A 576,716-nucleotide genomic window follows, 5' to 3' on the forward strand; every position below is an offset into this window, starting at 1 on the left:
CCCTGACTACATTCTTATATTGTTCCCAAGAGGTCAGACCCTTTTTCCACATATCATGTACTTTCTTCTTTCCTCGGAGCTTGCACATGAGCTCCTTACTCATCCACGCAGGTCTCCTGGCACCTTTTCGCGATTTCTTAGTCACAGGGACACACCGATCCTGAGCCTGGAAGAGGAGCTGTTTAAATGCTAGCCAGCTCTCACAGGCCCCCTTGCCTTCTAGCACCCTGGCCCACGGGATGGCCCCAAGTAGGTCCCGGAGCAGATCAGAGTTGGCTCTCCTCGACCACCTGCATCAGAAAGTAATCCTCAGTGCACTGCAAGAATTGTCTGGACCGTGCATGCCTGGCCATGTTGGTCGTCCAGCAAATTGATTTTCCACCTTGGTGCAAACTCACAGTAACGGACAGCGCCACAGAGTGGGTATCCACCATCTCATGGTCGCTACAACCCAAGCTACCCCTGACTTTTACTTCCTTAACAAGCCCTTCCTTGTTGGTGAGAATAAGGTCCAGCAGCACCCCACCCCGCGTCGGTTCCTCGACCACCTGCATCAGAAAGTAATCCTCAGTGCACTGCAAGAATTGTCTGGACCGTGCATGCCTGGCCATGTTGGTCGTCCAGCAAATACCTGGATAACTGAAGTCCCCCATAAGTACCAGTGCCCGGGAGCGTGACGCTACTTCCAGTTGCTATCAGTATTAACAGCTCAGTTTCACTTGATTTCTGTCTCCGTATGAAGGACGGTGAAGACAAGTACAAAAGCTGACTTAATGGCATTGTGGAAGTCCTGCCCAGGTGGCACCAAGAAAAGGCCAAATCTCTGACAGACAGCATTCCCCAGATGGATGTTGTTTAGAGATTGTAGAGCAAAAGAGGAGAAAAAATTGTCTTTAGCAGAACATTTATGCAGTAGGCTCAGACCTTTAGTTGTCAGCTTTATTAAACCATTCCTGACCAAAAGGATGTAAATAAATGAGTAAATAGTAACTGACGTGCTGCATTAATGGCTGAGTTAAAACTTTTAACTCGTGGATGTTAGAAAGCTGCCAGAAAGGTAACAGCTTCTGTCTTTGTTAATTTCAGCTGCTTCTGACCAAGTGCTGGAAAATGCCTTATTGGACCGCAGCGTTCTCAGTTATTTGACAGTGTCTTGTCAGCTAATCAGAAATAAGGGCACAGCACTGGACCTTCTGTGTGAAACTTGCCATTTATTCACATCTTTCCACTTCAGAAAGAAAAGCCTTGGAGCTCACAAGGCTGTGAGCAAAACAGCTGCAGAGCTGACAGCGAGTCTTCGTCTGCCTGCTCTGTCCCGCTGCGGCCATCTCCGGCCTGACAGCAGAAGCACGGGAGGCTGAGCAGTGCAGCTGCTCTCAGGCCCACTTGCAAAGCGATGTGGGTAAGCAGGCACACACATCCCTCCCGCTGAGGAGTTTGGTCTGCTCCATTCCAACCGGGTTCTGGAACCCGGCCCGGGCAGGGCAGCGGGTCACAGTGGGGCCCTATGTGACCCATCTGTGTGACAGCCAGGCATCGCTGGCACCGACAGCAGGCGGCCTGCAGTGTCCGTCAGGACAGCGAGGAGACAGGGCAGGAGTGTGCGGGTCTGGCGAAGAGCCCCCGAGCGCAACCCTAGTCATTTCCCTCGACCTTTGGCAGCCCCGCGGCTGCCCCATCCCCATCCCTTCACCCCCCAGCCTTCTTCATCCCACGGGATGGAGGAGAGACCCCCCAGCCGCTCCATCATGGCCGGGGAGGAGAGTGGGGCTCCCCAGGAGAGCAGATCTCCACCGGAGCCCCGCCAAGTGACCGAGGTGACCCCACTGCATGCTGGTGAGTGAGGGTGCCCAGCAGGGCTGGGGCAGCGAGTGCCCCCTGCTCGACACCAGGGCCCCTTGTCCTGACAGGCACGGGCAGACTGTGCCAGGGCTGCAGAGGGCAGAGCTCCTTCCTCTGCTCGCGCCTGCCTTGGGCCCCTCTGTAGCCCTGCTCTGTCTCCTTGCTCAGATGCTGACTGGCTGCCTCTGTCCGGTGAGGAAAATGAGGCCGTGGATTCCACCCAAGCCTACGGCATCAGCAAGCAGCAGGTAAGAGCAGCCATCTCCATCTTGGCTGTGCCCGCATCTCCGGACGGTCCCTCTGGCTCTGCCTTCATGCTGCAGGAGGGCTGCTGGCCGGGCAGAGCTGCTGCTGTCCTGCAGCTGTCCTGCGCTGCTCCACAGCCCGCAACGCCTGGTCCCCCTGGCCACGGCTGTCCCCACTCACACTCCTCGGTCTCTGTGTGCTTGCCAGGATCTGGTGCGGAAGCTGCAGTTCCTGAGGGGCATTTTCTTACTGTGCAGCAATGCTGCATGGAGCGGCCTCACAGCGAGCCTGACTTTCTTCTGCTTCCACAAAGATGTGTCGCAGGAGATTGAGGTGAGGGGACATGGCACCCAGGTACCTGCAGCCTGTGAGAAGGACAGGACAGGGGGAGAGGGAGGCAGGGAAATCAGGCACAGACAGCCAAGAGCCGCAGATGGGGCTCGGGGTGCTGCTGAGACCTCAGCAGTGGAGGTGGAAGCAGCACCGGTGTGCCAGAGCTTGTCGAGGGCCACTGGGGCGACTCAGGCCCTACCGGCCAGTGGCAGGTTTGCTGCTGCTGTTGCTGGGTGCTGCCAGGTGCCATCCTGACTGTGCTTTGCAGGTTCTGCTGTGTGAGGAGCCCAGGGAGCAGCTGAGCAGTCTACTGAGATTCTACTGCATGAACGCTATTGCTGCCTTGAGGTACCTGCCCAGCCCCTGGTTTTGCCAGCACATCCCCCGGGCGCCATCCTGGTGGCCCTGACGCAGCTCCCCGCTAAGTCTTGGCCCTCGCCCCAAAGCTGGTGGCATCAGGACTGTCCTCTGACCCAGAGCAGCCCTGTGGGGGAGGAGGCGCCTCCTGGCAGGGCTCCCCATCCCTCTCAGGGAGCCCTGCCCAGGGGAGGACCTGTTCCGCCCCTGCCTCTGCACCCAGGCACCGCTCCTAGCATCAATGTCTCTCTATTTGCAGCGAAGCGAATGCAATTATGGAGGAAGAAATAGTACACCTCTTCAACGTGTGCTGCAATGCCATCTTCTACCTTCCTCCAGTGAGGGACTTGAACATTTCCCTCTACAACAACGTATGTACTGGGCAATCTACTGTTGACCCCATGCCTCTGGGCTGCCGCTTGGATTACTTGTGTCCAGAGATCAATAATGATGTCTGTGGGACACGGTAGAAGCCTTGCTTGCCCTCACCCCTCTCACTCTTGCCTCGGGCTTGGCAAACACCCCGTGCTTGTAGCCTGGTCTGTGCGCAACAGCTTTGCAGGGTGTCCCTGTGCACAGACCTGTGGGTATCCTTCCTTAGCAGCCAGAGGGGTTCACAGCAGTCTCCTGGGTATGAAAGGGAACCCTGAAAGACTTCCACAACCCACTGTTCTCTTTACAGACCCTGGGTGCTATGGACAACATGCTGCAGGTTGTGCTAGACAGCTGTCCCGGCACCAGTGTCAACAGTCGGCTGCAGAGGATCTTGGAGGTCTGTCTGTTGTGAAGTTCTGCCCCCGGAGCTCCCTTGTAGGAGAATTTTATCCCACTGGGTGGAAACGGCACTGGCAGCAGTAGGAGCCGGCAAGGGACCCCGGCGCCAGTAGCCCCACGATGGGCTTGGCTTAAGCTCAGGGGAAGCCTGGATGGATGCTGTGATTGCAACAAGGCGCTCAGCAGACCTGCTTCTCCTGGAGTGGGCATCAGCAGCTCCCAGCTAACCAGCAGTTCCTCTCCTCACAGGTGCTGCTGCCTTTCAGCATCTCCGAGACAAAAACTGTGTGCGAGAGGGCTTTGGGGCGCATCTGGAAGCTTAGTGCCTTCATGACCAGCAGCTTCTGGCAGCAGGTGAGGAGACATGAAAATTCCAGCCAGGCACTCTCATTCTTTGCGTCCCAGAGCTGCCTCTGCAGCTCAGGAGTACCTGTGAGAAAGCTGGGGCTCAGGCGGGAACCCTCAGAGTGCTTTTGACCTGAAGGGAGGGTCTTTCTCCTTCCTTTTGCCTCTGGTCATCCCGCTCCAGACGCTATTCTCTCACTCCTTTTAACATGCCTTCCCTCCTTTTTTCCTTCCTACTGCAGCCACTTGGGAGAAACCTCGCCCCTTCTCAGAGGACCGACATTGCCCTTGTCACCCTGGAGAAGGTGACTGGAGACTACAGTTCTGACGAGAAGATGTGGGCTGCGACTATGCTGGATGTTCTTCGGAGAGACCCTGGAACCTGGCTGATGGATGTAAGCAGTGTGAGGCTGGAATGTCATGCCCTACCATGCCCTGAGCAGCTCTTGGGAATCTGAAGCCATTTGAAGGCAACAAAGAGCTGTGAGAAGGGCAGTAAGAACACAGCCCGAGAGGCAAATGACTGCAGTCCAGTGGCAGCAGCAGTCTCCCTGTGTTCTCACAACAGGTGCCAAAGATTCTGGGATGCATCCACACCAACCTGAAAATCCAGAGCACATCAGTTCAGCAGATCCTGTTCTCAGTGCTGGACGTGCTGACCATCCAGTTCCCCAAGGACGTGCTGAGGAGTGTGTTGACCGACCTTCCACAGAGTGACAGGTATCAGCCCAGACAGCCCCACGTTTGTTCCATGTGAAGAACAGGGCTCAGAACCGGTCTGGTTGCCAGAGCCAAGGAAAGCTGCAGCACATCTGAGGAGCAGGCCCTCCATCCCGCTGTGCTTTCCGGTGCTGGTGGGCCGCTCAGGGCTGCAGCAGCCAATGACCAACCATGGCAGCCCAGAGCCCCCCGTCAGCCTCCTGCCCTGCCCCTCGGCCAAGGCCATCTCAGCCCCTGCTGCTTGCCCAGGCCAGGCCTCCAGATCCCCCCAAGCACGTGGGGCAGCAGGGCCAGGCTGCAGCTCAGCCTGGGGCCTAGTGGACCAGCCTGAGCCGTGGTGCTGTGGCTAAGGCAGCCCTGCTGACGCAGCATTGCTCTCCGTTTCTAGCACTACCCTGGACATACTCAAGAGTGTGCTGCTCCTGCTGGAAGCATCCGAGGGGATCTGGGACGAGCTGAGCCAGGTTCTCCAGGAACACCAGCTGCGTGAGATCTTGGGCATCAGCACAGCGGAGTCGGGCCTCCTTCGCTTGACTGTGAGTTACTGGACAAGGCGCCGTGCTCTCCTTCAGGGCACTCTCTCCCCAGCTCCCTGCCTCCCCCTGCCATCCTGTATAGTGCTAGGCCTGGGCGCAGAGGGATGGTGGGGCCCTCCAAAGGCACCGCTACCTCAGGCCAGGCTGTGTCTGCCCAGTGCCCTGCCCGGAGCTGCCAGAGCAGCCTGTAGCTGCAGGGTGCAGGAAATCCCGCTGCCTCTGCCTGCCTCTCACTGCTGTGTTCGTTTCAGGTGATGCCTCCCACCCAAGAGCTGCTGAAAGAGCTGTGTAAGCCAGCACTGCTCCAGAGGCTTCTGAATGTCAAGAGCCTGCCAGTCCTCTGGCTGGTGCTCAGACGCCTCGTGCTGCTGTCTGATAGACCTGAGACGGTGAGCAGGACCTTGTCAAACGAAGCCCTCCTGGTGGCAGCCTGGCGCTGGGGCGGTGGGCAACACTGTGCCTTGGCCTTGCCTGACACTCGGGAGTTGGGGTGATGGTCGTGGTGGGGCCTGGTGGCTGAGGTTTCCAGAAGCTTCCCAGATGGGTTACTGCAGGTGGCTGCTGCTCTGTAATCGGAGCTTTTAGGCCAGGCTGGCCCCTGTCCTCCTGATGGAAAGGAAATGGTGTGTTTTGTACAGGCAAGAGAAATACGGGCCCTGCTTCCAGGCGTCATGGAGACCCTGCGGTTTGCCAACACAGCCATTCCTCTGGAGGCGCTGAACATCTTCAGAAACGCAGTGCGCCATCTGGGGAAGAGGCACGCCAGTCCCTTTGCTCTGGAGCTGGCTGAGAAGATGCTGCCTCTTTTTAATCACGTAAGTCTGTTGTGGGAGGCTGAGCTCTGCGGATGGGTGCTTGACAGGAGCGCCTTCTCCTTTCTTTCCTTCTCTGGGCTCTCAGGAATGAGATGTCTTGTGGGCTCTGCAGCCCAGCAGGCCGTGTCCCTGGCAGTGCAGCTTGGTTGTTCTTGGTGGTGTCAGGCCCCTTTTCCTGGGCTCAGCCTGGCACCTGAGCAAAACACCTTCTGCCAAGGGTTACTTTACAGCTGGGGAAGTTGCTGAGGTCTGAGCTCCTCCTGTTCTCCCTCAGGCATCATGTGAAGTGCGAGAAGGTTCCATCCGCCTCTTCATGGATATGATGGACGCTGTGGTGTGGCATAAGAAGGGAAGCATGAAGAAGACCGTGAGCAGGGTCCTGCTCCCTCTGCTCTTTCGGATGAGTGACGAGGCCCCGAGCGTCGCACAGGTACGAATTTCAGAGCTGACCAGTGCGCAGGCAGTGGTGTGCTGACGGCTCAGCAGTGATCTGCAATTGAGAGCAAGTTGAGCAAGCATCCAGACACTGGGATGTGTGTCTGTGTGTGTGCTGCCATGTCCCTGCGTCTGTTGTTCTGCAGGCATCTGGGGAAGCCCTCGTGTCTTGTGCCAAGTTCCTGAAGTGGAAGGCGCTCAAGCAGCAGGCCCGGCAGAAGAACACAGAGGGGATCATGAAGTGTTTGGTAAGGACAAGCTCACAGCCCCCACCTTTCTGCTGGGGGAAAGGGGATGCTGGAGGAGGGGTTTCAGCAGCAGCTGTGGACGCTGTGCAAGCCCCATGCTCTTCTGCTCTTCTTCAGCTGCAGCAGGACAGAAAGAGCGAGAGAGGCTACCTGCAGCAGAGCGTGCCATACCTGGAGGATTCTCAGGCCTCCGTGCGATGCGAGGCTGTCAGATTCATCGGTGAGCCCAACCCCTGCATCCCTCTTTGGGCCCTGCCCTGGCAGGAAGGCACAGCCCTGAAGCCCCCAGGTACAGCCTGCCCGTGCCGGTAGCACCCAGTGGGTGCCTTGCTCAGGTCCCCCCTCGGGCGCCGTCCCTGCTCTCAGCACGGAAGAGGAAGCAGCTGGGCTGGCGGGGCCGGGCTCTGCGCTCCTGGGCGTGCTGGGGAGCGGGTGTCTGACGGAGCTCTTTCCCTAGGGCTGACTGGGGAGCACTCCAGAGAACAGAGTGTGGAGATGATGAATGAACTCTACTGTGGTGAGTGAGGGCAGTGCTGTGTGTGTTGGGGCTGGGGGCAGAGCTGGGCAGCATGCAGCTGCGCTTTGCCCTGCTGCAAGGAAATGCTGCAGGGGCAGAGGAGCATTCCTGGCAGCCCTGAGCAGTGTCTTCCGGCTGACCCGTCAGTCTCCCGTGCTCCTCCTGGCCAGGAAAGCAACGAGTGGGGCTGGCAAGGTCCGGAGGGGAAGGTGGTGGCTCTCTGCGGACTGGGGGATTCAATCTCTGCTCTGTTTCCTTCTGTTGCAGCCCTTTGGCCGTTGGTAAATGACACCCATCTGGCAGTCCGTTCTGTGGCATCTGAGATGATACAGAAGCTGATACACCAAAGGCAGCAGGTGGCACCAGCACGGAGAAGGCTCCCAGCACTTCTCCGCTTGTTTTGCATAACCGCCTGAAGGACAATTCTTGTACAGCAACGTTGCTAGGACACCTGTACAGCAACGTTGCTGGGACACACGTTCCTGTCATGCAAGACAGACCCCCTGAACAACAGACATCTAGGAGCACGGACATCTTGGAACAAAGAACAGGAACCAAGCTGGTTAGAACTGGGTCTGTAGTTAGTGACTGATTAAGGCGAAAAGCACACCAGAAAGCCTTTGCAAGGATACCTGGAGAAGACGTCTGCCCGTGACCATCAGAGAGCAGCACGCGTGCACGCAGACGCAGGACGTTCCGTAATTTCCCCAACTTATTTGGAAGTCATCATATGAGTTCTTGGAACTGTTTAAGCAAGCAGAAAAGTTGTGGTTTTCCTCGCTTTTGCAAAGCCAAGATGCTGGGCAGCAAAGCTCCTGCTTGCTTACAGTGCTGTGTGCCTGGGCATAAGTGTCATGTGCAAAAAGACAAACAAACACCCTTTATTTTCCTGTGTCTTGGAGGCCCAGGAATCCAGACTTCAAGATCTTTGCTTTTGAGTTTGCATTTCAAAACCGGATTCAAAATGGTTCTGCAGACTTTCTTTGATGACATTTGACTCTTGAAATAACGACAATCCTACTGTTTCTAGTACTACTACTAACAGCAACGCAACAACAAATAATGGAAGATGGAGGAAGGCACGGGGAGAAGAGTCACCGAAGGAAATTTCTCCTACGAACTGAATTGGCGTTAGGGTCCCCGTGCACAACAACCAAGGACGGAGCAAGCAAGTTTTGCCCTCTTCAGAGTGCAATACGGATCATCTTGTCATCAGAATGAGAGCAGTATTTCACTGCATTGTTGGAAATGGGAAAACAGTGCCAAAGTTGCATTTTTTGAAACAGAAAAAGAGTAATTTTAAAACCCCACAGCAAGAGAGTGGAGAAGATCACCAGCAAAGCCAGTAGCCTTTGCCCTTGGAGTAAAAGCAACAGCAACAGGCAAACAAAGACGCGGATGCTCATCCATTCCATGTACTGTTGTAAGGACATGAAAGCAAGCAGACTTACCTGAAGTTGGCGTAACGTTAGTGGTAAACATCACCAAGCTTCCTCCAAAAGTGGACTTGACCTTTTGTGTCTGCAACCATCTGCGTACAGAGGGAGCTGCTGGAGACCTCTGCTCGGATCCTTCAGCTTTCACATCTCTTACCATCTCTCTTCCTGAAGATCTTGTGAAGAAAGGCTTTTCCTGTGAGGATAGGAAATGTTACAGCTACTTTTGCTGTGGGGTTTACCTCAGGGTGTGACACATGCATTCTTCTGACAACTGCTATCACTCAGTTTATTAATAAAGACCATTCTTTTATTACTTTGTGCCTCGCCATTGGCTCTTGTTTTTGTCACTTGCACATACTTCTGTCCCATGTTTTGCTGGCTGTCAATGAACAACCCCCAGAGCCTTTTTCTCCGTGCAGTTTTCCATCCCCTCCAGGCCAAGTCTGCATGAGGTCGCACGGGGTTGTCGTGAACAAAGCGCATAACCCAGCTCTGTGCTACGCTGGAGCTCATGCCGGCGATCCAGCCCGTCTCCATCTGCCTTTTCCTTGCGGTGCTGCAGCTTACAGGTCCGTGGCTCCCCAGGTCGCAGCGCTGCCTCTGCCAGGGCCGTTCCGTGGTGTCGGAGTGACCTCTAGCGTCGCCAGGACAGCAGAGCTCCGCTCAGCCTCGCTGCGGGCCCGCGGCAGCCCTGCAGGGGCGCCATCCGCCGTGCGATCGCCGTCCCCACCAGCCGTGGGCAGCAGCGTCAGTTGTCAGATCTGTGCAAGCTGGAGGAAAAACACCCCAAAGTGCCCATTGCTGCACGCTCATCTCAATCACTGCAACGTCTGCTTCTGAAAAAGGGCTGCTTTTCAGTGTGGTTATAAAGCAGATGATCGTTAAAAGGAAATTCACATGACGCTTAATGACAGTGGCCACATAAACTAGTTAGTTCTGATCATTACATAGCAAGAAAAAGAAATAGATATTTTCTATTTCAATCTATCTGTTGACTAAAAAACTTGTTGAAAGAGTATCTCATGTGCACAGTGTGCACACAGAGCCTCCTTGAATGCTCTGTCATGTTGTTTTTCAGAGCTAAGGCCTACAGGAGCAATGTAGCTCAGCCAAAGCCAAGTTGCCTCTATCAGCACCTCGCATCTGCAGCAACTGCCTTCAGCACGCTGCAAGAACTGCCTGCACCGCACGTGCAGTATCCTTCCCTGACACTGAAGGGAAAGAAGGAAAAGCCACCTGCACACCTGTGCCTTCAGCTACCCACCTCCAGTGTCTGGGATTCCTGAGGGTGAGCCCTTTCACTAAAGGCAGAAGCAAAGGAGGCGTTCTGTATTTCTGCCTTCTCAGCATCCCCCGTTACCAGAACACCCCCCTCACTTAGTATGGGGCCCACATTCTCCCTAGCCTTCCTTTTGTTAACGTACTTAAAAAAGCCCTTTTTATTATCCTTCATGTCCTCATAAAGGACATGCCATCTCAGAACAAATACAGTTCTCCTTCCTACTGTTCACTGTTTATAACATTACAATGACTTCTTGTTACTCAGATTGCCTTCTATCATGTATGCATTGATGACTTCCACATTTTCGTTAAGTGCAATTGCATTTATTTGTATTTTCAGAGTTAAGAAGCTTGGCTTCCATTTTCAACTTCAGATATTTTAAGTTTATGAGAAAACTAAAAACTGTGCTAAGGCGCTAGACTTATTTCCCATCACAACTGCCTTTACAGATAGATAGATAATAATATCCATACATGAATGTTAAGAAGATGTAAGTTATCTAAGTGTTCTGAACCATAAGGGCTCAGAACGAGGTGTCCATCACCTCCTGAATGCAAACATTTTTAAGCATGGTAGTTCTGCGTTTGTGTTTTTAGTAATATCCTCAAGATCCCACACTGTGGTTTATAAGAGAGTGGGAACAAACTGCTTTGGTAACACATCCACCAACACATGAGCTATACTTTACGTTAAACCAACTGCTGGTCAGCTCCCATCTAGAGAGCCACAGGGAAAGGCAGCAGGTGCAGCTAGCATCATGTCAGAAGGAAGCTATTGCCTCCACCAAACAACGCTGGCCAACCACAGCCTCACCCTTCCAAATCAGAACTGAAACTTTGTTTTTCTCTAGTGACCTTAACGTGCAGCTAATTATCAACTGCAGTGAACTGAATCGCGTCTGAATGCACAGTAATGGAAGAGTGATCAAAGCTCAGGTAGATAAGACTTTTCACTGCGATGTATTAAAGTACAAGCTGACACTCAGATTGTCATTCAGAACCTTTTAAACAAATACGGCTCCCCCCCCTCCCAAATGCAGACCGAAAAACCAGGCCACAATCATATATTAACTTTTTATTTTCCCATACAGTATTCACAGAGTCTGTTTCTTGTCTTACTCAAAAGTTGTTTTTTTTTTGTTTTTTCTCCAAACTAAATCAAAAACTGACATTTCACAACACGAAAAGAAGTTGCGTAAACACAAAACATTGAAGGAGTAGCTGGAAAGGAGGGTCTTTAGCAGTTAAAAACACAGTTGTATCCCCATTAACGCATGGCAATTCGTTTGTGTATGACACCATTATCAAGCTCTCTTTTCACATACGAAAAGACGCAGCTCAAATGAAAAGTCACAAAGCATTTCTTCACTCTCTGCATATTAGCAAGTGTTTTATTATATCCTATTCAGTCACAATTTAAAAACTATATACAGCTATGTTTAAATGGGTGTCTGTGCCATGTTTTTAATAAGACAAAACGAAGGCATTTTAAGCTATTGCTGCATATTATGTAGCAAGATATCAAAGGATTGGTTCAGGTAACTAATTTTAATGACAAAGTCCACTAAACCACCGCAGTGGGTGTAATATTGAGCACAGCAGTCCCACCTTACACATTCAAACATTATGATAGAGACATATACGATGGACAGCCAGTATTTGGTTTACCCCACTGCTTACCAATTTTAATAGCACACAGAACACAGCAGGGGAAAAAAACAAGTTTCAATCTTTAAAACAAATGTCTTTGTTCTGATTAAAGCTACAGAAGCGATTTTCAAAATGCAGAAGATTACAGAAGACAGTTTGGTAATTAAATCGTGTTTTCATCCAACACTTGCACCCCAAGTGCAGAACTTGCTTCACTGTTGAGTGCAAAGCAGCCAAAAGCTACTGAGTATCAGCTGCAAAAGTACACACATATGGGTGTGATTAAAAACATAGTTCTTAGGCACAAACCTGTCTCAAAAGAAAGGAATAGTTTGGGTGGTTTTTTTTTTTGCTTCCTGACTTTTTGTGAATTTAACTATTTCTTGGAAGCTTGCACTCCGAAATGAGAACGCACTATTTGAATTTCGATACAGCACAGTACACATAATCCTAAATTTAACATACATTGAGCATTTTAGTACCTCCATCACCTTTTGACTTATTTTTTAACTCCTTTAGTTTGTTTTGTTTTGACTCCCACAGAAGATTTTCCCCCAACAGAGATGAGTACACAGTTCATTTTTTAACCATCACAGCGTTTAAAATGAAGTTATCCTAGGTCAATTTTTCAGAATGCTTCTGGGTCACTTTTAACTTTCTGCTAGAGATAACACGGGCTATGAATGACGATACAGCATTCTTCCTCTGGTTGCTGAAAATTAGTTTAAGAAGCATCTTTTGAATTAGTCAGCAATACAACTTTCTTTTTCCCACATCTGTTCAGTTTGTGTGCATTTAGTTTGTATGCCAGTCTACATACCTCCAGAGGCACCTGAAGGAGTTGACCAGTTCAATCTAAGCTGCATGTATGTTCATACACTTACTTCCTTCCACATCCAAATAAAGCAAGACTTTACAGTACATAAGCTACTAAGTACACAAGCATTGGAAACAACGTGGCTATTAACTCTACCAAAAGATAACCTGAAATATTTAAAACATTTTCTGACCACTAGCAAAAAAAAGAGTGGCGATCAGATGCACAAGGCCATACCGTATCAGTGCACCACACACAAGGAAATAAAATTTACAGCACACGTGCAATGCAGTATCAATATCAAATCAGCCTCTTAACAGGAAAACAATCTGCTAAAAACTTCTGTATGTGCCTCATATGTACTATAGCCTCGGCCAGTGCTGGTGCTGTGTTGCCTAACAAACCAAGCTACCTCTGGTCTTAAACACAAAAAGCAGCAACAACGCGTGCCCAGACACTGCACAGCTTCAGTGATGAAGTTACAACTCTCTAATTTATTGCAAGTTTTTAAAACAAATTTGGAGGTTTGGAATTTTTAAAGACAGAAAATCTATTTCCTGAGTAGTCTCAGTTTAAAGTTTGTTCAGCAAAACAAACGTCACAGAAGAGGAAAAACACTATACCTTACTGTAAAAGAATACATGCTTAAGCAAATGCACTCAACTATAAAATTTAAGTGGAGATTCACCAGGCTGACACAGACGTAGTGTCACACTTGCAACAGATTAACAAATAAGCAAAGGATGTAATCAGCAAATCCAAACAGCATTACAGTTCATCACATTTGCTTGTTTATAATGCAATCCACTCAGCCTGGAAATTGTAATAAAACCACACTTTTCATATGCATTGCTTTTGCATATCAGACATTTGATTGCTTGGTTCTTATAAAGTTTTATACTGCAGATAAATAATTTCCCTGGTAAAAAACAAAAAAACTCAATTTGGGTTACAATAAGAAAAAAAGATAAGATAGGCTGGTCAATGCAAATGTTTAATAGAGGAATCAGAAAGCAGAAGTGTTTTGTTTTTTTCTTTTTCTGAACGTTCTCGTGTGTCCCTTCTATAACTTTTTGTGTCTGTTTTGTGATTCTAATAGACGATGGGTAGACACACTTGAATGCTGCACATATTTAGATCCTTTGTACCTAGAATTAATTGGAGAGTAATAACTATACAGATTAATAGTGCATAATGACCTGAAGCATTATCACTACCAGTTATGATCCAACGCGGGTTGTTGTGGTTCTTTTATCTGAGAAGAAGCTTTTGAGGAGGAATACCTGCCCGATACTAACAACAAGAAGAATGATTGCTTCCCCTATTGACCAATAAGCAACTCTTGTGTTCAGATCCTCAGCTCTGCTGCGGCCTTGAGCTTCCCTCAGTCGAAAGTGAGTCTGATAATCGATGACAGACTTCAAAGCTTCATGAATCGAAACACAGGCGGACTCCATCTAGAAAAGAAAACAAGTGCAGCATTCCTCATTAAGAGCCCTTCTAATACATTTTCTCTGAATTCCCGTGCTTCAGTACTAGGACTTACGCAACATTACATTCCAGAGATTGGCTCAGTTCATTGTCAGGTTGAAATATTGCAATATATAACTTTATTGTATAACTTATATATTCATCCACACAGACTCTTAAATAAGGAGATGTGAAACTGCGTATCTAACAGAGGGCACTACACTGAGAACTATAAATAAAATATTAATGCATGTTTGATTTCAGAAGCGAACAATAGAAAAACTACTGAAATGACAGTGACATCCCAAACATTTCTATCATTAAAATACAAAACTGTTTAATACACGTATGCCATTCATACACAACTATGTTGTTCTTCACTGCCTGTCATGGAAGTTTTACAACAGCTCAAAAACTACACCAACAAACTTAACATGTTCTTCTATCAAGAGACCCTTCTCTCACACAGGTATGCAAAAAGGGATTAGAGAAAGAACTGTTATTTTTCAGTGTTAACAAGTGGCTCACAACACCAAAACAAATAATTCAGAAAAACCTGCCCGAATTCACCACTTAACCCACTCAATCTGTGTTGGCAGTTTTCTGAACCCTACGTCATTTTTCTCAAACTTCTTCCATGTTCAGCTCACGCTGTCTGAGTAAAAGTCAGGACTCTTCACTGCGCTTTGATCATCACAGAATCAATCAACAGATCTTCAAAGTATTTGAGTTCTAACAGGTAGCTTTGCACTTAAAATTAGGATTTCCTGAAGAACAAACAGCACAATCTATTATGGGTTTTATTGATAGGATAAGGGGGAGAGGCTTTAAACTAAAGGAAGGAAGATTTAGATTAGATGTCAGGGGGAAGTTTTTCCACAGAGAAGGCTGTGAGCCCCTGGAACAGGCTGACCAGAGAAACTGTGGATGCCCCATCCCTGGAGTTGTTCAAGGCCGGGCTGGATTGCACCCTGGGCAGCCTGATTTAGTGGTCAGCAATCCCAACTGTGGCAGAGGGTTGTAATCAGATGATCTTTCAGCACCCTTACAAACCATTCTATCATTCTATGACTGTCAAAGGGAAAGTTTAACACTCTAGTACGGCTATTGCACTTACTTACATTGGTGTTTAATCATCTTTTACAAGCCTGGTGTCTGAACACACCCCAAATTATTCTTCTCAGCAAGACTCAGGAAGAGGTTTCCCCATTACATTCTACCACTGGTGTCATTAATAAATTGTAGAGGCCTTCTACTCTGCAGAAGGGATCTTAAAATGCCAAGCCCCTCTACTTTCAGGCATTCACCTTTCACTGTCCCTGTAAAAGAGCTGTCCAAGTTCCAACTCATATTCAGAAGTGATATAGATATCTAATTCAGCTCAATCTGGAAAAAAACCCACAACATTCTTTCAAGCTAACAGTTGCTGTCAAGCACAAGACCATCTTACCTGGGTAAGTGCAGTTACTCTGTTTTCACTAGGAAACAGTGGTGGATCTTCTCCAACCTGGAAATCAAAGTACACAGTTTTGTGTGTAAACGTAGAAAATTCGTTACTGAAGCAGAATTTGTATGTTCCATTCCTGGATGCAGTAAACGTGAAGCTATCATATTGTTTCTTCATCTCTTTGTACAGTACAATGCCATCAGGATCTTCCAACCGACAGTCAACGTCATAATGGCCTCCAGTGATCACCTGATAAGGAAAAAAAAAGACATTTAATACATTTCTTATCAGAAATGCAACTTGACAAATGGTACTTTGACAATATATTTGGAAATATAATACATTAATTTGAAAATTGTTTAAAGCCAGTCTGCAAAAAATCAATCTTTTTATGGAAGACACATAGAAAATTACAGAAAAAAAAAACCTTTAAATTCAAGATATGAAATATAAACTCTTTGAAAATGTAGTTGACAAAAGAAATCTTAGTTGCTTTCTTATAGCTAATTGCGCTACAGGAAAGGCTACCATAGATAAAACTTGATGGAGCGGCGAAAGACAGCGCTGCAACAAACCAACCATTAACTAAATCCAACACCTCTCCATGGAATCAATAATGCAAGTCGGTATTGTTAAAATGTTGTAAGACAGCTCCTTCTTCTGTGTGGCCTAAGGAGCATAACTACCTTGTTTGGTCAAGCTGCTCAGCTCAGCAGGAATGGCATACGACCAGTAAAACAGGTATTACAACAGGCCTGGTCCTTATACCTGCTTGTCAACAGAGCAGCGTTACTGAGGGGTCCTCTGCTTCCCTCCTGCACAGTTGGCAGCAACCACTGCTTTACAAAGCCAGTACGTTCAGATAACGCCCGGGAGTGACTCCAAACCCCATGACTCACTTTTATTTCAGGCTTCGGTTATTGTTGACATTACCCCATAGAAGATACTCCGCCTCTGTACTAAGTCCCGCTGGTATCTCAGATGCTCAAATCCTGCTGTTTTCATGACCCTCAGGCTAGTAGCTTTAAGCTTAATTTTCACTCCAGATTTCTACCTTTTAAGATAAACCCATACCTTAAAGCTAATGGTAAGGCAGAAATACCAGAAGGGGCGACAACTACCTGTCAGCTTCCACAGCATGGAAAGCCCCTTCTGCACTCGGCAGTGATGAGCCACACCTCAAACACCGCCTTCAGTTCTGGGCTATCAGGAAGCCACCAGAGCCCTGCAGCACGCCTAAAGCACAGCGGCCCGTTTCCGTGCCGCCATTCGCAGCCGCCATGAGGCCGCGTGGCGCCGAGCCGGGCTCTCCCGTTACCTGGAACTCCAGCGTGCACTTGGTGCCCTGCGCGATCTCCTCGTAGAAGCACTGCTTGGCGTTGTCGGGCAGCTCGAAGGTGATCTCGGAGGCCCGCGTGGCGCAGGCCAGAACCAGCAGCAGCAGCAGCGGCAGAGCCAGCCGCCCCCACGGCAGGTCGGCCCCGCAGACCCGCGGCAGCATGGCACGGCACGGCACGGCACGGCACGGGAAGGACGGCCGGGCGGGACGGAGAGCCGGGCGGGACGCGGAACGGGAGCCGGACGAGAAGCGGCGCGGGCGGAGCCGGCGGGTGAGCGCGCTGCCGAGCGGAAGCACTCGCTTTACCGGGAGCCGCCCTCAGGAAGTGCTTCCGGGTGAGTCCCGCGGTGCTGCGGACGTGTTGCGTGACGTGGTTGGGCGGGAAGGTGCGTCGCCTCAGCGCGGCGGGGCTGGCGGCGGCCGTGGTAATGAAGTACCGACCGTGGTAATGAAGTACCGACCGTGGGTGTTGCCGTCAGCACTGACCGCATTGCCTCGTCGCCAGTGTGCTGTGCTCGCGGTTTATCTCAGTTACGTTTGTCAGGGGCTGTTTGTTTTGTATTGGTGATAACAAGTGACAGTATTCAAGCACTAGCAGCACCAGTTGTTTATGAGCATCAGTACTTCTTTTGAATCATAGAACCATAGAATTACTCAAGTTGGAAAAGACCTCAAAGATCATCAAGTCCAACCGCAGCCTAACCACAGTACCCTAACAACCTTCTGCTAAATCTTATCTCTCAGCACCACATCCAAACGGCCCTTAAACACATCCAGGGACACAGTGACTCAACCACCTCCCTGGGGATCTTATTCCAATGTTTAACCAGCCTTTCTGTGTATCCTAATGTCCAACCTAAACTTACCTTGGTGCAATTTCAGACCATTTCCCCTCATCCTGTCATCAGTGAGAAGAGACTTGCCCTGCTTTCACTGTGAGCACATTTCAGGTACTGGAAGAGAGCAATAAGGTCTCCCCTCAGCCTCCTTTTCCCCAGACTAAACAGCCCCAGCTTCCTTAGCCTCTCCTCATAGGGCTGATTCTCCAAGCCCTTAACGAGCCTCGTTGCCCTTCTCTGGACCTGCTCCAGTACCTCCATGTCCTTCTTGTGCTGAGGTGCCCAAAACTGGACACAGTACTCGAGGTGAGGCCTCACCAATGCCGAGTACAGGGGCAGGATGACTTCCTTAGTCCTGCTCACCACACCATTCCTGATACAAGCCAGGATGCCATTGGCCCTCTTGGCCACCTGGGCACACTGCTGGCTCATATTCAGCCGACTGTCCATCAGCACACCAAGGTCCTTTTCTGTCAGGCAGCTTTCCAGCCACACCTCCCCAAGCCTGTAGGGTTGCCTGGGGTTGTTGACACCAAAATGCAGGACCTGACACTTGACCCTTCTGAAATTCGTGCGTTAACCTTGGCCCATCAATCCAGTCTATCCAGGTCCCTCTGTAGTGCCCTTCTCCCCTCAAGCAGATCAACACTCCCTCCCAGCTTGGTGTTGTCTTCAAACTTACTGAGGGTGCACTCAATCCCCTCATCCAGATCATCAATGAAGACGTTAAACAGAAGTGGCCCCAGCACCGTGCCCTGGGGGACGCTGCTCATGACTGGCCACCAACTGGATTCCAGTCCACTGACCACAATTCTCTGGACCCGGCCATCCAGCCAGCACTTCAGCCAGTGGAGCATATGCCCATCCAGACCATGGGAAGCCTGCTTCTGCATGAGAAAGTTATAGGGGACTGCATCAAAGGCCTTACTGAAGTCCAGGTAGACCACATCATCAGCCTTACCCTCATCCACTAAGTGGATCACCTTGTCATAGAATGAAATCAGGTTTGTCAGACAGGATCTACCGTTCATAAACACATGCTGACTCGGCCTGAACCCCTGGCTGACCTTTAATTAGTCCATGATGGTTTCCAAGATTATCCTTTTCATATCCTTCCTGGACACCGAGGTGAGACTGATGGGTCTGTAGCTGCCAGGATCTGTAGCTGCCAGGCCCTTTTTGAAGATGGGCATCACATTCACCAGCCTCCAATCCACCGGGACATCCCCAGTCAGCCAAGACTGCTGAAAAATGATGGAGAGTGGCTTGGCAACCACATCCACCAACACTGCACCAACTAGGTGCAACCCATCCGGCCCTATGGACTTGTAAGCATCCAGCTTTTGGAGCATGTCCAAAACTATCTCATCATGGATCATGCAGGGCTTATTCTGTTCCTCCTCCCCATCTACCAGCACAGGGGGCTGTGTTCCCTGGGAGTGACAAGTTTCACTATTAAAGACTGAGGCAAAGAAGGTATTAAGTACCTCAGCCTTAGAATCATAGAATCTTAGAATCATAGAAACCTTATCCCGATCCTTGGTGATCAAGTTTCCCTTGGCATCCAACAAGGGATGGAGATTTTCCCTAGCCTTCCTCTTGCTGTTGATGTGTTTATAAAAATATTTACTGTTCTCCTTTACCTTAGCACCCAAGCTCAGTTCTAGCTGTGCTTTGGCTTTCCTAATTTTCTCCCTGCACAGCTTCACTACATACCAGTAATCCTCATAAGCAGCTTGCCCACTCTTCCAGAGACCATAAAATTTCCTTTTGTTCTTGAGGTCCAGCCAAAGGTTTCTGTTCAGCCAGCCCGACCTCCTTCAGCTCATCTTTCGTGACTTGGGGATGGTCAGCTCCTGCACCTTTGGAGCAATTTCCTTAAAGTATTCCCAGCCCTCCTGGGATTCCATGCTCTCCAGAATTACCTCCCGGGGGATCCTCTCAACCACACCTATAAATTTATTCATTTCATTACAATTATCTTTGAATTAGCCAGTTCATTATTGGTAATGTGCTGCTGGTACTGTTACCAGGTTCTTTCTGATTTTCACTGTTCTATCTCTACGTGTTAACCATCTGCTTGTGAAATAATGGAATTTCATATAATAGTCTTTATTGTCTTTCTGTGCAAGGAATACCAGAAAGTTAAACTCCAAATAAGTTTATGAAGTATAATTTAGAGAGAGTCCTATGAAGATCTTTTGTTTCCAAGCAGAAAACCCATCTAATTAGGATGGTAAAATTTTTATTTACCATTAATGGAGTCATTAATGTGCATATGCTCCACTGGGTGAAGCATTGGCTGGATGGCTGGACCCAAAGAGTTGTGGTCAGTGGAATGGAATCCAGTTGGTGTTCAGTCATGAGCAGCGTCCCCCAGGGCTCAGTGCTGGGGCCACTTCTGTTTAACGTCTTCATTGATGGTCTTGATGAGGGGATTGAGTGCACCCTCAGTAAGTTTGAAGATGACACCAAGCTGGGAGGGAGTGTTGGTCTGCCAGAGGGGAGAAGGGCACTACAGAGGGATCTGGATAGACTGGGTTGATGGGCCAAGGTTAATGGAATGAGTTTCAGTAGGGTCAAGTGTTGGGTCCTGCATTTTGGTCACAACAAATCTGAAAGGTGCTCACAGTGAGAGCAGGGCTGGTCTCTTCTCACTGGTGGCAGGTGACAGGATGAGGGGCCTCAAGTGGTGCCAAAGTAAGTCTAGGTTGGACGTTAGGAAACACTTCTTTACAGAAAGGGTAGTTAAACATTGGAATAGGCTCCCCAGGGAGGTGGTCGAGTCACCATCCCTGGATGTGTTTAAGAGCCGTTTGGATGTGGTGCTCAGAGATAAGATTTAGCAGAGGGTTGTTAGAGTTAGGGTACTATGGCTAGGCTGCATTTAGACTTGATGATCTTTGGGGTCCTTTCCAACCTGAGTAATTCTATGGTTCTGTGATTAGGTGTAGATGCAATTTCAGGCAGACAAAATGAGATCTCAAGACTGACATAACATTGTTTTTTTCTGTTAACAGAAAAATAAATAGAGAATAAAGCTGCTCTTTACTTACAGCATAATTCCGTATTCAGCCCTCCCCACTGAAGATTTTGAAGGTCTTTTCATGAAATTCCTTGTTCCATGTGTTTGTCATGCCTTTCTAGGACTCCAGTTGTGTAATTCATAGAAAATTCACTTTCACCTCACCATTTTATTTCTCACATAAAGCAGATTTCATCTTGCTGCTGCTCAAACCCACCTAGCATTTTAAAACCTTACATTTAAAAATCTTTGCTTGGGGCTCTGACCAATTTTACATTAAAAAACAAAACAAAACAAAAAAAGTTATTTATATCTAATGAATAAATGAAGTTTGCAGGGTTCAATATTTGATAGACAAGAATGCCTGAAATAAACAGGTCAGTTGATAATACAAAGTTGTCTTCATTTTCACTGTCCTTCATGCTTGAAGAACTGGACCTGGACAACCTTGGAACCTGCAAAGCACTCAAAGTGCAGTCAAGTATACTATCAACTAGCACAGTTTCAGCCCTCAGATTCAGTGTGGTTTGTTTTATGTTATGCTACAAACAAAAAAAAAGCCTCCAGACCTTAAAACCACTTGAATTTATACTTTCTTTCAAGGTTCAGTGTGTTTTATAACCTTTGTTCTCATGCTTTCAAAACTGCAACGAACGAGGCATGATTTTGTTCAAGTTTAAATACTCCGTGCACTACTCTTCATGCTTATGATAGCTGATTACATAAAAGTCTGGAAGCATCCAAACAGAACATCTGAGAAAAATGTTAACTATTGTGTTAAGTGTTAAGTAAATAAATAAAAGTTAGCTTCACCTAAAATTAAACATTTACTGTATGTCTACATGTACAACTTCATACAGGAAGATATTTGTAGCTGCTCCTTTACCGCTTGACAGCAAACATTTGAGGGCCTGTACTCACAAAGATATATTATTTTGGTTTTCAACACTTTTTTTACAGATATGTTTATGAGCAGGAAGTTCAAAGGCATTACAGTTTGTTTTAAAATGTCAGCCCTTCCACTTTCCCTTCTGTTCTTTCTTTCCTTCTTTGCTGGAGGATTTTATATTACAGAAGTGAATATCCACCCTGCTGCAAAAAAGCTGAGGATACGTCCAGAACAGTGAGCTCTGGCAGCCACCGACAGGCGTTTGTTCCTCTGCAGAACCCAATTGCAGGGTTCAGTTTCCTCATAAGGTCAGTCTTATTTGCACACTCCCAAGCTCAGACTTGGGAACACACGGAGTCGGACCTTATGCTGTTTCTTTAGTACACAAGAGGGAGCTATTGTTCACGATAACTCACCGATGTCACTTTTTGTGGGAAACACTGTTCTCTCAGATTGGCTTTTTCACTTTAGTGATAAGAGGATACTGGAAGTTTAAAATGAAAACAAAAACAATATGCCTGTACATAGGCTTAGATATAAGGTATGGGTTGCAATACCCAAGACTTATGCATGGAGCAGGCTTCCAGTTCAGCAGTGAAAACTGTGCTTTAAGTCCTTTTAGGTACCAGGATTCCATGTATAACACACAGAGATCTCCAGCAGTAAGGCTCACCAAGCAGAAATCTGCAAAAACTCCATGGAAAATGAATAAAACTGTCTTCGGATGTTCTAGATGAACACGGCTTGCTCAGAAATAGAGATTCTTCTGATTGTCTGAATATTAGAAATTGTCTATGATTAATTTTCACAGCTCCCAGCCCTCCCAGGTAGTTCTAGGATAAGGTGGCAGGGACTGTTGCTGTTAATACATTTTCTTCCAGGCTGAAAGGCTCAGGGTGTGTGAAGGGCCATTTCATGCCTCTCCTCTGCCTAAGGTTGGACTTTAATGGACTGAGAAGAGGAAAGATTTGGATAAAGACTGAAACACCTCAGGAGAAGACAGAAAGTAAAATGCTGACTGTGTTGAAGTAGATAAGAGCTGCAAATGATGCCTCGTAGATTTTATACAAAGAATCTGAAGAATCTAGGTATGCTTTTGGCAGTGCTCTTCACAATGGCTTGTGTTGTTTGTTGCTTTTTCTTTGTGTTTAGCAAGAGTTTTAACAAGACTCTTCACAACTGTATGGTTTAATGAAGGTTTATCATTCTCTCTACAGGAATGGTATTGATCACAGCATTTTAAGCAGTATTGTGACTGCATAAGTAATGGTCAGGATTTAGAAAACAAGGCAAAAAGAATTCTATTCATTTTTCCTATGCATTATATACCAAATTAGTTCTTCTCTATTCACAATGATCACAGCTATTTATGCACTGACTGTAAATATGTACTGAAAATGAATGTATTGGTCTGATACCATCTATCACGCCATAACTTCTGCTTATAAGCCAAGATCAATTGAACAAACAAGTTCAGTTGTCTCACTAGTAACTGCTGCTCTGTATTTCCTGAGGGAAGCAACCCCAAATGTCATGTAAGTAAATAAGGATGCCCATCTGGTACACTGTGTGGATACCTGAGTGTCATCTGTGCATTTAAAAACTACCTCTCTTAACCTTGGGTGATACACTGCGCACAAGGTATCTAGTATTAGAAAGATACCAGGTAAACGAAAATTCTTCTTTTCCTCTTAGCCAACACAGCAACAGTTTTAATAACATGGAAAGCAAAATAATCATGTATTCTGTGTGTCCGCTGGCATTTTATTTTGGAGTATTTCTCATTCATTTTGCATGGTTTCTTGCCCTTAGGATATTTAACTGGTACATTCAGGTGTATTCTTTAAGGAAACAGAAGCATCTGGAAAAGCAATGTTATCACGGCATTTCAAAGTAGGAGTCCAAGTCTGACAGGTGTGGCAATTTATAACAGATTAAGTCCAGACAAAGATCGGTCATTAAATAGATCTGCGAAAAACACATGTAGAAGTGTCACGTGCAGATAGAGGAAGATATATAAAATGTGTTTCTTGAGGTGGAGTAATTAAGGGGAAAACAAGACTAATATGAACAGCAGGCATCCTAGGTGGGATTGAAAATAGGAAGAAAGGTATTATTCCACAGCTGTTGTAAAACTGCGATGCCATTCTGCAGAACAGGTTGCATACACATCAAGGTGTATTTTGGAGTTTGAGGAAGAAACACATCATCTCTTTATGGTTATAATTTGTCTATTTATTTATTACTGCAGCTGAAGAGTCTAATGTATATTGCAGTGAAATTCACACTTGTACAATACTTATAGGATTCACTGAACCATTCAACAGAAAATACTTGAATAGTGCATAGAGCGGTCAGAAATGCTTGGAACTTGGGTGACAGGCTACAGCACAGGGCAACTTTGGATTTCATATGATATATTAATAATCTATTAAATAAGCTATTAAATCTTCTTGTATGAGCCTACTGTTTATTTCACTTATTTACACAGAAAAAAGTGAAGGATTAATTAATTTTCAGTAAAGAGGAATAAGAATGCATTATGCCACTTCGACTTGTACCGTACAAAGTCTACACAAAGAGATAGAAGCGAGTAAAAGTCTTATCTACATCCAAATACAAAGCATAATGTGATGGATCTCAGAAAACATGCTTGTACAAAATGGACAGTGAAGATTGTCTGCCCAGAATAGTCTCTCAGTACACGATTCTCTCTATGACAAATTGGCTTGAACTTGAAGCCTCTGAAAAAGAGCCTTACTGCAGGAGCACAGAGATCTCTCAGTGCAGATTGTTCACGACTTTGGGCTGGAATAGTGGTGTCAGAACTGAGCTAATGCCTGCCTGCTTAACAAGAATTTGTTTCTAGCAGCCTCTGTTCCACAGTAGCAGTGTTCTGCCAGAGGAAGAAAGGAATCCAAGACACTTTCATTTGTTCCTGTTCTAGCCTGAGTCATTTGTTTGGACAAAATTCAGCTGTCACCCACATGGAAGACTAGCCTATGAGGAAGTACAGAAACAGCTGGTGTTTGAGCTGTCATTGCAACCAGTGTACGCTGCATTCCTAACTAAGTCCTACAGTTCTGCTCAATGGAAGCATTAAAGCAAATCCTATTATGAAAACTAATGCATGAGGACCAAAGAGGACATCTCACAGGAGACTACAAGACAAGATTTCTGTCGAAGAAAGAAAGGATGAGGATAATTCCACACTTCTACATGTTTGTTGCTGTTGTTGCATTGCCTTAGTCTCTGCAGCACAGGAAAATAGTAACAGTGATGGATGGTAAAACCTGCTCATTGTCTTCTTACTGGGGTATCTAATCCAGGCTCATAGATTCTGTTTCACTTCTGATTCTTCTGCTTGTTGGCACCAGTTTCTTCAGTTATTCACTTTTCAGCTTCTCTTTATAACTTGCTGTTATTACTCATTTTCAGTATAAAAATAAGATACACTGAAAATCCACCATAGGGTAAAAATAGGCAACAGAGTTCTGGATAGAAATAAAAGACAGGATTTCAACCACATGTTATTGTATGTTTTTAATTTTCATTGTAAGTTACAAAGGTACAAACAAGGGATTCCTCCACATTAGATAAAATAGCTGACATGAAGAAATGCTGCTGTTATAATAGTTACCTGTCTTCAACAATATTGTTCTATATTACCAGTGTTGAGAGTAAGTGAAAATCCTTAGACCTGACTAATCTGTCCAAGAAAACAAAGGAATAAAATGTGGGAAGTGCAAACATTTCTTCTCTCTCTAATTCTGTCACTGCAAGATGAGTTCTTCCCAGTTCAAAAAGATCGCTTACGGGAATGAGGAGATATCCAGAGTTTACTGTGGATCATTACATAACACCTCTGATACTGCTACCTGATCTTCTGTACACCTGCATCCACACGTCACAGAGCTGGGAACATCAAATTCTGTTCTCTGTTACTTCTGCATCGGGACACAAATTTTGCAACTCAGTTTATTTCTTAGGGGAGTCAAAAGGTGAAGCAGCTGATTGGGTAGCATATCATTACAGACTAGAGCTATACCAGGGAACAGATCAGCCTGGGGGTAGTTGTTTCTCAAAAGCAAAGATATTCTCTATCGTGTTCCCAAAACATTCATTTTTAACTCATACATTGTCTATTTACTTCAATGGAAAAAACAAACAAACCCACACAGAAATTCAGTTGCTCCCTGACCCACTTAAGCAACTCAGTTTCCCCTGCAACCAGCTGAAGTTGAAACAAGTTACCTTCAAATATGTAATGTTAACACTTAACATTCCTGCAACTCATCATTTATCACTTGGCTGCGCCATTTAGCTACTCTTCCAGTATATCAAATGTAACGTCTTCAAGGACTAGCTGTTCATCTTCCTGATGTGATGTTCTGTACTGTTGATAATAATTGGCAATAGTTGCTCCATGCCTAGCAAGGATGAATAAAACGTGTTCCTCTCTATTTTCAGGACTATTTAGTCGTATCAGTGAAGATAAAAACACAGAGTGCTGAAAGCAGAGTGTGAAGGTTACCTAACGTCATGTACTTGAAAACTCATTAAAATGATCCCAAGGATGCAACAAGCTGTGGCGTCCACACCATAAGTAAAATCAGTGACAAAATGCCCATTGGCAATCTTAGGCTAGATTTGCTACCTAAATATGTAATACAGGACTTGAGACAGGGTTACTTCAGGATTTCCCTACAGACAGTTCACCATTGCAGGGACGGATCGGAGCACAGCACTGAGACTCAAGATAGTTAAGAGTTAACTCAAACTTCGATTTTAACTGCTTGTCAAACAAAGGATCACCTGTACTGTAGCTGAACCTTTTGCTAGGCAATTGAAGTCAAAGAAAATAGCTTTGTGATCATGTTGCTTGCCTTTTAAGGAGATGCATAAGTAGTACATACATAAAATTAAAGAGGATTTGCTTGTTTGTTTACCATTAGCTACTTTTCTTCTATAAAAATTTATCATGATTAAAACTTCAGGGTGGACACTGACTGATCAGCACTGTGTCCTTATTTAGGAACTTGTTGATTATACCCTCCTCTTCCAAGTAATTGCTAAGCTATCTATCAAATCCAGTCTTGGTATACTGCATACTTCAGGATGGAATGAGTAACAAACAGCCTTCTATTCCCATTCAAAACCTCTCCAACAATTATGCTTTCAGACCCCTTCTGCATGTCATACTGATGCAGTATTGCCTGGCAGTCATTTCCTTCCAGTACTCGGTGTGTACCTAACGTATGCAAATAAAAACAGTGTTCCAGATTGCTGGTGGTCAACAGTCGTTTTCCCCAAGTAAAACTCTCCAGTCTGTTTCCAGCCAAACGCTGTGGTCCAGCACACAAAGCATGCATTTATGCTGATTAAGCACCAGTTTTATCATCAGAGGGTGCATAATCGAGCATGTTTGACTCAAATACGGAAGCACAGATTAGTTTACTCAGTTAAAAGCTTTTGATCTGGCCACTACAGATATTAGGTAAAGCTAAAGGAATCCACCAAGCCCTGGCTTATTTTAGTCTCTAAAGCAGTGTGCTCAGGGTAGGCAGAAATTTCTTCAGAGGCAGTAAAGGAGCATTTGGTTGCCAAAAGCTGGAGATGTGTTCTCCCTTCTTTGCTTCTTTGTATGACTGCCTCTTGCTAGTCTGAAACAAATAAGCTTCTAAGTTCTCATTATGTCACATGTAACAGCAAAGTTTACAAGCATTCCTGGTTGTCTTAAGGCTAAAAACTGGCTACAGGGTATGGGAATTTCAGTGAGACATACTCAGAAAAGGAATACAGCCCTTGCTCTAGAATGGTTGAAGCCAAGAGGAGTAATGACCTAAAAGAGCACGTGTGGTGTTAAAATATTCCTTCAGGACACACCTGCTGCCCAAGAATAGGAAATAATTAAAACACTGTGTTCTGTTCAAATAAACATAGCGAAGATCATACGAAATTATTATGGCTGTTAACTTGAAATCAGCACAGAGATTTAACTCCAATCCTCAGAGTTACAGATCGATGTTTTCCACTTAGTCAGCTATTGGAGGGGATGCAAAATGAGGAATTGAGTAGCTGAGACTAAACAAATACCATTGCAAAATCAGAGTGTGCAACTGTACGAGCAACAAATTAGCTTTCTACGTGCTGTTTGTAGCAGTTACTTCTTGTCATCTTACTGTTAAATTCTGCCAGTCTTACCTTTATTTACTTGTTTTCTTTCCTGGCTTTTTGTTACCTTTAAAAACAGAAGGGTTTTTAAGGAAGGTATCCTTCCTTCCCAATTATTTTTAAAGCACTTGCCACATTCCCAACTGTTACAAGATATTTAAGCATACAGATTGGTTTACTCAGGTGTTTCAGCTAACAAAGGTCAAGAGAATTGGGTTATAAATATGTAAATCATTAATTGCAGTGTGTGTTCCTTTACCGTAGTGCTGAGAATTGCACAGAAGTACAGAGATTAAATACTTCCCTACATTTCTCTTGATGCCTGAGTTAACTTTGCCTTGCAGAAAGACGGCATCAGTTCAGCTGCACTAATTTCCTCTCTCGGCCTGCGGGGTTTCCACTGCCAACTCATGTCTCACAAAGCTTTCAGTGACCACAGAGTCCCTGAATGGCTTAGGTTGGAAAAGACCTTAAAGAACTCCTAGGTCCAGCCATTCTGCCATGAACAGGGCTACCACCCACACCTGATCAGGCTGCCCTATCCAATTTGGCTTTATTTCTCCAGGGATGGAGAATCCACTTTTCTGGGTGAACTGATTGGGTGCCTCTCCAGCCTCTGATTACATAATTTATGCCCAACTTCTAATCTAAATCTTCTCTCTTTTAGTTTAAAACCATTTCCTCTTGTCGGACCACTATTAGATAAAATGTTGGTGCCCCTCCTGTTTGTAAGCTCCCATCTAGTACTTGAAGGCCACAGTGAGGCTCCCTGGAGATATCCCTCTTCTACAAGCTGAACAAGCCCATCTTCCTCAGCCTTTCTTCACAGGGTCAGTGTTCCATTCCTTTGACCATCTTCGTGGCCAGGAACAGACTCCCCATTCTTATAAATGGGGAGCGATGTTTCCCATTGTCTAGTCACTGGAGTCTTTGTCTGATAACCATGACTTTTCATGTATGATGGAGAGTGTCTTAGCATCAGCATCATTCAGTTCCTTCAAGGCCCTGGAATGCACGTCATCTGCTCCTGTACGCTTGTATTCATTTAGTCTCAAAAGGTGCACTTGAACTTGCTCTTTGCTACAAAGGAAATTTTGCTCCCTCAAGCTCTGACTAAAGGTTTAGGGGCACGAGAGATGTGGGAAGCCTGACTGCCAGTGAAGACTGTGGCAAAGAACTTGTTGAAATCCTCAGCCTTCTCCACACCTACTAAAGCCAGTTCTTGCTTCTGTTTTTTCACAGGGGCCTGTCTATTCTGACCAATGTACCTGCAGAACCCCTTATGGTTATTTTTCGTATCCCTTGCTAAGTTCAGCTCTATCTCTGCCTTGGCTTTCCTCATCCCATCTCCATACATCTGAATGGCATCCCTGCATTTTTCCCAGCCTACACATCCCTTTTTCCAGTGCCTGTACATTTCCTTCTTATCCCTCCATTTGACCAGCAGGTTCTTATTGAGTCATGCCAGTTTCCAGATTCTTCTGCTTAATTCCTTATGCCAGGGGATGGAGAGCTCTTGTGCCTCCAGAAAGGTGTCCTTAAAAGGCTTCCATGTCTCTGAGAACAGTTTCTCAGGGGAGCTCATCCATTAATTTCTTAACCAGATGGAAGTTCACTCTCCTGAAGCTGAGGGACCTGACTGCACTCTTTGGCAGGCTCATATTCTTCAAGATCAAGGCTCAACCAGGACATAGCAACTACAGCCCAGACTGCCTCCAGTCTTAAACTTGTTAATGATCTCCTCTGCACTGGTGAGCACCAGGTCCAGCAGCACTTCATGCCTGGTTGCTCTATCCAGTGCCTGGACCAGGACATTACCCTTAAAGGACTTCAGCAGCCTCCTGGATTGTTTGGAGCCTGTCCTGTTGCTTTCCCAGCAGACATCTGGGTAGCTGAAGTGCCCCACCAGGATGAGAATCCTGCCTATCCCTTCTGTGCAGGAGCTCTTTGTCTTCCTATAGAGCAGAGCTTTGGTTGAAAGTGCTACAAGATCAAGTACTGTCAGGTTGTCAGTCTGCCATTTTGTCAGATGCTTCTGTACATGTACATGTTTGTATCAGGAAGGATATTGAAGCAGATTTGGGAGATGACAACCTTGAGTGACTGATCCCACAGCATTTCTTAGTATGGGAATAGTCCCATTGAGTTCAGCAGGAATGTTACTAAGCTTTAAGTTAAGACTGAGATTTCTTAGTTGTACATTGATGTCAGTCTGAGTATGCATTAGGTAGAAGCTCTGTGACACAAACGTGCTTGCAAATTACTGTCTACTACTGCTGTAGTGATGTGGAACCTCTGAGAAAAGACCTTCATGAAAAGATAGCACTGAAGAAGAAATGTTCGTATGCAAGATGCTTTCTTATTGGCTGGTGAGATTGGTGCCGAAGGAAAACTTTGTAAAGCAAGTGTTAAAAATCTGAAGGAGACACAAAAAAATGCAAAGTGTTCAGCCTTGGAATAGGATGTGTAGAAGGCAGCAGTTAGAGATGTAGTCATGTTTTGGCACCCAAACTGAACTAGCAACCTCTGACACTATGCCAGTTCAGCACTGGGTCTGGAACTTCTGGCATCGTGCCTCAACTTCACAGTATTTTTAAGTCTGGAGACAGAAAGAGAGAGAGAACAAAAGAGACCGGAGAATTCGGAAGATTTTAGATGCTTTGTTTCTGTTTCTCTTCTCAACTTATGAGAAACTATTCATGCCTTTCAGAAGCTATGGGGAAACTTGTTCTCAAAGATCAGTACAAGGGAACAACCCACATCTCCTATTTATTTTGAAGTGTTACTTAGAGGTATTAAAATATATTTTCTCCCCCTCTTGCACAAAGATTACTGACAAAGAGGTAAAGATATCTCTTTATCTCTGTGATAGAAGCTGTGATAGAAGTGAGGTATTACTTCAGCTTGGAACTCCAGACTTTCTTGTTGAAAGGCAGGTTAACAAAAGACAGATGAAAATACTACGCAGATGTATCAGATGTATGGCATGAAATCACCAGTTCCTTCACCAGTCCAATAACCTTGTTTATAAAAGCAAAATTATCTTTACAGTTCTGATAACTGTGGATTTTGCTCAGATGCCCTTTGCCTGCCCTCTGCATTTGGCACTAGTCTTCCTTTCACTCACAGATGTGAAGAAAAACACCCTCCCTGAAGGGCAGGCTGTGCTTCCCAGCATTGCTGCTGTGGGCTTTTTATGCTGAAGGTCTCCCTGGAGAGAGGGAGGGGTGCAGGATGGGCAGCTGCCCAGGACTGCAGGTCTGGCAGGGATGGAGATACTAACTGTGGTCACTGCTCCCTTCTTTGTATTGTTCATACTGCACACTAATTCCAGTTCTTCTAGTAGCAGCCTTTATTGCCACTTACTGTCATTTTCTGTTCCAGTATCACTCCGCAGTGATCCTGCAGGAAGATACTGTGGCAGCTCTGACAGGTGTTGCTGAGAGCAGAGATGTGTCCTGCAGGCTGTCAATACGCATGCCTGTTCGTTCCCACGCTGACTTAGAGGGGGAGGCACAGCAGCAAGAGCATTCATTTGTCCCCATTGGCAAACCCCATATATACCCGATTTGGTACTATTCATCCTTCTCTCTCTCTTTTTTTTCCCCCTCCATGTCTTGAATAGGATTAACAAATGGAGTTTTCCTTTAAGCTCTGGTGAACTTTACTAAGATACTCAGAAACCGCATCATTGGTTTTAAATAGTCTTTTTCACTGATGGTTCTCCTTGGCACTGTCATTTCTCATCACAGGCACAAACATTTTGCCACTGGCGGTTCTAGATCATGTCACCATCAGAGTGTGACATATTAACTCCCCAACAGTCTAGAGGTTTTATTTGTTGTCACAGATCTCTTTAAATATTGACCTCTTTAAACATTAAACATTATGGACAAACACCCCAGAGCTGATGATGCAGAGATTGCAAAACAAATTACTGTTTAAGCTGTGGAATGTGCAACATGACAATTCGGAGCCGCTGTCAGGACCACCTCTGACTGTGCTCTGGAAAGTGGCATCACCAGCCGTGATGCTGGTGGTAGCAGAGGTTTCAGGCTTACTACAGGAAGCACTAACATCAAGTAAGTACACTGATGGATTGCTTTAATAAATCCAAATTAATCTCTTCTTGACTGCCCTCTGCTCTGTAGAGTTATTGCATCATTAAATACAGAGCATCATTGGTCATCTGGGTGCACAAAAAAATGTGCGCTTCCTGCAAGACATACAACTGATGCCTTTCAAGGGCAGAGTGACAAGCACGTTTCTACATTATACGTAGGTTGATTAGAAGGCAAAGCTTCCTATTTATTTTCAGGGGAACTGCAGCAGGTACAGAGAGCACAGTAACACGATCCGGTAGGTCAAACTCTCAGCTACAAAACTGTGTTTTCAAAATAGCCTAGCTGCACATTTTTGCCACTGATGAACAACATCCTGCATGCCATGGTCGTAAAATTGTGCACTGGCCATCTGGCACATAGCTTGTCTTTCACATCACTGTCACCACTGCTGAAACACAGCACCCACTGCCTCGCGGTGTTCACACCCACTGCTGGTCTCCATAAACGTTCAGCAAGCAGTGGTGAATATCAGTGGGTGCCATTCGTTCCACATGCAGGAGTTCAGTTCCACACCTTTGCTTCATGTACACCTCTGCATCAGCCACCATTCTGTCAGGCTGCCCCTCCGCTGCCATCTTTCACATGGCAACAAAAAGTAATTCAGTAATGGTGGGAAGGTTCAACCTGCACTGCCATACAAACGTCTGCCTCTGATATCATGGGCTAACAGAATAGAGTAGGAGGCATTACTTTTCAGAGCAGCCCTTTTATTTTAGCTGAGATCAAGGATGCAATTTGGAAGTGAAACTCCTGATCACTCCCACGTACCATGCAGTGAGGTCTTGTATCACACAGTGCGGATTACTTGCAGGTACCGGTAGCCCATATGGCTTCCAGTTCACAATTCAGACTAGTCTGAAGTAAAACCCATTGAAGTGAATGAACAGTAGCATATCACGTCCTCAGCACCAACCGTTTTGCTCTACGCATCCACTATTACTGTGTTATACCACTTGCTGGTTGTATTTGCATAGCTCAGATGATCTTCTTAGCTTGTTTGTGCTAGATGTCCACACCTACTGTTAGTTATCTTCCATTTGGTTTTCAACTGGAGTATCCCTTTGAGCGGGTGTTGACTAATTCATAAACAAGTAACCAATGGAAAAAAAGCAAAAGAAACAAGAAATAGAAGAAATGTTCTCTGGTTTAGACCAAAACTATCACTTCTCTCTAATGTTTTTCCCTCTGCTACAGCAAAGCATGTGAGGGAAGCACCAAGGGCCAGGACTTCCAGCAACAGGCATGATTAAGTTCAGATTATTTAGGTCACTGTTACTTCCCTGACTTCAGTGGCCAAAATAGTCACACATCACAGATAAAGATCTGGAAAAACAGTGTTTTGCTACAGGCATTTCAAATTCAGAATGTAAGTGTGATTTTAGTGACTGCAGTAAGAATGCTGTGCCGGAACAAAACCAGGACCCACTCAGCTTTATTCTGTTCTTTGCTGCAAGCCTTGTGTTTTACCATTCTAGCAAGAACAAGCTGGAAAGATCCCTGCTGAGAAAGTGGCTGCTGTGGAAAACAACAGCTTCACTCCTTCAAGCTCCACAGAACTCGAACCCAAATCCTACACTTCAGGCTTCTCTTCTCTGCATGTATTCCTCCATCCAACCACAAGTACATATTCTCAGTGCTGGAAGTAATTAGAAATTACTTCTTCCTCAGAAGAAGTAAACATGGTAAACATTCATATCCTGCTGTGTCAATCTGTTTTAAATTAAGTATATGGGTTATACTGCCTGATTTTGAGGATGTTTATCCCAGCCTGCATTCTGACCAGCAGTATTCCCCTCAGCAGAAGCTGAAGGCTTGTTCTCCATGTGAAGATCCCAATATGTACCTATCTTATCTTCAAACACGTAACTTCCAAATCCTATTTCTAAATGAGCACTGATATGCTGAAAAAGCCATGTCTGCCTGGAAGAATGTCTTTCTGTTTGGGACAAAGATCTTTCTTGAGCATCTGAAGTTACTTAGATGCCTCCCCTAGACACCCTTTTCCAGATATTTTGTTGTTCTGTGTGCAGAAATGTAATACTATGGAAACATTAGCAGGTGTCTTCTTTTACAGAAGAAGAAAGACCAGTGCTTGCCCGAGGATTACCTCCTGCTTTTACAGTACTACTAGGCCTTGGAATTTGATTTATTTCTCCTCCCAGTGACAAAAGATTCACAGACATTCCTACCAAACGCATCTGAAAGTAGGGAGCGTGACTGCTGTAAAGGCAATGCTGTTAAGTGCACATAAACTGGAATTTTACCAGGTCTGGTTGAATTTTAAAATTTAAGTTGAAGGTTACAGTCAACTAAACTGACCTTAAAGGACCTGGGGATAAAAGATGCAGGCTAATTTGGCTTTAAATCTGTGTGGAATGGTGTAGCAATGGCATGACCTGTCTGAAGGGGGACTGTTGGTTTTACTTTAGAAAACTGCTGAAAATTGTTTTCCTGAAAACATCACCATTTTGTAATAGACTTTTACCCTGCCAAAAGGGATTAACTGGCATGCAAAAAGATGCCAGATGGCTGAAGAGAAACTAAGTTGTTGTATATGAACAGAGAACAGTTTATCCTGTCAAAACACCAAGTTTCCCACAAACACAAGGCATAGGACAGAAAGTCTTAGGCTGAATTTTCATGAGAGATTTTATGCTCCCAGGCACCACAGTGCAGCCTGACAACAGCGGTGTTGCTCTTGAGTCCACCAGACAGTGGAGGGGTTACCATTCTCCTACCCTCTGGTGGAGGTTAGAATTGAAGACAACCTACCATAAAAACATCAGTTACATTTACAAATTTATCCAAATATCCTTGGATACTCAATTTTGCAAGTGTTACTGTGCTGCTGAAGATTGTGGAGAAGGACTTGGGGGTCCTGGTGGACGAGAAGCTGGACATGAACCAGCAGTGTGTGGTTGCAGCCCAGAAGGCAAACTGTGCTGGGCTGCATTAAAAAAGGGGTTGCCAGCAGGGAGAGGGAGGTGATTGTCCCCCTCTGCTCAGCTCTTGTGAAGCCCCATCTGCAGTGCTGTGTCCAGAAGTGAGGACCCCAATACAGGAAACTGGGCTTGTCTAGCTTGGAGAAGAGAAGGCTCTGGGGAGACCTCATTGTGGCCTTCCAGTACTTGAAGGGAGCATATAAACAGGAGGGGGAACAGCTTTTTACAAGGCTGGATGGTGATAGGACAAGGGGGAATGGTTTTAAACTGAGACAGAGGAGGTTTAGGTTGGATATTAGGAGGAAGTTTTTCACCCAGAGGGTGGTGATGCACTGGAACAGGTTGCCCAAGGAGGCTGTGGATGCCCCATCCCTGCAGGCATTCAAGGCCAGGCTGGATGTGACTCTGGACAGCCTGGGCTGGCAACCCTGCACACAGCAGGGGGTTGGAACTGGATGAGCACTGTGGTCCTTTTCAACCCAGGCCATCCAATAATTCTATGATTCCATGACTCTATGATCCTGTCCTGCTACTCTTTAGTTAATTACCATCTGTAAATACACATAATCAAGACTATCCTATTCAAATGATTATAATCTTATACATACAAACAGTATTTTCTTTGTTAGCATGAAGCCCTTCTTTTTTTACTGCCTCTAGTGCCTAAATTGAGAAGCCTGAAAATAATCTTGTCTATCAGTGCTACTTTCATTCTGTGTGTAGTAGTACATCACTACAGGAGTAAGAGTCTTATTAATTGTGGTGGAACTCCCAGCAGAGTACAAGCAGAACTCGTCAGAAACTGGACAGCAGCTCAGCAATGTGTTTGTCTGTCTTTAAATCTAGGAACAGTTCCAAACATCCCAGTGGTTGAAGTCATTCATACATGACTTAATTGAACTGAGACATTGTGCAGAGGAGAACTTTATGCAAGGCTGTTTTATCCGCCGCTTTCTGCTGGTGTTGCCAGCAGCGGGGCTCAGCCCTTGGCAATAAATGCAATTAGCTTTTAAAAAAGGAAACAGAACAAAATCCTAATTTTCCCAGGTAAGGAGATCACTCACTTGGGACTTCATCTGGCAGATTCTGCAACATGTCAGGTCTGAATTAGACTCTGGAAAACTGCTCAGCGTCTTGTTGATGTCTCCAAAAGGGAAATGAGTACAATGGTGATGGCAAAATACCTCAGGAACGTGAATAAAAATGCAACCAACCAATTCTCACAGCTAGGAAACACTTTCTGAACACACACAGCCGCACTGCTGGGCTGCCTGATGGTCAGAGCCCCGAACACAAGCTCTGCTCCAACTGGAAAAGAACATTTAAAGGGTTTCTACAGCCAGCTTTCTAGCCAGGAAAGGTTGTTAAAACACTTCAGTTCTGTTTTTTACGCACTGTCAAAAGATTGTTTTGTTTTTTGTTTTGTTTCGCCTTGCGTGTTTTCAAAGGCAGGACAGGAATATTTACCAAGGCTCTACTCATGTCATTATTTGACCATTGACTGACACCTCTTCTACAGGCTGGTGAAAGCTCACTGAATTGCGGCTTTGACTGGAAGGAGCTGATAGTGAAACTGAACCCCTCCTCCTCAATTTCAAATATCTGCTCCTTTCAGCGAGTCAAAAGGGCCTTTTGTTGAAAGAATTCTGGATTTTGGAAAGCCGGGCAGAGAATTAAAAATATTTGTTTCCAGTTCTTTCCTCTGAGAGCCAGACCAGCTCTGACCTCTGAGCTCAGTGGAAATATTCCCCCCACTCCCATCAGTGTGCCACCTTGAGAGAGCCTGTGAGTTTCCAGCAGGTGTTTTTTACCTTCCAAAATCGGTTGGATGGATGGAAGATAAACTTACCAAATGTTTTTCCCAATGTTTTGAGCTCTCATTTTTGAAAGTCCCGCAATTCACATGGGTTGATGTGCTTTGAAAGGTTTGCATTTCAGAGATGGGAATTCTGAGTGCTCATACAGCATATGAGAGAGAATCAGTCCTGATACTCAGCATGAGACCGCACCAGGAGTAAAGGTTCCGCATCAAATACGTTTGAGTTGCTCCTCTGCTAAGAGAAAGACTTATATAACTTAATATTTCAGAATATTCTGATGTTTCAGAAAATAATAATAATGGTGAAATAACAGAATCAATAGAAATACCAATGTGGGAATTTATAAAAACAGGGGAAAGCTATAAAAGTGATCAGTAATCTATTCATAAAATGCACATTTCCTAGTTAGCACTTTGAGAAAGTTTGTTTGGGAGTTCGCTCTCTGGTTGATTGGCTCCTTTGGCATACCTATTTATTCCATATACATTCGCAGAACAGGCAAAATTACCCCCCAGAAATCCAAAATTTGCTTTTTCTTGGTCAGTTTAGCTGATGTTATAGACGCCAAGTTAGTCTAGAGAGGATAAAATGCAAACAGGCAGGGAAAGGCTAAAATGTTAAATAGATTTTAAGTGCTTGCCTCATACGGAACAGTACTTAAGTGTCTGTCTTCCCAAGAGAAAGTGGAGAATTTTACTAGAATGTGACATAGTACGTACTCTATTTTGAACTGTAATAAGATTTAAGGTATTTTACTACGAAGGGAGAAGCGCTGAGAACTTGAACAAGTGAGGCTTTGAGTCAGAGCCAAATGTAATCACACTGTTTTCCAGCTACTGCTGTGCAACATACCTGCAGGGCTTTTTGCTGGCCACCGGGGCTTGTGTTACATTTAACCTTGAGCACTTCTGGCTTATTCACACGGCATTTATTTCAGTGAGACGTTACTGACCAATCTCCAGCAGTAAAGACACTGCCTGAACTTCTTCCGTATTGGACCACGTAAAATACAGCTGCAGACCAAGCAACACATCATCTCGGTGAGTACTAGGGATACTTAACACATTAGGAAAAGATGTGAAGAAAATACAAGGTCTAATTGCAACTCTAGTGGAAAAATATTGTGTCTGTGTTGAAAAACATGGGTTTTTTTGGTTGTTTTTTTTTTTTCAGCTGAAAGCCAACTAAGAAAAAGGCTTGAAAAAAGTGGAAAACAGTAAACAAATTCCTTTGAGATGAACTAATATTGCCCTCCGCAAAGGAAAGTAGTGTGACAGTAATGAAAACAAGCAGTTTGGAACCAGAATATGGCATCACAATCTCCGACCCCAGGCACTAAGGCCCGAGCCCAGGCATTTCTGGTCCAAGGCACCTCTTGGAAGAACAGTCTGTTCCCTGTTTGATACAACATAATTCACAGGCATTTGTAAATGATAGCTGCCTAAGCTGAGGGGGGCCTAACAGGTGTGAAAGGCATTACTGCCTTGCTGATGCCCTTTCCAGCAGCAAAAGAGCTAATCTTTACTGTTAGTATAAAGACACATCAAGGCCACTGAATCTAGTTCTGCTCCCACGGGAGACAATGGCAAAAACTCAGATATACTACAGAAGCACTTATTTCTGAATAGAACATTACCTTATCGCAAACTTCCTGTCAATTAGATTGTATTTATTATTATTACCATCATTACTATTATTACCATTTTGCTGATATTACTGTTCTGTAACAGGGTCCAACTCTGTCAGGAACCTCCCTTTAAAACAGCAGATTGCCATCCCAGCCATGAATTTCTTCCAAGATTAGATCATACGTGCTTGTTGTCTTCCTGCTGTAGAAGGCCACATGTGCCAGAATCCTCAACCATCTTTCCTAATCCTACTAGCTGGTCTAACAGTGCTTGCTGAAAGATGCTGTATTTTGGTTTGCAAGAGTTCCTGGGATGCTGTTCCTACTAACTCAATGGTTGTAAAACTGAGTTACAGGACCCAACACAGTGATTATTTTTTTTGAGGTGGTTATCTTCTCTGTGCCTCACAATTGCTTGCAAGGATTGTATGAAGAGGTGATGCCAAAAGAGGAGTACAGAGAAGCTATGGATAATTCCAGGAGACATGGAGGTAACCTGAGAAGTGTAGAGCAGCTGGCCTATGAGCTCCAGTGTCAAGGTGCAGGTACCTCATACAGAATTTATGCTTGGCTGTTGTGCCACAGATCTGCAACTTCCCAACAGCATTTGGGAGCTTAATGTGGACCTCAGAACAGTGAGTGTGCTGCACCAGTTCTCTAACAGTGCTCCACTAGCAAAAAAGAACATTTCCTGATATAAACATCATCAGTTCAAATGAGATTGCTTTAAGAGATATCTACCTTAATCCACGATGTCCCAACCCTTTTAGACAAGACCATGTACTTTGGCCCTTAATAGGAACTTAATGTCCTTACTAAACAGAAATAAAATCTTTTCTCAGCACTGCTTGATGTAAGCTATTTGCATCACAGTAACAAGGGTAGCAATAACATTGAGAAATCGCCACTGTTTTTCACTGTTAAGTAATTGCCCTTTCACCAATCAATAATTCCAGGTATTTTCAGGGGGAATGTTTCCCTCAGAGTCCTCGAAGGAATCTGTCATGGGGAGATCTTATGAGATCCTAGGAAGACTATGAGTTTCATGGAAAAGTGCTAAAGAAATCATGTGGGAGCTTGCTTATGTGAGGGATTTTGGTCTTATGACTTTGGGGTCGCTGCCAAGAAGACTGTTTGGTCCAAGACCATTGTTTTTTCTTCTGTGCTGTGTGATACTTAATGTATAGACATTTAGATCCTGATTATTTAAATTCGTAATCACGTCCATGATCCCAGAGCATGAGGTAGTGTGTAGATAGGTCTACAGCCTGACTTAATGTGCTGCTACTCATCCATGAGAAAGAGCAAGCTGAAGCAGCTTCAGGACACTGCATTTCTTAACAACACAATTAGAGCATCTGCAGGAAGCTGTAGTTGTGAGCCTGGTGCAACACCAGCATATTTTCTTGTTTCCCAACCTAAACATGAAGGATGTAGCTGGTGGTCGAACTGGTTCTTTCTCTGCTTGAATGTGATCTGGCCACCACCCTTTCCTTCCCATTCTACACCAAGAACAGCTGAAAGGATGTGCAGCTGCTTATCAACTCTGGTGACTTACCACTCCACAAGTAACCTCAACTGGACACCAGTTTCAGTTGGTCTTTATAGATAAAGCTGCAGACTGCAGCGCTCAAATGCACCTTCAGCTAACCCTGCGACAAGGCTCTGGTCTTTGGAAAGCAGATGGGCAGGTAGATGGCTGTAGGTAGCAATGACTTTGTCCATTCTAGGTCACTGGTGGTGAGTCATGATCTTAAGTGTTCCTCACTGAATTGTACAAGTGCTTCACTCAGCTAATCTGACAGCTGATAGCCCATGATTTTAAACCTCTGTCACACAGCATAGCCTGCTCAGAACTGGGGTCACAAACCCAAGTTCGAGGCACTGAAAATGTGCAGTCATTTGCAATCACTTTGTCTTATTTCAAGTGCCAGTAAGAGGGACTTTTCAGATATCCAAACAGAGAGAATCAACTGTTCTGACGAAATGGCTTTTCACTGAAGTGAGCATTTAGCGTTCACCTCAAATGTGAGGCGAGCATTTAATATTGCAGCAACTCCGTGACTCGTTAACTTACTTACAAGCTGCCCCACCAGTTCAAAGCAATGGGAACTCCAGAGGCATTCTACATGTCAATATTTTGGTCTTTTTTTTGTGCCCAGCACCAACAAGTTTCCAAAACCCAGCCTTTTTTTTAGTATGATTCCATGGAAAGAACTTTCTGTTTGTTTTGAATCATTCTGAGCTCTGTGAAAAGACCTGCACAAGTGTTTGGGATGTCCTGATGACGAAAGGTGCTTTTATTGAATATTGTGACTGTGATTCAAAGACTACAAAGAAGAGATGTGTTACCTCCTGTGGGAATGGTCTGTAAATAGCATTTGATTCTTCCAGACCCTACTCCAACATTTGTGTTGTTACAATAGAAGTGTGAGGCAACTTAGAGGCACTTCACAAAAACATTTCCTCTCCTTGTATTTTGGCTCTCCATGGAAGCTGATATTTCAGACAGCAGTAGGAATACAGACTAGTTGAATGGGTGGAAAACAATTTACACGCTTGCAGAGCTTTCTTCTCTATATGGCAGAAAGTCACCAGCTTGACTATACATCCATTTATTTTCTATGGCAGAAGTTCAAGCTGTATGAGTAGTGTAGGTATGACTCAACTCATTTGGCATATCAGAGTCTAATACATGGCATGAGATCTACCCATGGATGGGCAGCACTAGTGAGATCACACTGCATTTGAGATAGCAACAGTAATATTTGTTTACCCTATGCACTTCATCAGGAACTTTGAGCACTTTTCCTGCTTTTGGCATGAGAAAATTTACACTTTCAATATTGCATAGCTCTGCAAGGTATCAGAACCCAAATGAAAGTAGCCCCTTAATGAATTCATGCCACAATGAGGCGATGAGGTGCAAAAGCAGAGAAGCGTCCTGTTTGCTGTAACTCATGCAATGAAACAGGGGGAGGTTTTTCTTCTCGCACCCTTTTGTTTTGACTGTTCCTGGCCAGCCTGAAGCACTGAATGTTGAGGCCTTTCTGAAGCCACGAGTGAGCACCTCTCCCACTTGTTTATTACCACGTTTATTGTGGGCCGCAGTCTGAAGTCTCAGGTAATAAATTTAATCAAAATTAAGCACTCATTTCCAGCGAAGGCTAAAAACAAGAACCATTAAGTCAGTGGATGTAAAACATTATGTCAGTCAATGACTGCGCTCCTATTTCAGTGTACGCTGAGTAAATATCCAGCTGAAGGGGTGACGAAAGCTTCCTCCAGCCTCTGTGTTTAAAGAGGGCTGTTCTGCACATCTCCCTTGAAGAGAGCTTTTCCAAACGCCATTTCCTTCTCCGTGCATGTGCTCAGTGAAGATCCTTGTAACTGTAACCCCAGGCCCCCTCAGAGACCTTGTCACCACAGTGACATTGCTGCGTGCCAAAGGTCCCATTGCTTCCCTGGAGGATTAAAGCTTTTCAGTGGGGTCAAGCCGTGGCTGCTGTAACTGTATGTTGCCAGACCTCAGATGCACTTACAGAGCACTTCTCTAATCTCCAGAGCTATTCCTGCTCCTCAGAGCTGCCTGTCCTTGTGCTTACGGCAGCACCGGGGCCATCTTCCAGGCGGGTGATGGACAGGCGGTCTCTGCACTGGCTCACCACTGCTGTTTTGCAATTCTTTTAAGGGCAAAGCTTTGTACCTTCAAACCTTGATGTTCTTCAGCACTCTTCAGTGCCTTTTGCTGCAGGTCAGCCGGCAGGGTAGCAGAACCTGGGAGAGCATAGAGTCCTTCAAGAGAGTAAATCCAAAATCAAGAGGAGAAAGGAGGAGCATGAAAAATAAACTGAATTATGAGGCAGTGACCAGAATATTTCTATATCTGTGGTTCAGGAGAGGATATAGCAAACCTGGAAAAAGCTGCAAGTATACTTTGGACACTGTCTTTCTCAAAGGTCAAGAAGGAAGTGTAACTCCGTTGTCAAGAACTTAGGCTTTCCTAGAAGATAAAACACTGATTTACTTGTACCACAGTTTTGTAGGGAATTGGAGGGTGAAAGCAGAGATGAGACAGGTCTTGTTTTGTTACTTTCTTGAAGAAATAAAACAAACATTTTCTGTGTTTTGGATGTAAGAATAAGCAAAAAGTTCAGAAGCATTTATCTGTCCCCATTCTGGGGGTCATCCATCAATGAAGAAATGCCTGAAAACAGGACCCGAGGAAATGGCCTCAAGTTGTATCAGATGAGGTTTAGACTGCACATAAGAGGGAACTTTTTCTCTCAAAGAGTGGTCAGACACTGGAATGGCTGCACAGGGAGGTGGTGGAGTCACTGTTCCTGGCAGTGTTCAAGAGGTGTCTGGATGAGGAGCTCCGAGATCTGGCTTAGTGGCTTGTGGTAGCAATGGTGATGGGAGGACAGTTGGACTGGATGGTCTTGTAGCTACTTTCCAACCTTGTGATCCTATGATCCTATGAAGAAATGCTGCTAAATACCCACAGGATTCACACATTTGAGGCTGATTATTGAATAATGCTTCACACAAACCACAGGGGTCAGAACTATCCACGAAGGCCCAACTCAATACTCCTTTACCGGTCAGAGGGGCTGGATCTACTGCCAGTGCCTGAATTAAGGATGGCAAAGGCTTTCAGGGGATAAACTGGAAGGAGCACATTATATATACAGGTTACTACAAAAGTAATGCCTCCAAGTTATTTTCGGAGAAACGACAAGTAGAAAGAGCACAGTAACACTAATTGATAGAGCCAATTCTCAGCCACAAAACACAGGCTTTCAACACGGCTACCACCATTAGCTGTGCATTTTTGACAGTGATGAACAGCAGCCTGCATCTGTACCAGAAGAGGTGCCCGCTGTCACTATTGCCACAGCTGAAATGCTCCACTCACTGCCTCGCTGTGCTCACATCCACTGTTTGGTCTCCATAAATACTTTGCAAGCATTGGTGAATGTCAGTGGGTGACATTTTTTCCACGTGGAGGAATCCAGTGACACCCTTTTCCTCCATACACCCTACCGTGTCAGTCACTCTGTCACTGCCCCTCTGCTGCCATCTGTCCAAGCTACAAAATGTAATGGAATATTGGTGGGAAGGTTCAACCTCTACTTCCATATCACCACCATCTGCCCCTGACAATACAATAAAATAGGCATTCTATGGGATTCTCAGCCCTCACAGAGTGAGGCATTGAGCTCCACATCGTTCTGCTTCTCTCTGCAGAGTCACCATAGGTACATCACCTCTTTTAACCTTGGAAGGGTTATATCCTTGCAACATAGCTTTCTCTTGAGCATGACAGGAGTGTGGAAAATAACTATAAAGATTAGCTAGTGAATAGCACATCTTGTATCTTTGTGGTTTAGGAGAAAAAAAAAAAAACTTTGTAATGGAAACAGAGCTATGTGTAGGGTGGATTTTGGTTCTGCTACGTCCTTCTGTACGTTGTCAAAGGAAGAAGAATACAACCAAACTTTGTGCTTAAAAACCAAACCAAACAACTTGTTTGCTTGCTCTAGGATTCTGTACTGAGTTAAAGAGCCAATGGAAATACTGCGCTTCGTTGTGCTCCTGGCATTGCTTGGCCTCCCTGCACCTTTCTGTTGAATCCCCTTCACTGGATTTGCAGTTAAGTCACCAAATCACTCTCAGACTGACCTCCAGCTGTTGTCAGCCTGATGGGGTTAGTGGTATTGATAGCTTAGAGCAGGATCTCTGACCACTCCACAGCAACACTAGCAGATACCGAACCATGCTTCTTTCATAGTGACCCTGCTCAATAGCACTTACTGGTTGAAAGCGTATGAAACACTGGACATCTGTTCACTGCCAAGTGACAGCTATTTGTCACCCTATAGCATGTTGCTGCCTCATCAGCTAGCCAGCTGGGCTGCTCTGAGCCCAAGGGCTTTCACACACTAGGTTTAACACACTGGCTGATCAGCCATAATAATGTGTAAATACCACTTTGCTACCACTGGTTTCTGTGTTTTAAGTCAGCACAGTGAACACATTTGTGCAAGTGAAAGCATGATTTTCCTCATTGTATCCTGTGATTACGAGGCTACTCCAAAAGTAATGCCTTCTATTTTATCACGTTGGCCCCTGACATCAGAGGTGGATGGATGGTGGTGGTGCAGCAGCACAGGTTGAATCCTCTGACCAGCGTTCCATTAGATTTTGTTGCCATGTGACAGATGGAAGCAGAGGGGCATCTAACAGGATGGCATCTAATGTGGAAGTGCGTGTGAAATAGAAGCGTGGCATGGAATTCATTCATGTGTTAAACTTCTCACCCGCTGGCATTCATCGACTCTTGCTGAACATTTCTGGAGACCACACAGTGGATGTCAGCACAGTGAAGTGATGGGTGGAGAGCTTCAGCAGTGGTGACAGCGACAGTGATCACATCACAGTGTTTGAGCCAACTTATGTAGCGGGTTTCTATCTATTCTGCTCATATTTCTTCTGTCTCAGTTGCTAGGCATGTGTGTGGCTAGCTGCAGTACCCTCTGAGTTTCCATATTGCTGTTCTCAGTGCAGCTAACTGCTTCTCTGATCGCTGTTATGCTCCTTGTCTGTCTCTGAGCTTCCCAGTTCATCTGAACTGACAGAACCTGTGCTCTATGAACTGCTGGGCTCGCCCTTTAAGATAGCAAGCAAAAGCACAGACGCATCTATGAGCTCTCAGTGACCCTGCACAAGCAGAGCACCTGGATGACATAGCCTCGGCTCATCTCTGATGCTCACAAGACAAAACATGTCAAATCTTAGCTAGTCAACATTTGTCTTGACAAGGTTTTTCAAGAGTTGGTTCCTGTGGATGATAAAAACAAAACAAAACAAAAGAAACCAAACCATGCTAAGCTCTGGAGTATGTCAGAGCCCAGAAGAATCTGAGGATTATTTATGTCCATGGTGTCAGTGCTTTTAATATTACTTCCAGTTTGAGGCTGTGCATCTCCTTAATCTGCACTCTGGCACAGCCTCCAGGTCCACCTCTCACAGACAGTCCTCATTGCTACAGCTTCCTCCTCTTTTGTGTCTAGGACAGCTTTGACTTTAATTTCTCATCCTCTTTTACTTCTATGCCCTCTTTCTCTCCCCTAACTGCGAGGCACTTAGAGCCTTCCCACAGGCTCACAGAGTAAATGCAACTCAAAGTCATAGACACACAGAATCACAGAATGGCCTGGGTTGAAAAGGACCACAGTGACCATTTAGTTTCAACCCCCCCGCTACGTGCAGGGTTGTCAACCACCAGACCAGTGGTTAAATTAATCCACAGCTTAATTTAAAAACCACGACACTGCTGAAGCGTTCTGTGAAACTCTGAAAGAGCCTCCCTGAAAACAGGATCTCATCAGGGAAATAATGTTTTCTGGGCTTGTCAAGATGTGTGACTGATCTAGAAGGATTACTGTTAAAGCTTACATTGCTAGCTGAGTAATGAGCCCCCACCTAACCAGACACTCCACACATTCCCTATATTAACACGCTATCTGTGTTAAGTGATTAGCACAGCCTCAGTAAGGGCAGCTTCAGCGATGTTTGTACATTTAAGCAGCTAACTTTTATCGAGATGGTGCTTTCCTTGTTATTAAATTTGAAGATAAAACCAAGCATCGGTGAACTCAGTGGCAAATCTCCCACCAGCTTAATTGCCATCAGAATTCTCTGCATGTTTGAAATACTTCCAGCTTTCTAAATCCTTATTTAAAAGCTTATTACTTGAGAAAGTCTTTTATGGTTACGACCAATGTGGACATGAGTAAAGGGTGATGAAAATCTCAGTTACAAAGATAAAAAAAAAAAAAGGCTGAAAACTATGAAATCTGTGCACAAATCCAGTTTTATTTCAGTTACCTGAAAGGACTTCAGTAGCTACACAGAACACTTTGGAAACTGGACATCAGCCGTGTTACGTATGATTAGCCTTATTACAAACCCAAATCTCTGCCCGATTGGTTTTGAAAATCACTGTACACGAAGCATCTTGCTGCTCCTATTTTAAACAAGATCTGACAAATGAAAATGTAAATAATAAAAAAAAAAAAAAGTAAAAAATGCACAAAACTATCAAAATGGCTTAGATCATTAAAACCTAAAAGAGTTAATAAAAAAAATATATAGTCTGCTAATTGTATCTAGTGTACTACCATAGGTACAAGTGACTGGAAGCTTACAGGTGTACGTGGTTATTAATCACACTGAGAATATACATACATCTAGGCCTATTAAGTAGCATTAGATGATGTTTAAAACCCTATTTCTGATACTCTCAGTACGCAACAGAAGCAGAATCAAAAGGAGGCTAGAATCAGAAAGCCAACTACTTAATTCTGGCTTGGCAGTAGCCCAAGGAAAGGCATCTAACCTCTGAAGTAGTTGATGGCACTAGCTGGCTTAGTGTCCCATGATCACCATTCACTCAGGGAAAACGGGGGTTTGCTGGAAGCTGCCCTAGTGTAGGTCTACAGACAAAACGTATACAAAGAGCCACGTGAGTCTTCTGTCCCTGGTTCAACATTCAGCAGGTCTTGTGCAAACACGTGCTGGTGCTCCTCAGTTGTTCTCCTGTGGCATTGCCATGGCCTGCAAGTGAAAAGGACAGGTTGCTGTTTTAAGGAAAGAGGCACCGACTATCCTTGCTCATGGGGTACCAGATCTCAGTACTGCTCGCAAGGCATTCCACTTGTTTTATAGAGGGTGCTGTGGAGATGACCAAAGCAGTCTTGTCATCCATCAGCTCTGGGTGTCACCACGAGCAAGTCCTTGGCCAAAGAGGCGGCTGAAGGCAGCAGATCCCTCAGCCCCGCGCTCACAGCAGTCTGATGGAAGAACTGGGAAGCCCAGCCTGAATGGCCGGCTGTGATGGGAAACTGCCCTCCCCAGTAAGAGCAGTGGCAAGAAGAAATGCTGGTGTGCTTTGGAACTGGAGGCACTGCCAGCTTCCCCTCAGGGGACCTTCACATCAGACCTTGTACAGTTTGTACCCGGGCTGTGTCAACTGTAACTTCTGTGGCAGCACAGCGACATGCTATTTGAATTATTAGACCTGCATAAGTTATTTACCTGCAGAATTTACTGCAGAATCGATGAATTTAAACTCCAGCATGGGTAGAAGACTCTTGGGATTTACCCGAGTGTTTTACTTGCAGAAAATGGGAAGCACTGAATGGTCAGGCAGATTTCACCAGTAAAAGATATATAAGTGTGTTTCAGATGACTCCCTCTGTATTTTTAGCTTACAGCTCTCTGCCTCTGTGTGTCCTTCTGAGATACGGTAAGCAGAAGGAAGCCTGAGTTTCCACTGAGCTTTCCAGAAACCTTCGCCCAGGCCAGAAGGCTTTGGTAGCATGAGGTCATTTCAGATGGCTGGATGGCCCAGCCCAGACACTGCTTTTCCCCTTGCTGGAATTTCATTTACAGCAACTCATGGAAGAGACCCAGTGACTAAGATTTACCTCTGTCCAGTAAGCCAGATCCACACTAAAGGTACAGACATTGTCAGCTGGTTATAGATCAAGAGGAGCAAAACAGTCCAAGTCTAATTTTGCATGTTATCTTACATTATCACGTTATAACGTGACAAGTTTGAAATAATTTACTTGGTTCTCACTGATTATATTAAACTTTCACAGGATCTTACTTAGGGCTCAGTCTATTAAACTGAGCACTGAATTTCTGGCTTCTGTGAAGGGTGAAATTGTGCTGTTTCCAAAAGAACACAATCACTGAACTTCTTATGAGGCTGACCAACAAGAATCTCTTTTCCCCCCTTGTAAGAGGTTTGGTTTCCCAATGCATGGAATAGTGCTAGAAGAAGCCCTAATAAGCTCTCCCAGATGTCCTAGCATGGTCTCCTAAGGCTGATATTAAGATTTCTCTACCACCCAAATGCAACCTCACGTTGTTGCTTAAGAATGCAGCCAACAGCCAACCAGAGAACTCCTTCTCAAAGCACACTTTTTCCATTTCAATGTTTCAATTTTGAAGAATTATATTAGGTTTATTAAAAAAAAAATGCTTCAGTTCACTCTAAGTTATGAGGCTTAAAACATCTGACTTGAAACCTGCTGCTTTTTTGGCAGAACAGTTTATACAGGAAATGTTACACATGACTTAAACTGGCTAAAACGATCTGGCCACTTTGCTGTTTTCCATTGACTGGGTTGAATTTACCATCATTTGCTGCCTGAAGGCATGCAGCTAAGGGCCAACTTCTCATTTCTCAGCACAGAACTTATCTCCTGCTGACCAAAGGGAGGCAGGTTGTTTCACCACTCACACGAATTGGTCAACTGAGTCCACAGGACAGGGGAAACGGGGCTGTGGGCTGAGCAGCCAAACCCAGTGTTATCACCCACATGTGGTAAGAGCTCAGACTCAGCTTTCCCATGTATAAAATACACAGCAGTATTACCGTGCTCTCTTACAAAGCAGAGAACTGCACACCAGGGAGGTGATAAAAGACAAACTGAGTGATGTTTGGAATCGGGCTTTATGCTGGGTATCCCAGGAGCTCCTGCCTGAGCTGGGCAGGCCCCATGTCCACTGCTCCCACATGTGGGGGCAAAAGTGCAGCCCTCAGCCCCAGCCCTGTGCTCAGAGCTAAGGGCTGCTGGGGAGCGCGCTGCCTCCTACTTACACAGTGAGTCCTCTCTCCAAACTGGCTGTAAAAGGTCATCTTGACTTTGTGCTTGTGCCCGGTCCTCTGGTCAAAGGTGTTGCAGCTGTCAAAGGGCGGGCTGTACAAATGCAGGCTGACAGCAGTCTCTGTGTGGCTGATGTTCTCCACACGGTGCAGGCCAATGGAGTCTATATAAGTTGGGGCACGAAACAAGAAGTTAACAGGCAGATTTAATGAGATCTCAAATGTCTGGGAGAAATAAAGTCATCTAAACTAAAACTAGTGAGCAAGCCAGTTAGGCATTCCTGCACTTTTAAGGGCAATGCATTACTCACTGCAGGGAATCTGACTGCTGATCTCCAACACATGTTCCTGAATACTTCAAATCACCTCACAGCCTTCCACACCTCCTGTGATGCTGGATTATCTGCTACTAGCTGAGGGCTAATGGGAATCCAGAAAAGCCTAAGGGCAGCCATGCCGTCAGTTATCTTCAAGCTATGATTTCTAAAGGAGCTCAAGGTAATTTACTTTCCTCAGAAACAAACGTCAAGATGTGATATAGGGAGGAAGTTTTCGTATTACTAATCCTTAGTCCACTTAACAAGGACATCAGTCATGTTAACAGATATCTGGGGCAGAGACGTGGTTATCTTCTGTTGGGAGGCATCTGTTTACTAATTAATCTTTCCAGTGTGTTGGTTTGGGGAACAACAGCCTTCTCATTCGTCTGATCTTTTGAATAAGGTGACAAATTACTGGTGACTGGCACACTTCCAACCTTAGCTGAATAGCAAGTATAATTGAACTTGTAATAAAACAAGGCGCTGTCTGTTGTGTGGCTTCTAACAAAGTAATGGTGCCTGCTGGAGCAATGCAGTAGAAATCAAGCAGTCACATGAGAATGTAAGGTACGAAGTATCACATCCACCCAAAAAGCCCCAAAAACTATTTCCATCTACAATAAATTTGTGTTTCTGAGTTATGCAGAAGAGACCTTGTAATCAATTTTATGACTCTTCTGTAGAAACAATTCAGGCCTTTGAACTTTCACTAGTTTGTTACATAATCCCTACACTGATATTGCACAATGTTGGCATATTACTCTGCGAATCCTATGGATGCTTTTAACTTTGGTACATTGGAAGTGTAAGACCCGGGTGTCATTACTGTAATTTACTTAGATAGAGGGTATGGTGTCCTAATTCTATGCTCACGTAATAGAAGCCTCACACAGACTCAGCTGCAAGGATTTTAACCTCAAAAGCAAAGTACAGCAGTAACCACGAAGCACGCAATAGAGACACAAGGCTCATTGTTGAAGTAGTTAAGGTAATCAACACACCACCAGTGTTTTCCTTCTGCTTGTTTATCTATCTGCCTTATTATTCATTTATTTTTAAAGCCAGGAAACATGTCAGAGATCCAAACTGCCCCAGAGAAGCAAATATCAAATTTGTTTGCTTTAAATAATAAAGTTTGGATTAGTTGCACATGGAGTATAATTGCTTGCGAGGGAAATAACCGCACAGTGAGGAAGATCTACACAAGCATGAGAACCCCTTGGCAGTGGTGTGGGAGCAGCCCTTCCATCAGCAGACATATCAAGCTCCTGTCTGTATTTCCTGCCCTGTGCATTTTGTGATTTCAGTTAACACAGCATTCCTTCAAAAGGGGCTGCAGAGTCCTGCTCCTGCTTCCTCCATGCTGCACACACAACTCAACATGAGGCTCTGCTGAGGAGCTCCATGGCTCAGCCCCACCAGGTACATGCTCCAGTTTCCAAGCCATCACACAGAAGGTAGATGCCCCCCTTCTCCAGGGCTTTGCCACTACTCAGCAGTACTCACTGCCCTTCAGCACGATGTATAATGTCTTTCACAGGATAAGACCATGATAACCAGCTGGTGATTTCCAGATGGCCTCCAGCACAGCACAACATGGTGATAACTACAGCTACGCACAGTGGCACAGCTTTAGGTATCTAGGCAACCATGCTGCTGCTGGAGACTTGGTTGTCTCTCAGTGCCTGTGAGGCAATCGTTTTGTAAACTGAAATGCTCAGGTCTGCCCAGTTGTGCTGACACTGCACTTCAGCACTGTGCTTTCCTGATGGTTTGGACAATAAACCTAGGGATCGGGGCCTTCGCTTCTGCCTGCTCCATGTGCTCCATTGACAGCTTCTGTATTAAGATGATTCAACCGTCAAAGCTTTGGTTGCCTCATTTCTCAGGAAAGCTCTAAGTTTATAAGCAACTTCAGATATCTATTTGGGACTGATTGGAGTAAAGGAGCTATCTAGCACATTTAAGAATCAAGCAATTGTTGCAATGACTTATGAGTGAGTTGAAGGACTATTCTGTTGTTTTGCTGAATGTAAGTGTGCAGTTCGTGCAGAATCTAAAGATCCCTGTTCTTTAGCAATCATGCAAAATGCCATTAGCATCATACTGTTAGATGCAGGAGAATGGAGAGCATACAAACTCTTCTGTTAGAAATGGGACTCAAGGGTAAGTAGTTGTCAAACAAACTATTGGAAGAGCTTACCATTAATATAGGCACATTGATTTTCTCTCAAAACTCGCTCTGATTTCTTAGTCATTTCACCATTCCCTTTTTTCTCAGGCCACTCAAACAGCGTCTCCTTTAGATTTCCCTGGAGAATCTTCATAAAGCAGTGTGAATCAGTGTGGTCATGGATGCTGCTATATATGCGAAAAGAATAACCAAACTCAGAAGGATGTGCATATTTAATACTGCAAGCAGAACAGATGGCACAGCATATAGTATCTGGATGTAGCCCTAGAGTTATATGCAACTGTACATGGGTCATGCACAATAATCTTAGGAATAAAGAAAAAACAACAACTGTGCGACAACATCCAGAGCTACTAGGATACGCCAACTTAAAAACGACACATCAGAACCATACTGGGATAAGTTTACATGTAGCAGCACTTGGGGAAAAGTCAGATATTGGTCAACATGTGAAATGGCCAGGGAAAAATACAAAGGAAGTCTGAGAAGGACAGAAAAAAACCTCTTCAGAACAGCAACTCCTGTGGGCCAAGAAACAGAACAATGCTTTCCACAGTGATCTCCAGGCAGAGGCCAGCCTAAACTTGCAGTACATCTGATATTTGCAGATTCACTCTGTTTCCTCCTGAGACATGCGATAAATCGGTGATTTCCACTTAATTTCTACGGAGTCTTTATTATTGGGGTGCATAGGCATTTGCTGAATAAAGAAAACAGTGTACTTCTCACTCTGATAAGTACAGCCAGCTATAGCAACCTGTTAATTTCACTGGTATGGCAAAAATGAACAAAAACAGCAGGATTTGGCACAATCTGTGTGTTTGCTTTGTCTGTCTCCTTGCTCAGAACTATGCTCCATTTGCTACAATTGGAGACACGCGGGGCTAGATTTTGTTTGGTTTTATTTTTTCTTTATAAATAGAGGAAAACTGTTACAGCAGCCAGCAGACTGGGACAAAGGGAGAGCTCTCCATTCACTGTGTTGGTGGAGGAGAAGGGAATTTGGCCCACAGTCCTATTGAGTTTCAGTCAAAAACTTGGTTTTTAATACGTTACTGTTTTCAATAAACAAACTTCTTTAAATGTTTTGTTTCTTCAGTAAACAAATTAGCTTCCTTACAAAAGGAGACTCAAGAAGGCAGAGCTTACTTCAGGCATAGAGCACTTCACAAATGACACATTGTCATGGTCCTTCCACAAGCCATGAGAACAATCTGATCCTCCTCATGTTGGAAGCAGAAATCTGCCTGTGGTCTCCCTCTAGCTCCTTTAATTGCTCATTCAGCTCAGAGTTTGATATAAATAAATCACAGTCTTTGTGAGAATAGCCCAGAAGGAGCAGAGGCGGTGGGCTTCATTCTTACTTACATCTCTCTGGGTATAACCTCAAGGCATCCAGTAGAGAATACCATAAAAGTTTGCTATGCATGCTCAATTAAAACAAACAAAAACCTCATCCTCACAGCTCCCTTGGTTTTCTATTTATATAGAAGGCCAATCAGACAAAACATGCAAGTTTTGTTATTTCACATTGTGTTTTGGCCAATGTTTCATGAAGGATACTCTATGGGACAGGTCCTTTCCTCAGGCTTGCAGGAGCACACAGCTCGTGGGGAGGAGATGGGATGTCTGAACCCACAGATCAGAGTCCTCAACTAGAAGTACTTTTATACTGCAGTGTGTCAGAGGCTAGACTGAAACAACACAAGAGAGCAATGGCTGCCTAAACTGGACCAAGTCCTTGTACCAGGAGGATCCATCCAACCTGCCCTACCAACAGGACCCACTGCAGTACTGGGATTAAAAACGTCCTCAGGCAGAAGGGGAGTTTAATTTGGCACAAGTGTTTATTCTAAATGCTCTAAAAATGTCCATGAGGTACAGCCTTGCAAAACTAAATAAACAACCAAGTATTCAGGACTGCTATCCAAAATGAATAATGACGAGTTCCGGACTGCTTAGTTTCCAGACATTTTCTAACAGCTTGTGTAGGGCTGATTATTTTCCTCTTCTCATTTAACAACGAAAGATACAGCAGCTTTTATATCTTTTTGCTAAAGCCATAATCTTTGAATACAAACCTGCCATGTCCTTCACCCCAGCACAAGATCATCAAGTTGAACTTTCCATTTCCATTGTCCACGAGATTTCTTGTGTATCTGCAATACAAAGTGTTTGCTTTTCTAACTGTACTGATATGCTCATGAAAGACAAAATTATATAAACATTGCTATAAAAGAAAGCTGCAACGTGAAAACCTTCTTGCTGAAAGCAAAGTTTTTTCTTCAAAAAAAGTTGAACTTCTAAGCTGTTTTTGTGAAAGTGCTTTTTCCTCAGAAGGTAAGAATATAGTTCATATACGCAGTTAATATATAATAGTTAATATACACAGTTAATATCTGACAGTCGTATTGCTTTTGAACTACATAGATAGATCAGAGTTTGGGAACTGTGAGTCCAAGACAAGAGTGGTAGATGGGATCAAATCAAAATAGTTACTGAATGAAGTCACTCCAGCAGCTGGCTTATAATTAGAAACAGAAGACTGCTATGAAGTAAGAAAAATACATGGTAACATTATTTTACAGCTATTTTTTTTTTATATTCTTGGCTCTTTCTCATTACGCAGCATTCATTTGTATTGGGCCAGAAAAAGAAAGAAAGAAAAAGGAAAGAAAAGAAAGAAAGAAGATGTCAAGTTTTCACTTAGAACTTTCAGGACAAGAATATACATCTCACACCATAGCGTTCTTGTGCCTAGACCCATACCAACGGGTCTAATTCCTGCCAGCATTTTGCTGTCTTAAAGGCAGAAGACAAAATACTTGCTTTTAGAGGCTTTGCAATCAATGTGTATTCTGGAATGTTATTTGCTCTTGAGGTCTGAAGGGGTTTTCTGAATAGCCACACCGGTTTCCTTGCATCCCTGGCATGCCTTTCCTACTCACCTCATGCTGCTGAGAAGCTCCCTGCAGAAGCTCCCTCCTTTCTCCTTGCCTAGTAAATTGACTGCCATACTGTGGCTTTAATGACTCCAGGCTCGTGCCTCCAACTATTATGGTGCCAATCACCCACGGACTTTGTTTTAGCTTTAGTCGTGGTCATTAGCACTTTGCCAAAGAAAACAAATTTATGCCTATCAGAGATGCCTTGCTTTTATCTAAGTGATGCAAGCACAGACACACAGAAACTGCCTGATATCAATTGATTTTGTAATAGTTTCTTCTTAATTCCACTCTACTGCAATGAAGATGGGATGCTTGCAGCAGATCACATTCAAAGCATAAAACCTATGCTAATACGCCATGCTAATACCTCTTAGCACTCACAGTCTATGTGTGCATTAGGTAGGCATATTTCTCCAGCCATGCCAGAACACAAGCAATCAGTGCTGGCAATGGAATGAACTCTTCAAGTGCTGTTATTTCAGTCAGCAGGTCAGGCTGCCAGGCATGCTGGCATTAGAAGGATTTCTAATCCTTGCTTTCCTTAAGTTTTGTGAGTTGGTCTCAAACAGAGAAAGCACGAGATGAAGATGGGTAAAGAAACCCAGACCGGTACGACGCTTCCACCACACCGAGGTCAGAAGGAAGAGTCCGTTCGGTCTGCAAGTTTCAAGGGAGATGCTCAAATGAAATCCATCCGTTTTTAAGCGCAAGCGAAGGGAGCTACCAGCGGCAGGAGCAGCCCAGCTGTCGGCACGGGGCTCCAAGCGCCCACAATAACCGCGCCGTCCCCCGGGCACGCAGCGCAGAGCTTCGCCCCGCGGAGCCCCGGGGCAACAACCCCCCTTTCCCCCCGTTACACCCCCACGCCCCCAGACCCGAGGGGGCCCGGGCCGGGGCTGCCTCCATTGGCCGCAGCCGCCCCGCCCGCTCTCCGCCCCGGCTCGGCCCTCCGGGGGCACCGCGAGGACCACCGCCCCCCCCGGTCGGGATGGCGGCCCGAGCCCGGCGTGCTGCGGGGCACCGGAGGGGCTGCGGCGGGGGGAGGCAGGGCGAGGCGGCACCCCCCCCCACCCCTACTGCCTACCTGTACTGGTCGAACTGGGCGTACTGCAGCCACTCGTCGGGGTTGCTCTCGTAGGACTCCATCAGCGCCTGCACCTCCTCCACGCTGACTTTGTCCTCGGCGAACAGCCGGTGGAGGATGCGGACCAGCTCCTCCAGGCTCCGCGCCTTCCACATCTCCGTCTGCACCGGCTGCTCCATCGCCGGCCACCGTCCGCACCGCTGCCCTACCCGGCTCCGCCGCCCGCTTTTATGCGCCGGGAGGCACGGCGGGAGCTACCACCGCCCCGGCGGGCGGAGGGGCCGGGCGGCGACGGGCGGGACCGCGGCCAGGCCTTGCCCGGCCCCGCGGCGGCACAGACACCGGCGGGCGGGGCCCGGAGCAATGCCACCGAGAGCCCCTCGGCCGGGGACGGCGGGCAGGGGGCGGCCGTGCCGCCGGAGATACCGCCGGGGGAGGAGGTGGTGATTTCGGGCCAGCGTTGTGAGGTCTGAAAGAGCCCGAATCCGTGCATTGCAACCGGGAGACTCCGGTAATGATAGCCGCGGCCACTGCGTGGCTAAACGAAAAGCATCCATTCTTTGCAGCAGAAGAACAGGCGAAGAACAAGCACAGCATCTCCCTTGGTGGGAAGTTCAGTGTTCGGTGATGTTCAGGTATTTAAACACAGGGGGAAAACCCACAACATCATGCTTCCATTGTTAATTCCAGAAACGTCAGAACTTTGATCGGTTTGCCGCAGCGTTGGTGGCATCATTAGGGATGCCTTTAGATGCAACAGGAGGGGCACTTTGTGCCTTACTGTGTTACAGCTGAGGGCTGGATTTCCCTACTGTAGTTTCACACTGTTGCTCTCGTTGGTTATAACTCACTTATAATGCTGCAAACATATATATTTTTTTTCCTTTAACTTCATGGCAAGACTAATATTTTTCTAGTGTACTCCTTCCCTGTTCTCTTCCCATTTGTTCCTATTCAAATCTATTCATACATATTCTCATTTCGAGTATTTCAATATGAGGTGTTAATCCTGACGATCTCTTGAAGGACTTCATTAATTGACTGCCTGGAAATTAATTGACTGCTTATGGATTTTTACTCACCCCACTGACAGAAATGGATCCGAGCTCATATGCAGTAGTTGATGCATTCTAACCTCAGTCACTGATGGTGTCTGCCCCCGATAAATCAAAATATAACAGTGTTGTAATCCACACAGAACTGGAATCGTCTTCACACTATCAGCTGCCTTCTTCTGAAGAAGTGTATGGTATTATTCCCATTTCTGTTCATTTCTTAAAAATCGTCTGTTTATACTCCCATAGAAATTAATTACTGCACATGTTCCTCCGCTATTCACTGCTGTAGTGCTCAAGTCTGTAGGAGGCTTTTCTTTGCTTAAGGATGGCACCCTCCTCTCTCAGAGGAGGCACATCATCACTTTTGGTAGTGCTGGATCTGTGCAGTGCTATGGCACCCATAGGATGCCATCATCTCTATCTGGAATGTATATACCAGTGCGCCTGTAATAGGCATATACTCTTCAGGCTACAGTAAGAGAAGCAGCCCAAAGGTCTGAGGATGATTTTTTCTGTGTTTCACGTATGTCGTCCTTGTGAAGAGCAGAGGGTTATTTTTTATTATTTAAAAAAATAAATTATTCCTACTTTTTTGGGAATATCTTTGATTATTGGTGATGGAATCTATCAATTACAGCAACTTCAGCCCAATAATGAGAGTTCACATCTCCTCCGTGTGATGAGACTATAACCATATACTCATTGCTATTAGGTCTCTGCTCACCTTAGTCTCTTTACTTCTGAGTGCTAAGAGGAAGTCAGGACCTACAGCTGTACCGGTTTCAGACTACAAAACACAGTGATCAGTGAGCAAAATGAGTGCAGCACAGGCTGAGCCTTGCCATGCACTGAACACATGGGTCGCTGCTAAGCAGTGTGTGAGCTGCTGGATGAAGGAAAACACGTGGGAGAGCTGCACAGCATAAACCGTACAGGCTCCTAAAATAATTAGTTTGGTCCTATTTCAGTGTGTGGTTGGTGCGCTGCTTGAAAGGTGTCTGTGTTAGAAACAAAATATGAAAGACTGGCATTCACACTCTCTCTGTGTGAGAACCAGTTTAAAGTAGACTTGTGTTTCTTTAGATTTGCAGTACTTAACTGAGAAAGCTAAATAAAGTCCCGCCTAGACTTCTCTGCACTGATGGCATTTACTGTGTGGTTTTGTTTGGATCCCTTCTCTTCTGTGAGGTTTCCTGTTTCAGAGCTGGAGAGCTCTTAATGCATTTTAATTCCCAAGAGCTGCCAAGGTTCTATTACCAAGTTCTGTAACCAAGCTGGGTTTGAGGGGAAGACATTTCTCTGCTTTGACTTCATACAGGGACTTTTGCAGCTGGAACAACTGACTGTGACCACTTCGATTTTTTTTATTTTTTAAATGCAAAAGCATTTAAAGGTATTTTAACACTATTTTCACATATTCTGGTACATATCCGTAAATAATATACAAATAAAACAGTTCCATGAAAAGATGCAGAGCAAGGACACAGACTCCTGCACTTTTCCCTTGCTGTTACTACTTCACACTCATCGGGTACTCCCAGTAAGAAAAAGCATGATTGCATTGAGATAAGCAATTGTTATTCCCTCACCATCTGTAATCTGCACTCAGAGAAGTCGCAGCATCTGGCTGTCAGAATGCACTTAGAGCAGGTATGTACGTGATAATTACAAGGAAGGAAAGCTGAGGGCCTTTCTTAAAAAGACGTGAGGTTTCTCCTCAAGTTCAAAGAGGGACAAAGTTTTGCTTTTTTTTCCTCCAAATTTATACAGGGAAACCAATCTCACCTGTGTGAACTGTGGAACTGTGTATCCACCAGTCAATATGCCAAGGACTGTCCTCTGGCACAGAAGCAAGCCAGCAAAGAGCAGTTTGCAGCCACCTTGTTAACCTTTCAGCCTCCAGAACAGGCCGCCAACATACAGACTGCCTACCAGAAAAGGCACCTTGATAACTCACAAGTTGCATGCACACCAGAATGTGCACCAGCAACTCTTGCACCAATTGCCTGTGCTGATGATGGAGCTACAGTGCCCCAAAAGTTTCCTGGCACCACCGGCTCTAGTAACATAGCTGTAGCGTGACTGGATTAACATTAAGCTTCTAGATTTCTTATTTGGGTGCATTTTTAGTCATGTGATTCATTCAGCTTTCCTTAATGGTTATTTTAGGCTGAGAATAAAATCTCCAAATGAGTTCTTGTCTCTCTGTGGTAGCAAGGCATCAAACCAAAGTTTTATCATGACTGAAGATGAGTGAGGGGCATCTGGCACCTCATGGGTTTATGGCTATTGAAGCAAGTGCAAAGCAGGGACAAAAATAATAACTAGGATATCGTGATACTTAATCTTGGGAGCAGAAAATAAGAGCAATCACGTTCAGCTTGCTTTGTTACAGGTTTCCAATAACCCAGTAAAAAAAAAAAGCCAAAAACATCTTTAAGTATACATGGCTCTTTATAAAAGGTGCCATAGTGTCTTAATCATCTCACAAAACACAGAGTTAATAGCATTTTTCCCTTTCCCTGCCTCATGTATGCATAAGAAGGTGTATTAATAAGACAGTGCCTTGCATAACCTTTGTGAAGTATCCCTGAAGAGTAATGGGAGACCTCAGGATAGTGGAGACTGCATAGGATTAAAGCATGTGTAACTAAAAGTGGAGCTGGATCTGCAAAATGAGCATGAACTGTAACAGTGGACCGACAGGAGCTGCTTTAGAGCTGCATGGGGGTTTGCAGAATTGATGTGTGAATATTTTTCCTCCATTTCATTATAAATCAGTACATTCAAGGGGGCGGGGGGGGGGGGGGGGGGGTGTTGTAATTAAAATTAACACACCTCTTCTGTTAACATCTTACCAGCAGTTCTTCAGGGATTACAAGGAGATGGCATTTGCACAGTGTGTTCACAGTAGTGTAATCGTTATATTGCTAAGGCAGCTCAGTTTCATATAGCTCCTTCATGTTTTCCACATGCTCTTAAGATTAGTTCAAGCTACAGATTATTAGCATTACCTGAATAATACATCATACACAATGCCTTCCAGTTCAGATGGTTTGAACTTGACAACTGCTACTTTGAAAACAGGATAACAACTTTGCATAGCACTATTTGGGCCATGAAGACCATGAAGTACAAAGTCCTTCATGAATCCACTGCAATGATTTTCCTTTCCAGTAAAAATCTTTACGTATAAATAAATATATTGAAAAATAATTTACTGATTTTTTTTTCCTGTTTGCCCGTTTGGTTCGTTCAATTACATAAAATCAAATCAAGTGACTACATTACAAATAATGCCAGCTAAGTCCTTGATAAGCATCTTTGGATGGAACACAATACTCTTCTATGTAAACTGACACATTGTAGGCCTTTTTTCCCCCTTTTTCCAGCTCTTAAAGGCTTGTCCAAAATGTCAATCCTTACTTTAATGCATATTTTCACTCCTATTCTAGCAATTAATGTTACTTTGGTGCGGCCAGCATGGAGAGGGAGGCGATCATCCCTGTCAGCTCCACACTTGCAAAGCATCTGCAGTGCTGCATCCAAGCCTGGGGCCACCAGCACAGGAAGGATGTGGAGCTCTTGGAGTGGGTCCAGAGGAGGAACACTAAGGTGGTCAGAGGGCTGGAGCAGCTCTCATGTGAGGAATGGTAGAGGGAGTTGGTCTTGTTGAGCCTGGAGAAGGCTCTGGGGACACCTCATTTTGGCCTTTCAGTTCTTAGAGTGAACCTACAAATCAGGAGAGACTTTTTGCATGATCTGATAATGACAGAACAAGAAGAAATGCTTTTAAACTAAAAAAAAAAAACCAAAACAAACAAACAAACAAAAAAAAGGCTGAAAGTAATGAAATGCTCCAAGTAACGGCTCTTATTTTCATTGAAACTACAACAGACACAAAGAGCCCAACAATGCCATTTGATAGAGCAAATACTCAGCTACAAAACATCTCTCTTTTTTCTCTGTACAGTCACTATCATTTCTGCCAGTGAATAAGAGCCTGCATGCTGCTTTTGTAAAAAGCCATCCAGCACATGGCTTGTTGCTCACACTGCTGTCACCACTGCTGAAACACATCCACCTCCTCACCACACTCACAACCTGTTTGGTCTCCAGAGACACTCAGCAAGCATCAATGAATGCCAGTGGCTGCTCTTATCCACAGGGAGGAATTATACGACACTTCTTTGCTTCATCTGTGCTCCCATGTCAGACACCGTTCTGCCGGACTGCCCCTCTGCTGCCATCTATCGCACAGCTGCAAAATGTACAGGAATATCGGTGGGAAGGCTCAACCACCCTCGGCTGCCATGTCACAAACATCCTGCCTGTGACATTGTGGCTAACATAATGAAACAGGATGCATTGCTTTCAATTGCATGTCACATGTAGGGATATACAGCAGCAAGACGGTTGGGAAAAACAGAAAACACTTTAAGAATTACTGCAGTGTTAGTTACTAGAAGATAGTGTACATATAGTTTGTGAGAATACTCATGGTTTCCTAATCAAATATATATATCAGGAGCAATTAGGTACACTTAGAGCCACCTATCGGTAGGGAGAGTCCTTTGTGAGCTGCATTTTCATGGCTTTCTCCACACATCCTGAACAACCCTTGCTTTCTGATTCAGATGTGTATCCATGCATACATACGTACTTCCACTAAACACCCCAAATCCACAGCAAGGGGTTATTTTAGGGCAACATTATGCCTTGCAACTTACTGCAACGGAATGACCAACTGAATTCTGCAAATAATTTACTATTTTTGACGTAGGTTTTACTTTAATGTACTACTGCCACTAAAGGGTTTGGGATAGTACACATAAATATACTAGGGGGTAAAATTTTACCTATTGATTCAGCTTGAAGGATAGATAACCTTTTCTCATTAGCTGTAAAGAGATGACAAACCGAAGTCCTTCCTGGCTTAAAGACCCTAGTGGGGTTTTATTTTCTTTTTTTTGTAAAAAAAACAACCCTAAACACACACAAGTTCTTGCATCATTCCTGAGGAGCACATTTACACCACATCAATTGTTTCATTTGTTAAGATCATCTGAGGTGAAAGGCACTAACAGAACAAACAGTCAGACGCTCAGCTTATCTTGGGCAAACACACTGCCACACAGGAGAACAAACTGTGTACGTTTGCAGGGTGGGCAAAGTGGACATATTATGAAAAAGACAAGGAAAAAAATCCAACAAAATATTATGCAAGAATCTTTGTCCTTGTGTACCCTCTAGTGGCTATACAAGGTTACTCTGTCTTTACAGTAACCAGCAGGCAGTTTCTTCACCAGGAGAGGGAGGTCTATTACATCAACAAAGATCCAGGAGATCAAAGTTCTGAACAGTGGAAGCTATTAATTATTTGAAGAGTTTAAGTTTGCAAACAATTCTGCCTTGTTAACCGAATGCAACAGATTGCTATCTCAGTTTTCCATAAAAGAAAAGTGATAATTTTCATTAACAAGAACTACACATTTAGGGAATACATCCCACGTTTGGCTGCATAGAAATTGCAGGTCAGTAGATGAACTGAGCACTGGTTCTTCAGAAGTTCTAGAAAGATGGAAACGATTTGGTACATTGTTTCCAGTGGCACATACAAGAGACACAGAGGTTACATAAGACAACAAGAGATGACTCAGGGCTATTCCGTAAAGCATTCTTTAAACTGGAAGAGACTGTTGTGATTGAATTGCAGAAGTGGATTAAACAGGGACCAAGACTGCCATCCAGCATGACACCATGCAAGCAGACAACTAACATTTACTTTAATACAGCTTAAACAAGCGTAAGTGATTGTACTACAGACAGACAAATTTAAAATGAACAAACAAATGAATCCCCTCATCTCCACTGTCCAAAACAAACAGCAAAAATACTAAAGCCCACACAAAGCACCACACCACCCCTAGCCCTCCAATAAATAAAGCCACCACACATTCCTAACCCTCCAATAAATAAAAGCTTAGCACTCTAGTCAAAGCACCAAGTCCACTCAAGGATGAAAAATAAAACAAAAAATCCTCATTACAATACGCAGTACTAGGATATAACCTACATTATGTTTTGCTGATTGAACACGCTACCAGCGAAGCAGGAAAGTAAGTATGCCAAAAGGGGCACAGACAGAGTAGATTAAGCACCTCATATCACACAACCACTTTTGCTAGTGGTTAAACAGTGCCCAAAGAGTCCAGCAATCACTCAACTGTTCAGCCTTCTACTCAGTAATACCCAGCTTCACAGGAGGAAGTATTTCTGTGGCGTATCAATATGCACTGTCATGTAAATAAGGTACATGCACTCCCGATGTGAAGGCAGCAGAGGCTGAATATCTGTGTATCAATTTTCAGGAAAATTCGAAACATCTTAAAATTAAATTTGAGATAAAACATGCTCCAGATGAAGACTTCAAAAAAGTACAGAATACATAGAACAGGTGTACATGTCCAAAGCAAAATGAATCCCAGAATGTGTGCAACTCACATTGCTTTTAATAAAAAGGAACTCTTTTGTTCCATACAGCATACACAGACAGCACTGCCCAGTCCTCGAGACAATTATGAAGGAGCTTCCCTTCGTATATGGTAAGTGGGAGCTCAGCAGCAGAAGAGCTGGCTCTATTCTAGAGATAGCAGATGAGGAGTTTTCTTTCTGGACCCAAAATTGAACGTTAGTGAAAAGCTATGCAATTGGACAGCCTCAGTAGCTCTTCCTTCATGCTATTCAACTGCATCACTTTTTCTAAGCAGAAATCCCCAAATGGTTTCTTCAGTGTGTTGGGTTCCAAAAAGTTAGTCCATCCATTTTGAAGATCACACCTAAGCAGTTCTATTGCTTGTGATTCATCCCCATGCCTGGGTTTTGCAATAATGTAGTACAAGCTTGCCATCACTTCCAAAACACTGCAAGAAAATGAAAACAAAAGCTGTTACGTTATTCATGGACTAGCATATTCACAAAGCAAAAAGAAACCATCTTGGTAAATGTGTCCTGGGGTAAAGCAACTCATAACAAAGTTCTCCATCATCACTGGAGGCATGACATACTGCATGGGAAGGACTGCTTTTCCAAATATTGTACTGTCTCTTTAAATCTAATTAATACAGATTTACAAATATCAACTGTGTTACACTAAATTCAAGATATTGCCAGCATCACTGGGATCAGTAACATATTTCAAGTGGCAGAAGTATATAAGCAACTCTGTTCAGCATGTTTGGAAAGAGTATTTTAAAACAGAAGTCACCTCATAGAGGGTCCCAACTTCCTGGTCTGGAGATGGAGCGAAAGACTGGTTTACATAAATAAACTGTAATAAAAGAGAACAGTTGAAGAAACATTCCTCCTAATTTCTAACCTAAATCTCCCTTTTTCAATTAGAACAGTTCCCCTTTCTCTCATTACCGAGTTGTGTAACAAGTGTAACTTCATTTTTGTATTTCAAATGAGATTTGAGATATCTCCATTTAGAAAAGCACACAGATGTTAGAAGTACACTGCTAACTGTGAAGTCAGCACAGCCCTGTTTCTGAGTCTGCTGCAACCTTTCTCGGGACACTTGGGTATCAATGGGAGGAAAGAATGGCCCTGTACAGCAGTGCAGCGCTGCCCAGCTGCAGACACCCCCACACGAGCCATTTGGAAGAAGTAATCAGCAGCATTAAACCGCTTGCAAAAGAAACTCTGAAAGGAACAACCATCGATATTCAGACAGTCAATCCCAAACCAAAGACTTTCTTCCCAGGTGCTCTTTCTGTACGCCACACTGCGCACACAAATCCTCCCCTGAAACACACACAGCTGCGTTCTGACAGCACAAGGCTACAAATGGAGACGCTGCTGGCATGCAAGGTCACAGCTGGCACCTTGCTCCATGCAAGCAGGCACCACCCCTGGCTGCTGCTCCTGCCCAGGGCCATGCTGTGGGGGGCTGCGAGGGGCATCACTGCTGCCACAGGCCTACGGGTACAGGCTCGACCCCGCTCACTGACAGCACAGGGCGAAGGCTCCGTACCAGCTGCTCAGAGGCCATCAGCTTCAGGAATTTCTTGATGAAGTCACACAGGCCCTGGATGGTTCGGGTGCGCTCCACGGCCCACTTCTTCGTCTTCATGATGGGGGTGTCTCCCACGGCCTTCAGCAGGACGTCAACTGGGAACGGAACAGCCGTTAATGGCGGCCGCCTCGGGCCTCGCCTCCCGCTCTCACCGCTGACTGGCCCTCGCTCCCGCCCGTCACCGCGCCGTCCCGCCCCACGCCCGGCCCGCCGCCCCATTACTTTTCTTTTTGGCGTCACCGGCGGGCTCCTCGGTGCCCGGCGAACCGGCAGGGGAGGCGGCCGGCTCTCCGACGCCCAACGCCGCTCCGCCCTCTGGGGTCCTTTCCGAGGCCTCCTCCCCGGCCCCGCTTCGGCCCTCGCTCTGCGGCGAGCCCGGCGCCCGCTCCGCCGCTTCCGCCATGCCGCCTCCCCCCCATAAGCGGAAGCGACGTGACGCGCGCAGCTGCGTTCCGAGCCTCTCGGGACGCCGCCTCCCCGTCACTTGACGGCGGCGAGGCGTGTCACGAGCAGCCGGCGCCGCTCCGGGCTGCGGCTCCACCATGATCAAAGCCATCCTCATCTTCAACAACCACGGCAAGCCGCGGCTCTCCAAGTTCTACCAGCGCTATGTATGGGTGGGCCGCGCCGCGCCGGGCGGGGGGGCGGGCACGGGGAGGGTCGCGTCCGGAGGCGCTCGGGGTTCGCAGCCCCCGCGCTGCATGGGGAGGGCCGGATCCCTGCTCCCGGTTCCCGGGCTGCGGAGCACACAGCCGCGCTGATGGCTTGAGGCCCGCTGCCCGCCGGGAGGGTTCCTTGCGGAACGGCAGCTTTCAGGCCGTTCTTCCCCGTTTTTTTTTGTCCGTCGCTCTGGAAGTGGCCCTCTGTGGTACTGAGGATGGAAGAAAGCCTCGCTCTGAGGCGATCTGCGCTCCCAGATGATCTGATTCGCAGCCACAGGCCCTGCAAGCTCCTTTTGGCCTCGCGGTCTGACGCTGCGCCGTGACCCTGCGCTGAGGCGGAGGTGCGAGGGCTCGCGGGGCTGTTTGCTTTGTGAACTTCGGGAGCAGTAGGAAAATAGAGGTGACGTGGGAAAAAGAGCGAGCCACAAATTTGACATATGTGCTCTTTTACGTGGGAGAAATCACAGTGCGGCAGCTCTGAAAATGCAGCTTAAAGGACTCGGTATGAGTGAAAGGAAACTGCAGCCACAGGGAATCTGAGGAATACACACAGCAACGCTCGGCTTAATTCATGGACAGGAGCTTTTAAAACTTTAATCGTGTACAGCTTTTCTTAGTGAACTGGCTGAGACCCGCTTGGATTGACCTCGGATGTTGAAATCCAAGAAAACAGCAGATGCTTCCCAGATTTGTGTACACAGATAGTTCTTTTTCGGCAGCACCCTTATTTGTATCCGTGGCCTGTCACTGGCAAGTTTGGTCATCACAAAACCCTTATTTGCTATTACTGGAAGGAACGGTTCTTAGTTTGCATGCCTCAGGGTTAAAATGACGGCTGTGGCTCTTCAGTTTGTACTGCAAGGCTTGCAGTTAAAGGCCTGTAACTGATAGTGGTTCATTACAATGGGTGACTTAATTGAACCCCTCTCCTCGGAGAGTCAGTACTCAGAAGTTCTGTTGTATGTCTGTAAACCATTTTTGTCTTTCTCAGCTACCCTGGGTTACCAAGCTGCCATCTCTCATTTACCATTCCTCATTGTAAAGTTCAGATGTTGATGAGCATTACCCTTCTGTGCATATCTGTGTATTTCTGGCTAATCTTGCAGAACTTCATTGACTTACTGAAGTCTAACCCCCCCTCCCCAACCAATCAGTGTAGATGTAAGAGTTCATTAAAGAGTATTAATGAAATACCTTGGCAAGGTTTACCACTCCATCAGTAACGCAAAGCAGTTCAATTCCATTCTTGTTTTCAACTGGAAGGTAAATATCTTCTTGTGTCTTTTGATACTGCTGTGCATCTGCAGCTTTCTAAGTTGGAGAAGAAAAAGCAGGGGGAGGAAAGGAGTACATGGCAAGAGAAAAACAGATTTCTTTTGTGAATTTCGCTTTCCCCCAGCTTCTTTCATGATTGGAATTAGAACAAATTCTCAGTACATAAAATAGTATAACACAACTATATGGACAGATCACTTTGTGGTTTTGAAAGTGTAAATCAGAAGTGAAACTTAAGAAATGATGTCATTATTCTTCTACAGAATTAGTTGCCTGTTGTTTGCAACCTTGTCTCGATTATCCCTCTGTGTGGAGTTGTACGTTTCATTTCATAACGTACACTTGTGGCCATCTCAAAGTTGGAAATAAGTTTCTGAACAACTTTGAGAATAAGGGCAGGAAACTTGTACAGATGAGCAGCAAAAGCTAATGTGGAGGAGTGATGGACAGTTGCAGTGGGGGTTCAAGAAGAGTCCAGTGAGCTCAAACTTAAAAATGATGATCAGTAAAATAAAAGGAGAGGTGGCAGCTTAAGAGAAGATATTGTTCACAAACCCATTCACAATGTATTTTTGAAAGACTTCTGTTAATTGGGTTGTTCTTTTTTTTGGCTCCACCCCCTGTACTTCTTGCCAAGTAATGCATGAAGGTTCTTTTCAAAGGGTGTCTGTAGCTGTTCAGCTTACACTGGAGATTGGAAATCTCCTGAATACTTTAGTGTACATCCTTTTAATTATAGAAACTAATTTGAATTGTTGGTATCTGGAGAATTTTCTTAAAAACGGGCAGATTTTTTCACAATTATTTCTTTCATGGTAATATACTTTTCTGTAACTTGTATAAATGTTTTTCTATTGTTTGACCACAGATGTGAAATGACACAAAAACAGTATAGAGCTTGTTGCTTGGCACATTTAAAGCATCAGGCGTGGATAGTTACAGGATACTCCTATGCTTTATGTTCTGTTTATGTGCTGTGAGTGCTGTGCATTGTTGTTTAATGATTTTGCTTGATAGCAAAATACATTTTCTTTTGTAGAGTGAAGATACGCAACAACAAATTATCAGAGAAACCTTCCACTTAGTATCCAAACGTGATGAAAATGTCTGTAATTTTCTAGAAGGAGGCTTGTAAGTATCAGGTTATATATATAAGTAAGTGTTATATACTTGCAAATATTTTTGTTGATAGTATCATACTTGTTCTTACGGTTGTACTGTAAGTGCCACACACCTTGAGATATTTAACACACTAGTGATAATATTATGTTGATACCAGGTATATTTTTTACTAGTTGGAATATACATGTATATTTATTTGTAGATGTATATGGATGCGTATCAAAATTGCATTGGAAATAAAGCTTATTTTTTCTAGTGAAACAGACACAGTGCTTTATCTGATCTTAGAAGTGGTTCAAATGCAGTCAAGATGTGGAAGAAGAATGCAGTTGATATCTAAGCAGTTTCCCTGAAATTCACCTGAAGTTTTCTGATTTTTTTTCTTTGAAGGCACACTGATATTGGCCAAACCTACTGAGAAAGTGGAAATATTTCATAACTGATGCTTAGGCATCCTAGAATTTGAGTGCACAGTCTCTGGTTGTAGTATTCCCCAGCCTGTCTGTTAGGGCTCAGGCTAGCCATATAAACTAGGAAGAAAATGTTTTTGAAATGTGTTACTGGGGCTTTAATCAGGAATTTCTATTACTGTATGTGGAGCAGAATTTGAGGAAAATCATGCTTGTATATGCTGTCTTTAGCAGACGTGTACAGAATATTCTTTCTTGAATCGTGTTGGATTTTTTTTTTATTTATTTGTGTTTTGTTGTGTTTTGTTGTTTTTTTTTTGTCTGTTTGTTTTATGTGATCTTACTTTAACTGAACAGAAGGAATTCTTAAGTGGAAAAGTGTTGTTTTGAAATACTAGTCATCAATGTGACTAGTGAATAGTCAGTGTGAATAGTTACACTGCCATCTGCTAGGAAAAGGAGTCATAGTTGGCAGAGAGCTCATGATTTCCAATATAAACAGTGTTAGTCTAGGTGTTCTAATGATGGAAAATTTCTGATGGCTGAAAGCTGGTATGTTAATGTTACTTTATGTGGAGTCACAGTTAAATACTTACTTGTACTGTGCCAGCTGTGATTTCTTTGTCCTAGCCTGGACAATCCCTGATGATTTTAATAAAATGCTTTTCTTTCATCTGCTCAAATTTTCACACGTTCGTTAGGTTCTTGGAGGTGATTCTAAGCTAGAAATGTGTGATATCAGACATCTTATACTACATTGATGATTATGTGGGCCGTAAACCCAGCTTGAGGGTTTTTCTGTTGTCCAAATGTCAGTTTGCATTATATATTTCTTCTAATCTTGCTGTTCTCTTGAGAAAGGCAGGGAATGATTCTTCAGCACATGTTCTGTTAAGCTATAAAGCACATTTATGTCTGTACAGTGCCTGCTAGTGTGTAATGGAAGTTCATTTTGGATGAACCTGCACAATCAGTTTGAACTGATTGTAATATGATGGCGTGTGTATCAACGTAATAATTATCCATATGGACAACAATAACTATGTTTATGTGGAAAATATAACTTGGGCTTGTTGCTTTGTTTTCTTCTATTGGAATTGTATTACAGAATAGGTATTTGATTTTTGAATAGCTGTAGCCAGTCATTAACAGTAAGCATCCTTTAACAGAAGTAACTGGGGTTTTGCTCAGCATATCCTTAGAGACTGACTAAGTTCTGTGTTTTCTTTCCCATTTAGATTAATAGGTGGATCTGATAACAAACTAATTTACCGACACTATGCCACCTTGTATTTTGTGTTTTGTGTGGATTCTTCAGAAAGTGAGCTTGGCATTTTAGACCTGATACAAGTAAGTTTGTTTACTTTTTAAAAATTATTTTTTTAAAGTAATTGGATTTGTAAGTAGTTTGAAACTTCAATACTTAGCGTTGTCTTTCTGTATAATATTTGTAATGAAGGAGACTTTTATTCTGTGAATACACTCAGTGCAGAGTATTCTCTTTGAACATCTGTAATATTATGGATTTTCTTTGAAAACACGATTTCCCAGGTTTGTGGTACAGTAAGGGAACAGTTCATTTGGAAGCTACTGAGTAATCTTCAGTTACATTTTTGCTGCAGCTTTGCAATGCCTTGTTTTGTCTGCAAGCCAAGATGATACAGTTCAAACATTTGCCAAGACAATTTTAGATGATGAGAACTTTGATAGATAAAGTTCATACTTTATACATCATACATCTATGTGCGTGTCTTTGTATTCACTACAGATAGCTAACAAATTTAAAGCATCGAGAACCTGTTAGGATGCAACTTTTAAAAAGAACCATGGTGGATTAAGAGTTTTTATTCAGAAATGCCTTAAAAATTATTGTAAATGTTGTTCTAGACATTCATTTTATCATTACATCAGTGATTTTTCAGCTTAGATTTTGTTAATAAGTAATTTCACTAATTATTGTTACTGTAGTCAGCAGGGTAAACCACAGAATTGTTTCTCACCCTGAAGTAGTGTATGTCATCACATAGAATTGAGTGTTGAGTATGTGATTCACTTCCTATTAAATCTTTTAAAACTTTATTTGGTACTGATAAATTTATTCGTGTACTTGAACTATGTATAATTGTATTTACAGCTGCACCATATACATGTGTTTAGGATATTACAACCTCTAAAAGCTCATGTGTCAAGAAAATTTTATTATTTGATTAAAATCTGTGATATCCTGAGACATGGGCATATATGTATTGTTTATTTTACTGTGAACCTTAGAGGCCTCATGGTTCCCTGCAAATCTTTCATGGAGTTGAATAGTTTCTTGTAGTCATCTGCAAGTGTTCAGAATGCCTCTTGTGGAGTAAAGTGCTCTTCTGGACTGTAAATCCGTATAATCTTTCCAAATGGGCTTGTGGAGAGCAAGAAAAGAAACTGTTTTTTCTAGATGCTTATATCATCTTTACTCAAAGAAACATTCTGAGTTATGTGAGTTACCGAGTGCCCAGAGTGGCCTTATGCACTTTTAGCTACTCATCTGCTGATTGCTTAGTGTGATTTCTGAAATATTTATGAACTGAGGAAAGAAGCATGTTAATGTTTCATGTGACTTAGGAATGTTTTTCTGATAAAGAGCTTATTTATGAGGTTCACCTGTTGAATCAGATAATAAGGATAGGAAAGACTATCTAAGTCAGTCAGTCTGACTTGCTGTGTTTTGCAGGGCCATTATGCAGATTCAACTAGCATTTTATTTCTTATGGTGTACTAAAAGTGATGGATCAGTAGCTTTCAATCATTTCCAGTTAAATCGTGTAACCTGGTTTACTTCAAGGTTTTGAAGCAAGTTTCTGCAGCTTTGTACTACATATGTATGTAGTGCCCACAAACTCTCTGAATTAAGTAGTGCATAAACTTTAAACTGTATTATTTCTTATGCCACAAGTTCTTGGTTGGATTTCCATCACTTGATTTATATATTTCACATTTTTTCCATAAAGATCCATTACATTACATGGTAGTGTAAATACTTGGCAAAAACAATATAATATATATTATAATATATAATATATATAAATATAATATATACAATATAATATATATAAATAATATTTCTTTTTATAGCAGTAGTTGATTTTTTTTTCCTGAACACTATGATTTTCTTTTTAACTACAGTCTCACCACAGTACCTGCAGCTGTTCAGTGTTCCCATTTCTCTAGATCATTGTAATTCAGCAAACTGATTGTAGTAGAAAGTATACACATATTAATTTTACATTTTTAATTTCCATTCTGGCTTACAATCCATTTAATCCTCTTAGCAATAGCAATCGGAGTTAAATGGAGCTTACTCTGGAAAAGCACCCTCAAAAAATTTATTATTAAATCTCAAACCCATGTGCAGTGCAGACTGGCAGTCTATACACACACACACCTGCATCTACTCAAGTAAATTAGCATTGTTTTTGCATTCAGAAGTGCTGAAGCATTTTCATGTGTCTTTGTTTACTGCAGTTCAGAGACAGTACAGATAACAGTAAGCCAGCTTAAACAACCTCAGCTTCATCAGCCTTTCTTTAGAGGGGCTCCACTTCTGTAATCATCCTTGTGGCCCTTCTCTGGGCCACATAGAAGAGCCACAAAGATGTCCATGTTGGGTCTGCTCCAACAACTGTATGTCTTTCTTTTTCTTGGAGCCGCAAGACTGGGCCTCAGAAGGGCAGAGCAGAAGGGAACAGTCACCACCCTCTCCCTGCTGGCCACCCTTATTCTGATGCAGCCCAGGTAGTTGCCCTTCCAAGCACAAGCACACACAGCTGACTCATGTTTGGCTTTTTGTCCAGCAGAACTGTCAAGTCCTTTGTAGGGCTGCTCTCAGTGAATTCTTCTCCCAGTCTGTATATATATATTGCCCTGACCCAACTGCAGCACTTAGCACTTGGTGTTCTTGAATCTCATTTTAGGTTCATGGGGGCCCAGTTTTCAAACTTTGGGTGACATCCCTTCATTTTATTGTATGAACTACTCTGCTCAGCTTGATGTTGTCAGCAAACTCAAGGAAGGTGCACTCGATCCCACTGTCTGTGTTGTTGATAAAGGTGTTGAAGAGCAAAACTGGTTGCAAAATAGACAGCTGGGGGAAATCAGGACATCACTCATTATTGACCTCCACCTGTACAAAGAGCTCTTTACCACAACCCTCTGTCTGCAGCCATTTAAGGAATTCTTTATTCACTGAATAGTCCAGCCTTTAAATCCATATCTCCAATTTAGAAATAAGTGTGTGGTTTGAGACTGCGTCAGAGGTCTTGAATAAGTCCAGATAGACAATATCTCTTGTCCTTCCCTTGTCCATAAATGCCATCATTCCATCATGGTAGCCACCAAATTGGTCAGATGCTGTTTCCCCATGGTGCAGTCAAGGCAGATCACTTCCTTGGATCACCTCTTGCATGTGCTTCAGGGAGATCTGCTCCATGGACTTTCCAGGTGTAGATCTGAGGCTCACTGCCTGTTTCTTCCTTAAAAATGCGAGTAATCTTTCCTGTTTTTCAGTCACTGCAGACTTGGTCTGACTGCCATTACTTTTCAGATATGGCAGCAACAACATCAGCCAGTACCTTCAGGACCCTGTAATGCATTTCAGTCTCATAAGGTACCCTGAAACTTGCTCTTTTCTTACATGTGGAACTATTTTACCCCCCCAGCCACTGCGTAAAGGCTGAGGGACATTAGTGATGTGCAAAGCCTGAATGCCGGCAAAGACTAAGGCAGAGAGCTTGCTGACAACCTTGTCCATGTCTGTTGAAGCCAGTTTTTGCTTCTCATTTATGAGGGGGTACATTCTCCCTGGACTTTTTATTTTGGCCAATGAATCTGTGGACTCTCATCTGACTATTTTTCACATTTCTTGCTAGGGCCACTTCTGTCTGTGCCTTGGTTTTCCTGAGCCCATCTCTATGTGTCCATACAGAATCCCTGTGTTTTTCCCAGGCCACACATCTCTGCTTCCATTGCTTGCATGTTCCCTTCTTTTTCCTCAGTTTGACCAGCAGGACCTTGTTGAACCATTCCAGTTTCCTGCCTCCTCTGCTTGATTTCTTATGCTGAGGGTGCAGAACTCTTGTGTTCTCAGAAGAGTGTCCTCAAAGTTTTACCAGCTCTTATCTGCTACATTGTCCCTAAACCCAGCTTCCCAGGGGATCCTATCCTATAATTCTATAAAGAGCCAGAAGTTCAGGGTACTGACTCTGCTTTTTGCCCAGACCGTGTTTCTCAAGACTGTGAATTCGATATGGTTGCTGCAGCCCAGACTGCCTACCTGTCCTACCTGTTTAGTGAGCATCTCTGCATCAGTGAGCACCAAGTTCAGCAGTGTTTCACCTCCTTTTGATCCCATCAAATATAGTTAAAGCTCTATTAGTCAGTCCAGCCAGATTGCTGCTCAAACCATTCTTGTCTCTCCTAGTCACTTGCATCCCATCCCACATCAGGATGCCTGATCTCATGGAGATGCATTGAAGGTGGTAGCACAGAACCTTGAGCATGACACCATAACAAAAAATACAGCTAGTACTCAGCACGGGTAGTCTGTTTGAGAGTTGGGTAGAAAAGGGAGAGCAGGAGCTAAGAATGAAAAGAACATACTGATAATACAGCAGGTATATTGGTAGATGTTCTTGAAAGCTTGTTTTCGCTAGTCAGCATTCTGTGTAGCAGCTGTGGGTGGCTGTAATTAATATCTATTAAAGGAAAGATGGGACATCAGTGTATGTGTGGGAAAATACAGTGTCTTCAGGTGCTTGAAGTGAAACGTGAATGATGGCTTAGCTACACGTCATCCTTGGGGAAGAAGAAGAAACAGCCTTATGTACAGAGGACTGGCTTTATTGTAGGACTGTTACGCTCTAAACCAGTTGGAGGATCAGGAAGCTTTTGATCAGGGTAGTACACTCAGTGAGGAAATACAATTAATTAGATGTTGAAGTATTTAGAAGTAAGTGGGATCTTCTTGATATGGGTTGTGCTTATTGTTTTCACTTTATTTTTGCACAGGTTTTTTGTTGTTGTTTTTGTTTTTTGGTCTTTTTTGGTTGATATTTTCTGTTACCTAGCATCAAATGCACAAAATTAATTAGATGTTTTACATTTTATGCCAGCTTACTTATATTCCAAACATTAATCTATATTTTATTCTCCTTTCTTATTATTTGCCTGATTAAGAAATGAGGCTTACATAGTACAAGTGATCTTTGTTTTGATATATTAATATGCACAGGAACCTCTTTGGTTCTGTTATTCTCCGTAAATAAATTATACGTGTTATTTCAAAAGTGAAACTCAAGGGGGAGCTGGGCAGTCACTGTGAGTCCGCTGGTACATACTCAGTGATCTGATCTGCATTTGACATTCATTTATGTTTCTGTTCCATTTATTTCCTGATGATGTCACAGGGTACATTTGAACTGGTTTGTTTTTGGTTTTTTTTTTCTTTCCCTGGAACAACTGGTGTGTTTTCTCTTCTGATTATTTTGATCTACAAGACTGCAGTACATGAGATATTTACCAAACTACTTAATTTCTGGCAATGCTTGCTATTGCGTGCAATTCATTTTATTCTCAGCTAAAGTTGTAGTGAAGTCAACATGGCTCTTATTTTATCTACATCAGTAATTTAAACATGTCTTAAAAGAAGTTGAGAGATGTTAGTATAAAAAAATCTAGTTTCCACATAGGTCAAAGCTATTAAATATTAATAATTCAACTGCAAGTTAAGAAATAATATTAAATGCATATTTTGACACACTTAACAACACACAACAGGTGGTACTCCTGACAGAATCTTCAGGTATGCTGTCATGGCAGGTACCTCTTACCTTGTTCTCCCCTGAATTCAGCAAGTCTGAACAACATTAAAGCTGCTGTATTTTCCCTGAACTGTTCCCAGAAGTCATAATGCTGACAAACTTACATAATGCTGACACCTTGCATTGTGTGCCTCTGTGTAGCAAGGTTAACTGTAGTCTGCTTCACTGGGATATGCCTGCAGTGTGGTAATTGGTAAACAGAGTAATAGTTGCATTCCCAGGAAGCGTAAAGGAAAATTTTTTTTGGCTGAGAAAATTATAGTATAGGCTGTGTTACTGTGGTGGTTTAACCTGGCAGGTAGCTGACTACCACACAGTCATTCACCATCCCCACCTCAGAGGAATGGAGGAGAGAATTGGGGGGGAAAAAAATAAGAAAAAAAAAAGGTAGAACTCATGGGTTGAGATAGAACTATTTACAAAGACAGAGAGAAGGAAAAGAATAATAATTATGGCTACATATATATATATGAATGTATATAACAAGCGGTACCCAGGCAAATGCTTACCACCCCCCGACCAATATCCAGCTTGCCTTCTGAGCACCAGAAGAGAAAAAAATCATCCCACCCTCTTCAAAATGCCTTCCAGTTGTTTCACATGGTATGGAATACCCCTTTGGCCAGTGTAAGTCAGCTTCTTTCTTAGCTCTCAGGGCCTTTGCTGTTAAGCCTTGGCTTAACAGGCAACTATGAACATTGGCACCTTATCAGCATTGTTTTCCTCCTAGAACCAAAACATAGTATTGTGACAGACACTCTGAAGAAAATGTTTCCACCCCAACTGAAACTATGACATCAAGATGCAACTACCGTCACATCTGTGACTTCCAGCAGTTACAACATACACTGACTTGTCTATACAGTTTTTCCTCCAGTGTGCAAATTCTGTTAACAGAGATAACCACCTAATTTCTGTGGATGTTTTTAATGTCTTAAAGTCGATGCAATGTTTATTTTGCATATTTGCTATTGCAGAACCTCAAAGATAATGGAACTACTGAGTTTCTGTTAGAGCTTGACTTCTGACCTTTTTTTTTCCTCTACAGGTATTCGTGGAAACACTAGACAAATGTTTTGAAAATGTCTGTGAGCTGGATTTAATTTTCCATGTAGACAAGGTAGAGTGATGAGCTCCTTTAATATTTCCTGCCAAATAAAATGTTTGATTCACCTGCTGCTCAGTATTAAAATATGCAGTGATTCAGCTGTAATTCATGGTACTTTACTCCAGTAGGGCACTTTCTGAGAGCATAATGATAATAAAACAAAAGCATGAAAACTAGATTAGATAAATGGTTTCTTTATGGCTCTGAAGACTGAGGAAGGTATCACCTTGATGTTTAGATGCATCACAGAAATACAAGTCTTTATCAGCGTACTGGTCTGCTTTGGAAAAGGAATTATATCCCTGCCTTTCTGTCTGCCTGTGATGATAATAGTTTATTCAGACAAACATTACCAACTTGTTTATTAGCTTTCTTGTGTATGTGAGAGAGAGAGAGAACCTATCGTCTTCACTATTCTTCTGAAGGCTGAATATTAATGCCAGTCATACAAGTATATTGCCGTTCCTGTGCTAAGCAAGCGTTCTCAGTGATGTCTGGTATCTCCTTCAGACTAAGTAGGTGGTGATAGAAAATGTGAGTATCAATGGAATTGTTTTCTGATACTTCTGGAAGCTTGTTTGCATGCTTGTGTAACTGCCAGTGTTATGGGAGGTATTTACTATGATTGGGAGATAAGGGTGGTATGTGCCTGATCTGTCCTTTATGACTGATGCTGATGTGAAACTATGTTCTTCAGAGATTCGAACAGTTTATCTTTCTTAATTGGTTACCATTGTATCTTGTGTTATAAAAGATGTATGGCTGATCTTTGGAAAGGTTTGCTGGAATATTGTGCTGTAATACCTTTTACAAACTTGTGAGGTTGTGTTGTGATGAACGTGTGAGTATCAGGAAATGAAGAAAAAAAGTCAGTGCTCTAGTGTGGTACACACAGAACTGAAATGTACACTTACTGCGGGCACACTGAACAGCTACTACCTTAAGCTGATGTTACCTTGGCCTCTTAGTGACATCTCTTGAACATTTCCTCTGTGTCTTTGTTGAAGATAAAATGAGTTTTCAAAGTGTTTTTGAAGTGCTTTTCATGTTGTAGAATTCAGTGCCACATAGTTAATACCAAAGGTTACTTGTGATACAATTAATATTGCTGACATCTGCCTTATATTTAAATTGTCTGTAATTCCCTGCATATAACTTCTTCCAGAAATGTGAATTTGTTCCTGGCTCTGAAGCGTTTGTTTATACAAATGAAACTGTTTCCACACCATGTAGTATCATGCCTGTGCCATAAAATCATAGGATAATTCCAGTATGGATGTCAGGAGCAGCCTGGTGCTTGGACCTCCCTGCCAGCAGGGTGAGCCCTGGGGTAAGACCAGCCCCTTGCCCTCCTGCTGTGTCCCTCTGAGAAGGGTCCAGCTCCAGCTACTCATGAGCCCTGCAAGGGTACTGGTGTGCTGGTGGGTGCTCCCAGCTCTGGTTCCCCAGTGTCTTTGCACACTTTGGCTATTCCAGCTTAACTGTCTAGGTGGCCCTTTGCTGAATTGGCTCCAGTTTATCGATGTCTTCCTTTCATTAGTTAGGCCCTGAACAGTACAAAGTGTATGAAATATAGTCTAATACTTTTGTTTATTTACTATGTCAGTGTTGTAGAGGAAAAAAATGGTCTTTTTTATTAGTGGTGTCGAGAGGACTGTAATTGCTTACTCTTGTGTTTTAGAAGGAATCAGTAGCCACCAAAACTGAGGTGGGGGTATTACACTTATTCTTAAGGGTACCTTTTAATTTACGTATGGTAAACTTGTTAACGCTTCTTATTCTATTCAGTCATTTTGGAGTAGATTTGACGTGGAGTTCAGTCTGTTGTATCAGGGTTCAGTGTACAGTATGTTGCATCAGTATGGTAGAAAGAGATTGACAGATTTCTGAGAGAGGAGAATGAAAATATCACTCATTTTTAAATATTTTAAGATGGAAATGAACAATCTGAAAGAACCAAGAGCTGCTCTTTGGTGTGCTCCTGTTCTCTCCTGCTGGGATTCCATGGCTTGTTCTGTGAAGTTCTCTGCTGGCTAGCAAAATAAAGAGGAAAGTAAGCAGGAAGTTACTGTCATTCCTTTCCTTTTCTGTTAGAAATATGTATGAATTATCCATATTCTTTAGAAGAAGAGGCAAATTCTAAAACTTGGCAAGGATTTCAAGAATGTTAAGAGGAAATTAAGTTAAATTCCTTTTCCTCTCTAGGACATAAGGTGGAATTTATTCTCTCACATACGTACCAATGCAGTTTCAGTTATCTTCAGGACACTGAAATGTATTCTTCAACTATGAAAACATTATTTCGCTTCTGCCCTCCTTGACTTCAAAGTGATTCAGTTCTGAATTGCGGGGCTGTTAGTTTGGGCTGCCGTTACTGTTGAAGTTTCTTCCTTGACATCACCAGGTCTGCCAAAAAGAGCAAAATGCCAAGTTTTGTGGTTTGGATTTTGGGACTGTGGTTGGTCTTTTGGAGCCAGGTGCATTTCAGACAAGAAAATACAATTCAGGTCTGTTATCTGTGATAGCAGGTGATGATGTTTGCACTGTTACTGTGTATTTTTATTGAGTGAGTGAGAGGAATCACTTCACAAGGGGTTAATACCCCTCTTAGATAAGATTAACCTGGAAATGTCTCCCTGATTTATGAGAGAAATGCAAACTGTGAGTCCTACTGTATGTCTGTATAATGTCCACTCAGGACTGAGAAAATGAAGAAAAAACAAAATTTTAAACTGTGTGGAACATAATACATGAAAAATACCTGGTTAAATGATTGATAAAATGAAATACAACCATAATCACCAGGTGAATTCCATCTTATGAAGGTCTTTATGGTGCTCATCATCTGTTTTTGGTGGTCTCGCACCCTGTAATAGCTGCCTTTTTGTATTCTGAGGGAAATCACACCTAGCACAGGGGGGCAGTCAAGAAGGCTTGATTAGGCTGTGTTGAAATTTAGAAACATGGCTGATTTGGAATGGAGTCTGACTGACTGAAGCTGAAAGCTTGTTCACTTCTGCAGCACTCACAGGATCACTTCCGTAAGGAACCATTGCATCTATTGTGTTAACTGCCTTAAAACTCTGGTTCTACAACATCTTTAGTTAGAATGCTTTCAAGTGGGTACTGTTTACATCCCCCACCAAGGGTACAGATATGGTACTGTCTGAATGGGGTCTATGTTAATGGTTGTTGTTTACTTGCTGGTTCAGTCTTTGATACTTTGTTTTTCATACTATCCTTTGGCTTTATGAACTTCTATTTCTAAGCCTCTGTTGTGGCTAAACTGAGAATTGATTGAAACATCAGTTTCTTTTTAAGTTGATTATTTTGAGTACATTGTAACTTCTGTCATTGATTTATGAAATCATTCTCTGCAAGTTGGTAGCCAAATGGGAACTCACAAGACTGTGTGCGTGAGATTGTTTGTTTAGGGCTTAAACGTTTTCCTTATGTAATAAGTGAAAGTAAGTTTTTAGTAAAGGAAGTGAATATTGGTAACACCTTTCCAGTGCATTTGGATTGTCAGTGCAGAGTGCATTAATGTTAGGTTACCATGTTTATGTCTTATTGTGATGCTAGAAAGCTTTACAGTTAACCTCATCATGAGCCAGAGAAATTGTTTGGCATTACTTTCATATTATGTCCAACAAAACTTGTTTTTTTATTTTTTTAATGAAAGCATAAAAAAGAGCAAGAAAAACATGTAACGAGTTGGATGTTTGACCTTGTTTTTGTGAAACTAATGCATCAGGCTGGTTTGGTGGCAGTGGCTGCAATTCTTAGTCAGTTCTCAAGGTTTTCAATAGAGTTTTTGATAACATCTTAGTCTTTCCATACTTTGTCCTTCAAAATAGTATAATGTATATAGTGCCAAAAAGTGATGACTCAAGTAAGGTGTGATATTGAAGTAAAGGATATTTCCCTCTGTTAAGAGAGGTCTTATAAAAGTTTGGTAAGGAGATGTGATCACATTTTAGATTGCAACTCTATGCATTCCATTTTAAAATTCACAATATCCATATGCTGATGTTTGGCTGGCATGGAGGGGCTGGGCTCCTAGGTGGCGCTGAGCTGGGCTGCATGTGTCCCACAGTCCGCAGGTTGGACATGTCTGATTTAAGGATTTACTTCTGTCCTTGATCCACAGGGAAACTGCAAGAATATGTCAAGTAATAGCAGAATTATGCTTTGAAGTATTATATTGTACAATGATTTTGTCTTGTAAAGGTAATTATGCTCTCTACAACTCCTTGATGGGAGGTTGTGGTGAGGTGGGGGTCAGCCTCTTCTCCTGTGTAACTACTGGTAGGATGAGAGGGAATGGCCTCAAGTTGTGATTCTGTGATTTTATATGTTCAGGTGTATTATCACTGCTCCCAAGCCTAACCTTTGTATCCGTGGGTGAACGTCATTATGTCTCTCATGTGTCACAGATAAAACTCAAAATAATTTTTACATAACTGTTCCTGAGAAATTTGTTAATGTTCTAGAGATTGCTTCTTAGCTTTATTACCAACACCGACCACTAAGTAGAACTCTTGTTCTAATATCCCTGGGTAGAAAACATACTAAAAGAAAGATGAATGATTGAATGAATTGATAAGCAAAGTGGTAAAGCTGTTGAGAAATGTGATAAAAGAACTATGAGCAAAAAGCATATTGCAGAAGCGAACAGTGTGTTATAAGCTTTGTACCCAAATTGTTCCAAAGACTGTGCTAACATTGTCTGATAGAATGCACATGCTCTTGGATGGATGAATCTAGACATAATCTGTCCAGCTGTGTATAGAAGTTTTAAAGTTTTCTTATGGTCTTCTTTTTAGGTCCATAATATATTGGCTGAAATGGTGATGGGTGGAATGGTTCTGGAGACCAACATGAATGAAATCGTCACTCAGATTGATGCTCAGAATAAACTGGAAAAATCTGAGGTAAGAACGGAGCAGTGCTGTGTAGTGTCTAAACTAAAAAACATGATTGTAGTAAATGCATGCTATATAATACTGCTTGTTCTTCAAGCTGCTTGCTTATACTGAAAATTCACAATATGTCATTAAATGAGTATATTGTACTTTTCTTCTCATGCAGTAGTTGCTTAGAGAAGTTGCTGTTTAGACTTTTTGCTAGATACACATTTTAGATGTGTATCTTGCAGCAGAACATGTCGTTGCTATTGGGATGCACCTGCAGTTCTCTGAGTTTCTCTTGCAGAAAGCATTTTATTTCCAGAGTATTTATTGTATTTAAATCGCTGGTCATTACAGCAAATGAATTTATATGAAGAACTGAAGTGTGTAGATAACACATTCCTGTCTACTAGTATGCTTCTATCTGCTGAAATAGATGGCAGTATATTTAATACATAAAAATACTGCAACACAAATAATAAATTGGAGCGAAACAGACTTATAAGCCAGTTGTAGACACTTTAAATTAAATACGAATTCTGTCATGCTGGTAACTGGAACCTTTGGTTGTTAGCTGAGTAGACTCCAGCAAGAAGATGAAATTCTCTTACATGCACATGCTGGTCTGAGTGAGGGATGCTTGTGTAACTTGAGGGAATCGCTTTCCTCTTGACAAGTAGAAAAGAGGCACACTTGTGGAGAAGAGTGACAAGATGTAATTCCATGTCAAGCTTTGCAGCTTGTAAATCTGGATTTTAAAATGCTTGTCTTTAGTATTGTTGGATTTGTGTTTAGGAGAGAAATTTAGAATGGAAAGGGATTTTAGAATTGTTTTAGCTATGTGACTAAATGCTACTCTTTTTAAACATTATCAGACTTGTCATGTTAGCTAAAATATTAACAGTACATCTTAGCTAAGTCTGTGAATGATTCTTATTGCTCAGAGTAGTTCTACAAAAGAACACATGATCTGGTTTTCAGAGCTTATTTTTCAAATTTGTAAGCAAACCTGCTTAAAGTGGAGACTTTCTAAATCTGAGGTCAGCTGAATGGATTGAAGAATCACAGGTGGCATAAACGTGAAAACTGAATGACATTTGAGAGGCAGACACAGATAACTTTCTAGTTCTAGATCGAGTGCATCTTACAAACCAGAAAAGAACTTAATTTGTCAGCTATTTTTTTTGTTTCTTTTATTTTTTTTGTGGTACAACGTATACTGTTCTCCTAATTCTAGAATCTCACATTGCATCATCTTGAGTCTTTGATAGACTTAATTGTCTGTTTTACACAACTTCCAAACTGTTTCCAAGATCAGAACAGCGCTGTAAAAAGCTGTGCATGATATGACATTGTGCCTGGCAGCGTATGTTCAGAAAGGTTTCATTATGGATTTTGAAGACGTCCAACATTTTCATTTTAAAATCTGCAAATTTAGAATGAGGTGTTGCTTACTTGGAAGTCTCACAAATTATTGCTAAGTTTGAATAATTTCTGAATACATACATTTTTATTTTTTTGATGGAAGGCTAACATGGTATCCCAAAAGCTGAACTTACTAAGCAGCTGTGTTCGACCATGTGTTAATGCACATGCAAGTTTCAACTAGAAGTATTTAATTAAAGTGTTTTTTTCTTAATTATATTTATTCTGTTACCAAACAAACTGGAGAGTAGTCTCTCACTAGGCACTGAAATGCATCTGCAATATTTTCTTTTTCATACACCCACCACCAGTAAGTCATTCTTTCTATTAAGGTACTCACAGGAGAAAATTAGGCCATAGAAGATATTAAAAAAAGCACAAAACAAAACACAAAACCTAGAAGTCATAGCATGTGCAAGGCAAATAGCAACTTACGCTTTTCTGTTCAGCAGTGAATTATAGAAGGCAAAGAAGCAGCAGTAATAAACGTAAACACTTGGTGACTGGAATAGAGTGGGACGTTTAACAGTCCTGCTCACCAGAAATGCTTTTTTTTTTTATCTGAGTGACTGTTTCTTCTCAAATGTAACAGTTGCTGTAATGCTGTGATACTTCATAAATCCTGATAAATAGTTCCACAGATCATTAATCATTTGTTGCATGAATCTCCTCAGAAATTATCTGGTTGCTATTTCTTTTCCTTTTGCCTTTTTGATCAAGGCTGTAAATCTTTCAACATATCTTTCCTGAACATGTCTTTTCAATACAGCATCAAATTCAGCTTGTGTAAATAAAAAGTGTTAATAATTCATTAATAATAATCTTAATGCTTGTCACAAAGAAATCAAATCTAGTGGATACTTTTAGTTCTATTTCTTCAAAAAGAAAAAATATTTTTTAAAAGTCAGATTTTTTTGTTTTGTTTTGTTTTGTTTCTTCTGGCCATAGTTCATAGGACTTCCTCCTATGCCACAGCACTCGCACATTAGTCTATTCAGCTTCTTTGACCTCAGCTGTGGTTCTTGCATCTATACAATAGCTGTGTTAAGGTTGAATTGCCTTTACGTTTATAGCCTGAAGAGATGAACCCAGTACAATTGTAAGTGAGCTCCATTTACAGAAATATTCTAAATTTCATAGTGTACCCATCCAACTTTACATAATGTACAAAATCCAGCCATTTGACATCAGATATTTGTTTAGTTTTATATTGCATTTCAAAACGGACTGTCAATTTGAGTTTAGCGAAGGAGTTAAATCGTGTTTATTTAATTTACAAATATTTGTAAATATTATCAGCTCAAAGGATTTCTTAATCCTTTCAGCAGAGATTATTTGCTTAAATTACTGTGACGAAGTCCATAGCTTTGATTTCTGATTCAGTTCCTAACATTGCGTGGATGCGCTATGAAGGAAATTGTGTTTTTATGCTGAGAAATGTTGTCTTTCCTACATTTCCTTACGTTAAAGTGTTAGTGTTTGTCTGTGAATGGGTTTCTGCTCAACTCTTCTAAAGCCAACCGATCATGGTAATTAAGGGAGGGAATTTTTGGGAGAGGGATCATTGGGATTTTATCCAGTGCTTCTGGAAGTACTGTAGGTAAATCTGTGCTACCTTTTCTCTATTTGGAGTGTTCAACTATGTGTGATTTAGACATTTTAAGTTGGACCTCAGTTTTTTCCGAACATCCTGATCTTTTCTGGCTCTTTCATTCTTCTCTCTTACAGACCTTTATCTTTCAGTCTCCCAGACAGGACAGGTAGACAAAGGTATTGCTGACTTTGAGAAAAAATGTACTTTTAACAAAAAGGGAAAGCAAAATGATGTCAAAGGCAATAAATTATGTAGGCCAGACTCAAAAATTATGTGTAAAAATACCCATACTAGTCTATGTAGCCTACTTTTTGTGCTAGTTTCTTCTTGTAGTTCCCTCATCTTTTTATTGGCTATAGTGTATTTTACTAGCTTTCCATTGACATCATATTTTTTATTTTATTTCTCTTCCTGCATTTTAGAATTTAACTTTTCTTTCTATCATTGTTTAAGAAACAAGGAAATGCTTTTTAAAAAGCTGTAGTACTAATCTGAATAGAAATTGAATGCAAGAATACCAAAATGGAGTGTGATGATACGGTCAAAATACCTTTCTGATAGGAAAAATCTAAACTAGGAAAGAAAATTCTCCTCCAAGTAAAAGCAAACAACAGCTTACAGAAAGTTTTAGAGCTTGAGTTTTAGAGTAAATTTCAGATGAACAAAACTTAAACAGAAAACTAGCAAATCCAAGCAGTTTTTTTTTTACATGTGAAATGAAATCATCAGTCTGATTTGTAAAGATGATGAAGAAATGCCAAAATTGTTTTGTGAATCCTTAAGTTTGGCAAATATAAAATGAAAATGTGGCTGCCATGTTCAGAACTTCAGATGTACATTTGCTGCCCTTATCATCTGAATGGCCGGATTTTGCTTTAGGGTATCTCGATAGCCTTAGTCCCTGAATATAGCAGAGAAAGGAGGAGAAAAACATATGTTTGAAGTTTAGTTTTGGTCATTGTCCCCCTTGTCGTTTGCTGTTGGAAACATTTAGTTCAGCTCAATGGTTTGAATGTCAGTCAACATTAGTGGCACTATTTCAAAATTCATTTCCATTCATTGTAAGTATCTACATATTTGAACTTCAGGTAGTTAAACTATCTGGGACCCAGGCAGACAAAGTTTATTTAATTTATAAATAGCTTTGCTCTTGGCTTTTTACATGATCTTTCCAGGAAAAACCTTTAAAACTTAGCAAATATAGTTCTATAGTTGCTTTTCGTAACAGTAAGCTATAAAATGTTAGCCAAAGTATTTTTGGGTAGTGTGAAACTTTTAACCTAAATTTGGAGTATGTTACAGCACATGAAAATCAAAGAAATTACCTTCCTCTGCCTCAGATGTCAACACTTGAAACATATAATGGCAGCAGTAGGGAGCTTGATCTCAGGTTTTGTTTAATTTCTTTATTTGTGTGTTCTGTGTTCTGCTCACACATGTTCTGTTTTTATTTTTGGGTCTGGCACTGAAAAACAAACAAACAAAAAAATCATTCCCATCCATTATTCTTTGTGATTCAAGTGCTTAAAATTTCTAAGAGTACGTCCTTAAGTCTTCTTATCTGTTTGGCCTCATTTTGATATACCTTCAGACTTCATTTTGTTTTTTCTCTAATTACGTTCATTTATTTAATCTCATAAGCAGAGGACATAATCATTCCTTTATATTACGCATTGCATCCTTTCATTCTTTCATAACCTTGCTGCTTTGAAATCATACTTGTTCCAGAAATAAGCACTAGTATGAAACACCAGCAGCAGAGAGGTCCTTGTACCTCCAGCGTACCTCAGAAAAGGATGGCTTATTTTGCAAAACTTCAGCCTGCATTATTTTGTTTTCCAGTAGGTCGTATATTTCTAAATGTTAATTTTAGTGATAGCTAGCTCTGTTTGGGGTGAAGTCTGAATTGCTTTTTTTTTATCATGTTCAATGTACATAAGTACTAAGTCTGTGACATACAGTGCTTTTTCCAGGTGATACGATTTTTTTAAATTATTTTTTTTTTTAAGTGAAACGGTGTTTCTGGGTTTACTTTCACATAGTTCTACCAGTAGGGCATGATGAGAAAAGGTGATGATAACAACAAAGGAAGTTAATACCCATAGTAATAAGTAATGACCTAAGCAAACTAATGACAGTTCATATTTTGCACTTGACACGCTAGGACTGTTAGAACAAGATTTGTTATTGAATGTTTCTATTCCAGTCTTAAAAACAGCATTGTTTTGCATTTATGCCATTGTTCTTTTGCTCTAGAAGTGCGTAACCATGTTCACAAGCATATATATATATATTTTTGCAGTAACTGATCCTAAGATAATAATATACAATATTTCAAGATTCAGGTACAGCCTTTGATAAGAAGGGAAGTTGGGAATACAGAGCAGCTATGGCAAAAATCTGGTGTATTGGCTACTTGTAATATCAGATTTATGCAATTTGTCCTCTATTTCTGAAATTTCATTAACGTGTCTTCAGAAGTTTCATTCTCACTGGCTCAAGTCATTTGCTTGCTGTGACAGACAATCCATCATTCACTGCATGTTAAAAGCTTGCGTGTTTTGATTTTTTTGTTTAAAGTGAAAGAGTTTTTCTTTGCATCTCACCAGGATACCTGCTGAACTGTTTCATAATAGAGGCAGTTGAAACTTGCCCAATGCAATGTTACAAAAACTCTTTTGATCAGGTACCTCTATAAAGCTGCTTAAAAACACACTGGGCTGAAAATACCTCCTGTAGAATCTTTGTGCTTGTGAAATATTCAGTAAAGGATAAATAAATGAAAGGACTGCATAAATGCAGATGTCATCTTTCAGATAACGCATTAGTTATCCAGTTTTGAAGTTTAAGTACTTCTCAGTAATTTTGTTATTTTTCGCAGATTTTTGCTCTCAGAAATACAGTGTGTTATCCTTTATAGAGTTGGTACGAATTTTGATAAACAGCATTCTGCTGTGCACATTGATACACCCCGAACAACCTAATACAGACAGTAACAGGAGAAAAGACTGCAGTGGTTTGAAAATCTCCACTGCAGTGCATGGCAGTGAAAGATAATCTTGCTTTCCAAAAAAGGTGTCATCTGAAATTCATAGTACTTTTGTTAGGGATCTTCGTTGTTCCCCCATCCAAAATGATACTAACGAAATGTGTCTGTTGGAAGAGGTGGCTGTCTGAGGGGGAGGAAGGGCAGTGGTCGTGTCAATTGTGGTATTCTGAATAATTCTCAATTGTGTCTCCATTGTATCCTATGCCATTGGGGCGGGAGGCAGGGGCTGTAAGTCTGTGTAAAGAGGATAGCTGCAGGTAGGTAAAAATAATGACCAGCTATACTAAAACTTTTGTTTGTTCATTAAGAGTAATTAACTTTCATTAAATAAGGGTAAAGACTTTCCATCCTAGTCACCCAGAAGGCATCTCTCTCTCGAATTGCCAGCCATGCCTGTTTGTGTGGACCATGTCCGTAACTTAATGATATTTTTTCTGGTTTCTCCTCGTTTCAGTTACAAACTGCATAATTCATTGCTTTCGTTACTACTTTATTATTATTTTCATCTGCTCTATGGAAAACAGTTTACATTGCCCCATTTTTGTTTTTCCTCAGAGATGTTTTTTAATGCTGTTTCTTTAAGACATTGCAGATTAAAGGTTACAGATTTGGGAGACTTGCATTTCCTAATACTCCTAGTGTTAGGTCCATAGCTGCCCCTTCATGGAGGGATTGGAATGGAAACCTTTGAAGTGCAGGACCTGAATTCTTGGTGATACGAATGGAAACTGAGGAAAAAAGAGGCTTTAAAAATATTTCCTTGCACTTCCACAGTTTTAGTTTGCCATACAGCTTAGAACTAATCATTTGGATTATGTGAGGGAACAACATGAGAGCAAACTATTTGGTTATGCTAAGAGTTGTAAGGTTTCCTGAGCTTTCTCCTCTACCTCCACATCTTTTTCCCAACGGAGGCACATGGGACATGGGCAAGGTGTGTATGCAGCAGATGACTCACGACTTTTTGGCCTCTGTTCCCAATACTGAGAATCCTCCTGTGGCTGACAGCTATGGGTTTACAAGGCTCTAGCTTTTCCACATGATATAAATGGTTTAGTTCAAAGTCAGACACTTTAAAATTGATTTTAGGTTGACCGTGGGTTTTATTTTTGAGGGTAGAAGGAGATAAGGTACATATCTGCAGCAGAACTGTAGGTAGGATTTAAACTGGAAACCTTACATTAATTTGATCTTACATTCACTTCTTTATTAAGAGAGTAGTCAAAGGGAAAAGGTATTTTTGTACAGCCTTTGGAGTTGTTATCTCAGGAGTGTATGAGGTGTCTGTCCCCTTTCGCGTAGCTGTGAGCTCAAGGAGTTAGAACTTACTCCGCAGTCTTACAATGAATTTCACTGGAGAACTGGAATCTGAAAAGGTTATACACCGGGCAGTAGTTACCTACAAACATTCTTCAGTAATTGAAGATGCAGATATAAAGCTTTCCCAGAAGTTTGTCTCCTTTTGAAGCAGACAGTAATTCTTCCTCAGAATTATTTTGTGTCCAAGCGCACTGATTTCTTTGGTCTTTGACACTCTTAAGTAAAATCAAACTTAAAGAAAGACCATCAGTTTACGTTTAGTCTTAACCAGTTCTTGGCATGTTGCTTTGCTTCTTGAAGGTTGCTCCTTTTTTACACGGCCTGCAAGATGCCACAGTGTACAACTGTTGTGGTTCTGAAGGTCATTTTTGTGGTAGTTGTTCTTTTGTGAATATTTTTAAGCCTACTTGAAAAGATCAAAAGTATATAAAAATAATCCTCAATAATAAATATATTAAATTCATTAGTAATAATAAAAATAAAATCTGTATCACCTAAACGCAAGTTTTTATCCTTTTCATTTCAGGCCAGGCCACCCTGAATTACCTCATATTTGTATGCTCGTAGATAAGTAATTTGGTTCAACTGACATTGGGTAACTTGTCACTTTGAGGTTATGTGTACTGAACCTGTAACTGTGGTCAGTGTGTCTTAGTATAGATGAGAAACAAAGATAGCACACTAAATACCTCAAGACTGTATCTTCAGTAGCCTACACATTACACACAGGTGGATAAGCCTCCTGTTCCTCCCTGCATACTTTCCCATCAAGTTGACAATATATGTTCTACCATATAAAAAGGAATGTGTGAACTGTTTTCTCTTTCTGGATTAATATTTTCAAATAACCCATTTCATTCCAAACACAATTACCATGTGGTCTTTCTAATTGTGTAAAACCATGGAAATACTCGGGACGTTAGTTGTCTGTGTGTACTGCTATTGAGTGTTCTTGTATCCAGCTTTGCCTGACTTACGTTTTTCCTCACTTTGTACACAGGCTGGTTTAGCAGGAGCTCCAGCCCGGGCTGTTTCAGCTGTAAAGAATATGAATCTGCCAGAGATCCCAAGAAATATTAATATTGGTGACATCAGTATAAAAGTGCCAAACCTGCCCACTTTTAAATAACATGGCTACTCCAGGTAAAACCAAGGGAAGATGTAATAGAGGTTTACCACATTCTTGTTTACTAAATAAATGATATGTCTGACTTTTAGTATTTGAGTAAAACTCAAGGTACTGTATAAACGTTATTTGAAAAATCAACGTGTGGGGTTGAACATTGCTTTTGTCTTGTTTGTGAAATTAAAAGAAATGGGTAGTTCCTGTGTGATTTCCGAATTACATTCCTATGCCCTCGCAAGGCATACCACTGTGTTTTGGCTGCGGCAGTATTTTGGGGAAGTATAACCTATAATGCTGAGTTTTTTGTATGTTCATTAAGGTCTATAATTAGTGCGTTGTTTAACTACTTCTGTTGTTTGTCATGATTATTTAAGTGCGAGCATTGCATGAAAACATAAAACTCTTGTTTAAATAAAATCATAGCAAACTGGACCTCTAAATATGTGTTTGTCTAAAATCTACTCTTTGCAATAAATCGCTTTTATTTCCTATTCTTTGAGCCAGTTCACTATACATAAATGTTGTTGTAGCAAACACTAATGCTTTATTTCAGTCTTTGAAGGAATTACAGTGGAGTATCATATTGAGTGCATTGGCTCTTTATGTTTCTCAGAAAATCTGTTCATTATCATTCTGAAGGAAATACTGCCTTTACTGAAGGTTTTCTGACTTCTGTTTACGAAAGAGTGTTGAGAAGATACTTACACAACCTGATAGAGTTCACCTGACTTTATTCTCAGAGAAGAGGGGACCCAGGTGGATGCCTGCAGTTGCCTGTGTGTGCTTTGGGAGGTATGGAATGGGTAGAGATCAGTGGGCTGCAGAGAACTGAAAGTGTAAGTGTATCAAGTAACGTAATAAAGAAAAGGACTCTGCAAGAATATGAAAAAAGATACTTCAAAAGGGCCTCTGTGCCTGATGAAATCTGCAGTTCTTAACATCAAGAATTAAAAGAGTTATTTACTGTTGTTACGACCTTGGAAAATCTTAAGTGCTACCACTTTTGTGTAAGATGCTCAGCTCTTAAACTCTTCTGTGAATTAAAAAGGTAAATAAAGGTAGTGATTGATTTTTATAGTCATGCTCTTTAGCTCTGTGTGATGTACGAGAACACTCAAATAATAAAATATCATTGGGATATTTAAGAGTTCCTGTAAAGTTTATTCTCCAAAAACACGTATGCAATTGTAAGCTTATCTCAAAATAATATTGCATTAAGTACAGCACGTTTCAGGACTGGTCTGATAAGCCCCGTGTTGCTTCAGAATGGTGGATATTATGTAAGTGAAGCATTTCTTTGAGTTGGATGTCAGACATATCCTACGGGATAAATTTACAATAAAATCACGTTCTCAGCTTGATAATTTGTAACTGCCTGTTGCCCCTTATTCTGTTGATGGATGCCACTGAAAAGAGTGTGGCCACATCCAGTTGACACCCACGCTTATAAGTGTTGATAAGATCCCCTCTCAGACTAATGTCCTCCTGACTGAACTGTCCCAGGTTAGTCAGCTTTTCCTCACAACGGAGATGCTCCAGGACTCTCATCACCTTTGTGGCCCTCTGCTGAACTCTTTCCCATCTTTCTTCAACTGAGGAGCCCAGAACTGGACATGTTACTCCAAATGTGGCCTCACCAGGGAAGAGTAGACGTGGAGAATCACCTCACTTAGCTGCTAGTTGTGTTCTTTTTAATGCACTCCTGGATACCATTGTCCTTCTTGGCCACGAGGGTGCACTGCTGGCTCATGATCCTGCTGTGTGAAGTTATTCCTATGTAGGATTTTACACTTGCTTTTGTTAAACCTCATCAGATTCCTTTCCACTCAGCCCTCCAGCCTATCCAGGACTTGCTGAATGGTAGCACAGCCTTCTGGTATGTCAACCACTTCTCCCTGCTTTGTGTCATTAGCAAACTTGCTGAGGATGCAGTGAGAGACACTGTCCAAAACCAGTGTCAGGCTGATGTCAGCGCACACTGCACCCACTGTTCTGTCATTTACCCAGCCAGTCATGACTCCTTGGTGAATCCATGACTGTTTGTGATAACTGCCTTCTCTTCTACTTGCTTGGAGCTGACATCCAGGATAAGCTGTTCCATTGTGTTCCAAAGGAGTAGGGGCTGACTGTCCTGTCATTTCCCATGTCGTTCTTCTTGCCCTTTTCGGAGACTCGAGTGACACTGGCTTTTCTTCAGTCCTCAGGTACCTCTCCCATCCAATGTTCACATGGGATTTAAGAGGTCATGACTGGCTTTCCTGAAGACCAGGGTTGCAGTCCTGCTCATTGCCCTGTTTCTTCCATGACAAGTTCAGTTTCAGACTTACAAGGCACATTATATTCAGACTTGCAGGCACATTGAATATTACTGAAAATCTTACGGCTATTTTTAAAGAGGAGCATCTCCATTAGAATTAGCTCAAGAAATCTGTTTGCAGTAGTGACATCACAGGCTCAACCTGTACAGGTTTTGTGTCAATGTACTCCCCTCTTCTCACTGAAATCACACTTTTGAGTATCTTTGGTTAAGAGGGGATATTTTGCAGCATTACAAGCGCATAACAAACGCTTTATCTGAAGTGGATGTTACTGCTCTGATATTTTCTGCTTGACAGGAATGGGTGGAGGAGAGGTTCACTTGTTGCAAGGGTGAAACGGGTTCAAGCCAGAAACTTGGGCTGGCCTTGCCTTCCTGTGAGCATATTTATTTCATTATCTCTTTCTAATGACACATTCCAAAATATGCTAAAATTAATCCTCCGTTTTTCTTATGCTCATTCTGATGACTCAACTGGATGTTATTCTAACAGTTACCTAGTTAAAAAAGATCCATTATACTGAATTTCAGCACATGCAGGGTGTAGAACACTGAAGGAGAAATGCTGGAAATCAAATCATTGTCTGTTTATAGTTGTTAAAAAACAGTTTAATTCTTGAGTAAAAGTACATTCCTAAACTTCTGTACAGGGCTCTTATAATTTTACTAAGAATAAGGTAAGTACCCAAGTACTATCAAAACCAACAAATAGCAAATAATCTCATTAAAATATTATATTTTATTATTAATTTTTGTGATTATCAGATTGTTAATCCCCCCTGGTGGCTTAATTGAATGAAATGATCTGTACTGCACCTGAATACCTGACTACACACGAGTGATTTGCAGTGCTTATTGTTTCTCCTGCCTGCTCACAGAGCTAAGTTACCAGGGTAGCATTCCCTTCCATGAGTGGACATACAAACGCAGGCACACTGCTATCAGAGCTTGGCCCCAAGTTTTATGTTCTGGAGATGTTCAAAGCCAGGCTGGATGGGGTGCTGGGCAGCCTGATCTAGTGACTGGCAATTCTGCTCATGTCAGGAGGGCTGGATCTAGATGGTCTTTAATGTCCCTTCTAACCTAAGCCATTCTATGGTTCTGTGCTTCTTACTCAGAGTTGAGTCTTCAAATCATCATGTGTTTGGCTCGCTCATGTAGCTTCTTCCTGTGGCATCTCTCTGCTTTGCCATGGGGCAAAACAGTAATGTTCAGAGCAAAGCATGGGGGACAGTTACAGCTAGAGTTAGGGCAGTATGGTCAGGTTGTGGTTAGACTTGATGATCTTTAAGGTCTTTTCCAACCTGAGCAATTCTTTGATTCTGCGGCAGACAACAAATCAAGGTGCTGGTTGGTGGCTCATCTGCACAGGGTGAAGTTGACTGCAGGGCTGCCGGGGGCAAAAACTGGGAAGGGCTGAGACTGCTGAAGAGCTGTGTGACTGACTGAACATTACGGATCCTATCAAGGCACTGGGGACAGCTGTGGGTGAAAGTTCCAGACTGCCTTGGATTATCTTCTCCAGGTGGATGGACTTTTCCACCACAGATGAAATTTTAATATGAAAAACATGTGAAAAACATGTTTGTTTTGCGTGGAGTAATTGCCTCACAAGTAAAACGATTTTTATTCATGCTGAAGAATTTGCATGACTTATACTAGCACATTTGCCAAAATATTCAGGTCCAAATGAAGGTTACAAAACTTTTTTGGTCTGGAACTGAATGCATTGGAACGACGTTGTTTTTATTGGTGCACTGCTTTAATACAGCCCCACAGCTAAACAGTAGTGCACGCTGCGTTTAAGGGACGTGCCTTTCTGGTTATGGACTTGTTGAGATGAGCAGAATGTGGATCAGGGAAGGGATTGGGGGTTGTTGCTGATGCCTTTGGCGGTGAATGGGATCTTCTTGGAGTTTGTTAACTTGTGAGAACTCCGAGGTGCTGTGCAGGAGGGAGGTCAATAGACACAAAAGTACAATGATTTTTCTGCTACAGTTTCCCTCAGCCTTTTTTTTTTTTTCTAGTGATGGAAAGGTATTTTGTCTGAGCTGCTCATAGCCCTGCGTCGGGGCAGTCCTGCCAAGATGACTGTCACACACGGTCAAGCGTTACGCGGCAAATGACGAGTGATGACAGCTTTGAGAATTAAACTTCACTTAGACTGGTGTTGTGTGGTTTAAAAACAGGGGCCCAGAAAATGCCAAATACCCACACACAGCCTGCAATTCCAGTCATCTCTGTTTTCTTTCCCGTGCTTTCTTAGTGAGCAGAATCTAATAAGTTAAGGACTCCAAAAGTTACAGTTGTAGTTCAGTAGCTCTTTAAAACGCACTTCTAGTCTAAAACTTACGCACTCCAGGTCAAGAAGTGTTAACAGTAATAGCAAAGGATTGATTTGAGAAGCTGCAGTCTCAGTTTTGAAGTTGGGGCTGTTGTTTCAGTGCATTCACTTTTCTATCCCCTTTTCTATGAGGATAGTCCTGAAGAGTAGACTTTTAAAGGCGTTTTTGAGCTTCATGTGTCCTGCCTCAATGTGACTGAGAAACTTCAGTCTCTGCTAACTTATCCACATACTTTTCAAGCTTAACCACACATGGCATTGACACCATTGGCACAACCAGCAACGGGCTGCCATTCCCACATCTGTGGGCAGCGTGATTTCTTGCATGGAGCTTACATGACTGCAGAATCAATGTCCCTGTATAAACGACACAAGGGATTCTGACCGGAGCAGTCCTGTGTGGGATGATCACAAATGCTCCTTAAAGACTGACCAAAGGGACAAGCACGCTGCTGTTTTTCTGGAGCTTTCAAACAGTGCGGTAGTCCTGCTCCGTGCTGGCTCTGGTAGACCGTGCTCCACTGTTTACAAATAAAGAAGCTGACAGACTTCAAGAACGCAGAAGTATGATATTAATGTACAGTCTGCTGTGACTCACTGACATAATTAGAAGCACATTGTGTTTGTTTGTGCTCCTAAAACCAATGAGCTTAACTACCTCCTCCTGTCGGAACAGTGCGGTACACCCTGTGTTTCAGTGGATCACAAACAGAGGCTAACATTTTCACACTCATCGTTTGTTTAAAAAAGATGTGATTCCTTACCAGACATTAATTCCCAAATGCAGTCTACAACTCCTAATGAATGAACAGAGCTTACGTATATTTTTCTGAGGTTGTTGATACTGTGTGCAACTTTTGGTTAAAACCAAGGAATCTCCCAAAGAAGCAGCTCTTGAGGGGGTGCTGATGCCCTGCAGACACACTGTGTCAGACTGATAGGGGACTCTGAGTTTCTCAAGTCTCAGAAATGCTGCAGTGTGCTGCTGTCATGAGCAATTTTGTGTCTGCTCTGTGCAGTGTATTGAAATAGCTGGCAAAATGAGAATGTGATACACGAGACCATGGGAATGAATGGCTTTGTGGGCTGCAGATGAACAGTCAAAGTTCGGTTGTTTGCTCCAGCTGATGTTTTGGTAGCTCTGGCAATAGTCATTCAGAAAGGGCCACCTTACAGTCTCCATATCCTTGGGATAATGACATTCAGCTTGTTTGGGAGGGAGACAGCAGTCAAATTTCTTCTCTATCAGAGGAGATATCTCCTGTATGGTTGATGTTGTTCTCTCTGAGTTTCTTGTTCTCTGCTTCTTTGTCAATCTTGGTTTTCTCCCTCTATGAAGAAGGAACAATTTTCAAAGTTAGTTTCTAGTTTTTATGATTGATTATACTGAATGTCAGCATATTCCTTGGTTTATAATGGTGTGATTTTGAAATGCAATATATGAGAGTGCTTTCTTTACTGTAATATGACTACTGCACCATAAAAACATTCTGTTCCTCCAAATCCAAGCAAACAAAACATGTTCTGTATTTACTTGATGGTTTCAACCACAAGAAATTTGACCTTCATTGAATTTGCATAGTTTTTCTACAGCTGAGATGTCCAACACATTATCCTGTATTGTAACTCCCGTAATGTATTATTGCTTCAGTACGTAGCATCTCAAACAAATGCCGACAGAGTATTTTTATTTTTTACATAATGTGACATAAACACTTCATAAAGATAAATATTCTTAATTTCAGGAGGCGATTAATATCATACAGGTAGAAAGGTGCCTGTGTTTATGGGTACCATTACTTCTTCATATAAGAACGTCTTTACATCGTTCTTTTTATTCCTCTGACTTCATTTAGTTTCATTGCTCATAGGGACAGGTTACAAGCAAGACTCTTCACTGAGTTTGCTGACCATCTACACATTTGTTTTTCGTTTGCATTCGGTGGCAGGAAATCTGGAGATGAAAGCACTGACCATGCAGAATGTGGGTTCCTAAAAATAAGGTTTGTTATTAAAAAATACAGAGCTGGACTTTCAGCACTGCAAACCCCTTGGAGGACTGTGCAGAATCTGCAGGAGCCATTAGTCGGTGTAGCTGTGTGTTGGAAAGGAGAATTACAAACCTGCAAGCTTTGTAAAAATGCAAGTTTTATAAAAAATATGGGAAACAGGAGAAGGGATTTAAGCTCGTGATCAAACGTGCCAATTCCTCTCCATGCATTTCTGTACTCTTTTGTATTCTTCTGAGAGCTCTGTAGTTCTGAATGTCTCTTACCTGCTACAGTTTGCGTAAACTCCAGAAGGGATTAGCAAAGAGTGCTCCAAACAAAGCTGTCTGCCTCCCCAAGGTTAGCTGGAGAGCTTCTTGTTATTACAACAAGCTAAGCATCATTGTGAAACCACAAACCATATCAAACCACAAATTATTATGTCCCTAAGTGGTTCAAAATATGACTGTGAGTGTGAAGACAAGGTCATGTTTAAAAGGCCATGTTTAAAGGGCATTTGAACACCCAACTACTGTTGCCATAAGACTCAGTTCATAAGGTTGCTCTGTGCTTCTCATTCTGATGTCATATTTTCTGCTTTAGATAGCAGCTTCTGACTCCAAACAGTGAAATTCCTAGAGAACCAGCCTCAAAGTTTTCCCTTCTCCGAGGAAAAGTCCCTGCCTAGAAGAGAGACAAGACGACTTGTTCACTGTGCTGCAGATAAATATGCAGAGACTAGAGGCTCTGCCTTAACAAAAGGACTTGCAGATCTCCTTCTACCTACTTAGCAGGGCAGGCTTCTGGAGCTTAGGAACACAGAACATATTGGAGAAGATTTAAGTCAAGAAAAAAGACGTGGAGTATGTTCCTGCAGCATGAATTTCAGTGCCCAGCTTTTGCTCGAGTAGATTTCGACACCTAGTTATCTGAGTAAGTCTGCTAAAGAGTAATGTATGGAAAAATGGTTGCTAGAGGTGCTGAGAAAATAGGAAAGTTAAGCTTTAATGATAGCCCAAGAGCTTATGCCTTCCTGAGTGTATTGTGTTGTGGCCAGGTATCACAGAATTGCAGGGGTTGCAAGGGACCTATGGAGGTTATTGAGTCCAATACTGAAACAGATTCCCTACAGTTGGTCACACAGGTAGGTATCCAGCTGGTTCTTGAATATCTCCATAGGAGGAGACTCCACAGCCTCTCTGGGCTGCCTGTTCCAGTGTTCCATCACCTTTACTACAAAGTTCTTCTTGATATTAGTATAGAACTTCCTGTGTTCAACTTTTAGGTCACTGCTCTTTGTCCTACTGCTGCACACCACCAAGAAGAGCCCGGCCTCATCCATTTGCCTCCCACCTCTCTTTAGATATTTATAAATATTTATCAGCTCCTCCCTCAGCCTTCTTTTCCCCAGGCTGAGCAGACCCAGGTTACTCAGCCCCTCCTTATAAGATGTGTCTTCCTAAAGGGCTCCAGGCCCTTTATCATCCCTGTGGCTCTCCACTGCACTCCTTCTAGGAGATCCCTGTCTTGTTTGAACTGGGGAGCCCAGAACTGGACACACTGTCTAAATGTGGCCTCACCAGGGCAGAGTAGAGGGAGAGGATCACCTCCTTTGATGCTCTGGCCACACTGACCCCTGGGGTACACTACTAATACAGGCCTCCAATAGGACTCTGTGGCACTGATCTCAACTCTGAGCTCTACCAGTCAGACAGTTGTCAACTGAAGCGTGGTAAGTAGTCCAGAAGGGTGGAAAAGTTATCCCTTGTGCAACAGAACTAATGAAGACCGATTCCCTCAAAATTTGCATGGTCTTTCACCCAATACCTCTCCCTCAGTAAGCCAGTCTCCTTCCCAGTCTCCCATGAAATCTCAGTGACTTGAGACCTTCCAGTGTTTCCAGTTCAGCTCTTGCCTCTATGTTCCTGCCTGTTTTCCCCTGTGTTTCTGAGGTGAAACTCAATGTAGATCTAGGACTGAGCTGATGGGGTGGGCGCTGCCATGTGCCACGGGGTCAGCTGGTACCCATGGGCTGAATGGCCTGCCATCCGATGCTGAAGAGGATGCCAGTTTCTCCAGCTGTGCCCTCAGAAAGTATATCTGTTGTGGGTTTTTTTGTAGTACTTTCTGTCAAAATTTAACAAGTTGTGCATTAAATGTCTTTGAGATACCTGGTTTTGTCACACAAGCTGACGTGGATTAACAAGTTCGAGACTGAAAAAGCTTTCTTCTTCTTGGGTGGTATGCTGAAAATGTGTGAACTAGTAAGAATATCTGCCACGTGCCGTTGATAGGCATAGCAGAAGCTTTCTGAATGTGTTACTGGTTGTGATATAAAAATTCAGATAAATAAATAAAAGGGTGAACAGCTGGCTGGATAATTCAATGGGTTTGAAGTCTGGCATGAAAGCCAAGAGGCTGCGTCCTGTGCCTTTGAGCTGGAGGTTTCATTTGTAGATCAGTAAATGGGTTCATTGTCTACTCTTAGTTCCTTGGTCTTCATTACCTAATTTATAAAGAACAGAATTAATGCCTACATATCCTTTCCTTGAAACAGTTCTCCTCTTCCAAGAGAGGAACAAAGGATATCTCTGGCTTTATAAATAAGTTACTGTTTAGGGTAGGATGAGTGTGTTTAAGCTCTTGAAAGTTTTATTGATTTTCCATCGATCAGCCATGCCAGCCGTAGTCTACTAAATAAAGCATCGGTGTATGCAGCCATTCAAAAAAGTCTAATGAATGGAGTTCATAAGAGTTGCCATGTCATAACCACACTGCATATGCTCCTATCAAAAGCTCTTGGCTTACTGAGTGCTTCGACCCTCACGTGCTTATAAATCCAGATCCTTCTTGTATTGATTTATTTCCTTATGCCATTTTTGCTGTCACTGGACTCTTTACATAAGAGTATGGTTTGTTTGAAGTGCTTTCTACATTCCTAACTTCTGGAAACGTTTTATTTTCTTTCTACTATTCTGTGTTAGCATTCAAAACTGCACTTCTCTGTTTTACATAAGGTACACCACTGCAAACAGTGTAACTCGATTACTCCCAAGAGATCTTCTGGTGCTGATCACACTAGGAGATCTTTCTTCATGCAGCTGCAGCAATTACACTGAAGAGAGACTATTAGGTTGAACTGAGACTATGTGCTTAAGAAACACAATTTTCTGCCCATTTTCCTTTTGGACCAGATATTTTCTTTTTGGCAAGGTGTCTGATCACCCATGGACACTGCACCATTTGTGCAACCTTTAGTAGCTGTTACCTCTGCTCATTACTTCCTTCACTAATGTGCCCAGGGAGGGGTGGCTGGTTGCTCTGTGAGAGTCGTGAGTTTGCCAGGTTGATTCTCCTGCTGAGGGCCTGTGCTGCCTAGCAGCTTCAGAGTTTCTCCCGCCTCCCTCTTCCCTCAGCAGATTCAGTACTAACAATCTGTTAAAAGGTGCGAGGATAAGGCGGGCATGCTTCAAAAAACCATGGGAATGAAAAGAAGGCCATGCGAAGAGATGCAGAGAAATGATGTGTCATAAAAGGGTAATTCAAGTACCTTGAGCTGCTTCTCAGTTTTTGTGCGGGATCTGAACCATGCCAGAAGACCCTCATATGATAGCTCTGCTTTTCCATGACCTCAGAGCATTGAAAAGAGTCACTGGCCTGTGAAATACAGAATGCTATAGGGTGTACTGTATGGCTTAGTTATGTTTTGTGGGTTTTGGCTCTTTTGGTTACCCAAGTGACAGTAACAGAACGTAAATCTTAGCCTAAGCTTTCTCGCCAAGATCTCCCTTACCGTGATTTCCTGTCTGGAAAATGTCTTTCTGCCTCCTGTCGGAGCCCTGTTCTCATCTATCAAAACCAAATGGATTAACTGTAGACCCACTGAACCCAAAGGGACCTCTTCTGCTTCCTGGGTTTACAGCTGAATGAATCTGATGATTATCTCAGCTACTTTGACAGAGCAATTTGAGTATATATATATATATATTGAATCCTCACATCTCTCCTGTGACCTGTGTTTTAAGCAAGAACGAGCTCATGGATAGAGAGCCAAGTGGTGAGCCATGTTCCAGTGCTCCCATGGCAGTACATGCTGTGTAACTTTTATGATAATTTGAAAGCACCGCTGGTTTATTTAAGTGTATCTGAGACGAGGGCAATACTCTCAGTGCTAAAACTAGGAAAATGCTGAAGGGAGTACACCTGGGAACAGGTGCCTCCAAGTGCATGGTGAAGAGTTGTGGCTCTCCACTGATGTGCTTTTTGTAACCATGTGCTTGCAAACTGTCCCATGCCATGTAGCATATGCTGTCTCCCAATCAAAAACCAAAGTTGCTATGGCCTATATTTTGTACAGAAGTTCTCCCAGCTATTCCATGAATTGTTTATAGGTTTTTTGTTTTTCTCCAGAGGCAGGTGGTTCCCATCTTCCATTCTCTCTTAGATCTGTTTTGGAATAAACTCTTTTATCTTCTAATGACTTGAAGTGAGAAATAAATACACATCCACTATGCCAGTTTTCTTCAGTTGAGAAAGACTCTGCAAAATGTTTTTTAAGCTCATTGCCTTCGCACTGGAAATCTTATGCCTGTATAAAACTCTTTGGCAGAAAATATTCACTGCAGTCTCTATAAGAGCAAATAGTAATTTAAAAATGGATCATAAGTTATGTTGAGTTTGTACAGTGCTTCCCAAACAAAAACCTGCTTTATAGGAAACCTCCAATTAAGTTCAAAAACTTCCTCTAAGGCAGTGAAAAATGAGTGAGAATACCTAAAGCACAGGTATGGGGATGTGGCCTACTGGGATGCTGCTGTAGAAAGGAGCCTAAAGTAGCAGAAATATCAGACTTATAGGCATTGCCCAGCACTTGGCCATGGGACAATACTCCTCAGCCTATAGATGGAGGACAGGGTTTTTTCTTGTCCTTTTCTGGACTCAGGAGAAATAGCAGCATTGAATGGTTCCTCTCTCATCTTCTCCTCTGAGAAAGCATTCTTTGTTTTATTGCTGTTATAACCAGAAAGTATTTTCAAGGAATTTGGGGCTCATATTATTTCCCACTGTTCTCATAGATTGTGACACTGAATCAGTGCAGTAAATAATGAACAGCTGCATGGGGGCAGGAATAAGAAGTCGTGGCTAAAGGAGGATGGGAAACTTTTAAACCAGTGCTGCCACTGGAGACACTGTAAAATAAAACTGCACTGACCACAGAGTCAAGATTTGCTTATGTACCAGAATTCTTGCCTGCATGTATCACATCTCCAGAGAGCACAGGGTTGGCTGGAGCAACAAATATGGTCCATGAAAAGTTAAGGAGTTTGTACATGCTGGTTTTTTTTCATCTTATTTTAAGGATTTACTGTTATTATTATTTTGGATGACATTTAAATTCTTCGCTGCTGATTTAGAACTTTGTAGGTACGTTGCTATCCCCTATTTCCATAGAATATATTTTCATCAATTGATCTTAGATTTGTTCACAAGTACTTTCTTTGTTAGAATTATAACAGGTATTTAATAAACATTAATTAAACAGTAATTGCTGCAGCCAGAAAATTATACTCAGCTATTTTATTGTTCGCTGTTACATAACTGATATTAAAAAAGACAACGCAAAAGAATCATCTAAGATTAAAGTGAGATTAAAAGAAAACAAGAATAATGAAATCAATGGTGAAATAATACAGTATTTTGAAGTGCCCTCTCCAAGCAATAGGAAGGGAAGGAGGTTACTTGGAGTAGTTAACATGGATCCACCAAGAGGAAATCATGCTTGCCAATGTGCTCAGCAGTCTTCAAAGTGGCATGGAGCCTGGCGCTGTTGTTTCACAAGAGAAAGACATGAGCCTTCAGATTAATCAGCATCACAATGTAGTGTTCTGAGTTGATGGCTTGTGTGGGTTCCAGGAAATCCAGAAGGCTCTCCCTCTTCCCATCCCAAAAGATGGTGCATATCACTTTACCCACTAAAGGCTGTATCTTGAGCTTTTGTTTCAGTGGGAAGTTGACATATTGCCACTCCATGCATTGCTCTTTTGACTGTCACCTTCACTTGATAGGTCCTGACAAACTTGCATAGTGTTCTTTCTGTTCCTGTGTCAACGTTCTATCTGGCACTAACTTTGCAATATTCCAGCGCTATCACCATTGTTTCCAGCATGTTGAAGCTGAGGTTGAGCTCTGTATACAGTTCCTGGTCATAGAGTCAGAGAAGAACTCTCTGAAGAGCTGATGGAGACATTCTTCATTTCATGACATGACAGCTGTGCATGCCTCCCTGGAACACGGCTTGCCTTTCACATCGCTGTCACCACTGCTGAAATGTACCACCCAGTGCCTCTCTGTACTCACATCTACTGTTTGACCTCCATAAACAGTCAGAAAGGCATCAATAAATATCAGTTGGGTGCAAGTTCTTCCACATGGAGGAATTCAGTTCCACACCTTTGTTTCAGATACATTTCCATGTCCAATTCTATTTAGACAGAATAATTGTCCCATTTTGCTACCTAAAGCCAAAGCTGAGATGTTTTGTTAATTGTCTGCTTTGCTGGAACCAACCAACCCTTCCATGAGTGCAATTCCTTTTCATTTCACCAGATAGTCTTGATTGAATGGCCAAGATCAGAACGTTGAAGCTATTGGAGAGAGGGTGGTCTTCTCTGAGTGATGGGATAGTTGGTTATGTGTGTATTTTTGATATTGCAGTCGTTTTTGTTGCGGTAATCATTTTTATGCAACAGAGAAAAGATAAGAAAGCTTTGGAAACAACTGCAAGAATCTTCTAGGTGTTCTAGGAAGTGTGTTTGCATGAAGCTTCCACTAGTTTATTTAGCCTTTGTTTCTGCAGCAACAATCTTTAACACCATTCTACTTGAGCCAGCGGATCTGACCAGATGGTCTCCAGAGATCTCTGCCAACCTCAACCATTCTCTGATCCCACATTAAAATGTGCAATGTAAATAAGCAAGCAGATGCTCAGAATTCCCCCTCCTCTCTTTTCCTGTTGAAAATCTATTGTCCCAGCTCTATGATTGTTTGGACCCATTCCTGGAAATATTTTTAAGTTAAAAATTCCAGTAACGCTGCCTTGCTGCTTGTCATCCTCGTTCATTTGCAGCTGGAAACAAAAGTGTCATTAACTGACAGCACTGGCTATACAGATTAACTTTAAATGCCTGTGACTTCAGCTGTACATGTTCACGCAAGATGTTTTCAATAGAAAGTGTTGGAAGTGACCTTACAACCCATAACACTGCCAGGGACAGCCCTGACAATCATTATCTCAGCCTGCCCAGGGCCCCATCCAATCTGGCTCTTATTAAATGCCTTTAGGGACAAGACATTCACAGCTTCCCTGGGCTACCTGCACCAGCGCCTCACCACACTCCGAGTAAAGAATTTCTTCCTAATATCGAGTCTAAAGCTATCTTCTTTTAGTTTAAAGCCATTATCCTTGTCTTATCACTGTGTGCTTTTTTGTATACCTGCCAGGTACTGGAGGGCTGCAGTTTTTTGTCCACAAATACCTTTAGGCCTTTCTCTCTCAGCGCTGCTCTCCACCACTCATTGCCCAGCCTGAATTCATGTTTGGGATTGCCCTGGTCCAGGTGCAGAATCTTGTAGATGACCTCATGGAACTGTATTTGGTTCACATGGGCCCACCTCCCATTGTCCCACTGGATGGTCCCACTGTCCTTCAACATACTGACTTCACCACTCAGTGTGGTATTCATCTCAAACTTGAGGCTGCACACAGTCCCACAGTACATGTCACTGAGAAAGATACTAAAGGAACCAGTCTCAATACTGACCCTTAAGAAGCAGCACCATCGCTGTTCTCCACCTTGACATGGAGCTGTTCCCAACGGTCTGAGAGCAGCAGCTCCATCTACCATTTCCCTTAGGACCCTTGGTTGCACCTCATTAAGTCCCACAGATTTGCACATACACATACACATTTCTTAGATGACAGACTTGAACGTGATATTCTCCTCCAGCAGACAGTACTTGATGTTACCATTCCATGCATTTCCCCTACTATTTTGCTTTTAAAATTACTCACTATATGAGCAAATTCTCCATCAATAGTATTGATTCCACAGTTTCAAGAGTGCAAATAGAGGCAATTAACAAACTGAATGGAGTAAAACACCGTAACTTTGTGTGCATTCAAACACAGTTATTACAGTACAACTTAATTATGAAGGGGAATTAGAGTGAACTGTCTGGACAGGTAAATCGGGTGCAAATGTTTCTTTAAAGGGGCATTGCACACTGTGCTCCGCATTGCTTTCCCCATTTAACAATACGTTTCTGGTCCAGAGAAGCAACACCCAATACTGTTTACACAAATAATGCCACACTTACAGCACTCCTGTCAGCAGTCATTTCTTGAACAGGTTGCAGACACTCCGTATCTTATTACAACACTGGCCAGGGATTACAATGCTGAGACTTGCTGCAAACTGATGTGAGGTCTCCATTTTGCTCTCTGCAAACAACAACAGCCCTAGAAACAAAAACATGGAAAGAGGAATAAGAACAAGGAAGAACAGACTTAGATTTGGCAGAAGTCTTCACTTGGGCTTATCAGTGTTTTTAGCAGCTGTCCTGGGAGCTGAAGAAGAATCTGTAATAGAAAGCCCACATCAGATGAGTATGATGCCAGTAAGCAAACCCAAGGAGAAGAAACTGGATGTAAAGACATGCACTCTCTGTGCCAAGACCAGTCTTTGTGTCACCCACTGCACTGAAATAGCCTTTGCTCTGAGATGACTGCTTATAACCTCTGAGGTGCCATCAGCTGAAGGAGCGTATGGAACAGTAGCCTTCTGAAATGGAAAGAGAACACTTTGTTATAGCGCAGAAAATAAACACTTTTGAGTTCACATTTTATTTCCAGAGACACTACTGAGAGACACCTGGTAAGGGCAAAAGTCATGCAATAAGGGACTGAGAGAATATTAAATGAGTAGATGGACTGGGGGTGCTTGAAAGGCATAATCAAAACAGGAGGATTTGATGCTTCTGAAAAAGAAACACTACAAAGCATAGGCTGTTCTTCCTGGAAATCATTTGGAGTGTTCACAAAATGGGTGTGGGTTGGTAATAAAGGATGATCTTTCTTGTGAAGAATTCAATAGCATCCCATGAGATCCTTAGAACAAAAGTTATTTGAAAATTCCTTTTTGTAAGTAAGCCTACCATAATCCTGTTATAGTTACGTTGGACATCTGCTTGGGCTTTGAGGATTACCTCTTCCTTAGGGCCAGCTTCAGGGTGTAGAACATGAATCCTGTGGGATGCATATTTTTAGCTTGGGTCGAAGTTGTGGTCCTGAGTGTAGGGTCACTTCACTCTCATAAGGAATGACCCCAGAGAAGAAAGTAAGACCCACTTGTAATGTTAGGGTCAGGAACTCTAATTATGGGCAGATACGTGATTCTGTCCATTATTGTTCTCATGTAAGAGCCCTTTATTCTGCCATAGCACAGAAGTTTCCCCTGAAGAGGCCTCCATCTGTTCTCTTCTTTCTGCCACGTACTGATGTAGACATAGGTGTTGCAGTGAGGCTATTCAGATGGATAGAATATGATTCTCTCTTTTTCCCCAGACCAAAAAGATATGCAAGATCCATGTGCTGGTCTACTCGGAACCAGGTGTGACTGGCAAAAGGCCAAGAGCACTGTGTGATGCTAACAATAGATGAGGGTAAAACAGGGAGATCTATCAGTCTTTTGGTATTTAGAGACTGATGCGACGCTGAGTCGGTACAAACAGAGCAATAAAGATAACGCGGTGAACCAAAGATGTCCATCTTTGAGTAAGAGTGAATCCAATCCGTGTCAAAATACACTAAGTAGTGAAGTTCATAAAAGATGCATCAGATGTTCCCTCCAAGTGGGTGAAAGGTTTGCCCAAGTTTCCATTAGTACCTGGCTGATACTTTAAATAACAGTAATGGTATACTATTAAGACACGCTATAAGCAAAGGGCAGGCGCTTTATCTAGTAGGTGGCAATCCAGCCCTTCCACCCCAAGACATTCTGTTGTTATCCCGTTTTACACTGAGCAACTTCTCTTTCTCCATGCTGAGGCCAAGGATGCAGATTTTAAGAAGTGGAGTAGCTGGCTGATGCTTTGTGGCTCTGTCAGCACAGCAGATCACCCCAATGGCTCATTGGGCAATGGGTGGGAAAATCCCAGGGCAGATCTTTTCCTAATGAGCTGGCAAAACAACACAGCACTTCACAAAGCCTGGAGCTTTGAATGCATTCCAAGATCATACTTGCTTTTTCCTTGAAAAAGATTTAGGTTTAAATGCCTGAAAGGCTTCCCTCTACTCTCATCTTTGCTGGATTTGCTAGTTTTAGAGTGAAGACTGTACTTCACTGACGTGATTTCTGCTTTCAGAACAGACTGATAACAGATGCTGCATGCAACTGAACTCTCCTTTATTTTTAAAGTAACCTGTTACAGCCTACGGTCACTTCTCATCTGATGACTTTTGTAGGTACATGAAGAATATGGGATCATCCTTTCTGTGATTTGTCTTTCTGTCCCTCATAGAGATTTAGGCATTTGATGCTGTAGATTGTTCACTGAATACAGTTTCCTTATCTTGACTCTGTCTAGTAAGCAGCTGGGCTCTGTTCAACCAGAAATCAGGTGAAACGAGAGGACGTGCGCCCTTGGTCCAGTAATGTAGGTCTAACTCCATGAGCAAGAAGTAATCTACAGTATCTCGGTAGATCAGTTCCTCAAATGTTAGCACACCATTGCTCCTAGAGAGATGATAAATCACCTTATCTGGCACTCAATACCATATTCCTGGTCCCCTTCAGTAAGCTGCCACAAAAATAGCAGGCCTCTGGTAGCTTGTGAAGCACTTAATAAAAAGGGCCAACATATCTGAAAATGCTGCCATTCATCTTATTAAGCAATATCAATCTACTGATATTTTATGCCATTAATAAAAAATCCACTTGCAAGTGATTTCTGGTCAAATATTTACTCAGTCTCACCAGGTAGAAGCCCAGCAATGTGGGTACATCTGGAGAAAAGCTGATCCATATCCAGGTTGTTTCTAGATGCACTGACAATCAGAAAGCACTAAACCAAGTACCTGTCACAGAGTTATCTAGATCAATCTATGCCCGTGACAAACTTCAACAACAACAACAAAATAAAAGAAGAAAAAGTTGGTTCCCATTTGGAAGAGAGCTTAACATGCTGCAAATAATGCTTTTCTTATTAAGTTTCTTTCTTTTTTTTCTCTTGCTAAACAGTCATTGAGAACACGATACACCTCTTTCCCATTTATCCTCCCTCACAAGACTTGGTTCTGTCAGTCCTACTGATTGCACATAACAGCTTAGAAGCCAGCTAATTGATAGAGTTATCAACTACAGAAAGACAGTACTTACTGAATTCCATCTCGGACAGCCTGCTGTTCATCTCCTGCTTGTATTCTGGGTGGTGGTTTTCACATCTGCTGTGTTTACTTCTTGGTTACTTTCCACATTGTTCTGTGGAGCAGCTTGCATTCTCTATGTATGTTTCTCTGACCCTCCTCAGGGGATGTGATTCTCACAGGTTTCATTCCTTCAGACAAGGCTAGAGGCTTCTTGCATGTTTGAGCATCCTGACTGCTGGAAGGAAGCTTCTCCAGCTCCGAGTGCAGCTCTACCCACTGGACATGATCACTATGTTGATGCTCTGTTTTACAGCTCATCACTATCTCATTTTATTCATGCCATTTAGCTGTTACTCTGTTGTCCTCCACAAGCAGAAGTTTCCAATGAAATTGTCATAGAATAATTGAATAGTTTGGGCTGGAAGGGACATTAAATACCACCCATCGCTTCAGAGCCTTCACTTCTCAACCCGCTCCGTGATCTCACCCAAAACAATCTTGTCACCACAAATATGGATTTTTGCTCAGTTGTGGCTGTGCCACCTCGTAACTTGAAATCTACCATCAAATTTATACAGATTATAAAAAATCTTTTTTCAGAACAAGGACAATTAAACCCGGATTTTGATGTTGTTTTCTTATTTTTTTCCCTCCATCTTTCAACTCTAATTCTAATAACTTGTAACATCCATGTCAACACTGATATCTAAGACAGACTGCAGGGAGGTTGGAACTGGATGATCTTAAAGGTCCCTTCCAACCCAAACCATTGTATGAGTCTATGATTCTGTGACCTTGTAGGAGGACATAAAGTATTTATCCCAAGCCCAAGGGAAAGATGAGGACTTCTCTGACATGCCAGAAGTTACGGTCACACTTGGATCACTGCACTTTGTCAGCGAGGAGAACAGCAGAAGTCTACAGCTTCAGCATCTCCTAAAGAAGCATCTCCTGCTGCAAATAGTGCCAGGCATTACAGTGTATCAGCATTGTCAAATTACCAGATCAGCTGAAGAAGGAAAACAAGCAAAAATGAAATTACAGCCCAAGTTAAATAGAAAATGGAGAAGTATTGCTCTGTGTTTCTAAGTTGGTGCCTTTCAGAGGGGCAGAGCTGTCTGCATTGCTTTATAGTGGGTGATTTGTTTCTACCTGTAGGTGTGTACTGGATGTTTCTGCTGACATAAACACAAATCTCCTGTTTGGAGAGCTATGGCCTCCAAGAGGCTGTCCTGACAGCAGTGTGCCCATCTCCGGCTCATGTCCAGCAACTGCTTTGGCTTCAGAAACCTGTTGCTCAGACATCTGAACTCTGCTGACATGTTCAGCTGGGCAGCAAACTGAAGCACTGCAAAAGAGGCCACTTGCACACACTGCACTGCATAGCAAATGTTCTCCTGTTCCAAGCAAGTGCGTGTGTTACCACCAGGAGGGGAACCCACACTTGTGGGTTAATAACAGCCTTCACCCACCAACTGCTTCACTGCTTAATTTCTGAACTATCTGGGAGGAAGGTCCTAAACAACACATCTTAAAATGCATACTGTGGGTCGTAACTGCAGCGTTTCTATTATGTGTTATTTTAGGATAGAGTAGGTTTGAATTCTCCACTGCAAACAACAGTAAAATACAGTTCTATGGATAAGATCTGCAAACATCACAGCAAATCCTGCAGCACTCAGAAGGGCCAACATCCCCTGCGGTCTGTGCTGCCTATGGGCTTATTGCTGAGTGGATCTGCTTATGCTTGCAGGCATGGAATGCAACTGCTCATGATTTTCATTTCACCTGCACCTTGTTTTAGGAGTTGAGTGTGTGAGCACATTTTTACTGATCAATGTTGAAGCTGTGTCTGGACTTTTGGGGGCTTCCTGCAGTGCAGAAGAGATTCACTAACAAATCTACATGGTGGAAGAGGAAGCAGGACCCTTCCTGAGCATTTGAGAACATTTTCTGTGAACTCCTTTCAGTGATGTGCAATGGGTGACACTTGCTTGAGGGCAGTCAGTCCAGGACCATGGAGAGGCTATGGGACCAGGGTCCCCTGGCCTGATGGGTGGTTTGCTGGAGCTGGTCCTCAAGCCTTACATCAATAGCAAAATAATGGGTGTTGCCAAATGTGCTAGGAGTAAAGGGAGAAGCTGCTGATGAACCAAATGCAGAACAGGAAGATGTGAAGCAAGTGAAAGGGGAGAAGTATGAGATGGGCTGATTGGAAAGAGCAGAGTGGCCAGGAATGGAAAAAGAGAAACAGGTCCAAGGATGTGGGTGTGGAAGGCTGGGGTAAACAGATGGTAAATGAGAACGATATGGGGAGGGGAGCACAGGAACAGAAACAAGCACATGCAGTTGTGCGAGAAGAAAGAGAAAATGGGCCAGTGCCAGAAGCCATCCTGATGGGAAGCTAATGGGTAACAGCAGCGAGAGCATGGAGAGGAAGAGAAGGATGGGAGAGCCCACATCCAGATGGCAGAAGGACCCCTCATCCCTCCGGTGATGAAAGGAAGAGCATCACTGTCAGATATTTCTGCCAGGACCAGGGACTTAGCTTGCTGCTCAGAGTTGTCCCACAGGCCTGTAGTGTCAGCACAAAGAAGGCAATCGCTGCTTCCTATACATTACCATGGGAAAGGGCCCTCTCAATGGACAACTGCATTGGCAGGGAGATTAGCTTTTGGTTGGGTCTCTGAGGGGAATTCATTCCAGCCATCTCAGCTCCAATAGTGGCAGCAGGACAGACCTGAAAACCCAACCCAACTGTCTAAGTTGTGTGGACAGATCTGTTTGGTAGCAGTGGTGACTCACGTGCAGACTGCAAGCCCAAGGAGACTGATTTAAGTTCAGAACATCAACAAAGGGAAATTTAAACAGAGAGAGGAAACAAAATAAAAAAGAGAGGCAAAGGAGAAGGAAAGCCTGCTTCTAATTCAGATTACAAAGTGCCAGTGGTTATGGCATTCAAAGACCAGCATTCCTGGCTTCTGCTCTAGCTGATGCAGAGCTCATTGTACATTAAGAGAGAAGCTGCCTCTGAACAAAACCATTAGGTGGGCTTCATGAGGTGGCACGAGTTTTGTTTTGAAATTATTTGCACTCAGCTGTAGCTTGGCAGGCCCTGTAGGTACAAGGGGTGTGGGATGGGTGCCCCTGATTGCTGTGGGACTGAGGTGATGATGTTTGAAGTGCTGGAGCTGAAAGATGCAAAGAATGGGGCTTTGGGGGCAGGCAAGTACTCAGAAGCCCACTTGGACTGCATCTTCCGTTTTTTCCCTTTTTCCTTTTTCCCTTTTCACCTTTTCCCATCTCCTCTCCTCTCCTCTCCTCTCCTCTCCTCTCCTCTCCTCTCCTCTCCTCTCCTCTCCTCTCCTCTCCTCTCCTCTCCTCTCCTCTCCTCTCCTCTCCTCTCCTCTCCTCTCCTCTCCTCTTCTCTTCTCTTTCACCTTCTCCTTCCTTCCTTCTCCTTTTCCTTTTCTCTTTTTAAAATTTTATTTTACTTTACTTTTTATTTTTTTTAAATTTTATTTTATTTTACTTTATTTACTATTGATGTCATCTCTCCAAACTCGGGGGTTGCCGGGCATCCATCCCCATCACCAACCCCAACCCCAACCCCATCCCCATCCCATCCCATCCCATCCCATCCCATCCCATCCCATCCCATCCCATCCCATCCCATCCCATCCCATCCCATCCCATCCCATCCCATCCCATCCATCCCCATCCCCATCCCCATCCCCATCCCCATCCCACTGCCCGCCCAGCCCGCTTCAGGTGCGGCCCGGCCCCCGGTCCCGCACTCCGCCTCCGCGTCTCCGACCCGTCTAAGACCCTCGCGGCCGCCGGCGGGGCGCTGCGGCGATGGGTGTCCGCGGCGGCTCGGGGCTGTACGTGGGACGCGGCACCGCCGCGCTGGTGGCCGCGCTGCTGTTGTCGCTGCTGGTCGTGCTGTTTGCCCTCGCCGCTCTGTACGGGCGCTGCCGGCACCCGCCGCTCCCCTCCCGCCCCGCGGCAGCTCCCGGCCCCGATCCCGGCGTGCCCGGCTCCCCGACGGGGGTCTCGCTGCGGCGGCTGCCGCGTCACCTGCTGCCGCTGCACTACGAGCTGGAGCTGTGGCCGCGGGTGCGGCCGGGGCAGGAGGGGCCCTTCGACTTCATCGGGCAGGTGAACATCACGGTGCGCTGCCGGCGGGACACGCGGAGCGTGGTGCTGCACAGCGCCCGTCTGCACTCACACCGGGCCGCCGTCCTCGGGCCGCTGCCCCAGGCGGGAGCCGCCGTGGAGGTGGAGGGGCTGCGGCTGGAGGAGGAGGGCGAGCTGGCGGTGCTGGAGCTACGCGAGCCGCTGCTGGCCGGGCGGCGATACGTGCTGCAGCTGCGCTTCCACGGCCGCCTGCGGGAGGACCGCGAGGGGCTCTTCCTCACCCGCTACACCGACCTGGGCTGCAGCAGGTAGGGCACTGCAGCAGGTAGGGCACTGCAGCAGGTAGGGCACTGCAGCAGGTAGGGCACTGCAGCAGGTAGGGCGCTGCCGCCGCGGAACCTGACCCGGCATCGTGCGCGGCTCCGTCCGCCGGGGGTGCGTTCGTTGCCCTCTGACGGAGCGTTTGCTTCAGACGGAAGAAGCCTAAAATCGCGGCTCTGGGGGTTCCGGCTGCAGCGGGGTTTGCAAAGAGGGCGCTTGGCGTAGAGGTAGGAAAGGTTCTTAACGAGGGAATCATTCTTAATGACGTTAAAGGTGCGGAAATTGCAGAAGCGTGTGATTTTCTGTCACAGTTGCTATGATGAGTTGGCTTTCTTTCTCATTCATGGATACGTTCGTGCGATTTTTCATTTAAGAGCCTTGATTGTGTTGCCTAATTCACATAATTAAAATAACCTGGATAGGAATCGAACAGTCGTTTGTTTAATTCTGCATCAGCGTGCTTTATGATTCCATATCAACTCCATCTAAGAAATGCTGAATTAGACTACAGTATTTTTTGATTCATCCTATTTTGGGAGGAGGTGATTGTGAGGAATATGTTCTGTAAGCTGTAGCAAGTTAACAAAGGAAGAAGTTGGATTCCAGTGTATTATATAGCCAGAAATGATTTAAAAGTATTCAGTGTCTTTCAGCTCTAGGCTGCCCCTACAAAGCCCATTGCTGCTCTGCAAGGAAGCCGTCGCCTCCTGTAGTCAGCACTGTCACTCTCTGCATGGACTTGCACCTGGCTCTGGTAGACCTTTGCTGTCTGATTCTCGCCCTGGCTTCAGACTGCAGTTTGTAACTGAAACTATCCGTTGCAGCAGACAACGTACCATTTATCTGCAGTTAAACAGATGCTTGTGTTTCTTCGCATGTGCTGGAAGTTTTATTGCTTTTGTAATTTATGCTTGTGGAGCCACCAGGGACCTCTTGTTTCAGAACTGAGGCACAGAGCTGAGCTCTGGTACCTGCTGCTCCATCAGACACCCGCGCTGCTCCTGCTGGCTGAGCAGCACTATCTGCTTGATGCCTTGCCCCAACTCCAGCACAGTGCAGAAGTGCACAGCCAAGGAGCTGTGGGGAGGCAGCTTGCAATGAGAACTCCCTGCTCTGTCCAGAAGTGCAGACCTCACCTCTGAGCAGGACAGAATAACCCAAACTCAAACTTCACCGGCTTTCCACTTTAGAAACTACTCACAGTCAGAGCGATTGCTGGAGACTGTGTGTGTTTGTACTGCTGCTGACAGTTTGTACCACCCACCTGATCACGTCTGATGCACAAAAGTGCAGGCTTGTGGCAGCATCATTCTAAATGGTTTAGTTCCTACATGTTTTTAAAGTGGAAGACATCAGATTAAAATTACATCAATGGACAAAAAATATACCATCAGTATTATAAATGATGTCATTTCAGCGAGAAAGCAGAGTGTTAGGATATATCCATTTAATGCAGAGCATATCAGTTCTAAGAGCTAAACACATTTGCAGTCATCCTCTTGATACCTGTTTGGTCCCTCCGCACCAGCTCTGAGGGAGGCACAAGTGTAGATGCTGCACACACTCTTAGAACTGGTTTGATGAGGCCTGCTAGGATGGCAGCAACCTTTCAGAATATATGGACTCACAGAGCACAGATCTGACTTGCTGTGTGTTGCTCCTTGCTGTGTGGATGCTGCTCAGGTGGCCTCTGACTTGTTTGGGGTGATTCTGTGCTAAGTGTAAGCCTCTGTGTGTGTGAATCACTACAAGTGAGAAATACCAGCCCTGTAACAACACTGGGGATACTGGAGCACTAAGTTTATGCCGTTCCTCCATGCTCACCTGCTGGCACTATTTGTCTTAGTGTTGAAGTCTTGGTGGTGTGAAGACTGTGCTTGCTTGCCTGTTCTTCCCAGGCTTAGCATGTTCATTGCTGCTTACTTGCTTGCTTGTCTACGTAGAGGTATTTCCTATGGACTTTTTGTTGTTGCCCTTGAGCTGACAGGTGTGCAGCTCTGAGAACTGTAACAGTCACCTTTTTTCTAATGCTTTTTCCATCATCACATTCACTGGACATCTTGATTCCAGCCACAGTGTCACAAAGATCTGCTCAAAATGAGGCATAACTGCACAGCGTAAGGCAGAAAATTACCTCCTTGTGTTTTTACCCAGATTTACCAGTGCAGTGGATCAGCACTGTGCTGCTGGGGCTCTTCTCCGTATGGCGTGTGATAAAAGCATGCAAGTGCATGTTAGCATAGCTACCTAAGAGCCATTAAGTGTACAATGTTTTTAGTTACAGTGTGCCACTGAAATAAGAGAACACACATTAGAGAGGTGAGAAGGTGTACAGAGAGGTTGTAATTACCACAGCTGGGCACTGTGTCACTTTTGAGCTGTGTGCAAGGCTTCAATCGATGCTCTCCGAATAACCAAGCTAGGCAAATGCTTCAGAGGTATTTTAAATATTTAAAATATGATATCTGGAAAAGTTCAGCGAGGAAAAAAATAAACAACCATGACTTGACTGAAAAAGATTGTGTTTTTTTCTTTCCAAAGCGAGCTGTCTGCTGGGCGGGGAGTTTAACTGGGACTTGAAATGATAACCAGACGTTTTGCAAATCTGCTTCGTCTCTATAGTTAACTCTTTTGCTTTGCATCTGGCGTATTTATGCTCCGTGTCTTCATTTTGATTAGCTGTCGCATGCTGGATTAATCTTATCTGTGTTTTCCACATAGTATGTTGGTTGCATCCCAACTGGAACCAGCGTATGCCAGGACAGTTTATCCATGTTTTGATGAGCCTGACATGAAGGCCACATTTAATATCAGGATTGTCCATGACCCAAGCTACGTGGCTCTTTCCAACATGCCTGCTATTGGTAGGTAAAGAGTAAATAGTCTTATGTTTGTTTGTTTGCTCCTTAATTTACCTTAAACATGGCGTGGTTTGTACGAGCAGATGATAACTCCATCATCTGACACAACAACATTCTGTTGCCTGCAGACAGTGCCTTGAAAATGTGCAAAAAACCTACGCCTGTTAACTTGAATATTCAGAGACAGTTATTCATAATCGATGTATTTGATGGAAATAACCATCCTTGCCAGCTGTGATGTATTTTACTCTGGCTGGTGGAGGCCACACAGGGTTTGAATCTTAGCGTTTGCTGCGGTGTCAGTGTGTCTGCCTTTTCGTATGACATCTGCTCAAAGCAAAACAGCAGCTCTAGTATGCAAGGCCAGTTGCTGTGGCATTAAAGGATTGCATTTCATTCAGAGTAGATTTTAAGATGTATTTATGTGATATGTAAAGGTGTTTTACCTTGCAGAGAGTACAGCCCTTTGTGTGTGTTCAAAACAAGGATAACGTGACTATAAGGCCCTGGAAATGCTCCTCCTGTCCCACAGCTTGTCCACATTCTAATGTCACAGCATCTTATGCTTCCAGGCCTTCCACAGAGAAGCTCAAGAGTGATTTTGTGGTGTTTGCATGAAGGGTCATTGCTGATATATGGTGATAGCAAGGAGCTTGGCTGCCTGCCTTCTACCAGAAGGATATGATGTTAATGCAGAAATAAAGCGTATCAAGAGAGGTGTGAAAACAAGCGAGCAAAAACAGCCTGCAGGAAATATCAATTCCTTGTTTGTCACGGAAGATTAATGCCTTGAAAATTTATTTAATATTTCCTTCATCATTCTCTCTATTTGTTTTGTTTTTGTTTTTTTTTTCCTAGATGTATCTGAAATGAAGGATGAAAATGGAAGCCTGTGGAGTGTTACCACGTTTAACACTTCATTGAAAATGTCAACTTACTTAACTGCTTTTGTGGTCTGTGACTTTGACTATGTCAACAGAACAGAGAGAGGAAACCAGGTAACTCCAGTGCTGCACAACACACCATAGAGTTTACTGCACAAGTTGCCTCTGCCATGCATCATGTGCTTCAGAAGGCATCACAGATGTTTGCTGTGCGTCCCACTCCAGAAGCGTTTGCTTATGTGGCAAAACTAACATTTATCCTGCAGATAGTTCTGCAGAAAGCTCTCCTTATCACCAATTAGATTATTATCCTGCCCCTATTATTACATAGATGTGTGTGGACAAATAGGTGTGAGTTTTGTCTATTAAAACTTCAGAAGGTGCTGTTCAAAATCAGGATGTGATTGTTTTATTTTTCTTAGTTGGGAAAAGAAATAAATCCATTTACACTGCTGTGACAAACCAGTGAAGCTGTGTTGTGTTCTTAAGGGCCCTTTGAGGACCGCTGCCATGACTTCAGTATGAGAAACAGCATTCTGTACACTTCCAAGCCTTCTGTATTCTTCTTTTTACTACAGTGGGTGCATTTTTTCAGCCTTCAAATTTGATAGTTTTGTGTTTGAAGCTTCTTCACCACAGGGTTTTCAGGTTTTGCTCCACCACTTTGGTTGCTCGTGGCTCTGGCTTGTACCATTCTCTTGGACTGATGAGTGCTGACTGAAGTCAGCTGAACATTCAGATGAGTGCTTTTCAGGGGAAGGCAGCAGTTGCCTCTTCAATACTGTGTCAAAGCAAATGGCACAGTGAGGGAACACTTGTGCGGCTTGCAGGTGTAGAGATGTTCTACTCAGAGCTTATTCTTTCTGTCTAGCAGCCAAGGAAGACCACTTGTCAGTTTTAGGATGTGAGAAAGCTGAAGATGTTTTCTATTTTCAGATGGGAAAAACTCCATGAGCAACAGCTTCAAGAAAACTTCACCACTTGGGTTCCCTGGCTGGGATGCATCGGCCTAAGCAATGTGGATATGACTAGTTTTACAGCATTTCCTAACTAATAAAAGAACAACATCTGTAGTAGGATTCAAGTCTCGGTCCTCCTGAAGGGCTGGAGCTTTATGCTCTAGGCCATGTTTTGTTAGGCCCAGTAATGTGGGTTGGGATTTTTTGTTTTTATAAAGCTCATTGCATGATCTGTTGTGTACAGGCAGCGTTTTCAAACAGTGATTCACAGGTGAGAGGCGAGGAGAAAGAAAATATGAGGCTTGTCTGAAATAACGCTTCCTTGTTCTGTTGCAGATACGTATTTGGGCTCGGAAAGAGGCAGTTAAAAATGGGTACGTTGACTATGCTTTAAATATCACAGGCCCGATATTTTCATTTCTGGAAGACTTATTTAACATCAGCTACCCTCTGCCAAAGATAGGTGAGATTATTTGTTTTCTTTAATGGGCCACAAATGGATGCTGATGGTATAACATATACAGAGACAACGGGTTCTCTTGCAGTATTATTTTTTTATAGCTTAGTATATTTGTGGTTAAAAAAATCCCTGAACTTGAACTCACTGAAATCTCAGCATGCTTATATCATATCAGAAACAGTCTTTTAAAACAGTGCTTCCTAATAGGGTGGCAGGTAGAGCTACAAAGTGAAGAGATTTGTTCAGACATGTGGCTACTTCTGGGATGCATCAGTCGAGGATGCTGAAGTCCCCTAATATGCCTTGTAAACCTTTGCTCACTGTAATGCCCATTCCTTGCTTTCTTCAGTATGTCCTTATCTTGTTGTTGAAGTGGCTGAGTGTTCATATGTATTTCTCCCTGGATAAAAGATTCCCGCAGAGAAATGTGATTTCTGTCTAAAATCAATGCCAGGTTCAGTTAGTTAATCCAAGCTTCAGTCAAGAAAGCAGGGAGCCATCAGGTGTTCCCTCCATACAGTTTGGTACCATCAGCATCAATGCCATGGGGCAACTTGCTCTCCTATACAAACTGATTGGATGCTGAAAGCACAGAAGATGGGGCATATTGAAATTTACCTGCCTATAGTCTTGGCAGATTGCAGAACTGGAAGAGAATAATTGTCCTCGTTTCTTGACTTGAGCTTGTTCTTGATTTGTAAGACTATTTCTGACACTTGAAAGAGAAGCTGTCTAGATGCATTATCTCTCAGTGCGCTTAGAATAACACTCAGGTTTACTCCTTATACTTCCTGTGGAAAGTATCATGTGCAGCTGTGCTCCTTTCAGACCTTGTTATCTCAGTGATTATCCAAGGTAAGAAAGGATTGTAGGCAGTTATTTTTCACTGGTGCATTCTTCTGTTCAGCAGCATTGTTGATAAGTCGATTCGTTATTAGAAAAACATCACAGACATAGAAAAATAGTATCACAGGCTTCCTGATAGATGACATTTCAGCTTCACAGAATGCTGTAATACTGTTAACAGCCCTCACGTAATGTAATGCAATACTCAGTTCATTTCCCACTAGCTTTCCTTAAAGTCTTACTTAAAATTAGGATGATGTCATCCAAGAGTAGCTTCCTGTAAGTGCTAGAGATTCCTGCTGGGAATGCAAAATCAAAAAGAAACACATTCAGATTGTTTATTATGTTTACGAATTTGCTTTGGGCTGCTTTTAATGCAATTATGAGACATCCCTCACCCCAGGTTGGCTTTGGTGTAAGCCTACGGTGATAAGCCTGGTTAAGATGCATTAACACTGCTTGGGTTCAGCACCATGTGTTTGTTATCTGCAGAGTTTTTGGATTGGGACCAGCCTGGGTTCCCCTGGGTTCCCCTGGGTTGCAGTAGGAGCCCTCTCCTCCTTCCAAAGTCCTTTCATACCTTTTGCAGGATTTGTTCTCTGCTACTGAGTTTAAGCAGTGTATCTTCCTCTGAGATTCTTGATGCCCATTTAGGACAGTCCTTTCCTCCAGCTCCCACATTTGAGATGGAGAGCTGCTCACTGTGCACAACACAGGAGAGAGTGGAGGTAGCAGAGCTGAAAGTAAGCTTTTTTTCTTTTCCCCTCAAAATAATTCTTTGGCTAAAGGTAAAGGTGAGTATCATCTTTCACAGAAGGCAAGAGAAGATCATACAGAGGAAGATCTCTGAGAGCCAACAGTGAGTACGTTCTCTCCGAGCATGGGTAGAATACAGCCTTCATTTTTGTTCAGGACATTTATGCGCACAAGATGCAGTACAGATTCCATGGGAATTTGTTGTATGGCTTCCTGAAATTGTGGTAATTGTAGATGAAAGCGATGACAAGAAGAGATTTCACAAAGCATTTTCAAGGGTGTTGCCATAATCAAGCCAAAAAAAATTAATTAAAAATAATAATTAAAAAAATAATAATAAAAAAAGGAGAGGTGGATGCAGCTGTAATGCCTTTGAATTGCACTGAGAATTTATCCAGCCTAAAATCATGTCAGCGTTTTACTTCCAAAGATTTTTAAAATATATTTCTTTTCCTGTTTGAATCGATTTAGACCTGGTTGCACTGCCTGATTTCGGAGCAGGCGCCATGGAAAACTGGGGACTAATGACTTTTGAAGAACCAGCATTGCTGTACCTCCCAAATGATAAATTTACCGGCAGAAAGACAATTATTGCCTTAATTGTGTCACATGAGCTAGCACACCAGGCATGTGGTAATAAACTTCTGTATATCTGTTTGTCTGCAATGTTATTTCCTTCCAGTGGGTGATGATGCAGTCACTGATTATTGAAGAGAAATAGTGAATAACTGTATGGGGTGTGAGAGCTAGAGAGTTGAAAGATTATTCATACGATCGTATGTTAATTGATAAATCAACATTAAGAGCAGTTTTTGTCTTATTCTATTGTATGACAGACTGCAAACCAACTGCATATGACTTGATACAAAACTTCTAATGGACTACTTCTGTTTTGTTGTTTTTTAATGCAATAACTGAATGCTGCACTAGAAAATTCTGTATGGGTGTGGGGATGGCAGTTCTGCCTATATTCTGTGTACTCAGTATTTCAGAGGGAGAATCACTGGACTTTGTGCCAAGTCATAGTGGGAGTGCACATACTGGTTGCAAAAGGGATGATTTTCTCTAAGAAACCTTAAGATTTCATGGAACTCAACACATTTTGTACTTGCACTCAGATTTTCAGAGTTTTTTGTTGTTTGGTTTGGAATTACAATGCAACTTCACAATTGTTTTGACTACATTTAATTTGCTGTTGCTTGCAAAGAGGAAAACACCTAGTCAGTAAAGCTAGCAGAGGGTTTTAACTTTATTAAAGCACTTTGATGTCCTTCTGAGAAGGTCTATAACTTTTCAGACCTTCAGATGAGCATGCTTTCTTTATTGCAGGCCATTAAATTATGAGGGCTGCTTGAAAATAATGCCCCCTTGACATCAGAGGCATATATTGGTGGAATGGCACCTTCTCACCAATATTTGTTGCTGTGTGACAGATGGCAGCAGAGGGGAAGCCTGACAGAATGGCATTGACATGCAAGTGCCTATGGGGCAACTGTGTGCCACGGAATTCCTCCATACAGTAAAGGTTGCACCCACTGACATTCATCGATGCTTGCTGAATGTTTATGGGGACCAAACAGTGGATGTGGGCGCAGTGAGGTGGTGCACAACTTTATGAGTGCAGCATGCATGTTTGTTGCTGGTGAAAATGCATGGCAGTTGGTGTTGAAAGTTAGTGACTTGTAGCTGACAGTGTGCTCTGTCAAATGGTGTCACTGTGCTCTCTGTGTCTGTTGTAGTTTCCCTGCAGGTAACTGGTAGGCATTACTTTCAGAGTGACCTACGTAAATGTCAGCAGCTAATAAAGCTTTGCTTTTTAGAAAAGCTGTAGCCCAAATTGTTAAGACTGAACAGATAAAGTACAGATCCTCAAACGATCTGGGTTTTTTTGTTGTTTTTTTTTGCTAAATTGGAGCTGGATACATATGTTTTGTGCAAGTTTTGTTGCTCACGAGGACAGGGATTTTCTGACTTTGGAAAAGATCGTTTCCCTGGTTCTGTTTATCATCCCCTCGACAATTTCCTTTTACTAAGAACACAGAGAAGTAAAATTTATTGTTTTATTTATCAGTGATTCTTTGGATAAATGTTTTTGTGATTTTTTATTATTATTATTATTTTTAGAAATGCCCCATTTCTAATTGTAGCCTGATGTGATCTTCCCTTTTTACTGGGAAGTGTTTAAATAGAACAAGAGAGTGGCACGATGCACTCATGTGTGCAGGGTATGAAACTGAAGACGAAGCATTTAAAAAATACCTGGCTTCTGACTTTCACCAAGAAGCACTTTCTTTCCCATTAAATTCTCACAGTTTGCAGGAATTTACATCATTTTATTCAGTTGACAAACAGACATCAAAATCCTTCAGTAGGGATGGATATGTGTGTTTAACCTGCCTTCCGAGGTGATGTTGAGACATTTTCTTTCTTTCTGTTTTAAGTGGTTTGGTAATCTGGTTACAATGACCTGGTGGAATGATCTGTGGCTTAAAGAGGGCCTGGCATCTTACCTTGAGAACCTGGGAGCTACCTTTGTTGAACCCAACCTTTCATTGGTAAGTACCAGTGGCTATTGGACTCAGTGAGATAGGGCACCAAAGTTCTAGTACTGGAGGAAAGAAAGTAAGATGCAGGAGTTGGGATTTAATGTAACTGTGGTGTTAGCTACTTTATTCCCCTGGAAGTGACCATCAGGTCTCAGTTCTTCCCTTGAGTGTTCTCCTCTGCTGGGGTCCATGATCATGCCACTCTCTTACAGCTGAGCAGCTCTGATTCTGCACTGAGAAGGAGCTGAAGAACTGGGCTGATGTTTTTGCCCCAGGTCTTTCATTTAATAAACCCATCTGTTTCTTCCTGGATGGTTTCCCCTCCTGTGTTTCCAGGCTCTTTGTTTGAAGCTGGGCAGTGGCTAAGCGAGGATGTTTTACTCCATTGGGTCCATGGATGTTTGGTTGTGGATAAGGCAAATGTGGTGTATGTAGTGCACTAAGTTGACAGCAGAGTGAAATCTCCTTCCTATTCTGACCAAATGGAAACAAGCGTAAATCCCACACCGTATTGTAAAACTCCATCCATAGTTAATCTGTGCAGCAGGAGGATAAATGCTGCTGACAACAGCCATTAGCTGAGGTGCACTTGGAGGTACAATCAGAGATGTATCTGCACGAGGCCTTCAGATTCTGAAGGAAGGAGAAATCCTTGGGCTGGAAAGGACTAAGACTGCAGTCAATACAAGCTCCTCATTAGACTCAGATGGAATACCTACTACAGCCCAGGACACCATTGACCTTCTTTTTAGCTGGCTCATGCTCGACTTGATATCCACCCAGGATCCTTCCCTACAAAGATGATTTCCAGCTGCATGGCCCCTGGTATTTGCAAGGGCTGAAGGTGTACTGTGCTCCATCATCCAAACGATTAATGAAGATATTAAACAGGACTGAACCCTTGAGGCACTTGACTACATGCTGTCTTTCTACTAGATGATTAGGTTACAAAGTGAATCTGGTATATTAAATGTACTGCCTGCTAAAATAATGAAACAATTGTCAACAAATTTGATCCCATTAATTAAAAGCCTTTTGTCCTTCTTCTTGAGAAGTGGATGTGCCGAAAGTGGACTGCAGCGTCTTAAAAATGTATTGGTTTTCTTCACCTACCCAGTGTGTCAAATGACATCCAGTCGTAGGACAGCTGGGAGAAATTAAATCAGCTTTTGATGAAAGGAGACCTTCACTGCTTTATGTAAGAGGAGCAGTATTCTCACCCGTATTTTTTACTGGGTGAGAGCCAAAATGCTGCATAGTTAAGCTCTGCTGTAGTCCTTTAGTTTTTAGATTGCTGTTTAGCGGTGCTGCAGGAGAAATACAGAATTTAGGAGGAAAATGTGGAATACTAATGACATAGCAATGTAGACGGCATAAATGTTTGCAGCCTTCAGCGTTTGTTCATTTGGTGTTTCATGTAATTGACTTTTTCCCCGAGGTTTACAGTGTAATTATCTCTGTCAGGCCCAAGCCCACTCTCAGCTCAGACTGACAGTTTTCACTGCCAAAAGTAGGTAGTGTTGCATGTGGAATGTGTTAGCATTTGCTGTGAGGTCCTTTTGCCTCAAGGGGGTGGCAGGGAGTGGGAAGCGGGTAATTCCTTGTTTATTGCCAGGCTATTCCTATTAGAGCTAACTACATAATACACATTGTCTACCTGAGGATTTGCTCTTCAGCTGGGTTTTTTCTTCTTGCAGCATGAAATCTTTTATGATCACATTGTACAACCCGTCTTAAGTCAAGAAAACGACGTAGAAGTTCGATCGCTGTCAGAAAGTGAAGACAAGGTCAATGGGTCATTTTCATTAGTGTCTCTGTTTGACAGCATCACATACAACAAGGTAAAAACATGTGGAATAATTCTTTTTTCGTCTGTATTCTGAACTAATGTGATATATATACTCGAGAGAAACGGACAATATCCTGTTGAACTGCAATGCTTCATTGTTTTGTCATGCTAAACTTATTTCTGCTGCGCAGGTGAATTCATTGGATGTTGCAGACTTCTCTATGAAAGAAACTGAATGTTTTTTACCTCCTTGAAGTATGAAGCATAGGAATAAGCTGACTTTTCTGAAATATAATGTGAAGAAATATTGAAAGAATAATTGAAACGATAACATGTTTTCTCACAGCTTTTTTTGTACTTCAGGGGGCTTCTATTACATGGATGCTTTCTGGTTTTCTGACTGAGAAGTTGTTTACCAGAGCTTTAAATGTAAGTTTGGAAAAGCGACACCTTTCATCTTAATTTATAAGCCTGAAAACGATGAGTGTACAAAATACCGTCTACCTTTGTGAATTCTGATGTGCCTGTTTGTTTTCCTGCAGTCATATCTGAAAGAATTTGCCTTTTCAAACGCCAACCAAGATGATCTGTGGATCCACATACAGTTGGTACTCAATCTATTTCTACTGTTTTGTCCAGGAGTTTGGCATAGGTTAAATCAATGTCACAAAGTATTTGTAGAATGCTGTAGTGGAATTTGGCTATCCCTTTCACAGTCTTTTCTTCACATAAAATTTGCTTTGCCAGCTCTCTTGCCTCATGTCTTCATGAGTGTTTGGCTACTTAACTGCGCTTGTGGTTGGTGCAGCCAAGTTCAAGCAGTGGAGAAATGAGATGCAGAATTAGGGTACAGTGGGATTTTGGGTGGATCAAAACAAAGGATCGTGTTTGTTTACATGACATTGCATAGCCTGTGTCTCTCTGGAGCTTAAGATCCACATGTGTGATACGATGGACTTGGTGATCAGCAGTGTTTGATGCATTACAGATCCCGCATGGTCTGTGGTAGATCAGCATTTCTCCCTTTGCTGGCTTTGTCAGAAATCTGAATAAGAAAATGGGTGTTAATAAGTACAGTCTCACTTCCCTACCCATCTCCACCTAAGGAAATCTTCCACTGTGTTACAGAAAAAAACCTTAGGTTAAGAGCAAGTGTTTCACAACTTTAGGTATGCAAGACTGCCACATCAACAAGCTACTGAGAATTACTTTCTCTAATATGCAAGATTAATTCACAGAGTGTTGCTGAAGCAGAATCAGTAAGTAGCTGCTTGTTATGAATCTTTCTAACTCCCGTTTCTATTGAAGGTAGTAGATGCACAAGATGAAGTTCAGTTGCCATCATCTGTAAAAAAAATAATGGATTCCTGGACATGTCAAAATGGATTTCCAGTTTTAACATTAAATATCACCACCGGCACTATAAGTCAGGAAAAATTTCATAATAAAAAGCATGAAAACAGTACGGATTTTTACAAGTATGTTTCTTTTGTGTCCTTATCAGATCCTTTATGCCCTGTGTTTTGTTTTATTTTGTTTCAATTTTTTTGCAGGAAACTCCTCAAAATGTTTCATCTGACTTGTTAATTTTTTGCTTTGTGGCATGGAGAAAAATTCTGTTTGAGATTGGGGTTTGCTGTAGTTTCTCAGAGGGTTGCTTTCCTTTGCAGCCACATAACAGCTTTGTAAGGACAGGCGTGGGCTATGAGTGGATTGCAAGGCAGGAGTTTTGCCTGCCATTTCTTCATCTTTTAGTTGTTCAGACTGAGGACCAGGCTGAACCATGCGGTGGCTTCTTTCCTGTCAACGTTTTCAGTCTCGTTGTCATGGGAAAGACAAAGGGGTTGCATTAAACTCTTACCTAGATTACCTGTTTCTCAGAAAGTCTTGAGTACTTGCCATGAAATTGTCAGTGAATCACTGAGTGCCTGGTCCTTTCTAAAGCTGTGCTGCATATTTAGAAGCCTAAAAACAGTGGTGGAAAGAGCTGTCTCAGGCCACCCAATTGGAAGCCTCATGGCCAGAGTCTGAACTTTGGTAAAATTCAGCTCTTGTCATGAAGATGTATGGACAAAGCCTGCAGGGTGAGTTCTTACCCAGGGAGATATAAGAGAAAGGTAACTCAAAGCAGTTTTTCTTGACTCTGGTTCTGTTCATGTAGACAATGAAAGGATGGGGATTTTGCTAGAGTTTCCTTTGCTTCCAAGCACCAGGAAAGGTAGAAATCTGTAGATTAAAACAGTTTCTAGACAAAACTAGATAACTCAGATAAGGACTTCCAAGTTAGAAGTGTTGCATCCACTGCTCTAGTTACAGCAAGACTTAATGCCATGTGAATTTAAGCAAATCCAGGACAAACATTTCATAATTTTTCATTTTCTCTAACAACTTCAGGCCGTCAAAAGTTTCATCTCTTTTCTCTGGGAGATTTAGATTCCCCAAGGCACGAAATAAAAGCTGTTAGTGTTACAGTTGTTTTGCTTGCCTGGAGCCATTTTTACCACACACACTTCCAAAAAGGAGATTTATGATCTTCCGAAATCAGATGAAGTGAGGAAATTAAAAAACAAGTGGGGAAAATTAAATTATCTCCTGGAGAAACAAAGCGAGAACACAGGGATACAGTGATACTTCAGCACATCTAGCAAAATCTAGCACAGAAATGTCTAAATACGAGTGCTTATTTAAATCCAGGCTAAACCTCCATTCCCATCAATGAACCTGCGTGCTGATCCAGTTTAAGCACGACCATCAGTTGACAATTTATGAATCAGAGAGGAGAAAGGGAAGGTGGGGATTCTTGTAAGAAACTGATCTGCAATCTAGTTTAGTGTCACCAGTGACGGTTTCTGTAAGAGCAGGAATTGATATTGCCTTTTTTTTTTTCCTTAAGCAACACCTGGATTGTTCCTATTTCTTGGATGAGAAATGGGTCATCACAGCCCTTAATGTGGCTTGATAACAGCAGCAGTAAGTATTGTATTTTTCATACGTGCTAAAACCAAGATGATAAAAAGCCACCTATTACACCTATGAACAAAACATTGCATTAATTTTCTGTTATAATAGCAGTAAACAAATAAATAGATCGGTAATCATTTTTCTCTGTTTATGCAGATCAAGTTTGTTTATTCAGATCAAGTGCAAACATAGTCTTACTAACAGAGCAGAACTCTAAAAGGCTTTAAAGGCTTATAATAAGGAAGTAAGCTTATAGGCATCTCCAATCAAATAAAAAATCCACTTATTTCTCACAATTATTTCTCATATTGCTTTCCAGTAAGCAGCTGTATTTTCTGGGAGGAAAAGAGAGGGAACCATTAGAATGAGTTCATAATTTTTCTTCGTTAAGTCAGCCCTGAAATCCATCAGATCTTGAATCACTTAAAATTAGATGCAGAGAGTGATGTGTTTGTTGAATGCTTAAAAATCTACAACTGACACTTAGTGTCTGCATTTCCCCCTCTCTCTGCCCCCCCTTAACATAAACTATCTGTAACTACCCTTTGCCTTAGTGAGGCCCCATTTCCCTTTCTGTAGCAAAGTGTTCACTTTTCATCTATTATGGGGTCCTTTTTCACTCTTTACAATACACTCTGTGCAGTTTTTAATCTCTCTGCCCTTTGTTTGCAATTGTCAAGAACCACTTGCCCTATCTTTCAAGCAAAAGCGCTTGCTTGGAAGGGCTAGTGTTACGTGGTAGGCTTCTCCCATTGAAACAATAGCAATTCCAATTCCTCACTCATCATGTGTATTAATTAAATAAACACCATGTTGCATCTGCCTGAAAGGACTAAAATAAAGCAGAAATTCAGCAATTAGAACACATTCCACTTGTATTTGAAAGTCATGCATGGAACCTCCTGGACCCCCTAGACTAGTAGCTTGCTTTCGAGTGAAGGTTAAAAAATAATAGTAATTCTGATTTCAGTTTTGTCTTTTTGATGTAAAGATGAACCAAGTGGTTTCTTACATGGGTAGAGGCGCTGAGGGTATTTTTCAGTTCACTTACCATTTTGGAACAGTTTCTGCAGTGGCATAACAACATATCACCAGGAAACATCTCAAAAGTGCTGTTATATATGTGTATTTTTGCTGGAAAGAGCAATAGTTCTTACTTCTAAGCAAGTGAAATTTGGCTATAAGCCCCAAGCTGGGCTGCTAATGGTAGCATAGCTTGTTCTTGCACATCTTTGCTATGCAGTTCAGTCTGGACTTCTCACCAGTATTGATTCACTGTCTTAAGTGAGTTTGCTGTCTTCTTAAGCCAGGCCAGTCATGCCCAGTTAAAGCAGTGTGTGAATCCTCTTCTAAATAGGCAGCTTAGAGCCTTCAGGAGGCCCTTATTGGAGCTTAGAGCCTCTGCTCCCCTGCAGTGTCCCATGTGTGGTCTTTCAGAAGCAAACAATCAAACAAGCACCTAATGTAGGCAGCAGTGAGATGAAATGGGATTGTGAGAAGGAGCCTCTATTAAGTAATGAAACTCAAGAGGGCTACAGGACTTTTATTTATAGTGGTTTTTTTTTCAGTTGTTGTAAATGCAAGAGAATTTAGCAGCGTGCAGAAAATGTAACACTTTTTTCATGTCACTTTACAGAAGTGTTTCCTGAAATGCAAGTGTCAGAATCACAGTATGACTGGATCCTACTAAATGTAAACTTAAGCGGATACTACAGAGTGAACTACGATCCGTTGAACTTGAAAAGATTAGTACACCTGCTTGGAAATGATCCAAAGGTAGGATCGTGTATGCAGTTTTTCTTTCAAGCTTATAAACAGGCTTCTTTCCATGTATTTCTTACCAGTAATCACTCTGATGAAAACCTGGAACAACAAGAACTTGTGTTTTTCATGTAAGAATAAATGATCCACTATTGCACAACTGAAGGCAATGGCAGTCTTCCACAGTGGAATAGGAACAGGCCCAAATAGTTTCACACAGGCATTAAGTTGAAAAGTAACATACAAGAGATGGCATTCTGTCTTCAAAGTTGTCTTAATAAGTCTCTTAAATTTCACCCAAAGGATTGTTGGTATGGGTGAGCGACCAAGCTTTATCTGCTATTAGGTAACCATGGAGAGGGAAGATGGAAGCAAGTTTTTATGTCCACCAAAGCACAATATTTCTGTTAATGAAATGCTAACAAAAGTATCTCATTTGAGGTTTCTCTGTGTTTTGTGATTCTTCTGATGTTCCAGTCAGTTATATAACACAGAGAAGATTTCATCTAACAGTGTGGGCTGGTGTTAAAGGACATGTGGAGCAGCCTACCCAAATGGCCTCATGTAGTGTTGCATAGCATTTAATGTTCCCTGGCCTAAGCCTGAGAGGGAGCTCTGGTAATCACAGTGATTCATTGGATTTGACAACAAAGCTGTGCAAATTTAAACACAGTCTGAGACTCTCAAATATGTGTGATCCAATGACTTCTCTGGAAGGTCCAAACCCAAGGCTGATGAGAGCACATAGGGGTGACCAAACCTCCCCAAGGCCTATCAGCTTCGTTTCTTCTGAGTTTTTCTTCACAGCAAATCTAAATCAGGACTGACTTATGATGTGGCAAGTGGGAAGGATGGCTAGAGCAGTAGCTGAGCCATACCAGCATGGAAACGGGGAGAAGGGGAGAAGAGACCAGTGTGAGCTGTAGGCAGAGGCTCACCCACAGTCCTTTCTTGGTCATGTAATCCGTGATGCAGATTCGCTGCTGTGGGCTAAGCTGAAACTTCAGAAGGAACAAAAAACAACAACATACCAGAGTGATATAACAAAGTAAATATTAAGAAATGTACCATTTCCAGATTTTAATTTTAATTCTAGCAGTAATAGGAGGGATCCTCAAGTTCCACACACGGTAGTATATTTATATATGTAAGTGCTCCTAAAAGCACATAAACAATCTCAGCTTAAAATATGAAATCAATTTTAGCATGTTCTGTAGAAGATTTTGGCTTATAGAAGATGTTAGTGACTTTGCCTTACGCTTTTTATTACTTTGTCATACACCTTTTTATTACTCTTAGTGATGTGTCTAGGTCTATTAACACCACATTGATGCCTTCCGCAGGCTATTCCTGCTGTCAGCAGGTTCCAGCTGCTAGATGACATGTTTGCATTGACACAGTAAGTATGTTTTGTGTATGTCATAGAAAATGATTGAACTACCTGATCTAACTCAACATCTGTACTCCTGCTCCATTCACTCCTAACCTTATGCACCTCCTATGAGCAACAGATGTCCAGCAAAATGATGGAGGACTACAACTGTTGGGTGATTTCTTCTGAAATTACTTTTAGTTTGTTCCTTCTCTAAGCAAATACTTTAAGTAATGGAACTGAGGACTAACCTAAATTTGCTGTAAGTGAAAATCTAAATGAAGAAAGTGAATTTTCCTTCATTCGCTGTGGAGAACCTCAGTTATGCTCTCCTGCATGACTCATAACACCTCTCTCATCTCCCCTGTGGATGGATCAGTTTGTCATTCAAGTCTTGGCAGAAGAAGACCACAAGATACTTGTACTGTGGGTGCTGCAGTTCAGTAGCAAATCACTTTGATAAAAATAACCCAGTGTTTTGTTAGTTTTCCTGTCACTCTCCCCTCCTTCTGAAAGCAGGGCAGTTCTCAGAGGAGGTTCCTGTTTAGAACCTGCAGGACTGCATTGCTGGTGAGCTCAGCAGTGCTGTGGGGTGCTAAGGATGAAATAAATAGATCCGTGTTGCAATCATAACAGAGATGTCCAAAGCATCAGGCACTTAGGATGTGGGAGCTCGGGCAGTAGGTGGCTGAATCACACTGTCATGCTCTGAAGCCTGCAGAAGTGGTTCGGAGAGCAGGAGATCATAATGCTAGAAGTGTTTATTTTCTGGAGGAGTTTTCTGTTCTGGAGGAGTGAGGCTTGAATTGGCTTTTTTAGAGAAAGAATGCATTCCATGCTGGCTCCATACTGAGGCACAGAAGTACCATGCTATATCTGTATGTTTTTTATCATCCATTTCATAAACAAATGGATATTCAAGGTAGATAGTTAATGTGAATAAGCATGCTAAGATATGAGTGGGTTTTGTCTTCAAATAGGTCTGGATATACTGAGATTGAAACTGCACTTGAACTAACAAAGTACCTTGCTGGAGAAGATGAACTCTTTGTATGGAATGTGGTATTGGTAAATCTTGTGCCTGACAACGTGGAGAGCACTCTGAAAAGTTATGAAGTATACCCACTTCTGAAGGTATCAGCTTCTTTTGTTAGTCAGCAAAGGTACCAGTCCGTTTACACTGCAGTGACTAGAAGGGATGCTTTCTGAATTCTCATGAAAGAACAAACACGATGGGTAATAATTGCATAAATAAATGCATTTGCATGATTTTGCCATCTTCTTTAAACAGGAGGTACTTGTTTAAATGTAGTAGTCAATCACAAACATCATCACTTTGCCAGCAGTTCTTACGGTAAAGCAGAAATTCTTTTGCATTCTTAGCACAAACCTTCATTTTAGTTCTTTTTGTGAAACAAATTTGGAAAAAGCTGTATGGAGAGAAAGAAGGAACTGTCTTGAGATACTGTATGAGATTATTTTACTCCATATTTAAGGTACCTGAAATTATATTTTCTTTTCTTTTTTCTTTTTTACTTCTGTTTCAAGCTAAAGAAAAAACCAGCATAACAAAAACTTGCATTTAAATGAAAATAATTTTTCTTTCCCTTCTTTTAAAAGAAATACCTTTTAAAGAGAATGTTGCCAATATACCGTTATTATGCAGGTTTTATTCGTCAAAATGTTGATGCTCTGGAAGATGACTATTTTGCTCAGTAAGTATTCTGCTTTTCCCAAAGCTTTGATACGCTGTAGTTTGTCTTTGCAAATTTAAGTGCAAGATATAGGAAAATGGTCTACTTAATTTGGGTGTAACTGAATTGTTCTCACTGATCTATACATGAGTTACTTATTTATGATGATACTTGCATTGAAATGCAGTATGTCAGGATTGTTTGGGATATTGTCAGCATATTTAGTGAGGGTAAGAGATCCTTTAATGATAGGAGTACTTATTGTTTATTGGAGAATAGGCTCAACAAGTTGCTGCTCACTGGTGAAAAACCTATAGCAGTGAACTTCAGAGGACCTTTGTGCATCAATCACCAGAGCTTTAAAATAATTCACTTTCTAAAGTCTGTTAGAATGACTGAGACTAAGTGCATCCAGAGCAACAGCACTGTGAAACATGCAGAAACCTAATAAAAATTGCAGTATGTAGGTAGCCTCGCTGACATCCAGGAACAGAGATGCCAGGAGCCCATTTTTGGCAACTTAATTTCTTTAGTTTTATTATAACTCGAGTACTTCTGGTAGAGGTTCTCCCCAGTTAACAGCATTATTTGCAGAAACTGTGGTCAAGCACAGTTTGAGTACTCCAAATGTGGGATACACATCTTTTATTCTTGCTATTTTGGCTTTCCTTCAAGAGTGTATTTGGAAAAATTTCTTGCAACAGCATGCTGGCTGGGTCTCCAAGACTGTTTGGATCTGTCATCTGAACTGTATACTAAGTGGATGGACAACCCTGAGTACAAGTAAGAACTGTAATGTGCTCTGAGAGGTGTGCGCATGAAAGGGATGTGGATAGCTGAGGGGCTTTCACAGGGGCACTCAGGATAAGAAAGGGCTCTATACGCTGCTCATTCTGCCCAGACCTACAGAATATAAGCAAAGAAAAAACAAGATCTCAAAACAAAAATAATGAATGCAGAGTTCCATGTCTTCCACAAAGCTCAGCTTTATGCTGATTCCATAATTACTACTGAAGAAAGCATATTTTTTTCCATGAAGACCAATGTCTGCTTAACCACACAACAGGTGAAATTCAGGTTAAGACTAACATACCATGTTGTACGACCCCTTTGCCACAGCTCAGCCTTGGGGGCATCAAATGTGTTGAGCAGAGTTCTAGGCTTCCTTAAGTAGAGCAGAGAGAAGCAATGTTGGTATGACATGACCATCTGCCCATGGTGAATGTCATTCATGTTTTGCATTTGCATGAACAGGAGCTGGGAAGGACTGTCAGTTCTCATGCTGATCCTGGAGCCTAGTGGCTAAGTTTCTGGTCTGTGGGCTTTATCGGCATCAGATTTTCTGTATTAGTGTATTGCATTGTTAAAGGAATCTTACAGTGTATTGTAATTCTTATTCTTTCCCTCCCTTTCTCTTTTGATGTTCTTTTTTATTTCCTATGCAATAGTCATATAGTATTGGCCCCGGTGAGTGAACATTTAAAGTTTATTTATTATTTTTTGTTTATTATAGTTGCAAAGAGATGTTTTGCCTTACTCTTTTGATATGTGATTGATAGGCTGAGTGCCTGTGTTCACATTTTGGTAGTAGTGATTCAGTAATCATCTCATTTTAAAGATTCAAAATGCCGTACTTCGGTGATAAAGCAAAAAAATTTAAATAGACTGAACACATCCTGGTATGTTTCGGAGAGGATTTGGCATTGGCATTCATTGCTTGTACACAAGCTGATTTGACCCAAGTGTTTTTAAAAAAGGTTTTTGTTATTTGGTTTTGTTTGTTTGTTTTATTTTGCCTTAGAACTGCATGTTTTGTTAATGTTCAAATTGTAATCAAAATTATCAGTTTTATTCAGATTGCTGTTTTTAAAATATTTTTCTTATTGCGCATCCTTCAACTGAAAGTAACCTTATTTTTTTTCCCAGTTATGCATTAATGGTTTGTTATGGGTTTATAACAATACAGTACCTGATAACTTTATTTTGCTTCACAGAATTCCATTTTTAATTAGAAGAACGGTCTGTTGCTATGGCGTTGCAATGGGAAGTGAACAAGAATGGGATTTTGCATGGGAAATGTATAAACGTAATGACTCCACAACAGAAGATAAAGACATCCTCCTCTCTGCCATGAGCTGTGCCAAAGAATCGTGGTTACTTCACAGGTGCCCTTGACTGAAGCGTGTCTCTGGGGGTACTGCACCATACAAACCTATCAGAATATACCAGTGTTAGAACCTTACGAATTTTCTTATGGAGAAAATATGATAAGCAGTGCAAACATACACGATCCTTTTGCTGATGTAACATCTCAGATGTCGTTATTGGCTGAGAAAAGGGCTTCTTGAGCTGGTTAACTGTCGTGTCATGTCTAACACTACCAGTGGACCTGCCAATATAGTTCCCTTTCTGAACTGACAGTATAGTTTCAAGCATTATAGCAGACTGGTAACAAATCCCATAATTGCATGTTGTATGAAAGCTCATTTCCTTTAGGTTTGTTTTCTGTCATTTTTTCAACTTTGAATCCACTGGCTGCCCATACTTTCTGCATTGTAAGAAGCAGTACTTATCATAATTCTCCCTAATATTTTTCCCCACCACTTGTGATTTTATGTTGTCTTCCCATATCTCTGATTGCCTTCCTAAGCTAAAATCTCATAGCCTGTTTAGCCTTTGTGTAGAAGTCAGGTCACCCATTCCTAGGTGAAGAACAAGAATGAAAATAGACTTACTAGTAAACTGTTTACTCTTTGAAGTACAGACTGACAAGGAGAAATCATATTTGAATTTCCAGTTTGGAAAATCATACTTAGTATCTTTCACTGACATCCCTACCAGATCTTTTCACTTTATCAGCAAAAAGATACTGAAATGAGTTCTCTATTTTATCATGCCCACATTACCTGAAGAATATCTCTGAGGGCAGAAGTTTGACAGTGATAGCCTAAAGAATGATGATCCAACCATTGGCATAAATACAATGAGTCTAATGCCCTGAAAGTAGCTGAGTTGTTTCTCCTGCCAGACACCTTGTGATAGTTGAGTAAGAAGAAATAAGGTTGAGAACACAGCCAGTTGGATTCAGAAGACATGTCTGAGCAGAGCTATGCTGATTTTCCACCTAACCTGTGGCCCTTTGATTTTGTCATTGACACGGGTTAGCACTAGTCCTTGTAAAGCTGTAAGTTATACCAAAAGAAGACAGAAATTTAGGAAGTTTTGATGGTCTCCTTCCTCTGCATGCAGTAGTTGTTGACAAAACAACTTCAACCTGAAAATCTTTTAGGCTGAGGAATCTGAAACTGAGTTGTCCTCAGTATAGTTTGTCCATTTCCAATTCTATGATTTGGTTAAGCATAGGTGGTGGCATGCAAATGGGAGACACCCAGCTCATCTGCTCTGCCAATGAAGAGGCTGCTTGTAATACTAAGAAAAAAATATATATTTTTTTCAACAATGCCCATAGAAAGCAGGAGACTGTAAAGTTATTCAACAAAAAGAGTTATTTATTTACTTTTTCAAGATATGCAGGCACCCACTCTCATTGATGTCAGTGTCACGTAGTTAAATGTTTATGAAATCATGGCTTAGCCTACTTGAGATCACTTTAAATATCTTATTATTGAAATGGAAGCCCTCTATGTAACAGTGTGCATCACTTCTAGCTCATTCTCCAGGCTCTGTCTGTTTGGAGTTTTCTCCAGAGTCCTGGAGCAGTTTCCCTTTCCACAAGGTTGTCTGAGCAGAGAGGTTGTCCTGAGTCTTTCCGTAAGATATTCAAAAAAGCAAACATTCCCACTTGTTGTGCTGCACACTCATTTGACCGAGAAGTGGGGCAAGAAGAGGGAATTTCACCAACTTAACAACAAAACACAAGCTGAATACACAACTCTGCATGACCCCAACTTTGGTGTAACTGTCAACATTCCAGAATCTGGGGAGACAGAAACTTTCCTGAACTGATACATAATTCCAGATTATGACTGTTAAACAGAAAGTAATGCTAACTTTTTGTCTAACAGATCCTTGCGGTATGGGCTCAGTGATGCACAGTTTTCTTCCAACTGCACTACAAACATCCTTGAATATGTTGTGTCAAAGGACACTGGGCACCGTATAGCCTGGGAATTTGTTACAGAAAATTGGTCACTTTTAAATGAAAGGTATGGTAGCCAACCTGCTATGATTTCTTCTTATTTCTGTGTTTCTTTTGCTCCAGCTGCAAATTTTCCTTAGTTTGTAATGATTGATGCGGTTCCTTAAGTACGGAGATCACAGTTATCATTAGAACTTAGTGTCAAAGAAGAGCTCGTGTCAGTTACAGAATGCTTTGAAATTTGCCTGCTTGTGACTGGCTGTGTTAACTTTCTGAAAAGTCTGACCCTTACTTACCTACTTAAATGGGGAGCTTTCCCAAAAATCCCAGTTGTGAGATAATGGGAGATAAAAATCTGGCTCTTGGAGTACACTTTGAGACTTGCTTTGTGACAAGTAGTGTGGGAAACTAGTAATCATGATGTTAGAGAAGGTATTACTTATGTATCTCCATGATAGGTACCATGCAATATATAGTTTTCCATTTTTTGCTGTCCAGGCATCGCATCAAACAGAACAAACTTATAGGACAGAAATGAACTTGTCCTTTTACTGATCTGGAAAAGGAGAAGAGTGCATGGCTGTGATGATTGGCTGTCACAGCACAAGTGTTCTTTTTATACCAAATGATAGATTGGCAGCAGACTATCAACTGCATTTAATAGATTTTAGCATAATTATATACACTTGCAATCAGTATAATTACACTTGAGCAGAACTGGAGTAAAATAAGCATAAGCAAAAGGAAAAGGGAAAAGCCACTTGCTATGTAGGCAAAGCACAATTCTATTAGCAATTACCCTTATCTGCACATAAGCAACAATCTCTTTATCTCAAAACTGAGTGTCAGGACTAGCAAGTGACAAGTGGGCAACTGGTGACTTTTTAGCTCTTGATAGACATTCAGACAAACAGTTCCATATGCAGGAGAAAAAACACATTGCTTGGAAAATCCCTGAAAATGGAAAACCCATATACTCTAGGTATCATATCAGGAATTTATATGAGGGGCAATTAGTCTGTTTAATTCTGCTCAAATGCCTAAACTGACTTTAATGGTACTCCCTCTTTTAAGGGGCAGGGAGTATAGGGTTGAAAACTTCTGCTTAATTGGTACTTCCAGTGTGGTAAATGATTGACAAATAGCTGGAGTATTGTTAAATGACACGAAGCCTAGTATTTTTCCAACACGCTGATAGAAGGACCTTTATCTCAATTTTACAGGTATGGGAAGGAATTATTACATGTCGTGTTAAAAATCATGGGAAGATTTGTCAATACAGATGTACAGATCCAAGAGGTAAATGAGAGATTAGTCGCAACTTTGCTACCAGTTTGTAAATATGGCTTTTAAATTTATTTATTTTTTCTTTTTTTCTTAAAGAAATTCAGGTAATGTATTGCAGAGTGTTGTTAAGCTTACACTCATAAATAAATAGTACCTCGTTGTCTGGGAAATAAGCATACAAATGGGCACCCGCAGCTCTGCTGTCTGCATGTGCAGTTGTTAAGCATGACATAAAAAAGATCATTTCTGCTCTTGTGGATGGATATTGTCCTGCTCTTGTGGTTGCAGCACAGGAGGTTGCCTGCCTACATGCTGCACAGCTTGCACTGCTGCAACGATGTCAGGCCAAATAACAACGTGTAACATACAACTCCAGTCATTGGTTTGATGACCGTGTAGCCCTTCAAAAATACTTGAACCTTAAAACCAGAGATTAGCTTAAAGAATGAAAGTGAGAAAAGGAGGACAAGAGTTTTCCTGCCAACAACTGGCAATATTTAGCGGAGACCTGAATTTTGCAGCCAGCCAATTGGGAACATTAAAGCAACCTCTATGAACAGAAGGCCTGCACCTGTGGGGTGCACTCCTTTCTCTTTGGCTTTAGGGCAGCCCGGATAAGTCCATGGACAATAGATTCTATTTGGGCTCCTGCTCATCTGGAAAAACCAGTTGGATGGGTTTGGGGATTCCTGCTGAAGGGTGGGAGTCTGTGGCAGGTGGCTATAACCTCTCTTTACCTTATTCACCACTGTAAGACTTCCAAATGTTAGTGTCGGTGACAAATGCATAACTATCACTGCTTGCTCCGCTCTCTATTCTTGTTCCTTCTAGTTCAAGTCTCCCTATATTATTACCCAAAATATTCTTTATCCTCTCTCTGAGCTGTTGCTCAGCTTTTGTCCTGTCTGTATATCCCATAGATAAGTAGCATCTAAGTATCAGCTGCCCAGTATCTGTCACTGTAAGAAAAAAATTGTTCCCCCTTTTCAGCCATTGATAGATGGCAAATAAGATGGCAAATCAGCAAATAAGAGAGAATGGACTGTTAATGAAGAAAACAATTCAGAGATCTAGCTCCCAGTATAGAATAAATCTCTCTTAGACATGCATAAACTATAAACTAGAAGCTTCTCATCTTTTATTCTTCAGGAAGAAATTTTTGCTTCCTGTGATGGCAAAAGCAGTAGTCCCGTGTTTCAGTTAGCTTTCAGTTAGCTTTCAGAGTGTAACAGAGTCCCAATATTATCATTTCTGCTTCATTTTCCTCCTTAAAGTCTATCATCTGTAGAGATGCCCACAGGAGAGTTGATGGACATCTGTCTCATTCTCTCGTTGTACATTCCTCCACACCATCTATGTATGTTTCTTTGCTGTTCTTCAGTCCTCTCTTGTCTTCTGCTCTTTAGATTGATGGGAGAAACTTCTTGCTCTGTAACTGTAGAAGAAGCAGCACGAGAGGATTCTGCTACCCAACTAGTCCTAGACACTGTGTGGTACCACTAGCACTAATGAAGCTGGCTGCAATTTGAAGCATTTTTACAGAGGTGATGGCAAAAGGGCACATTCCTGGTGTGTAAGGAGCTTTTCCATCCAGTATAAGTCAGTATGCTTGCTCCCATCTGCTCTTTTTATGTACTTCTGTCTAAAACATCCATCGGATATGCAGCTGTTTCCTCAAAGTGAAATTACATCGACTAACCTCATGCATTTATTTATTCAGTTGCAGGTTTTCTATAATAATACACTAGAAGAGGATGAGAGAGAAACTGCTACTCTGCTACTGGAGACTGCAAAAACTGAAAATGTGGAAAGGAAAGAACTTCTAACTAGAGTTGCTGATTGGCTAGATAAAAATATAGACGACTGACTGGGGAAAATAATTTCCAATGTATTTTAGAGTGTGATTCAGTAGCACATTGATATTTCAAGATGTAATTAAAGGTAGAACAAAACTTTATGACACTCGAGATCATCTTCCCAACTGGAAATTCAGGCTAAACCAATTCAAAAAGAAAAGAGAAGTTCTGATTTCAGATCAGAAATAAGACATATGTAGGTTGCTCCGAAACTAGTTCCTCATATTTAGAACTACAGAAACTACAGCACATACAAAGAGCATGTTAACAACATTTGATAGAGCAAATTCTCAGCTACAAAACATTATCTTTCAACCTAGTCACCACATTAGGTGTGCATTCTTGCCAGTGATGAACAAAAGCCAGCATGTTTATTCATAAAAATCTGTGCTGGCAGAGGAGACCAATAGTTCCACAGCTGCTATGATGGCATTATTGCTAGGAAGATGTTGCCTACACAGTCTGTCTTTCATCAGCCCCAATTTTTTCCTCATGAAGGAATTCACTGATAGCCTTCATATTGACTGCCATGTCAGATGCCATTCTGTCAGACTGCCCCTTTGCTGCCATCTGTCACGTGGAAGCAACATGGAATGGGATATTGGAGGGAAGGCTCAGCCCCTACTGCCATGCCACCAACACCCACCTCTGATCTCGTGAGCCAACATAATAAAGCAGGAGGCATTATTTTCAGAGCAGCCCTCATATATTCTCCCGTTGTATCTAAATTTACTTCCTAAGGAATAAGTGGGCCATAGGGATGTGTTGCTATAACCTAATGCACAGATACAGTCCTAAATTCTTTTATTATGTTTTTCCCCGAATCTCGGAAGAAAAGGTGTGGTTCAAGATTTTGGCAAAAGCCAGGATGAAGTGGGAAAAGTTTTATGTTCTATTTTGCTTATGATCTACACTGTGACCTAGGACGGGTCATTTAATCTGTCGCTCCAATTCTATGTTTGTAAAGTGGATGGGGGATAATAAATACAGTGAAACAAAAGCTTGTGAATGCTTTCAGATCTGTGGAGAGGAATGAACTAAGGAAACATCAAATTTTAATTATAATAATTAAAAAAAAGTTTTATTATTAAAACTTCAATTTTCCTTCTGTAAAGGCTTCTACTTAACATCTCTACATTTACGTTTTACTAGGAATGTGCTTTTGAAGAGACCCTCCCAGCTGCCTCTATTACCGTGCATTAATCCCCAGGACAGTCTTGGGGGATCTGTGAACAAAGCTGTCTGTACTGGTGCTCTGGTTAACATAGAAAACAGGGTTGTATGGTAATATGATCCCCAAGGTGTTCAGTACCACACTGTGAGGAGAAAAGAATGAAGAACTAGCCTTAACTGACACAAAGAGATTTTCTCTGTTTACAGGCTAAGTACACTTAAGGTAAACACTGCTGTATTAGCTGCAACAAATCTTCTGTTCTCTCCACTGGCGCAAAAAAAAACAAACCCCTTGTAGTTACTGTGAGGATACCTGAGGATCCCTGGGGGAATTAACAACTGGTGCAGTGAGGTTTGTGTTGGAACTGTTTCACCTCTTAAACAAGCTGAGCGCGGTCTTGAGGGTTTTCATCAAGCTGATTCAGACCGCAGAACCAGTCAGCTAGGCTACAGTCACTATTCCCACTTGTCCATCAACAGCTTTGCATGATTAGTCAGCAAAGGGGCTACACGAAACATGAGAAAGTTGTTGCTGCAGGATTTATGGATTGGAGGTTTTGTAAAACAAAAAATGAAAATAAAAATAAAAAAAAAAATAGCCCATAAAGCTTGTACTTTCAAAGCATTTTCTTCCAACCACGAGTAAACTCATCCTTTCTAACCATTCTTTCATTGCCTTGTTATTCTTTTCTGGTCTTTTTTTTTCTTTCCACTGAACAAAAATGTAAATAAATAAATAAATAAGCTGATGTGTAAAGAAGGATTGAGCAATTTTAAACAACTGAGAGTGGTCAGTGGCTGCAGATCATCGACAAGTGGTGTCTCTCAGAGGTCAAGTACTGGGACCAGTGCTCCTCAGAATCCTCATCAGTGACACTGACAGTGGGATCCAGTGCAAGCCTCAGCAAGTTTGCAGAGGACACCAAGCTGTGTGGTGCAAGTGACATGCCTGAGGGTTGGGATGCAATTCGAACAGAGCTAGACACAAGAACTAGCTGTTGCTGCTGTTAAATACAAGTTGAACATAGCAATTTGGGAGCGGCAAATGGGAGCTGTAGCAAGGGAGGGAGAGGTGGATGGGAGGAATCTGGATTGAGCTGGGGAAATTGCTTTTGTGAAGGGAGTTGAGGTGAAAGGAAGTTCACTGAAAACCATTGTGGAGACATGGGTGGGAAATAAGCTTTTACAGTACTTACACACAGTGGGCTGAAATTGTACAGCTGCCGTACACCCACCCTGATTTGTTTTCACTGCCTCTGCTCAGTGGGACCGTGGAAGAAAATGAGGTGAAAAATCTCACAGGTGGTGATGAAGGCAGGAAGACCACTAATACTTACAGTCAGGCTGATGAGTATAACTCACTGCCAACTAAAAATGGAGGAGAAGGTTGAGAATCACAACTATAAACTCAAGCGACCCCCTGCTCCCTCCCATGCTGAACTCCTCCTCAAGACAGGGTGGGTGGAGCCTTGGGGTGCAGAGGTTGGTCTGTGCAGGTTTCCCTCCACCAAGGTCTCCCCATTCTCTCTCCGCTCTTGTGTGAGCCCTGTGAGCATGCTGCAGAACTGCAAGTAATACCCACTGGCATTTTTGCCCTTTCTTCAGTACTGTTTCCCACACGTAGCACACACCTGGCTGTGGCAGTTTGGCTATGGCCTGCTGTGAGGCCACAGGCATTGGTTGGAGTAGCTGGCAGCCATGACAGGAGTCACACCAGCCTTTCACAGCCTCTTCTCGATGACATCTTGGCCACTGTAATTATCTCCCAGGCCTGCACACATATCCTTTTTGTCATGTATTCTACCCCCTCAAAGACTGTTGCTGATTTGGATGTCCAGAAATGAGAAAAGACACAGAAATCCCTGACAAGGGGTGTGGGTGGTGCAGCTGGAGAAGAGAAATGGTGTTTTCCAGTCATGAGCCTGTGATGATCTTTTACAGCACTCCTTTTTTCCACTGAACACAATCACCTGTGCCACATTTTAACAATGAAACCACAAAGCTGCAAGAAAACTATTATCAGTGGGTTAAGTCCTTACAGGCTCATTTTTAACATAGAGAAATGTGATTTCTTCTTCGCAGCTGCCCCGAGCACTGCCCCATGCAGCACCCAGCCTTCTTATCTGCTGCTGTTAGACAAACATTATCAGCCAACACCAATGTGTTTCCAATTGGTTGCAACTCTTAATTTACTTACAGGAATTTATCTATGGAGGAAATCTGTGCTGGAGAAAGCTCGCTGAAATTATCAGTTCCGTTTACCTGCAGAATAAAACTTGTGTAATGGCCTGGCCCTTGAGGTACTTGAATACTGCTCCTGCATTTTGAGGGATGAAACAGAGGAAATCTGGAATTATGTCAGGCATGGAGCTTATATTGAAACTCTCACTGAGGCACAGAAAGAATCTGCACTGGTTTTAACAGAGATAGAGTCTTTTTTTATGAGTATTTTTTCCCCCAAAGCTGCTTGTAAGATGCTAGGATCAGAACAGTGCTGGCAATACAATGATGCTTCATTTGTTGTTAAGCAGTGCTTGCTCACAGTTATAGACTGTTTATTGTGCTTCCACAATAAGCTTCTACCAAGGCTGGTAGAGCAACAGAGGCTGGGAAGGAACACAGCTGGCCCCAGATAACTAAAGGGGTGTCCCCTATGAGTTTGTGCTCAGCAATAAAAGCCTTGGGGAAAAAGAGGAAGTGGGTTGTTTAGAGTGATACCATTACATGTAATGAGCTCTGCTTCCCTGGAAGTACATGACCATTTGCCCTCTGATGGGAAAAAGCGAATAAATCCCTTGTTTTACTTTGCTTGCATGCATGGCTTTTGCTTTGCCTAGTAGCCTGTTTTACCTCAGCCCATGACTTTTCTCACTTTCACTTTACAGATTCTCTCCTCCATCCTATTGTGAACAGAGTGAGTGAGTGGCTGTGTGGTGCTGAGCTGCTGGCCACAGGTAAACTACCACAGGAAGATTTTAAGTAGATGCCTGTGTATGCTGCCACTGATATAGCCCTGACCATCTTGCATAGGTCATGGGTCTGTTGTAGGCGTTAAGCACACGGCAACATGGGTCCCCAGTGAAATGAGCTGATCAAGTGACAGAATTTAGAGAAGATCTTGTAACACAGAAGATGAGTGTCATGCATTAGCTGTAGGGAAAGGCTATACAATGAACAAATACATTGGTTGAATAATGGCCAGGAAGCTTATAAGAAGTTACATATAACTGGGTGTCTGTAACTTTGCCTATTCTTCTTCTCTGTCTTTCTCTATTTTCTTAATATTCCTTTCTTCCAATTTCTTTTCCTTTCTTTTGTTTTTCTCCCTTTCTTTCTCTCCTTCTTCCTTTCTTCCCTTCCTTCTTTCTCTCTCTTTTTCTCGTTTTCCTTCACCATTGGGAGATTTTCCACCACCAGCATCAACCTTTGAAATTGTCACCAACAGTCTGAGTTTATGCACATAGCCTCTCAGCCTAACACATTTAGTATAAACGATCCTGGGTAGATTTCAGGCTGATTATCTGCCATGATAAACAAGAATCATAGTTAATTCATAAAGTTCAGCAAAAATTCAGGAATTGGTATACTTATATACCATATTATGCCACATTAACAAAGGCAAAGAGACCAAACTGAAGAAAATGAGATATTATGCATCAGATCATTTAATAGTGATTTTTTAATTTTTTTTTATTTTTGTTAGAGAGTTATTAATACCTGTTTCCTGCATTGTATAAAACACAGAAAAATCAGAATACTGGAAAATGTGTAGGAGAATAAAACAGGTTATAGTTCTTGGCTTGTTTCTTGCTGTTATAGGAATACCTTGGAGAGTTTATTTCTCCCTCCCCCCCGGGGGATTTCTTCTTTTATTTTTCATGATAAGGAAAACAGCATGTAAACAAAACAACTTTATGTGTAGCAGCCTTTAAATCACCTGGCTAAGGTTTGTTGCTAGAATATTACATCAAATTTTGGTTTTAATAGTGTTTGGAGTGACAGAAAATAAAAAAGTAAATAATCAGCTCACTTGCCCTTAGACTGGTTTGTGAAATGATCAGAGAATGGGTGGATACAGATAATGTAGTTAAAAAGACACTCTGAACTATATGCCAAAGCAGAACAGGAGAGTTTATGAGACTTGTCAGCTTTGTATGTTCTTTAGGGTCTGACTGTGTTCTAGGGAAGAGTAACCAGCAAGGAGTGTGCCATGCTAACAGTGGGCATCTGGAGGTAACGGGTGGAACCTCAATTGTCTCCCCTGGTAAAATAAACAATACTGAAGGATAGCAAGGTGAACTGGGAGGCTGTGATGTCAACGTAGGTATTAGGCAACATATTTATTTGCTGACTTTTACCAGTTGGAGATGACAAACAAAACCCAAAATATTCTGTCTAAACAGTATGTGGTACAAAATGCCAATTCACTTCTTCTTTGCTCTAGAAAAAATCTTAATTTTTGTAAAATGCAGTAGTTAGTTACAGTTTTATCATTTACTTACCCTTTAAAAAAAAAAAAAGGAAAAAACAAACAAACAAACAAACAACTTACACTTTTGCTCTCCAAAAATATGATGAATGGAAGGTAATGCACATGGACTCTTGTCCTGGTTGACTTATAGCTTCTCTATTTCCACTTTTTTTTTTTTTTTTTTTTTTTGCCAATTACTATTTAAAAGTTAGTTACCTGGCACAGTCTTCAACCTGTTTCTCTGGGGAGTGTTATTTTGATTATTTGTCTTCTGTTTCAGTCACTGTGGGACAAACGTCATACTCACACAATCAGAGGAATTATACAGCAAGAAAACCGTGCTGTGCCAACCTCCTGCTCTGGTAAGTACAATATAAAATTCTTAGTAATTTCATTTCTCTCTATTCTGATCTAAGCACATCCCCTTTGGAAATCTAGATACTTGCAAGGTGATTCCAGCAGATCTCTTCTGCCAGTGCATTACAATTGGCAGATTGTAAATACAAGACAACATTACAAGACAACATTACAAGAGGCCAACCCCCCCAGTGAGCTGGGGGTCGGCCTCTTCTCTCATGTCATTAGTGATAGGACCAGGGGGAATGGTTTCAAGCTATGGCAGGGGAGATTCAGGCTGGACATTGGGAAGTATTACTTCTCAGAAAGGGTGGTCAGGCACTGGAATGGACTGCTCAGGGAGGTAGTGGAGTCATTGACCCTGGGGGTGTTCAAGGAAAGACTGGATGTTGTGTTGAGGGACATGGTTTAGTGGTTTAGCGGGAGCTATTAGTAATAGGTGAATGGTTGGACTGGATGATCTTTTAGGTCTTTTCCAACCTTGGAGATTCTATGATTTTATGATTTTCCCTTAGAATTCAGCCACAGGATCATCAAGGGAGGCAGACTCTTGGATTGGAAGGGAAAACTCACGAGGATTTGATGTATATTACTGGGAAAGGGTGAGATGTGCTGTCTGAACTCCTCTCACAGGATGGACCATTACCCATTCACCACACTTACGAGTTTTTTCAGAAAACCTGTGGAGCTGGAAGAGATGAGGCCTATTTCTTTATCAGGTCTGTGTTTTCTTGCTCAACCAAAGGCCATCTTCTGAAAATAGACACACAGGTGGGGCTATAAGAGAAGGCAGGCACTAATTAATAAGTGGCGTTTCCACATCTTGACAGATCAGCCCATTATTAATTCTAAGGAATATGAATATTAATATTCTTGATTAAGCTGTCATCAGATTTTCTACAGAGGTTTCAAGATGCAGGTGTGAATGTACAACATCTGTGCAGAACTATACTGTAAGAAAGATGTGACCACTGCAATATGTGGGTATGATGTTGGACCACACTGAACTTTGGGAATGGCACCTTGTTCTGCCTGGGTGAAAGTGAAGAACAGGAGGTTACAGATCTGAGCTGGAAAGGCTCCTCTGGAGTGAACATGTGCAGCTTGAAAACAATGTGCAATCACTCTGGCAAGCTCTGCAGGGGTACAAGCTTTAGGCTGTTGAGATCAAGCAGCCTGGAATATCTGAACGACAGTCACCACATTACACTAGCTGAAATATTTGGACAGTACAAGGATCATAAATAGGAATACTGAATTCTTGAAAGGGCAATACAGGAAAATATTTCTCTTTTAAAAATCCTAAACAGATGCAATTCCTTCCAAATCCCAACATCTTCTGAAATCATTCTCTGAATAAAAACATCTGTCACTTGGATAAGAACAAGTCTCTTTTAATGTAATGCAGACTCTGATTTTCCTCTTCCCCTAATCTGCTTTTAAAAGCTTTGCTATTAGTTGTGCCAAGGGTCTATGCTGAAATTGCCATGTCTTAGCCATATGCTTTAGTCGCAGCAGTACTTTGAGATATGGATGGTCACTTCCAGAAAGATTTGGCTCTATTTAAAAGATGCAGAGGAGCAGAGATTCTGGGGGAGGAGAAGTGCAACTGATGGCTGTCCTCTAAAGACATGTTAATATGAAATAGTAATGGAAATTTCTAGTTTTGAATGCATCGCCCCTGCTAGACACAGTAGACCAACAGCTTGCTCACATTAGAGGGATAAACACTGTTTCAGGTAAAACCATCCCTTCCTTTGGATAATTAAATTGTGCAGTCTTTAAAGTGAATGTTTCATAGTTTCCCTCTTTTCCTCATCCTCTTCTGGACATGATCTGGAAGAAAATCAGTCTACAAGTATGTGAATCTTACAGAGTTTCCTAGTCCCACTCTGCTTCATTTTTTAATATCTTTCCTGGAGGTTAGAATTTAATACTTTCCATTTACAATGTGAACAGTGACAGAAACGTACTACATTTTTTATGCAGAATATTTTCACCGAGGAGGTGCAAGAGTATTTGAAATATGTTGTTTGGAAAACGATGCTGGCTTGTTCCTTTTCTGTCGAGATTTTAAATATGCTTCTGATATTGGATGTTTGGCTCTAGATATCTGCTAGGACTGCTTCCAAAGAGGTTGAATATTTATGACACAAAAGGACACTGTGGATTCTGTGTGCTTACATTGGTATGCACTGATGGCTATACTTCTCCTGATCCTTGCACGCTGTAATTAAACAGGCACAGATGACATTCATACATACTGATAAAGAGTTGGATGCATGACTGTACATAAGAGGAGATGCAGGAAGCAAATCTGTATTGGGAGTCCAAGCTGAGTGCAATTGGAAAGCAGCATTAACTTCCCGTGAGCATTCTTTCTTATTTGTTGATCTCTAGCAAAAACTAACATAGAAGCAGGTTCCCCCAGACATCAAACAATCTTAATAGCTTTACTTGTCTAATCCTAAAAAGATGTCCGAGTCCCAAGGCTAAAACATGTTCCAGAGCATCCTGTTGTGAAGAGGGTCATTTGTCACGTCACTGAGGAGGAGAAAGGGAAACCCACTCTGGAAATATCTAGGGGCTGGTTTGCTTATAAAAACAAACAAAAAAACAAACAAACAAAAGAACACAGTTACCTCTTGCTACTACTGTGTCACTTCCTTCTCAGTGCTAACCTTGCTTTGGTTGCAGAGGAACTAAATGCCTAAACTCTTCGCTTGCTTCTCTCAGAGATGTACTGACCCTCCAGGAATGGTGAGATAAAGATCTTCTTTGAGACAGGGCTTGGGCAACAATCCTAATGTGAAGGGTAACCAGGCAGAGATCACTGACGTGCCTTTCAGAGGCAGTGGGAGTGAATGGGTAACACCCGAGGAAGGCTTTCAAGAACATCAAAACGCAACTGATGCTGCTTGGCATTAATGTTAAAGGCACTGGAGCTATTTACATTGTATTACATTTTAAGAGTCTCCCCCAAGGGAGTAAAAAGAAGTAGTCGTCATCTATCCTGAACAGATGCCACCACCATTTCTTTGTGAGAATGAGGAGCTGGTTGGTGTTTGTACAAAAGATTCAAAGAACTCACAGTCCTTGTGAGTTCCTTGACAGCAGAGTGAGGCACTCTTTTCTGTTTCATCCTAAAAGTTACACACTGCATTTCTAAGCAAACTCTCTTGCAAAGATAAGGGCTGAGTATAAAGGGCAGGAAGTTCTCGTCTAGTAATTTGGATATAAGCTGAAAACCACCACCTCCTGGCCGGCTTACTTTGGGAGCCTAAGAGGAGGAACTGCTGTTAGGATAACAGTGTCACCTGCTGGTAAGCGGAGAAACAACTCATGCGTGCTGCTTTCACTGAACACCGTGCACTGTTCGTATGGCTCATGTGAGAATAATGCTCTTCACGTTTACATTGAGGTGTCATTGCAGAGACGTGGTGTCAGTAATAGAGTCAAGGATGATGGCATTTCTTTGAATTAACAGTTTTGTGTTACTCAGACATACGAGATTTTCTGAGTTGAAAAATCAAGTGGTTTTGGTGATACAGCCTTCTTTTCTCAGTATTAGATATGTCATTGTAATGCCATTTTAAAATCAAGCCTGATACTCAGACACATTTTGTTATGCATTTGATATTGGTGAAGAAAACACAAAAGTCTACTGTGGATATCACTTACTGCTCTCAAAAACTTCACTTAGAGGCTGGCGAATCTCACACTTTCGTGTGCATCTAACATGCATGCGTTTCGTACAGGTGACATGAGTGACCACGTGAGAGAAAGTGACAAGAAAAGCAGCAATGTCAAGAAAACATATGCAGAAGAATCTGCCCATCTTGCCGCAGATTCCATTACAGGACAACAGGTATGACTTCTGCAGTACTGTTTTATTGTTAAGATCCTTACCGTTTGCCTTCAATTTATTCAGTAGATATAAAAAGTTTAAAGATAAGAGTTCAGTAGGAAAATACCACTAATAATTGTAAAATAGTTGAGTTTGCAGCGCAGTAATTTAGAGAGCTAAGCGCTGTTGAGCTCTAATGAAATAGAGAGGAAATAAAGAAGCATTCTTAGAGAGAGTGCTATTTCCACAGCTTTTATATTTCCAACTTGAAATCACATTATTTATGATCACAGGCAGCAATGATGCTGAAGGATATTTTCTACACCAAAAATTTACCCCATCTCCAAAGGAGGAATGTTTGAATAATGCAGGAGATAGCCCAATAGGTTTCTATGAGAATTCAGCAGAAAATACACAACATCAACATCAAAAAATGATGTTTCCCTTCTTTCTCAGAAACTGTTAGTCTCTATTAATGATGTTCAGTTTAGCTTCTTCAATTTTATTCATGCTTTTCTCTTGGACCACACTCCCCTAGTGCTCCCTTCTTGCTCTAGCTGATCCTCCATGTATTTCCCTTGCCCTCCACCTGCTAAGACAACGCTTGTCAATAGGAACCTCAGGGAAAAGTGAAGATAAGGGCTAATCCAGTCAATATGCTTACAATTATACATATTTTGTTAATATTCTGGATATACAATTTCTGCCTCCCCGAGACAACTTTCAAACCATGACACTGTATCAGAGTAAGAATCTATACCCAGAGTCCTGTTAGGTTCCTGTCACAGAGTTCTCTCTAGAGCTCCCCCCGTGACAGCGGAAACAAACCCGAGGAGAGAAGGAACAAAGTACCTCCCCTCTCTAACAGCGCGGTTAGATTGGGGTGTCAAATTGGATACAGTGTTGTTAGTCTCTCTGATTATAATAAATGTAGTAACTTACTATAAAATGCAGAGAGACTGGCAAACAATAGTGAGAGACTTAGGAAAAAGGCCAGAAGCATCGGGACCCCCGGTGTCAGGTAATCTTACTCCTGAACACCAGAGGGACCTTGAGAAATGGTGTAGCTCAGGGGGATCTCAGAATGAACGGCTTATGATGGAGATAGAGAGTCAAAAATGAGATCCAAACCCTAAAGGAAAACCTCCAAGTCAATCCCAGCAAACCACGGGAAGCACCAGCATCAGTGTCAGTCACCCCAGTGGAAGGCCCGAGATGGGAACGTGGATCTTCACGTTTGGAACGGAAGGAGGAAGTAGAGGAAGATCCCGGCGAGGGGCCCTCCCCAAAACCAACAAAGAAGGCAACTCAGAAGACTAACAGACATGGAGAGGATAGTGATGATGAGGGGGAAGTCACCATTTCTTCTACTTGTAAACCTATGAAAATTACTGAAATCCAAGGCACGAGAAAGGAGTTCACCCGAGTCCCAGGTGAAAGCGTCGTCACTTGGCTGCTTCGATGTTGGGACAGTGGGGCCGGCAGTGTGTCCCTAAGCTGCAACGAGGCTCGTCAATTAGGAAACATCTCTCGAAACCCATCTGTTGGTAGAGGGATCAGCAGATGTCTGGATGGAGTCGCCACTCTCTGGGACAGAATACTATCAGCTGTAAAGACAACCTTTCTTCTCAGAAGTGATTTGGAGCCTGTACTGAAAAAATGGAATATGGCTGAGGAAGGTATTCAGTGTTTGAGAGAAATGGCTGTGGCGGAGATGCTGTATGATCCCATGTTTGTCCCTGAGGACCCACATGATGGCCATGACCCAGAGAAGGTGAGCACTACTCCTGAAATATGGAAGAAGCTCATACGGTCAGCACCGGACAGATATGCCAGTGTACTATTAGTGGCCGCTAACTGGTATGAAGAGATGGATGAGATGGATGAAGACCTCAAATTTTTGAGCTTATCCTTGCACTTCAAAATACGGAGAGCACACTAGCGCCATCCCATGCCTCCATTGCAGCCATCTGCCAAGTGGGGGAGAGACTGGACCAAGTAGAGAGAAAACTAGACAGCTTGCTGAAGAACTGGTCCACAGCAAGGAATAATAGCGAACCTGTGGCAGTCTCAGCCATCAGACGCAAACGCCCACCTGCTCGAGTGAATGACCACAGTGAGCCTATGTCACATGGTGCCCTGTGGAATTACCTGCGTGAGGAAGTGGCACGACAAACCCACTTATGCACTACGAGCACGAGTGAGAGAATTACAAAAGAGGTCAGCCAATACTGAAATTGCCTCTGCTGCTGCAGGTAACCAATAGAGGGGCCCTGCCCTCAGCCGGGGCGGGAGAGGGATAATAGAGTGTATTGGACTGTGTGAATTCGGTGGCCTGGCACATCAGAACCACAGAGATATAAGGCACTGGTGGATACTGGTGCACAGTGCACTCTGATACCCTCAGGCTACAAAGGGACAGAACTGATATATATACATGGAGTGACTGGGGGTTCGCAGGAACTATCTGTGTTGGAGGCTGAGATAAGCCTCACCAGTAAAGACTGGCAGAAGCATCGTATAGTGACTGGCCAGGGGGCTCCCTGCATACTTGGGATAGATTACCTAAAAAGGGGACATTTCAAGGACCCCAAGGGATACCGATGGGCTTTTGGAATAGCTGCTATAGAAACAGACAACATTAAGCAGCTGTCTGATTTGCCTGGCCTATCAGGGGACCCGTCTGCTGTGGGCTTGTTACAGGTGGAAGAACAAAGGGTACCAATTGCCATGAGAACGGTACACAGACGACAGTACCGTACTAATAGGGATTCCTTGCTCCCCATCCATAGACTAATTCAACAACTAGAAAGTCAGGAAGTAATTTGTAAAACCCATTCACCCTTCAACAGCCCCATATGGCCAGTGCGTAAAGCCAGTGGAGAATGGAGGCTGACAGTGGACTATCTTGGCCGTAATGAGGTCACACCCCGATTGAGCGCTGCTGTGCCAGACATGTTGGAACTCCAGTATGAACTGGAATCGAAAGAGGCAAAATGGTATGCCACCATTGATATTGCCAATGCGTTCTTCTCTGTCCCTTTGGCCACAGAGTGTAGGCCACAGTTTGCCTTTACTTGGAGGGGTGTTCAGTACACCTGGAACTGTTTGCCCCAGGGGTGGAAACACAGCCTGACCATTTGCCTCCTGAGAAGGAGATCTTAGCCGCATATGAAGGGGTCCGGGCTGCCTCTGAGGTAATTGGCACCGAAACGCAGCTTCTCCTGGCACCTCGACTGCCGGTGCTGAATTGGATGTTTAAAGGGCAGGTTCCCTCCACCCACCATGCCACAGATGCCACATGGAGTAAGTGGGTTGCATTAATCATACAGCGGGCCCGGATGGGAAACCTTAGCCGTCCAGGAATCCTAGAGGTGATCATGGACTGGCCTGAAGGTAAAAAGTTTGGAACACCACCGGCAGAAGAGGTGTCACGCGCCAAAGAGGCCCCACCATACAATGAACTTCCAGAAGTTCTAAAACCATGGTAAAGACTGGCAGAAACATCGTATAGTGACTGGCCTGTTCACTGATGGATTGTGCCGCATTGTTGGGAAACATTGCAGATGGAAGGCTGCTGTGTGGAGCCCCACACGACAAGTTGCAGAGGCCACAGAAGGAAGAGGAGAATCGAGCCAATTTGCAGAGGTAAAGGCTGTCCAGCTGGCCCTAGACATTGCTGAGTGGGAGAGATGGCCAGTGCTTTACCTCTATACTGACTCATGGATGGTGGCCAATGCCTTATGGGGGTGGCTGCAGCAATGGGAACAAAACAACTGGCAGCGGAAGGGTAAACCTGTTTGGGCTGCTAAACTATGGAAGGACATCTCTGCCCGAACAAAGAATATGGCCCTAAAGGTGTGTCATGTAGACGCCCATGTGCCCAAGAGTCGAGGGACAGAGGAGCAACAAAATAACCACCAAGTAGATTGAGCTGCCAGAATTGAGGTGGCCCAGATAGACCTGGACTGGCAGAATAAGGGAGAGTTATTCCTAGCTCGGTGGGCCCATGAAACCTCGGACCATCAAGGCAGAGATGCAACACATAAGTGGGCTAGAGACCGAGGGGTGGACATAACTATGGACGCTATTGTGCACATTATCCATGACTGTGACACCTGTGCCATGATCAAACAGGCCAAGAGGATGAGACCTCTCTGGGGGGAAGGGCGATGGGAAAAGTATAAATATGGGGAGGCATGGCAGATTGATTACATCACCCTGCCAAAGACTTGTAATGGTAAGCATTATGTATTCACCATGGTGGAGGTAACCACTGGGTGGCTCGAGACATATGCGGTACCCCATGCCACTGCCAGAAACACCATACTAGGTCTGGAAACACAAATCCTGTGGCGACATGGCACCCCGGAGAGGATCGAATCAGACAACGGGTCTCACTTCAAAAATTCACTGGTGAGCACTTGGGCCAAAGAACATGGCATAGAGTGGATCTATCACATCCCCTACCATGCACCGGCCGCTGGTAAGATTGAGCGCCACAACGGTTTGCTGAAAACCACGCTGAAAGCGATGGGTGGTGGAACATTTAAGAACTGGGAGAAACATCTAGCAGAAGCCACCTGGCTGGTGAACACCCGAGGATCAGCCAACCGAGACGGCCCTACGCAGTCCAGCTCCCTGCATACCCTGGAGGGATGTAGGATAATGGGAGTTAAGGGGACAAGGTTTTTTTTCTGTGGACTGCCTTAAATGGGCATGTGGGGAGCGGCACCGGAGGGGAGGTCGGGAAGGGGACGGCGTTTCTGCCTCGGCGCCCTGCGAGGACACAGCGTGGTCGGAACCTCCCGCCTCCCGCATCCCGTCGGTGAGATTGGGATTTGGTTTTTCTCCTTGTTGAAACTCTCTCGTTGTTGTTTAGTGTTACTGGGTTCATTAAACTGCCGTTCGTTCTCAGATCATCCTTTCTTCATTTTTTTTTTCCTCCTAGACCCATTCGCGGTCTCCCTTCCCGTCCCCTCTCCCGGAGCGCACGTGGCCGGGCCGCGCCGCGCCGCACCGCGCTGCTAGGGAAGGGAGGTAACTTTTGTTCCTGCTCCCCTGGGTTTGTTCCCTTGTCACGAGGGAGCTCTAGAGAGAACCCCGTGACAGACGGCGTTTCTGCCTCGGCGCCCTGCGAGGACACAGCGTGGTCGGAACTTCCCGCATCCCGCAGCCCGTCGGTGAGATTGGGATTTGGTTTTCTCCTTGTTGAAACTCTCTCGTTGTTGTTTAGTGTTACTGGGTTCATTATACTGCCGTTCGTTCTCAGATCATCCTTTCTTCATTTATTTTTTTTTTTTCCTTCCTAGACCCATTCGCGGTCTCCCTTTCCGTCCCCTCTCCCGGAGCGCACGTGGCGTGGCCGGGCCGGGCCGCGCCGCGCCGCACCGCGCTGTTAGGGAAGGGAGGTAACTTTTGTTCCTGCTCCCCTGGGTTTGTTCCCCTGTCACGAGGGAGCTCTAGAGAGAACCCCGTGACACCCAGCGACGCTAAACAACAACGAGAGAGTTTCAACAAGGAGAATAAACAAGTCCCAATCTCACCGTCGGGCTGCGGGAGGCGGCAAGTTCCAACCACGCTGTCTCCTCGCAGGGAACAGAGCAAAACCCCATCCCCTTCCCGACCTCCCCTCCAGTGCTGTTTCCCTCCCTCCATGCCCATTTTAGGCAGTTCATAGAAAAGTTTTAAAAAAAAAAGAAAGGAAAAAAAAACTGTCTCCTTAACTCCCATCATCCCACATGATGTTCTGATGTGGAATAGCAACACCAACCAAATTACAGAACCATAACAGTTCCACATTCTATCAAGGCAATAGTCAGTTAACAGTTACACAACCAAATAGTTCTAAAACCATGGTCTCAGTTGAGTTTTGCCTTATCTTCCTACCTGTGTTAAGTTAGCAAAGATACTAATTTTAATGACACTTGTAAGCCAGTGAGGGCATTTGGTAGCTAATAAGTGCTTGCTCTAGTTACAAAAATTATAACTTTGCTCTTCTTTTTGTTTTTTTGTTTTTAGCAGAGAGTTAAGAAGGAACTAAAACTGTTAGCTTTTCAAAATCCAGGACCTCAGATAGCTAACTTCAATCCTGAAACTAGACAGCAGAGGAAAAAAGCACGCGTATCAGAGATGAAACAAGACTGTTCTAATAAGCCCAAGTAAGATGCATTAATTTATTACAAATTTTGCTTTTAAAAATGGTTCTCATGCTGTTTACTGAATACAAATAGAGTGAATAGAAGCATTAATATTTTTCAGAGATTTCTTTTTACATATGAAAGCTTTGCAAGGAGAACAGACTTCTTCTGCATGACTTAGATTCTGACTTCTTCAGCACACACACAGTGCCTATTTCAATTAGGACTTATTGTGACTGAGCTGCAAGGGTGCTGAGAAGGAAATCTTTGTTCTTAGACAGATGTTATCCACATTTCCACAATCACTGTTTCTTGTTTGCTTTTGCAGAACTCTGAAGAAGTATGACAGTCGTGGCCGGCTGCTTGGTAGTAACATCGATTTGTGTGACTGCCTGGACAAGAACTGCCCGGGTTGCTTCTATCCTTGCCCCAAATGCAACTCAAATAAGTGTGGGACGGAATGCCGCTGCAATAGGAAGTGGGTTTATGATACAATTGAGACTGAGGATGGGAATGTGATCAGTGCTTTCCCATTTCCTACTGATTCCTGATTTTGTTCTAATAGCTTTGTAACTGGGCAAAGTTCTTCTTTCGTTATGTTTTATGACAGCGAATCTCAGCTTTAGGAATTCTGTCTGTCAGTGTTGCTTGCACTTCTTTGTTGATGCCTACTCAGCATACTTTAATATTTCATGTTAAGTTAAATTGCACCGAGGCTCTCAGCTCTGATTCAGGCACATTTTGCAGTGGAGGGGAGATGTCAGTGCAAAGCAGGTTTCCTGAGCCAGGGTAAACCCCAAGAGCAAATGCCCTCCTTGCCTACCTCATCTGCCCAACTGACTGTAGAAGGGTTGATGTCACAGGTGACTCCCCTCTGTGGGGAGCATGTTCTGCTAGGTATAAACTTGAAAGCTCAGATAAGCTGTGTGCAAAATGTCATGGTTTTGTTGTTGTTGTTAATATTTGTAAACGGGTTATCTAGATTTACCCGTGATAGAGGCTGCTGCCCCTAGAAGGAGGGAAATGAACAAAAACAATGGCAGCAATCTAAAGAAAGAACTTATTTTACTAAATACGAATAATATTGGAATACAAGGTGACACAATATGATACAATATAACTACAACTACTAAATCAAACAAGGCAGAGGAAAAGAAAGAGAGAAAAAGAGTCCCCGAGAACCGGGGGGCCTACTGCGATCTCTAGGCGACAGGCTGGAACGTTGCTGATAGAGGGAGACGGCAGGGATGGAGTGCTCCAAAGCGATAGACAGAGCGAAAAGAAGGACGTTCCAGCTTGGGAGCGAGATTATATATGTGTCCTCCTCCTCTGGTGATTCGTCTCTGGCCGCGTCGTCCCCTGGGATATGTAGTTTCCTCCAAGAGCTGAGTACTCGGGATGCTGCCATTCCACAGATCTGGAGCATGAACCTTCCACATTTCCGCATACCCTCTGTTACACTTGCACATACCCTCTGTTACACTTGTCTGGGATAAATATTTGTACCAACATCATTACAGTCCTTACAGCTCTGCATTAGTTATTAATAGTAATGTTTACTGTAGCTTCTCCTTCAATACATTATTCACAATGTTAAAACACTGTAACGTTAGAATCAATTACATGTTTCAGCGCATTATTTTGGTCGGTCTCCTTTGGTTTGGGAAACACATGTAACAAGCCTGAGGTAACAGCAACCCTAACAAAGATTTGCTAAAGTCCTTGCGTTTAATTAACCTTAATTTACAACACGGGTTGTAAACTCTCACAAAGAAGCAAAATAGCCGCTGTCAGGTTCTCGGTGATGCCAGGCAGAGCACTCAAAGGCAGGACAGCAGTCATAAAGCAGCGCACGGCTCGCAGCCGCCCCACACGACAAACAGCGGCCCGCCTTCACCGCGCCCCGCCCCGCCGCGCTGCTGACGTTGGGCGGGGCGGCGGCGGCAGCCATGGCGGCGTCCGTGGTTCCGGAGACGGACAGGTAGGTTGCGGATGGTGGCTGTGGGGGCAGCGCCGCTCGCCGCCCGCTCCGAACCTGCGCCGCTGCGGGGTGAGGGCAGCGCGGCGTGGCGGAGCGCGGCGGGGCCTGCTGCAGCCTGACCTCTTCCTCTGCTTCCGTGCAGCATTCGCAGGGCCGTGCTGCTGCTCAACGCCGTGGACCCGGGCCGCTTCCCGCGGCTGCTGTCCCGCCTGCTGCAGAGGCTGCACCTGAAGGTGGGCGGCGCGGCTCGGTAGCGTCCTGTCAACGCGTTGGTCACCTTTGCCGATCGTTTGTGTTCTGTGCTTAGAAGAAACAAAACCGGAATATGAAGTTTGAGTTGTGCAGATGTGCAGGGTGGGAGCAGCATGGGTAGGAGTAAAAGCTTGTTTGTGGCTGCAGCTCCGGGACTGTGAGGATTCTTTCATCACTTGATTCTGTTTCTGGTTTCTCCCTTCCAGACTTGCTGGCTTGGATGCTGCTGTTGTCACAGAGAGCTGTCTCAGTTGTTCTGAGGCCATGTTAGCTCGTTACGAAAGCATCACTAACTCCTGGTGCTCGGTACCAGACTAATAGCTTTTAATGTGAGCAAAGTTAACGAGACCCATCTCATGGATCTTTCCATTGACCTTCCCAAAGTTCCTGGCCTGGGTGTGAAGGCCCTAGAGCCTTTCAGTGAATTTACTTAATGGAGCAGATCCCTGGAGCGCCGCGTCTGCTTCTAAAAGCTGATCATTCAGATGACATTTCTGTTTTAATACTGTTCCTGCAGACGTTCTGGTGTAATTGCCCAATCTTATTTATTCTGACAGCTCATTTACCTTTTTTGATGGAGGTCTGCTGCTTAACTGGTCAAACATGCTGATGTTTGCGGCGTAGTAATTGCCTTTTGAAGGACGACAGTATCTGCACTTAAATTGCTATTTAATTTATTGTAGTAATTACTCCTGCACTTAAAAGTACAATGCATTTATGGTAACTTTCAGTAACGTATTGTATGGGCTGCATTAAAATCCAGCTTTCAAAGCAGTGTGCTTTGACTTAGGACTTTTATTTCCCCTGTCACCTAACAGACATTTCTGAAAGGGAAGAATCTGAAGTGGAAGGAGCCTGCAGAATTAACTACACAACAGCTTTTGCTTCCTGTTTTCTTTGGGGTCTGATTCAAGCAGCACACTAATTATTTATGGAAGTTTGTTGCACGTGATGATCTGATGCAGTCAGAAGGGAAGTGTTTTCTCAGTAGCTCTCATTTACATGGAGAAAGCATTTTTTGTTGTATTTCAAGTGATCCTGATAAAAGCTGCGGTATCTCATAAGTTAAACCTGAATTTCAATGCGATCAATTAGATTGATTTTTTTTTTTTAATTTATTTTTTATTTTTTTTCCTGTTGGAAAAACTTTACTTTTTATTTCTGTTTAACAAGTTTAGAGACACTCAGTGTATATAAGAGCGATGAGAAAGCTTTTGTTTTGGCATGGTATGTTCGTGGTGGCTGAACAGTGTCATTCTTGTGTTTCAGGCTGAAACCAGCTTCAGTGAAGAGGAAGAAGAAAAGCTTCAAATAGCTTTTTCACTGGAAAAACAAGATCTTCATCTAGTTCTTGAAGCCATATCATTCATTTTGGAACAGGTACGTTGCTTTTACCGTTGTGAATTGAAAAACGCATTTCTTTTATCAGACTGTTGATTTAAAAATGCAGATGTCAGATAGAAAATACTTTATGGGAATGTGTCTGTAGTACATTAAGTATGTTTTGGGGACCTGGTTTTCCATTTGTATACTTTACTGATTTGTTTGGAAATCATTGTATTTATGGGGTGATTTTCCAGCTAAGATCAATACAGGCAATGGAAATCAACTCTGCGTGACTATGAGGAAGTGCTGCTGATTGTGGGATATAGCCTTCCTTCTTACTTGCAGGTGAACAGGCACACCTGTTGTAGTTCTCGTATCTGAATGAGTGGGTGACTGCGTGTTGTACATCTGAGTGCCTTGTACAGGATGTTTCCTGCTTCTGCTGTGGGTTGCCAGTCAACCACCACTGAGGAGGGAAGCCATAGTAAACAAGGTAGCTCAGAAACTCTCACAGTTGCAATTCTGCTGCTGCATTTCTGTGCAAGTGTGTAAATTTTTTGTGCACAGAGAGTGCATGCTGGTGTTACTCAGGTGTGCTGAGTGACTTGAGTCTGTCTTGCACCTGTCAATTTAACAGTAATCAACTTAGTTAGTTCCAGAGGCTGGAACTTTTCCCAACTGCTTTTCCCAACATGTTCTTTACATGTATCACAGGGACCTTATTGCCCTCTGCAGTATGTACAGGGCTGGATTGGGCAGGACCATCTCAACTCATTGATCTTCTGGTGTTGACTTCTGCCAAATGCTTCTCCGAGTGCTTAAATGTTCCACCACCCATTGCTTTCAACATGGTTTTTAACGGCCCACTGTATCGTTTGATTTTACCAGAAGCTGGTGCATAGTAGGGGATGTGATAAATCCACTCAATGCCATGATCTTTGGCCCAAGTATTTACAAGGGAATTTTCAAAATGTGTCCCATTATCTGACTCAGTTCTTTCTGGAGTGCTGTGTCACCACAGGACTTGTTTCTTGAGTCCTCATATGGTGTTTCAACTGTAGTTTGCTTATGTAACTTTTCACAATTTGTCTGTCTTGAGTCATTTGTATTATTGCATTTTGAGTTGTGATTGGGAAAGTTTCACTCTTCCATCTCCTCAGTGAAATGATTAGGATGAACTCAGTGCTTGCAGTCCCATTGTAGAGCTGCTAGTAAAAAACCTTGTGTACATGTGGAGGCCATCTGTGGTATTGTGGAATGGTTTGGTACAACATGTAGAACGGTGCTTCAACAGTTGTGGTTATTTTTCCTTTAAACAGGCTGTTTATCACAATTTGAAGCCTGCTTCACTGCAACAACAGCTGCAGAGCATTCACCTGGACCAGGACAAAGCTGAGGCATTTGCTAGTGCATGGGCAGCTGCAGGTCAAGAGACAATTGAAAAGTTCAGACAGAGGGTTTTGACCCCTCAGAAGGTAATTCTTATTTTTTTAAGATTAAAGCTATATAGTTGTGTTTTAAAGCAAGGTGTCTACTATAAAAAAAAATTATGACAACACAAGGTACTGAAAACAAAAAAGGTATTTTGTAGGTAGTGGCTTAATGTCATCAGTGTAATGAAGTTGTGTTGCCTTAAGGAGGTGTTTATGTGATAGTTTAGCTGCTATAACTGTTTGAACTACGCAGTGTAATGTGCCCTACATGTCATTTGTGATACACTCTATGTTATATGAGCATGCTTTACAGCTGGTCATGGTTGTCCAACCTCTTGTCTTGCCTGGGCCAAATAGGGTGAATAGTAATTGTCTTGGGCCACAAGTGAAATTTGTGGATAATGTATAACTACCAAAACTTATTTTTAATATACTTGAATTAAAATGTAAAAAGCAGGGAGCAAGAAAGCCGTAAAACTATATATTCATATATATAGATATTTGGATTTGCAAAACTTGTGCTTCATTGTCTGGGTCAGTGGCAGTGAGTTCTCAAGGAGGTCATCTGAGATTTTTGATGAAATATTTCTCTTCCTGCTCTGCATCATTGAAAGCAGTTGTTTACAAAAGGCGTACTGACAAAAAGTGATGACAGGAATAAGGTGTCAGAGATCTGTTTTGTTGGCTTGTGTTAGCAGTGGCGATGAGAGGATGGTTGGACTGGATGATCTTGTAGGTCATTTCCAACCTTATGATTCTATGGTTCTATGAAAACTAAAAGCAAGGCTGCATACTTTGTGCCAACACGTCAAAATGCAGGAAATTATAACTGTAACTTGAGTTTGCCATAATTTGTTTCACTTTGAATGCAGTTAGTTTTAGAAATGTAGTACAGATAAGGTGATTTTCACCTTGAAGACACATTTAACTCATTTGAGGGAGACGTCAAATCCATCAAAAATGCTAAATTTGTGAGTCATTTTTAATCTTCACCTTCTGGCACAATTTTTCCCTTCAATTCCATAGAAGACTTGGTTTCACTTCACAAATCGTAAAGTAATTTTTTTGGCATTTGGCTTTGAGTTTGGCCAGCTTCACTCAGAAAAGCAAGTGATGTCTCTGTAATCAGCATCCATACTTATAAGGATCTCCTGGAGCTGGTGGTGTCCTTTAGTTTGTGTTTTTTCTCTGTAATTAGTGTGTTTTAGAGCATCTGCCGCCCTTGGATTTGTAATCTGGATAATTAATGATAGCTTTCATGCTTCATATGTATCTGTTGTCAGTTAAAAATTTGGCATACACTGTTAAGGTCTGATCCATTGCATCTTTAGGCATAAATGTATACATCTCTGAGCAGGTATAAAATCCTTTTGTTTATTTGTGATAAGCCTTCGGGGGAGTGTAAACAGAACCCACCAATGTCAGGCATGATCAAATGATTTGATCATTCAAAGTTTCAAACAGTCATTTGTAATTATATTTGCGCAAAAGCAACTGCAAAATTCTCATTTTATTTTATTTTTTTTTTTAGTTTTTGTTCTTTTAGAATGAAAGCATGTTTAAATATGGGCATCTGCCTTTACAAATGCTTAAAAGAAAAGGTGAAAATAATTTTGCTGTTCTGGAGGGCAAGTTGATTGTCAGTTCGAGCGTGAATGTAGTTTGAGTTTCAACAGCTTGAATTTACTTCCTCAGTTTGCTTTGTAAAACCTTTTAGAATTCTAATCCTATGGATTTAGGTTTAGTGAAGAACTGAGGTTCATGAAAGCTTTTCTTAGGCAAAGGGTTAAACCTCAATTATTCTACTAAAAAGGCACATATAAGAAGATATTTAAAAATTACACAGAAAAATGGACGAACTCATGATCTCACTGCATGGAATTCATAACATTACAAGTGTAGTAGATATTTACATGATTCCTTCAATTAGTTCCATCTGTGTTCTTTAAGTAGTAGTAAATTAGCACATATTTGCTGTGTTATCTTTGAGAAGTTGGGGAAAACATTGTATTAAGATATATTGCTCTAGTAGCTAACTTCCTCTTAGTTGTCATAATTACTTCTTTTTAAAAGAAGTTGATATACTCGGAAATACCTACTGTTATTACTTAGTTTTTAGATGCAATTTATAACTTGGATTTTAAAATTGGCTTTAGAAATTACATTAGATATCTTTCTCCTTAAAGAAAGAACCTAATTATTATTAGTCTTTGTAGTGTTTGTATGGTTAAAATGTTATAAGAGTTGGGCTGCACTGCAGGGAAGAGCTTCCACCATGATTGTGCAGAGGCAGGAGGCAGAGTGCAATACTGGCTGTCAGAGGCCATCTGTTGGATGTGCTCACATCCAGATCATTAATGAAGATATTAAACAACAGGACTCAGTGTTGATCTGTGGGGCACACCACTACTTACTGGCCTATAGCTAGGCTTTGTGCTTCTGAGCCTGGATGTTCAGGCAGTTTTCAGTCTGCCTTAGCCTCTGCTCAACCAGCCATATTTCATCAATTTCTCTAACATAAAGGGAGATGTCAGCAGCTTTGCTACATGACTTACAATGGCATGTACCATGTGCTGGCTACTCAGGGTCATGCTCATGCTGCTGTAGATGGCTTGTAGGATTAGTTGTGCCAGAGCTTTCATAAGGATTAAAAAGGGCTGATTGGCCAGAGTTCCATGGGAAATCAAATAGGATCAGGCACTTGACTTTCATTTCTGTTTCTGCAGGTCGCTGCCTGTTAGGGGGAAGTGATGTCTTACAGGCAGTTCTATTGTGTTTGTTGTGTTTATTTCAATTCTCTTAAGTCAGATCCCTTTCTTACTGGAAAGGTACAGTAGCATTCTGAATTCTCATTCTGTCCTCGTGCCATGTGTGTAGGTGATATTGCACTGGCTGATAGCTTCATTAAGATTACAGGCCAAATTGAGTTTATTATTACAAGAGAATAAATATTTCCCGGGTGAGGAGTACTAATCTCCTCTGTGACGTATGGAAAACTGCTCCTAATTGTTAGAAAAAAATGTTCTTTTTTGAGCTGAGGTCTTTGAATACTTTTTGGTGTAATCTGGTTGATAGAGCCTGTTGTCCTGAGAGATTCATTAAAAAAATTTAGAGTTAAAGCTATATCACCTAATAGTATTTATTCTTTTGCTTCATCCTTTCATTTTCTTTCACTGATCTATTTATAGTCAGCCTTCAGCTGCCCAGCGTTATTAATTATGTATAGTCTCCCGTTGCATTAATTAGTTCAGTGAGTCTTGTAGTCCATATACTGTTTTACATCTGCTGGGTGATACATCCCTTATCAGTTGGAATGGTGGTATTTGTATCTGGGTTTGGGTTTTGTTTGTTTGTTTTTTGTTTGAAGGTATTCTTAATTTGACCTTTAGAATGATAGGAAAGCAATAAGTCTGATCCAGTTTTCAGTTCTTGTTAATGTGTCAGTTGAGACATTAGGACACATTGTGAGGATTAAAATGTATTTATTCCTCTCTGTGACGAAGAGCAAGCTTTTTGGTAAAGTTCACTCTGAATTCTCATGGCAGTTTTTCATTGATTTCTTTACTTTTCTCTACCGTCACTCCTCTAAAAAGAAAACCAACCAAACAAAAAACCCCCCACCCTTATTTTGTTCTATATACGTTTTTATTTTGCTGCTATGTAAGGCTATCTGTTTTAACAGGCAAGTTGAGCTATATTCCTCATAGGCTTCTTGTTTTGGAAACTTGTTTGCTGTATCTCTAAAATATAAATAATAAAAAAGACAGCTTCTGATGTTGCCATGCAAGGGGAAGTGTTTTAAGGCAATGAAGTAGCCTTACTTAATATAATGATGTGTGGGAATGCAACTGGTGTAACTACATACCTAAAACTTCACAGAGCTGTCAGTTCTGTATGTTGACTGCCTGCATGGGAAAAATTCTGAAAGGAATTTTCTCCAAAACTGGTCTTCTTAAGGGCTTTATTTGTAGTGTGATCATACTGAATTCCCTCTGTTAGATGCTGGGTAGCCTGTGGAAATGGCGTTCAGAGTGGCGTGCATCCCAAGGCAGTTATGACAAAGAAGGGATCTGCACTGCGTGTGGGGCAAATTTCATTCTGATTTGGAAGAAATGTGAAATAAACAAGAATACACTTTAAACAGAAATAAGGCATCTATCATTTTCTGGTTAGTTCTTGCTCCTCTAATCCTTCTTACAGTGACAAGCAGAGGTCACAAGACAGTGTAGTCCCTATGGGTATTGTCACAATGAATTGTGAGGCAACCTGCTGTAAGAGGCCATGCTTTTTACACTACTGTCTCAAAGTCTGCTGAAATGGACAAGTTCAGGGAAGCCTGGCCAAGGTTCCAGAACTCCCTTTGTCTGAGACACACAGAAGGACGAGTCCAGGCAAGTCTGAACCACGGTTCCAGACCCCCTTTGTTTAAGGGTGACTGACAGATGGACAAGACCTGGAGCTACAAAAGGGAGATAAGATACAGATGAATGGCCCTTAAGTGGTCTTTTGTGTGGGCCTATCTCAAGGAAGAGGGCCATCTCCGAGGTATTCACATAATTCTGACCCAAGCCTTCCAGAAATGTCCCGAAGGCTGGGAAGAAGTAGGATAAAAAGAGCATGGACAAACCATGGATTTTAGGTTTTCTGACATCAGATGCCTCACATCATAAACAAGGAGGTTTTCTGACATCAGATGCCTCACTACGTGAACGCCTGCATGCTGAAGAAGATGCATGCATGAAGAACTTCTAGGTTTCTGGCCTCAGATTCCTCCAACGTCGTCCTACGGCTGACAACAGATTCACCTGGGCTTGCTGCTCGAGACTCTGCCCGTGAGACCTCTGCTCCGTGAGACCTCGCTACTCGAGACTCTGCTTCGTGAGACCTCGCTGTTCCCTGAGACCCTGCTGCCCTTTCTACCTCCTGCTCTGCGCTGCACCGATCTGCTGCGTGGGGCCTGTCACTCTGCTGCTGCTCTCCCCTACGCTTGTTTTCTCTGGACCAACGAAACGACGTGCAATGGGACGCTGTTGCATCCAGGAGGTGACTTTCCCCGCTTTTCCGCAATTCTTGCCTTTTTCCACCTTTCCTATCGCCCACTTTCCTTTCCCCATCACCCTAATTTCGATATTCGCCGCTCTCCCTTCCCCATCCCCTCAGCTGTCTATTATTCCTAATAAACTGGTCGGATCAACATTTGAATGTTACTCTTCTTAATCTCACGCCGAGCATAATTTAACAAAAGAACCTTGCCTCTCTCCTTAATTGGAGCGAGACACTTCCATAGTACCATATCATCACACATAGTGGCAAAGAGGATTCAAATGGTAGAAGATGTAATACTCGGTTTTATACCTGCTGAGATTTATTTTGAAAGCCAGCCACAGCATGGCTGTTTTTCTTTAATCTTCTGCTCTCTAACATGGTTATTAGGTACTTTAATAATGCCCAGTTTTTTAGCTACTACTTCTTGAGGATTTTTTTTAATGAGATTTTTCCTATCTTTCTTACCCTGTTCTTTTCTCTACCAAGTTAAGTGCAAATGATAAGGGATAGGGGATACACTTTGAGGACATTTAAAAACATCTGAAACGATCGTTCTACTTCTAGGCACAAAATAGCCATTTTCAGTTGGAATGAAATGCTGTGCTCGTCTCATTTGGTGTCTTGTGTAATACAGACTATAATTTTTTCCTTTAGGATGTAAAAATTCTTGGAAAGGGTCTGGTTCTGATTTCAGGGCATGAAATGACAGGTAATTTCTGGTGTATTTTTGTGGCTAATAAAAAAGTGCCTTATATCTGTTTAAAATCTGCCTGACTTCATTTTCCCTTCAGAGTTTTTTGCTATCTATTCTTCTGCTAGGTAGAAGAGTCAGTCAGCCGTCTTTTTCCATTTGGGTACTCCTGGTACTTTTATTGCCTCTGTGAACTTGGAGGGTGGGTTTTCTTCTCCTTTCTGAGATACAAATCCAGTTGTTCTATCACAGTTTCCTACAGTATTTGTTACTTACTTCTTACAGTATAATAGGTGAAGCTTAGAGCTTGGAATCTTGAATTACCTGTATTTACTTTAGCCTTTATTACAGTAGTCTTTACATTAATAGTATTGATGTAGTGAAGTTGCTCCACATAAACTGATGTAATGCTGTTATGGATGTACTACCTTTGGTAGAAATAGATGAGTAAAACTCTGAAAAGTACTAATGTTACTTGTGTATTAATTTGGCTTTGAGTGGAAAAAGCTGTATAAAAAAAAGCAATAGCACCTTTTCCTTCGGGATACAAAAGGCATAATCTCCTGTTCAGTAATATCTAGTCTGTCAAATATTGTATCATTTGGAACAGGTAGACTTCTCAAAATAAGGATGATAGCAATTGAAAAGCGAAACAAAAAACACCACCTCCCTCATCCCAAAACAAGTCAAACAAACCATCAGAAACTCATGGAAAACGAAGTCAATTGCACTGCTTTAGCCTGTCCTCAAATTAATCAAATTGACTGTGGGGGGAAAAGAATGATAAAAGCATGTAAAGTACCTTGAATGGGCTGAGTATCAGTGTAAGGAGACAGGAACGTTCTCATCTGTGCAGTTCTAAAGCTCTGCTCTGTGCCACATGTAGCTGCACGTAACCTCAAGACTCCTTGTTAATAAAATCCTTTGGCATTGCTAAGGCTGCAGAAGAAGCAGTACAATTAGAAGTGCTCGGATCTGTGCCAGGACTTGGGTTTTCAGAAAGAAAATCAGGATTTATTTTCAGGTGTGCTCATGATGGCACTAGAGGCCAGTTGGACTCAGCTGGTTGGTGCATTATGAACTGGACGAATAAGACGTGGCATCGTGCCACAGTTTCTTTAGTACACCTTTCTCCTCAGTCCCAACAGTGTGATCGGATTACATTAAAGGTTGCTCTTGCTTAATTCTTACTGTGGACAGCAAGAGCAGCTTCTTTCATCATTCTGGTCACTATGTATCACTCCTGTTTTGGGAGGCCCTCGACAATGTTAGGCTGAGGAAAATCTTTTGACATCTTGAGAGGCACATGTTATTGGGAGTTTTGGTTGTTATTTAAAAAACAAACATCAGATAAACTGAAAGCCAGCAGGCAATTAAAATCTTCCTTTCCTCTAGCAATGGAGAGCAGTGTTCAGTATGGATCCTTCAAATATCACCTCACCAAATTACTGAACAACTGTGTAGTTGATTTTACCAGGAGTAATGCATGGAGCCTTTTGGCAGTAATGTCAAGAAGTGAAGCATTTGTGCCACATCAGTGAGTTTTGATGATAAAAATGAAGATTTTTCCTTCTTGTTTCCATAATTATTTGTTATGATATTATGTGACCTTCTGGAAGCTTCACCTTCCAGAAGTGAGTAATTCATATGGAAATTCAAGTTTCCTGTTTAAAATAAGTCTTTGTAGGTGCAGAGAAAGGCAGGGAAAGTTATTTCAGGATATCTCAAAAGCTCAAAATTGAAAGGTATCCTCGCTTTTCCCCCCGATGTAGGTGAGTATTCAAACAGCTTTACACACTTCATCATTAAAAACACTGTCCCTGCTCTGTAAGTTTAGAATGGCTGAAATTGGAAATACTGGGATGCTTCTCAGATCATTACGTGGTCTCTGAAATTCTGCTGCCACTTACAGTTCTCCCTTTTTTCCTCATTACTTCCACTGGTAATCCTTTCCCAAATTAAGGTCCTCGAGATTGTTTTTCTTTCATAGTGAGGTTGTGTTTCTCTGTTGCTCTGAATCTTTTTGCAGTGGTGTTCATGGGGCAAATCTGAGATCCGAAGGACTTTCATTTATGCTTACTCATGTTCTTATTTACTATCCACCTTTTTTCCCTTTCCTTGTTTTCCAGCCTGCACCTGTTGTTTTTTTGTTTCCTGAATAAAACCTTCTGGTTAAATAGTTGCCAGAGATACCAAGTGTGAGCTTACAGAGCAAAATAGTGCATTTTCAACAGTGATAAATGTTGCAGTGACAAGGTAGCTTGAATATTTCTAAACTGCTGCTTAGAAATTATAAAAAGCTAAGAACATGATTTTATTTTCCTGCTATTTCTGGAGAAATTCTTCTCCACTGGTACATACTTCTTGCATAATATAAGTGTCAGTGTTATCTAAGGCTCTCCCAATATTTGTTTTGTGTAGTTTTGTATTAGAAGTGAAAATGAATTTGAGTTCCTTTCATCTCTTGAAGAAATTGCCCCTAAAATATATCTTCATGGCATCCAAATACTGTGCCTTGACACGAATATCATGCAATGTGTCCCTGCTCTTGGAAGATTAATTGACCTTTCAGAATGCTGAATGTCTAAGTAAGCGTACTGCAGTCAAATACATGTTATATTTCGATTTCAAGAAAGTATATAGGCAGGCCATTTTGAAGTTTTAGGCAGCTTATTATCTGTTAATCAAAACCTGTTCTCCTGCAACTGTATTCAGAACAGAGATAAAAATGGCTATGGGAAACAAAGTAATGATAAAGTAAAGCAGTAACGGAAAGGGCGTTATGGCTGCTATTGAGCTGTGATCACTGTGCTGCCTTTCATTTTCTGTCCTGTCTTTCATCTAAAGATTGCTGTCACCGCAGGAGAACAGGGCACATACTGAATATTGGACTGGGAAGGGGTCAACAAATGTGGTTGTCTTAGTAACAGTAAAAGTGAGCCACAGTATTTACTAGCAGAAGGGAGAGTAGACTAAAAAACTTGTATGTTGATTAACTTGCCAGGTGGTAAGACTTTGTATTTCTACTTCATTCAAAAAGGCTAGGTAGATTATTTCTTGTTAGGCTTGTAGTTCTGTTCTTACATGCTTTATGCGTGTTCTGCAACTTGATAATGTTTGAATGTCACTTCAGTTTAAAGATTAAAAATGTATTTTGGAATGCGTTTTTGAGGAGCTTCCTATTCAAATACTGCCATGCACTTGCTTCACTTTCTAGCTTTTTGGTAGAAACATGTTAAAAAGTAGCCCGGAATTATTTTTGTTGTAAGCTTCCATGTATGGTAGGACATGCAGTAGATCTTTTAAGAGATTACCATTTTTAGGTAGTTTTATTAATTTTCTGTACAATAAAAGAAAATGTGAAATTGAATCTTCTAGTTCAATCAACTTTGCAAGGAGGGGGAATGCATCTTAGTTTGGTTACTTCATTTTGCTTTATGGGTTAGTTCAGCACATCTGAGGTATTTGAAGTCACTTTTCTTTGTGAAGGCCACAGGCAGTTTTGACTGGTACGGTTGGTGGGAGGTAGAAGCAAACACTACTTGGAGTCTAGGAGAATTTGCAGGGTGTGTATTGTGTAAGGATGCATAATACTTGCTTGTAGATCATGATGCTTGCTGACAAACCATTGACAGATGCTCTAAGCTGACCTCCCAGTACTTCTGTGCTTTCTGATTCTAGACTAAATTTGTGTTTTATAGCTTGAAACAATTGGTTGGCAGCTTGATCTTCAAATGTCTACATCTGTGCAAGCAAAGCTGAAATCTCCTCGAGCTGTGCTAGAGCTGGGTATGAACAATGAAGATTCGAAGGTAAGACAAATGTGGTTGACAAAGTTGGAATGAACTGTGATGATGGCTTTATGTTAGAAGTTTGGAGGCATCAGTTGGAACTCTTGATAACGATGTGTCTCTCTCCAGTGTTTTCATATTTTTATGATGTAATTTCACAAAATATATGATGAAGCATTTGGAATTGTGAAGTACTGATGTAATAGCACCTGCATTAAGCGGACTGTGGAGCTGACAGATGTGTTATCAAATGTGGGTTGTGACATCATGGAAGAATGTTATGAAATATGGCTGTTTTGGATCTGTAAAATATATTTCTAGATATATAGATGCAACTTGTGATTGATACTCCTTGGACTTGATGTTCAGCTTCTTGCTGCACTGTACCATGACCAGTTACTTAAGATACCACTTGTCACTCCTTAGCCTTTTTGTGCTAATGATGTATTTATATGAATGATGACAGTGGTCCAAAGCCACGGATAGCCAATGTTTGGAGATATTTCAGGTAAAGCCTTACATTGAAAATGTTTAGTGATTGATGGTGTTTCAGTGTCAAAAACAATTAATGAAACTTTATTTATAAAGCTGTGTCATATATTACTCAGCACATAAACATTTACTTACCTTATCTTGCTAAGGTACATAAATTGGTGCCTTCTGTGGTGTCTTGCAGACTGTTAAACAATGAAACAGTCAGTGCAAAAGAAGAGAAGAATCAGAACTCAGTTCAGCATTTGTGTTGCATTTAAACTGAGGTAATTTTACTAATGCAAGTGGAATTCCTAATGTGTGACAGAGAAAACAAGAATACACAGCTTGTATTTGTGTTTTTTGTCAGGACCTTCAATAGAGTCCACTGCAGTCTATCTATCTTTTTGAAAAGTACATCCAGGAACTGAACAACGTTTTATACCCAAACTGTGTTGACAAACATTGCAGACAGGTTTAAGTCTGTGTCTGCAATTGCAGCAACATGAGAAAGATGTGATTTCCACATGACTGAGAGAGTTGACCTATTTCCTTTACAAACAGAATTTGGTGACTGGATATTTTAATTATTCTATTTATTTTTCTGAGTGTAGGTAGGTACTTATGTCAGAATTATTTTTCAGTAATTGCAAGCCTAAGAGCAGGCTTGTGCCTGGTATTTAGACAGAACAGTGCAATGTGAAGAATTTCCTGCTGATGAAAGATGTTTCAGACACTAAAATCCTAATATATGTGTTGTTATGAAGAAAACTCTTTGGTTTTTTTGTTTGTTTTAGGTGATTGATTACATTCTGATAGAGAGTAGGTTTAAGGTTGGATACTGTGCACCCATAAACAGAAGAGTTGAAGATGATTGATCTTTGTGCAGTATTTGGTATCACTGTGACGCTTTTGTGCACGGTGTATCAGGTTGTCTGGAAATCAGTAATAGAAAGGAAAAGGCTGCTGTAGAAGTGCTCTGGTGGAGTTGGCACATTAGGGGGCAGTAGTGCTCTTTGTCACACATCTCCAGCTCTGAATAATATTTGCGGATAATGCTCAGAATCACTTCTAAAGTTAGTAGTTGTGGGAAGCACTAAGGGTTTACATTTATAATCTGTATATAGCAGTAGAAGTTTGTCTTGCCAATCTACATAATCAAAACCTATTTTAAAAAAAAAAAAAGGTAAATGAAATTTGCCACTATTTCTACTAATTGAAAGTAATTTATACTAATACGCTAATGTTTGCTACAAGTAACTACAATTAAACACCATTCAAACTATTTTTTATCGGAACCTAACATCTAAAATAGTTATTAAATTATTTTTCCAGTTAATCAGAAAATGTGTAGATATAGAGATGATATTGGAGCTTCGAGTAGTGAGTCAGAGGATCCAGTATTTGAGATGGGTTATCTCAAGCATGTTTTGCCAGCTTCAGGTGAAATACAGAAGAGCATAGGTTTTATAACTTTAGAATTCAAAGTTGGGCTTTGTTTCCTTCAGGTGGTTTAAGCTACAGGTTACATTTGCATTGCCTGGTAAATACTCTGCCTGTGATTAGTAGTGGTTGTCATGATTGTGTGACTTACTGTTTTTTTTCTGATGTCCTTCTTGGTTGTAAAAATGTGCTGTCTGTCTACACTCAGATGTTGAATTCCTTTTGCTTTGGATCTAATGTACATTTTACATATGTTACAGAGAGCTTGTCATTGTATGGGTGTTTAAGCACTGGAATGAGAGGCTGCATAGCTGCCAGCTGTGGAGCCGTGCAGGGAGCGAGTGGGATGATGACTTGAGCAGTCTGACCCAGGCGTGCATCCAGCCCTGCTGCAGGGGGAGCTGGATCAGGGAGCTGCCAAACCCTGCTCCCCAACCTGAGCCGTTCTGTGATTATGGACTGCTCAACAGCTTGATTGTTGATGAAATTTGGTGTAAGGAGGAGAAAAAAGCAAGCTGTGATTGAAAATGCAATTAACAGCACTTGCTACAACGATTCAGAATTTATAATCTTCAATAGCATTTCTAAATGTGACAAAACCTAATTTCTGTGAAGTAGACACAAAAAGCAAGCTGATATGATGGGGAAGTTGCTTTTGTTTCCATTCTTACATTTAAGCAAATGAAGAGAACGTTTTGAAATAGCCACTTGCAAACTGATGCGTTCACTTTTGGGTACGTATGAGTGCTGTCTTTAGCTGTGTAATTAGGTTTCAAGTTTGTTGTGGAGCTGCAGCGCTAGCAGGATCATCTTTTGGCTGTAGGATGAAGTAGCCAGTAGAGGGCGTCAAAATTAATCCTGATAATACGTACCAATGATGATGCAGATTTGCAAACAAAGACTGATCCTGAAAAGTAAGTGCTGTGTGTATTATCATCTCTGTTTATCCCCATAGTTTATTTAATAATTATCTATGTAGACACACAGTCGTACGTTCTTTCCCACTGTTAATACAGCAATTCCCTTAGCCATATCGGAAAGAGCTTTCTGAGCAGCTGGAGCAATTCCCTGTAGCCACAGGAGTCATATACAAAAGTCTTTTGTGGTAGAGGTTGTGGAAAAGGTCTGTGAGCTTCAGAAATGTCACATTATCTGTGCAGAAGAACTTCCCAGAGAAGTGTGATAAGAAAAAGCATGTTCTGCTGTACTTGTTCACTAGGAATATGAGGCAAAGTACTTCATCCTGTAAGATATTTATTACTGTGTATTTTTACATGTGATCTATGGTTAGCATATATGCTTGAAAGTTGTTAGGATAAATTAGCTATTGTTGCCCAGTGTTGTCTCTCAGGTCTTTTTTGTACACAGGTTTCATTAAATACTCAAATTTAATTGCAGTTTTTCCTATGGAAGGTATTGCTCTTTTCTTTTTTCCCTCTTCTTTATTTTTATGTACTGTTTCCTTTCTAACCATTAAGGACTTCTTGATATCCTGCCTTAGAGGGATTTTTTTTCCCCTTTGAGTGGGGTTGCTATGAATAGATTCCTTCTGAGAGTTCATTACTTTGTTTATTGTATTTCTTCTTTATGCTGACATCTGAAGAATTTGGTGTTTCGTGTGCCAACGCGAGACAAAAATGATGAAAGTGCTGTTTTATTAAACCTGCCAATGCAGTGCTTCTGACACAAGGCACGTGATATTAAAATATTACTGTAATCATTTAATTTTTATTTCATTTTAATTTCTCTTGAATCTCTGGATGCTTTAAAAGGAGAAAGTCACTGAAATGATTTTTTTCCTTTGCAACTGTTTGTTGAAAATCAAAATGAGGTCTGCAGTTGAAGCTGATCATAATAGATATTAGTTCTACAGAATAGAGGGTATACAGAATAGTTCTACATAGAGGGTATGGAAATCTGGACATCTTAAAATATATTTTACTTTCTAAAGTGAGAGGCCCCAGCTTTCTCTTTTTTATCCCCCTGTAGTTTTAACAGACTTTCTACACAGCCGGGACTGTGAACAACTGTAGGCCTTAGATGTATTGCTCTGTTGACTTCAGTAAGTATGCCGCTTATCTTTCTGAGTTTGTCATTGTGAATGTTTTCCTCATCTTTAACAGCAAAGCAGAGTAGATGACAAGCAAAGCTTTTCCTTCCAGTTGAGCTAGGTCAATCCATCAACTCAGGCTGTAGATTCAGTGCAGCCTCTGTATCATGCAGGCAGGACCTGCGCTTCTGATGGATGTTTAAGGAAGCGTGATGGTGCTTCCACTTCCCCTTCAATTTAACCCCTTTCATTCTGAAAGGGAGCAATGTTGGCAGAGTGGCAACAGTAGATGCAGGTGGTACACTTCCACTCAAGAGGCAGGATGTAACGGCACTGAGCATCTGTACATCAATGTGTTCCTAGCATTTGTCCTTCTCAGGCCTCTGCTTTGACCATGAATGCATTTAGACACTTCTTTTTTTTTTTTTTTTTTTTTTTTTTTTCCAAAATACTAAGTAATTTGTCATGTCTTGGGAAAAAAAAAAACAAACAAAAACCAAAACAAAAGGGGGAGTGCAATTAAAACCCAGTGGTGTTGGAGGCACTATGATGAATTGCAAACACTAAGTTGTGACTTGCTTCTTGTGTTCATCAGCCGTTTTCTGTTCTGATTAAGGTATTACCCTTTCTTTTCTCAGCAAACAAGGAAGCTTGCATGTACATGCTTGACTTGAATTTAGTGTTTGTGTAGTGCAGATTTGCAAGTCTCTAGCAATTGCCAAAAAGATAAGTAGGGCAGGCTACTGTTTGAACGCAAAAATGTTTGAGGATGGGATTTAAGAGGGCTTTTTTCCATTCCAATTGAGAGGAGATAAGTGAAGGCCTAGATGGCTTCAGATAGCACTGTCCTGGTCACAGTCTTTCAGAACCGCCACATACAAGCTAGATTGCTGCTTTTGGCAAGGAAGGTTATGAAACCAATTTTGTTCTGAGAACTAAAGTCAAATGAATACTCCTGCTGATAAGAAAGCAGAGGGTTCCCTAAGACAAGGTTTCAAAATACTGGGAAATGTCTTCATGTTTCCAGGAGCTGTGGTGATAATGGTTGTAACATCTTGGGCATGTGGAACAGCTCAGAAAAATGAGCTTGAAATTCATAATTTGCTTCCAGGCTGTCACATCACTACAGAAAGCTGTTAGAAGTGTCTTTGCTCAACCTTTAAAGCCTGAAATTTCAAACTTGCAATGCACAGCAATTCTTGCATCGGCCCGTTTCTGATTTATCTATCGTCCTTGATTAAATTCATTTAATTAGAGGAAAAACTGAAGACAGTCCTGAATTTTCAAGCTGCTGAGAGAGCTTTTGTTTTCTTACCAGCACAAAATGGAAGGGTGAATAACCTGTATCCTGAAAGCTGTGGGTAGTATGGCATTTTACCTAGAAGCCATCTATGAGGCCGCGTGACTCCAGGAGTGCATGCACACCTCTGGCAATTGTGGTGCAGCATGTAGCTAATTAGCAAAGCTTCATTTATGATCTTAAATGGTTGAATTATCTAGCTTATAGTGGAGATCCCTTTACAGGCATTTCTGCAGCATCCTTCTGTTTTGCCTGGCAGTCGACACAATTTATGAGTAAAATCTGTAACACATGAATTTGCAAACCCTGTAATTGGTAGCAGCCCCTGCAATTGCTCCATTTCCACTTAAATGCTCTTTACAACTCTGCCCATGTATGTTTTTGTCATGGAGTTAAAGAAAAGACTTGGTCACTGTTAACAGTGTCGTGAAACAATCTCAGTTTATAGATAATATTAGTATTCCAGTTCCTTTGTACAGGAGTGTACTGAATTGTGCATAAATGTGTAGCTTTACCATCGTCAGTCCAATTAAGGAGCTGAAAAGTAGCATAAATATTTGAGTTTAAACTTGATAACCCGCTGCATCATCAGGAGGAGTTTAAATTTAAGGTGGAAAACAACCTTATTTTCCTGTATTTTGCCTGTAGTTCTGCAGTACTTTTGCAGTACCTTTAGTACTAATCCCTCCTTTCTCAGAATGCCCATGGGCTATGTCTTCTGTGCTCAAGTCTTGCCAAAATGTGGCATCTGCCTTGTGCCTGGTTCTTCTGACTGTAAGGTAGGAAGGTAAGGTAATGTTGAACTTGACCTTCCTCTAACAACAAGGCTCTCTGTTGTGAAAATAACTGTTCTGCGTATGTCCTCTCCAGCAGCGACGTTTACTGTTGCCTACTTCAAATAGAGGTGAGGCAGGGGAAGAAAGCATGTAATCTCCAGTGTCACCAGCTTTTCTAACGCAGATATTTACAGAGAATTCTTCTGTTTTCAGATGTGGAAGAACCAGCATTTTGCTTCAGGTTTAAAAGGCAGTAATCTCAGGGCTCATAAAGCATTTGGATATTAATTAATGAGTAAAATTTTGTGGCATTAAGATCGGATAGGAGTAGTTGTCTTTTGTTCTACTTAGCAATTACTCAAGCTGAGAAGAGGTGGAATAGGTTCTTTATAAAAGTTGGAGATGATTTCTTTAAATATAATATAGTATTGGGAAGCTCTGCAGACCTCTAAGTGTGGTGGGTGTCTCCATATTCAGTTTCTCAGCTCTTCCATATTTAAAATGATCTTGTTACTATTCAGCAGTTGCAACTTATAGACATATAGTAAAGTATAGACAGACCTGTAGAAAGTATTGCTGTCTGTTAATCCTTTATTTTTCCTTTGAGGGGTTCTAAAGAAGAAAAACTGTGAGAGATGTGGAAGTATTTTCATCTAATTAAAAAAAAAAAAAAAAAAAGTAAAACAGGATTTTTGTGTTTGTTTTCTCAGTGGATGTGTTCTTCAAATACTTCACATCTTCAAGTGCCAGCAGTGTTTTATTTCCCTGTATCTGGCTCCCTGGTGAGGTGGATGTCTTCAGAGCTCGATGGAAGAGACAGATAGGATTGTCTTCTGCAATCCTAATTATCTGTTGTTTGGTGTGTTTGTTTTACTGTGCAGGTACTCAGGGTAGACCCAATTGGTTTGCTTTTTGTTACTGTGATGGTAGTTCAGGGGTAGTCCATCCCAGGTGGAAATGGAAGAAGCGCTTTCCTACTGACTTCTCTTCTAGTACCCTCAGAAATTGGGAGGCCTTTACTTAGAGAAAAGCAACACGTAAAATGAAGGTGTTAAAAGGAGTTTCTAGGTATGTGCCGATTGTTTTATTTGAAGTTACGTACTAGAACTTGACTATACCTCCAACTTCTGGAGCTGCAACTCAGAAATGCATTTTTGGGGACACTCCAGTGTAAGGACTTAATTAAACATGAACTGCTGAAGAAAACTGACAGGAGTTTTATTTTCTTGTTTTCTGTAGTATTTTGTCTGCCTCTTTGATTAGTACACCAAAAAAAGCAAACCTGCATGAGCTTCTTTGTTGTCTTTTTCCAGCATTCCCTGTATAACATCTTGACTTTCATGAGATTTTTTTTTGTTGTTGTTGTTATAATTCCCAGTTGTGTCCCAGCTTGTATATATATATATATGCATATATATATATATATATTCATTCTAAGCATTAGACATGTGGATTAGATTGGAACCTGTGATAATTTTGTTTTTACGTGATAGAATTTTTCAGAAGATCCTTCAGTGAAGATCAGCAATGTATGGGAAGGCACAACAGGCATGAAGCAGTCACTCAGCCTGTTAGTTTCCATCTTAGGTCATTTTTCTGTGCAACAGTCTAACGTTTTAACTATTAACATCTTCCACAAATAGACATTTATATCAATTCTTAGTATTCCAGGCATTAGTTTTCTTGCTGAGTGTCGTGTTGACTGGGTTAATTTTGCATTGGGGAAAAAAAAAAAAAATCACAAACCAGCAACCCTAGTTCACATCAAATGCATAATTTTAATCAATCTCTATTTGTTGTTTTTTAATTCCTCCTGACAATATCAGATAAAATGCTTGATCTTAAGTAGTAGTCTACTGCAGGACTGACTGCAATGGCATGCCCTCAATACCCTTCTGACTGTTCTTAGCTGCTATGGGATGTCTGTTGTAACTGACAGAAGAGTTTAAAACAAATGATGTTCCACAAATGCCGCCTTGCTTTTACAGTTTCAGAAGCAGAGAAGTGAAGTTGGGCCAAAAGGATTAAAACTTGGTGGATAATTCAGTTTTAAATAAGTTGTAAAATCTGAGAATGCTTAGTAAAGCTGATTTCACTTGCTCCTCAACTTTCTTACGTGTTAAATGTAGGGGTTTTTGGTATTTTCTTTCCAACTTGTTTTCTGTCCTCTCCATCAAATTCTCCAGCTCCCTATCAGAGAATGAGCACTGGAGTGGCCATACAGAGCTTCAGTTTAGTTAACAATTTTACTTGAAGAAACTCAGCATCAGCTTGAGGGTCTGCAGTGTGTTGCTGGAGTGTGGAGCATCAGGTGAGCTGTCTGCTGCATCTGGAACTTGTATGGCCTGTGGAAGAGATAGTAGAGAATTCCTAGTTCTGGGGGCCACTGACTTCAACTGGGAGCAGCTGCATACACTGCCAGTGCAGAACTGGTGTTGTTAAATGTACAGGCCTGGGCTTTAATTATGCAATGCCTTGAGTACTTTTGTCAGTATGAAACTAAATAATTGTGAGATTCTGCATCAAAAGATGAGTGCTTGACGATATTTCTCTTTCAGGTTTTTTCTTTCATTCTTTCTACCATGATGCTAGCTACAGAAACCAAAACTCTACTGTTTGAAGCATTTCAACAAAGTGTCTGTACATTACGATGAAGTGAGGACATTGTGCTGGAAACTTTAATTCAGGTTGGGAAATTATGAATTCCGTTTGAGTATTTTTGTGATGCAGCTCCAAGGAGCTGGCTGATTTATGTCAGAACAGGATGCCAGGATCACACATACACTTCTGCACATTGCAAAGCTGTGCACATCCTGCATCTGGTTGCTTTTCCTTTATCTTTGCTGTACATACTCACAACCTCTCATGTGTTCCTGGATAACAGATGTGCATGTGTTTTCTTCTTAACCATATTAACACCAAGATCAGAAAGGGCTATTTGGAAGTGAAAGGGTGGCAAGGGCAGCTACCGTGCAAATTCACATCATTTCTTCTTTTGGCTCAATTGCTTTCCCATTATTTTAGCTATTTTTTGTCAATATGCAAACTTCTCAAACTGCCAGATTGGGCTTCCTGGAGAAGTAATGTGCATATTCTTGAAAGATTAAAGAGTGAGCATCTCCTGTGTTGCTAACATCTGTCCTGCTTAAGGCAATAAATATACAGTATATGCTGTCAGACAGGATCAGCACTATGCATTTGACATTACACAGGTGCCTGTAACAAGGCTGTGACTCCCTTTCTAGTTATGCTTTGGGTGGAAGAGGGTGGGTCGTCACCTCTGTCATACACAAGGGCAGCAATTTTCACTCTTTTGTTGTTGTTTGTAAAAGAGAGCAGTCTGGTATCTGGAATGATGTGGCATCTAAACTTGTGTCTTTCAGCTTTATATGAATGTTCAGCTAATTTCAAATGCTGCTATGACAAGTGACTTTTTTCTCAATATAATATATGTGAAATATCACCAGTTTCACAGGAAAAACGCAGCCCACAGCCCCTGTGCAAATCTTGTTCACTATGATTTTATGAAATCACTACTAATGAAATGACATCATTGTAGGAATGCACACATGCTAGCAATGCAGTAATAGAAGGAGATTTCAAGGGGAAAATGGAAATTTTTTTTTTCCATAAGGAGCCAGACATGCTAAGAATACATTTTGAAGCCTCGTAGTAATGTAATTACGATACAAAAATATAGCAGAAAATAATAAACATGCTTGTCTAGCTTGAAATTTATGCAGGAGATGAAACTGCTTGGTTTTTTTTTGACACCTAAAACCACATTTCTGAGCTTGCAAATGTGTAGTCAAAGTATCTAAGCTGTTCAGTCACCTCGTGATGCAGAACCATATTGGTTGGTCAAATGGAAAAGAAACTTGTATAGTGATGCTTTTTAAGTGAGCTTATGGAGTTCTCAGTGTAAGGGCATAAATCTTTCAGCTCTCTACATAATGAAAATATTTTGAGAATTGCTTTATAGGCGTGTTTCTAAATGCTATCTTAAGAGTGTCAGGATTAGTCACTGAGTTTTTCAGTAGCAACTGATTGAAGGCTTTTTGGATTACTACTTGTGCATAAACGCAGGGCGCGGAGTTTTAAAGAAGGTTGAAGAAGCTGGATTATTTTTGTGTCCTCTTTCCCAGCATCAACAGAAATGAAGAGGGTTGGGAAATGTTTATACATAAAGGGCAAGTCATGAGATTCAGAATATGACAGCAAGGCAAGTTCTCAAGGACCAGATTTGTAGGCAGCTGTAGCCTATGATTCTATTTTTTACGTGGTAGGTACTTTACTATGGAACATGGTTTAGTGGGAGAATATTGGTGGTAGGTGGGCAGTTGGACTGGATGATCTTAGAGGTCTTTTCTGACCTTGGTAATTCTGTGATTGCATGATTCAGCACTTACGGGTACACTTGCCTCCTTCATGAGATGCAGAAAGGTATTACTGTGTTGGCATAGCAGAATCCCAAGCTCAAGCTTTTTGGAGGAGCGCTGTATCTTCATGGGTCTCCCCTCTGATGAGTTAGGTGTGCCCTCATACCTAGCAGTCCTAGGGTTTTTCAGTGTGGAACTGAGTACAGAATACATTAGCTGCACAAAGGAGTTCAGATGCCTGACATCTTCCTCTTCCCTTCGAGTCCTGAATAAAGGAGTTTCAAAATCTGACCGCATGCTCTTCAAAATAAATTCCTATCTTTGTTCAAAAACAAGGGCAAAAGCCTTAAAATGCTTAATGCAGGTATCTGAAATGATTGCTGGAAAGGAAGAGGGTCACTCGAAGATTCTCCTTAAGAGGAGAAGGCTCATTTGAAGTTGAAATTTAAAGGCTGAAAGTAATGTATCTGTAGGTTAAGAGAAATCCCTCTTACAGAAGGCAAAAAAAAAAAACCTGGTGTTTTCTTTTATTTCTAGATCATTTTGCCTCTTTACTTTCCTACTCCTTTTCCCTTCTTCCTTTCTATCATTCCATCTTTGCAGAAACTCTTACTATTCCTCTCAAAAGCATCCTGTAGATTCCAGAAGCAATAATAACACACTTTCAAATAAACCTTTCATACAACTGCTATCACTTTATTTTTCCATTGTTGCTTCTTTTCTTTTTAACGAATAATTGATTAATGTATCATTACAATTACTTATTAGATTATTTTCCTTTGTTTTTCAGACCTTCTTGTACTGTAGCGTATCTTCTGCTGCTAAAGTTAGTGTAAAAATAGTGTATTACTGCAAAGAAGATGTTTAGACAATGTTTAGACAGCTTCGTAGTTTCTGGATGGCAGTATATTCCTATCAGTTGTGCTGTTGGAGGCTAACATTCAGCATGTTATTGACTGAGCCTTTTAGCTTGCTGTTTCTAAACACGTTTCAGGTTTAGAAAAAATGACTGTTGGATGAGAACTAAGCAGTCTTGCAGATAGTGTGATAAATCTTGGAATCATAGAATGGCTCATGTCCCATCACGATGGGATCATCTACTTCCAGCCACCTGCCATGGGCAGTTGCCACTCACCAGATCAGGCTGCACAGGGCCCCATGCAACCCAGCCTTGAACACCTCCAGGGATGGGGTGTCCAGAACATCTCTCAGCAGCCTATTGTAGCACCTCACAACCCTCAGAATACAATGTTTTCTCCTAACATCTAACCTAAATCTCCCCTCTTTAAGTTCAGTCCCCCCATGCTATGACTATTAGACTGTCACTCTCCCTCATACTCATAAGCTCTAAGTATGGGAGGGCTCCTGTGATGTCTCCCTGAAGACTTCTTTTCTCCAAGCTAAAGAAGCCCAACTCCCTCAATGTTTCTACCTAGGAAAGGTGTTCCAGCATCTCTGTGGCCCTCCAAGAATAGCCATTTCTTAGTATTGAAGTAGGTACTATTTAATTTCTTTCCAAATACACCGCACAGACAGAAACATTTAATGTTAAACCTCTTCAGAACTGTTTTGCTGCAGCAGCTGCGGTCAGATGAGATTCCCTGCTGAAATGCATTGAGCTTGTCAAAGGTACAGTAGCCAGGCAAACCGATTTAATCGGGTACAAACGTGTCTGATGGGGAATGGTATAACAAAGAAGTGAAGTGCATGAAACAAATATGGGGTGGTCGAAGCAGTAAGGGAAAATATCACCAAGAGGAGCAGTGAACTGTTATGAACTGAAGTTGAGTTGAGCCAGTGGAGTCTTTCTGGTGCAGCTGAGAATGGTTGGCATGCAGGAAGCAGTGCTCTGTGAGCAGTGGTACAATACATGACACAGTGCTTTCTTCTCAACCTAGTATCAGGGAAGTCATTTTGAAGAGCTCTTAAAAATTCACATATAACATAATTTTATTTATTTATTTATTAATTGGAGTGGCTTTAAAATTCATGTTACCATTTTAACTGCAGTTAAGCTCTCCTGAGGCCTGGAGCAAATCAAGAAGATCTTAGAGCCATCCTTGACTTTAGGACTGAGGTGTGTTAAGAGCACAGTGCACTTATTTTTACTGCTTTTTGAAGAGAAAACCTTGACACGTTTAACTGAGGGAATGTGATCAAAGGGCAAGCATATACTTTAAAAGATCTGTGGAAATAAGGCAGAAGAAAGGTATAATGAAATAGAAAAGGTATAATAACATAAAAATAAAAACCTTAAAAATGTCATTTAGTGTATCTGTTGTGGATGGATAAATGGATAAAGCGCATTTGTCAGCATGAAGCAGGAGAGGGGCCATGCTATAATAATTCATTCTTGCTTATTCTAAATCAAAGCCCTCGTTAACCTCCATTAAAAATAAATAAATAAATAATGGTTTGTTTCCAAAACATTTCCAACACTGGCTAAGCCAGCTTTGAATTTAAGTAACGTGGATGGTTTTGTTAATGTAACTCTCCAAGATCCTCAGAAATTTTGCAGGCTTCAGAGGCTGCTGGCTTTTTATACCATCCTGTTTTCAGATGACTGAAATAAAGTTGATGCTCAGTTTTTCCCACAGTTGTTCTGAAGCTGTATTATTGTAGCATGCTTTCAGCATTACCTGTTTTAACTAAAGGAAGCGATAAAAATTGTAGAGTAAGCAAAAGTTATCCTGTATTTTTACTGAATATGAAGTACTGGGTTTGGAATATGTCAAGGAGAAAGTCATTGCCTAGAGAAATGTCGTGCTTTGTTCCACAAAATTCCTTTCATGTTTAATTGATTTAAACTATTTCACAAATGGCTCTTTCATTTTTGCTGATTGTTTCTCACAGAAGTCCTGCATTTTTTGCACTAACGTTAATGGATAATGATGAACACGAGTATTTAAGGTCAGGCCTTGCTGTCATTAAACAGCGAAGCAAGGAGGAAGTGATGTTTTTGGGAATTGTGGAGAGCTGGTCCAACTGCTGGAATGATGCACCTCAGAGGTGGAAAGTGGTTGGGTTTCTATGTATGAGGAGCCAGCCGTGTATTCTGAAGGCAGGATATCAAATAATGGAGAAGGTGGTGACTGATTCTCATCCCATCTGTCTTCACCCCTCCACCCCCACTTCAGATCCACCTGGGAAGATGTATTCTGTATGTAGTAACATACCAGCAGGAAGATAGGTGAGACGGCCAATAGGGGTTTGGCAGCTTTTTTCTTTTGATTGTTTTAAAATCCCTGTTTATTTATTTAACTTACGGGTTTGTGATGTGTGAGCAGTAATAAAATCTGCTTTGCTTTAATTTTATTACTCTGGCTGCTGTCTGTGTGGACCCTGAATATCAGTTTGAAAAGGAGAAGGAAATACTTAGCAAGAAAGAGAGCATCAGAAGGGTGAAAACTGGCATTTGTATCAAGCTTCACTGAAATAGAGCACAGCCCAGCATGGAGTTGAATTTCTTTGGCTTTTCTTGTTATAATCCTTATCAGAATGTATGAGATTATTTTAGCTGAAGTTATCGATACAGACACTAAACCTTAATACTGCATAACTGTGGTATCTATTGAGATGAACAAAGTCCAGAACATTTATGTCGCTTGTAAGGAATCCTTTGAAACCAGCACAAAAGCATTAAACTGACTGTAGAGATAAGCAGATATGATAAAATCATAAAAAAACCCAAAAAAACACAACAAAACACCTGCAACCACCCAAAAAAATCACTCTCAACCCCTGTTTTCTCCTGGCTGTTGAGAAACTTGTTTATTCTTCATTTAGATCCATAGAAACTTCAAACATTTCATTTTCATATCATTTGGGTCTCCCTGCTTGAGCAAGGAGGGTGGACCAGATGACCACGAGGGGTCCCTTTGATGCTTAACCATTTTGTCTGCAGTAGGTGGAAGAAAGACTGCAGAATAAAACTCACTGCTCCTTCAGTTGTGCCAGTGTCATGTTTAAGAAAGCTACAGGGCAAACCAGAATAAGAAAGCGAAGTAAAACCGTTGTGCATAAAGTTTTACTAGAAATTGTGATTGCTTCAGTTTCCAGTGGAGGGAGCCCAATAAAAAATGCACTTACAGAAGGAAGTGGACTGCAGTAGCTGCAAATTGGAATGCGGTGATATAGCAAAGAAAGTACAGCTTTGAACTCTGTCCTTTTCTCAGCTGTTGCTAACTTCTTGACTTCAATGTCATACATTGCATGTATACCTTCCTTTAAGAAGGGCTCGTGCTTATCATGCAAAGCTCAGGAAGATTGTTGGTTAGGTCTATAACTTACATTGTGTATTGGAAGGAATGATTTATGTGGAATTTATTTAGGTTGATGAATTTACTTTTCTTGTTAGTAAAACTGGTGAGATGAAGGGAATTATGTGTTTCAAGAATTCCTTCAGATTCAAAAGCCAGGAAATTGCTAAACTTTTTAATCAATCATGTTTGTACACGTTTGTCTGAAGTGAATTTGATTAGATTCTTCTCCTGTTATTAGTTGTGTCATTCACATGGTTAGTCCTTAAATAATATAATCTCTACCCCAAGCAGTGCAGCATCGGGAAGAGTTTTTTGTATAAAGTATGCTTGTAAAGCTGGTGAGATTAATTCTTGGTTCTACAGCTCTTCTTTAAGTCTTTTTTGTTGTTGTCTGGTTGTGAACTGAAGAATACAGTACAAGGAATTTGATTTGTAGGTGAGGTACTTGAAACTAAAATTTACCAGTTATGAAAATACAAGGGTAAGAAATGGACCTGATAAGGATAAATGTATGTTGTGAGAGGGGGAAAAATAGGAGAGTGAGAAGAAGAGAAATTGAAGAAAAATCAATGTAAAACAAACGTAGGGTAGACATTATGCATATTAGCAATGAATAAGATAAAATTGTCAGGGTAGTTTTGATTAAAGGATCAAGAGTGACTTGGAATGCCTGGAATTGACTGAGACGGGAAATGACAGGCTGAGCAGCGTAACCCGTCTTGAGCTGCAGGAATTAGCCTACCACTTTGTTTTCTCAACTGCCAATTTATGGGTAGAGAGCTAAGGAAATAATAGCAATAAAAGTTGTTCTTTATAACATATAGAAAGAGGGTACGAGAAGGCTGCAAAAAGGTAAAAAGTAATAGAACTGCAGCTGAAACAGAGAGATTCTGTCGGGAGGTGATGGTTACTGTTATCAGAAGGACTTCAGTACATTTAACTGAAGTTTTAAGTGAAGTTTTCAAATTGCAAGGAAGAAAACCAAAAAACGTCACTGAAAATGGTTAAGTTTGGAAGGAACAGTTTTTCTGGTTCTGTGGTTGTAGTTTTCACAGGGTGCTACTCAATAAGGTATTAGAAGTGGATGTATTCAGGGAGGCTGTTAGAGCAAAATGCTTGAACAAGGGCTGGAGATGGTTGGGCCAGATGATCTGAGTCCCACTTCAGCCCTTTTGATTAACAGGATTCAGAGGTGGTTTGTTACATTTTCCATTTTGGTTAATATGTTAAATTGTCCAAATGAATTTTCATTAGAAATGCTACTTACCTGGAGCTGCACGGAGGTGCTGTAGCATTGCAGATCGGTCTTTCAGTTGAACTGATTCCCATTAAAATTACTCGGTCCATACCAGAAAGTGGGAAAAATAAAGAGTTGTTTATAACCCGGCAGACTTGGGTCCTGTGTCAAGCATTAATTAGTACTGCTGTAGTTAGTGTAACCGGGCATAATCTTAATAATGTGAAATATGAACAATAAGGAACTGTTTGATGAGAATTAAAGTAATAAAATAGAATAAAACCGATGAAGGAAATGAAGGATGAAAGGCAATGTTAGCACTGCGCCTGGAGTCCAAATTTTGTGGTGTTCCTTGTAATACACTACATGAAAATAGTACCTGTGCAGATATTTGTGGTTGCAGTTGCTGAGTAGATCTTGTAGGGCAGAAGGTATTTGGGGTCTTGGATTCACATTTCTTGTCATTTTTATGATTATTGTCTTGGTTTATTTTAAGAGTAATAACACAATTCATTTCAGCTTGTAAACAGAGCACTATTTCAAAGCAAATCTTTTTTCTTTGAATCTGTGTAGAGTGAGATCAGTAAAACACAAAGATTATATCCCCGAATCAATTAGCAGTGCAAAAACAATTAAAAGTGCAACATTTTACATACGGACTTTAACTTGCTGCAAACTTGTTTCTAAAATACGTGTTGTTCTGCATTTGGAAATTGCGTTACCATGATAGGTGACTTCCATGAGGAATTTTCCTACAAAGGTCTGAAATTTGTGATTTTTTAGAAGCTTGTTGCTTTGTGCCAAATGGTGACTGAGAATGAAGAGGCTGGGCTGCCTGCTAGGTGAGGTTTAACAGGGTACAGACTGAAGTCTTGTGCATATAACGGTTGTTTTTGATACCAACTGCAGTATGAAGAACTGTAAAACCAGACTGCACAAGCCAACTGTTAGGCAGAACTCACGTTTAGATTTCGTGAGGTGGGAGGAACAAAAAGAAGATTATAAAACGCTGTGCTGATACATTCAGTAAGTTTAAAAGGCTTGTAAAAAGCATTTTGTAAAATACAGCTTCAGTATTAATTATTTTTAGGCTGAGTCTGGAAGCAGGGTTTTGCTGGGATGTTTTTTCTTGTTTTAATAGTGGTATTCTACCAGTGCAAATTGCTGCTCTGTTTCACGTCAAAGTGTGTCCTAGCCTGCACTCCTGATGAAACGTGTTGTGGTTATTGTGGAACACAATAATAACACAGTTGACTTCTTCACTTATTTCATATAAAAATTATAGTTTACTTAGGAGAAAATGTCATGCACTGGAAGGTCTTAACAATTGCTTCTAATATGTGCCCCCAACCCAACGAGATCTCATCTGTTTTATTGAGTCACTTCTTAAATGAGACTTCTGAAAGGTATAGGAAGTACCGAATTAACCCTTTATTTGTTGTAATGAAGTCCTTGCAGTGAAGCGGGGATCTGGACATCCTTTTTGTCTCTAATAGTGCTCTCAAAGGCAAGGTGGGTTTCCTAGGTGTGACGACCTAATCAGTGGCAGGCAATTGCAAATTAGTGCTAGAATTACATTTTTAATAGAATACTTTTTTGAATAAAGACTGGAATTCTCATGTACTGTTTTTAGTATGGAATTTCTATTACTGAATTGCTTTACAGCAAAAGAGAAATATATGAATGCATTAATCTGAGCCAGACTAGTGTGCACGGAGTGAAAATTCAGCCGAAGGTTCTACAGCTGATTGATGGTGAACTCAGGAGCACAGTCCAAGCACTGTCTACTGGGCTGCAGGCAATCTTAATTCTGGCTCTCCTCAGCAGAGGGGGACAAGGGTATTCATGATGTGTTACATACATTGAAATCTGAACTATCTAATGCTATCAGATACTCACTCTGGAGTAGAAAATCGCTGTATCTGAGACAGTGTCAAGAGCTCAAAGGAAGAAGCGCAAGCATTCTTTTATTCACTTTAATTTTGTGCTGTAACCACTCTGCACGTCTGGACTGTATTATTGCAGTTTAGTCCTTTGTATTTTATTTGGCAAAACAAAACTCACAGCACACTGGTGGGTGAGTGGGTTTTCACAATTACGGTAGTAATGGCACAGCGACAGACAGTGTAAGAGAAACTTCAGATTTCCATCTCAGTGTGGCTGTATTAAGTAAAAAGAGGTTTAACAGAAAAAGTGAGGGAAGAGGTCGATAAAGGATTGAGCTGTGCTAGTCCTGAAATTACCACGATGCGTTCCTTTGCCAGTTTCATACTACCCATATGTGGCTGCAGCAGCACAACAAACATGCAGACTTTGTTTTGAGCTTTGTGTCTTGTAGAGGATCTGGTACCTTCTGACATAAATGAGCAACTAGGCATAGCTTTTAGGCCAGAGTCAACCTAATGTATAATCCTGTCTTTGTATTCCAGGCGTAGTTCATTTCAGCTGTTTATTTATGCTCTCATGAGATTGTCAGAGCAATAGAAAATATTGCACAAGGAGAAGGATTCCCTACGTGATGGGAATCTTTGTGCATTATTGCTCATCTTACAGCCGTGGTTGGTTTGTTTCCATGTTTACTAAGGCCCTGTGGCCAGATCCTGTACTCACCTGCGCTCTAGATACTTCGCTACCACTGTGAGTAGTTTTCTCTGTTTCTGTTGGTAATTTCTTTCAACACGATCATCTGGAAATAGCTTACTTGTTGAAAGCAAAAAGCTTGTGTGCTTTGTTTATATACGTATTACTTCTTCTAAATGATCAAGGGATTGATTCATTCCTTGTGTTCCACTGTGCCGGCGTTGGCCTGATTTATTGCATCATGTCCGTGACACCCATGGCTTCGGAAAAGCATTAAAAATTTCACATGCCCTCTGCTCTTCACCCATGTCATTTTGAAGGACTGGCCTAATCAGGCAAACGACAGGGAGCAGAAAGAAATACGCTTCATGGGTAATTAAAATTGTGGGGTTTTTTTGTTGTTTTGTTGTTGGTTGGTTGTTTTTTTTTTTCCTTCTTGGTGTTACATTTAGTTTAGAATAATTCATTTGTGTTTTGGGAAGCTAAGTTTTTGTAATTCAAATTACCTGAGTAACCTGAATTCTGTGTTTGGAACATTGGTTTTAATAATTGACATTTATATTCATTCCCAGAATACATTTTGGCCCTTTTGCAGAAATGAAACAGGGAAATAAAGCTTCTTCAATGTAGCAGTTATTATGAGCGCAGTATGAAATCCACATGTGTTTGTGGAGGCGATGTAATAGCTGTCTGTTGAGGAATGCTGTTTTACTACCTCCTGGAAAAATAGTTTTTAATTGGTTCTTAGGGGAAGCAAGCCTGTGTTTCATGAAGGATGAGTGTTGGAAGAAAACATACATGGTTAAGGGAGGTTCTGAATAATGTGCGGCCTCTTAGGTGAAAATTAACCATTATTTTTTTGAGTGAAGAGCTATTTTTTAATACGCTTTCACTGTCAAGGAGCCATACACCAGAAGGAAGTTGCAGCAACAGTTGCATGTGCAATGGAAATACCTGAATATAACTTTACTTCCCTGCAAGATCATAGTGCATTGGGTGGAATAATTGCATGCAGTACTGCCTCGAGAAAAGCAGTTGTCTCTTGTTTACCCCTTTACTGCGTCCTCCTCAGCTTCAGTTCCGTTACTTGTTAAAATCTCCTGAACTGCATTGCTGCAGGACACATGCAGAGATTTGCTTTCCTTAATGAAATACTAGAGCTGAAGGACATAAAAGATTTTAGCATGACATTGTTTCAGATGTAATGTTTTAGTTTTGCTTGGTGTTCAAGCATCTATCTTTGCATCATGCTGTGTTTTGTTTTGTTTTTTTGTTGGTTTTTTTTTGTTAAAGAGTGGTAATGTAAAAGGTTAAGGAACATTTTCACCTAGAACTGTGTGTTTCTGATGAACTCCCATTTTCCCATAGCAATTTCAGTAACCACACGCTGTTTTACAGGAAGAGTGACTTGAGGATATTGCTTGATCTCTCTACCTCCCATGGTAAACCTTCTGTTTGTTTTGTGAATTTAGTAGTCAGAGGTGCGTGATAAAACTTGCTGTCTCTTACTTAATGACACTTCACAGCCAGTAAGGCTGCCAGACTGCTGTACAACTTTCCTTTCTACCACAGTAAGCAATGCGGGGGAGCACATCACAAGTTATTTTCTTTCCTAATCCCTTATATTGACTCAAACACTTAAGTCTATAAATAGATAAGCACAATAAAATAAAAGGAGTATATGGAAGAACATCTTCACAGCTCCACATGGTCTAAGGAGAAGAAGCAGATGTGGGAAAAGAGCATGAAGAACTGAGTCAAGAAAACTGAGGTTTTCAGATGAGTGAAGCATGAATTAGAGTTGGGAGAACACGCTGACCTGTATTTATCATAGTAAGTAATATAAGAAATATATGTATGTTATTTTCTGGTAAAATCACACCGGAGGAGCAAACTGAAACCAAATGTTTTGGCTTTCTCTAGTGGCAACAAAGTAAGGACACTTAAAATAATGTGTGCTGTTTTGTACAGAACAGTACTGAATCAGAAGTCCTTTAATAGTTGGCTGACCCAACTGCTTAAAGGGTAAGGGATGAGTAGTTTTGCTCACACTGAAATGACCTACAGCATCACTTGTTTTCTTCTGATTATAGAGTTTGTGCTTTCCACTGTGTGTTTTTAGTTTTCAAGTATTCTCTTTGTAGTACCCTCCTCCCTGAAGAGTAGTCAGACATTGAGGACTAAGTACTTACTTCTGTCGCCTTTTACTTCCATGTATGTTTGAAAACTTTACAGAAACACTCCCATCATTGTTATCAGAGAATCCTGAAAGTGTGGCCCTACCTTGAGGTTTGCGCACAGATGCTGTATACCTTGCCACGCGAGCAATATATGACTCAGTGCTGGAGGAGCAACAGCAGATGTACTTTTGGAGGAGATAATTGCAGCAGATGTGTAAAGTGCTCATAGTGCTGCAGGCTTTAGTATCTTTAATGTGAAATTTTCAATTTGCTTTTTTCTCCCAGGGTTTCAGGTGAGAATCTTAGGTTTAATTTCTTTCAAAGAGGAGCGAGCTCTCTAGGAACTGGGTCCCTAGTCCCTCTTCTCGTTGTCCAAAAGGACAACCTTCACCATGGTTACCAGGTGGAAAAAGAACCTGCATCCTTGTTTGCAGTGCTTCTTTTGAGGGCAGATAAACCCATGTTGCTGCTCTTAGATTACTCATAGGAATCCAACGGGATTAATTCTCTGCTGGAAAAGAGTGAACCTTTTATTGGATGAAGAAAATGGTTGGTAAAAAAAAACATGGAATTTCAGTCATTCTGACTTTTAAAAATTGAGACTTTTGGTTTTGAGATTCTAGTTGCAAGTTATTGCTGATTTGCTTCAAATAAGGGAAAAGAGTATTAGAGTGCATTTATAAAGTATATTAATAAGTATATGAAGATTTGAGCGTCGTGACTACTAAAACCTAGCTGGATGGTATTCAAATGTTGTCAAGTGCAGTATGGTTTTATATAGCTATCTGTTTTATTTTCATTTCCAATCCAAAATGGTCATAAGTCTTTTAAGTCTGAGCAATCAGTGCATGAGTACCTATTCCACTGGGAAATAACTTCAGCGTTGTCTGTCAAGGTGGTATTGGAAAAAAAAACAACTCCCTGGCCCTCTTAAGCCATGTCTGAAAAATAAAGTATTTTTAGAGGAGTGAGGGCAAGGCTGTGTGTTGGATGTAAGGGACTCAGATAATACAAGCTGCGCATTGAAAATAATAAAACAGCTGCTCTGAAAGCAGTTTTTATTATGTTGGCTGTTGACGTCCAGAGACAGATGTTGGTGGTGTGGCAGTAGAGGCTGAACCTTCCCGTCAGTATTCTGTGCCATGTTGTTGCTGTGTGACAGATGGCAGCAGAGGGGCAGTCTGACAGGATGGTGTCTGACACAGAAGTGCACGTGGATCAGTGTTGCATCATGGACCTGCTCCACATGGACAAGATGCACCCGTTGGCATTGACGCTTGCTGAACGTTTATAGGGAGCAACTAGTGGATATTTGAGCACAGTGCGGTGATGGATGGTGTGTTCCAGCAGTGGTGGCTGTGATGTGAAAGACAAGCCACATGCATCTGGATGGCTGTGCTGATTTTTATGAGCGTCACATGCAGGCTCTTGTTCAGCCCTGGCAAAAGTGCAGAGCTAATGGTGGTGAGTGACTGTGTTGAAAAATAAGTGTTTTGTAGCTGAGAATTTGCTCTATCAAGTGTTGTTATTGTGCTCTTTGTCATAGTTTCCATGGAAACAAGTAGGAGGTATTACTTTTGGAGTGACCTATGTATACATAAAGAAAAATGCATTTAAAATCTATTCATCTCAGTGCAGTTTTGTGGGCAGTTTTGTACGGAAGAGCTCATATTCACACTTGCATGTTTGTGCAGCAGATAATGCTCTTCCACATTGTGAATGCCTGCTTCAGACATTTCTTGTTTGAGCCACTGCTTTCCCAGTTCTACCGGTGGTAAAGTGTTAGAAAATTAACTTTATCATCCAGCGCCACTAGAAACATGAAGGTGACAATAGTGCATTTAAAATGTTCCTGTTCAAAACATTTTCAGCACAATTAAAAGTCGGTTTCTAATCAAAGTATAGCAGGAAGTTAAACTGACTCCAGAAGAAAAGCGGTGCATGAAGCAAAGCTACCTTCAGTCAGGTTCATCTACACACCTAAGCTTCTTATCTCGGTGTGCACCTTTTGCATATGCATACATTTGTTTCATACTTACTTCTTCCAATTACTTTAGCAATTTTCTAAATGCCCCAAAGCATTGGTTTCTCCATGGAAAAAATTACTCTTGTACAGTGTGTGCAGCTGAAATACAGTTATAGGCTCATTAGTTATTTTCTATTTTAGCGTGTTCTACAGTATTTCAACTTAATTAATTTCAGACCTCTGTTTAAAAGGGACACAGCTATATTTTGCGTCTGTTGAAGTTTTCTCATTGCTTTAACGTTTTCACAGTATTGTATGAATGGAAGAGAAAGCACTTTCATAAAGTCCTGCACCAAAAGTAATGTGATATAAAACGTCACGTGAACTCAATAAGGAACGAAGTTCCGTGTGTATTTTTTAACATTGCATCTTTGACTTCCACAAGACTCTCGTTAGCAGTGAATAAAATGTTTTTCTCCAGTACAGTGAGAAAATATGGTGTTCAGCACAAGACTCATTGTAACTCTGGTTTCCTAATATTGTTATTTTGGGTTTTAGTCTATGCTAACTTCCTATCAGCTATCTTTTTGTTGGAATCTGACATTGTGCACTACTTTTTAAAACAAGAAGCATCACTGAATGTATCTTTCTACTATTTTTCTGTGCATCGTGCTCTTGTGCTGAGCCACTTGTTAGCAAGCAGCTGTCGTCTCTATCAAGAGTTGTGGTGTAGGATTACTGGAGTCTGGATGCTGTTTGCAACACACCATTGCATTGTTCTATTGTTCTACTCACCATTGTTCTTTCTATCTCTCTGTATAATCTATTTGTATAAATATATACATGTATATTCTGCATTGTTCCATTGTTCTAATCACCATTGCACCACAGCATTGTTCTAAGCTATCTTGGAAACACTGTGTGGGTTAATCCTTGTCAGATGTTTTGGGATGCACCATGCTGTCCAGCCCACTGCCACACACTTTTCTGGTGCTTCCTTTGGTTTGGATGGTGCTCTGGAGGGTCCTTCTGTGCTGTTGCTGTGTGTGCTTTTAGACTGTGCTCCAAAGCACGTGACTGCTTCTGGGATGAGTTTTCTTCCTTCTCATTTCCATCCCAGGAAAGAGGAGTAGTGCAAAGGAAGAGTAGTGTTAATAAATGTTTTGGTTCCAGCTTAACACTGAGCTGTGTGTAAGTAATTTCTTAGTCTGAGCACTGAAATGGTATATGTATGAGGTGCTACTGGACCAGGGGCTGTGAGAAGGCAGGAACCTTGCAGTGGCGATGCACGCTGCAGTTTATTGCAGCTTCTTGATGGCCTGCTTCAAATCTGGGTTCAGGGCATGACAGTTTACTTCAGAAAAAGGAACCTGTGATGGGCAATCTGTCAGAATGGTGGTGTTTGTAGTGGTCATCCTACGGCGTGGACATCTGCTTTTAGGGAACTCATCTAAGACTGTCCTTTACATTCCTACTGATAGCTGTTGGGTATTACTGACTTCAGGCAATGTTAATGGTTACTGTGATCAGATAAAGCTGTCCTGTAATTGTGTTACTGAAGCCTCAAGTTATCAAGAAATTGAGGCAAATGGAGCACGCTGTCAGATGGTAGAGCTCCCTCCTGATGCTCTGCAGATCCTTGCTCTGGTGTAACTGACTGTAAGTGCCAACTTTGATTTCTACGGGATAGGGCACCCAGATAAGGTTGAGTTTTAACCTTGTGGTCGTTCTTCTGTAAATTCAAATTACAAGAAAATGCATTTTCCTGTAGTGATGCCTTTGTGATTTCTGTCATTTGCCACGAGTGCTTCATATCTTCTTAGAATTTAAGAGCTGTGCAAAGGATTATGACACTTACAATGCTGCTTTTGATTTTGCTGTATTGTTTTATCTATTTTCCTCAGTTTTCTTATTTTCTCTTTTTTTCTTTATTTTATTTTTTATTTTTTTTAAAGACTGTGCCATTAAAATAAAAACTCCTTTTTTCATCTGTTCCAAAACTAATGAGAACGTCCTACTGGGAAAATTATACACCGTCTCTACATCAACAAGAATGACTTTCCCAGGTCAGCAGCAGGAAAAATTACAGTGAAAAAGAAAATTGGTGGTGTTACTGTTATTTTTAATGGTAATTTTGGAGTGACGATTTTTTAGAGAAACACGCTTGTTCAGATTGTCATTATTTCTTATTCATTTGTTTCCACAAAATCCTTAATGGTGCTAATTAGTGAACTGAGTAAATGAAATAATCACATAATTTTTTAAATGAGTGATTTTGAGAAAGGCAGTGGAAATATTGTTACGTGCTGAGACTGTTGTGTCCTTCAGAAAAGGCTCAAACACATTTGAACAAAGGATGCTGTTCAGCCTCGGAAGACAAATTGCAGATTGAAAGAGAGAGGTCAGTGCTCAGGACACCTAATACACCAGCTCCATGTGAAGGGCTGTGTGCCCATAGAACTGAAAAAGAATCCAGCACGTATGCTGATCGGTCTAATTATAACATTACAGATGGCCATTACATAAGGAATGCCTCTAAATCAATATTGTCCATGCAGAGAGGCTTCTAAGTATACCTGATCCTGAAAGCAGCAGCTCTCTGTTTATCTCCAGGAGCACAGTGCTTGCAGTACAGAGATGCATATTCCCTTTGCAGTTACCGTACACCATTGTAGTCTCTCTTGCACCAACTGGATATTTGCAGTTGATTTTCTCGATCACTAGTTTCCCTTTTACTTATTTACTTATTTTTTGTGCCAGGCTTTCTTGTTTGGCGTGTATAGTAGCTATGGAAGAGGCTTATGGTTTTACTAGTGGTCTGAGCAGTTCATGTTTTAAGCTAAGGCTGGACTTGAACGTCTGATCTGTATCACAATCCATGTATAAAATACCAAATCACACGATAATTTGCCTTCACAACTGGCATTCCAGGTTTGGCCTCCACCAGGCTTCTCTGTGTGTTGCTACAGATGCTGTGTAAGAATTGCATGATGTCTGAACAGAGGCTGCTTGGGGCGTGCCTATAACCTGATGAACATTCATAGTCTAAATGCAGTAATGTAAGTATCAAGCCTGATACTGCCTGGTTATTGCTGAGCAAGACCATTGCTAGTGTGTTCTGGATTTTTGGCTGTGGATCTTTTGTAGCATATGGCTTTTCACAGTGTTGTACTCTTCCTTAAGAAACATGCAACTTTTGGGCAGGGCAGGCAGTATTTGGGATCTCACTGTTGCTGTGTTTGGAAATAACAGCTGTTCTGCTAGATTAGTGTCTGTAGGTCCATTTAAATATTGCACATTTAGTATTTAGATTAGGTTGGTAGGATTTAGCTATGAAGTGGATGGCAGTAGAGCTGCACTCCTGTTTGGTGATTAATGGTGAAAAAATATAATGAGTTGAAGGAAACTTGCTCTTTTTGGGTGCTAGTCTCAAGCAACCCTTTTAATTCTAATGGGAGCCGTATTTTTTAACACGCATTAACTTTTTAGCATTTAAAGACTGACACTGGTGAAATGCAGTTTTTGTGTTTGTGATTAATGCCACGTTACATTACGGAGTTATGTGTTTCAGAATGGTTAAAACAGTGATGCGGGTTAATCAGGATACTAGGACCTTGCTTATATCAAATAGCATGGTTAGAGTGGTTGTCTAGTTGATTTAGTTAGCTCTACAGCGCAGTGTGGAACAGATGTTGGTTTATTACCAACTTGCTGTGTAGATAACAACGTAAGGAAGGAAGAAATAAAGAAATGGCATACTGGTAAATTACGTAGCACTGCATGAGCTATAAAGTTGCTGTTTGGTGTTGGTGTATTGCGATGTACTGCAGATGATAAAAATATTCCATCTTTTTGCTGAAGGCTGACAAAAACTGCTTTTACACCTTTAAGTACACTGGTGGTTATGTCAGAACACATCAGTGCTTTAGCTTTGGGGGGAGTCCCTGTGCTCAGAAGTACATCAGAGTGAAGAGGTTTTATAGGAAAGCGCCTGCACATAGACTTCTGCTTCTGTGCTACATGTAAGAAAAGAGAAAATGTAAAAAGGAATGGCAGTCATAAAGGTGGTATCTCCGCTGGAATATTGATAAGGAAAAGTCTGTAGGAAGGGATGCTGCCAGGGATCTTTTGCCCTGCAGCAACTGTGCCCATTTTCTAAAGATAGTAATGCTATGAAATACCGTACAAAAATCACGATATGTTTTGCTCCTGTCTTGTTTCTTAACCCGATTGCTTCTGGTGAAAACTCTTCCAGGGTTTTGTTGATCTGACGGTATGTAGCTCCAGCTTCTAACTGTGCTTCTGAATATCCATTTTGTGTGCCAGTGATGTCTATAGCGTTAGAGCTTTTTCCTTCCTCTATCCTACATCCTTGATTTATTTATAGAGAGCACTCTCATTACCTCCCAGCCTACTTTTTACCAAGCTAATTTAAGCAGTCTCTGTTAGCATTCTCTTTGTACTAACTCCTCTTTGCTTCCCTGGTTGTTCTAGTAGCTTTTCCCTGCACCTGCTTCAATTTGAATTCTTACTTTTCTTCTTTTGTATTTTTTTTGAAGGCAGATGACTGGTAAAGTTCACAGAATTCCAGTTTACATTTTACCTGTTCCTTATAAAATGGCTTTAATGTGTTTCCATCTCTGCTGAAAATGCCTCCCTCGATACAGCCTCAGATTGCAGCATCCTCTTCCACACTGCATTTATCTGATTCTCTGTATTCATTGATTAATACATCCAAGTTATACTCCTCCTTTGTTATTTCCAGCTGATGATCCTCCAGCTTACAGCAGAAATTCTTGCTGTTTCCAGAGTGCTTGACCTTGACTCTGTGCGATTGCATTTTGTCATTGCTATCACTTCAGTCTTTCAAGGCAATTCAGTGCTTGCTTTTCAATGTTCTGTTCTTCCTCTGTGTTGGTAGAGGTAACAGTTCTGCATTTAACCAGCATCAGGTTTCATTACTGTGGTCCAGTTTTGTGTTCTGTTTTTGTCATGTCTAGGCCTGCTATTAAAAACTGCATCGGACAATTAATTGGGAACCCCAGTGGTACTTCATTGAGGGGTTCTAGAAATAAGAACTGCACCGAGTTCTGTTGGTATTTGCTGCATGCTGTGAGGAAAAAGGTAAAGGATTCTGCCAAGTTTTGTGAGATGCTAAGTTTTCCTCTGCACGATGAAAAAGAATTTCAAAGGGAGTAGAAAAAAAATCCAGTTCTGCTTTCTTAATGGGCTGGTCTTGGGATTACAGAGTGTCTTAATGAGGTATACTCGAGCCTGCTTTTCTTGCACGGAAACATATCCTACGGAGCTGCTGGAAAAAGTCTACAGTGACGTGTGGCTTCCTTACCAAACATGATTGTTAGTCATAAATCCTGTCTGCGTCAATCCCACTAGCCTTCATCTTGATAGTACCTGACTGCCTCCTTTGTATTTAAAAATAGAAACGACAGCCTCTCTCCCTCTGTGTTTTTAGCTCAATTAGTTGGGAGCTGCAAGTGTGCGGCACTCTGGGGAGCAGCTAAAAGCAGGGGTTGCGGCTCCGCTTCTCAGCATAGTGAGGGCCTGTTGTTCTTTGCCCAGGGGCAAATGATGCTGTGTGAAGCGGTTGCAGAGCTCTGCTGGCACAGAGCAGCTTCCCACCATGACCTGGTGCAGGCAGCCCCATGGCAGGGACTGCATGCTGATAGCAGCCTCAGCTCAGAGTGCAGCATCCCCCAGAGCAGTGGTGCGGAGCTTCCTCGAGCCCTGTCTAGGTGGCAGGCTCAGTTGTGTGCAAGCTAGATTTCTGTAAATGCTTTTGTTAACGTTTGCTAAGGTTTAAGTAAGTTGTGGTGCAGGTCAGAAATATGTTATGCAGTACCTCTTTTCTCAATCGCAGTTAAGGATGTGAGTGAATGCGAGCTTATTACAGATAGCTGTAAATTTTTTTCTTCTGTTTCTATCTCAGTGTTCAGTGACACGATTGAAAATGAGTGATGCTAGCAGCAGAGAAGAATAAGTTACTTTATTTGCTTTGGAGAATGTGGATGCGTCTATGAAACACTCGCTTCAGTGATTACTCGACAGTAACTAGTGGAATAGAAGTTGTGCCAAGTAAAAAGACTCCAGTTTTGTTAGGACTGAATTTTATGCAGAGGAAAAAGATGTAGGAATTCTTAGGAGCACGCAGATGTCTCCTCCCTCCATAGGCTGTGTTGACCCACTCCAAAGTAAACAAAGAATGTGCTCTGTTCTTTGTCAGTATTCTTCCTTCTTATTTTTTAGCACTGGAAATAACACTTGTTGTTCCTCTCTGTCTGTCTTTGCTCAAATATATTGCTTCTTCACTTGATGTAATTATTTTATTTTTTTTTTAATTTTTTTAAATTGTGAAGATTGCTGTGATGCAGCGTAAGAGTCATAGAATCATAGAAGTGGCCTGGGTTAAAAAGGACCACAATGTTCATTCAGTTCTAACCCCCTGCCATATATATGCAGGGCCACCAGCCACCAGCCCAGGCTGCCCAGAGCCACATCCAGCCTGGCCTTGAATGCCTGCAGGGATGGGGCATCCACAGCCTCCTTGGGCAACCTGTTCCAGTGCGTCACCACCCTCTGGGTGAAAAACTTCCTCCTAAGATCCAACCTAAACCTCCCCTGTCTCAGTTTAAAACCATTCCCCCTTGTCCTATCACTGTCCACCCTTGTAAACAGCTTTTCCCTCCTGCTTAAATGCTCCCTTCAAGTACTGGAAGGCCACAGTGAGGTCTCCCCAGAGCCTTTTCTTCTCCAAGCTAGACAATCCCATTTCCCTCAACCTTTCCTCACAGGAGAGCTGCTCCAGCCCTCTGGTCATCTTAGTGTCCTTCCTCTGGACCCTCTCCAAGAGCTCTGCATCCTTCCTGTTCTGGGGGCCCCAGGCCTGGACTCAGCACTGCAGATGGGGCCTCACAAGAGCTGAGTAGAGAGGGACAATCACCTCCCTCTCCCTCGTGGCCTTTTTTAATGCAGCCCAAAACACACCTGGCCTTCTGGGCTGCAAGAATGTTAGTGGCTTACAATCTGTTCTGAATCCTGTATATTACCAAAAAATAAAAATTTTCTGAGAGAAAAACACTGAAAAAAAGTACGTAGCTCTTTCCAAGCTGTGTGTGTGTGTGTAAAACTGTGTACACACACAAATGTATGCATATATGTATACAGTCTATTTCTGTTCCCCATACTCCACCAGTTATGCATTTTTCTTGTAGCATCAGAAGGTCTTTAAGTAGCCGTGTATCACTGTACCTCGCTACTGAGAATTCTTCTACTCAGGGCAGAGTGCAATGCTTCAGTGCAGCATTAGCAATTATGAAACACCATCCAGAGAGATAGAAGATGAAAGAAAATGAACTTGTAAATTTTCTCATGGGGGATATGGCCCAGAGCACAATGGGGAAGGCATTACAGTGATGCCAAATAAACTTCTGGGACGTTCAAGCTCAATTTAACCTCCAATAGTAACTCTGCTTTTGTGAAAGCATTCTCAGGAGAAGCAGGGAGTGAGCCTGGCCAACCATGTCTTCAGACAGGTTTGTTTCAGCCATTGCAACTGAATGTTAATAGATGAATTTGGAAATCTGCTCGACCTGAAATTTCATGTAATTAAAAAAAAAAGCAGAACTATAATATGGCTTAGGCTGAAAGTACTGGTTTTGATATACATTTATGATGCTGCACCTTAATAACCCCCTCCGAGTGGATCTAAGTGTATCTAAGCCTTTGTGTACCTAGGTTTCAGATTGTGGAATGCATTTGAGTAGTAGGGTGGTCCTGCATTACGGAGACACTCCTGTGCTGAACAGAACTCAAGGTAAAAAGTGGAATGCTTATTAGTGAGTTCTTACTGTGTTTTATAGGCACAGTCAGATATTTGAGTGTTTCAGATGTGCTGAGAATTGGTGTGCAAGTATGTAAATGTGGGTTTGCTTTTTCTTTCCTCCCTTATGGGTGTGAACTTTCACATGTGTCTTGGTTTTGTCTTTTTTGAGACGATAGTGACACTAGGTTTAAGCACCTCAAGATCTCTTAAATTAATTTTAAAAGATCAAGTTCCTGATCATTGTAATGTGCTTTTTTGTTGTTATTTATGTATGCTTGGACAAGGAAAGCTTAATTCATGTCGTTTGCCAGTTACCATTATTTACAACAAAAAACGGAGTTTATTCATTATCTCTTTTTAATACAGTAACATCTGGCAAATGTCATCTAGATCATAAAATGAAACTCAGAAGAGGTTGTAGGTACTATGATCTTGGCTGCACCTTTGAGCGACCAGCCTTGCTGGCATCAGGTGGGTCGTAAGTGACCAGGGTGGGAAAGAATATACTGAGCAGCAGGCTGTCTGGGCTCATTATCAGAGCTTTAAACTAATTTGATGGGGGACAGAGGTAAACCACTGAGTGACAGGGAAGAGACAGAGAACATTGTCACTTCAGGAGCCAGTGGGGTAAAACCTCATATTTTTCCCAGAGAATTTTAGGAGGACTTCCTCCCAGATGGTAACTTAATGGACAGACAAGCTGAAGTGCCACTACACCAAGGAACACAGCATGAGAAATAAGCAGGAGGAGAAACAGTAGTGTAATTAGTAAAATGATCTAATTGCTATCATGGAAATGTGATCGGATGAATCACACGTCTGAAATACTTTGGCTGAGGCCTACAAGCTTTTTAGAAAGGATATGCAAGGTAGGAAAAGTAAGAGCTGCCTATGGGAAACAGTTGTGAACGGGTCGAGAGCTCGTACATTTCTACAGGGACGTTGCTCATATGCCATCTAGCTGGGCTTTGACATGATGCTACACCACATCCTCATCTCTGTATTCAAGAGACAGGGATGTGAAGACAGGACTATGCAGTGGATAAAGAACTGCTTGGATGGTTGCAACCAGAATGTTGCAGTCCATGATTCTGTGTCCAGATGGAGGCCTGTGACAAATTGTACCCACCAGGCGTCATTCTTGGAACTGGTACTTACCTGCATCTTTATCAGTGACACAGTGGGATTCAGTGCATGTCCAGCACGTTTGCAGATTAACACCAAACCGAGTGATGCTTTTGACACAATAGAAGAAAATTATGTCACCTAGAGAGGCCTTGGCAGTGTCAAAAAGTGGGACCACAAGAACTTAATGAGGTTCAATAGGGCCAAGTGTTGCACTTGGGTCAGGGCAATCCTAGGTACGTTTACAGACTGGGAAAAGAAATCCTTGGGATCAGTTCTGTGGAGAGAAACTTGGGGGTTCTGGTGGGTGAAAGAGAAGAGCCAGCAGTGTGTACATGCAGCCCAGAAAGCTGACTGTATCCTTGTCTGCACCCAGAGAGGGGTGGTGAGCAGAGTGATGGAGGTAATTGTCCCTTTCTACTCTGCCTGTGTAGGGCTCATCTGGCGTACAGCATCCAGGTTTGGGGTCCCCAGCACAAGAGGGATGTGGGGCTGTTGCATCAGGTCCAGAGGAGACCATGAAGATGATCAAAGGGCTGGAGGTTCCTTTTATGAAGAAAGGTTGAGGGATCTGAGCTTTTTTACCGTAGAGAAGAAAAGGTTCTGGGGAGATCATATTGCAGCCTTCTAATTCTTGCAGGGAGCTTGTAAGCACGAGTGAGTCTGGTGTTTTACATAGGGAGATAGTGACAGGACAAAGGGGAGTTGTTTTAAACTAAATGAGGGGAGATTTAGGCTAGATGTTAGGAAGTGATTCTTTACTCTGAGCATGGTGAGGCACTGGCACAGCTGCCCAGGTTAAGTTGTAGATGGAGATGTTCAAGGCCAAGCTGGTTGAGGCCCTGGGCAACCTTATCTAATGGGGTGTTGGAACTCAGTCCTTTCTGTGATTTTGTGATGATTCTCCATGGAAAATAAAGAAGATCGCTTACAAATGGTATTAAAAAAAAGAAAAAAGAAGAAAAATGAGTTAAAAAGGTGAGCACATAGAGGAAAGGCTGTCTCATCAGTGAGAGCAAAATGGATGAGGCAGTGCTACAAGACTTTTTATTTCTACTCAAAACCCATCCTCTTAGGAACAACTCAACTCAGTAGGTAGCTTGCAAAATTTGGAAGATTATTTTGGAGCTTACAGAAGTGTGAAAACTGTTTTTACTCCCGCAAGAGCTTGGGATTACAGAACACAAATAACTTCCTAGACTTATTGTTATTGGAAAGGTATACTGTTGAAACTAAGAAGAAGAGGCCAACTGTGTTTTCACATGAGCTAAATTTGCTAAAAAGCAAATGTAAGTGCTGTCACTCTTTTATGTAGCTGGGGGAGCTTATGTTTCTCTCTTTTCCTACATGGACATAAGAACCTAATGTTTAAAATATTGACGATCACAAGTGTATTAATGAAAGTCCACCAAAAAAGCATGTAATTAAATTTTTATTCCTCATTCGACAGATCTGTTAATCCATATCAGCCTTGATCTTATTTTCCAGTCATCATGCTAACTGATATTTCATACATTGTTTCCATAAGTATTTGATGTAGAGAAATGCATTTCAGTGTAATTGCTGAAATATCCTGCTATAAGTTTGATCCTCATGGATAGGTTTTTGTTGTAGTTTTACAGGTTTTAAATTGATCTAAGTTTCATAAACAGTAAGTTCCATGTGTGGATAGAAAGTCTTTGCTTACACATAAAGAGTTAATAAAAGTCAGTCTAGCAGCAGTGTTTTGTTTTATATGTATTATAGGTATATTTTGTGTACGCATTCTGAATTGACCATATGGTTCAAGTATTCATTAGTACTTTAGGTATTTAAACACTTGGCACTTGTAGACACTGTTAAACATTCCTATATAAACATCCTGCTTGTAAAGGCTGACAGAAAAAAAGACTGCCTTCCAAGTTGCTCACTGAATTATTGAAATTACTCTGGTTATGTGTTACTTACTGGTTCTGAAATGGCTGTAACATTAGTGTCATGATTACTGTCTGCCATTCACTTGCTGCTACTAGCAGTGATGTAATTCCATCTTTCTACCACAGAATTAGGTGCAACAAACTACTTACTTTAATGGACTTTGTCACTTGATGTTTCTGGAAAGATCTCCAAGTCTGAGTTCAGGGAAGTAACCACTTTTTAAGGTTTTCAGTAATGCATTAATTCACTAATTTCAAAGTATGTATGTTAGTTACTTGAGGATGAATTACACAGTGTCAAGTTGCACCCTCAGCAAGTTTGCAGATGGTGCAAAGCTGCGTGGAGTGGTTGACATGCCTGAAGGACAGGTTGCCATCCAGAGAGATAGCGTTGAACAGTGGACCCAGGTGAACCTCATGAGATTCAGTAAAACTGAAAAAAATCTCTTTTATTCATCTCTATGCATTGCCTGCATGTGACACTGAATGAAGAGAGATTTTTTTTTATGGGTATCATTTTATTTTTAAATTGTGTTTACAAAATATTGATAAATGTTCTTTTGGAGAGCACCGAAAGCGTTCGTTGTTAATTGCAAGACTAAACATGTCGCTTCAGAGTCAAAGCACCTTTAGAGTGTCTAGGTTCAAGGATAATAGGCTGGTTATCAACAAAAGATATGGCTGACCTCAAGGTGAAATAGATTTGTCATTGTAAATGGATGGCTGCAGACAGGTTTCTCTTGTGTTTTCTGGTCTCATGATGTTTCTACAGCATTAAAGCATGCTGGCAAGTGTTTCAGTAGGCTGATGGTGATGTGTGCGTTCCTCCTGCCACCAGTTTTTTGGTTCAGAAAAGCAGACATTTTGTTTTGTCGTATCAGATTGTTCTCCCTCCCCTCTCCTCGCCCACAGCAACAATAACAACAAAGAAAAAAACAACTCAATGCCAAAGCCAGAATAAATAACTCTTTCTAATGCACATTCATCAGTATGTGAAAACTTGACATTCTGCTGGGGCAGAATGACATTTAAAATACTTACTTTCCATGGTAATTTGATCCAAACCATGTCCATTAGAAATTTTAGCAAAAGTAAAATGCTACTTGCAGGTTGCTTGTTTGGGAAATTGCAGTGGGTAATGGCTGGGGGTTGTTTCTCAGATAGGTGCTAGAGCACTTCCAAGCACTGCTGGAAGATTCAGTTGTCGTTTGGTAAATACCTAATTATGGATTGGTGGGGGAGCAGTTTGTAGAACTGATGCATGTTTAATAAATAATCCTGAATTAATTATTCATATAGCATTTTAGTCTTCCGGGCTACAAACTCAAGCACACAAATTAGAGGATAGGTCTGCTTATAAAGATCATAATCCCATACTCTCTGTGTACAGACAGGGTGTGTTTTTCTTTTGTAGTCTTTATCTATTGTAGGAGCTATAGAGTGAGTGAGGTAAAATCAGGAAGAGCATCATGGTACAATTGAGATGTTACTTGTGAATTCCTGGGAAAAGCTGACTCGCTCATGCCAAAAATTAACTAAGTAAATTAAAAAGGAAAGCCTGAGACGGACAGCTGCATGAAGAATTCTAGCCCAAGTGCTGACATTTTTAGCAGTACTGCCAAACTGTCCAGTAACTGAGTGAATAGAAATGAAATTATGTGTGTATTCTTGGGAAAACTGGGATTGCATGAAATGTTGTAGAATATGTGGAGACACAAAGTGCAGGTAGCTGGAATGCATGGTGTGTACTCTTAGTGGGATTGTATGTATTTATTTTGAATGTCAGTAGATAGAAAGATTTTTTAGCACATTATTAATGCCTTTGCAATTTCTCTTTAAGTTATATATAACTTAAACCTTAGAAGCTGTTGCCTGCGTTTCTGATCCTGTTGAGTTCAGCATGTTATGCTATGCTAAAACTCAGTCTGATCACTGATGTCAGTTAATGTTTTATTACATCTGTGGTAGAATTTTGTATAGACAGATGACACTCGAAACTTGGAAATGAAGCTGCCATCTATGCATATATATCAATATAATTCCCAAATTGTAAGTACAGATGTGTCGTTTGGGATGCCAGTATATATGTTGTTTTACTGTGCTCATGATGGTATGTATTTTCTTTTAGCTACTGCTAGTATGCTGTCTGAAATTATGGTGTGTATGAAACTAGATATAATTTGAGGGTGAGGAAGAAATTTCTCTTATTTTTCAAGTCGCATAATATTCAATAATTTTAAAATATTTAATAGCTTAATAAGTCACATTAATAAAGCACGATTTATTTGTCAAACCTTTAGCTCATTAAGCAGTCTCTTGTTTGCTACTCATAGACAACAGTTCCATATTTCATGTGGAACACGTTGGGAGTGGCTGAACTTCAGCGCTGAAAGCAGTCCACTTCCAGTGGATGGAAGGGAGAAGCTTTGTGCAGGAAAGTGGAACTGAGTGAGCTCATGAGGTCTGTATTCATTTTGTGATGCTGCGGAGATTTATGGTGTTCCCTGCTTTGACAAAGAAGCGTAAGGGTGTACAAGATGAGATGGCACTTGGCACAGCCAGATTTGCATTTTGTTCCTCATCGCTGCAGAAATTCTTCTGGTGATCGTTTCTGTAGATACAGGTGTCGGTGGATGTGGCTGTTTTGGGTGCAGTGTATAACAATTAGGCCTTGAGCATTGCAAACACTGTGCAGATGGCAAGAAAGAGATGCTGGGCTGGATATAAAAATACCTGTTCTGGCTGTCCTTAGCATGCTGGAGGCTGGCTGAGATACCCTACTTTCTTGCACTGCTCTCAGTAAAGTCAAGAAGGTGGCAAGTGTAAAGGAGTCTCTGTTCTCACTACCCGTGTTTGTCCTTTTTAACTTTGAGCGTAAATGACAGATTGGAGAACAAATTCAGATTGATTCTGAGATGAATTGCGCTTGAGCCTTGCCCAGGAGATACTTCTTAACTGTTCCTAACTGCATTTCCTGATGGCAGAGATTCTGTAAGTTTCTGACACAGTCTCTACTGGATCAAATAATCTGTATAGCTGGAAAGATTTCCTTTCTTTCTAGGTACAGATATTGAGTCTTAAATCCCCCTTGCACCAAATTAGTCTGTTTGCTATCTTTCACCGTATGAACTGACCATGGAATACTGATCTCTTTTCTGACAGTATCCTGCGTATGTCAGGATATGAAGTGCGTGCCTTTGATCGTCTCTTTTATTCCAAGCAAATTCATTTTTTTCAGTTTTTTAAATGTCATGTTCTCTCCACTTTCCTGTAACTTCATGCTGCTGCCTGAACTCTCTTTGTTTGTCTGCATTAAAAGTAAAGTAGATGAAATTGGACACAGCACGCTATCTGATGCCTCACTTCTACAACACGAAAAAAAAAGGGAACAGTACCTCCTTGCGCAGTTAGTGCACTAAGGAGGGCAGCAGCACCCCACTGTTGATGTGGCGTGTGATCTGCAGTGAGTTCAGAATCCTTTTCCACAGATTCAGAACTGTTGGATAGGATCATCATAACTGAGCATTGGGTTTCTTCCAGTGCTGCAGAAGAAGGCACGGTGGCACGGTTCCTTTGGTGGTAGTGGTGGTTTTATCTGTTTCTGCCTGCAAAATCTGAAACCATTTTTCATTCTGTTGCAAAGGAAAGGGGGGCATGGGGTGGAACTGGTGACATTTTCAGTGCTCAGTATGAGAATTCTCAGAGGTTGATCTTTTTTGTGCTTTCTTTTGCTGATTTTTCTTCACTCTTTTCCGCGCTCCTATCCCATCCCCCATATCTGTGGCACTGAATAAGAGGAGATTAAAGTCCAGCATAAAGAGTTCTGCAGAGACTGACTGCAGAGGTCTCTCTTCTATAGAGAAAAAAGAATCTGAAACTCAAGTTTCAGGAAAGAAAGCCATAGCACATAGTCCATTATGAATTCTGTGAAAAGTGTGAAAAATAGTTTAGGAAGAAGAGACAGTTCTCAATTAATTTAATGGGAGCAAGGAGAGGTCCTTTATTCGTAGAGCTGGAGTGTATGGAGGAGAACCCAGTACTTTTGTTTATTTAGGAGCGGGGGTTTCAGATCACATTTTCCAAATACATATGTAAAAAGAAGTACGTACTTTAATATGCAAACCTACCGTGTCTGTATGAAACTGTCATTAAAAATAACAAGTGGAACCACCTCAGGAGTTTTCAGAGCAACTGCTATTTTCTGTATCTTGTACAGATCTCATAGAATCATAAAATAATTTGGGTTAGAAGGGACCTTTAAAGGTCATCTGGCCCAGATTTCATCTGCTGCGAGTAAATGATTTTCCATGCATGTATGGAGGATGGCTTAAGAGCGGCCCTGAGGAGAAGAATTTGGGAGTGTTGATTGGTGAAATATTCAGCATAAGCTGTCAGTGCGCATTTGCAGCCCAGAAGGCCGACCATACACTGGGTTGCATCAAGAGAATCTTGACTAGCTGTTCAAGGGTGGTGATTCTGCTCCTCCACACTGCTTTCCTGGGGCTCCACTTAGAGTACTGCATCCAGTTACGGGGCCTCATCACAAGAAGGACATGGAGCTGGACAGGTCTGTAGTTCCCCAGATCCTCTTTGCAGCCCTTTGTGTAGACTTGTGTCACCTTAGTAAGTCTCCAGTTTTCTGAGATCTCTCTGGTTGACTAGAACTGCTGATAGATGGTGGGAAGCTCCATGGCAATGATATCCGCCAGCCCCCTCAAGCACCATCAGGTAGATCCCATGGACTTGTGGCGGTCCAGATGGAGTAGCAGGTCTCAGTATTTTGGCCTGAATCATGGCGGGGTTATTTTGCTCCCCATCTCAGAATTCCAGGTGAGGCTGAGTACCCTGATGGTAACTCATCTGACTAACAGTGGCAGGTGTAAAGAAGGCATTGAGAACCTCAACCTTCTCATTATCCTCAGTGGTTGCATTCCCTGCAGATCCAATAAAGGATAGAGGTTCTCTTTAGCCCCTTCTTGCTGTTCATCTGTTCATTATTTGTTAAACATTGCCTTTTTTTTTTTTTTTTTTTTTTTTTTTTTTGTGTGTGTGTGTGTGTGTATGAAAATAGATTCTGTTTCCATTCAGGCCTTTTATTGAACATCCAAGTAGCCTTATTTTTGGTTTCCTCTTAGGAACTCTTTGAATTTCCTATCCTTTAAGGCTTGTTATCTAGCCATAATCACTGTAGAGACTAGTGTTCAGGGAGGGATAAGGAAACAAAAGCATTGTTATTCTTATGAGTGTAGAACTGTGTTAAGAATCAGCTTATATTAATGACAAAAATAAACTTAGTGACAGGAAATTCCACCCCCTCTTCCCACCCAAGATTTTGGCATATGCAAAACAGATTTGAAACAAATAAATTAATTAAAATATAAAGCAAACAAATAAACTGGCATATGCTTCTGGCATACTTTTGGTTTCAGAGGAGTTTTGATATTGCAGACTGAAGGCAAAGAAAATCTCGATCTATCCTAGTTTATAACTCATAATTTATCATAAAAACAAACAAAAAACTTGCCAAGATGTGAATTTTCAGGAATCCTGAAGAGGTGTATTTTAGGTTTTTTGAAGTTGAATGAAAGGTGTATTTCTTTTCATGTTTTCTTGTTCATTCATTGAATGCTTTGAGAGCACTCTATCCTGGAAGACCATATGGAATATGCTTAAAACAGTAGTGAACAGACTCTTGCTCATGCTACTGTTCTGTATTTTTAAGTTGCAAAATGAAGTCTCACAAGTTTGTCTCTGTGAGAGCACTGTCTGTTTTAAAAATCAGATCTTTGTCTTCGTCCTTTGCTTTCGTTGGTGATAAAATACTGTTGGACATTGCAGCAAGATACAGTTACGTGCTTTCTCTGCAAATTGGAAGGTAACATCTTTCCTTACCAAGGAATATTTAATATAGAAAACGTATAATTCCATCTTGCTCTTCACAGAAGGCTAATTCTGAGGCAGACTTAATCATAAATTTGAGCTTTGGGATTCTTTTTTGTTGTTGTTGTTGTTTTCCATGATTCTATTCTTCTCATCGGAATCGTTTGATGCCGAAGAATGCATTTTTGTTAAGTCCTCTCTTCCTTCTTGAGTTCCTCATCTGATCTTAACCTGCTATTCCAAGTATCACAGTATCTTTTGTTGCTATTTCTGAAGTGGTTCTCATACTGAATCAGTAAACACAGCTTCACACCTGATGTGGAGCTGTGTCACCCCGTGCAGTCATTGATTGCTGTGGGCAGTAAAGTCACCATGACCTTGCTGTGTACTTTGCCAATGTACACATAACTGTACGTGGCTGCTGCCTGATGAGTTGGCTTCTGCTGTCAGAAGAGCTGGTGGGAACTTTGTTCTCATTGCAATAGCTGCTGTTGCAGTCACTTGTAGCACTTTCCGTGGCAGAGTGTGATTTGAATGATCTATCTAAGCTTCACAAGATAGAAAAGCTGCATGTGTTTCCCAAGTTCACAAGTAATTGTGCTGTAGAGATTTCCCATCTTCTTCAAAAACAATTTCAAATAGCTGCTTTTTTGGAAATTACTGAACATTAAAAATTCAGGACGTACACCGTGGTCCCAGTAGTGCAGTGATTCAGATGATAACTCAGACTCTTGTTGTATAGAAATCATTTCTCTTACCAGTTACTGTGTGCACAAGCATGAGAAAAAGAGTTGTTGCAATGCAGGGAGATACACACTTGAATCTAAGAGAAGGGAATGCCTAAGAGGTTCCATGAGGATGTTATCCAAATGTTGGCCTGGAAAGTTTGTATTTCTACGCAGAAACAGACAGCAAAGAGATTTCATATGGGTTTCTATTATGACAGCTGTTACATTTGTGGTTTCATTTTGCAAAACTTTGCTGTTCTGAACAATACCTTATTTCTTCAGTTCCCAAAGTTTTACTCAATTGTGGATTTTTAAAGAGTTGTTCAGCTTTTCCTATGAACTGTGCTATTCCCAGATGAGAAGAGGGGGCTGGTATATCAATACCATGTATATTATTCATGCTGATTCATTAGATCTAAAACAGTTCAGATGTTGGAGTAACACTTTTTGGTGTTCACGAATATATGTTTGGGAACGTGGCTTGAAAGAGAGTCAGGTGGATACATTGATATATATATTTGGGCATTGCTTAGTACCATCCTCTACTCCTTTACCATCTTTTGCTTTTTAAGTGGAAGCCACATGCTATAAAATTCATTACCAAGGTCAATTTTCTTACACCTCCCTCCCCTAGTTATTCAATTCCTGTTATTTTAGTTAATGTAATTCTGATTTAGCAATCAGATTCAAGAGTTGCTAAATCATATTCTGAAATTGAAAGTAAATTAGTTACTATTCATCCTGTGGGTTAGTGGCATGGCCTTTAATTGTTTTCATAGCAGAGTAATAGCAGAGTAATAAACTGTGGAAACTAAGGCCATGACACTTAAGTGTATTTACCACTGCAGCTTTCATAGCTATATATTTGAATGTTTATGCTTATTATGTGGTGCATTTTGTCACTAGGAAATAGCGTGTCTCCTAAGGCAAAAATGAGTATGTGCAGAATGAAACCAAATGATGTCTCCTAGCTGTGTGATGCAGTTATATCCATAGTTACCAAACCATGCCTTTACTCTGAGTGGTTCACCTCTGCTGTTGCTATTAGTTCTCTGGAATCTGTAGTATGGACCTTTAAGCATTTGGTCTGTTTTCATAATATACTTGATGTGTAAGAGTTGTCTCTCATCCTGAGTTTTTTTGTGATTCCTCTTCTGGCATATAAAGACCAATCTTATTCCCTGGTTGTGGTTGTATTGCAGTCCTTACATAAGCCAACCTGGTGTTGTTGATAATACAAACAGTCTTTCAATTCCCTGAAATTCCTAGAATTCTTTTCCTGTTCTTATAGTGAATTGAGTAAAATTTCTCACAAGTGTCTTGCAAGCAGTAATTCTGATGAGGTCTTAACAGAAATCTGATGGTATGACTTGTGAAATGTCCAAGGAATTTAAAAGCTGGACTCTGTTCTTGTTCAGATGAGTCCTTCTGTGTAAAGTAGTAAAACTTGCGTCACTTCTGTAGAAGTCAGTGTTTATCTTCTCATCACCAGCACTTTGAACCTCCTATTTGTTTTCTTCTAAGGTTGAAGAGAGAGTAGAAATATCGAGGGTAATTTCATTCCTGCTTCTTTCAAGCTCGGGATGTTCTGCTCCCTGAAGATCCCTGGCAAAATAAAAAGCTGAAGAATGAGCTTGCATAGTATCTGTTGGAATGTGTTTGTATAAGAAAGAGAACTTGTAAATGCCCTCGGCTTACACACACAGCACAGTTGTGCACAATGGTATACACATATAGACCATTGATAACAACACTTCATTAGTTTCAAGTGATTATTTTTTCAAGTTTTTAACTTCATTATGAAGATTATTCACTCAGTAGCATAAAAGGACTGCAGATCTGTTCACCTCCATTAGCTGGGATGCAAGTCCTCTAATTTTTTGATCGTCACACTAATATATCCTAGGGAAATATGAGGCTCCATGCCATTCAAGTCCTGAGATCAGCAATAAGGTTTCATTATTTTCTCATATGTACTCATGTGGGAGCATTAGTCCACTACTAGTTCAGAACTGGTCCAGGACATTTATGTGTACTTAATGTACCTGTGATACTTCTGTTGTCTTCCATGGGACTAGTGGCATATTGACATTGATTGAAGTTGTGTACTCCATTGGAGGGAAGTAAGCAGGATTGGAAAATAAAAAATGCTGTGTTTGCCTCAGAACTTCATGGAAACTTGCATTCAGTGTTGAGTGGCAAATTGATCCATTGGTCGCCTTGCTAGAACACTGGAGATAATGGTTTATGCCTTCTTTCTCTTCTTTTTTCTTCTTTTTTTGGATGTTAAGTGCGTGTGCTTCAAAGGAGCTAAGGGTCAGCCCTGTTGTTGATGTAAACAAATGACAATATTAAGCATACGTACGAGTTAATTTAGTAGCTGTTCTATTAGAATGACAGGGTGTTAAAAACTGTAAATAATACACAGTAGTATTGCTGCAACAGAAGTGGCATCTGGTGAGTCCTTGCGCCCTCCTGCACTTTCAAGGTGATGGTTTCAAATTGCATTTAGGCATTTGCTGTATTGCCAGAAATCTGGCTCAGAGCTGCGTTTCTGCAGACAAACTGCATTTTTTTGTGTATGTGAGGCTGCACTGCATCACCAGCCCCACACTCAGGTTTTCCCCACAGAAACTTCTGAATGGAGTAACAAAATGAATGACTTCTTTTTCATTTCCTCTTGTAGAACTGATCCTAATATGAAGTCCACTTTAAATATATCCCAGCTTAATTAAAGAAGTCGGGCTATTTACTAAGATGTGATTGAAGCCGTTTCCTTGAAGGACAGACAAAAGATGTTATTTTTAGTCTTAGGAAAACAAACAGTGCATGAAGCTGGCAGTTGTACAGCAGCCAGGTTTGTGAACAATGGTATTACCAGAACTCCTCTTACGAGATAAGCATTAAGACATGTTAGCATGTGTTTTCCATGGGTATTGCAATGCAAAGGGGATGTTCAAGCACAAATGTCCTCTGAATGATTTTATGATTTTATTTTTTTATTTATTTTTTTTATTCTAGGCATTCTTAATTCCTTTGGTATTCTTTATTCTTAGCATTTTGTATGTTTAAAGGATGTTGAAGATATTAAAAGGTGGGTTGTTAGGTGAAGTAAGTTTATCCTAATTCCATGAAGCTTTTATATGCAAAAATACAGCTTTTCTTTAATGACTGTGTTTTCTCTTAATTTCTAGCACTTGTCTTTTACTCTGCTCTTCAGCATGCTGTAGGTCCCTTAGTTGTCAAAGCAAAACTGTAGCTTTATTATGTGGAGTTACAAGAAGCTGAAGCAGACCGGGGAGTGCATGAAGTGCTGTTATTTCTTGTTGCTGAAGAACTTGTCTCTTCAGTTATGAAGAGAAAGGTGCAAGTGGTTACAAATCCAAAGAAGTTCTTCAGCTGTATAGAATGAATAGCACTGAATGTGAATGACTGGTGTCAAGTGTCATCCAGATTTCTTCAGGACACCAGCTGCCTTTCCAGGGATGTCTTGTGAGAAGGGCCCTGACTGCTGTGATACATGAAATGAAAACAGAGGAGAACCAAGGACTCCTCTTGGAAGGTGTGCTCTGCCCAAGCTTGTTTCTGTTCAGCCCGAGTCCTGTGGGATCCCCTTGTGATTCTCTGGAGCAGCTGGTGGTGTGTGTGGCTGATGGCATCAGGCTTTGGGTGCAATCTTGCTGCCTAGGAGAACGTCCAATTTATATGTCCTTTTTTATGAGCAGCATTTTGTACATGTGATGCTGTTCCTACTTCAGTAAGTCTCAGCGGTCCCTCGTGTAATTGCTCGGTCTTCCTTGTGAACTCAGCAACTCCCAAGCCTCCACTTACCTATTCTTACACAAGGGGCTTTCATCTTAAAATTGTTGAGCTACAAGGTCCTGTGTATTTGGTGCAACCAGTTGATAAAAGGCCAATCAAATTATATTGCATGCAGGTTTTTTTTAAAGGAGAAGAGTTTTAGGTCATGGTCTTCAGGCAGGCGTGAAATTACCTGAGGGTCACAGGACAGGACTACGGGGAAGGCTATAATATAAGAAACACACTCATTTCCATCTGATAAAAATGTTATCATGCAAGTAAAGAAGAAATACTCTGGGAGTGGAAAGTTTCCCCAAATCCAATGATGGAACAAGTGAACAAGGAAAGTAATTATTGTTACCTTGATGAATTTTATTTTCGTGAGAAGTTTTGCATGTTCATCATTGTGACTTGCATGATTTATTCAAAGGCAGTGACCTTGGTGAAAAGATGTGATTCACCGTGATGTGTAATTGTTTTTTCTAGAACTGTGTCCCTTGTGTTTACCAGGCTTTCAGAATGCCATTTGGTGAAGGTAATTATAGAACATTGCTGGAAACTTTATAAGTTATAGTTTGGATGAAAGTGCTGTAATTTTACAGGAATTATTATTTCTTATAAATCTCATTCGAAAATTCAAGGATGCCGCATCCTGCTGGGCTTTGGGGTGTTTCTATTTTCAGTACTTTTGTGCTTCTTGAGTCATATTGATTTCCAAATGCTATAAATCTGTACAAAACAGGAAGAGTGTAATAGCCTTGTACAGTAGCTGAGCCGTTTCTATTTCTAATTAGAATATTTATTAAAATTGAGCAAGAACGGGCTTAATGTAGTAAGAAGCAGCATTTTCTCTTTGTGTTCTAAACTAATGCTTGAACTGATTCCAATTGTTTCTATTTGTTGTTAAGTCTAAGATTTATTCACCTGGAAAGAAAAGTAGCAGAGAAACTTTGTTTTAATGTCCTCTCAAACCCAGAGCTCTCAATGCAAGTCAGAAGAGATGAAGTCTGACAGTAGCAAATTGCTGAAGAAGGAATTGTTTTCTGTGCTGTCTGTGTTATCTGTATTTCATTACGATAACTAACATTCTGGAACACCAGCTTGCTGTAATTAAGCTACTTTTTTGTTTCAGATACCCTCAGTATTCTAAAATACAGGTCTTGGATAGATGTGTGGTTGAGGAAACTGGTGGCAGTTCAGATTCATGTGTCGTGTGAGTGCGGATGCCTGCAATATTTTGATTAATGTTGTTTGTTTGTTTGCTTGTTTTAAGAAATATATCAGCAGTAGTTTCCTCTCCTAATATGTATGGACCTTCCTTTTTCTTTGGCAAAGACTGAGGGGTCCCTGCTTTGTTTGCCTCTGGAGGTTTTAAGTTTCTGAGACCTGATGTTTCTACGTAGCTGTTCGTTTCCTAACAGCGATCAACAGTCTGCCAGATTTCCTGCACAGACATTAACTGTTCTGGTGGAAAAGGTCCAATATGGTTTATTTTTGTGCTGTTATGAGGTTTTACTTACTTCTTCCCCTCAATCACATCTGTGCCTTCCTATGGAGAACAGCAACAAACGTCAGAACTTTGGTGCCATCAGAGACTGCAGCCAAGCACTGTCCCTGCACACCCAGCTCTAGCATGCCAGGAAAGCTTTCAGGAAACCAAGGCAGCCTGGTCTAGTGTTCAGTGTGGAGGTTGGTGGCCCTGCCTGTAGCAGGGGTGGGGATGGGGGTGGAAATCCATGATCCTTGAGGTCCCTTCCAACCGGGGCCATTCTGTGATTCTGCTGGCTGTGAGGCTCCCATGCTGGGGCTTAGCTGGGCCCATGCTCAAGGTTCTGTGCTCTAGATGACAGCATCTTACACAGCCAGTACTCTTGAGTGTGCTGAGAGTCACGTGGGGTTAGGTACTGTTTGCTGTACTGGTGGAACTCTTGGTTTATAGTGGTAAGAGATCAGCTAGAAGGTTTCACACGTAAATGTAAAGGGTTTCTTAATCGGGATGATGTGGGATGGTTTGAGTCTTGGCCAGGCTGTGGTAAGGTAACTCAGTAATTTCTTTAGCTCCATGTGAACTTCACTTGCTCTTGCACAGGCACATCTTAGTATACATTTAGGTATAGGTGAATGTTGAACAGTTAGTCCAAAAGCACATCATACGCGTACAACGGCAGAATATTAAATCTGAATCTCTCAAGGCACAAGTCCTGCCTCCTCCATCTGTCACTGCTGTTCTCTGCTCTGGTACTACCCTTGCAATGCAGCTGTGTTCCCAGTGGGTCCTTTGCTTGTCTTTGCCCTCTGCTCTGCAGTTCCCTCGCTGTGCTGGGGGCTGCCCCTCTGGGAAGGCATCACAGAATCATGGATGGGGCAGCACCGAACAGCGGGGAAGTGGGAGAATGATGTAAGGGCACTGGAAGGAGAAAGAAGTAATTAATGCATTCTGCATTCAGAAGTGTCTCCTCGAGGAGTCCAAATAAGTGGATAGAAGGATTAGGCCTGTGAATTAAAGGCCTGCCAGGAAATTTGTTGCTTTGAAGACCAAGGAAATAAATGAATAAAGGCTTCACTAACTTGGGGTTAAGATTATTCACTGATGCTCTTTACCTTTTGAGAACGTATAGAATAGCTAATTCAAAGCCTCCAGAAAGCAGAAAGCGCATGATTTAATGTGTTAAGCTGCCACTGTAGAATTTTAGCTCTGCATTTCTGGAACGATGCCGCACTGCATCTCCACAGCCTCTGTAGATGCCCCATCAGCTCTGGGCACAGAGCTCCTAGCTCTGTGGAGCAAAGTCCTGACACGTCCTCCTCTCCCTGGCAAGCCTTGAGCCTTAAATATGTATGACAAGTAGGAGCTTTCTCAGCACTGGGCTTGCTCTTCACAAATTACACCAGACTTGCCTGGGGTTTCATTCTGAGATGCTCCTTTCACTTACCCCTTGCTATACTTTTAGAATTCATTGTCATATATGCCAGTAGGCTATTAGTAATTCCATGACACGAAGGCATTTTTGTTCATCTCTAGGGAACCTTTGTAGCTGAATCATTCCCACACAATCAATTCAGTTCAGCCCTGAAAGGAGGCATTCTTGATTCCTTGGGATAAATATATACTCTTTTCAAATCACAAGATGCAGCTCTTCCAGGCTGCTCTCACTAATAACTCCAGTAGTCACCACACTGAGAGTTAACAGAGTGAATGCAGCTGGAGTGTTTGCAAATATGTGCCGGAATGTAAATGTGTGAATACAGCATAAACAATAGCACATTGTTCTAGTTCATTCACATCTCTATTCATGTATCTTATAGCAATTTTCAGGCCCCTGAGAACCATCATCTCGTCCAGTCTCCTCCCTATCACTCCCGTTTAGTTTCCTCAGACTGTGGCTTTCTTCAGGAGTTCATCTCCAAGCTTCAAAGAACTCAACAGATGGACAGCCTCTACTAATTGCAGAGGTTCTCCTGTTTGTGAGCCCTTGTTGCTGACCCTTTCCCAGGGACTGCTGGCAGTTCTTTGATTTCATAACCCAAGGCCACGATGTGGGGGTGACAAGTATGTTATTCTCCATTGCCCGGCTGTCAGAGGCATGGTCTCAATCACGGACATCGCTGACATACTTGAACCACATTGACTAAGCTCTGGGACTTAGGAGACTTGAAGTCTGTTTTTAGCCTCTTCGCTGCTCATAGGTAAATCATAAAGATGACGCTAGGGTTCTCTTCATAAAGCTTTCAGTTCCTAGGTGTAAAACTGCTGAAGTTCCCTTCATTCGTGTGTGTGTGTGGCTCAGCAAGTCCTGACAATCTGCAATCCAGATTGAGGAGCATCCAGGAAGGAGGTAGCACTGGAGGTGCCTTAAGGGGAAATCTTAAGGGCAGCCAATTCAGGAAGAATGCTTTCGTTGAACTTGACTTTCCTCTACTTGGTGATGCCAAAGCATAGCAAGGGTTTGTGTATTAACTTCTGGATTGCTTTTGTCCATAGTGTTAGATATGTTCTTCTTCTCTTCCTTTTCTGCTCTTGATTGAGTTGTGCTTTGGGAGAGCTGTATTCTCAAAAGCTTCAGTATTTTGTGTCACTTTATCCTTGGCGTTTTCCTGGCTTATTATGAGAACAATGCTTGCCAACGCTATTAACTTCTGTGGTTTTACTTACAGTGATTGAGCTTTTGGTGATTAAATACCTTTTTACAAAGGCATGCTGAGATATATATTTTTCTGTATTAGACTAATAACCTTTGTTTTATTCCCACCTTTAAAAAAGCTCTGTCTTCTCAAGTTTACATGTTTGAAAACAAGTTCTTGAGCCTCAATTGAGGAATGTATCGAGAAAAGTTTAATTCATTTAAGCAGAACGACAAAGGAAGTTTGCTCAGCATTATACTTCATTCTGACACAGTTCTGTTCTCATTTTAATTGAATGAGCTCATGATCAATGTACTCCTCAGTTAAGATTGCATTAATTTCCATCTTTTTTTATTCAATTTGCTGCATTTCAAATAAAACATGTTAAGAGCATCTGTTGAGGGGTACTACATCATGCTCTTACTCTGTTATCTCCTGATTGCTGGAGGTCTAGCATGGAGATGGCATTAGTAGAACATACTTCATTTAAAATAGCATCTGAATGTATCATTTTCAGTATTTTTATGTGTTATCTGTATTTACTATGTCTGTGTGTTTCAGAAATTTAAATTTGAACATTCTTCTAAGTCATAGCAATAATCTGTACTGTCAGTGCAGGGTAAGTCGTCAGAAGTTGTTTCAAGCTTATTAAGGGAACCTTAAAGAATGAAACACACCATATTTCCTTCTTGTGCAGACAGGTATGTTTGTATCTTTATTTAAAAGAAAAAGTACAGTGTTTAGGAAGCACTGTTTTTCTCAGTGCAGACTTGAGTTCTGTCTCACCAACTTCAGTGTTAGTAATGGTCAGTTCTACGTGGATTCACTAATCTGAAGGCTTTTTTCAACGAAGTAAACCAAAGCTTTTTAATTAATGGGCTGGAGGTTTTCAGTCCTCAGAGTTGTAAAGTGGAAGAGTTTTGCTGTGCTATTTTTAATTAGGAAAATTAGTTTCTTCTTCATCTTAGAAAACATTTCTCATGAGATAGAATGCAACACTGTTTTGTTCTGTTGACAAGCGAGGCAGTCCCGAAATTCGTTAGAACTACTGGGTTTTGTCAAGCTGAGTATGTTGAACGTGTCAGTATGCTTCCTCACAGTCCTTGGAATTCAGTGCTTGGGGACAGTCATGGCAACAAAAGTCACCATGAGCTTCACCAGACAGTTGTTTGATGGACTTCCCACATCAGGAAGAGTGTGAGGTCTTTTGGAATGAGCTAGAATTTATTTTTCTCCTTTAAAGGTTCTTCTCTCCAATGGGTCTGGGATTGGAAACCTTCAAAAATCAAACCAAAACAAGATGTCATAATGAAGGTGGAACAAGCAGTGCATAGATTAGTGTATACCTGTGTCTCATTGACCATACTGTGTAAAGAGTGTAGAAATCTAGCAATTCAGAGCATGCTATGTCAGTGTAACTTTGCACGATGCTTCACCACTGAATTTCTTCCCTTTTCCCCTGCCCCCCTTCCTTTTATTTTCCCCTAGGAGAAAGAAGAAAATCCTTGTCCATTCATCTGCAGTCTTTATTCAGGCATGCTTCTTGGAAAACAAATACTAAGTGATCAGCTGTCATCTAGGCAGCATGAGATGTTCCCTTCCATTTTATGCAGTTAGAAGAAAAGGAATGGAAAATGAGGGAGCCAGAGTTTTAATACAGCAAAAGATACTCAACAGTTTATAGCCAGTTTGGGCTGTTGAGCTGTTTAATTCAATTTCATAAATATTTACCATTGAGTGCAAATTATAGCCAAATTGCTTATTTAAATGCATCGTTACTGGACACCTCACCAGCTTCAGCACACTGTACTTTTGCTTCATTTCAAGGCTTACTTAAGAAACCACTTTATTTTTCCTGGGTACTGACTATGCTCAGAGTATAACTTGTCTGCACTTTTAAAGCTGGTTATACGTTGTTCACACTGCAACAGATTAGTTGTTTATATAACTTTTTTCCTGCCCGTCTAGTTTAGTTCATGTAATAATTAACTTAGCATACTGTTTTATGAAGAGCTGTTTCTTCATTGGTTCTTAGGCTTGACCTTACAAATCTGGCTAGTGGATATTTCTGACAACGGGGCTCCAGATTTCTGGGTACAACATAACAAGTGAAGCCTTTTGATACTTCAGTGTTTTAACCATAGTGGAAGTAAAAATAGTTTGGATTTTGTGTTTACAGCCAAATTTTAATTGGCACATTGTTCCCATTGGGAATACTGCTACTGTGATTCAACCCATGGCATTGTAGAGTAGAACATCAAGTCCCAGTAGGGGAACAAAAACAACAAAAGATTTTATAGCATCTTTCACATTCGTGTTATATACTTACAGAACTCTCCAGCAGAGAGAACAGCTACTTACTGTGCAGTGCCCTTTGCAACAAAATGCAGTTGTCCTGATTTTCCTGTTCATCTTCATCAAGGAGGCTGAGGACCATAACAACAACAAAGCCTTGATAAGGTCTAATGCTATGTATGGGTAAACCGCATACAGATTGGGATCTTGGTTCCTTGCCAAGGTGCATATCAGACTGAGATAACCTGGATGACTTTGTACCTTGCCCTGTGTGACAGAGGAGCAGATGTTCGGCAAGCTGCCACCTGGAAGTGCTGTTAGCCCTGAGGGTCTGGCTGGCCACCAGGCTGCCAGCTGGTAAGTGAAGCCAAAGCTCTCAGCAGGCCCTGATGGTGCTGTGTTTTACCTGGAGTTTAGGAACCCTGTTGTCATCATGTCTCACCAGCCGGGGTGGGAAGCACCCAAAATGTTGGTGTCTTGATTCCATCTGTACAGATTGTTGGAAGGCTTGTGCAGGAAAATCTCAGTAGTCTTTGGTAGTGTTCAAGTCCAGAGAGTCAGGCAGAGGAGCTGCCAGAAAAGCAGACAGGTTTTTAGCTAAGCTTTTTTTCAGAATTAGGTTTTTCTGCAGGAAATGTCAAGTTCAGCGTTTTCTAAGAGTTTTGCTGTAGTGGAACAATATTAGCCAGCTGTATTAAAAATGTAAAGCCTTTCAACCTGAAAAAGAGAAAAAAAAATAGTTAAGGAATTCTTCTGGTGAAGTCTAGACTAGATTTTGAAGCTGAAACAATCACGATGTCTGCAAGAAACTCGGGTTTTGGATTTTTGATACATTAGAAGGAACTTCAAATAGAATGAACAGTCTTGGGTCTGCTGCTATTTAGCACCTTCATCCGTGACCTAAGCATTGTGTTGAATGCACCCTTAGCAAGGCTGTTGCTGACACCAAGCTGAGTGGTGCAGTTGATGCAATGAAAGGAAAGAGTGCTGTGTGTTACTTTTTCATCTTTAGAACTTAATATGATTTAATTATTTGTATTTTAATTACTAGCATACCAGAGAAAGGCAGTTCGTTCTGTGTCTGTGTATGCTGTAATGATAGATGAGACCTACTTTCAATCTAAACAAGATCCTTGTGCATCCATGGCTGATTCTTCACAATGATTACCTTGAGCACAACTGTTATCTTTGTGTAATGTGAATTAAATGGTGTATCCCAAAGTGCATCGACAGTTAACAAATGAAAAACAGTCGGCTTGCCACTCTCGTGGGATTATCTCCCTCTTTCTCCTCCCATCTGTTTAAAGCTGATATTTCTGTTTGGAAATGTCAGATCCCAAAGTGGATGTTTTCAATGCTGTGAAGTTATAAGGCAGATTTATCTTGAAAGAAGGGAAGATAACCTAGTAGGAGGAAGAGGTGGCAGGGAGCCAGAGAGCAGAGGCCCACTTCCTGCCCTGCGTCATTCTCTGTGTCTGTCTCTATGCAAGTCCCTTAACCTTTAGTGCTGAGAAAATGCTAGGCTCTAATACAATGTCATTCATTGTCCTATGAGTTGCAGTTGAGGTGACTGCATGAACACCCGCATCAGGTGATTAACAGTGCAGGAGATTTGGATTTAGAATGAATAATGGTATCGAAAAGTCAACTAGAGAAAAGTGAGAAATAAATTGCGATGTTGTAAAACATTCGCCAGCAACTGCAGGCAGTGCACAGTACAGAATAAAATACTCTTACCATTTCAGGATGTGGAGAGACTGTTTTGCATTTCTGGGTTGTTGTCTTGTGCTGGTACAGCTATTACCTTTTGTATCAGATCTGCAATGTACATTTTACACGTGCTGCTTTTTTGCTTTTCTTGATCTCAGTATAAAAACCCTCATACGTTGTATATAATTTACGTATTGCTCTTAATGGTTCCATATTGTTTTAGCTTGTCTAGGCCTGAGGAACACTGCTTCTATCAAAATATTTCTAAAAGCATGCTTTGCTATTAAAAATAATTCGGTAAGGCTTGAACCTAAGTTGTCTTTTCCATAAACTAAGCATGCATTCTGCCTTTTATTTCATTTTTCTTAGCGCTCGCTCTCCTTCATGTGTGAGTTTACTATGTGCACTCCATGGTTCTTTGTGCAAACGTGCATCCAGCAAGAAATCAGAAGCAGGCTTTGTCGCGCGGTTTGCTCTGTAGCTCTTCTTTCTTCTAAACCAAAGAAGAAATTACAACATGTCAGCTTGTTATTTATTTTTTTTGTACAAGTTTGCTTGTCAGCAATCAGAATGTGCTACAGTCGCGTCCACAGTTTGTGAAGGGATTTTTGGGGAATTGGCAAACTTCTCTTACTATTTAAGCACATTTTTGTTAAAAAGAATCAAACTTGTTTTCAATCAAGTGCAGATTGTTCAGTTATATACAGCCACTGAAGTGTGAAAGGATATTTCTTCTACAAAATCTCCCAAATTAGGCAGTACGGTTTAAATGTTCCTCAGATGTCTGTTTCAGAATGAAGACACAAGAAGTAAACCAGCATTAGTATCTGTTGTTTATCTGAAGCAAACATCAGAGGGCTGCGTTTAAAGAAAAGATTGAGTAAAGAAAGCTTTCTTTTTTCCTTCTTTTTTTTTTTTTTTTTTAATGAACAGGCAGTATGTGGTGAGAGATGAGATATTACAGAAGCAGATACGCAGCCCTGCAGATTTCTCGTTTGGACAAAAAATTGACTGGGGATATTTTTGTTCTGTTGTATGGAAATCAGTCCTATGATGGCAGCAGAATTAAATATTCTCCCTGTGCTCATTTAGCTGCAGATTGGCCCTTTGGGGACTTTATGCAAGTACAGGAATAAAATCAAACTCCTTCTCTGAGTTTTGAAGGCTTCTTTTCCTTTGTGTCCAGGAGAATGGAAAAGTAAACCAAGGGTCAACAAACACGTATTTCAGTTATTTTACAAAACAATACGGATTGCAGGGAGTGAATCATCTGAAGGTATTTCACTTCTTAAGAGTTTCTTGAAGGAGGTAATTCGCAGAAGTGAACTGCCGTGTCTTTTCTAGGAGTCTCTTGTGCTTCTGAAACTTGCTCTGTTTTAATATATCCAGTGATAACATGCTCAAAAATGGCTTCTGATTTTGGGTGCATCATTCAGATAACAAGAATCTAGTGAGTTCTTAGGCTGCTGATTAATTTATTTTTGTTACATCACTAAGTCGTACAGTTCCTTCACAACTCTTGTGATCTTTGTTATGAAATTGATGGTGAGTTTTGGCCCCAGTACTTTGATGAGAAGCCTCTTCCAGGCTTCATTGTCATTATATTTAGGACCTTTGTTTGAATGTGAGCTGGATATTTGGCTAACTCATGTCCATTTGGTTAAGTTCCAGCATTCTTTTAGCCTAACAGCTTTATGTCTTTCTGGTGCCTAAATTGCTGGTGTATTTATGCTTTAAGTAACTTGAGTGTGAAAGAATGTGGAGGGCTGATACAAACCACCTGCAAGCACCTAAATCATTAATTGATTCCTCCCTGTTTTTGTGTCTGTTACTCTTCTGTACACTTGTGTGTAGAATGCAAGAATGCAAGGTTTGGTGGTCGGACTGCATGAGAGGTGTGGTGGTTGGGTGTTCGGTGCTCCTTGGTATGTGTATTCCCTTTCATTTTCTAGATGCACTGCACAGCTTCATGCCTGGGGATATGGGAGAGTAAATACGGTATTTCTCAGCTCTGTGGGCAAGAGATTTACACAGACTTTGAGGGTGGACTTTCTAAACATCTGAAGCAATAGGGTTCTGAACAGGTACTCGACACAGTGGTAAAATTACTTCACTTTTCAGAGAATAATACATTTTCCAACTAGGATGATGTCCATGTCATCAACAGAGATTGCTATTTGTTCAGTTCCTTTTATTTGGATGAATCCCTGAGCAAATGCATTATGCATGAGCTCTGCAGACGCGCTATGAAATGATAACGCGTCCAAATGTTGAGCTGTTCTTTCTAGCACAAGTGCCAGTAAACGTGTGGAGTTGCCAAGTAGTAAACTACTTCTGTACACGAGGACTAAAGCAATGCGTGCAGTCAGCAGGTTTCTTTCTTTACCACTGCTGAGAGAAATGAAACAAACAAACAAACAGAAACAACAAGAAAACACCCGGAGCTGCCAATGAAGAAAAGTTTAAGAGCAGAGATGGTCTCTGCAAGTCTGTGTTTAGGACTGTGACAGCTGAGATGTAACAAGATCTTCAGCTGGAACCCTGTTGAATTTTGTAAGCCTAACAAGCACCAGCCAGGGTAAATTTAGGGAACTGTTACTGCTAACATAAACAAGTGTGTAAGTATAGATACTGTTTCTGAAAATGCTGTAGAAGTTGCTGGGAGAGGGAAAATCGCTTTCGGCATCCTCAGGTGTATTCCCCTGTATGTAGTGTGTGTATCTTGTAGCCTTTATTTCCATTTTCCATCTTTTTTTTTGTTTTACTCTTGTCACACGCACTGTGCTCTCCTGCAGAGCACCAGGCTTAAATGCTGGATGTTAATTTGTGACTCAAGATTAATAAAGACTCTCATAAGAGCAAATTATGTTTTTATAGTTTTCCCATCATTCATATCTTTGTTTTCTCATACCAGGAGAATAATGACCTCAACTATTATTTATTAACATAAAAAAGCATTAAACGTACGTCAGATACATTCCTTTGTTTGAAGGGTTTGTTGTCAGTTCGATTGATGTCAGTTGGAGTGATGTTCATGATGTTGAAGATTGAAATTGGAATCCTATTAAAGTCTATGAAAATGTTTTTTTTTTTTCCTAGTTAATTGCACTTTTTCACATACCTTTAATACTGCGCATAATATTGCTTGTGAGAGAGAAAAAGATAAAACCCTCAAAATAACAAAATAGATCTGTATTTAAACAGCTAACACATTTGGATGATTAGAAGTTATTCTTTGCTGTGGCTCATTCAGTTCTGGGGTGGGCCGGTGACAGTGCTTCCTTCCCTTTGCAACAATTAGACAAAACTAAGCAGTGATGAGGATGTAACATCTGCATCTTACCAAACAATTCAGTGTTCTTCATGCACCGCAGAAGTTGACTTCTGTTACCTATTCTACACTTGAATGATAATGAATAATATTAATTGATTATTCATCTGTACCACTTGGAATTGTGCAGGTCTAACCACTAGTGTGTACATAGAAGTCAGCTGTTTGTTTAACACGGTCTCTCACACAGCTGACAACTGTTGCATTGGAGGTCATTATCAGATTTGACTGAATCGGAATTGCTTTTAGATAAATCTAATATGATGGCACCTCAAGACATACAGACCTTTGAAGTGTATATAGACGTGTTGAGGCGGAATCTTTTTCTGGGGCAGGCTTCTGGGAGGTTTCTATAGTAGAGCATCAGACCATGTTTTTATGAAATAAGAGATGAAACAGATGCGCTGAAGCGATAACCTTGCACAGGGGTTTGGCGCAAGGAAGGAAGAATGTGTTGCTATGTAAGCAGGGAGAAGGGATTTTGCAGAAAAGAGAAAAAAATAAACTACATCATTTTTGCAGTCTGACTTTCAGTAGTTAGTCCTGCTGCTACTTAAATGTGTTATCTTTTACTATAAATGGTTAGTAGTGCATCTGTTAACAGTAAATGATTGTGATGCATCGTTGTTCGTTATTTGGTAGAAAAATAAGTTGTTTTCATTCTTTCTTACACTTGGAAAATGACGTGATGGTGTGTCCATACTCTGAATAAATGAAATGAATCATATTTCTGCATTGTGTAGATATGTTTAATTCAGTCAGTGTTATGAAATCTCAATGGAGACGGCACCTTTTTGTTAAAAAGGAGTTTTCCAGATTTGGGAATGAAAAATGCAAAAATGAATGTGTTGGAAAAAAAAAAGAAAATTTTGGGTGATGAAACCATTAAACAGAAGCTTGGTATGGTCTCTTCAATTAGGCAGTGGTATAACATTGACAGTCAATGGATGGAGAGAAGACACAGATAGGAATACAGCCAACATTGGGTCACACTATCTTTTTAAAGGAAGCCGATCTGTCAGATTGCATCCTTTCCCTCGGAACTGAAGCGTTGATACTTTCATGTGAGAGGTAAAAGTCCTTTGGAAAGAATTGCCAAACAATACGAACGCAAAAATTTTGCTTGAAATAAAGGAAAGGTGAGGCAAACTTGTGGAAAGGAGCTGGCTGATGGTTGCTAAACAGGTAAATCCACATGAGGGTCTAGAAACCCAGTCAGAGTGTAGAACAGTGTTTGATGGAAATACACATAAAGAAGAGACCTGGAAAGTAAATTTCTCTAAAGAGTTATTATTTCAGTATGTGATGATCTGCAAGCTAATTTTACTTCTTTGCTTTTATTCATGTTAGAGGAACACCATCCATGCTGGATATATTCTTCTGCCACAGCCTTTCATTTTGTATCTCCATAACACACATCAGAATGGATGTGGATGTGAAGCAGGAACATCGGGGTTTAGAAAAGCTGATAATATTTTAAAGAAAACTTTAAAATACATTCATTTCCACTTCCTTGTTCCTTCTGTTTGTTCCATACTTACTGGTGTTTCATCCATTGCATGATTTGCTTTGAGTTAGTCAGGTTCTGTGGTAGATATAAACTGGGCCAGTTAAACCTATTACATTAATTCTAAACAAGACCTATCATGACAAGTTAACATTTCCACCAGGTTTGTTTTATCAGTAGTACAGACGCACATGCAGAGATTCTTTCTGTAATGCATTTAGATATAATAATAATAATGATAATAATGATAACAATAATAATAGATAATATCTGAAAACCAGTGAAGTTTCTAGAGCTTCTAGATACTTTCATGTTTGATGAGAATTTTTTTAAGGAGAATTTGATTGTGTCTTTGAAGTCTCCTTGGGCTAGAAGTGGAGTCTAGGATGAAATATGCCCATGTTTTCCATAACCTTTGATTCTGTGGTACTGCTTCCTTCTCTAAGGTTGCATCCCTGAGTTCCTTGGCAATGTTAGAGACTCCAGGGGGATGCTCGAGTTCTCGATAAAGTCCTCTGTAACACAGGAAGTTGCAGCTTATGTCCCAAGTTTCCTCAATCATCTTTTCCCATTTAATTTATTTTTCTTGCTCCTGTCACTTCTTGGGTAAAAAGAAATGCAGGTAACGGCTTTTAAAATAACACCACTTATTTGCATTCATGTGTCTTCATAAAATATTTGCACCGCCGTTGCCATAAAAGTAGTTTGGGACAAAAGGTTTGCATGTTGAGAAAATGCATGTTGTCAGTCATCTAGCTGTACAGACACGTGGCCTCCTCATGTTAAGACTAGCATTCTGATTCCATGCTAATCACCTAATTGTTATTAATATATGCTGCTTGTTTCTGACCTGTTTTGTTTAGAATGCACATTGGTTTTAGTGTGCATGACATTTAAGGGTTATGGATTAAAAAATTAATTTTTCTAAAATAAAAAATACCTCATACATTTTTAATAGGGGTTACAAAAGAGCTACTCTGTATTTTCCCTCTAGCAAGATGGTACAATATTGAATTAAGTGTCAGTACTTCTGTGGCTGTGTAAGATTTAATATTCTGGGCAAAGATATTAATTGTCTTTTGAAGTAGACAGCTGGGTTTCCTTAAAATTATTTGTAAATTAATTAGGCATTTTGAAAAATGAATAATCTCTTAAAATGAGATTTCAGAATTCTGATTCTTTAATATAAATATTTCTATGTTGTATGTATATGTATATATATATATATATATTTTTTTTTTCAGAGTTATATATGAAGGTACAGAAGAAAACATTACTTTGTGATCTGTACATTTTCTTTTGGAACGAGAGTCTTGATAATGTAGTAATTCAGATCTTAATCTGTTAAGTAAAAAGAATCGCACCTGGGCTCAAAAATAAATAAAAATATGCCAGCAGTCAAGCTGCTTCTCCTCTATTTGGACCAGTAGTGTTTAAGTTACACTGGCAGTGGGGTTGAGTGCAGCCCTAGAAGTCTGCAGACAACACCAAGCTGAGTGGTGCGGCTGACACAGTAGAAGGAAGGGATGCCATCCAAGGCCAGGACTTAGCTGGAGAAATGGGCCCATAAGAACCTAATGAGATTCAACAAGGCCAAGTGCAAGATGCATTTGGGTTGCGGCATTCCCAGATCTGTATACAGATGGATGGATGGATGGATGGATGGATGGATGGATGGATGGATGGATGGATGGATGGATGGATGGATGGATGGATGGAGAGCAGCCTTGTAGAGAAGGGCAAAAACGTGACTGTGATCTGGTCTTGCAGTCTGAAAAGCCAGCTGTGTCCTAGGCTGTTCCAAAAGAAAGAAAAGAACAGCAGACTGAAGGGAGGTAATTCCCCCCTACCTGGAGTACTGCATCCCAGCCTGGAGCTGCCAATGCAAGAAGGATGCAAAACAGTTGGGGTGGGTCAGGAGGAGGGCCACAGAGGTGATCAGGGGGCTTGAACACTTCTCCCATGAGGAAGGGTTGAGGGAGTTGGCTGGAGATGGGAAGGTTCTTGGGAGACCTCATTAAAGGCATAAAGGGAGCCGACAGGAAAGATGGAGATAGACTCTTCATCAGAGAGCATAGTGGCAGGGCAAGGATTGCATGTTAGGAGGAAATTCTTTTTTCAGAGGGTAGTGAGACAGTGGAACAGATTGCTCAGACAAGCTGTGGATAGGTGGAAATTCGAGCAACCTGGTCTAATCAAAGGTGTCCCTGCTTACAGCAGTGGGGCTGCAGGGCAGTTGGAACTAGATGGTATTTAATGGCTCTTCCAAGCCGAGCCATTCTATAGTTCTAATTAAAAAAGAACATAATTTGTGGATATGAAATTAGTTATGAGGCAAATTATAACTCTTACAGTCTCCTGAGCATTTTCAGAAATGCCATTTTTAAAACTTTGGATATTGAGGATCAAGAGGGAAATTTTCAGCAGAATGCAAGACATTTCATCTTTCAGGGGAAGGAAGAACTGAACGTGGGAACCACCGTTAAGTAAACAGCAGACCTTACAGCCAGTTAACTATCATGCTGTGCTGTTGGTGGTGCACAAATCTGTGGACGATTGTAGAACATAATAGGTAAATTCTCAAAGATTTGGGGAAGTTTGAGTACATATATCTTTCATAGAATTTTTTTTTCATCTACCTTTGTAGCACTTTTAATCCACATTCTTTGTCATGTCCACAGTCCTTGGGATCATGAACTCAACCAAGGCATGGTTGCTGCAGCTCAGACTGCCTCCATAGTTAACTTTTTAACAATTTCCTCTGCGTTTATGAGCATCAGATCCAATAATGTTTCACTTGTGGTTGGTCTGTCCAGTACCTGCACCAGGAAGTTATTCTTGATGGACACCAGAAGTCTCCTGGATTGCTTGTAGTTCACTGTGTTGTTTTTCCAGCAAATGTCCAGGTAGTTGAAATCCCCCATCAAGGTGAGACCTTGCAAGCACAGCACCTCTTGAAGCATCCCATCTGAAGTCCAAATTCTTGTTTTATTGAAGATGCATCCTAGTCAAACCTAGATTGTGGAATCCAGAGCCCTGGGCATGCCACCATCCACTTAGCCATTCATTGTACTGGACCCTTCTCCTGCCCAGATCCCAGCCTCCAACCAGGAGGATCAAGGAGAGCACTGTCTGCACTCTCTCTTCAACAAATCCGTAAGGGACAAAATGTGCTCTTTATCTATCTATCTATCTATCTATCTATCTATCTATCTATCTATCTATCTATCTATCTATCTATCTATCTATCTATCTATTCTTTAATTTCTTTAGTTTCCAGCTGTTTTTTCCCCTAGATTCTGTGTTTTTTTTTCCTCTTACAGCTGCCAGTATAATACGTAGGAAACATTTAGACAGACCATTATTGAAACTCGGGTACCACAGACTTGGGAGTTACAGAGTTTATGGCCAGACTGTCTTTTCATCTCATCTCCTAGCTCACAGAGTGACAGCAGGGCTGATCAGAAGCCACTACTGTACTCTCTTGATCCTAATGTCTTTCTTTTTCAAGGTCTATATTGACATTTGGACAGATTTGTGTTAACAAACCCCTTTCTTTGTAATCCTCCGTCTTGGTTGATCCTCAAGCATTTTGTAGTCTGTGAGACGGTGGCATGTTTAAACCACTGTGGTCAATAAAGAATTGAGAGGGTTTATGGCAAAGCAATATTTTGTCCCAAAATTACTGCTGTATATTGTATTGTCAACTGCAGTCAGTCAACTGGAAGGAGTTTAAGAGCTGTTTGTAGTCAGCAACCAAGAAGCACTCAAAAAAAAAAAAATAAATAAAAACACCAAAACAACAACAACAAAAACAGGGTTCTGGGATTTTATGAAGCAATCAGTTTAAATTGTCTTTCATTAATTTCCTTAGGTGATATGAATGATCCTAATCTTAATTGCGGCTTAAGCATAATTTAATTTTTCATTCTGTGAGTTTTGAATATGCACCTCTGTCAGTGTTTAATTTGTCTTGTTTTGTGAAAACGTATTGCTTGTAACGTGCAGTAAAATTATACAGGATGGAACAAATACTAAGGAGATGATGCCATACTGCCATTTAGCAGACGCATAGGAAATGAAGTACTTTCTAATAATGTTTATGATTACCATCAGAATAATGGTCTGTGAGACTCCTTCTGGTATGGCTTCAGAATGCCGAATGAGTTTTCAAGGAGCTTTTGGGTGAGAGCTTTCAGCAAGGTGATTTATAGATTCATTTTGATGCTGACCTTCACCTCTCCAGCTTCTTCTTTTGTTTCAGGCTCTTTGTGCCACTAAATACTTGTTTGTAGATTATGTTTTTAATTCATCTATAAGGAATTTGTGATCAGTCAGTATCTGAAAAAGAAATCAGGTGTGATGGCATGGTTTTACTGTTTAGATTATGCCATGGCATCCAGGCATGATTTCACATAATCACTTTTTGCTAAGTGATTGCAATTCTGTCACCTTATATAGAACGTATGCAACTAATACAGTAGCAATCTTCTTACTTGTATACTGGCTTTACTCTGAAAGAACAGACAATGCAACTACTAAGTGAGCCTACCAACTGTATTTTACACAGTTTTTATTGGTTGATGGGAATATAACACATTCTGTTTATGTGGCTATTGCATTTTGATCCTACAACATGAGTCCAAAAGCTAGGTGATGCGCTGAATGGTGCCTAGAGGCATAACTGAATAATAGCAGCAATTTTTTTTCTCCAGCAGCTCTTGACTCTTTCTCCATTCAGTCCTATCTTGCCATTTATGGATGTTTTGTGCTCTTTGAAATACTTTCTGCACTGTTTAAAAATCGTTAATCAGAACTCCAGCTACAGCACTTTTAAGCTGTTCGTGGTAGGCAAGCAAGCTGTCAGTGAAGTCTTTGGATCTCTAGATTGGCAATTGATTCAACAACCTTGTCACTTGTGAATTTCACTGTCCCAGCAAGTCATATAGATAATCTTATTGGCTACTGTTTCTACTGTTCAACCTCTATCTGTTAAAATTACCTGTGCATCCAATTCCATGTCTTGTATCAGTGAAAAACAGTGGATTTCTAAAATATGTGATTACCGTCTTCCAGAAATGGTACATATTTGGATCCACTCCCTGCAAAAAATATTCAGAGAGACTCAATTCTCATGGATGGATGGAAATTTTATTCCTCACCAAGTCTTCAGCTAAGGGATAGTGCTTATTTATTACCCAGAGTCGCTCTCTGTGTGAGATGAGCTCTATAAGGAGATAAAATCCGTAACCTCTAACAAGGTAAAACTAAAATCACCTGTTGTAGGAGTAAAATTTAGTGCGAATACTGTAACAAATAGAGCTGCAATAAGATTCCCCACTCCTTGCCCTCTGTTTACAAGAAAATAAATCACACGTTCCTCCGTTATCTTTTATTATCTCTTCTACGTATTGATGTTGAATACCCTCCAGTCTGTAAACATGTCTGGTGCCAGGGGTGTGCAGAACCGGACCCACTTATCTCATGAGTGCCAGGCCCATGACATGAGGGGTGAATGTTCATGATATGGCAGTAGAGGCTGAACCTTCCCACCAGTGTTGCATTTCACGTTGTTGCCATCTGTCAGATGGCAGCAGAGGGGCAGTTTGACGCAGTGGTGAGCGGATGAAGGAAAGGTGTGAAGTTGAATACCTTCATGCAGGAAAAACGTCACCATTCATCAGAGCTTGTCAAATGTTTATGGAGACCAAACCACGTGTGTGAGCACAATGAGGCAATGGGTGTTACATTTCAGAAGTGGTGACACCAACAGGAAGGCCAAGCCACGTTCAGGTTGGCCATACAGATTTTAGCAAGCATGGCATGGAGGCTCTTGCTCATCACCAGCATAGCTAGTGACAGTAATTATGTTGATAAATGGTGTTCTGTAGCTGAGAATTGGTCAAGCAATGTTTATTGTGCTCTTTGTATCGATTGTAGTTTTCTTGGAAATAAAAGGGAGGCATTACTTTTGAAACATCTTACATACTTTGTTCATATGATGGGATGTTTTAAGATAAAAAGTCTCTTTTCTTGCATGTAGAGCCATTGAAGGGTAGATTTCAGAAGTTCGGAAGAAAAAAAAATCTAATCCCCAAGAAAAAAAGGCACGTAAATTCATTCTGGTTGTTCAGGATCCTAAGGTTCCATTAATTTCTGCACCAAATGTGGCAGTTGTTGAATGGCTTGCAGATCTTGCACTATAATTAGTTTGCTTCAGCATTTCAAGCTGTCAATGCAGAAAGTTTGAACAGTTCCTGGAGGAACACTGAAACATAAAACACTTTGTTTTTTTACTCAAGTTCTGCCTGATACAGAGATGCAACTTGTTCAGTTTTTGCCCCCTCTTGAAGTGGCAGGCTGCGTTCTGGCTCTTTGTATCTTAATATCTCTGTGGATTTCTGCTGTTGCAAAACCAGTGCCACCAAAGCTGAAGCAGGGCATCCATCAGCTGGAGAGCTGGATTACCAGCAGTTAATTTAACTGTTGGAAATGTGTTTTCCTTAAAGACCCAGTGATCCCACCCTGCCTTTGCCTGACAAGGAGCTTTCTAGTTAGTTTATCTGCTTATTTGTAAGATAAACAAAACCAGTCCACGTAGAAGTGATTTCCCTGTGCAGTGGTGCATTAATCCTTTAAAAATAATGATTCCAAGCGTATTGGACTATTTGTTCTCATTAAAGCAAGGGGAGAGCAAATTAGCTAATTCATTCCTCTGCATAGGGCTGTAGAATTCTTCTGTGTTCAGCAGTTGCTTTTTGCATTCTTTAAAACTCATGGTGTCTCTGAGTTTGTATTTAACTGTTAATTCTTTTATTCACAAGTAGGACGGTAGAGATCCTCTTAATTTGCTTTTTCTGAAGAATGCTGTCACATTAGATTACAGCCAAAGTACCTGACCAGGTTAGGCAATATGTGACTGGTTTGTCAATCTCTGGGCAGTTGCTCAAAGGAGAAGGTGAGTTTTTCTCCTGTAGGATAAATTTTGTTTGTAGGTGAAGGGTAAGCCGCATGATCCAGTGTTTGTGTAAAGTCCCAGTACCTGGAACTGGCAGAGCAGCAAAGCCTTGAAACATTCAGCACTGTGACTCAGGCAGACACTGTAATTGTAAGGAATCTATTCCACCACATGTATGAAATAATGGTATGTATAAACCAGCAAAGAGAGATGAAGGTGTGCAACTAGAAGAGATGCAGAAGCCCTGTGGGAAATGCTTCATTTTGAAGTATTTGAGGATGTAGATGGTCTAATAAATGATGGAACGATTATCTCTCTCTTTCCCTCTCCTCCCAAGTGGATAAGTATCAGTTTTGACTGCAGTATTACAGTTCATCTGAATTTTCCGTGTGCAGCCCATGTGATAAAATATAGTTGCTTTTAGGTGATAAGCTGTTGATACCTGACTGACAAAATAAGGGATCACTTACCTTGAAAATGACTTTTCAGTGTGTTGTACTAAGTGAAGAGGAAGAATTTTAGCTTCTCAGTATTTGTTCTGTCTCCTGATGTATGCCTAAGGTGAACTTGAGCTAGTTCAGTCTCCTTACATTCTCACTTTTCTTAGGAAAAATGTGCTAAAAAAATAGACAGTAGCTTTAGAGTAAAGAGCCTGTGAATGATGAAGAAGAAAGACAAACTGTTTCGGTATTAGTTGATGTAATTTCAGTCTGGTCAGAGTATGTTAGCACAAGCCACCACAGTTTTCTCTCATTAAATAAAGTCCTGTGTGAAGAAGAACATGTTTTTATTAAAAACCATCAATTAGGTTAAATTTCATTCCACAGTGGCTTGTATTTCAAGGACAAGTATTCACACCATTTCCCTTATTTTTGTATTTTCCTTCTAAATTCAGAACCTTCTGTAGTCAGCAGATACGCTCTTAGCATTTTCCCCATTTTAAAGAAAAGTATGTAAACATTTAAAATGTTTCTTAACTTCTTAGATCACAAATGTAACTATTAATGTAACTTTTAAACCACATTATAATCCGTGCAGACAAGTTTTTAGCCAAGATGTAAGCTTTCATTGTTTTTGAGAGTCAAATTATCTTGAGCACAGCTTTAAACACCAGTTTATTAAATCCTTCTCAAGGGCAAAATAGCAGTTTTAAACTGACCTGTAACACGTGAGCTCCTAAAAACTTAAGTTAAAAAAGGTAAAAATCTGAAACACTTTATTGTTTAAATATTAATCTCATGTCTGTGTTTGTGATGAGATTACACTGTATAATATCAAGCTTTTTTTCTTTGCTTTATCTTTTGAGTTGTGTGTCATGCAGCATTGCCTGGAAAGGGACAAATGTTTGGTGTTGGGTAGGTTGGTTTTCAGAGAAAAATGTGAAAAACACCTTGGTTTTATATTCAGTGAAACGTTTGTAGCCATCTGTACTATAATCCAAATCTAGTGCAGTGTTTCTCACACTGCTCCACACATTCTAAGGTAATCTGCATGAGCCATAATTCAATAGCGCAGAGACATGATGAAAATAAAAAAGAATTTAATACCCTCTTTCAAATTGCTTGTGTTAGCCAAAACCTTTTTCTTCCTTTCCTAGGAGGGTAGTTCTTCCTGTATTTGTATCAATATTCTGGCTTTGAAAGAAACCTTGGGTTAGTGGTTTGATTTCATCTTCAGTGTATGTGGAAACGCTCACAAAGCACGTGGACTACCTTCTATCCATAGTAGCCTGCCCAGCTTTCTTTGCAGTAAGAGTTCACACCACACCACTGTATCAGCCTACCAATAATTTTTCATAAACGTGATGAAGTGATGAGATTTGATTGCATGAAATCCGAACAGCAAATTTTTGCTGCCTTAAACCACGTGTAAATCTTAGTGACAAACTGGAAAAGAGATTTTTTTTGTGTGTGGATTTTTCTATGATGAAGTGTTCATTTCCTTGTTCAGTGGAACAGTCTCAGCACCTTCCATTTTGGTCTGTTATGTTGCAGTGAAAAAAGAAAAGCAAAACATCAGTGCTTCTATTTCTAGGCTGCTGTTAATAAAAACCGAGTCTTGATTTTACAGCCATAATCAGAAAAGACCATCCTGTCCTTATACCCAGGTTGTTCTGAAAGTAATGCCTCCAGTTCATTTCCACGTAAGTTATGTTACAAAGAGCAGAATGAAAACTATTTGGTGGGTTGAATTCTTAGCTACAAAACACCGTTTATCAGGATAGTCACCACCACTGGCTGTGCACCTTTGACACTGATGAACAACAGCCTGAATGGCCATCCTGAACATCGCTTGTCCTTCATGTCCCTTCTGAACATACCATCCACCTCTACCCTGTGCTCACATCCACTGCTTGGTCTCCATAAATGTCCAGCAAGCAGTGATGAATGTCAGTGGGTGCCATTTTATCTGCACGGAGGAAGACCTCCACACCTTTGCTCCATCTGCATCTTCCACGCCAGACACCATTTTGTCAGACTGCCCTTCTACTGCCATCTGTCACGCAGCAACAACAGGGAATGGAATATTGGCAGGAAGGTTCAACTTCTACTGCCATACACCAACATCTGCCTCTAATGTTACGGGCCAATATAACAAAACAGGAGGCATAACTTTTGGAGCAGCTCTCATATTGTTTCATACTGTAGCATATCATATATCATATATATGCACAGTGCCCATAGGCTGCAGGGGACAGCCTGCTCCAGCAGGGGTCTGTCCTGGGCTGCAGGGAACTTCAGCTCCATGCCTGGAGCACCTCCTGCCCTCCTGCCCTGCCCTCGGTGCCTGCAGTGCTTCTCCCTCTTGCACTCCTCACTGCACTCTCCCAGCTGCTGTAGTGCAGTGGTCTTCCTTCCCCCAGTCTGCTCTCCCAGCACCCAGCATCACTCGCAGCTCAGTGCTGGTGATGCTGAGTCCCTTTTGGAGCCTCTGGACCCGGTCTGTCCTGAGACGGGGCAGTGATGGGCTCTGCTCACAGAGGCTTCCCCTGCAGGCCCTTGCTCCTGTACCTTGCTTCATATACATAACTACACTGCTCTATTTCTCAGAGTGTAGTAAAAATACAAGCTGACTTCAAACACAAAAAATACATCACATTCAAGCAGTGCCATTCTGTACGAGGTCAGTTTGTGATCCCCTGGGGGATGAGGCTGGTAGTTAGCATCGCCTGCCCTGCATGGCTTTTCTCCCCAGTCAGCAGCTGAGGTTTCTGTGCTGCCCACAACAAGAATGGCTGGGAGATCAGAGCCTCACTTGCTGACAGCCACAAATGAGCTTTTAGCAGAACAGCAACAACAGAAAGTGTTTTATCTTTATCTCGCTACCTAACAAAGTCCATATTATTGATAGTCTAACTGACCCATCCCATACAAAAGAATTAATGTACAAATTGTGTAACATTGACATTTGGATAGTATTTAAGCAGGCTTTTTGGGAAGGGTGTTTTCACATCGGTTGAGCTGATTTCACATGAATCTTGTGTTTTCTTAAATCTTCCTTCTTGCTGCCAGTTCCTTTTATCTGGCCTCTTTTCATGTTCCTCAGTATAAACAATAGATTTTCTGGTGGGGAAGAAAGGTTTTTGTGGTAAAACAATGCAGCACTGCAGTATCTTGTTGAACCAGGTAGGCTTAGGAGCTGAATCTACTAAAAGATAGCAGCTTCCACCATTCATCTAAAGCCTTCCTAGATGATCCTCATCTGAATGGTTTATACCATATAAAATCTCTCTCAGAGCAGTTGCTTTCGATGTGGATACAGACCACAATAATCTAAGCTTCCTGTCATCGATACAGGGTTTATTATGGGTTTTGCTGCAGACCTGTGGGGCAGTTCACCGAGCAGTTTGGATCACGGTGTGATTTCACTAAGTCCAGCTTATTTCATATCCAACATTAGAAGCGTGTCTGTTATGAACATGGGAGTTTAGTACCTCTGTGTTAATCATGTCAGCTATGAGCAAGCAGCGCTGTCTGCAGTGTAGAGCTGCTCTCCTTGATGTAGAAGTTTTGGCTGCCATGTATCTATATATCATCAGGTATCTTGATCTGCAGTTGATGCTCCAAGGCTGATCTTCATCGTCCTCAAATACTTCTCCAGGTTGCAGCTGTCATATTTTGGGTCTCTAATGTTCAGATGGTAATGCTAGACTAGCACTGCACTTAATATTTACTCAGGAACGTATGTTTATATGCCTTTATTTCTATGGTAAGTTATGCCGCACAATAATAGAGCAAATAATTTAATTTCTTCTCAGGAATAAAAAGAGATAGTGGTGAAAGCTGAATTCTGAGTAAATAAGAGAGTTCTATTCTGATTGTTTCAAACTTCACACTGTATTAGCAATATGCAGCAGTGAGGGTGTGTCTTTCCAAAGGCTGTTTTTCCCATTAGTGGAAGAAAATAGCAATTTTAAAATACATCTTTTCTTGGATGTTATATTTGGCAAATGTACCTACATATGTTCCTCTTGAATCCTGAAATTACAGTGATACATTTGTGCAAACAGATGCTTTATGCTGCTAGCGATTAATCCTGGGTGAGGACTAGCGTACACTGTAGACATACATATGATCTCCAAAAAAGGGAAAAACGTCTGAGGGTATATATGAAATACAGAGCAGAAAGAAGGAAGTCAAACTTTCCACAGATCTTCTGTGAGCCATTTTTCATTCCTAGAACAGAAAGGGATGTACCAGGAAAAAAGGCCTGTTGTGATGAGATTGCGCTGATGCACGTTACGCCTGTTTTCTCCCAAGTATGTTTTTGTTTACTCTGATGTTTTAGCAGAAGGGTTTTCTTTTCAGAGGAATTTCATACAATCTTTGTGTAGAAATGACAACTCTGCAAGCCTAAATTTTTGGTCCAAAGAGATTTTCTACACAGAAGTACTTTAAAAAGCGTCCAACATAACTAGATGTTATTAATAGGAATGTGAATTCCTATACATTTAAGACGAAGTAGCACTTTGCCTGGATACAGCTGTTTGGAAGAAGAAAGAAAGCTTCCTATCTCTCTGTTCTTTAACAGTGGTATTTTTTTCTGACTGACTGTGTTGAGGTGAAAACTACAGTTGTTTTACCCCACAAGATTTTACCTCAAGGACTGTGCAGCAGTGCAGCCGGCCATCAGGGGATGTTTGTGTGTGGTGGGAGGGAAAAGGTGAGCAGAAGTGCAAACAAGTGACATTTCTTGTTGCTGTTTAGATTTATGAAAGGTATTCTGCAGGTCTCTACATTCCTGCTGTTCATTACCGGTCTGTGCAATGCATTTATTCCAGGTGCTTTCCATGAATGCGTGCTTAGGTGTTCTTGTGTCTGCTGGAGTAAGTTTATCTATCTCTGTATTTCTCCAAACCAACCATTTCCAGTAATGCTTAATGAGATCTCAGGAATCAGCACAGAATTTCATGTAGGGAGCTTAGAAAGACATTGAGGAGGGAGGGAGAGACATCCTTAAGGGTGCTGCTGATTTTGATCTTCATGAACGCCACAAGGAATCTTGTTTGAAAAAGAAATACCGCTTTAAAAGGGAGAACGCTGTATGCGCATGGACTGAAGGTTTAAGAAGAGAGATGGTTGGTATGAAAGATGCTCTCTTTTGTAACAGTTACACACTGAGACTTGAAAACGCACGTAATTCAGTAAGGCATGTTTTTCTTTCTCTACAATTGTCACTGCAGATGGAAATAAGCTTGGAAGAAGAATGAAGTTTGAAGTTCACATATATATATATATTTTAATGATTGTGAGGGATGTGCAATTTTGAAAACATAAGTTGGTGTTTAACTTCCAGTATTCTGCAGTAACCCTTAGCTAAATTACATCCATCTATTGTTGTAGGGTGTGAAGTTGTTTTAATTGCTGTTTCTTGTGTGCAGAGAGTTAAGGACTGGGTGTGCTTTCAGGTCTGTTTTAACACATCTGCTTTTCTCTCCTTGCTACAGTTCATCTTTCTGGCTGAGCAGCTTAAGCTAGCTGATAAATTCTGAGATAAATCTCATGACCTTCTTTCCGTCTGTATGTGCCTAAGCAAACGCTTCATTCTCCAGAGTACAAGAAAATTTAAAGGAATTCTGAACTAATGCAGCACAGAGACTGATATATCCACAGGGAAATGTGGATTACTAAGAATCAACAGGGGTGCATACTCGTATGGATTTGGCTGTAAAATACTTAGTTGAATTGTCTATCTTCTTCTGTTGCATCTGGGACATTAAGGATGTCTAATGAAAATAAACTGGACAATGAAAAGCAAATTTGAAAGTATTAATCTGATGAACATGGCTTCTAAGTGGCCCAAGATAGTATTGAAGGCTGTATTAGACATGGAGATGGATATGTGTGTTCCTTCAGCTTGCTACTGTTAACAAACTTGAATGTACCGTCATTTTTTTTTACGTGTGCTTGGTGAGAGAGCATTATCCTTGTCAGTAGACATTTAGATGTACACCAACCTGTCCTTCCATCTGTTTGCTTTGGAATGCTTGGCATTTATTTGTCAATGCAGTAAAAGTAGTTATAGCTTTGCAATTGAGAACTGTGATGCAGTATCAGTTTTTCACCTTCCAGTTAGCTTCCAAAGTAGAAGTTTGCCTTTTATTTATAACTCTTAATGCCGTGCTGCATGTATGTGCATGAGGTGGGAGAATTAAGTGTGTAGGATATGGCTGTGCAATAAAAAAGATTGCAAAACACTCTCTTTAGTAATAAGACCCTTTGGAGTGTTACATTAAAATGGAACTATTTAGAGCATTAGATTTAAAAAACAAGCAAACGAACAAAGGAAAAAACCCACACTTTGATTTGATCCAGGCCTTTGCCCCTGTTTTCTAAGATATTCTAGGGAAAACTGTTTTTGCAAGGAACTGGAACATTTTGCATCAAGAAACTATTCATGTTTAACATAAATTGTTAGCCAGGGCTGTGTGAAATTGGCGTGTCTGTTGTAAATCTCACATACTTCAATTGTCGTCATTTTGTGCTGGTGAGATTATATTCATCTAAAAATTTACCTAATGCTCTGGCAGTGGTTGTAAGCTAAGTGTGTATTAAACAGTAGATTAATGTTGGATGGGAATAGGAAGTTTTGGTCTTGCTTTTCTTTCTCTCTCCACTGATGCCTCTCACCCCTTTATCCTCCCTATTCCTGACAAGGCAACTTGGCTTTGGACAGTTGTTTTAGAGACCAGTGAAAATGTTATGCGTTTTGAAATTATATAAGACAGTAAATGAGAAGATCGATGAGAGGAGAAAACAGTCTCATCAGTTAAGCTTATTAGTTTCACAGGTAGTCTCAGGGGGCTGTAAATTGGTACATCCCTGGGATGAGAGAAGAGGTAGAAAGAAATAATATTCCATCTAGATGTCAAAAGGCAAAATGGCACTAGAATTTAATTTTAACACTAAGAAGTATTCGGTGGTCATACTTGGCCAAATATATTAGATCATATATTTCAGAAAACATACTACCATAGCCATAATCAGACAAAAAGCCTATCTCCACATTGTCCAAAGAATTAACATTCAGCATTTAAGTTCATAAAGTAAGCATCTCTCCTTAAGTATGTTTCTCTGATGCTATGAAGCTGACATCTTTGGGAGTAAAACTCAAAACTAGGTGATGGGACTTTTACTGCCGCAAGGTTTGGGATGCAATGTGTTAGAGTCGCTGGAGGTGACAGTAGGAATAAACTCTTGCTTCTTTCACAGTAAGATAATAGCAAAAGTAAAATGAGGTGGCAGAAATGAGGGAAAAAGTAGAGTGGAAGTGATGAGTAGAGGCGCAGGGGAATACAGAAATTTATCAGGAAAGAATAAAAGTGAATGATATACTTGATAGAAAAATAAGTTAGACATCCAGGAAATTACAGTTTTCTTATGTATATTCTGGGAAACACGTACTAGGTCAGACACAGAATCTGAAAACCTGCATATTTAGATGAAAGAAGGCAGCTTAACTACAGCTTTCATAAATAGTCTGAGACTCGTCTGCACACAGAGACATTTAATTAAGTCAGTAAAGTGAAAGTGATGTTTTTATCTTCCAATTTAGGTATGGATGAAAGAAAAGATAGAATTTGATAGTTTTGTATCCTTATCTGAGCAGAATTGCTTGAGGTAGATTAGGAAGTTGCCTATGCTAAGTTCCTTAGCAATATCCTAGATACGTAATCATTTTAAGCACATAATTCCAAAAAAAGTACAGAAATGCATTGAAACCAAGTCCTGAAGCTTGGTGGAATTAAACTTAGTAAGGAATGTGAAAAACAAGAAAAAGAATTTATTTAGATATAGTAGGCAGAAAGTCCAGGCAAGGGAGAGTGTACCCCCCACCCCAGTAAGTGAAAAGGCAGTAAGAAGAAGCAGTCCAAGAGGTTTCTAGAGTGTGTGGAAGATTGCTTACTTAACGCAGCTGGCATGAGAGCCTACCAGGGATGGTGTCCTGCTAGACCTGCTCTTCACTAACAGAGGACTGGTGTGTGATGTGAAGGTTGGGACTGTCTTGGCCAGAGCAACCATGAAATGGTAAAGGTCTCTGTTCTTGGAGATGTCAGATGGGTGACCAGCAAAACTTTACTCCACCCTTTACTTGATGCAGTGGGGAATGTGACCACCGGGGATAGGGGGAAGGCTGAGGTCCTCAGTGCCTTCTTTACATCTGCTTTTGATGGGCAGATCAGTTATCCTAGGGCACTTTATACCCTGATCTCAAAAAATCTAGGATGCTACACAGAATACATCCCCATGGATTCAGGTGGAGACAGTTAAAAAGTTGCTCTTCCATCTGGACTGTCACAAGTCAGTGGGACTGAATGGGCTCCACCCTCAGGTGCTGAAGGAGCTGGTGGGGGTGATTGTCAAACCACTCTCTGCCATCTACCAGCACTCCTGGCTATCTGGAGAGGTCCTGGAGGATTAGAGGCTTGCTGATGTGACTCCCATCTACAAGAAGGTCAGTAAGGAGAATCTGGGAAACTACAGGCCCATCAGCCTGACCTCAGTACCAGGGAAAGTTATGGAACAAATCATCTTGGGTGAGATCACACAGCATGTGCATGGCATCCAGGGGATCAGGCTTAGCCAGCACTGGTTCATAAAGGGCAGGTCATGCTTGACCAACATCATCTCCTTCTACAACTGGGTGGCCAGACTGGTAGATGAGGGTACGGCTGTTGATGTAGTCTGCCTGGACTTCAGCAAAGTCTTTGACACAGCCTCTCACAGTATTCTCCTGAGGAAACTGGCTGCCCCTGGCCTGCACAGGTATACCCTTCTGTGGGTAAGGAACTGGCTGGAGGACCATGCCTAGAGAGTAGAGATTAATGGACTTAAGTCTAGCTGGTGACCTGTTACAAGTGGTGTCCTCCAGGGGTCGGTACTGGGTCCCATCTTGTTTAATATCTTCACTGATGACCTAGATGAGGGAATTGAGTGTACCCTCAGTAGGTTTGCAGATGACACCAAGTTGAAAGGTGCTGTCTATGACTGTGAGAGCAGCCCTGGGAAAAGGACTTTTGGGTCTTGATGGACAAAAAGCTGGACATGGGTTGGCAGAGTGCTCTTGCAGCCCAGAAGGCCAACAGTATCCTGGGCTGTATCAAAAAGGGGGGTGGCAAAGAGGGGATTGCCTCTCTCTACTCTGTCCTTGTGAGACCCTCGCTGGAGTACTACATCCAGGCATGGGTCCCCTAGCACAAGAAGGATGCAAAACTGTTGGAGAAGAAGAGGGTCATGAGAATGATCAGAGGGCTGGAGCACCTCTCTTGTGAAGAATGGTTGAGGGAACTGAGGTTGTTCAGCTTGGAGAAGAGAAGGCTCCAGGGAGACCTCATTGTGGCCTTCCCTCACTTGAAGGGAGTACATGAACAGGAGGAGGACTGTCTTTCTACATGATCCGATAGTAATAGGACAAAGGGGAATGGCTTTAAACTAAATGAGAGGAGATTTAGGTCAGCTGTTCGGAAGAAATTTGTTACTCAGAGGGGTTACTCAGAGGGTATTGAGGTGCTGGAACAGATTGTCTGGAGAAGTTGTGGATGTTCTAACTATGGAGGTATTCAAGGCCAGGTTAGATGGGGTCCTGGGCAGTCTGATCTACTGATTGTTAACCCTGTCTATGGCAGGGGGTTGAAAGAAGATGGTATCCAAGATCTCCTGCAACCTAAGCCATTTTATGATTCTGTGTTCTAATTGTAGCTGCTTATGTTCTCAGGGAGTAAGGAAAAGAAGTTGATTAAGGTGATAAAATAAATGATTTATTGTAAAATAAAATAAGCGATAAAGTAGACATCTGAGCAAAAAATATGGGGCCAATGGGGCCACCAACCTGCTCAGATGTAGGCTTTTTTTCTAAGGACCTATTTGTGGTATGCTAGTTTGGCAGTATGAGTAAAAACTTCTAACCAAGTAACAATGATCTTTTGACACTTCCTCGAGGGATTAATGCTAGTAAGAAATACATGTTATGAATAGAACTGTTTCGGTTGTTGCCACACTTCAGCACCGTGCTTTGTGAAATTTTTGCATGCAGAAACAGTTCTATTTTAGCAGAGAATTAGGTGCATATGCATAACATGTCTTGTAAAATACTGCTATACCCCCTCTCCCATCGACCCACTCTAAACTCAGAAACAGGCTACCAAAAAATGACAGACTGCCTGTTTTCATTTGGATCTCCTCAGACTTTGCCCTGCCACAGTGAAATGTGAGTTTTGTTTTGTTCATCAGACTGTGACTGTTAAATAATAAGGAGAGAGATCATAGTCTGCTCGCATGCCTACTGATTGTTTTTGCAGTTTCAAAGTAACCTGAATTAAAACGATACACTTCTTTTGTTTGGCTGCTCTAACTGGTAGCTTACACCAGTTAAGTGTGCTTAGAAAAATATATGAAAGACAAGCTTTTCAATGTATTTCATAATGTATGAGAAGTTGATCTTGCTTGCTGGTGTAAGGTAGAACCAGAAGATGTCAGTCTTGGTGGATACATGGAGCTTGGGGAAACAAGATCTGGTGGGTCATGCTGTGCTTGGGTGAAGTGTCACACACACAGCCTGCCCGTGCAGGAGTTGATGTACTGAAATCTCTCTATCAGGAGATAACCATGGCTTGATGGATTGGAACTGATGAACTTTTAAGAGATATGTATTTCTTTTATCATGAGCCTTTTCAGTTTTACGTCCGTTCAAATACCAAAATCCTTCAGGAGCTTCAAATGCCAAAAACTCAGACTATTTGCTATTCATGTGTTTTCTCTTTTTCCCTCTCCCCCCTTTCCTTTCTGAAGAAACCACTTGTTTGCTTTCTCTTTGTTTCTTAGCTGGTAGAATGAGTTTAAAAATGCTTTTACTTCCCTGTCACTGCATTATGCAGCTTGGAGGGAGAATCAGCTGGAATTGTGGCAAAGGGAACTGCTGTTCTAGTAGTTTTATTTTGTATTCACCATACAATTCCCAGAATTGCATTGTTCTTTCCCAGAGGGCGAAGGCTGGTCTCTCATGCAAATCACTGGTCCTTTTCTAGGCTTTTGTAGCCTTCCTGAAATTGTTGGAAAGGATCCTTCTTTCTGCAGAGTGAGGAGAAGGAATTGCACCAGACAGGCTGGCCCCAGTCATTTTATCCCTTTCCTGTGTCTTATAGTTTGTTTTTGGAACGGGCACCAGACAGTACCTATCCTGCGTTCCCAGGGCTTCTGCTGCTTTTGTGAGTTTGAGGAGCCAAATTCATCAGCTTTATTTGACTTGAGACTTGCATCGCTGTTAGAGTGTACAGAATCTGGCCCACAGCCTTGCCCGTATGCGAAAGTGTCTTTGCTGATTGAAGCAGAGTTGTTGAATAAGCATTTTTCTAATCATTTAAGTGGTACATTAGGTTGGTACGAGTTCAACTGAATTAGTGGGTGTACGTTTTTCCAACTAATGATATATTGAGAGCAGACAGGTCCACAAATTCAGTTTTTCACAGATCCTTGTTAGTATTAATAGAAGCGCAACTGTGATCCTTAGGAATGCCTCCAAGCACTGGAAAGTCTAGCAACAACACAGACAATGTGCATTAATACTTACACATGTATTTTAAAAGAAGGAAAGTGACAAAGCAAACTAGAAACAGGCTAGAAACAGCCTGGATGGATTGGTGCAATGATTGAAAGTAGCAGGCATTAAACTACCTATTTCACACAAGCAAGTTAAGCAGGATAGAGGCTTTAATTTAACCCTCGCTTCTGCAGACATCAGCACATGCATCTTATTATTACTGCCATCTGTTTTATTCACAGTCATTTCTATCAGCTGTGATATTTTGCTTTTTTTTTTTTACCATTTCAGGACTGCTTTGAAGCTATTGTGTTAATTGTTAACTTTGGCTGAATCTGAGTGTAGCAATATCAGCATACTAAGATTGTAACTGTTAGATTAATGAATGTAAGTTATTATTAACTCTGTGCCTAATGCACAGTGTGTTAGTAGCTGTGCAAGTTCAATCAAATACACCACAGATTTTTCATGATGTTATTTACCAGATCTTAGATGGACTGCTGAGCAAGATGAATATAATCCTTCATTTTTATCTGTGACTTACAAATTAGGTAACAAAATCATTTTAAACCAATATTTTATTATTATTCTTTGCAGCAGGAGAACAGATTTACCCGTGGACTTGAATTCATCACTAAAATGGAATATGCATCTTTGAAGGATGTTGTAGTGAGCGGAAGGAAAATTAACTGTTGCAACTATTATCTTTCGTATGGCTTAAACCCACACTAGGGCTTAATGAATTTCAAAGGAGAACAAAAATGCTTATTCTTTCTTTTCTTTTTCCTTTGCAGAAGCTGAACAAAGTGTTTGTGGAATTTAGTCATCAGGAGCTGTTTGAGTTCTATAACAAGGTCTGTAGATTTTACAATACTGTAGTTCCTTTGTAAACACCTTATGCTGCTCAGCGGGAAGTATTGCCTATATGAATTAAGTCTAATGAAGCTGGAAGGAAAGTGGATCCAATTTTAATTAAAGCTGTTGGATTTGTTTGATCACAGAAAGTATTTTCAAGAAGACTCCATGCATTCAGATTTGAAGTAGGCAGGCGTTGGAGTCATTGTAATCATACCTGGTGGCTAGGTCTAGAGGAGCAGCTGATGATTAACAATGAGTAGCTCTATGGAAGGAGCATCTTTGTGCTATGTTGAAATGCCAGGCTCGTAATCCAGTCAAAATAAACTCTTATTATTCTTTTACCTTATTATTATGCGTTGGAAATTCTCAGCAAAACATCTGTGCATGTAAAAAAGGCAGTATTTAGACAACTGTTTCTTTAAAATTTGAATATTTAAGCTGCAGCAATGCATTCTAATAGCTTCATGTAAAAACAAACATTCATGAGTACAAGTTTTTTTTCATTGCATTATGATTAGATTTAGTATGCAGAGTTGAAGACATTGGGATATATATATTTTTTGTTTGTTTGCTTGTTTCTAAATAATATCGTGTATGAATAGAGGTTTTTGGTTTTATTTTCCCCTTTTTGTTCCTTTAAATAGCTGGAAACTATACAGGCACAGCTGGATTCCCTTACGTGATGTTTTTGAAGACTTATTTCTCTACCACACTCCTGCCACCTCATTATTTTGAATTGAAGATAGATTGCCAAGCTGTGTTTACTGAAGGATTCAGTGGATTGCTTCCTGTAAAATTATATGGCTTATCTCCTTTTAAAGCAGTAACATTAGCCGAGATAAATCATTGTTAAGATTGTAATGGACATTCTTTTGTTTTCTGAGCAATTATAAAAAGTGGCTTTACTTACAGAAGAAAGAAGAGAATGCTGCCCTATCTCAGAGTTTTGCTGTTGTTTGTTGTTTGGTTGGTTGTTCTTTTTCTCTCTTAGGTGTGATACTTGATAATGAACAAAATCTATTTTTTACACATAAAACCAATATAAAACTTTGGTAGTAACGGTAGTAAGAAAGTACACAGCTGATAAAACCTCTGTCCTTTTGAACTGATGTTCTCACAAGACATAATGCTTACTGCAACTTGGTGAAAATAAATGTTAGATCTACAAATGGATTGTGATTGTCCTGCTTTAATTGTATTATCTCTGTCACTTTTAATTTTAAACGACAGTTTCTAAATAATTGATTGTGTCACTGATTTCAGAGTTTACTTTCAACGCCAAGAGTAAATACAGCTTCTTAGCACTGCATGCATGACAGTGAATAAGTAAGTGAAGTGTAAGCGGGAAGAGAAAGCTTGGAATGTGTAACGAAGAACACTGAGATAGTCTTACAACTGTATTTCTGAGCAATTTGTTCATCCTTCCTGATGGTGCCCACCACTGATTTTACAGGTAACAGGAAGAAATAAAGTACGTTGACTTAAAGGCCAAGTTAGTCATTTTTTTACACATTATTTCCAGATGAATGGAAGTTCACAAACAGGATGAGAAGGTAAAAGTCATCTTAGTTCTTGTTTGTTGCCAGCCACTGACAGGCAGCTCCAATGCCTCACCTTGGTAATGGGAGCAGAATGTGACTCTTCAGGCTCACAAAAGGTGAATGGAAGAGTAAGTCTTCACTATTAGCATGTCTCTCTTTCTCCTTGAGGGATTCTCTGTTGCTTTTCCAGGGAACATTTTGTGTTGCTTTGTTAAGAAATTCTGCTGCTTCTCTAAAATACTGGAGGAATTTGGACAGCTTGCCTAAGCTGTGAGATACTAGAAGAGACATAGAAGGTAAAGACATTAACAGCCTGTGTGTGAGTGAAAGGCACCAAAGAGAAAAAAGAGGTTTGACATGGTTCTTAGTGGAAATACGATATGAAACTGTGCCATTCTTGTCAGGTAATGGTGTTACTCTATTGGAAAGAAGAAATGAGTTATCATTGCACGGTGACCTGTACATTTTATGAACTTGGCTGCCAAAATGCCTAATCTTCTAGGGATAAACACTCCCACTCGCAGACAGCTCATCCTCAGTCTTGCCATTCATAGAATCATAGAATTACTCAGGTTGGAAAAGACCTCAAAGTTCATCAAGTCCAACCACAGCCTGGAAGTGGGTGGCATCCCTCCCTGTAGCAGATGTTTGGAACTTGATGGCCTTTAAAGTCCACTCCAGCCCAAGCTATTCTATGCTTCAGTTACCCTATGAAGTAATGTCTGAAGTAGCATAAGGATGTCTCTGTGTGGATGCAGGGCATTGTGTGAGGTTAGGTAGCCACCCATGAATCCTAGAGAAGGAAGTGAAGGCAGGAGCTGAAGAGAGTGTGGGAATCATTGGACAAACTAGCAGGCACATCTGTGTGAAAATGGTCAAAAAGAAGCCATAGACAGAGCAGGAAGAAAAAGTTGTTGGCTTACAAAAGTAACTTGTAAGTGTTGGCTATGAGGAGAAGAAAGGACTGGACAGAGTAATGGATGTGCCCACTTGTGAAATCTGGGAGTTAGAAACCTGCAAGGAAGGCAGGAAGCACACTGGAAGAGACAGGAAAAAGTATATATTGATAGGAAAAAATAGAGAAAAGCAAAGCAGAGAGCTGATTATAGAGAAAAAATTTAGCTATAGGTGAAGGTGAGAGTGGAGAAACAAAGTGAGCCAGAGTTAACTCTGAAATCTGTGGCCAAGTGTGTAACTGCACCCTGTGTTTTGGACTAATCCACAGACTCCTCAAATGTAGTCAAAGCCAATTAAAAGCCTGGGATAGCGGAAAAGAGAATTTTTGACCTAGAGTTAGTAAAAAGGTATTTTTAAAGTAGCATCAAAGGGGGAAATTAAAAAAAAAATCCAAAGCTTAAGATGGTATCATTTGTAAAATGAATGTGGTTTTCATCCGTTCTTGGTGGTGATGTATGATTAAATAGTCATCAGTATTGCCTGGACATGAAGGCTGGGAATTCCAGGTCATAAATGAAGAACTGTGTGAGATCTGCATAGAAAATACCACCACGGTGGGACAGAACAACCATTTGTACATTGCTTAGCAGAAGCAATACTAATCATGCGCTAATGGTTATAGGGTACAAATGTGTCAGATTGTCTTTGCCAGGTTCTGCTTCAGGCATAAACTTTCTTTTTTTCTCAGCAAAACAGGAATTGTCTGGAAATGCCTGCATTGTGATTGCTTAAAGAAGTTCTTCAGGAAGACAGAGAAAATATGACTTTACTATCTCAAATTTTGACTAAGCTCAAACCTGCTTTCGTTCAGTGGAGCAGGCTTTTAAATTCCACTTTATTTCTTGGGTTTATTGACACATCAGCTTTGAGTTCTGTCTTGCAACCTCATTTCCCTTGCCTGGCAGCGTGTGATTTTTAAAGGCTCTGAAGTCATGTTCTTTCAAAGCGTGAGTAATTTACTAAACCACAGCATCTTAAGTTGGTCAAGGGAGAAGAAACGTCTGTTGTCATCAGAAGGTAGGCTCTCTGTTGCTCTGTCCTGGAGCACTAGTTCCATTTTGTATTCACTAACTTCCAGCTGCAGCAGTAACATTTCATTGTTGGGCTGTATTGGCACATCATGATTTTACAGTCATGAATTCACTCGCATTTCAGTGAAGGAATGACAGACAACATTTGGAGGCACTGTGAGGAAGTTTCTTTCCTATGGATCAGTCACATTGATTTTCTGAGTAATACTGACTTCATTTAGGTGGATGAACTGCGGTGCTTCTGTCTGATACACCGTTGATGGTGTCTCATAAAAACAAACTATAAAGGCACCCTTAGCTGCAACTCTCATATAAAGCGATTTCTCATTTCCATAGTAATTAATCAGTTCTCTTGGAATTTCCCATGGCCTTCTTACCTGTGCTGATGAGACGTTATGTGCTATCTTTGAAGTGAATTAAAGCATTTAGATCTCTTCCTTCCTCTGGTATTTCTTTTCTCACACAGTTGGAGGCTCTGTCAGTCTGTTACAAGTCAGACGTGTCTGTGTGTATTAAGCCATGCACTCAGGAACCTTTTGTCCCTGACACTGACAAGATTAGTTAAATATCTCCCATGACCTTTTTTCCTAGGTTTCATATATTTATGGAAGTCTTAGGAAGCCAATGTGGAGCTCCACATACACAGGATGTGTAACTGTCCTGAGTGGCTGTTCACAGGATGATCTCCCTTTTCTCTTCAAGTGCATCATCTTTTCATTTACCTTCTTGTCATCGCTGTGGCATGGACTGTCCCTGTATGCTGATATACAGCACTGAGTCAAGGAAATCTGAAAGAACTAATATCTGTCTCTATAATGGACTTCAAAGATTTACACTCTGAAGCAGCCTCTCTCTGTTGCAGAGGACTACTAATGGGGTTGGACGTGCTGGAGCAATAGCCCCTGCCATTTGAAATTCATTCTAGTCATTCAGGACAAATGAAGGGAGGAGAAGCAACACTCCCCGGTCATTGCTAACAAGACTCCTCTCATCTATGCTGTATCAGAAGGTTTATCATTGAGGGCTACTGCGCAGAGCTTGGTTTGTAATTTGTCATTCCTATCCACAAGTTCAGTAGTATAGCAACTTAAAACTGCATTTCATGGGCAGAGCAGAGTATGTTAGTAGTTTTGCAGTGTTAGAATGCCCTGGTTTTTCCATCATCCAGTTCTTCGTCTTTCTGCCTCCAAAGTAAGCAGTGCAGATGTGGGGGAAGCAGTTTGACTTACAACTGCACAATTAATATATACAGTAAGCATTTTGAAGAGGGCCTGCTCTATGGGATTTGTTTCTGTTTCAGAAGTGTTTGAAGTAGTCAGTATCCTTTCAGGCAGCAGGGAATGAATCTGAGCAAAGCAAGGGAAGGACCACGTTAGCTGCTCCCCAACACTTACTGCTGAGCACTGGAGTGCACCTTAGCAGGAAGCCTTAGCTATGTCCTCAGACTGCCCGTTAGGTGAGCTCTGCCTTTTTCCTCAATAACAGTGAATGAGGAAAGGATTAGAGAAGCTGACTGTGCTGGGCCAGTCTGAGAATGTAGCCCAGAATGAAAGTTATTAGCTTAGCTCTTCAATCCAGAGTAGATTCAAAACTCTTTATGGCAAGCAGTGCTTTTACCCCTGTCTCTGCATGGGGAATGAAGTTGAGAAGTGCTCTGCAGCTTGGTGAATCCCTAATGTCTCAGTGGTGCTGAGACCATGTGATAGTGGATCTCTGTCATCTCTCTGCATGAATAAAATCATCCCTGTTTCACCACGTGATTGCTGTGTGGCTTGCAACAAACTAAATAATCTTTGCAATCCAAGTTAGGACAGCAGGAGTAAAATTCATCAGATCAGTGCAGAAAAAAAGACCGTAAGCATGAGCTTATCCCTTTGGAGCTGTGTGCACTGCCTTTCTCTTACAGGATGAATGGCAGTCATCCAAGTTCCATAGAAAATGAGGATAATGTATAAAATAAGTAAGGACTGAAAAAGGAAAACTAATCAGAGCAGACCATTTTTCACACAAAAGAACTGAGTACATCTGTGAGGGTACTAGAAATGAAACATTTTCAGTTCTGATTTGGGTAGCATGCACTGCATGTGTTCTTTACTGCGGCGCCCGATAAGAACATGGTTTCCTTTTGATTTCCTTCTACAACTGGACTGCAGGTTCCCATACCCTTTAGGCTGTCACCCTACATCTGCACATCAGAAGTTTGCTTGGTAGCTGACTGATTTCTTTGTCTCTGCAGTGAGCAACAGAAATACTCTGAAGACCTTTATGTCAGAATACAGTGTCCTCTGTGAACTTACGCTCGGCTGCACAGTGGATCTCTTACCCATTGCCACGAACAGCACCAAACTGGGAATGCAGAGCACCTCAGGTAACTTGAACGTCTCTCTGGCTGAGCAGATGAAGTTTAAAAAAGCCAGATTAACCCAACTTTGGATTGCTAAATATCTTTCTCATCACTGAAATATGTAAGTTTTAGCCACTGTCTGGGGCCAGACAGATTTTAAACGATAGGTCTGCTGTGACAGGACAAGGGGAAAGAGTTTCAGACTCAGAGAAGGGTGATATAAGTGGGATATAAGAAAAAACTTTTGCAGTAAAGGTGGTGAGGCAGTGGCACAGGTTGCCCAGAGATGTGGTGGATGCTGCATCCTTGGAGGCATTCGAGGCTAGGCTGAATGGGGCTCTGAGCACCTGATCGAGCTGCAGCTGTCCCTGTTCATTGCAGGGGAGTTGGACTAGATGACCTTTAAAGGTCTCTCCCAACTGTAAGGATTTTATGGTTCTATGATTGTTTTCAAGTTCCTTTACCAAAACAGAAAGCGCAGCTGCGTACCCTTCACTGTCCACAGCTCTCCATTTATCTGGTGTATCAAGATGCACACAGAGATGTGCCATCACCTGAGTCAGCACTGCACAGCACTGCCCTCCCCATGCCCTGCTTTCAGTCAACACTGAGTTAACAGTGCTCTGACCAGGCAGTTATTGCTGAGCCATGGATGTGTGCACAAGGCTGCTCTGCAGGTAAGATCTGCTGCCTCTAAATCATAGGGAAGGGGTGGGCAACACAGCAAGCTGTGGTGGGCTGCATGCAGCCTGCAGGCCACGGGTTGAACATGCCTGATTTAGTTTAAATGGTTAATATAAAAGAGAAGCCGAAGGTGGAAGTTTCTGTATGTTAGATGAATAAAATCTACCCTTGAGTAGCTTCCTGGAGGGCCAGGATATGAATGGGTACTGGTATCTGAGCAAAAAGGTCATATCCCTGTGGTATAATGATTTCAGCATGTTGAGAGAAAGGAACTTTCCTATTAATCAATCTTATTCCAGTGTACAAGGTCAGAAGGCATGAACTGGGAGCTTCATTCTGTATTTCATAGCTGTTCCTAAATCAAACCGTGGCTGAAGTTATGACTCTGCTTGTTATTTCTCAGAGTGGTCCCTTCATCGTAGCTATCTTTGGTCAAGTGAGTTCAGTGGTTTCAAATCTGTTACTGCTTCGACCGCGCTGCTATCCTACTTCTGCATTAGGAAAATTAAAATAAAATTGAAATTAAAAAACCCCACACTTGAGAGTTCTGTTGTTTTCCAGACAAAGTAGTGGTTTCCTATACTACGAGATCTGAGAGACCTTTGTATCACATATAGAAAAATCTGCTCTACCTCTTGAATGTCAGTGCACACACTCAGTGAATAGATTATACTGGCACTGATTAACAGTTGATTTCCTTTGATTTCACAGAATCACTTAATTGTAGGGGTTGGTAGGGACCTACCAACCAACCTACTGAGTAACTTCAAAATACTGATTATCACTTTAATGTAAGGAAATAGATTGGAGATGATCTGTTTCGGGAAACCAACTGGGCCAAACTTCAGAGGGCTGATATCCCTTCAGTCCCAGTGACTGACAGGACTGTGGCCCTCCCAAGCTGACTGAAATCCTGCTGATATGGATCTTAGCAACAGCATATAATCTGAAAGACGTGCCGACATTTCCCTAGCCTCTAATCTTCCAGCCATCGTGATTTAGAAACATTTCTGAGAACATTTCTGAAGCCCCCATAAGAATAATGTGCCGTGATAAATCATGAGCTAGGATTGTGGTGCTCCTGTGCTTTTATTGGAAACCTCTCTCCAAGTTTGATAGTTTCTCCTTTGATCTTTGTGGATGGACTCTACCTTTTATTCCTGTTGCTGGCACACTGATCCATTGAACACAACTCTCTGAGTGTGACCATCCAGCCAATTCCTTATCCAGTCAGTGGTCCACCCATCAAATCCATTTTGCTTTTATGTTCTCTCCCCATTTGTAACATGTACCCTGATCACTTTTCAAGATCACTGGGAGATGCTATTTTTCTGGCAAGGATCCTGAAAGGTGAGAACTAGCATCTGTGTTGGTGTGCAGTTTTGAAGGACTCAGCAAAGATCCTGCTGAGATTTTGCTGTTTTAGCAAAAAATACAATCTTTCAATTAGTTCCAAATACAGTCTGTTTATTTGAGTACTTGTGCACAGTAGTTTTCAGTCATCCAACAGGAAAGCAAATATGTATAAACTTAGCCTGGAGGAATTAATCTAGATTATTTTTTAAATGTATGAGGATGTGATCATCATGTCCAAAGAAACAGGAATAGAACTCAACAGTTCAGTTTGAAAGGACCTATAAAAATGACAAAGTCTGACTGCCTTTCCTCTTCAGACCTAACCAAAAGTTAAAGCATAATATAGATGACATTATCCAAATGAACACTGACAGGCATGGGGCATCTGCCACCTCCTAGGAAGCCTTTTCCAGTGATTCATCGCCCTCATGCTAAATAAATGTTACTAATGTCCAGTTTTGTGCTGTTTCTCCTTGTTCTGTTATTGGTTTCTTGGGATAATAAACTAGTGCCTTCCTCTGCATTTCCCCCACTCAGGAAGATGCACAGAGCGATGAGCTGGCCTCTTGGCCTTCTCTTTTATGAACTGGACAACCCAAGATTCCTCAGCCTCTCTTCACTCAGCACACCTCCCAGCCCTGTTACCAGCTTTCTTGCACTCCTCTGAACAATTGCAAGTACCTTTATCAGATTGTGGAGCCAGGGAGTACACTCAGTATTCAATGCCACAGCAATGCTAAATGTAGTGACAGAATCACTTCCTTTGGCTGGTAGTGATGCTGCGTTTACTGCATCCCTGTCTCACTCCTGTTGTTGGAGGAGATGGTTTGATATGTATACTTGGAGTGACATTAAGACGCAAGCGGGGTCAAATGTTGTTCTACCAGTTTATGGCAAATTCTAAGCAGTTAAGGAATGCAGGGAAGATGGGAAAGTTAGCAACAGTAAAGAGAGAAATTCTAGAGAATGGGTTATAAAGTACAGAGAGTCACCACCGTGGATCCAGCAGCATCCTGTTCTTCCAGGGCTGCAGGTCGGTCAGTGATGTCTCATTGATCTGCATGGCTGCAGTTTGGTGGAGGAGGTGCCCATTCTATGTTTGAACTCTTCAGGTTTTTATGCTCTTCATAAGCATATGTGTGTTTTTTTGACTGTCAGGGGCAAGGGCAAGTCATGAGATTGGCACGTGGCAGACTGTCAGACATGCATAGTGACTCCAGGGCAGTCATCCCCATCCAGATGCCCCCACAGGTCAGCACGCCCTGCCCTGAGAACTTGGTAGGCACTATCTGAAAAACCAGTTCCTTCTAATTGTGCAGCCAATAAAGATGTTGAACAGAACCTAGAACTGAAGTTAAAGCACAGTGCTTAAGAAGTTGCATATATTTGAACCGGGTTTTTATACTCAGAAGAAAATGGGCAGCATGTAACACTGGATGGCAAAAAACAGCCAAGAGTCTTGCCTGTAACTCCTATAAGATTTAGGATCCATGATCCTGCTCTGGGCATTTTTGCAATAGTGAAAAAGCAAACACAAGGTAATGAAAAACAATTCTGAGTCATTCCTTTACCTCAGAGGTGATTAATGTGACACAGTCACGTTAAATTCTCTGAAGAGACATCAGCAGCACTTTTCACTGATGTGTTCTGTAGGCATAGATTTGATGCAATTCCACAAGAGATTTTAATTTCCTGCTAACAGCTATAGTTCATGATCATAACTGAGATAAACATAAATTCTAGCTGCTGAGCTTGCAGGACTGATACGTTTTTTTATCAGCAAATGATAAGGATACAGAACATCTTCAGTTTTACGATACGAATAATTCCATATTATGAAAAACATGAAGAACTGGATTGAAATATTCTCATGGAATATGCTGTGTAGGATCTGACAGTGAGATAGTAAGCTAACAAGTTGCCTCTGCACATATTCCAGGCAGTCTCTGTGCATTCCAAAGTTAGAACCTGACAGTGTTCGCTTGATGCTTTTAGTGAAACAAAGAATGACACTCAGAAATCTGAACGGCATAATATCTGGAGTGAATTTGTGACACAGTGTTTGATTGAGGTGTCAAGTCTTTTGGTGTCTGGTATCACGCAGCATAAATCTATTTAGGTGCTCGTGTACCTCATTATCTTGTAGGTAGTGCAAATTAACCTCATCACTGCCAGGACAGTTATTTGAGAAATTCTATTAAGTTTAAGGACAGTTGTTGAAGAATCCTTAGATTCTGATGCTTCTGACATCTAAATCTTCTAACACCTTAACTGAATAATACTCCTTTTGGCTGCGTATTCCCTACGAGGGAGCTTTCAACTTTTTCAGGAAAGTGTACCTTTTAATTTTGGTGTTTCCATGCCATACCACGTTTGTTTGGCATACGAGGTGATAAAAACCACTGCTCTACTGAAGAGTTTGCCATAGACATCTCTAGGAGAGCATCCTATTTTATCCAGTGAATGATGGATGTCAGCATCTTCCCCTGCATGCTTTGTCTGAGTTCTGCTCCTTGCAGGATGAGTACTTCTTCAGGTATTGTGCAGAATGCTCTGCATGCTATTGCACATTGTGTAGTACACAGTATTCCAAGAGAAAGAGGTGCTTCACACTCTTCAGGATCACGACAATCTCAGTAATGTAGGTGACAACAAAGGATGAGCTGAAAAATATAGAGGTTCTTTGTAAAGCTGCCAAATAAAACTGTAAAGCTCTAATAGTACACTTGAGTAGTACACTTCAACACCGTGTTTTTAAGCAGTACTGAACCCTGGTGTGTCTGAGTGTATGTTTACCTACTTACTGGTGTAGCTGTGCAAGGGGCTAAGTTATATTTTGTGCCTCAGTAGTTTCACTTGATGCATATCATTTTAGTTGCCAATTTAAGAACTCAAGACTGCAGTTCCACATCTCCAGCTTCTAAAGGGAAGCATGTCTTTGCTTCCAGAAAGGGGTGCTCTGCTGTCATTTCCAGCTAGCTATCTAGTCCCTAGTACTTCAGTCCTAAAAACACTCAGTTCAGACTTCTGATTCCAGTTTTGTGTGTGCTAGCTTAACTAAGCTCTTTTATTGCCTTCCTCAGCATTAGCAAATCACTGGTTAATGTAACCTCATTAGGATGTCAGCTGAGCCCTTCTCATTGTTCCTCCCTCCAAACACTATGGTTTAGTGGGTACAGTGGATGGAAGTATTTTGCAAGAGCTGCTCCAAGTCTTGTTTTTACCTGTAATCACAATGTCAAAACTGAGTTTATTCATATCCACCTTATTTGCTCAGAAAAAATGAAGACTGGTCATACCAATCTCATTTGTGGGGCATTAAGCATAGTTATATTCCCCCTAAACTCACACTGTACAGACCTGTTACTCAAAGCTTAAAATACATATTTTTCTCAGCACACTGAATATCATTCAGACAGAGCCTGTTCCTTCCTTATCTTCCTCCATTTCATCAGTATCAGAGCTAGGTGAACTCTTGTCTGTGGGCATCCATCCACGCACACGGATATGTCCCAGTACTTAGCTTTTCTATGGAGAGATGCATCTGTATTGAATTAATTGCTGGCAATTTCTGGTCAGATTATTCCTCAGAGGATATCAGAAAAGCTCAGTGATCTCAGTGTTTACCTGACACTTAATGAACTGCTTTTTGGTCACAGTCATTCTGGCATTTGGAAATGGATGACTCATTTAATGACAGACTTTTGAGAGCACTTCAGTAGCTTGTTCCCTACTAGGCCAGCAATGACTTTTCTTTTTTCTCTTCCCTCTCACCTTACTCTACTCTTTATAGTGCATCTCCTTTTTTTTTTTTCCTCTTTACCCTATAGGTATGAGTTTCTGTACCCCCTGTATAGGTACCTGTAGCAGGAAGGCTTCAAAGGATGGATAATATGCCCCCCATTCTGTCTGGTGAGCTGTTTCTGATGCTCCAGGAGCTGGATTAGAATTTGCCTGCCCGGAAAATAGTGAATTGAGCAAGTGGGTGAGAAATCCAGCATCATGCTGCCATGTGAATGGACTGCTGGTTAAAGCCCTTTGTTTACCTGGTAGGTGAATTTGTCTTCTGAGCTGCCATTTCTCTAATCCACCTGTGACACCTGCTTGGTCTTCATTCCCACAGGGAGCTGATGACACTTAATTTCTCTAACTCAAGGCATATCATTTAGTACATTTTGTATGCCAGCCCTGATTTTATTGTGTCGTGACCTTGTTCTCACGTTACTCATTTACATAATTCTTATTTTCTATCAAAATTATTTTTCAGGAAAGCATATTGTGATAGCTTTCTGGGTATAAAAATTCTAGGCAGTCCTGCTCCATTTTTTCCCAGTTACCCACTTCTGTAATGTAAATAATAATCAACAACGTGATGCATTTATTTTTCTGAGGTCTTTGTTAATTTTGGGTCTTGGAAAGGGAGTTCTTGCCTTGTCAGGAGAGTTGCATGGGAGATAGGAAGCGTGTGCCCTTTTGTTTGCAAATTTAATTCTCCATCCTGTTGTATTCGGCTGTCTAGGAGGCATAAGAGGAGTTTTTGCAGTGTTAGTATTTGCACATCTTTTATTTGTAACTTTTAGTCTGATCGCCAGGAAGGTGGTTCTTGCTTTGCAAGATTGCAGCTATCAGGTGTTAGACCATCATCATAATTCAGCTTCTCCCTGAGAGACATCTCCAGATTATATAAGTTATAAACTACAAGAAGTTTCTCATAAAAGAGACAACAAAAGCTGCCAGAACTAAGGTTTAAACACATCAAATTTCAGTCCCAAAGATTTTTTTGCAACTCCTTGCTAAAGTTTAGAACAAAATCAGATTGTGAAGCTGAATTCAACTTGATGATGGGTTGAATTTATAGCCATAGCATAGTCACTCAGAGCTCACAAATGTGCAGAAACTGGCCCTGTTAACTGAAGTTTGATGGTAAGCAAGAAGACTCCATCTAGGGGAATGTCCAAGTGGGAAAACTTTTATACATAAAGAGGGCTTGAAAGTGCCTTGGGGCAAATCTAAGCTTGTGTTGCTCAAAAACAGATATTTTCTTCAGCTGCTCAATTGAATTGTTTTTTACTAGCAATTCATAACACTAACCCCCAGGGTCTGTTGCTGATTTGGAGCTGGGAGTAGGGATAGAGATTGGAGGACAGAGAACTTTTATTTGAGAGGATCACACCGTCACTGAGATCATATCAAGTTATTTATTGTGTTGTTTGTATTAAGTGGAGATAGACAGATAAAAAAATTCAGTGTTGCAGGAATCTGGTGATCTCCAGAATGCTGACTGAAAGCTAATAAATGGAGCAGAGGATTGAACTGTTACAGGATTTTACTTACTCTTTTAAGATTAGTTTTAAGGGCATTATATCAGTTTAAGTAGAGGTAATACTCACGTTCCCTGTTGGATCAAGAACGTCAAATGGTCAACAGAGTAAAGAAGCAGATGAAAAATTATTTTCTACTTTGAATTTAACCAAGCTTCATCTGTGGGCCTTATCTTAACACAGTAAAAACCTTTAAAGTTAGTATGTGACAGTGGTGTCTAGTAATATAAGCAAAAAAGGAACATGAAGAACTGTTCCCTGACAGTAATAAAATCCAAAAGCAAGGCAATATTTGTTCTTTGATCCATAAAAGCCAGATTATGCAAACTACAGCTTCAGTGTCTGCCTTATTAGATAAAATGGAGCCTAAATTGGAAGGGAAACAAAGTGTTTGTTTGCTTTGGTGCATTTTCTTTTTTTTTCCCCATGCAGATATTCTTTTCAAGGGAAACAGACTGAACGGGTTGGCTTCTGAAGATCGGGCTTGATGTCTGGGAGGGTAGGAGGAAAGAGTTCAGTTAGAAGGGCCCCACGAATGTCACTGAGTTCAGCTGTCTGACCACTTCAGGGCTAAGCAAAAGTTTAGGTTCATTTTTAAGGACATTATCCAAGTTTTTTCTTGACAGGAGCGGGACATCAACCACCTCACTAGGAAGCATCCTCCTCTACTTGACTGCTCTCATGGGAAAGAAACTGTTCCTAATCTCTAGTCTGAGTTGGACTCTATGATCTCTAGAGGTCCCTTCCAACCCCTACAATTCTGTGATTCTGTGAACTCTGGAGACTTCTGATGTAATCATTCCTCTTCTTGAATACCTGCTACTGGTGTTTCAACAAATAACAAAACCTGAGAATTTCTATTGTTACAATATAAATCCTAGAACCATGGCACTTAAACTCAGTTGTGGTTCAGATTTGTTCCATTGGGCTTGGAAGAATCTATTTTTTCTAGCAGAGATTATGCAATTTGTATCCGGTCTTATTAGGGGATTTGGTTTGGTGTCACCTCGGACGTTTTGAGGAAAGGATACCAAAGGAAAGTTCCATGGCAAATCAAAGAGAAATATGGCCACTCAGTCAGGTTAATGCAATTATAAGTAGAGATGGGATGGGCCATGGACTATGCATAATAAAAGCCTTTTCTGAAGCCATCTCCTGTGCTGTGCTGATGGAGGGTCTGTTCAGTCTTGGCAGGCTGGAAGGTCTTTTCATTGCAACCCAAATACTCTTTTGACTAGAACAGTGGTTTGTGATCACCATTTTTGGTGGCCATTGCTGACAAACAGTTCACCATTTAGATCTTTACAACAATTACTCGTCTTCTTTTCCCTCCCACTCCTGGCTTCGATGTCTAAGAGAAATATCTCTTAAGCACTTGCCAGATCTTTTAAAAGAATTCTAAAGTTATTTCAATTTTCTTAAAAAGCTAATTCATAGAGGGCACGGGGTAGAACAGTTTTTATTTGCACTTGATGTTATTTTTCTCTGTGTGTGGGACTTTCTTAACTTCTGGGATAGCATTGCACATACAGCAACAGAGCATAGTAGTGCTTGTTCTGAAAGGGGCCTATGGGTGCTATTATCTTGTGAGCAATGCTAAATTAATACTGTTTGACACTCAGATTGCTTTCTCACTTGTCAGATTTCCCAAAGGAAGGTGGCAGAAGTGAGGGCTCTGACTACTAAATCTCATCTGGGTGCCATTCTGTACTAGGATCTGACAATAAGCTCACTGTTATGGTGAGCCCTATATTCATTAATCTCTGGAACTAGCACTGTCACCATTTCTGTCCAGATCCTATATGAAAAAACAAACAAACAAACAAAAACTAAGGTGTATGTTGGCCTTCTGCAGAAGTATATCTACAGTTGTACTTCAAGAAAAAAGCTTGATAGTTCAGATTTACACTGGCTGTGCTTCTATTTCTGCCCCTTACATGACACATGCTATGTAGTGATGGCATATCTGAAGCTTAAAAGTCCATTAGAAGTGGTCAAAGCCCCCATCAGAAGTTTGTTTTCAGCCTTCTCTGATTTGCCAGTACAAGCTCCTCTACAGAAGGAAACTGAAAACACAAAGGTTCCCCTGAAAACAGGGAAGCCTGCTTTAATTTAATTGCTTGACTTTTAAAATAAATCATTATAAGGTAGGGCGCCGGATGGAAGGAAAATATCTTTCACAGTGGGTGTGGTGAGGCACTGGAACAGGTTGCCCCATGATGCGGTTGATGCCCCATCCCTGGAGACATTCAAGGCCATGCTGGATCAGGCCCTGGTCGGTCTGATCTAGCTGTGGTGTCCCTATGCATTGCTGGGGAGGTGGACTAGGTGGCCTTCAGAGGTCCTTTTCCAGCTGTAAGGAGTGCATCATTGTATGATTGTAGGATTCTAAGACTGCTGGTAAGATGTTTTGGAAATGAAGACTCCATGCTGTGATGTCTGGTTAGTCTCTGTACATCTAGCCAGCAATCTTAATAGAGTGATTGCTTGTCTTTAATGGGAGAAACAACAGCTCAGTTTCTTCTCACACGTATCTCAATGTTAGCTGTGTCTAAACCCCCAGGCTGTTAACAAGGACATAAGCTAAGTTAGGAATGCAGATGAAGAAGTGCATGAGTTCTTCTGAAATGCATTTTTTCCTCAATCTAGAAAAAAAAAAAAAAAAAAAACAACCACAACCAACCAACCCCCTTGTAACCCCCCCAAAAAAATAAATACCAAAAAACCCAACCAAAAAAACATCAAATCAATCAAGCAAACAAACTCAACAGTTTTCCTGGAGGGATGCTGATGTGCATTGTCATTAATATTGCATCTCTTAGCACTGAACGGGAACACGGAGGAGGCTCATCTGTCATCTCCTTCACACATTGCAGTGAAAAGATGATGTACAGTTGCCTTGGCCATCAAGAGGAAGAAATGTTTTTCATGCTGTGCAGCTCATGGGCAGCTGACAAAGTTAAAAACATGGTTTCATGTCTGCTAGTTAGATTACAGATTCAATAGTCGGTTATTAGCTTCTGATCCAGAGCTTTAGGGGAACTTTCGTAAGTAACTTTGCTCTGAATGTCTTTTGGATTTGTTCTGCAGACTGGCAGCTTGAACGAGACACGGCTCTTTCACTGTTGCTAACAGGCACATCAGGAGCAGCAATCTAGTGGAGGAATTAATAGATCGGCGTGTCTATATTCACTTTGCTGTTCCATGAGCATTGTTTTGACTTAGGCTGAGCTGCATTTTTCAGTATAACGTGAAGATCTGGAAGTTGAGATGTATGCAGATTCTTCGCTGGAATCAGATTACTCGGGTTATTTCAGAATATCCAGAAATTAGACGCACTCCATTTGTTTCTTTTCTGAACAGATGGTGGAGTAGAATTTGAATCAGTGAAGTGATAGTGGGAGAGAAGATACAGTGGGGAGAGGATGGGGGGGGAGGGGGGAGAGAAAAGGGAACTGAAGTGAAACTTTTCACACTTCCCAGCTTTTTGCTGATTCCCAGCTTTTGTTTTTATAGGAAGATCCGGCTTTCAGATTTGTCGCCATTGCGCTCGGGTATCTATAAAATCAGATGGATAAAATCTGGAATACTCTGCATTTTTACTGGGTACTTAATGGGTACTCATAAAGCATTAGACTTCCACCTCTCTGACTTCTAAGTTCAGATCTATTTTAATGGGCTGATTGTTTCCTGTTCTACCTTCTCTGAAGTGACGGTGCTAAAATAAGGATTAATTTTCCCACTCTCTAAAATGAGATAACTGCATGAATTTAGCACAGTGCCTGACGAAGGCACATCAAAGCCACCATCACTGGCAAAACCCATGTCCTGGCTGAGAATTCAGCGTATTTTTAGACCATCCCTTTAAATGGTTTCTGTGGAGGTGTTTTTGATTTATGTCTCTGTTTTGTCTGCTGTTGTGGGATCACAGACCTGCCTATCCCAGAAAAATCACTGGCACAAAGCAGCCCTGGACACAGGGAAATTCTGCTCACAGGACAAAAGAACTGAACCCTGTGGTCTTCTTCACTGGGCTTAATTTCCTTCTAACATCAACTCTTGTGCTTAACGCAGGGTGTCCCAGAAGGGCTGAGGAACATGACTTAGTGCACCTTGAGCCTGCAGTTTTCACACTGACATCAGTGAAAAGCCAGAAATGCATTGCTGCAGATTAGATGGATGAGAGATTTCCCCACCCCCCAGGCAGCAAACCATTAAATGTTTATTTTTGTTGGCTTTTATTATTTCTGCTATATTGACTTGCTCCTCTTAATGTACCGTGCACTGAGGTTTTGGAAGGCTGAGCAGGGGCATTTGTTTCCAGGTACAGGAGGTTACAAGCTCAGTTGTGCTGCTCTTCTGCGTGCTCACTTTAACTCTGTCACAAGTGGGCTCAGTAGGTTGGGATGTACCAGACCTTTGCTGCTTGCTTACTGTTTTCTTCATTTTCTGTTTTTCCATCTCACTGTGCTCTCTTTGCTACTAAGTGCAGAACTACAATACCCAAATTCCCACCCAGTATCACCTCATTCCTCCCAAGGTCTCGTGGAAGCCAACTGAGTTGCTCATGGCATAAGCACTGGATACAAGGTTATCTGATTTTCTTTCTTTGGGAGCTTTTCTCTTTCTCTACTTGTCTTTCCTTCTATCTGTGCTTTGAACTGTGCTTCTGGGTCACATAAATGGTGGTGGGGCTGTTAATGAGACTTTGGCAAATTGCTGTGTGGGGTGAGCAGTCTAAACATGGCTAAAAAAGAAGACAATAAGCTCCCAGGGACAGATTCAGCAAAGCACAGCAAATGCCTGAGCAGAGAGATGTGAGTAGCCCAGCAGATTTCAGTGGGTTTATTGATGTGGATAAAATCATACCTGTGGTAAAATACTTGGCTGCACAGGAGTCAAGAGTCAGGGGGCTGTCAGAGCCTAGCATGGCTTTTGGCAGCCCCAGGGGCTGGCCTGCAGCTCTGACCTGGTGCAATTGCCAGCTGCTGTGCTGTGCCATGAACCTGTGCAGCAAGATTTCACATCAGAAAGTGCAGATCCAGGGGTTTTCAGAGCCAGCTTGGAAAGCAAGGAAATGTGAGAGCGCAGTTTTCGCATGTCTCTCTTCTTCTGATGGACGAGCAACACTGTGAGGCTCTCTAGCTTTGTGACCTGTGATGTGCTGGCAGGTGCAGCCTCAGGGCTAGAGATCTGAGTCAGCTCTGCTTGCCCCTTGCCACTCTTCCTGGCAATTTGCTGGCAGCGAAGCAAAGCTGAGTTAGGACAGTAAATTTTGAAGCAGTCCATATGGCAGCTTTGGGAAACACGGCTGTGGTCAGTTTTATGTTGGTGCCATCTGGTACACAAAACAGCATAAAGGAAGAGGATGAAATGCATTAAAAAAAAAAAAGCTAAGAAAGAAAGGTTTCAACTGAAGGTGTGAAGGTGCAAGGATTACATTATTTACCTTAACCCACTGTATTATGCACACATGATCTGTATCTTCCAGATCCCTTGGATAGCTTTCCAACTTATTTTTAAGCACTCCTAATAATACTTCACCAATTGCAAAGCTTTTGTCAGGCTGCCCCTATCTTACAGTGCAGAAACTTTCATAGCATTTTATCCAAACGCTTCAGCATACCACTGTCACCTAAAATACCCACAGTGCATCAAGCTGTAGGTGTTTGTGGGATCCTGTAAATGTCTCTCTGCAAATGTAATCTCCAGCAGCTCTTGTTGATTCTCTGATTTATTTAACAGGAACCCCTGTTGCCTTCTCTTGTCTCCGGTATCCCCCAATTCCATGCTCACCTTCCAAAGTCACCCCTCAGCTTTCTGCTGAAAGAGGCAGAGGACAAAATTGGAAGCATTTCGCAAGAGGTGAAATTGCATCTTTACCTCCTGTGGGTTTCATTTTCACTAAAAAAGCCCAAAGACACAGAAATCACTGGGGATCTCCCCCTGAGCGCAGGCTCTCAGGGTAGGCCCTTCAGGAGTGGTCCTGGTTGGCCATTTGGAGTCTGGTGGCACAGTCCCTCCGCTGAGCAAAGCCATTTTCTTTAGGCTCCTGTCCTCAGCATCTTTCAGAGTGGTAAACCTTCTCCAAGGAATCCAATGTGAGATCCCTGGTTCATAGGCGTTTCCTCAAAATGCCTCAGTATCTAAGGCAGGGAGCCAGTCCCACTTGATATTTTTTAAATCAATATTTCATTAAGCAATGCTTTTATGGCATTTCAGTATTCATCTATAATAACTAATATAAGCCTTTTATCTGTGCGTATCAAAGCACTTTGTGAAAGTCAAAGGCATAAAAACTCTGTATTAAAGGCGAAGAAAAATGAGGCGTGTGGAGGGATTATGTGCTTTGCCCAATTGCCCAGCCAATTAACGGATTAATTCTTAATCCAGTTCCATATCCACTGGGCCACGCTGCCAGATTTTATCTCCTAAACGTAAAATATTCTACATCTGGAAACATCTTACCAAGTTAATGACACAGTCATCTTGCAATTGAATTAATACCCTATTTTTAATTGACTTAAACAAATGTGTTCGATGAGGCCGTTTTTTTGCAAGCATGTATTTCGCTTCAGCACAAGGATCTCAGTCCAGGATGTATTTAACACTCAGCTGTCTGGCTGTGTTTTTTACTTCCTTTCTTTTAATGTCTCACTCTCCTCGTCTGAAAATACAACTGGGAGAGAAGTCTGTGTCACGCAGAGGAATTATTTCTAAGTTGTTTTATCACTAATGCTTGCATGAAGAATGCGAGTGGAAAGCAGCCGTATATACAAACCTAATGTTCTCCAGCTTTTCTGTATTTTTATAAGGGGTTAGCAGCTTTCTGTTCCATGGCAGGAAAGCAACCAAAGCAGAGAGACTTCACCTACACAAACACATTTTGTGAGATAATTATTCGACTAACATTACAGGGCTGAAAAACACCGAGACTCCGCAGCATCTGAAGACTGAATTCATTATGTCTTAAACAAGACAAGATTTTCCCCTGGGAATTTTATGTCTGTCTCTCTCTCCCTCTCTTTTTTTTCTTTTATTCCTGTATATGCATATATTTGTACACACACATATATATAGTTTACCTGTTCAGAAATGAGGCAAGGAGAATAGATCAGCTCTGCTGAAGTTCACACTTTTGACACTTCATTTCTTTTACTTCTGAAGACATAAAAAAGAAGAAGAAAAAAAAGTCTCTTGCTATTCCAAACATAACCTACTTCTCTTTATGTAGGCAGGCACACGCTTCTCCCCTCAGCTGAGACACGAGACCCTATTCTTAGCTCCACTTTCATTTACGTTGTGCCTTAAGGCAAGATGAGCAGGATATAACAGCTCTGTACTTACGACTGTTTTAATCTATGCAAAATTAGAGCTATCTGTAACATGATGGGCCATTCTGAGGATATGTGAAAGGATGTTAGAAACCTATTACAGAAACCCTATCTAAGGATGTAGAACCCTGGCAAGTGAGAAAGGAACATTAAAATTGTTTGGAAATATTTAGGAACAGTCACGCAGAAGGGGATTATAACCAGTCTGCTCGTTGGTTTGGTGGCAGCCACCAGTCAGGACTGCTGTGCAACAGAAGGGTCAGCTCCACGGATGATGCACTTCACACTGACTTGCACAAACGAGTCCTTGCATCATTCATTCACCATGCAATTTCTCCAGCGCTGCTTCCGTGCTACCTTTACACAGCCTCAGTTCTGCACCTTGCCTCTCCCTCCTGCCTCTGTGTGAGGATGAACAGAGAGCAGAACGAGCGCTCTGCTGGGGATATGACCTTCATTATACTAAATAAAATAAAATAGAAAATGGATTGAAAAACATCACAGAGAATCTGACTCTTTGTAAAGGAGTCCAGCTCCTTGGTGAAAATTCAGTCCATGCAAGTTTTATTTCAGATGCCCTTGAGGAGCCCACAACGTGCTGAGGAAAAGGAACGCTTTTGTAACAGTCCCTTCCACATCTCTAAAAGCGGGTGCCAGCAGCAATGACCACAGCTTTCTTGTTCATTCTGCAACACTTGGAACACTGGCTTGTTCTGTAGGAACTCAGCTGGTTACTGGTAATTCTGGGCAAGTAAGTGACCTTGGAAGATGGTGGGCCACCTCTTGGATGCTCTGGCCTTAAGTGTAGGCTGGGTGGACATGTTACATAGCTGGCAGATCTGTTGAATGGCAGTTTTTGTAAGTGCAAAAACCTGTGGGAGTTACCCCACTGGACAGGGTGCATGAGCAGCCCTTCCAGGTCACTGTGAGGCACAGCATCCCACAGAGTGGGGGAAGCATCTCCCCAGGTTGAGCATGTCTCACTTGACTGTCTGCCTCCTTTCTCTTTGCTGTCAAGATGTGCAGTCAGAGGAGGGCCAAGCAGCAGCGAGATGATTTACTACTCTTTTGTTCTCCCACCTTTCCATCAGGACGTTGTGGGGAAGTTAGCTGGTGATGGACTGCGGCTGGCCCCAGCAAGATCAGGGCAGCTGCAGGGCTTGACACAGGGCTGGGAGCAGGGCCCAGCTTGGCTTAATCTGCTGTGCTGCTTCAGCCCTGATTCAAGCAGCAGCTATATTCATTCCTAGTTTGGGGATTCAGAAGTAATTTCCCCTGGGTGATGAGTCTGGCAAAACGCTGAAATGGCTTTCCTGACAGCTTTTAAGGCCTTTAGATGACTAGTATCTGAACTCTGAGTTCTGGGCATTTGAGGAGTTGGAAAGGACCTGATCTTAGACCTACATAAATCAGGAGGCTAATTGAGCAATCTGGTTTTCTGCAATGGCGCATACCTCCATGAGGACAGAGATTCTGGCTTCGAATCAGCATTCCTGGCTGTCTCTGAGAAAGAGAAAGCATGGATTTCATCATTGCAACAAGACTTTTTGTAATTAGAGCTATTGGTGTGCACTGCAGCTGGTGCAGGAGCAAAACTGCCAGCTAGTTGGATGTCTCTCCTCTGGGTACCAGTGGTAGATGAAGAGGTAACCTCATAACTGACCATATTCCTTTGCACAGAACAAAACTGTTCTCTGGTTTCCACCTTTTTTAAATTTTTCTTTCTTTTTTTTTTTTTTTTTAAATTATTTTTATTTTATTTTATTTTATTTTATTTTATTTTATTTTATTTTATTTTATTTTATTTTATTTTATTTTACCTTTTATTATACCACACAAATTCCTTTCACTGTCAAACAGCAAACAAAAGGGAACATTTACAACTTAGACCTCTGCAGCCAGGGCACATAATCTGAGCCCAGAGCACTTAGAGGGACTGAATAGGAGATATGACAGTGCTGTGTAAAGACTGTGATACCTCACTGTGGCACCTCACTTTCCCAGGAATTACTTTCTTATGTTGTATGAAGTTGAACACTGGATGCTGTGGTGCCTGTTATCCCATAAACAGCTCTCTTCCTTCCACACAGGTCTGATCCAAGACTTCTGAATGGTGTTGGAGGCACCATGCTACTGGAGGTTATTTGAGATGTGAAGCTGTGATTTCTCATTGTATTTGCATTGTCACCAGTAAAGAAAATGTTATGAAGGACTGGGATGGGAATGGGATGTTATGATGGAATGGGGAGAGCGGTCTGCCATTTCTTTTCTCTCTCCCAATGGTGCCATTTTTTTTTGAGGCTAACAAGAGGAAGGTAGTAAGAATCTATTTCAGTCACCTGAAGTCAGCAGATGTGACAATTCGCTGAGCGAGCAGAGCATCTATGTGAGAAGGTGCTGCATTCACAGTCAATTTTCAGTGCAGAACTTTGCTGGTGTTTCTCACTCCCAGGAAGAGATGACTGTTTTGAGGAAAGGCACATGTTTTCTCCCCAAGGAACAAGAGGAAGGTATTTGCTGAGGACCTGGCTGCTGATCTCCGGTGTTTTTACATCACTCACCACTTGCTAACCCTCTCAGAATGGCAGTCAGTCTGCAGGCACGGTTGGGCAAGTCTGTGCTGGGCAGATATTGTCTCTGGTATGAGCATTCCCTGATGCTTGTCTCAAATGTGAATTTGTTTGCCTAGAGGATCTCAGCTGTTTAAAGAGGGAATCTCTAGGATTGTCTTGGTGACACTGAGACACCTGTCTTGGGGTGAGCACTGCAGTCGGCCTGGACCACAAGTTGAAACACATCTAGGCTCATTCCCCTGGTCCAGACCGTATAGCCTTGCTGGCACATCCTGCGTCAATGGTGTGGACTCTGGAGAGCACAGGCTGCTGTCAGAATTATTGCTGTGACTTCTGCAATGCTCAGCGTGGATGTTTTATTGCTACTGTGGAGATGGGAAGCTGGCAGCAGATTAGCTGTGGCACCTCCAGAATCCCCTATATGACCAGCGTTGGCCTGGTCCTTGTAGGCATAGCTCAAAGTGCTGCCTTTGAGAAAGGAATTATATTTATCCTGGGGGATTTTGCTGTCCCTTCAGGAAAAAATATGAAAACTCCTTTAAAAATGTATGGTTTGCATGTTGATGTGGTAGTGAGGCTTTCCTGAAAAGAGGCAATCATCTCATGGAGGTACTGGAGCAGGTCCAGAGAAGGGCAACGAGGCTTGTTAAGGGCTTGGAGAATCAGCCCTATGAGGAGAGACTAAGGAAGCTGGGGCTGTTTAGTCTGAGGAAGAGGAGGCTGAGGGGAGACCTTATTGCTGTCTTCCAGTACCTGAAAGGTTCTTACAGTGAGAGTGGGGCAGGTCTATTCTCACTACTGACTTGTGACAGGACGAGGGGAAATGGCCTCAAGTTGCGCCAGGGCAAGTTTAGGTTGGATGTTAGAAAGAACTTCTTTACAGAAAGGGTGGTTAGGTACTGGAATGGGCTCCCCAAGGAGGTGGTTGAATCGCCATCCCTGGATGTGTTTAAGAGCCGCTTGGATGTGGTACTCAGGGATATGATTTAGCAGAGGTTTGTTGTTGTGGTATTGTTTTGTGGTTGTTTTTTAAGAGATAGGCTACTGGTTAGGCTGCGGTTGGACTTGATGATCTTCAAGGTCTTTTCCAACCTGAGTAATTCTATGATCTCCACTGTCCCCTGGTGAACAAGCAAAGGGATTTTAAAGCACTGGAAAAGCATTTGGGGGGGAAGGGGAGAAGAGAGAAGGCCAGTTCCTGGAATTAGTTATTGAAATGGGTCTTGACTATGCATTTTATTAATCCTAATTAAATATTCATAACATTAGGTCACTTTCAACTGTCATGTTGTCATTGGTAATGGTATTAAAGTTTAGTAAGTAATATTTTTAATTAACTAGTCCGCGCAATTGCTTCTGTCGAAACCTAATTGTAATTTTCCAGGCAGATTATCTTGAGATATGTCTATAGGGCTACGTATTGCATCTGCACTGACCACTACACACCTTGGTTCTTCTTCTTCACAGGTGCTGCTGTACCTTATTAATGAGCCTAGTGGCAAAGCCTTGTGAACATGAGATAAATGTGTCGTGATGTATGGACAAGACTGGAGCCTGGAAACAGCTCATTCAGCTTCTCTTTCTGTGCTAAAAACGGTGTAAAACTCTTCCTCTATCCTGGAGAATAACTGGTACTCTTCTCAAAGACAGCGCCAGCTGAACTTAATGTGCTGTGTCTCGATGAAGAGATAAAATGAAGGGTGCGGTTGAGGGGACAACCAGCAAAACCTCCAGCTTGAAAGAAAAGCAGAAGTCTACACTGAGTGTGCTCCACTGCTGCTTCATTAACAAACATTAACAAATACTTGTTATTTACTGTTGTTCTACGTTATTGAGAGCTCACTGGTGCAGCAGCCCGGTTCAAATTAACTGTGGAGTTCTCAGAACTGAAAGAAATACCTTCAGAAAGGAGGCTGAGGCCAACGTGCTGCTTACAACTGCACAGCAGCTTGACACCACTTCAGCCCAAATTTCAAGCCGAATATCCACTCAGCGGGAGATATATTCATTTTAAATTAAACATGCCAGGAATCGGACTTCAAAGGGAACAAGATGAATTTGTTGTTTCCACAGTGGAAATCCCTCTGTCTCCATCGGTGAATGTTGGCTCTGTGTTTTTCCTACTGAAATTAATTGCTATCCATGCTAAACTAGGGCAATTAGGGCCTGAAAGCTGCTGCGCAGTGGGACTTGGTGGGGGAATGAGGAGGGAGACGGGGGAAAAAAGGGTGACCAGCAGCAAGCCAGCCTTTATCAGGCACAGAGAAACAACAGGGCCATGAGAGCTCAGGAAAAGGAGGTCTGGTCTGGGTCTTTTATTATTTATTTCTAGCTATAGTTGCAGAACACAGGAAATCACTTACATTTTAAATTAAACCTTTGTTTGCCCTTTATGTGATCTTGATATGTGTGAGAAGGAAGTGTGAATGTATTAGTAAAAAATAAATTGATTTGTACCACAGAGTAAGCTTTCATAAATAAGGAGCTGTGTTGTGCTTGTCTTATGCAGATTGCATTATACTATTGAGGTCAACATCGTTTGCAAACGTACAAGCAAATCTCATGCAGGAATTACTGGGTGAAGTGCAATTCCCAGGAGGATGTGGAAGTTCACCCACTCTCCTCTGCAAAGCCCAACAGCCCCAGTAGGCAGGCAGGGGCTCAGGGCTATGCTGTGCCTCCTCACCCTCTTCTTCCCCTCTCCCATGTGCCAGAGAAGCACAACAGGTGAACCTTCCAAGGCTGCTTTATGTTCCCAGATATGGCTTGCCAGTTTATTATACCAACCACGTCTGTGTGAGTAATGTACCTTATGTGTCGTCATGCCCGATGCTGATGAATACACAGTGATATATTTCAGCTCCAAAGAGCATCCCAATTAATTTGCCTCTTACGGTCTTTTGCCCCGGGACCAAGAGCCTTTTCTCCACTGCTGTGATTGCTTTCCTTGCCCCCTGAACCAGAAGAAAGAAGACAGAGAAGCCATGCTAGTTAGCAAATGAAACTCTGTCCGCTCCACACCTTTACAATTAAATTTATTCCAAAGACATCAGCATTAATTTAGGGGGAAAAACAAAACAAAACAACAAAGAAAGTCAAACCCTCACTATTCTGAAATTCCAATCACTTTCAGGGAAGAAGGAATGAGAGCTTGCAAGCAGTTGCAAAAGAGGATTTTATGTTATTAGATGTTGCTCTCCTACCTTGGATATTTAATCAAATGCCCAGTCCTGCTCTCACATAAAGAGAAAGATTAATCATCACACTTATTAATTATGTTCCTCATCTCATTTGTGCTGGAGCCACCTTTTCTCTTTCAATGGTGGGGAAACTGCTGTCTTTATCTCCCAGTTCTCCTTTTCCGAGGGCTTACATTGGGATCCTAAGTGAACGCTGGGCACTCACAATTACTGCTTATTGTGTATGTGATGAGTTGACCACAGGGATGAGCTTTTCTCTTCAACCCACTGTTTTTAATAAATATTTTACCTCACAGTACTGAAACACTAGTTATGCATTTTCATGAGCGACTGCACATAAATCTTCTTAACAACTCTTAGAGGAACAGGGGCTGTAAAAACACTATGCCTGGCTGGGCACATGGGTCATCTCATGTTTTGTTTCTCTTTCTCCTGTTGAGTACTTTCATGGATTGAATGCAACGTTTAAGAATAAAAATGGTGCTATCCTAGATTCCGTTCACATCAGCCAGTGCAGAAGCTGGATGTGACTGGAGCGCATATGATGTGCTCGTCGGCTGATTATCATTTAGTTTGGGTAGATCCCTATGATAAAAATTGCTCCAGTTTGGGAAGTATTCAAAAGAATTCGCATTTGTGTTTGGATGTGTACCAAGATCACATTTGGTGTTTTCCGTCTGAAATTTTCGTAGTAAACTTAGCATCATGTATTTAAAGTTAAAATGCGTTCTAAATCTATCTTGATATGTAAATATTAACAGGATTAGTGTTGCTGTGCAATACGAGCCCAAAGTTCTCAGAGCTGTACAGGAGTTGGTGGGGCCAATCAGTGAGCCCTGTGTGAGGAGATCTACTGTCAGAGAGCAAGGACATCACCAAAGAGATGCAAGAGGTTTTGCCTTGGTGCTCCTCATGGAGACACTGTGAGCAGGGAGTGAGACCACACAGCCACCTCTAATGGAGGCATTGCAAAAAGGCATGTTAAAATAAATGGATAAAACCAAACATTCTTAGCACCAGATGGTGTTTATCCAGGAGTCCTGGGAAAAAATAAATAAATAAATAAATAAAAAGAAAAGAAAAATCCAGCACACACCACAAATAAAATATTTCTGCATTGCAAACTGTGTGTCATCTGGCACTACATTCAGCTCAGGTATGAGAGAGATTGAGGTGGAAATGCTTTGGACAGCAGAGAACCTGGGAGATCACGGTCTGTGAAGACATGGTTGCAGGTCTGAGAAGGGATGTGGGTGTAGAGGGAAAGATCAGCCCTGACAGCCAGAAGAACTCTGAAGGATTTAGTGGTTGCATTTGTTTGGGCTACGTATCTTTTAAGACAACGCTCAAGAAGTGAGAAAGGCTACTGAAGACCCACATCTATTATGACACAGAGACCGCCCCCAAGAGAGATGACAGAATGGCCCGGGTTGAAAAGGACCACAGTGCTCAACTAATTTCAACCCCCTTGCTATATTCAGGGTCGCCAACCGCCATACCATTATTTTCAAGGGCCTGAAACCAGTCATTTCTACACCAAGGAGAATACAAGCAAGCTGGTGGCGGGCGCTGGGATGCCTGCCATGGCTTGTTTCTGTGGCTGAGGAAGCAGAAGATGTACCCAGACAGCTCCTAGATGTTTTTTCTCTGCCTGCACTTGTTTTACATGCTGGGACTTGAACCTGGATCAGTTGCCCTGCAGGGCGCTCTATCTGAGCTTCTTCCCTTCCCTATCTAAGAGCATTACCACTCTTCTCCCTGAAGAAGAGACTTATACTGTCCTTGTATTATCCACGTGAAGAATAAAACTGTACACCAAAATAAAACAAAACAAAAAACAGAAAAAGATCAAGATTAACAACGTGTAACTCCTTTTTTTCCCTATTATTATGTGTATTATTTATTGCCTTATTATCCATAACATAAAGAATGATGCCATTAATAAGGGCGTGTTGGTTGCAATAGCTTATTGTTTTTATCCTGGTGACTTTTCCTTCTTATCATGAGAACAAGCAGAGGATTTGCATCTATTTGACATTTGAAATGTTCTGTCTGTGCAGCTCTGTGCAGCATCATCCAGGCTAAGAAAAGCCCGTCTCAGTCCTTAGGACAGGTGCAAGATTAAGCATCAAGCATCTCACTTCTAAAATTGCTTGTGATTGTTTTCTCCTCCACAAACATCTGCACAGTTAGCAAAAGCTAAATTGTCTCAGACAGAAATTGCTATATCAGAGCCTAGTGCTACTTGTACTGTACTTTACGCAGTCAGGCACTTCCACTCATCTTTCCTTGTCGGAGGTGAAGCAGCAGACTGGGCTTTCTCTGCAGACAGAGACAATAAAATCAGACAGGACTGCCTGGTGAATGGCTGCACCTTGGAGCTGGGGAGAAGCACAGGTTTCATGGTGCAACACCGCCATAGAAAGTAGGTTTGGAAAAGCCAGCTGTGGATCCTGGCTAGAAATACAGACTATGGACTTAAGGTAGTGTTAGCTTGGCAGAAATGTCAAGTCTGTATGTGCACTCTGCACCAGCTCCAACACATGTGGGTGCACATTCCCCCGAGATGGGAGACAACAATAAACCCACCCATCAGGGATGAATGCTTACAGGGATGGAGCCCAGCTCACATCGCAGGCAGCGTGGGCTCAGGGATGTGGCTTTTGCACAGTGATTTGGAGGGAAGCACCTGATGCCTTCACCATTAATTGCCTTAATTAGTCCATTACCTTCCTCTAGGGATAGTTTTCTCTAGAAAGAAAAGACGTCATCTCTTGAAACATTTGACTGATGGAAAAAAAACTCTAGCGTCAGCTTTAAAAAAGAAAAAGAAAAAGAAAAAAAAGTTCTAAATTGAACTATCATATTGACAAATTAACATTTAATCCTATTGCTCTAATTCAATCATTTGCCTGTGCATTAGGATAAGAATGATTTGCATAATAGTCTTCAGCCTTCTGTGTAGAAACAACATATTTTGATATTTGCTTGTGCTAAGTGGGATCAAATTGCAAACAGGCTGGCAAGCAGTCCCTCTGGAGCTGCACTGGCTCTGGCTCTGCCAAACAGCCCTTCCCTGTGGGCTGCCTTGCCTGGTGTTGGTATCCTTCCTTGGGAATCTGAAGAACCAAGTAGAATCGTGCTTGCCCCAGTCAGAGTGGTTAGACTGCACTTGCCTGTGTTTATCACAGACTGTGCCATCAATGATGTTTTTTAGCAAGACAGCCTTTGTGCGCGGTGTTTTTCTTCCTCAGAGCAGGGTAAGTCGGTTCATGACCAGCAGGACTGACAGTTTTTTGTATCTGCAGGGATGTCAACCAAAGAGATGGATGTGCCACATTTTCCTGAGGGAAGGTAGGAGGTGTTCATTCCTTTGATGACTGCAGGGCTTGGTGGGGCCAGGCATGGTGCAGGTGTCCCAGAAACCTGTGCCTGAGTTGTGAGTTGGACCAGTGTTTTCTGAGACTGTGTCCCTCCCTGCTCTGTTGCCCAATCAACCCTTCCTCCACAAAGTCCCATTAAGTGGAAGGAAAACACACATCTGTCATTCCACCATCACTGCACATCACATTGGTGTTCTGCAGGTGTCCTTCCACTTCACCTGCTCTTTCAGTTCCCTCTGGTAGGCATTTTCGTTTTGTTTTGTAGCCATATTTTATATACTGCATGGAACACTCCGTGGAAATGTTGCACTCAGTTCCCGTGTCTGGTGGATAACATTTTTCCAATTGATTAAATAACCAGATTCATCTAAAGGCAGAAGTCCTGTGTCACTTACTATGCATGACTTCAGGCACCTGTGATGCTGTAGCCCCTTGTGGCAGATCAGTAACTTCATATCACCAGGAAAATCGCCTTTTCTCCTTTCTTTTTGTTACACGATTATTTTCTGGTGTCCAGATGCTTTTCAGGAGGGTCTTTTCAGGGATCTGTCATTCCTCTAGCTCAGCACTGTAGTTCTGAGAGTAGTGCTATGCAAATACTGAAGTAAAAAGCAAATCTAGACAATAAAGACAACTTGCTTTCTGACTCATGGTAGACTTCTTCAGGCTTTCCTTTTTTTCAGTTGCATTCTTTCTTTTTTTTTCCTTTCTTTTCCTCTTTTTCACTCTTTTTTCTTTGTCTCCTTCTCTTCACAATTCTCCTTGGAATGTTGTGCTTCTGCTGAGCAGGACAGTGAGATCACACCATCTGCAGATGTCCATAGCATGTCATGCTCTCCAATGTATTCTAATACATGTATTTTACTAGGATGCATTCTATGTGTTTAATTCAAATTAATACTCTTTGAAGAAAAAGCCCTTGTGGGTGTTTTAATTTTCTGGCAGCTATCAATAGCCTGAGGAGTGCTTGTTGGAAGAATGCGTTTTAGTGTTTTATCCTCTCCACTGCTAAATTGTATGCAAATTCTCTGATTCTAAGCAAACTCAATTTTCTGTTTGGAGGTGATGATAGTGCTTGTGCTGCATGTGATTGCTTCTGTGAATTCCCCCATGCCAGTGCCCCAGCAGGGCAGGAAGGCAAAGGCCTGAATTTGTCTGATACGTGCTGTGTTCCGTACCTCTGCCTTGCTGCCTTCCCCAGGCAGGGCTCTGTTTCCTTCCCAGAGAGCCACTGTCCCTCTCTCCGTCTCTTCTGCATCCTCTCTATCACGTCTGCATCTTCTGTATCAGGCCCCACCTCCCAGCCCCATCCCTCTGCTTCAAGTCATGACAGCTCAGCCGCTCTCTTACCCGTTGCCTCATATTTGAATAAAAGCCATAATGGTGTGTTCATACTGCAGCAGCAGATGCTTTTCTCCTTTGGGAATCATAATGTTTTGAGACCCCCATAACATACAGGCTTTTTGGACACATTACATAAGCCAGCATGATCACATAGTATTTCTCCTCTGCAGTTAGAAATCATGCATAAATTCAAAGCAGAACCTCTTACCAATGTAAGGGGTTAATTCCTTGTTGTTGTTATTGCAGGCCCTTTATTTTGTTTTCACAGGCTTAGCCAGTTCTGTAAAGCCCCCAAGGCACCCTTGGCAAGACAGCTTTACCATGGGTCAATCTCTGTGCTGGGCACAGCCAGAAACAGAGTGCAAGCACTCGGTGGGACACCGGGCCATGCTGCTGATAACCACTGCTGACAGCAAGCGAGCTGCGCCTTTCTGCTGCTTTGTTTGCTCTCCCAGATAACAGCTCATTATAGGAGAAGGCAATAACTGCTGCTGGAGCGGACACGGCACCCTTGAAAACACATCTGTAGTCCCTCAGCTTTTCTTCCTGTTTGGTCTCTGCTGGTGTTTGTTCCTATCTCTTTCTCTCCCTCCTCTCTTGTCTCAGCTAATCCATTTCACAGCTTCTTTGTACTTGGTGGGCTGCAGATGATTGCTATCGAAACCAGTTGATTTGTACCAATTATGAGACGTTTTCTGCGGTGCTCCAAGATTAATCTGCATTAATGTTGAGATCTACATCTCTGCTGACTGCTTAGGGAGGTGTGAAGAGTCTGCTTAGCTGTTGTGTAAAGAAATACATATTCAGGTGGTTAGCTTAATCGCATAATCCTGACGGATCTCTCTGGTGCCGCAGGGCCGCAGTTGTGTATGAACAGGCACACGGGGAGGGCAAGGCACAGTGTTGTAGGGGACATGCTGTTGGACAGAATCTCCAGGGCAGGACTTTAGAAGCAGACACATGTCTGTGCTATCCCACAGCAAAACGACCATGGAGGAGGCTTTGTGCCCCACGCAGCTGCTTGCCCATTCCTTATCCGCATCAAGTGCAGGACAAGGCCACAGGCTGGCTTTGTCTGGCCCATATGTACTGGACCCTCTACTACCTCCTCTTCCCCTGGGTGTGCTTTGCAGTGGAGATACAAGCTCAGCAGTGGGGATGATTTGCATTTTGTGGGAGAAGCGACGGCTAAAAATCTCTCTAAGAATTTTAGTCATGCAAAAACTTCCACCTTTGGTTTTCGGGAAGCTGCTACTGTCTCACCATCTGCTACTGGGGCCACTTCCCTCCCCAGAGGACACTCCACAAAATAATAATACTGTTTCCTGCATGAAGATGGAGGTAATCAATGGTGATCCTTCCCATGGATGCAGTGCAGTGCGAGTGGCATGGTATGTAACAGCAGAGGACTGCAGTCTTGAAAGGGACGGGAGCATCACCCTGAGCTCCCTCGCTGCCTTGCTCACCATGGGATAAATCTCAGCATACTGGCAAACCCTGAACCTCTCCCCACTGTGCAGATCTGCTGTTGCAAAACGTGAGCAGGAAAGGCTGACCTACCTGCTCGCTCTGTAAAAACGAAGTGCTTGCTTGTAGTGAATACACTAGAGATGCATTTCGTCTTCCTTTTTATTTCTTAATGACCTCTGCTGTACTGTCAAGGTCTGCAGTGATCCGCTATCTGAGTGCCAGTCAGGCAAGCTAAATATATTGACCACTTTATTTTATACATCCAGGATGTTCTCTGCCCGCAAAGGATGCAGGCAATTTGTTTAATGCAAGTATGAGCAACTTCTTGGGGCCAATTCCTTTATTTAGGTTTTTGCTTCACTCAAACCCTCAGTATTCCTCACCAACGTTTCTGAGATTTCTGGAAAGGATAACATCAGCATCGAGTAATTACAGCGAGAACCCCAGTGTCTCTACATATTTTATCTAAATTATTCAAGAATGCACGAGTGTGTCGTGCAGCATGAGTGAGCTCTGAGCCCGTACGTGCGTGAGCCTGCCAGTATGATGGAGTAATGGTGCACAGAGCTTCGGGAGGAGTTGCTCTTATTTCCCTTAAGCTGTCACTGTTGACGGTGAGAAGGCAGAAATATTTGTAATTTCTTTTTCACTCCGGTGGTGGTATAAAACAAGCCAACCCACCACCCCAGGATTCTTTTTCTGTGCTACCCTGTCACAACAGAGGAATGAAACTGAAATGCCTCACACGGTTGCATGAAGTAGTCTTTCTCTCCTGTCAGAAGGCAGTCAGAGATAGCATCCAATTCCTGCTTCACACGCAATATTAAGCTATTTTTTGCATTCGGAATTAATTGTGATAAGTTGACAGAGCCCCAGAGATTTCTGAAAAATAAATCAAACATGTTGTCAGTTTGCTCTGAATTTTCCACACCTCTCCAGTGCATGTTGAAGCAGAGGCCTTTTAAGTATGTTGTAATCTGGTAGCAGACATTTCTCAAATTAGCATTTTCTGTTGCATTGCATATGAATTGAAATTTCGTTAATATTTATAACTAAGATGGTTGTACCGTACATTTAGGTGTACACCACTGTGTCCATTTGCATGGATTTATTATCAGCAAGTAAAATATAGATGGTTCTGAGGATTTTTTCTAGCTTGTGGTATGTATTTTGGCATATGTGGACACTGCTGGGGAAGATGTCTTTTCATTTAAATTAGATAGGTTGTAACTCACCAGGGCTTTGCTCTGTTTACAGGGTTTAAATGCACTTCAGAGCAATGCTCTCACCAATCAAATCCTCCTCATGGTATAAAACCAGACAATTAAATAACCGGAATTTCAGAAAACCTGTGCTGAATTTAGCATTAGCACCTCTTCGAGAATGCCTGTATATTTCTGCTGTGTGTAAGTGTTGCCATTTGTCCCCTTATTTTCCATGATGTCTCTTCCTCCTCCCACAGGCTATTGTTTTAGGGAACTTTACGCAATAGGAACTGTATGCTCAGTTCACTTACCACACGCTGGGTAATAACATGAAAGCAGCTTGCGCTCATGGAAGTAAACTGACTTTCTGTTGAGAGCAATGTTTACAGAGATGTAAAAACTGCAGCCACCACTGCCACGTGTGTGAGGACAGACTGAGCTCTTCCCCACAGCACTTTCTCCTCTAAATTCCAAGCTCCATTGGAGCTCCCTGAGCCTCCTGCACAGTGATGCATCAGAATCACTGCCACTCACTCATCCTCTCACCTCAGTGTGGCCCAAGGCAAGCTGCTCTGGGAGGGTCAGCTTGCACAAGCATGACTGAAGGTCGACGTTTTGCTTCACATGTCCATTCCATAGGGATGTCAGTGTCCAGCTGCACCTGCTGGCACGCAGACTGGCTTCAAATTTGAGGTGCAAGTGGAGGGAGACTCCTCCTGCTCCTGCCCTCTTTTTTCCTTCAAGGAATTGCTGGTTGACTGGCCAAGGCCAGAAGGCAGTGCTTAGCCTTAGAAGGCAGTGTTTGCCCTCCGAAGAGCTGGACAATGTTGGTTTTGGTTGATAAGCGCAGGAGTATCTCAGGAACATGCTTCAGAGGAAGGAGGGAAGGAACACAGACATTTCAAAGGGAAGACTGAGCTCCTTTGCAGGAGATAAGCCAGGGGCTCTGCCAAGGCCGAGTGCTATCAAACCAATAGCAGAGAAAGGCCAGGAAAGGGGGAGAAACAGAGAAACCTTTCATGTTTTACTGGCTGTGCGTTAAGCATATTTTCTCTTTGTTTTTCACGTCTTCCAAAGTAATCAATTGCTTTATGTGATTTGAACGTTGAGATCAAATGTTTCTGTGCTGATGCAGCTTGTTTAAGAGGTGGTTTGAGAGTAGCCGGACAACAAGATGTCATCCATAGATGTCCAGATGTGCTGCTAAATCTCTACTGGAACACAGTAGCTGGTAACCAGCTTCTGTGTATGTGGCTTTTGGTTGATAACCAGTCAAAAAGAGCCAGCACTGATGTGTGCCTATTGGGAAGATATGATTATCCTTGCTGTAGAGTGAACCCAGGGACACAGAGTGGTAGCAGACTGGCATCTGTCAAGCAACCAGTTCATCAGCCCCTAACACTGTTTCAGCAAGTTGCTAATTACCTGAATGCAAGGGTAGTGATCATGCTTATCAGTGTTTTTACAAGAAGGTTGCAAGCCTGGATTAGCATCCCACATAATACTGGCAAATTAGAGTTGTGGACTGAAAAAAGAAGGTGCAGCTCATTCGGGATGAATGTGAGGTATCACAAATGAAGAAAACACCAGCTGCACGAGCAAGGGCAGAGGAAAATTTGGCTCAATATGACTTTAAACAGAAATAAACAGCTGCATTCAGACATGGTGCAAGCTGCAACCCACCTGCTTACAGGATGTACACAGGACCGTGAAGCAGCAAGGCAGGGAAGCACACTTTCTGCTGTGCTCAGCAAGCAGGTCCTTGAGCCAGGGCATTCAGTTCTGGAGGCTGCACCTCAGAAACGGGTTTGCTGACATGATTATACTCAGTGTGGATAGCAGAGTAGACAAGAAAACTTGTAAACTTGTACAAACAATGCTTCCTCAACTGGAGAAGAAAAGCCTATCTGAAGATAGGATAGCCTTGATACACAAAACAAAGCTTTCTGTGGAGGCACAGTGTGCTCTAGATGTTCTGGCAAAGGCAGGAAGGACTCAGTGCCACAGGGCTAGGCCTTGGGGGGAGCAGGTGGGGGTGAATGGTGTGGTACTCTGCAGCCTGCTGCCCTCCGTGGCCCTGTGGGCAGGGGAGTTTATAGCAACAGGGTGCTGTGCACACATTGGGTAAAAAGTACAGAGTTACGAACCCCTTGTAAATAAGTAATTAGGGCACTTAGTGTAATTGAATAGCGTAATGAATAGTAGTAATATAAATGAGCTGCAAAATATTCCTGTCCTTCAGAGAAATGCGTAGGTATGCAAAAAGCATTTAGTGGTGTGTGTTACTGTGTTTGTGAGTGAGTGTAGTTATCAGAGAGACAGAAGGAAATCTTAAGTTTTCCACTCTGGTGTCCTGCTATGGCAGATTCAATTCCAGCAATGCACTTTACAGTATTTTGTTACAAGGACTATCAAAGGTAGATGAAATATATACTGTTCAAATGTAGCTACGGTGGATGTAAGCTGACGGAGCACTGCTGCAGCCAGCAGAGGAGTGCCAAGTGCTGCTGGCCGCATTACCTAATGCATGCAAGGGGCAGATCCTTCTCCATCCCTGTATCTCTGTGAGCTCAGCACATTTCATTGGCAGTAAGAAAACCCAGAATCCTGCCTGCAGCCCCTCAGCACTGCTGCTCCTTCTTTCTCCCAAGCTGTGCAATGGAGCAGCATTTTCCTGCTTCAGAGGCTGTTGCTGAGGGTCACTCCATTAGGACCGTGAAGTGACCAGGAATCACAAGGGAAAAACCACTTAATTTTCTGACATTAATCTGTTAGAGGTCATTGCTGGGTGTCAGAGAGTGAGCTATAACTTGGTTTCTGCATGGTGAGGAGTAAGGATATTATGGCTCACAGTATGCAATTAATATTTATAAGAGAGTCGCATACATAGCTTCCAGATTAACACGGGAAACAAATATTTGTGAAGTATAACCCCAAGGAAACCAGAGCATCTGGATAATTAGCCACTCCACCTTTTTCTTTAATTAAAATATGCCTTTTTCTTTTTTTTCCTTTTTTTTTTTTTTTTCTTCCACGTTAATGTTTTGTGTATTGCCTGCTGAACACCTAATTCAACTTTTCTTGAGCTATATCACACCCTGTTTATGTATGGCTATGATTAGATCAGTATAAGGAAGGATGCAGAAGTGACTGGGTGGAAAAACCTGGCACCCTGGCAGTGACTGGGTGGAAAACCAGAAGATGTTTTTTTCACCCACAGAGAGAAAATGGCTGCATCCCAAGGTCAGAGACAGCACTACAGCCTGGGCCCAGCTGCCCTCCCCAAATGCTCACTGATCCAGATGTGCTACAGGACATTGCTCCTCAAAAGAGCAAAGAGTGGCGTGACTGAGTTGGCTTTCAGCGCATGTGCAGCTGTATTTCATGTGCTCCTCTTTTAAATCACGGCCTAGAGTAACCTCCATGATAATGGTTTATTTTGCATATAATTGTCTGTCCAAACTACAATTAGAAATTTCTGTAATCTTTAAATAAAGCATCTGCAAAGCAGAACAAAAATTAATATCTGAGGGAGTGAGATATTAATAGGTACAAGTGAAGAATAAAATACTTGTTTTCAGATGAGATTTGATAAGAGAATGGGAGTCAATGGAGCATGTAAATGTATCCTTCACTCTTCTTAAAGGAATCTGCGCTCCAGAAGGATTTCACCAGCTACTAGAACTGATTGTCTGGCATCCCATGCAATGCTGTGTGCAGGTGTCCTACAGTACCTACACCCTGAGATTGCACAGGACCAGCAGCAGCTTAAGAGATTTTAGAGCAGAGCAGGGTTTAAAAGAGATTCATTGAAGAGTTGCAAAGTAGGGTAGAACTTTTCCTTCTGAGGAGTCTCTCCTTTCCCTAGGGTGCACTCTCAGCACTGGCAGTGGTCCTCAGAAAAGCATCACTCACTCTGTTCCCTTCGTTCTGGTCTGTAACAGCACAGTGGGCAACGTGAAAGCAGCGGCTTAAGTTACAACAATTGGGAAGGACTCAAGTTGGTGCTGGGCGTGTATACACACACATGCATGCATATGAGCCCTGAAACACATACTGAATTGCAGAAGACTGAAGAACAAACATCCACAATTTTGAAACGAGCATTTTCTTTCCTTTCCTCCCCCTCCCTTCCCTCCTTTCCCCTCTCTTTCCCTCCCTCTCTTTCTCTCTTCCTCCCTCCCTCCCTTCCTTCTTTCCTTCCTATTGCTGTATGAGTCAGAATTCTGACCTATCAGACACAACTCAGGTTCAGGGCTAGTTCAGAATAGCTGTGAAGCATAGTGCACCAAGAACTGAAGTCAGGCTATTTCACAGAAGTTCTGAAGGCACAAATATTTTTTTCTTCCTTCTGTTCAAATTTGTGTGCATGTTGGCTGAAGTATTTCAGGACTAGCTTGGCATTTCTGCTTTAAACCTCTCCTTCCTCTAGGTTTTCCACTTTGTGTCTTCTCTGAATGAATGAGGCTCGTGCTTCTAAGTAAATGAGGTGTCTTTGAACTGCTCTTGTTGCCTGGTTTGCCTGTGTGCTGTTTCAGGCTAAAAGCAGTCTGTGTTTACGCCTGGTTGCTCTGCATATTTTGCCTGCAGCCAGCTCAGACATTCTGCCCTCCAAGGGATTGCCCGGGGTATGATTCCCTCCAAGCCACTTCCCTGGGGCAGGTGATGCTCCACTGCTGTGCCCCCTCCCCACCACTCTGCGAGGGGCACAGAGTGCTGCCTGCCAGAGGGGTAGGACCCCAGGCTCAGCCTCTCTGTGGGGCTGGATCTGGGAGGGATGCAGCCCTGGCAGAGAGACTCGCCTCACCAATCCACTGATTTAACATGAACTTTCCCAGCTCAGCTTTATATGGTTAAACAGAGATTGAACCCTATTACGTGACCTCTCGGGTCCTTGCCTGTCAATTGAGCTGCTTCCCACACGCTGCTTTCCCCATTTACAGCTAGCACCAGACCTTACCCTCTTAAAAAAGCATCGTGTGAGTGTGACCTACTGCTATTTTAAGTGAAACTCTGCTGTTACCAGCTATTCAGTGACATTTGTGACCACAACCTGCATTTTCCCTCCCTTCTCTGAAGTAGCCTGAAACACAAACCTGGGATTTAACTCCTTGTCTGTGTGCATACTGGGAAAGTGTTGTGCTCTGAATGTAACACCTCTTATTTTGTCGTATTGGCTCATAATGTTAGAGGCAGATGTTGGTGGTAAAACAGTAGAGGTTGAACCTTCCTACCAATATCACATTTCATGGTGTTGCTATGTGACAGATGGCAGCAGAGGGGCAGTCTGACATGATGGCATCTGGCATGGAAGTACAGATGAAGCAAAGGTGTAGAACTGAATTCTTCTGTGAAGAAAAAATGGCACCCACTGACATTCACTGATGCTTGCTGAATGTTTATGGAGACCAAACAGTAAATGTAAGTGCAGTGAGGTGGTGGGTGCATGCTGTTCATCACTGGTGAAAGTGCATAGCTAATGTGTTGAAAAATGGTGTTTTGTAGCTGAGAATGGGCTCTATCAAATGGTGTTATTGTGCTCTTTGCAGCTGTTGTAGTTTCCATGGAAATAAATAGGAGGAGAGACCTACGTACAAGGCTTGGTTTGCCTTGTATTGGTGCACAGTGCTCTTGCTGAGCACCAAATTGAAATTCAAGGCTTTCTTTGAAGACTGGCTAAGAGAAAAGAGGTGTGGGGACACTGCCTTCCCATATATGTCCCTGGGACATGCAGGCAATGGGCAAAAGATGAAGAAGAAAACAGCTGGGCCCTGTTGCCTCTTGTTGGCTGCTCCTACACACACCTGTACTGGGAATCATGAGCTTGCTGTGTGCTTTGCATTGCCAAAGTGCCCATTTTGGCATTACGGGAGTTTTCATGTCCTATTGCAGTATGCATTTTAAACAGTAATAATATAAAATTAATGATGTGTACGCCTCTTATTACATGCAACACAGTCATTTACAAAACCTAAGCAAACAAAGCTTTTATGGTGAGAAAATTGCATCAACATTTGCAGTGAATCCTGCTCTTTTCAGTGACTGACAAATTACTATGAATATATTTCAAGTATGTAAATACTTTCCCTCTGAAAGGTAAGATGAACAAACAACATACAGGTTCCTAGAGTCGTGTTCATTACACATTTTGCATATCTAGAAGACAATAATGATAAGTGAAGGAGCTATTGTTTTGAAAACACTGACACTTTTTGTCTGTTCTGATAATTGGTTCATCTTTGCTGCACAGGAAAGTCATTTATTTACTCCAAAAGAAAGTCATTTATTATCAGCAAAGCTCCTGATGAGGGGTTCTTAGTATCTGATCTTTAAGCCATGGCCACTGTATGTGTGCACAACATGAAATAAAGTCAAGAGCACTGCAGCCTTCGGTTTCAAATGGCATCTGCTCTGAGTTCTCTTCATCTCCTGATGCCAGTGTTGTGTGACGACGTGTTGGTGTGTCAGAAAGATGCGGCCATCCCACTCTGGGATTCTCTTGGCACTTCTGCCTGTGGAGGAAATGTACACAGCAAAAGCAGAGGAGACTGGTGTTTGCATAACTGTGCAATTTATTGCCTTGTGGTTGTGTAATGAAACCAAATTCACAGTTAACCTGTATATCACCTCTCCTAAAAATGCATTCTTTTTGCCCAGGTGCAAGTTTATGGCAGGGAAGGCATACATAACATGGCTCCTTTGGGTCTGAAGTGCCCAGCTGCACTCCTGGACTCTCCAGTGAGTGCTCTCAGAGGTATGGGATCGTGCCTGGCCTGAGCAAGGAGCAGCAAGGCTGTGCAGGGCCAGTGGAGCCTATTCATGCCTGGGAGGATGAAAGGAATGCTGTGATTACAGGTGGGATCACATCTTCAACCCTTGTGTCTGCAGAAGCCTCTTGCCTGGGTGCCAGTCTGAGGAAGCAGGGTCTCTTTTCAGCTCAGCCATTAACGGGATGTAAAACCTGAGCTAAGGCTCTTAATCTCTATTATGCATTTCACCTTCTCAGATTTCTGACCTGAAACAGCTTTGAGGGCAGCAGTAGCATCTCACCAGAGCCACGGCCACAGTTTTAAGCTGGATGTGAATACCAAGCAATCCTTGCCTGGCCCTGTAAATCACAGGCTGTTAATCTGCCTGGAGGCTCCTGGTGCATCCTGCTGCCAGCAGGCTTGGTAGGGATGAGCTATCCCTGCATCCTCCCTGCGATATCCTTCTGGGATAGCAAGACCTTGAGTCCTCAGTAATGGTTGAAAAATGGCATTCAGTGGGACTCATCCTGATCTGCTTGCCAGCTGGTGCTGGTTGACCTTTACAGCTTCTGCAGGTGCTGATGTCAAAGACTTCGTACTCTCTTTGGAATACTGATTAAAAACCAAATAATGACAAAGTCCTTGTCCTGTGAGAGAACCTTGTTTTATTGGACCTTGTTTGTGCTGGATTCAGCAGAGAGGCTCTTTATGATTTGGTTTCCTGCACAGATAACGCAAGACTGTTTTGAAACCAAAACATCCATGACTAGGCATTGCTGGTGTTTGAAAGTCTTGGACAGCAGTGTCTGTTGATAGGAACTTCAGCATAAATGAGAGCACAGTCTCAAGGCAAAAACTTTCTTTATTCTCTTATTGCTCTTACAGTTATACAAGTGTCAGTGTAGGCAGTGTTTCCATCAGGGCTGTTCAGATTCGCAGCAGTCTGAGTTGTGGTTAAATGAAGATGGACTCACAAGGAGGAGCATTCACTACTGCTAGTGTTGTTGGTTTGTTTCATTTATGTATTTGTTTTTTTTTCAGTCAACCATTTTCTTTCAAGCCAGCCCAGCTGAGGAGGAGATGATGAAGGCTGATGTAAGCCCTGCTGGGGACACTGAAAGCCCACATGGTGCTCATATCAGCAGGCAGAGCAGGTGGGGTATGGTGCAAGGGTAGGTGGAGCAGCACTGGACATGTAGGGATGGCCACAGGCAGTGCCAGAGGGGCAGGAGGAGGAGCATGGGCCTTCCTGGTGCGTCTCGCGCTCGCAGCGTAATTAGGATCGCATAAATGCTGTTGCTGTTAACAGACACAGCGATGACTGTTGAATCAGAAATGTCCCCCTGCCACCCGCCTCTGAGGTGTTTGCACTTACATATCACTTCCCATTAAAACAGTCTGTGGGAGGCACCAGGGTGTCAGGGTTGGGTGATGGAATTGAATTAGTTTGAATAACTGAATAAGTTTCAGATTGAGGAGTGACAGCTTGTTCATATACATTTTAAATGCCCAGCAGCAGCCGCATAATTTGCTTTACCCAGGCTTGGCTGTTCACAGCGACAAGGCAGGGCTCAAAGCTGCCTGCTTTGAACAGCACTGCCCTCACCATCCCTTCCTTATAGGGATGAGCAGATAGAAACTAATGCAAATAATCAGCTTATGCATTTCTCTCTTTTCTCTTTCTTTCTTGGGTACAGGGTGATTTCAGATTGCCTGTGAAGTGCTGTCACTGCACCCTGCAGAAGATGGCACACATTCTGGGTCTGCTCATCCCACATTGCGATGAGAGGGAAAAGGTTATGGAAAAGCCTTCCTTGTGTCTCGCTCTGAAGTCTGTGCCATCAGAAGAAATGAAAACCAAACAAACAGATTTTGAGGACAAGCTTAATAACCTATTGAGTGCTTGGTACTCCTATACCACCTTTAATCCACAGTCCTTAGAATACTTCAGAAACATCAATAAATGATACAAACATAATAACTTTGTGTTATAATAAAGATATTTTGCTCGTCTGTAAACATGAGGAAAATGCATTCCTGGAAAGATGAATTGTGTGTCTATAACCAAAAAGGAAGCCTGTAATAAAATGGGACATAAATAGGGAAATCTTTGTTCCCAGCTTCTCCTTGTGAGATTTTTGAGGAAATTCATAGCTTTAGGCCACAGAATTATTACCAAAAATACCTGTCTGACTGGCATTTATTATTTGCCGAGCTTGTAAGGCCTCCTACACATAATGATGTTTACCCTCCTGCTTGGTAGCCTGCCAACAGAAAGACTTCATCTCTCTAACAACTGCCTCCATCTCCGTGACTGGACTCATCTGCAGTTATTTTCTTCTATGTGTTACCAGGAAGTGAGATACTGACTATGAAGTCTTCCTCCTGCAAATGCAAAATGGGTGATAGCTGGTCGCGGACATCAGAGCCACTGGTATCCTCATTCTGCCCAGTATTGTTTCCCACTATCTGCAGACTATATGGGCAAGTGTTTGAGGTTTTTAACTAAAGCCAAAAGTTCTGATAGGTTTTTCAGTTGACTGATGGGAGTTAATGCTTTAGTAAGGCAGAAAGCAATGCAGAGGGAGGAAAGCTACCTAGAGGAACTGGACTCATTCATGGGGAATCCTATAGACATGGCTTATGGCAGGTGATAACAGCAGTCACCACATGGTAATGTGGATGTTGCCCAGCTGTGGAGATGGATTCAGAAAAGGTTCGAAAAATTCTTATGACCTTCAGGTCTATTCAGAGAGCGTTATGCTGTAATCCTATGCCCTAAATCAATGCACCTGAATCTGCCTTGTGAGTATTTCTACTCTGCATCAAAGTGATTGAAAATGCAGAAATTAAATGGAAAACTACTCAGAAGGAAACTGCCTTAATGCACAAAGGTCTTCAAGTAAGAAGGGTAGATGAAGTACTTAAAACAGTGTTATTTGCCAGTCCTTACCACATAGTGGCACCTGAGATGTTATACTGATGAACTATTCTAAGTAGGTGGGTTAAATGTGGTTTCTTGGACCTTCTTAGGAAATGCATGGGTTTTAATTGTAGCAACATTACCTGCATTAATGGATGTGGCAGGATGTGGGTGAGTATGTGCTCCTACTTAAGGCTGTTCAACATTTTCCACTGCAACAAGCTGCTTGCTGCTGTTTGCAGTATTACCAGGCACTGTCCATTGGAAGCCCAGGGACCTTGGCCTGGTAGGACAGGGAGCAGTGGTCTGGGCACCCACAGTGAGACATTTTCTCCTAGTCTCATCTGAAAACCCACATCCCATTTTGAAGGTTCAGAGATGCTTTGCTGCAGTGTACTGGGGGATTAGAATAGGGGATTAGAATGGTGAAAATCCTTTTGACTCTTACTTAAACACACAATTCAGGAGATACATAAATAGAAGGAAACTTTTTAGCATCTGACAAAAAAATTTTGATGTTCTCATATGCAGACAGGCTAAGCTTGTATTTTACCCCGTAGCTTTGCATTCCTTTTTTGCTTTCCTGGTAGCTTGCCTCTCTTCCTCAATGTGTTATTCAGATCACTTCTTGTTTCAGTTACAGAAATCCTCTTTTATTTTTCTATTAAATATACAGTACTAGGAATACATATAAATATACAAATACCTGATGGGAGGGAGCCAGGCTCTTCTCATTTCTCTGCTGTGACAGGACAAGAGGCAAGGGGCACGCACAGAAACACAGAAAATTTGGTTTTTACACAAGATTTCATTCTGTATTCCAAGTCTGCTGGAACCAGTCACCCATGGAGGGAGTAGCATCACCCATGGAGATACTCAGAACCCACCTGGGTATGGTCCTGGGCACCTTGCTGCAGGTGATGCTGCTGGGGAAGACAACTGGACTGTATGGTCTCTGGAGGTGCCTGTCAACCTCAGCATGTCAACACATCTGGGTTCTGTAACGTGTGTAAAAATACAGTGAAGAGCAATGATGCCAAAACTAGTCTGGGTTCCTCTGCTCCTCTCTGCAAGCCCATTCACTACCTGGCAAGTCCAGCTTCATTTCAGGCTCAGTCAGGGTCACAGCAAGGACAAAACCATACTGAGATGAGAGGAAGGAGGAAGATAGATGGATGTGGTTGAGATCCGTGCTGCTGGGACTAGAGAACTTCAATGCCCCCTCAACAGTTGGCCCAATGGGCAGGTGAAGGGAGGCTGTCCCACCTGTGTTCAGCTGGTGGCTTAAATGGGCAACCTGCAGGACATTTCCTGTCCTCTCCCAGCTCAGAACTACAAAACCCTCTGTAAACAAGTAGATAGAAGGGCTAGGGGAGGACTGTCATAACTGCTCTTACAGCAGCAGTGCAGCTGATGGCTGATTAGGGAGGTGGCTCACCGAAGCCCAATTATAATCTAGCATCTAATTGCTCCTGGCTAGTGCTAGCCCCCCAGGCAGGAGGCAGCTGGCTGCCTGCAGTTTTCCAGCCTCTAAGGAGAAGGGGAAAAACTTTGCTGGCTCTGTGGGTTTTTCTCTTTGGCACAATTTGGAAACAAATCACTCATCATTTTTACTGTTGTAAATGTTATGGGTTCTTTTTTTTTTTCCCTTTATGTGAAGCAACCTCTAATTAGCTGCATGAGTAAGATCATTCTGTCTCTTTAATGACTTGTATTCCAGCCTCATAAAGTTTTGTTTTTGTTTTTGGGAAGTGAGACATTTTTAGCTCCATCTACTCCTACCCTCCTGCCCTGCTACAGCATTGCTTCCTTTGTGATCCATGCTGCTGGATGCCTGCAGGGATAGGTGGCACTGCCACCTGTATCCAAGCCCTTCAAACCAAGGCAATGGTAGGCCCTGGGGGGGGCACCCAAGCAGCCCTTGGCTCTCCTGACAGAGCCATATGGAGCTATGATAGGACCAAAGGACTGCTTTGCACCACATTCCTCCACCACTAGAAAACTTCATTTTTGAAGGGCTAAGGAGAGGAGGGGGAAAGGACTGGTGATGGTCAACTCTTAAGTAATGAACTTAAAGAAATACTTCTGAGTACCACTTGCTGCACCAAGAACCAAATGTATGCAGTTAATTTGCAGTCCAGCCTCAAGCTGAGAGTTTTTGTTTGCTCTTGCTGTATATATATATATTTTCCTGTTTCTGGTGGCTGTGAAAATGCAGGGGGTGAAGGGCTGAGACCTCTCCCTTGGGCACATGGTCTCCCTCTCTTATTCTCAGACTTGAATGGGCTTCTTCTTTGTTCTGCTTCTACCCCGAGGGAAGGGACATCTTTTGTTCCTTTTGCTGGAGACCAGACTTACCTGCAAGCCTGCCCTATTTGGAAATTCTTCACAAAAGACCATTCTTTTCCTTTGAAAACCCTTTTTTCCTCTGTTTCTGCCTTCTGATACTGCAGGTTCTGGGACTGCACCTTCCCTCAAAGCTGTTCATTAAACCAGGCACTGGGGAAGAAAGGGCAGCTCCTGATGGACATAAGTGATGGGCAGACTAGACTCCTGTGGCTGCCCTTGTCCCCATGATCAGCAGGTGTCTGGCAACAAGCTGGCTTCAGTCCTCATTTTGACTGCTCACAAAATGGGCCGTCCAGCCAATTCTCCTGTACCAGAGAACAGAGAACTCTGTCCCGCCACCAGAATTGAGGACCACAGACTCCAGGGCTGGTACTACAACCAGAGCTAAACTCTTGTTTTGCAGAGCTGGCCCAGCAGGCAGATTCCCCACCCCATGGGGTTGCAAGTGAAGGTCCCAAATGCCAAATCCTGTCAGTGATTACTTTAGTGCTGCAGGGTCCTGACAGCAGTGAAGACATCATACCTGAGTGCTGCCTGAGTGACTGGTGATGCCCAACAGCCTTTCACCTGTTTTGTAGGAATACGGAATGGCCATGTAGAACTTTATGGTAGGGTTTGTCCTTTTTTCTCATATCTCCTGCTTTAGCTTCAACGGGATGTAGTCACAGAATCCAAAGATTCTGTGTATGTTATTGCTCTTAGGCCAATTATGAGTGTCCTTCTTGGCACTGTAGCTAGTAGTGTGATCTCCAGACAAACTTATGTTGCTTGCTTTTGTTGAAAATCTACAAGAAAGAGTTTTGAGTTGTGTTTGTTATGCAGAATGGCGTGTCCATTTAAAATCAAATAATCTGGACACTCTTTGGCCTCTTACCAGTCAGCCTAATGCACTTCATATTTCCAGTATTAGGGAAGACATTTAAATCCAGCTAGTAGATCAGAGCCAGCGCACAGGCTTCATCCTGCCACAGGATGCAGCAGATCCCATTCCTCCATCCTCAGTGCTTCCATCACTCTGATGAGGATGGTCATTGAGTGCCACTGGGAAGCCAGTGCAGCCATGCAGGGTGAGTAGCACATCCGCAAGGGTGATGGAAGTGAGTCCTGCAGCTCTGCTGGGCAGCTCCTGGTGGATTCCATCCTGGAATGGGGGCTGGATCTGTGGTTGTCTGTCCTAGGTTGGACTGGGGGAACCTCAGCATGGTTTCCATGTGGTTAGGAAGCTTTATTTAGGCAGAATCCTGTGCAGAACAGCAGCTGTTTGGGCCCAGTTTTACAGCTAGGAGTTCAGTAAATGAAACTGTGCCTAAAAGGTCAGTGCTCCCTGGGATCGGTGCCCAGTTGTGTTGTTGACTGGAATCCATGCCAAAATACTCTATTCTCTGCCCAGACACTTTGCCATGTCTAGTTCCCTTAAGTCCAAATTTCTGCAGTGGCAGCAAATGTTGACCCTTAATTTGCCAGCTGCTTGGGCTCTGCTGGCCTTATTAAGGAGAGCTGACACCTGAGGAGGTAAGACTTCTTCCCCTGTTGGCCAATGGCAATATGTGTGTCAGAGACTGTTTCCAGGACCTGGGCATGCCACTGTGTGTTCTCCAGTTTACTGCTGTTCCCAGCCCTGCTATCAGGACAAAGGAGGTGGGAAGGCAGCACTGCGAGGATCCTGGCTGCTCAGTGCTCCAGCTCAGCTTGCTCCTCAGAGTCAACCTGCAGCTAGCTGGGGGCAGTCGAGGAGACCCAGGATAGCTGCTGTGGCTGACATTCTACTGGGTCTTTATAGCCTAGCCTTCTAGAAGCACACATGTCCAGGTCCCTGATCAGCACCGCTGGGTGCTCCTTCCCTCTGTGTTGTGTAGCACAGAGATGAGAAAAAAAATGTTGGGCTAGGCACAGGGACTGACTGAAGACTGAAATTTGGCTTTGTGGACTGAGAATCATTGCTTTTCTCCTCCTTAGAGTCTTGGTTTGGATCAACATTTTTCTGTTCAGAGAAAACATTTGGTTATCAAAGAGAAAAATGTCCTTGAGATTGTGGGTTGCTGTAGTATGGAGCTGTGCTATTCTTGTCAATGCCATCAAAAGGTAAAGTTGGCCAGCAATACCAAACACCAGAAGAGAAGCACACACACGAACACACACACATCTTTGAAGTTCCACAAAGGGATGGAGTGTTACATTTTGCAGTGTTTCCTAGGAAACTAGTTTAGTGTAAAATGAACTCTTTGTCTCCTCTTCGCAAAATTGTTTGAACCACCATATCTCACAAAAGGCTGCTTCGCACCCCATAGAAGCAGCATTACAAAAAAGCTCAATCTGCAGTTTTCTGCACCAACAGAGGCAGTACCTTTATCAGCAACCTGAATACTTCGGCTTGTATTTGTTGAGAATTGATAAGATTATGTCATCATTTCCAAAAGTCAGAGAAATAAAATCTTGCTTTCTTTTATCATTTTTCTTTTCTTTTATTCTCGCTCTCACTCTTTTTTTTTTTTTTTTTTTTTTTCCTGCAGTTCTGAGTGTCTTTCTCTGCACAGCAAGGCAACGTTAAGAAAAGATCAGAGAGGGCCTTTACACATCACGCTGGCAGAGGTGAGTGCATGCCTCATTTTTTCCACCTTGACCACAGAAGAGGCTGGACCAGAGTCCCCTCTCTGAAGCATGCTCTCTGCCCTGGCCAGCGTGAGGCAGAGCTTGCAGAGAGTGAGCTGAGAGCTTGGCCTTGTCAGATCCCTTCCCTCAAACCCAGCTCACAGCCTCCTTCCTTCCGTCCATGGAGTGTGTGCACTGGGGCACGCAGCTGCTGGCTTGCTGTGCTCCCTTGCACCTTGCTTCACCAGTAAGTTTGGTCCCCTCGCGCAGTCCTTGTCATTTGTAGTTGTCATAATTTCCTGTCATAGCTGCTCTTTTCCTCCCCTCCCTTGCGATACTGCAGGGTTCAGCTCTGTGGCTGATGTGCTTTTACTGCAGCCTGCTAGATTTTTCTTCGTCTTAATATATTATTTATGATGCTATTATTCCTTGCAGCGGACTGCCAGCCACATTCTGCCTACAGTTGCTGCCCTTCCAAAAGCATCACGGCCAGCAAAAGAAAACACTGATCTAATTGAATTACCAGTGCTGCTGTTAGCCTTAATAGAGTTTGTCATGAAACACTAAGCAGATGTGACAATGATCTTGGTTAGTCATATTTTTGTCCCTGCTCCCAGACGTGGTAACTGTTAGCCAGATCAGTGGGGAGGATAATTCTCCTTTGCTGATCTATAACTGTGCTTACCTGGACATGTGGCAACCACTTTGGACTGATGGCTGAAATAAGCCAAGGACTTGAGCACCAGAAAGTTTTACATTCTGATAATAAACTTGGCTAATTAAAACAAGACGCAGATGGCACTGCCACCTAGCAATTTTCACCTCAGTTACTCTGACTCCAATTATAGCCTTTCCCTACCAGCTTACACTGTTTAAATTACAAAGTCAGGGGACAGACGACTATTTACCTGTTTCTATTCATGCAAGGAAGTCTAACACATCGTTTTTCTGCACAACCCACTGGATGATGGCTTCAGTGCTTATTCTGAAAACAAAAGCATCTCCATTCCTTATATAAAGGGGAGTTGGGTGGGAAAGTAATAAAAAGACCACTTGGAGACTCGTTAGCAGGCACACACATTAACAGGAAGCATATGCATATTACCTGCACAATGTGTTCCTCTAACACTTGTTGGTTAGAGCAGGTGCCATACTTCTGGGAAATTAACTTTAATTGGATAAATAGAAAACTGGCCTTCGCTAAGCTGGCCCAACACGCTTGTCTTAGCTTATTATTTTCTTTAGATATTCTGCAAATTCTGATGCTGCTCCCTTGGGTGGCTTTTGCTTCTTCCCAGAGCAGACTGCATTCATGGGGTAGGGCTGGATGAATGGCTGCCAAGAATGGGTGATCTTTGGTTGGTCCTGCTTTAATGCAGGTGGGATGGACACAGCTGCTGCTTGGGGTCATCTGCATTGCTCTACATGGCAATTTACAAACAAGTATTGTGGAGCAGGAATCCACATCCAGCCCTGTGAGAGAGTGCAGGGCCATCCTGCTTTGGCTGACTTTGTGACAAGAGGAATGAACTGGACTCACATCCCAGATTTAGCCTATTGGCTAAACCACCGTATTTTCCCCCGTGTTGGTGCATCACTGCTGTGGCACCACTTTGCATATAAAATCATCCATTATGCTGGTAATAAATGGCACTGAACTGCCTGTGGTTTTTGTGGGTTAGAAGCTACCTACTTTTTTTCACCTGAGAATCTTTCAGTTGCAGAATATTCCCATAGCTATTGAAGCTATGATGGGGCAGGACTTTTAAAGTTGTCTTTTAAATTACACTCTGGAACAGTGTTAAAAAGTGTCTCTATTGGAGGGAGAGTGGGGAAGAGGCAGGATTTCTTGATGTAGACCTATGGCTTTTGAGAAATTCAGCTAGGCTGCATTTTGTGTAAAAAGATTTGTCCGAATTAAATCTGATGGTAAAGGAACTTCTGTGCACCCTCAATTAGATGCTAAATGAGATCAAGATGAGTACCATTACCGTGATGGATATGGTGACATTAGCCTGTTTGATTTGCTCGAAGCACACCTGCTCCTCCTGGCTATTTTCTTCTTTGGCCAAGCCAAACACAGTGAATTTCTGTAGGGTTGTACAAGTGGGTCCTGCAAGGGATGGATCTCAGCATCCATTTAACGCAGGGGATTTTCTCCCCCTGCAAAAAGCCACAGCACTGGATCATCTGGGGTGCTGAGACACTTCTCTCCTGGAAGAGAAGCCCAGAAGGCTGAAGAGCACCTGGAGAGTTTCCCTTTCCTGTTTGGAGCATACAAGCCTCATGTATGCCTGTGGAGCACTGTGAGCCATACGTAGTGCCCTTGGTCCCCAGATTAAGGGCCATGGCTGGGGGAACATCATCTCCATGTGCCTCTGCATGTCAGCATGCCTGGAAACCTCTGCTGGATGGAAAGCTAAACCTGAGCTGAAATTAGAGATGTCTGTGGGTGAAGCACTGAAAAATATTGGTGAAATGGACCTGTCAAGGGCCTCCTCATTTCCACTGCTGAGAGAATGTGCCTAGGCTTTGTGGGATCTCTTTTTAAATTCATTGTCTCCTGCTCCATGAGGAATGTTAGTACTTCACCACTTTCTGCTGAGCCTGTGTCACACCATCTGTGGTGTGTGATGGGTGAAGGCATTTATGAGCAATGACTGCCCTGGCCATGCAGGAAAGCCTGTGTGTGACCTCAGAGAGTAGGGGGTAAATCTTTCAGTCCAATCCCTTGTTTCTAGGTGATCACAGAAAGCTTCTGTCCCAAAACAAAATCACCAAGGCCAGCCACTGACATAGCTGAGTGTTCAGCTGCTGTGTGTAAGCATGTGCACAAAATCAGCTCAGAGAATATAGGTACGTTTTAATTGCTCCCAGGACTAGAGAGATAGTATGCACACTGCTTACTAACATCTTGCAGACTTAAAGTCTCAGGCAACATCCTCTAAATTAGGCCCATAAAGCACAACAGATCTATGCCCACTAGAAGAAAGCACAGGCTCTCCCATTATTAATGTGCAAAACCTGGTGATGAAGTCATATATATAGGATGATCTATTTTGGTGAGCCACATGTGCTTAAGTCCCCGCCTTGATCTGTTAAACCACCAAGTCTGACATAAATATTTGATGATGAACAAGCTAATAGATTGTGGGATATCAATAGAGGCAGAGCAAATGTGTGATTCAATTTTTAATTACCACCTCTTTACTCTAAATCAAGTTATTTTCTGTTTGAGACTGAAAACAAGTTTTTTCTCTTTAACCCTTTAACAGAAATGATGGATCCTCACAGAAACAAAGGAAGTAGGGCACAAGAAGTAAGGTAGAACAGTCCGGTTTTATTACCATATGTAATCAAGAGTTTTTGTTTCCCCTTTTCTTTGTCTTCTTTCCTTCCTTTCTCTCTCTCTCTCTCTTTTTTTTTTTTCTTTTTTCTTTTTTTCTTTTCTTTTGATTTTCTTTTTTTTTTTTCCTTTTTTCTTTTTTCTTTTTTCTTTTTTTTCCTTTTTCCTTTTTACAGCGTACATTAAGGTGTGAATCTGATGTTACAGGGATGTGGAAATGAAGGGGAAACTGGTGACATCACAACACTCTACAACTTTACAGCAAATGAGAGTCTGAATCTGTTGCATCTACCAGTGTATAGCAAGGGTGGAAAGCAAAGGCACACATATAGGTTTATGAACCCCTCGTAAGAAAGGGTGGAAGGAAGGATGAGAACAGAAGATCCACTGAGTACAAAATGGGCATTTCAAGGTCAAACCAGCAGCGGATGCAATGTATGTTACAAAGGCAGATCACCATATGAGCTGTTGCTGTGATTATTCATTTCTGTGTTTTGACAGAACACTCTGCCAAGTCATAGCGATGGACCCGTGCATTTGGTACTCAGGGGGGTTTGGAGCCTGGTGAAAAGGCTGCAAGTCAGTTCTTTCCAAAAATGACCTTGCTACCTGTGGTTTTCAAAGTTCTTCTTTTCTGTTTGCTTTTATTAAATCAACAACATTGCTTTGGATACAGATCTATCTACTCCAGTCTGCATAGTTCACTAAGGGTGAACAAAACCATGTCGTAAAAGAAACCATGATGAAATGAAATCACATGCAAGCACCCTTGTTACACACTTTGGTCTAAACCATCCAGACTTTATATATACCATCTATTAAGCTAACGGACTTGAAATCTGTCTTTTCAGTCATTCAGAAACAAAACCAAAATCCTGGAAAGCAAATGGGAGTATAAAATTTTAAAAAACAAACTGGAACAGAAACAACCACCTTACTCAAACATACTGTTCAGTAGATATATATATATATATATATATATAAAAAGCTTAGAAGCGATCCCCATCGTTTGTCTACAGTATGTTGACACAGTTATCGTAACAAATTAAAAACACATCTACGGGGTTTTCTTTTTTTTTTTGTTTTGTTTTTTGTTTTGTCATTTTTTTTGTTGTTTTTTTTTTCTTTTGTGTTTTTTTTTTTTGCATAAACTGATAAGAGTGGAAAAGGGACTTACACGCCTGCGCGCGCACACACACGCACACACCTGTGCGCGCGCACTCCCACGCTAGCTACATGCACAGTCGCACCAAGGAAACAAAGGGAAAAAAAACAAAAACAAAAACAAAAATGTGTTTTGTTTTGCTTCTTTTTTTCCCCAGGGGAGTACATGCAGCATCCTCCCGGAGCAGCAGGTCGCTGCAGCAGGAGCCTGCCTGCCTGGCCTAGCTCCGTGTGCCCGACGTGCTGCAGGGTGTGCTGCTGGGCTGGCTGCAGGGCACGGCCCCTCTTGCCCTGGTGGCCATCTGCAGATGGAGGACATGCCGTCCCCAAGGACAAGGTGTTGGTGTCTCCACTGCTGCCAGGAGAGTGGTCGCTGGGCGGGGGGAGGCTCAGAGCTGCAAGGCAGCGCGGAGGGAGGGTGCTCTGGGGAGAGAGCTTGGCACGGCTGGAAAGTGGAACCGACCCAGAGGGGATGGCACTGGCCTTGGTCTAGCAAGGGTTGTGGGGTGATGCCGAAAGCCACCGCGTTCTTCTTTGCTCCAGTTCTTGAGTGGGCGCGAAGGAGGGAGGACCAATAAATATTTGCATTACTCCAAGGGGAAAAAGAAAAAGGTTTTTTTACATACTACAGCTCACAATTATACACAACTGAGGGTGTAAGGCACAAATTTACATGTGGAAGAAAACAGGCTATTCACAGATATATTCCCACGAAAAACCCGTGTGATAAGACCATAATTTATGCATGGTAACAGCCGGCATATTAATTAGTTCACACTGTTTGAGGATTTCGTTTGCCGTCTCACATGCAAGGTGAAATGAGATGGCACATCACAAGCTGGTGCCGTCACGGAAAGCATTAGCTACTGACAAAGCTATGCTGATAGCAATGGTGCACAAATGTGCAGCTTTTAAAGAGTTTCTCTTGCAGTTGAGTTACAAGTTATGAACCTGTGGTATTTGTTTGTCGCTGTCTTAGGTCAGAGGCCAAGCCAGCTAATTAGCTGAGAGACTTAAATAGATATCCCCGTTTTTTTCAGCTAATCAGACAGTCCAGGCACAAAGTTCAGATTCCAGCTCCAACTTAATTAACTCAGTGAATTTATTGGAAAAATAAAAGTTTTAATTACTCCAGTTAACGGGTTTCACGTTAAATAGGTATAACTTTCAAGGTACTTCTCTGAAGAACTGCTCACAGGATGATATGTGGAAGTCATTTCCTTAGGAAAAACAAAAGTTGAACAATAAATAAGAGGAGTTACTTGCGTTAACAGTCACGTTATTCATTAAAAGAGAAAGGTAGCAGAAATCTATGACATAGTTTGCCCAGCATGGCATTATAACTGCTGTAACCAAATGGCTGTAACACTGATGGGCATTTCACAGTACCTGCATTTAGTAAACTTCTGCCATTGTTAAGTCAGAGTTAGCTTTATCAATGGATACTTTTTTTCTTTCTTTTTCTTTCTTTTCTTTTCCTTTTTTTTTTTCTTTTTCTTTCTTTCTTTCTTTTTTTTTTTTTTTTTCCTTTTTCTTTTTTTCTCTATTTTTATTATGCTTTTAATTACTGGTTTTGCTTTCCAGAGCACTCTTTCCCAGTTCAGGAATGCACTGTGCAGTTTTGGGGGTGGGAGGGGAGGGTGAAATGTCACAGTCATCTTTCACCTGTGTGCTTTTGGCTCAATGTTTATGATGGAGAGCTAGTCCTTTGAGCAAAGAACTGAAGGGCTGTGGGGGCGAGTCCTGCAATTGCAAACCTTCAACCATAGGTCATATGGCTCGGGTTAAAAAAATATTCCACTTTTCCCAGAGAGCAGAAACAACACGTCCTCAGCTTGCAACAACCGTCTTCTCAGAGGAGCAGTTGCAGAACACTGGCTTTCAAGGGCAACTTCTGCTTAACTGCTGTTCTCCCCCCACCCACCCCACTGTGATTATGTACACGCGTCATTGGGCTTCATGGACGTAGAGAGCGGAGCAAAGGAAGGTTTGGGAGGTACATCTGGCTTTAGCGAGGGCGTGCGTTTCAACCCTGACCTGGTCAGAGAATTGTACGTGGTGAGACTCGGCTGTCGAGATACAGTCACGGCCTGTGCCTGTGCAGCGTGGACTTGTATGGAGTCCACCCGCTGTGGAGCCGGCGGTGGGTTGTCACCCCTGCCGAAGCTCTGATTTCGAGAGAGGTGTGATGAGTTAGAGGAGTTGGTGTTGTTTCTTTTGAGGGTCGACGCCTGGTGACTTCTTGTGAGTGAGTTTGTAGGGTAGTTTCTCTTGTAGTCCACGTTGTAAGCAGAAGAATGCATGTCTAGCCGCTTGCTCAGGCCACTCTGAGACAGGGAGGTGCTCGGGGGCCCGAGTGAGGCTTCCCGCTGAGGTACCTTTGGCGGCATGCTGTCAAGGTTTTCCACCAGGTTAACCCCATGGCTGGGGCTTTTGTTACTGAGATGGTCCTTGATGGTTTTGTACTCAAGGGTGGCATTCTGGTCCTCCACAGACATCTGAGCCCCATCACTCATTTTTGGCTGGTCAACATACTCGTGTTGGTAGCCTTGCTGGGCAATGGGCAGAACCATGACACTGGGAATGTGGCTAGGAGAAGCCCTGAGTGGCAGGTCAGTAGGGATGACGGGTGAGGCCATTGGGGGGATATCTTTTGTACAGGCATTGATGAGGTTCTGGTTTCTTTCCCACTCTCTACTGCCACGACTCGGCTTTCTTTTCTGCTGCAGGGTTGGGGTGGACTCCGGGGTTGGCAGGGCAGCCAGGTCCAGATGGTGCTGGTCAGCCTTGATTAGCATCTTGGTAGTGCTGCCTGGTGTAGCCAGCTTGCCATTGTGCATCAAGGGTGTGAGGATAGCTTCAGGCTTTGGTTCTTTGGACTGAGCATCTCCAAAGAGGCCACTGAGCTTGGTAACACTGCTCATGGAGCCGCGGCGGGAGTGGGTCAGTTCCTTCTCCTTTCTCTGCACAACAGCCACATCTCTGCGGCGATGGTCACAGATACAGTACACTACGATGCCCGAAAAGACGGCCCCCATTACAAAAGCTAGAATTACTGCAATGGCCAACAGGGTGACCGGTACCAGCTGGTCATGACCCTTCAGGTAACTCTCGCGAATCACTCCTGCAATAAACAGCATACAGTGGTTAAGCAAACCAAGGAGAGGGAAAAGTCACTTAACTTTAAGTACTTTATTTGAAGGAGTTTGGTTCATGTTCTGCAAATGATTTTTGACCAGCTTGCCAAAATTTAGAGATATACTGTACCTGCCAGCTACTTCTTACATGAGCAGTTTTGGGCTTTTGGTTCTGGAGCTGAACAATAAAAAGTCTAAGAGGGGAGAGAGCATTCACTTGCAGGGCATGTGGAGTCAGTTTGAGATCCATGCCCTGGGCAAATACACACTCACTTTGAGAGGTCAGAGCTATTACTTTTCCTCCTCTGACATACTGCTTATTCCTCCCTTCCCTCCACTCAATTTCTGTTCTGCTAATACCATCTTGTTTTTATTACTTATTTTTATTAAACTACTCACATTGAAAACCCTGTGAAAGGAAAAGAGAGGAGAGAAGCTCTGCAAATACCAGAGAAGTGCATCCCACATTGTTTCAGGCTTCTTTCTTTGCGTGTCATTCTTTTGTCTTTGTCATATGTTTTAAAAGTCAGTGTCACATGCCTGAGCTTCAGGAGGATGCTTAAATAACTATGAAAGACAGAGCACTGCGGGAATGTATTGAGCCTTCTAGAGGACTGTCCTTGCTATTTTCATTTTTAAAGCTCTCCCTTGTTCTGGACACATGAATAGGCTTACCTCTGTGCTGAAGCTTACGCTTTTTCTGCTGAAAGCTCTGACTTTGAGGGCCCCTTTTTTATGGCCCTGTGCTTTGGTCAGAGATTGTTATCAAATCTTACTTAGCCCTCCAACCTCTTGCTGCCAGACAGGGCATCCATGGCAGAGTGTTTCTCCTCATTCTGAAGATGCTAACACAGCATTAATCAATGCCCTGAATTTCTAAAGAAAGAAACTGGTTTTTTTTTTCCTTTTTTTCTCTGACATAGTTGGGCACCAAGCCAGCAGCAGCAATGAAACACAAGCACAGAGCCTCCAGTTTGCTTTCTAATTTCTGGTTTTGTTTGTTGTGCTTTACAAGGTGCAGCCACTGCCTTACAAGGAGCTGGAGTTACAGGGAGCTCTCCAAACTCTTTCTCCAGAAGGAGTCCAAACACCAGGGTGTTAAAAAACTCCACATGCTCCAAGGAAATGCCAGCCATGTCCTTATTACTGCGAGACAGCAAAATTACCTCCAAGGCACTCCTGAGTCCTTGCAACTTCCATGTCACAAATCACCTCCTCCTAGAGTAGCGTCTTTTTACATCTTTGGCAGACAAGACATCAGTGGCCCATAATTAGATCCAAATGCAAGATACCTCTCAGCAAACTATGCTAAAAAAGCACTGAAAGGCTGTCAGCATCTCACAGAAACCTTTGAAAAGCATTTTGGCTAGGCAGAATACTATTACTACAATATGCATTTTCTGTGCCCATTTAGTTATGGTGCTTAGCAGGACATGAGATATTTATTACAAGGTAGGGACTTTACATTTAGTACAGATCTTGAAATCTTAAATTCCTGTTTGTGACATCACAGGCAGTTGCCATGGAAGTTACTATGCTGTCACAGATGACTCTGATTTCAAGGAGCAGATGATCCCTCATGAAACTTAAGATTCTGCAATCATACAAATGTCTTCGTAGTCAGGGAGTAAGAGAAGGAAAACAGACCCCTAGAAACAATGTATAAGTAGGAATCATCTTCAGATCAAATGTTTCTGAGAACGTGTTTTTAAAGCACAGCTGCTTTTCCATAGTCCAATGTTTCTACTCTTTGTCATGAGCACAAAGCAGAAGTTGGTAGAGCCTAACCCTGTGATTTAAATCCACACACAGAGCTCCTGCATAAAGCCCAGGGGCACAGTGCAGCACTTACAGTACTGTCAGTAGGAGCAGCATTTCACTGCTGTGAAGTCTTAACGTTTTTACAATAACAAGGCTCACAATACCTGCTCAGCACCAACTGAAATAGAGAAGTACCTACAGCCATTAAGCCTGGCTGTGTCTGGAGGCAGAAACCATCCGTGTCCTTAGGGGATGGACAAGAGTTTTCCTAGCTTAAGAATTTCTGCCTCTTTGCCCATAATTTGCAGCAGTGACATGGAGACGGAAGGTGGGAGCTGTGTACTCAAGCCTCTCTGGATGGTTCCATAGAAGGATTTGAACTCATGTGACACACAGTATTAGAAAGTTGCTTTATTCTCTACAAAGGGGGAAAAATGCCTGGTCACTGAGATGGAGGTTTCCTTCAAATGGTTATAGGTCTTTCAGGAAGAAATTACAGCGGAGAAACCCATTTGCTCTGGGGAAGCTGATCTGCTCTGACCTGCTCTCCTCAGAGCCCAGTGTAACCACCATGGGTGAGTGGGTGCTCCATGCCTGGCACTTCCTGCTGCCTTCAGGTTGAGTGCTGTTCTACAGCTGACAACTGTAAATCACAATCCCTACACACAAAAGCAGCATGAACTCTTGCCATCAGTTTTATATTAATGATGGATATGAAATCATTACAATGAATGCATCAAAATTATCGCACAGTTCAGCCTGAGTGACTGTGCCTGCTTAAGAAAAGGGTAGCTGAAATGCTGCAGCTCATTCTGCAGGTGTTTTACAAGCAAAGATTTAGGAGGGCTTTAGATCATCCTGATTCCTGCTACTTCCTCTAGAGCTCAAGCCCTCCCAGAGTTTATTATGTTTCCAATACAAGACGGAAAAGATACTTAACTTTACTGGCTTTGCTGTTGACAGGTGGTTCTTCTCTGGACACAAATTTAGGTTATTGAGATAATTTACTTTTTATGATAGATCACATCCAAGTTTTTTTATGAAAATATTCCTTACAGCTTCAAATGAAATGATTAGGATAGGCAAGATCTGACCTGCATTAATGATTATTAAACTGAAACAATTATTAAAAAGTATGAGGAATGTTCAGCATCCTGCTGAACTACACAGGGAGTGAAACTTAGTATGAAATAGGCTGACTATTGCAGTGGTTGTCAACCAACATCTCAAGCCCCTTCCACCACTAGTAACTTCTCTCATAGTATGGGATGGATAGGCAGGAGTGTGATCCCAATTACGCTCACAGACAGTGCCAGTATGAAAGCAAACAGAACAGTGTTTTAGCATTGTGATTGCTTTTACACTTCCTGCAGCTTTTAAAGAACGACACAGTTTGCAAAGCACAGTTCAGCTTCACTGATTAGCACTTGTTTTTGCAAGAATTAAAATAAACAGAAAATATAACTGAAAAAAGAAATTAAAATGAAAGGCCTGCACTTCTGAAAGTCAGATGAAGTATTTCAACTACTGGTTTTGAAGAAAGACCTGCAACTGAAAAATGTTATAGCTATGTATTATCTGACACTCTTCTAAGACACTACATACTGGAAAACTTCCTGGGCTGGCTCTATTAAATGCTGTGGAACCAGAATGTAAAATATGATTGATATACACACTGTTATATTATTTTCACACATGTTCAGTAATAAAACAGTCTATATGAAATACTATTACTTTTTACTTTTAAGATATTCTGCCTAACATTTTGTTGTTTGCAGTACGTTCTTCCAAATTGGGAAAATACTTTGCTTATTTAATTTTATGCAGTTTGAAGCGCTCATCCATACTGCCACACTATCCAAAAACTGCTTGTTTGTAGCAGTACCATGGAGGCAAATCACCACAGATAACATCCAAATATTTTCTATTTACAGAATCACCTGCATTAATGTGATTTTGGGAAAGGTCTTTTGGGGAGAATAGCAGTACAACTCAAAAAGCTTCAAAGACAAACATGAGGTTAAATATTTGCATGTTCAATGATCAGACTTTGCCTGCAGGTAAATGCCACAAATACACTGACAGTTGCCTGCCTCCCTTAAATTTTCCACTGCGGTTAAAATCTGTCCATCACACAACTGGGTTTAGCACTGCAGGTCTTCCCATGTGGGATAGATGTAGTTCTAGCTACTGAGGGGGCCAAGCTGGTCGCCTGATATTCTCCACTTTTAGTGGCCATTGTGATTCCTGCAAACAACATGATCCTTCCTTTGCTGCTGACTTTCTGTAATTTCATCCCATGTCCTTTTGTTTTGCATCCTCAAACACCCTTTGTTCATTTCCTCAGTATATTCAGTACACCCTGTACTATCACAATCTGGAACATAAAATATCACTTCTTCATCTAACGAGAGAGGAGATCTGATATATAATTCACTACTTCAATCAGAGCTTGTAGGTAAGATACAGAGGGTTGGCTGGCTGGTTGGTTAATCACAGAACCACAGAATGGCTTGGGCTGGAGGGGATCTCAAGGATCATGAAGCTCCAACCCCCCCACTGCAGGCAGGGCCACCAACCTCCACATTTCATACCAGACCAGGCTGCTCAGGGCCCCATCCAACCTGGCCTTGAACACCTCCAGGGACAGATGGGTCATCCACAGCCACTCTGGGCAGCTGTTCCAGCTGTTCATAGTAAAGAACTTCCCCTGACTTCCAACCTAAATCTTTCCTTCAGCTTCAAACCATTTCCCCTTGTCCTGCCATTATCTATCCTTTCAAAGAGTTGACTCCCATCCTGTTTATGGAGCTCCTGTTTATGGAGGCACTGGAGGGCTGCAATCAGGTCACCCTGCAGCCTTCTCTTATCCATACTGAACAAGCCCAGCTTCCTCAGCCTGTCTTTGTAGGAGTAGTGCTGCAGCCCTCTGAACATCTTTGTGGCCCTCCTCAGGACCCTCTCCAGCAGCTCCCTGTCTTTTTTGTACTGGGGGCTCCAGACCTGGACACAGTACTGCAGATAGATGAGTGAGCATTAAGAGGATGCTAAGGAAAGTGTTTCCAAAATTCATAGTGTTTCAGCTCTGAAATGACTTGCTGAATTTCTGTGGGTGAAAATAAGAGAGAAAAGACTAGAGCTGACAAAATAATATCTTCTTCTTTTCATCAGCTAACAAAAGTATTCAAGGGTTAGGACTTCACCTGGACACCTGCTAAATAACAGTACAAAATGTGCACACTGCTGAAAATGTCATTGCATCAAAATGCTGATGTAACATTTCTGTGCATGTTCTGGTTGTTCTAATTCTAACAGGAAAAAATATTCTGAGGGCAGAAATGCAATTAGGATGAAGTAATCACATTGGAATATAGCTCATCATCCTAAAGAATACATGACATGAGCATAAGGGAATGGGAATAATGAATGCCAATACAGCAAATTTCAATAATGGAGGACAAATAATGAAATGTGTGGATATTAAAGCATTTACTCCTTTCCTTGCTTTCTATTTCAGCAAAACCTGTGATTTTTGACCAGAAATATATCAAATTCTGGCAATGCAGTGCTATCCAAAACAGAGACTAGAGAGACAAGGAGATCCTGTCAAATGAGAGATCTGACACTCCAATTTTCAGAATAAGTATGATAGTAGAACAAATGATTAAGCTACCAATTCCATAATCGAGTACAAAAAAGTGAATATAAATTTGTCAAGAAAAAATTACATTAGCCTAGCCAAACTTCCTTCCTTGATGGGATAAATGTTTCACTTTTTATGGGGAAAATTTAAGTATGATACATTCTGGCACATATTAGCATAAGCAAATATGAAAGTAAGCTAAAATCTGCAGAAAAGCAGTTGGAAAGTATTGATGAAAGGTTTACCTGAAAAGAGATATGAAGTAAGAAGTCTTCCAAAAGATTCTCTGTTTAGACAAAGGAAAATCTAAAGAAACCTTGCTAAGTTGTGGTAAAGGGCTTTGACTGTACTATGTTATTCCTCATCACTGATGAGGAACTGAGATGGTAAAACCCTCAAGAAGAGCTCCACTGTCCTTTTCCTCCAAATCTGGGTAATGGTCTGTGCTTTACAGAGAGCACAAACAGTAATTTTATAACATTCACAACTGCTTGATGAATGAAAACAAGTAACTACCTCCTTGTTTGAACAGCTTAACTTGAGGCTGCTTTAGTGATACAACAGGCCAGATGCTGCCTTATTTTACAACCAAGTTAAAATCAGCAAGAACAGGAGCAGGGCAGAGAGCAATATCTAGTTCCATAACCATAGGTTCCTGTATGGGAATAACCTCATTACCTTTCACTAAATATAATGCATTTCTGTTTGAGTACCACAGTTAGCTGCAGTATGGATACAAAGACTCCTCTGTTCCAGAAATGATTTATGGCCTTGAGAGGTGTACACTGGACAATGAGGTGACCACATGCCATGTGCATCAAGAATGCTCTGTGATCATCCCTGCAGGGAGCTGTCATTGTCAAGTTTTCCAGCGCTGTCACTGACAGATGGTAATGTAATAACCCAAAATGGTGGCATGCAAGAAATTGAAACGTGGAGGTGGGAAATGAAGAATGATGTTTTGGCAAGGAAATGGGAGAATAACTACCAGGGAAAAAGGTAGTATTTAAGTCTAGACCACACATTTACAGAAGTCAGGGAGTGGGTGTCTTTGTGACTTAAACTTCACCTCCCCTGCCTAAATAGGAATCAGCCCACTTCCATCTCCAACACCTACGAAATCACTTGAGCGTTTCCACAGAGCAAGTCATTGTTCCACAAAGGCACAATGGCTTCTTTATTGTTGTTATTTAAGGAGAAAACCTTGCAGTTAATTTCTGTCTTCAGTGTAAGCTTTTCTGTCTGATGTGTGACTCCCTCTGCTTAGACTTGCAGGAATGCTGGTATAGACTCTTAATGGATGGAGGTTTTTATGGGCTTCTGAATGTCTTTTTTAAATGCCAGTGAAAAGGTTTTCAACATGTGTCTCCAGGTGTTAGAACTGTGTTTACAGTCTCATGCTGCTAAAAGACAATTTCAGCCTGGAAAATCCCTGCAGGTATTAACAAGCCTTTTTCTTCCTTTTTAACCAGAAACAGGACTAAAAAAAAAAAAAAAAAAGAAAAAAAACAATAGATGAAGTTAAAGTGGACACCCAGAACTGAAGCGATAGCAAGTTCATGGATGACTAGAGTTTAGCGTGCCGAAAGCTTAGCATTCTGAGATATCATTTATCTTAAAGAGGTAACTTTGCAGTTTGAAATAAACCAACCACACCATAAGGCCAATGATTTGATGTTAGCCAAAGTGCTTTGCTGGAAAAGGCAAGTGACTTCTTTCCTTTATCTACCTTTTGGTTGCAAGGTCTTGTTCTGCAGACTCAGTGCAGGTCTACCCAGTATCCGTTTTTCCTATCTACTTTTTTTTTATGGACTGTCATCGTTAACTGACAGAAACAAAATTAATTGAAATACTCATCATTAAAGCTGCTGGCAATTTTTTTTAGTTTGTTTACAGTTTCTCTCCCTCATAGTAAATCTGTGCTGTTGATTTGCAAAGTTCTGTAACCGTTAAGTTTGCACGACTGCTGAGAAGAGATATCCATCTCCTTATGACTCCAGTATCTTTTTACTGACTCAAAGACAGCTTCCTAAAACTGGCTGAGACACTAAGCAAAAAAAACAAACCAGAAGCAAGTGGCCCAATGATGACAACAAGTATGAAGAGAATGTATGCTTCAGGACTTTGAAAAGATCAGTAGATGAGTCAACTAACACACAGCAAGCCTGAAAAGGATCTATGCAATCAAATCAGCCATAGTGCCCTCTGTCAGTATGCTTTGGCCTTTAAGCAGACTTATTTCAGAAGCAGTCCCTCCAGGACAGCTTCATCTATTGATCTCTAAGGATGGTTTTATTTCTTTCTTAAACTGCTTCAAATTATGGTACTTCTCACACCTAGTGAATGACTGTAAACATGACTCCCTATAGAACAACAACAAAAAAAAAAAACCCAACAGTTGCAACTTAGTAAAAAAGGGGAGATAACACATGTCTCACTTCTCCATGGAAAAATGGAGAATTTTAATTTCTGCATTTTTTAAGCTATATAAGATATGCAGGAAAGGTCAAAGAAATAACAATATGGATCAGTAGAGTTTAGGGGCTGACATCCCAGAGAGAGGAGCTCTGTGGAGAGTAATTTGGGTGTCCTGATGGACAACAAGCTGGTCATGAGCCAGCAGTGTGCCTTTGTGGCCAAGAAGACCAAGTCATAAAGTGGAGGGAGGTGATCTCCAGAGGTGCCTTCCAACCATACAGCTCTGTGAAATTACTCCACCAAGTCCATATGAGACAATGCAAGTCTTGAAATATTTTGAAAAGACTTTAAGATCAGCTGTTCTTATGAGCCTGCAACACAGTTTTTCTATGCATTGCAGCTGCTAGACAAAACCCATACCTTGTCATACACGTGAATATTCAGCAATTAAAAGGGAGCAGTTCCTCACTGAAAGCGATTAGTATAGATGGAAATCACAGACACTAAACCAGCAAATTCGTGTCTAGATATCTTCCATACCCACTGAAATGAAGGGGTGGCAGAACTGAAAATGATTAGAGCAGCAAGTTCTTAGAACTTATAAAATTGTGCTACTTATAAGCAATAACTGTAAATAAACTGATTTATTAAGCTTTCTTGTATGAGAGCAGGTCTGAGTTACACAACCTCCTGAATCTATGATGCAGTGATGAGAGCCATTACACTCTTGAAGGCAGCCCAGTGTTATTTGTCCTGCTCAATATGCTGAAGGGCAGCTCTTGCACTAGGAAGAGCCTGAAAACCATAGTTTCACTGGCTGGCATCATGCAATGGCTGATCATTTTGAACTTTCCTGATTCCAGTACTTTCCCTCAATTCTCATCCGTTAGTGATGGAGAATAAGCAGATATAGCATGTCCCTTAGAACAGTAAAACAGGCATTTGCAGCAGATGAAACAAGATGTATAAAATCCAAATGTCAAGGAAAATTAATTCTTTTGTAGCTTGTCTCAGCAGAGGCAAGCTTTATACTGCTTTGCATCTTAAAAACACAAGTTTCCTTTAAAGTCTGCTGTATTTCCTCTAATGACGTAAAAGAAGCTCAAGTGCACATTCTGGGACCTTTCTCCTATGCCTGGGATGAGCTTAAACATACCCAGCTGCTCTTTATTAGTTTACTTCAGGGATTTTTCACAGCTGGATTAAACCAGATTTACATATGTTTGGCTGAATATGCATGAATTCAAGGCTCCAGAGAAGTTGTTGTAGCCTGCAAAGTGAATCTCTCTTCTCCTCAGTTCCCATTTCACTGTATGCAGTTTCTCTGAGGGCACAGAACAACTTTTCTTTTTTTTTTTTTTTCTTTTTTCCTGGTCATTATGCATTGCTGGGCATTATGCATTTCTAGGCATTATGCATTCTGGGCAGCCCAGTGCCTTTCTGGAAGGAGGTTTTTTCTTTATGTACAGAGTCGAGGAAAGAGAAGCTGTCACTGAGACATTCTGTGGTTTTGCTTTTCCTTTCTTACAGCCTGTATTGAACTATGACCTTTCTGCACAACAGGGAGAAGTGAAGTTTGCTGAATGTCAACAAGAGCAGCTCTGAACAGTAGGCTGAAGTGCGAAGCAGCCCCTTACTGGGGCTAAACTCCAAGCACTATATATGTCACAAACCAAAAATCACTTCTGCTTCAGCTCTGATCTTCTCCCAAGACACTAACATGGAAATGCTAGTTTTAAGCTGCCAGGGTAACTAAGCACATCACAGCTGAGCTACCGAAGGAGCTGTCTATTAGACATCCAAGATTTAACTAAGATTATGCCCTATATATATGACCTATCCTCTGAAGTTCTTGGTAAAGATTGTTCAAGAAATAAAACTAGGTGACCAAGCTAGCAATTCCTATGTTAGGAAATAAAACATGCTCCCAGTTGTCAGTTCAAAACAAGACTGCTTTCTCTAGAAATATTTACAAGGCTGAGGATGTAGGCAGAAAATAGCTTGTGCATGTCTGGTGTTAGGCTTTTCTTTTTCCTCTGAGTTTTAGTCCCCATAGCCTCATGTGACTTTGAATAAGCTGTGAAATTGCAGCAAGTTAGAAACACTGGTTATAACAGTCAGCAAGACTGGTTTTACCTCTTTTTCTGTATGTCACAACTTTTCCAGTCTAAATATCAGAAGACTTATTTCCTCTCGGTTATGTTACTTCAGATCTGCAGTATCTCCAGTAAAGCAAGCATGGTTACTCCATCTACATCCCGGGGCAGCAGGTAGCATTTCCTACTGGATGACTTGTCCAGCTACTGTCATCTCTTACTTAATTTTGTATCTCCAGCCTTGGCTTCTTCCACGCATTTTCCCCTTTGTCTGTCAAATTTACAGTTCTCTGCATTTTTTTTTTTTTTAACCCAACTTTTACACTGTCTCTCCATCTCACAGACACTGAATGTACATTTTTACTACACTGCCATAACACCACTGATGCTTCCCATCTGTGCATTGTTTTAATGCCTGCAATGATGACTCTGGCCAAATCTGGATGAAGGGAACTCCATCTCAGAGTGTACAGTTTGGAGCTGCCCTGGTGTCAGCAGCAATCTTGCCACAGAGGTGTGCCCAAACCCATTTCCTCTCCAGCACACCCAGATGCCCTCTGACTGCCAACAGAGGCAGGTAGATACGTTGCATATCTGCTTTATGGAACATCTCACAGGCAGCTGTTTTTCTGCATTACAAATACTCCCCCAGCCTTCCGCTTGATTCTGGTGCTGTTTCAAATTCCCCCCCACCCCATTCTTTCCCTTTGAATTTACTGCAATGTTTGTTCATTTTCTGCTTGTGCTCTTTTTATAAGACAGTATTTCCCACTGCTGCAAGCAAACCAGGCAGCTTGCACAGCTAGTTAATCATCGTGAAGGTAGGTGCTAGAGCAAGGAGCTGACTGGCTCCTATCTGCAGAGTAGTTCTCTAGATGTGTTTACTGATCTAGAGATAAACAAATTTCCATGTGAGAAGTTAGCACTTCTTTTTTTTCTTTTACAGACCCTTGGGACTGTAAAAAAATTTACCACAATCTCTGTGATATATGCTTTCTTTCCTTTCTAAAAGCAGCATAGCTGAGCCCAAGCCTTAGAGGGAAGCACAGCTGATGTCATCAATCTGTCTTGCCATGAGTAAGCAGAGAGAAACTACATTGTCCATCCAGGTCTGGATGCTGGGTACGTGCAAGTGCCTGCTGATTTTGATATCAAGTGTAGTTCAACTGCACACCAAACTGCACAAATAACCCCGGGGACCACTGGATGTGGGAAATTAATGGGTCTTGCTGGATTAGTGCCTTAGGACATTGCCTGTAGCTTGGTCATATTTAGACAAAAAGCACACAAAGTGCAGCAGGACTGTAAGACCTCTTTAAGACACTGAATAGAGACTACTGTTTTGAAGAGATAAAGATGAATGCTATCTGCAAAAAAGAGCAAGGCTCTTCATGTTCTGTATTATGAGCTGAGATCGCCCAAATCTCTGAACAGGCTCTGTGGCAAATGTGAGAGGTTCAATGGGGAGAGCAGGCAGCAGAAGGGACAGAGGGCACTCCTGCTCTGTCCCCTCCTCTACCACCATCTGACTGGAAGTCATTCAGCAGTGGACACATGCAGGGAATTACTGAACTGTTTGATGGGAGCTGCATTCTAATGGCAGAAACAGAATTTCTCCAGTGCCAACCACAGGCTGCCATTATGAATGGCAGTGTTTTTTAGACTGGAATTGTTTTTTTCAGGATTACAGCCATGCTTGCTTCTAGATAAGAACTCAGTAAAGTTTTATGGTTTTAGAAATAAAGAAACAATTGGGAAGTACATGCTTCTCAGAATACTTTATCTTGTGGAGGGCTTTTTAGTATGGCCTTTCAAGAGGTGTTTCTGTGCACTCTTAAATACACCGACTGAGCTGTTACTGGCTGTTTGAACAATCTTCCAGCTTCTCCAAAATAGCCCTCTAAGAGCATGATAGTGAATAGCTTTGTAGGGTTTTATTTTATTTTATTTATTTTATTTTATTTTTAATTATTATCTTTTTTTAAAAAGCTCCTCTTTTATTTTCTACCACAGCTTTGGGTAAGATGGGATGGAGCACAAACAAGATGCAATATTATTTCCAGAATGCAGCTGGTGTTACTTTCCAATTAATATAGTTCTTGTTGAGCATGTGAAAGAACTGCCCAGTTGATGCCAGCCGTGATTTTGTTACCAGGTTGCACTTAAACCTGAGATTTTATTTCACCAAAAACAGCAGTCTTTGGTTGTTGTTGGAATAACTACAGTTTAATACCCAGGGTTGAACATTTTGGTAGGTGTGGGAAGCTCAGGCTGATCTGGAGGCTATCCGTAGGGATGCACAGTTTCAGAGCACTGCAGGTATTCTTCCTGCCCGCCACAAAGCTGATGATAAATGTACTGTTGGCCATTTCAAATGTTTGCTGTATTGTACAGCTGTGCCAAATACGGCCCCTAACGCTCCCTGAGCAATTACTCTAAGAACTGCTCTAAGCTCTTCTAATGTCAATGGAGCTGTTAAAATCTACTTCTGCACAGACTTTGACTTATTCTGATCTGCTGGGGCAGGGAGAGCTGTCAGACTATCTGCTAGATGGCTAAACTGCTTATCAATTGCAGCACTGATATTCAGTGTACATGGAGTTATCTGCGTATTCAGCAGCCAAACTGTGACAAGTCTCTTCTGGGTATGAGCAAACAGAGATTTTTCAATAGCTTAGAACTTGGCTGGTGAAGCTATTTTTTTTTTTCCTCACAGGGCTGTCAGTACACACATTTTTGATACAGTAGTAAATTTACTTTATCTGCTTCAAAACTTCTCAGTAAAATGCCTGCAAGACTCTTCTTTCATAACATGTGAATAAGAACACATATTTTCCCTCTCTTTCTGAGATACCAGCACAGAAAATATTGGAGCGTGATTGAAATGAAGCAAAAGTCACAGCAACAATAATTGAAGACCACAGACTATGCTGTCTCACTATTAAACAGCTCAAAGTAACACTTGTCTGAACACCTGGCCGAACTAAGGATATTCATAGAAAAGACAGCTTTCCAAATATGACGACACTTGTTATCAGTATTGAATGTTAAATAAAGTTAACGTGGCAAAGTCTAAATTATGCCCTCTCCAGGCTTTTTTAATTAACAGCATGCTATTAATCAGTAAGCACCAGCCTATTCTGATGGGTAAAAAAACAAAACAAAAAGCAGTCAGGATCCCAGACACAGAAAGGGATACCGAGCCTGTTCACTGAGAGGTTATCTACATGAGAAGAAATTATGTGGTGCTCTGTTACAGAAGCATGTAATTAATAAACAGCTCACAGTACACAGATTATCTTGGAAGAGCTCTGAACCAGGACTGTCAGTGCTCAGGTTGTTGAAAAATTACTACAGGACATCTTACTATTAATTAATACAATTATTGAAGTTATGTACATCCTATGTAAGAAAAAATGAATTATTCAAATATCTTTAAGAGCATATTGACATTTTAATACATCGGCGTCAATTTAACACCGAAAGGCACTTTAAGGCTCCTTTCGACGGCAAGATTTTCTGCCATTAAATCCCTTCAACATTTCAAAGCTCCTTCAGAAATCTCTTGCTTTATGGTTAAGTTCTTTCCTGCCCATTCAGCATGTTTGCATTGACCAGCACCTCCCTGTACTCAACATATATGTCCCCAAAATGGAATGCGGTGTTATTCAGCATCCTGTCCATCAATTATTCTTTGCTGCTTCCAGACAGACTAGAGGCCCTGTAGGGCAAGCATAGCCTGGAATGAATTCCCAGCCCTTGATAAATATGTCAGTGCTACAAGAGTCAAACAAAAGCATCAGGCAGTCTGTGTTCCTCCTCCAAGCTGTCCTCACCGGGTGGCTGTGGATGAACGCAGCTGGGAATGTTGTCTATCACACAATAGCTCCACTGCCCCAAACCCTGAGCAGCTGTCTTGACAAATTAGACATGGCCTCTTCTATTGAAAAAGTAGATCAAGGTTCTGGGGCAGGTTTTCCCTGTTTTAGCAAGACAGGCTTCCACTGTTCATTGCAGCCTGTAAATGGATAGCCTGATTTGAAATCTATGCAGGTGGACAATTACAGGTCAAGGATACCTGCTGTTTCCTACAGCCACATTTGACATTTGATGAGCTCTATTTTAAACTTTGCCTTTCTTTTATTCAGAGGGTTCAGTCACGGAGATATATTCACAAAGAAAAAATGATAGTTTTCATAACGGAGTTTCACATTTGCATTTCTCTCCCGTTATCAATAATGTCTTCTTGTTGTTGGCATTTCTTTGCTACTAAATAAATTATATATCTCTTGTCTCTCAGTTCAAGTCCTGCTGCCTGTGCTTACACTTCTGCAAGTTAAATCTGAAACCCAAACTCTCAATGGAACATAGAACCATTTTGATTTCTGAAAAACTTTGGTACAGTGATGAGGTATTGTCATTTCCTCAGGCACGGGCGTGTGCTGGAATACACGATGTAAAGTGCTTCTCTCCTTACACTTTCTGTCCTACAGAAAACCTCTGACTCAGTGAGATGAAACTTTTATGTAAGATTTGAAATGAAAACTAGCAATTGAGAAGGCATACTGAACCACTGTGCTGCATTATATTACAACCCCCCTTTTTAAGTTATACCAGCCTTAAGGATATGGCTCTGCCGATGAACTTAGTTACCGGCCCCTTTTTTCCCCCTCGTGCTTAGTCTACTCCCTTGCTCTTGATCTCCTGAAAACTTAAAAACCATGGAGGAAACAGGTTTGAAGAAAGTTTATGTTTCTGTTGTCAGAAATGTTGCTTTCAGCATTATTTTTCATTGATTTTATATAAAGTTCACATTTTACTAATTAGAGCTGTTTCTTCCTTCTGCCCACATTTGAACTTGAGGATGCAACCTGAGGTGATTAGCTGCCTCTGGCTCTGGATCTGACAGACACACATGCTTGCACAATGGAACATAGGAAGGATCAGTGTCACTGCTCTGGACAGGTCTAGTGCATTCCCTTAATCCAGAATGCACAGACCTCCTCTTGCCTATGTCACAGGGCACCTGCAACTCCAGCATGGTGAGGTTATCAGCCTTCTGGCGTATTTACAGGTAATATTAGCCTGGTCTTGTGACAGAGATATCTGGCCACTGAAAACTCTGATGAGAAATCTGATTTCATCTAACTGTTAGCATTTCACCTAGGCAGTTAGCATATGTGACAAACATGAATGAGGCATCCTCTAGAAACAGGTATATTTACAGTAAGCTGATGCTAATTCACCTAAAAAGATTTTAAAAATTAAACCTATATGGCTTTGTTTAGTATGTGCTCATACAATCTGCCTCTTTTTAAATCCTAAGGGGAAAAGTAATCAGGTTTTAATCTAGATGTGAATGTGTAGAAATGGACAGAGTCCATTTAAGTCTTCTGTACATGCAGTCCTTCTGTGCAGCATGACAGCTCCAAGTAAGCAAAGCCCTCACTTCAAATCTCAGCCAAATGCTAACCAATCAGACAAGACAAATTCACTGCTCCCTTTCTTACAGCACTGACTAGACTGCAGAGAGGAAACTTCAATGTACAGAAAGTAACAAATCAGATCTGATTTTATCTTCATTGTTTCCTCAGTACTTGAAAGTGTTAGTGAATGGCAGAGTACTTGCAGCCTGTTTTATGTTTGTGTGGACAATGGTTTGAGACAGGAGAAAGAATAGCAGCATTTGTATAGCTTCCTCTATATGCTCTGTGTAGGCAGGGCTTCCTGAGCCTCATCTGGGCAGACCTGACTATGGTGTGGTTCCTTCTTGGATCAGCCTAACCCGTTTTTAAAAGCAGCCATTTCCTTCTGACCTTGGTGTAACTGCAACACGGACAAAACACAGACACAGCATTTGCTTCACCTTGAAAATCCAAACCCTCCCCCTCAGACCTGCAGACACTGACTCAAAATATACTTGAGACAAATTCTGTGCTGCTTTAAATTGTTTTAGGAATTAATACAAAGTGCTGGCAAGGTAACAATGAGCTCTTCCTCCCTCCTCTGATAAGACATGTTTTGAACCTTATAGGTCCTTGTGCATATCAGCACACAGTAACATTCCATGCAAAAGAAGATCTCTGCAAATGAAGTAGCTGGTGCAAAACTCTGCCTTTCCACAGTCGACAATGGCAGATTAATTTATGCCAAAAGAGTCCAAAGCTTTGCTTTGCTATGGAGTTTTCCTTCTCGTTTCAAGTCTACACTGAAAGGATCTTGTTAAATCAGCACTTTACACTTATTGTTGTAACCGTACCTGAAATTTCATACAATTCTGTCTCCCTGGAGTGGAGTCTGTCCTAACATTTGCAGACTCTCCAGATAGCACTGTCAGCACTTAGTAAATCTTTCAAGTAGTGATAACCTCAGTGAAAATTAGTAATGCTGCCACCTGTGTACAATAAAGAACATCATCTGGAGGCAGTTTTTGAAAGGATCAGCCTCCGGGCTCCCTGATAATACAGCCCTCTCCAAATTATTGACTAGTGCTAACGATACCAAATTCTGTACCACCTGAGGGCTGCAGTTATTAACTGTTTGATGTAAAATAATAGACACTGATACCATATCTAGAGGAGTACTCTTGACATCCAAACACAACAGCAGCTATTAACAGTATAAGCTATGGGCATCACATCCTGCTTCTATTAAGGTTTTTTTTTACCATTGGCATGCTGGTTCTGAAAAAAGGTTTGTTTTTTGTTAAGAAAAAGAGATACCACCTCATAATCTTCACTTAACAAGCAGTGACACAAATGAGAATACAAACATTAAGCCTACTAAAAATAATGCTCTGCTTTTATCATTCAGTGCCCAGGCAAACCATGTCCACCTGAAAGCTGCAGAAAAGAAATAGTATAAAGAAATCATAAGTGAAATCTAAAACCAAGTTATGAACATTGTCAACAAATGCAGGCTCTGTTCATTTGGGGAATGAATTAGGAAACTGAGAAGTTGGCTATATTTGTGCTATCACACCTGGGACTTGAAAAGCGCGAGGTGTTCCTAAAGGGAGGCAAAAGTGATAGGAGACAGCAGAGAAGGGCCAGTGGGGTGATGATAAAATTACTTTGTTTTCTTCACACGGGCCTCTCCAAAAGCAGTAGGTACGATGCACCTATGTATGTCCTCTATGGTTAGTAGAATGACTACAGACACAGCTACTGGGGCACTACTGGGTGTACAGGTAAAGCCTTGGAGCTCTTCACAGGAGGAGCTTCATGACTGCCATGGGTGGGAGGGAGGCTCAGTACAATGGCAGCAGAAGGGAAGGTTAGACTGCAAGGTTAGGAAAATTCTATTGACAAAGGTGAGAAACACACAATTAAATCAAGACCAAAGCAATTAAATCAAGACTAAAACACAGCCAGAAAGGAAACAAAACATAAACATACTCTAGAACATAGGTTGTTTTGTTTTGTTGTGGGTTTTTTGTTTGTTTGCTTGTTTTTCATGGAGGAGATGGAAAAAAAGGAAAGCGGGTGCGATCTGCCCAACCAGAGTTGTGTTTTTTGTTTGTTTGCAATGAGAAAAGCAGATTTCTTAATGGCCACAGTGAAAATGCCAGTGGGAGAGCAATGCATAATTCCCACTCTACGGGTTGCACTACACATTTCCATCTTAGCAAGAAATGTGAGGTAGCTCAGAAACAACAATCCCAGAGTATATTTAGCTACTAAAGCTGTGGCACACAAATGTCACATTCCCATGAGTCAACCCTTTTAAAGAACCCCCCCTCTTCACGCCCCCACAGATATTCCCCAAGATGCCTGCACTGAATTAAAAGTGAAGCATATGGATGGATGTGACATCATCAAAGCACCCGTGTTACAGACAGAAAAAGCAGCAAGTGGATTTTGTACTATTAGTACAATTGGTAACGATTATGTGTATAGGAAAAGAAAGCAAACACTGTCCAAAGGATTAGACAGAACCAATGAAGAACACCACAAAGCACCTTGCAAAACGAAGAGAAAATGTTAAAAAGAAAAAAAAGATATATATTTTTTTTCTGTGAATGTGCGAAAATAAAGGAAAACACAGAAAAAGTGAAAACAAAACCGTGATAAAAGAATAGCAAGCTTAACATTTTCTGATTTAATTTTGTGCAAGAACTCTTTCCTTTGCCCTTTGAAAACAACTAATCAATAGTAATTTTAGAGCCAGCCAGCTTTGGCTGGGCAAGGCAAGGAGTGACAACACACAAGTAGATGGTAAAATGGCAAACAACCATGCGGTAACCTCTGCCGCCATTGTTTTGATAGTGTAGGCTGCTTCCAGCTTTGTCAACAGTAATAATTAGGTGCTAAAGAAGGCATGGTATTTAAATGACCCTGTCAAGAGTTAATAGAGCACTTTGGTAACCATCACTCCCTGAGGAGGGAACTACTGAATTTTAGCCATCTCATCAGTCAGCGAAGTGAAGAAATATTACTCAAATTCAACAGTTGTTCTTTTGTTAATATTTTCACTGCATGCTCCTCTGAAAGCTGCTGCTGGCATACGAGATGCTTTTAAGCAACAGCTTTCCAGCTACTGAGCACTGCTTTGCATAAGATTTGTAAAGTAAAAACCCACACATAACAAATAGAGGCATTAAAATGCACACACATCTCCGTGTTCTTCTGGGCATGTAAGGGACCGTGTCTTCCACTACTGCTGGTTTCTGACCTAGAACCCCTGACTGACACCAGAAGAAGAGCTGGGTGCAAGGATCCCTTCCTCCCTTCCTCAGCAAGTCTGCCTGATGACATCTTGGGGAGAACACTATTTTCTAAGAAATATCCTCTCACTTCAAGCAGTTTGAATACCAGGTGTTACTCAGAGGAAAAGAGAGAAAAAAAAAGAATTTTATTCCTCTGGCTATCATCATTATCACCGATTTATTGTTCAGACAGAACAGAGAGGGTGGTAAATCATGTTGCAAGTTTACCTGCCCTCTCTCTTCTACATACCTGACACCCAGAAATAACTTTTTCTAAATTGCCCTTCTGCAGCTGAAAAGCCAGGGCTGAGGAATGGGATCCAGACTCAAAGAAATGAGGACAGCATCTCAAACTGAATTTAAGTAAGAATTTGGAATCTGACCTTTCATCTTCAACACCCACAGGCGCTCCTCCTTTATATTATGGTTTTGAGTTGGAGCAATGGCAGCTGTATTACTTTTACTGAGGCTCTGCAGTCTCTGCAGGGTGCAGACAAGCTCTGTGCTTACCTTACAGGTAATCCTGATTGGGTTCAAAAATTCACTTTTTTTTTCTTTCTTTTTTTTTTTTTTTTTCTTTAGATTCAGAGTTAATCTCCCAGAATGCCGACAGGATCAAACTCAGAAAAAAAATCTGGGATTTTAAAAAACTGAGCTGAAAGAAAAAGAGCAAATGGCAGCTTCTCTCTCTCTCTCTCCTTTTTTTTTTTTTTTTTTTTTTTTCAAGAAAAGTGAATTGCTGGAAGCTGGGACACAAGTTAATATTTTCTTCTTGAGGGAATTCAGATCTTTGGGTTCCATTTCCTGCCATCAATCCTAAACACCATGGCTACTAGATTAATGATCACCATGGCATCCCAGGAAAATTTACTGCATCTTCTGCCTAATTTCCAGTCTCCTCAGCTGGAAAGCTGCTATAGGCTTTGTCTCTGCTGGGCCAGCCAGCTGATGCACAATGCCCCTGTGTCCAGGAGCTGCAAAAGCTCCATGAGGAGTTCCATGGACAGAACATGGAGTTCCATGGGCACCCAGGACATCCCAGGACTGTGGGTGATGCTGTGTGTCTGGTGCTGCTATGAATGCCAGGCTCAGAGTTCACAGTCCAGACCACCTCCAGCTGTTCCTGCAACTCTGCTGAAAACTGAACTGTTTTCTTGTGTTAACGTGCTCATTACCCCCTGCTGAAAGTTTCTGCAGTGAACGCAGAGAACTCAAGACTCAGTGGGTCAGACAGAGGGAAGGAATATGATTTAGTAACCTACTAGTTTGGGCTGACAATTCAAAGCAGTAGGTCTGGCATGCCAGTAGCCTCTCCAGGAACAGCTGATGCTTTCATCTAATGAGTTTTTCATGTAAAATGCATGAACAATAGAGACTGGAATCCACATTTCAATTAATATTTTAAGTGTTTTTTATAAAGTATTCATAGTAGAAAGGCCTGAAGCTCATGTGTGCTCCTGCTCCTGGTGAGTGCCCTAACCACACAGCAAGTGAGTTTTGCTTATACCCATCCTCCTTCTGGTCCACTGAGTACTTAATTAGTCCATACAGAGTGAAACATCTTCAGCAGAGAAGAAATTGAAAGAAGAGAAATAAGAACACCCTGGAGAAGAATAACAAAGACTCAAATCTCTCTGTGTAGAGGAGACATTTGAACCTAAGCTCTCTATTTACAAAGGCACCATTTTAACCTCATTCAGATAGGGATGGGAAGCAGCAGGAAGAATTATGGAGGGCCATGATGGAATTTTGAGGCACCACCATGCTCACTCAGGAGAACTGCTTCTTCTTTTCTAAGCAGGTTCAAGAAGCAAGCTGAGGCAACTGTCTGCCTAATTCTTTATATGCACAGCAAAGTGAGACTAGAGGCCAAATGACAGGGCTGCCCCTTGTCTCAGGCACAACGGTGCTTCAGCACAGGGCTGAATATGGAATAATGGCACCGAAAGCAAAGCACCCTTTTGGGTGTTAAAAACACAACACATAAATGCTCTCCAAGAGCAATTACCTAAAGTATCTTTTGAAAATCACTAATGATGATCTCAAAGGTGTTTCATGCTCAGATCCCACTAAACGCAGTGGGACTATGGGTCCAGTGGCTAGGACCAGTGTCAGCATACCTTGGCAGAGACCTCGGAACTTCTGTACCTCTGATGGCCAGAGAGAGATGGAAATAATGTGAAATTAGCTGAGACCTGCTGTGCTTCCCTGGGAATGCAGGCAAAAAAGGCAGTATGAAAATACACCCTTAAGAACAATGGCAAGCTATGAATCTCCCTTTGACAGACAGTAAGGAAGATCAAGTTTAAAGAAAGCTAAGTCCCCATTGTTTCCCATACACAGGCACAATACACACAGCAAAGGCACACATTTCTATTTGTTTTGTGTGGTTTCCTCAGGCAGTGAATTATCTAGGACTGAGTTTGAGATTGGCTGTTTAGTTTCAGACTTTACGATAAGCTTTTAATTATAGCACAGGAGTTTTATTACATGTTGCTCAGAGCCAGCTGGAAGCACTTACACTTCAATCCTCCCCCCCTCCCTCCTCACCACAGGAAGTCATTTCCAAGGCCTTACCCTTCTTGTCTTGATGATTATGGGATGAAACTGCCACATATGGATCTGTATTTTCGGATGAACCAAGTGGATCCTTCCAATCCAGCATGCGTCCCCTAGCATCATAACCCTGTCGAGCCCAAGAGTCGGAAGAGGTGGTGCTTGGAACTAGTGAACTGGAATGTCCTGTTACATTATAAATACAGGTAGGGAAGACAAGTCTCATTAGTCACTTACCATGCTACCTTATGCTCAGGAGCACAAACTTTGCTCTTCCTCACGTGTGAACCTCTTAGACTGAGCAAGGTTTCAAAGGCCTAGAAAACACTGCCCAAGGGAGCACAGAATTTGGAACTTCCCTAGTGCCCAGTCAACGATATTGTCAATGACTGCGCATTCAGTTGGCTGCAGCTTAGTTCATGGTTGTGTTTTTGCCCAGCAGTGTTAAAGGTATGCAGAGCATCACAAGGATGCTTCATTTTAGTCAAACATCCTTTGGCTGGATTCTGCACATGAGCTTGAACAATGACAAAGTGTCAGTCCACACTGCCTGGTAGTGGCCTAGGTAGAAAAGCAACTTCAAAGACAATTTAAGCATTAAAATGGAACAACTTCTAGCATGGCCCAAACTAGAGATGAATGCCAGAAAGGCTACAATACAGATGTTCCCTAAGGGAATGAAAGGTTGCCCAGAAGAAGCACACTGATGCTGGGGCATTAGACTCTGTGTGGGGATGGAAGATGTGCTGGGTTCATGCCCACTTGCACCATCACCTCTGATCTTGTCTGAGCTGGTGTTGTACAACAGTGCTGACATAAGGACTGCTATCATGAAGCAGCACATTATTTCTGACCAGATTAACAATGAAGAAAAGGCCTTACTATGTAAAACTGGCAAAGAATCCATAACTATCACCTTATCCACATCTCGCATTGCTCGCTTGCTGTAGGCCCCTTTGAATGCCTGCATGCTCATTCTGAAGAAAATTTAGGATGTGATCTGCTTTGCATTTGTCACATAGACTGCTGGAGATCAGCACACACCTCTAGACCAGAAGAGAGGATTATAGTCCAGTGATGATGAGTTTTACAGCTGCTCTTTATGTTGTTATGGCTGAAAATGGCTGAGGAACTCCTTGCTGTTTGAATACACCCTAACAAACAGCAGACTAACAGGACATATGCTCCTGGAACACTGGTTTGGCTGGGGTGTAAATATATTTGCATCTTTGTAAACTTGATCCCCAAAAGTAGGACAGCACCCAAAATGCAGCATGCTTGAAATTTATGGTCTCTGAATGCTGCCTCCAACCAGGATGTCCCAGTGACTTGTCTGCTCCTTGGCTCCCGGGAAAGAGGGCATTGAAACTCCTCTCACACCACATTTTTACTTTAAAATCACTTGCTTCTGAGCAAAATACACCATAATGTCTTATCTTCGGCAAGACTCAAAGTACTTCTGTTCTTGATGTGGAATGACTCCATTTTCCCCTACCTGCTTTCCTGAAAGAGTAGAATCAGATCATTCAGACAAAAAGGCAGATAATGTCTTTTCAAATAATGCTGGAAAGGCTAAGAGTAGTCCTCCATTCTCCCACCTAGCAACCTAACTTAAATTTCAGTTCTCCCCATGGGGAGAAGGCCAGTCACCAGACTACTGACTATTCCAGCAAGGACTCTTCCCCTCTTCTTCCCCAAATATTATATTTCTCAGAAAAATCATTTGAGGTTCACTGCAGCAGAAGTATAGCTACACAAGGAGCCCAAGATTGGAGTTAAATTTACAGAGCTGGAAGTGAGGAGATTGTACTTCACTGTCATTTTTAAACCATCACTGGACACACATAAAACTTTAGGATGCTGTACCTTGAGAAGGATGCTTCAGGTAGCTTCCCCATCAGTACTTTAGCAATGCTGGCCCATGCTCTCAGAGGCACATGCACATGGACAGAACAAACTCCTGTAACCAGTATGCTTTGCAGGGAAAGTCGGTCAGATTCAGTATTCTTACCATGGAGTCTACCTTCAGATACTATCGCTAATCACAGACATGATTAATTGAGCACTGGACCTCAGTCTGAAAGCTTATGTTGACAAGAAAACTGTGTTACTTTTCATCTTTCACAGTAGGAAGTGTGAACTCTCTAGCTGCCTTTCTTTAACAGCAAATTAGAGGCTGTTTTTTGTTGGAAACAGAGCTTTTAATGTTGCTTAAATAGGAAAGAAAACCCAAATATTGTCTACTTTTAAAAGGTTCCTATAAGCCACAGCATGGCTGTAAACACTGATAACACAGCTAGATATATGATAAACTGTGATCCAAACTTTCTGCTTGCATCACCAAAAGTCTGCAGGGCTGCCTGTATCCAAGAGGACAGGTAGAGGACCCATGGGCTGAAAACACGTGCCCTTTTGAAGCAAGGAAACGTTGGAGCGTGAAAGCTTTCACTTCTACACCATTTCACGCTTGTCAGTTCCTGTGCTCATTCCCAAGAAAGAAGAGGAACAATGGGACAGGGAACAGGCCAGGAAATGGTTATGAGATCTCCTCGTCTTCTTTTTCCTAAGGACTAAGCCACATCCCCAAATTAATACCCCGTTAAATGACCACAATAATGTGTACAATATTAGATCAGCCTACAAACAATGCTGCACTCAACATAAGAAAGCCATTAATCAGAGCTGGATATAGAGGTAGAAGAAAATCTTGCCAAGTAGCAATCATATTTTAGACCTATCTTTGATATACATTTTTATGCCCATTTTAGATGTGTTCGAGGGTCAATTTTATGAGAAAGCCATGAGCATTGTTAAAGAAAAACATTTCTTAATACAGCAATCTAGAGGAAATACATGCCCAAGGGACACGTTTTCTGAAAAAAAATAAAAATCCTCAACCATATGCTGCAAATACAAGGAGAATTTCTTAGTAATGGAAAGCCAAAGCTTTGTGAAGACACTAATGTGTGCCAGATGGTAGTTAGGTAGAGAAGGGATTCACACAAGAGGAGAAATCAGTCTCTTTGCTCTGTTACTAATACGCAAGTATAGTACACACTGAGAAACAATCCCCCACGTGAAATCGAGATCAACTTTCTTCCACTTGGTAGAAGCAGGGAAGGAGCAGATTAAGCTTTACAACTTTCCTGACCGGTGTAAGATCTGCATTCTGCAAACATTTACTACTGGGCAGTGCTACCGTGCCAGATACCATAAGCAGCATCTCATAAGCAGCTGAACACTCAGTCCCACTGGGTTAATTTCACCTTTGAACTGAACGGCACCACAAACGTACCAGTCAGTTAAGCTTCTCTTGTAAACAGAGAAAAGGCTGAAGTGGCAGGCAGTGTATTCCTGGCCCTTTCATACTCAGTCACTGTTAAACCTTTACAGTGAACTGTATAGTTTGCAACACTGAATGGATCTCTCCCCCCCTCCCCACCTCCCCCCATTGTGTCATTTTTACCATTCTGACTGTGTAAACTGGTTTTGCTACAGTTTCAAGAGGTTTTCCCTCTATTGCCAGCACCTCTATGGCTAGTATTTCTATGTTAGCATTGGCTAGAGTTTCATATATCTAGTTATCTAAAAACCACAATCCCGCCTTTGTTTTAAAACGGTCCATCTGAAAACTGCAGAGACAGTCCTTTTCAAACTTCTTTGTTTAGAGAAAATGTGCAAAACTCAAAATGGACACACTTAAAAATAATAATAATAAAAAAATCCGGGTTTAGGTTGCTTCCATTGTTTGCAAAAACTCTTCAAGTGGAATGCTGTAACCACGTAGTAGAACCAGAGTAAAAGCACCTAGGGTCTACAGTCATGGATAATGACTCAAAAGGGCTGTGCTTCTGTAACTACAGCTTGTTTGGAAGCTCGCTTGTGAAATATAAAGAGATTTTTTCAGCTTTAAAACAAAGACAGGGATTCAATACGTATTTGATAGTTGTTCTAATGTGCACAAGTCATTAGGATTTCAGAGGTTAAGACGTCCGCACACTATCCTATTAACAACTATAGCAACCTAATTAGACAATTAGTAGGAAAGGCTAAATCAATACTACAAAGAGAGAAAGGGATATGGCTAGGGGAAAAGATAAGGGCCCAATTCACTAAGAACTGATGTTTCCAAAGATAACTGAAGCTGCTTACAATTTTATGGAAGAATCTAGGCTAATCTCTTTGTTCAAACATGCATCCCTTTCACTATTCTTCTCTGACCTTCTGCAGCAGATCTTCAGGCTTTCTGTCCTCCCTTGGGTGTCAAAGGGGATGTAACTCAACAGTCACCTGAGCGGGCTTTGCTCTTTGTTACTTGTTTACAACTAACCATGGGAGAGTGCCCTAGGAAAAGGATCCCACCTGCCAAATTCAGGAGGAGGCTAATGTCAGGAATACAGCAATAAAGGGCTTGATTCTCCTGTCGGTTACACTGCTACAGATAGGCAATAAGTCCACCAAAGTGTGATGATTTTTGGTGGTGTAAATCAGCTGAAATGGGTAATCAAGAATTTATTTTTTTTATTTTTTTTTTATTTTTATTTTTTTTTTGCACCTGGAGCTTCAGATGCCTGTGGATATATTTAACCCAGCAAAAGCACTCTAAGCATTCATTTGATTGGCATCCTGATATATTGCATTTCTGAGGCTTAATCTGAAATGCCATTTAGTTACATACTTAACAGTAAGATGCACTGTTTATGAAACTGTAGTTTCCTCAAGAAAAAAAAATTAAAAAATCCCTCAGAGCAGATGTAATATTTAGCAAATCTGAGAGTGTTTACCAAGACTGGTTGACTGTCCAGCACTGGAGTTCTTTGCACTCCTCATGTGGAAGATCAATAGAAGTGACTAGCACTTCTTGTATTTTGTCCTGATAGGTGAAAAGAAAGCCTGACTGCAGAAATAGCAGTATTTCAACTGAACCCATGAAAGGAAGAGCTGTCTTGCCTACTGATCATGAATCAGGGTCTACCTGTGCAGAGTCACTGATAAAACCTGCGAAAGACACCGTGAATGGGAATCAATGCTCATGTTGGGTCATCATTTTTCACTCACATTTGGCAGTGGGATCCTATTTTAAGAGCTGGATTCATTCATGAAAGGATGGTAGACGGGGCCCCTTTTGTAAGCATAACTCCTGTGTTATGTTCCCTAGGACTGCAGCTTTTTTTCCTCTTTGCCACTTATTTGAACCATTTCTTTTTCCTGCTTTCTCAGTCAGACTAAAATATCAGCTTTGGATGAAGTCTGTAAGTGATATGGTTGCTGATGGGATACAGGTTTGCAGCCTACAGCTTTAACTGTGCAGCCTTCAAAGATAGCAAAAATCCTACGACACTTCTGGTGTATTAGCAATGGGCTCAAGGCCATTTTCTTTTTCTTTAGATTCAGCAGTGTAGATTTTATTATTTCTACTTATTCTTTAATTACTGCTCTGTGCATTGGTTATATAGCAATTTCTACTGCAAGCTGTATTTGCAGACGAAACCATCAGCCTTTCATGCATTATGAAGTCTCAGCTTGCCTTTGATTTTGTATATTTCCCTCATTGGTTTTCATTATCATACTTGCAAATAAGTTTCACTTGCATAGTTTCCATTTCCTGTTTAAAAACAACACTGGAAATTTTATTTCTTTATTTTAAATGCTGAACAGCGCTGATGTACCTCCAGTTTTTTACATTTTGCTGCACTGTGTTATCATCAGTTCTGTTTGTACCCACATATTTTGCACGCATGAGGTGAAGGGATCAATCTGATGTGCATCATCACAACTTCAAACTAGCCTACTTCTAATTACATTCAGCTAAATGTATAGTTATTTTGCCTCAGCTCTGATTAACTTTTAGTCTTGCATAGCCTGGAAGCAATTTCACAAGTAAGTTCTCATCCCATATGGAAATTCACCATTGGCTTCATTGCAAACAATATCACACAATATCCTTGTGAGCACTTGTCATTCTTCAGGTTGCCAATAAGGAGAAGCTATTGCAATATAAATCCAGATTTGAATTTGAAGTCATCATTTATTCTGCAATAATTCCTCCAGAAGACACTCTGCACTCCCAGTGCCAATGTAATCCACTTCCAAACAAAGAACAAAGTGTTGCAAGTACTGCAAGAGCAGATTAACAGCTGCCTGGAGGGAAACTGCTATCCTAGGCTGGCAGAAATGCTTCTTTTCAGCTTTGATCACCTAATTTGTTGTGTAAATTCCATTTTTTACAGACCAGGCACCATGTGAGTACTGGAATACTGCAAGAATGGATAACATAGATGATTCACTGCAGAAGTGACCAAAACTTTCATAACTCAGGGTGTAACCCAGTCTCAGCTGACATGGATAATGATTATTTTTTCTTAAGAGAGGTCTTTCTATCACCCAGGGACAGTTCTGATCCTTTCCCAAAGCTACTGTTGACTAGCTGCTGGAGCAGTCATGATACCAGCCTGGATACCTTATGAGTGGGATGTGAGCTATCTTGCTTTTCCCAGGGAACAGATAATATGCATCACTGTATCCAAGTCTTCCTTTGTCTGAGTATTCAGATGAAGCAAGCTTTTAATCATGCCTGCTGACACGCCAATAAAATAAACCATCTAAAGCAGTTTTGAGAGAGGACTAGAAAAGAGGGAATGCAAATCAGGAAGCATTACTTATTTTCACTTGTGATTAGTGAATTAGGCCCTCAAAGGCAAGACAATAGACAAATAAGAAAAGGTTAATGGCTCTTTGACTAGAGGAACTACTAGTTAACACAAGGTTCCAGAGAGACTTATAAAAAAAACACCCATAAACTGACCATACACTGTGTCGTAAGACATTTCATGATCGGGTGAAGCAGTTGAAATGTCTATGAACAAAGTAGATTGGGAAAAAAAAAAAAAAAAAAAAAAAAAAAAAAAAAAAAAGAACACAAAAACATTAAATAGGACAAAAAATATGAAAATACTTAAAAGTTAAGTAAAAAGTGATTCCTCCAAAGTGGATTTGCTGCCAGTAAATAGTAAAACTATGAACTTTCTTACCATTCAGGGCAACGAAGGAATCTGAAAGACAAACAACAGGGGAAAAATCATTACTTCTCTCTCATTTTTTCCTTTTTAGTACTTATACTGCTAGCAACCCTTTATGCTTCAGCTGATATCTATATGTATGTGATTGTTATGCTAAGAACATATGAAAAACAAATATTTAGCAATACTTTTAAACAATGTCTGACTTTAAAAGCGTTCATGGCTGGACCCACTCAGGTAATACCAAATAGGAAGGCCAGCTTTCTCCCTGGCATGCTTATTTTATTTATTTATTTATTTTTTTGCAAGGTCAAGTCCCATTAGAATGTAAGGCACAATAAATGATGCAGACAGTATCAAGAGTTGATGAGGACAAAATACACACGATCCAAGAACGCATGAAGTAATAAGACTGGTCAGATTAACATCTACCCCTGTGCAGTGTCAAGGTTCAGTGTACCATTCAGAGCTAAAGAGCTGTTTAAGCAGGGTATTGGTTTTGTTGCTAGCTGCACAGGGATCTTTCTTCATGACCACAACCTTCCCTTTTTGAATCACTTCTTCCCCTTTTATGTGCAGCTGATATCCAATGACTCCACTCCTGTCTAACCTATTTGCCCAAGAAGAGCAGAAATAAGTTGATAGTTGAAAAGGGCTAGGTTGTCCCAGCTGGGAAATGACCTAGTTTTGGTGCTATACTGTTTGACAGGGAGGACAAGAGGGACTGTATGTATATCTCCTTCAAAAGCTTAGAGACAATATAAGTGACCCATCTTATGGGACAGGCAGCTAAGACAAGGCATGCAGGGGCTGAAATCCCAGTACACCCACGGGCACAATTATCACAATAATAAGTGAGGCTTGAACAGGGTCTGGTTCTTTGTTTGGTACTTTTAAGCATTTTGGTGCAAAACATAAATGTTTAAGCTTCTAGCTCATGCTGTCAGTATGTAAGGTTTATCACTAAAATTTCTTAGGCAAGAACAGTGGTGCTTTACTCTTAACATTGACACGTTTTCCAGCCTGTGTGTAAAATTCACTAATATTTACAAACACAGCAAATCCCACTTACTGATTCAGAACAAAAGCAGAAGATACATTTCATTGCCTCCCTGATCTGCACAGGAGTGTAATTCAAGACACAGTCTACGCCAAGAAACCAAGCTCCTACTTCACATCTAAACAATTCAAACACCGTGACTGATGAAGACAATGAACAACCAATTCATTATTTCATTGTTGTGATCAATATCCTCTAGAATGGAAGTCTTTTCATTATACAAAGTCCAGTGTTTGAAGAAATCACACCAACTGGGTTCCTTAAACACATCTTAACAACAGTTTCTGTCATCTTTAGTTTCATCTGCATCTTCATCTTTAACTTCAGTTGCAATCCCTGTTGTGGCTTACATTGCTATAAAAGAGTGTACAATGTCCAACAGGTAATGGTGATTTTATGGCATTCAGAAAGATGCTGTTACACATGGTAAAAAGAAGGCAAAAGCTTTGCTTACTTTGGCAGTCACCCAGGCCATCTGTATTGCCATGTTCTACGTCCTGTTCAAACGCCAGCCTGAATAATAGAAAGAAACAACACAGCATGAGTAACAACTGTCACAGAAAGTAAATAAATAAATAGATTATTGCATTTGCAACTGAAATAAAGACACATTATTAAATTGGACATTTCTTTGAAACTTTCCTAAAGTGCCTAAAGAACTGAAACACAGGCAGGCCTTCAAATCATTTCTCATCAGGAAGTGATTCCATGGCTTCTTCTTTGAAAGTATCTTGTTGTCAAGGGAGGCAAACATTCATATATTTTTAAATTGTTAACTATGAAAAAAATGGCATTGGCAGGAGCAATTATGATCCTACCTAGACTTGTCCATGCAGCAGTTACAGTGCACCAATACTTTGATGTAAGAAAGAAGCAAACCTATGGGCTAGGTACTGTGCTAGGGCAACACAGTCTGCATTTTCAAAATGATTTAAGTATTGTGCTGGAAGATGTTGCAGGTCATAAGGTCCAGTTCACAAAATGAATTACAATGAATCTAAGGGCCTCGATTAATAAATACGTACAGGCTTTCCTAGCTGGAATGCCCAACTTAGGCTTTTAACCTGTGCCAGAAACTCAGTGAAGTTGCTTTTCTAAGTTCCCAGTATGGTAAAAGAGGAATGATAAGAGCCTTGGAATACCTCCAGTACAAGCTTTTGTCTACACTAGTTAGGATCCTGCTGTTGAGGTATATTTATCCTTGCATGCACCTAATTCCCAGACATGTGTTCTTAAAACTCCTGCTCAACTGTCACCTACACCAGGAAGACACCCGTTATCCTGCTGGATAATTTAGAAGTTCATCAAGCATCTGAAAGTTGATCTGCATCTACTTCCTAAGTGCTATGCAATGGGTAGAGAGTGACCCTCCTTGCACACCTGCGGACTGCACCAGTACAAGCTACACTGCCTCTGTCTCGTAGAATCAGAGTTGCAGGGGCTGGAGGGGACCTCAGAAGATCATTTAGTCCAACTCCACACTAGAGCAGGATCCCAAGAGTAGCTTGCAGAGGGAAGTGTCCCGGTGGGTTTTTGAATACCTTCAGAGAAGGAGACTCCATAACCTCCCTGGGCAGCCTGTTACAATGCTTTTTCACCCTCAAAGCAAAGAAGTTTTTTCTCACATGGTCAGATGAAACTTTGCATCAGCAGAAGAGCCACTATTGATGGTAAGGTGTTTAAGTCCCCTAAAACTTGTCATGGCCCAGTGCAAAAATCTCAAGTACTCCAAGAGTGCAGAGGAACCCCTTATATGTACACAAGTGCACTTCAGTGTTATTCTACAAAACAACCAGTTCCTGCTTCTGTGATAAAGCATATTCAGACAAAACTATAATATCCACGAAGGACAAAACAATTGGAATTTAAACAGCTAATTAAGACCATGGAATAAATAAAGGAATGACAACCAGTACAGAAGTAGCTTTAAGCTGGATTGGCTGCGTGGCTACTGTGGTTGTGTGATGTCTGTACTACACTTGAGGTCAAGCTGTACCCTCAGAGTGTCAGATGTAGCCAGCGAATACAATGTTTGAAACAGATCTGCTCTCTATAACGAGACTTAGGTAATCACATTTAAACGAAACTTCACAGAGTTTCTATTATTATGAAGCAATTAAATTCTACTGTTAAGCAAGGGGAAATCCAGCCCTTCTCTGAATCTACTTTAAGCTCTTTCTGTGCCCTGTGATTCCTCTTAGTAATGCACAATTAGAAGGACTGGTTTTGTTTCCAGTGGACAAATTGCTACAGTAATCTAATTTGGATTCTATTGCCTCTTTAATCAGCTGTGATGGCTCCAGTGTGGGCTGGTCCAGACATAGCCATCCAGTTCCCTCTTTTCAACAACACGTGGGCTTTAGTACAGCTCTTTCATTTTCTTCTTCCTCTTCTTTCAGCAGTTACCAGTCAGCTGAGAGTTCACACCAAAAAGAAATATATATAATTGTGAGAAATTTCAGAGCATGCAAATCGGGCAGGAACAAACACTTCACACATTTTTCTTCCCTGAGAGCCCCACATTTCAAACAGCTCAGTCCAAGTCTCCCCGGCGCCAGTGCCACTGCCTTGTACTTGTCCAGCAGGAGTCATTACTCACTTAGCACCAAGGACCAGCTGTGTGCATGCCCCGCTCTCCTTCACCCAGCCGCAGTAGGGGTCTCTGGATGCTATGCAGGCCCTTGAGAAAAAGGAGCAGAGGAAGCATTTTGGAATGCTCTCATGCCTGGCACTCAGGCTTCCGACAAGAGAGCAAGTGCTGGCCAAAGTACTTACTTTTTGCATTTGCCATGACGCTCACACCGCCCCAGGGGAACCTTGATGACACAGGTGGAGAAGGCAACATAAAGGGCACTGCTGGGTTTGTCAAGCTGCATAGCCACAATACGCTTGTCTTCCATGCCATCGTAACTGCACCTGGTTTGACAAAGTGAAAAGCAGTTACGAAGGAGTTCTGCTGGGAAACCAGATGAAAAACGAATGGTTCCTCAACCTGAAAAGGAAACGAAGACCACCAGAAACAAAACCCCAATAAGACAAGGTGAAAGAATACACAGTAGCCCCTAAAACACAGATAAAAAGACGTAAAACCAAGTAATAAAAGTGCATGGTTCAAGGGAAGGAAAGGTGGAGAGAGACTGCAAACCAGACATGCTTTCTGAAAGCTCTTCAGATTTTATGTTTATTCTTCTCCAGCACTCAAAGTAGTTGAAATTTCTGCATGCTTGTGGCCCACTTCAGTGTCCCTTTAGGCATATTTAAGGAAGGCTAAAATGCCAGAAATTTCCCTTGGAAATTATCTTGCTGGTTGATGAGCTATTTGGAGAGGAATCACGCTTTTTATAGGATTAGGAAATTAATCTTCCTCTGCAGATTTTCTTTTAATTATCCGTCAACTGCTGCATAGGATGGGCTATTGTCTATGCATACTGGGTGAAAAATATTTTATTTCAATGTAGAGGCTGATAACCAGACATCCCTCCAAACAATTTAAAGCTACTCAAAAGAAAAACTTGGCTTCTCTAACTACTTCCCTTTTCATGGGACAACTTGCTCTCCAGGAAATCAGAAGTGTCAAAAGTCACCCATACACGAGTAAAAAGAATCAGATACACACTTTTCAGGGTTGTAAATGTTCATCTCCTCCAGGAAAAGGCTGTCATTTAGGAAACCGCTGTTTCCTGTCCGTGCCAAGAACTTCAGGATGATTCCCTTCTCTGATCCCAAGAAAACCACAGTGTAGTTCTTATACGGCCCAGCAGCAGAGTCAACAGCGATTTTGGTCAGGCGGTATCTGGAATAACAATACAGAATCTTGCATCATGCGGATTAGACTGCTGTTTATTTTATCACTTTTTCCACTTAAAATATCTGTGTGATAGCCTCTGGGAGATCATATAACATATTTAAGCACTTTTTCTAGCCGAATAACCCTGTGAGTCAAAACAGACTGCACCAGTTTGGCTGCTCAAATGGTAGGGAATTTCCGGGAGCTTGTGTGCATGTCCAGATGTCAGTTTGCAAACATATCTGCAGAGCAAACCTCAAGCAGAAGGCTGAAGAACTGTTGAGAGGCTGAGGCGAGTTAGGAATTATCCTTCCAAACAAAAGCAAAGTACTAGCTTGATGACTTCTACAGGCAAGGAAAGGAAATCAGCATTATGACTTTTGTTTTTTAATTTCAAGCTCAACCGCATTAAGAATATAATGGATCTGCATTCAACTGTTTGTCAGGAAAAGTCATGTTAGTGTAATGCTGAGAAGCTAAATTCCATTTTCTTTGACTAAAAATAATCACATAGCAACCACTAACTGATTGTACTGCCAAAAAGGTATCAAACTGTGGGATCACAGAATTTATTGGGAGTGAGGGCTCATGATTTGATACTATTGGTTACCTGGTATTGGAGGTCAAAAGAAAGCACTGTGCAGAGCATGTTGCTCTCATCTTTGGCCAGACATACATAACTAAAATGCAACATGGCAATATTGCATGGCAATGCAGCTGAGTAATATTGCACCAGGACTTTGTGAACCCTACTTCAGTAGCAGGGTCTTTCACCCTCATACAGAGGAAGAGAGGAAAATAGGGCAAAATTTTTCAAATCATTCCATTTACAACCAAAGAGTAGATAAGCAGTGATCACAGCATGGCATGAGAGTCGGATCATATTTACAGGGGGAGAGTACAGAGTATTTGAGGCTTGCTGATTTATGAGTCTTTGTTCAAATCTCCTCTTCATTATTTTTCTCTTGTAATAAAAAGGATATAGATTATGTTGTCCATTTTCACTGTACACTTCTCTAAACAGTAATACATACCAGCCTATATCAGAACAGACATTTTCATATCCTGTGAACATATCCCGGCAGGAATGTTTGTATCCTGTATACGTATCCATGGGCTATCTGTTGATCCTTGCCCAAAGTTTTTTACAGAGCTGTCCAAACACTGACCCATAAGCCAAGATGCAGGTCAGTCTTCCCTGCACTGCATTTCCTCCACAATCCACTTTCAGCACAGGGTAGTTGGAAAGGATTAAGTTTTTTTTTCCTGTCTTGGAACCTGATCAGGGAGTTCTACAGCATCTGCTCAGCACTACCATCTTTCCTACCTGGAGTCATGCCCAGCATACCATAGATGTCTACAGAATTTGAGAGTATTGTAAACAAGATCGTTAGCACAACCTGACAGCCACAACAAGGAAGAGCCCATTTGGTGGTACTTACCTGACCATCGTTCTCAGGAACCAGGGTCGATTGACAATGGAAGGTACAGCCTCATCCATCAGTGGGTGTGTTTTGATGAAGTTCAGAGTATCATCTGGGAACTCACTAGAGGTTGCATATTTTTCTAATGATGTAGAGCCAGCACAACAACCAGGCCTAAACAAATCAAGAACGTAAAGCGAGAGCACTTGCTTTATACATGTGTATATCTAATTTCTGTAACAAATGTCACAACACCCTCAGTGAAATCTGGAGTGTGTTGCAAGAGCTTAAATAAAGGACTGGGAAGTAAACTGGGCTTGTTCAGACCCTAAGGAAAACCCCAAAGCCTACTCTAACCGCCACTCAAAGGTACTTCCATGTTGCCACCTAAAAGCACAAATGCATTTCTTTAGCAAGAGTTTGAAACGTAGATTTTAGTCTATACACTCACATGGAGCCTAGCTACTGTAAGTTTGTATTTGACTTGGTGCTGTTCACTGGCATAGATGTTCTCTGATCTGCATCTTGCCTACCTAACTCTTCTTCCCCAAAATAAAATTAGTCTTTAGCATAAAGAGGAAAATTGCTTTTATAAAATGGGTGGAAGAATGTTGCTTTCACTGCTGTCTGGTAGAAAGAGGACTTGATGAAAATCCAGAAACCCATTTGAGCACTGGTATTATCCTTTAAGTAGGTCTGGACAAGAGAACTTAAGTGTTATAGCACATAAAGGATTTACACTGAGACATCATTTTGGACAGTTTAAATGCAAATCTACTTATTGCATTCCTAAATTCTGCCCTCTCCTTTGAGTTAACTTAACCTTCCTGCCTCAACAGGTAATCACTACACTGGAAGCAGCATAATTCTTTGCCCGTTATTAAGATTTTGAGGATCATTTTCTCCAGCATTTCATCTGATCTAATTTCCTGGACCATTATGGTTCCTCAGCCTTTGAAACACTGCGAGATGAAAAGACAAAAGATGGATCATCCATGTATAAACATTCTGCAGAGTTCAATCTTCATCTGATCTAAGGTGGGTGTAGCCACTGACATCAATGGAGTAATACTACCTTGAACATATCTGTGACTCAGATAAACGTTCAAACCTTAGGTAACTAAGTACTATGTGGGTAGGAAGGGGCAAACTGCGTCAGTGCCTTTAGTCCTTCACTGCTTTGTGTGCCTGCCACATCCGAGATATTCTGATTGTTTGGTAACTACATCTAGAATTAGCAATAGAGGATAAATCAAGGCCATCACTTGGTCCTTGCAAAGGCCCTGATTTAATAGGTGAAATTCTCTAGGGAGCAGCCTACGTTTTCTGGCACTGCAGTACCTAGGCTTTCTCTAATCTAGAGGCTTATTTCTTCCTAAATCCTAATCACATGATTGGATCAACCCTATTTTAATCTCAAGAGTGGCTCAGTTGAGTAAACACAAAATTGAGTAAAACCTGCTCTTTTTCTTGGCAAAAGAGGGAAGCAAGGCCACTGAAATGTCCCAGTATGTCACTGAGAAATGTTAGGAGCAACAAGAGCACTAATGTCTCTGCACCATCCTGAGACAACCAAGCAGAAATGACCCTATTTCAAAGTCATCTTTTGCATCTCTTACAAATTTTAACATGAGTTACAAGTAATGATTATTTTATTTAGCAGACTGATGGCCAAGTATTGTATTAAACATTTCACTGATTCAGTTCACATTCCCTCCTACTGACTTAGAAGAAGCAGCAATATCCTATCCCATGCTGTTAGCATGTCATTGGACTGTCTCACAGACTTTTTCTTCTCCCCTTCCACTGACAAGAAGGAACATTATTCTTTGTCCTTGTCCTTCCCTGCCAATATTCTGTGAAGGCCTACCATTTTCAAATAAACGACCTTAGAACTCTCATGGCATCTTACTCTACCAAAGCAGCTCATCAAGTCAGTGAGTTGCTGAAACATTGCAAAAAAGGAGAAGAAAATCCAGGACCAATGCAGGCAGGTGCCTTTCTAGGGCTCAGACTGAAAATAGACACAAAAACTGATGAGATTTTTCAGGCAATTCCAGGTTCTTCTCCTAGGTGACAGCCTCAGAATAAGCACAGTATAGGGACAGTATACTTGGCAAATCTCTAGAACATGACGGGTCAAATCTGGACATACCTAGAAGCCTAGTTGCCACTACGAAGCTTTAGATTTTTTTTTAAAGTTATGAAAGATATCACAGATGATACAAGACATATATTAAAGTGGTAGCACTGGACTAAAATACGTATATTTATGTTTACATCATATTCTCAGAGCAAAATGCCATTGATGAAAATGTGTTAACCAAAGTGCTGTCAATAATAACTAACAAAGTGGATGCATGTAGGAAATATGGAGTACAAAAATGGATCTACATGCAAACAGAAGTGGGAAAAACAGCTCAGAAGGAATGAGATAAAACAAGTCTCCATTCTGATAGAATGCTGCTCCTCCTACTCCCAGCCCAGATACATCTTCTGTGGCAAGTACACTGTATGTTAGTGCAGAATTAGTGCAGACTTTGCTATGAGATACACTCATTACTAAACCAATAGGCAACAGGTAACATGTACCACTATTCAACTGGCTTTCATTCTGACCAAGTGGATCCAAATCTGGCTTGCTTTACGTTACACAAATCTGGTTTAAGTGGGAAAATTCTCATTTCTGCACAAATGCAATTTAACTGATATTTCATTGCTACAATTTGTATCTTCATTCATATCTGTACCTGAACAGGCTGTTCAGATTGTCAAAGACTCTGCATGCAGCTGCAGAATGATATTACTACACATAAGGCATACCTGGGTTTGGGCACTCTTTCATCAGGAACTGGTGTCCATGTGGAGTCTGGAGACTTTTGTTCTTTGAATCTCCCAGTGAATACAGTGGCAATGTCAAGCATGTCATAGGCACAGACTGCAGAGCCAGGGATGCTGCAAAGTGATATTTCCCAGAAACTGTTACTCACTCTGCAATTATGCATAAAATCTTGAGTGAAAAACACACTGTATAGAAGTCTTCCTGTCACAGGCTACTCAATTCTGAACTCTGTAACCTCTGAGTACTGACAGGAAAAGCCAGCTCCATGGAAAAGACTGAAATGTACCAACCAGCAAACAGCTCCTGCCAGCATAATTTGTTTCAAAGCCTCTATAGAGAAAATTAATTGCAATAATCTTGAAAAGGGAACAGAATCTGGAAAACTCTGTGTATGACTGGTAATGCACGAGGAGTAGCAGCCACTCTCATTTAGAACCCATTATTTGGAAATTTAAGTTCTTGTAAGTCACAATGTTTTCTCAGTATGAATTCTCACAGTCACTGTCATGCCTCAAAAATACATTGTAGAGGGGTCATAAGTTGGAGATGATCAAACTGGAAGTGTACTGCACTATGCCATTTGCATTCGCACATTATTACTCCATCCTCCCGCAGCCTCATCTCCATCAGGTTTTCCCAGTGGAAAGAAGTTAACTATGCTCAGCAATTTGCTTAACTCAATCACTCAGTGAGGTGTAAAGAGCTTGTAGAAGCAAATGCAATTGTATGTTTAGATGATAAAGTTGTAAATTTGCAAGCGATTGCATGGTAGCATTGTCTAAACATAATTACAACCTTACCTACTTACTTTCTGAAAAGCTTAGGATTTTCCCATGGTCACTCACTTGGAAGCATGAATTATTCATTTATCCACCTCTCACTTTTTACACATTAACTACTGTATTCATGTCTGGTTTCGCTGCTTGATTTTATCAGATAAATAGCATGAACCTAACTGGCTGAAGTCTTTCAATCCTTTTTTTAGCTAGTAGGCTATTACATACCAAAGAGAAAATGTAGGAACTGTAATACTGTAATTTGAGAGAATAAAATTAAACTTATAAGGGTGCATAAATTGATAAGAAAATAATTGTTTGAATATTAAAAGATTCTGAAATGCTTATTACTGAAGGAAACAACAAGTACAGAGACAAATTGTCTCTGTCTAAAAAAAAGTCTAACTTTGATCTCTGCAGGCTGGGTTTTTATATGGAAGTAAACTTACTTCAAAGATTTACATTAACGAGACACTACACAGTGATAGTTATAAAGAAAGGCAGTCACATGTATTTTGATATAAGGGTCAGTCAGGGGTGTACTTGGTTGCAAACAGAAACACATCCTAAGGCAGAGCAACTCCCACTTCAGATAGGTCTTGCATGTTGCTGAACTAAGCACTAAATCAATAACAACCCTAATATCTCCAGGATTACTATCTAGATGTGCAGAGAACCGTCCTCAGCATATTTCCACAGTGATGGTGGGATCACTACTAAGAAGGCTGCAAAATACTTTCCTATGCGGGATGGCAATCAGCAGGTTCACAGTGCCATGAAAAAATGTGGATGGAGGACTGAAGGTCACAGCCAAACAATCTCTCATGCACTAACTACAAGCCACCACCAGCTCCCACCCTGGCTGATATCAGATTGAACTGTGGGATCTTTTGCAGATCACTTTAGTAGGATGTTCTTGTTCCAGGGATGAAAGGCACGTGTTGAAGCTTTTCCTCAGAGAAGGAGGAATGAGAGAGGGGTGTCCATGTCAGAGGTAGGTCTGTTTATGAGATGTTCCCAAAGCTACGTGCCATCCTGTCATCTCCAATGCTTGGTAGAGAATGGCACCCATAAATAGGATCTTGATTTTAGAACCAAGTACTTAATGCAGGATTTAAAATAAAGGATTATTCATGACACACCACAAGAGATAGCAGAGTAGAAAGACACCTCAATTTATAGATAATCTCAAGATACATATATTTGCTGATGATGATTCTCCATTTGTTTTTTTTTTTTTTTTAGGACAGTTTGCACAAGAAGATATCATCTAATTTAAAATTTTATTCCCTGGTGACTTGATTTCTCTATTGAACTTCCTATTATTTTGATGTTAAAAGAAGTGATTACACAACAGAGGGCTGGGCTTACTCTCATTTAAATTCAGCTCTGTGTGTGATCTTGCTATGGCCAGGCTTTGACAAAAGGTGGCAAGTGTGCAGTAAAACCAGATGAATTTCAGCAATAAAATTGCCCTTTCAGCTCAAGCATTACCCTGTGAATCAGCAATATATCTTTTAATTAGACTATGAATGCTTTTCTAACTTCTCCACGAGACCTTGATAATTGAGATAGTTACTATTATAATAACTTCTGGAGGAACACGTATAATGTATAACAGCAATAGGTTCTTAACATGTGAACTGATACATTTGGAAACCACATGTACAATGAAACACATGTGCTTGAGGAATTACTCCTCTTACTGGCACCACTTTGCTGTGTTACAGCTCTGTTTAAGCAAGACTGGGACTCCTGAGTGTTGATTCTGCAGCATGAAGACGTGCTGTTGTGGCCAGGAAAAGGAAGAGTCTTTTTGTTTAGCGGAGTTCCTCCTTTCCCTCTTTCTCACATCTCTCTATGAAAATAAATGGACAAAGTAGGAAAGCTGTGAAGCTCTGTTCAGCCTCTCTGCTCCCCTTGTTTTGATCTGGAGAATTTCCTCTGTAGCCTGCAACAAGGCTGAGGTCCATGGCTTTCTCAGGGGAGAATACATGAGTCAGTAGAGATCCATGTAACAGAGGGAAGGAGGATGCAAATGGGACAGACTCAGTCCTTTCTCTGCAAGATAGAAAAACTGTATTTTCTCTTTGTAATAACATTCTGAGGGTTTTGCTCTGCAAAAATTCTTGGCAGCTGGTCTGAATTATTCTCACCTGAAGAAAATGTCCAAGGAACATGTCCAGATAGTAAATGTTTGAAAGCTGTTCTAAATTATCAGATATAAAATGTAGTAAGCAATGCCAGGGTATCTTAAAATGAAACACAAACTATCGGTAAGTGCATGGTACATAATGACACTGTATGAGCAATCACTTCTTGTATCTTTATAGAGTAAGAAGAAACTGCAATGAAAAGCGAAATGTAAAGGAAACAAAAGATTATTGCGCCTATTACCTGTTATATGGAGTGGAGAAGGTTGCTAAAACAACATCCCGGCCATTGAAATGGATAACATCTGTAACTGCCTGCAGTATGTTGAAGTAGAAGTGCGAATCGCCAGGAACTGAGCAGTTCAAACGAGCCTTGAGGAAGGAAGTCCACTGTTTTTCCAGCACTCTCTGAGATCCTCCCATATCATTTTTGCAAACCTGAGCCACCCTTGGGAAAACTACCTGGAAGGAGTATAGCAAGAATATTAGAAAAAAAGGAAATGCTTAACTCAAAGACTATAGGAATTCTGCATTTAAAACATTTGAAACAACACATCTAGGTGCTTAATTTAATCCCATGTTTCCATAATCTGTGACAATAAGAAACCGAGAAAAATTCAGCTTTGGAAATGTGTGTTATAGATGATAAGGCTGTGGCATTTAATACACAGCCATAAATCCTTCAAGAGATCTGTTCTCAACCCAAATAAAACTCATTTCCATACAGACTGCTTAGCTTTCTATTTCCCCAAACAATAGCACGTTTTATATTCAGTCTCTTCAACCCACACTGCCTGCTCTGACTCTTGTATTTTCAGCACTTAAAAACAACGCAAATCTTGCTGGGCTTTTATTCCTGCTCTCCACCTTTCTGACCTTGGTCAGTTTCTCTGACTGCTTAGTCAGAAAACTATTGTGAAATTCACAAAAATGCAGTAAGCGTTTAATTATTCTTTGAAGAATGGCAGAGCACAGAATTTCTCCCCTTGATTACCCAAATTCAGATTTTTTAAAGACAAATACTGCCTTGCTTTAGAAGCCATTTTAAAGTACTGTCTAGCACACTGAACGTAGTACATTTGCCTTGTGGTTTTTATGATTGGGAAATGAGATTCCAGCGTAAGTAGCCACAGTCAGAAATGACCCTGCTTCCTTTCAAGACAGTGGAATGTTTCACTCCAGCCCACCTTTTGGCTTGAGTGATAGGAAACCTCTCAAAATGACGACCTTGTCAACATGATTTATGGTTTTCATTTCAAGGTCATTCCTAATAGCACCAGTCCAAGAATAGCATATGTTTTTCTCCTCCTGAATGTCACTAAGTCATCTGAGGCAATGTTTTTGCCCTTACCTTTCCCATGCTGTTGTACTCCACTGCTATTTCCCGGAAGAAGAAGTAAATATAATTGCCGTAGTCCACTGCCTGGACAAAGTATGGTTCTAGGAAAAAGACAAGACATTCCATGTGCAGCACATAGCATGCAAGCACTGTGTGTGCAGATAGAAGCATTCACACTAAGTGCTGAAAATTTAAACCCCATGTGATGCAAGCCTGTCAAGTTTGCAGAACTGAGAGGAGCCCCTGTCTGGGATGCAACACCACTGGGGGCCAGCCTGCAGAAAACCCCTGCAAGGCTATGGAGTGTTTGCTACTGCACATCTGTACAGCATGGTGGACAAAGAAAGGCAAAGAGGCAGTGTGCAGTGCATGCCTGGGGCTTCAAACACAGCTCTTTATGGCCTGCAGGCTGTATGCAGAGGGAATAACAAGCCATGTTAGTGTTTCTGCTCATACATGTCTGCAGCAACAAGCAAAGTGGGACCGCTAATGTCAACACCTGGCAAAACATTTCTGCATGCAGAAAAAGCCTTCAAACGATGGCTTTACTCACTGTTAAAACCACTCCAAATGTTAACTATTCATAACGCCTACGTGAAGCTAAACAGCACCATTCTTAACAATGAGGGCATTTAGAGCACACATTGCCTAATTCAATGGCAGCTGCACAGTACCTAGGGACTATAAAATGAAGGCTTTGTGCAATATTCCTATAATTTTATTTTTCACTGATGAATCTTAATGTTGCGGGACAAGTTCTCCGTCCTTCACAAAGCCCAGACTGGTACCTAACATGCTGCCAGGGAAGGGAGTGCTTCAGACACAGACTGAGCACACAAAGTACACTGAGCCCTAAAAATTCCAGCCTTTGCATCCAACAGCTGTAAATCGATGACTTCAGCTTGGAAAGCTCTTTGGAATATATTCAGGTCTACTACGCTTTCATTTTATGGCAAGTCTGGTAGCTTGGAGAGGGAGGGGTTGGGGGAGGGGAGTGTGTAGAGGGGAAAAAACAGATAAACAGATCAGTGTAAGAGATGCTATTTAGCTCTTCTTTTGCTAGAAACCGTTGCAGAAATGAAATGACAGAGGGCTGTCAGGAATCCAGGACTGTCATCAGAGATGCAGCATTTCCTTGCTTAGTTTGTTTATCTACCTTTCAACCACTTTGAGTCATGTTTCACTGTCCGCAGAGTTGGGCTTTCTCCAAGGCTCCGGTATATGACTGCATCTATTGCAAGGAAGTCGGTCACTGTGGCAGAATACAGCTTTCCCTCTGGGAAGGAAGGAAAGAAGAAACAGGGTGGGGAGTGACAGGAATACTGTAACTACTTTTGCTCAAAAATCAAATGAGAATCTTCTTTAAGAACACTGACGTGAAAGAATCCAAATAGGTAAATGGGATTGAACATAAATTTTTAAATGGAGATATGTTGTGGGAGAAGAAACCTCATGAAGCAGTTTTCACCAGATTAGCTGAGTCGTACTAATCTGTCCTCCCCAATTTGTTCGCAAATGTCTCTAGCTCAATGCTCATAAATTCCACCTATGCACGTGAGCAAAATAAATATGGAGGAGCCTCCACAGATATTAGTTTTAACCAGGAGAGGAAAGCAGACAGGTCTTGGGGACAGCCAGCTAACTGGCACTTATTCAAGTTTGTCTATCTGTGAGTACTTCTGGGCCAAAGATCACTAGTTAAAAATTCAGTAGTGTGCAGGGAGCCAAGGCAAAGCAGGGATGCGATGAGATGAAGGAGGACTGCCTATTCACTTTTCTCATCTGAAATGGTGGTTTAGGTCATTTCAGCATGATTTATCCATTTCTCTCTCTTAAAGAATGCTGGAGGACTAACAGTAAGAAAGGGACTACAGACTGGCACCACAAGGACAGTCAAAAGATGCAAAACTATCTGAAGGTAAATGCACGAGCTCTGTCTGCAGCTTAAATTGATACTGCCAGTCAGAACTGTCCACAGGTCATGATAACCTGGGACTGATTTCCCTTACAAGGCAGACCTTGGATCCACAGTGACTGGTAGGAGCACAAGTGCCATGGCATGAGGCCTGCAGCTTGAATCTCTGTTGTAGACACAACAAAATATCAGAACGGCATGCATCTAAGATAACAGGTTAACTGGGGCCTTGATGGTGCTTACTGCGAGTGCAGAGAGACTCTTGTGATAAGATGTTCTTCTCACTGCACCTACAGACAATGTTTAATTTCAGTTTGGGATTTAGAAGTTATGACTGTGTTTTGCTAGCAGGAGTTCTTTTCTCCTTGTTCTCAACCTTGCAATTCCAATCATCATCTAAAAACAGGCTTTTATTTATTTATTTTTTTCTTATCAGAACATGAAAAAAATATATAAAAAAGGAAATAAAAGCAGATACTAGAAACAACACTAAAAACAAAAATAGTATAAAAAGCTGAACTGTTTAGCTATTGGATGTCTGAACTCATGTTAATACAATCACACATTTATTTTTTTCCTGCCAAGTTGCAGAAGACCATGTGACTAATTACAATTCACACATATCAGCTAAAATAGCTACAAGCTGCAAGAAGAGCCATATTCTTGTAAGCGCTCTCAGCAGACTCAGATGAGCTGGATTTGTGCCCTAAACTGCTCTGAAACTGCGTTTCACTGCACTCTGAAAAGTCATCACAGAGATTAGTACGTATGCCATGTCAAACTAATTTCATGAAACTAGGAGACTTACAGGGTATATTCAATAAGAATTTATTATGACACTACCATTTTCAGACCGAATCATCCCAAGAGATAGAGCAATTATTTCCACAAAAAACACTATTTTCAAATAACATGAAGACTTCTACAGTCAAACGATGGGACTCGTCTCACCCATGCTGCATGTAGATAAATGTTTGCATTAAATTGGTTATAAATGCCTTTTCTGGCCAGTGTAGTGAATAAGGCATGTCTGACAGCTGACTCAGACTGCCCCAAGGACAGCAATCTGAGACACTTGGGATGCATCTTTTTTTGAAGGTGTGCCTCTTTCTCTGTGGGTTACAAATCACCTGCTACGATCAAAGAATTTCTAGTTTTATGATCTTTTGGTTGTAATTAAGAAATTACACAGTTATCACCACTGTCATGACCGCCACTGTTTTAAAAGGACCCACTGGTATACTGTAGAGGGAGCAAATAATTTTTTTACAACCAGCTATAAAATCTCTCCTTTGTAAAGCAGACCATGCCAGCTCAATTGCAGTAGCAGCTAATGCAGTGCTTTGGCCATGGCCATGATATTTAGTGATTGCAGTATGTTCAGTTTCCTACACCTCTATGCCTTGGGATGAATTGCTAAAGAACTTCCAGGTCCTGCTTTCAGTACAGCTACTGAAAAGGACCGACACTGTCACAGGTGGCTTCTGTATTATCTTTATCATCTAATTTTACAGCCAAATGTAAGAGAAGATCAGAATGGTTCACACTAATTGAAGTTCAATAAAGAAGCAATTTAACTAGAAGCATACGAAGGGAAAAATCAAAATACCTTTTCACGATCAGCAGCTCAAACTAACACCGCTAGTAAACACTCACTATTTTACCTATTAGAGAGAGCAGAATCTAGTATTCTGCTGCATGAAAACCTAACAGCGTATCCTGCCTCTTCCTCATCAAAGTTCATGTAAGCTTTGCCCTTGCCCTTCACAGGAGCAGGATGCAGCCAGAAATGGTGCCTCACTCTGGTCTGGTATTGTGTTATTATGACTCCAGGAAACACTGAAATATTGAACCAAGAAACTCAGGCTCCACGCGATGCTGTTTGTGGTAGCAAAGCCAGTCCCAGACAAGGCAAGGCTTCCTGTGCGTGTGATTTCCTTATGGCCCTTATTTTTAGCTATTATCCACTCCCTCTGCTACTCTGCTACCTTGGCATTTGGACTCAGTGGCAAGCTTGGACTGCAGGAAGGAAAGCAAAAGAGATTATTTCGGTCATTCTTCTTTACCCGCGAACAACGCAACGTTGGCATGCTTTGCATCGTAGGGGCACCTGGCCATTCCACTGAACTCATCTCCCAGGAACTCCAGTGTATCCATCTGAAAAACAAAAGGGAGCTCCTCAGATACAGGAGCAAGACTTCTTACCCAGGACCAGGCTAATGTTAGCTTCATTTCTGGGCAAGGAGCAAAGCCCTTACTGCAACTGCCCTCCTGGCTATGAACGAAGAACATGACGGAAAACACAGCGTTAAATAAAATCAGGCTGAAAAATGTGCAGTAAGTCAGGCACTCTTTCATGCCTAATCACTCTCACTTTTTACACACATTTTACAAAAGTCTTGAGTCAATATTTTATCTGTACACAAGTTTCCTGTTGAACTGCAGCAGGCTACGTGGTCTGTGGTTCTGGCGTGGATTCAAAATATATCCAGCAATCCAACAGAAGCGCTTTTATACACAGCAATAGACTGCAAGCCATAGCAGTCAGAAGAAACAACACTAGGACAATTATGCGCGTGCACATTTCTCCCCCCCCACCCCCATAGTCCAAAGATCCTTCTGGTCTAGTCACAAAAGCGGTGTCTCTTCATACTCAGAAGGATGCCCTCCAAGCATCAGTTGAGGCTGTGTTATGGAGAAATCCTCTTACCATCAGGCAAGAATTAATCTGCACAAATCTGCACAGAAATTGTAAAATCTGAGGCTTAAGTGTAACTCCTGGGAGACAAATTCACCCCGAGCACTGGTAATTATACAAATACACAGATCAACTTTACAGTAAGTTCAAGAGGGTTTAGCAAGCTCTGTGGGAAAGGTACAGCTCTTACCTGCTTAAGATTCTTATACAGCAGTATTTTGGGAATAAGCATCTCCCTAGCATACTCAAGTAACATGAGGAGCTCACGCTATGTGAACCACACACAGTACAGATTCACAGAGCATGAAAAATAACCCATCTGGCAGCATCAGCTACTCCCACCAGCTTCTAGGTTGAATGCTACAGCACCTAAGTCCTCTGGTGGATGATCTGTCAGCATTCGTTTTCTGTCATGTGCCTTTTCTGTCCAAATCCATTGTGAAGGGAATTAGTTGTGCTTCCTTGAGGACAGAAAAGCACTACAGATGACAGGGAGGGGAAATGCTGTTCTGTGCAGCCTTCCCTATACTGAGCCTCGTTCTGCAAGCTGGTCTACACTTTCACCTTGCAGTGTGGAAGGATAACCCTGTTTTCCACTAGGCACAACTTCAGTGATCTTTCTCTGTAACCCAGTAATAGAGGAAAAGTCTAAGGAGGTGTCAAGGTGACCTCTCCTGACTGCCTGGGCACAGGGCAGATCACTGACAGGTGAGTAAGTCTGAAGGGGCCATATGTTGTGGGGAATGAAACGCTTGCAGCAAGGGTCAGGAGAGCCATTTATGCCAAGGAAATCTGTATTTGTGTTAAAAGGCAGCTTTCTAGCAAAGGTGGCTGGAGCACAGGCCATGATGCAATAAAATGGTGCTGGAGTACTGAATATCAAGCTGAAGCCAGGAAACCTAGTTGTACACTAGGAGCAAGATGCAGGGAGAGGAAGAAGAGGAGAAACAGATTACAAGAACAACAGCTACCTGTACCAGGATGTGCGATGCAAGCTCATATGTGAATAAATCTGATTCTTCCTCCAGAGACTGAAATAAAAGACTATGCTGAACTTCTCTAGTGCATTTCCTAGACTATACACAATACAGTGGCTAAACAAAGTAAATCAGCACTGCAGAAAAAGCAAGACGGAGCAGCAGTCACAGTGAATACCGCTAAGGAAGCTGTTTTCTCCACTGTTAATGTCTTTATACTGCTTTTCACTTTGACAGCACTGAAGAGAATAAGAATTCTCTGTCGTGGTTTTGTCAGAAGCAGCACTAGTGAAGCTGAATTTTCTTTTTCCAGAAGGATAAGAAATAACCTGTGGGACACAGCAGTGCCTGAAAAAACAGAGTCCAGATATCGAGGCTTAACTGAACTAATTTCACAGCTACTCCAAAGACATCCACTGATGAGGGTTGTACGACATAGGATTGCTGCAAGCCTAAAAAAATGGGAAATATTTGAATAGATGGGCTAAGAGTTGAAAGATGTACTGCTGAACAACACACTGCATGCTGTGCCAGCGCAGTCACAATAAATCCAAAAGAAGGAAAGGCAATGAAATCTCACTAACCAATCACATACCTTGTAGTTCCTGCAAGAAGGGTTGAATGCATTTGTCCCACAGATAAACAGCGTATCTTCGTTTCTTTTTAAGAGAACTTTAATAAAATTATGACATTCATCCTGAAGAAGAAGAACAGAAAGTATTTAAGCTACTCTACTTGGGTGTCTGGTTTTATTTTCTCAGTCTGATCTCTCACTGTCAAGTCTAAAATGAAATTGGCTGGTAGTTACTGCGACATTCTGGGCTTTATTTCAACTGTGTTTAACTGACAATGAGTGAGATGCAATTTATTTCTATGCTGGTGGCTAAAAATGGTTACAAAGAATATGGATATGATTTTCACGTTATAGCTCGGATTTTGCTATTCACTTAGGATTTCGTTTGAACGCTGTTGCTTTCCTCAAGAGTGAAAAATCCGATCATCTTCTCATCTGTGCTGCTGTAAAACAGTCTCAATGTATCTGCATAAAGCAGCTGTAACAAGCAGGGGAAGCTCTATAAAAAAATCAGAATCAACATCTAACTCTGACCTCACGCTTGTTAGTTGTGCGTTATACTAAGAGAAGACTAGTGTGAGAAACAATCCTTTTCCTGTACACACTAACATGTCATATAAACTTCTCTGTTAACCCCTACAGGAGGATGCACAACGGCACTAGCTTTGGAGGCAATGTTAACCAAAAATAGTACACTTGGCATTATGTTCAAAACCTCCAGCACTCTAAGCTTTTCAGGATGTTGCTGTGCCTCCTGTCGTAATGCTTTATCACATTAAAAGTAAACTATTTTTTGCAAATTAAAGCCTTCAGTGGGCTGATGGAAAAAGCAATTACAGGCAAAGAAGCGAATGGCATGATCCATTCCACATCACAGACAGCAGCCTGAGATAGTAGTTTAGCAACTAAACTAAAGTGGCAGATGCAAAAGAAATGAAAATTGCCTACCTTATGTTTTCCCTTCATTCTGCATGTGTCTACATCAGCTTGCCTAGATTTCCACGTCAATTTCTGCAAGGATCAAGAAAGAAATCAATTAGAGCCCAGAGGTTGTTGTATTTGATTTCAGAAGTAGAAGTCCCCTGGGGGAGACTAGCTGTTGAACATATACTCATTAAAAGCATTCTGCACCCTTTCTCCATGATTAATTCACCGTAACAATGAAAGATCAGTGATGTAAAGCATTCACTTAATTTTGTGTTGCTATGTATTCATTAGACCAGAAACCTATCCCCCTTTTTCTTTCTTTCTTTTAAATCCTAAGGCAACTGAATTTTGCAATAGGCTAAAACTTGTAAGTACTTTTCTAAAAGCAGTAGATGCTCTTTTCTTTTAATTTGGTATTACTATACAAATCAAAATAAACATTTATGGACTAAACACCCTGATTGGAATCCAAGTGGAGTATCTATTCCAGGACATTTTACATTAGCAAAGAAATTGTAATGTAGGTGATTCTCATCATTTCAAGTTAGCTAGCAGTCTGAGGCAGTGCTGTTTATCAAGATACTGCTGATTTCATCTATCAGCATTCTTTCTCTGGAACACTTTCACGTAAATGCCAAATGTTTTGTTTCGTTTTGTTTCAATGAGTTTGAGAAATGGTTTAATGTGGTAGATTGATTAATTATAATAAATATTTATGTAAACGTGGCTTAAGATAGTAGTAACACCTCAATTCCCAGCAGTACACTGAGTCACCCTCTGTTCCATACAGGCCCCAAGCTGAATAGATGAGCACAAATGTAATAACAGTATTGCTTTTATTTCCACAACAAGCCTGCGACCTTCCTTCTTTGAAGAGCAACAAGACATAAGCTAATCTTTAGCACGTTTCATACATATATTGATAAATTCTCCTCCCCTATAGTGGAATCTATGCATTGGCCAAACTGATGTGGTCTTCTGCTGGACCAGAGGCTATGTCTGTCACTTATTACACAACGTGAGTGTAATGTGGAGGAGCTGAAGGGAGATTATTTCTAGAAAGATTATGTTAATATGTGACGCTGTAATGCAGATAAAGCTTTTCTTAATTTGAATGCAGCTTGCCATGGAGATAATGTGAATACATCTACAAAGTGCTGCTACGGTAAGATTTTATTTACAGAGTACTTGCAGAAGAGAATAAAATTTCTGTGCAAACATGTTAATAGCATTTGCTTTTTATGATGAGAGCTTCAGTATACTTAATTGGAATAGCATAACCATTATATTATGGTTGCTCCAAAAGTAATGCCTCCTATGTTTTTACATGGAAATGACAGGTACAAAGAGGACAATGACACTGACAGAGCAAATTCTTGCTATGAAATATGTTTTTTTTTGTTTGTTTGTTTGTTTTGTTTTTTGTTTTGTTTTGTTTTCCAACACAGTCATCAGCAATAAGTGATTCGCATCAATTAGATGATGCTCTTCATATTGTGATGTGGCAACTTCACACGGCCATCTAGAGCATGGTTTATCTTTCATGTGACTGTTTGCCACTGCTGAAACACACCATCCACCACCTCAGTGTGCTGACATCCACTGTTTGGTCCCCATTAATGTTCAGGAAATGTTGATGAATGCCAATGGGTACTATTTTTTCTGCATGGAGGAATTCAATTCCACACCCTTGCTCTGTGCACAATTCTATATCAGAAGCCATTCTGTCAGAGTTCCCCTTTGCTGCCATTTGTCAAACAGCAATGATGTGGAATGAAATACTGGTAGTGCAGTCCAGCCTCTACTGCTATACCACCAACAACCGTCTTTGACACTGTGGGCCAGTAAGACAAAATAGAAGGCATAACTTTTGGAGCATAACCTTCTGTTTCTGGAGGATGATAAAAGCTACTTACTTTGCTAAAATAAATTTCTTCTGTATGTGATGTGTCCATATCAACAGTATAAATATGGTCCCTGTAAACAAAAGCAAATGAATGTAGAGTCAAACGGTGTAGTTAAAACCACTCATTTTCCATGAGTGGACCTATCTATGACAAGACAATCCACAATCCTTTCAGAAAAGGTCTTTGGACAGAAGATGAGCCTTATGCAATTTTATAATTTCTGCTCAACAGGACTTAGAACAAATGCCAGAATGCAGATGTTTTTCTGTATCTGAAAACAGATGCAATCTGTGACAGCCTTTTTCACCACTCTGGGCTAGCATGTGCTGTGCAATATTTAGCCATTCAGGGTTAAATAAAGGTTAATGTTTTTTCCTTTTTTTTTTTCCCTTCTAATTTCGGATGTGATAATTTGGCTGACAATATGCTAGCCAAAAGGCTGACAGCCACACAGCTCTTCCCAGGAATCCTTTCTTCACACACCAATAGCCAAACCAAACTGTAAAATACTCCCCCCAACAAAATCCACATTTCTTGCGTGCATTTACTTTCCTGTTTTCCTGAGAGCTTGCTTCACCTTATAAGCTGCCAATTTCTCTTAGGAAAGAGTAAATAGACTCAGTCACTCAGGTAGAGAGATATTTTTAAACGTTCTCTCCTGCTAACTTGAGAACATGGACCTGTCTGTATGGAACCTAAGAAAAAGCACCAACTCATAGCACCATACTAACAGACACACAAAACTGGGGATGAAGAGAGAAGAATACTGAGCATGTTCTGTTAGAAACAGCAGTGACATTTTTTCAAAATGCAGGAAGCTATTCAGATGGAGAATGATCTTTGGCATTGGAGAGGTCTACATAGGAGTCTGCAGAGAGCAGGATACAGAATGCTTCCATTTTGGAAGCTTCTGCCGTTCAGCCTAGCTTCACTTTTTTTGGGGTTTTGTGTAAATAGTGTTCTCTCTCAAGCAAAGCAAATGCAAAACACTGCCATAACAAGAATTAGCAACACTTCCCTCGCAAGGAGAAAAGAGGCAGCATAGTTGGAGGGAACCTGCTTTTAAAAACCTCCTGCCTGTTATGACACTTGAAGTTATTTGCTGCATAAGATGCCAAACTGAGGAGTTGTGGGTTTTCTTCTCCTCCAGACTCTGAAAAAACAAAACTGTCATTTTCTTTCAGGATGAGTTTAAAGCTTCAGTTTATTACTAGCCTGATTTCACTGGCATAGCCATGGTCAGGACTGGACTAAAATTACTTAATAGTGTGGTATCAGCTTCACAGACCAGCACACAGCTCCCTTTTAATGTACACCTCTGATGCTGTTACTCCTACTACAGGAAAGTGGGAAGAAAGTCCCTTGCATTGCAAATTAGGTGCTGCTGGATTTCTAAAAACATTCTTCCAGCACAGCTCTTGATTGTAATGATCAGTCTTAGTTTACATGGGGTATGATTTATTTATTTTTTCTTTTTAAACAAGACAATTAAAAATACAGTTGGGGCATTCAAAAAGAGGCCTGAGTTGTTTTGCTCCACACTCCATAAAACATCTCCCAGGGGGCTTACTTTCTGGTTTAAGAAACAGCTGAAAGGAAAATCATATGCTAAGTCATGGGATCATCAAAGGGAGGGTCAGTATCAGGCAAATTACGTATCACTTTCTCATGCTGCATTTGAAATAAAGTTGCTGACAATGCCAGCAGAGAAGCAATGTGCTGTCAGATGTTGGGGAAGGTTCTCCAGCCACAGACAATACGGGATTGTCCTTGCTCTCTTTTTCCCACTGCTGCCCAAATCCTGCTATCTACTAGCTATGGTATGTGTACAGCTCGCTGCTAATTAAGTTATTCTAACACAAATTGACCTAATCCTAGAGCTTCCGTTTTTCCCACCTCCAGTCAGCAGAAATGAGTTTTGTTGCCATGGCATGGGCTTGTGGAGGAAGGGAATTTAAATAATGCCACCGGCTGTGCATGACCCTTGGCCACTCAGAAAATGTGTAACAGCAAATGAGGAGAGATGATGCTTCATGGGCTCAGCAAACTCTTTCGTACATACACATGTAGGATGACAGATAAAGTGGACAAAAGCAGCCACCACACAAGCCAGAAGGAGGAGGTGGCATGGCAAAAAAGTGTGTATTTGTGAATGTGTGAGAGATGGGAAGATGTTAGCCTTCCCTTGAGAAAAAAGAAAACAGCCTCTTGTCTAACAGACTGTACCTCAGGCATCCTAGCTGCAAACCAATGTGATTTCAGTGCCTGTGGTTGAGTCATGTTAATGTATCTCTGGCTGATAATATGAAATAAAGCCTTTCCAAAGTGACACAGAATTATTACACTTCATGGTAGCCAACACAGAAATCACACACCCATACGACAAAAGTGACAAACAGACAGAAATTACTCTCTGTGCCATTCAGTTCCACCTGAGCCTGTCCTCTCCTCCTGAAGGAGGCTGCCTGTAAAGCAAAGCTATGTTTTCTAAAAACAAGCACATAAACAAGCAAAAGCAAACCAAAACAAAAAACCAGAAACACCAAAACAAAAGCTGACAATGTGTAATTGTTTGCTTTGACTGCTTTTCAGGTAATTGTGCAAACGTAAATTTTGCATGACTATATTTTGATGAGTGAAAAAATGGTATGAAAGCGACACCTGATATGATACCTAAGGGATTTATGTTAGCGGCAGTTATCCTGCTACCAAACCCTTTGAGAAACACCTTTGATTGTGTACACGCTTGCTTCAACCTTTGTATGTATGCAATCTCTAGGTGTATTACTGCCTCTGAAAGAGATGCAATATTGCAGTTGTAAACCTTCATTCAAACTATGAAAAGATGACTCATTTTCTGAAGTTTGTAACTTCAGATAAAAATTACCTTACAATTTTAACTTATACCACATGAGTTTCTCAGCCCAGCAGGGATTTTATTCAGTAGCATGTGGAAGAATATAATGTACCAAAGGGTGTCTGAGTACCAAAGGAAAAAAATGAAGATTTTTTTGTGTGTTTTTAAGTATAAAAGAGACTACATCTTCATGATTGTTTTGTAGGTCAATAGGCCCAAGGAGTACAGGAGCATTCTCATTATGGTAAAACATGTTATACAAAGGCATAGCTACAGAATATGTATGAATGGATAAATGTACAGCAATACACATATTCTCCCCCACGTATTTTCTATTCTATTTTGTTTTCATATAGCCTGCTCTGCAGTTTCACTGCACCAAAACACTTACGTGGGTTTTCTTGTTGTAAAACTGGTTGTTGGGCAGTGCAACTCTAACTGCGTCAACCTTTCATTCTGGGAACAAAATATGAGTACAGCAGGGCAAAATCCACTAAAGCAGATTTATCACCTTCTCCCTGCAAATTATTTCCTCATTTAAAGGAAAACAAATAAGGAAAGCAAAGGAAACTCAGCCTTGAAAAGGAGGAAATCCTGTCACCACCTTCCAAACACTTTCAGCCCACCCCCTGCCCTTGTGCACTTGTTATCACACTGAAGGCAGCAGAAACACCATGCCCTGAGCTGGGGCCTCGCAGTGGGGCCAGCATCCCACTGCAAGGTGAACCTGAATCCCCTGTGGAGGAGGGGAGCCACAATCCTGTGTCCTACAGCCAGCTGTGGTATTCAACGCCCCCCTTCCCCAAGCTCTGCAACAATTTGGTTTCAAGTCCTTGTCTTTTGCTACTGCCAATAGGATAAAATTTAAAGTGATAAGCCTGACAAAGTTGTGCTTAGCCTATAGGTGAGCACTTACAGGTGCAGTTTTCAAGCAGCCAAAGAAACAACCATGTAAAAGAAGCACCAGTGACTTGGCTGCTCTAAAGCAGGAATTACTCTCTACCACAGGCTGCATCTGATGGCCCAGAAAATGTGAAGGAACTGCTTGATATGAAAGATAGACAGCTCCTGGAGCCTTACCCAGGGCTCTGAGGACAGGCTAGTGGTGAGGGGCTGTCTGCTCAGCAGCTGTTCCCTCACTGCCTGGCCATCCCACCCACCACCTCTCCCATCTGCAGAAACAGCCTGGCCTTCTGTAGCTTGCAGAAGGTTGCATATTTCACAAGGACCAGAAAAATGAGAGGAAATAAGCTTCTCCTGGAGGGGCAGCCTTCCCAAACAGGATCTGGGTCCAAGAGTGCCTGAACTAGGCTTCTGACCCTTGCTAATCTTGGCCCTTCCTGAATTCGCCCTGTTTCCATCAGGTAGTTCCTGCTCGGAGATTATCAGCCTTCTTTACAAACATCAGGAGGGGAGAGGAAGCTTTACTGTTGGGTCTGTGCCAGGCAGGCAGCTGTATAAATCAGTGTAGTACCACTGAAACTGGTAGTGCTATGCTGAGCTACACTAGCTAAATGAGTAGATTGACACGCAATTTTTATAATGAGGTATTTGTATCCGCACAGAGTAGCAGTCCAAAATAAATAAATAAATAAATAAATAAAATTAATCCAAAATGCCAAATTCAGTTAACCTTTCTGAGTACATCAACAGAACAGCAACAAAAAAACATTTCTCCCCATTTCTCTGCATGACTGAAATTACAGGATGAAGATGGATTCCCTCTTCTATGGCACCAAACATTTTATTTTGGAAACTCTCCCTCCCCAGGATCAAAGGGAGGTGGATGGAATGGGAAAGAAGTCCTGAAAGGGATGGCTCAGTTTCTAGTAGAACTAAGCCTCGGCTGACTGACTAACAAGGTGTCCAATACATCTTACTAAGAGCCCGCAAACCTCTGTCTGAGTGTGAGAAAATCCTAAAAATAACATGCCCGGCAGAGAAAAAACTCCAAATATCTTCCTCTTCTCCCCCCTGCAGCAAGAGAGGAGTGGTGAAGGGGAGGATTACTGACCTAGCAGCAATGTAGAGTGTTCTGTTCATGACCGTGACCAGCTGGATGTCCAGCCGGTGCCTCTGCGTGGTGTTCCGTCCCGGCTTGTGACCCACAAACACCGGATACTGTCTTGTATCTGTGGGAAGTGAAGAAGAACAAGGTTCCAGAGAAAAAGCAGAAGACAAAATGGAATCACATGTTAACACGGAAACGGCTGAAATCTGTGGTTTCTTTTCTCCCCAAGCATCACAGCCTAGGGCAGGAAGGTACTAGCACAGAGGGCTAAGGGTGCAAAGGAGAAAGTCGTTTTTTAGAAGACAAGAACTGTGAATTACTTTAGAATGTAAAGCTGCTCTAGAGCTCTTGGCACAGAGGTACATGGCACTTTCTCACAGTTTTTCTTTCACGGCTTGCAGACTTTAAATGCTGGCTCCTGGCTGCCAAAGTGTATCTAGCAGGACAAAGCTGTTTTACAGTAGCCCATCAATCATCACAATGACTGGATTAGTAGTGGTTAAAGCAAAAGACTTGGCTCTGAGTGGTTCAAATTGTCAGCTCAGTGGGTTTCCTACAGAATTGGACTGATATTGTAGAGCAGCTGCCGGGATTTCTGAGAAACTGTGGGTAACCACTGCTCAAACTTTTTAAAATGAAAGTCGCTGCATATTATTTTGGCAACCAGTCTGATACTGCAGTTCTTCTCGAAACTGAACAATACTGACTGGAAGCCTTCTATTGATCTTGTGCTATCATCAAGCCAGCTTCTTCTCCCTCTCTATCAATCAGCACATTTAGTCTTTCTCTACCACAATAGTGAATATTTTTGACCAAGAGCCACTTTGCTGTTAGACTGCAAATGAATGCATGATCATGATGTCTAGGTGCACCAACTAGGGAGCTACACAAGTAAATGCAAAGACAAGAAGAGAATAAATCTCTGATGAACATCATAATACAGAAGTGTATATTCACAGAGCCACAGACTGACTGAGGGACACCTGAAGGCCATTTGATTTAATTCCCTGCTCAAATAGAGTGACCAGAACTGGTCATCCAGGATTCAGGCACATTCAGGCAGTTTTTGAACATCTACAAGAAGGGAGAATCCATAGAGTGTCTGAGTAGCCTGTGTAGTGCTTAGTCATTACACAGAACTGACTACTATCGAGCCATACTCAAGCCTTTTCCCCATCAATTTGTTTTCCCAGAGAACTGCAGCTATTAGAGGGAGCCTGACTCTTCAGAAACTCAGTGACTGCATTTCTGTTTTTCAGCTACTGTCCTCTACAAGTATTCTCTCTGTTAAGTTTGGTTGAAGTACTGACTTTGACAGTACAGTTTTGGCAAAGCACTTCAGAATGTCACGTGTGAAAGGGTCTATAAATCAGACTCTGAGAAGTCTTGGGGAAGCAAATTAATAGAGTCCAGCCAGGATTTATGTTCAGAAGTCTAATGCTTCTGACCAAGACCCATGTGCAGAATGCCAACTTCTAATCTTCAGGCTCTTCTCTATTCAGGTCTGTTTCCTCTATAGGTCACTAATCTAATGGAAGCTGGGGCTTGCACATTCATGCCACACTGGAGAGAATTTATCCCATGTTTCAGGCAAACAATCAGCACAACCATTTGGAAGATGAAAATGATGCTGCTGAAAGTCCAATGGTCATCCTAAATAAGTTTCAGTAGGATTTTCTGTGGTGTAATTCTGCCCTGTTCCAGTACCACAGATGTCTACTAGCAGCTGGAGCACATCAACTGCCTGGCAGGATCTGTCTTCCAGTTTATTGTTACCCAAGACAAACAGGCTTCTGGGTGTCAAGGCCAATGCAAAACATAATAAGCAAGGACACTCATATAGGAGACTCATATCAAAATCAAATTTCTGATCTAAAGCAGATTTAAATATGAGTTATAATTGCTAAATAGCTATTTCTTAGTACACATTTACAGACTCACATGCTAAGTACTTTTTATTAAATATATCAAACTTTGGGACTTCAGAATACTTTTATCTGGAGTAATTGCAATTGAGCTGTGGTAAATGTGAATAATCACTTATATTAAGTCTGACTTGCATGGTAAAATCCATAGAAAGCTCTCCACCTGTTTTGTCAGCAAATCTCAGTACTGACTTGCAGCTGTCTGTGTAAGCCTTGATTCTGGAGAGTTTGCCAACTAGTGTTGGTAAGAAAGAAGAGGGTTTCTGTTACAAAAGATTCTTTGTCTTATTTAAAAGAAAAAGAAGGATCTACATTTCTAGCCAAAAAGGCCAAATGCTAAAGTGGAATCCAGCAGAGCTCAAAGAAGTAAGATTGGTTATTTGTACTAGCACAACCAATCATATTTTTAAAGCTCTGTTATTTTATTGTGCTATGGTGATACTCTGAGATGAGCCACTGGTTATCCAGATCTACAGTTTCACAGGTCAGGTGAATAACTACTTGATAATGGATGGGGGAAAAGTTTCCTTCACCTGCTCCTGGATAAAGCCAATATGTAGTCTAATTATGCTATCAAAGTATCTATTTGAAGAGGAAAAAAGGCTATGGCTTTGGAGAATCAAACAGCCCACCATCCAGTTGTCATAAGTCAAGAAGTTCTTGTTCTTATTATCTGAGAATGTAAATTGGTTGATCTGGAACGGATGAGGGAAAACAACTTTGTTTATTCACAGCATAACAAAATACTGTCAATTTGAAGTCTACTAATTACTTATAAGCAAATGAAGGCCTCTTATACTTACAGTTGCCATGCGAAATACTGATTGGCTCAGAATCTTCTGGGAAACCAGCCCCAGCAAAGTGTAGCAGTGTGAAATATAGCAGCAAGGCTTCTGACCTCATAGTAGTTCAGCTGGGAGACTTTACTTCTTCACTTCACACTGTGGAAAATAAACAAAGGCTTAAGGGATTCAGTTTCAACCAGTGCACACAGAAATGCAAAAAACATCAACAGAAAAAAGAATCATAGAATCATCACTGAGATCTTCAAGATCATCAGGTCCAGCCTCCAACAACATTTCTCAAATACCTTCAGGGAATGGGATTCCACCCTTTCCCCCAGTAGCCTGTTCCAACGCTTGCCTACTATCTCTGTGAGAAATTCTTCCTAATGTCCAATCTATACCTCCCCTGGTACAACAGAAGTCTGTTTCCCCATGTCCTACCACTGGTCAACTGAGAAAATAGACCAAAACCCTCTTTGCTCCTTTTGAATAGCTGAAGCTATAGCACTGATCAATAGCTGACATGAGTTTTACAGCAAATTCTGAGACTGTACACTCTTTGGTCTGTGTAATTAGATGATGACATACACAGTAAATAAATAAAAAACACACTACATTATTCTGGTTAAGAAGAGATTAAGGGTTATGCTTCAGGACTGATTCATACCCTGTGGAGCAGTGAATCAAGTGAAGAAACACAGAAAGAGCTTGATGGAGCATGCAGAACATGTCAGTGGGCTTTGGCAGAAAAATATGTACCCATAAATTTAGGTGCCATAAAACCAATACTCCAACTTGTGATAAAATAAGGGAGAGCAGAACTGTCTAAAACCAGCATTTTTCCCTTGCATTCCACCAATGCATTCTCTCAGTCACATTACATGTAGAAAAATATCCCTAAATCTTGAATGTGAAAGGAACCACAGGAGCCTTTAGATACACTGAAAGAAAACAGTGCATAATACAGTAAATAGCTCATAATTCCCAGGCAAATTTCACACAGGCATTGATCTGCAGGGGAAATCATGGTAGATGTGGGGTTTTCTTTTCATCCCTTCCAGAGTTTTAAACGATTGATGCTATCTGCCAAAGATTCCTTTTGAGGGCATTTTTACAGTAGTCTGTCAGTCACTCCACATTTATGGGCGAAAAGTCAAACTCCATAACCTACATAGTCTTTGGAACTTAATATGGAAAACAGTGTGCTAACTTGCCTTTCTGAAACATCATTTAATATTAGATAACTATGTCTGCTTTCTCTATACAAAACAAAAACAAAACCAAACAAACAAAACCACAAAAAACAAAAGAGGCTTTACACGTCTTCAGTGTTGCATTTTCATTTGCAATTTCACAGACGTAGCTGATTTCTCATCTCATATCCAATTTGAAATGTCACAATAATTAATTTCCCTTATTATATATTTGCTTTTAAGTAAATTTTCTGCTCCTCTAGCTGCACTGGAATAGAGAATCTGTTGCAGTGCAATATAGTTCCTAAGGACAAATGATTTATTGTACTCTGTGTTTGACTATTACTCAAACACAAATTAGAAACTTGGCTGATTCTATTAACACAATAACTGAGACTGAGTTAAGCTGAGACTAAAGAAAAAAAATGTAATGTGCAGCAACGAGTGACATGAGCAAAGCATCAGAGCAATGGCAAAGAATAAAAACAGCAACAATAAATACAGCACAACATAGAAATGTCTGTCTATTATACCGCATATGAGAATACATGGTGAGAGATAGCACATACAAACCCCAAGAGAAGCCTCCCTATCCAGCACTGGTTAGGATGATAGCTATGTGTGATTACTGACATAGCTACACCTGCCTGTAGATGCTTTCTTTGCGTGCTTCCTCCATTTGCCTCTTTAATCATCTCTTACATTTTTCCTTCACTGCTAGTGCTCCACTGCAGGAAGTTTCTTTCCAGTTCCATGCCCAGTGAAACATCATTAGGCTCCCTGGGGATGCCCAAAGTAGAAACTAGGAGAAGTAAATACAGCACTTTGAAACAGTTCCTTTCCAAAGGTTTGAATTAGAGCTAAGGCCCACGTTAGGTGGATTAATTTCTTTCTCTTCACACAATTCTCTGAAATGTAATTTTGCCACCTTTAAAACTCTGTCACTGGAATGTGACTAAACAAGGAATCCAATCTTAACACAAAAATAAATATGAATTATTTTCCTGAAATTGTTACAGTCTGGTGCAAAACTATATTCTGAAATGCACATGATCTTCTTCCTGCTTATTTAGCAGGAACAAACCTACTAAGCAATCCAGTTCTTCCTCTTGAGCGTTATTCACCTGCAGCATCAGCTTGCAGGAGGGCAATCCAGACCACCTGGTTCACAGTGAGGCTGAATCTGGAGCAGAAGAACAGCTGCTTGCTGCTACTCCCTGTCAGCACATCCTCCGTTATCTACGTGTTTCAATCAGGAAGGCATTAAGGTACTGTATACACACTGTTGCCGCTTCACCTTAGAGACTAAAAATCTTTTCTGGTGGGTGATTTTACACCACCACTCTCTTCTTCTCATTAAAACATGCTTACTGTTTCACATAAATATATACCAGAGGCTGCTGACAGGCAAATGAACAGCATCCAACAAACTTATGCTGTCATTTTATGTACAAGTCGTTGGGCCAAATCTCTTTTCTTTAGCCTGAAAACAATTAGCTAACAAATAAGCTTTTTGTTACCTTCTAACAAAGATCAGATCAATAGGTTCTGACTATGTAATTCCCTGTCACTCTTATGGGTACTTCCTGTGGAGGAAAAGGGGGGAAGAGAGAGAAAAAGAAGAGCAGTTCCCTGTTGCTGCAGTATTAACACCCCTGCTGGAATTCACACAAACCAATGCAAAATATCTGCTACTATCTGTCCACATTTGGAGTAGACTGCAAATCTGTATCAATGTCCATGCCAATGAAGTAATGTTGAATAGGACACAAGCTACGCCTAAGGTAAGTTTTTTGCAAGACAATTCAAGCATAGTGTTATTTTTGCTGCTCTTACAATGGTGGAAAGATCTGCACTGTCAGAGTGGAATTTCAGAAAAGTGCTGATTTGAGAAGGTTACACTTATTTTTAGGACAAACGTCCTTTTCAGCAAGTCCTCAACTCTGGTTGGGCTCTTGGGAGTGTTGCAAATGTTCTCAAGTGCAGCTGTGCTGAAGCTACTTCTAATCAAGAATGCTTCTAAGCACAGAGGTGGAGGAAGCAAGTGCAGATAGGTGGTGATGCTGGGTGAGTACAGGTTCCATCTCAAAATAGACACTTTGTAAATGTCCATGGAGAAAACCTCAATCAGTGCAAACCACTGTAGTTCACTTTGGCTTTCACTAAGCCATGGCTGTTCAAACTTTGGGCTTGCCTGGCCTGGAATGGGTAAAGAGGAATTGTCTTGGGCTGCATATATGTAGGCTGCTCCAAAAGTAATGCCTCCTATTCATTTCCATGGAAACTGCAGTTACAGACAGCACAGCAACTATTTGATAGAGCACATTCTCAGCTACAAAGCATTATTTTTCAATATAGTCTCCACCATTAGCTATGTGCTTTTTGCCACTGATGAACAAGGGCCTGCATGGCATACTCATCAAAATCTGCTCCAGGGGAGGTGAAATGCAAACAGTGTTGCCACTGCTGAAATGTGCCACCCACCACTGTTGGTCTCCATAAAAACCTCAGCAAGTGTCAATGAATGTCAATGGGCACCGCTTTTCCTGCATGGAGGAATTCAGTTCCACACCTTTGCTGCATATGCAATTCCATATCAGAAGTCCATCTGTCACACTGCAAAAGTATGTAATGGAATACTGGTGGGAAGGTTCAACTTCTACTGCCATACCAACAACATCCACCTCTGATTTTGTGGGTCAACATGATAAAATAGGAGGCATTGCTTTTGGAGCCAGGGTCAGCTGCACTGTGAGCTGTGATGGTCTGTGGGTTGGACATGCCTGTGCTAAGCCATATAGACTGAGAGAGAACTGGCTCTCAGAAACCCCATTCTTCCTGTTCAAAATATGCTTATTGCTCCTGCAAGGGAAGCTAGTAGTCACAAGAAGAGCGAGTTGTGGCACTGTATTTTCCTTTGCAGACCCCTGGAACACATCCTAGCAGTAGACTGTTTATGTCTAACAAATGACCAGTCACTCTTAAACTGATAGTATAGACCAGATTTCTTCTTTTTGCATGAATATAAGTACAACTTCATGCAATATACTTCAGCGCTCAGATTCTTCTTACTGAAGTTCGTGACTTCAGATATCTACGTAATATGACTTTCTTGTTATTCTGTATTCCTTCCTTTTTGCCACAAGTATTAATAAACTATATAAACTCTTCATACACATGGAAATAAAAATTTTGCCTTCTTAGCCATAATACATTTTCCTGTTCCTGTGCAGCCCAAAAGGGAATCAATCAGCTCTGAGTAGGATACCAGTACAGTGCAGTTGCTATTACATTTGCTTAACCTTACTGAAAGCTTCCTCACAAATATAAATCTACAAATGTACGTATAGATACATAGATACATAGATACACGAGGCTCGTGAAGGGCTTGGAGAATCAGCCCTATGAGGAGAGGCTAAGGAAGCTGGGGCTGTTTAGCCTGAGGAAGAGGAGACTGAGGGGAGACCTTATTGCCGTCTTCCAGTACCTGAAAGGTTCTTACAGTGAGAGTGGGGCAGGTCTCTTCTCACTAGTGACAAGTGACAGGACGAGGGGAAATGGCCTCAAGTTGCGCCAGGGCAAGTTCAGGTTGGATATTAGGAAGAACTTCTTTACAGAAAGGGTGGTTAGGTACTGGAATGGGCTCCCCAGGGAGGTGGTTGAATCGCCATCCCTGGATGTGTTTAAGAGCCGTTTGGATGTGGTACTCAGGGATATGATTTAGCAGAGGTTGGTTTTTGTTTTTTTTTTTTTGTTTTTTTGTTTTGTTTTTTTTTTTTTTTTTTTTTTTTTTAGAGATGGGGTACTGGTTAGGCTGCGGTTGGACTTGATGATCTTCAAGGTCTTTTCCAACCTGGATAATTCTATGATTCTATGATTCTATGTGTACATATATGTATAAATACAAATGTATTACACTGTCTCCCAACGTATGTGTGTGACATAACAGTATTAATTCAGTAAAAGTCATCCTGCTGATGCAAAGGAGTTTCTGAAGTTTCATGAAAGTAATGATCATTCCAATTCAAAGAGAAAAATCTGATTTTTATTAGCCATATTCCTTGACAGAATCCTTATCTATCTGTGCCAGCGAGAAGCCAATAAAATAAGCTCTGCTTTCTGCTACTTGAACTTCGCAGCATTTGGAAAACAATGATCTGCATGAAAATGGACATACAGTAACTGCTTGGCCAAGGAAATGAACATATATCTACTGCAAGGCTACTCCTGTAATAGGGCTATTGTATTTGCAGCTACTAGACTCCGGCAAGGTTAGATCCATCACACAAAAAGCCATACGGGGAAGTGCTGACTCCCTGGTATATTCTATAAAAGTACACAGACGTATTTGATCTCAAGCACAAATTCTGCAGCAACAGCAATGAAGCATCTACAAATAACTATCAGAACAGACACTCTTCCATGCTAGAAAAACTCCCATCTTCCTTCCTTTGCCTCATGTTACGTTTTGTACTCCTGTAAAAACCCAAGTCAAATTAGAGTATGTAACCATGTCAAAACTTTCCCATGACACACTAAGCCTGATCAGTAATGGACAGATCTTGTTATATTCATTTCTTACAGACTTTCTTTATACTCTGACGGGATGTGTTCACGCAGAACAGCTGCACTTCAATCCACAAATTATTAGGCTTAATGTGAGAATTACCAGTTAAAATAGAATGGCCTGTGTTAGGCATGAACCAAGACCAGAAAACTTAATGGCCATGAAAAACCGTGACAGCCTTAAAATCTTTTATTTCCACAAACATGTGGCAGTAACTTACCCTCATTCAACAACCTATAAGTATAGTAAAAAGGGATGGTACTTAACCAAACAGCGAGGAAACAAAAAAGTGATGAATTTGAACTACTGCTTAAGAAAAAACATATGACCAGAAAAAGTAGCAGCATCTGAGTCACAAAATACTCAATAAATAGCCCATCTTATTACATCCATTGTCTCTTACACTAGGAAAAGCAAAATGACCACCCCCCAAAAAATAAAAATAAAAATGGCAGGAGAGAAAATGACCTGAGTTGTGTGAGGTAAAAAATAAATGAGATTTTCAAGCAATAAGGGTTTTAAAAGCATTCAAGTGAGTCAGACACTATCTCACTGAAAGAGATTTACCTGTTCATAACAAAAAGCACATACTGACCCGCACACATGTGCACACATACTGTGCCATGCTGAAGGCAGGGTGCAGAAACCAGCCACCCAACCTGAATTCTATTCCCTACTGAAGTACAGATTAGCCATCTGATGCTGACAGCAAACCTTTACCTCCTCTGGCTTAGCAAGCCTTTGAAAATCAGAGTGGAGGGTGTTCTCACTGCTATTTACCCCTTTACAGTTCCTAGAAAGTGAAAGACAAGAGTTCTGTGCAAGTCAGGGAAAGGAATCAGTAAGGACACAACAATGACAACAACAGCAGCAATAACAACAAGAAGACAGGAATACAACCTGTGGGCTGTAGCTTCCATACAATGAGGGCAGCAAGGCCAGTGCTGTAGTGCTGTTCTGGAGTGCATTTGTTGTTTGCACCTATTTGGGTGGTGGGCTGACCATCCCACAAGCACCTCCTGTGGCTGCGCCTGGCAGCAGAAGGGACTGTGCAAGAAGCCCAGGCTTAACAGCACCATGGAATCAGGCAGATGTGAGTGAACAAAAGCTCAGCGAGTGCTTAGCTCTGAAGACAGGAGAGACAAGTGGCCAACAGCAAGATACAGCACAGAGTGCCAGACATGATAACTGAATTGGCACATGGCAAGGCAATGGCCAGGTTGGCCAACTCACTTTCTCTTGTTGTTGCCCTAACTAGTCGTTGCTGCTCAGCCACCTGAATACTGGTGCAGATGGCCACAGAGACTTAACGCCAGCACTGTGCCCATCACCACTACCAACATCTTTTTGTGACCAGCAGTGCCACCATCATTCATCTTTCCTCTCCTGTCCCACTCCCGTTGTCTCTACAGCTGGCCATTCATTTTATGTGGCCAAAAAAGCACTCTAGCACTCCAGGTATCTGGCTTTTATACAAAGGAGGCTGGTGTGTGAACGTACTGGATGATCACCACATGGTAGCTCAGGGCCTCTCTTGAATGCTGGGAGGTAGGCAGAGCCCAAGGGAGGATCCCACCCCTCCAACATCCCGTTTGGCCCATACTTATGTGTATGAAGTACATCCTCCATAACTTTCTCTGCACATTAGAAAGTTTTCCCCAGATGTAAGAGGAATGCATGGGTGCCCCCTGTTATACTTACTTTACTGCCATTTTAATTGGATTCAGCACTGCTTACTCATTGCCCAGCTGCTGTGGGCTGCACGCCAGATGTGACAATTAGGCCCAAGGGAAAGACACCAACGAGAGCGATTCTGCCTCATATAGCAATCAACAACATTTACCTTTATTAAAAAGAATAATACAAACATTATTACCAGTTGGAGGAAACAGATACAGGGGCCATGCAGAACTTCCCATTATGGTCTGCCAGATTTATGCAAAGCCAAGTACTTTTCCAGTGATTTTCAGAGGTATCTGCTTATTTTGCTCAGGTCTATGCAATCATGAGTTCTCACCAGCTTTCCTCTCCCTTTTTGCAGCATTGCAAGGCCATATATCAAGCACCGTAATGTCAGCTATGATATGTAACATCATTACCTCCTGCCTCAGTAAGTGATAAGCTGAAAAGATTTGGACAACCCTCAGGCAGAACTGATGAGCCTCGGCCTGCAGAATGGTAGTAGCAGGTGTCAAGTCAGTAGGCAAAACTCAGCATGCCTAATGCTATCAACCTGTCTTGTCAAGTCCAACGTTACTGTTTGATCCAGTGCAGTATGAAAAGAAAACACAGAGAACAAATGGAGGCCTAAATAGGAGAAATCTTCTGCTGACCCGGGCAAGACATCCCTGATGAATGCAGCGTTAATAGGATGCTGTTGTTCAGAGAGGAAACAGTCAGATGGAAGATGAACATCTCCCAGATGGAATTAGAAGCATCTCAGGACTATCGATTTTGGTTGTAACCTTCACTGTAAACAGTCCACGGGGGCCTCATCAGCCACCTGTTCAGTGATATTTGCATTGAAATATAGAGCCAAAGCAAATGAGAAAATGGCCACGGTTCCTTGCTGGAGCATCTGCTCTTTTCCATCCCTCTGTCTAAGCATCACCAGGAATAGCAAAGGTACATGTTTTAGAGGAAAGGGTAACAACAGTGGCACAAGCTCTCTCACGCAGCACCAGAAACAATAAACACACCATTTGTTATGATGTTGATGGTGGTGGTAGCAGTATTATATCATGCAATATTTCACTTTCTAATAATTGCTCAATTTTATACTGAAATCACGCTTGCCAAAACTGGGAGGAAAGCCATCTGTGCTTGGAAGATGACTGCCAAAAACATTTGCAATTTTATTTTGGGGTTATAAACCTACAGAATGGAACAAAGGCAATGCCTAAATAATCCTTCTCACTCACCACCCCCAACCACATACAGCAACAGACCTAACCCTAAAACAGCTAAGCTTGTCTTTTCAAAGATGTCCTTATTATTTTTAAAAGCCTCACATTTAAGAGACAAAATATTGCTCTGTTGATTGTTTGTGGGACTACAGCACACTTCTGTCAAGGTTTTGAATAGATTTAAGGGTTAAATGTAGCAATCACTGCCTTTTGAAAGAAGAAAACGCCATCTCTAATATATAATCTGCTGTTTCATCTCAGCATGCTTAACAGAAAACAGACACACTACCAGCAACACCATTACTTTCCCCTGCCCTCATTTTGCCTGGGAAATATCAGTGTCCATCAGCTGATCTTCCATTCTCTCAGCTAATAGATGGAACAGAAATTACGTATCTGTAGGTGACCCAAAGCTACAATGGGAGTGAAACATGGCCTCCTTTTGTTTTCCTTTCCCTTTAGATAATAAAGACGAAACATGGAGCCTGCTGTATTTTCACAGCAATAGTAACAATTGTCACAGGTTAAAACTTAGATGCAGCCCCACAGACATTGTCCCAGCTGCCATGTGCCTGCTGTAAGTGCAACTTTAGAGGCACACAGTTCTCTTAAATCAGTTTTTCCAGCTCAGCTAGCTCTTCAGGACAGGTTTCCTCAGATCCTCAGCATTTGCTTCCTTTCACTGCCGGTATGTACTTAAATGGATTCCAGCCCTTCTTCATCCTCTAACCAGAAAGAAGACTTAAATTACAAATCCTCTTATGTCTGTGTAAAAGATCAGATTGATATATAAGAGCAGAGGTTAACGCTGAAGAATAAGTTAGGATCCCATAGAACATATTACTGGGCTTAAAGCATCTAATTGCTGCTTATTGCAACAACAAAAGCCTCTGTATTGCTTTTACTATTTTGTTTTGTTTTGTTTTCAGAGCAAGAAATGCAAGGCTAACTCTTCAAGCGTGATCTCCAGCTGTGCTCTTCAAGAAACTTATTTGGAATGAAAGCAATGGGCACCATTTTAAAGTGGCAGGACAGTAGAGAAATGCAGATCCTCACATGTAAGTCAGCTGTTAAACCATCAGACCACACTGCTTAGCCTTGTTACAACTGGACTCAGTTCAGCTGTAAGTATAGCTGAATTTCTGCAGAAATTGACTCAATAACATACCTCCCCTTACCCTGAGTGAAATAGCAAGTTCTGCCAGGCTATTTTCCAACAGGCACCAGTCCACCTGGGTACAAAGCAGTTTGATACAACAACAGATTGTTCCCATGCCCTCAAAATGTGAATGAATCCTACTGTAACACTAGAAATGCTAAGAATGGACATTGACATCCATGGATTAATTGCTCCGGCAGCAGTGCTGCTCTACCCAATAGTGCTTTGCTCAAGAGGAGCCTCTGGTCAGCTCAACACTGCTCTGCATTGCAGCAGTATAGTCATGGCAACAGCGCAGTGTAGGCCAGACCTCAGCATCCCCTGCCGTGAAGGCTACTCAGCACAAAGAAACGCAAACACAGTGGCCAGCAAGCCGACTCTTACAGGCAAAGAGAACGGTCAGGCTTTTCCCTTTGGAAGGCAGACAAATTCAACTTGATAAGTAATGTTTGTCCCTGACAGATAGGAACTGTAGGCAAGCAAAGAGCTTGCAGTGTATATTTTTAACTTTAGCCCCCAACTTGTTTATGAAATCAGCTTTCTCAGGTTTCTCTGCACCTTTCAGTAAAACATGAGATTACTGCAAACATGAATAATGTCCATGAAAAGAAGTGTTATCTCCGAGGAAAAATTTAACAGAGCTGTTGGAGAAGCACATGTTTATGGGGAACAAAACCCACAAACTGCTTAGTGCAAGGAAATAAGCAAATTGGGTGGGAATACCGTAATTCAACATGACGTGCAATGCCTTTCTCCCTTGTACATCCACACATCTATTCACATCTCCTTATGCTCAGGCAGACTCCAGAATTTAAAAAGACTCATATTTCACTCATATTTCATATTTCACAGGAAAGAGTCTTTATTAAAACATAAGGGAAATATCACAGATCTCTGTCTTTTCTGATTATTCTTCATCATCCAGTGTTTTTTTTTTTTTTTTTTTTTTTTTTTTTTTTTTTTTTTTTTTTTTTTTTTTTTCCCTCTGATATTTTTGGAAACCTTATGGAGATAAAATAAATCTGACTTTGAGACAAAATTAAAAAAAAAAACCAAAAACCACAACACAAAAACCCAACCAAAAATCTATTTAGTTTGCTTTTCCTCCGAGATGAGCATGATGCCTGTGCTAATCCAGTTCCTGCAGTTTGCTAGTAATTGCTGCCTGCAAGTGGAAGTCCCTGGGCTTTATTCTGCCTACATTCGAGCCCAAACAATTCCCAAATTTTATATCATAAATAATCCTAATAGTTTTAAGGACAAGTGAGTACAACAAAGAACCCTATCCTCAAGAGTGCCTTTTGAGTAAAGAGTTCTCCTCAGCAGGGCAATATGACACATTCTTCGCTCATCTCTTCACTGCATCACAGGGTTATGAAAAAGAAAACAGAGCAAAGCAAGAAGCTAACATGTAAGTTGAAGAATATCCTATTTTTCAGGATACTGCTGAGACTAACTATATTGTCAGTTGACCTGGACATAAGGTTAATTACTGTAATTCAATTTATTTTAAGGGAAAATGCTATATGCAGATATCATCAATTAACCTCAGAATATAAAAATTGCAATTCCTGTGATTAATAGAACAGCGTGAGATCACTTTAATTACTGGGAGTCTGTTACTGAGTGGAAGTAGAGACTCATATGATGTGATTCCAAGGGCAAACTTAAAATTGAGACTTGTGGGTCAGAAAAAGTAAAAAGAGATTAGTTAGACACAGATTGAACCCCTGCACACACAAATACACTGCTCCCTTCTTCCAACACGCATTCACTCACATACTGAAGAATACAAGCATCCTTACACGTTCAGTCACACCTGCTTCTTGGCACATCACGAGGGAATTAGAGCAGCACAGAAAAGAGAGTTCAAAGCAGCATTGACAAATGCCTGTACTACAAGTTACAAGAGCAATAGCTCTGTTATTATGTGCTTTGCTTCTCTGGAAAATCTGTGGAGAAAGAGGTTCAGTGTAGCAAGAGAGAACAAGCCCACTGAGTATGACTGCCTGAATAGGGTGTGATGGATGAGCTTCCTCGCAGGTAGGAAAAGCCTCTAATCTGTTCCCTGGCTCATTAGTGGAGCACAGCAAAGCCATTCTCCTCCAGGAAATATTCTCTGTCTTTTCAAAACCACATGCAGGGTTTTTTGCAAAGGACAACCCAGACTGTCACTCACATGAGACAGCAGTCTGTTTCCAGATCCTGTGCTAGGGCAGGCTCAGCAACACAACACTGAGACAAAGACATTTCTATACTGCTTGTGATTTCTACAGCTATTTTAGGAATGATTCGCTGCATTCAGATTCCAATGGCAAATAAAGAGATACATGGGAAGATAAGCCATTTTCACAGCACCAGCACTCAGCTAACTAGTGATGCTGGAAACATCATTATTGATACCCCAGCGAGTTTTGTAGAGCTGAAGAAGAAACTCACCATGTGCAATAAACAGAATGTAGGCACCATCCTCATGATTAAAACACAACCCTGTTACCAGGACAGGTGTCTCGTCCTGGGATTCACTGAAGAAAGTCCGTCTCTACCTATAAAATCACTGTTTGCTTGGGCAACTCAAGATCTACTCCCAAACTTCCTGCTCTTTTCTCCCTCACCCTTTTCCCTCTTTAAAGATGGGGAACACAGGAAAAGCGAAAGTTCATTAGCTGAGTGCACTGACATGAATTTAGCAAGACTGCTTGATGAGGAGGCACACACAGTTGTGGGTTTTCTGCAGGTCTGCCAGGTGTTTGTGAACCCAGATGAATTCTTCATATTTTGCCTGACAGAACAAAAATTCCTCTGTAGCACGGGGAGGAAGACAGCATAGCTGGCAAGCTGCTGTTGTTATTTCTTACTCTGCAGTTCTGCCGCTTATGTGATTTATATCAAATGCTGCAGTGAGAGTTTCCTCTAACTTTGAGTTGGCCTCAATAACATGGACATTCCGCTGATCAGCTGCCAGGAGCTGATCTGCAGCCAAGACACAAATTCCTGCCAGTAGAGAGAAGAGAAAAAAAGTACAAAAAGACATTAGACCAGAAAATCAAATTATTTTCTAATGAGACTGAATGCACACACTGTGTCTGTAGAGATCCAGTTTGTCATCAAGGTGTAGACTCCAATCTGGAAACCCTACATCGAAACTTGCCTACATCTGAGATTATGCTTCCTAGTACCACAGAGCAGCAATTCTCTAGCTTGCAGCAGAAACACACAGTTAGCAGCTACAATTAAAGGGCATTGACTTGTTTTTATTCATACTGCTAGTAACGCTGACCTTGATGTCTGCTGGATTGAGGGCAGCAATTGGAAGCGATTCCCTCTGGATTTCAGAGAAAACTGTGGCTGCTGCTCAGCTCATGCCATCCATGTCAGCTCATGAGTGATGTTACTTTACCATTTATAAGCCTTACACCTACAAAGGATGGAATTTATGGACAATTACAAACTTATGAAAGTACACAGTCTTAGATAAAGACTCAGTTACATATTGCTAACTTTGTGGCTTTTGAGCTACGTCTTTCCTCTAAAATGAGAAAATGGAAATACCACATCCAAGTTTCCTGTGAAATTTGAGGTTATCCTTAATCTGTCAGAAGAGTAATTGCTTTCTTGGAGTAACCAAATAAGATGCTTTGGGTCCTATTGCACACTGCATCTCTTCTCATTAAAATTTGCCTTTGAGCAATTCAAAGTAGAATTTCATGGGCATTACTCTTCTGTGGTAAACATCACTACATCAGCTTCAACTAAAGGACTATTTGCACATGCGTGTGCTTATAGTTAAACCTGTGCTCATGAGAAACTCAATTTCACAGCATCTGTGGCTGTTGTGTGTTGACAGTTTCTGGTATTCTGAACAACGGGACCACCTATAAAATGGTACGTGATGGCTCAGCAACAAAGCTTTCAGATCCAAACACAGTACATGCCACACAACTACAGAAGAGTTTAACACTGATACTGGAAAAAAACAAAACAAAAAACAAAACAAAACAAACAAACAAACAAAAACAACACAAAAAGATGACTGTGAAATACAAGAAAATAGGAGCCTGGACACGAGTTTCATGGAGCAGCCTTTTGGAAGATCTCTCACTGACTTGGCACCCAAGCCACGTGAAGGACCTCTTTCAGGCATTTGCCCTCTTCTGATGGGAAAAAAAAATAAAAATAATAAATTGGTTTGAAAGAAAGCACCTAACCTACAAAATCTCTACTGGCAGCTCAGAGATGCTCTGTTACCTGACATCTTCGTCACCTCAGGGCTCTCAGCAACAGCTTTTCCTAAATAACTATCACAGGAGCACAGCAGTGGAAGGAGTAGCCCAGAACTTCCCCTCACTCAGAAAAACTTCAAGAAAGGAAGCTTGCATTTGGTGTACTTGCCAGTAACGTTATTTACTCCTAGATTCAGAAACAAATCCAGGTACAGAACCAGTGGCACTCACTAAACATGACGATCAGTAATTTTGAACAGCAACAGTGAAAAATATGAATTTTGTCTGTATTCTTACCCATTTCAAAAGTAGGTTAAAAAAACAACAGGTTGTCAATTACTAAACCACCTCATTCAGTACTGGGGCCTACCACAACTTCCCTCCTTAATCTGAAGTAGGAAATCACTTTTGTTTCCTTTTTCCTCAGCAAATAACTTTACTTTTTTTTTTTCCCCTGCTTGTGTTTAAATGATTCTTTGTCCCTCATGAACATGAAAAAATAATCTGCACAGGAGCTGCTTGGAGGACCATGCAGTTCTAAGAGGCCACAAAAGCACGTGGCTAAACAAGACTAATTTGATGACTGAAAATGCTATATAAAATGTTTTCATAAAGAACAAAATTTATTTGTGAGAGTGAAAGCTCTGATGCCTCTGGTTGAAGCTGCAAGAAATGACTGCACACTTTCTTACTCTAAAGGAGCTTTCCACAATCGCCTTCCTTCACTGCAGTTACTTGCAGGGACTTTCTCTTGTAGAAAAACTTGGCTTTCCTCACAGAAGAACAGATTTGGCTTTCCTTACACCAGAACAGATTACTCCCCTTACTCACACACACCCTTACGTTCCCCAAAAAACTGAGAACATTATTTCTGCTGCAAGCTCATGAGGACAGATGGTATCTTCCCTCTTTATTTTGGGAGAACTGTAAGAAGATCACAAATATAAATATATATATAAAAAAAAAAAAACAACACACACACACACACAAAACAAACAAAACAAACAACAACAACAAAAAACCCTACCCAGCTCTTGATGATCAAAGGATAATTAAACTTGGAAAACAATTTTTAATGTCCATTTTGATAAAGTTGCCTTACGACATTCTCTTTCCTGAATGTTGTTCAGCTCTGAAGCGAGATGTGAAAGGGAAGAACTGGGATAAAGAGATGCAGTTGGGTGAGGGAGAAGAAGAAGAAGTTGCTTCCTTCCAGAAAGCTCCCTGTTTTTCCATCATGGGAGACAGACCAATTGGCTTGCTCTTTCTCAGTCACAAGAGTTGGGCACCCTGCTTTCCCTTGACCTGTCCAACAAAGACAATCATTTCCCTCCGCCAGTAACCAAGCACATAGACCCTGCTGTGTACTCTCTGGGGCAGGACACAGCGATTCAGAACTCTGCCTGACTAGAAATGCAAATAGTCATAAAAATCTTTTTGTAACAACTTTTGCTGCTCTCTCATGCTTTCTCTAAGCATGCTGTACATGCTTAGAAACGCACAAGGTCAAACATCTTAGAACAAGAACGCTAAGCCAACGCATGCTCCATAGGCTTTTCCTGCCTAGGTTTCTCTCAGACAGGATTCACTGTGCAGCATGAACCAACAGACACATCTTCTCTTAAAAATGTTCCTTTCCATTATGCCTCTTTGCCTCTTTCAAGTTATCCCTAATGTAAACACAGACATAAAAGAATGCTCTGCTTTATGACAGGCCTGAAACAAAGCTGCTCTAATTAGCAAAAACAGACTTGACTTCAGAGGTAACACAATTTTGAATGCTAGAATAAGATACACCTCATTTCAGCTTTTCAGCAGCTTTTCTTCCACCCTTCTTCCTTCTTATACCCTTTCCTCTTTGACTCCGCAAATCTATACAATTGATGAATTGATGATTTCCTACAAAAGGAATCTGATTACTGATTGGTACTTTGTCACAAACTACCTGCACAACATCTACAGTCAACTGATGTCACGTGTCAGCTGAACAAAATCCTGTTGCAGTTCTGTCCAAACTATTGTTGCTATTTCTGGCTGGATCCAACTACAGAAGAGAAGCTGTAACCCAGTTTCTATCTATCACAAATCACAGCAGAGGCTACAGCCCATATAGCAAAATACTGCTGGGGATTAAAGTAGAGAATGTGATCCACACAGCTACCAACAGACAAAAAAAGTGAAAAAGATACTACTCCACTGGAAGAATATACAGCTACAATGGAAATCACAGAATCACAGAATGGCCCTGGCTGGAAGGGACCTCAAGGTTCATGAATCTCCAAGCCCCCACCACAGGCAGGGCCACCAACAACCACATTTCATACCAGACCAGGCTGCCCAGGGCCCCATCCAACCTGGCCTTGAACACCTCCAGGGATGGATGGGGCATCCACAACCTCTCTGGGGATTGTGTTTTACTCCAGGAGTGCTAGATGCTGTGCAAAATTTAAGGAAAAAAATAAACAAATAGATAAATAAAAAAGGCCTTGCTTTGAAAAAGTTTACAATCCACATAGACAAAGGACAAAGTCCTTCAAAATTCAACCACCCACTCACGCACACACATGGATGAGTTCCTCAAGATAGATGAGCTACTGTTTGCAGTTTCTGTTTCGGCAGGAACATGGCTTTGGAACACTGTTTTCCAATTCAGAAAGCACAGACGGGATTAATCTCACTGACAATATTCAACTCATAATCAGTTTCTTTAGTGCTTACATCGTTATCAACAGATCAGTCAGCTGCCATTTTTTCTACGTATAGCCACCGAAGTTATCTAAGAAGCTAAAGACTTGCTATTAAATCTCTTTTTCCTTCAAAGCAGTTTGCAGAATCACTGATGCACAAAAAAAAAACCTGGGCAGGGCCTGGGATTGGGACTGCACAATTCACTACTCTGGGTTCAGTAACAAGAGAAACGGTGCCCCACATTTTTCAGTTGTCCTATTGAAGTTTTCCTTTGTTCTGCCCAAGCAATCATGTTAAATTGCATTTCATTATGAGATTCCAATGGCTCAGTACTCCAAACATCGTAACAAACTCACACTTAAAAGAAAAACTCAAGTCACTATTCTAGGACAAATTTAAGGTTGAACATGCAGTTACTTGGTGACAGGGCTAAAAGAATATGGTTTCAATCAACAGCCATTCATTTTTCAGTTTCAATTCTAGTAGCAATGAGACAGTATTAAACAATACTTTGTTCTTTAAAGAAAACACCACAGACAAAAAGCAAAGATACAGTCCTGCATATTAGAGCTTTTAGTTAAAGTCACAGCCAGATCTTGTACAATATAAACAGCAGCAGCCGTTCCCTTGAGACTGCAGTGTTACACACAAAACACTTCACTGATGTCTCTGAGGAACCAAAGGAGGATGGAGGTCTATTTTAGCTAACAATTCTAATCCTCCAGTTGCTTCTCCATAAACAACACTTAGCTTCTCCTCTAACCATAGCAGCAGCTAACAGCCCAGCTACTCACTGCTTTGACTTGCACTTAATACAGCACTGTAAGTTTCACCTCTAAGTATTTTTCTAAATTCAAACTGTTGCTAAAAACATACTTTCTGGAGCATATTAATCCATGTCTTCAATATCCAAAGGCAGTAAAAGCTTCTAAAAGTATATCAGAGGCAAGGAATGAACACCACCTGATCTCAGTCTTTCATTACTTGCCATTTACCCTTCCCCCTTCCTTTATTTTGCTGACAGCAAGATGGACAATACATGAAAATTTGATTCTTGGTAAGCTGAGTCATGCAAATTAGCCTAATGAAATAGATGACTTTGTGTATGTCCCCTTGATACCATTTGAGCTCAAGTATCCACTCAGGTAATGACTAAAGCAATACCATGAGAGATGGTGTAGAAGAGTCACAGCTATACTTGTCTTTCTGAACAGCCCCTTTACTCAGCACTTAGGTCTATCTCAGATCCCCCTGGCCAGGAAAGCAGGCCAGCTTCCAAACAGCAGACAGCGGCAGTTAACTGCTTAAGACATGACTGAGGCAACGCAAAAATTTGCTGCTATTTTACACAGCTTGGACCACAACATATAAAAGAGATAGGCCTTTGTGCTTCCAGTTTTGAAGGCACATACCAGTGCACTGCAAGAGGCTGCTCTGACTCTGTAATTATAGCCATCTTAATAATGATCTGTTAGATGGCTGCCTACTGCTCATGCCTAGACAGTTTAATCACTATGCATTCAGTTGTAGAGAACTAGCTATCCTCCCTGTCATGTGAAACATGGGACATGTTGTGTGAAGGCGGTGTAAACGAGCACCCCCTGAACTTGCTGGCTAATATACTTTCATTATTTAAAGCCTAAACTATAAAAACAGACCAGCGCTGCCTCTTACTACAAAAAGATGGCTCACCTCAGCTGTATTAGATTAACAGTCACATCGTACCAGGCCTATACATACATTATTTATTGAGCACCAGCTGTGTGCTCGGCACCGTACATACACAGAGGGATGCACTTCCTACTCCTGGGAAGCTTTAACACTCTAAAGTAGTGGAATTTGGCAGTTGTTCTGCATGCAGAACTTCGCTACAGGGCACAGTTGCAGAAGCTGGCAGTAAGGAATTCATACAAGCCAATACAATACCCAGTGGTAGGTGCAGTGAGAGATGGAGTGCTCCTGCATGGACTTGTGGACAATCAGGCCTTGTGTAAACTACTGTAAAGATCAACACAGAAGAGCTATGAATATACCTGAGCGTGTTTGAAGATGCAGAAAGTTGATGGACTACAAGCTCCAGCACTTTGTGCTGATGACAACTGCTTCTCTCCACATCTCACTGCTTGCACTGCCTTAATCTGTCCTCATACTGTAACATTTTCAAGGCAGTACTGATCCAGCAATGTATGTCAACACAAGAACTGATGTCCAATGCTCTCCAGTGAAAGGGAGTTATTAAGACTCTTAGGTAAACACTTGGAGCTGGTCTAATGTGAGATGGTGACATGAATCACCACCACGACCTCCTAGATGCATTTTAAACTTGAGATGAAATCCCACCCTCAGGCTCCTATAATGAATAGCATAAGTGTCTGAAGGTATACTTGCACACAGTGAATGGAAGAATATGGAAAAGAAATGGAGAAGAGCAAGGCTGAAGTGAAACAATGTGGTTAGACCTGGATACATGAAGTGAGGAGCAGAGAAAAAGAAAGCTAAGCTGCAGGTTCAAACAGCTGGAGCGGGCTATGGAGGGAAGGCTGTCATGTCACAAGTGTGGAGGGAGAGAAATGACTGGTAATGCAAACGGGAGATGGGGAGAAAAATGAGAAGGACATTTTTAAATGAACATAACTGTAAAAAGGCTGAGAGGCAGATGGACGGATGCAGATATGTATAAAGGAATCTTTAGAAGTGAAGGAAGGCAATTACAGGCAGAGGGAAAAGAAAGGGAAAGTATTCAGATGAAATTAATGAGAAAAGAGGAGTAAGAGAAGAACATCAGCTGGATGGGCAGAAATTAAAGAGAAAGAAAGAAAATCATTAGTTCTACTGTTGTACATTGTACTCATCTTCATTTGGGATTTTGGCTTAGAAACTGGATCTCATGGACACGAGCTGTTTTGTTCTTACTACCTCATCAACTTTTTAATCTTACAGAAATAATTAAAGGAGAGGGACATACATGGGGCAATCTTCTGCATGTTGACTGATGCCATAAATTAAACAGGCTAAGATGCTGCAGTCCTGCAGCTGGTTCACAGGCAGACTACAGGTCCCAGCACCATGGCTGCATACAAACACAGGTTCAAAGCCTGGACCAAAAGATGCTTTCTCATTGTTTCTGTCAGCTTCTCTCTGGTCCTGTGTCACTGCCACTCCTTTTTATCAGCTTCTAAACAACAGAAATACATGAAAGCATATTAAACGCTTCCTTATATATGCTTTTCTGTATCAGCAATCGCTGCAGCTGTATTTTGAAAGGAAAAGCAGCTTTCAGATAATGACTGGGAAGGCAGGTTGTCCACCAAATAACTATTTCACCCTTGCGAGATATAAAAGAGCTAGAGACTTACAGAGCCAAGGGAATTTCTCCTGTGATGAGAACTGCCCTCATGTTTTAGAGATGAAGAATTCAGAGTCTGAGCCCAGCTCCTCTTGTGTATCCATGTGTGGCTTGTTTATATAGTAATTGTGTCTGCTGCCTGTAACACATGGTCTTGTTATAAAAGCACAGGAAAATGTCTTCCCAAAGAGCACTATTATCCACCCCCAACTGTGGCAGCATTGGAGAGGACTGACAAACAGCCTATGAGGAGGAGAATTGACTGCTAAGCCTCCAGGTGGAATGGAAGGACAAAGATGGGGGAGGAGAACAGACAATGGAAAGGGAAGCTGGGAGAAATCAGGGGGACAAAAATAGAAAGCCCAACACACCATGTACCTAAGTTGTCTCGTGAGAGCTAGGAAGATAAATCTAAAGATAATAGACCTCCATATTCATACAGCTGCAAAGATAAACATCCTTCCCATGAAACCATTATAAATCCCTATTCCTCAGGGTTGATTTAAAAATTGTAACTCAGCTGTTGCAATTTGTATCAGACTGGAATTTGGCAGTCCCGGACATTAAATCAATTCCACATGAGAAGGGGACCAACAATACTCCATTTTATAGCCTGAAATTGCACTTTCAAGGGTTTTAGATGCTTTCTACATTATTCCACAGTGAAAGAAAGAGTAGGTTAACTTTTAAAGCTAGCGATCATTTCAGTTCTCAGTACAGCCAATGGAAACATTCCCACCATATTTAAAAGACTCAATCAGAAATACAGGCTTTAGAAATTGCTTTAGAAATTGCTCTTTTAAAAAGCAATCAAGGGAATAAAAATAATGCACAAATATTTAAGATTTGGGTATCTAACTCCAAACATGTACAATAGATATTTGACATTGGTACACTGCTTACTAACCTGGCACACAGTTACAGACCACATTGCTGTAGCTTGCATATGGTCATTCATTGATTTCCACGCATTTTTACATGCTTTTTTTTTTTTTTTTTTTTTTCCTAATACTGTCTCAATTTAATGGGGTAACATCTCCTTCACAAGGTTGATATTCCATACAGCAAAGATGAGGAGATGAGCACTCAAACTGTTAAAAAAATACACAAACCCTGGATCTGGATCCTGAAAAATGTAGGCAGACGCAACTGCCATTTAATTTAATAAACTCAATGGGAGTGTAGCCAGCAAGTCAGACCTTAGGAAATTAATTCCCGCAATAGCTAGTCTGCTAGTTTATATTATAGGATGTGTAGGGCACTGCAAAATGCAACGTACCGAATTCAGCCTCGCACAACCCTACAGCAGGAACACTCTGTTTATTTATATGGAATCGTTACTACTAAACAAGCACTGGAACCAGTGAAGGCTGGTGTGCTAGGAATTTGTGTCTTGATGCTTATGTCTTTAAAAGGGCAGAGCTCCCCATGTTCCCTTCTCCTCTCTGGAGGCAGCAGGGTAGCCTCACTCCTCTAACTGTCTTTCTGACCCCACAAAACTCACAGGACCTTGGAAAACCACCGTCTTGCTGGCATGCAGGCTAAGACAATACAAGACCTCAAACGTTACTGTGGGAGAGCTGATAGCCGCACGTGCGCAAAGTGATCACAGAAGCCTTTTTCCTTAGGATGCTAAAAATACAGCCATTTGCATTAATTGCACAGAAGAATTTCAGCCCTGAACTACAGCGGGAATTGTACCCCTTGCTGTTCAGTGCCAAATTTAGCCCTGGAGACTGAATGAGGCTCAGCTTATCTCTGAATCCCCTCAGTTCTGTGAGCTTTAGACACTTCCTTCATGCTGTCCTCACACAGTTGTTTGCATTTAATGAGAAACAGTTGAGTTTCCTGTTAAGTTGTAAGCAAAGAGCCCCCTCCACAAGCTCTGGGGTCCCTGCTTGTCTGCCTTTAAATAGATGCAGCTGACCAGATACTGGCTGCCACTTGGTGAAGAAAGGGCTGTTGTGCCGGAGCACAGCCCAGGAGCTCAGCAGCACAACGCCCATTGCCACTGCAGCCCTGCTTAGTGAGGGGAGGTGGACTGAGCACACAACAAGTGCTGGCTGTCAATGTCAGTAAGACATCATTGTAGAAAAATCCTGCAACAGATGCTGGAGGGCGGACAAAAAAAATTGCTACTAATTTACAGGGATTTTAGAATGGGAAAGGCGCAGGGGGAGAAAATACCTCAACTCTCCACAGAGGAATCTGGACAAATCCCAGACCTGGCTAGCTCCTCCTGAGAAGCTCAGTGTGCCAGTGCTTCTATCAGGTACTATGACAGTGTCGACAGCAAGATGTTCTCAGCAGCTGAGTAACAGCTGCACAATACAAGCAGCAACTGAATGGTTGAACAGCTCTTTATAGAGGCATGGTGTGATAAAAACCTGGTGCTCTTTTGTGCTCCATAATGCCTCTACTTTGCTGACTTGGAGTTCAAATCTCTTGGGCTATTAGAAGAAAGAAGAAGGACAATGCATTAACATGCAGGGGAGAAAAGAATATGCTGGAAACCAAGCCTTGCACTAGGAGCTGTGTTACAACCTCAGTACCAAGCCAGAAGCAGTTTTCATGTCAATTAGGAGGTAAATATTTTGGCAAACAGTGATCAGTACTTTAGTCACAGTACATCTCAAGCAAGAGGTAGAAGCAGAGCACTGTCCCCTCACTAGGTGTGCTCCACAGGAGGAGCAAACAAGGGAGATGCGAAGCTGTCATCAAATGGCAGTCTTATAGCTTACTGTTTAGAGGTTGGAAAATGCTTTTTGTCTACTTCAGATCCCAATCTTTTCTCTCCATAGAACAAATAATAGCCATATAAATGAGAGGTGGGAATGAATCAAACCTTGTGTGAGTAAAGGTAGGTTACTTCTAATTCATTTCACTTATGCTGAAGTAACAATAAGGTGGAAAAACAAAAGTTTCAGGAGACTATGGCACTATGGCAGAGAAGGTCTAGAGTGGCTGTTCGTAGTGGCAAGCCAGAAGCCAATGGAAAGACCCAAGTTTATTCTTCTCAGGAGCCCTAACGTCATCTTCTTTGCACTCGAGCTTTCTAGAGAAGAGGGATTGAGGGATTTCAGGCACCATACTGAATTAAGATACCTCATGGATGCCACATTGGTAGATCCCAGTCCACAGCATGTTAGCTTGTGTTTGTCCTCATCCTCCCTTGAGACTATTGATGAGAATCCCATGACTGCATTAGACCTTTATTAATTCACCTGCAAATCAGCATCAGTGTACAGTACCTGCTCACAAGGAAGTTACAAGGGAGGCTCAATTGATTCTCATAATGCACTTCAAGATAATCAAATGAAGGATGCTAGGCAGGCCTATGCTAATGTTGTTATTCCCTGGAAATTCCCCCTTTTCCTAATTGGCACAATTATCCCTCTTCCCACTTAATTTTAATCTCTTTTAGCCCTTGAGCTATAGTTTATTGCTCAGTCTCTAAACTTAGGCAAAAACTCTTTGCAAATAAATCTCCACTAGCACAGTTGAGTCAGTGTTTGAGTTTTTAGTGTAAATTATGGGAATTAAAACATGTTATCCTGTCAGTAATATAAAAATCCAGTTCTCTCATCCGTGTTGCAAAGGCATTTTATAGAGCTCTTTAAAAGAAGACTAAGTGTTTGAAGGTCAGCAATTGGTTTTGTGCCATATGTACTTAAAGCTCAGTATCCCTATGAACACTTGCACAGATTAGCACGGGGAGGGGTAGGTGCAGGATCTAGTGAGAGAAGGTCCAAAAGTTGAGGAAAGCTTGAATTACATGCTGGCCTTGCTAGAGCAAACTGTTAATTAATAAGAATTAGCTTATGCTAAAGATTCCACATGCACTGGAAGCAAAATCAAACAGCGCAGCCCTTCCATCTATCACTCCTGAAAAAACAATTTTGATAAGGAAAAGAACAGCCGCAGAGACTTCATCTGAAAGCAGTGATGCTCTGAATGAATAGGAGGGGTACTAAAAACACAGTTAAAATAACTGCTATAAAAGAGACTGCTGTGGAGGCAGCAAAGGGTTAATTACTGTATATTGAGGTGACAGTCCACCCACATTGCTTTTGTCTGCAAGTACTTAACACGATATTGTCTTTACAGGTTCAAACACAGCAGCAGTTATAGCACACTGCTGGCATCTTACACATGGCAGTATATCTGTGACATGAAAATCTCTAAGTTCTGTAAGCCTTAAAGAAGATTGATTTATCCGCACAGGAATTCTCAAGTGTAACTGTATCATGCCTTTATTAGCATGCTTTTTGTTTTGCATAACCTCCATTACTAAATTAGCATTTTCTTACTTCACTGAACTGCTTTACTCTGCCAGATTTCATAAAACCTCTTTAACCTAAAGAACTGCAGCATCCAAAGATGCACAGCAGACCTGAGACTGGTGTGCTGCATAAGGTGATCCTGGCTGATGTCTGCTTTTCTGTGACTTTTGGTGAAGCTTCAAGCTTCTGGTTTCTGACAAATATACACCCTGGGAGTTGCAGTGAAGAATACTGTGTTAGTAGTTAGCAAAGATACGGTGTGAGCTCCTGCTGTTTAAATTTTGCTCTGCAGGACAATTCCATCCTCAGCTCCCACTGAAACAAAGGATACTTACCCGCCCACCAGGAGTTTGATTCATACTCAACAACGGTGTTGGTTTCAGCATTGTAACTCCCAATTTCCCCCACTGTAAGAATAAACGAGATACAGCCTTCTTTTTACTGAAAGTCAATGGACAGTTAACCTCTAAGGTTCTCATTACAAAGCATACGTTTTTAGCCTCTGAAGTGCTTTGGAGGCCTTTTCTCCAGAAATAATAAATAATGAATATAATGTATGTATCTGTAGCCCTTATGTTCCATTTTATTTGCTATTTTTCTCTTAGTCTAATGGCAGGGGAGCATAGTTTACAAACGAATAAGATGCAAAAATCAAGTGAAAAGACTTTTTTTTTTTTTTTTCTTTTTTTTTTTTTTTTTTTCTCTCTTTCTTTTCCAGAAGCACACACATAGAAGTTATGGTTCTTCTCAGATCAAGGTTTATGGGCCAGCAGTGTGCTATTGCAGCCTGAAAGGCCAAGAGTACTCTCAGCTGCATTAAAAAAGGGGTGCCCAGCAGGGTCCGGGAGGGGATTGCCCCCCTCTGCTCTGCTCTTGTGAGGTCCCATCTGGAGTAGTGCATCCAGGCCTGGGGTCCTCAGCACAGGAAGGACATGGAGCTCTTGGAGAGGATCCAGAAGAGAGTCGTGAAGATGATCAGAGGGCTGGAGCACCTCTCCTATGAAGAAAGGCTAAGGAAGTTAGGCTTGTGTGGCTTACAGAAGCCTCTGGGTTGGCACTGTGGCCTTCCAGTACTTGAAAGGGGGTTATAAGCAGGAATGGGAGCAACTTTTTATGTGGTCTGATAGTGGCAGGACAAAGGGGAATGGCTTTAAACTGAATGAGGGTCAGTTTAGATGTTAAGAAATTCTTTACTCAGAGAGCAGTGAGGCACTGGCACTGCTGCTCAGAGAAGCTGTGGATGCCCCATCCCTGCAAGGGTTCAAGGCCAGGTTGGATGGTGCCCTAGGCAGCCTGAGCTGATGGGGGCAGCCCTGCCCATGGCAAAGGGGCTTGGAAACGGATGACCGCTAAAGTCCCTTCTAACATAAGCCATTCTATGATTTCTGAGAAATCACAGCACTGTGGCTACAAACCTCTAAGAGGCCCTTTACTTACTTGAAGTTTATAAAAAGTTGTGCAGATTAAACAAGGGGAAAGGGATATGCCTCCACCTTTTAGCAAAATGTTCTTTCAAATGCAGTGAAGGTGATGACAGGCTTGACTAAGTGCCAGCTGCAACTGGCGCAACTTTAAAGAGTGCAGGAGAGCGTGCTCGTTATTTATTTATTTATTTTTCTGGCCAGACCTGAGCAACTGTATCTTGGATACATTCCTTGTTAGAGTACTGAAACAACCCTGTCACTAGGGATTCCAACCAGACTGTCTTGGAGAACCACTTGCCAACTGAATCCAGAGCATGAAAGGTAATCCAGCTCTTCCAATTTTTCTCATCCTGCATTTCATTTTCCCTTTTGAGAACTTATCTTCAGTCAAAGGATTAACTCCATATTCTCTTCCCAATTTGTTCATCATTAAAATCAACAAAACAAACTGGGAGTTATTGAAGCATTGGAGTTCACATAAAAATGCTTAAACCACTACAGCCTTTCCAGATGGAAAAGCAGCATGTGCTGCTCTTAGACACGCACCCCATCTCTGCACCAGCACTTTTTCTGAGTTCCAAGTTTCAGAAGAGAAGAGAAAGCAGCCTTGACATAGATGAGAGTGAGCAGAGGTGGGTCTGCACCAGAGGCAGCGCTGTCTGCTACCCAAAATGTTTCATCCTCTGATAAATCAATACTGCCCCGAGCAGCTAAGCAAGATCCTGGGACAAAGTGACAATCAGGGGGAGTTTTGCCACTGACCTCACATGTGCAAGTATTTCTCTCTTGATGTAGGACTGATGCTTACTCTTGCTGGCACCAATAGGAAAGCACACAATTTTAAAGGCAAAGAACAGGAAAGAATGCCTTCTTTTAAGACAAAGATGCTTTTGGTGGTATTTCTGCCTATTTTATACACAGGCAGTTACTTAACAACCTAAAATAAAAGAAAGGTACATGTCTTACAGCTAAGACCTGTGAGTAACTGGCTCCTTAGTGTGCTTATTGCCAGGCATACATCGTAGCTAACACTTGAAGTAGCTGCAAAGGAAGAAACCACCAAGAATGAAACTACCAAAATGGCTCTGCTCTGCTTTTGATATTAGCGCGTTCTGGCCAAAGTATTTTCAAATATACAGAAAAAACAAGTTCAAGTCTCTTCCTCCAACGCAAAAACTTTTTTGTTGAATTAATGACAGTTGACATTGTCTTGGAAAAAAAAAATGAGAAACAGTTGGAATTGGGATTCCAGATCACATCCTGGACCTCATCCAGGACCTCATCATTTTTCTGGACCTCATCATTTTTCTACTGTATGCAAAAATAATGCCTCATCTTCATGCCAGGCTCATCATTTGTAAAGAAAATGTTTTTATTAATATAATGTGGGAACCAGCAAATATTGATTTCTCTGCTTTTTGGAGATCTCCTAGATCTCTGATGTTGGTGGTTTTCCTCAAAGACTGACTATGCAACATATCAAGGAGCCTGCAGATAAGACCTCCGAGATGTTGTCACATGCTGGAACACAAAGGCAAGCAGACAACATAACAAGAGGAAAAGAGACAGAAACTAAGCCCAAGAAGGAAGAATACAGTGTTGCAGGCACCAATGCAATCAAGATGTAGAAAGGAAGACAGCTGCAATTACAGAAAAGAAAGAATAAAGGCTTTAAACGAGAATTCTTCAGAGGAAGAAGGGATTTTGTTGCAACGCAATGAAGATTAGGAGCTCATCAACACTGGGATCCATGGGAAAGTGAAGACAATTGAAGAAAGATACGAAAATGAAGTTTATACTTCAAATATACTAATCTTCCAAAGCATGCAGAGTTCAGCTGAGGTGAGGCCACTTCAGAGTAAGATCACACATATAGGGTTCAATGGATTCTAATTAAACCATGATTGTGAATCCCGTCTATGTCCTGAAGAACAAGCAGATACAGAAAAACGAAGATACGAGAAGATAAAAGGTACAGTGAAAAGTGGGGACCTGAGAAAGTGTGGTTTGGGAAAAAAAATATCCAGATCTTTGACATCCTCATCTGTACTTAGTTTTTCCAAAATATTCCCTGGTAGGAATAACATTTGGCATTGCTGGCAAACAGTAAAAAGTTTCTGCTGCAGTTCTAGCAAGAGATCACATCCTACAAGGTTCCTGTGAAGATGATGAGGTTCGCTGTGGCTAATCAGCTCAATATCCTGTGTGCTACTACAGGAAACAATGAAAGCAACAAAAGTATTTCAAGGAAGGGCACAGGATATTCCACCTTCCTTGTTCCTGTTATTTAGCAGTTTAGCTGAGATTGTAAGATTGCAGGACACGCACTGGGCTGTTCCTTCACTTACAAACCTGCCTCCCACCCCAATCCTGCCAGCAGCCATTTGCGAGTTCCGCAGTTTCCTCTCCAGCTGCCATTTAACATCTACACACACAAGCTGTTTGCTTCTCTTGCTCCCTACAGGACAAGGGAAATCTCAAAAGCTTCCTGAGATCTTTTTCAGCCCTAAAACTACAAAAGCTCCCTGAACAAATAAAACTGAAGTAATTTTTCTCAAATAATTCCTTTTGATGACATTGGTACAGGTAAAGTACAGACCGCAGCCTGATCACAGAATCACAGAATAGCCTGGGTTGAAAAGGACCACAATGCTTATCTGGTTTCAACCCCCTGCTATGTGCAGGGTCTCCAGCCACCAGCCCAGGCTGCCCAGAGCCACATCCAGTCTGGCCTTGAATGCCTGCAGGGATGGGGCATCCACAGCCTCCTTAGGTAATCTGTTCCAGTGCATCACCACCCTCTGGGTGAAAAACTTCCTCCTAAGATCCAACCTAAACCTCCCCTGTCTCAGTTTAAAACCATTTCCCCTTGTCCTATCACTATCCACCCTCGTCAACAGCTGTTCCTCCTGTTTATATGCTCCCTTCAAGTGTTGAAACTGCTTCCACTCAGCAAAGTCTGGAGCCTCTCTTTACCCTGATGTGTTATGCCTCTGGTCACATCAGTGAAGAGCCCAGTCCTTGGTAGTGCAGGCACGTAAAAATGCTGACGTCTACAGCAATTGGTTTTCAGATGAAGTCTGGCAGTTCTGCATTTTGAGCTCAATGAGCAACAAAAATAAAAACTGTGTTCTCAAATTAAAAGGAGTTGAAAAAAAGACATGCACACAAAAAACATCTTACCCTCTGTTGTTTCACAATTAGAGAACTATTCCTGGTTCTGAACTATGAGCACAGCTAGCACATCCTTGGCCAACTCACTGGACACAGTATTTTGGTTCAGACCCTTTCAGTGCTCTTATTCACCTTTCAAAGGCATACCAGACACAAACCTGTACAGCTGAGCTGCAAAAGGACATTCTCTGAAAAGGAACCTTCTGAACTGTATGCAGAGCTGCCAGGCTGTGTCCTTAACCATTGCTTCCCAGACCATCACGGTATGGGAAATAAAGAAAGGGAAGAAGCAGTGAGCAGCACATCTCTGTACCCTACTGATTTCCAGGCATAGAACAGCCTCTGGCTGCAAAATGGATCTCACACACTTCTTCCTAGCACATGCCCAGCTAAGGTCCTGTGACCTGAGGCTGCTCTGAATGTCACATGTAAGACTCCCACAGGTTTCTGCCAGTCTTGGGGACATTACCAGGTACTGAAGGCAACTGGAACTATCTTGTATAGAGTCTACAGTCAACCTGTTGCTTTTTTTCCCCCTTCCTTTCAAGTCATGAAAATTACAATACTGTTACTTTGCTACTGCAAAGAACCTCAAAGAGCTGAAAATTAGCTGTGTGAGAAAACACTCAATAATAGCTACTAACCATTGTGATTTCTGCTAAGAAATTCATTCCAGCTAACTGACTTTATTTCAGAAGTGTCCATATACAAGAATAGCAGGCTGCAAATGTGGTTTCTATGTAATGCGAAGAAGGAGGACTTTTAAAATGACAAGTAATTATCACATACAGTGTTCTATAAAGAAGAGATATTCCACTTAGCACTGATTTAATATATCTACTTTATCCGAAGGCTATATACTGTTTTTGAAAGCAGGAGCAAAATGTTAATTATCCCCAACATCCACAAGCCTGCCTGATTCTTTTGTGATCATCACCAGAAAAATATTTCTGTTTGCAGTTTTTATACTCATTTTCAGGCTGATCCAGAAGAACTCATGTAAATGAGATAACTTGCTTCAGTATTCCATAGGAACGCTACTATTCCTGGTAATGAAATATGTGAAAAGTTTATGTACATTGATTGATAAGGTAAAAAATCGGTGAGTCTACACCAAACAAAGAAGTGTTTACGAACCCCAGCAGAGCTCAGTGCTAGCAGAGCTGTAGTGCACTTGTACAAATCACTGGGAGCAAATTGATGAACTTCAGCATGCTGAGCCATGACAACTCCTGCCTGCACTCCAGTGCCTGCACACACGGGGCTAAAGGCGCTGTGCCTTGTCAGTTAGCTCTACGAGAGCACCTAGTTGCTGTGGGCACAGAGCTGCTGCAAATCCATTTAACAGACAGTGAAAATATTGGCAGTGAATCTGCTGGACAAATCTCTGGCTCTTTAGCAGATTCTTTTTAATAGGGGCACTGCTAGATGTAGTCGTGACTCTACAGCCCACTTGGAGTGACCTTCCCTTCTCCTATTTTTTGTTCTTGGTCAGCCCTGATTTAGCAGCTTTGGTTCCTACTTTCAAACATAATTGGGCTGACATTTGGACACAAGTTCTCAAGATTGTGCTGTCTTTCTCTTTTAAAAGAAAGAAAAGGGTTCACTGCAGATGATACTTCCCAGAGAGAGTCTGATTGCTGACGACAGCCTAAATTACTGCCCTTCAGATGCTCCACAAGTTGTAAAAAAACTATCTGCCAAGAGTTGAGCTCTTCCCAAATTCCCTCTCACACCGCCCTTGCACTCCTGAATTTTTAAAGTTGTTCCCAGATGACTCTCATTTGGACACACCCAAGGTAACACACAGAAATGCAGATGCTTTCTTTCTTCTTACATTTTGCTTTTAAACAAAGTACCAAAGCCTTGTTTGCATTTTCCAACTTCTGCTTTAATAGCCACAGGACAGATTCTGCAGTGACCTTGCTTTCAAGCCCCGCAGCCTATGAATAAAGCTGTTAAAAACATGACTTAGATCCAGTAGCTTATTTGCAAGAAAACCCTCACAAAATAAGCCTGGCTCTGAAGTCATGTTCTCAGCTCCATGCTCTGTTTGCTCACAGGGAATGTCTCTGCTTATTCTGAGATAGCTGACAATGAACGAACAATAACACCAAAGTTTAAAAAGTCTTTATTTCTTTGCTCATCGCATCATCCTTTGTGTTGACAGCTGACAAAAACTGACATCTTTTCCAAGGTAACTTCAGAATCACCAGAAGATCACTTGCTAGTTCCCATAGGACACATTTATGCCTTTACTGTAAAGTTTTCATATGTGCCAGTGCTGGTAGCTCCTGCAGTTCTTATCTCATGGCTGATGACAACATTTTCCTCGATGCTATGACTCCTGTAATTGTGTTATTAAGTGAACTTCCAGCAGTAGGGGAACTCAGTGGTTCCTCTGAACACTTTACAGGTTTCATGGTTTCAACATATGGCAGACCTGGACAGTGGAATCTGGCAACACTGATCTCATAATACTAGGGATACCAGGAAAAATACACTTGCCTGCTTTCATGTCTAGATGTCAGGAAAAATTGCACTTGATAGAGTCTTTCTGGAACAGCAACAAGAGGATAATGGCTCATATTACTCCTTTGTTATTTTAATATTCCTCCCAATCCAAAAACAGCCAATTCCACAGCCTTCCTCCCCAGTTCCAGAGGTCTATAGAGATTATAGATAAACAAGAGCTGCAAGATCTTGTAAAGGGCAGGCTTGTGCTGCTTATCTTTGCAAGCAAAAGCAGAGATCAGTGGTCTGCCTTTCAGAAGCTTGCTGCACCGTCAGCTGCCAGATTTCACCACAAAGTCTTGAAAATTCAACAGTTCTGACAGTGGTGATACTTCCTTTAAACCTTTATATATACAAACGAAGCTAAGCTGTAGGAGCAAACCCCTGGGGAAAGTAAAATATAAAAATCTCATCATTTGTAATAGCACATAAATTATCACACGGATCTCTAACAAAACATTCCCTTTAGCCTTAAACATTATTAATCAAAATAACAAAACTGATAACTTTGAACCCTTCCTACTACAGATACAAAATGGGCAACTAATATTAGACCTCTTCAAATTCCTACTAGAAAAGGTGTGGGTTTTTTGGGGGGTGAGGGGTGGAGCTGAGCGGAGTTGGAGGGAACTTCATGGTACTAAGGACCATGTATTTAGTCACTAGCCCCAAGCCATCTTTGTCTATAACTGAAGAAAGCAGCATGAAAACAACTCACAATGCTTTACTTGCAAGTCCAACTCTCCCATGTATAGGATGTATGCAGGTCTCCGTAAACTAACGCAGATTCCTTTTCTACATAATCTCACAAAGAAAAAATACTTTGTTCTAACTCTATTTTACTTTACAGAGTCTAAATGAGTTCTCATACATGTTGACCACTAATTAACTATCAGGAAACAACCAGAGAGCTCATCCTGCACAACACGTCTATCCCTCAACACCTTTCTGCAGTACAAATTTTCACATCTGTAGACTTTCATAATCTCATATACAATCTGCTCCTAATGCCAATTTCTAAACCTGTTATTTTCTCATTTAAAAGACATGGGCATAAGCATGCAACTGAAATGAAACTCCAGTCTGATAGCCACCTCAAAATTCAACACTTGTAAGGATTATCTAAAGCTTACATGGGTATCTACTTTCTCAAGTGTCAAATGATACCAAAAACTAACCCGTCCTTTAGTTTCTGGGCTTGAAATCAGCTCTGTGAAGTAACTGGGGGAAGCAAGTAGGGCTGACATAATGAAAAGTCCTTGAGAACTACCAAATTTCCAAGGTGCCATGTTGTTATCTTGGCTTTTCCTTTGCTATTTTGTTGACTTGATCCTATTGAAGAGCCAGAGCAGCAACAGTGATTTTATTTTTCCATTCAATCTCCATAAAACATTCTCAAGAAACTCTTTTGCCCACTAGCAGACCAACACCCATATCCTAAACTGTCCAGAGCTGCTTTGATTTTGAGTTTTGTTGCTTCTTTTCTTTCTTTCTTTTTTCTCCTATGAGAAAATGGCAGCTACCTGCAGCTGTTGGGAAGACTGAAATGGTTAAAGTAACCTCGAGGGAGAATTACGAAATGAAGTGCATGTAAGGTGGCTATTTAACTTGTGATTGCCAGTCATCCTGAATGTCTCCAAAAACGTGGCATATACAAAAGCATTAACAAATGCTACAAGAGGACTTCCTCACTTTTTTTTTTTTTTTTTTTTTTTTTTTTTTCCTTTCTAAGTAGCAGATTTGGTCTTTGTTTAAAGAAGCTTTACTTCTTTAAACTATATTGCACTATTTGGCTTGGACAGAACAAAAGGGCATTTTAAAAACTTCATTTCAGTGTTGATAATGTATAACACAAACTCAGAAATTGCTTAGCAAACCTCTTCCCTCAGGACCACCCTGAAACTCTAAACAAGTCAAAAGAGCCATACTGAAAACCAAATATCAAAGGCACGGCCAACTTTGTATTTTATTTAATTAGAAGACAAGCTCATTAGCAGAGCTGCATGGCAGCATACCATGCCTGCAGCCCTTGCTCATGTCAGGAATTGCAGTGAAGGGAGGCTGCAGTCACACATGCCAAAATCTGCTTGGGGGAACTGGGAGTGGGGAGACCTGTCCTCCTAACCCAGCTGGAGCACTGCAGTGTGCTGCCTCAGCAAGCGAGACTTGGCACCTCCAAGGGAAAACCAAGCTGCAGAAACCACAACACAGAGGACACTGAACCAGGGCTGCCTCCTGCAAACCTGCTTCTCAGTGTCCAAAAGTTGCCTTCTTCCACAGTGCACCATGCTGAGCTGCGAGCCAAACCCCATCACCAACAGAAAATACACGTGAAGCATGAGATGTGGTTTAACGCACAATGCAGCGGCGGCAGCTTGGTTCAAGTTGTCTGACGCCCAGCTGCATCATTAACAAGTAAGCTACATCATAGCATGTTTTCAACACACAGCAAACAACACTCTCCTGATGCTCCCTGAACCGCCTAAACTAAAGACAGCTCTTTGAAGCCTATCCAACTGCGAGAACATTTATCTGATTAATAACAGGACACTAGGGCAAATTTTAGCTTAAAATACGAACAAAATCTTCATTTAAATTAATTTGAGGATTCCTTCAGCTCTTTTCTTTCAAAATAAATAGATAAAACTGTGTGTGTGTGTGTGGGGGGGGGGGGGGGGGGGGGAAGGGAAGGGGGGGAGAGCCTTGATGGGCCTGAGGAGGCACAGCTGTTGCAAATCAAATTTATTTTAAAGATAATCTGAAACAGCATGTTTGCTAAAGTTCACAATCACAGCAGAGTTAAATCATCTTTACAAAGCATTTATTTGAAAAAGTTCTGTACACAAACTTTGGATACGGCAGAGAGTGTCTTCTCTCATGGTTGAGGTTTGGTTTCATTCCTAGAAACAGCTATAAAAAAAAAAAAATTAAAAAAATCGCTCACTTGCATCAGGGTGCGTTATTTATGGTTGGTTTTAGTTTTAAGACCTGTGACAAATACCAGATCGCTCACGTACACCACAAGGCAGGCAGGCAGCCATGCAGACTGCCCTGCTACTGCTGGCACACAGCACTCCTGGCTGGCTCCAGAGGTGTAACTGCTGTGATCTTAAAGCACCTGAGCTGGAGAACAGGCTTTGGGCTGCACACTCATCTGGGCTTACCTCACCACCAAGCACAACCCCATGCTTGTCATCTGCCCTAGGAGAAGCACTGCAGCGAGATGCCCAGGTCCACCACAGACAGCAAACAGTGCTTGGGACCTGCTGCCTGCAGAGCCACCAGCTTCAAAACATGGGACACGTTTTAAAACAAAAAAGGCATAACACATCATAATCCCAACTCTGTGGGAGTTTAACCTTTATGCTGACCCAGGCTTCTGCCTCCCCACTGAGGCTGCTGACTGTTTCCCCTAACAGTGCCTGGTGCAGCATTTTTTTTTTTAAAGAAGTTTTATTAGTTCAGTGGAAACTGGATGGAAGCCATGAACTTGTTTCACACAGCTGACCAGCCAGCTACACAGAGTGATGCCAATGCCCTTCCCACAAGGCTGCTGCTGCCTAACCTCAACATTGGCCCAGCAGCAAGAAAACCACACAGCCCTTCAGCAGCTCTTCTCAGAATGCACATACTACAAGGCCTCATTTTACCTCTTACTAATTATAATTACTGCGCACCAGTCTCTGCCTCACAGAGGTGCTCATCACCAGATAGGCTTGGCAATGATGGAAACCCTTTTTCTTTCCTCTACCAGCAGTCTGAGAGAAAAGTCAAAGGAACTGTGAGACTTTCCAGTGCAAGGAATTGGCATGGGGACACAGGAGAGTCCCCCTCTGGGCTTTATCCCCATCACCTACCAAACTCTACATGAAAGAACAAGAAATTGGGCAGAGAAACAAAAAATGTCCCTTTCATCCCTTCTGTGCCATCCACTTTTTTCAGTCTTAGCTTCGTATATACCCTTAACAGAGACTCTCTATCACAAAGGCATCACTCCACTGTAGACTGCAGGTCTGTCATGAAGTAAAGCATTTCCATCCCTCTCCTCTACTTTGCTACCCCCTATCCTTCTGTACCAGGGCAGACAAATGCTTGCAACTGTTCTCTTGGACTCTCAGTTTCTAGAAATCTCTTCTTTTATTAAAATATTTTGAGTAAAGCTTGAGTCCAAAAAAATATGGTCAAGATAGCAATATCTAGACCACTTTTGCTGTTTTGCTGTGGAAGAAAGGAAGAAATCAATTTTCTGGAAATTATTCACAGCTTTCTTGCAGTTTCTCCCACAAGCTTTCAGAGCAGGCATTAACCTGACATGCAAACTTTTCCAAGCATTATTAACACTTCAAAGACACCACGAATATTGATGTGGATAAATTCTGTATTATTTATTCTCCTCCAACATATCCTTCAGCAGGACAACACAGCTTTCCATCCTTTAACCTGCTGAGTTAATGCAAACAGCACTGAGTTCTAGCGGATTTAATTTAAAGTGATAAAATGTAAAGATTTTTCTGCAGGCCAGAGAAACGTCTTTAGTTTTCCATTTAGTCTTGCTTGATCAGAAAAACAATTAACACCTTTGTATCTTAAACTATAATAAAAAAGTATGTGGAGTTCAAAGCAGAGAATGACAGTAGTGACTTTAAGATGCCCTATTGTTCTTTAAGCCACAGCCAAACTCTGTGTCTGTGTTTCACATCCACTGATGTCAATGGAAGTACTGCATATGCTCCTGGGAAATCATAGGTTCCAACACAAGTGTGCTACTTTTTATGGAGTGCCCCATCTCTTTCTTAAAAAAGTAGTATCTAGTTAGAATTAACCACCATGTCACTCTGTGGCTCCTCTGTTTCTTCCAAGCACCACAGTTACAGAAACCACCTCTTCTTATTCTCTGAATCTGTGAGCCCTTCTCACCTTGCACTGGTCCCACTGAAAACTCAGTGTCCCTTCCAGCGCACACTCTCTCCACTTCCGGGCTATTCAGCGTCTATTGAGATGAGCTTGGGACAGATGCCAACAAAGTCTATGGTGCATAGTGGGAAAAACTGTCTGCTTTCAGTCTTCTTTAAGAAGTGAGACCTAGTCAGACGAGACCAAATAGCTGGGAGCCTTCTTTATGCACGCATACCCTTTTTTCCATACACAATGCCAGCTGCTTGACAACAGCTTTCTACCCAAGGCTTTGTCTGAAATGACTGCAGGCTCACAGATCTACTACTGAAACACAGATTGAGGACAAGAAGAGGTGTGAACGTTGCTGAGAAGCAAGAAGTTTTCTCTGAATCATCTGTCCTTACAGCAATTGTAGCATGTGGATGCTAACACAACACCTTTCCTAACTGGTCTTCCACCACGGGCAACCCAATTCTGTGGATTACTGGAGTACCACCCAAGAGACTAAAACAGGCAAAGCAGACTCAGTAGAGGCATGAGGGTAAAGACAGAGGGCAAGTCGGTAGCCCACAAACCAGCATGAACTTAGGTGACTTGACAGACAGCTGTGCCCTTCTGCTGACTTCTATGTATGTGTAGATCTCCAGCAGGACTGAGAACAGAATTATTTCAAAACATGCAAAACTCCCTCTGTGGATATCCTGCTTTGAAGTTGAACAAAACAAAGCAAAACAAAAAACACATCTAATTCCCTCCAAGTTCTATTTGTTAAGACTTGAGCTCTTGGGATTGAGTCCATAAGGCCGGAAGTCACTGCAAGATGGCTAAATATCCCTTCTGCCATGTGCATTCTACCTGCTCTGGATCCACAATATGACTGTTTTTAAGAAGATGAAGGCTGAAGGCTGAAAGATGCAGCATCTCAGTAATAGACAAATGAAAGGGCTTGAAGCAAGTGCTGAATTCTCCTTGGACTGACCTGAGGTAAATTCCAAGTGTGCATCTTCTCAAAAAAGTTAAAAAAATTGAATGGAAAATTTAAATGCCTTTAGGTAAGTTTGGTCCACTTTTTTCTGTCTGATTTCTAAAAATAAAGAATTACATTACAGAATTACTGCTTCTTCTAAACACTGGCACAGAACGAAGTTGCTGCAGTTTGTTCTTCATCTTGCAAAGACTTTTTTATGTATTTCTAAGTTCTGGAGGCTCTTTAAACATGAGAGTATATAAAGACTCTTTTAAGCAGCATAAAATATACTTCACACGAATAAGGGGAAGTGCGAGGACTACTGCCAGAAACTATTTAACAGCTTGGAGCAAATTCCACCCTCTTGTTTGAGCAAGAGAAAGAAAAAAAAAAATACAGCTTGAAGGAGATGGAATCTCTTTCTATCTTTCCTTCTCTAAAAGATACAGCTAATTTGGCTTAGCACAACCTGTGCTTTCAGCCACCTTTCTCTGTGACCATTAAAAAGATAAGCAGAAGGAGGAAAAGGTAAACCAAGTGAATGTTAAGCTGCGACAATGTTTTGCTAATATTCTCAGTCACGGTTTCTGCTCAGCACAAATTGTATTATTTTACATTGAACTGGTTGCACTTGTATAGTTTGATTATCTTATCTGTCCTGTAGATCTGACCAGAATTGTTCAACCACTGAAACTAAACATAAATTTATTATCTGTAAAAGCTGGGCTAAGACATGAAAAACATGAAAGAAGCTTGTTAGCAACAACTTGTGTAGTCAGCGTGCCTTGCTTTAATCAAATGCATTATGGCCTTTACCCACTGATGTGAAATGACTCCTACAGCTTTTCTGCACATCGGTTTGGATAACCCACTTTCAAACACCTCTGTGTCTGCATAAGAAAGCTGAAAGCTATACAGCTTCTTATGCTGTAAACAGCAAGGCAGCATACACACAGAAACACAGTGCCTTTGAAGAGCGTGGCTTGTGTCCATCACTTCCTGTTATTGCTCAATGTTTTTCACTACGCCAGTTATCATCTGGATGCCTGAAGTGTCTGCACTGAGATTTTAAAACACAAGAGGGCAGGGTACATGCAAAGGAAAAAGCAGAGTGTAGTCTCCTATTAGTTTTCACAATAAAACAGCCCAGCTGAACAAGCTGCAGGAAAGCTTTAAAAGACAAGCATTGCCCTCTTTCAGCACAAAAGCATGTGACCAAGCCCAGATTCTGTTTCTTCAGACTGTATGCTATCAGTTAGCTTTGTCCCTGGATTTAGAAACGGTGTCAGAAGTTGAAAGGCCTTTTTCTCTACAGAACTGGAGCAAATTCTAAGGCCGCTGTACAACAGCAAGGACAACTTTTCAGTATTTCAAACCTACAATCTAAGGAAAACACGGCTAAGTAAATGCCACATGCAATCCTTAAGAACCACCCCTCTTTGCGTAAATGGATTTTTGTTCCATCTTACACAAGACTGTATTATTTTAAATGCAGACAGTTGTTACAGCAGGCTAACACGAGCAGTTGTCTGGGAAGCACAGCTGTGAAGCAGCAGGACAGCCTGGCGACTGCAAGGCTCTCTGCTTCTGAAAAAACCTCCAGCAGCAGATTCTATAAAGTTACAATATAGGTGTCATTACATAGCAGAACAACATCTCATTGGTATTTTGATATTAACACGAACATGAGTCCACTCTTCTTCCTACCAAGATTTTAAATATCAGAAATTAACAGCAGCTGCTGAAGTCAGCAGGAGTTGTGCCACCATTAGGATGAGTTGGAGCACAGCCTTTTTAGACAAGGCTCATGCCTAGTGACATAAATACAGACAGCGTCTGAAGCAAAACTGTGCCCTTGCTCTCCTGTGGGAAGCAGACAGCTCAAAAGCTATGTCCTTCTAAGACATAGTTTTATGCCTCAGCCCAACCTGTCTACGGTCTCTTATGTGAATAATGCAATTGGTTCTGTTGACAAACCCACATACAGCTTACAGCAGGAACCTAAATATACAGATGTTGCGAGCACGGCACGAAGGAGGAGATCAGGATTAGTCCTCTTATAAAAACCCCCAGAGGTGGGAGCAGACCGGTAGGCTTTGAAAAGTTCTTGAAGTTCTTTCACTGTGACAACAGTGGATACATTTACCTGTTTCAAATGAAACTTGATTGCTGAATTTCTTTGGGAGAAAATGATCTAAAGAAACGATTTGCTATTGAAGGTAAATGAATGCAAGCATTCTTACAGATTCTCTTTATGTCTCACTCTGACACTAAACAGCCCACACCTTCCACCCTTCTGCACACCACCAGCACTTACGACAGCAATGTGTTACCAGAAGGGCCAGGCTGAGCTGCTTCTCTCACACCCAGCACTGGAGGTGGGAGTTAATGGTGATTGGGACAGATGATGTCACCTCTTGGATTTTGGCTACAGGAGAGAGCTTACAACATCAACACAGATATGCACGAATGAAAACAGTTGGTGAAAAAACCTGAAAAAAAGAAAAAACCACACACAAAAAGTGAGCTCTTGTGAGGCCCCGTCTGCAGTACTGAGTCCAAGCCTGGGGCCCCCAGCACAGGAAGGACATGGAACTCTTGGAGCAGGTACAGAGGAGGGACACTAAGATGGTCAGAGGGCTGGAGCAGCTCTCCTATGAGGAAAGGATGAGGGAAATGGGCTTGTTTAGCTTGGAGACGAGAAGACTCCAGGGATACTCATTGTGGCCATCCAGTACTTGGAGGGAGAGTATAAATAGGAGGGGGAACACTGTTACGAGGGTGGATGGTGATAGGAAAAAGGGGAATGGTTTTAAACTGAGACAGGGGAGATTTAGGTTGGATCTTAGGAGGAAGTTTTTCACCCAGAGGGTGGTGATTCACTGGGACAGGTTGCCCAAGGAGGTTGTGGATGCCCCATCCCTGCAGGCATTCAAGGCCAGGCTGGATGTGGCTCTGGGCAGCCTGGTCTGCTGGTTGGTGACCTGCACATAGCAGGGGGTTGGAACTGGATGATCATTGTGGTCCTTTTCAACCCAGGCCATGCTGTGATTCATACTTTGATTCTACAAAAAGGATATAAAACTTGTGTGTCAAGGAACTTACCCCATTAGACAACGCTTTTTATTGTAGAGTTTTTATTTTTCCTCTGGTAGACACTTTAATACTGTTGTATAGCACACTCAGAAAAACATCCCAACAAATCAAAACTGCATTACTCTCACAGTCACCAGCCTTCACCTCACCCCTTCAGGCTACTCGCTCCAGGTTGGCTATATATGCCTTTTGGAGTACTTACGCTGTTGAACAGGAACAGGATTCATTTTATTTATTTATTTTTAATCTTGGGAAAGGAAGCGTTCTGGCAGTATCTCTAGGTCTTACGCTTAGAACAGGATAAAGCAAAAAAGACGACACCACCCTACAACACACACGTCTCGTGACGGAATTAATCAGCCTATCTGAACATGCTGAACTTCCCCACAACAAAATTAAAAGGAAACACCTTGCAGATAAAAATGAAAAAAGCATAGTGGCTCATGCAAAAATCTTTCCTCTTCCCACGATGGCTCTTTAAGGATTCAGTTCTTGAGTTCTTTGTAAAGAAAGACATGTTACTACTCAAATTCAACAGTAATTTTACCAGGTGAGACAAAAAGCAACCTGAAGAAGCATTAGGAAAATATTTGTCTTCTTCCTTCTTTGTAGAACCCCAAACTACTCTCCTATCTGCTCCTTCTTCAAGCAGAAAATTTTATGCCTGAATTGATTCTATAGAGGAAAACTTTACTGGTTGGACACAGTTCTTAAAATCATGTTACATAATCACCTCCCTATAGCAGATGACAGTGAATTTTAAGAATTTTTTTTTTTTTTTTAAACTTAGGCCCTTTTTCTCTGCTTGTTAAAATCATAGAATGGCCTGCGTTGAAAAGGACTACAGCGATCATCTAGTTTCTACCCCACCAGCTATGTGCAGGGTGCCAACCACCAGACAAGGCTGCCCAGATCAGTAAGTTGCAATTGAAAAAGCCAAGTCCTTGTAATTAACAAGCACAGATTATTCAGAAGTAGAATGAGTTGAACCCTACTGAAAGTTTATACGCATAGCATCAAACCCTGTACATACAAAATAATAATAATAATAATAATAATAATAATTTTATATATATATATATATATATAAATCAAAAGTTGATTTTGATACATTATGACCTTCTTTTACTAGAGGGCTATGATGAAAAGCCATTACTATATAGATTATGACCCAAGGCCCAAGATAATAGTTAAGCAGCCTATGTTCCTCCCTGCGTACTAAAAAAGGCATTTTGAATTAAATACCAGGAGACATTTAGCCATGCTCTTGGAATTAAGTACTGCTAAAGACATATGATCCTGTGGAACTCAACCTGTGTGTTGCCTTCAGGTGATGGGCAATGGGGAGCTCAGTGGCTGCACTGGGGAGGACCTTTCCTCCATCTTGTCCCTTCACTACTACGCCACCCACCCAAATCAAGCCTTAGTCTTCCAGAAATACTCAGGCACTGAGATGCTACTCAATACACACTAGATTTCCTAAACAGACTCTAAAAAATTGCTAGAGGAGGACACAAATATAACATTTTCCCAATAATAATAATAATCTTATTTATTTAATGGGATCAGTATATTTATACTCAAAGATGTGAAACACTTATGACCAAGCACAAACAAAACTGATAGGGCTATGCTGGACTATGAGTAGAGTAAGGGTTTCCTGCTGAGGCATTCAGTAGAATTTCTTTCTTACTCTCTTACAGTCAAAAGGCTGAGCCTCCATACTGAGAACACAATTACTTACCATTCATATCTCAATATTTTGTGGGCAAAAAAATAAACAAGCTAAGCTATACACTCAGAAGGTGGTGATTCACTGGGACAGGCTGCCCAAGGAGGTTGTGGATGCCCCATCCCTGGAGGCTTTCAAGGCCAGGCTGGATGTGGCTCTGGGCAGCCTGGTCTGCTGGTTGGTGACCCTGCACATAGCAGGGGGTTGGAACTGGATGATCATGGTGATACTTTTCAGCCCAGGCCATTCTGTGATTCTATGAGAAATCTTTGATGTTCATAATCATACAGTGGTACATTACAGATCCACTTAAATTAATTTCTATTCCTACGCCTAATCTGAAACTGAATGAAGTGTAATAAACTTCGAGGAAAAAAGGATCCAAATAAATAAATAAATAAAGAATCCCCAAATCCCAACAACTGCATTTGTACTTCTACAGCTTCTCAGTACTCAGAAATTTTTAGGCAATCATAAGCTCCCTTCTAAACGCAACTCCAAAATGCCCAGAGCATATTATTTTGCCCTATCAGACTGTCAGTCTGCTAGATACAAATCCATTCCGGGTTTAACAGGAAAAAATGTGGGACTCATTTTGTGTAAAATATGCATACACGACAGAGTATGCAAAAGCCAGACTGCAAAAGAGAAACTACGTGAGAGTTCAAAGCTGGAAATACAGATTTTCTGTACATCCACCACCAAACAAACTTTGTCATCATTAAAATTCATGCGAAAGTTTTGGACTTCAAAGTTGCTCAGCTGGTAGGAGTCCTGAGGGTGGATTACAAATAATAGGCACATGTTCTCAATCTGCTTGTTGATCTGACTTGAAAAATTGACAAGACTGGGAAGCAAAGTCCCAGAATGAAGCTTTAAAACTCGTCTTTGAAGGCAAACTAACCATCTGAAAGTTTTAAAAGTGGCTAATTTTCAAGATTAGTTCAAATTACACCGTATTCTTTACCTTAAACTGCACAGCTTTTAAGTTGATTCCTTGTTTGATGAGAAATTTTAAGGCTTTTCTTGTGAACAGAAAATATCTGTCAAGCTTATCTGTGCAAGAACCAAATAGTTTCATTAAAACTAGAGGGAAATCACTTAATGCTGGAGACATTATCATGTAAAACAGAATAAAAATGGATTTGAGATATCTGCTCACACATGTGCCTTGTGGAGGTGACGGGTTTCATTTTTATGTGCTCAATGGGAAAAGAAAAAGGTCTCTGATTTCCTTGTGAACAGCGTTTGCGTTTCCATACTATCTGCAGCCAACCACAACTGCTAATGATTAGCACAGGATGAAAAGTCACAGTCTTCCAGCTACTTTCTTGCTAGATTAATTCTTGCTATTTACTACTTTACTACTTTTCTCATTTGTCACAAAAAAAAAAAAAAAAGCTATTCCCAACTACTAACAGCTCTGCATTTCTGAAAATATGCGTGTTTTAGGGCCGAATTTGCAGACAGATACTGAAACGTAATTAAAAAAATACTGCCAATGTCAACACAGAGCTGAAAGAACACCAGCTCTGACAGAAGTTTATTTCCCCTTTGCTACTTTGTAATTCAAGCTGTTCTCCGGCTAACAAAAGCGCACTCATTGTCATTTTATTAAATTTAAGGTAACAATGGAAACAATACACATTAAGTCAGTCTCAAACATGATGTCATGTTTTATGAAGATAGGTTAAAAGAGAATGTAGAACAAATTACCTTGACTGCTTAGGAAGCCCTAAATCCCTTAATTTACCCAACCATTTATCAGCAGAACTAATCAAAAGCCTTTCTTGCTCTCGCAGGGCATGAAGGTAGCCATTAAGTCTCTGAAGTGCATGATTTTACCAGCAAGACAAAACAGAAAGCAAATCTTGGGAGTAAGTATCAGCTGGATGTTCACATAACAAGGTCCAGAGAGACATATCCAGAAGTTTCCTCTTTTAATCCAACTCTGAATAATGCTGGATGCTGTTCTCTGTTCCTTCAGAGCTCTACCACTGCCAAAATAACTGCAAGGCTTGCAAGTCCAAGTATATCTCAAGCCTTTCCCAAGGCACCCCAACACTATCTGAGGCACTGAAACTATGGCAACCGAATAAGAAAGCAGCTTCCATGATTAATAGATGAAGATCCCAGCGACAGTGCCTAGCTAGGCCATATTTCAGGAATGTGAAAGGAATTAGCATAAAATCCATCACATTCTACCAATGAAAAGTAGATTTCAAAAGGCACCAACAAAACCACATTATTTTTCTTCTAAGAGAAAATATTTGACGGAACTATAAACTGTTCAAATTCTTATTAACATCTCAATGAACAGCTGCCCCCAGTGCAAGCAATGGGTAAACGTCCACCAGCGAGAGTGAAGGAACCAACACAGCACATTTCCAGCAGACTATCAAAGCCATATGTAAAAATGCTCAATGTATAGAACATACAGAACACCTGAGTGAAGGTGAGCAGATGGAGATCGAGTAGAAATAGCATTTGCTGCAGTCAGGAATATATTTGGACACCGTTTTTCCCATTGTGTTGGAGATTCATGTAAGAGCATACTTTCCCCATCTGAACCAGAATCCCCTGCTACATCTATTACGTTATCTATGCATTTTCATTACTAGAAGGCCCCATGAGTCTGTCAGGGTCATGGCAAAATTGGTGAGAGGTTAGGAATAGCTTTTTTAGAAGCAGATAATCAAACTCCCACTATTATCTCCAGAAAAAAAAAAAAAAAAAAAAAAAAGAAAAATCACTATTATACTCCCCATCCACTAGACGGTCTCAGATTAAGGCAAAATGATGCAATAAGAACATTCCTTATTTCCAATTGACATCAACATTAAGTTTCCACATAAAGGCTACTGAGATGAGAGAAGTAGAGGAATACGTTTTTTGCCCTTATCACTAAGGGTATGACCCTGCAGCCAAGGCATGATTTCACTCAGGGAGGGAGGGATTCAAGGAGCCAAAGGCTTCCCAGTTGGAAGACAGCGCACATGCAATGCTGGGCACCTGCCCTAGAGGTGCCTACCTTCCATACGCCATGAATACGACATGAAAGGTGTAAAAGCTGCTTCTGTGTGAAGTCCCTCATTTGCACTTCACAGTGGTTAAAAAGAAAAAAGCATGGGGTAGTCCACAACATACGAATTTCAAGGATCTGTTATAAATACTGTACACAGAAATGTCTTTTATCAACAATACTTTTAAAGAGAAGGTCATTGCAGAACGCAGCGAGTTACCATATGTCTTCACTCCAGAGATACATCAACTGGCAGTTCTGCTAATAGCTGGTTTATCTTCTTCATTTTACGTCTCTGTTTCAGCCAGTACAGAAACACTTTGGGGACTGAGGGAAAATTCCTTCCAGGCAGAAATGGTTCTGTATTCACACAGAGTATAACACACCCCTTCTCCTTACTGATAAATAACTGCAGTTCCACACTGGGAAAGAGTTAACTATCAGGAGCATTTTTTACCAGTGAATTATGAGATGTCTCATGGTGTTTTTTTTTTTGTTTGTTTGTTTGTTTTTTTTTTTACAGATTTTCTTCATCATTTTTAGAAGCTATTTTGTAAAAGGTGACATCTGCTTTTTTCTTTTTTAACTACTACAGTGGACCTAAACTTTAGATTCCACAGGACATAAATCTGGCAGCTTCGTGTACGTTCTCCTGGCTCATGAAAGCCAAGAATATGATAAATTCATGGGGGGTGGCATAGAGCTCCAACCCCCTTTCCTATTTCCTGTGCCCCCACCATTAACCGGCCGCAGCTTAAATAAGTCTTAAGTGACAAAAATAGCAAATACAGCTATGCATGTCTTTCAATAAACCATTTCAAAGACTTTCTGAATATCCTGATGTTATAAGATACTCCATCTTTTTTTTTTTTTTTTTTCTCCAGTTCCCATATCACTGCAAATTTTGAATCTTTTCCTACCCAGTTGGTAGGAAATAGGAGAGGCAAGTGGGCACCTTAGGAACTCCAGGGGACATGCAGGACATGCAATACATATAATTGCAACACAGTAGGTGGCACTCTTCCCTTTAAATCCTAAAGCAGTGTCTGAGCTGTGCTGCCATACTTGTCATGTTATAGGCAAGACCCAAGCTCAAAGGCTCATTTTCAGAGACCAGTTAAGCAACCCTTTACGCCGTATAAATGTTAACATTCAGCTATTTCCATGGCTTCATTCTCTCAGAAGACAGCATACAGAGGAAATAAAGACCCTGGGCTGTCCAGTTTGTACATCAACCAGGACACGCACTTTTGCCTTTGCAGACCCTGTCCAAGCTGTTCCTTACTGAACAGATGGATTCAACAGGCTCAAAATGAACACATTCATATGTAGAGGTTTTATACTCAGGCCTGAGTTTTCTCCCAGCTGCTTATTTTTGCCACTAAACCCTGTTTCTGGTTGCTCTATGTTGCAGGACCTGATACCACTACTGGACATCTCTTTATTACCTACCACCCCACTCCTCACCTACCTCAGGGTGGTCTGATGCACAGAATTAATGGTGCAGAAGAACGCATTGCTTACTCCTCTCTTTTTTTCTGTTTCCAAGCCCAGACAAGGCTTGCCACAGTCTGCTGTAGGTCTGTGTTAAATGCTGCTTGCTCCAGAAGATGTGGACAGAAGTCTGCCTGAATACTGAAGGTCGATCCACAGCAAAGGGACTCAGACCACAGTCGCAGGTCCTCACCAAGCATAGATTCCCACCAGAAAGCAGGGGGAACCACGCTATGGAAGAATGGCCCTATTTGAACAATATTTCAGCAACTGCCTTTATTTTCATCCAATTACTCCAACAAGCAGAGCAGAGCTGGGCAAGCAAGACTGGAAAGGATAAGAGCTAAAGATTTACCTCCTTAATAAATGAATAGTAGGAAGTAAAATACTGCAGCATCTGTATCAAATTAAGATAGCGAAAACTTCTGTTCTAGTATAGTTCAACTTCACTCTAGCATATGCTGTACCTAAAAGAATAGAATTGTATGTAGCAGAATTTACCACGTTGTTTCTTTTCAGTGCTCTGGTAATAGTGCATGGGAATCAGATACAAAGCATTTGATGGGGAAGTGTAACAATGCGTCCTTGCAAACAAGTTGGATGCAAGACATACATTAGCTCAGGTCAATTTAATCCGAAAACATTTTATGTCTCTCCTGCTGCAAACCATGTGAACTCTTTTCATGCGTATTTATGTATGGCTCTTCAAAACAAGATGACAAGTTTCCCCTTCCCTTCACAAAACACGCACAAGGGAGTTCACAATAACCTACTTCCTTTTTAATGCAAACAGTTCTATTCTGGATTTAACACAGGTCATTAATCTGATCCTTCTCCTTTTCTTTTTTCTCTCACTCTTACTTACCTCCTCCCCTCTTCCCCCCCACCCCCTCCAAAAAAATATAATAATAATAATAATTAAAAATGAGCAAGGACAACTCCTTCTCTCAAACCCAACCTACCTCCTTCCTCACACTGAACAGCAATTACCGCATGCCCTAATTTGCAAACATTACAAGGAGACTATGGTTGATACTCGCTTCCATCTTCAAGCAGCTGGAGATGTTAGATCAACATATTTCTTGCAGACATTAGCATCCAACTATTTTTTTTGTTTTGTTTTGTTCAAGAACGACAAGTTTATCTCATAAGGTTGGCTTTGCCACTGGAAGTCAGAATAACAGTTTTGATGTAGGCTAATTCAGAATACAAAGAACATCTGTGACCATATGATTCGTTTTCCTTTTAAGTTCTCATCCATGCTTCAAGCACTTGATTCCCACTACAGGAAAAGCAAACAGTGCAATTATACTTTATGGTATTAATTGCTATTTTAAAATTCATTTTGCATTCAGGCAGAAACTTCTTCTGGGCATTCCACTCCTGAGATAAACTTACTTGAAAGCCAGAGATTTTATTCAGTGAAGAGTGGGAGAGAACCAAGATCAACATTTTTATGCATAGGAAATTGTTTGGCTTTAAAGAGAGCTAGTGTATTTTCTCTTTGCATTGTATCTTTGGATAAGCTACCACATGAAAAACATGATCCTTTCAGATGAAATTATACCCTAGACATTGAAACATTCTGACAACTGCACTTTTTTTGAGGCAAACCTTCCCAATCTTACCGACTCTACAACATTTCCTTTCAGTACTGCATATGAGGCAATTCCGTGAAGGAAAGGGTTTGCTGTAGGAAACCCACTTTTCCCCACAACACACTAGATCAATCTCATCAAAAACAAACAGAAAACCCCAAAAGATAACCAGAGCACAGTCAGTTTGCTGTCTGAAAACAAATGGCAAAGCAAGCCCTGAACATTACAGTGGCCGCATAAATCCTATTCTCAGAGAGCTGACACAGACTTGTCAAAATCTCCACAAGTTCTGTGATAGAGCCTCACTCAGCTGGACCTCCTCACGCTGACTTACCCGGCAAGTAAAGCTTACTGACATGAGAACAGTGAATCGCACACAGACAGTGTTTGCCAAGACAGCGTAGCAAGAGGCATGATTTCCCCACTGCCATCGAGGTTAGCTTAATAATTAATACAGGTGCCAGATGATACTGAACAAAAGTTAGCCCAACCTACGACAGTTAGTAAGCCACTGCACACAGCCCTGTGGCAGAAAATGGTCGTGGAGATTCAGCTCTTCACTATTTACTACCACGCATTGCCCATGTGTCCAACCCTTTGGAGGACCAAGTGTTCCTGTTGTGAAGCCTAGAATTAATGTGCTTTACCACGGGCCACTTGAAACCTTTGCTTCTGCAGGTCTATTAGTCGAACAATTTCCCGTCCACAACTACCAAAGACGCGTGCTGCACAGACCTCGGCACACGAGCACAGGTTTACAAACTTCCAAAGCAGCAATTTGCTCAGAGAGGGGAAGGAGAGTAAATTTCCCTCCGAACAAGCGGTCGCTGTTGGCAAAGACACAGACGGCCGTCTGCGGAGCTCAGCCCGGCACTCACCCGGCCAGGGGCTGCCAGGACATCGCAGTGCCAGCGGACAGAACGACATCGCCTCCGCGGCGGTCCGCGCTCGCAACGCTCCCCCGCCTGCAGCCACCGCAGGAAGCGCCTCCCTCGGGCAGGAGGGGCGGAGGGACGGCCGAGCTCTCGCAGGTACTTTCTCCGGCGCGAAGCAAAGCCAAACTTTCTGCCACCCTCCCCGGGAACGCCGGCAGGGCCCGGGGCAGCGCTGACCCCCTGCCTCATTCCGGGCAGTACGGGTCGGGGTAGCGGCGTGTTACTAACACGCCTCGCCCGCAGCCCCTACACGGGCTGGGCTGAGGGCGGCTAAACAGTCTTCTCTTCAACAGCGGCACGAAGCTGCCCGCTGCCGGCCGCTCAGAGCCGCCTGCCCGGGGCTCCTCGGACTCACGCCGGGCCAGCTCCGAGAGGGGCTGCGGCAGCTCCTTCGTGCCGGATTACCCTGCTCTTCCCCCTTAGAAAAACTTTCTCCGCCGTTTCTCGGCTCCCCGGGGAGGAGAGCGAGCGAAGAAGCGGCCGGCAGAGTCCTCGCCCTGCCGAGGAGGGGGCGGGGAAGGGGCCCTGCCCTGGAGCCTCTCTTCTCCCTGCCTCGACTGCCGGGCAGCCTGCAGCCCCTCTGCGGGGACAGAGGTCGGTGCGGCGGGGAGGGGAGCCCGCGGCCTCAGCCCACCCTCGCGAACAAAGCCCCTGTAGCACAAGAGGAAACCGAAGTTTTCTCGGTTGCCGGCCTCTTCTTTCAGCCTTGAAAATTTAAAAAATAAAGTAAAAATAAAATAATGCCAACAAACAAAAAATCCCAATCCCGAAACACGCCGCCAAGCCCACCAAACCAGAAGACACCACCACAATCCCGCACTTGAGAGCGGAAACCGTGGGTTACGCCTCTGCACGGAGCTCCCGCACTGTGCCTGTAACAAAGACCCCGGCAGTTCACAGCCCCGCGCGGTGACCGCGGGCAGCGCTGATCCGGCCCCGCACGAAACCCCCCGCAGCGGCGGGTAGGGAGCGGGGCTGGGAGACGCGAGAATGCGGACAGGAGCTCGAGCACCGTGCATGCAAACGGTGCCGGTGGGCCGGGGAGCGCCGGCGCATTCAGCAGCCTGGGGGCGGGGGAGAGGAAAAGAGGAAAAAAGGAAAAGAGAGACGAAGCCACGAGATGCCTGGAAAGTGGCAACGGCGAGCACAACGCGTGCGCTTGCGGGCAGCTCCTCGCCTAATGCCATCGGCGCTGCCGAAGCAGCCGCAGCCGCCGCCCGCCGTACCCGCCGCTCTCGACCGGCCGGGCGAGGCGGGAGCCTTCCTTCCACGCAACCCAACACATCGGATACGGACGGGGAGTACTGTACCTTTTCGGTGCATCTATCTGGGCAGCTAGAGGACAGAACTAGCTGATGGTGTGTCCCATTTAGTAATCCATTTAAGGGGATCTCTCTGGGAAACTGGAGCCACTCTTTCCTTTGCAATCCTTTGTCATTACTACATATGTGCTTCCCAGGGGATGGAATATTTAGTATTTCTACTTTCTGAATTGCAAGTGCAATTTGTTCATTTCCAATGACGGGAAAAAAAAAAAAAAAAGAAAAAAAGAAAAAAAAAAAAGAGGGAATAGGAGTGAAAAATATATATGTATATCAAAAAAGAAAAAAAAAAAAAAGAAAAAGAAAAAAAAAAAAAAAAGAAAAAAGCGTTCGCAACTCCTCTCCAAACCCAAATTCCACTACGATTCCACTCCAGTAAGTCCCCTTCAGCCGTGCCTCGGGAGGTAAGTCATTGCGGGGTCTCGTCCTGCTCCCCTTCTACCAAAAGTGCTCCCGGTGCGAAGGCTGCTCCAGGAAAACTCCGAGGCTGGCGGCGCTCGCCGTGCCGCGGCAAGAAGGCTCAGTCGCTGCTCGCCCCAGGCTGTCGGGCATTGGACTGGAAGCCGCTCGCCCGCCGCCGCTGCCCTGCCTCCGCCCGGCTCCCACTCCCAGCCCCTGGGACGCGGCTCCGGAGGCGGAGACAAAGCCCGGACTGGATCGCAACGGGCGGCCGCGCCCCGCCCCGCCCCGCCCTGCGGGCACGTGCCCAGCCGTCCCGCCCCGCCGTGCTGCGGGCGGTGCCGCCGGAGGGCCGGCTGCGGCGTTGCGCCTCGCGGGAGCGGAGTCCCCGCCGGCACCGTCGGCACCCGCCGCCTCACATCGCTCGGCGGCCACGCGCTGCGCCGCCCGCCGCTCCAAGGATGCCCGCGAGCGACCGGAGCATCTCGGCCCTGGGCGGCCCGGCGGGGGGACTCGGCGGTTCCGCGGCGGGTTCCGGGAGCGGCGGCGGGGCCGGGGGCGCGGAGCCGTCCGGTGCTGTCCGGTAGAAAGCTCGGCAGCGCCCGGTGGCGGCGGGCGGCGGCACATCCCCCCTCGTCCCCGCGGGGACCGCGGCTGCAGCTGCCGCTGGCACCGATCTCGGCCGTCTTCATCTCTTCCTTTCCATCGTTCCTCCACCCAAATCCCGTCCCGGCGGCCGCCGGCTGCGTTAATCCCCGTCTCGGAGCCGATCCAACGAGAGGCAGGAGCGAGCGGCGCTAATATGTTAATCCCCCACCCCGGCCCCGCGGTCGTGCGCTCGCAGCCGCCTGCGGTCATCGCAGCGCTCCGGCCGGGTCTCTCCCAGCTGCTCTCGGATGTGGATCCGACCCTCCGGCCCCTATCGCTGACCTCTGCGGGCTCCGGGTGCGGGGACAGAGCCGTTCCTCGGCCGTAGCATGGGACTAACAGCGTTTTGTATCCTGTATCTCTCACTGGAGTGAGGTTGCGAGGAGAGCCTCTGGTGCTTCCGTGTGGAGGTATCTGCTCCACAACAGGAGTCGCTTTACAAGTGCAATTGCTTTAACACGATTTATCTCTATTTATTTATTTATTTGTTTCTCCTCCAAACCAGATAAGTGAAACGATGGACAGAGCAAAGGGATTTACTGACAGGCCACAAAGGGTGTCATTAAAATTAAAATAATTCCTTGTTTGTGGCAGCTGTTTCCCTTGCCTTTTATTTTCAGATAATGAAAGGACTCAGAGAAATTGGTTTCGGTTCAGTATTTGATTTGGGGTCTAAAGTTATGCACATTCATTCAGTTTCTAGTTGTTAGATTACAAGGGAGAACATCCATCTGTGTTGGGGAAAAGTTTCTTCTTTCAGACAGTTTATACTGAATGTATACTTAGGATGATTTTCTAACTAAAGGAACTAAGATTTCGTATATATTTTATTCCTTGCCCTGAAAATCTGAAACAGAAGGGGGTTCTGCACTGAAGAGAGTAATTGCTGGGAAGAGATAAATTTTAGTTCAACGAACTTATGCTAGATCTGAAAGCAATTAGAGGAATTGGACTAGTACAAATAATTTCTGGGTACCCAACCATGTGTCAGAAGGATAAACCAGACTGAATGGGCCTTGGTTTGCCAAGAACCCTTTATCTTCCCAAAGGAGGCTCCGGATCATCTCTTACTGCATCTCCCTGTGTCAGGAGTTGAGAACAGAGATAACATGGCTTTGTGGGAAGTTTCCATCATGATGCTATCCTCATCTGCTACATACATTTTGTGGTGCTCAGGACTTCCACTGACTTTGTTGTGGTGTGTATTGTAAGCAGATCTCAATCGAGCCCTACTCTTGTGCTTCACAAGTATTTCTGCAGTACTGAGTAGTTTGTTTTACACTTGGATTTCCTCATTAATCAGAAAGGCTCTCCAACAGAGAACATTTTTTTTCCCCCCTATATTTATGGTATCGAAAAACACATACTAGATTTTTAGTTTATGGAAGAAGCAGAATTCACTGAAAAATCCTGTGTTCCATGCCTCAGCATGAGCTACGGCACTGGTTGTGAGAAGTCTGTGCTGAGGTTCCTTTACAAAAGTGCTTTTCATTCATCTACTTTCTTTCCCCGTATTTAATTTCCAAGCCTGCACTGATTTATTTCATCATTTAAAACACACACTGCAACCGTTTTCACTTATCCTTCTGCCAGAACTTAAGTCAGCTCTCCTGTCCTTTATTCCCCTACTGCTCCTTCTGCTCTTAACTTACTCAAATAACTCTGCAAAATCAGGCGAGTGTTATAGCTTAAAGAAACAGCACTCTTTTCTTTTACTTGACTCCTCATCTCGTTTCACTCCCTATACCCAGAGTAAACCCCAGTTTACTCTGTAAACTATTCTCCTCGTGTTTTCTCCCCCACCAAGTCATATCGGACTGTTTTTATGGAACAGTCTCAATTCTCCATGCTGTCAGATTTTCTGAAAACACAACACAGCCTTATCTGTTTTTACCTACACTAGTTAACAATTGTGAGCTACTCACACCGGCCTGAGGAAGGGAATTATTACTCTTACTTATGGGAGCATATTTTTTCAGTGGCTGCTCTTTGGCAGCTGCATTGGTGGGTTTTCCAGTCTCTATCTGGTAAGGGATTCTTGGTGAAGTATCCATAGAGCTGTGCATTATCTGAAAGACTTGTGCAAGCTGCAGAGTTCTTCAGCTCCTCTTTGGGCAGAATCTCTACCAAAGATTTAATTTGAGTTGATGTGAAAGTATTACCTCTGCTTTTGCTTCCTAGTCATAGAGTTATAGAATGGCTTGGGTTTGAAGGGACCTCAAGGAGCATCAAGCTGCAACCTAATCACATACAATACAAAGTTCTGGGCTTTGGCCAGCAGGGAGAGGGAGGTGATTGTACCCCTCTGCTCAGCTCTTGTGAGGTCCCATCTGCAGTGCTGTACCAAGGCCTGTGTCTGCTGGTTGGTGACTCTGGACATAGCAGGGGGGTAGAAACTGGTTGATCACTGTGGTCCTTTTCAACCTATGCTATTCTATGATTCATTCTATGATTCTATGAATATGTTGGCTTGATCTTGGTGGGATGCTGGTACTGTGCTGGAGATGGGCACTTGAGTCTCTTTGGCTGCAGGCAGCTACCTCGTCTATCTGGCTTGTGTGAAGTTCAATTCCAAGCAGTGCGTGAGCCCCACACTGAATATGCACTCATTTTCTACTCTACCAATTCTCTGGAAGTTCTGAGGATCTGGTGTGTCACAGTGATGCAACGATGCACCACAGCTGTTGAGCACGTCCACATTCATTGTCTTCCCATATCACATTCTCCACTTTCTGCATTAGTTGTTGTGATTAGATTCAATTTATTTCCTTCTTGCCTCTATTTCAGAGGTTCAAAGTACAACACAGTTTTGCACTGACAAGAAACAACCCACAAGAGTGGTGAAGCAGAGGATTTTGACATAGTCTGAGAAACATAAGAGGCTCCAAAGAAGGTAGGAGATGGCTTTGATGTCCAGGAAGCACTTGAAGCATGTAGTGCTAGGAAGATCTCCTTTTTCCCTCTCCCAACAACATAGGAAATACCTTTACAGAGGGGTTATACCTTATCAGAAATAAAAATAAAATGCTGAGCGCAGATATATCTTAACATACAGAAGCGCTGACTTCTTTAATCTCACAGCAACAACGAAAGCTCATCAAATGGTAAATATGATTTCTGTAGAGGCAACGTTATTGAAAGCCTGGCAAAGTAATTTCTCCTACGCAGAGAAAAGATCTTTATTTTAATCGCTTCGGAGGAATTCACTAAGCTCAGCTGTACTCTGAAAATGTGGTTGGAAGTGGGCAGTATTTTAGTCTGCACATAGCTGTTCTTGGGCATGCAGTTGAAGAAAAACAGCACGGGCCATTCCTTGGTCTCTTAGCATAAGAGAACAATGGCTCTTTCTCCCAGGCAGCTCCTGCAGGGTCAGGGCCATAGTTCAGGATTATAATGTTTTCCAGACCACTGTTGACAAATAAAATGAGATTAGATTAGGACCAGGTAGGCCATGAGTTTATTCTGTGGATATGATTTTTAATGGTTTGTGAATCCCTGAAAAAAAATCGTTCTGTATTCAGGCTGTTTGCAAAAGTAACTGATTTGTGTACTGTTGGTCAGGATGCACGGATTTACTTTTCTTAACCTGTTCACACATTTTTCCAATAAAGCATAGATACTGAGATGATCATAGGCTGACTGGGAAAATACTCAGTAGAGGATACCAAAATATGTGAAAGTCATAAAAGTAGTCTGGAATATTCACTAAAACCCACTGAAGAGAGTCTTTCTGTGCCAATTGGTGCAGGGTGGTGCTTACAACTACGGGGAATTTTGGGAAGTGAACCAGGTTGTGGCTGCACTGGTCAGTCCCTGCTACACTGTACCAGAAAAGTCAGCAGAAATTCATTTTTTACCTTGAACATCTTTCACATGTTGCTGTGTCATCTTCTAGTTCCCAGAAGGGACTGTTACATGACCATGAAATGAGAAGAGAATAACATGGGTTATCACCTACGTGATGGAGTGGTTCCTTATTAAAAACCAAAATAACTGAGCCTGGAAGATCAGTATGGGAAAGTGATGAAGAATTTAACACTGTTAAAACTAACGGAAACTTACATAGATTTGTTATCAAATTACTTCTAATACATATAGGTCAAATCCTCCTGTGGTGTAAATTAGCATAATCTTATTAATGTCAGTGCATCCGTATCATTTCCACCTGCTTACAATCTGTTTTGTCAAATCTCACTGGGAAAGGACTGTAGGATAATTTTTAACTACCCTACAGTCCTTCATAACAGGAATATAACTGATCTGTTGAATTCCATAGGTGGAAAAAATATTTGCTATTGAACTCTATCAGACTTCTCCATAATGGGAAGCTCACTTTCTTCACACAATGGATGTGGATGATTTGTTGATGATGTGGGAGTCCTGGTGGATGATTGGGGTTCCTGATGGATGGAAAGCTGGACATGAGCCAGCAGTGTGTTCTATCAGCTCATAAGGCCAGTGGTACCCTGGGCTGCATCGACAGAGGCGTGGAAGGAGGGAAAAGGAGGGGATTGTCCCCCTGTGCTCTGCCCTTCTGAGGTCCCATCTGGAGTACTGTGTCCAGGCCTGGGTCCCCCAGTGTAATACTGATAGGATGGTGGGGAATGGCTTTAAACTAAAAGAGGGTAAATTTGAGTTAGATGGTGACCACCTTCTAAGTGAAGAATTTTGTCCTAACATCTAACTCAAATTTAGGCACTAGCAAACATTGTCTAGAGAAGCTGTAAGTGTCCCATCCCTGGAGGTACTCAAGGCCAGGCTGTATGGTGTCCCAGGCAGCCTCATCTGCTGGGTGGCAACCCTGCCCAGAGAACTAGATGAGCTTTAAGGTCCCTTCCAACCCAAGCCATTCATTCTATGATTCTATGAACTCACATCAATTCTAGATAGAGTTTCTGAGAGGAAAGTTAATTAATCAAAAACTGTCAAGGGAGCATCTTAAAAGACTTTCCAGAGTACCTTTCCCATGAGTTTCATTATAGGAGAAAGTGGCACGGTCCTCACTTCCTTCTTGGTGGTTTAGTTCAAAGTTTGGTGCTTGCTTTAATTTAATTCCCTTTTTTCATAAATGCCTTCTAATGCTCTGGCTTTTCCACCTTTGTACTTAGAGATTGCATCCATTCTGAGTACAGTGAGGAACCAGAGTAAACTACATTTCTCACCTGCTGTTTCTCTTCATTAAGATTAAGGTTGGACTCTTAACTACTGAGCTGTCTGCAGGGCAAGGAAAGAGGTGTAGAGGGACTCCCTGAAAACATGCAAAATGAGTATTGATTGGAAAGTTAAGCCAAATTCATACTGTTTTCCTGGGGTAAATCGTCTGTTCTCATCAGGACTCCATAGAATCGAGCTTTTGTTCAAGAGCTTAAGGAAAATGGTGAGAAAAGAGATTTACTTTGGCTTTTCCTGTGTTCTTACAGTGGATGAATGTGGTGCAAATTGAACCACTGCCACGGCTTCCAATGCATCAACAAATGCTTCAGATCTAGGTGGGGGAACTAAGGAAAATGTAGAATGACCATAAGTGAAAAGACAGTGCTGGAAGAAGTCAGTATTAAAATAAAAATGTTTAAAGTACATTTAGAGGATCAGACTGAAAGCAAATCCAATTTAAAATAATAAGAAGTGGCTAGTTTAATAAGTCAAAACCATTGCTTTCAGTGTCCTTTCAGCTGAACTGAGCCCTTAGGAGCACTCAGTAAGTGGAATTGCCAGGCAATACAATATTACCAAAGAGAAACCTTTAATGGTTTCAGTAGCTGAAAGAAAGAGGCTTTATTCCATCCTCCTCCCCAACACACACACTTTAATTCATAACATTAAATCTCATCCAGCTGACTTTTTTTTTTTTTTTTTTTTTTTTTTTTAACCCTAAGATTGATAGCAATGGGAAGAAGAAAGGGTCTGCGACTAACGGAGGAAGGAAGAGGACAAGGAGAAATATAGCAGCCAGGGCAAAATGGAAGAGATGAGGAAAAGGCTCTGGCTGAGAAAATTGGTGAGTCAGGGTGCACAGTAGGGGAGGGAGAACAGAGAGAAGTAGGGAAGGGACGGAGAAAGGAAAAAAAGGGACTAAAGAAGAAGGAAAATATAAGGTTAGTGAGATGCCTTAAAAGAATTCAGAAAAAATGGGGTTGGTTAAACATTGATGATGAGCAGCTGATGGAAAATGATCCTTTAATCAGGCTTTATGCTTTGCGAGATCAATGAACTAAACCAACAATAAACAAGAGGTTGAATTACTCTGTGTTTACATTTGCTTTTAAATCAAACTATATGAATATCATTAAATTCTAAAGGAGAAATTAATAACAGGTACGTTATGGCCTGCTAAGATGCAGAAAAGTGTCTGAAGAATCTGTTGAAAGACAGACGAAGCATTTGGGAAGAAAAGAGCATGCTGAGCCTTTGGCACAGCAGTTTTCATCGGTGTTGGTCACCTGTTCACATAACCCAGTGTGCTGCTTGGTCCTAATTTTTACTGGGACTTTTCCCAGACGTGGGGTAGTCAAAAAATATCAGTGCTCCAGTACACAGGCTGGGGAGTGCATTGGTCTGAACAGGCTGTGGGGAGACCCAGAGCCATTTTCCTTTATCTGCTTCTCCGTAATCCCTTTTTTAGGACCAAAGCTGAGATGATGATAGTTCTAGCAATAGTTCACCTAACTGGCACAGAGAGGGCTCTCTTTCTCTTTTCCTTGTAATGCATTATGTTAGGAAAAGTTATACTAAGAGTGCTGGGGAATCAGATTCAGTGGTCTGGATTTTTCCAGATAACTACTTGTACTCTGATAATGGTACTTGTGTCTGGCAGGGATTTCCTCTGCAAAAGGTTGCTCTGCAGATGGTATGGGTAGCTGCAGTTAGATGCTTCCTGCTGTATGCAGAGGTGATTGCTCCTGGCCCATTTTAGGATGACAGTGACAACAGCATTGCCTGCTATGTATGGCAGCAGCTCCTCCCTCCCTCTGGGCTGATTGCAGTCTGGAGTTTCCTTGTGATTATTAGAGCTAAAAAGCATTGCCTAATGAAGCCTGCACTATTACCAGGGAATGAAGGAAGGAGAGTGGAGACTTCCTGTGTTTGCTTGTTCTTGGCAATCATTAGCTGCTCAGCCTCTCCTGGGTGTGACAGTCCCAGGTAAATCACAGCCTAGAAATTCCAGCTCTGATCAAGTAAGTTTCAGTCACTCCCCTGTGCCTGATACTAACACAGCAAAATGGAGAGGAAGTGAGTAAAAGCTGTTTGGAAGATTTGTAGCTAATCCAAAACAAAGGGCAAGAGACCATGCAGAGACTGCTTGGAGAAGCCTGCTTGTCTCACCATGAAGGGGGTTTCCATTGCTGGGAGGCACATATCTGATTTCTGAATGAAATCATCCTTCCTCTAAACCTTAGCACCAAACATAGTGTATTGGGATGTACTTATCATTGCATGTCTGGCAGTTTAGTAGATAAAAAAGGATACTTCACAGTTGGAGAAGTGATAAGATCATATATATTGAAGAAGAAATGCAGAGGAATACATCTACTTGCATGACATAAACCACAGCTATCTTAATTCATGTGCTATCAGTGATGAAATTCCTATTAGCTGAAAAATAATTCATGACTTATTGCCAGGGGCATAATTTATTGCAGTATTCTTGCTAACTAACTCTTTGTTTGGGATGTCTTGAAGTTAGTGTTATTCCTCATGCTTGGAAGGCACTTTCTGTGTGTTTTGCTTGGATATTACATTCAACCCTGTGTGGAATATGCGTTTGTGTTCATAGAAAATCAGCAGAAGACATGTACATTTTATTATCTGCTCATATCCTATGCCAAAGACGTAAATAACATGCATAAATAACATGCAAAGACGTAAATAACACATGCATAGATGTTGGTTTCAGAGTTTTAAGTTTTTGCCCAGGCGTTTATTTTACTGAAGTCTGTAATTTGGAAGTTCAGTTGAGTATAAATCAAAGTCAGTTTATAAATAAGCTGTATATGATGAAGGCTGAGCACATGGGGAAAGGAACCCTACAGAAATCTTCAGTTTTGTCATTTTGGTACTTTAATTGGATCGGTCTATGACCCAGGATGCAGCATCCTTAGCATTAACCACTTTACGACCATGCCTCCTAACTGGTTCAGCTCTCAGCCTCATCAGACTCTGTGGCAGAACTGCAGCTGACCTCACTCCATGTGGTATCATGTACCATGGACTAGACAAGAAGACACATACTACTCACCTTTTCCCACTAATGAAATGAATATCCCATTCCTGCCTTTGGGGGGAAGTGTTCTCACAGTGGCTCTACCTGGATTGTTTGTATGGTGTCAGACACCAATAGGTAGATTATTTATTTGTGGTGCTACTCTTGTTTCTTTCTTTCTTTCTTCTTTTATTTTTATTTTTAAAAATTATTATTGTTTTTTGCTTTGTCCAGCCCAGAATTTAAGATATATTTGCAATACTGCAAAAAGCATTTCTTGGCTGTACGTGGTTATCCTTAAATTCTCCAGCAGAGTTATAGATCTCGGTAAGTAGAGGGCTTATAATGAAAACTGTACAGTGACCTTAATGATAGTGGCAAATGATAGTATTCAGGTTGCTAAAATGCCTAGTTAATGAATGTCAGTAGGATTAGAAAATGATGAGGGCACTTTTTAAGGCCTCTATACTGTGATAGATTTATATCACTAATAACAATGAAAGATGCACAGGAATCTATAGATACTGCCTTCCTCTTCCAGAAATTGGTGCCATGTCTTATTAATTAAATTGAATCTAAATCTCCCAGTGCTTCTTCCACTCATTTCATACATGCTAATGAGGATAAGCTTCTGAAGCTGGTGGTTGGAATCATTTATTTAGCAGTGGGTAAAATAACATCAGGATTCAGACCCCCTGCTGGCTTTGCACACTGTTGTGCTAGATTTATATTGGTCTGCCCAGGTCTAATAATTAACTGAATACATTAAACAAGGCGCTTGTCGCTGCAAGGGTTACAACGGACTTCTTGTTTTTCTTCCTGGTGTATTCTTTGGTGAGGAGATTCGGGGAGATGGGCCCATTATGCAAGTCTCTCCTCTCAGTATTTCATCCACCAGTTCAAAGCCCTCTTTTCCAAACAGAAACCATGCCAAAGCTCTCATCAATCATTAGAAGTCCTAGCAGTCATGAACTAACTGATTTTGATGTGAAGTGCAACAGTCCTTCCTTTTCTTCACATAAGAAAGTGAATCACAGTGTGCATAGCAGTTCAACCTCTGCATTGCACAGTATGCATGATTAGCAAGGACAGAAAATACAGGGCATTCGGCAGCCAAAGAAATGTCCCTGTAGAGATCCTCTTTGGAAAGAAACACAATAGAACAAGCAAGCTGGATAATCCAGAGCTGCATATGTGGCTGCAGCAAAACAAAACAAAACAAAACAACGAACAAACAAAAACCTACCAAAACCAAAATGGGGGAGTCCTGCATTTAACTTTGAACTGCTAGGCTCAACTTCCAGATCTGGGATGAGAAAACAGCGTGTGCACTACTGACAGGCAAACAGCTAGTGTTACAAACCTGAAACGCCACAGCCACTGCCACATACAGCCAAATGCCCTGTGCTAGGTTTGGTGGGGGAAGCATTAGAAACTGTGTGGCAGTGGTCAGTGAATGAGGATTGTCTGCCACTGTCACATTTTCTCTGTCTGACGGTTGTTGGATGATAGGTAAAATGCACCAGCTGTTTGGATCAGCAGACTGATACCTCCTATGGATGAGTTTACAGTGTGACACAGGAAACTCCATTAGCCTTAATAGCTTGGCCTGCATAGCTGCACAGGTAATTAAGTAAAACTGTCCTTCTCTTTGAAAAACCCCACCTACACTGTTAGGCTGCGTGCAGGCATTTGACATGCTTGCAAACCTACTGGCTGAAAGAGGAGAGCACTTCTGAAGAACAGGTCTCTGCTGGATGAGTATTTTTGTGCAAGTGGGGTTCCCACCTAACTGTTCTCTGCAAACAGGCTGAGCACTTCACTGCTTTTTAACCAGTTGAAGGCAGGGTTCCAGCACACATTTAATAATCTTCAAGGTACGTGACTGGAAGATCAGGACTGAATTAATTCAGTGGCAAATGAGGAGGTTAAAAAACCAAACAAAAAAAGAAATAAAAAGATATTAAGTATTCTGTTCTTGTTTGTAGTCTGTTTGGTGACATGCTGGTGAAGGTTTGTGAAAGATTTTGTGATTTCTTTTAGTTGATTTTGTACACTGAGGAACACCGATAGTAGCTGATGTTAGAAAAGCAAGGCTACATGTTACTTCAGAGATAATGAGTGAAGGCAAAGATTCTCCTTTGTATATCATGAAGGAGATCTCAGTAAATTTACTTGCCTTTATTCTATATTTCCAGCTTGATACACTTCCTTCCAACCGACAGCTACCCATTTTGTGAATAAAGCTGCTCTTTCCTTGTAACTCGTAAGAGTTGTAATTCATCTTGGAAGTCCTACCTAGGAAGCTCTCTTTTTGAATGGAGCGTGGTTCACCTCTGTGCATGGAGATAAATCACAAAGAGTATCTTTTACCTCAAGGACTCAATTTCACATTACAACTTTCTCCTTGAGAGACGATGCTCTCACACATATTTTTCTTGTTTCTGGAGCTTACATCCCAACAACAGTGCTAAATATGATTTATTTATGGCATATCATATGTCAAATGCAGCGTGTATAAACAGTGAATGTTGTCAAATAAATCAACATTTGGAAGAATTAAGTGAAATATGAAAACAATCAAAACTGATAAGAGAGTAAGAAAAAGATTTCTGTGTGAAGGCAGAACTTTCATGTCTTATCTGTTTTTGTTTTATTCTGCTTCATTTTCTTTTTCTTCTTTTTTTTCACCTCTCACAGGTAATAAATGACCATTCAAACCCGTGACCTCTTTGTTCAAACTCTGGTAGCTGCAGGAGGAAGTTTTTACAGTGGATCAGTTATATGCCCATGAGAAAAGAAGTGGAAGAAACTCAAGAAACCTCTGTTACTTAAAGTATGTGTATGGAATAGGGAAATAGAGTCTTTATGTCTTTTTGTTCATTAATCCTTTCTTTCCGGTCTTAAGAGTCAGTTGCCCTATGTGTTTGCTTAGAGGTATCAATGAGTACACCCCTAAAGTATGAGGAGAGAAGGCAGCTGTATGGGTGAATCAGAAACAGAAGTTGCTATGGTGAGTCTGTAGGAAGTTTTAGGAGCCTGAAGATGTTCTCTGGATTATATCCAACCTTGGGATGCAATTTTCTGGCTGCAGTTTGCAGGATTCAGAGTCTAAAATGATGGCTGCTACTTAAGGTAGCATTAAGTAGTAAGCTCCTTCCTGCTCAAATGTCTGACTCCTCTCATTTGGGGCCTCATCTAAGATGGCACCATTGCCAGATGAAAATTAAATAGTATTCTTTGTTAAAAGAATACCCACTGAAACTACACATTACTTACCTTACATTAATTAGTTACACTTGCAAATCTACTTTTGTGTACTGTTCAACTTCCGCACTACAAACAGAATGAGAAAAATGCTGTGCAGAGATTACCTCAGCAAAATGTTGTATGAAAATGATGCATAATATACGTATGGCAGCCAGGTGGAGTTAGATCCAGAGAAAGATGTTTATATCTAGTATTATTATGTCTAGTATGCAGTTAAAGTGCCATGGCTTTGTTTGTGACTCCATATCTAAGGCTAATAACATACCAGCCAGTGTGATGCTGAATGATGCTGGTTATCTCTATGCTGATGTAGGTGGGATTTAATTCAGTGTTTCCCTGCATGATGAAGCACACACAAGGTCTAGACATGAACATCTAAACTTATAAATGCTGGAATTCTGTGTTTCAGGCTCAAACTGAGCAACAAAGCTGGAACTGGATCCAATGTGAGTTTTTATTAAAGATTAACCCTATCCAGACAAGCAGCTTAGCACAATTTCTGCAACTCAGATATATTCTAATCATTATCATACCTGTTTCCTTTAAATCCCTTACATTCCTTGGCATGATTTGCAATTTCCAACTCTGTAATATATCATTTATATCTCAGATGGGATAAATGCCCACTTCTCTATTCCTCCATTTTGTGAACACATATAAAGTAGGTGGCGTTTATGAGCTGTGTTCTCATCTGTAGCTGTTATAAATTCTTTGTGCATTATGTTATGTTAATGTGTTCACAACAGGTGTTGTGAATTCACCTGTTTATTCAAGGAACAGGCCACTGTTGCTTTGCTGCCTTAGGTCTCCTTCTCCCTTCTGAGCTTATTTCTACTCTTACAACATTCATACGCATCCTGAAAAGATGAGATAGTCAGTTCCTCTCTAGGCCCTCATCTTTCTCCTTTTATTGGGAAAGAGTAAGGTAAGAGCGTAGCTGTGTGTGTGATCGATAGGCCCTGCAGGAGGAGAGGTGTTTAATCTCCATAACATATGTGGTGTCCAACAGTCCTGGGAGCTGGGATGCTGGGGCTGTGTCTGGCACAGGTCATTTGGATATGACCAGAAGGTCGGCAAGCTGGACTCACCTCCAGAAACACATTTTCAACTGCAGCTAGTAGCAAAACACTGTCAAACTTTCAAAGGGTTTAGTGATATTACTGTAGGAAACATTTAAAGGGGCAGAACCATACTGTTGTTAAATCAAACATTCCCACCTAGCTCCAGAGACATTCGTGTCCCAGGTCTGCAATGTTTGGTTATACTTCCGCTGTTTGATGTAGAACCTTAGATCTTCAATTAATATGCAATTCAGTGCTCACTGAGACAATAGCAGGATCTACTCAGCATTTTGGCAGCTTGTGAAACTAAGATAAACTCTAACCTTTGCCAAATACAAAGGATGATAAAAGCACAAGTTGCTCTTTCTAGCTGAATTAAAATAAACTGTCAATGGCTTTGTAGTCCTCATCCTTTTTAACTACTTTACTGTGGTAACCTTCAGCTGGCATTGTATGGTGCCTGTAAAATATGGAATGCAGAATTAATAAATAGAAGTGCAGCAGCAACCAGGCAAGCTAGACATGCAAGCAAGTTTGCCCTCGACCTCTTCTCATCCATTAAATTCAAAGGGAAGCATATGTTTCAGCTGGATTTCTCTAGGCAGCTCCTGGAAATAGGGAGGGAGCCCAGTGCTGCAGGAGTCTACCTTACACTGCCTTTGAGTTCAGAGGGGCAAGGTCTCTCTGAGGCTGCTGTCACAGGGCAGTTCAAGGTAGCACTACGAGGTCTCTGCATGTTCATCTCTCAGGGCTGAGGAGCTTAAAAAGCCAGGAACAATTACTGTTTGGAATCTCTTTTCCTATAAAATGATTTGCAAGTTCAGTCTTCTGTAAAAATGATAAAGTATAAGGTCACTCTTTACAGAGGAGTTGGTGCATGGTACAAAAACAAACAAACAAACAAACAAACAAAAAACACAAAAAAAAAACCACCACAAAAGAAAGCATTGAGAAACCAAAAGGCCTAAAACATGGTTTAGAGTTTTTGCTCTGTATTTTATGAAAGACTTTGTGTGTGGTTTTGACAGGCTGTGACTTGGTCTCCGGTCTGAGTATCATCCGTCTATATCGGCTGTAAAATGGGACAGCATATTTGTGATTGCTTTTCTCTCATTTTACTTGACATGGGGAAAAGACCAACTCCCATTGCGTGTTATTTTTAGTCACAAAGGCACAACAGTTCCACATTTCTCCTGCTTATTGCAAAGTCTGTTTTTTCTCTGGAATATTTTCAGGGAAAATAAGTGTGAAAGGCCTTCGTACACTCCTTTAAACAGTATTTTATCTGACTTAAACAATTTGAGTGGCAGGGTTTTGCTAGCCTGACACATCTATATCAAAACGTATTTGAGAGAGAATGGAACCAACAGGTCCCCCGGCAGATCAAAGAGGGGAAGCTGAGGAAGGCTGGTTAAAGAAAGCTGGGGTGGGAAGTGGGTGGTAGAAGTTGTAAATGACCCATTAAGAACAGTCAGAAGAGACTGTGCATCTGGAGGTTAACATGGTTTGGGTTAAAGCCTGGATAAATAGGTGCAGGAGGCTGAGGAGGAAAGAGAGGAAGATCTCACAAATCAGGAGGTGTACTTGATACAAGCTAGAGTAATGCTGTCTCCTTTCCTTTGCAAACCAATGTGTTGGTGCTGTAGTTGCAGGCAGCCTGGTCCCCTGCTCTGGGTCGTGGGTTCAGCTGGTGTGTTCACAACAGGAGGCCCCAGAAGAGCATAGCTGCCCCTTCATCTCCACCGCTTTCCTATGCCACTGCTGCCCTTCACACAGTTGATCCAAAGAGGCAAGCACAAGACTGACAAGATAGAAGCAGGGATGCGTATCACCTCGGAACTGCAATAAGCTCTGGCATGTTGGTAGAGTGTGTGCTGTGAGATGTAAGCTGCAAGTCTCTACTAGGGGAAAGAAGGTGCTGATCTCAGGTGAGTCCACATAGCACCAGGTGATAAGCTGAAACAGGCATAGATAGCATCCACATCTCTTCCTCAGTTTGCAGAAGCCTACAGTGAAGATTGCTTTTTAAAAAAAGTAATCTAAAATGATTTAGTAAATTTATAACTAGTTTCAGGACTTCTATAGGAAGGTTATGGCCTAAAAAGATGGGCCCATAACAAGTTTCAAAAGAAAAAATATATCCAGACATAGTTCTATTACTATCTAATTCCTGTTGGGTGAGCTCATCAGAAATCATCCTACATGGAAGCCAGCGCAGGCATACAGCTTGTGCTGATTTATTTCCCTGTGGTGATATGAAGCAAAGTGGAGGCATTTATGGAAAAACAGTTTAAGATTATTTTTATGTAAACTATGCATACTAACTATCTGTTGCATCCCCCCTGTAATCTTAAAGATGTACAGGCAAGAAGGAAAGTGACATACCCGTAATGAGAGGAGGTAATATGAGCTAAATCAGAGGCCATTTCATTCTGTTCACCTGCGCTCTTTTGATTTGTGGCTTTAATTTCCTACATTTTATTTCTCCAGTGATTTTAAATTAGCTCCTCTTCAGCTCAAAAAAAGGCCAGATTGTCAAGCTCTCCAGTGAGTTTGCTGACCAGAAGAATCTCTTAAGAGGCTCATAGTAAATCCAGTGGAACAGTGCATTTTGTTTAAGTGCTTGTCGTTAAAGGTTGGAGTGCACAGTAGACTTGAAAAGAATTTGGAAAACCAATTCAAGGAGATGCATTATTTCTCACATGAGTGCACCAAGCAAGTGCATAAAGGGTTATAAGAAAAAAATTGCAGCCATGGGAAACAATCGATTCACATTCTCATCTTTTTTTAATTAATTTGACTTATTTTTTTATTCTTTGTCATTTACACACTGCTGGTAAGATACAGCTTGGGTTTCACTGCTTTGATAAATAGAACAAGGAATTCTTTTATAGCAGTGATACTGCCCATATAGTATCGCCAAAACAGGAAAACAAATCTATGAAGACTTGAGAAACAAGGAAAATAATTCATGCAGAACAAACAAGATATTGCTGGTTGACTGACACAAATACATCCAGTGCATTTGCAAGGCCTGAAACTCGTAAGCTGTGAACTCTCCAGTACAAAGCATTACTCACAGAACTACCACAGTCCTCCATCCACCATCACGCGCTCCCACTGACACTGAATGATATCTGGCACAAACCTGACTGTCCAAGAGACCACAGCTCCCTGCACAGCACTTCACAGCATGTTACTGCTGGGATGATTGGAGGAGCTCTAGCTGTTGCTCTGGTGATTCCAATGACAGGGTTGCTAGCGGGACAGGCTCAGTACATCCTCTCAGGCAAGAATTGCCTTCCCCCTACTCAGCCCTCTGGCTGTCTGACTATTTTTTTCACACTTTCCCAGTGTAAATCCTGCCTTCTCCTTCATGCTTTTGGGAGTGATAGATGTGAGCAGCAAGAGCAGCCACAGTGGCAGCAAGAGGCAAAACCACTTCAAAACCGACACCATAGCCTATGGTTTTCAAACCAATGCCTTCAAGCTGCTCTTCCTGCCTTCCCTGCACAGCTCCTCATAGCTGACTGCTGCTAATAGCTGCTTTTCTCTCCCTCACCACTGCTCTTTGAACAGCTGTCATCTCCTCCTTTTCTCCCTCTTCTTGTTCTTATTCTCACTCCTTCACTGTCTCTTCCTCATGCTCACCTTCTCTCTCCAGTGCTCCCCAGTACCTAGGGGACAAAGGCTGCATGGCTGTAGCAGCAGGCAGTGTATGATACATCTCTGGCTGCTCAGTCTACCATTGTGGCACCTCCTACCCACCTTCCTATGATGGGCTGTTATTGTTGCCTCCAGCATTAAACCTGGCAGTAACCATGGGGATTACATGAAAAGAATTCTAGTTGATATGAAGGGCATTAAATATTTCCCTATTAGTACAGCATCTAGCTTGGCAAGGCTTTACACTTGATCAGAAGTGCCAAAATAATTGGTGGCTGTATATTTATTTATTTAGTGGCTATTACAAAATTAAAAGAATGTTGCCTTGTATGAAGGTACGTACATTGTTTGATGCTTCAGATTATGAACCTTTGCTACCTGACTAAATATTCAAAGTGTAAATACTGCAAAATGATTTGTAAACTGAAAGAAACAGAATTAAGTTTACCTCTGCAGGGTCTCAGTCCTTCTGCCTTATTAAAAAAGCAAAGCAAGAAAGTACGCCTCCTCCTTTTTCCGTTTTTTAACCTGAATTATTGTTCATCAATTGTGTATGACATCTGGCTTGATCAGTGAGTCAGTCAGTAAAACACAAATGATTCTGTAAAACAGACCCTCAGCCAAAAAAAAAAAAAAGGTATATATATATTTTTTTGTCATCTTTTCTTGTTACCCAGTGTAGATATACGACATAATGTGCAAGTCTAATAGGCACTGTGAGGAATCTGAAACAGTTTTCAAAAGCCAATTTGTTTGTGTGTTGTAGAGAGGTACAGTTGTACTGGGAGGTCTTATCAGAGGTTTTGTCGTAAAATAGTCTTATTGAAAGAGTTATGCTGTTATGGGAGACTAATAATGTTTGGGAAGTGCTTGAGGCAGGTATGAGAGACCTGGGAGCTTGCTGAGTATGTGCAGATTTTCTAAAGTAGAGTCCCTGGATCCTATTTTATAGAAGACGGCAAACCTATTATAAATCTTTTGAAGCAGGAACCTATATATAGCTAAAGGTAGTTTGGAAGATATTGAATGAGAGTCAAGAATAAGCCTTGCACAAATAGTCTAATAATGAAGAAGAATATATGTTGCATCTTAGCCCTCCATTTATGGATATTTTGTCTTCTCTCTGAATATTAATTATAGGGTCCCCTATTCTGTTCTTCACTTCTCATATAGAAAGAGTAATTTTGTCAGGATATACTTATTGTCAGGGGTAATTGCCTAGAAGAGAAAAACAGAAAGGAGATACGTGCAAAACAGAAAGGATTACAAGGAAGGGAAGTACTTGTAGACCATGTATTTCTACACTGTGCTTAAAAAAGATCTTGTAATAGAATCACCTAATGATTCAGAATCTAAAAAGCAGCCACTTGTATATCCTATTTACAGATAATCATTACCTAAGGGACCGTGATAAATACTAAGAGAACCAGCCTCAGAGTCAAATATGATCTTTAAAGGGAAATCTTCATGTTAAAAAGGCATAGCTTCTTCATACTTGTAAATGTATGGGAATTCTAAAGGCTGGAAAAACTTATCATAAAGGAACTTGTAAAAAATATATACAAATATATATATTTTTTAAATCTTGGAGAGGTTTTGTGAGCTGTAGGTTTTAATCATCATCAGAATTTTAGTTTTCTGAGTAATGCCACTAAATGTGCTTTTCCCATCCCAATATCCTTATTCAGTTTTACTTACAACCTCATAAATCAGAGGGTTGCAGTGATGTTTTGTTTTTTTATTACCTCCTTAAGCTGAGACCAAAAAATGTTTTGGCATCCAACAGTGAAAAGAAAAAATGAAGGGGTAGGTGTGGGGACAGGTATAGAAACGGGAGTGAGATTAAGCTGCTCACCCTGAACTTGCACAGTACCATGCAAACAAAGAGTGGGTTTCACAGGATAAACATCAGCAATTAGCCAAGACACTCCGAGATTTTAGTCCTGACCCCTGCATTTCTATTAACCCTGCTAACAGTGCGAGTGACTCACAGACTTTTGTGTAGAAATAAGGTACAACAGTGCACTCCTGGCACAAAACCTGTCTTGCTCGGTGAAACAACACAGAGTGGCTGTTGCTGTTCCATGCATCTCATCATGAGCTAGCCTAGCAGAAATACCAGGTCACAAAGATATGGCTGCACAAGTCTTGCTTCTGTAAGGCTGTCCCCTGAAGTCCCATATAGAACCTAGTTTCTCTGCTAGGTGCTCTCTTCATGGGTTTTGTCCCATAAGGGCCAGGCAAGACAACGTAGAACAAACCTTTGCAACAAAGACCTTCACAGAGTGCAAGGGAAAGCTTACTCAAACACTGTCCCTGTTTCTAGGTATGGATCCATCACAAAACTCTGACTGCATTCTCACAGTGCACACAGGGTGCACAGTATAAGCCATTTGCTGCAGCAGATGTTTTTAATGATGATTACTGTGGAAACTGGGGAAAAAGACCCCAGTGTTTGGGACCATCTGGAACCAAAAGAAACATAGATCTTGAAACAGAATAATATGAAGAAGGCAGTCTTGCACTAAGGTTCCTAGATTTAAAAAGATTAAAAATCTCCTAATTCTTCTGTCAATACCAGAAAACATTCTCATTCTGCCTAACACTACAGGTGATCTTACCTATTCGTAAGCCTTCCATCAGTTCAGTCATTAAGCCAAACAGTACCATGTAAGAAAATTGCTTCAACATTCTGATATTCTGACAACACGTTCAGCAGGAGACATCAGCAAAAGGGCCAGATATCTTGCAAGATTTCTGTGCTTCATGCAAAGTATCTGAAAGCATCAGTACTCTCAGGTGCATGGTTAGTCAGCTAACCAGGTATTTAAAAAAAAAGAAAAAAAAAAACCAGTCTTTTCAGTATGAAGAATGGGAAGGTTTGTATGGTATAATCTGAAGCATAAGGACAAAGCGGTAGGCAATGCTTTAAGCAAATAAATAGATGAGATGCAACCACCCAAGACAATATATATTACCAATTATCTGCAGAGTTAGATCATGCCAAAGAAAATAATTGGTTTCTCTTTAATTTGCAGCATTAGTCTGGTGTACTTATTGTTTAGAAGGCTACAAGGCCCATAAATTTTCCCAAATCTGGCATAATGAAGTTCAATCCAGTGCACACAAAGGAAAATATAACCCCCAAACACTTAAATCAATAGGCAAAGAGATTTTACTAAGAGAAAGCAGAATAAGAGCACAAAAGCATTTTTATTTATTTTTTTAAGAAGTCTTTGTTCAAAGTTAGCAGACACGGGCTGTGCACTCCGATCTGCTGCTTCCAGCAGTGGTGGAGCTAGGGGCAGGAAATGACCAGGTGCTGGATGGTTTTTGTTGGCTGGTTTGGGTTGTCTTCCTGTAGGATGCAGCTGTTCACCTCTTCTTTAGTGGAAGCAGATGGAAAATGCATGTAGCTAATTGGTACTACTGGCGCAGGAGTCAAAGAAGTGTTGTTACCTTTCCCCCCTCCATTTTGATGCCTTTTATTCAAGCTGAGTATTAACAATCCAGATGGGGAACATTAAATTATGTAGAATTTCAAACAGAAAATATCTGAATGTTGATGAAAAGTGCCCCTAAAATACATAAAGGCTGCTGAACTGAAGACACATATTATCTATTTCTTCAATTAGCAATAAAGCCCTTGTGGTATTCTTAAGGAACTGTGGGAGTTCTGACTGAAGCATTCATTATTTTTGTGGATACCATTTCTGGATAAAGGGAAAGAAATATCCCTAAATTAAGCTGCAGTAAGGTGCTGCTTTATAGTCGCAGAGGTTCTGGTAGCAAAGCTTTATATAAATATGCTTAATGAAATATTTGTAAAATGCTTTCTCAGTAGGACCCTAAGAGATTATTTTAATCTGCTGAGTTGAAAGTAAGACAGATCACCTGATTTCACATTGGGAGAAATGTGAATTTATAAAAAAATTAAACTTCATAGCTACACTGTCTCTAGGGCTTATTGATAATGCCTTTCTCAACTGAAAAGACATGGGAAAACTAAGAGCAGTTCTAGAAATAAAGGGATGTGATATGTCTACATCTACACAATGAAAAATATGAATATATTTTTCTCACAATGCTTTGACTTTTGATTTCCTACAAACCAAAGCAGAAATTTGTGGAGAGCTTAAGTTGCAATGAAGGCTGCTGACAGCTGAAAAAGGAAGGTAACAAATTTCAGCATAAATGCAGTCTTAACTAAAAAATGAAGCTAAGAAGTGATTGGCAAATGAGACTTTCTGTCTTTAAAAAACATGTTAGCATCATCACTTTGCACTCTAAAGCAAAATATCTTGATAAGATTAGATTTGCTTGGATCCCTATGCCTCTCTTTGTTCATTCAGAAGAAAGTTGAATGGGACTCAAATAAAATAAAAATTAAAATAAAGCAAAGAAAAAATGGAATAATTTTCATGTGTTTTCCCTTTTACTGAAGCCTAGAGAGAAAAGTCACACAGCACCCAATACAATTATTGACAAAGCACCCAATATAATCATTAGCTTTAGTTACATCCTGTATATTCCTTCTAATTACTTGGAATCACCATCAAAAACAGCGAAGTATTTTAGAAACCATAACTCATTTACAAATGAGGGTCTGAATTGTTACCCTGAGGAACTTGTAATTAACTGACCTTTCATGTTGCATTGTTTCTTTTTTTTTTTTTTTTAACCTTGGAGAAATGAGACCAAAGTCACCTTCCCCTTTTCTCTGTCACCATGTCTGTTCAAAATCTCTCTGTAAATCAGCTGTGGAGAGAAAATACAAGAGACAGGACAAGGCAATAAATAGGTATGGCAGTGTTTCTTCTAGAGTGCTTTTGGACTGGGGACATTCCTCACAGATGATCACGTAGACTTGATATATTCCTGGGGATACACACCTTCTTTGGGATAAAGGGGTCATTTCAGAAGAGCAGAGAAATTAGAGAACAGGAGCAATAATTGACAAGGAGACCTCTAGGAAAATTTTGGGAAATCATGTTTGATGAAAGCCTAATTGAGGACAGGCCAGCAGTGAGCTTGAATACAATCAGTGATGTTCTCCACAACAACAGGGAATTTAAGGAAAGGAAAAGAAAACCAAAACAGGGAATTCTCAAAAAACAAAAACAAAACAAACTAAAAAACACCAAAAAACCCTACACTTTTACATAAGTAGAGAGAGTGTTAATAAGTTAATAAGTAGAGAGAGTGAACTGAGCTCAGCAAAACCAAGCACGTTCAACCCTTCTCAATGAGTGGACTGCTAATGGAAGATAGGAACTATCAGCCATGAAAACTAGTTTCTAAATGAGAACCAGTTTCTAAATGTGCTTTCAGCTCCATTAAAATGTGAAAGTCCTCAGGGAAGCCAGTGCATGGATACAAAATACCTATGCTACCAACACAGCGGTAGGTCTGGTAGTCTTTATAATATCACGGCAATGCTCTGAGTGTGTAATTGAGATCTAAGTGATGTTTTCACAGGCAGAACTCTGTGGTGATGAGTACTATTAAAAAAACATGAGGAAATTATGTATGTATTTATTTGTTTGTTACTTTTGAACTAACTAAGAAAATCTCAAGAAGGAACAGCTTGGAAAGTTTACTGACAGTTGTAGAAAAGGCAACTTAATGGTACCTACTAAGTCTTGGACAAAAATAACTAAATCAACTCTCTGAATATAGGTCATGGTAATTAAATTCCTTAAAGTTATCCATACCTTGCAAATATACCAGCAAGAATTTAAGCAACACAGTCCCTAAGCATTACATCCACAAGTCTTAAAATACCTCCAGGGGTGATGACTCCACCACTTCCTTGGGTTGTTCCAAAACCTAATCAACCATGCTGTGACGAAACTTCCTGACGTCTAATCAAAGTCTCACCTGAGAGAAGAGATAGGCACTCTCCTTGCTACAGCTTCCTTTGGGTAGTTATAGATGGTGATGAGGTCTTCCCTCCGCCTCCTCTTCTCCAGACTAAACAGTCCTAGTTCCCTCTTGTTTTCTAGTCCCTTCAGCAGCTTCACTGTTCTACAAATGTATTCCAGCAATTCAGTTTCTGTTTTGTAGTGAAGGGACTCAATGTGAACACAGTATTTAGAGTGCAGACTCATCAGCACCTCATCCAAGGGGATGATCCACTTCCTCAGTCCTGCTGGCCACAATTTTTATGTCCCTGGCTTAGATACCTCTGGCTTTTTTGGCCACCTGGGCACACTGCTGGCTGGCTCATGTTCAGCTGGCTGTTGACCAGTATCCCCAGGTCATTTGCTGCTGGGCAACTTTCCAGATACTCTTTCCCAAGCCTGTACTGCTACATCAGGTTGTTATGACTCAAATGCAGCACCTGTCATTTAACCTTGTTGATGTCATGTGCTTGGACTCAACCCATCAATCCAGCCTATCCAGATCCCTCTGCAGAGCCTTCCTACCCTCAGGCAGATCAGCATTCCTGCTCAACTTGGTGTCATCTGCAAATTTACTGAGGGTAATCTCTTGATGAAGATCACTAACAAAAATGTTAAAGAAAACTGGCCCCAGTATGGAGCCCTGGAGAACACCACTTGTGACCAGCCATCAACCTGATTTAACTCCATTCAAAATGACCTTGTAAGCCTGGCAATCCAAGCAGTTTTTCAACATCCAAGCCATGAGCAGTCAGTCTCTCTTGGAGAAGGCTGTGAGAAACAATACCAAATACCTTTCTGAAATCCAAGTAAACAACATCCACAGCTTTTCAGTCATCCTCTAAGTGGGTCATGTTGTCACAGAAGGAGATCTGGTTAGTCAGGCAGGACCTGCATTTCATAAACCCATACTGACTGGGTCTAATCACCTGTTTGTCTTGTACGTACCAGCTGATGGCACTCAGGATAGTCTGCACTCTTACCTTCTCTGTCATGAAGGTCAGATATGTAGGCTTGTAATTCTTTGGATCCTCCTTCCTGCCCTACTTGTAGATGGGTGTTCAGTCAATGAGACCTCTTGGTTTGCCAGGACTGGTGGTAAATTATTGAAAGTGGCTTGTCAAGAAGTTCTACCAGCTCCTTCAGCATCTTTCCGTTGATCCTGTACAATTCTACATATTTGTGGAACAAAGTAGTGTAGTAGTTTGCTAACCATTTCCTGTTGGATTATAAAGGGTTTTGCTCCCTAGCTGTCTTCAAACTCCATAGGCTGGGTACTCTGAGAACCATTAATTTTACTAATAAATACTGAGTTTGAAAAAAAAAGGGGGAGGTTAGGTAAATCAGTTTTTTCTTGTCTCTTGTCATAACCTTTCCTCCTGCATTCAATAAAGGATGGAGATTCTCCTTTGTCTTCCTTTTGTTGTTTATTCAATGATAAAAGCATTTTTATTGCCTTTTGCTGCAGTAGCCAAGTTAAGTTACAGCTGGGCTTTGCCCCTTCTAATTTTCTCCCTGAATGTGTCTGTAATCCTACGGAGTTACCTGTTGCTTCTTCCAAAGCTCGTAACTACCTTCATCTTTCTTACTCCCTGACAAAACTCTCTGATCAGCCAGGCTGGTCTTCTTCCTACTGACTTATATATTGGCCTGCTCCTGTGTCTTCCATCCAAATCTCATTTTTGAAGAATGTCCATCTCTCCTGGACTCTTTTGCCACCCTAAGGACTCTGTCAACTAACTCACCAAGTGAGCCAAACTCTACTAAGCTGCATTTTATATTAAAGGACCATCTAATGGCCGTCTGATAAAATATCTGATGTCAGTTAAGCAGAGATTAGAATCTTAGTATGACAGATGGACGTTCTTGCTATTCCTACTTTACTTTGACATATTTAAACATAAGTGGAATAATAGCAACAGGGAAAGCTGACATTAAAGACTACTCTCTCATATCGTAGTTAGAAGGAGTGGAGGGGAGGTCCTGAGCAGATAGATAGTTTGTGATCTTCTCAGGCAGGGAAGGAAATCAAAATGGATCTTCTATGGGTAGCAACAGCTGTGATCTGCCCCATCCCTTACAACTTCAGGGCAAATACAATGGTTAAGCCTTCTGCAAGACTCTGTCTGGACTATGGGCCCACAGAATACATCATGTTGAGCCACTAAGCAGGCCACAGATCTGGGCTGCTGAACTCAGACATGGAAGAAACTGCTGCATGGTTCTGTCTGGACTTCCCACTCAATTTGGAAACAACAGTAAGCTAAGCTTTGTGTCAGTGCAGAGCTCAAGTCCTGAGTACTTTCCAGATTTAGGTAACAGCTGAGTGACATTTCTGATGACTGCAATTTGTATTTATGCAGCTAAAGCCTGTCTTAGATCCCTAAATGCTTTTCTAGATTTTGGCTTATGGTATGTGAAATAGGAATCATTTCTTACAATATGGCTTTACACAGCAGAATCCTAATTCAGCCAGGACAGTAGGAGGCACTTAGGCAAATACACAGAATTTCCTCAGTGCCTGCAGCCAGTAGTGCCACTTGCAGACTACTTTTTAATTCATTTTAAAGAAGAATAGATAATTTCATACTGTTATTAGATCTGAAGCAGAAGGAAGACTACTCGGAACATTTAGCAAGTGATGCTTCAGTGCATCACATCTGTTTTCAGGGCAGTAATACCTTAATTGTTGGAGGTCTTCTCTAGCCTAGCTATAAAAGAAGCCAAATCTGTCATAAAATGTATTATGCTCATGCTCAAAGCAAGTTATTCTCAGACACGTCCCTGGGATGATTTTCATCTGGATTGCTGGAGATTGGAGAATCACTCAGGTTGGAAAAGACCTTTAAGATCATCGAGTCTAACCACAGCCTATCCATACTACCCTAACAAACAACCCTCTGCTAAATTATGTCCCTGAGCACCACATCCAAAAGGATTTTAAACACATTCAGGGTTGGTGACTCAACCACCCCTCTGGGGAGCCTATTCCAGTGCTTAAGAACCCTTTCTGTAAAGAAGTTTTTCCTGATATCCAGCCTAAGCTTACCTTGGTGCAACTTGAGGCCATTTCCCCTTGTCCTGTCACCTGTCACCAGTGAGAAGAGATCAACCCCGCTCTCACTGTGAGCACCTTTCAGATACTGGAAGAGAGCAAAAAGGTCTTCCCTCACCCTCTATGAAGCTGTGTTTCATATTGGTAATATTGCTTTTATGTTGCATGCATATTTTTTAAATGTTATGAGGACTAATGTGGACATAGAGGAATGCTCAGCCTTGCATGTCAGGTCAAACTGAAACAGAAATCTCAGAACTGGCTTTGTATGCTGCTCAGTACAACTGAGTACTCAGATTTGTGTGAATATTTCTTATCTCCCCATTCCTTTGTGATGTTTGAAGAGCACATCTCACAACGACTATACCTAACCTCCTAGAAAGCATGAGCACACTGCGACAAAGGGGAACTTCCAAATTGTTGACAACTGAATAATTTCATGCACTATCTGGTAATAAATAATGACTTCCTGGGATGATTCAGAAGCTACTTAAAGGTTATCTAAGGGGAAACTTCCAAGAGCGTTGGTTGAAAGAAGGTAGGTAAGCAGGAAGTGCTGTTGTTCTGTTTCGTAGCTCTTCACAAGAGATGACATGCAAGGGAGAAAAACAATTAAGTAATTGCTAATGGTAATCTGAAAATCTACCTATAGCTGTGCCCATGATTGCCCTTTAGCAATAATATGGTTAACATAATTCCTTTAGAAAACATTTGTCACCTGTTATGCTAAAGGTATTCCATTTGTTTTAAAGTGCTGGCATTTTTTCTTCAGCATGTGATATGGGGGCAGATGAGGTACAGATCATGTGAATGTATGTGATTTAAATACCTCTTGCATGATTTTCTCTACTTTATAACCAGAACAGTCCTATTCAGGTTCTGTGTTCCTATCTAAATTCCATGTAGTCATTTTCTTTGATACACTAAGATAGGAAATCCTAGCAAGTCCCTTCATACTCTTATAACAAGGTCCATGTGCACCATTTGAAATGCTTATTATATGTACAACCATGATTCTTCTGGGACAAGATGGAGCCTCCTGAAAACTTGTGTGAAACTAGCACAACATAGATGCCTGTCTTTGTGTCAGTTCTCACATCTCTTGTGCACAAACAAACCTCAGTCTGAACACCTGAATGGAACATTTCTTTAACATCAGAATATGGTCTGATTTTGTGACCCTTGCCCATCCCCATCTCTAGATTAACTCATGAATTCCTTTCTTGATTTTCTTACCTTGAAGCAGGAAAGAAGGAATGCACACAATCCATACTGTGTTGTCTTTTTCATATACGTTCAGCTATTTTTTTTCTATTTATTATTTGAATTTTCCAGATGATATGACAGGGTATTATGCCAAATAAAATTAACTAATGTTCATCCCCATTAGACAGTTAATAGTTCATTTCAGCTACATTCTGCTGAAGAACAAAACTTGCAAATTCTTATCCTAATACAAGTATTTGGAGAGATATTCTCATTTCAGACTTCATTCCAGTTTGCAAACTTATCTGCAAAGACAGAACACAATGTTCCCTGGAGAACCATTGGTCTGAGAGACCCCACAGACCAGCTTGCCTCACTGAGAAATGAACTACTGCAGGAAGATACCTGTCATTATATCATCTTAAGTTACTAACACAGACACCTGACATCTAGCATGTGAAGAGAAATTACAGACTTACTGTTTCCATTTTTAGAATTAAAGTCAGAAAGTGATTTGTCATCAGAAGCAACATGCCAGTATCCAGTCTGATTTGCTTTTAAAATGATTGACAGCTTTTCTTCAGGGGGAAAAGCCTTTCAAATTTATTATCCTTTTCATTTTGAGAAACCACAGCTGCTTTCCCACCTCTGAACACACCCATATTTGACAGACAGTGGGAATCCACATTTTTGAAGAGGCATTTACAACCCCTTACTAAGTCAAAGGTAAAAGCTAATTCCTTTTAAGGACTGCTCCTTATCTGAGTTGCTCAGGTGGATTGCAGTTGCTTATTGTATGCGCCTTTACTTTAAGGCCATTAAGACCTCCTAGAGTGAGAACACACAGGGTCTGCCCTGAGAACCATCCATGTTTAGGGATGTATTTGCATACACTGATGATCCAGCTCATTCACAGTAGGCTGTTGCTTGCATGGCTACAAATTGCCAACTTCCCTTTGCAGGAAACAATGTCAGAACCAACCCTGCCTCTCTTCTGGATGCTATCATCATGTGCTGCCATTGGTGCCAGCAAAACAAAGAGTAAGTCTCTGAAATAAGTTCAGGAGTTTGCAAGGTACTGTTACATCCGTATATCAAAAATAGATCTCTTTTTATACTCACAGTCAGTCTTTCAAAGAGATCTGGGTCCGTGAACATGGAGACAGACAATAACGGCGCTTGGAAATGCTCTGGTGTCTCTGCTTTCCTTATATTGTAGGAGGCAGATTTCACTTGGCAGTGAAGCTGAGCCCCTAAAATGCTGTTTGTTTGTTTCCAAGAAGAGGAGGAGGCACCTTTGTAGAACTGTTATACAGTAACAGAGCTGCTGTTTAATTTTGGGGGAATACATTCCCTATTATACTCATTGTTCTGCATTTACTCTATTGCCTGGTACTGTAATACACTGCTCTCAGTATGCTAATGGGACTTCGTGGGGCTGCCATCACCAGCTTGATTTGTAACAGGAAGCCAGGACAATAAAGGCTTTCAGAAGATTAATGTGAGAAATGGATGCCTCTGTAGAGGGGCATCAGTGCAAAATGAAAAACAACACTGTCTTCCATTGCTTGTTACTGCCATCTCATTTTCACCAGTAAATAACTAGTGCATTTCTCTCCACAATGAACACCAACAAAAGGAAGACAGCCTTCATCAACAAAGGGTGTACTATAGGAGGGAACAGACAGGGCAGCATTCCTCTCAGGCATTTCATAAAATTACCTCCCACTGTTTGCTATCCCTGAGCTCCCTCAGATTTTACCCCACTGAGCATCTCCTGACAACCTGCAGCTTTCCAGCAGAAAATTCAGAACGGGTTAACAAAGGGTCTGGCATTTTAAGAATAGATTTTGATGAGCATTTATATCTCAGTTAAATCTTTCGTCCACCAACACAGCTCGGCTGATACAATTTGCACTTGAAGCAGCATGTACAACTGTGCTGTTGACTCAGAAACAGTCAGACAGCAGCAGAGTATGGTGACCTCAGGAAATGGCTTTGTGTTTTTCACCGGACACACATTATTCTTGCATGCACTGTCCAAAAGTCACTGGCTGTTGTCTGAATTACAGTGTTTCTGCATTAACATGGAAGTTCTAAGAACTAAAAGAAGATAAGTATTTTACTATTCTCTTTCTTATTAGCCTTCCTCATCAATTCTGTTGTTATATCCCTGCAAAAACCACAGTGAGGATGGAGAAAAGGGGAGAGAGAATTAATATGTGGATATTTCCATGGCTGACGGCCAGATTAATCTTTCAGATGCCTTTGGCAAGCCAAATCTCAGGTGCGATCCAAAAACACGAGAACAGAATCAGCAGGCACGCAGAGGAAATGCAGAATGTATAAGGACCACAGGCAGCCAGGAAGTGGTCGTGTCACTGTGCATAAACCAGCGTTATCCCAGACCAACTTCTTAAGAGTTCAGGCTGCCTTGGAGGCTCCAACCCCTATGTTCCTCCTTGGACTCCCACCCTTTGGAGCAGTGCAGCAAAGGGCTGTAGTGCAAAGCAACTGATTGGGATCACAGCTACTCCTGCTCATGTCCCTCCAGAGCTATCAGTGTGCTCTGTTCACTCCAGGTTGTCTGCTACCTTACTGATTCCAATGTGCTATTCCTGATTTAAATTTCCTTCTCTTTAGCTTGGGAATTGTTTAGCTCGTGTATCACCTATGGCATTTACCTATTTCTGCCCACATGTTCTGGCCTTGGGAAGCTCAAGGAGCTGTGAGCTAGCAAGAAGTGGCAGTCACATCTGATATGGATCCTTCTGGTTTCCATCTATCCACTGGAGTCTGAATGTACTGACCCAAGACACAGGGACAATGATTTATTTCTGGTAACAATGCAGTGTGTCAGGTTATCACATTTTTAGTGCACCCCAGACAAGTGTGCATGGCAGCAATACCTGTCTGTATTCTGCAGTAGTGGTGCTATGAAGCAATAGCAAACAGGTTACCTTGGGATCTATCTCTGCCCCTTTGTCCTTAGACTGCTGGAGAGGTTCTGAACTGAGTGTGACTCTGTTACATTGGATTAAATTCTACACTCCCTTAAAATGTAATCAGCTGACTTGCTTTGCAGGAGTTGTGCTTTAAGAACAAGATTATGCTTTGGAGATGACTTTTTCCAGAAGATTGATTTTGCCTCATTTTTTGCTCACTAACAGCCTGCAAACTAGATTCAAATGAAAGCAGGAGCACAGAATTCAGACCTGTGGCTGCTTTGCTGTTCTCCTCCATAGGTCTGATATCTCTCTGGCTTCTTACCCCTCACAGCATGAGTGTGCATACGTGCATGATGACTGAACAGCGTAGGCCAAGGAAGCTTTATTTTGATTTGATGGTGTGAATCGAGAGGCGACAGTTAGCTGACAAACCCAAGCTAGTGAGGGTAATAATGATGGAGCTACCTGTGCAGAACTATAGAAGAACTGCATGAGACTTTATACTCAGGTGTTGAAGTGGCAGATGAAATTTAATGAGGTAAATATGAAATGATGCACACAAGACCTTGCCTTGCTGTTTTTTCTCTTTGTGATTCCTCGTATAAATGATGCTCTGTGGGCTAACTCTAATGATTCAGGAATAAGATCCTGAATTTATAACAGGCAGTTTTTTGACATTGTCAGCTTAGTGGTCAAAAAAGGGTATTGAGTTTTTGAAACATTTAGGAAGGAAATAGTGAAAAAAAATCAGTGTCTTAATAGGACCTTTTAACAAATGTAACAAATACAACTCCAGTGTCTGCTTGCCCCATGTTTTTTGTTTGTTTGTTTGTTTATGTGTTTGCTTTTTAACCGTGAATTCATGGATTTTTATTTTTTATTTTTTTTTTTTAATCTACTACAACTAATTGCTTGTGTAGCATCTATTATCCTTTCTCTGTAGGTTGCTCTGAAAATGATGCCTCCAATTTAATTCCATGGAAACTATGACAGATACAAAAAGCACAATAACACTGATGGAATGCATTTTTAGTGACAAAACATTATTTTTCAACATAGTCACTACCATTAGTTTTGCATTTTCTGCAGCAATGAACGAGACAGTGCATGCTGTGCTCCTCCAAATCTACACCAGCAGAAGCGACCCACTGTCACCATCACCACTGTTGCATTTTCACCAGGGATTAACAAGAGCCTGCATGCCTTGCTCATAAAAATCTGCACCAGCAGAGATGACCACAGTCACTGTTGGTGATGCTGAAATGCACCACCCCAGTGTGCTCACATCCACTGTTTGATCTCTGTTAACACTCAGCAAGCATCTGTGAATGTCAGTGGGAGCCATGCCTTCTACACTGAGGAATTCAATGACATATCTTTGCTTCAGAGTAGCTCTTGTAATTTGAACTTAAAAAAAAGAAAGAAAAGAAAGAGAAAAAAGAAGAAGAAGAAGAAGACTACCACTAGGTAGTAGTCATCTGTGTCATACAAGAACTGCCCTGAAAGTAATGCCTCTTAATTTTGTCATGTTGGCCCACAATGTCATATGCAGATGTTGGAAGATTGGCAGCAGAGACTAAACCTTCCTGACAATATTCTGTTATGTGTTGTTGCTGTGTGATAGATGGCAGCGGAGCAGCAGTCTGACAGAACGATGTCTGGCATAGAAGCAAATATGAAGCAAAGGTATAGAACTGAATTCCTCCATATAGAAAAAAATGGCACCTATTGACATTCATTGACATTTCATCATCAGTCATTCATTGACACTTACTGAACATTTATGGAGACCAAACAGTGAATGTGAGTTGTGGGTGCTGTGTTTCAGCAGCAATGACAGTAACAGTGAATCACCTCCGCTGGTGCAGAAGTTTAAGAGCACAGTTTGCAAGCTCTTCTTTATCACCATCTAAAATGCACAGCTAGTGATGATGACTATATTGAAATATAGCATTTTGTAGCTGAGAATGTACTCTGTTAAATAGTATTGTTGTGCTCATTGTTCCTGTTGCACTTTTCGCAGAAAGAAATAGGTGTTACTTTCAGAGTGACCTACATACATCAAGTGTGTATTTGTTCCTCCAAAGGGATTCTTTATGCCAAACATGTATCATTAAACTGCACCTTTGGAGTCTGTAGGCTACTCATATATCTGGAGTTGGCTCTTTTTTGTTTAAGTTATCTAGAATTAACACTGTTAGCTCAGCTAACACTGCTGGCAGAACTAACACTGAAGAAGAGAGCTTTAAAGTAAAATTTAAACTACTGTTGTTGGAACAGGGGATCCACTGAATTCTTACTGTTTACATGCCAGCAGCAGCAATAGATACCCAGAGTCAGATAAAGATCAGAGGTCAGCAGGAGAGCACCTTAGGAGTGGCAAAGAGGAGGCCCAGTCACTCCAGCCAATACAATTGTCTCACCAGAGACCTGACTAAAATGCCTCTACAATCAAGAGGTGTTAAGAGATGGGTTAAAAGCTGTGCACACTTCTGCAGAACATCACAGAAAAAATTGTGGGATGGCTCCCATGTCTGGAGAGCTGTAATGGAAGGTCACAGATTCTTTGGGAAGGACAGGCACGGGAGATGAGGATGTCAGCATCAATGACCAGGTGTGCACTATGAAATGGTAGAGTTCAAGATCCTTAAGGTTCCATGCTGTGAGGTGTGTGCTGCGTGGGACCTCATATTCATCGTGTGGGGGTACAGCTTGGAAGGAAGTTGTTCTCAGTTTTATGAAACGTCAGAGCACCTTCTCTTCTTTGCCACTTGGATGGTGCAAGAGTAATGTCCACTGTAGCCATTTCCTGCACATCCTTCTCTGCAGCTCTTCTGACAGGGGAAATAATGGGAACTATAAAGGGGCATAGTAAAGTCAGAGAAAGGTAACTAGAGGTGGCTTGAAAGCCATCCTCACTAGCTGAGGATAGTTCTGTATCCTTCCTTGGGCTAAGCAGAGATTTAGAAGCTATGCCTAGTTAGTAGTCTTTGATACACGTAAAGTACACTGGAACTGGAGAAGCCTCAAACTCTGTAGATAAATCATTTTAGATATTAGTTCCTTCTTAATCAATGAGCTGTGATGTATATTAGTGTAGGATGTAAAGCCTAGTAACTTATTGACACTCTTCCCAGTATTTATCAATTAGAGTAATGACAGGTGGTGTAACAGACAGATTCTGGTTTCTGTTGTAGCTGTTTTCATCCTTGTGAAACATCCAGCAAATAAACTGTTTCTAGAGTTTCTACCTCTTTCTGGGTACTCTGTACTCAAATCATTCAATCAATGCATGCAGCTTCACAATTAGCACAAAGCATCTGTTCACCCACTGCCAAGGGATGCTTTCCTAAAATTTGACTTGACAACGCCATGACTTACTTCAGCTGCATTAAAAAATGCAAGTGCTTGAAAAAAACACAATACCAAAAGGTGGTGGAGGAAGATACTTCTTCACAGAGCTAATTGTGTTGGGCCATGCTCCACTGTTTCTGGTACGTTCCTATTAAAAGTGAAAGATGCAGTCATGCACTACATATGAGAGATGGCTATTTGTCCTGTGACAGTAGCTGTCATTTTACACTAGACAGCAATGACCCATTTCCATCAGGAGACAGTTCTGGACTGAAGTTCAGCCCTCACCATTTCCTCAGAGGACAAAAAGAGGGTGCCCTACTCATTTCATCAATTCATTTTGCCAGGCAGCGGATGTTACGACAGCTATTGGCAATACTTCCAAATCAAGTGAAAAGAAATGGGCTGTAATCTATTATCTGTTCCAGGACACATGCTGAACCTGCACCAGAATTTCCTCACAGATGGCATTTTATGCATATATGCAGTGTATAGTGGGTACTCTGTGGTAGCTTTTAGCTCAGTCTATTGAATACAACTGTGAGATCCATGCTTTCTCACTCCTCTGTAAGAAGTGAGTACATTACAGATGGATCCCAAGTTCCAACCAAGTCTGTCTCCAGCAAGAATTACAGATGTTAACTGACCTGTTATTATCTCCAATTCCACTTTCCTGAAGTCACCTAATTGTCATGAATGACCAAAGGAATATGTAATATAGAAATCTTAACAATTCAATGTGACCCCTGGTTCAGCCCCTGAATTTTTAATATCCCATTTCTTGCTTGAACAAAAAACTTTAATCTCTCTCATCCAAGACTCTCCCCACATTCTACAATTTGTGCATTTTCCTTCCACCCCAAATATTTTCCTCTACGAAATCTGAGTGTAATATGTCTTCCCCTGCTGAATGGCGCATATCAGAGCCATGAGGATTTAGAGTACGTGTTCTGTTATAATTTTGACTATGGTTAAAGTACTTTGTTATTTCACCACACAGTATTTGCAGTGGTATAGACACAGAGAGGTGGTCTGTTGGCATTTCGTCCTACAGCTAAGATTATAATTAGGTATAAAAATACTTTACATTGGCATAACTTTCTCCAATTCCCTTACAAGACTAAATTCCAAGGTTTTACATACTATTACATCAAGCAGACTGCACTGGTCCTTGAGGGTAATGTTGCGCTTTAATATGGTTAAATGTATTATTGTACCAATATGGTAGAGTTAAACACTAAAACTTTTGTGTGCAGACAGACCCTCAGGGCTCAGACAGACACTGAATTTACTGCAGCTCAACAAGTTGCAGCACATCAGCAGAGCCATGGTACCCAGTCATGCACATGCATTTTGTCAGTCACAGGAGTGAGGTAAAATATAAGGGCTTAATCCTCCCTTTTAATCTCTTTTTCTCTTATTTAACTGGTACTGAAACTGTGACTTACTTATAAACAAGAAAGAAATTGGACAGGCTGAATATGTAGCATGAAGTTGGTCACTTTTCAGAAAGCTCAGACAGTATAGATGTGGGACCCAGTTGATCGACTTGGAAAATGATACTAGATGCAAACAGCTAGAATCAAAATTGTTTTTAAAGTGAGTTTACTGAGTTTTTCCTCCTGACTGTCTCCAGAATGTCTCTGGGGAAGGGGACCTTCAAGGCCGTGCAGTTTCAACCCGTCTGCCACAAGTGATCATACCCAGTTTGGCCTTAAACACCTCCAGAGATGGGGCACCCGCAACTTCTCTATGAAGCCTGTGTGAGAACATTACCACCCTATGAGTAAAGAGTGAGTAAAGAATGAGTAAAGCTGAACAAATCCAGCTCCCTGTCTTTCTTCATAGGAGGGGTGTTCCAGCACTGAGCATCTTCATGGCCTGAGTCTGGACCCACTCCAACAGTTCCACATCCCTCTTGTACTGGAGGCCTGTGGTCAACTGTAAACTCCAGCTGTGGGACGCACAGTGGTTAGAGCATGAGGATGCTACAATTCTAAGCTATGCTTAGAATCACATCTAGTGATTCAAAGCAGGAAAATAAAGCAGCAGTTGAAACATCAATTGTCCGTAAAAGTCAGAATGGACCTAGTCTCTTAGTAGTTAAGATAAATAAATCACTGTGCTGGTGGTATCCTGCCCTTACACTGCTACCAGACCAGTTCTTCTGCTGCAGAACCTGGGTGTTCTTCTGGTTAGCCCAAGTTCTGTGTTAGCCACTTGCAAACTGAACCATAAATGTTCTCAGCAAAAAAAGACAGAGCCACAAAATCATTTTTATTCCGTCTCCCTCTGCTTCATGTTCAATTTTCTGCTTAAAGTCTTCTTCTCTAGCTCTTACACTCCCGCCCTGTGATCAAGCTTGAAAGAAAAATTGCAGGTTATTACTATCACTTGCAGTGAAGCCAAAATTGTGGACTGCAGGTTTTGAGGTTTTATTTTACTCTTTTTTTTTTTTCCTACACACCAAGGCTGTTCTACATATTCTAGCAGAATCCTTTAATAAGGCACATTAAGAGCTGCTGACAGCCTCAAACTGATATGAAGTAAAAAGTAATGGTGCATCTTTAACATGCTGGGCTCACTGCTATTGTGCATTCTCAGCATTCGGTGCAGAAATTTCTAGCCTGAGTTTTCAGTCGAGCCTATTTTTAAACGCTTTAACTTTTCTTCTGTGCTCTTTTTTATATTTATACATTCAGACATTCCTAGGTACTAAAGCATTATAATACATATTCATGTGATAACTCCAAACACGATGATGACTTGTTTAGAATTTGAGAAATGAAGTTTTAAGACTGAATGATCAGTAATATTCAGAAAATTACTCGAAGATTTTATCTGAGGTTGGCACTGCAGAGTTGTTATTCTTACACAGGCATAAGTCTGCTTAATATCGTAAGTCAGTGCTTTGATTTTTTTTTTCTTAAAGGTCAGTTTCCTGCAATGGGAGTGAGCTGGAGCAAAGACAGTAGGGTAAATGTGGTAGGAAAAAAAAATGATAGAGATATCTACTGACGCTATGTACAAGCCTGCACAGTTGGAGCCAGCTATCAAAATCAGTTTGAGACTACCAGGCTTGTATTCTGTGATAGAGAACAAAGCAAGTGTCATATGAAGTTAGGCCCCTCCTCTGACCATGTGAAATATCTTGACAATTAATTTGTGTCAGCATCAGTGTGAAAGCTGAAATGCATTATTACCAGAAGAAGACTCTATAGTTGTAAGAACAAAATGTGATCATTCTCATATAAGCCTAAGTGACTTCAAGCAAAATTGTCGTGGATATGGGAATAGGAATGAATTAATATTCAAAATTACATTGGGGCATGCGGGGGTTATTTTAAAACAAAAATAATTTCTGTCTATTAAAACACTGTAGGCATGAGAAACATTCCAGGCTAATGATGATCATTACTGGGGAAAATGCAGCTGTTGATTTAGAGTGAAATCATTTATGTGTAGTGTATATTTACACAGTCTTAATCAACATCACAGTGATCCAAATCATGATTAAATATTAAGCTGAGAGCTTGAGGTCACAGACAGCTCTGTTGTGTTCTACTTCTATAACTCAAGGGACAAACAGGACAAATCATGGCAGACAAAGTCGCGCACCGCCTCCCTTCTTTCCTCCCCTTCCTGCATCTCAGTGTTCCCCTTGGGGACTCTTCCCACAGAAAAACAGCCTGGCAGGTGCCCCTCACAATGTGCCTGCTGTGATCTCTGCAGCAGCAAACAGCAGGCAGGCCAGGTGGCAGAACTGAACCAGGTGTCCCCACACCAGCATGGATGCACGTTGCTTCTGGGGGTGTGAGGGAAGGAGGAGCTCATCCAAGACATGGGAGGAGAAGACAACAGTGTTACGTGCAAGAGGAGAAGCCAGAAATAATTTTCCTGATTTTAAAGGCAAGGGAAGATTTTCCTGCTAGTCTGGTCTTTCGTCGATAATGGAAAGCACAAGCCTGAGGCTGGGAGGAGGAGGAAATCATCCCCTTATGGAATTACGCAGGATAAGAATAAAGGCTTGAATCTGAAACCATGGATTCTTTTGCCTCTTTTCCTACCTCCCACAGAGAAATGGGTAAAGCGCAATGAGCAGTGTGCATATCAGCTATTGCCACCAGAGAGCTGCCAGATGTCTGCTTTGCAATTGGAAAACAAGTTAAAAAAGAAAACAAAATGGAGGTTGGAAAAAAAAAGAAGCAGCCCAGAGACAGGGGGATGGTGGAATTTGATAGTTGGTATCAGAACCCAAGGAAATTAGCTAATGCGTGTGTCGAAACTAGAAATCCTCCATTTGTAGCAATTACTCAAAACCCTGGCTTGCAATTGAGAATGCATTTTGGAGCCTGGTATAATTAAATGAGGAGTGGGAGCCAAAAGGGAAATTGCAAACTCCCGAAAAGGAGAGTTAGGAGACTAAAGTCATACCTCATTTACATATTTTGCCATCATTTCAGCAAATTTAGCCAAATTATATCAGGCCAGATTGAACCTGATGTTAAGCAGCAGTAGACCTACTGGCTTAAAAATTTACTCCAGAGATGTGCTGAGATCAGAATTTGGTCCAGTGTTTGATCATGTGTAAATTTCCTAGTATTGCAAAACTGGAATTTGCTGAAAAACTTGTGGATGAGCCTCCCTGCCACTGCAAGGAGCAGCTCAACAAGCGCTGTTTGGCTTCACCCTCTTTTCCCTCTGCATCACAGCCATCCCAACAACCCCAGGAATTAAAGAGCAACCCTACTTCAGATCTGTGTTGTGCTGACTTAATTTTCTCTTGCTGACTCTTAAACTAGTACAGGCACTTGGAACGTGCTGTGATGCATCTGCATCCAATCCTGATGCTTTGGCTGGGAGAGAGGAGGAGGCTGGGCTCTGCTGTCCACCAGCCAAGTGCTCTCCAGGGCTGAAAGAAGGCTTCAGTCTGCTCTTGGTTCTCCTTGAAGCAAAGCAGGTTTGGGGTGACACCAGTTTTGTATTCACTTTGATGCTATACAAGACTTGCGTTGCTACATAAATCTAACAGCTAGAACTAGCTGGAGAGTAACTTTACCAGTTCTTATCCATGAGATTTGGGGATTAAACTCTTAAGCATAAAGAAAAAATGCGTATGAACTTCCACAAACTGGAAGCCTATCATTTCACATCACATAGCTGTATTTAAAAGTTGCACCAGAGAACGAATTTTCAGGGTTGCTACAAAGAACAGCATTCTTTGTATTCTTGTGCTGAAAGGTTAAGAAAAAAAATAAATCCTTTTCCTTTTTTTTTTTTTTTTTTTTGCCATACAAAAGACTCAATCTCTACACACTGATGTTTATAGCAGCTGAGAGCTGAAGTTTACTACAAGCATTTTTTCATTGCTGTTTTCAGTGGTAGGGTCTGATTTCTTTCTGGCTTAGCGGACTTTCATATTTGTTTATAGAACTGGGAAGGGAAGTAACTTTCTAAATATTATAAATGGTTAACTCATTGCATAATGTATATTTTCCAGGCTCTCTGCCTGTCCTTGAGTATTGAAGAGACATTACAACTGACAGAGCTGCCTGTTCTTCCAGAAACAAAGTGAATTAGTAGAAGTGAGATAAAAATGGCCTATTCTGTGCATAGGAGAGGGGAAGGGACAGACAACTGGTCTTACCAAGCACCCAGTACAAGCAGAAAGAATAAGATACATTTTTGTATCATACAGTGAAAGCTCTCCAGTCCCACACAGAATTTATTGTTTATGTTACTATTAGTTAAATGGGCTGCTATTTTTTTCTTCTTTTCCTCATCTGTATCCACAGGATTGTTATTTTTGTTCAGCTGCAGTTTCAGTGCATTTGGTGGTTAAATCTCCACTAAAGACGTTTGCAAAGCCAGCATTCTCCGCAGTCAGTCTTTATGGCATTGGTACACTTGTGCTGTGTCTGTGCTAATGGGAGGGATGCTTTTGTCCTATTATGGTGCACATTAAACAATAAGTACATGATCTCAAGGCAAGGGAACTGTAATATTTTTATCAAATCTTCCAGTCCCAAAGGCCTAACCCCACACCATGTAGTCAGCAATCACGAGACAGTTGTCAGTATCAAAGCAGTTGCAACAGGAAAAATCTGAGATAAAAAGATTTTGGATTGTGGTCCAGAATGCAGCAATGCTGACAACCATGTTTGGAGTCCGTCCCATTACACAAGAAACATCGTTAGTCCTTCACTTTCAGGGCAGAGGAGAGGGAATCTATTCCTGCTACTTTGAAGGCCCCCAGATTATCTGTTCAGTGCAGGGCACTCCGGCTAATTGCAGGCATGCTGAGGGAGTAGGTGGGCAAAAGAAAAGAAAAACAGAAATATGACGAAGCACCACCTGCACTATTGTTGTGGTTTAACTCATCAGGTGCTGAGCACCACACAGTCGATTGCTCACTATCCCCCTTCCCAGTGGGATGGGGGAGAGAATCAGAAAAAGAAAATAGAAATCATGGGTTGAGGTAAAGCTATTTACTAAGACAGAGAAAAGAAAAATGGTAGTATTATGACTATAAATAAATATATATATGTATGTATGAATGTTTGTAATGAGTGATGCACAGGGAATAGCTCATCACCCCTTGACTGATGCCAAGCTTACCCCTGAGCAGTGGAATAGTGCAAGGTGCACTCCTACCCCCTTCAAATCTTCATCTGCATGCTGTCCTATGGTATGGAACATCTCTCTGACCCGTGTAAGTCAGCTGTTCCAATTCTGTTTCCTCACAGCTCCTTGGGCCTTTTGCTGTGAACAGCCCTGGCTCTGTACAACACTGCTCAGCAGCAACTGTAAACATCAGTGTGTTATCAACATTGATTTTCTCCTAGATCCAAAGCATAGCATCACATCAGACACTCTGAAGAAAACAGTTACATCCCAGGTGAAACTATGACAATCATTCATAAAAATATGCAGAGTGCAAAACTGCCATGTATTTTCTTGCATACTAGAGGACTTCAACAGCCCCTCTGCACTGAGGGTCTGTCCCAGCTATGGAGCCATCTTCCTTCCTCAGAGTTTCTCCTTGTGCTCAGTCACCAATGCCACCTGATGCTGGCTAGCACACGGAGCTCTGGGAAGCACATCCCTACACCATTCTCTCCCATTAACCCCCCCACCTATGAGAAAGCCAAAGGGCTACAGCAACATTCAGAGAATTGCTGAAAGCTTCTCTACAGTTCAGACATAACACAACATAAAAACGTGTAAGAAAATGACACTATTTTGCTTTAATCTGTAAAACTGCTGAAGTAATAACTAGAATATAACAGAATCATCTGCAGGTTATTAACCTACCTTAACTACTGCATATTTCATGGCTTCTTTATCTGTTGCTTTTAATACCTGCTGCTGTTCAGGAAACATGATGCCCAGTGCCCAACCTGCTTTCTGGACCATTCTTGCTCCTCAGGAGGGCTGTGGGCTCTGTACGAGCAGATTTTCAACAGAAATAGTAACTGAAGCATATAAATCACTTTTTATTGAAAATACATGAAAATAAAAGCATGAAAAAAAAATGCACTATGAGGGACCAGACTTTATGAACATAGTTTGTCATCAGCCTTTTGCAAATTCTATGTCAACTTGCGAGATCCACAGTAGTTTAAGCAATTAAATAAAGAAAACCTCTTGGTGTGGCTTTAAACTGCCTGGTGGAACCCCTCACCTTTGAGATTTTTGGCTGGCTGAGTTTGCTATGACTTGTTTAGCCTTTGTTCTTGGGTTTCTTTTTTATATATAACACAGCCAGAGGTTTTGGGCACTGAGACAATACATACTTGGGATAAAAAACTTCAGACCCCTTTGCTGGGTGTGTAAAATAACAACAGCACCAACAGATTTCAGCCTTTGCAGTCTGACAAGAGGGGATATTTAGCTTGACACTAGAAAATGTCATAAGCAGAAATGTAAGGAACAGGGTAGTTGAGGTCCATCCATGCTCCACAGACACTCATCCTTGCCTGCCAGAGGCTTCTGTTCACTCCTGGGTGGAATGTAGCTGAACAGGATAGTCAGAAACAGTGGGGATGATGCCCGCTCAAAACAGAAGTAGTTGCATCAAATCAACAACTAATAAAAGGCAGACTTGTGTTGGAAAGAAACAACCTTCCATATTATCACTTTTTACTTGCTGCCTCAGCTCTGCCTTCAAGGCATCTGAGCCTGGCTCCAGTGGACTGGACTACCCCAAGGCTGTCCCAGTGGAGGGACTATACTGTTATGACCCACTTCATAAAGAGGGTCCATGGCAAGTGGTGATGACTTGGCTTACTGCCATCTCCAGCTGAACCCTCTACAAGTTCACAGCTCAAGTGAAGGCAAAGTCCATCCATCCAGTCTGATTGAATGCTTTGCTGAGTTCCCTTAGGGGAATGCGAGCTCCATTACATGTGGACAAGCTGAAGATCTGCCCAGGTATGTGATTTTCTTCTCATCTGTGTGCTAGCAAAATGTAATTAGCTGAATACTGTTGATTGTCTGTGGGCCAAGAGAAATGCAGACTGCGGACTAAGTCCTAGCCATTCATCTTGAATTTGAGACTCATCTGGAGGGCAGAAGCCACAGAGGTGATCGTGTCTGTTCCTTGAACAGGTAGCCATAATTGCTTCTGCTCTTTCCCTATTTGCCTTCAGGCCAACAGGCCCAGTGCTGGTAGATCAGGCAGAGGTTGCTTGAAAGCTCTGTTTTTCCAGTTGCAAATCTTCCCACACTCTGTTATCCCCATGTACCTCTTCTTCTGTATCAAACATTTTTTTTGCCACAAGGGACAATGTATGGTGGCTGTAGTGATATCCCAGTGCTCTTATGCTGGTCAGTACACTTGTGCTGAACAGTGACTCCTTAGAGTTGGGATAACTGGGATCATTTTCAAGTTTGACATAAAACTGTGATTACAACTACTTGTGGTAATTAAAATCCTCTTGTTATACACTTGTGCCATGTTTATGCTATGCTGATGGAATCACTGCGACTTTTGTACTGAATTAGAGCTGGTCCCACAAACAACATGCTTTTTCCATGGAAGGTCTGGTTTAAACCCAGTTCACTCCAGTGGTTTTGGATCAGCCTGAAAGAAACTTCCAATCTCTGTAGGCAAGAAGTGAAGAACACCATATTGCATTAATTTTCCACAAATTGCTTAATAAGGAGTTGGTCTACAGTAGTAGGACAAAAGCCTTTCCTTTTGTGGAAAAAGCTACAGGACCACCAATGAACTCTATTTTGCCACTCATCAAAAAATCTAGCACTGCTGTGCCAGCCATAGTAGTACAGCTGCCCTAGGCAAATAAGCATATCCATGTTTACAACTGGCCAGCCTTCTCCCACAGGCTTATGTATTGCTTTGGCAATTCTAAGTATCAGCATCTCACATCCACAGATCCCATAAGAGGAGGAAAAGTCACAGCTCAGTTTACGTCTGTATGTTATATCCCTATGGATACCTCCAAAAGGCCATGGAAGGAGCCAAGGAGAGAACAAAGATCAATTGTTTATAATAGAAGAAAGCAACAGCTTTCTAAGAAGAAAAAAACAGCAAGCTCCATATATCCTTTGGAACTGCAATTTTACCATCAGGGAATGATACCAGAAGACTGAACAAATGGTAACATTATTGTTAATGAGTTAGATTCACAGCAATTTTCACAGCGTTGTGGAAGATTATGGACATTTTTGCTATGTGAGTATTTGGTCTTCCAGGTGTTAACAGTGCCAAGCTGGATCATGTACAGCCACTGTCATGGAAAAGAACCAGTCTGAAGAGCTTGAAAGTGAAGCTGTCTATGCCCTGTTAGGGTGAGGCTCAATGCAGCTGTGCTGATGTAAACGGGATACTGAATGAGTACACACAGGTCCTCTAATATCCAAGAGGTTGTGGAACTGGGATACGAGCAGATGAGAAAGGTCATGGGAAGAAAAATACAGTGAATGTCTGCCTGCAGGTTTTATTAGCCTGACTTCCCAAGGAAATAAGACTTGCATAACAGCACTACTGTCCTGCCCTCAAATAACTTTTGATAGTGTTGGCTTACTTCATCTGAATCTAAAAGAGAAGTATTAGCCTCAGATATATTATTTTCCTCCAGGTTCCATAAAAATTGGCAGCTAGATGGGGAAAAGACAGCTAAATTAGTCTTCCCAATGAGGGGAGGGTTCCGGTGTGAATTAAACAATTACCTGCTCTGTTTTGCCTGCCAGCTGGCCAGCCAACATGGCCAAACAACTTCAAGCCCATTGGGGAGTAATGAATCAGTCTTATTTTCACTTGATGTAGAAGAGGAGGGAATTTTCACTTGGTGGAAAGGAGGGAAGAGGTAGGTGCACAGTGCCCTAGGGGAGGTGTGGAAGAAGCAGCAATTATTAAGGAGGGAGTAAGTCTGAGGATACACAGAGGAGGAAGCATGGGCTGAACGGACTCTAGGAACACTGTGAGCTGCTAAACTGAGATTACAGAGGTGAGAGAGGCCACAGAGGATGGACTGGGAGCTATTGCAGTGCAGGCAAGTAGGAACACAGTCCTCTGGAGACCAGGACCTAATTAGTGCTGTAGCTCACAGGGTGGCTTGTATATATAAAACCTGTCACAAATACATTTCTAGCCTGCTTTCAGAAGTGATAAGCACCCTGAGCTTCTATGGATTTTTAACAGGACTCATGGATGCTAAGCATCTCCAACTCCCAGGTCTTGTCTATATAATTTCAGTTGAATTCACAGCAGCCATACCTGTCTGCCCTGCAGCAGAAGAATTATTAGATGATTATGGTTTCTTACATCCATCAGAGTAAAAGCAGATCTGCAGAGGCTATTAATTTACATACTCTAGTAAAATAAAGAAAAAGAAATGTACCATGTAAGCTGTCATCCTAATTATTGGAGGTCCAAGGACTGTGTGGTATTGCTGCATACTCGATTCTTATTTCTTTAATTATTTTAAACACACACACATACATATTGAATCAATTATAAATAAATGTTTGGACAAAATCAATGCTAAGCCAGCCGCAGCAAAATTTAGCATCCACAACTGTGTTGAAAGCATTGCAGAATCATGAGGGGTGATTCACACCTAACTGAAGTTTTATGTTGGTGTAACCTCACTGACAGAAGTATAAACTAAAGAACTGAAGAAGTAAATAAAGCCCACAGAGCAAATGAGCCTAGCAAGAGACTTCCAGAAAGGAATTTATCCTCTTATCATTGCTAAAAGTCGTCATCTCCAGAGACAGCTGATTGAGCCTCCATATCAAGATTTCCATAGTTAATTATTTGCAGCTTCTTTCAAAGACATTCAATCCCATGACTAACCCCACAGCTCTCAAATGAAGATGTACTGTGAAGAAATCTCTCAGGGCTTGGAGACCTTTGTTAGAAATTTGCCATCAAAGAAGTCTGGACTTTCCCCATGGTCCTCCCCCACTCGCTCATGCTTTGCCTCCTGTGGCTACAGCTAAATGATTCCTGCCAGAGAGGAGTTTTCCCAGGGGGCTGTGCTTTTCTGATGCACAAAACTGGCTGTCACCAAATGACACACACATTACCACATATTTCACAGCTACAGTAGCTCTGTCTTAAAAGACCTGCACTCGAATCTGCCTTTGCCTTACAGGCTGAGTGCGGGGTGGTATAGTTCATTTTCTCTTAAGGAGAAATATTTCATTTTTTAGGAAGTCCTGTTGGGGCTAGAATTTTCAAAAGGCTTTGAGGGATGAATACTGAGTTGTGAACAGCTCCCTGAGCACCTCTAATTATTTTAATCATCCCTGCAATTAAAAGCAGAAGAGCAATTCTTCTGATTTATTCTTCTGTTTAAATTGCAGGTGAAAATTTGTGCCACGGTTGAATTTTGGAAATGGGCTAGGGCTCAGAGTAGATCTGCCTAGATTACTTGATATGCTGGTTTTACTCTCACAATCAAGAAGCCTCCATCTCTGGAAATTTTATTTTTGAGACAAGCTGTTGTGTTTGCTCTTTGGTTGAAAGCATTTTTTGTTTCCAGTAAGTCTCCCAGTGATATAGCTCAGCACACAGAACACGAAGCCAGCTAAGCATGGAAATGCATGGGAGCTTTTGTCAAAATATTCACCACCACACATTGCTGTTTCACAGTTTCTCCTAACAAGAGCTGTTTCTAAGATGTGTGTTCTCAGATTCCCAATTCAGAACTGTAATTATGTGCTGGTTTTTTTTTTTTTAGCCTACTTTACAGGTAAAATAAACATGCACTATTTTGCCATCTATTCAGGCAGTTGAATTGGTGTGCCCTTTTCAATCAGCCTGCCAGTCTGACAACTTTTTCCTATATAAACTTAAATATATTGAAACAACCAATAGCAGTGATACTGACTTTTTTTCATGCAAGTTTTTATGAGTCTCTGAGAGTTCAAGAAGTCTAAGTCATATGGGAAATTTAAAGGAGATAAGTATTGATGTATGTATTTTACTGATAAATAAACACTAAAACTTGAGGTGACATCCCCAGGTAGCAGAATAGTTGTCTGAAAACTATGGAAAGAAAAACAGCGATTCAGTTTACACTATCTTGTATGACCTATGATATCATACAGCCTACCCACAAATTACTGGAAGAAGTGCTGCCAAGGTGCTACATTATCACTATTTTCACCTTGGCAGAGTACATGCCAATCAGTATCTCTATTAACTTTCCAAACATGAGATTGTGATCTTAATTTACACCTCCTTTTAATTTCTGAAAGTCGTATGCATACTTCAGAATCATAGAATCACCAAGGTTGGAAAAGACCTACAAGATCATCCAGTCCAACCATCCACCCATCACCAATAGTTCCCACTAAACCATATCCCTCAATACAATGTCCAAATGTTCGTTGAACATCTTGAGGGTTAGTGACTCCACCACCTCCCTGGTCAGCCTATTTCACTGCCTGAGAGGTAGTATTTCCTAATATCCAGCCTAAATCTTATGCCATCTCTGCTTTAGCACAAGCAGGTTCAGAATAATGTGTGGAGACTGCTGCTGCACCAGTCTCCTCTAGGTCATTAGGAAGATGATCAAGAAGGTACTCCTGGTGTGGGTGCCCACACAGCCTCTTTATTACAGAATCTGGGCTAAGATCTAGGTCTAAGATATCTTGGAGTAGCTTTAATTTTCAGTTTAATTCTTAATTGGAAAGATGGCCACAGATATGCCCAGAGCGATTGTGGATGCCCCATTCCTAGAGGTGTTCAAGGCCAAGTTGGATGGGGCCCTGGGCAACCTGGTCTAGTAAATGGGGAGGCTGGTGGCCTTGCCTGGCAGAGGGGTTGGAGCTTCATAATCCTTGAGGTTCCTTCCAACCTGGACCATTCTGTGATTCTGTGTGATGTAATTGCAGCTGCTTTCTATGCTTCATTCTGCCCACCAGCTATGAAAACAGCAATACAGTCTTCAGTTCACTTTGAGGAAGATGCAAGCACATTCTGACTTGATTTGCACTAGCCTGAAAAGTGGATTTAAACACGTGGGCCAGATGCTCATCTCTCAACAGAGATAGTCTGATTTACAGCAGCCAAAGATCTGGTCCTGAAGGCACGCATGTGTGCACATGCAGGCCCATCACTGTGAATTTCTAATTGAATTTGTAAGTCTAAACTACTAATTTTATTCTCTGATTGCAATCTGAAGATATTGCTGTTGCTGGTTAGTTATCCAAGTCACCCACTCAGCCCAGAAAGTAGTAACATGTACTGCCACATATCCGTTTCTAAACACTTGCAGTGGACAACTGCTGGATGGATGGTAGATTATAGGATGGTTAATGGAACACATCAAGAACTACCTTTGCCCTCTTTCTAGGAAATTATTCCTTCCAGATAACACATGTACAGAAAATAAGCAATGCTAGCTAACTAATTAATTAAAGTTTTAAATTATTCATCACTGTGGGTTGGACTTGATGATCCCTAGAGGTCTTCTCCAACCCCTACGATCCTGTGATCATTGATTACTAAATGCATGCTTGTGGAAGATTTTGAAAATATTTCTGCTATGTCAAATGTGGATCATTAATGTCATGAGTTTCAATAGGGCCAAGTGTCGGGTCCTGCATTTTGGTCACAGCAACTCCAGGCAACCCTACGAGCTTGGGGAGGTGTGGTTGGAAAGCTGCCTGATGGAAAGGGACCTTGGTGTGCTGATGGACAGTCAGCTGAATATGAGCCAGCAGTGTGCACAGGCGGCCAAGAAGGCCAGTGGCATCCTGGCTTGTATCAGGAATGGTGTGGTGAGCAGGACTAAGGAAGTCATCCTGCCCCTGTACTCGGCATTGGTGAGGCCTCACCTTGAGTGCTGTGTTCAGTTTTGGGCACCTCAGCACAAGAAAGACATGGAGGTACTGGAGCAGGTGCAGAGAAGGGCAACGAGGCTCGTGAAGGGCTTGGAGAATCAGCCCTACGAGAAAGGCTGAGGGAGCTGGGGCTGTTTAGTCTGGGGAAGAGGAGGCTGAGGGGAGACCTTATTGCCGTCTTCCAGTACCTGAAAGGTTCTTACAGTGAGAGTGTGGCAAGTCTCTTCTCACTGGTGACAAGTGACAGAACAAGGGGAAATGACCTCAAGTTATGCCAGGGCAAGTTTAGGTTGGATGTTAGGAAACACTTCTTTACAGAAAGGGTAGTCAAGTACTGGAATAGGCTCCCCAGGGAGGTGGTTGAATCACCATCCCTGGATGTGTTTAAGAGCCGTTTGGATGTGGTGCTCAGGGATATGATTTAGCAGAGGGTTTTTAGAGTAAGGGTACTATGGTTAGGCTGCGTTTGGACTTGATGATCTTCAAGGTCTTTTCCAACCGGAGTAATTCTATGATTCTATGATCAAACGTGTTTTAGAATTACATTTTCAAAATTGCTTTAAACTTCTACACAGCCTGAAGATAAGGGGCCCATAAACTAGATCTGAAGGGGACAGGAGGGATAGTGAACCTTCCCATAATAAGGCGTGTAATGGGAAAACTATAATAGAGAGATAGTGTGCTAGCAGGGGCCCTTAGCTTGCTGCCCTGAGAGGGCAGCAGTGCTGGTGCATATGAAACCCTTTGATGATTAATCTAAGGTACATGGAAGGCAAAGAGGTGTTGTAGGAGAACCAACATAGCTTTCACTGTGTGCAAATGCTATCTAACCAACCTAGTAGCCTTCTATGTTGGTGTCACTGCATTGATGGACAAGGAAAGTGACAATGATGTAATCCGTAGGAATTTCAGTAAGGCCTTTGACATGCTACCCAACGACGTTCTCTCCTAATTGGGAAGATGTGGATTTGAAGGGTGGACCTGGTAGAAACTCCATCCCTGGAGACTTCCAAGGCCAGGCTGGACAGGGGGTCTGAGCACCTGATCAAGCTGTGGGTGTACCTGTTCATTGCAGAAGAGGCAGAGTAGATAACCTGTAAGGGTTTCTTTCAATTCTAAAGATTTTATGATTCTATGATTCACTGACTAACTGACTGTTTTCCTATCTTTCCCTTATTTACAGGTTCTGGAGCTAAGTGACACAGTGCTGAGTAGTAAAAGCATAATGGCTTGCTCATGCCATTTCTACTGTTTCAGTTGACTCTGTCAGCCTTTGTGGAGCTGCGCAAGTGGCTGTGAGGGTATTGCCTACAATGTCCCAGCTCCTTGGGCTTTTGTTGCAGGAGGGGCATCATGGAGCACCTGGCTGCTTGAGCTTTCAAAATCAGTTGCTTTCAAAATCAGTTGCTTTGTGAGGAGATCACGGTGCCATGACTCAGCTACTGTGATAGATGAAGAAGTTCATAGGGAAGTAAATGTGTAAAAAAGACTAAGCTGCCCACTGGAGATGCAGATTTTGTTATCTGTATTTCCCCTAACTCATTACTTAAGATGCTATCGCAGAGATGCTTCATTTTCACAGAATCATAGAATCTTACGGTTGGAAAAGGCTACAGAGGGTATGCCTGTTACAACATTAATGAATTTGGGTTCTGTCTTTTCTCTCCAATTAGAGGATTTACCTCTGGTACCATATTCAGTGTTTCCTCTCAGTGGCCTAACTTTGTGGTGTAAAGTTGTGGGAATCATCTACAAAAATGAAGGAAATCAGTGAGTCTTCACATAATCTTCTCCCAGCATCACTCAGGTCTGCACTCCCTGCAAATGGGAAAAGAATTCTGGGTTTTTGAACCTATATCCAGGCTGTTAAATACATAAATTGCATTGTAGTGCAGCGGCTTCTCTGATCTCCCTTCTCATGTCCAAAATGTTTTAATGGGAGTGAAGATATTGGCTCACAACAAATACATATAAAATGAAATGCCAGCTCAGTGTTTTTTGTTTGTTTGTTTTTTGTTTTTTAATAAATGAAAGGAAAATAAACTTGGGTTTTGTTCTACAAGCATACCTCAATTTTAGTTGGCCCTTAAAATATCTCAGGTCAGAGTTTCCGTAACCAGTGTTAATAGGCAAGATGGCATTCTAGTCTTAGGGGAGGTGCTATGGCATAATGGGAAATATTTTTTTACTGTGTATATAAATGTCAACTTTATTTTCTTACAGCCTGTTAAACCTTCTGAAAATGTTGCACAAAGCCTTCAATAAATGTGCAAAATTACTTTTTAAAGTAAATCTGCATTCTCCTGATTTGGTATAAAGTCTTTCAAAGCTGAGTCTAAACAAATGCAATTTCATAATCAAATACATGTATGTGTGCTACAGGTGATTGATGTGATGTGGTGGTAGGTCATAAGGACTGGACATCAATCATTTAGCTTCTTTACTTGGAAAGACTAATGCCTTGTTTTAGGGCAGAGTAAAGATATTTAACACTAGGTTTGTCCCTTGGGAATAGGCTTTATGTTCAGACACTGAGGCAGAATTTCAGCCTAGACAGTGATCTAGAATATTTTAATATGCAATTCTGAAATTGTGTGAGGGACCATAGAAAATATGAACCAATACACATTTCTCTGTTTAATGAAAAAAAAAAAAAAAAAGGAAAAAAAAGCAAGCAAAGCCTCTTTTTGATAGCTGAACTGTAAGGTTTGTATTTTTAACTTCACTGGAATAAGGAAGTAATGGAGCTCTTCTAAAAAATTTCTTTAAAATCTAATGGCTTTATGGTGGAAAAAATGGCCAAAGGGTTTGCAGTTTTCTTAAATTCTCAGTGTTTATTGTGTCCTAGGGTTCCTGATGACATCCTTCCTTTTCAAAATCCCTATGAGCTTATCAGATCTTTAGCTCACTGTCAGCTTGGACTGTCAGAGTAAGGAACAAAAGACATCATGTTCATGTTGATCAGGTCCTTTGGAAATCTTCTAGCACTATTAAAGAACAGGTATGGGAACACAGGTGAAGGTGCAATTGTTCCTGTGGCTCACAACATCAACTTAGGTGGTGTGAAATTTGTTTTGGTGGAATGAACAGGTGCTGTCTCCAGCTCTTCGATATCAAGGGAAAGGAGAAACAAGATGGTGACCAGAAGAATTGACCAGATTTGGGGGCAGTCAGGAGCCCAGCCTTATCACAGATACAGTGGTAGCTGTAGTGTTTTACTTACCCACATTTGGCACATAATCCCATTTTCAAATGTACCTATGAGTCTGCATTGGTGGTTTGCACTTGCTCTGGGCAAAAGGCACAAACCACACTGACCACATGACTTCAGTGTAAAACAGTCATTTTTGCAGAGCTTGTCAGCTACATTCTTGACCCTTATAGTAACTTTTTTTTTTCCTTTATTTTCTTATTTTATTTTTTGCTTTAACTTACCTGACTAGTTTCTTTCTTTGCTTCTCTCTCCTTTTTTCCCCTGATGACTATGATGATTGTTTTCCAAATCCAAACACAGTGTGTTCCATCTGCCATATGTTTCTCATTCTTTATTGGGTTTATTAAAGAGAACGTTGTGGTAATTAATGTTGGAGTAAGAACTGAGATCTGGAAACCTGAGCACACCTAACAGCAAATACCTTCAAGCACTTTTTCAGCTGCACTATTGCCAGCTTTCCACTGAGCAGTTAGTTATATGTCGCTGTGTGATTACAACAAGCCTCTCTTCAGGAAAAAGGAGAAGAGTGAATAGTTTCTAAAATTTTCCTATAGTTCCTCCTTCAGAATTAATCAAAGATGTCTTCCTGACAAATGTAAGGGTGGTTCTCATGTCACATCAATGTTGACCATGTTTTCACCCCTCCTGTTTAGCATGGCAGTGTAATTTCATGATCATTAGCACACAGGTGTGCTCTCAGCACTCCAATGACAAGGGACTTGTGTTTATTTCCTTCCAGGATTTTTTCTTTGTAATTTAATGTACTAAGACCAGCCATTTCTGGAGCACAAAGGACTCCTATTGCTGTTTCCTGAGAAACCACTTGGATGGGAATGGGGCAACATTTTCTGCTGTCTTTCTGCCAACTCTCCAGCTTCAAATAATTGGCTTTTAGGATTTCCCATTAAAAAGCTGAAGGAGCAGAAAAAATAGAGATTACCACAACAATTACGACAGAAAATAATCTTCCTGCACTAGCAGCTATGGAACTTCCTGATTTTACTTGCAACTTGGCCCTAGTAGCTGGAGCTGGGAATTAACCCTTGCTCTCCTTGACTGTTGTTACCTTTTGTTATTCATATTGCTGTTATGCCTGAGGGCTCCAGTCAGTGTCTTTTGTACCAGACACTGCATATGTGTGAGCTATAAAAGCTGCTCCTGACCTCAAGAACTTACCAGGTGCATAGAGTTCAATAGTTCAGTTCTGTTTCCATTTACGTTGAGATCTGTTCCTGAGATCTGTTCCTTACATCTGTGCCGTATCTAATAGTTAAACAGTAATTAATAATTAAATAGGGGGAAACCACTGAGATTCTGCTGTGTGCTTTAACTCTGCACGGAAACAGTTGCTTCATGTTTGCACCCTTCTGCAGCCACACTATTGCAGCCAAGATACTGTGCCATGCAGCCACATGCGGGTCAGCAAAGGGAGAGTTCCATGCACTCCCATAGCATGTCTATCTGACAGGCAAAAAAAGAATATGAATTATGGGTCCTCTTCTACTGGGGCTTTTGTTTTCTGTTTTGGTTTAGAGAGTTATTTATTATTTTCTTTTAAGATATTCACGTTATAAGAACAGCAAAATCTGGTCTTCATTCTTATTTCATTTGTGAGAAGAGCAAACATTATAAAAATGTTTTTGGTATCGCACATGACAGCTTATCATGAATACCATTGTTATCCTGTCACAGAACACATAGTAGCTTTAGTTCCGACAGAAGAGTATCAGAGCTTGACAGATTTGGATCTACAATACACAGCAGAGATAAAGAGCAATTCTTCAGCTTACCTGATTTATTGTAGCACAACTGAGCTAAAAGTAGGTCTTAGTATTTAATCTGCAGATTAATATTTTATTCTTATTTAGAAATATTGCCAAACTGGGCCACGATATTAATAGAAAGAAATAAACACAGCACAAAAGTGGGTTGTTTTCCAAATCTCCTTCCCAGAAATCAGCTGCAGTCTGACTGCAGATTATTGAAGCAACATGTGAAATAGTAATGCCTTCAGATGCCTTAGATTAAGCCTATAGTACAAATGTATATTAAAAGATTTGGGTCAGAAATGTAACCAGAGCTTACAGAGGTGCCTGTAGAAAAAAGTTGGTGCCTATGTGTATCTCTATGAACCTGTTACCTCTGCAATATTCATAGCCTGTAATATGCCTGGGCTGAATGGTGCTTTAGGGTGAGGGAAACATCTCCTGCACACACTTCGTGTTTTCTGTTTCCTATTTCACTAAATACTACTCTTCTCTCATATCACTGCAAAGGTGGGTAGCATCTGCTTATGCAACGTCTGGGTATAGAAGAACATAACAAGACTACAGTAAGAGAAGACTTATTGGTGGAGAGTCAACAAACAAAACTTTCAGAAATATTATATATCAGTCTCTCTCCTGTGTAGTCAGCATGATAAAGTTGTTAAATGTATGGCCTTCCTTCTTGCTTGGTCACTGTCTCATTCATGAATATCTTAACACTCATGATAAGCTGCTATTCCATATTCTGCTCTCTTTGCTGTGGGGGCTGGCCCCAGGTTCTTCCTGCTGTTTGCAGTGTCAAAGCCCTGCTTAGTTCTTAAGGCTGCTTACTTCTCCATGGGCTTTTCTTGGGTTCTCATCAGAATCTGAATCTGGGACCAAAGAGGAATAGATGTTGTGTTGTAGCCTCAAAAGATTCTGTGCTTAACTTAGGTAGTTGACTAGGTCCCCTGTGTGATGTGGAGAGGGGTACACACATCAAGAGGCAATCTATACAGTCAAATGTTGAGGGATGCAGTGTCACACCCACAAGCTAAGTGATCTCTAAGTTTATCCAGTGGGGAAAACCCCCTCAAATTTTGCTTTTCTGTGGAGCATAAATGCATCATTCCATATGACCACACTGTGACTCTCTGCATTCTGAGACTTCTGGTGCCTGTGGTACCTAGCTCTTACCTGGGGTACAGGAACAGTCTTCATCCCTTACTCTCAGATTATGGCCAATTGTCAGCAGGAGAAAGGGATGATGCTCCTTTATTAGGAGCACTAGGAGTAGGAGGGCAACATGCACTTTCTTCCCTGCTCGTTTAAGGTGTCATCCCAGAAGACTTGAAGATTTTATCTGGTCTCAAAGGGACTGTGCTCAACTCAGTGTGCTGGAAATTAATTAAAAATTTCTGAGCATGATGGCCATAGAAAACAAAATTTCACAGTGGAATGCAACAAAAATACTGCTAATAAACCTTGGTAGCCTTTCTGCTTCTGTCTCCTATAGCTTTATTTCTTCTTACGCCTTCCTCATGCACTAATGGTGCCAAAATGGTGACAGTAGGAAAGACAAAGTAAAGGTCCTTTGCAGAAAAATTTAATGAAAACAACAGATTATTTGGGGGAGTTAATTATTATTTTTATTATTTTGTCAATTTTTTTTTCTCCTTTGAAAGGGCTTGTAAGAATGAGATCAAATCACTGGTGAGTCACCAGGGAACAAAGATGCTTTGCGGTGATGCTCTCAACATGCAATTATGTGCAAATATACACACTTCCCTGCAGATAATTAATTTGAGGATCAAAGGCAGAGATGACACATTTCCTTCAAGTTCTTATTCAGCTCCTTTCAACTACTGATTCCAGTATACCAGGTGTGTTCAACCTGCAGCCTACGGTCTGCATGTGGCCCACCACAGCTCGCAGTGTAGCCCAACCTCTCCCCATGATTTAAAGGCAGCAACTCTTCCCTACAGAGCAGCCCTGGGCACACATCCATGGCTCAGCAATAACTGCCTGGTCAGAGTGCTGTTAACGCTGCATTGGCTGAAAGCAGGGCACGGGGAGGGCAGTGCTGTGCAGTGCTGACTCAGGTGATGGCACATCACTGTGTGCATCTTGATACACCAGATAAATGCATGGCTCTGAACAGTGAAGGGTATGCAGCTGTGCTTTCTGTTTTGGTAAAGGTTTTTGAAAATAGAATCATAGAACCATAAAATCTTTACAGTTGGGAGAGACCCTTAAAGGTCATCTAGTCTAATTCCCTGCAATAAACAGGGACAGCCTGCTCAGATCCCCATCCAGACTGGCCTTGAAAGTCTACAGGGAAGTGGCATCCACTACAATATGTTTGGGCAACCTGCACCAGTGCCTCCCCACCATCACTGTAAAAGACTATTTATTTCCTTATATCTGAACTAAATCTCCCTCCTTAAGTTTGAAACCATTTCTGCTTATCATGTCACCACAGATCCTGCTAAAGATTCTGTTCCCTTCTTACTTATAATGCCCCTTTAGGTACTGACAGGCTGCTCTCGGGTCTCCCCACAGCCTTCTCTTCTCCCTGCTGAACAGCCCCAGCTCTCTCAGCTTGTCCTCATACAAGAGCTGTTCCATCCCTGGGATCATTTTAGTGGCCCTCCTCTGGATGCACTGAGACTCCACATCTGGGCTCAGTGCTCCAGGTGAGGTCTCAGCAGTGCAGAGCAGAGGGGCAAGATCAACTCCCTTGCCCTTCTGGCCATGCATCTTTTGATGCAGCCTGGGATATGGTTGTCTTTCTGGCCAGTGAGGGCACCTTTCTGTCACATGTCCAGCTTCTTTCCCATCCACCAGTACCCCCAGATCGTTTCTGAAAGAGCTCTGCTCTGTCCTTTCCTCCTCCAGAAGATATTTGTAGTGGAGGTTGCCTTGAGCCAGGTGTAAGACCTTGCACTTGGCTTTGATCAACCTCTTGAGGTTCTGCTGGACCCACTGCTCAGCCTGCTCAGTTTCCTCTGGATGGCATCCTGTCCCTCAAGCATGTCAACTGCACTCACAGCTTGGGGGTTCAAGATTGAAAAAAAAGATAAATTACAAAAATCAATTTATGTTTGTGAGACCATTTTCAGTTTATATGAATACAAGACCTGCAAATTTTCAAATAGAATCATAGAATGGTAGAATGGTTTGCACTGGAAGGGACCTTTAAAATCACTTAATTTCTTTTGGATATTTTAAGAAATATACTGACAATTACAATGTTTTGTTACTTATATACTAATGATATTGCATATTTTGCAAGGAATGCACCAAAAGTACTGCATCCTGTTTTATTATGATGGCTTCAAACCTCAGAGGAGGGTGTTGGTGGCATGGCAGTAGAGGCTGAAACTTCCCATCAATATTCCATTCTATGCTTTAGCCATGTGACAGATGGCAGCAAAGCAGAAGTATGAGAGAATAGAATCTGACATAGAAGTGCATATGAAGTAAAAGTGTGTCAGTGAATTCCTCCATGCAGAAAATAATGTTACCCATTGACATTTGCTAATGCTTGCTGAATTTTTATGGAGACCAAACAGTGGACGTGAGCACAGTGTGCTGGTGAGTGGTGTGTTTCAGCAGTGGTGACAGTGGGTCACTTTCACAAGTGAAGATTTTGGGGAGTGTAGAAGCATGCAGTCTCTTGTTCATCACTGGTAAAAATACATGGCTAATGGTAATGTCTATGTTGAAAAATAGTATTTTGAAGCTGAGAATGTGCACTATCAAATAGTATTATTCTGTGAGGTTTTTTGTTTGTTTTTGTTTTTCTTGTTTGTTTGTATGTTTGTTTTGCATCAGTTGTAGTTTCCATGGAAATAAATAGAAAGCGTTACTTATGGAGTGACCTCCATGTGTGCAATCCAAGGCAGTTTCAATTTGCTCAGTATGGCCCACACAAGTAAAAAAGCTGGACACCCATGCAGTATACTTCGCAGTAGTAAATTGCAGCACATCTCCTAAAGAACAAAATAGCCCAGCAGTAACTCAGTCTCTAAACATCAGGTAACAAAAGGGAAATGAAGTTGCTTCTGGAGGTATAGTGCTGTATGCTGAGCAGCCTTCAGAAAAGAAGATAAATGAAAAGACAAAGATGACCAATGGCAGTAGCTGAAGATTCTCTGAGGGAAGAACTTCAAGAATTATTTTCTTCTCTTAGTTCTCACTCCCTTCCTCTATCCCTTTTGTTACTGACATATATGTTATCTTGCCACATTTCCAAGCATGACTTAAGATGGCATCATGAAAAGCAAAAACAATTTTAAGATGAAAATCAAACAAGAGTCACAACAAAAGATAGAATGGGTAAGACCAACTGTTACAAGGTTAGAAGTCCTTTTAAAAATCTCATTATCAATTGTCCTTTACTGTCCTGCTCCCCTTCATTGTGTGAGCTGTTTGTAGCATGGCAGGCTTCCAAAGCTATTTTTCAGATGCTTTGCAACAGATGTGATCATTACAAGACACATCAACACATAGAATTCTGGCATTTATCTGTCTTCCTTAATTTCATTTTTACTACCTTTTCTTTAAAGATGGCACGTATTGAGGACATAAACTGACAAATTCTAGATCTTATGAGGTGACCAGACTAGCGAATGTTACATTTTCAATCATATGGGCAGAAATGAAAAATTAAGCACAGTTCTAAAGGAAAATGTATAGGATCCCAAGTGGAAGTTTTTTTTTTTTTTTTTTTTTTTTTTTTTTTTTTTTTTTTCTCCCACCTTCTAATCTTTGTAATTCCATGACTCACACTAAATTGGAGTTTGTGGAAGATTTTCCCATCCAAAGTTAGATCAGGTTAATAAGGATAATGTTCAAAGATGATCCAAAGTGTTTTTTTCTCTTCACATTTCCTGGGTGATTTTAGGAGCTTTCTCTCCCCAGAGAATCAGGCTTTATGGCACAATTAATTCTTGCTATCAAGAAACAAGAATGCTATAACGCTTGCTAATCAACAGGGAAAAAAAGGTGAGAAATAGTCACTCATCTGCACTGAAGGAAGGATTTTGGTATCTAAGGAACTAAATATTAATAAAGCAGAAGTGGAGTAGGCAATTAGACTAGGCACTCTGTGGACAAAGCAGCAGATGTGGCTATTCTTTTTAGCTTAAAAGGAGGATCCTGAGTGAAGGCATTATGCACCCTTCCCTCTGAGGCTGCAAACACTCATATTGAACACACACACACATACAGAAACACTCCTTGCTAAGGAAGCATGCTGACTGCGTAGCAGAGAAAGGGAATACAACCTGCAAAGCAAAGGGAGAAGTAGAGGGATGGACATATGGTGATGTTTTACTGTGCTTGATATTGTCTAGGCGTGAAAGACAACTCTGTAGAAGGATTTGCAATGCCCATCAACATGCAAAAGGCTGCTTTCAGCTAAGCATTTCTGATAGCATTCAGTGGCTAACAAGCATGGAGAAGCATAGGCCACCTGGGATCACAGTATAATTAAATGCAATCCTGGTTTTCTTTGCTATGGAGGAAAAAAAAAAAAAAACAACAAAAACAGAAAGAAAGAAAGAATGAAAACAAAACATAAATGATGAGCCCTGACCTCAAAAAAGCAAACAAATTTGCAGGTTCTTTGTCATGTAATTCTTTGCTGCAGGTCAAGTCTTTATATAAAAACATCAGAAATTTTACAGCATTTTCACATCTCTGTGCAAGATGTCATGGGACAATTAAGTACCCAGTGGTGAAAATTAAGTAAGTGGAGAGGGGGAGAAGGGGAAAACGTTGGCCACAAGCCAGCAGTGTGCACTTGTGGCCAAGAAGACCAACTGGATGCATTAAAAAGAGCATTACCAGCAGGTCGTGGGAGGTTATCCTCCCTCCCTACATTGCCCTGGTGGGGTCATGTTGAGGCACTGTGTCCAGTTCTGGGCTCCCCAACTCAAACTAGAGATGTCCCTGAAGGAATCCAGTGGAGGCCCATAGGGATGCTAAAGGGCCTGGAGTATATCCCACATAAGGAAAGTCTGAGTAACCTGGGTCTGTTCAGCCTGGGAGAAAGAAGGCTGAGAGACAATCTGATAAATGTTTATAAATATCTAAAGGGAGGTGGGAGGCAAATGGACGAGGCCAGACTCTTCTCAGTGGTGTGTAGCAGTAGGACAAGGGGTGGTGGCCTAAAACTTGAATGCAGAAAGGAGCAAACTAACATGGGGAAGGTCTTCTTTACAGTTAAGTGTGATGGAATGCTGGAACAGGCTGCCCAGGGAAGCTGTGGAGTCTCCTTCTATGAAAATATTAAAGACCCAGCTGGATTTCTACTTGTGCAACCTATTGTAGGGTACCTGCTTTAACTAGGGGGTAGGACTCAATGACCTTTTGAGGTCCCTTCTAACCCCTACAGTTCTGTGACTCTGTGAAATTCTTCTGTGGGCTCTTCTCCAGTTATTTTGTGCCAAAGCTGCTTCAGGGCTGTAAAACTTACAGGTGTTAAAAAAGTACCTTATATTTTTGGAGCCAACGGATGTGTTCCTGTCATTCAGCAAATGGGGACGGCACAGAGTAAACCAGGTTTCTCTGCATTTATGGACACTGTGAAGGCTTATGGTCATCACAGTCTGCAACACTGGGTAAGAGTTCCTAATGAGCTACACTCAATTAAAAGCCAAGATCTGATTTTTTATTTATTTATTTATTTATTTTAACTGCAGTGTTGTTGATGTGGGAAACAAACTTCAACACATAAAGGCAAGAGCATTCAGCTTTTTGACTACTCTTCCTATTAATGCAGATATCTGAAGATTTATTCTTGCGTAGAGGTTTTAATTCTGGAAGAAAGGAATTTTATGCAAGTAGTTCTGCGTAAGAATGGAATGAACTACAGTTCACTCAAGCTGATTCCACTAAATATGCTTTATTAACGTAGAGATTTCAGGCCTATGAAAATCACAGATCATGGAAAGACTCAGTTAAAAAAAAAACAACAAAAACACAACACACAACAAAACAAAACAATAAAAAAACAACAACGTAATAAAAGACCAATAATAACAATTGTCAGCACTTACATACCATTGCCTCTTTTCATCCCAAAAACATCGTAGAAGCACTGCCTGGGAGGTGAGAGTCTTATTATCTCTGTTTTACCAATTGAGAAGTAGAAGTAAGATACTAAGATTTCAGTACTTTACATAGCTACTAAAACTCTTTTGTATTGCTCTTCTCTGTTGTTCTTACTAATGCAGGTCCAGCATCAGAATCTCAGCTATTGGAGTTTTCAAACTGGAAAAATTGCATTCTTATATCAGACACTTTTTGCTGCAACTTTGCTGACTTCAAACCATATGTAAAATAATGCCCTCCCTACAGCCTTCAGATTTCCATCTCTCACAACAAATTTATTCTTCTTCCTCCTTTTTTTTTTTTTTTTTTTTTTTTTTTCTTAAATAACCTGAAATGCATCCAATTGTTTCTAGCAGCAAAAAAGTCTTCACTTCAGCATCTCCTTTGGCCAAGAAAATTTCTCTAACTATTAGATTTTAGTTTGCAAACTATGGAGCCTGAGGGCCCGCTCACAGTTTATATACCACTCCCTGTGTAAGTGCTTACCAAAAAGACAGTTCTTATTAGGAGCAACTGCACCGTACAATTCAGCTAGGATTTACTGGGTATACCCTTGTTCCCTTGTTACCTGATTTTAGAAGCAGTCTAATGTAGCTTGAGGTTCATTATGTTTCTCACTGGAACTCAGAAGGCACACGAGAAAACATTCTCTTTACTTTGTGTTTTAAAAAAGTGCACATTCAAAACTTAAATGAAAAAAAAAAAAATAATAGATCACTAATTCTGCATTGTTGGGTGGTGCTTAATTTTATGTAATACCAACATAAATTGTACGTGTTTCAATTTGAAATAAAGTAATTAATGATAAATTAATTTATATCAAGTTGTGCGATATTATGGGAAAAAAAGAGTTGATGTTTGCTGTATAAGCAACACAGGAATGTCAGCACCACCTCACTCCAGGGCTTGCCTTTTCTCCTCATTTTTCTCCTGTAGTCTGTGGTACAGTACATCACGAAATGACATGAGTGTGAGGTAATACTCCATAAATTACTGGCATGCTACAGCAAGTTAGGCATGGAAAAGCTGCAACATTCTGTATTGTAACAGACAATACATTTTAATATTGTTTATTTCTGCTGTTTGTGTGGGTATTTGCCTCTGCCTCAGTGAGTGCCTTCTGAGCCAGTCGTACCCTGTGACAGCCTCAGACAAGGGCAGCCTTCTTGCTAAGGAGTGATCTCCCCATGATCAACAGCAAGCTGCCCTTCTCTCTGCTCCTCATGCATCAGCTGGAGCACACAGCTCAAGCTATAGAAACCCTCTGAGTCTTGCAGGAATCAGAGATATTGTCTGAGCCCTGGAGAGCAGGGTAAGGACTGAGACATATGTTAGGAATTCTGATATTGCATCTCTGCAATAGTGCTTCACGTAAGTGCTGCACTGACCAAGAGGAGGGAAATGTGTTGTATCAGGCTTTGAAAACAACCAGGTGGAGTGTTTTTCTGACCATTCTGCTTTTCTAATTGAAGGAAATCACTAAGATTTTTATTTCCTTTGCAGCTCTCTAGAAGTCATTTGGCCACTTTAACAAAGTCAGCTAGGAGGATTATTTCATTTTCTATTGTTTCTCTGCCTGCAGCACAGAACAACACTTCTCACAGTCAAGATGTCAGGGAGTGACAGTGAGTATGTCACGTCTAACAGCATTAATGCCTCTGTATCTGATAGAAGCAAATAGCTCTAGGAGAAAGACTTTTTTTTTTTTTTTTTTTTTCCCGTCTTCTATTCCAGTCTTTCCATGAGAGAAGTCTATGGATCATTCACTTTAAGGTGTCTGAAACATTCAACAGTTAGTGAGAATCCATGTAGATAAAAAGAGCAATGCAAAAAACCTTACTCAACCAACCCAAACTAGTAGCCATTATCTGATGAAGTCTCAACTTAGATACAACCTTTTTCGTTCTTCCTCTCATCCTGTCTTTATTATTCCATGAGCCATATGAAGACTTATGATCACAGAAACAGTTTTATTTCTGTTTAAGAAAAAATATTTTTGTTTCTAAACTAGCTGAAAGTTCAGTTTTGTGTTTATATACATGTGTAGGAATCTCCCTCATCATGTGTGAGCCTTTCCCTTCCCTTCCTTTTGTATGCTGGAAATCTGCTGGCAGTAAAAGCATGTTGAAACGTCTCCCAAAAGGTTCAGAAAGGAAAGAAGTTAGTGTGGAAAACAAGTCTGATATCATATAACAGAGCTTCAATGAAAACGCGATATGGCAGGGTAATATCACATGTGGATGCTACTACTCTTTAATTAGACAGGAGCTGTCGTTTCTGCAAGTCCTCTGAAATTAATTGTCCATTTGCCTGGGATTAGTATAGTTGATTCTATGTTATTATGATTCTATGTAAACTCCATGCAATTGGTAGTTTTTAGGAGGTGGGTATTATATCTGATACAGGCCATGTTCAACCTTATGAGACCTTAGGTACAATTCTTCCAACATACTGTTCTACAACAGCTGGAAATAACTTACTGTAAGTCATCCACACAAAAACTATTCAAAACAACAATAGGCCTTCAGATTAAACAGAAGATGTTCTTTAGTTCAGTCACATAAATAACGAAACAATAAGAAACTGATAAGACCAACATTCATCACTTTTAGACTAGTGTAACCACACACATGCAAGTATCTGCATTGTGAACAGTGTGACCTCATGACATTGCAACAGATACATTCTTGTTAACCAGAAGAAAAAATATCTTATTGTCTACAATGAATTTTGAGACACATCTTAACATCATTACATTTCTAGGATGCTCAGCTCCCACAGTCAGGCAGCATTCTCAGAAAAGCTAGACATCAAAATGAAAGCTGATATTTTCAACAGATTTCAGAGCTTCACACTACTCCTGTAGGGTATCTGTGGCACTTTTTTAATTTGAAGAGAAAACCATGTATAAATGTTGAGCTATTTTGAAAATCCTGGCCATGGTGTGAAGTTTTCAGAAGTGCCTTAGGCAATGTTTCAGAAGTGAAAATGTTAGCATGGATGTGCAAACAGGTTGCTGTGAATAAACAGATCAAGTCTTATCAGCATAACAAAGTGTCTGCACATACACTGCTAGAGTTTTCCTTCTAGCATGATCCCACCCGAAATGACCCTCAGAAGTCCCTTCCAACTCTAAGGATTCTCTGATTCTGTTATAAACTCAAATACTGACTGAGAGAGCAGTCAGGATAGCACAAGCACCTCAGTAGTCTATACACTAACTGACCTCTTAAGCATAAAAACTGTATATATAATTATGTCATCTTCAAACATACAAACATCCAGTTTCTATGTCAAGTAGAAATGTAGATGCTTTTGAAGGTAGAAGTAATAGAATTCTAGAATCCTTAGCGTTGGAAGGGACTTTTGATGGTCACCTAGTCCAAATCCCCTGCAACGAACAGGGGACAATCAACAGCTCAATCAGATGCTCATATCTCCATCCAGACTGGCTTCAAAAGTCTCCAGGGATAGGGCATCCACCACCACATCTTTGGGAAACCCATGCCTGTGCCTCACCTCCACCACTATATCTCCTGTACTGAGGACTCCATATCTGCATGCAGTGCTCCAGGTGAGGCATCACCAGTAAAGAGCAGAGGGGCAGGATCACCACCCTCACCCTGCTGGCCATACTTCTTTTGGTGCAGCCCATGATAACATTGGCTTTCTGGTTAGCAAGGGCAAATTTCTGGCACATGTCCAGATTGCCACCCACCAGTACCCCCAGGTCCTTTTTGACAGAGCTGTGCTCAATCCTTCAACCCCACAGCTTGTACTGGTAGTTGCATCGATCCAGGTGTGAGACCTTGCACTTGGCTTTGTTGAACCTCATGATGTTCTTCTGGGCCCACTGCTCAGCATGTCTAGGCCCCTCTGGTTGGTATCCCATCCCTTGAACGTTTTGACTGCACACTAGAGCTTGCTGTCATCAACAAACTTGCTGAGGGTGCTCTCAACCCCACTGTCAATGTCACTGATGAAGATATTAAGGAGTATTTGTCCCAGCACCGACCCCTGGGGGCACTACTTGTCACTGATCTTCATCCAGATACTGAGCCACTGACCACAGCTTTCTTGATTCAATCCTGAAGCCAGTTCCTTGTCCATCTAATTGTCCACCCTTCAAATCCATGTCTTTCCAATTAAGAGAGAAGAACACTGTTGGGTACTATGTCAAAGGCCTTACTGAAATCTATATAGATTACATCATTGGTGCTTCCCTTGTCCAGTGGTGCAGTTATTCCACCGCAGAAGGCTACTATGCTGGTCAGACAGCATTTGCCCTTGGTGAAGCCATGCTGGTCCTCCCATATCATCTCTGGGTCTTCCATGTGCCTTAGCACAGCTTCCAGTCCCTTAGTATAAAGTTGCTGAACATCCTTTATTTTTTAGATGCTGAGTAGCTCTATATGAAAGGAAATTACTTGCTATTAACTTGGTTTCAAATCTATAGCAAACAACTTATTAAGTATGAATAATGTGAAATAGATGTGAGGACAGGCTTGAAAAATGATATGAGTCTCTTCTGCCAGTTTAGTCTGTGTGTGGTCTTTCTGCTCTATTTCTTTCCTCCTGTTGGTGAGAGGCTCTGACAACCCTTATACTGGTAAACATCAGCATAAACCAGCATGTCATCATAATACATAAGCTATAGTTCCTTTCCAATATAGTATATAAGCTATAGTTCCTTTCCTATTTTACTACACAGTGCACTCTGTATGGAAATTTCATTTTTTCATCCTGCACCAAGTCTGCTGCATAATTCCAGAGATGTTTTGGTAAGTTTTGGTTCTGTGTCAGATCTGATGATACAGTGGCACTGTACAAAGCATTTTTCTTGCAGTAAATTTTCTGTGGTTGGTGAGAAGATACAAGTTTGAAAAGCAATGCAGTAGTGAAATGGCTAATTCAGATGGAATTTTAGAATATCCTCTTAGAAAAACTATCATCATATTTCTTCCAATAACTTGTTCAGTGTTTCATATTTTCACATCTATTATTTCTTTGTATTATTTCTATAACCTGAAACTTAGAATATTTTTGGTTATACACATATATATATATATTTTTCACCAGCCGTGTCCCCTCCCATATAAGTCTCTATACAAAAGAAATGATCATTGTATGTTCTATTGGTTATACTCTCATTTTTATGTAAATGTAACTCCAACTGCCTAAATACATTAATTAAGCTGAGAGCAAACTCTGAAGCCAAAAGCTAGTTAATGAATGTCAACTTCATTCACTGCATTGGAATATTGGAAAAGCACTTACAGACATCACAGACTGTCAAACAAGTGACAAAATAAACCTTGGAATCTAGATACATGATCTTTTTCATTAGCAAAGAGCTATTGTTAATGGATAGTATTCTCTCAATTTACACCTTCAGGAAAATACCCTTTTCAAAGCATTTCCCAGTGTCAAATGAGTAACGTTTCCTTCTCGCTTTGCATAATTATCTCAGGCAATGTTTTCTGCAAGCTATCAGTTTGCCATGCCTCTCAGAGATGGAAGTTAGAACTTAACTTTTCTGGCTTTGCTTCCATATCCCGTTCTGCAAAACTCTGAAAAAAAAAAGAAAATCTGAAATGTCTTCTTGCAGAAGATTGGTCAGCCAGAGCTTTACCAAATGGCAACATGTGGATGGTTAAAGGGAAGAAAGTGCACTGGGGCTAGCACAACAAAAATGATTACAATAAAAATTGAATAGTGAGGAAATCTCTCTTAGCTTTATAATACCTACAACAATAAATAAATAATTAAATAAATAAATATCAAAAGACAGATTACAGCATACCTGAAGACAGGAAAATCTCATTAAACCCATCTAATGTGATCATTCAGTGTTGCTCCCAAGCAAAACATTTTGTTCATTGTGAGAGGGTATTAAAAAATACCCCGGAATGACAGAATCACAGGGATTAAAAGGGACTTCAAGAGATCACTGGGTCCACCCCCACACCAAAGTAGTTTCCCTACAATTGGTCATACAGATAGGAGTTCAGACAGGTTTTGAGTGTTTTCACAGAAGCAGATTCCGCAACCCCAATGGAAAGCCTGTTCTAGTGCTCCATCACCCTTACAATCATAGAATCTTTTAAATGTTAGTACAGAAGTTCCTGTGTTCAAATTTTAGGCCACCACTCCTTGTTCTATTGCTACACACCACTGAGAAGAGACTGGCCTTGTCCATTTGCCTCCCACCTCCCTTTAGATATTTATAAACATTTATCAGATTGCCTCTCAGTCTTCTTTTCCCCATGCTGAACAGACCCAGATTACTCAGCCTTTCCTTATGTAGGAGATGCTCCAGGCCCTTAATCATCTTTGTTGCCCTCTGCCATACTCTCTCTAGGAGATTGTTGCCGTGCGCAATTATAATTTAAACCCCCTACTTGCCCAGGTGCTAGCGGAACCTCCGCTAGGGCCAAAAAGACCACCGTGACTCATCAAGAAAGGTGGCAAAATGGCGTTTATTAGGAGTAATCAACACCTTATATACCTTACTACTTCGTCTTCGCCCCCTAGGGCACACGTTTGAAATGCGCGCCAGGGGGGGGCCACTGTCACGTCACATCTCGAAAAGCCCTGCTACCGCCTATATGATTGTACTACAAGGTTCAGCCTCGTTAGCATCTACAACAGGAGATCCCTGTCTTCTTTGATCAGGGGAGCTCAGAACTGGACACAGTGTCTAAACATGAGCTCACCAGGGCAGGGAAGATGGGAAGGATCAACTCCCTTGACCTGCTAGCCATGCTCTTTTTAATTCAACCTGGGATACTATTTACTTCTCAACTTCAAGGGCACACTGCTGGCTCATGGCCAGTCTACTGTTCACCAGGACTGCCAGGACCTTTCTCTACAGATTTCATCTCCAGGAGGCCATCCCCTAATCTGTACTGATACATGCAGTTATTCCTCCCCAGGTGTAAGACTCTAAATTTGCTCTTGTTAAACCTCATCATGCTCTTCCCTGCCCAGATTTCCAGTCTGTCCAGGTCTTGCTGAATGGTAGCAAAGCTTTCCAGTGTGTCAGCCAGTCCTCCCAGTTTTGTAACATCCACAGACTTGCTAAGGGTGCATCCTGTCCTTTCATCCAAGTTGCTGGAAAAAGTATTGAACAGGACCAGACCTAGAAGAGACCCCTAGGGAACAATGCTAATTACAAGCCTCCAAACAGACTATGTCCTGCTGATGACAGTCCTCTGAGCTCTGCAAGTCAGCCAGTTCTCAATCCACTTCACTGTCCACACATCTATCCTGGCTCTCTAAGTTTCATAGCAAGGATCTTGTGGGAGTTAGTGTAAAATGCCATGCTTAAGTTGAGGTACAAAAGATCCACAGCTCTCTCTCTCCATTTACCCAGCCAGTGATGACATCATAGAAGGATATCAGGTTGGTCAAGCATGATTTCCCCTTTGTAAATCCACGTTGACTACTTCTTTTCTTCCAATTTCTTGAAGAGGGTGTCCAGAACAAGTAGTTCCATCAATTTTCCAGGGCCAGAGGTGATGCTGATTGGCTTGTAGTATCCCAGATTCTTCTGCTTGTCCCTTTTGAAGACTGGAGTGACATTAGCTGTCCTCCAGACTTTAGGCATATCTTCCACTTGCCAAGACTTTTCAAAGATGATAGAGAGTGGCTCAGTAATCATGCCTGCCAGTTTTCTCAGCACATGTGGGTGTATCCCATCAGGGCCCAATGATTTCCTCATGTTGATTTTGGCTAGACGCTCTCTGACCAGATCCTCCTTGATCAACAGGAAGTCATCCTTTCCCCAGATTCTCTCTCTTACCTCCAGAATTTGGGATTCTAGAGCACTAGTCTTAGTATTAAAGGCTGAAGCAAATAAGGCATTTGGAATCTCCTCCTTCTCCATGTCTCCTGTTACTAAGACACCCACACCATTTAGTAGGGGACACATTTTCTTCAGTCATCCTTTTATTGTTGACATGCTTAAAAAAAACCTTTCCTGTTATCCTTCACCTACTTTGCAAGGTTTAAGTCCTTAAGGTCCCAAGGTCCCAAGGTTTAAGAGGGCCTTAGCCTTCCTCGTTGTATGTAGAATCATAGAGTCATAGAGTCACAAGTTGGAAAGGACCTGCAAGATCACCTAGTCCAACCATCCTCCCATCACCATTGCTACCACAAGCCACTAAACAAGATCTCGTAGCTCCTCATCCAGATGCCTCTCGAACACTTCCAGGAATGGCATCTCCACCATCTCCCTGGGCAGACCACTCTCTGAGAGAAAAAGTTCTTTCTTTTGTCTAATCTAAACCTCTTCTGGTACAACGTGAGACCATTTCCTTGGGTCCTGTTTGTTAGCTGGGAGAAGAAGCCAAGCCCTCTTCATCACAACCTCCCTTCAGGAGGTTGTAGAGTGCAGTGAGGTCTCACCTAAGCCTCCTCTTCTCTAGACTAAACAATGCCAGGTCCCTGAGCTTCTCCTCATAAGACTTGTGCTCCAGACCCTTCACCATTTTCACTGCCCTTCTCTGGACATGTTTCATGGCCTCAATGCCTTTCTTGTAGCGAGGAGCCCAAAACTGAACACAATACTCAAGATGTGGCCTCACAGGGGAATGATTGCCTCTCTGCTCCTACTGGTCACACTATTTCTTATACAGACCAGGATTGCATTGGCCCTCTTGGCCACCTGGGCACACTGTTGACTCATGTTCAGCTGATCATTGACCAACACCCCCAGGTGTCTTTCCTCTTCACAGTCATACAGCCACTCAACCCTGACAACATTCCTATACTCTCCCAAGGTGGACATGCCCTTTTTCCACTTTCTGTGGGCCTTCTTTCCTTCTAGTTTATCCATGAGTTCCTTGCTGATCTGTGCAGGCCTCTTGCCACATTTCCCCAGTTTCTTGCTCTTAGGGATGCACTGATCTTGGGCACAGAAGTGGTGTTTAAGTGACAACCAGCCCTCTTACCTTCTAGCACTCTAGCCCATGGAATACCTCCAAGTAGGTCTGTGAAAAGGTTAAAGTCAACTCCACCTAAGTCTAGGGTAGCAGTTCTACTGATTGCTTTGCTTCCTCCACACAGGATCTTTAACTCCACCATCTCATAATCTCTGCATCACAAACTACCCCCAACATTTACATCCCCGATCATCCCTCCCTTGCTAGTAATAACAAGATCAAGTAACACACCCTTCGTTGCTGGCTTCTCCAACACCTACATCAGAAAGTTACTGTCAGTGCAATGCAGGAATCTCCTCTACCTTTTCTTCCTGGTTGTGTTGCCTTATCCAACAAGTATCATGATGGTTGAAATTCCCATGAGGCTACCTCCAACTGTTTCTAGAAGGCCTCATTCATTTCCTTCTCCTGATCACACCCGCAACAGTGTCACCTATGTTAGTCAACCCCTTAATTTTTATCAGCAAGATCTCCACTTGTTCATCATTCCCCCCAAGAGGAACTCAATACATTCTATTTGCTCACTAACATAAAGACCAGCTCCACCACCTTGCCTTCCCAGCCTTAAGGGGACACAGCCATCCATGGTAGAATTAAAGTCATGTGAGCTGTCCCACCCTGTCTGTGTGATGGCAGTAAGATCATGGCCCTGTAATCACACACAGATCTCTAATTCTTTCTGTTTATTTCCCATGCTGTGTGCACTGGTATACAGACACCTTAGGGAAGCAGAGCATGCAGGTAGAAGGATGCAAGAAGGTTTAAGACAGGCAAGAAGGTTTAAGCCAGACTATTGGTAATGTTAGCCACATTCCATTGAATATTTAAACATGGTTTGTAACTATTTGCATTAATAACTCTCCTAGATTTGTTTACTTGTGACATGCAAAAACAGATTCCTAGCAATCAACAAATGATAGATTTTTTACAGCATTTCGGGTATGACAAGTTATTATTTAAGAATTTAGAATCATCATGAAACAAGGAACTAATCTATAAGACTGATTCCTGTTGATAGGATTCTGTGCTCTAAAAAACATTTGGTCCACGTACTGGATGTACAGTTACCTTGTACTCTAACAAATCAATGAATTATCTGTTGCAACTAGTCAGAATGATAAAGAAGAAGTTATCTGTGCATTCATAAGTGTCTACAGCAGTAGATGGAACAGCCATAGCCTAGAAGCTAGGAATTCCTCTGTGCTCGGCTTGCCATTGATTTCACAGGCAAGCCACAAAAGATCATGGTTGCAAACACAAAAGCTTTCCAGTCTGCATATTTTTCAAAAGCAGGCTTTGCAACTCTTGATTTTTGGAAACTAGATACATACTGAAGATGATGATAATTATGGGTTGTCAACAACTTTGATGATTGAGCTATTTGTTTATGTTCCATAAATCTGATTAGAGAAGTCTAAATATAGACATTCAGCTCTAGAAACTCTGGACTTAGTTTTCCTCAGTAGAATGGTTTTGAAACAGTTAAAAAGAAATTAAAAGAAGAAAACACATACGATCTAGCAGAAATAAAGAAGAAAACATAAAAACAAGAGATGAATTGGAGATAAACGTAACACTGATGCTTCAAAGAACATCTCTTTACAGCAGGAAAAGGAATAGGAACCAGATATTACAGCTAAATGCACTCTGTAAGTAAGATTCATCAGGTAATGATGATACACATACTTGGAAGACTCATTGCACCAATCATGTTCAGAATTCTCTGAGCTGGTGGTTTGGTGTCAGGCACATTCCAGACATCTCTCAGTAGTGACCACAGCTCTGTGTGGGTGTATATGTAAATACTGAATTTGCACCTGCATACTGCCACTTACATTTGGAATCACATGCAAAACCACAGTGGAGAGGTTGAATATTCAGGTGGTTTTGGTTCTTGCTGTCCCTCTAAGAAAAACAGCAAACCAGAAGTAATGTCTTCATGCAGGAATGTCCAGTCCACTGCCCATGGGCTACATGTTGGTGTCCTGTGGCCATCCTCTGCCCAACACCACCATGGCAGTGGCTCTTTCACAGGCACACACCCATTGCTCAGCAACAAATATCAGTGTCTGTTAATCCTGCCTGGCCTGAAACCGGGACAAATGGAGGTTGCAGTGCACTGCTAACACAAATTATGGCAAACAGTTTTGTACATGTTGATATATAATGCCTAAACACAGCCATGTGAACAGCAAAAACTATGTAGCCATGCTTTCCATTCTGATAAAGGAATCTGAGAATAGATTTCAAGACTGCTGAAAAATAACAACAAAAAATTGTACCTCTGAGATGTTTTCAGTTGACACAGACACATATAAAATACCTGCAAATTTTCAAATGAAATTTATAGAGTTGCAATCAGATATTCAACTCAAAGAAAAAATTGATTATGTCTTCCACTAGATTTTTATAAGCCCTTTCTTACCAAAGTAATATATTCCTCACCCCTTACTCATGTCATCACCTTTTGGCAGTGTATACGTTTATGAACACTTATTTTCAAGGATGAAGCATAGAAGGAATAAAAATTCACCAAAAATCTCTGATGAACGCATTAAGAACTCTCTGAGGATCATGTCCACTGCCATCAAACCAGACTGGTGTGTTTTTTTCACATAAATGTGACATATCTCTTGCAGCTTGGAAGGCAAATGGTGTCCTGGGCTCCATCAGGAGAGGGGTGGCCAGCATGGACAGGGAGATGATTGCCCCTCTTTACTCTGCTCTTGTGAGGCCCCATCTGGAGTACCATGTCCAGGTATGGAGCACCCAGTACAAGAAAACCAGAGAACTGTTGGAGAGGGTCCAAAGGAGGGCCAAGAAGATGATCAGAGAGCTGGAGCAGCTCCCTTGTGAAGACAAGCTGAGGGAGCTGATCTTTTTCAGCCTGGAGCAAAGAAGGTTGCGGGGTGACCTCATTGCAGCCTTTCAATATCTGAAGGGAGCCTATAAACAGGAGGGGAGTAAACTCTTTGAAAGGGTGGATAACAGCAGAAGGGGAAGTGGTTTTAAGTTGAAGGAGGGAAGATTTAGGTTGGATGTAAAGGGAAGTGCTTTACTATGAGAGTGGTGAGATGTTGCAAGGTGGTTGGAGCTTCATGATCCCTGAGGTCCCTTCCAACCCAGGCCATCCTGTGATTCTGTGATATCCCTCTAGTTTTATGCTTTTATTCCTCTCTCTCTCTCTCTCTCTTTTTTTTTTTTTTTTTTTTTTTTTTTTTAATGTTCTAAGAAATATACTTAAAATTAAGACGTTGTCACTTTATTAATGATATTGAATGTTTTGCAAGGACTGCTCTGAAATTAATGCCTTCTGTTTTATTATGAAGGCCCAAAACATCAGAGACAGATGTTGATGGTATGGCAGTAGAGGTTAGGTTTTCCCTCCAATATTGCATTACATTCTGTTGCTGTGTGACAGATAGCAGATGGGGGGCAGTCTGTCAGAAAAGGGTCTGACATGGAAGTGCAGATGAAGCAAAGGTGTACAACTGAATTCCTCCACACAGAAAAAATAGCACCCACTGACATTTGCCAATGCTTGCTGAATGTTTATGGAGAACAGACAGTGGATGTGAGCACAGGGAGGTGGTGAGTGTTGCATTTCAACAGTGGTGATGGCGACAGTAGGTCACCACTGCTGTTGCACATTTTGAGGAGCACAACATGCTGTCTCTTGTTCAACACCGGCAAAAATGCATGACTAACAGCAGTGGCTATGTTTAAAAATAGTGTTTTTTAGCTGAGAATGTGCTGTGTTAAGTAGTGTTATCGTGGTTTTTTTTTTTTGTTTTGTTTTGTTTTTGTTTTTGTTTTTTTTGTTTTGTTTTGTTTTGTTTTTCATCAGTTGTAGTTTTCATGGAAATAAATAGGAGACATTACTTTCAGTGCAAACAATATATATGAGTCCAAGGAACTTTATCCTCTTTCAGTGTGGCCCATGCAAGCCAAAATGTTGGACACCCATGTCCTAGTGCATGGGCTTATGAGACTATGAATTCTCCACCAAAGTCCCTATCAAATGTTTGTTTTAGTAACGACATTCTCCTTGAGACAGTAAATGGTACATACTGTGTCCTACACTATAAGTTAGTGCAGTGTGTTGCAAAGACATGCTGTTCCCATAAGTGCTTTCTGATGAATGGTGATGTACCTTCCTGTCTCCGTGGCTATGTTATACAGTAAATTGTGTGCATGCTCTGCTCATCTCTCTCCAAAAAGAGCTCAGGTACCAAGGAACAAACCTATAGCTCTTTCCAAAAGGTCTGGTGACAGCATCACAACCTTGGCTAACATCTCCTCACTCAGTAATTTCAATTTCTAATGCCTGCACATGGTAGAAGGGTAATTGTAGTGCGCACAGCAAGTAAGCAGTTCCCCAGTTGCCTTGCATGCATTTGCACACCTAGAACTGACCTTCTGCTGTCTGCTATGCAGAAAGCTAGTGGCAAGAAAAACAAGAACAGAGACAGAAACTGCTTTGTATACCGGTGTGGAAAGCACTGAAATCTGTAATATCAAACTTCTTGTTCTCAGACATTCTACCACACCACTGTATGTATGTACATATTAAGAACAATATGTACAATATGTAGCTGTAAGATGAGTGCAAATGGCAATACCTGTGCTGGTTCTAATAGATTTTATATGTCAGCATAACAGCCTGGCCATAAAATTAAGTGGACACAAATTTTTACCAGTGAGTTTCTGAAGTTAATTTCTGGAGAATCTCCCCTTTTTTTGGACAATTACCAGCTCTACCAAATTATTTTTTTCATGAGAAAAAGAACATCTGGTTAAAATTGAAACTTGTCTATCTCACAGTTTTCTCAGGAGCCCAGATTCTGCTGGGGAGCACTGAATGTCACCAGACCAATCTCTGAGCAAGCCACATGCACCCTCACAATGCCTAAAAAATCAGGATGGTAGTCCTTAGTAAACTCATATCACATCACAAGAGTGGTGCTCAACCCAACCGGGTAAAAGGGACATTTAAAAGACACCAGAGAATAATTTAAAAAAGCAACAGTTGTCATCAGGTTAATTTATTACAAAGACTGTGATAAAGAAGCATCTCAAATGGGACTTCCTACATGCCATGCATAGTTTCCTCTCCCTGCCAAACTGAGGTCAATAGTATATTGTGGGTGACTCGGGCTATATTAACAGAAGACAAATAATGGGGGTATGGAGTAACAGATAGTGTTGCCAGTTAGTGTAACGATTTACTTAGAGATGTAGAGGAATGAAGGGAGGACACCTTATTTTGGAAAGGAGCCATAGACTCTGTGGAAAATAACTGGATGCTGTAACACTGTCAATGTACCAGAGAGAGCGGTGTCAGGAAAATCTGTCTGTGTAATCCTTTTGATTGTTGTCACTTTGAATCAGATTGATCTCTCAATTTCACTTTCAGGTGTTATGTAAATTAGAAGAGAACTAGAAGTTCTTGAAATGTTCAAGAACTGAAGCTAGCCTCCTTAGTGGAGCTCTAATTGCAGATCTTGAATTTTGTTTCTAAGTTAATTGAGAACTGTGAACACTTATCTTGGAAGACCAGTTAAAAGATCTATAACCCAACAACAACAACAAAGCCAGAAACATGTTCTGCTGTGTAAAAAACATTACTCAAACATTCCTCTCATCTTTGCCATTAAAGGTAATTGATAAGAGGGTGGGAACAAGTGGAAATATGTGGATGCAGCCACAAGAAGTATTCACTGAGCTCAGGATGCTGGTATACTCACCCTGATCTTTCTTTCCTCTGTGCTGAGATTTGCTCCCTGAGTTCTAAGGATCAGTTCCAGAGCATACATTAACAGGGTACTTATCCATCCATTTTGTCTAAGATTTATAGGTTGAAGCCACCACTGAGAAAATGCCTGGATATTGCCATTATTTGAATTAACCCTGGCACATATCCCACAGTAGAGGTGATTTGTATTTTACTAATTAATTCATCAGTGGTAAATGTGCTTTAATGACAACTTTTTTTGGATGAGGTTCAGAGTCGTGTTAGACTTAACCATATTAACCTAATATACTTACATCAGGCAGAACAGAGTACAACATTTCCCTACAGGATGTCCTCCTTTAAAGATAATTCCAGTCTGGGAATTAAAGGAATTTATGTTTCTTTTGTTGGGTGAGCAGTACGAAACAAAGTGTTTGGTTAATGGGAAAACATCAATTTGGATCATGGAGGTCTTCTGTTAAAAAAAAAACTTGTGTTGCAGTGAAGCAGGTTGTCCTCACAATTTCTTAGTCAGAAAGATATTGGATTTTACATATTTGTCTTATATATAAATATATGCAAGTTCTTATTTGTGGTTAAAGATATCAGGTAGAAAGTGCATTTCATAACATTTGCTTTTTTTTTTTTTTAGTTTGGATCAGAGGATCTTCTAGATATTGAAGTGATATCATGATTTTGCTCTCACAGATACCAGAAAAAGGCTACAGTGAGGATAAAAGGAATTAATGGAAGTTCACTGTAAGTGAAAAGAAACAAAACTGACAGGAAACATCCCACAATAAACTATGATGATAGCCAAGTTTTGTCAGACTTTTGGCGATGGATTCATTGCAGTTTTCTCACTCAGAACTGTGACAGGTATATACATATCATCTGTTCTTCTCCTGCAATTTGCTCAGAATTTGTTTCTAGTAAAAACAAAAAACAAAAACACTTAGTTGTTAACCTCCAGTATCAAATCAAATCAAATCAAAATGCTTTAATCAGGTCTAAGAAGTAAAAAGAATCTTCATGGAATGGAGTTTGTGACAGTTCAACGCTGACACTCTGCAGTGCAATTTGCCATCAAATCTCATTTTCAAGCCATTAAAGAAATGAAGTCCCAGAAGATCTGTGACTTAAGTGTTATTTTTTATAGTTCATCATAGAAATCTCATTTTGTTGGGTGTTGTGGATTTCCAAAGTCTTGAGTCAATAAGCTCCATGTGATAACTACACTCCATGGGATGCTTTCAGGCTTTGCAAACTCTGGTGTCTGGCAAGCTCAATGAACAAGAGCTGTCTTTGTGGCTTGACCTTCATTTAGTAGCAGCCATTACACCAAAGTTTGTATGTGCATACATGTGTAACTGATTTGTAATAAGAACAAATAAAAATAAAAATATGGAGGACCTCAGTGACTGAGTCAAATCCTATTTATCCTTCTAAATAAATGCCTTAAGCATGAAAAGAAAAATAGAGATGAATAAACTTAGCATTGCAGTCAACATTGCAGTGGAATTTATTTTTTCATGAATGTCTTTAACACTCTCCGCAGGTCTTTTGATATCAGGAGGACTTCCATTAATTCAAATAAGCACTTGACATTCACATTCTTCCTTCAACTTTGAAAATCTCATTGTTACACTCACAAGTCCCTGTGTGGTAGCTGTGGGACACACAGGTGCCCAGAGGACATACACTGTTTAAAAGTTCTGAAGTTCTAAAAATGGACTAATCAATTAGAAGTGGCATAAAGATTAACTGGAAATAACCTTCGTGTCATGCAACCTTACTTGTTACTTTTTCCATACATAAATTTTTCATTTTCCCAGTGGGACAGAAAACAAGCCCCTAAAGCAATCCACTCTCAGCAAAAATCTATATTATTCTACCCAGTTTTGGAAGAAAGAAGTCTGATTTTTCATAATGAATACTGAGGTTCATAGTTGTTTGGGTTACAGAAAGTGTTTAATATAGTTTTGAATGTGTTGAATAACGCTTCATGAACGTTTTCCCCATTACATTTTCTGTAATGCTTAATATTTCACCATTTCATTTGTTAACGTACTTGGCACTCTGTGCTTCATTCTAGCAGGCCAAAAGATAGAGGGATAAATAACAAGGTAGAATTGACACAAACATTCAAGCAAGATGATTACAGAACAGAGCAAAATAATAGGGTGGTAGAGCTGCATTTAAGACTAATACAACAGGTCTGTTGTCAACACACCACAATTATCAGAGGCTTAATTATCATCAGAATTGTTACTCTTTAGCTAGATTCTGAAACAGATTTGCTTGGATAATATTTCTGGGTCTTGAACAAGAGAAGATTCTGAGTAAGTTTTCTCATCACTGACTCCTAATGTGATTTTCCACTCATCTTGTCTGAAGCTGCACTCATTCTCTCAAGATGTAATGTCATGGGAACAAAGTCATGGTGCCTACTGTGCCACATGCTCAGCTAAAACCATGAAGGATGAATTAAAAGGCTGCAGTCCCTGGTTCTTTTGTCTTGACCTCCAGAGCTTCTCCTGCTCTGAAACGCACCAACATTCCAGTCTGATGCTTCACATTCTCTAAAACTTTTGATATTTGAAAAGCAAAACTGAACCTGCAAGAGAAGGGAGTGAGTCCATCTGCCATTAGTCAGAACAGAAGGGGAGGAGCTTCTGACCCTGGGGTTGCAGTCCATATGATGTCCAGAGACTCAGGCCATAGAAAGGCAGAAGCAGGCTGAGCTCAGATTAGCAGCAAGCTTCCAGAAGATGAAGTAGAAAGAACACGCAGAGTCCACATCATTTTTCTCTCCCCAGCCTCAAAATCTTTGCAGATTTGAGTTACCCGTTTCGCCCTCTTGCTCCCATGCAGGTTTCGTGGTGAGACAATGCTCCAAGAATGGTGTCTGACTGCAGTGCAGCCTTCAGCAGTGCAATGTATGTTGCATCTCTGTAACACGTGTGACTTTGAAATGGGAACTGTTTACTAGTTCAGGTAGCAGGCTCCAATTGTAAGCTGTTTTTATAGAGACATCAAATGCACAAGCAAACTGAACCTGAACTTTTATCTATAGAGTAGCAGCCTTCAGCCAGTGACCTTTCATACTGAAAAGTTTTCAGTCCCTTGAGTGCAAGAGCAGGGATTCTGTTTTCATGTTTGCTGTGCAAGAATTTGAAGCAAAATGACTGTACTGTTGGCCTGCACTGAGGCATAGAATAACAGCAGGAGGTTTAAAAGCAATGGCAAGCAGCGAGCTGCCCCCAGAGCCAGGCTCTTCTGCAAGAGCATTCAGAGGAGTGGCAGTAAAAGTGCTAAAAAAAGGATAGCTAGAAAAAGATGAAGATATTGCACAGAAATATTTGTGCACAGTACTACTGGTCTCTGAAGCTTTTCCTCACCTGCTATTGTTATTCATTTGGTTGTAAAGTAAAGGAAATGCAGTTGCTGCATTATATGTACCAGTTTCTTGAAATTCTGGCTCATGGGAGCACGCAGCAAGGAAGAAACAAGGCAGCTCAGACAGGCATTCAAGCATGATTTGCCTTCTTTCCACATGAAGTTTTCCATGCTGAGCCATGCTGTGCTGCGTTATGAATATGGTTATCATCAGCAGGCTGTTGGTAGAGAGAAGTGTAATGAGGATCTGTGCTAAGAGGGCAGTTGTGCTGCTTCTTGCCCTGTGAATTCACGCCAGCTTGGTGCATCTCAGAACTAAAGGGCAGACAGCTGTGACAAGCCCAAGCCCTTGATTTCCTGAAACTGTTGCATGACATTCACTCCCCTGCATCCCAACCTGACTGGACAGTCATCAGTTATATGATAACAGTGTTTTGTTTTTAGAAACATCTTTGTTGGTGTTTTTTTTTTTTTTTTTTTTTTTATTCTCTCTCTGCCCATCTAGGTGTATTGGTACAAGAGACAGCAATTGCAAGAGCCTCCTGTGCAATTCTATACTTGATCTAATTGCTGAAAATGCTCTGATCCAGTCCTGTGCTATCTAAACCAGGCAAATCTGAACCACCTTGAATCAGTCAGGCAGCAGGGACTTCCTAACAGCAGCAACAATAACTTTCAGCAGCCTGGGAGTCCTCCAGTTCATCAGGGTAGCTTCACCTGTTCAGAAGCGACAGCTATGTAATATAGCATTAGTCAAGCAGAGACTTCATCCACCCTCTGTGATCTTTAGATTAGATTCCTTTTTAATTTTACAAGCATCCCACCCATCTACTCTTTTCAGCTGGACATCATTACACCTTTTCTAACAGGAGACAGCAAAGATGACTCTAGCCAGGAAACCAAGGGGCATTTCTCTCTTCTCCTATGGTTTCAAAGGGAAAATCACAACTATGCCCTTCCTTGCTCAATAACCCCTGACAATGGAAAGCACAGAACAACTTGACAATGCCCATTACATATAATAAGTGTAGATGGTAAGGCTGCACGTTGAAAACATCCAGGAGAGTTATGGAGCAGGACCTTTATTGTCTCTGATAGTGAAAAAATAAATTCCCTTCTTGCTCACTATCAGAGTTGCTTGGGGCCAGGAGCTACATGTCCCTGTTGTGCTCTACTGCTCTATCTAATTCTCATTTGTAACCTTTGTGAATCATCATTACCAGTCTCACCGAGGCCAGCGGCTTAGCAGGATTCAAAAAGTAATTAAACATTTTGTAGATAATTAGACCATCCACAGCTTCTTAGATAGGTTAAATTTGTAATTAGGGATAGCTCTTGATGCTCTAAGACCTGTTAAAACCGGCTTCCAACCTCTGTCTGATGATCTGTGTTAATGCAGGCAAACAGGTGGGATGTTTGAAAGCTGAGACCCTAGTGTGAAAACTAGTCCATAATGGCTGTGCCGCTGTGCTTCACTCAGGCACTCCCAGCCTGGTTGTCTGATGCTGTTCATAGCTTCTGTCTCCAAGATTTTTATCAGTAGTCCAGATGCTGCCTTGAAACTGAAAGGAAAAAGTAAGGAATCTTTTAGAAAGACTGTCCACAGTAGGCCAGGTTCTGATCTCGGGCTCACTGATTAAACTGGAGCGATTCAACAGGCTTAAAAATTCACAATTATTTGGCTTTGGAGCCTGGTAACAGGGCTGGCTGGTTACATTGGATAAGGGCTGGGAGGACCCTGATCTGCTGCAGGAGTGGAGAGTCTTTCTCCCATAGCTGTCAGCTAACATTTTCTCTGCAGGTCCACACTCCTTTGCCATCCTAGTGGGCACATTCAGGCTGCCTGAGCATTTCTTCATCGGAAAACAACATTCAGTTTGTGCACTTGGAGAGTGTTGTTTGCTGCATTTATTGTGGAGGTGAACAGTTCATCGGAGCTTGCATAATCACCCAAACTCATCCACATGGAATTACACAGATTACTAAGAGCAGTTCTTATTTTTTAATTGCATGTGTACAACTCAGGCATTAGATGTTCTTCTGCAAGTCTGAGACTGAGCAGAGAGATGACATTTTTTAAATTAATGGTGGGAAAGGTCAGAAAAAGTGATGCTTTTTTCACAGACAGGGTTCAGATTGACTGTAAAACAGAAAAATGAAAGTGTCTCCTTTTTCTCCTCCCTCATCTGTGTGTGCTATGAACCTAAGGAAATGCTGAGTCTTACTGAAGTCCATGATTTTTGTCACTTTATCAAGAAAGATAAATATGCAGATTTCTATAGAAAGCAAACAGGGCCTTTGGTCACACCTGTGAGAATCCAACTGTAACTCCAGAGTGGTAAATAGCAGAACTCCATCTTTCTTCTGCCAAAATGACACCAGAAAGTAAGCTGTGAGAACCTACTTGAGAGAGAAGTGATTTAAATAGAAGATTGTTTGATGTTACCTTTCTATTCCTCTCCACAATCTATTTGTGTGCTGTGGATTTTGAATGCTGTGATGGAAAGAGAAGAGTCTGAATGACAGCTTGCATGCAGACCCTCTGCAGAGACATGTCCAGCCTGGCCAGTGAAATCTATCTGTGTGACACCTGTTAGTTAAGACACAGCAGGACTGTCCATCATCCTTTGCAGTAGCTCTTCATTTCCATAGCACACTGTGGTGCAGACAGAGGAGAAATTGCTCTCTAACTATGAGTCAGTGAATGGGAAATTTTTGTCCCTGTTTATGCTGTCAGACCACCATCCAGGATGCTGTACATCAGCTGGAGAGGGGGAAGGGAATGCAGTTCATTTCACTGGCAGCTGCCAAAGCTTACCCCTCACAACAAGCTCTCCAGCATTTATCTTTGCTTTATACCTTCTAAGATCCAGGGGAAATATTGTTATAGAGTGGGCAGATGTTTAAAGAGAAATATGCAGCATTTCATGTCATTCAAAAGGGGAAAAACATCACCACATGGCATAAAGAGAGGCTGTGGTAAAACAAAGAATATACAGTGTCTATCTATTTGAGATCTAATGCTCTGGTCACAAATGGAGAGACAGCAGCTTCAACTGCTGAACTGCAGCAAAATCTCCTTGGTAATGCTTGGACTGGCTGCTCTAACTTGAGGAGCAAAAGGAAAAAAGAGAATATAAAATAGATGGAACTAGAGGAAAACACACCCGTGTCCATTTGGCTTGTAGAACTTTAACTTAATATCACAATAATCCTAAGAAAATCTGAAAATGAGACTACATATGGTTTTATCTGGTTTTCTAGGTGGGGAAGGATGCCAGAATTCCTCTTGGAGATCTCCACTTACATGGCTGTCCCCAAATTTTGCCTGTCCCACTGAGCCATTCTCTCTTACATCTTACACTAAGCTTCTCTGGCCTCTATAGCTCACCCCTCTCTTCTCTCTCATGCTTATCTCTGATTGTAATGGACTGTGCTTGCAGCTGCTGAGATGGGCAGGAACCCATGCCACTACTGTTCTGTCTTCAAAAATGGATAGCCAGCTATTTTTTCTCTTTGTGATCTGCTGAAAGAAGGATGAAGATCTGATGGCTGCTTGATCTGTTTTCTGAGGCTATTCAGTCCTCATCTGAATATTAATGAAACTGACTGCTTGCCCCATACACAAATGAAGCCATTAAGCCAGTATCTCTTACCACTGTGCATTTTCTGAAATTCAACTGAGTACTGTACTATAGGTCTAGACCCTTACTTAAGGCCTTGCCATGTCTGTATAACCTTAATAAAGAGACAGAGATAGGATGGGAAGTAAAGACATTATCTAGAAGAGAATGGTAATCTATCCTGAATTCAAGACAAAGCACCTGTATTTTGAGACACCCTCTTCTTGCCGTCTGTCTTCCATTCACTCTCATGACATCTTTGTTAGGTGCATTATTAATAAGGGAAATAAAAATAAACTTATCAAGGAAATAAAGCAGTCCCATTTGTTGAGGGAATTGAAGCTCAGAACAATCTGTGAAACTAAACAATGTATGTGCCCTTCTACGGCCTGTTCTTTATACCTGAAGCAATTGCCAGAAGGTGGCCTGCAATAGAAATCCTAAGAGCTGTGGCTGACATCACTGAGAAAGAAAACTTTGATGCAGTATTTCTACCTCTACCTCTTAGCTAACGCTTATCATGTGAGCAAAGACACAGTTTGTTCAGCTATTTGAAGGAGATTTCATCTGTGTTCCTGGGGACATTAACTGCATAGAAATCAGTGTTTTTCTATCAGAAAATCAAATGAACAAACTAAATGACCAAAACAAAATGCATTGCAGAAAGTGATCTTGCTACTGTTAAATAGTGGTTGTTAATTGAAATGTAGCAATTCTATAAATGACAGATATGGAGGATAGCAAAAAGCAACAAAATGCAGAAAGCTCTTGCAGGAAAATTAAGTGTCACACTCTTCTAAGCTATTTATTCTGTGACTGCTAAATATGATGACGTGAAGCTTTCAAGTATGAAAGGAATTGTGCAGCAGGAGTAAAATGCTATAAATATCCAGTCTGTGTGATTCTGATAGGAACTATCAAATTTTAACCAAAATCTTGAGAAAAGCTACTCAAATTTGCAATTATCCTTACATGTTCAAAGCGTTGCTCGGGGGCTTCATCCACAAAGGAACACAACTTGCACGATATTTTCCAAACATTAATGTTTGTCTCTGCTGAGTTTGATGTTCTTTCTCATTTTCCCTGTGACATAAAAATAGACTAAAGCTGGTGTGTTTCATTCGAATGCCTGTATGCCATTTATATTTATCTGTGGATTTTAGTGGCACATTGAAACTATACCAGCTTTGTTCTTGTGGCTTGTATTGTCACTAGTGTCCCTTGATCAAAATCCAAACTCATTTAGTGCTGTTGAGCATGTTTGCTTGAGGAATCCAAACAACTAAATGAGCGATAGCCTCATGAAATCTCTTGAATTCTATGGATTAGAAATCCTGGCACACACACAGGAGAGATGTCTGTTCTCAAAATTTTGTCCAAAGCTCTTTTAGGATTCATTCCAGCTTGGATTTTAGGCTAACAACTGAGAAAATAAAATGGCTTAAATTATCAATAAAAAATAAAATATAAAACAATAAAATACAATAAAATAAAAGTGGAAAAATTACTCTGGGAAGTTCAAATGACCTGTAACTTCTCAGTGGAGCTTACTGTTGTGATTACAGACTCATAGAAGTACAGTAAAGCAAAGACAGGGCCTTTCTCTCAAGGTGCTGCAATCTGAAATCCTCAAAGTAAAAATTAGTGTGTTTGCACAGGATCTCATAGAGGGCAGTCAGGCAGGTTTCAGGCATCTGTACTACAGGTGGAGAACTGGGACCAATCTGAACCAACACTGAACCAACAGAAAATGGAACAGAAGAATAAAAATCCCTTTTTCCTCTCTGTCTCCCCCATTCATACATAACAGGGAGAAGCTAGGAGCAGCAGAGCACAGATGAAAACAAAAACAAGATTATAGTCACTGAAGTGAGGTTAGTGTCAACATAACCTAAACTGGTAAAATGGGACTCCTACAAGCACTGTAGCAAACAAGAGGCAATTCAGAAGCTGTATTTGAATGAGGAGAAAACAACAGTGACAGAATATTTAGTCAAATTGGCAGGTATTATAACATTTGTGTATATGCACTGGACAATAGTTAGGGCATGTGAATGAGGAGTCATAGTATACTTAATGAGGACTTTTAAACTTTTTTTAAAGTAACTGTTCTTCAAAAATTGCCCAGATTTTTACCAGGATGTTCACACTAGGAAAAGTATTGTCTGGTCAAAATGACTTGCCTTATTTGTGCTCACTATTCACGTGTTTACCAGGAGCCCAAAGGGACATCTTTTGCTTTACAGTATCTTTCCAATGAGGAGATTAATGTCTAATTGTGTGTGATTGATTTTATCTTCCCAGGTTTCACAAGGCATTTTGGGGACAGGCATGGCAGTCTGCTCTCTATCAGCCTATTCTGTGACTCTGCACAGTCCCATAATGATGCATGGATAGCCAGCTGTAGTTCAGTTATAGCTGAATTAGATCTCACCATTAATCTAACCTTGGAAAACAGGTTATCAGTTGTATCAACTTTAAGTCCTGAGATATAATATAGAATAATCCTATTGCGTACTGGCATACTGTCATATAAACTAATTAGCAACCACACACAGATACATACACACACGTAGACAGCATAGCAAACACAGGAAAATTCACACTATGATGTCATTAATGGATGTGAAAAATTGTTTCTGTCCTTGACCTAAGTGTACTTCACTTCTTCAACAGATGTCACCTAGTGCCTTCTTGTCACTTGGATATCAAGACAGCTGTTTACAAGATGCAGTTCTCTGCCCCTTTTGCCACACTTTTTGCCTCAGATATGCTGTTTTTCAGGGTTGAATGATACCTGTGCATGTGACCTTTGCATCTACCATAATTCTGATCCAGGGAAGAACAAGCATTTGACATCTTTGTAGCACTTAATATCACCACTGCTTTCAATGGAAATGATGTGTTCTTGGAAGGAGGAGGTGCTTTGCTTTGCTTGTGTAGTATGCTTCTGTACTCACAACTGCATCACTGAATTTTCTAGCTTCCATTCAAGCCACTCACACTGGTGCTGCCTAAGAAAGCAAACTGGAGGGAGCTCTGTACCCCATTCAGTTTCAAGAGAGTTAATTCAGTGAGATGAAAGTCTACAGCTCTACTAAGTACAAAGTGTAGGAGATGTAAATGTGATTCCCTGGCATTCAAAACACCAGTGTATATTCTTTTACCTAAAAATAAGTAGCAATGCCCTCTCTGGGAGCTTAATTAAATAAGCATAACATTTATTTAACCACATTTAGACAGTGAACCTATATAAAATAAGAATATATACACATATGCAAGTTTATCTATTTGTTTCAAAGTACCAATGTTAATAAGTAATTCTAAAAAACTGAAAAAATAATTCAATCCCCAAACCCCATTAATGTCAGCTGTCATAAAAACTTACTATTAAACTCCATAAAGACACAAAGTTAATTTTCCTGTCTTATGTCAAAGATTTGGTGCAGAAGTTCTAATTGATCTTAACACGTTTTACTTGACCACAATATGGTCTGGTTGATTTGCACCACCTGAGGATCTGGCCCACTTCCTTTGCTAAAAGTAAGTAAATAATTTGGACCAAGCCAATTAATTTTAGCTCCATTCTCTCCTCCCACCATGTTTGTGACAAGTCAGATGACAGCTTGCTACTTGCTGAGATTTATTCTGCACTCTAAGATATTAATCCTGTGAATAACTCTTGGGCTGGCCCCAGCATGCTGCATGGCAAGCATTTGCTCTTCAGAAGCAGACTGGAGTAGCTGGCCATTTAAATCACATAGTGAGTGTAAATTACAAGCCCTCAGGAGACAGCTCATGCATGTATTGTAGAGACTTGTTTGGGCTGGATAGCCATCTCTCTGAGGTGCTCCATGCTGAGCATGAGCAAACCACAAATTTAAGCTGTTGAATTTTCTGCATCTTTCATGGGTTTGAAGAGCCAGGGAGTAGCAGGGATTTGCTTTGGAGGTAATGTATCTCCATGACCTCCCTGCAGACACTCAGCTACTCTGTGCTTGTAGTGAGGAGTGAAAAGTACCCCACCAGTGGGCAGGATTGGGCTGAAGCAGCCTGGGGCAGAACAGAGGCTTTCTTGAGCAAGAAACTGGATTCATCTGGGAAGAGGAGCCAGAAAGTAGGGGTCTGTATGACAGCAGAGTGCGGAAATCAGAGTGACTGATGCTGGACAAGGATCTATCGGCACACCTGGGAGAAAAAGGGACTGAACAGAGTGAGGGACCAGCTGGTTCAGGGCTGAAGCCAGGCGGGAGAACAGGCAATAACCAGGAGTGGGAGTTGGGTTTACTTTAATCCCATCCTAAAGCAACTGGGATGGCTTTAATGCAAACTTGATACCCTTTATTAAAGTGAGAATGAAGGAGCAGTACTGAAGAGACCTGGTGTGCAGCTCTGGGAAGGCAGGTTCCCCATTGTTCCTGTGACAGAAAGAACAGAAATGAAAGGAAAAACATTTAAGAAAGCTGTTTGTCAGACTTGTACTCTGTGCAGGTGTAAATGACCGTGTAACAGCTTGCAACTGAGAAACTGGCTTAGGAAGGTCACTGATAGATTGGAAGAGCATGTCATTTTCCATTCAAATGAATTATATAGTTTTGTTTTTCTTTCTTGGGTCAGTGAAAAGTGCTTTGTGTGTTATTGTTTGTTTGCTTTGTGTTTCTGTTAACCTATACTCTGTCTAAACAGTTTATTTTCTATTTCTTGCATTGACTTTACCTCAGTGCTTGGATTTGACTTCTTGTTTCAGCTGGAAATAAAAAAAAAATAAAAAAAAAATCAAAACAAAAAGCTGAAATAAGATGAGGTTTGCTCTCTCTGTACGCACAACCTTGGGACACAATAGTTTTACGCACAGGATGCTCTGCCAAGGGAGGGCAGGTCACACACCCTAGGCTTGGCAGCATCAGCTGCAGGGGACGTTTTAAGGAACAGGTTAGTTGCTATCAGTCAAAGTCAAGTATCCTGGAAAAGGAAATCATAGTCCCTAGCTTTGTATCAGGAAGGAATCTCCCATCCTGAGGAAGAAAGATTAGCTTAACTGTGTGTGCAATTGCTCAGGAACAACTTCCCAAATTACAATGCATGAAAAGTTCCCAATTTAGTACAATATGGGAGTGAGAGGACACGACTGCATGCAGATTAAAGCTCACATTCATTATTGTTATTAAGTAGTCTAATTTTAGAAAGATAAAAAAGAAAAGATTTTTGCATGAACCAAAAGCACAGCGATGTTAAAATACATTAAGTAGAAATTTGAATAATAAAGGTCATATCTGTGTATGTCTCAGGAATAATAATACACTGTAATGACAATATGTGATTTGCCATGCAAAAGATTTTTTGCTGACAGAGTTGGTAACTAAGTGTATTTTCTTAACATTTTCTCTGGATAAACACATGTACAAATATATGAATAACTGCAAATTATATATGTCCAACAACATTTTACAGTGAAATCTGAGGATACTTTGATTTTGGCAGTAGTAGTTACCCTGGTAGAAAACAGTAAGAGAATTCAGAAACCTATCTGAATGTGAAAATTCCTAGTAAGGCAGAAAATACTGAGAAAAATATTGACCCAAAAGAAGTTAAAAACAAGAAAATAGATGCAGTAGCTAATTAGAAGCAAGTTCCACAGGTAAGGAAATTCCTACTCAACCATAAAAAGGGATATTGCCCAGTGACAGAGGACACAACCATTCTTTGTGTTTTAGTCCAGAAATATGTTGAGTCTTGTCATTTGGAGAACAGTGGTTAGCCTGTTCTTCCCCATGGCCAAATCTCTCTCCATCAAAAGAGATCATCTATGTAGGTTAGCTAGAAACATACTGAAAAAAGAAGGGATTAAAGCAAACTGTATGCTGAATAAAACCTCTGCAGCAAGACTTCCTTCTACTTATGCAAATCTGATGATGGAATTATCCCTTCCTGGAGATGCAAACCTTCAGGGAAGAACTGAACTTAGGGAGTGGTCAGGCACAGAAGGTCATTCAAAGGGTGAGAGCACTGGCCACAGAAGCAAGTAAACAGACCACTTTTCTAAGAGCTTACTTGGCTATCAGTGTAACTGTTACACTGCAGAGAGTTTGCACAGCCCCTCTTAGATTTTCATCCCTTGTCTATAAAATGTCAGTGGTAATCATAATTAGTCTGTCTTCCCACATTTTTCCTGCATTGCCTATTCAAGTAATAATCATTGTCAGTCCTTTACACACATTTCCAGAGTATGTGGCATAAAGTCTCTCTGATCTTGGCCAGAGAAACCTTAGCATAAATAAAAATATTAGACTTGTAAAGATGTTCTTTAAGGTTTGTTCAGATAAACAGAATGAAAACAAATCCCAAAGGTAATTAAGGTGTCTTAGTTTCAGCTGGGATGGATTTATTTTCAGTTTCAGAGTGTCTGGTATGATACGGTTTTGGTTCTAGGAGAAAAACAATGTTGGTTACACATCAGTGCTAGTTGCCTGCTAAGTGTAACCAACCAGTGCCAGCATCATTTACCTCTTTAAGAAAGGTGAAAAAATGTCTACCAAAGAGAGAAGCTTATAAGTTAGAAGAAGAAGAAGAAGGTGTTGCTGTGCCATTACAACAAAAGTGGGAGGATGAGGAAGAGACAGAACCCACCTGACTCCTAACATTGAGCCAACAGTGAGATCTAAAAAAAGATTACAGCTACTATCCAGGTGAACACATTGCCACCTGGCTACTCTGGTGCTGGGTTGGTAGAGCCAGTAGCTTGTACTTGGTGAGTAGTGAAGCCAAGCAGCTTGGATATCTTTCTAGGGAAAGTGGAACCGATAAAGCAGTTACAGAAGGGACATAGCCTCTTACCCTCTGGTGGCAAATCTTGCAAGCCATGAAGGGAAGTCCCTTCAAGGAAGACCTGGTAGTTAACCCAGGCTAACGGACCACCATGGAAAACGGTATCCAGTATGTGAAGGAACTAGCTGTGGTAGAGATAATATATGGAGTTAAATTGGATGATAATGCCAAATCCCAAGATCCAGATTACGTGATATTAATGTGACCTATGTAGCAGAGAGTTGTATGAAATGTGCTATCATTGTATGCTAGAACCCTGGCAGGAATGAACTGGAAAGAGGACAAAAGACCAATAGTGGATGGAGTGGCTAGCCTACTTTGAATATCTGAAGACAGTCCTTCGTCCTCCCTTCAGGCCTGTGTGTCAGCTGTGGAGAAACTGGTTCAGTAGCTCAAATAAAAAGAAATTGGTTCAATGGCTCCTCCATCTGTACAAACTGGTATTTCATCCATTAGAAGTATATGTTCCTCTGCTTAAGAGGGAGGATATAGTTTGTTCACACCACGTACCGTCCTATGGTTTCACCTGCAAAATTATGGAGAGGATATGTATTGGAACTGTATTGGAGGCTGAAGTGAATCTAACAGGAAATGAATGACAAAGCACCCCACTGTGACTGGCCCAGAGGCTCTGTGCATCCTTGGTTCTCAGGAAAGAGTATTTCAAGGACTGAAAAGGGTATCAATGGGCTTTTGGTACAGGTGCCTTGGAGATGGAGAACGTTAGGCAGCTGTCTATCCTGCCTGGACTCTCAGAGGATCCTTCTATTCTGGAGTTAAAAAGAGCAGAATAGCAGATGCCAATCACTACTAGATACTAGGTGCACTGGCGGCCATATTGCACCAACTGGTACTCCCAGATTCCCATTCATCAGCTGATTAACCAATTGAAGAGCCAAAGAATAATCAGCAAGACTCACTCACCCTTAAATAGTCTCATATTACCAGTGCAAAAGTCCAATGGAGAGTGGAGGCTGACAGTGAAATATCGTGGCCTGAATGAAGCCACACCACCATTGAGTTCTACATGTTCAGACATGCTAGAACTCCAGTATGAACTGGAGTCAAAAGCAGCTAAGTGATATGCCTCAACTGATACTGCCAGTGCATTTTATCAGTCAGCAGAGTGAAGGCCACAGTTTGCTTTTACTTGGATGGTTGTTTAACGCACCTGAAATTGACTGCACAGGCGTGGTAACACAGCCTTACTCTTTGTAATTATGTGATCCAGACTGCTCTGGAACACTGAGATGCTCCTGAGCACCTGGAGTACATTGACAACATTGCTGCATGGGGCAACACAGCAGAGGTTTATGAGAAAGGGGAGAAAATAATTCAAAAGACAGTTGTGCCATAAAACAAAGTAAAGTCAAGGGACCTCCACAGGAGATCCAGTTCTTAGGAATAAAATGGCAAGATGGGTGTTGTCAGATCCCCATGGATGTGATCAATAAAATAATTGCCATGTCTCCATCAACTTGCAAAAAGTAAACACAAGCTTTCTTAGGTGTTGTAGGTTTCTGGAGAACTCTATCAGGTTATCTCGAAGAAAAATGATTTAATGTGTGGCCCTGAGCAACAACAAGCCTTTGAACAAAGTGAACGGGAGATGGTTCATCCAGTAGCCCTTGGGCCAGTCTGGGCAGCATAAGCTGTAAAAAGCATGCTGGGCAAAGCAATTTGGCTTTTCCTATCTGAGTCTAAGGCGAGGCTATTCATGGAATTGCTTTTGTGCAGGGATGTGGGTGCACGTGGTGGGTAATGCAGAAGGATGGGGATGTCCATTGTATCCCTCAAGGTGATTTGATGCTGAGTGAGAGCAACCAGTAATTTAAACTGTATAATGTTAAACTACTACATGATACTGCACATCATTGTTGTTATGGTTGTTATATGTCTTGTAAACAGTAGTACAGTAAGAAATACCCAGGTTAAAGAAGGCAAAACTCCAGTGGAACCAAAACTAGCTTCTTCATGCAGTAATCCAACACTACGAATCATCACTCCTTCAATGAAGGACTGTTATGACAAATGAACCCCAAGGTTATGAACTAAAGGAATACCATGGGCAATTTACATGAATGGCCCATAGACTATGGAAATAATATGTGTGTGCATATGTATAAAAAAGCAGGGTAGGTGATGACGATTAGTATGTGTAGAAACTGGGGGACCTGATCATGATGCAAGTAATATGGAATAAGGAGTGGATTTTGTCTTACTTGCGGTTGAAACAGAATTGTTTTTCTTCAGAGTGTTTCATATGATGCTATGTTTTGGTTCTAGGAGAAAAACAATACCGATAACACATTGATGTTTACAGTTACTGCTAAGCAGCACTATACACAGCCAAGGCCATTCACAGAGAAGGGCCCAAGGAGCTGAGAGGGAACAGAATCGGGACAGCTGACTTTAACTAGACAAAGGGATATTCCATACCATATGACATCAAGAGACAGAGTTCTGAAGGGGGTAGGAATTCACCTCATTCTGTCCTGCTGCTCAAGGTCTAGATGGGAAATGGTCGAGGACTGGTGTGTGATTGCTTGTGCAACACTTGTTACATACACTTATGTAAATATATATATATAAGTCATAATTATTATCCTTTTCCTTTTCTCTATCTTAGTACATAGTTCAGTTTCAACCCATAAGTTCAACCTTTTTTAAAATTTTCTCCCACACTGCACTGGGAAATGTGGACTGAGTGAATGACTGTGTGGTGCTTTGCTACCATCTGGGGTAAACCACAGCACAAGGTCAGGAATATTCTCTTCTTCTACTGGGTGAATGATTTTTTTTTTTACAATATAGATTCAAAATTCATCTTTTTTTTACACAGTTTCCCTTTCATTTTAAGAATTATCTTTTCTTTCTGCATAATTAGATAAAGTTAAGCACTTCTAAGATGGAAGTTATACATCTAATCCTTGTAACAGAGCCAGTGGCTATTAAGGTTGACTGATTAAAGAAGCCATAGCTGTCAATGATAAATTGCTTCAGGTCCAAGATAAGGCAAAGGCACTTCCAAAGAAATCTTTCATGTCATGGAAAAGGAAGCAAATTTGGGAGTGGAAATTAAGGATTGTTATTTGGATGCTCTTTACAACCAATGGTACAGGAAGTTCATTGTTTTTCATCTGTACTTAGTTAAACCAGATGAATCTGATGGGAAATAAATGCAGAGGACTTTGGCTCAAAATATTAAAATTTAAAAAAAAAAAAAAAAAAAAAAAAAAAAAAAAAAAGGAAGTATTGTTAATACTGAGAATGATGTCACAGTATGCTACTACTTGCAGTGACTGCATGACATCAAAAAGAGAAAAACAAATGCAGCTGCCAAACACTATACATGTATTTCATGACAAATCATTGCAAATATGCTTTCTATTACCTTATGTTTCGAAGAAAAATATCTTTCACGTTTTAAAAAATCAGAAATTGGATTCAAGCTAGCCTGTAATTTTGAATGGGAAGTGAGGACAAAATGAGGATGTGTTGATGGCACTGAAAGTTGTAAGAAATTAAAGAAAATACCTGTATTAAAAGTTCTGAATCTGTGCTGGACTGGGTAACAAGATACTTAGGAGAGATAAATGAGGAGGGGTAAAAAAGGTCTTAGCTAGGAGCCTATTTCTTACAACATCATGCAATGATCATTTTCTCAGGAGGAACAGGTAGGAAATAGAAGCTTTTTCATGAGTAACTACATATGCAGTTAGTTTCTCCTTTGACTTGTAATTTGTCATAATCTCTCCTAAATGATGATACAAACCAGAATCATAGAGTCATTGAATCATAGACCTCAGGTAGGAAAAGACCTTAAAGATAATCGAGTCCAACCATGACCTAACCAAACTACTCTAACAAACAACCCTCTGCTAAATCATGTCCCTGAGTGCCACATCCAAATATTTTTTAAACACATCCAGGGATAGTGACTCAACCTCCACCCTGGGGAGTCTCTTCCAGTGCTTCACAGCCCTTTCTGTGAAGAAGTTTCTCCTGATATCCAAACTAAACTTACCCTGGCTCAACTTGAGGCCATTTACCCTCATCCTGTCACCTGTCACCAGTGAGAAGAAACTGACCCTGCTATACATTTTTTTTTTTTTTTTTTTGCTGTAAATGAAAACAGTTATGTGTGCAGTCAGCTACTGATACGTGCTGAATCTCTAAACCACCCTGCTATTTACCTCGGTATGTCCACATCCTTTTTTTAACAACTCTCTTTTATCTCCTTTGTTGTGACTGAGGCTGGTGTTTGGCAGCATTTCCATGAGGAAAAAAAAACTTGTAATGCTCATTTGTTTCATCTCCTTCAGACTGTTCATTGTAAGTGACAGTGGGTTAGGAGCCTCATTCAAGGCCTTCACTGGTAAAAATGAGATACTTTCTCAAGTATTTTGATGTTGTTTCCCTTTGAAGCTGCCTAGAGAAATGCAGCCACAATACATCCCGAATCAAATAAAAACTAAGCAGTTTTTGTACAGTTTAGCTGATTTATGATTATGTCACTGAATTTTTCACATCATTAAAGATTTTGGTTAAGAGAAGTCATTCAACAAATCAGAATAGGAACATGATCTAAATGGCAACATTTTGGCTCAGAAGTGTTTTTGGTTTTAATGAGGTTGGGAGTTTGATTTTTTCCTTTAGTTTTACTATAGCTCATGTTACACTTTATTAATCAAAATCAAAATTCATTTTATTTGGACAATGTACAGGATGTAGAATTTAAAGTGATGCAATTCTGCTTATCAGAATACTCATAATAAAATACATTATTGATCTTCTTCGTCAATACATACCAGCTAACATAAAGTATCTGTGAGAATTAATTTTCCAGGTTGCTGTCATTTTTGAACTGACTGACTCTTTGAGAAAATGATCTCCTTCTCTATCTGGCTAATGACAGTTGACAAGTAGGTCTAACACACTCCAGTAAGATGCTGCTCAGACAGCACCATCATTTTTGTGGCAATTAGAAGTGGACCAGAGTAATCTCTACAGGAATCCCAACATGATTAATCTCTATGAAAAGTGATTTCTTTTTTTAAAAACTTTTTTTTAGTTCTAGAGAAGAGTGAAGGATGTCCTGTACATTCAGCTTGTTTCCAAGTATTGCCCAGACAGAACGAAACCCATAAAAATCCATCCCTGTTAAGCTCCACAAACTCCTCAAATGCAGTCATATGGGAGACTGATAGCATACACACCTTGTGATGAACAATGAGCTGTATTTTCAAAATAGCGGGAAAGAACAATAATCTTCTGATCAAAAATCTTTTTCTCCCTTCCTCCCTTCTTCCCTTCCTTTCTTTCTTCCCTCTCTTCTCTCCCTTCTAAATGCTGTTTTGCTCTCCATCAATTTCACCAAATAAACCAGGCCTATATAACCCTGCTGCCGTTTTGTTTGCCTACCATCCTCCCTGAGACACTGGCAGTTTTGAACCCATCAGCCAATTTCTACCAAATAGAAAGGCATTCTAAATATCAGGATATTAAAAGTTTCAAGAAAACCAGTGTCTGGATTTTTTATTTGTGAGCCTGTTCACTCCTCTCTGTGTGCTTCTCATTTTCCTGCATTCTCAATTAGTAAAATAACCAGTCAACGTGTTTAATACCACAGGCCAGGAAACACAGATACCTGTAAATTAAGTGTGAGTCTGCCTGTTGATCTGACAAGAAAACAGGCAAGAGAGCTTTAACTAGATGTAATGTGATTTATACCAGGAAATGTCACAGTAGGACCACTGCAGCAAAGAGCAGCTCCAGTGATTCAGTAAGAACAAACAAAGACTGAGTGAGGAAATTTTCACACTGTACTACTTCATTTCCTGCAAGAATTGGCTGAGCTGTAATATGTATTCAGTCAACAGGTTCTCGCTATTGTTTGGGAGTCTGGGGCACTACTACAGGATCTGCTGTAATAACAGTAGTGACCTGTGTCAGTGGGGTCTTAAGGCCTTGAGATGAATTCTGTTACTTTCTATCCCTCTCTGAGTATGCTGACATACAGGCTGCTCAAAAAGTTGCAACGAGGACAAAGATTTCCACTGCTAGGCTGCTGGCAACCGCTTGTTACTGTGTTGCTATTACAGCATATTACATGTCCCCATACATGTAATAATCACAAGATGATGAGAAGCTATGAATGAGTCACGGAAGAAGAGGCGTTGCCACTAGTAAATATATTTTATATATATATAATATATATATATGGTGGTGATAATATAATTTTTATTCCATCTTCTTACCTATGAAGAATAAGCTAACTAATCACCATAATGCTTCCTTATGGGTTTTCACATATCTTAATCTGCCCTCCCCTCAATGGTTTTTGTTTTTGTTTTTGTTTTTTCACCTCCAATGGAGCTTGTTCTGATTTTTAAGGAAGAAGCCAGGTCTCCAAACATCTTCCTACCCTTAATTTAGTGTAGACTATATCTTCTTTCTGCCTGTGAAGTGAACACCATTGCCTTAATACTCCAAGGATAAAGGAGAGAAACTAATCTAAGCAAAACTCTGACTTCCTCAGCAGCAGTCTGGTGAACCCGCATGTGACTACATAAATATATATAAATACATAAATAAATAAAATAAAGCTCTATGTGATCAACTTTTGTTGTTGTTGTTGTTGTAAAGGTAATCAATCTCCTACATATCAACTGTGTCAAGAAAGAAAGTAGATCTCACTGTTTTGGCTGAATGTTCTACTGTGAGCCAAAAAAAAAAAACATACTTATGATGAATATCAACTTTGTAGAAATGCCACAGTAGTTAATATGTTGCATAATTTTACTTGAAACTTGATGAAAAGTGCTAAAAATATGTAGGTTGCTCTGAAAGTAATGCTTTCTATTTATCCATAGAAACTGTAATGGATACGAAGAGCACAGTAACACAGTTTGGCAGAGAATATTCTCAGACACAAAATGCTATTTTTCAACATAGTCATTACCGTTAGCTATGCTTTTTTGCTGAAATGCATTACCCATTACCTCACTCTGCTCACGTCCACTGTTTGGTCTACATTAATGTTCAGCAAACATCAGTGAATGTCAATGGGTGCCATTATTTATTTATTTATTTATTTTTTTCTCATGGAGGAATTTAATTCCATGCCTTTTTTTAATATGTACTTCTTTGTCAGATGCCATTTTGGTAGAGTTCCCCTCTGCTGCTGTCTGTCACATGGCAACAAAATGTAATGGAATAATAGTGGGAAGGTTGAACCTCTACTGCCATATCACCATCTGCCTTAGATGTTGTGAGCCAACATAATAAAATAGGATGCATTACTTTCAGGGCAGCCCTAATATTTCTATGTTTCTTGTAGCCCAAAGCACTTTGGAGAATGACTTCCCTTATTTCTTTGTATCTTGACATTTTTACTGTGCACTCTTGACAGCTCAGTTGTTCATAAATTCAAAAAAAGAAAAAGAAAAAGAAGTTATATAGAATTTTTCAGCTGGTGATTTCATTTCACTCATAACTGTGCCAAAGTGATGAGCATACAGAGTCTTATAGCTCTTAAAATTTCTACCTGGAAGAGCTGACAGTTGGCGATTAGTTATCCACACAAAGAATTAGGCCTTGTTTGTGCAATATATACCTATGTAGCCCTCTTTTTATTCTATCACTTCACAAGAACCGTATAAAGAGTAGGATGGACAGTCTATAACAAGACAAAGAAATCTAGTCCACAAGAGCAGGAAAGCTCCAACACATTTCAAAGACAGGTGGAAATTCTAATCCTACACTATTCAGTATCTCTAAAAATATCCTTCACTCATTACAACAGTGGAGCTTCCTTTCTCTCAGATTAAAGAAAAGGTTTTATGTTGCCCAGGTAAAAAGAACTATAGTGATGCCTTCCTAATCAGAGATAAATATCAGGTACTTCTGATCTGCTACATTGTCAGCTAAGTAATGACTCATTTTCTGCATTGTTCTCAGTATGTGAAAGGCAGCAGGAGAGAAAACCTTATCCACAGGCTCCCATTACTCTCAGACATTTCCTTCAATCAGTGGCAAGCATTATGAAACACAGTGCATTCACAAATTAAAAGCAGAAACACAGTCAGCAATTACAATTGTTGTTGATACACCTAACTGATTGCTTGTAGCATTTCAAAGAATCATAGAACCTTTTGAGTTGGAAGGGACCTTTAAAGGTCATATAGTCCAGCTCCCTTGCATTGAACATCTACAGCTAGATCAGGATGCTCAGAGTCTGGTCCAGCATGACCTCATAAATCTCCAAGAACGGGGCATCTACCAGCTCTCTGGGCAACCTGTGCCAGTGCCTCAATACCCTTACTGAAAATAAAAAGTCTTATATCCAATCTAAATCTCCCCTCTGTTAGTTGGAAACCACGTGTTTCAAACTGGTAACAGACACACAACAGGAATGGCTCAACAAGTAATTCACCATGCATTTCAGGAACCTCCTGGATTGTCTACAGATTGCCATGCTAATTTTGCAGATGAATTCAGGATGGTTGAAGTCCCTCAGTGGGACCAGTGCCTGCAATCATGACGTGTCCTATAACTTCATCAACAGGATCCACTTGATGAAGTGACTTGTGTAGTAGACACAAACCACAGGGCCCCCTTGTCTTGATTTAAATTTTGTCACCCACAAGCATTCAACTTGCCCATGCATGAGTCAGTAGCTCACTGCTGACAGGAGTTTGATTGCCCTGCTGAGGCAATTCCTTGCTTCAGTGTGGGATGTGACCACATCAGAGCTGTCCATCTGCAGTCAGCTATACAGCTGACTGGTCACAGGCCAAGGCTATGTGGACTTGATTGGTGTGATAACACAGGAGAGATATGTAACTAGCAGGTCTGTAAGTCAGTTTAGTGCCTGAAACTAATTTTTCTTTTCCTTTTATGTACTAGAATAATGTGCAACTTTTTCCAGCAAAGGCAGGATAGACGGTTTCACCATCCTTTTGTTGTCAGGTCCGACCTGCTCTCTATGACTTTCAGCCATATCCTGATACTAGCTCACACACATCCCAACTCATAATAACAGAAATAATGCAGGCCATATCTTCCCTATCCAGGAACAGGGATACTTTGGGGTCTCCTACCTCTGCTGACTTTGACGCTTGGAAAAGTCAAGAAAGAGATTTACTAGGCTGCTGCTATCAGACAAGTTATTTATGGAGCAGTTCTACCCATAAAATAGAAACCTAAAAGTGCTTAAAGGCAGGATTTCAGCACCTGGACAGGAGATGAGATTTAGGGCTGGAATTCAAGGGTGTAAGATGAAAACAAATCTCTCCATTGCATAAGAATGAAGTAGTGGATGTGACTTGTAGGGATTTTTAAAGTCGTGTCATACTTATAAAGATCTTACCTATCCTATGTGTGTTTCTTCTAAAAGACATGAGTTAAATCTTTGAGAACTGTCTGGTATTTGCCAGTGAATGCTGAGACTTTAAATTACACTTTCACTCATCAAACCACAGGAATTCAAAGTTTTGGCTTGCCTGGGCCTCGGTGCAATTCTTAGTGAGTTCTCAGGGTGTCTGTCAGATTTTGGATGAAATTTTACTCTTCCTGTGCTTCATCCCTGACAATATCTGTTCACAAATGTATATGCTGGCAAAATACAACAATGTGATTTGTGAAGTGGGGAATATTTTTCTCTGTTAGGATAGACCTTATAAATGTGATGATGAAATTTTTGAGTTGAATATCTGATTGCAACTGTACACATTTCATTTGAAAATTTGCAAGTAGTGTATTTGTGTTGGCTGAAAATAAAATCTCAAATGCACTAAAGTATCTGATGATTTTTTTTTTTTCAGCAGTCTTGAAAGCGATTCTCAAATTCCTTTATCAGAATGGAAAACGCAGCTGCGTATTTTATGCTGTTCACGTGACTGTGTTTAGGCAGTGTATCAAAATGCATAAAACTATTTGCCATCACTTGAGTAAGCACTGCACTGTGCCCTCCTCTTGTCCTGGCTTCAGCCCAGACAGCTCTAGTCACACACCGATGTTTGGTTGTTGCTGTCTGATGGGTGTGTGTCCAGAGCTGGGATGGTCTTCTCAGCTGGAAAAAGCTGCTATCATGATGGTGTTGGACAGGGGGTGGCTGCACGATGGGCTGTGCAAGGCTCATGCAGACCATGGGCTGTGGGTTGGACATGTCTGCATTAGATGGTCTGGTTCCACCTAGTACAGCATATGGCAGGCCACCTCCCTGTCTGATGGCCTTCCTAAACTGACTTGATCCTTTCACCCTTTGCATTTGAAATAGGGGTGGATGTCCTGTCATTTCCCAGATTACAATACCTGTTTTCAGGACTCCCAGTGCTTTACTTCATTTCAACTCCTGTCACTGAGAACTACTTATTACTTGGATTTTAGTAATCTGGTACGTTGTTATTCTGCAGACACATTGTGATATATCCCCTGGTTGTAATGCGTATTCCACACAAGATTAATTTGTGCCATGGTGTGATCAATTTCAGAGATTCACAGCAAACTAAGCATACTGCTGAATCCAGCCCAGCAAATTATGAAGAGTTTAAAATTAACTGCAAGCTCTTGTCTATGCTGCTAAAAACTGTTTTATCCTGCAGAACAAGCCATTTAAAAAAGAAATGCTCCTTTCTTAGCCACTGTGTATCTGATCTTCTATATACTACCAGCGGAAATATGTTTGGTTGGCAAGGAAATGCATGATGATTATTTATGTGGGAACATCCATTTGTTTTCATTTATAGCAGAAAAAAAAAAAAATAAAAAAAAAAATCAGACAACCAGTAGTGGGAGCAAGAAAATTTCCACCCCCATGGCTTTTGTTTCTACCTGAGAAGAAACACAAAGCAATTTTGATAATGCATGATGTGTCTACAGAAGCAGTGTCCCCATCCCAGGCTTTGAATGAAGATCTGCAATTAAATAACTTCAGGGGAAAGTATTAGGGAAATAAAAAAAAGAAGGAAAAGGAAAAAAGAAGCAGTCAATGAAGTTGTGCATTCATTTACTCTGTAAATGTCCACAGTGGTCAGGCTTTGCCTGTTCTCCCTAACATCTTTGTTACTTCAAGACTGAGCTCTGAAAATATCCCTTATGATCTTTCCAAACTGAAAGAGTAGGTTTGCACAATCTTAGATTCCTCCTTCTTCCTGAAGGGCCATCTTTGTCTGCTCATCATCTTGTAAGCTGTGCATGTTGTTTAGTAAGACGAACTGGTCAGACTGTGAACTGGGTTTTCTGGGCATTATTTGGAAAGCCCAAAGCCTGTTTTATGCAGTCCAGGCATGCATTTGTTCCATGAGAACAATTCACTTTGTGAACAACAGGTACAGGCCTTGTGCATTATGGGAGAACATCATTTGAGCTTGAACTGTGCTGGGAAATGAAATTTCATACAGTTCTGCTGTCTTTCTGTGCAAAGCTGCAGGGCTGATCTCCTTGAGTCTTCTAAAATACCAGCCTACATCCAAGAAGAGATGTAAAAAAACTGTATTGAAGAGAAGAAGAAAAATAAAACTTTTCTTGCTGTTTTTGAATTTTAGTACTTTCTCAATATTTGATGAAATAATCATATCAATATGAACTAAATACCATGTTGTATTAAACTAAATATCACACATAGCATCAATGTTATTAAGCCAGCTACTCAAATTTGTTTTAATAATTATTTCTGCAGTATACATCCTATTAACTGTTTCCTTGGGAAAATGCAAATATATGTGATAAATGTTTGTTAAAGCTCTGAAAAATATGCATTTAAAACTGTCTTCCTTCTAGCCCTGTTTGTATATATTGTTAAGAACAGAAGAGGCTAGGGATGGGCAGGAAGCTCATTAGTAATGAGATATGATCAAAACCAAGATTTATTGGAAATGATACAAAACTTCAGGAAGCCATCTTTAGTGTGTGCAAATTAAGGTCTGCTGTTGTAATGAACTGACAGCATTGTACCAAGCAGCAGAAAGGCAGAGGCAGAACTCCAGATAGTTCACTCTTACCCTCATTATAACATGTCCTGAGGCCTGGAGCGAGACTTTTTTTTCCTCTCCTGACCATAACGAGCTTAGTAGATTTGTATGGTAGTGAAAGTGTTTGAAATTGATTTGACCGCTGGTGTTATAAAAGTTATAGATCAAAGAAATCAACATCCACCCAAAACGGGGTTAAAATTTCTTTTCAAAATGGCGCAGAGTAAGAACTATAGCCCCCATCAGGCCCATTGATCCCATCATTTTTATTGTAGCTAGCTGTAAATCATTCACAAACTACCAGATGGTGCTGGATGAATTTTAGAATAATTATTTTGAGAAATATTCTGAGTCCTGTTTTAATTTCAGACTCATTCCGTGGTGTTTTTATGTTACTCCTTCCTTCACAGTCATGGGCACCCTCCCATGCTAATTTGTAAAATGAATTTTACTGAATACCACCTAATCTTATTGCCATAGTTACAACCAAGAAATCAAAGATTGCTACACTGAGCTGAAAATAGCTGACTTGATACAAGGAAGGGGACTAATTCTTATGCAAATCTCTGTACTCAAATACAATCTCTTATTCAAAGTACAATGGGAAGTTTGATCTCTTCAAGCTCTGCTTTCTACCGTCTTTTCATTCTAGCCATAATCTGCAAAAAAGGGCTGAATGGAATGCATAAAAATTATGGGAGAAATGCAACATGAATATTTGGTATACAAGTTAATTGCCAGTAGGAAAAAGAAAATGAGCTGAAGTAGCAAAAGTTACTATTTTGCTAAAGCCCACAGTTGTGAACAACTGATCTGCTGCCTGGAACAGCAGTCACACAGCACCCTCCCCTGTTTCCTCCCCCCTGTGGGATGCTTTGAAAGAGTAGCAGGAAGGGTCTGATTGAAGCCAGGAATGTCAGCATTTAAGCTGTAGCTGGGTTTTATACCATCTCTTTATGTTTGTAGACTGAACAGGCTTTTTATATTATGAAGAGGATACAAAAGTTATATCACATATTGATCCAATTACCCTTAAATCAAGTCACTGAAGTTCCAAGGGCTACTCGTCTAAAATGCCTTCTTGTGCAAGGACTTCCTGAGGAGACTCTCTGTGGTGACCCCAGGGTATGGTCCTTTACCTATGTGACATGTGGGAAATAGCTGGGGAGCAGCTTGTATGGCATCCACCACAGATGCCTCTTCTCACAGCACTGAAAGATGCAGGCACTGTATGTGACCCCTGTATCCTTCCCCTGTGCTAGCAAAAGCAAACATGTGATGAGACAAACATAAGATGAACTTAATAGAAAGGAAAATGTAGAGAGGAATATTGTAACTTTGAAGAGAGTGGAAAGAGAAGTCCTAAAGGTGTTTTAAAGTTTGTACAGTAAACTGAGTAACAGCAATCAACTGAAGGCAATCAGAGTTTTTCTGTGGGAAAAGGAGAAGGGTACAATAAATGTGTGAGATGTAATAATAATAATAATAATAATAATGATAACAATAACGAGCAGTTAGAAGAAGGAAAGCAGACTTAAAATGTTCCCCACAAAGTAAGCAGTCAACAACTATCGACATTTTCTTGTATACAATACCACGCACTCGTTCCAGCTGAAATAATTATCTTTATGTTTGATGGAATAATCTGGCATATTAATAAAGGGGTATGAGTCTTAGTGTCATAGTACTTTACCAATCAACAGTCAGGGTAGGAAATTTTACATTGAAAACAGAAACCTTTTGTGGAATACAGAGATTGCCTCACAAAATCAAGTCCCATATGTTAAAGTTAATTTGATTTTCCACAATATTCCATGGCCTCTGCATAGTCTTTTATTCTACTAATTTCAGTTTATTTATGGTGAGACCACCACCAATCCTCTCCATGCCTCGTGAGCTCAGCAGCTGAATAAGAAGAAATATTTAAGCTGCTCATTGTAAGCCAGCTTGATGACACCTAAAACAGCAGGGTCTGCAGAATTTAAAATTCAACTTAAACCAGATCTCTGAACATAAAAAAGTTCAAACCAGGAGCACCTCTCCCATGCAGAAATGTCTGGGAAACCTTTTGCTACTGCTTCCTGCAACACAAAATAGTAGACCACCCGCAGTCCTGAGAGTATGAGCAGCAATTACGACTGCAGAGACAAGAAGTGCTTGGGTAGTTGCACCACACATGTTCCCACTGCAGAAACACAGAGTACAACCAAATGTTGACCTCTTCTGCTCAGATCTAATCCCTTAAGAGTGATTTAAATTGAATATTTCCCTCCTTTCCCCTCCCCCACCTCCCCCTCTTTTTTTTAACAGTCATATATGTGCACAGGTAGTGAAACATATTCTCGCTCACACAGAAAATCATCAAAGATTGGAATGAAAAGAGCAAAATTATCTAAAAACAACAACAACAAGAACAAACTTCTTTGGAGCACAATGCTCTGTATTTCTTATTTTGGCTGCTGTTACCTGGCACTGCTCAAACCAGGACAGGGAATACCTGTACTAGCAGGAAATAGGATTTTCTGGCTTAGGCATTCTCGGTAGTATGAGCAACAGGTAAATTCTGCTACTCTGGGGGAAGGAAAAAGTGGATTTCCATACTGTTTTTCTCAGTAGAAATGAGATGTCAGAATAAAGATGAATTTAACCCAAGGGTTGATAGCAGAGAACAGTAAATAGTAAATAAAAGATGTTTAGAAACATTAGAGTATTTGATATATGCACTGGAAATTGAATAAGAGCACTTTAATTTAATGAGAAATTAACTAAAATCTCAAGTTTATGGATATTTACTTTACCTGCAGCTAAAACAAGCTAGAATATGACAGTGAAAATACATCTGGAGAGAGGCAGCGTCTGTGTTTCTCGAGAGTTTAATTGTTCAAAACACAAGCTGCAAAGTCATCTTTTAAAGGTGGACTTGAGATAAACAAATCATAGAGAAGGACTGACTGGCATAGCACAAGTTGAGAAAAAACTACAGCAGTCAGAGAGAGAAAGGGAGCAGAAATTTATACACCAGTGTGCATTTGTGGGGGCCACAGATTAAGGCACCAGTATTTAATAACATGCTGTATTAGTGGTTTTTATTACACTGTGGTTATTCCAATCAGCAATAGAAGTATATGCTGGAAAAAGAGAGAAGGGGCATGCTGATCCTGTATAGGGAAGTTTATAAAACAATATTTCAATTTTGTATCCGAGGTCATGCAGTTGGATTTAAGTTCCTCCTCTGCCTTCTTCCTCCCTCTTTCTATTTATCCCGTGTTAAAAGAAATATAAAACAACTGATACAAATTTCCATTTCAACAGATTTTCTTTTCTAAACACTGAACAAGTAGTTAAAAAGCTGTGTATCATGATTGGTAGGTATCATTACTCATTTGCCTAACTTACAGCCATTATTTTCTCATTGCATTGAATGGGACTACTCATATACTTGGAAGGTAAGCAGTGGGGAAAATCTGTGGAGATTCACATAAAAAATCGATGCTCATAAATGACTCGTTCTGAGGAAGCTGTTGCATTTGTGTGCCCTGTTTGCCAAGCTAGCTGTCAGCAGATTGCTATTTGGAGGCTTCTTTTGCATTTGATATCTCCAGAAAGCACTGAAGCATTCTAAATGATGTGGAGTCAAGGTAGAGATAGCAAAGCTTGTCAGATTCCTCATGTCTTTGATTGAGAAAACAGAACTTTAATACATATTAAAGGTCATCGGCTCCTCTACCAAATGGTGGTGATTCTTCAGTTGTTTGGAAATGGGATGCCTGGTTTCTTAGCAGAGATATATTATTTGAAGGATTTGCTAGCTTGGCTTAGGAGACAACTCTGGAGGTCCAATCCCTTCTCAAAGGAGGACTGTCTTCAAAGTTAGATCAGATTACTCTGTTTCCATGATATGTTTGAACCTTCTGCAGTTATAAGATAGAGAGCTCCTAACAATTAATGCTTTGCTTACCTATTTGGTTAAAAATTCTTTAGAATGCTGTATAATAATATTGCATTCTTGTATGCCTTTGTGCTTACTCAAAGGAAAATCAGTTCGCTCACTTTCAGTCTTTGTGACTTCCTATGTAAAATAATATTTGTGCTTTGGCAACATTCAGTTTAAGTGGACATGCTAGGTAGACTTTGAAGAATGGATATATATTTATTTTTTTCTAGTAGAGGCATTAAAGGCCCTTTTGTGTAGCACTTTTAAGCACAATGGCAGTGGAAACAGTTTAAAGCACTTTGCACAGAAGAACTCATGATAACATCATGTATTGTCCTGGCTTCTGCTGGAACAGAGTTGATTTTCCTCACTGACTCCGGTATAATGCTATGTTTTGGCTTTAGGAGAAAAACAGTGTTGGTTACATGTGGATGTGCTGTTGTTGAGAAGTGTTGCAGAGAGCCAAGGATGTTTTAGTTTTTCCCTTCCCCATGTTGTCCTGCCAGCAAGAGGGCTGGGGAGCATGTGGAGGTAGGAGGAGACAGAACTAGGATAGCTGACACAAACTGGCCAAGGGGATATTCCATATCATATGAAATCACATGAAAAAACCTCTAAAACTGCAGGGAGTTGGCTGGGAGGTTGGGGGGTAACTGCTTCTTGGAGATTGGCTGGGCATCAGTTGGCAGGTGTATATTCAATTATCACTACTGTTATTTCTCTCTTCCTTTTCTGTCTTAGTAAATTGTTCTGTATCTCAAACTACAAGTTCTATATTTTCTTTCCAATTCTCTCCCCTATCCCACTGGGAGGTGGAGAAATGAGTGAAAGTCTGTGTGCTGTTGAGCTGCTTGCAGGGTTAAACCACAGCACATAAAAGTGTAAAAAATATATAGAAATGTAATCGTGTGAAAAAGCAGAAAGATGATTCCAGTAGTAGGTATGTCACCACAATCATAATTGGTCAAGAAGTTCTGAGTTTTCTTCAAGCAGCAGATTACTAATCTGCCACGGTGCTGCCTTAGCTGTTACACTGGCAAGAGAGCTGTCATTTTCTGTAAAGAGATTTTACATCCAGTCATTGTTCTTATTCATTTCAGGGAAGCACTAGAGAAACTGACATTCAGGCACTAACAATGTTCTTCTGTTTGGCTTTTTATATAATCAAGTGTCAACTTGCTTTCAGCTAAGAAATTGTCACACACTCTAAGTATGTCAAAGGTGTTTTCTCTTACTTAACAAACGCAGAATTCTCTTGGTGAAGACTTCAGTTTTCAAATAGGTTTGTTATTTCCCTTGTCTTCTGAACCTGTGGCTATTAAATGAGAAGAAAATACCAGAGGTCGGCCATCTGGCAAACTTGACAGTCAAGTAAAAAAGATGACAGAAAGACGAGTTGCAACAATAAACAGTCTGTCTCCAGAAATGTTAAGGAAATACTTAGCAAGAGCTTTTTAAGACATTTGTGGGTGCATAAGTGTTTGCTGTTGCTAGGGTTTCCTTACAAAATGCAAGTGTTCTTATAGCATACAGTAGAATAAAAAAAAGGAAGACTCGGGAAATCTTCTGTGATTATAGGATACCTCACCTGGGGACACGTGCATGAATGTCTATCTCTTGTGTATCCCTTTAAAGTTCTCGTGGACTGTCATGGATGTACGTTTCAGTGACTTTGGGTAATTTCCTCAGTTTCAGCTGGAACAGAGTCGATGTTTCAGCTTCTCCTACTGCCCTACCAGAAAGGAGGCTGGAGATGCTCAAAAAGCCAGTGGGGGACAGAGCCAGGACAGCTGTTTCAAATGGATTCCTATAAGGAATCTAGCTCAGTAATACAACTGGGGAAGTTGGCTGGGGGGACAGACGCTACTCAGGTGCTGGCGGATGGTGAGCAATTGCATTGTTCACCTCTTGTTTTCTACATCCTTTTATCATTATTATTATCATTCCTTCCCTTTTCTGTTCAATTAAACCATCTTTATCTATCTCAGCCCATGAGTTTTATCCTTCTCTCAATCCTCTCTCTAATCCCACTTGGGGCGGGGAGGAGGGGGGGAGGAGGGTGTGAGTAGTGGTGATTAGCTGCCCGCCAGCTTAAACCACAGCTAAGGTTCTGAGAGCTGATTTTCATGTTTCTGAAGATTCCTTAACTATTTTTTTTTTAATTAAATATTATTTCTTCTGTTAAAAAAAAAAACAAAACAACAACAACCCTCATATAACACAGGGTGTCTGAAAGAAGTTCCTGTGCAAAGTTCTTATGTTCCAGTAGTGGCTGTTTTCAAGGAGGCAGAGACAAGCTGATATACATAAAGTTTTCTAAGATATGCATAAAGTTTTCAGACATAAAGTTTTCTAAGGAGATTGTGTAATTGGCTTCCAGTTAGATTTTATGTTTTTCTTCCTATCACATTTTGTTGCCCCATAATAATCTGAACACTTGATGCTCACTATTTTTAAGGTGTTGATTAGTTGTCACTAGTCAAAGTACTTTCTCCCATCTTCTCTCAAGAAGATCTTCTTAATATTTTTCTTACTGTGAGTGCTAGCTATACACAGCTATTTCAGATTCCACTCCTTACTGACATAATTATGTCAGTAAGACTGTTTGAGAGTGCCTGGATGGTAAATTCTAAAGAACCTTGAGCAAGGTTGATGCAGTTGTTATCGTTTATTTATTTTTAATAAGAATGAATATTTATTGTGTAATGTGGCATAATCTACATCTTGCCAAACATATACTGTGTCATCCATCATGTTCCGGACATTAAAATACACAATGGCAATACTGTGATATTATAGTGAAGTACTGTAAACAACATCACTAAGTACTTTCAAGTCTCTGATATGTTAATATGCAATTTTGAGAACAGATGAACAGCTTTGTTGAGGACTAACTCAAATGCTTGCTGATATCCAAGATGGGATAAATTTGTTTTTGACTTGTATGGATTGGAAGAGACTCTTAATAAATGCTAATAGAACCTGTTAAGTCTGTTCAGATTTGCTTTGCTTTCCTTTTATGATCAAAAGGAGATTTCCTCTGCTTGCAATATAAATCCAGGATTAAGTGTAGAATTAGGCAGCCTAGACACTGCAGAGCTGCCACAAGTTTAAGGACTTCAATAAATGAATATAGTGTTGCCCAAACTGAGAAAGCATACAAAAATAAATATACAACCATATCAGTGAAATAACTGTGAATGTTAGAAATCGAACCATTAGAATGTAATCAGTTGAAGTCTAGCTGTGTTGAGACAGTATTTCACAGGGCAATGGAAAGTGAGAAGTAATTTTATAAAGCTGCTTTATTTCCAGTAATATTTCTGCTCCGCTGTTGTATTACCTACTTTCTGTGAATACGTGTTTACTGCAGTGGCTCTACAGTCAAAGAGGAAGGTCACACGATGCACACAGCACTTTTTATCCTATTAGTTCTGCCTGCAGAGTTGCAACAGACTAAAACAAATCAAAGATGTACAAGCATGAGTGTTTGAAGGGTGTTCAGTGAACTCAGGAGAGAGCAGGTGTTGGTTGCAGAGATATGGCAGGCACATTAGAAACTTTTTGTTTGTGCAATTAACTTGACATCTTCTGGTAGTATGAAATATGGATTGTTTTTCAGGATTTCATACAGGTTTACTTTAAAGAGAAGAATTATTCGAATAGTAGAGTCACTCACTGGACTTCAAAGTGGTTATAACATTTTGAGAAGAATATTATCTTCGGCCCTGGAGGCTTTAGTCAACCTCTATTAGAAGAGATCAAGGGAAATTTTACTCTGCTTTGGCCCAAAATTTCGGCAGCATCCAACTTTGACCACCAGGAAATGGGGATGTAGATTGTGAGACAGATCTGATTTGATATGATAAATACTGCTCTTTTGTGGCTCTGTATTGACCAGAAAACTACATGCATGGGGAGAAAAAAAATAAAAAAAGAAGATATTTCCTTCTTTGTAAGTGATGTAAATGAATGCTGTGAAAGAAAAAGATTCCTGAAAAATTCATCTTCATTTTGAAAGGAATTTGACTCAGCCATGCTTATAGCTTAATCTATCTTAGACATGCAATAAAAAAAAGTTTGTGTGAGATCTAAGCACATTCACTGAAAAAAAATAAAATTAAATTAAATCTCACCTCTGTATTTTCACAGATGAAAAATCCAATGGATCAAGCCTGCTCACATCTGTGCCAAGTGCCGACACAGCAAAGAATGCACTTTGACCTACTAGAACAAATAAGAACTCTGCAATTTATTTCTGACTGGCTAAAAATGATCAAGGCCACTTGTCAGCCATGGCATCAAGATTCTCTGACTGTACAAAATGTTTAGTGAATTCTAACTCATATATGCTGAAGGAAAATGATGTGTTCTGAACTGCCTGACTGCAACACAGAGATACTTTTTATGCAGCACTTTTAAACTAATTCCTGATGAAACAATAAGGAAGCTGAAGTGGTATTCACTGAGGTGAATAGTGAATATGCATAGGTTTACTGAGGCAATTAAATCCATATATATGGCTATTTAATGTCCAAGAGGTCTTTTTGTAGAAGGTAGGTATAGAAGAGATAGGTATACCTAGCAGCTAGGTATAGAAGAGATGTTGGTTTGCAAACATACTTGTCAGCTGGTTATACCATTAAAAAAATTTTAAGACACTAAATCTTCAGGTTTTCATGCATTTCCTGTACCAGGAAATAAAGCGGTAGTTTTGACAGTGGTCTGTTCGTGTAGCTTGCTAGGATCAACAAAGGAATATAAATATAAAACCTAAACTATTAGACAAGCAGAGTAAGTAGAGCATTAGTGTCTCTGCACATGTTTTGAGTAGTATGGAGCAAACAATGCAGTTATAGAATTGCAGTATTCAGAAGATGATGTCACTAACAGTCCATTACTAGGAAGGAGCCAAGATTTTCTACAGCAGTAGGGCAGCATTAAAATGATCAGCTTCTGTTCTGATGACACAGTGCTGATGCTGAGGAAGTGAATTAGTTCCCACTTGGAAACTTGTTCTACCAAGTAATTCAGCCAAAAGAAAAAACAACAACAACAAATCCACGTTTAAGTATGCTTATGAATTGCTTCTCTGATCAGTGTGGGTGCAAGCAGTCTTCCAAAGCAGTGCTGAGATAGTCCTGGTAAGAATTTGAGGAACAGGGAGGAAAAAATGGTTCTAGGGGGTTTGCCACTTTAGGCAGAAGCAGGTTTAAGTATCATAATAACTTTGAGAAATCCTCTTCACTGATCTGAATGTCAGAGGCTGTCTTATTACTCTTAGGCATTATCTATGATATCTTTGTAGACAAAGATTAGGAAATTGAGCCCTTGCAGTTTCTCTAGCATGGGTATATTGTGCTGTATTTCTTAATCCCTGATTTCATTTCACTGCACTTTTTACAACAAAGAATTTGGTGCTCCATGATCTGAAGAATGACTCCTTTGTCTTTTTCCCCACTTTGTTCATAGCCTGAGCAGCTCAAATGTGCTTTCATATATTGATGAGCTCATGGCCTTGATGCCTTAAATAAAGAGAAAAACAGGACTGTGCTGATGAACATGATTACACTGAAAAATCAAGGGAGACAATTTAATTTAAAGGTTCCATCATTACAGATTCATTGGAAACGCCGCTGCTGATAATGAATTTGCTTAGTATTCATGGGATGCTACATACATTTCCATAGATTATACTCATGTGAGATATAGCCTCACTTAACCACTGGCTATTCCTATGGAGTGAAATAGAGTAAACAGTTTTATCAAACCGTGAATTCCATATACTGCCAAGCATTCAGGGTACAATTGTCATGCTTGACTGGCCAGATATTTAGCCTCTCTCTGCTACAGAAGAGACTGGCCTCCTGCATAAAAATTTATAATTTATCTCAGGGTTACAGCTAGCTAAGAGGGTTCTGGATACTGACTCTTTTTCCCCTGATTCTTCTCTTAATTTTTTAAAGTATATTAAAAATATGGGGAACCCTCCTCAAAAAAAATATTTAGGGTGCCTCAATAAGCATCATTAAGATGTATACCTAGTAAGGTTTTTTCTCTCATCTTGCCTCACATTGGTATCAGGAATCTGCACACTGCTGCACTACTGCACTCAAAGTTGGAGAGATATGGATGTGAAGTATAACTACTTATTCAAAAAGTTGTTAGCTGGTTGGTTAAAACGAGATGGTTGTGGTCAACAGATCTACATTCAGGTGGAGGCCAGTCATGACTGGTGTCTCTCAGGGTTGCTTCTTAGGACTGATGCTGCATTCTCAGTATATTTGCAGACATTAAGCTGTGTTCTGAAGGGGCCTGGACAAGTACCAAAAGTGTGCACATGTACCTAGTAAGCTTAACTAGGCTGTCTGTAAGGTGTTGCACTTGGATTGCGACAGCCCCGGTCATGTATTCAGACTTGGAGAAGAGTTTAAGAGCAGCTCTGTGGTAAGGACCTGAGAATCCCAATGAATTACAAGCTTGACACAAGCCAGCAGTGTGTGCTTGCAGCCCAGAAGGCCAACAGTTTTCTGGGCTGCATCAATAAAGGGATGATAAGAAGATAAACAGGGCAACCCCTTCTGCTCTGTCCTTGTGAAGCCCCATCTGGAGTACTGGGTCCAGGCCTGGGATCCCAAGCACAACAAAAATGCAGATCTGTTGGAGCAGATCCAGGTGAGGGCCATAGAGATGCTCAGGGGGCTGGAGTACCTCTCTTATGAAGAACAGTTGAGGGAATTTGGCTTGTTCAGCCTGGAGAAGAGATGGCTCTGGAGAGACCTCATTGCTCATTGCACCTCTTCCAGTGCTTGAAGGGAGCTTGTAAACAGGAGGGAGAATGAAGCTTTATGCATTATGATAGTAATGGGAGAAGAGAGAAGGAAATCAAACTTACAGAGAAGAGATTTAGATTAGATATTAGGATGAAATTAATTACTAACAGTGTGGCAAGTCACTGGCATGGGTTGCCTAGAAAAACTGAGGATGTCCTGTCCGTGGAGGTGATGAAGGCCAGGCTGGAAGGGGAATATGGGCAACGTGATCTACTGGGTGGCAACCCTATCCACTGCAGGGGGTTGGAACTGGGTGATCTTTAAGGTTTCTTCCAGTCCAAGCCATTTATAATTCTTTTTGAGTGTGGAGACAATTATGAGTCTGAGGTGGTATAGCGCGTGACTCTCGGAAATATAATGGTGACAGTGCTGTATGTCAAGAATGTACTAATTTGTCTCTACCCTTAAATCCATGAAGTGTCTGTCCCTATGTTCTTCTCTGTCTGGCCACCAGTTTGCACAATGATGTGAGCTGTTAAACCATTCACACACTGCTGCTCCAGGTGACCCTGCTGTGACAATCACATTCACTCAGCAATACTGCACAACAGTTGCTTGAGATTAGTAGTCATCAACATACGCTGAACTTTAACATGTATTGGCCTAATTGCTATGACTGATCTCAGCTACATATTTTCATGAATACCATCCAGGCAAGATGGTGATGGAATATCTAGTATTCTTCTGACAAGAGGGCATGGATCTGTAGCCCAAAAGAGCATTGCTGTGGCCATCCACAGAACCTTTAGTTTTGTTACCTGGATTGATTTTGTTTGGCAAGAATTTTTTTTGTTTTGTTTTGTGTGTTTGGGAAGGACATCACAGACAGCAGTTAAATGAGTGCTCTCTGTTTATGAATATTAAACATGCACATAGCATTCTTTTATTATTATAAATTCACCATGAACCGTTAGTTGATTTCAGTTGCATTTGCAAGGAAACTCATAGCTAGGGAACAGAATAGCTGAGGGAAGTAATGAACATTCCCAGACACATATGCTGAAGATGGACATACCATTGGGATATTGCTAAATGACCAGACACTGAAACAGACACGTCAACACACAGTTGGCTGGGAGCACAATCATTACATCTTAAACAGAAAAATTAGGAAAGTGAAAGAGCACACCAACAACGCAGAAAGAAAACAACAACAACAAAAAACCCTCTCCAAACAGATACAGACATACAAAATAATTCTTTGGTCTTACAGAGCTCACATAAACAAGCCAGGACACACATGGATGCAGGCTCTTTTATGTGCCCTAAGCATTGCCTGTCATCCCAGCAATAATTCAGATGTGAAGTTTAATATCAAACTCTTAAAATCCTTGATGTGTTTGCACAGACCCAATCACACCCATATCCAAAAGTAGTTTTATTAATACCATCTTTCTGCATATTTTTATAAGAATTAAAGAAGTACATAATTCATTTTCAGATGAGATTGTCTGATAAAATAATAAAGCAGATGAACCTAACTTTTTATTACATTTTCTTCACACATAGAATTATGGAGTAAGGAATCGGTGGTGGGTTTGTGGCTTTTTTTTTTGCTGCTGACATTTACTGATGACTTTTAATTAACATCTGTCCATAATTTTTAGCACTGTTCTTTTGCTGACTAACATTTCTATTCCACAATGGCTGAAAGTACAGCCAGTAAGAAAAGTGTCCCTACAACACCAATCCATTTACAGCAACTCTGCGAGGAGACTTTTCAGAGCAGTCAAACAATAAATTCATTAGAATGTCAGAGGGGTCACTGGGGACCAAACCTTGATCCCACTGAAATCAGTAGCTAATTTATTGGATGGTGCCAATGTTTGGTCCTAAGGAATAATCAAATATTTCTGGTTCAAACAAAATTACAGACTTACAGCAAATCTAACATTCATTAATTTTTCTGTGCACTTAGGTCTTTGTATGGATTGGGGAACTGGGTATGTTTGATCTGAATGCTATATATATTTGATTTTTAAAATTATTTTTAACGCATTCTCTACAGGTTTCTGTTATAATCAGGGAACAAAAGTGCAGCTAGTAAACTCCCATAAATATATATATATATGTGCTTCCATGGAGACCAGGTAGATGAGTGCTTTATTTCTTATTTCAGAGGTTGCTGGTTCAACTTGTTTGAGCTCTGTTTTAATTAAACTTTCTATTTACTTATCTACAAGCTGTGAGATAAAAAAAAAGTTGATCAAGGTTAGATAATAGTGATTTAAATCTAAAGTTAGGAGGAGTCCTTTTCTTTGTGCATATTATGGAACTGAAAAAGACCAAGTAAAGTAGGAACAGAGTTGTGTCTATTTCCATACAAATCCACCTAACTATTAAACAAAAATGGGACAACTTTCTGATTCATAAGCTTTGTATTTATTGGAAGAGTACCTTCACAGGTCAGGAAAAATCACTGCATTTCATCAGAGCTCTGCATGCCTTTCAGACTTGAAAAAGTACTAGGTTTCTGGTAGCTGAGAGCAGACAAACAATTCTCTTTTTTCCTGTGGTTAGGAAAAAAGCATGAGGGGTATTTGAGTTTGTCAGACACAGTCAGAACTTCAGATATGCATGACTCCTATGAGTCTTGCTGAGGACAGACAAAATTCTGATCAATCTCCTTGCCCTTACTGGATGAAACTGTATACAGGAGAAAGAGTAGAGCAGCTTAATATATTTCCTACCTCTGTGTTCTTTCAGGGGTACGGGTCGGCAGTGGAAGTTAATTATTTGAGGCAATGAACAAAAGCTTTAGGCTTTCACAAATTCATTTTGAGAGGCCAAGAGAACAGACAGTATTACAAATCATAGAGAAATACATTTCCTCGCAGAACAGAGTTCTGTATATCAGCAAAGACCAGGAACTACAAGGCACACACATACTTCCTTGAAAAGTGTTCTCCAACAGACAGATGTTCTCTGTGGCCTGAGACATGCTCTTAGTGGAGAAAGCAGCCTGTCACAAAGGATTAAGATGCAATGTATTTGCTCCTGTACAGGAAAGTCACGTGTCTCTGTGCAAAGTGGAAGTGAAGCAAATCAATACTATCCACTTCACCGAGAGAATGAGGACAAATGCAGAGTACAATTAAACTAAGTTAACATTTAGTCTGCTTAGTATAACCACTTCCCTAATTAAAAGAAAACAATCTGACTCAGAACTTACCATATGCAATAAAGATTCAAATGATCAGCTGACCAATTCGGTCTGCTAACAAGCTCTATTTAAAAACATGACTGGTTAAATGGTAAAATCAAATATGCAAAGTTAAAAATAATAAAACTAAGCCACTGACTGATTTAAAGCCTGTGGAATGCAAATGCAATTTTGAGGAGGCTCGGATGGTGTTTGCTTGGCCAGTTCTACACAATTTGAAGGTCAAAGCCATTGTCTTTGCTTTTTAAGGGAATTTTATGAGTCTCAGAGTTAATTAAGCTTGTATACCTCTGAGTGTTTGATTATGATTACTTCTGTCCTAATCTCCATGGGTCACTCCAAAAGTAATGCTTCCCATTTTGTTTTCATGGAAGCTACAGCAGAGTATAATAACACTACATGATAGAGCATATTCTCAGCTACTAGTTTTCAACATAGTAATCAACACCAGGAATCAGTTTTTGCCAGTGATAAACAGGAACCTGCATGCTTTGCTTGTAAACAATTGCACCAACAGAGGTGACCCACAGTTGTTGCTACCACTGCTGAAATGCACCACCCACCGCCACACTGTGCTCACATCCCTGGTTTGGTCTCCATAAATATTCATCAAGTGTCGATGAACGTCATTGGGTGCCATTTTGTCTGTACAGAGGAATTCATTTCCACACCTTTGCTTCATCCACACTTCCATGTCAGACACCACTCAGACTGCCCCTTTGCTGCCATCTGTCACATGGCAACAAAATGTAATGGAATATTGTTGTGAAGGTTCAGCCTCTACTGCCATATCACCGACATCCACCTCTGATGTTGTGAGCCAACACAGTAAAATAGGAGATGTTAATTTCGGAGCAATTCTTGTATAGCCTAAGTCTGCCCATCTGCCAGTTGCTTGCATTTTTGGAAGATTTGGAAGTATTGTTATTCCAAAATACATCACATTTGAGAAGCATCCAAGCTGTATAGTTTATACATATCTTAAGAGATTCAATGTAATATCTTATTTTATTGATGCATATATCTTGCAACTATGCAAAATCCCTTTTTACATGCCATTTCCCCTTTTACATAATGTAAAATTTCATCCAGTAGCTAATCATGGAACATTTTGAGGGACTGTAAAAGGGATTAATATCCTTGTGTTTTTCTCTATTGTTACCCAGATGAAAATTTTCAGACGGAAGATGAGATTTGTTTTGTATAACCTAACTGCTTAAAATACAGTCTACGAGGCATTTTGGTGGTAAGGAATAATTTAAATTTATCATTCATGGCCCAGGATGTACCAAGGTATAACTATGCACTATCAGCACCTCCTTTCTACTTTTGTTTGACAGTTAAAATAGTTTAAATCAACTGTATCTATTCATTTTAAGAAATGATAGCTACACAGCTTGCTTCAAAATCAGGAAAGGGGTTGAAAACTGCCCTCCTGAAGAGGGGTAATGAGGAGGACTAGCATTTGCTCAGTCCTCCTCATTCAGCAACTGGATGTGCTGAAGGCAGTTCAGATCATCCCATCATTGTAGGAACCTACATCCTTGCCTACTCTACTTTTTCTCTAGCAAATGGGGGCCAAAGAAAGGGTGACAGATTAGAGGAAGCGGGTATTGCCCACAAGCCTTAGAGTGATTTACAGGAAGGGAGTTTTTCTCTAGCTGCATACAACTTAATACTTCGCATCTCATATAAATCTTGTGATTTTCATTAATTATCTCATTTATTTATTTATTTTAATCATAAAATTGTATTCTCAGAAGAAATTTCACTTTGGCTGTTTGATTCATGTTTAAGTCAGGACAAGAACATCATACCAACTTGAATTTTTGTTTGCTTTTGGTCAATAGAGATTACATTCTGAAATTTATTTTTTTTTTTTCCTTCCTCCTCCCCCCACCCTCGAAGTGTACTGGGAACAGAGCTGTTTTAAACTGTTCTGAACAGAGGAGACCTCTGCTGCTTCAGAGGACTTCTCTGAGCACTCCTATCCCAGCAGAGTTCCAGGCAGTGGTGACCAGAAGTGCATTTCAAAATATAGAAACACATCCTGTCCCAGATGCTGGATTCTGTTCTCCTGTTACTTCTGAGGTTTTGATATTTTTCCTCAGTGACAAGTTGCACACTCTCCACTTTCCCAAGTGAGATACTCATATTCATAATGTGCCAAATGTGTGTTAGGTGAAACTCACACGTACTTCCCAGGTCTGAAGGCTGGTCAGTGTAGACTGACCACTTATTCTGGCTTTAATGACATATGTAGTCCTAAGACACTGATCTAGATGAAGTGATAGTGCAAACCATGAGAAAATAAGCTGCTGGCACCGGCACTGGCCCTGCTAATCACAGTAGTTTCGCCCTGAATGCTATCAAAAACAGGCGACTTTGAAGGGACAGGCTTTTTTTCCTTATGTGTGGGCTTCCATGCTAATCCAAAACATGTGGAGTAATATTTTATTTTAGTGGTTTTGGCTTCAGACCACTGGACCTAAAGCCAAGGTTTCATTGTTTTATTTTTACTTTTTTTGTTCAAACAAAGGTCTTCTGCATCTTCTTCCAGCATGTAAATATGGGATGGCAGGAAGAACAATTCAGTCTACTAGGCAGCAAGAATCATCGTCAGTGCTTTCTCTCTGCTTATTGACACTAACTGACCTAAATCTGACTTTGAGCATACTCCTCTAAGAGACCATCTTGTTCTTGCTCTAGGAAAATTAGTGTTTCCTCATTCTCTGGGTTGAGTAATATTCAGTTATAAATGAGGTGCTCAGATATATGTGCTAAAGAAAAGAAAATTTAAATAATTTTCCTGATCTTCAGATCTGATTCAAGCTGTCTGGGTTTCACACAGCTTACACAGCATTTGCCAGGTTACTGGGTTAGAAAGCAATTCATCAACATCTGCTGCTTATGAGGTTATAGCAGATGCAGGATCCTTCATGCCTGGGATGGCTGTGCTCCCACATCTGGCAGCTCCCCAGCCTCTTCCACCTCAAGCAGATAAAGGACATTTCTGTCAGCACAGCCTTGGCAGGAGCATTACCCAGCCAATGGAATGGAAAGATAGAACTATACTGACACAGTTTGTGACCATCTCTAAACTTTAAGATGAAGTCGCGTTTGGTTTTGTATTTGAAGACCAAATGCCTGCAAGTGACAGGAAGCACTAAAGCAATTTCCACCTCCCTCAGATATTCCTGCTCTCTTTTAACTTAATCTGCTGATGCAGCTTCCACAATTTCACATAACTTATTTTGAAGTCATTTTGGAGAATGGCCTCCAGTCCCATAATGGGTCTTAGGCTTGAAATGAGAAAGTTTCATTGTTAAAGGCATCCAGTGCTCTGTTTCCTTTCCCATCTCAATTGCAAGCACTTGAGAGACAAATGATGTGCTTTACATGAGCATAGTCGTGGATTGCTTTGCTCATTTCCTGAGTGGAAGGGAAATTTAAACCACATTTGGCTTAGAAGCACAACAGTGTTGGTACATCTGGAAACAAAAAAGAAGACCACCTCAAAGAGCTCCAAAAAAAAGTGTGAAGGAAATGAACTTTATCCTATGATGAGCAGAGAGGATATCACAGGACATACTGAAGAATTAATGAAACACACTTCAAGAGCCAAGGCTGCGTGACAGGAGGCTGGTTATAACCAGGTTTGCTCAGTAAAATATTTAGGGCCATTTCTCCCTACATTTACTTTGACTTGCTACTGAGCACTTCAGGAAGGATAAGAGACTAATAGTTACTGAAGAGGCTGTGACTGCACAGTGCAAAAGAGGCTAATGGCATGAAAGTACTGCAGAGCAAATCTAGTCAGAAAGTCTAAATCAAACAGGATTGCCCCGGAAACTAGCACTTCAGCAAAGTTGACAGCTTTCAAATAGTATTTCATAGATCAGCATTTGTTTTAGAAACAGAATTGTTTTTAAAGTATCAAAATGGCATATTGCACCATTTTATTTATTTTTACTTTGAAAAAGCCTTTCTGTAACATTAAAATATTGCAGTGTTTATACAAACACTTTAAGAATCGGAATGAGACCACAGCTCCATTACCAAAACTGTTTTCCCTAAAATGAAGCTGATGGATCATTTCTGAATGCCAACTTCTCTTACTCTGCAATAGGAAGCAAAAAGAAAAGTTGGATGGAAAATTGTCCTCTGCTATGTTCTTGTGATCTCTCTGCAGTTAATCAGTCACCTTAAGTATGTCTATGCAGTATTTCTAAACACATCCAGACTGAATGTTGTTCACCACCCAGATAAGTATCAGGCACAAAAAAGCTACCTGAACAGCTGCCCCTCCAAGACAGAAGTTTTGTCTGAGTAACTTGTTCCACTGCTGTCACTACTGTGAATATTAACTTTCTTCTTAGCCACAAGCTAGAATAATAAACATATAATGTTGAAACAGACAGATGATAAACAATCTCAATCGGACATTCGACTCAAAAATAAAAAGATCTTTACTCACGTCATCAATTTTTGGCAGTATGTGCATTTATGAGCAACTGTTCTGAAGGATGAAGGATAGGAAAAATGAAATTTCATCAAAAATCTCTAATGAACAAACAGCTTGAGAACTCGCTAAGAGCTGCAGCCACTTCCATCGAACCAGACCATTGTGTTAGTTTCACAAAAACAAGATCATATATCCCACTAGTTTTATGATTGTGTTGCTCTCCCATATTTTAATAGCAAATATTAAAAATGTAAGTGTTTTGTTACTTAAATCCATTTATTATAGTGTATGTTTTCAGAGGGAGATTCAAGAATAAGGCCTCCTGCTTTATTAAGCTGGTCCATGACATCAGAGGCAGATGAGGCTAAACCTTCCCACCACCTTTCCATTCCATTCACTTCTTTCTGTTTTTCCCCTCCCTTCACTGTTGGCACAAGGAGAACCACTTGAAGCCACTACCGCTGTGTAGGATTTTAGGTCCAGTTCTCTTATCAGTCAGTGAGGAAAAAAATGCTGAGAAAGTGGAGTGCAGCACTTGAAGTCTATCACCTTGTTCCCCACAACACAAGTGCATGCCTGGAGGGCTGGCCTGCTTACAGAAGACCTGGTGGGCTTTTCCATCCAGCAGGTCCTCCCCCTAACCTCACAAGTGTCAAGAGATCAATGCAAAGAGATATGGCCAAGGATGGGGAGGTGGATGTTATGTCTGGAAGCAGGAGCCTCCTGAAGCACCCAGTGCTGCAGTGCAGGTTTGACAGCATGCACATGCACAGTTCCTTCTGAGGCTTGGTTCCTACATCTTCTGCAACATCTGAAGGAAAACATCCAAGTGAAATGGCCTAATGTTACTGCTTGCTACAGTTACTGACATAGTCCCTTCATCCCCAATACTCTTCTAGCAGACTTTGCTGATGACGTTTTCAGAGGGGAATCCTGTAGAGAATTGCCTTTTTCATTCCCTGCTCCCACTCTCAGCTCTCAGAACTGCCAACATCAACTATCAGCTATTATTTCTTCCATACCGCCACAAACTACTCCTACACTACTCCCACAGTCTCGCTGTTTCCGCAGCTACCCACATGGCTTGCAACACTGACCACACAGACCATTCCTTGTGCTGGACACTAAGCCTACCACGAAGGGCCATGACCTCAGAAAGGAATTGTTTTCTTTTAAGTGCAGGCTTTCATAAGTGGGTTAAGAGTCTAATGGGTAAACAGAGGTCCTGGCCCTGGATATAATTTTTCAGATCTTTGAGAAGCCTGTTTATTAGGGCTTGAAAGAAATCTCACTGCAGCCCTACAATAAATCAAACGATCCTTTTCCCTGTGCTCTCATTTGTGGTTTGAAGTTTTCACAATAAGCCTGTTTTCAGAGGCAGAAACAGGTGGTGGTTGGGGAGGGGGTGAGGGGTGGCTGAATAAAACTCAAAACTCTTTTATGAGTACAACTTCAGAGGAAATATGGTAAGCTGACCACGACTGCCCTGCATATGAATACATGAGATAAAAAATGAAGATGTAACCCAAGGTGGCCTTTAATCAGCTTGGTCTGATAGTGTGTAGACTTCATCTTAATAGGTACAAAAAGCCACAAATGGGGATACAGAATATGGGGAACTTTAAAATGGCAGAACAGCACATGGGAACCATAAATCCAGACCCCTAGAACTCTGTCTGCAAAATCGAATCCTCAGGTGATGCTGGCCACCCACGCCACCCCAAAGAATGTCTTTCTTTCTGCTGGGAGGGCTGAAGAAAAGACAAATTTCTACTGCTTTGGTGGTGGCCTTTGGAGGTATCTGGATGCTGCAAAGCAGCTGTGCATCTTCTCTGCTCGGCTAGGGGCTCTTGGTGAGAAGACAGCGAGTGACACTACCAAGGGAAAGGAAATATGGGCTGCACCCTTCCCAGAACCAGTTCTACAAAGTGAATTTCTCTCTTTGGAAAATATATTTTCAATCATTCAGCACTACCAATTCAGGAATGCAGTAAAGCAAACCTTTGTATGTCCCCCAGCAGTATGTATTACACAGAGAAACTAGCCACTGTGAAAATGCTTAGTTGGTGTCTTCTGTGACCCAGAGAAGGGAATATCCATAGTTGATGCCAGATCAAGACATTTACACATTTTAGTAGCCTTAAAAATTAATCCCATTCATGAAACCTTTCATAAGCTGTGTTATGGGCTAGCCACTTTTCTTCCCTGCACTCCTCTAAGAGGTCTTTTATTTAACACTGCAAACTGTCCAACAAGCTGTGCTTAATTTGCACTGGCTATAGTGTTATGTGCCTTACCTATAGGAAAAATGTTGGAATGAATAAGCATTGTGCAGTCTTGTATGCTCAGATTTCTGACATTTTATGTTTGGAGCTATGTGACAGACGTTGCCAACAAGTGACCCAATAAAGAGAAGCAGAGCAGAAAATGAAATAAAGGTTCATAATGCCTGAAGACTTCTACAAGTTTAATGCAGAGTTATTGTAAAGGGAGTTCATACCTAGGAATATGAAACAACATATCCATTAAACAATACATTCACACATGCATACCATTATGAGAAAAGGCTGCACAGAAAAGTCAGAGGAATATTTTATTTTCTTGAGTCACATTAAGTTTTAGATGACAAAGTTTGAACTTGAAGGCTGGATTGAACTTGGCCTGTGGAGACATGCAGAGCAGCATGAGCCCTCTGGTAAGTCCCATCACAGGCAAGCTGCATCTCGCCGTGTTATCTGTAGATTCCCTTCCAAAGCAAGCAGAAGGTTTCCACGGACAGAAGACAAACATTCTTGCTTCAGTTGACCTCCACAAACAACTGTAACTAATTGCTATAATGCTGTTGCTGATGGTATTACACATAATTTGTCCCCCACAACAAGCAAGACTTTCATTTTTACTAAAGTGTTTAGGACAAATGTCTCCTTTCAAATATCCCTTGCCAAAGTCCGTCCCTGAAAGCTGATGCAATGAAGACAGGCAATGCCTAACTAGGAGAAATGCTGAATGTGCATTAAAAGGGCTGAAAGTGTGGGTTGGAACCTGGGAGCAGCATGCACCATGCAACTACAGTGCAGCATGGAGAACAAAGCACCAGCAGGGACACTACATCTCTCCTGCATGTGGCAATTGCCACATAGCCCTCAATGTTCTGAGAAATTTACAGCTGAAGTTGCTAAACCTGCTGCTTAGAATTTTGCATATTTTGAAATAAACATTCAGCAGAGATGAAATATATTAATTTTGAAAACTAAGCTATGTATAGAGTTACCTTCTTAATTACAGCAGAAAGAGTCACAAATGACCAACATGCTATACTTCTCTTCCACTGCAGGATTCAGATCAAGAGGTCATGTTATGCTGTTCCATCAATTTTGTTTTCTTCTTTTCACAAAGTAAAACAGAATAAAAGAGCTGTTTATGAGGGTGGATAGTGATAGGACAAGGAGGAATGGTTTCAAACTGAGACAGGGGAGGTTTAGGTTGGATATTAGGAGGAAGTTGTGCACCCAGAGGGTGGTGATGCACTGGAACAGGTTGCTCAAGGTGTGGATGTCCCATCCCTGCAGGCATTCAAGGCCTGGCTGGCTGTTGCTCTGGGCAGCCTGGTCTAGTGGTTGGAGACCCTGCACACAGCAGGGGGTTGGAACTGAGTGAGCACTGTGGTCCTTTTCAACCCAGGCTGTTCTATGTTTCTGTGATTCTATGAAAACACAACAGAGCCAAACAACAAAAAGAGACAAACAAACATACAAAACACAACAACAAAACCCCAACAAACAGAAACCAGCACGATAGAAAACTAAAGAACAAAACCTTACACCTCCACCCATCCCCATACCCCCCAAATAAAACCAACTAGGTAGTGATAAAAATTCCATCGTCTCCTTACAATTCTTCATGCATGAACATGGAAGAAAAATTGTCGAAAAAAATATGTTTTGGTGCTCAGTTTATTACTGCATTTAAAGTTTTTGTTTGTTTGTTTGTTTGTTTAATTTTTATTTTTATTTTTTCTCACTGGACTGTAAATCACTCGCCTTTTTTGCTTTCATTCATTCTATGCATTTCTGATCCCAGAGAAAAGCCCGACTTGAAACAATGTGCTCTTGATGAGTTTATGCTGCTTGAAACAAGGAAGTCTTTGTTCCCTATGCCCTAGGCAACTTAAGACACAATGCCCTTATCCTCCTTTGCCATGAGACCTTCAGTCAACATTCCCCATAGTTTATGACAGCTAAACCAACAATTAGGAGGCATTCAAACATGACATTTGAAATAGAGTGTGCATTGGCATCTATGAACCTAGTGTGCTGTAGTTGTCTCCTGCATTATAAAAGTACAAAGGCAGATTTAGAAGTTGCTGCTTCAATCATTTTTCAAGGCTGCTTTCTCATCATTATTGCTTTGCACACGAGAGTGAAATTTCACTGTATAGCAAGCAACAAACATTCTACATTTTCATTAAATTTTACTAGACATTTTTACGAACGTCTCCTTTCTCCTAAATATGATGGCATAGTGATAGCTAGAGCACTCTTCTGTAGCATCCCAGGGCATGCCTTGAACTTGAGGCTGATAATGAACAAATGCTGTCTAACAGGTTTTTCCTGAAGAGAAACTGTCTGATACAGCAGATTCCCACAGTGTGCAATGTGTGCTCTACTGAAATCCCAGAGTCCCAAGTGCCTCTGTGGTTAACCATGACTTCTCAAAACAGAGCTGAGATGTTCTGCATTCATGCCAGACCTCACTTCTTAGGGGTACCGTGAGGCATGGAGGTACAGCCAGGGGAGGCATAAAGTGGAACAAAACAGTGATTTGGCACAGAGGGATGTCTGGGAATACTCAACCATCACTGAGCAGACCCTGCAGGAAGGAGGCAGAGATACTATTGTCAGCTTTTCCATTCTACCTTATCTGTGGTAATTTCTGACATGGAAGTGGTGAGGTCTACCATCAGAGGAAACAACTCTCCTTTGGAAAAGGCCACAGCTGGATGAGCAGTTACACATAGACTATCATGACTCCTTTTGGGTGGTTAACCTCAAAAACAATAGCTTTTGGAGTGCCAAAAAAGCACACTGCAAGCTTAATAGACTGGATAGATGACACTAATTAGCAAAAGCATCATAGGACAGAAAAAGAACAACATCAGCCTACAGTTTGTAGTCACTGACTGACAAGAAATCACGATTGCCCAACATCACATGGGAAACTAAGGGAAACAACCTACTTGAGTGTGTGTAACTAATCAGTGACAGAATAAAATAAATTCCCCATTCCTTGTGCTCAGATTGCTATGTCACAGTGCCTTGTATACTCTTAGGAAAAAATTCCTTGGAGATCTCTCCTTCCTCAACAAAAACAAAAACAAAAACAAAAACAAAACCCTTTTTCTAGTTTTGTGTGTACTTCAAATAGGTAAAATTCTTGTATTTTTCATGCTGTAATCAGCTTAAACATTCAGATTTTGGTGGTATGGTAAATGTTTTGAGCAGGTTATAGCAAAGTTTAATTTTCACTCATCCATCTGATTCAAGGGGAGTGTAAAATGTACTTGTCACACCAATTTCACATTTTACAGTAATTCACTCAGTGTGACGTCCTGGAGTGGCTGAAAAGGAGCTAGTAGGACTAGCTAGTAGGACTCCTAGTATGGCAGACAATAACAACCCTTCTCACCTTCTCAAAACAATCCCTAGAAACACCAGAGAGAATTAAAACAGAAAGACAGACTGAAGAGAAGACAAAGGCTTCTTAACTCTTCATTAGCTTCCCTTTAACACATTCTCAAGACAAAGATACCTGAGATATAGGGGCCAGACTGCAGAAAGATTTCACAGATCGAACACTTTGGTGACCAGTTATCCTGCAGTGATTTTTGTTGTGGTTTGTCGTGTGGTGTTCTGAGAGATGCTGGGCAAACTAACTGACGGCTACACAAAAATGAACTTCCCAAGCTTTTACTCTCACTTTGCTCCAGTTCATTTCTCCATTTGGCAAAGCCTTGTTTCACTCAAATGACCAATCATTTTAATTGGTGTAAGAGGGTAATTGAAATTGCACTGAACTGCTTAAATACACCTCATGCAGCATAGCATGCAGACGTATGCTTATCTTTAAGAAGGTGAATAATTTCAATAAATTAATCAATGCTAAAACTGATTGCCACATTCATGATTTTGTGCTCGGATAGACCAAGATGCCACCTACCTATTGTTAACCCCTTTACTTTCATGTGAAACCTCTGCTTAAGTCATCTGCATCACTTGCACACCTGGATTCTGTGGGTGAAACACACAGCTATGGTGCAGCAACTAACAGCACTTCAGATCTTTGTTGTGCTGAAACAATCTTTGGTCTTTTCAAATTGTGTCTTTTCCTTCTGTAGGAGATGACACAGAAAGGTAAACCAATCCCTTTGCGATGCACATGAGTCTCTGGTTTCTTGAGCTGGCAAACAACTACGGCTGAGCTTTTCTTCAGCATGTATAATTTTGCTGGATGGTGCCCAGGTAAGAGTGGAAACAGCAGTATCAGCAGTTGAGGTTTATCTGCAAGAGGATTATCAGATTTCCTATGACAGTTCTTGGAGGCGAATAGCTCCATTGTGCTCCAGTGGAGGAGATTTGAGACCTCATCAAGAGGGAACTCTCCACTGCAGCTTCTCTGCAACAGCATCTTTGGTTTTTCCTGTTGTCTTGTACAATCTGTTTTCTTTGCCTTCCCACCTCCTCTGCCCTCCTGTGCTTCCCTTCCGTTATTCTGGCACTGACAAGGTAACTGCTTCATCTGCTGGACTGCTGTGCCAAGGTGCTCCACCCTCAATTCCTTGCCATGAGAATGTGGTCATACACTTTTCTATCTGTAGCAACTAGAAAGTCTTCTGATACCCTCTCTTCATTTTCACTTCCCCACCTCCTAAATTCCTGAATTCAGCTTATTTTTCCACATGTGGAAATAGCCTTTCTCTATATAAAACATGATATATATATATTACCTCTCTAATATATAAAACAAGAGAAAGACAGAGCAAAACTGCTATTAACAAAAGAAGTGATAAAGAGATGTTTTCATATCCTCATACTTCATCTTATTCCGATCCCAGCTTTACCATGGCTCATACAGGATGTTCACCACAGTAACCTGAGCATCTCTTGACAGCCATCAAAGCATACATGCTTCCCTTCAAGTGGCCTTGCCTTTCTCTTCCTTGGCACATCGACTCAATGAGGGGCAGGACTGGTTGGGCTAGATCCAATCAGTCATCACAGCCAGCAGGCAGTTGTCAGACAAGATGGATATGGCTCTTTTCCCTACCTTCCTCACTAAAACTTCTGAGGACAGTATTAGTCACAAATGAGATGCCAAATACGTTAAATAAGTTGCAATTCCATATTCTTAAGACCTCGTTTGTCTGTTACACTCACAGAAAACTGACTAAAAAGGAAGGTTACTATGAACAGTGGGGATGGTGAGTGGCAAAGCAACTGCCTAGGCTTTGTTTCCTCAGACGAAACAAACGCACACCTCCTTTACCTAAACATTTCTGAAATCATTTGACTTATGAAGGTTATTTTTATTCTTTATGCATAGTGCCCAGTTCTATAATTCAACATCACAATCCCTGCTGTTTGGGCATCAGTGGTGACATTTTATGTGTAAATATTATTTAACCCTTTGATGTATGGAATAACATGCAATATGTTGATGGGTAGGAAATGACTGGTGCGCTACCCATTGAAGTGAACAAAGTTTAACTCAACTAATAAACTTTCCAGGGTGATTTTATTTAATAGCCTAAGATATTTTGGCATTTTGAATCAAAAACGGAATGTTGGAAGGACGAGGAGGTCAAATATCCTTTAATCTCCTAGCAACACCAGTCACTATAGAATAACAATATGAATTTTGATAAAGTAGAGCAGAAGGACTGAACCCCGTATAGTATCTAGGCTTATTGACCTTTTGCTAACAATTGCAGCTTCCCACTCCACTTACTATACCCACTTATTCAGATGTTTTTTTTTTTTAAAGTTACTGCTGTTACAAACATTCTCTGGATGATTGCCTCAAGAGTTTACTCAATTACTTATAATGCTGATGCAGAAAAGCAATATATTCCAAGGAAGACAGACCATTAATTAACATGTCTTCTTTCTTATCAGTACCTTTTTCACATTGTAATCCCACTGTCAAGGATGTTCTAATTCATTAATAACACAGGCAAGTGAGTACTGCTACACACCATATAATGGTGTTTTTTGATTGCAATATTAAAAGACTTGTATGTTATCTTCACTTGAGCAAGAAATCTCAGTTTAATATTATATCACATCACATCCCAGATTTTTTTTTTTTTTATTTTTTTTTTAATACAGTCACTTCAACTTTATTAGCATTGTTTTTTACCCACTGTACAGTCTGATAAAGAAGTCTAGGATAAGTTCACTGCCTCTGTATTAACTTTTTTTAGCTGTAGGGAATTGCATTATTGATGTTGCTCCCTCTCCCTAAGTCACAAATCACTTATTTCATTCAAATCTGCAAATGTATTGCTCAGACTAATCAGTCCCAAACCACCAGTTCAATCAATGATGCTGAGATAAACTCATTGCCCCCACATGCTGAGCCAAACAATTTGCCAGCTTGCACATGATAGATGGTTCCCTAAAATGTTTTATGAAGTTGAGAATATCACATTTTCATTTCCAGTGTAATAAGCTAACACGGTATCAAATGAACCTTCTAACTGTTTAATTCTTTTTCAACAGGTTCAATAAGGGAACCATAACACAGTGCTTTGACTCAGGTAGACAGCATCATATTGTGTAACAATATGTGCATTTTAGGCTCAAACTAAACAAAATGTTGCTCATGTTGTCATGATCTAGAGAACGTGTTTGGAGAGGTTTTTATATCCTGCGTGTTCCTGCCCTTGCCATGCTTCTGAACAGTGAAGTTTTTCTGAATGTTTGTACCTGCATGGCTGGGCAGGGAAAAGGCAAAACCTGTGCTCTTGGAATTCCAATTATTTACTTTGCAGGAGAGGCTAGTGGTGCATCCTCCTTTCCTGTGCAAACATATTTCTCCAAAGGAGAAAAGGCTCCATCCTGGTCCCGAGCTGGGCATAATCCTTTTGAGAGAGGTAGAGGCACCCTTTGAAGTCAGGTACAAACATAGTGCTTCCGTGCAAATACTATGCAAAAGAGCCAACTCCCTCTGTCTTTGGTACTAATGAAGGCTTGACCTCTGAAGTAGGAGTTTGGAAGAAACAAATGAAAGAAACCCTCTTGGAAAACATTTAGGTGGGAGTATATTGCCAGGAACATATACAAACATTTCTGTCAGCTGCCCTGTGTTTTTTTGTAATTAGTTAGGATCAACAGTGACAGAAATGGCCTTCTAAGGCCTTGATTCTTTTCAAGGAATGTCCAGTATTTTCATACCTAACATGTATGCATAAAGTACAATTAAAAGCATGAGCAATAGCTGTTTTTATAATATATTATTTATTTATTTATTTATTTATTTATTTATTTATTTATTTTTTCCGTAAATGGGGTAAATTAGTTCATTTCCATTTGAGAACAATTGACTGCAAATATCATTAAAAATATACAGCTGGTTTTGAGTTCTCTACACAGAAAAACACTTGAAAACATAAAATCTTGTTTAAAATGGCTCAAAAATAGACAAGAATGACTGACATTCAATTCATGAGAGAACAGTTCATCTACATACTGAAACCTTGGGGTCTTGTGTCTTTTCTGTATATTTTTGAAGCTCTTAACAGTGTTATTTGGATGTAAAAGAGATATGCCCTTTCTGGCTTATGCCTTAATGAAAACGATGTTTGCCAAAATGGGCAGACCTGCACATTTCCCAAGTTTGAGGTCAGAAACAAGTTTTTCTTATGGTTGTATGGAACAAAATCTTGAGTTTAGAAGCTTTCTTTTTGAGAATGTTAGTTTGTTCCACACAGTCAATTTTGTATGTATGTATAGAAGGGGAATGTAGACACACGCTTTGTTCCTTCCTGTCGTTCTTCTCTTTCTTCTTCAGGTAGGAACTGAATGTGGATATCAAAAGGAATACAGTTTAAACTCACTTCCAAAGGACAAATTTCAGCCTCATGAAAACATCAGTGGTTACAGTGGTTGAAATAAGAGATTCAGAAAGTTGAAAGGTTTGTGGCATTGTGGTTTGCTGCAGTAAATGGCAGTATTTGTAGCACAACTCTTGAAAAAAGAATTGAACTCTGTCACCTGCAATCACCACTGCTCTTCTACCCTTTGTTCCTCCCTACAGAAAGTGATAATTTTATATCTCCTCCTGCATGAGAAGTAATGCAGTATGAATGCAATTGGAGATTCAACAGGGAGCAGATCTCTGTAATGGAATCAACGAATCATAGAACCACTGAGGTTGGAATAGACCTCCAAGATGATCCAGTTCAATCATTCACTCACAATCAATATTTCCCACTGAACCATGTCTCTCAATACAACATCTTGTTTCTCCAACACCTCCAGGTGACTCTACCACCTCCCTGGGCAGCCCATTCTGGTGCCTGATCACCCTTTCAGAGAAGAAATATTTTCTAACATCCAACCTAGACCTGGCACAACTCGAGGCCTTTCCCTCTCACCCTTTTGCTAGTTATGCAGGAGAGAAGTCCAAACCCCACCTCACCACAACCTCCTGTCAGGGAGCTGCAAAGAATGATAAGGTCTCTGCTGAGTGTCCTTGAGACTAAATAACCCCAGTTCCTGTAACAGGCAAAGCAAACTGAATAAAAGGCAACAAAAAGCTGAAGTGAATGTCAGCACAAGATGATGACCTGCGAACTCTGTTCTAATACATGATCAGTACTCTGAGTATAAGGCACAGTCTGTTCTGGCTGGAACAGATGACTCTATGCCATCTCCAAATACAGTGCTATCTCCTCTACATGAAATACACCTGATTTCTCAGTACAATCAAATGTATTTTTGGAAGATTTCACTTGTATTAAAGCTTTAAATTAATCCTTCATTCTAACTAAATTTTGCTGCATGATGTTTGTACTAGAGTTTTTATTAGATCTATTTTGTTGTGGTACTTGCTAAATGAATTCTTTTACGCATCTTAGTGCTATGGGGCTGTGGCAGCTTCTTCACCAGCAAGTGATAAAATATGCATCAGTAGAGGCTATAAATGACTTTTTTGCACATATCCTAAGAAAAATTGCATCTTGACTTTTCTTGTTGCTGATACTCAGAAAGACAAGCCTGTTGACCTTTGCTGATGTCAGGAGATAGAACTGATATAGGCATGGGTCTCTGTCTTATTCGCCTCCTCTTACTACTGTTTCAAAGGCTGTTTATTTTAAGTTACGTATAATCAAACTATTTATATATGCTTTCATTTTTAACCATGACTAATGGTTAAAGATGAATCTCATAAGGAAGAAGGGCGACTTTTTTTCCTTCCTGTAATCTTTTCATCTTTTTTACTGATTGAAACTCAAAGTGGCACAATCAGTTCCAAACACAGAAGTTGTTTCGAGTTCATTGTCCACTTACAGTGATAGGTCATATTTACATGCATGTTCTGTCAAAACACAACCACCAAAAGGCAATAACAAAGGTTTGAAATTTCTCTATGAGTTCAAGTTTTCTGCTCTATCAAGCTTTCTATTTTCCATTCACTTTGAAATAGCAACTTGTGGACCTTCCAGTGACACCATACTTTACTATCTCACTTTGAAAAACTCATTTGGTATTTCAAGCTGGATTCTTCATTCCTGAAGTCAGAGCTTCTGAAGATCCTAAGTAACACTTAAGAAGCCCTCTGCCTTTACATATTTTCTTACAGTGTAATTCAACAGCATCTGCTTGGTTAAAACAGGTCACAGTATGGACTGCAATCACTGAATTGGTAGGTAGACATCAACCTTGACTTTAAATTATATACTGCTCAATTCTTTTGCTCAGTGCAGAATCATTATTTTCCTCATGGATTTTTCTATAACTCTGCTCACTACATTATCCAAGAGCTTTGCAAGCACTGGCTTTATCTTTATAATCTCTGTTAAGTTTTGTTATTTTCCTCATCTAACAGATGGGAAGAGATAGGTCATGGTGAAATCAAAGTGTTCAAAACAGGGCATTAATCATAGGTGTCCATTTTGAATGAGGGTGGAGCTGACTTTCTCAAAAGGATTAGCTTTGCTAGAGTATGTTATGAAGTATGTAACGTAGGTCTCACTGATTTTCCTAGCAGCTAGCAGTACTCGATATTTCCTTAGTTTCCTGGTGGTATAAATAACTGTGAGTACTCACCCGCACTATACGTTATGTTGTACTGATAGCAGATGGTCATGAGGGCATCTCTGGCAGAATTTCTCCAGATCATCTGCTTTGTAGAAGGTGGGATTTAATTATTTTGTGGCAAGTATGGATCGTCTAGCTATTCCTCTCTTAGTTTTGCCCTTCACTGGGTTCCACTAGAAGATAAATAAGGGATCTGTCCCTGCTGGCTGTATTCACTTACAAAAACTTATTAGAAATTTCAGAATACAATTTCTACAAGTGTCTTTGAAAAATCTCCTAATATATAACATCAAAAAGAAGCAAAAAGCAGCAGCAAAACTCCATAATTCAAGACTATTCACAGCTGACATACATGAATAAGAAAGCACCCAATTACACAAAACTCTGTAAGCACTTTCTTGCCTCTAGTAAAATAAGAATAAAGCTTACAAAAATGTCCACTGAGGCTTGCTCCCTCTGCAGTGTAATTGATATTGTTATATTGTCTCTGAAGGAACAGTGAACTCCTGAGGATAATATAGTCCTTGATGGAGCACAAGACATGAATAGGAAAAAAACATTTAGACCCACTTCATAAGCTTTCCCATGTTGACATCTTAAACAGTGAAATCACCGAGTCAACGTTTCTGTCACAAAATAAGATCTATGTGGAAAACTGTGTTAGTGTTTGTGCTTACCAAGTGCTCTGTGCTCTTTGTCAATTGTAAGGCAGAATCTTTGTTTAAACTATGTTAAAAAAATGTTCAAATGCTACACTTTCATCCCACAAAAATGATACGTGGAAGACTTTGCAAAAGTACCTCATCACCAGCCACCCCCTGCTCAAATAATTAATTAAGAAAGGATGGCAGCTCTGAAATGTTTAGAAACTCCTCAAAAACAGTGCTGACATCTTAGGGTTGCACACTGGATTAGCATTTGGATTTGCTTTTGCCCATAATGGTATTCGTGTAGTGGCTGTAGCAATGCAGTTAACGACTACAAGGCAGCCCCAAGAAGTTCTCAGAATGAGTTGCAAAAGATGAATGGAAGATCTGAGAAACACGAACACTAAAAGCAAGCAGCTAGCTCCCAGAAAAGAAAAAAAATATTTGCATAAATTTGTGGCTCTAAAGAAAGCCTGTGGAACCTGAATTTGCATAATCTAAATGATGAGAAAAGTCAAGGAGACTAAAGACTGTTTAGACATGTTGGTGCCAGGGCTAGCTCTTAACTCGCACAAATGACTTTGTGAGAAGAAATCCCATATGCCCTGATCCTGGAGCCAGGAAAAGTGCTAAGACAGATTTCCCAGTAGAAAGGACAAAAGCCTGTAGTCTACTGGGCAACAACAACATAAAAGACTTGGAAGCTCTGTATAACACTACCCAGTAGTATCACTGGACACTGTTCCATACTGAGGAGTGGGAATACAAACTTTGGTAGCCCTAATCCTGTCTGTCTAGGGCTTAAGAGGCAAAGATCAGTCTCTTATGGTCACCTCTCTCATACCCTTGTAATGGCTGAAATGCTAGGAACTGCTGAATCCTCATGCTGACTGCCAAACTACGACAACGAGATGGAGGTGCACATCTGCCAGAAGCAGGAAGGCAGACAAGATGCAACCATGGCAGTGCTGTGCCTAGATACCCTCACCCTCCTCAATAGGCTTTCCATCCCCCAACTTCTACTGCTACAAACTGAACTTCTCTGCAAACGATGACTGTTCAAAGGAAGGAAGGTTCTTTTGGAAGAGAAAAAAGCAATGTTTCATGACTGCAGATATCCTTCACTTCACTTTGTTTATTATTCTCTTTAATTTTCCAGAGTTATTTAGATTTAAGCATTAAATTAAAACGGTGGTACTTAGTAAGGAGTATCAGAGACTTAAAAATCCAGAGGGTCCTGAGACCTTTTGTTCTTCTGTTTCTTTCTGATAATTTAATACTCTTGCAGTTCAAACATATGAAAGAGTGCACCCTGTCAAGTTTATTCCTTCTGTAAAGTACATAAAATCCCAAGACCCCTTAAAAATGAAGTTTATGTTTTTCAAAGTCTACTATGGAATATATGGAATACATGAACAGGCAGCATAATTCAGCAAACAACGTGCTGAGTTCCCTCTTTAATATTTAGAACATACCCAAGGAATGCAGAAACTATCTTTAAAACAGTTTCTTCTTTCCTGACAGTGTTTCATTGGTGGGATCATGATAAGATATATGTGCTGAGGCTGTTTGCCAAGGTTGGCAAATGGAAGGACACACTCTGACTTCTGACTATGATCTGCTGGGTCTGGTTCATACTAGAAAAGTCTACTGCTTAGACTATGTATGTTTCCTGTTTTCTTCTATCTACATTTATTTGTGTCACATACTAAGTAACAACATGATTGCTTGCATGTTCCTTATTAAGAGAACAATTTACAGAGGCAATGGCACAGTAACTACTGCTCAAAGATGCATGTCACCTCTCTTCCTGGTGCCTATTAACGCTCAGAGTGCTTGTAATCCATGTGACCCTATTCTTGATGCTCTCTGAAATGCCTATGCTTCTGCTTTAATAGTCATTATTAGCACTTAACATCTTTGTGATGTTTGAGAACTCACCTGTTCCTTGCTCAGTTATGAGAACCTGGAAAAAAATCAAGGAGAAATTTCCATTCTGCAAGCATCTGTGCAGCCCCAGTGCAAGTGGGGATATGTTACTATGAGTTATGTAAAAAGTGGCTGGTCACAGTTTATATTAATTCACGTTTGAATGCTTCTACAGAAATGCCTGTGAAAGAAACTAATTTGGCAAATGGGAACAGCTAATTCCACTTCTACAACTATGCTTACCCAGTAAGCACTTTGCTCATTTTACACCTCTTAAATCTGTTAGCTGGCTTATGTTGTAACACGTCATTTGGTTTCTGCAAATGAAGGCCACAGACACATATGATTTTTAGGCACAACAAATAATTTGCTCATCAACAGCATCTTCAATCAGAGGATGTACAAGAGTTGTAGGAAAAACCATTATCTTTATTCTAAAATGCCACTGTGAACAAGCCTCTTCATTTGACTCATCTGGCTGGTGGGGAAATGAGGCAATTTGGATAAAGCTCACCTGTTTGTATGGGCTACCACCCACACTCTGTGTGGGCCCTCTGAAGAGCAGTCAGCTGTACCCTCCTGCCCCCAGGCTAATTCTCCTCTTGGGATTTGGATGCACCTCTCCTACAAACTCAGCCCAATGCTTTCATTTCCATTACACTTTTCTTATCAAGTGGTAGACGCACATAGTGGAAAATCTATAGGGTCCATTACTAGGTAATAAGATAAATGTTATTGCTTTCTAGTGTCATCTAGGGGACTATAATGATGTGGCTTAGTCAAGACACATGGCAGAAGGTACGTTTTTTTTGTCCCTGTTGGAAGAATTTTGTAGGAAGTAATCATAAATCACATTCAAGTACATCTGAAGACTAGGCAGCTTCAGTTTTACTCTTAGGGGACTGAAACGTTTGAGAAAATATTTACTTTTGCCAATGCAGATAATTTACAGTGTCAGATAAGACAACCCTTTAACATTATGCCAAACACTAGAAATTCCAGTATAATTATATTACCTCATTAAACATGAAAAAACAACCTTCATGCACAGGCATGTTTTGAGGTTGCCAGAAGTAGCAAAGGAAATGCTGCAGCAGCCGATAGGCTCAGTGAACAGCCCTTGTGATGCAGAAGGGTTGTGAAGAAAGTGGTGAAAAAAGTACCCTTGTAAGATTTCTGAATAGAAAGAACTGAAATGCTTGTTGGTAGATCATGACTTCTGCTGGCTTCACAATGATATTGATTAGACGGGAGTTACTTCATGTTACTCATGCATAGTTAGAAGAAACAAGAAACTTCTTCAGACCTTAAAAAATCAAACACATAACCTTAAGACATCGTGAAAAGCTTCATTTTGCAATATCTAAAGATGGTCATTTTTCCTTGTTAGGAATTAAAAAAATAAACAAATAAATAGAGCTAAAGTAGTATTAATGACGCAACATTCTACCAGGAGCAAGATATGCTTCTCATCATCACCTTAGACAGAAGTACTCTGGTATGTGTGCCTTTTTCAAAGATTCAAAGATCCTCCATAACGAAGCTTTCTCTACAGGAACAAAATATCAAACTCAAATCTTAGGAAAAACTGCAGCTTTGACAGCAACTTATACTAGAGATTAGTACCTGAAACACAGAATATCTCAGTGGTTCAGCCTGAAATGCTTCATTTTCTATTCCAGGCAGCACACCTTCCATATTCTTTTAGGACCTAGGCTGAGACAAAATGTTGAAAGATACTACCTAACATTTGAACTATCAAAGGCTGTTCACCTCCTGTGTAAGACTCATTAGCTTAATTGGTTATATCTGAAGAGTAATAGATTTATGAGTGACCTATAAGAGATCTGAAGAGGCCAAGATAGGTGTGTCCAACCAACAGCAAAGCACAGCTGGAAATGCACCCTCTGCCCCGTGCCATCATGGCAGTGGCATACGCACTGACCACTCATTGCTCAATAGTGATCAAACAGTGGTGCGCTATTGTCACTAACTGGACTGAAATCAGGACAAGAAGAGGGAACAGTGCTAAAACAAGTTACGGCAAATAATTTTATGCATTTTGATACCTTGACTAAACACAGTCCTATGAGCAGCAAAAAATGTGGACCTGTGCTTTTCATTGTGATAATGAATTTAAGAACAAGGCCCAAAATTGGAAAAAAAAACAAACACAAAAAACCAACAACATTTTTTTAAGATATACATTTGACTCAATTTTCTATCAGTATAAATACATGACCTGAACTTAAAATCAGGCATTGAACTCAAAAATCAAAATCACTTTATTCATATCATTACTTTTTGGCAGTATGTACATTTGAGAACAACATTTCAAGGATGAAGCACAGGGAAAATGAAATTTCATCAAAAAACACTTTGAGAACTCACTAAGAACTGCAGCCACAGCCACTGAGCCAGACTGATGTGTTGTCTTAATCGGTTATACGTGATGTGTTAGTTTCACAAAAATAAGTTAAATATCCCACTAATTCTATGGTTGCATTACTCTCCCTCTCTAAAAATATAAAAACAAATTAAATGTTTTGTTACTTAAATATGTTAGCTATAGTTTATATTTTAAAAGGGGAGCTCCAAAAGTAACGCCTTCTATTTTATTAAAGTGGATGTTGGTGGTATGGCAGTAGAAGTTGAATGCTCTCACCAATATTCTGTTACATGTTGTTGTCATGCCACAGAGGCAGCAGAGGGGCAGTCTGACAAATCCGTGTTTGACATGGAAATATATATGAAGCACAGTGTATATGAAGCAAATGAATTCCTTCATGCAGAAAAAATGGTACCCAATGATATCCATCAATGGTTGGTGAATGTTATTGGACATCACACTATGGATTTGAGCACAGTGAGGCAGTGGCAGCAGCAGTGAATTACCTCTGCTAGTGCAGGGTTTACGGACATAGCATGCTGGCTCCTGTTCATGAGTAATGAAAATGCACAGCTAATGGTGGTGACTATGTTGAAAAACCATGTTGTGTAGCTGAGAACTTGCTCTATAAAATACTATTACTGTGCTCATTGTATCTGTTGCAGTTTCCATGGAAATAAATAGCAGGTATCATTTTTGGAGTAACATACAAATACGTGGCCCAAGACAATTCCTCTTCACTCAGTATGGCTGAGGCAAGCCAAAAGGCTGGATAGCAAAGACTAGATGATCTTAGTGGTCTTTTCCAATTTTAATATTATATTCATATTTTAATGATTCTGTATGAATAGTGTTCTGAAGTAACTGGACATTCCACCTCATGCTTTGAGCTGTAACAGAAACCATAGAAATTGGCTCCATAGTGCTGAAGCAAGCAAAAGTTACAAGTGGAGATCAAGAAATGAAGATCAATGAGATTGAAAGATGCATTAGCATTGTACACAGGTACATGATTTTAATAGACTATTTCTGCATATTAGTGGCAGGTGCCATTATTATATATTATTATATATATTATATGCACACTATCTAGCCACAAATTGTGATACATCATTTATTGTTTACATTATGAAACTCTAAATCTTCCTTCTTTTCCCACTGAAATTGTCTGATTTACTTCTCATTTAGTGTGCATAATAAGTAAGCAGTTGTGGAGTAGATTGCAGCTCTGAATGTGAATGTTAGCATATGCTCAGGCAGAATTTGGGTTAAGACTAAGCAAACAGTAGCTATTGCAAAGTATGATGGCTCAATTTGTGGTCAGTGGAGTTAAATCCAGTTGGTGGCTGGTCACAAGTGGTGTTCCCCAGGGCTTGGTACTGGGCCTGCTTCTACTTAACATCTTTATTAATGATCTTGATGAGGGGATTGAGTGCACCCTCAGTAAGTCTGTAGATGACACCAAGTTGGGAGGGGGTGTTGATCTGCCTGAGGGGAGAAAGGCACTACAGAGGGACCTGGATAGACTGAATTGAGAGCCCAAGGCAAACTGTATGAGTTTCAATAGGGCCAAGTGTCAAGCCCTGCATTTTGGTCACAACAACCCCAGGCAAATATTACTGGATTAACTGTGGCACACTCCATGCAACTCCCCTGTCTTTGTCAGGCTATAATGTATAAAAAGAAATGATATCTCAGAAGAAATTTTGATAATGAATAAATCTGCAAGATTGGGGCTCATTCTTTCCTCTCCTATATGCACTCTGAGCTGCAACAACATTCATTATTTCACCTGGCTCCAACAGCAAAGAACAAAAGACCTACAGGTGAAAGGTACTATTTACACTGGATTCCTACTGCAGTGATTTCCATCTGTCCTCAAAAACTGCATGTTTAAGTAAGTACTTATATTCAGACAACTAGTAGTACTTTTAGGATTGGCAAGAGGAAGATGAATGTACTATAAAGGTAAAACAGATAGTTTCCAGCTCATAGCCAGCTACATTATGGTGGAAATTCTGCCCCTGGCCAATGAAAAGTCTAGATATAAATCCTAGAGAAAGATCTTTAGCTGCAGTCAACTGCAAGACAGGAAGGAGTCGATAAAGAGGAGTTAAAGATGACACAGATGCGTACATATTTTATGTAAGAAGTGGGATTTGTTTTAGATGTGCTCAAATAATTAACACAACTGAGCACAGAGCTTGTGCTATTGCATTGTTTTCTTTTTTATTCTTTTTTTTTTCCATAACACTGCAAAAATCTGTGCTATTTAAAAATAGAACTGTTATGCCGTGTTTCTGTCTTATAAAGATATACCAACCATGAAAAACTTGGCACAATACACAGGAACACTTCTGAGGGTGATGTCAGAGAAAACCTAACTGGCACATTTGCCAAGCTGTAAGAGAGAAAAACTAATGAGCAAAATGAAAGAAGAAAGTCTTGTTTTCACTGTCTGTTCCTAAGAACCTGTGATCATTTGTTCAAATGCTGAAGAAAATCAGTTTACCTTTAAAAATCTGAGAAATGTCTTGAGTCAAATAAGCTCTTGGGGAGGAAAGCTAATTTTCAGCTGTGCTTAACCTATTCATCAACATTAAGCTTCAACTGTAAGTGATCCCAGCCATGCAGAACAATAACAGCATGGTGTTCTTTTATTTCAATTTCCAGATCCAAAGAAGAAATACAAGATGTGTTACCTTTCACGTTTTTGAAATATAACTGAATGTTGTAATAGCCAAATAGAATGTGCTTTGCTGTTCAACTGCATCAGTTCAAAACAACCATAGACAACAGATTTCTAAATATTCCATTTTCATATTTTTAACTTCATTGATAATTTGGGCAAACTAACTTACAGTAGAACACCCATCCTTCATTTTATGATAGAATGAGGATTTCTCTGTTCATTAGAATGTCTGGCAAAACCCACATAACTATATCTTACAACCTATAGGTAAGCCTCAATGCCCCTTTCCAGTTTGCAGTTCCACTGGAGGAAGCCAGCTGGCACAGAATTACAGGTCCATGCTTCAAAGGACTTGCCATGCCATTCAGACTTTTGTGAACTGCTCTAGAACTAGAACTGTATTTGCAGCCAGAAAACAGACCCTTCCAACTGCTATGTGCCCTACTGTTTCCTGGACCATTGGTTTAGGATTTATGGACATCCAACATCCATCCCATTTGGAACACTGGTATAACAGCAGGAAAGGAATGAAATACAAATACAAGCAGTGATTCTCATTTCACTCAAAATGAACACATTTCTACTAGCTATGTTTCTCTTGCAGTCATAAAAATTTGCTCTAATTCCACAAAGACAGACATTTATTATCATTAGAATAGGTAGATTAAGTTCATACTGCATGAAAATCAAAGAAATCCACAGCAAACATGGATACACTACAGATACATTCACATGTATGAAAAAAAACAATAAATGAGGATCAGTTGCTTTTTAAATGTCAGATTCAGAGTTCTACAGTAGGGCAGCAAATGTTCATGGAAGGTGGAAGTGTTCCTTATCAATTCTGCAGCATGGGTGGATTTATCATCTCCAGTGGAAATCACATTCCATTTTTCAGCAGGAATGATGCTGATTTGAATTTGGGACTCTAGGTAAAAATAAGGTAGAAATAAGTGCCTATGTGAAGTACAGGCAGTTCAGAAAAAAGGAAAGAAAAGATCTTTTAAATGTAAATGTTTTGCTAATGTTTCTTTGAATTCCTGTGCTTCTTGCTCTGCACAGATAGCAACCGTCTTCATGCAGGTGGACTATCAGTTTACTGGGTATGTGCATAGTGCAAACCATGGGGAGGGCCTCAGCCCCAAGATGTAGACTTAAAGTGCAGAAATAACCATATAGGAAGAACAGCCACACCAGGTTTATTACCTATGCTACTACCTCTACCTCTTCAGAAGGACATCTCACTTAAAATTCAGCAGTGAGACAATAAGATAATTTTTATAGATTAAATCATGGCAGAGAATCTCATTTCCCAGTGTACCCATCTCTTTAGAAGATAAGGATTTTTATTTCCTCCTAAATCATTGTGTTGATGAATTTTGCTTTAATCCACAATGTATCAAAATAACAATCACACAGAATTTGGCAGGTACAGAATAATTTGTTCAGTCTGGGATGTTTGATAGGTTCTAATGATGGCTATGACACCACATTTGTTTGACTACTACTCTGAACACACAGTAAGAAAGATGCCAAGAGGAAAATTTGTGATGAAAGAACTGACCCAAAAAGAAAATCATCAGAGAGGGCTGCTTGTAGTGGCACTCTTCACTGAGTGAGCAGCTAGCTCAAAGGACTCCATAACAACCGCAGGCATGAAAGCTACCCAGCCTGTTGCAGACATATAAAAGCTTGCAATGTATTGAGTATCTCTGTTCTTCACAACACACTGTAAAATACATAAACTTAAGCTTCACTATTTTTTAAAATACTCCTTTAACAAACTTAGTTCTCTTCCAAAATTCTACATTTATTATAAGGTTGACGTTCATACCTCCACAGACATTTCACATTATTTATCAAGCTGCAAGACAGAATCTTGCAGTGAGGATGATATATGCAACAACAAACACTAAAATAGAGAATCCAGAATTCTTGGCTAGGAAGAGTAAAAGTGCAAACTGGCACATATCACTGACCTGCATTTACTCACATGACATTTTGTTCTCACATGAAGTTTTACCAAAGTGACATTGCATACTTTTTCTTGCTACTGGATTCAAAATTTCAAGTACATTATTTTGTATCTTATTTAGGACTGCAATATGTTTTCCCTGACAATGATTTCCAAGTATCCTATCTCCCATCACAGATTAAATCCAATTCTGGTACCCAGTGGATCCCTCCATCTTCTATGCATGAAGAGAAGAAGGTTTTTTTCCTGTAACAACTATCTAAATGCACCCACCATTGCAGCAGCACGTCCTAATGACACATGGGGAAACAGCTGGAGAAATCTTTTTACGTATTTGAAATTGATGTCTGAGTCTATGTTCAGCCAAATAAATTCCTGGCATTGCAAACATGTAAATTCCTGAGCACTGAAAAAAATATTTCTGTTTTTATAATGATGTATATTTCTCCTAAGGATTGATAGGCACTGGAGTCTGTCAATCCAACACTAGGCACACAGTTTAAAGCACTTTATAAAAATGAAGTCACGTGTTTACATATTGAACATCTTCACCTAGGGGTCAGTTCTTTATGCTAAATTAGTTATCTAAGCCTTCCTATAGTAGCTGTGGAATTTTCTACTCTATTAATAATTTTGCATCAACTTCCAGGAATGCGAGTGTACATGAATGCTGACAAAACTCCCAATCCCCGCAGGCACTTGCCTAAGTTATTTACAGGAAGTTTAGGAACTGTTTTATGTCCTCTCTGAACCATCCTTAATTTTCTCAAGGACATGCAAAGTGCAAGGGGACATTAGAGACAGTAAGAATTCATTGCTCATTTTTCATCATTTCGTCTTCTTTACCTCAAAAATAATAATAATAATAAAATAAATACACATATATATAAATAAAAATTAATGGTATGAGCACCCTGTTTACCTACAGAGCTTAGTTCTCTTAATGCAAGTTTGAACTTGGGAAAAAATGCACAGTATATCTTTACTTAAAATTGTATCGGACTTACAGCTGGCTGCTTCTTTTAATGACATCCCTGTTTCAACCTTTTCTTGCAGTCTCATACTCAGACTTCTGGCCAATTCGAGTAATTTACATTCTATTTTCAGCTTCTTACTGCAAACTCAAAAGACAGGCTAAAACCTGTAGAGATCAGTAAGTGTACAGAGCAGTTCAAGAAGAGAAATGAAACAGACTCCTCTATTATGACTTTGGGTACCTAAAGTACACCATTGCACAGGCATAGAACATGCATTGCTTGAAAACTGCCAGGAGCCAACCAAGAATCTACCTGCCTTTGAAATTATTAATTCACTTCCAAAGTACACTGAGAAGGATACTATTTCAGAACAGCATTTCCCATCCTTCTGCTAGAATTCTACAGAGAAAATTCAGACCATCCTCCAGTTTCCACACAGGGCCAGTTTCTCCCAGCAGTTCCTTTGGCATCCAAACTCCTGCATAAGCTTGCACCTATACTCTCCTTTGCAGCAAATATGTACAGAATGCAGAATCAGAAATGGGCTTTCCAGCAGAAAATTAGGACTCCCTACAACCAAGTAGCTCCAGAAATCTATGAGCTCCTGGCAGTATAATGCTTACCCCCAGGCAATGAGTCTTCTACAGATTAAAATCTATACAGTAGAAACTTGCACTGCTTTCCTACCACTCTCATTTTGCCTGCCCTGCAGGGAATAAGACACCTGGAATCAATTAGATAAGCCCATAATCTGAAAGGTCTCACCCAATAGCATTTAAATACAAATGTGGGATTACAAGTAGCAGCTGCAGATGATCTGGCAAAGGATAAAAGGAATTTAACTCTTTGCTTTCTGTCTAATAAGCTGGAGAAAGTCATCTCTTTGTGGGGTTAATGTAGGTTTGTAAACATCCGTACAATGTATGCTATGCTTGGGGTATAACAAGTCATTTCAGTCAGGAAGGTAGAGTGCATATATCTTGTACTTTCTTTTATAACATACTTTGTTACCCAAGAGAGAAAAGAGACATGCAAGAACTAACACTTAAGCAAAATCCTACTTGAGCCAGTGAGGACTGGAATTAGCCAAATGTTCTCTACCACCAGTTTTATTAAAATGCATAACCTATCACTGCTTATTAGGTAGTATCAATTAGTGAAATATATATGTGAACTCGCAGTTGGGGTAAGTCCAACCAAAATAATTACGTTAAACTAAAGATTTCCAAGACTAACCCGTATTTTCATATAATTTAATTTTATCTTCTGAGCCTCACAGGCAAACAATATATGCTAAAGAGGCATACAAAGTGATCCAGCATCTGGAGGATAGTTCTTCACTTTGCTTATGAATGCTGTTGTAATAAATACATGATAAAATTTTAAGATTTTCAGTTTTTAAGTGATCTCTCACCTATTCTTTTACTTTGCAAAACCTGGAAAACTCACCAAGTCTTAAACAAACTTTGGGGAAATTTGGGATCAGTAAACTTCTTCACATTTTTGTGTGCAGTATTTTTTTCAGATTTTTTTTCATGATTTTGGCTCTGTGCTGGGCAAAATACAAGTTCAGGCTGATTTTTGGTTTACTGAATTGACAGGCTGTTTAGCACTCTTATGGGATGTACTGAAGTTTTTATCTCTGACATCTTCTATCATAAATTGGAAAAGAGAGTGACATGTATGCTATGACTTACTTACAGGTCACAAATCTGTGACCTTGATTGTAAAAGCAAGAACTCTCAACTATGTTCAATATATTCAACTATAAATAATCAACTATGTTGAATATTTGAAAATAGAACCATATGAAGGCTGCTCCCAAAGTCATGCCTCCTATTTTATTATGTTGCCCCCCAAAGTCAGAGGCAGACTTTAGTGGAATGGCAGTGAGGCTGAGCCTTCCTACTGAAACTCCATTACATTTTGTTTCTGTGCAATAGATGGCAGCAGTGTGGCAGTCTGAAAAAATGTCTGACATGTGCTTGCATATAAAGCAATGGTGTAGAATTGTGTTCCTCCATGCAGAAAAAAACCTGCACCCATTGACATTAATTGTGCTTCCCGAATGTTTATGTAGACCAGTCGATGGAAATGAGCACAGTGAGGTGGTGGGTGGTGTGTTTCAGAAGTGGTGACAGCAACAGCAGTCACCTCTGCTGTGCGAGTGTTTATGAGTGTGACATGCAGAATCCACTTAATCTCTGATGAAAACGCAGACTTAATGGTGATGACTGTGTTGAAAACTGGTGTTTTGTAGCTGAGATTTGCTCTATCAAATAGTGTTATTGTGCTCTTTGTTATTTCCATGGAAATAAATAGGAGGTGTTACTTTTGGAACAACTTAGATAGAACCCCTTAGGTCGGAAAAGACCTTCAAGATCACCAAGTCCAGTTATCAGTCCAACCTGACAAATTCCAGTGCTGAACCTTGTCCCTTAGTGCCATACCTACAAACTTCTTAGCAGGGATGGGGACTTCCCGCACTTCCCTGGGCACCCCATTCCAATGCCTGACTGTCCAGTCTGTAAATAAATTCTTCCTGATGCCCATTCTGAAACTCCTGAGAAAAAGAGATCAATGCTCTTCTTGCAGTAGCCTCTTTTCAGACAGCTGTAGAGAGTGACGGCGTCTCCCCTCAGTTTTCTTTTCTCAGAACTAAATAACATCAGTCATGCCTAATTGCATTTAAGCTGTCCTCTGAAATTAATTTTCTAAACTATGTAAAGTTCACACGAGGTCTGTAACATCAGAGACTTCAAAAGAAAATTATATTTCATGCAAATACAGATTATTTTCAGAAATCAGACCCACTTCCTACGTGTCCTGCTGTTCTCTCAAATATAATAGAAAGTGTCGTTTGATCAGGAAATACAAAATTTAACTCCTGAACAAAATGAAATAAGTTACAGTAACAGGGCAACTGGCACTAATATTCTGCTATACTTGAAAAATCAGAGGCCATATCATTAGACTGAGTGTTGTGAAAACTATAATGGACATTGTGTGATATTCTACAATGAACAGGTATTAGGCTTAATATACTCAGTAGGATATTGCAAAGTCGAGATTCATTATCACATTTTCCAGCAACAGGATTTTTTTCCAAACTCATGTTTTTACTTCCACAAAGGAAAACAGAGGTAAAACTCACATCTTGGTGGAAGAGGAGCTGCAGAAAAACCGTGGGCGAGTTATATGGTGTCACAGATGACATAACTCAGGAAATGTAGCATGTGAGGTTCAACAGGAACTCCATTGAAGCTCTGTAAATTCATTTATTAAATGGCAATGTGTATTTGCATTCTTATGTATTATCATGCTATTTGTGAGTGATTAAGCTGCAAAATATTTAGCGTATTCTAAAAAAAAAGCCCCAATGACCCATAAATTCTCCATGTTGAGTAGATGATTACTACGTAATGTTTTTCCTCACAGCTGTTACTATAAATGTTTCAAATCTATGTACTGCTATAAGCGCAAGTAAATAAAGGAATTATCTTCAGCAATGTTGGTGCTACAGTCTTAACCTGTTATGGACACGCTGCCAATAAATCAAGTTCACATGCAAGTAACCTGCTTTGTGTCTCAAAGATGTAATTTCCCTGGCTTCTCTGGAGGTGTGCTTCACTGAGTTGAGAAGTCTGCTTAGCAAGTGCAAAGAGACACTCAAAGCAGAATGAAGAATTCGCAGCCCAGTTCATGCTATGAACTTTTGATCCAGGGAGTGCTAGGAAGATGGTATAAATGAGGGAAGTGTAATTCTATTCTGATTTAAGACATCAGCATTCAGCCTTGCTGGGCTCATACAACATGGTAGCACTGCCAGGAACAGATTTTTTCCTAATAGGGCTCAGGACATAGGAGGAGGAAGGCACTACTAAGGTGATTTAATACACTATGATAACTGCCTCCCCCTCATGGATAATTCCTCTCCTGGCTCCCCACACTGGTATTGAAGACAGAGGACAATGTAATATATTGTTATAGGTGTAGACAAGAACCAAGACCAAATTGTTTAACCTTTTCTTTCTTGGTAGGAATATCTCCTAGAAAGTGAGCTATTACTGCCGATAAAACTAAAGCAGGGATTCCTCACGTGAAGAGTCACTCTAGTTTCCAGGAGTCACTGAATTTTGGGGGAGGGTTGCATACGTGTATATATAGATATGTAAATATAAACACACACATACAACATTAATTTTCTATTTTCCCTTTATTTTAAAATATAAAACAAAACAAAGAAACAGTCCTGAAAAAAAAAAAAAAAAGGAAAAAAAAAAAAAGGAAAAAAAAAAAAAAAAAAAAAGGAACAATTAAGGATGCCCAGTAATTTAAAAGAGTTAAAATCTCCAGCACCAGAGGACTGCTTCTCATAAAAAGGGACTGTTGGGAAGTGACAACCATGATGCTAACCATGTGTTACAGGCAATCTAATAACTTCCAGTATTCAAGGTGGCCTTTAAGAAATTTGAATGAAGAAGCACAGGTTGCAGAATGAATGTTTGAAAGAAGCTGCACTAAGTCAGGCAGTGAATGGAGAGCCAAACTGCAGTTGTAACACAGCTTTCTAAATAGAACTGATGTATAGTTATCTTCATTTTGTGAGTATTAAATCTCTTCATCCCAGTACCTATAGCATGGAATTCAAAACTCAAATCAACTATTATAGACTTCAGTGCCATATTTCTGTAACATACATTCCCTACTAAGTGTTAATATTTGCATGTACCAGTAGTGGAAGGGTTGTTTGGAGCCATGTGATCTCCAAAGCTACCTGCTGAGATGTTTGGCTGCAGGATGAGAGACAGCATGAGGTCCTGGGATTCACTGGTCAGTGCTTGGTATCATGTGTCCATCCAGATGGAAAAAGTCCAGCAAAGAGAAGTGGAGTGATAGAAGGAGGTAGTAAGTGGGAGGAGATAAAGCCTGGGATAGAAAACCCCAAAGTTGACTTCATGGAGAAGCTCATGCCTTTTAAAAAAAGCAACTCTGCCATTCAGTTTGTTGGCCACTTCTTGTTTTCTTATTACTATTGCTTTGTTCTGCTATGTGTTTGTGCCATAATTTGTCCTGAGTGTTTTACTCCACACATGTACTAGCTGACTGGGTCCTTTCTGGTCTTTTACGAGGCCTCCATCATCCCTCTGAGGTAGGACTTCCACCCCAAATAATAGGTGGGACAATCCAGTTCTAGGAGAAAGCAAACACATGTTGATCATCTTCTTCTGAAGTCCTGAAAAGTTCTAGAGAACATGATCTTCAGCAAAACACTGAAGCACTTTTCAGTAGCACAGGCTATCAAGGTGACAACCATCTTGTGAACTTCACAGTTTGCCTTGAACCATCCTCATCTGAAACTGTTAATTCTCAAATAACACAGTCTGGACATCTGTCTTTCCTTAGCAGTCACTGGCAAAAACAAACTGTCAGCTTATTCTTTTCTGGGTTGATGTACATATCAGTTTTTATCAGCTTCTGTAGGTCGCAAAGAACTATGCAGAGGCGTGTCCTTGTTCAGCTCAGAGTCTGCTTGTCCTCTGTACCTCTGGTGTAAAGGAGCTGGTCTCTTATGCCTAAAAACTGCAAGGATGATCACTACTCTCCAAGCAACCATTTGAATTGGCATTTACACCCAGGAATGGAAAAGAAGGATCTGGCATCAGACTGAAATTTCCAGCAGCTGCTGCCTGAACCTCCAAGAATTCCATCTCTCCTCTGGTGTGGAGGAGACAAAGTATGGACAGCATCAGAAATTAAAGCTCAGGTCAGGTGACATGTAGAATTGTTTGCTATGTTGTTCAGATTTTTTACTCTATGCTATTTTTTAAGTTACAGGTGAGTGCTCTGAAGTGATAATAACTTTTATTTTTATTTTTTAATTGTTTGCTTATGCGCAACGATCAAGTGGCATGTGCTATTTCTGATTATCTCTTCAATGCACAGTGCTTTTCATATTGTGGTTTGTGTATTTATTTTATTTTGCTTTGGTTTGGTTCTGATCCCTTAATCAGTGGATGAAGGAAACAAGGTGATGCAGGGTGCTTGTGCCTTGTCTTCATAACTACTCTGAAATAATGGTAGTTTGATGACCATGGAGTTAATTAGGAATATAGTGACAGTAACTGCAGAATCCATGAAGAAACTACAGGTCAGAATTGCTTCTGTAATGCCATTTCCACAGTGATAGGAAGAATTACTCTTTATTGGCAGTTTATTTCCACACTTAATTCTGATCATTCTAGGCTGTCCAAATGACATGGAAAAATGAACCGCAATATTCTGTTCCTCCAGCAAGCTGTCAGTATGCAGTTCATTCTAGGAGTCATTCATTTCAGGAATGCTGTGTCTTTGTTAATGAATTAAACTTACTGCCTTATAACTGGTGCACAGTGGTTAAAAAAAATTACAGTGAGACATTTACTGTTTCAGGCTGATTTACTTGCATGTGTGTAGTCCCTTAGGAATATTTCCTCCAGTGTTGTTGTACAGTTATTATTTTTCCTTTCTGTAGGACTGGTCTGGCAAAGCGGGAGGTGGCAGCCACCAGGAATAGGTTTTTATGACTGCAAAAACTTTATAGCTCAAAAAATCCAGGCACAACATCTCACTCAGACTAAAACTAGGAGGAAAATGTAAAAACCATGGCTCTAGGGGAGTACTGGGAAGTAGACCAAAATTAATTCATTCTCATTATGACTAATTCAGGAAAACATCTCTCTTCTGGAAAGTGTTTATGCACGTGCTCCTTTGACTTCAATGGGAGTTGAGGGAACTTTACAGGGCTGAGCTGGCAAACTTTCATCTCAAGAGTGTATTGTAATATTTTGAAAGCATGTATATGTTTTTCTTCCATTTAAAAGGCATATGGATGGCTTAAATCAAAACACAAGGTCAGGTCTTGTCTATGTTGATGTACATATATGACAATTTCCTACTGGTGTTTCATCACTTTATAGAAAATCAGAAAAAAATGGATTTATTTAAAAAAAACCAAAACATATATATGTTCTGCAAAATCTAAAGGATGAGTTTAATATCTACCAAAATTGATCCATGCTTACTGAAACCTTCTGTTATAGATTCATGGAATGTTTCCCTGGAAAATATCCCTGGTTTTATCCCTCTAAAAGTCTGTGGAATTTTCCTAGAATAAATGTGAACAAGATGTAATACTCCACATTTTTTTCTGTCAAAATCTTTTATGTTCCATAGTGCTAAAGCAGGCATTTCAGCTATTGTCCTCCACACACTCTGTTACCTTTGCTTTGCTTTGAATGGAATATATTTTCCAGTCAGCAATTTGTATACTGTCTTGGTAGCTTTTGTCAAAAAAAGTCTGTCAAAAGCTGCTAGAAGTGTTGTCCCCCTCCACTCAGCTACACCTTTTTTTTCCACTGTAGCACAAATGAAGTACTTCATCCTGTGCTATTCCCCTCCTGAGTCTATGGGCTGAGCAATGCCCAAAGCAAGTATGGTGAGGAATATGCAGGAGGAAGCCTTCAGGAGCTGCTGATGGGCAGTGATGACTGACACAAAAATCAGAGCACAACTGACACACTCACTGTTCCCTGTACTTACTGCTGTGTCTCTTACATTCATAAACAACTGAACCATGTGTGCTTTTCACGGTGATTTACACAGAAAGATGACTCTGATACAGTCAGAAGACCTCTAGATCCCATGCTTCATCCTTTGCAGCTTCATGCTTTGCCTGACTCAAAGAAGTCCTTCCATTCATTATAATGGATTTCACTCAGATGCAGAGAGTTTTTGCAGCCTCAAGAGGCCAAAGTCTCCCTGCAAAAAGCTATTGTCAGCTTGTAAAGGAAGCTGTTCCACTAAGATCACTTTTACATGGGATAGTAAACATAGAATAGAATCACAGAGTTGTAGAATCATAGAATGGCCTGGTTGAAAAGGACCATAGTGATCATCTGGTTTCAACCACCCTGCTAAAATAGTTACAGTTCCTGAGGAAAAGTGAGTTCTGTTACTGAACAGGATCTTCAGGAGAGAACAATGTCTCTAGTTCTTCACTGCTTTTGTTGGCTAATATTTTGTTTGACGCAACCATAGTTTTCCTCTCTGGTCTTCAGTAATAATCCAGTGAGAAGCTGGATTATGAGTAGCTTTCTCTACTTTCACTAAAACTTTATGACCCTTTGATGGGTGGAATTCCAGATCTTAAAATTTGAAACTTAAGTTGTGATGCTATGACAAATTGAATCATCCCTCCCAATTAATCCCAAGAGTTACAGCATGAACCTGTTACATTTTATAAATATTAAATAGAAAGCTAGATGTGAAAAAAATGGCATAAAATGTATTAGCATAAAACAACAACAACAACAACTAAAACCACCAAAACCAATGAAAAACAACAACAATAAGAAAAAAAAAGAGAGAGAAATAATTGATCTCTGAAAAAATTTATGTATATACCTGACTGGGAGAAGCTGCCATGCAGCGGAAGTTCCTCAGACTGAAAATTTCATTTTCAGACTGAATTTCTGTAACTTTCTTGCATTTTATCTAAAGATGGCGTCAGAGTTCTGAGCCATATCCCTTGGGCAAATACTGAATCTTCTCTTTACTAGTGATTTTTTAAATATAAGTGTTTAAAATTCTTTGTTGTTTGACAAGACCAATGTATAACAAGCAGAGATTCCTTGCTTGTATTCCCTCTCTCAGTTAATACGGCTGCAGATTAATTTAGATTGCACTAAAACAAATGATCCTCACTCTAAGCCGACACCTGCTGAATAGGTGAGCTGGTGCATGCAATCAATTTGTAAGCAGGCTGAAAATAGCCGCATAATAGATGCAGTATACGGAAAGCACTGTAAGACTTCCAGCCAGGATTGCATACTTCAGCTGTGAGTGTCTGAAGTCAGCTCAGTACCCTTCAAACACACAGCCTTAATGGCATTGTTGTTTCAGAGTGCCAGACGTGTGCTGTAGTAACAAGATGTGGCAGCCACACTTCTGCAAAAGAACAATGAATTGACTGAAATGAATTGCAATACAAATTCTCCAAGAGTTAGAGCTACGGTAAACCATATTACTGTTCATGATTTGGCTGGTAGTTTAAATAAGCTGGTGTTTTAAATGAATCAGATGTGCTAGCCTAAGTTCAAATTCAGTTCAGAAGTCTAATTCAAAAGACCCTCAGTTTTGAGTCAAGTCCAGGTACTGTTAAAGCTGCCTACAAACACTCCTCATCTTCAGTATGATTGGGAATGAATGCTACCCTTTGAATATAAAGGGGGCATAGTCCTGTTTCTCTTGAACCCTGTGATCTCCAGGGGCCTGACCCAGGCAGCTTGTGCTAATTATTCTACATCTTACCTAACCAGCATCAGTCATTCTGTCTAAATCACTGAGAAAAATCTGTGAGGAAGAAAGGCACAATTCAGCCTTCTTTTTTTTTCCTGAAGAACTTTTGCCAACTGGCTGAAACTATTAAGAATCTAAAATTTGAAAATCTAGTTGAAAGAAAAAAGAATGCTATTTTATTTTATTATTTTTTTAAACATTATTATTTTTATATTTCCTTTCCTGGAAATATCTAGGAAAATAGGGGTAGTGTTTTATGATTCCATTATCTGGCTAGCAGTTCATTTTATTGCACAGCAAATGGCCAGTTTTTCTTTCCATACATTCACAAGTTCTCTTGCAGAATGTGTCTGATTTAAAAACACTCCCATGTGTTTCAGTGAAATTAGAGTATCCTTCTGGCTTTAACTTATCTTGAAAACTCTGTGGTTGTATATAAACAGCTTTGCACTTCTAGGGAATTTATTTTATTTTATTTTATTTTATTTTATTTTATTTTATTTTATTTTATTTTATTTTATTTTATTTTATTTTATTTTATTTTATTTTATTTTATTTTGTGTTCTTAAAAGGCAGAATCTGGGATTAATAGCTGTCAACATGTGTGTACAATTACATTCTTTTTTTTTATGGCTGAAATGCTTGCAGAACTGGGTAGGATATTTTGGAAATTATGCCTCTTGTCCATTAAAGTGGTAAACATTTATCTGGGCATATGAGCCATTTTTTTTTGTTGGGAAGAATCAAGGCCGGTCCTGAATGGCATTACTCATGCAGGAAACCAAATAGGCTTTGGAGGCTATTTGCATTAGAAAACACTGGGGAAGGATTGTAGAAAGAATTCTATGCAGACTCAACTCCTGACATGTCTGACATGTTGATTAAGACCTTTTATGAGGAGAGAATTTGGTTCCAGCCTCCCATTAACACATTAGATCTTATTAATTGCTTTACCATTCTACAAGAAACACATCAGGAAAAAGGAGAGGGAAATTTGCTCTGCTCAGTGTCTTGTAGTAGGAAAGACTAAGACTGTGTAAGAAACAGTCTGCAAGCTTTAATGCTAATTAATAGAGAGCTCTCCAGCAAAGGGAATGTGCAAAGGAGCTGCAAAATCATTTCCTGCAAATCCCTTGGTCTGTAGCAGCTCCAGCATGACCTTGCTTTGCATGTCATGCAGTAAGTGGTACAGCAGAGGCTGGGCAGCACTATGCCAAGAGCAACAAAGCATGCTGAGAGGTGGGTGTGCTGCTGGGATCTGCCTGAAAGCAAGGCAAGGATGTTGGTGTCCAGGCTGAAGTGGTCTTAATGGTTTCTGGGCAGAGAAGAGCATATTGCCAATCCAAGAGCAGGCAGCGTGACCCTGGAGACACAAACATAACTGGAACTGGACTTGCTGTAGCTAGCAGGTTAGGAGACAGCTGTGACTTCAACAGATGGTTTGACTTGATCTGTCTGATCCACCTCCAGTGCATCCATGAAAAAGGACAAGCTTGGCAGTGCATTGTAACTGAGACCTGTCCCTCAGGGCCTTTTTGGTTGTGCCTACAGAGGCACACAGGGAAGCTGAAGAACTGGCTGGGACTCATCTTTGCTTATCTTCTCTCTTCAGTCTACCAACTGTGTGTTGTGTAGTTGGAAGGTTTCAGTACAGATTCGGTCCCTCTACCTCCACCCTCCTCCCTTAATAATCACAATGAGCACCATGGTATTGAGCAAACCTGAAAAGCACATACAATCTTTTATGGGAATAAATATTAAATACATTCTTTGTGCACCTGGAAAATACAGCTGAGCAGTTTCTCCACAATGGCTCATCCTATGAAGAATGAGAGCACTATCAGGAAGGAGCTTAGGGAATAAGAAAAAGAGTAACAAAGATTATATACTGAACACCTTCCCCAAGAAGTCTGGATAAAAGAGGAATGCTGCAATGCTCTATGGCTCTAATGCTACTTAGCCAGAGCCTTGGACTAATAAGCCAAATTAGTTAGACTGAAGGAGCCCACACAGTGTTCACTATTACTGCTATTGCTGGTTGTATATCCAGGTCTATGGCAGTCTTTCCCATCAGAGCAATATATGACTCTAATGAAAAATACCAACCATAGCACACTATCCACAGCCAAAACGGAGTTTCAGTGACCCATTTTGCAGTGATGTCAAAACTGATGTCTGTTAGAATAACAAATGACGTTTCTTGTAAATAAGAGGTAATTTCTGACCTTCAACCTAGAGCCATAAACCACTCTGACCAACTGCTTCAAAATGTGATTTTCTCTACAATGTTTGCTTGAAGCAGAAATAAATAGGTGATGAGGTGACAGAGGTGGAGGCCTTTGAAGAAAAGCCTGTTTTATTGGCCTGATTTGTTTTCATGCTCACTTTGTCAGTAAATATTAAGAAAAGAGAGTCTGGGCTTCTTCAGATAAAAATTTGCAACTGGCTGCTAAGCAGAACAATCTTATGCTCAAATGCCAAATGCTCCTAAATGTTGAACTCCACTGTGCGTATCATTCATTGGTTCTGAGCACTGCTTGTTCGTAAAAAAAAAGTAGTGAAGGATCAGGGAGACCTGAAGAAGCAGAAGAAAATAAATCAGACTTCCATGAAAATGGGAAAAAAAGAAAAAAAAAAGAAGAAGGAAAAAAAAAAATTAAAATGCCATACACAGAGAATTCTGCCATTATGATTAATAACAATGGAAAGCCTGACAGCAGGTTATACATAACTGAAAGGGGAAGCTTTGCTTTACTGTTTGAATCTCTCCATACAAAAAGCTACTTCAAAATGGGAATAAGGCCTGAAACTTTATGAAAAAAATCTTCACTGCTACACCTCAAATTGCTATGCAATAAAATCCAAATTATAGTTATGTTACTATGTTAAGTGTTAAGGCATCACACTGAAGCAGTCACTGGCAGATCTCTTTACTTCTCATTAGTTCCATACTGCCCTCTCCTTCCAATGGCACAACTGTTTGGTCTGGTCAGAAGGAAAATCAAGTCTACGGGATAATGTAGAACAGAGAAAGCTTACCAGCAGAATAATTGGAGTGATGCCTTGTCATTAGCATCCTTATCCACTATTTTGATCCTTTAATAAAGCTAGAATCAAATTATATTTGGACTTTCATCCACATGGCAACTCAACGGGATGTAATTGATACAATTAATCAAGCTGCAATGGGACAAAACAGTAAAGAAATATGATGATGCGGTGTCAGAATAAGAAGGGGAGAGTACTATCTTTATTTCAGCACAAAAGTTAAGCAAAGGGAATCTTCAGGAAGTGAAAATATGGCTTACAGAACTATAAAAACACATATAAATCATGCCAAGATGAAAAAAAAAAAAAAAAAAAAGAAAAAAAAAAAGAAACAAAAACAAAGAAGGATATACAGGGAACTGAGCCAGAGAAGACACTGTGAGTTGGCAACGTAGGTTCTGCTAAATTAGAGGCTAACTCTGCTTTCAGTGAAGTGGGAACAAGAGCAGGCTTTCTGTTACCAGTGACCTGTACTTGGTGATGGCCACACAAATACAGATGTTGATCTGGACAGAGCAGAATTTTAAAGGAATGTTCAATTGGAAATGCTTAAATGTTATCCATTAGTAGGAAAGCATTGTGAAGATATCTTGCATGCTAGAATATCCTTGTTCCAAACAAAATCCAAGCCTGTTTTCAGAAACCTTCCAGATGGGATGAGCATGCAACATTCAGGCAGCTCTGCACAGCACATGCATATCACTGGGCCCAAGAAAGAAACTCCCTCTGTCCTTCTGCTATTTCTTCAGAAAGTCTTCCACATTCCTTGTGCTATTTTCCTGCCCTATCTGAAAAGACAAGGAAAGGTCTGATGATGATGCGGACTTGAGCACCAGCCTCCAATCAGCTAAAGCAGGCTGTGGTGTAAAGGAGGAATCCATGAAAGCCATGAATCTGCACTCAAAACCGTATTGATTTTGTCCTTAAATGAAGAATACTTGAGAACCCGAGACATTCCCCGCATATAAATGCGTTGATCAGACTGGTTCAATAAACAAAGAGAACTTCGAAACAAAGCATAGCTTTGAGCCAGCACGTTTCAGCGAGAGATAAGAGATGATAAGTGTGATACTTCAGCTCAAGCTTTGAAACTGTTCATAGCTTTGAGACCTGAAACACCCGTACCAAAACCTGAGGAACTGACTCTGATCTACTGCTCCTCAGTAGAAACCCTGGGTCTTTTTAGAAACACTCATGGAGTTGCTTAGATGTACAACAGCCCAGAAGTATGAATTTGGACACAAGTGCTTGTAGCCAGCAGTTTTATTTTTAATACTACACCCGGGTATGTCTCTGAAAAGTGAGACACTGACAATTAGATTACTTCTTGAACTGTGATCTTTGCTTACTGTCAGGAGACATTTAATGAGTTACAAATATTATCGCAGTGACAAGTACGCATATTTTTACGTTTAAACAAGTTGCTGCCTACACTGATGTTCAGAAGCACGTAGCAAATGTAAAGCCATGCCCGTATTGCAATTCTACTTTACATCTGACTCTTTAAACTATGCTTCTGAGCAAACACAAATTCCAAAGGCAGTCAGTACTGCAAAGCAGGGATGACAAAGTGCAGGGGGGTTACATCAAAACTAAAAGCAATCTTCAATATTTTGGAAAGAGTGTCCTGGCATTTCCTATGGAAAATTAATTTAATTTTGACATTTTACTGAGGTTTTTTTTTTTTTTTTTTTTTAAGGTCCTCTGCAGAAGATACATTCAACACGGTAAAAGTTAATAGTGACCTGTGAATTTGAAATTTAAATCAGGTAACATTTCAGGTTATAACTTTCAAATTAAAAATAAACAGCTCTGCATTGTAAATGGACTAACACTGGCAGAGGAGCTGGAGCATAACTATTTTTTTTTATTTTTTTTTTTTACCTTAAAACAAAAAGCATATGGGATTGATGTTAGCCAATGCCATTTTCTCGGTGTAGAATTACATGCGTCTGTTATTGCAATAAAGAAAACAGTCCTTTAGCAAGATGCATCTGCTGGCAGAAAATTTTCCAAAATTAATATTAGCTTGTAAAGCTGCTCTTCTACTGATACTCATTCTTTCTATTCCAAATATCCCTCTCATATTTTTTTCCTACCTCCTGCTATTTTGCTCAATTCTGCTTATGGTTTCTCTGAATGAGAGCCATACGGAACCAAATCCTGTTCACTTGCACAACTAGCCCCATCTGTCTTACTGTGTAGACTTAGGCTGCGTCTTCACTGTCAGAAAAAATAAAATAAAAAAATATATTATATTATATTATACTATAACTAGATGCATTAGCTAGTTTTCTGTCAAATTCTAAAGGAAGTACGGTTTTGTTTTGGAGTCAGTGATGTTGCTAGGGGAGGTTAGGCTGCAATGTTAGCTCACCCAGTAGCACAGTGGTTCTGAAAAGGATAAAATTACTCATGCATTGTCTCTGTTAGGGCCTTACACTGAGGTAGGTAACATTTGTTATTTGGCTGTAAGGTAACCACCTGATTTTGGGATAATTAAAAGAAAGATAGTAAAAAGTTTACTTTTTCTAATAGCATTATGAATTCATTGGCATTATACTGTTCTTAGTCTTTGCATCTGCCAAGTTATGAGGTTCAATAAATTGAAAGTGCTTTCCAGATACTGCTTCTCACCATGTATTTCAGCTGTGCTCTGACTTTATGTTGACACAGAAGACTTAACCCATACCACTGGTTCTTATTCTCCATCTACCAGCATGCACAAGGAAGAAAGGCCATTACAAACATAGGCCTGCTGTATATAGTTCGACAAGGGGCATATCATCAGAAAGAATTAAAAAGCACTTTATGTTTTGCCATATGTGTTTTTCAGTGTTCTTTAATTAGAGACATAGATCCTTCTATAACCCTTATTTAGGATATTTTTCATAAAATCATAGAATCATAGAATTACCAAGGTTGGAAAGCACATACGAGATCATCCAGTCCAACTGTTCAGCAATCACCAACAGTTCTCACTAAACTATGCCCCTCAATACCATGTCTGATGTCTAACCTTCATGCATTTGGTTCTCAAGAAGTTGAATGTAAGGAACATTGGTCTCAAGAAAGTTGTATTAGGTCTTTCCCTTGCTCAGTTGATTTGAAGATACATACGTGAAAGTGTTCACAGTGATTTCATATGGACTGTTAATTTAACCTTAGGAACAGTCTAACAGAACTAGATGGTGTGTAGATGATACCACACAATCAACACAATAATTAGATCACCATTTACTAAATGTATGTTACTGCTAAAATGTTTCTTATTGCTACTTCAGCTCAGACTGCCGATGAAGTACTTGAAATGATTAAAAATATTTACGGATTAAAAGGCCAGTGGATGCGTTTTTATGTATTCCTTCATGGCAGGAGAAATGATTGTTCAGGCCTAGTATACATATTACTTTAAATCTCTTTAATTTGTGTACAGTAGGACAATCCATTTATACAGTGTACACTTTTAGAACTGGCTTTCTTTCTATCTGGCTTCTCGCACTAACACTCTGGAAGGATACTACAGTTATTCTTAAATAACTCAGAGTACCTTTCAACAGCACCAGATTTTGATTACAAAGTGCCCCACAAAAATTAATAACAAATTTTCCCAATAGATAATCATTCTCCTAACCTGAATTTCGGACTCCCTGAGTAAAGAGCAAAAAAGCATTCTTGCATATGAATTTTCAGTGTTAAGCTCCCTTTAGGGGTTAAAAATATGTAAGGGACTGCCCAGAATGTATTCTGCTTGATAGTTCTGTCAAAGTAAACACTTTGTAAAAAGTAAAAGTAAAAACAACACTGTATGTTGTCTTTTCCTGACTGCACCTTTCTCAAATCTGTGTTACTTGAAGTAAATACAAATCTATAATAAGGTTATATAGAAGCTGATACTGTCCTTTACTGCTAAGAGTAGGGATCCACTCAAGACACTTTAGAAAATGTGGACTGAAGTTTTCCTGTAAAGGAGATAAAATGTTTTCCTGTATTTATCTTAACTGTTTCCTTATCAGAAGAAAAAACATTGTATGAGTTGCAATTGTGAAGACAGAAGAGGAACGAAAGGAGAGAGGTTGATGAGTAAGGTTGGGGAGATCTAATATACAATTACTGCAGTAAAACTTTCAAGTAATCTAATCTCGTTTAAAGATTTATTTATTCGACCTTGTTTAGCCTCAGCATTAATTCTGTTTATGCTTACTTTCAGCATTAGTAGCCTAATCCTCCACTCACACCTGCATGTAGCACTGGAAAGTACTAAGTTGATAACATGTGAAATTAAGAGCTAGATTTTGTCACAGTGTTAGATTTTTGTCCTCAGTACAGTGTTAGTGCCCAATCTAAAAACAAAAACAAACAAACAAACAAAAAAAAACAACAGAGGAGCAATATGGCTCATAAAAAGAAAAAAAAATCCACCTTTTTCCTTTTTCTTTCTAATTTTCTTCTTTTTATTTCCCCCTTTTACATTGTAGTTTTAATGTAAATGGGGAAAGGACAATGTAAATGAAAGGACAAAGTATATAGAGTTCAGTGACAACTGCATACACAGGCATACAACAAACATTTCTCAAAGAAACAGTAAACATGGACAGCTGTTTCTGAGATACTTCCTAACTCAAAATAAGAATGCAGTTTATATTCTTGTAAACCTCTTCTAGAAATTGTAATGTATTTGGGTGTTTTCATCAACCATAGATGAGTCTGATAATAAAGCGAGCAGCCATCAAAGTACTCCTTTCATCTGAGCTAATTCATACTGTCCATCAGTATTTTCCCATTATAGATGCAAACAGCCTGGTGATTCCAAAGGATATGATTTTTTGTGATCTTCACTGATCCTGTACCAGCATATGAACATACCTATGCACTGGCTCTTACACTGTGGTAATTCTGCACCCCTTATGTACTTACAGGTTTGTCACACTTAGTTTGGTTCACAGTATTAAACTGTAAATTAATGTATAATCATGTTTTGCCTGCTCCCCATATTTAGTGGATTGTAAAAAATTGTGGTGGTAGAATATAAAGTATGGAAAATGCAATTATGGATTTGGAGAGGAAGCAGCAGTGAAGTGCTTTAATAGAATATTGTGTCTGACTGAATCAGCGTTTTTACATTACATAGTTGAGGTTGCAGGCCTACAAGAGTCTTACGTACTCCCAGGAAAGGGAAATGTCCCATCCTAGTGCTCTGTATGCAACTTCAACCCCATCTACAGGAAACACAATGCTTCCACTCAATCTCTTTTCACAGTGCTTGTCGTGAAAAAACTATTGTTGCTAAACTATGCAGTTCTGTAAGGCAGTAAAGCACTGTGTATAGGCCAGAGGCTTCTCATGTTTAAAGCAGTGTATATCCCATGGGAGCAATTCAGTTTCGTACATATAGCTTCTAGTACCATTTAGAAACTGAACTGACAGTGAACTAATTGCATTTGGATTTGCAGTGCTGCTCCAAAAGGATGGAGGTCTCCCAGTCATCCTGTGTTATACTATATTTCTCTATGGATGTCTTAGATACCTGAAGGCATCTAAATTGGCACTAAATGCTGTTGTTTTCTTTTTTATTTTTGAGCAATTGAATGACTCTAAGCAGCTGGAAAACAGAGCATTTCCAAAGAGATTTTTCCATTTTTAAAAGGACTGCCCCTGGCAAAGGAAAGAAGTCTCATTTTTGGTGCAACTTCACCCACTTCTCCCCTATTGTATTGTAAAAGCTTTGTACATAGAAAAACCAACTAAGTCAGGCTGGATGTTATTGCTATGACATAATAAAGATACCATACACAAATACAGTGTGAGAAAACAGGAACTCCGCTACTTTAAGTTCTTTGTAAAGTCTTGCTAAAGCTCTGCAGCAAGGCTGTAGACTGTATGGAAACCATCTTGAAATATGCAAACTGAATTCAGACAGTACTTTGTAATAAAATATACATCTTAATTTCAGTACCACTTGCTATGAATCTGAAGAAAAAATAACAAAGTTCTAAGTACTATAATAGAAACACAAGAAAAGGAACAGACATGCTAGCCTCAGGCCATCTTTTGTGGCATGAAGAAAATTTGGTCACTAATGATAATATTCAAGGATTAAGTGGACAGAGACTTCCACATAATGCTTAGCGACAGCAGGAAGTTATGGCTGATCATTTTTCCTAACTTAGGTCAGCCATTCAAGATGCAATAATAACATATCTCTGACACTTAAAAATGGAGGAACCACATACACTGGCATACAGTGAAGGACAATTTATTTTATGTATATAAAAAAGCTCATTTTTTACTAATACTGATGCTTTAAAGAGTCCTATGTCTGTAAGGTGAAGTCTCTAGACAATAGACTAGACGGCTTGACAAAAAGGCTAAAATGAGTGAAAAGAATGAAGGAAAATGCTGAGAAAAGGAATTCAGAAGAGAGCAGAGTTTTCTGCTCTTATCCCAAAGGCAGTACTATAGCACTAGTAGTTGTTACTGAAGATAAAGTGTAATGTGAACTCATCACTATGAAACGGACACATGAGGATAATCCCACCTGAATACAAACCCCAAAACCTCTATAGGGGAAGTTTAAAAATAAAACAAACCTACCTCAGGATGAGGTTTAAAAGCATTCTTGCTTATGCCCAAGAGTGAGGTTGATACTGAACTACTTCGATTAATGTCAGGATTGCAATGTCATATAATCTTGTCTTTTTCACTAACCATTTTGTGACCATTTCTGTCTTCTGAAGGTTCATTAGTAGGAAGTTAAATCTGTGTAAAAGAAATTCTACTACTTTTTACACTGTGGGGGAAAGTCCTGACTTCAGCAGTTTCAAAATTTCCCATGGAGCTTTGGCAAGGAAATAATGATGCTTATAATGAATGAAAATAAGAGACCTCACAGTTGCATCCCGCCTAAATAAAATGAAACAGATAAAAGTAGGGTGACATGATAGCATGGTTTCAGGATGAAGAGATTACTGGTAAACCAGTAACACTTTACAAGGGATGAACAAAAGATAGGTTTATGGAGGATATAAATGAAAGCTAAAAGAAAAACCCACCACAGGTTGTTTTTTTCTGTGTAATTTGCAGCTGCTGGTGGAAGTATAAGAAGTACAACTGAAAGATAAGTGGTGATCTGCAATAAAAAGTTTTGAAATAAAAGACCCAAGTTCCTCATGCTGGACAAAGAGGAGGGTTGGATGCTCCTGAAAACATTGCCTATAGCTGCATTTATTATGCACATTTATGGATAAAGTGACTTGTGGATCAGGACTTATGATGCAGTTTCATTGATGCAGGGCTGAGATACTCACATTCACTTGTACCTTATTAGTATTAATTGTAAGGAAATAATACTCTTTCTGACAGTGCACCTGAGTGATAATCTGATGTCCAGAATTGCTAAGAAAGAAAAAATAAGCAGTGAGAGAGAATGTGAGATCTGTTTATGTGACACTGAGACTTGAGGTGAGCAGAAGATACTACTGTGGAAGCATCAGAAATACTATCTGTGGTATGAAGGGAAATAGGCAGGCTGGGAGCTGAACAAGAGTCAGCTGGTACAGAGGTGTTAGTTATCTGAGGATCAGATAGGATGAGAAAGAACTAAAGGTTGGTTGTGACAGATTTGACAAAACAGTAGGACATAATTATGAAGGCCACTAAAGGACTCACTGGATTCATACTATTGGAGGGACATGAGTGTATAAAGGAAGAAGAAGAAGGGGAGCACAGGACTGGGACTTAATTGACACATAGAGGAAAGAAGATAAAAATATTGCCTCTGGGATTAAAATTGAACAAAAATGTGGAAATAATCAAAAGCAGGTAAAGTGGGAACTACAGAGATTAGGACTTTAGAGTCAGGAGAAAAATGAAGATGGAATAAAGCATACATGTCTTCTGGGTGTTTTAAATGTTCTGAAGTATGCACATCTTATACTGTGACTTGAATGAAGAAAATACTGAAGAGGAGACTGAGGAGACTTATAAGGAGACGTAGCTGACGAAAATACTAGCAGGAAACAGGGTTAGATGTTAAAACAAGCACAAGGTAACTTGAACCAAAAAATCTTCAGCAGGGAAGAGGTAAAATTGAAGGAGCAAAATGTGGCATATGTATTACATTATTCTGCAGTCCTAAGTTGTTCAAAACTGTACAGTGTGCCAAAACAAACTGGAACAATGAAGTTCAGATTGCTATGGACAGAAGAAGTTAGTCAGAGGTGTCTGACTGACTGGTGCTACTTCAGCTATGGTTATCCATAACAAGAAATGTAAATAAATGACTGTGCCCTGATAAACCAGACCAGAACCATGTGATACACACGTATGGCAATTCCTTATAGCCTCTCTGCTATGCTATATAACATCAATTAATGTTTTCATTTTTCATTCATTCTTGTATCAGCATATCTAAAGGGGGCCTACAGGAAAGCTGGGGGGGAGGGCTATTTGTATGGGCAGGTACTGAGAGGATGAGGGGAAATGGTTTTAACCTGAAAGAGCATAGATTTAGACTAGATATTAGGAAGAAATTCTTTACTGTGAGGGTGGTGTGACACTGGCACAGGTTGCCCAGATTCGTTGTGGATGCCCCCTCTGTGGAAGCACTCCAGGCCAGGCTGGATAGAGCTGTGAGCAACCTGCTCTAGTGGGAGGTGTCCCTGCCTAAAGCAGGGGGTTGGAACGAGGTGACTTTAAGGTCCCTTCCAACCTAAGCCATTCTATGACTCTACAAGCACTTGTGTCGCTTTGAGAAACTGTCATATGGTGTAGCTTTGGCACCAGCTGTTTATTTACTTATTAACAGATAAGGGTCTGAAAAGCTTTCCAGTAAGATGCATACAGATGATTTAATGCGTGCTGAAGAACAGTGGAAAAACTCATTCAAAATCTGACGTAGTTTTAAAATATTTGGATGAATATGAGAAGGTCACTTAAAGGAGCCCAAGTGTCTTTTTAGTAAATTTGAACATTTTCATTCCAAAAAATATAAGCAACCCACTTGTGTCAGCCCTCTTTGAAGCTTTAAGGATAGCTAAAAATGTTTCAAGCCAGAGGCCTGAGAGAGACAGATGAAACTATTGTGACATCTTTGTCATCATGAATAACAGAGTTAGATGATCCGAGGACTGGACTGATGAGTAGATTTTATGTATCACTGCCTTACTAAGTGTAATAACTCAAGGCTACACCATTAATTGAGTTTAAATACAGAATTCAAGAATAATTGCAGTACTCTGCAAAATACCAAACTATTAACCCATTTTCTTCTATTACTGCTCATGTATATGAGTGTGTGAAGCAATCACATATCATAGGTGAAATGTATTTAAATACTGCAAAAAGTAAGAGGTAGAGAACAAGAGGTTAAAAGTTAGAAAAATCAGCAGCTATTTTGGTGCTGCAAGTTGACTTAGATAGAAGCAAACAGTTAAATAGAAACCAATTCAATTTGAACAGACAGATTTGACATTTAAATGGAATTTCCAAAGCATGTACTGTGGTTAAACCAGGAGTATGGCTAGCTTCCAAATACATATGGTAATTGTGAGGAAGCAGTTTCACTGATGACAATCAAATCTGGCAAGAGAATTTTGGGCCCATGAACACAGGACAAAGCCAAAGCTCTTTTTATAATCTATGTCATCTCCTCTCTTCATCTAATAATTTGTTTCTTCCCTACTTTCAGTGTCTGTAAAAGTGCCTAGTTTTTCTTTTAAATGCTTCTTTTTTTGACCTCTCCTTGACTAATTATTTCAATCTGCTTTTTCCACATCATTTGTTTTCCATCATTCTACCACTCAGACCTTCGGCATTCTCTGATATGCAGAGAGACAACTACTGTCATGATAATCCTGCAAAGATCACCTTAATCTTATTGTAATCTCTGCACTTGGTGGAGTTACAAATACACATTTAACAACACCTGTTTTTTTGTTTTTTATTTATTTATTTATTTATTTATTTTTTACAGCTGAAGAATTTATTCTGTTTTCAAGCACTCACTGTTTATAAATAATTGTGAAAAATGTTTAATGATTACTCTTACATGAATGTCAGATCTTTATCAGTTACTAATTAGCCTATTAAGCATAAACTGTGAAAACTATTTCTTCTTTTCCTGTTCTTCGATGGTAACTATCACCAGAATTTTTTGTTATATAGAAAGTAAAATTAAGTACATGCCCCTATATTGTGCCAGCTTGTTTTAAAAATGGAACAAAACAAGATAGTGTCCAAAACAGTATTACCAGGAGCAGTCTGCAATCCAAGCTTGAGAATGCAGAACAAAAAGATGAGCCTTTTATCCTGCCCTAAAGTAGTTGGATGGATTTTAGTTGCAGTGAATCCCACATTCAAGTGCTCTTACAACAAAATGCTTCTCAGTTCTAATTCTGCACAATGAACTGTGTGCCCCGGTGGCGCAGCGGTAGAATTCCCGTTTGCAACACCAGGGGGCCCGGGTTCGAATCACCCCTGTGGAGCAGGGGGTAGAAGTGCCGCTCTGCTACACAGAGGGCTCGAATCCCGGGAGTTGGACTCGATGATCTCTAAGGTCCCTTCCAACTCGCACAATACTATGATACTATGATACTATGATATGAACTGGTAGCCAAATACTCTTTTGTCTGGAAAGAGAGAGATATTACCAGAAAGATCTATAAGGATGTGGATCAGTAACTTGAAATAAGTCCAAAACTGATTTAGCGACAATTGAGATTTGGGCACAAAATAAAAATAATCTCCTGATCTACCCCAGCTTTGAAACCTTAAAAGTTTCTAGGCAACTCTACAGCAGCAATAGGTGGAGTGTTTTGTCTGCTCTAGAAGGATTCAGTCACGGTTCTCTCCAGTTAGATATGGAGATTAAAATCAAGTATATTTACTAACTGAAGGTAAGGGAAGTCTGAAAGTGCCAAAAGAAATCCAGAATGCTTTGAGATTTTCCTCCTACCTCACATGGAAATAAAGAATCCCTTAGACAAAAGAAGAGTAAAAAATTATGTAATTTCATCCCGTTGTTGGCCAGCACTATCTCATTCAAATTTAAATTGAGAAGGAGACAATCAGCTGTGGCCACCTGCTTCTATTCACTGAAATTGGCAATACATGTTTTGACCTCATTTGACAAAGATCAAAGTGCAACAGGAAAGTTAACTGGGGACACAATTTTTCCAAATTCTAGTGCTTTCCTGGTTATTTTATAATCCATAAAATGATGTGAGTACAATTTCAAGGACACAGAAGTATCTCTCTAGACATGCTTTCTGGAAATGGAAATCAAACTTGATTTCTGGTAAAGGGTAACACATAACTTCAATGAAATGAGATTTAACTAAGAGAAAAAAAAAAAAATTAAATAAAAGCAGGCAGAAATGCTTTCTGATATTTCAGAATATAATGAGTTGGAAGGACACAAAAGATTCATCATGTCTAAATCCTGGATCCACCAAGGACTACCCTGACATTTAGCTATTTGTCTGAGAAGTTATACAAATACTTCCTAAACACTAGGAGCTTTGGTACCCTGACCACTGCCCTAGAGAGCCTGGTTCAGTGCCTGGAAACCCTCTAGGGAAGAACTTCTTCCTAATACTCAACCTGACCCTCTGTGCTGTTCCCTTGTGTCCTGTCCTCTGTGACGAATCAGTAGGCTGTCATGAGGCCTGACCTCAATGTCTCCTCCTCTGGCCTGAACAAGTCAAGGCATCTCAGCCACTCCTCATACATCTTAATTTCTAGATGCTTGAACCAAATCTGCAGCCCTCTTTTGGATTCTCTCTAAGTTTTATGACCTTCTCTATGCCCTTACAGTGCCCAAAACTGCATGCAGTGCTCAAGAGTAGGCTGCATCAGCACAGTACAGAGTAAGACAGCCCCTTCCCTTGACTGGCTGTGCTTTTTTGTACCTAGGGGATGGGTTGGCTCTTTTGGCTCTTGTTAACTTTCGTATGACTGGTGACTGCCTAATCATTGCACCTCTACCCTTGAGGGAATCAACAGATCCTCCCAGATTAGTATAATCTGCAAACTTACTTAGTATGCATTTGAGTCCTGCATCCAGATCATAAAAACTTTGAAGAGAAAAAGCCCTAAAATGGAGCTCTAAGAAGCTCCACTACTGAACGGCTGTCGGCCCAATGTAACCTCATTTATTATAATACTTTCAGCCTGACTCATCATTCATCATAGAATGGCTTGTGTTGGAAGGGACCCCAAGGATCATCAAGTTCCAATGCCCCTGTTACAGGCAGGGCCACCACTGCCCAGTTCAATCACTTTTTTATATACTTGTCTAACTATATACTGAAGAGTTTGCCCAGAAGAATACTTTGATCAACAGTATAGCATCATGGTTGCTTTTATTATTGATCCTACTCCTTGCCAAATTCATTCCTGTTGTGCTACAGGCTGGTTAGTTTCCTTGTATTCTTACCAGGGTAAATGGGATTGTAATGCTTCTGATGTGAATCCTTTCCCAAGCCTATTTCAA

At 41.2% G+C, this 576,716-nt stretch overlaps 8 protein-coding genes across 14 annotated transcripts; 4 read left to right on the forward strand and 4 right to left on the reverse strand.

Moving 5' to 3' along the window:
* Positions 1-11,955: 11,955 nt before the first annotated feature.
* TMED7 (transmembrane p24 trafficking protein 7) lies at positions 11,956-16,960 on the reverse strand. The gene is made up of 3 exons (XM_072360077.1): positions 16,591-16,960; positions 15,276-15,521; positions 11,956-13,812 (listed from the first exon to the last, which is right to left on the reverse strand). The coding sequence occupies exons 1-3, from the start codon at positions 16,771-16,773 to the stop codon at positions 13,576-13,578; spliced, it is 666 nt and encodes a 221-aa protein (XP_072216178.1). The 5' UTR covers positions 16,774-16,960; the 3' UTR covers positions 11,956-13,575.
* A 28,953-nt stretch (positions 16,961-45,913) lies between these two features.
* On the reverse strand, positions 45,914-55,579 carry CDO1 (cysteine dioxygenase type 1). 2 transcript variants are annotated; one of them, XM_072359598.1, is made up of 5 exons: positions 55,282-55,577; positions 53,331-53,408; positions 51,259-51,416; positions 48,730-48,899; positions 45,914-46,673 (listed from the first exon to the last, which is right to left on the reverse strand). In XM_072359598.1, the coding sequence occupies exons 1-5, from the start codon at positions 55,458-55,460 to the stop codon at positions 46,644-46,646; spliced, it is 615 nt and encodes a 204-aa protein (XP_072215699.1). In that variant the 5' UTR covers positions 55,461-55,577; the 3' UTR covers positions 45,914-46,643. The 2 variants fall into 2 exon arrangements, with proteins under 2 accessions (XP_072215699.1, XP_072215700.1); XM_072359599.1 differs by having other exon boundaries at positions 45,922-46,673; positions 48,726-48,899; positions 55,282-55,579.
* Positions 55,580-62,103: 6,524 nt separating this feature from the next.
* On the reverse strand, positions 62,104-64,819 carry ATG12 (autophagy related 12). Its single transcript, XM_072359089.1, has 4 exons — positions 64,639-64,819; positions 64,375-64,511; positions 63,607-63,669; positions 62,104-63,262 (listed from the first exon to the last, which is right to left on the reverse strand). The coding sequence occupies exons 1-4, from the start codon at positions 64,817-64,819 to the stop codon at positions 63,203-63,205; spliced, it is 441 nt and encodes a 146-aa protein (XP_072215190.1). The 3' UTR covers positions 62,104-63,202.
* Positions 64,820-64,825: 6 nt separating this feature from the next.
* On the forward strand, positions 64,826-90,417 carry AP3S1 (adaptor related protein complex 3 subunit sigma 1). 2 transcript variants are annotated; one of them, XM_072359088.1, is made up of 7 exons: positions 64,826-65,027; positions 67,393-67,484; positions 69,124-69,235; positions 75,794-75,865; positions 80,680-80,787; positions 83,917-83,958; positions 89,152-90,417. In XM_072359088.1, the coding sequence occupies exons 1-6, from the start codon at positions 64,959-64,961 to the stop codon at positions 83,950-83,952; spliced, it is 489 nt and encodes a 162-aa protein (XP_072215189.1). In that variant the 5' UTR covers positions 64,826-64,958; the 3' UTR covers positions 83,953-83,958; positions 89,152-90,417. The 2 variants fall into 2 exon arrangements, with proteins under 2 accessions (XP_072215189.1, XP_072215188.1); XM_072359087.1 differs by lacking the exon at positions 83,917-83,958 and having other exon boundaries at positions 64,888-65,027.
* Positions 90,418-111,173: 20,756 nt separating this feature from the next.
* On the forward strand, positions 111,174-137,733 carry LVRN (laeverin). Its single transcript, XM_072360062.1, has 20 exons — positions 111,174-111,799; positions 114,534-114,676; positions 115,532-115,671; positions 116,853-116,979; positions 119,050-119,204; positions 121,020-121,133; positions 122,822-122,965; positions 123,277-123,342; positions 123,456-123,521; positions 124,222-124,391; positions 125,807-125,883; positions 127,511-127,650; positions 128,979-129,034; positions 129,988-130,141; positions 130,628-130,722; positions 131,377-131,484; positions 132,696-132,866; positions 134,727-134,867; positions 136,024-136,099; positions 137,494-137,733. Exons 1-20 carry the CDS (start codon positions 111,210-111,212, stop codon positions 137,614-137,616), a joined length of 2,856 nt encoding a protein of 951 aa, XP_072216163.1. The 5' UTR covers positions 111,174-111,209; the 3' UTR covers positions 137,617-137,733.
* Positions 137,734-147,707: 9,974 nt separating this feature from the next.
* On the forward strand, positions 147,708-154,482 carry ARL14EPL (ARF like GTPase 14 effector protein like). Its single transcript, XM_072360599.1, has 3 exons — positions 147,708-147,812; positions 153,813-153,952; positions 154,260-154,482. The coding sequence occupies exons 1-3, from the start codon at positions 147,708-147,710 to the stop codon at positions 154,480-154,482; spliced, it is 468 nt and encodes a 155-aa protein (XP_072216700.1).
* A 1,328-nt stretch (positions 154,483-155,810) lies between these two features.
* On the forward strand, positions 155,811-289,621 carry COMMD10 (COMM domain containing 10). Of its 2 annotated transcripts, XM_072360492.1 has the most exons (8): positions 155,811-155,912; positions 156,055-156,145; positions 157,434-157,544; positions 158,810-158,965; positions 168,362-168,472; positions 245,139-245,198; positions 245,847-251,099; positions 269,811-270,799. In XM_072360492.1, exons 1-7 carry the CDS (start codon positions 155,881-155,883, stop codon positions 245,883-245,885), a joined length of 600 nt encoding a protein of 199 aa, XP_072216593.1. In that variant the 5' UTR covers positions 155,811-155,880; the 3' UTR covers positions 245,886-251,099; positions 269,811-270,799. The 2 variants fall into 2 exon arrangements, with proteins under 2 accessions (XP_072216593.1, XP_072216592.1); XM_072360491.1 differs by lacking the exons at positions 245,139-245,198; positions 245,847-251,099; positions 269,811-270,799 and adding exons at positions 173,320-173,323; positions 289,443-289,621.
* A 9,037-nt stretch (positions 289,622-298,658) lies between these two features.
* Positions 298,659-410,516, reverse strand: SEMA6A (semaphorin 6A). Of its 4 annotated transcripts, none has more exons than XM_072360238.1 (20): positions 409,887-410,516; positions 359,378-359,515; positions 356,653-356,770; positions 351,791-351,851; positions 349,896-349,958; positions 348,969-349,070; positions 346,765-346,855; positions 343,940-344,059; positions 342,796-342,884; positions 341,689-341,906; positions 338,497-338,628; positions 335,692-335,847; positions 334,079-334,255; positions 333,238-333,378; positions 333,062-333,142; positions 330,917-330,975; positions 329,415-329,435; positions 329,189-329,239; positions 322,405-322,569; positions 298,659-301,189 (listed from the first exon to the last, which is right to left on the reverse strand). In XM_072360238.1, exons 2-20 carry the CDS (start codon positions 359,475-359,477, stop codon positions 300,000-300,002), a joined length of 3,135 nt encoding a protein of 1,044 aa, XP_072216339.1. In that variant the 5' UTR covers positions 359,478-359,515; positions 409,887-410,516; the 3' UTR covers positions 298,659-299,999. The 4 variants fall into 4 exon arrangements, with proteins under 4 accessions (XP_072216339.1, XP_072216340.1, XP_072216341.1 ...); XM_072360239.1 differs by lacking the exon at positions 409,887-410,516 and adding an exon at positions 408,520-408,543; XM_072360240.1 differs by lacking the exon at positions 322,405-322,569.
* Between the last annotated feature and the right edge of the window lie 166,200 nt (positions 410,517-576,716).

The sequence above is a fragment of the Excalfactoria chinensis genome, chromosome Z, assembly GCF_039878825.1.
Source record: "Excalfactoria chinensis isolate bCotChi1 chromosome Z, bCotChi1.hap2, whole genome shotgun sequence".
NCBI lineage: Eukaryota > Metazoa > Chordata > Aves > Galliformes > Phasianidae > Excalfactoria > Excalfactoria chinensis.

What these genes read in the sequence shown, in the direction of transcription:
- TMED7 (XM_072360077.1), bottom strand. Translation starts at nt 16,773, where the DNA reads ATGCTGCCGCGGGTCTGCGGGGCCGACCTGCCGTGGGGGCGGCTGGCT. An exon ending in AGTGCACGCTGGAGTTCCAG is followed by an intron (nt 15,522 to 16,590) that starts GTAACGGGAGAG and finishes TTTCCTTATCAG; the next exon opens with GTGATCACTGGAGGCCATTA. An exon ending in GAGTAACTGCACTTACCCAG is followed by an intron (nt 13,813 to 15,275) that starts GTAAGATGGTCT and finishes TTTCTTTTCTAG; the next exon opens with ATGGAGTCCGCCTGTGTTTC.
- CDO1 (XM_072359599.1), bottom strand. Translation starts at nt 55,460, where the DNA reads ATGGAGCAGCCGGTGCAGACGGAGATGTGGAAGGCGCGGAGCCTGGAG. An exon ending in TGGGGTGAAGGACATGGCAG is followed by an intron (nt 51,417 to 53,330) that starts GTTTGTATTCAA and finishes TCGCATATATAG; the next exon opens with CAGCATCCATGACCACACTG. An exon ending in TCAATGTGCCTATATTAATG is followed by an intron (nt 48,900 to 51,258) that starts GTAAGCTCTTCC and finishes CAACTTATATAG; the next exon opens with ACTCCATTGGCCTGCACCGT.
- ATG12 (XM_072359089.1), bottom strand. Translation starts at nt 64,819, where the DNA reads ATGGCGGAAGCGGCGGAGCGGGCGCCGGGCTCGCCGCAGAGCGAGGGC. An exon ending in CGGTGACGCCAAAAAGAAAA is followed by an intron (nt 64,512 to 64,638) that starts GTAATGGGGCGG and finishes TTCCGTTCCCAG; the next exon opens with TTGACGTCCTGCTGAAGGCC. An exon ending in AAGTTGGGACCCTCTATGAG is followed by an intron (nt 63,263 to 63,606) that starts GTGACTTCTGTT and finishes ATTTTCTTGCAG; the next exon opens with TGTTTTGGAAGTGATGGCAA.
- AP3S1 (XM_072359087.1), top strand. Translation starts at nt 64,959, where the DNA reads ATGATCAAAGCCATCCTCATCTTCAACAACCACGGCAAGCCGCGGCTC. An exon ending in TAATTTTCCATGTAGACAAG is followed by an intron (nt 75,866 to 80,679) that starts GTAGAGTGATGA and finishes TCTTCTTTTTAG; the next exon opens with GTCCATAATATATTGGCTGA. An exon ending in ATAAACTGGAAAAATCTGAG is followed by an intron (nt 80,788 to 89,151) that starts GTAAGAACGGAG and finishes CTTTGTACACAG; the next exon opens with GCTGGTTTAGCAGGAGCTCC.
- LVRN (XM_072360062.1), top strand. Translation starts at nt 111,210, where the DNA reads ATGGGTGTCCGCGGCGGCTCGGGGCTGTACGTGGGACGCGGCACCGCC. An exon ending in CACATGAGCTAGCACACCAG is followed by an intron (nt 119,205 to 121,019) that starts GCATGTGGTAAT and finishes TTCTGTTTTAAG; the next exon opens with TGGTTTGGTAATCTGGTTAC. An exon ending in TGGTCACTTTTAAATGAAAG is followed by an intron (nt 134,868 to 136,023) that starts GTATGGTAGCCA and finishes TCAATTTTACAG; the next exon opens with GTATGGGAAGGAATTATTAC.
- ARL14EPL (XM_072360599.1), top strand. Translation starts at nt 147,708, where the DNA reads ATGAGTGACCACGTGAGAGAAAGTGACAAGAAAAGCAGCAATGTCAAG. An exon ending in ATTCCATTACAGGACAACAG is followed by an intron (nt 147,813 to 153,812) that starts GTATGACTTCTG and finishes TTTTGTTTTTAG; the next exon opens with CAGAGAGTTAAGAAGGAACT. An exon ending in GACTGTTCTAATAAGCCCAA is followed by an intron (nt 153,953 to 154,259) that starts GTAAGATGCATT and finishes TTGCTTTTGCAG; the next exon opens with AACTCTGAAGAAGTATGACA.
- COMMD10 (XM_072360491.1), top strand. Translation starts at nt 155,881, where the DNA reads ATGGCGGCGTCCGTGGTTCCGGAGACGGACAG. An exon ending in TGCAGAGGCTGCACCTGAAG is followed by an intron (nt 156,146 to 157,433) that starts GTGGGCGGCGCG and finishes CTTGTGTTTCAG; the next exon opens with GCTGAAACCAGCTTCAGTGA. An exon ending in TATCATTCATTTTGGAACAG is followed by an intron (nt 157,545 to 158,809) that starts GTACGTTGCTTT and finishes TCCTTTAAACAG; the next exon opens with GCTGTTTATCACAATTTGAA.
- SEMA6A (XM_072360238.1), bottom strand. Translation starts at nt 359,477, where the DNA reads ATGAGGTCAGAAGCCTTGCTGCTATATTTCACACTGCTACACTTTGCT. An exon ending in CGTCATGGCAAATGCAAAAA is followed by an intron (nt 333,143 to 333,237) that starts GTAAGTACTTTG and finishes CTTTTTCTCAAG; the next exon opens with GGCCTGCATAGCATCCAGAG. An exon ending in GTCTTACGACACAGTGTATG is followed by an intron (nt 322,570 to 329,188) that starts GTCAGTTTATGG and finishes ATAATGTAACAG; the next exon opens with GACATTCCAGTTCACTAGTT.